The sequence below is a fragment of the Homo sapiens genome, chromosome 18 (assembly GCF_000001405.40).
Source record: "Homo sapiens chromosome 18, GRCh38.p14 Primary Assembly".
NCBI classification, from domain to species: Eukaryota; Metazoa; Chordata; class Mammalia; order Primates; family Hominidae; genus Homo; species Homo sapiens.
In genome coordinates this window covers 67,451,584-68,028,299 of record NC_000018.10, presented here as the reverse complement: position 1 = coordinate 68,028,299, position 576,716 = coordinate 67,451,584, and the positions used below count along the sequence as shown (strand labels likewise).

General features: G+C 35.2%; 1 protein-coding gene, 5 long non-coding RNA genes and 3 pseudogenes across 7 annotated transcripts, besides 3 other annotated features; 7 read left to right on the top strand and 2 right to left on the bottom strand.

Annotated features, from left to right (window-relative positions):
* Nucleotides 1-128,680: 128,680 nt before the first annotated feature.
* Nucleotides 128,681-511,754, bottom strand: DSEL-AS1 (DSEL antisense RNA 1). The gene is made up of 5 exons (NR_033921.1): nucleotides 511,551-511,754; nucleotides 193,810-193,881; nucleotides 192,042-192,146; nucleotides 154,044-154,213; nucleotides 128,681-131,120 (listed from the first exon to the last, which is right to left on the bottom strand). It is a non-coding gene; the product is annotated as a DSEL antisense RNA 1 (long non-coding RNA).
* LOC100131011 (myotubularin related protein 14 pseudogene) lies at nucleotides 196,357-197,802 on the top strand (annotated as a pseudogene).
* LINC01903 (long intergenic non-protein coding RNA 1903) lies at nucleotides 213,478-219,793 on the top strand. The gene is made up of 2 exons (NR_146471.1): nucleotides 213,478-214,554; nucleotides 218,724-219,793. It is a non-coding gene; the product is annotated as a long intergenic non-protein coding RNA 1903 (long non-coding RNA).
* LOC100129135 (selenocysteine insertion sequence-binding protein 2-like) lies at nucleotides 237,267-240,028 on the top strand (annotated as a pseudogene).
* Nucleotides 245,883-261,117, bottom strand: LOC105372172 (uncharacterized). Of its 2 annotated transcripts, XR_007066404.1 has the most exons (4): nucleotides 261,083-261,117; nucleotides 249,978-250,140; nucleotides 247,955-248,136; nucleotides 245,883-246,218 (listed from the first exon to the last, which is right to left on the bottom strand). It is a non-coding gene; the product is annotated as an uncharacterized LOC105372172 (long non-coding RNA). The 2 variants fall into 2 exon arrangements; XR_001753486.1 differs by lacking the exon at nucleotides 261,083-261,117 and having other exon boundaries at nucleotides 249,978-250,437.
* LOC105372173 (uncharacterized) lies at nucleotides 261,249-356,076 on the top strand. The gene is made up of 4 exons (NR_188049.1): nucleotides 261,249-261,292; nucleotides 352,998-353,245; nucleotides 355,688-355,774; nucleotides 355,936-356,076. It is a non-coding gene; the product is annotated as an uncharacterized LOC105372173 (long non-coding RNA).
* On the top strand, nucleotides 319,978-321,495 carry FAM32DP (family with sequence similarity 32 member D, pseudogene; annotated as a pseudogene).
* Nucleotides 391,281-391,980: an enhancer, noted in NCBI's record as "H3K4me1 hESC enhancer chr18:65303557-65304256 (GRCh37/hg19 assembly coordinates)". NCBI's record gives its function as "activates a minimal SCP1, AML or CMV promoter by ChIP-STARR-seq in naive H9 embryonic stem cells {active_cell/tissue: H9 hESC(naive)}" and the evidence as "EXISTENCE:reporter gene assay evidence [ECO:0000049][PMID:30033119]".
* LOC105372174 (uncharacterized) lies at nucleotides 404,408-441,054 on the top strand. The gene is made up of 3 exons (XR_935590.3): nucleotides 404,408-404,512; nucleotides 434,260-434,341; nucleotides 440,916-441,054. It is a non-coding gene; the product is annotated as an uncharacterized LOC105372174 (long non-coding RNA).
* Nucleotides 445,309-445,870: an enhancer, noted in NCBI's record as "NANOG hESC enhancer chr18:65249667-65250228 (GRCh37/hg19 assembly coordinates)". NCBI's record gives its function as "activates a minimal SCP1, AML or CMV promoter by ChIP-STARR-seq in primed H9 embryonic stem cells {active_cell/tissue: H9 hESC(primed)}" and the evidence as "EXISTENCE:reporter gene assay evidence [ECO:0000049][PMID:30033119]".
* Nucleotides 511,580-521,713, top strand: DSEL (dermatan sulfate epimerase like). Its single transcript, NM_032160.3, has 2 exons — nucleotides 511,580-511,939; nucleotides 512,808-521,713. The coding sequence occupies exon 2, from the start codon at nucleotides 513,692-513,694 to the stop codon at nucleotides 517,328-517,330; it is 3,639 nt and encodes a 1,212-aa protein (NP_115536.2). The 5' UTR covers nucleotides 511,580-511,939; nucleotides 512,808-513,691; the 3' UTR covers nucleotides 517,331-521,713.
* Nucleotides 576,511-576,716: part of an enhancer, noted in NCBI's record as "H3K27ac-H3K4me1 hESC enhancer chr18:65118468-65119026 (GRCh37/hg19 assembly coordinates)", that runs on past the window's edge. NCBI's record gives its function as "activates a minimal SCP1, AML or CMV promoter by ChIP-STARR-seq in naive H9 embryonic stem cells {active_cell/tissue: H9 hESC(naive)}" and the evidence as "EXISTENCE:reporter gene assay evidence [ECO:0000049][PMID:30033119]".

Here is a 576,716-nt window from a genome sequence, read left to right as displayed (position 1 = left end):
GACATTTATATTCATTTATATCTTCTTGTTCCCCTAGTCCCGCTAAAATTGCTATATTTATTAAAATGTGCTCATCAACAGGGACAGACAAAAAAAAAAAAAAGAGGAGTCATCAATGTATTGTGTTGCAAAGGTACAAGTTGAGAAGCGTTACGTGATACCAGTGTGTGGTAGCAGAGCCACAAGGAGGACCTTAAAGGCAGAGCTAGTCACAAGACGGAGATCAGTCTTCAAACAGAATCAATCCATAAAGACTCAGTATTTGGAATACACAGTGCTGGCGAAGACACACATGAGGGGCAGAGCTGAGAATATGGGGACTGGGGGTAGGTTTAAATCAAGAGCAATTGGCCAGTTAGGTACTCCTGTGGTCTGAATGGTTGCCTTCCCAAATTCGTATATTGAAAGGTAATCCCAAGAAGTGGGGCCTTAATAGGTGATCAGATCATGGGGACAGATCCCTCATGAATGGAATTATTGCCCTTGTCAAAAAGGCCCCAGAGAGGTCCCTTGCCCTTTCCACCATGTGAGGACACAGGGACAAAGTACTTTTCTTTGAACCAAGAATTGGCCTTCGCCAAATAAGGAAACTTCCAGTTTCTTGACTGTGAGCTTAGACATGCTGATCCCACAGACAATAATATGGATTAAATTGTGGAGAAATTATGTAGAGAAAATACTTCAGTTGAAAAAGAGAAAAAAAATTATAGAGAAAATACTTGAATATAAAATAAAATAACTATTGTGTTATGAGATAAAGAAATACTGGTTCAATGTCTTCTCATTATTTATTAAATACAATTAGTAGACAAGGCCCCAAAGTCCAATATCTCAGGGCTAAATGTTAAATTTTACTTGGAAATCTACAAATCACAAGTTATGGAAGAAAAGCCTTGAATATAAGACAAGGCAAAAATAAAAGGCCCTCACAAATAAAGAAATCTTTAGAAAATGGAGACTATGCATCAGGCAGAAGAAAACCTTCCAAGAAAATGTTATTTAGAGAAGTAAAAGAAAACATTGAATACATGAAATCAAAGCAAGATGCCACAAAACAAACATATGAGCAAATAAGTTCTTTTAAATGAAAAAAAAATACAATTTCAATTAAGGATCTTACCTTGGCTTTCTGTTAGGATAGAATAAAAGATTTGGAATTATTTTCATTTAAAAAAATTTTTAAAACCTGACAAAATATATAAAGCAATTTTTTTTGGGGGGAGATCAGACATCAGACATTGTAGGACAGATATTTATAGAGAAGAAACAGACAAAGTGAGTCCTCCAACTGCCCCAACAGGAGTACCTGGAAAGAGTTTCAAAAACAACATTCAGTGAGGGAATCCAAGCATTACGTGTGTTCCCTTTGAATGAAGTACACAGAGTTAGCATCTGAAGTCAAGGCAGCTAGATAGTGGAGGACAGAGTACTAGGGAGGAGAGGGGTGCAGAGAGAGCAGGCACTCCCTAAATCTGCAGAGTCTTCCTTGGGTCTTTATCTGAGTATTGATCAGAACATGGATATAAGGAAAATAACTGAGGCTGGTGGAAGATCCACCCTAGAGGGGCAGAGAAGAAAACTGCTGGAGATCATGCTACCAGCCAAAGTAGAAAACCTTACAAATCAAGGGCTTAAGGTACAGTTTTAAAAAGGGTATTTCCTCAAAAGTGAGGCAAAACTGTTTCTAGAATATGGGCTGCACTGGTTAAACTTATTTTCACATACAAAAAAAAAGCCTCAATATGTATGATAAGCCTCAATATATAATATAAACATTTAAATCCTCAATAAGAAAATACAGTTTTGCATTAGGCCAAGATTTCTCAGATATTACAAAAAGCATAATCCTTAAAAGAACAAATCAATACATTTAAAACTTCTGCTCTTCAAAAGAAACTAAGAATGAAAATACCAGCCACATACTGGAAAAATATTTGTGAATTCTATATCTAATAAAGAACTTGGATCTAAAATATACACAAAATTCTCAAAATTTAAAAATAAGAAAATAGCTAAACAGTTAAAAATGAGCATAATATTTGAGCAGAAACACCCCCCCAAAAGATATGTAGGTAGCAAATAAGAACATAGAAATACATCCACATCAATACTTATTAAAGATATGCAAATTAAAATTACAATATCACTACACACCTACTAGATAGGCTGAAAGTATAAAGCTTATTGAACCATGCCAAGTGATACAAGAGATATGGAAAAACTGAAAGTTTTCTACATAGAGGACAAAAAGGTCAATTGGTATACCAGTTTGGAAAGCATTTTCCAGTTTCTTAAAAAGGAAGGATCATCTGGCCTGTGATTCATAAATTATTCCCATTGATATGCACCCAAGAAAATGAACGCATGTCCATACAAAGACAGGTCAAGGAATGTTTTTGGTACCTTTATTTGTCATAGTACAAGGATGAAATCAGCCTGAAATTCCATCAACCAATGACTGAATAAAAAAATGTGGCATATTTATACAATATTGTCCTATGTTCAGATTTTGAAAACATGTATGATTCATGATTATTTCATTCCATATACAGATAACATCCTGAATAATTTCCCATTAATAAAGAATAAGTATGCTTTGTGAAAAAAAGACAAAATGAATGACTGATACAAGCAACAATATGGATAAACCTCAAAGTAATTTTGCTCGGTGAAAGAAGACAAGCAAAAAGCTTGTAGTCTCTGATTCCATATATGTAAAATTCTACAAAATATAAACCAATGTATAGCTACAGAAAGTGTATCACTGGTTCCTTATGGGCAGGTTCCAGGTATCAGGGAGTGATTGCAAAGAGGCATTAGGAAACTTTTGGCATTGATGAAAAAGTTTATGATCTAGATTGTGCTGATGGTTTCTTGGGTATATACACATGTAAAAATTACAAAGTTGTACACTTTAAAGATATATGTTTTATTATGTATCGATTATTCATCAGTAAAATGGGTTAAAATGAAAATGAAGGAATCAGATAATAAATGATTGCCAAATTATTAAAATAAAGCTTTATAAGTTTTCTAATAAATGGCAGCAGGAATGACAGTGTGATCTGACATAATTTGGTTAACTATTTTTTATACAAATTTCACTGTACCCTTTAGTGCATTTGGAGCACTCCATTTAGATACGGATTTGCTTTTCCTAAAGTAGGAGGGAAGGGACTTTCTAGTTCTAGCTTGTACATATTGTATAACAGATTTTTGTGTTCCAATGCAGATATTTTCCTGTTATGAAGGATGGTTTCTTTTCTTCTCTCTTCTAATTCTGTTTCCCTGTTCTGGGCAAAACCATAACTCCCAGGCAAAAGTAAAGGAGAAGGAAGAACAATTTAAGCAGCAAGCCAACAGAATTGCTCAATCACCAAGGAGAGTCACAAGGGGACAAGAAACATAGACATCCACAGTAGCCCGTTCCCAGTTTTCATCTTGCACAGAAATGACTAAGAATATGAGAGAAAATAAATGAATAGTCACAGAATTTATTACTTTCATTGAAATCAACAAACATCTTCGGGAAAAATAACAGGGCTCACGTAAGCCCCGTGTCATTTAAAAACCCTCTGGAGCATGCAATTTTTGGTTCATTCTTTCTTTATACTTGTCAGTTTACCCTACTGATTGGAACTTTCTGGGGACTATTACCTCATTTTCTTCGATAATCTTACCTAATTTTGACCCACTTAAACCATGAATAGCTCTGGGTTTAATTAACTGGATATTTTCAGATTACAGTGTGACCCCTTGCCCAAAATATCAGGAGGATTTCATGTATAATTTCAGCTTTCTTTAAAGTCATAAAATCTTCTTGGTTAAGAAACTACTGTATTTTAACTTGCTTCATTTTTTCATAACACAAAATCCAATATTATTCAATTTCTCCTATTTTAGACAGACTAGAAAAAAGTGAAAGTAAATGAATACATTGGTTCATTTCTGCCCTTCATTTTACAATTATATTTCCTGTTATAGTTGAAGAAAGTCACAATGAATATGCTTGAAAAGCCTTCTGTTGTTAAATCTAACAACACCACCAATGCTGCTTCCCTGGTAAAAGGCAGTTAGAGAGATTTTATGTAAAAGACTTTTTGGCAAAAACAAGAGGAACAATACTTTCTAAGTCTGTACTCTCATGTAGAGGCCTATGTCATCCGCATTTTAGGGCCTTCCATTACAGGATTATTAGTTCTGACAGGGTTTTTCCTTCTATCTCATTAGAGACAATAAAAAGCCTGCTGAGGGGCACACACACACACACACACACACACGCTATACATATATATATACACACACACACACACATATATATACACACACATACATATATATACACACACACATATCCACAGATATAGATAGATATTCATGGAAAAGAAAAAAAATTTTTATTCAAAATAAACTGAAATTCAGTTTTATGAACCCCAAATCCTATTGTTAATAAATATTACAAGCAGGAAAGCGCCATGATATATTTACCTTCCTTTAAATGAAAGTCATCTGGCTAGGTACAGATCTCAGTGGGTAATTACTATAGATATTGGAGAAATGTAGGCAACACTCGAGATAGTGGATCTTAATGGAATATCATTTGGACAAATAAACCTATGTGCAAATCTCTGTCCTGCTGTCGACTACCTGTGTGACCTTGGGTCAATTACCTGAGTTAGCTGAGCTTCTTTCTGTTTACTTGTTAAGATTTGTTGTCATACGTGTACTCACATATAGAGTGGCTGAGTGGGTTAAATGAAATATACAATGGTGATAAGCTACTTCAAAGTTATTCAGTAGATACCACTTATTTCACCAAACACTATTACTTCTAACCTAGGAAATTGTGATAATCTATTTTTCCCTGCTTCAAACCTTGACTGGTTATAAGATTCATTTTATGTATGTAGTGATTAGAAATCTCTAAGTCCTTTTTATATTATTGAAGAAAAAGTCCAAGTGCAACACGTTGGTCTACAAGCCTTGAATGAGAGGCTCCTTCTCCACTGCCTTGCCGATCATATATTTCATCAAGCTCTTGTCATGCTGACCCTGCTACTGTTCCTCAAAACCACCAAAAGGGTTTTGTCTTGGCCTTTTTGTGACAAAAATGCCCCCTCCAGGTATCTACGCAGCTGACTCTTTCATGGCCTTCTTCAAATATCACCTCAACAGAAATGCCCATTCCAGATAAAGTCTATTTTTCAAAATCATATCTCCTCTGCCTTTTGTCTGCTACATTTCTCTTTCTGTTACTATGGCCATCTGAAATATATTTCATTTATTTATTTTTCTGCACCCCACTCCATTAGAATGGAATGCAATTTACATAAGGGCAGAGATTTTGCTCATTTCTATTCAAAGCTATATGCCCAAACCCTAGAATAGGGCCTGGCACACAGCATGTGCTAACCATATATTTTGATTGAGTAAATTAGTACGTAAAACAAATGTAAACTGAAATCCATTTGAATTTTTGAGTAAAGAAAGTTTTACAAGACTGAAAAATATTCTTTCTGTACTTTCATTTGAAATAACAAATGGTATCAAAATTAGATAACAGCAACAAACATTCCCAAGCAACTGATAACAAAACAAAAAAATCACAAGATGGAAAAAATGAATGTTTCCAAAATGTGGCGTTTTTTAAAGTAGCTTTCATTACTTACTCTTCAAAACATAAATATTTTATTTTGTTAAAGTTCTGTCATTAACAGTCTAACCTGGTGGAATTTCAAGTATAGTTTTTCATTTATGAAGGCTGCATTTTAAATAGTGATTTATAAGAATACAATATTAAAGTGTACATATTTGAACTTCACATTCTTGAAATTAGTCATGGAAAAGTTTTACTCAGAAGCAGTTATGGTAAATTGTCTTTCATCTTTTGGATCATTATTATTACCCATATATAGCATTGCTCTAACACAATATATAACTTGTAATTATATAAAACCTGTAGCTAACATTATTGTGAACCACTCAATAATCTAATGGGTGAGCAGAAATTGTTTGTTTGTTTGTTTGTTTGTTTTGAGATGGAGTTTCACTCTTGTCACCAAGGCTGGAGTGCAGTGGCGTGATCTCAGCTCATTGCAACCTCCGCCTCCGGGTTGAAGTGATTCTCCTGCCTCAGCTTTCCTAGTAGCTGGGATTACAGGCATCTGCCACTAAACCCAGCTAATTTTTGTATTTTTAGTAGAGAGAGGGTTTCACGATGTTGGTCAGGCTGGTCTCGAACTCCTGACCTCAAGTGATCCGCCCACCTTGGCCTCCCAAAGTTCTGGGATTACAGGCTTGAGCCACAGCGCCTAACCCAGAAATGTTTCCTTAACAGCCTATGCCTAAAATTCACAATTTGTGGCATAAAATCTACTGAGAAGTATAAAATCAAAATTATGTAATATATGAAAATACCTTGATTTATTAATTATAAAAAACATAGAAATTAGAAGACTCCATTTTCCTCCTCAGTTAAAAACACGTGTACATATTTAAAAATGGAACAATAAATATTATAAATTTGATAAGAATTAACATTAACAATTTTTGAGGTAATGACATTATTAGATTTTACTTTTCTTACATATGATTTGATTTGTGGCTTTTTCATGAAGTTTTTTCCATATGCTTATAGAATATTTTTACTGAAGTATTGTACACATCCAAATATATGACTCAATCTTAAGTATAAAGCTTAATGGAACATACCCATATTATCAGCATTCATATCAAGAAAGAGATCATTACCAGCATGTGAAAAAGCTTTCTGATGCCATTTTTCATCACTGATTTCCATGAAGGGCACACAACATCCTAACCTCTAACACTGTAGATCACATTATTGCCTTCTGAATTTTGTTTAGATAGAAGCATAGTGAATAAAAAAATTATGCATTAAATCATCTATATTGTTACATGTAGTTGTATGCAGTCGATTAATTCTCATTACGCATATGCTAAATTGTATTTTAAATGGATCTATACATTGTAAATGGATCGATAGCAAACTATTTATTTATGCATCCGACTGTTTTTTGCACTTTCTTGATTGAACCACCTTACACAAAATAAATTTAATTTTAGACATCTTTTGACAGTAAGCTTAAATAATAGATTACTGCGTAGGTAAATATGGTTTCAGGAAAATGATATGGATCTCACTCTTAACATGTATTTGGGTAATTTCTAGTTTTGACTCATTTAAATATTGCTGCTATGAAAATTCTTATGCATGTATTTGATGGCCATGCATTGCCTATTCCAAGTACATAATATCTATAATTCCTCCCAAAATTGTATTACATTTTATTTATAATTGTTTATTGTATATAGTGTGAGGTAAAATCATGATACCTCCTTTTCCATATGGATATTAAATTAATCTATACCCAGTCAGCTGCTGTCACAATAATACTGTATTTAAAAAACACCCAAAATTCAGTGGTATGCAACCACAACCATGTATTACTTGGTCTCAACTGTGGTCAGCTGATCAGCTCTTCTTCAGACTCCAGATATCCTGGTAAGCTGCCATAGCTTGGCTCCTTACACTCCTTAATATTCTGGTACCATTGGGATAATTGGGACACATTCTTCTCATAGCGACAACTGAAGCACACGAAAGTGCTTTTACTTATTACCTATCAGAGACCTAAGCTAGTAAGTGGTATCTGTCGTTGTATTCACCTGACATTAGTCAACAGAGTCATATGGCCAAGCCCAGGATTAACGTGAAGAGGAAATACACTCTGGCTCCTCAAGATTTTATGTTGCAAATATAATGGAGGACTGCAAATTCTAAGAGAAAAAAATATTTAATCTGGGATGAAAAAAAAATTGGGAAAAACAATGCGATCTACCAAATTCTGCCCCTTCAGTCAGAATTCTTCAAGTGTTACACAAATTAAAAGTGCACTTACCACCCACCAAGACTGCCCCGAATCATCATTCCATCAAATCATCAAACTCAAACTCCAGGATCTCATAAATTCAGTCAGGTCTAAATATAGCTCCTTCTAATCCAGAAACCTACTAACTAAAACAACACATTATCTGCCCACCTCATCCAACTTCAAGCAGCTGATTAATATTATAGATGGGGTAATTATGTACATTTTACAAATATATGAGAGCATACAGCTTATTTGCTTTTGCTTATTTTTCACTGGAAAACCTAAAGTTTTCCTACCAGGCTCCTACTAATTTCAAAATCAGACTAGAAAATTAAAACTAAAAAGTAAATTGCAAGCATCCCATGTTAAAACTAGTCAAATAGCAAAATAATCATGCATGCAAACACACACACACACACACACACACACACATTCATGCACACGCAAACCTGGAAGTGCATAAAACTGAAATATAAAATGGTGAAGTATAAATCACTTTTACCTGTTTTTCCGTTGTGAAAAAAATCAGAAACAATAAGGAAAACTGGAAAGTATAACATCCACCATCCTTGACAATATTAGAAAACCGATATAACTGTAAAAATCATGCCATACCTATTTTTTTTAAATGATGGAAGTTTTTGAGGTAGAACACAAGAACATGCCTGCTTATTCTGCACGTGGACAGAACCAGCAGAGCAGAGATTTCTCTAAGATTGTGGAAAAAAAAAAACTAATAACTTTGTTTAGAGCTATAACATTAGGTGCAAAAGTAATGCATGGGCCTTGTGAAAGCCCTCTGACATTGAAGAATAACGAGAAAGGTAGGCTAAACGGGGAAGTGGGTGAAGAAATTTCAGGCATACCACCTTTGGAACCATGTGCCGGGTGGGAAGCTTTTGAGTGAATAAGAAGCACTGCAGAGGTCAGTATTTCCTATTCATTGAAAATAAAACGAAACAAGGAAAACCTCCAAACAAATTACAACTGTGATGCACCTTATGAGTTACACTGTGCATTAGGGGTCTTCCTGACAATCTGCAGCATTGCTTTGGATAATTTCCCTTACCGTGTTCATCAAAACAGAGCCCAGGAGGAAATCATCTCATTCCAAAGTAAATATTAAGGAAATAATTCTGCCTAAAAAGAGCATGACCCACCAATCTACTGACAATGAGTATATGACATTTTGGAAAAAAATAATCAAAATTGGTTGATACATATTAAAGAAAAACGCTATTGTAAAGGAAGAAGACAAATCTACAAAGTTCAAATAAGAAAAAAACCAATTTGACACAGTGAAGAACCAATATATAATATATTTGAAGCAGCAAATGGGATAAAAATTCTTTGAGATTACAGTTGTGGGCATGGTCCATGGAAACTGCTATGAATAAAATCCAAACTGAAATGGAAATAAACTGAGAATTGTAAAAAGCAAAACCGCTTTCTTTTTCTAATGATGGTTACATTTTTCTTATTTGATTCTTTAGACTAATTGTCTATCATTTCCTACCCTGTTTTTCCCCAAGCCTTAATGTCTGATTTCCATGTGGATTCACCAAATGGGAGGAGGTGAAGGAAGTGGAGGAGGAAAAGGAGGAGGAGTGGGAGGAAGAGATGGAGGAGGAAGATGTTGGGAGGCTGTGATACCTATTTTACTCAGTCTCTGCTTCAGTAATGTTTCTTATAAAGAAATATGGAGAATCACTTTAATAAAATATTTAAAACATTGATAAGAAAAATTAGATATTTGTTATTCAATAGTAAGTGCCAGTATTATAACAATAATGTCGAAATGTATCAAAATTATAAAAATGTCAAATATCCATTTATTAATTTATTATGGCTCCTATAAAATAAAAATCTGATTTTCCTTTGAAATGCTACATGCTCTCTTAAGGCTCGGATAAAAATACAAAAAAATTAATAATATCAGAAGATTTTTGGAAAACCTATGTAATACATATCAGTATGCTTTATCTGTGATGTCTAATATACTATAAAACTATAGTAATTCAAATGATAATGATACATGTGTACATAGAAATTTCAGTGGAAGCAGAGAGAAAGCCAAGAAATAAATATATATACAGCATTTCAAATTATTAAAGGAAATATGGATTATAAAAAACGTGTACTAGGTACAATCGAGAATACTATATAGCCACATGGGGAAAAATGGATTTATGTCCGTACCTGGTTCTAAAAATAAAAATAAATGGCCAAACAAGATAGATCTGTCTAATGAAGGTAAATTTAAAAGATTACTTCAGTAAGAAAATATTTATAAGCATAACACAATAAGCAGGATAAATCAATAAATTATAACTGATTATGGGAAAAAATTTAAACGTCATGATAAAAAATATATGTATGAGAAGCAATTTCAAAGAGCAAAAAGAAAACTAGAAAAATTTTAAACAAAATATATGACATACAATAGCTTATTTTTGTGAAAAATATTTAAGGAAGTTATCAAATACAAGAGAATAACCAGCACCCTAACAGAGAAAGGAGGTAAAAATATGAACATTCAGGCTATAGGGAAATAAATGCATATTTTAAAACACATTTAGAATCGCTGATAATATGAAAGACACAAATTAAAATTGTGTAAGATTACATTTTTTACCCACTGAATTGGCACACATTTGATGAAAGAATATGGTAGTCAGACTTTATATTGGTGTCTACCACATGACAATTACAGTATCCTTTGTTTGTTTTGTTTTGAGACAGAGTCTTGGTCTGTCGCCCAGGCTAGAGTACAGTGGCGTGAACACAGCTCAATGTCGCCTCCATCTACTGAACTCAGGCTGCCTTCCTGCCTTCGGGTGCGATGACTCACGTCTGTAATCCCAGCATTTTAGGAGGCCAAGGAGGGTGGATCACGAGATCAAGAGATCGAGACCATCCTGGCCAACATGATAAAACCCTGTCTCTATTAAAAATAGAAAAAAATTAGCCAGGCATGGTGGCAGGCTCCTGTAGACTCAGCTACTTGGGAGGCTGAGGCAAGAGAATCTCTTAAATCCGGGAGGCGGAGGTTGTGGTGAGCCGAGATTGCGCCACCGCACTCCAGTCTGGTGACAGAGGGAGACTCCATCTCAAAAAAAAAAAAAAAAACGCTGGGTTTACAGGCGTGAGCCACCTTGCCCAGCTTGATTATATCTTAAATATGAAAATTAAAATAATAGAAAAAACTTTTTTGATGGTACCTATAGAGATATTATTAATCTTTTCATAGGTTTAATTAATCAGAGCTGCCTATTTTTCAACAGTGCTTTCAGCAACCATTTTAAAGCATCAGGTGACAAAATATGTTGAATGGGTCATGATCCTTACTGTAATGTAAATTTACGTGAATTTCCACCTCAGAAGATGATGTGCCATATTTTGCATAAGATGTTTTGATATAGGGGAGACTTAACATTTCATTGTCAGAAACCAAAAAAATTTTAGAGGCTTTCTAAAATAGGGAAATATTTTACAGAACACACAAGACTCATGGACTAAAACGGAATTAGGTATTAATTCTCTATTTAACATAAAGTCTCCCCAGTCCATTTACAATTACAATTTTAGCACTTATTTTTTCAGGCAGGAAGGGTTTCCCCCCATAAGGTAATAGAGAGTATTCTTTGTTCTTGAAAACTTTATAATATCTATTATTTTTACATGATTCATTAGCATTTCAGATGATCATTTATGTAATTCTTTTGCAAACAATGCAAAGAACATTTTTGTTTCCTGTTTCAGACAGAACCAACTTTCTATTGTTTATGAGTAACGAACAGTTTTAAATATTTTATCAAAACCTGCATTCAGACTGAGAATAGTGATCTATTGTAGTATATAAGAAGATGGAAGTTTAAAATATCTTACTTTGTAAATAATATCTTACTTTGTAAAATATCTTTGTAAATAATAAATAAATATTTACTTTGTAAATAATAAAAATGATCCCATTATTAAAGTTATAATAAAGTCAAATTGGAAAAGAAATTCTTCATGGCCCAGAAATTATATGAATTTATAGTGGCAAGACAGATGAGCTGGGATTTATGTGCAAGCAATAAATACTTCCAGAAGATGGTGATGCCTTTATAGTATAGTTTAGTAAGTTTAGTATGTTTAGTATATTATAGGGTAGTATATTATGCTGTACCCTTGCATAGTATAGCATCAATTCATAGAGATTTGTTTGCAAATATACCAATTTAAGGGAGAGGTTTTGTTGCCTAGCATTATCTTAAGAGAAAAGCAAGATTTCATTTATAAAACAATCAGAGTCTAGGCAAAGATTTATTCTAGTACCTCGTGACTTTTCAAGGACATTTGAAAAGTTCTGTTCATATTGAAGAATCTAGATGCTGGTTGAAGATACGTTTAGTGGGCGACAAAGCAAATTTACTGTGCCACCTGGAGATTAGCCAAAAGTTTCCTATGTTTCCCAACATTTAGTGAGAGTTTGGTCCTAAGTCCAGCTGTGCTTCATCTATTTAGCCAGAATTACAAGCAGAATTATATATTGTCCTTGTTTAAATCCCTCCTCACTACAGTATTTGGTGAATTATGTCCAAGACTTAAAACTTTGCTTCCAAAGTCTAATGGATTCTTAATGCTTTACTGTAAATTGTTTCAAATTAAATGTTATCACTTAGAAAATCTCTGATCTCAGATGCATTCCTAATGCTTTATATTTAAATGACTTGAATTTTAAATAGAGGAAGGGCCAGTGTTTTCTCTTCATACTCTTTAGCATGAAAATTTGACCCTAAGAGATTCCCTAAACTCCTTCTTTTGGATGCGGTATGATTTCTTTGCCAATCAGCAGGAAATAAGAAGTAGAGTATGCATTTTATGAAGTACTTGGTAATCCTGGCATGACACTTTAGGAAGAATTATAAATATCATTAACACTACTAAAATAGATGCTTCAGTTTACCGTTGTAGTTAATTACTTTACATATTGACAAAATTATCACAGCTGGGTATTTCCAACATCACCCTTGATGCACAGTACGTATAATTTTATGTAGCATATTGGCTTTTCAAAAAGAGTTTTATGTGTTTTCCTTCATTAACATTACTAATACTAGTCACAAATTCTGGCCAGTATTTGTTTGTTTTACTCTTATATAATTCTACTGTGAAGCAACTCGGTTGCAATATTTAGGGAGAGTCCAGTAAACTTTGGTTCAAGTTGCTTTGGCTGCTGAAATTCCAACAGAGAGGAGCTGTACTGTAAAGTACAAGGAGCTAAGGTACAAAATTCCACATGTGAGGCCAAAGGTTGGATTTCTTTTGAAACTCTTTCACTTGAAATTATGTCTATTGTTCCAAATTTTACCTGTTTCTTAGATCACGACATCAGTTCATGAAAGGAGATGAGTTACAGTTGACAAAACCCCTTGCGTGATTTGAAATTCTGACTAACAGCTGCGCTACGTTTTAATGCATGGACAAGTTGTTAGTCCACTTCTCTTGAACTTTACTGAAATCTCCATGACACATTATCAGGGCCTTTTATTTCAAATTTATTTTTAACTGTCTCAATCATTTTCAAAGCAATTATTCTGTATTTGCCATCATTTAATTATATCAAATCACCCAGAATTAATTATATTTAATTAATTAATTTCACTAAGATTTATTGACTACTAATTATGTGTAAAATATTCTAGGCATCAAAGACTATAAATCAATGAAACAGATACAGGTGGCTCATAAACCCAGTGCCTACTTTTCAACTGTTTATTATTCAAGGAGGAAATTTGGAAACATTCACATTTAAATTTTCTAACAACAGAGTTACTGAATTCTAGTAGAAAATTTAAATGTTGTTAATAAAGACAGCAGGACTATAACTGTAAGTTCTGTAACTATAATTATATATAGCTCTATATAGTTCTGTAGTTCTAATTTGTCTGGTTTATTTTAGTTGATACTGTAGAAACATTGGTGGGCTATAGCTGTCTGACATTTGTTTTGGAAGTGGAAGTTCTCTCTTTATTTCATTCCAATAATATTTGAAAATTAAAAAAAGAGAAGAGTTGCTCTTCTGTATACTCCCAAAGACTTCATAGGGAACTTGAATCCTTTCCTATAGTAAAACTGAAAGTTCCAGTCAAAAAATAAACATGAGAACACTTAATGGCCCCAGCATTGCACTTGCCTTAGAAAGACTGCATATTGAAACCAAAGGAAAGAGTTGACTGTGTTTGTCAAAAACTAGTAAATACACAAGAATGGTCTGTGGATTGTTCTGGAATCACCTGTGTGAATATCGTTATTTCACTGTGAATATGAAAATATTTTTTGTAAATGAAGAATTGATATTCAACTTTACATAGACCATCTAAATAGTAAGCATAATAACTTAAAACTAATTATGAAATGAGAGGAATCTAAAGAAAAACTTTTTCATGATTTAACCAATGTCATGAAAATGTCTTTAATTCACATGAAAATATCTAACAACTGCAAGGGAGTAGCCTTAATTTTCCTACGTGGACACATACATAGGAATTGCCAGATAGCACTGTTAAAAACAAAACCCTAATGCTTCCTCTATGGGACAATAGGTATTTTCACTTTGGTTAAATAACCAGACTTTTTTTTTTTGGTAGATTTGAAAATGTTTTTATTTATTTATTTATTTATTTATTTATTATACTTTAGGGTACATGTGCACAACGTGCAGGTTTGTTACATATGTATACATGTGCCATGCTGGTGTGCTGCACCCATTAACTCGTCATTTAACATTAGGTATATCTCCTAATGCTATCCCTCCCCTCTCCCCCCGCCCCGCAACAGGCCCTGGTGTGTGATGTTCCCCTTCCCGTGTCCACATGTTCTCATTGTTCAGTTCCCACCTAGTTTACTGAAATAGAGATGGAAGACAAAACCATGAATGCAAGTGTCTAGAAAAAAAATTGTTATTCAGAAGATACATCTAAAAAGCAGTTACACTGAAAGTGTTGTCTATCATTTTAAGAAGAGTAATAGTTTTGGATAATGTAAATGAGTTTCTTTAAATTACATGTTGTCACAATGAAGTTTCAAATATCAAATGTTTACTAAAATAGAATATATGGAAAATTTTCTAAGATTATTTCTAATCACTTATAAAAATGGGTCAAAAGTAAATTATAATATGATGAATTAAAAACTATTGGGGAAACATTCTATCCCTCATCTTCAACTAAATATTTAACAAAGTGCAAAGACCAAGGGCAATCATTTTTGATGACTAAATGGATATTTAGGAGCTGTGTGATAACAACATTTTTTAAGACTGAAACTATCTTCTAAAAAACACTGTAGTTTTAATTACTTTATGTGCAGGTGCAAGGAAAGCCCTTTATTTTATTTGTCAGTTTAACATAGAATTCTCTTTTTTGAAGTTCTATAGTTCTAATGAATTGGAGGAACATTGTACATAATAATTATTCTAAAGGCTGGGTGGGATTTTGTTTAAGCATTTGAAAAAATCTCTAGCAAATTCAAATATATATATATATTTCATTCTGATCTTGCTTAAATTTTTATGCAATGCAAACAAAATGTTACAATAATTGAAACAACAGTTTTATATATTTTTTATATACAAGAAAGCTATTTGTGGCCAGGCATGGTGGCTCATGGCTGTAATCCCAGCACTTTGGGAGCCTGAAGCAGATGAATTACTTGAGGCCAGGACTTTGAAACCAGCCTGGCCAACATGGTGAAACCCCATATCAAGTAAAAATACAAAAATTAGCTGGGCATGGTGACACGCACCTGTAGCGCACCTGTAGTCCCAGCTACTCGGAAAGGCAGAGGCAGGAGAATCTCTTGAACCTGGGAGGCAGAGGTTGCAGTGAGCCAAAATTGCGCCACTGCACTTCAGCCTGGGCGGCAGAGTGAGTGAGATACTCCCCCTACCAAAAAAAAAAAAAGCTCTAACCTGTTTGTAAAGTACAGAAAATTTTGAGAAATTTTATTTTTCTAATGGCCTCAATCGAAGCAGTTCAGAATCTGGAAAAAATGTTGATTTATAAGATAGAAAAGGTGTCTAACAAAGTACATACTATACAGCCTCCTTAGATGTACAAATAGCTTGCTCCAAATAACCACAGTTGACTGTGTAATTTCTGAAATTCTCACCAGAAAAATCACTATTTTGTCTCAGTTAAATTATTTGCTAAGTAAAGGTCTTTAGCAAAAAGGAATATGAATGTTGCCTGAGAGAATTAACACAATTATTTAATGGAATGCAAATTCAAAGTAAATTTCACAGCTATTTATTCCTCTATCAAATACATTTCATTTATTATGTATATGGCATTGAACTAGATGCTGCAGTGACAAAGAATAAAACTCAGTTCCTGACTGAATTAGCATCCAATCAGAATGAATGAGAATTTGACAAACAATTATGCAAATTTTTTTATTTAAAATTGTATCTTGCCCTTCCACTTTTCAAGTAAAAGACATAAAAATAGAGAAAAGATGAAAATTAATAAAGACTTTCCAAATGAATAGCTAAAGTTTTGCCAGAGTCTAAGAGAAGTTTTAACTCAACATAATACCAGCAACTTGGATGGAAAAAGTATGATTTGGGACAAATACTACTCCAACTGTAAACATAGTGATCTTACGCATGTAAATGAAGGCAAGAAAAATCTCTGCTCTGCCTTAATTGACTGCTTTCTGCCTCAGAATTGCAATATTTCAAAAAAAAAAAAGTAGGACATTAAATCTATCTGTGTTTATGCATCGTGTCTAACTTTGAAAACAGGGTGTTGTCATCAAAGGGAACTACTTGTGGATTAGAGAATGTCACCAGATACTCACCAATTTTAATTATCATGGAAAGAACAACTTTATTTTATATAGTGAATAATTTTAGTCAAAATGTAAATGCGAAATGAAAAAAAATAGTGTATAGCCAGATTGTTGACAAAGTTCAAAAATCGTAATAGTAAAGCTGGTCAATGGCTTCTTGGAGTTTGCAATGGCTGGCTTGGCTGTATTTAGACATGAATAAGAGATAGACTGATGTATAATTTGAAGAAGAATCTGAAAAACAGAAGAAGAAATACTCAAAAGATTTTAGGAAGAATAATGAAATAAAAATGTACACAAACTATAGAGCAATGCAAAAGGGATACATTGAAATGTTAATGTGGCCATAACCGGAATGGCAATCCCACAGTGGGAGCCAGACGAGAATAAGGCTGGTGAACCTGGGGGAAGGTTGGAGGGTTTACTTTCAAACAAAAAAAAAACACTGACTTTTTTTTGTTGAGAATATCTGTGAATTACTGAGTAGAAACATCTAATACACTGTCAAAGATAATTTAACCAGAACTCAGAGGAGGTACGAGGGCCAAACACATATGGAGGAGAGCTGACCTTGGCAAAATGGATCCGTTTCAAGGAATAAAATGAAAGAGGAAAACAGCACCACCAAAGGAATTGGCCTTTTGGAATGTCCACTGTTGAATGATAGAAGGAATATGCCAAGGAGATTGAGAGAAAATACGAGCAACTGAGCTAGAAATATAACAAGAAGAGTGGATCAAATATGGTGAGGCATTCAGATATAAAGCATTGAGTCAACTTTGCTGATCACAATATTTTCATTAAGAATTCTTTAAAAACCACTATTTGAGGTCTTGGTATTTCTTTACCTTCAGCGTTGGTTAGAATAGACCTCGTCTGATGGCAAGGTAAAGGATTTGGGCTGCTTTGGAAATAATGATATACGGAAATATTCACCTTTAATCATAGGTTGAGAGAGATGCTCACACTGTGACAAACACAAAGGAACTGAAGGGGCAGAACATACACATCTCCTCTGCTACTAATGTTGAATGCTGCCAAGTCCAAAAAAAAAAAAAGATAATGGTTGTTTGTCAGTGGTTCGGGAAGGGAGACGGCGAAATTATTCTGTATGATAGTGCAAATGAAAGATAGATAACACACTGCATTTGTCAAACACTTTCAACTTTATGGCACAGAGTGTGCCTTAATGTATGCAAATTTTTAAAAATTCATTCATAAGTTTTCAAGGTCCGCAAATTGAATGCAAAATGTGAGAAAAGAGTCTTTTTTTTTGTTTTTGCTTTTGTTTTTGTTTTGTTTTGTTTTGTTTTGTTTGAGATGGAGTTTTGCTCTTGTTGCCCAGGCTGGAGTGCAATGATACAATCTTGGCTCACCACAACCTCTGCCTCCTGGGTTCAAGCGATTCTCCTGCCTCAGCCTCCTGAGTAGCTGGGATTAGAGGCATGTGCCACCATACCTGGCTAATTTTGTATTTTTAGTAGAGACGAGGTTTCTCCATGTTGGCCAGGGTGGTCTCGAACTCTCAACCTCAGGTGATCCACCTGCCTCGGCCTCCCAAAGCTCTGGGATTACAGGCCTGAGCCACTGCACCCAGCCAAGTCTAACTTATTATAAATGAATGAACCAAGCTGAATGGAGCAGGCAGGAAGAACAGTAAGAATGTAAATAATTTACCATGAGTAGAGCCTGTAAAACTGAGGCAAAATGAGCTATACATAAGCACTGTGCTCTAGTTGATCAAGTTGCTTTCTACAAAAGTATGGGCTCACAGTTCCGAATTTCCTATATGTGTGTAACGTAATTGAATAAAGTAAATGAAAGTGGTTTGTGGGAATCAGGATTTTCACCATTGCAGTGGGAGGTTATAGATAAGCAATGGCTAGAACGATCCATGTGTTATTGGAGACATCAGTATGAACTCATGTTTAGTTTAATAAAAGTACAGATGATTTCATTAAAATGTCTAGACATATATTTAGACAGTCATTAATATGTGCATATATTTCCTTGTTCTGTCAGCTGAGATCCTAGAAGCAATAATAACCCAGTGGCAACCAGCACCTTGATTTCTAATAATGTTCTCCAATAAGAGGATCCAGAGCTCTTTGCAGAAAAAAGTTAATGCTAGGACTGGGACAGAAAATATATGATATGCCTGGGGTATTTTGCAGTGCCAGAAAGTAAGCAAGTGTTTAAAAACTAACATACTTTAATTAATTAATTAATGGGGGACAAATCGAAGAATCACCCCCATAGAAAGCTTAGCTAATATCAATGTGTTGTGTAAATATAATTATGCAATGAATTATTTTTAAATGTATTGAAGTCAATGAACCTATGAAATTTGGATTTTATTTCACATGTAACTAATTGGATGTTGATCAATAAACACTCCCAAATCACACCTAACATTTACAACTCTTGTTCAAACATTTCTAGCTTCATTAATCAAGGTTCTTGGTTGCATGTAAAAGAAATCCAATTCCATATGGCTTAATACAGCCCAAGGTAGATAGATAGACTTCAGCCATTGCAAACAGAGATGCTGTCATGATATTGGGAGTCAATATTTTTGCCTTCTATCTCTTCTTTCCTCCATGTTAGTTCTGTTATCATGAATGTTTTATCTGGTAGAAAAAAATGCCAGGAGAATTTGTTTTTTTCTTTCTAATGGCCTAGCAAAGCAGTCTGTACTAGTTACCCTAGGCCTACCATAATCAATTGCCACAAACTCAGAGGCTTAAATCAATAGAAATTTATTCTCTCACAGTGTGTAGGACAGAGGTCCAAAATCAAGGTGTAGCAGATTATTTATTTATTTATTTATTTATTTATTTATTTATTTATTTATTGCAGGCTTTGAGGGAGAATCTGTCCCAGACTTTTCTCTTTGCTTGGATGTCCGAGGTTTGTAGATGCGTTACCTCAATATCTTCCTCAGCCTCAACAGCCTTCTCTTCTGTATCTTTGGCTAGAACTCTTCTTTCTAAGGATATCAATTATTGGATTCAGTGTCTACCCTAAATGCAGAATGGTTTCCTTTCCAGATTCTTAGCTTAATTACATCTACAAAGACTCTATTTCCAAATAAGAGTATATTCACAGGCACCAGAGGTTAGGACTTTTAGCCTATCTCCACCATGAGATAGGGCATCAGTTTATTCCATCTGTTCCAAAAATATATGAGGGTTGAATACCATTTGCTCTCTAACCCATTTGAACATAATGACCACTCAGGAATCAATTATAGTTGCCAGAGAAAAAAGTACATTTATCAGCCAGGTAGGGGGCTCTTCCCAATCCAGAGTATAGGATTTGCTTCTTTTGTCCAATGTCAACTGAGCACAGAGGGGTCATTCATCAGAGGAGAACTGGATGTTGCTACCGCAATAAAGAATGTTTAACAACTAACTTACAGATAAGCATTATCATATCTGTATCTTTGGATGATCATTGTTTACTGGGTAAGTGAATTGTTGCAAGTTATAATAACATCAGGAAAATGTAATTTTGTAGTTTTGTTTTAGAACAAGTTAAACACAACAATAAAGAGATAATTTTATTTGCTCTCACATTTGCAATGATGTGTGCTTATGCCCTGGTGCTTCAAAGATGACTTAATTGCTTTCTAAAATATCTTAGTAAAACAATAATATTGTATCATATTTCTGTAAGAATATAATATGAACATGCTAATAATGAAAACCTTCAAGTAGCTATAAAATAATTGGAATAAAACTATAATTCACATATTTATAGCTGGCATGATTACATTTTAAAATGTATTTTGAAAGCAATGTGTCATATTTACTTTCTGAAAACACAGCTGAGAATTCATCATTAGATACTCAAAAAATTGATTGTGCTGAAAAACACTCAAATATTTATTTCATTAGTTGTAAATTTTCAAAGGATGAACTATTAAATAATAATAATAATAATAAAAAACCCAGAAGACCATGGACTTACACTTGAATGGTTTATACCTGGTTTACATGCTGCTTAGCAACATACAGGAGTTTGTCATTTCTAAGTCAATCAGTAAATAAAATTACACTATATGTTACCCATATCCAACGCATGTTATATAACCTTTCAGGAAGCATTTTTTGGACTCTGTTTTCTTAACCCTTTCTTTTTTTTTGTTTGAGACAGAGTCTCACTCTGTCACCAGGCTGGAGTGCAGTGTCACGATCTCAGCTCACTGCAACCTCCGTCTCCCAGGTTCAGGTGATTCTCCTGCCTCAGCCTCCCGAGTAGCTGGAATTTCAAGCGTGTGCCACCACGCCCGGCTCATTTTTGTATTTTTAGTAGAGATGGGGGTTTCACCATGTTGGCCAGGCTGGTCTTGAACTCCTGACCTCAGGTGATCCACCCAATATGGCCTCTCAAAGTGCTGGGATTACAGGAGTGAGCCACTGCACCCAGCCAACCCTTTCTAATACTAGTGTTATTCTTAATAATATAGAGCAGATAAAAGTTATTAGTGATATGGTTTGGCTCTGTGTCCCACCCAAACTCATCTCCAGTTGTAATCTGACTCGTAATCCCCACTTGTCAAGGAAGGAACATGGTAGGAGGTGACTGGATCACGGGGCAGGTTTCCCCCATGCTGTTCTTGTAATAGTGAGTGAGTTCCCAGGATATCTGGGTGTTTGCTGAGTGTCTGGCGCTTCCTACTTTCTTTCATTCTCTCTCTCTCTCTTGCTGCCGTGTAAGACATGCCTTGCTTCCCCTTGGTCTTCCACCATGATTGTAAGTTTCCTGAGGTCTCTCCAGCCATGCGGAACTGTGAGTCAATTAAACCTTTTCTTTATAAATTACCCTGTCTAGGGTATTTCTTTATAGCAGTAAGAAAACAGACTAATACAATTAGCAGTATAGTCAAATCTCCACTAGGAATATTTAATTGCTTGCATGCAAGGTTGATCCAATGACTGTTATAATTCCTGAAGATGGTAATAGTCAGAATTCTAAGATGTCCTGAAAGACCCCCATCCCTAGGTATACACATCCTACATAACCCCTCCCCTTGACGAGGGTAGGATCTATGACTATGCTGGACTTCCACTCCTGTGATTATGTTACCTTATATGGTAAAGCTGAAGCAATTTATCAGGTTTGTAATGAAGGTCCAAAGCCTGTTGATTTGACTTAAACCAAAGGGAGATTATCCTGGGTGGGCTTGACTTAATCAGATGAAAATATAAATGAGATAGAGCCCCTTCTTAAAGAGTTCAGAATTGAAAGCCGTACAGGCTTTCTGACACTGGTCTTGGAAAAACAAGCTGAGGTACATGCTATAGTCACAAGAAAACGATTCCTGCCAACAGTCAGGTAAACAGGTAAACTTGGAAGCAGAGCCTTCTCCAGACAAACTTCTATATGGCAAAGCCCAACCAACACCTTGATTTTAGCCTTGAGAGACAGCAAGCAGAAGAGCTAGCTTAGCTGTATCCATGCTTCTGCCGCATTCAAACTGTGAAATAATAAATGTGTGTTGCTTTTAGCTGTTAAATTTGTGGTAAGTTGTTATGCAGCAATAGAAATTTAATTAAAAAAGAAGATAATAGGACTTACAAATAGCATGTTCTCTTTGTTACATTTTCTAGACTACTATCTACAGAGGATATGTATTTGTGCATTGATGTCAGAGGAAAATGTTTTGATAATAAATAGCATTCTAATAGAGTAAAAGCTATCCTTAGAAGGAGGGAAGCTTAGAGCCATCTTAGCTATTGTGACGTGAGAAAAAATGGGGGTGAGGTTTGGATGGTTATAAACTAAAGATCTATTAGTGAGGATCTTAGAGGCAGCCATCTATTATTATACAAAGGGGGTGAAGGGGTTTATCTGGACAGTTTTGTTTTGTTTTGTTTTTTTACCATCCTGACCAACATAGTGAAACCCTGTCTCTATTAAAAATAAAAAAAATTAGCAGGTCGTGGTGGTGTACACCTTGTAGTCCCAGCTACCCAGCTATGTGGGAGGCTGAGGCACGAAAATTGCTTGGAACTGGGAAGCAGAAATTGCAGCGAGCAGAGATGATGCCACTGCACTTGGCCTCATTGACACACTGAGACTCTGTCTCAAAAAGAAAACAAAGAATACAGTTTTTACCTAGCTGTTATATCCTGTTGGATTTACTCAAGGACTGTTGATATAAAAAAGTGTAGGGGAAGGAACTAAGGTGATCCCTGCCACACATCAGATTTGCTATATTATATTACCTTGGTCTGGATTTTTAATCAAGTTTTCTCATGTGAACTAGTGGCTATTTTGCTGTTGATATAAGGAAGTTCAATCTTACAGAAATATTGATGTATTTAATTTGTAGAACAATTGAAGGCTGTTCCTCTTGGAGCAAGAGAACAGTTAGCATCAAACAAGTCTCAAAAGAACAAGAGTGACTGGGTAGGGAGGTAGAGTGTATTATAGAAATAAAAGGAAATTGGCTGGGCATGGTGGCTCACGCCTGTAATCCCAGCATTTTGGGAGGCAGAAGCGGGCAGATCATGAGGTCAGGAGATCAAGACCATTCTGGCTAACATGGTGAAACCCTGTCTCTACTAAAAATACAAAAAAAAAAAAAAAAAAATTAGCAGGGCGTGGTGGCGGGCGCCTGTAGTCCCAGCGGCTCCGGAGGCTGAGGCAGGAGAATGGCATGAACCCGGGAGGTGGAGCTTGCAGTGAGCCAAGATTGTGCCACTGCACTCCAGCCTGGGTGACAGAGGGAGACTCCACCTCCAAAAAAAAAAAAAAGAGAAAAGAAAAGAAAATTGGGATGAGATACTACTTAGTAGGATTCTCAGGAATATTTTTCTTAAACAGCATGATTTTTGTAATCCAATTATGATTTTGCTTTAGGATTATAATTTGGGGACTAAAATGCATAAGATGTTGCCATAGCCAGAATCATAGAGAAGCCGGTGGGCTCTGTGAGTTATCAAAACTAGAATCCAAGCACTCAGGAAAATTACACGAGTATGAATAGAAATAGAGATAGCAATAGAAATATATACATGCATAGATATGTATATCAACATAGAGACAGATGTATACATTCATGTGTGTAGTGCTTACCCTGTTTTCTTTAATAAAATTATGATGTTATAGTTTTATAATGTAAAGATTCTTGTTTCTGAAGAATTTCTTTGGGATATAGTAAAATTATGCAATCTGGACAGATATGACAAAGTTCAGGCAGATAGGCAAATTATTTTATACAATCTTAATTGTCTTCATGGCTAATCCATAATTACAAGCTCAAAAAATAAAATCTACATATGAGAAGGTCCTCAAATTCAGCCACCACACTTAAACACATTCTTCAATTAATTTTATGATTTCTTTCCTGTTACAAAGGAGCTGAATCTCTCCTCTGTGGGATCCTAAACCTTCACATGATTCTGGTTTCCATCCTTTTTACCTTTTAGATACCCAGGCACCATACATTATGCTTCTTTTTTTTTCTTGGATTTGGTGTTTTTCTTTTTGTTCCAAACATTTCTCACTAGAAATTTAATTTACTCATATTTCTGTCATATGGCTTCCGTCACAGTGTTCACTTGCATGGATGCTACCCATAGCTACTACTTTCTCTTTCCATAGACAAAACACTCCTGAGTTTACTGTATGGATGGTTTCCTACCTTTTCCTACACTATGCATTCCTCAGGGCAAGATAAGAGTTCTGTCTCCTCTCACTCCACTGAAACTCTTATTCAAAGGTACCAATGACTCAGACTTGTAATCCCAGCATTATGGAAAACTGAGGCAGGAGGGTTACTTGAGCCCAGCAGTTTGAGACCAGCCTGGGCAACACAGTAAAACTCTATCTCTAATGGAAAAAAAAGAAGATACCAACAAAATATATTACCACTACCTCCTATTTGGATTCTGACATCCACTCATCTAGTATTTATCCTATCCACCATTTTCTGTTGACTCTTCCTCCTATTTCCATTCATTTAATATCTGTGTGACTTGGAGTTCTGTTAGGGCCTAGGCAATTCTCTTTTCTGTCTTTATCAGGAAGAAAGATGAGCCAAGCAGAGTAACACCATGACCCCATTCAAAGCCCGCTCCCAGCAGGAATGATTCCCTTCCTATTTGGCCCTTTTACTTTTATTTATTTTATTTTTGTTTGTTTATTTTTTAAGACAAGGTGTTGCTCTGCAGCCAAGGCTGGAGTGCAAAGGCACAGTCAGAGCTTACTGCAGCCTTGATCAATCTCCTGGGCTCAGGTGATCCTCCCGCCTTGGCCTCCCAAAGTGCTGGGATTATAGGTGTGAGCTGTTTCTTCTGGCTCTACCTGGCTCTTGAATGACCTCTGGCTAATAAAAACACAGGCAGTATTACATAATTATTAATAAGTACTCCATGACAATATTGCCATTAGAATACTCAAAGATATCTTACTCACTACCAAATTCCTAGCTAATTTTTGTTTGCCTTATGAGAAAAAAAATTAAATTTTTATTCTTTACAAATATTATGTTTAAAAAGAGCTTTTTCTTTTACCTAAAATAAGCAACCACTAGTTGTATAGTTTATAGCATTCAATTATTTTTACCTCTCATTTATAAAAGTGTCTCAATTTTCAGAAAATATAGTGTATATACTCAGACAAACATTCTGAGTTAGACTTCCAGAGCCTTTTGTATTTATTCCCTGGGTAAGCAAATTTATAAAGAAGGAACAATTGATCTTTAAACTCTTCTTATTTTCATTCTCTCAGGACCATTATCTTCTCCAGTTCATGATCTATTGCCACTTTGCTCCTTTTAATGACTCCAAACACACTTTTCTCCTACTACTAAACAACGTACCTTTTCAGATTTTCCCCTCATGGCCTAGAAGGTAATTGCTTTCTTAATCTCTGTCAAGCTCATGAAGATAAAATGTTACTGCTTGAATAATTCATCTACTTAAGATTATTTACAATTTTAAAAAGTATTGCATAAAATATCTTTTTACCCAAAGGAAAGAATCCCTCACATTAAAAATTGTAGTGCCTACACTGACAGCTTGGTTTTCAAGTTTGCAAAACAGGCACTTCAAACCTTATCTTCAGGTCTAGTTCATAAAATAGTAGCCCTTCATATATCTATCAGAAATTTTCTTTTTCATGTTTTGAAATGTTCCTTCTTCTACTTTTTATTGTTAAATTCCATCCTATTTCCTTGGGATTCCTCTACTGCATTTTTATTCTATTTGAAAAGTATGAATCCGTTTGTTTATTCTCTAGGCTGAAAATCTCATTCTCTTACCTTCACTACATTTGTTATATTTCCAATCCAATATTTACTTTTAATGCTTATTTTCAATACTTATTACCTATATTGGGATGCTATTTATTATCAAAACATGTTCCTCTGACTTCAGTGCACAAATTCACACCCTAAAATGTATTCAAATTGCACATTTTTATTGTAATGAATCATAATCATAGGCTTGGATATGCACTTTAGTAATAAAAAGATGATATTGCATATAAGGAATTTAGCATGTTAAATTGCTGTTTACGTATTGACTACTAATAAATGCATATCTCCAGTGCAGACCTCTTGCCTCAACTCAATATCCGTATATCCACCTGCCTATTAATTATCTCTTTAGATATTTAATTGGCACCTCAAACTTACCCTGTCCAAAGCAGTCTTTTCTCACATACTCTTTCTTGCTTCACACACATGGAATCCTCTGCCCACGGATTTCCCCATCAGTAAACGAAAATTCCATTCTTACCGTAGTTCAGGCCCAAAACATGCCCATCTCATCTAGCTCCTTACTTTTCTAGTTCTCTGACATCTCACAATGTGCCAAAATATCATGTCATTTTTATCTTCAAAATATAGCAACATTCTATTTCTTACTACACCTTTTCCTATTGCTCCATGCAAATCAATGCCATCTCTTATCCAGATTATTTCATGGTTTCCTAATCTTGTATCTACTCTTACTAAATTTCCATCTCCTGTCAGACAGCAGTCTTTCCACAACACGCCTCTACTCCAAACTTGCCAATGACTTCTCTTAAAAATAGCTGACTTGAACAGGCACAGTGGCTCACGCCTGTAATCCCAGCACTTTGGGAGGCCAAGGCGGGTGGATCACGAGGTCAGGAGATCGAGACCATCCTGGTTAACACGGTGAAACCCCATCTCTACTAAAAATACAAAAAATTACCTGGGCGTGGTGGCGGGCGCCTGTAGTCCCAGCTACTCGGGAGGCTGAGGCAGGAGAATGGCGTGAACCCGGGAGGCGGAGGTTGCAGTGAGCTGAGAATCGTGCCACTGCACTCCAGCCTGGGCAACAGAGCGAGACTCCATCTCAAAAAAAAAAAAAAAAGAAAAAAAAAAAAACAGCTGACTTAATGTCCTTGCCCATTAATTCTATAATCAGTGTCATTCTTTGGGAGTCTGTTATCTATTAATTGATTTGTCTCCTTATATGTGGCATTTTCCTACGTTTTTTAATCCTTGATGATTTTTAAAAACATTGACTTTTACTTTGTTGGGTGTTAGATTTTTTTTTTTCTTTTTCAATTCCTCTGGTTAGTTGGGGCTTTGTTCTAGGATATGATTGATTACCTGAAAATAGTTTGATCATTTTGAGATGTGTTTTAGGCTTTGTTAAGTGGATTCAGGACAAGATTTCATACAGGGATAATTTTCCCAAAGGATTTCTCTTTTTCTCCTTGAAATACTTAGTTCCTTATGTTTGGGGCCTTTTTGCTCTGGTTTTATGTACACGAAATAGTCTCAGCACCTTGTAAGCTTTTGAAGCTGTTCCTCCTGCCTTTTCCCAGTGGTTCTTTTCCTGGCCTTGGTCATTCCTGGCTCACATGCTTAAATACTCAGCCACAGACTCTGCAGGTGCCCTGGGCTCCTGTTACTTGAAGCTCTCAACTTTAGAGTTTTCTATACAGTGAGTTCTAGACTCTGGTCTCCCCGAACTGTGCTCTGTATCAACTTAGAAAGGTTCTGAGCTGGGTTTGTATAAGTTACCCCATCTCCATGTCTTGAAAACTCTTTCTGGAAAGTACGGAGAGACAACTGGGGACTCACTTCATTTCGTGACTTTCTCCAAGAAATCGCTGAGCTGTGCTGCTTGTTGTCTAATCTCTAAATTGTTGGTACTTTTTTTTTCCAGTTTCTAAAAATTGTTTAAGGCAGAGAGTAAGTCGGTTTCTTGTTAATTTATTTAGTTTCAAAGTGAAAGCCTAGAGATGCTTCTTGTGGAGCAAATGCTTTGCAAATTTTTTGTTTGTTTTTTTTCCTGATAGATTTTATGTCCATAAATTCAGTGTATAAACAAGGTGTTCTGAAATTTACCTTGCTGCCCAAAATCAATAATATTGTATAATTTTAGAACACTTTAGCATAACAAACTTTAGCAAACTTTAGCTTTATTTTGCTTATTTCTATAAGGTCATATTTATATACACATACATGTATCAAAATGCATATTATATCATGTACATATAAAGTACATATACTTTTATATTTTAATATATAGATGTTTAATGAATATATGTTTCTTTTCTGTATTAATATTTTATTTGCTAATTTATAATTTTTTTATATATAGAATTTTTCTTCTGTCCTTGTGGTTGCCTTTAGAGAAACAGCCTAAACCGAATGGATTTGCGCTGTGACTCTTTGACTAGATATTGCACTGTCTACTCCTGCCATTCACTTTAATCTTTCACAGATGTTGCCGCTTCCTTGGTTCAAGCCAGATTTTATTGGGTCACATAGTTTAATTATGTGAAAAATATATTTAATGCCCACCACAAACTAATCACTGCAGAACATAACAACAGCAACACACACACAGGCATGCACACACAGAAAACTACAAAATCTGAAAGGGAACTGATTACCTCTTGTCCTGAGACATTCTGGCAGTGGCCTAGTCAGGCTTGTTCTCTAAGGAAACATGGTTTAATATAATCTTCAAAATATAACATATGGCTTCAGCACTTTAGATTTTGCAGTTCCTTCTCATTTAATGGTAGGAGAGAAATAGCAAAAGAAATTTAACCTAATTTTTTTTTCTGCTCTTCTGTGAAAGATATAATTGCCTTTTAGTTGTTCATGTGGTGGAGGGATGAAGCGAAAATAGACTGAAACTCTTGCTATGTCAGTATTGAGGGCAAGAAAGGAATGATGTATTTTCCCCCTTTCTTTCATGATAGAGATCTTTTATGTTTGTTTGTTTGCTTGTTTTATTATCCAAAGATAAAATGAATTGTTTAATCTGGGAGACAAATTCTATTTCATGTCTTTCACTTTTGGGGAGTCCTGTTTTCCTCATATTGTCTGTTAATTAAAAAAAACTTTATTTCTGCCTTTGTTTTATATAAACAAATGTTTTAGTTTCATTGTTATTATTTAAGAAAATATGTTAGGTTATCAAAATTATGTACTACATTCAACACAATTTTACTTCTGAAAGTTTTTCATTTATCATTTGCTTTATCTATACATTTTCTTCTTTTACTTGTTTCTTTGTTTGCGCCTTTTGTTGTTCTTTGTTTTTCAATAATCACCTATAATTGAATGGGATGAATTATTTCTAAAATAGATATTTGCCAGTGATTCACTTGGGAAAGACCAAAACTCCCAAGCACGAGGGATTTCTTGTAACACATGGTTGTGTTTTGAGTTTCTTTAGCAGTCTCCATCAAGCCAGCTGAGATTGGCACTGTAGAGCTGGACTGGAGGTGGTGTCATGCCTTCCAGTTCGAAGTGGCGATCTTTGTCATTCCTCATGCAGCCCAACTTATTTTGTTTTTCCTTGAAACCAATAGGGGCACAGGTTTGCTCCAGCTGGATACCTCAACACTCTCTTGGCTTTGTGGCAAACAAAACACTAGCATTTTCCACCATAAAACATTCCCTTACTAGAAATGAGTGTGCATTCTGTCCTTTGAGCTCTGCAGCCATAAATGTTACTTCCTTACATCCTCCCGTACAATTATTTTATCTTAGTTGTTTTTTGGTGGCTTCCTATTTTTTTTTATTCCATGTTTCTAGTAGCTATTTATTAGATTTTAAATGTGGTTAGAATGTGCACATTTTTTTCTATTAAAACTTTGCAGAGATTTAACAAAAAAAAGTAACCAATTTATTCATCTACGATTCTTCCTCACTATTTAAAAAAATAAAAACAAGTATTTTTCCTTTGTTTCATGTCCTGCTAACCATAAGGCTGCTCTCATTGGCCTTCCATAGTGGAGACATTGCTCCTTTCCCTCCAACCTGCAGAGTCAGGCACCAAAGGGATCTTCTGGCAATTCCTGCTCTCTTCAGAAGTCATAAAACCATATTTTCAAGGGTTAATTAATACCCATGTCATTCTTCATTGTCACTTCTCGTGACCTCTACAGGTTTCCAAACAGCCTTTCTCAAACTCTCAAGTAAAGAGCTCTGTTTAGTTCTTCTTCTCTTCTACAATATTGCACTGGAAACTAGAGAACTCAAAATAGACTTACTTATTGTCATCCATGGTCCTTCTTCATAGTATTTCATTGTCTGTCTTTCCTTTAAGCTTCATTAATTTAGAAGCACTTTTAGCCCCATTTGTAAATGAAATATGTATATGTTTTGCCTTTGCACACTTTGGATTTTAACAACTCCCTATCTCTTATCTGGAAGTGCAACACAATCACCCCAAAACCAGCGACTTAAAACAAAACCAATTTTTGTTGTCTTTAGGTGAGGAGATGGTTCTGCTGCCCAAAATCAGCTAAGCCTGGGCCAGGCTTTTATCAAACTGGCTGATATCAATCAGCTGATATCAAACTGGCTTTTCAAGCACCCACAGTCACGCTGACTGGCTGAGCCATCCAGGATGATCTCATTGGGAAGGCTCATCTCTGTTGCACAGCATCTCCTCTCCTCCAAAGGCTGGCTTGTGTTTATTCACGTAGCTCTTGGACAGGTTTCCAAGAGCAGGAGTGCGAGCATGTAGGGCCTCTTTAGTCTTGGACTTGGAACTAGCACAAAGCCGCTTTGCTTTCTTATGTTGCTCAAAGCAAGCTTAAGGCCATTCTAGATGAATAGATAGAAGAAATAGATTCTACCTCTTGACTGAGGGACATGCAAGGCAACAGTTGGAAAATACCAGGAAGAAAGAAAAATTATTATTTTATGATCTACTCAAAATTACTAATATTGAAGAATAAAATGGACTTTTCCCAGCAACAGTTCTTTAAGTATTAAGCTTAATACATCTGAAATGGACAGCAAAATGTAATATTTATTATTTACAAAATACATAAATTAGTTCACTCTACACCAAGTGTTTTATTGAGTCTCTTATTATTATCTATTTTTTTCAATAAAACCCTAGATGGTAAATGTTGCCACCCCTACTTCATAATGCAAGAAACTAAAGCTTAGAGAACATAAATATTTTGTCCAAGTTCTCATAGCCACTAAATGGGAGAAGGCAGATTTAAATCTAGAGCTCTGTAGTGTTATACATGACATTTTGAATCTCTATACTGAATTGGCTCTTAAAGAAATCCTGACTTATCTATTTATAAGTTAAATGTGAATTTGAAGTTCTTGTATTAAATTTAAATTCTGTCACCATCTTTGAAAGTAGCATACTTCAATGAATACCCACAAGACAATTTTGTTGAAAGTATTAGACATAAAAGTACTCAACCACAGAGACACTTTTACTTTGAGATAGTTGACAACATTTGGTAGCACTTAGAATGTATTAAAAAGGAAAAAAATAATGATATAGTCTGTTTCAATAGGTCCTGATTCAGTGGATTTATTTTAGTTTACTAATGCAGCTCTTTCTCTAATAAATTCAGACACTTTTAGAGACAAGATGCAAAAAATGGTGATCAGCACTATGGTAGTTGGTTTAATGTGACAGGTTGCCTAGGCTATGGTGCCCAGTTGTTGGTGGAGCACCAGTATAGATGTTGCTGTGAAGCTGCTTCTGAGGAGTGTTTAATATTTAAATCAGCAGACTTTGATTGAGCTAAGCAGATTATCCTCCGTAATTTGGATGGGCCTTATCCATACAGCTGAAAGCCTTAACCCAGCAAAGACTGAGATTTCCTGAACAGAAGGAATTCTCAGGACTGAATCATAGAAACCCTGCTTGAAGTGCCAGCTTGCAACCCAAGATTGCATCTTAAACTCTTACCTGAGTTTCCTGCCTACCAGCCTGTCCTACAGTGTTCAGACCTGCCAGCACCTACACTAGCATGAGCTTAAGTAGATTTAAAAAAAAAAAATCTTTCTCTCTTTCTATCTCTCCACTTATGCATGCATAATGACGTTTCAGTCAATGAGGAACTGTGTGTATTATAATACTGTATTTTTACTGTATCTTTTCTACATTAAGATATGTTTAGATACATGAATACTTTAATACTCACCACTATATTTTCAGTGCTTACAGTATTCAGTGCAGTAACATGCTGTACAGCTTTGTAAGCTAGGAGCAGTAGGTGAGACTACGTAGCAGAAGTGTGTAGTAGGATGTACTATCTAGTTTTGTGTACATACACTCTACGATTTTGGGACAACCACAAAATCACCTAATGATTCATTTCTCAGAAAGAGTTCCTGCTGTTAAGTGGCACATGACTGCGGATACATATGCACATAATTGTTTCTGTAGAGAAACATGACTAACACAGTAATACAATTTCATAAAGACACAGTGCAAAGTTTTGGATTAATAATTCTAATATATTAAAATATTTTCAAAATCAAAATGTCTCTGGCCATAATATTAGTTGTTTAAATGTTTGCATTGTTTTCTTTTTCTTCCAGCTCTCCATCCCTTTATAGCTTGTTTGTCCTTTTCACTTTATTTGTATCTTAGCTTCCTTGCTTATCGGTACCTCCACCGGAAGTGAACAGAATGTGCGACAGGAGTGGACAAATCCGTGTTCTTTAGGTTGTTACTAATAACACCTATTTTATGTGTAGAAATCCAGGATTCAAATTGAAAGACTGGTGAACTTAGAATTATTTCTGGTTCCCCTGTTTCCCCTCATTATTTCTGTACTTTTTCCTGTCTACATGAGGTAAGGAGCTTCTTGCAGTTTAAAAATGACTTCTTATTTTCCTATCCTGGCTGTAGATCTATAATTAATCATAATATTTCATGAGTTTTTGAAGACTTGGGAGAACTAGGAAGTTTGAATGGAGAAGGTACATATTCAATTACGAGGTGAAAAGCTAGCTTTTGGTCTTTATTTTTGTCCAAGCAGAAATAAACTGGTTAATCAAAGACTTCTGGCGTTCGTCTTCTAAAATGCCGTTCTTTGGGGGCAGAAATACGTATGTTATTGTTTAAAACACTTAGAGGAATAACAGACTTATGATAACTAATTTAAGGGCTGAAGATTTAAGGCACCATTTCAGTAGGGGTTTGTCAGATCTGTCACCAAGACTTTACTTTTTCTTTCTCTTCCCTTTTAATAGAGCTAGTAAATCGAAACCTTTTGTAGGTCCATACCTTTTGCCATGTCTCCGATATTTCTTTTTTATATTGAACATGAAAGTAATGAATACAAAATTCTCTGTCCTTGAGGTTATTTAGAGTTGAACTTTTGACTTTTTCCCATCATGAATCTCTGAATCTTTTTAGACCAAAAAAGGCTTCAGCCCTTGAAGCAATGAAGCCTCAGAAGTGAACCCCCCTCAGAAAATGGTGGCCCCTCAGCCCTCGGCTGCTGTGAGCTTCTTCAAGATCCCATATAATTATTCAGGGCCATTGACTCACCTTCTCCAAGTGCTGATGCTGCCTCTTCTCTCATATTTCTGATATGATATTTCTGATGAAGCCGCAAAGCTGAATGAGAGTTCACAGAATGTGGACACCTATCAGAGAGTTCTTTAGGAATCCATCTTCCCTAATTATGTCAGCTCACTATAACTTACAGAGTACATTGCAATAAGGGGATATAGAATTGATATGTATTTCATATTTCTTCACATTGCTGGCTGAAACCAGCCATAAATGTCACATTATTTTTTAGGTGGCACTGCAATAAAATAAAAAATAATGATAAAACTTCTCACATATGCCATTTTATCTTTGTTGCTAATACATTTTCTACTTAGTCATCATATGTCACCATCAATTACAAAATTACTGTTTAATGAATACAAGGACAGTTATGGCACACACTACTTATATATAAGCACTATTTGACCAGAAAAACCATTTTATTGCTGGATATGCCAGTTGCTTATCAATCCTCAATGTCACTGAATATCAGTGTGTTTTTATGCTTATATCCTGTGTGTATATATATATGATATAAACATAAAAATATATATTTATAAATTTAATTATATATAATTTATATTATATAATTATATATAATATATATGAATATTTATATATTATATGATAATACTTAATTTATATAGTTATGTACTATATAATAATATATATGATATAATATTACCTGCCAGTAAATTCCTAAAAATTGCTCACAGATCTCTCAAGACTAATATGCTCTAAATGCAACTAATAATATCTAATGATATTTTCCCCAATCTCTTCATTTTTCTCGTTTTTCTTTTGTTTTTTCAAATAATGATACTCTGTCCTACTTATTAATCAAGACACTAACAGAAGAGTCAACATCAATTCCTCCATCTCCCTAAGTCCTTCTCCCTATTCAATATCTAATGATCATTTTATTGCATTGTTTAAATATTTGCACAATGTTTCCTTTTCTCCTTGTCTCCATCCATATGTAGCTTGTTTTTCTTTTTCACTTTATTTCTATCTTACCTTCCTTACTCACCAGTACTTCCATTGGAAGTGAACTGAATGTTTGATGAAACTGGACAAATCTATGTTCTTAAGATTGTTACTGATAACATATATGTGTGTATGTGTGTGTGTGTCTCCATATATATACCTATAAATGTGTATATATACAGATAAATGGTAATTGCAATAAAAATTTTATAAATACATATATTTAAGTATATCTTGTTGAATATTTTATATATATAAAATAAGTTATATATAATAAATATATGTATATAATATATAATATAAATACATACATATATAATATTCTACAAGATATACCTAAATCTGGAATATATCTCTCACATAATAAAGAATTATAAAGGTAGGAAGTTCATCGCTGGTGTGTAAGTGCCACAAAGTTGATAGGGACCCCATTTCTAATGCTTCCACTGAGCCCAACACTTTGATTCTTCTGGTCTAAGATGGTTGCTTAAACTCTTTGCACAGTTATTCCATCTAGCAAACATAATATGGTTTGGCTGTGTCTCACCCAAATCTCATCTTGAATTCCCACGTGTTGTGGGAGGGACCCAGTGGGAGGTAATTGAATCATGGGGCCAGATCTTTCCCGTGCTGTTCTGGTGATAGTAAGTCTCACAAGATCTGACTGTTGTCATAAGAGGGAGTTTTTCCTGCCCAAGCTCTCTTTTTGCTTGCTGCCATCCATGTAAGACATATCTCACTCCTCCTTGCCTTCTACCATGATTGTGAGACTTCCCCAGCCACGTGGAACTGTAAGTCCAGTTAAACTTCTTTCGTTTGTAAATTGCCCAGTTTGGGGTATGTCTTTATCAGCAGTTTGGAAACAAACTTACACATAACATTAAGGTATTTGGGTCAAAGAAGAAACTTTCTCTACCTTAAAAGAGATTGAAATACTTGCAAATATATTCACAAAAATATTACAATTCACTGTCAGGAACTTAATCATGTAGATTGTATTAGTCTGTTCTCACACTGCTAATAAAGACATACCTGAGAATGAGTAACTTATAAAGAAAAGAGGTTTGATTGACTCACAGTTCTGCATGGCTTGGGAGGCCTCAGGAAAATTAAAATCAAGGTGGAAGAAGATGCAAGCATGTCCTTCTTCACATAGTGGCAGGTAGGAGAAATGCAGAACAAAAGGAGAAAAGTCCCTTATAAAACCATCAGATCTTGTTAGAACTCACTCACTATCACGAGAACAACATGGAGGTAGCTGCCCCCGTGATTCAATTATTTCCTACCAAGTCCCTCCCATGACACTTGGGGATTATGGGAACTACAATTCAAGATAAGATTTGGGTGCAGACATAGCCAAACCTCATCAGGATAAACCTAGTGCCACGGCATAATATCATCTCTTTCAGCTAGCTAGCAATTAGTTCAGTGTTAACGCTATCTTTTTAATAAAAGAAAAAAAAAAGCAACAAATCTTCTCCACTAATCTTTTCAATGTTTTACCTTACTTTTTTTAAAAATAAATGAAACTAGCTTTCATAGCTTAAAAATATTTCCAAGATAAGGACTTTGTCTATCTTTCCAATATCATTTTTTTTGCCATGCATCTCTCTCTTTTTGTGACAGATATGGAGATCTTTGCAGATACTTTTCCCAATGCCAAAAATTATTCCACCCCCAACTTTTCTTTCAACAGAACATGCCCGAGTTTAAATCTATTTAAATGTAGAAATACAGATAAATGATAATTGCAATAAAAATTCATTTAAGTTGGCAGACGGAGGAAGGCAGGAAGGGTAGCTTAGCAAGAGTGATATTTAACATGTTTAACACTAACGGCAAAAGTGCCAGTCTTTGGGAGAGGAAGCACCAGTCAACCTCAACAGATACTGCCTGAAACAACCAGAATGTCATTTTATCGCTGTGTGTACCAGGTGTTTATCAATCCTGAATATCAGTGTATGTTTATGTATACATCCTATCACGAAGTCAAAGGCGTTCCCTAAAATCCAAAAAGGAATTTTGTTCTGTTTGTTTTTAAAGTATTATTTCATATGCTAAGTAATTATTTAGGGCAAATGATAAGAAAACTGAGGAATTAGTGTTTTGCATATTTAAAAAAAAGACTGAAACCCTGAAGGTGAAGTCTCAGTCTATTAGTAATATCAAATGTAAGTTTGTGTTAACCAGAGCTTCATGTTCTTTTAAGAGAAACAGAAACCAGCATATTTAAGTGAAATTTTCTGGTTTTTAAAACAATCATTTTACAACAAAGAAAACAAGTGTGTGGGCTGCTAGATTGCAAGCTAATTTGAGGAACCTTTTAAGAACTTTTTTAAAAAAAGAATATTTATCAAAAACTATGTAATTATAATCATTCTTGGCTTTATTTCTGTTTTTAATATTATCTTGCATATCTTTAAAATTAAAATAGTATTGCAATTATATTTGACATTATTCAAATCCTGTACAGCTATCTATGTATCTGTGGATCAATCTGCATATCTTTCCATTTATTGTTATATCTTCTATCTGTATATTTTAGTTGATAAATGTCTGGTGTAATGTTCATCAAATGTGCATTTTGTGTCTGGTTAGAGGAATGCTGAGTGACCTTTTAAAAACGTCTTCTGTTTGCTCTTTTATCTAGGGTACATAGTATTTTAAAATAAACATGGATCACATTAACTTAAACACCAATATCATTATTTGTTTGTAAAAAGTCAAATAAGAGTATGCTTTCCTTGAGAATTAGAATTGGTAATACATTTGCTCATGATGCCACATTTTACAAATCAGTTAGCTAGTTAAATCAGCAGACTCAAAAATGGTAATTAAAATTATTATAATAAATTAGTTAAATTTAGTAAGTTTTTTTTTTCAATAACATATTTTGGAACTGAATTTATTCCGTTCTACTTTAGGAATGGTTATATTTGAGAGCTAGTAAATATGCTTTTGTTTCTAAAAACATGGATAAGCTGATGTGAATTATGGTTAGTTATGAAAGCAAAACAATGGCTACAAACAACACAAACTATAACAGTGAAATTTATAAAATAAAAATGCTGGTAAAAAATAGCATACATAATTTTGTGCAGCATGGAACTGACTCAGTAACAATGCTATGTTTGGAACTGACAAAAATCACTCAAAAAAATTACTGTTCCCAATATTCATTTACTTAGTTTCAAAATAGAGAAAGCACAGAACACAATATACAACTAAGAGCAGTTACGGCATAAGGTTTTGTGACCTCTCAGGCAAAGCTTCACCCCACTTCAGGAGACCAGGTTGAGATGGGCATGTAACAATTAAATGTAGAAAAGCTGCTACCTCCATTCCTCACCACATTTAGTACAGCACACAGGCCAAGTGCATCCCCTAGGTGCAGCTACAACTCATCTGGATGGATTTCACCATAAACACTCTGGATTACCAGAAATAATCTGCTCGGAACAGCAAAGCATTCAATTAATATTTCACATTTATTGAAATCATTGTATTTCAGGGGGAAAAAGTGCTGCAAGACATAAAGCAGGGTTATATACCAAAGTTTCCCTGGCTTTGGGTTAAGAGACCATATATATTACAATTATTTGATAGCTAATCTTTTAGAAAAGACACATCCCTAGGAGACTGAAATGAAGAGCAGTAATTCCAGTAAGTAGTAACTGGCTCAGGAGGATAGTGAGGCAGATATTCACCATGGTAGATGAAAACAGAATTCTTTTAGCAGTACAAGAGCAGGGGAGGTGGTCTCAGCCAGTAAGAAAAGGGAAACGTGAACTGAAATCCTAGCCTAAACTATGGCACTAGTTGTACTATTCTCCAATGAAGAGCCTTAAAACCTTCATGCCCAGGTCCAGAGAAGCAAACCCTGTCTCCACACCAGGTTCTGGAGGCAAAGCACATAGTATTAGAGTGATTGTGATTTGAATTATCGCTGCCGCTATTTGTCAGCTGTGGGATCTTGTGAAAATTTAATAAATTGTGTAAATCTAAATATCTGCAAAGGTAAAATGAGGATTCTGACTCCTTTCCAATAAGCTCCTGTGATTATTAAATGAGATATGTTTCATTCTTATCAAGAATTGATGTAGGGGTTACATATTATTTTAAGGAAAATACTGTAATGCCACATCAATACAACATTGTGAATTTTGTATATATATAGATATATAAAATATATATATAACAAAATTATCATTAATTGAACTGTCAATGCTCCATATATAAAAAGTAATTTTATTTTGTTGTGAAATAAATTAAATGGTGAGAAAATTACCAAAGCAATGGGTGATCATATGGTATTTTTAAAGTAATTTAATTTAACTCATGTTTCTTCTCTTTGCCTGACTCTTAACAAATTTAAGCTGGAAATATGGTTCCTATATATCTTAAAAATAAAATTATTTTTCAAATGGCATAGTAATTTCATCTGCTGTTATTTGTATATGTGCATTTCTATTACAGTTTATCTCAAGGGCACTTTGGAATGACATATTAGATTGTAATAGTGTATGTCAGTTTGTTTTATTTTATTTTATCTTGCTTTTAAAAAGCTTTTAACAACATAAGGTTGCTTCATGAAAAGTAAAGAGAAATGTTAATTTAAATCTAGTGGGTCTTTACAGGATATTAAGAAAGAAGAGTGTTTGGGGGCTTTTAAATTTGTATTTATTTATTTGTTGCTGTCATTATGATTGCATACAGAGAGATAGACTCTCTGCAGACACTTACTTCAATGTGAGAGGATGCTGAAACCCCTTGAATTAACACAATAATCATAATATGTCATACACTGGGCCTTTTCCATATTGACTATGATACATAGGCTTACAAATTCAGTCTTTTCTTTTAGCCGAAATAGCGATTTTAAAACAAAATACCAGAAAGAGAATATTTAGAAATTCCATACTAATTTTTATATTAAAAAATTACTTTGATTTATGTTAGTATCTTAATCTAAGATGGAAACACACAGCTGTTCACTGATTCTATTTCCAGTTCATAAATGCATATTAATTGCCTGCCATATATCAGGCACTGTGCTAAATTCCTATAGATATTGGAGATTGCTGCGTAAATTCACTGTGAAATGTTATAAACCAGGTTTTTTTACGGACTTTTCCACGGGGCATGTAGAACATGGGTGAATTTATTATTTATTTAGTGTGGCCTAGCTTCCTAGTACACCACTGAATGAACTGAAGGTTTAAGTTCCCTTCCAGCAAAATCTGAATTTCTCATTGGTTATTGATTTACATCTTTCAGACACAAGTGGGTAGTCCAGTCTTTTTGGTCTGTTAAACTACCTTCTAAATTCCTAACTGTGCAGTCACGCTCTTTTATTTGCATAAACAATCTGTTTCCCTCACTTCTTTCTCTCTTTTGTCTATACAGTCATTGTTAATTATTTCTCATTATCACCAGAATGTATGCATTTAATTACCTTGATCAAGAACCATCACTTTGTGTATTTCTGGCCACGCACTGCACCTTCACCTTATACACAAGCATGGGAGACAGATAGCTCTTCATTTTCTAAGGACTGTCTTGGCGAGGGGCTAAAACACACACACACACACACACACACACACACACACACACAAAGGGCAGATTGAACAAACAGAACAACACACATTATGTAACCAACTGTTATCCGAGTATGAAATAAAACAGTATATAGTCATCCCTTTGTATCTGAGGGGGATTATTGTGTTACTTCAAGGGGTTTCAGCATCCTCTCACATTGAAGTAAGTGTCTGCAGAGAGTCCATTTCACTGTATGCAATAACCCCAAGAACCCCACAGATACTGATCCGCAGGTGCTCAAGTCCCTTATATAAAATGTGGTAATATTTATGTATAACTAACACACATCTCATATACTTTAAATCATCTATATAGTTCTTATAATACAAAATACAATCTAAATGCCATGTAAATAGTTGTTACACTCTAGTTTTTATTCATAAAATTTGTATTGTCGTATTGTTATTTCTTTTTCTTTTCTGAATATTTTCAATACATGGCTGGTTGAATTTGTGAGTGTAGGTGGTTAATAGAGGACTAAGATTTTCCTAGGAAATAATGAAAACTCCTACAAAGTTATTTAGAAGAAGGATATTTTCTCATGTCTTGAACAAGTTCGATGAATCCTTAATTGAGAGATAACCAAGAAGATCTCTTAAGTACGCCCTTGAGAATTATGATTTCGTAAACTGGTGCCCAGTTATATATGATAAATAATAGTATGTCACAATATTAATTATAATCTTGATATTTCCCAAATCTTTCCCTTAATCTTGTTAGAAAATGTATATTTATTTTATAAGTTTCTTCAGGAGTATCTTTTCAAACTGTTACATACTTTAATAAAAAATATTTAGCATTTAAACTTCTTCTCTCTGTATTAAATGATAAGTTTTCCAAAGGAATTAAGAGACTTTTAAAGAAGGACTTTATTTACATTGTAATATGTAATCATGTCACTTGAGTTACTGGGGAGAATATTCAATAAATAAATGAAATGGCGCAAATAATACCAACCTTTTCAAGAGCTATCTACATACATAAAAGTTCAAAAATTGCTAACTAGGCCAATTGTTCGTTTTTTTTTAAAATATAAGAACTATAGTGTTTCAAATCCTTATGAAGAGATAACAATTTTAGAAGCTTTGGCTTACACACAGGTATTAATATTTTTTCTTAGAACTTGAATATCAAAAATATCATGATTATTATATAAAACAACCCCCAAAAGTAAAAGCCTTCATAAAGTAGCACAACACAATGTTTCAGATATTTTAGTTAAAAAATCTGTTTCTAAAATATTTTAATGTTCAAGTGAATACAATTGCTTATAAGTGATATTAAAATAGGTTGAGAATTTACAACAAATGCATTTTCACTGTGTCAGACACTTTGCATCATAGATTTGTATTAATATATCCATTCTTTTATTAGAACTTGACAAATATGAGATGAGTTTCATATTTTAAGGTTGAGAATTTATGTGCTTTTTATAATTATGTCAGCACAATAGCAATTTTATTCCTAATGGATTGTTCAGTCCTTTCACTGACCTGGTAGCTTTATGATTAAAATATTTTACAAAAGGTCTTGTTAATAACTTCCATATTTTTATTGTTTTTTTACTTATTTTTAGCTATGCAAGCCAGTATTTGGACTGTTCTAATTTAAAGATTAACTCAAAGGCTTTGCTATCTGCCACTTACCATACAAGCCTATGGCTTTTGGTCAGACAGTTTTCTCTGTTTATAAGTTCCCACCATGTGGTAGACAGACATTTAAATGTCTGTAGATTTTATAATAGTTGGAACAGAGACTCATCCTAGCTGTGAATGGAGCCTGTGCACTTTCACTGGATTGGTGTATACAGAAATTACCAAGTGAGTCAATCTGATTCCTTACCTCCAAGTAATAGCTTAGCCTTATCACAGGTTTTCTACCTGAAAATGTGATTTAAAACTTAAAAATATATATTTATTACCTCACTGACAAGATTATAAATGGAAAATGTGCTGGTTTTGCGATGGTTTTTGCAGTCTCCATATCCAAGGAGATTTAACAGTTCCCGTTATTGACATATTAACATCTAATTACTTCCTAAAATTAAAATATAAAACAAATACATAATATTTTGACATTATGTATATATAAATGCCTAATTAAAAATGTGAACAATTTAATTTTATTTAAAATATTGTCAGATTTGAGTAAGATACATGAAAGTTATGTAGTATATACTATACCATTATTGAAGTTTATATTACTTGTGAAAAATACAAAAACTTGGGTATTGTAAATTGTTTAGTTAGCTAGCTGTGTGTCTGTATTCACAGGTATACAAGAAATACTCAATGGGCCTGAAGAGTCTAGTTTTTACTCAACTATAAATGGATCTACTTTGATATTTGTATACTATTGTGATAGGGTTAAAACTAAAAGGTATTGAAATGTTTTTGGAAGCTTTACCTTTCATTCAGCATAATGTAATTGGGAAAGGGTGTTTGGTAATATGTTTTCAATGTAACAAAATAAAGCTGAATGCTGACATCCATGTTGACTGCATTCATGGCTTATGGTGAAGAAGTTTGTTAGGTTGTTTATACCTATAGTCTAAAATATAAAATATTTAATATTGGGGGCCAGGGTAGGAGGTGAGGAATTGTATCAATTATCTTCCATTGACCTTGGAAACTTCCAACCATACCCCTCTCTTTACTCTAAAGACAAAAATATCATTCGACCCAGCAGTTCCATTACTGGGTATGTACCCAAAGGAATATAAATCATTCTATTATAAAGACACATGCAAGCATATGTTCATTGCAGCCCTATTCACAATAGCAAAGACATGGAATCCACCTAAATGCCTATCAATGGTAGACTGGATAAAGAAAATGTGGTGCCTATACACCATGGAATATCATGCAGGCATAAAAAAGCACAGGATCTTGTCTTTTGCAGGGACATGGATGGAGCTGGAGGCCATTATTCCTAGACAACTAACACAGGAACAGAAAACCAAATTCAGCATGTTTTCGCTTATAAGTGGGAGCTAAATCATGAGAACACATGGACACATAGAGGGGAACAACACACTTGGTCCTTTTGGAGGGTGGAGGGTGGGACGATGGAGAAGTTAAGGAAGAGTAACTAATGGGTAGTAGGCTTAATACCAGGGTAATGAAATAATCTGTACAACAAACCTCCATGACACCAGTTTACCTATATAGCAAACCTGCACTTGTACCTCTGAACTAAAAATAAAAGAAAAGAATTCCTTGTATTCCAATTGCTCAGAACATAAGTTCTGGAGTAGAAGCTCTCAAAATTGAGCATGTGTTAGAATCACCTGGAAGGTTTCTTTTTCTTTGCCTCCCCCACTTAAATAAACGACTCTCCTGAGTTTTAATTAATAAGCTCCATTGACATTTTATTGCACATTCAATTATAAAGTACTATGAACGTATTAGAAACATTTTCTTTATTTGGTTTGTTGATGAAATAGTCTGTAATATTCTTATATATCTTTGATAAAAGTGGTCCTTGAACTAGATTTAGAATTGGTACCAGAAATAAGTCCTTTTCAAATTTATTTAACCCATTTTTCCCTTTTGCTTTTGTTGCCAGAATGTTCTGTGATAAATTGAAATACATTTAATAAATTTAAATTTATTGCCAATATTTATATTTATATAAATTTATAACAGTATTTATGTTAGCTTGATTCATTAAATTATTTCTTCTCTCTCGCTCTCTCAAATTTATTAATGTGCCCAATCATAGCATTACTATAGTTTCCTGAAGACAATTCGATCCCTACCAAATATATAAACTCTTCCCAAAAGCTTGTGTCATAAGCCCATATCCAAAATACGTATTTTCTAACACACTTTTACTGAGATGCTTTTTGTGTTGTGTGGTTCCCTTGATGCAAAGGGGTATTGACAGAAGTGCACTTTCCGCAGAGATGAGACCTCCAGTCCCAGACTGGGATCCTTTATTCCACACTGGCGGTGGATACCTGAGATGCCATTTGTCTCTGTCATTTCGGTGTGCCACCCTGGCTGGCATTGCTGGTAATTTCTTGCTGAATTGAGTTTGGTCTCTTCATTTTTTGGCTTATTTTATTTTGTGGGATTTTCCAGGAATAAAGTCCCTTGAATTTTGGTTGTTGCTATTATTACCTGAACATATTTGTATTATTCCTTATTGAAACTTTTTTCCAGCATTCTGATACTTGCTGTTATGGTCTCCTTGCATGTAATGTCTTGAGTGTTGATTTTGTATAGGATTATATGTCTATAACAAGAATATGGGCATAGACCCTGTAAGTCTTTACAAAGCACTGATTCAGGGGCTGAGTTGTCCCAAAGGTTTCCTTCCATACACATCTTGGACAAACATTGCCTTAGTTACAATTTTTAAAGCTGCATAAGGTCATTTGTTAATAAAAACATATATCATCTTGATACATTTCAAGCTAAAGGGATAGTAGTTATGTTTAAGGAAAAAGACTGGATACACCTGTGCAAATCTATTGATTTGTAAATATTTCTATGATTCTAGATTTCCAAAACCTGGGGACTGGCCCTAGTGGTATTATATCAATTGCACAGGTTTTTTCAGAGGGTTTTTGATTATTTCATTATGCACAGTAGCCAAACATTTCTATATTGTCTAAGATATAGGACAGTGATACAAAAAAGTGAAAGCTTCAGTTAATTGAGTTCTGTGGTATTCTCTAAACTTAATGATTCCTCCATGTTGTACAGACTTTTCTAGTGACAACCAACATTGCTCAGCTCATTGCTTTATCTTCTCTGAGATATTGTTGCTTTCCTTTCATGAATCGCCATCTATTACTTCAATACTATAAGTGCACACCCTAATTCCTTCCTCTGAAGAACCCCATGACTGCTTACCTGTGATAAGAACTTTTCCACCTCCTATACTCTTAGATAATTGTCTTCAGATGTTCAGCTGGGTAGGCATTAAGTAAATATGCAAATATTTAGACTTAACCAGTGTCAGGACATAGCTCAACATGTACATTGTGGAGGAGGTGGGAAAACAGAGATAAGGGCATTGGCTAGTGAGTGACTTTCATGGTGCAGCATGAAATATAAGGCAGAGAGTGAAGAAAGTGAGTATATGAATGGAGTGATGGTTAGAGAAACCAAGTTCGAGTCAATGGACTGGGAGCCTTGACATTGAATAATTACTGGTATAGATAGACATAGTAAATATGCTAGTAGGACAGCAGGTTTGAAAAAATAGTTTCTAGAAATGACAAGCCCATGCATAAACTTTTGGGAAAATGCGGGTAAAGTGTGGTAAAAGAAACAAATCTGGGTCATGAGGAGTCGGACGATAAAGAGGGCTAGATTCATCTTCCACAATGATGTGGAGACTGGAAGCTCTAAGAGAGGCAGTGTCTTCATATTAGAGCAAGAAAATGAGCTTACGAGGTTGAGAACATAGCACAATTTCTCAGTGGCTGGCAAAAAGCAAAAGGCATGAGCTTGGAAATGAATGAAAAGGAGAGAGATTGGGAAAGTTAAGGGAAGAGAATATAGGCAATAAAGATTCTGGTGGCAATGGATACGCAGATGATAATCCATAATCTGAGGAAATGACCTGGTAGTGTTTGAAATGAAAGGGATAATGCAATTTGTACTGTACTTCCTCAAAGAGGCTTTTACGTAATCAACATGAAACATAGTGCACAGTATTTAATTAGAATTATGTGTCCACCGGCTGACTGCAGCTTCTTTGGAGAGGCCAGTTTCACTGGAACTTGAAGCCATGAAGCCTGTGAGGAATCATCTGGCCTCTCCAATATACTTACAAGTTTCTGGAGAGCCATCATCTTAATCCTTGGGACCCATCACTTCTCAAGAAATAGCATAGTACTTACCTAATGGATTTGACTTCTCTCTGGACGAACAGTAATTGTGCATCCTTAGATTAATTCCTTAACTTTTCTGGACCTCCAATACTTGTCTACATAATTATACCATGATATACAACGAGGGTGATTATATATTCTCAATTCTTCAGAACGTAGACAAGAAAGAAGAAATGTTTTAAAAGTTACATGTGAAGAGACAAAATAGATGACATAACTTTATTTCATGTAATGTTCCTTATACACTCCGATCCTGGTTAAAAGCCTATTTAAATACCTTACATGTGAATCCACTGAGCCTAGTATGTTGCTTTCTACTTGATGATAAAGTAGAAGCAGCACATTTTAAGAGGGGCTCCTGGAGAGAGGAATGCTAAGAGCTGCACAAACTGACACTGACTAGCTGACAAGGAAGGGCAAGCCTGTCACATTGATTATTACATGCTAAGGTACATTCAGAAGAAACCTGTAACTAGAGTCTTGTGAGTCCTTTTAGTGTAAGGCCAACATTTTCCACATGAAGTCCCTACCACAGTGCTACAACAAACAACGAATGGCTCAAATGCTAAGTTAAGTTGATTTTTTTTTTTTTTTTTTTTTTTTTTTTGACAGAGACTCACTCTATTGTCCAGGCTGGAGTGCAGTGCCACAATCTCAGATCACTGAAACATCTGCCTCCCAGGTTCAAGGGATTTTCCTGCCTTAGCCTCCCAAGTAGCTGGGATTTACAGGCACCTGCCACTACGCCTGGCTAATTTTCATATTTTTAGTGGAGATGGGGTTTCACCATGTTGGCCAGGCTGGTCTTGAATGCCTGAGCTCAAGTGATCCGCCTGCCTGGGCCTCCCAAAGCGCTGGGATTACAGGTGTGAGCCACTGCACCCGTCCTAAGTTGATTTTTTAAATATAGTTTTATATCAAAATTATTTACTTGTAGAGATTTTAGAAAAGCTTCTGTTAAAATAATAATTTTAAATCCTATTTTAAAAATATTATTTGTATTTCAGAAATAACACTTTAGAAATAGTTGGTATTTAGAAAATCAGCTTCCATAGAAAAGAATAGCTCCTCTGAACCTGACAAAGTAATTTACTGTGATGTCTTGGATACTGAAATATATGGCCTGCTTATACAGTCTGTGTTATGATGTATTATGAAAATATTAATCAAGTTGAGGGAAATATGCATTAATTGAGAAAGATCTACTTGCTACTTAACTATATGCAGATTTCTAAATCATTTTCTCTCTGACTAGTGCAGGTCATTTTCAGTTTCTAGAATCAAGTATATAAAATATTACTTAGCATAATCCTAGGCTTTTATTTCTTATTTTAAAAAATAAAAATAATAATATAAAGAGATGGATACGAGGAGTAAATGAGATGATTTATGTACATCACTTAATATGTACTTTGTACATGCTTATTATCAAAATTGTGATATATATATATTGACTATTATTACAAATCATCAGACAGAAAAGAGATTAACTTAATAGCTAGGAAAAGTGAGGATTTATGAGACTGACACTTGGAGTTAAGCCCTGAAGCAGCATAGAGAAATTCTGGAATCTGTTTAAACTTTCAAGATCCAAAAAAAAATTTAATTGACTACAACTTGAAATTTCAATGTTAATGTACATGAGATTGATAATAGAGCCGCTTTCCAAATTTCTTATAATAAAATTCTTATGGTTCCTGGAAAAAGAAAAAAGAAAAGTAGAGAGTAACCTGGCTCTCAAATAAATTGAAACAAGTTCTTAAGGGTCTGGGGGAAAATATTAAAATGTCCTCCTTTAACTCATTTCCATCACTTCTGATTTGCAGAGAGAGGTGTGTAACTAATTGAGATGGCATAGACTTCTATTTTAGATTGTTCTCATTTCCGGTTTCACTCAGTTGTGAAACTGGACAATTCTTTCTAACATCCGGGTCATCCTTTGTAAAATTAAGACAATAATACTGCCTCCCAGCCCTAGTGTACAGATTAAACAAGGAATCTAGAAAAAATCTGGTGCCACATGGGTGTTTCACACATATGTGCTGTCTCTCTCCAGGAAGCCCTAACTGTGATTTTATTTTATCAAATATGCTCTAGAGACTATGTATTTTTTTAAAAAAAATTCATATTGTTAAGTTCTAAAATGTGGAAATGAACTCAGGTATGTAATGATTGCCATTTTTAGTGTCTCTTTTAAGTGGCAAAAACACATTGTTTAAGTACAGATGTTTATGCCAATGTCATCCCATCACTATTTAGTTGGCACAAATTATTCAATGTACGGGTGCACAGCTCCACATTGCCTTAGTTTCTTCAGAATTTGTTGTATCAGTGTTATGGAATCCGGATGTTTTTAATCATGTCATGCTGTTTTATTCCCAGTTTGCAAAACAGTATCAGATCTCTTCATTATGAGGAAAACATAACCTTGTAATCCTGTTTCATTTTTCTATGTAAATAATTCAACATCCTTTAAATAGCACACGTTTCGTTTATCCGTAAGTTCAAAAATATTTGAAAATATTTTAAATAAAATCGAAACATTAACTTGTACAATTTACATTAAAAACCAGAAATGTAGAAAAATATTTCTCCAAACATTGAAATTTTATTATGAATGTTGAGAATTGCCTAGTTAAATTGTAAGTAGAGAAAATTTCTGTAGCAAATTCAAATTCTGCTCTACAATTAGGGCCGACTATAAGTAAGATTCTTTCCATATAAAAGTAAATGTACTTGGTTACAGTAGGTTCCATTCCTCTATTAGCCTAAATCTTTGTCTAAAACTCATTCATTTCTTTTTGAATTACTTAAAATAATAACGTTTGGCAGTAAATGCAATGGCTTGCTTGACTGAATTTTGTGTCTGGCAGTAGATGTGTGAGTAGTCAATACATAGAGAAAGACTGAATGCACTTCTACTGTAAGAATTAAACACAGAAATCACTTAATCAACCTTCCAAACTGATTTACTATAGATGATGCAAATCAATCAGTACACCCTGACATGGACCGTAAACATTTTATGTTAATGGCCACATTCTGGATTATTTTTATTGATTTGGGGACAGATAGGTTGACTGAAAGTCATAAACTTTCACCAAATAAGCTTATAACTTAATAATGCATAGAACAGACTATTGCAAAACCATGCTCCTTAATACCATTTCTTCTGCTTTCTATTTCTATGGGACCACATATAAAAGGCAACAACCTCTATAAGTATTTGACAGATATAAACAAACAAATAAATAGTGTGGAAGTCAGCACATATTTACTCTCCTTTAGTATACTTTATATTTTTAAACTCTAATTTTTCTAAAGTTTATACCGCTGGAATTAACTTTCTCCAGCTTTAAGTTGTATTCCCTTCAGATTCAATATTCTGTTCACTCTTTAAGTTTTGACTTTCATCTCCCTCATCCTGCATAATGAGTCCTAAATCCTTGAGTTGCTAACTCTATTGGACATTCTCAGCCCTTGAATTGCAGTACCACTCCTGGGTCAGAGCCCCTGTTAAAAAGAGCCCCATGTATCATAACTAAATACACATAAAATGCATGTTTTGAAGAACATAAAAATGCCTTTATCATTCAAAACCATCAAACTGAAAGAGAAAAAAATATAACCCTAAATAACTAGTCTCTTTACTAATATCTATTAGCCCTGTCTTCACTAAACAAAATACAACTGCATCAGAATGCAGCAAAGGTTTATGTTTTATATTGTTGCCAACATCATAGACAGTCTGTACTATGTTTTGCAAAGGATTAGAGCAGTAGTAACATTTAGATGAGAAAGATTACAAATTATTTGACTTGCCAAATCCTTTCTGCATGAACCTCAAAATTTATTCCATATAAATTACTGTGTCTTCTGTTGCAGAGAAACTTTTATTTTTTCCTCATTTTCCAATTCATGGGTCTAGAGGTTCCCAAAATTTGATTTATATATAAATATATATACATATTCTATATATAAAATTTACAAGTATTAGTTTAGAAATATTTTGTATGTTAATTCATATTGGTCTGTTTATCTATAAACATATATAATTAAATTGATATAGGTATTTAGATATTGCTTTTAGAGATAGCAAAAATCAAATTTTATATAATGGACTTGCAAGATGCCATGAAATAATTTGGTAATAGTTTCTTAATAACAAAAGTGTTTTTTTATATACCGTGCAATAAAATATTTGAATACAATATTTATGATTCATTTGTACATAAACGTATTTTCTTAAGAATTTAAGGGGTTCAGAGCCAAGATGGCAAACTGGACCCCTCCAGGAAGAGCTTTTCCCACTGAGGGAGATCAGACCATCAAGTGGACCAGCCCACTTTAAACAGATCTTAGGAAAGAAGTCACTGGAAATGGACAGAGGGAGGAAACAGACCCTATGATGGATGGGGAGGAAGCTGGAATCCCTGCAAAGGGTTGCTAAGCACCAGGATTTTTTCCTGGCCCTAAACAGCTCCTAGGAAAAGGGTGAGTGAAATAGGCATGGAGTGGCCAACTCTCACCACGGACCTCCAGTATCCTAGCTTCTGGAGACCCAGTGACCTCCACAGATATCTGAGCTGGCAGGGAAAACTGCCTGGAGTGTTGGCAGAGACAGAACTCCAGCCTGCATGGACCCCGGAGTGTTTGGCATGGGAACAGCCGGAGAATGGCATGGGCACTCATCCCCAGGGTTTGCCACATTCCTCTAGGGAGCTCTAGCCATTTTGGGTTGCCAGACATGGACAGAACAGGGCAGTCTTGCCAGTGAGATGGGTCCAATCTGATTTGAGCAGCTCAAATCAGGATCCATTTGATTTTTACTCTCTCAAATTTGTCTGCTGGCCTCTCCCAGGGTCCCTGCCTGGCCACACTCACTTGCAACACAGCCTCAGCTTGCCAGCAGCCAGTGCCATAGCTCCTCCACCAGTAGACAGTGCCGAACCATTGGAGCACATTTGCAGATGAGCTGTCACCAGGTGCACTTGCCACAGTCTTACCAGCTGGTGCACTCCACCACCAGCACACACCCACCCACAGCCTCCCCTCACTAGCCCACTGGGGTGCTCAGGCATGCCGACTGCCTGACCTCCTACTCCCAACCTCCCAGCCCCCCGCTTCCCTCCAGTGCGTGTGCACATGCAGACTTGAATGCACCCATGCATGCGTGGGATCACAACCAACCTGCCAAGGTGCTTTTGCCAGCAGCCCGTTGGAGTGTTATTGCCAGTAGACTGCAAAAACCTTAGCCCCTCTAGCGCAGCAGGTGTTTAATCTCAAGAGGCCAGAGAACAAAGCTGTGGGCCTTCTCCAAGGCCCTCAGAGTTTGCGCACACAGCCCAGGAGTGCTGAGCTGAGATTTGGCCCCCTGAAAGCTTGCAGAAATGAAGCCACCGGACTAAGCTCAACTTGTACTACAGTCAAACCCTCAAAGGCATTAAAGAATATAAAAGTAAAAGTAAAATTAATTGATTTCTGGAAACATAGAATGTCCTAAAAATAAACCGGGAATTTGTTGAAATTAAGAACAGATCAAAAATTAATTCTGAAATTTAATCAGTAATTAATTAATTTGAAGTATAAAACTTCAAAGACTAAAGGAATATCACCCCACACAGATGACAATGAACCAGCACAATAAATCTGGCAACTCTGAAAGCCAGAATGTTTTACCTCCAAATGACCATACTAGATGCCTAGCAATGGTTCTTAACCAGACTGAAATGACTAAAATGACAGACATTGAATTCAGAATCAGGATGGCAAGGAAGTTTATCAACATATAGAAGGTTGAAACCCAAACCAAAGAATACAATAAAACAGTCCAAGAACTGATGGTCAATGTAGCCATTTTAAGAGAATCAAACTGAACTTTTGAAAATAAAAAATTCACTACAAAAATTTCATCATGCATTTGGAAGCATTAATGATAGAGTAGATCAAGCAGAAGAAGGAATCTCAGAATTTGATGACTGCTCCTTCGAATCAACAAAGGCAGGAAAAAATAAAGAATAAATAAATAAACCAGAATTTCAAAAAATGAGCAAAACCTCTGAGAAACAAGGAATTGTGTAGAGACCAAATCTATGATGGAGAAGGAACAAGTAACATAGAAAACCTACTTGAGGATAAGGGCCTTGAAAATGTTCCCAATCTGACCAGAGAGATTGACATGCAAATTCAGGATATTCAGAGAACCCCTGAGATACTATATAAGACAGCCATTCCCGAGACACATAGTCATCAAATTATTCAAAGACAATGTGAAAGAAAATGTCTAAAAGTTGGCTAGGAGGAAGAGAACATCATGTATAAAGCAAACACCATCAGTCTAATAGCAGACCATTCAGCAGGAATGTTACAAGTCAGAAGAGATTAGGGGCCTATATTCAGCATTCTTAAAGAAAATAAATTCCAACCAAGAAATGCATATCTTGTCAAACTAAGTTTCATAAGCAAATAAGAAATAAAATTCTTTTCCGACAATCAAATACTAAGGTAATCTGTTACCACCAGACTTGCCTTACAAGAGATCCTTAAAGTGGTGCTAAACTAGAAATGAAAGATTGTTACTGGCCACCAGACAAACACACTTTAGTACGTAGCCCACCGACAGTATAAATCAACTATACAATCAAGTCTACATAACTACCAACTAACAACATGATGACAGGATCGTATAGTCACATATCAATGTTAACCCTAACTTAAATGGACCAAATACCACACTTATAAGACAGAGTGGCAAGTTGGATAAAGAAGCAATACCCAACTGTATACTGGCTTCAAGAGACCCGTCTCACAATAAAGGCCATCCATAGACTTAAAGTAAAGGGGTGTAGAAAGACCTATCAGCAAACAGAAAACAAAATACAGAAGGGTTTGCTCTTCTTATTTCAGAAAAAAATATATACTTTAAAACAACAATGATCAAATATGACAAAGAAGGACATTACATGATAATAAAGGGTTCAATTCAACGAGAAGACTTAACTATGCTAAATATATATGCACCCAACACTGGAGCACTCAGATTCATAAAGCAAGTTCTTAGGGACCTAAAAAGAGACTTGGATAAGCACACAGTAATAGTGGTAGACATTAACACCCCACTGACAGTTTTAGACAGATTGTTGAGGCAGAAAACTAACAAAGACATACAGGACCTAAACTTGACACTTGATCAAATGGACCTAACAGACATCTACCCCACCCAAAACAACACAATATGCATTCTTCTCATCTGCTCATAACATATAATATATACTCTAAGACTGACCACACACTCAGCCATAAAGCAATTCTCAACCAATTCAAAAAAAAAAAAACAAACAAACAAAAAAAAAAACACCAACCACACTCTCAGGCCTTGGTTCAATAAAAACAGAAATCAACACCAAGAAGATCTTGTAAATCCATACAATTTCATGGAAATTAAACAACCTGCTCCTGAATGATTTTTGGTTGAAGAATGAAATTAAAGCCGAAATCAAGAAATTCTTTGAAATGAATGAAAACAAACATACAACATACGAGACTCTCTGGGATATAGCTAAAGCAGTGTTAAGAGGAAAGTTTATAGTGCTAAATGCCTACATGAAAAAGCTAGAAAGATCTCAAGTTAATAATCTAACATCAGACCTAGAGGGACTAGAAAAACAAGAGCAAGCCAATCCCAAATGTAGCCAGAGAAAATAAATAACCAAACAGAGCTGAACTGAAAGATTTGAGACAGGAAAACCCATACAAAAGATCATCAAAACCAAAATTTGTCTATTTTTTCAAAGAATAAATAAGATTGACAGACCATTAGCTAGATTAATAAAGATAGAAAGAGAGAAGATCCAAATAAACACTATCAGAAATGACAAAGGGGACATTACCACTGATCCCAAAGAAATACAAAACAACCCTCAGAGACAATTAGGAACACCTCTGCATACAAACTATAAGTCCTAGAAAAAATTGATAAATTTCTGGAAACATACAACATCCTAAGAATAAACCAGGAAGATGTTGAAATCAAGAACAGATAAACAATTATTTCCAAAATTTAATCAGTAATTGAAATCCCACTAACCAGAAAAACCCCTGGGCCAGAAAAGTTCACAGCCTAATTCTACCAGACATACAAATAACAGCTGGTACCAATTATTCCATAAAGTTGAGAAGGAGGGACTCTTTTCTAACTCATTCTATGCAGGCAGCATCATTCTGATATGAGAACCTGGCAGACACAAGGAAAAAGAAAATTTCTAGTCAATATCCCTAATGAATATAGACACAAAAATCCTCAAAAAAAATGCCAGCAAAATAAATCCAGGAGCACATCAAAAGGCAAATCCACCACTATGAAGTAGGATTTATTCTTGGGATGCAACGCTGGTTCAACATATACAAATCAAAAAATGTGATTCATTATATAAACAGAACTAAAAACAAAAACCACATGATCATCTGAATTGATGGGGAAAAGTTTTCAATAAAATTAAACATCCTTTTTGGTTACAAATCTTCAACTAGGCATCAGAAGAATATTCCTCAAAATAATAAGACACACATTTGACAAACCCACAGCAAACATCATACTGAATGGGCAAAAGCTGGAAGCATTTCTCTTGTGAGACCCAGAATAAAACAATGATGCCCATTCTTACCCTTCCTATTAACATATTACTGGAATCCCTAGCCTGAGCGATCAGGCAAGAGAAAGAAATAAAAGGCATCCAAGTAGGAAGAGAGAAAGTCAAACTATGTCTCATCAGATATGATATGGTTCTATAGCTGGAAAACCTCATTATCTCCGCCGAAAGTCATGCAGAAGTGATAACTTCAGTAAAGTTTCAAGATACAAAATAAATAAATTCAGTAGTGTTTTTAGACACCAATAATATCCAAGCTGAGACCCAAATCGAAAATTCAATTCCATTCACAATAGCAACAAAAAAGAAAAAGATAATACCTAGGAACACAGCAAAGTAGAGAGGTGAAAGTTCTCTACAATGGGAATTACACAACAATGTTCAAATAAACCAGAGATGATAAAAATAAATGGAAAAAATTTCAATGTTCATGGATAGAAAGAATCAATATTGTTAAAATGTTAATACGACCCAAAGCAATTTACAAATTCAATGCTATTCCTATCAAACTACCAACATCATTTTCACAGAATTAGAAATAAATATTCTAAGATTTATATGAAACCAAAAAAGGGTCTGAATACCCAAAGCAATCATAAACAAAAAGCACAAAGCCAGAGGCATCACACTATAAAACTTCAAACCATACAAGGCTACAGTAACCAAAATAGCATGATACTGGTATAAAACAGACACAAAGACCAGAGGAACGGAACAGAGAATTCAGAAATAAAGCCACACACCTACAATCATCTGATCTTTTACAAAGTTGACAATAACAAGCAAGTGGAAACGGATTCTCTATTCAATAAATGGTGCTGGGATAACTGACTAGCCGTATAGTGAAAATTGAAACTAGACTCCTTCCTTTCACCATACACAGAAATCAAATCAAGATAGAATAAAGGCGTAAATCTAAGACCTAAAACTATAAAATCTCTACAAGAAAGCCTAGTACATATTATTGTGGACATAGGCCTTGGCAAAGATTTTATGATAAAGACTCCCAAAGCAACTGCGACAAAACCAAAAATAGACAAGTGGGACCTAATTAAACTAAAGAACTTCTGCACAGCTAGAGGAACTATCAACAGAGTAAACAGAAGACATGTAGAATGGGAGTAAAATTTGCAAACTTTGCATCCAACTAAGTTCTAATATGCAGAATTTATAAGGGGCTTAAACAAATCAACAAGCAAATTAAATAAATAAATAAAACAACCCCATTCAAAAAATGGGCAAAGACATGAAGAGATACTTTTCAAAAGAAGACATACATGTGGTCATTAAACATATGAAAAAATGATCAACACCACTAATCATTGGATAAATGCAAATCAAAACCACAATAAGATACCATCCCACACCAGTCAGAATGTCTATTTTTAAAACGTCAGAAAATATCAGATGTCGGTGAGGTTGTGGAAAAAAGGGAATGCTTGTACATGGCTGGTGAGAATGGAAATTAGTTCAGCCACTGTGGAAAGCAGTTTGGAGATTTCTCAAAGAACTTAGAATTACCAGTTTATCTAGCAATCCAATTACTGGGCATATACCAAAAAGAATAGAAATCATTTTACCAAAGAGACACAGGCACTTGCATGTTCATTGCTCTGTTATTCACAATAGCAAAGACATGGAATCAACCTAGATGCCATTCATTGGAGGAATGGATAAAGAAAATACGGTACATATACATACGCCATGGAATACTACACAATTATGAAGAAGAATGACATCCTATCCTTTGAAGCAACATGGATGAAGCTGGAGACTACTATCCTAAGTGAATTAATGCAGGAACAGAAAACCAAATACCGCGTATACTCACTCAGATGTGGGAGCTACACGTTGAGTATACATGGACACAAAGAGGAGAATAGACACTAGGGCCCACTTAAGGGCTGAGGTGAGGTTTGAAATACTACCTATTGGATACTGTGTCCACTGCCTAGATGACATAATAATTTTCACACCAAACCCCAGTGATATGTAATTTACCCATGTAACAAATCTGCACATATATCCCCAAACCTAAATTAAAGATTGAAAGAAAAAAGAAAAAAAAAATTCATAGATAATCCTTTAGTGTTTAATAAATGTTTCTCCAAAATTGAAATTACCTGCAAAACTGATACTGTTCATCACTCAAGAAACATTATTTCTTGATGTCTAATATATCTAATTCAATATCTAATACGGCATCACTCTCAACAGATTATGAACTATGTGAAAACCTTTATGACAACACTCATTGATTTTGTTAAAATTAAAGCAAGAAAATATTTTTTCATAGACACAGAATTCATGTACAATATATGACTAATTTTTACTTATGTAAGCCAGCACATGAACAGAATTTTCAACATGTTCAATCATTATTAATTTCAGTCATTTTTGATCTTTTGCCAACTTCCAGTCATATCAAATGCATGCTTTTAGAGGTAATTGTGATTTTCTTCATTTCAAAAGTGTATTTGTCAGGTTATAAAGATAGCACATATTTTGGGTAATAGTTCACTAGCTTGCTTTATAATTCTTAATGCTCATACATATTGCCTGTGGCCTCTGCTTGTATTCGAGGCCTTTCACATATCAAGATTGTGTCTGTCATTTTGCTTGTCTTTATATTAGCATTCAACAATATTGGCCATCTGTTTTTTAAATATTCTTTTTTGACCCTTGTTTAAACGACCCTCTCTGTGTTTCTGCCCCTTTATTTATCCGTCTTCTACATAAAACACATAATTTTCGTAATAGTGGTGGCAATAATAACTATTATTATGGCTAAATTAAATATACTTTCATGCTCATTCAACTCTTTTGTTTTTCTTCTTTTTGCAAGTTTACCTCATCTTTTTCCATGCAGTCATTAAATATTGGAGTTTCTCATGACCTGGTCTTAAATGTATGTCCTTATTTCCCCTAAACAATATACTCATATCCACAGCCTTAGTTACTATGTATGTATGTCAATGAATTCCAAATTTATATCTTCAGCATCAACCTTGTCACTGAACCCCAACCTTACATATCAGAATATCAAATTAACACATCCAATTACATACTTTAAATGCATCTCCAAGCCTACACATACGTGAAATATTAGACTCATGATGTTTCTACATAATTATTCTTTATCCATTGTTCCACAGTTCTGAATGTAATCAGAATTGGTGTATGAAAGCCATACATTTAGCACTTATTCTTTATGTACCTTCTTATTCCTTCCAATATCAAATGCATCTTCAGCAAATTGATTTTCCTCCTCAGTATCTCTGGAGAATTTCATCTTTCATTTCACTTAATTTCATTTTTTCTTTCACCCCAAAGTCAAGTGAACTGTATCTTCTTTACTATTTTTTTTTTTTACATTTTTTTAAATCTCTTTTTTCATGCAATAGCCAGAATGGAGCCTTCTGGGTACAAGTATCATAATGTCATTCTCTTTCTTTAAATTGTTCAATGGCTTTCCTCTACTCAGGGCAAAAATAAAAACTCACACAAAGCCTCCAAGAATCTGTAGCTGTTCTCCCTCTTTGCATAGAAAACATCTATTCTTCTTTAGATATCAAATATAACTTCCACAAGGCAGCGTCCTTCTACTTGTAAACCAGTTGTATTCCTCTGTTTTGTCCCGACTAGCACTCCACAGCTTTTGCTCATATCAACTATCACAGTTTTATTCACATATACATTTATATGTTTTCATATTTTATACATATAGCTATACAGAACAGTTTTTTTACATAGTTTGCTATCTAAGATATTATGAGATTAATAACTAACTAACTTGTACACTAGCCATTTTCTTCTGTGAGTACCCAGGTATGAGGCAAAATAATTCAAAGAGATTTCCAATTAACTCAGTTATATTTAGTCATCTAGAAACCAAGATTCAAACATTCTTTTTACTCTAGAATTCATTGTTTTGAAAAGCCAGTTTTATCAACGCACTGCTTTCCTGTGATTTTATAAGTAGGTTTTTCAGGTAAGCTTGCTGTTGACAGCCCTCATTACATGCTGTGACATTGATTGAAGGAGGCACTTCAATGAGGATGTTGTGTCTAAAAATTAGACACTTCTCAGATCATATTCTCAGAGCACAGTTAGCATAGTACTGTCCAGTTGATGTACTTATCAACATCCTTGGTCTTTATCTTTTTGTTCATCTCCTTGAAAGCACAGCAGAAGATGCATAAAATATGAGTAAATACATTCTTAGAGAAGTCAATGTTCACTTGTTTCCCATTATTTATTTCCTGTCCTCCGGGCTGTAAGCTCTATTGATCCATACTCGTAGCCAGCATCTTATCTCATAACCTTTAAGGCAGCAAAAGTGGAGACACTCAAAATCCATATTGAATTTCAGTTCTTTCCAAAAGCTTTCCTAGAGAGAACAAAATAAAATAGTATGTCTGTCTCCAGGACTGATAATTTATTTCTAGCTTCAGTTCCTAGCTACTTTGTATTCTTAAGTCATTCAACAATTCTGTCCCCTAATTTATTTATGCCCAAAATATGAAACTAATATAAGTGATTTTTTTGGTATCTTTCATCTAAAGATATATTTTTAAAAATTTTTATTATTTTTGTTATTTTTAGTGTAGAAATGAATTTTCACCATGTTGTCCAGGCTAGTCTCAATTTCCTGGGCTCAAGTGATCTGCTCACCTCGGCCTCCCAAAATACTGGCAAAACAGGTGTGAGCCACTGTGCCTGGCCAGGTATATTTCATCGTTAAAATGTATAATTAGATACATGGTAAAAATCATTAGATTGATATTTTATTGTATACTCCAACAATACCATAAAATTCTTTAAAATTTCAATCTTAAATTATAATTTAAAATTTTAGTATAGATATTTATATGTATACATGTATGTATATATGTATATACTTGTATAAATATATTTATATATGAATACTTTCATGCAATCATAATACATGATTGCATCATATATGCATATATATAAATATACTAAAATTTTAAATTAAATATGTTAAACTTCATTATTCCTATATTCCTCAAGTGTTAAAAGAAGAGATAATTGGATATTTTGGATAATTTCATCTGTAAATAATACTAATGACAAAAATCATGCCTAATTTGTCATTTGTTTGAAATATTTAACTGTGACATAATTTATTACTTGGAATTAAACTTTACAAAATTATATTTTCTTAGCATAATTTAAAAATTAATTTAACTCATAATTAGATTTATATAATAAACTATGTGTTTGATTTTCCAGACAAAGCCAAGTTTTCAGTATCCAGCTAGTAAAATACATTCAATAAAAACAACAAACAAACAAAAATCCCTACACACACATAGCAGTCAGTTATCCTGCTTGGTTTATAGCTTCAGGACAATGTTCTCTACTGCTGTGGTCCATATTGCATATTTTTAATAAACTCAGAAATTAGAGTTAGTTCTCCCTTTCCTTAAAATAATCTGAAATTTTTCCCCAAGGAGAGACTACAGACACTACAGTGTAGGCAAAGCTGACTATATAATTTGTTCAGCCCAGTGCAAAATTAAAACATGGGGACCTGGGCTCAAAAAGCAATGAAAAAGGGTCCTTAAAGATTCTAAAAGGTATTTTTTGCTCCGTTTTCTAGAAATTTTGTATTTATCATGGCATTTAAATAACATATGTGGTACTTAATGCCATTCACAGTAAAGAAAAAAAGTTAAATTTCAAATAATTAATATGAATTTACCATTCATCTTTATAATGAACAACAGTTTCAATTGCAAATGCAGCCTCATCAACACTGTACATTTTGTACTTGTAGATTTTACTTGCATATGTATTTTTGTTTTTGCCAAATAGTAAAAATAGTGCACAAAACTAACGTAAGTAATTTGATTTGACTTAGTGTTTTTGATATATGCACATTCTATGCACACTCTCTACTTTTGGCTTACTGATGAGTAAGGTGGAACTTAGAGGAAATGAATCTACGGATTTCTCTTCTTTCTTTTTCATCTATCTCATACTTTTCATTGTAAGTGGTTGGCTAATACAGGAAGAAGGTAACCCAAGTAGAAAAGATACAGTAGGCCTCATTGGTCATTCCTGTATTTTAGAATGGCATGGCCTTTTTTGTTGCATTTGGAGCTAGTTTTACTTAGGAGAGGAAGTGTAACCACACACACACACACACACACACACACACACACACAGAGTTGTAGAGAACACGGCAGCAAGGAATGGCAGACACACAAACTGCTTGTATCTCTTCTGCTCATTCACATGTACCACTGCCCCATCAGGCTTCAGAGATACAATCATTGAGAATTTTAAAGTGGCAACAGCAGAGCATGGCACGCTGCTCAGGCTTATTCTGAGAGGGCATACGCTGTGCAACTGACCAGGTGGTCCGATCATGAAGTTTGCCCTGAATCTCAGAAAGCTAAATATTATTTTATAATTTTGCCTGTAAGGCCTAAGAAAAACAAGCCCTTACACTAAATACGAACAATAAATTATTTGCATGCAATTTGCCATTATTGGCTTTAATTTATTTATCCTTTAGCTCATTTATTCTCTTTTGCTCTTGAAATGTTCTTGATTATCTCTTCTGTAGATTTTGTGTTATCTGACATTTATCAAATTGTTAGCATTAAAGCTACAATAATAGGAAGTAAGCTGTGACTGTCACTTATTTACTAATAGAACAAATGTCAGGTTTTTTTTCTACAATAGAAGGCGCCAACAACAAACCCTGTAATCAATTATGTGGGTATAAAGTGTATGTAGCCCTACTAAAATTCACATTTTGATCATATCCAGGGGGCATATCATACAATATGAAAGTATATTTCTGCATTACTAATTGTAGTAATAACTTTTCTTTTTAAAATAAAAAATATTAAAATAAAATTATGTAGGCAATCATAGTTTTAGATTGATATTTTATCTTTTTGATCAGACAGGCATATTTAAAAATAATTGGTAAATATTGTTTAGTGTTGAAATGCTCAGAGTCACATTCTACTATGCTCCAAAGAGTCTTTGATGTCAGATTAGGTAGTGTGGAATACTACATTACTTATTGCTATGCTGAATTCCTCCCCACCCCCAAACAAATTTATGTGTCGAAGACCTAACCCCCAATGTTATATAGTATTTGGAATTGAGGCTTTCAGGAGATAATTAGGTTTAGATGAGATCATGAAGGTGGGAGTCCCCATGATGAAATCAGTTTCCTTATATGAAGATACATCAAGAGAGCTTGATCTCTTTCTCTGTCATTTGAGGACATATACAAGGCAGAAGTAGTGCTGTCACCAGGAAACCACCTTTCTAGCAGCTGATATTGGACTTCCAGGCTTCAAAATGATGAGAAATATGGGTCTGTTGTTTAAGCCACCCAGTCTATGGTATTGAGTTGAAGCAGCCTGAGAAGAATAAGACACTTAAGCCAACACTCAGTCCATTCTTTTAGAACAGAGCCACTTCAGCACACTAAATAAATTCCTGACCACTTAAGTGCATTAATGTGTTCTTCCACTTGAATATCTGTAATTAAGTAGCAATAGACTTAGAAAAATGTGGTTTAAATTTACAATAAACTTTCACTTCAGTAGGATTCAGAAGAAAGTATCCGACTGCAGTATTCGCATGATGAAACTCACCATTGATCTTTTATAAGTGTATAAGGAAGACATGTTTATTAAAATGATAAAACAGAAATCATATTTAAAATGCAATGGTTCTCTGTCATATTCATGACTTTGTTTTAGTAATATGAATATAAAAATGACTCTCAATGAATAAAGTACTTTGAAAAACACTTTGAAACATAAGTAAAGAAAGTTCTTTCCTGTGATTCTTGTTTTTAAATGGCTTTTTCTGATAACAATAGGAATTTAACTTAGTAGACCAATGGCTAATATTGAACCAGAATAAATAAATCCCATAAAAACTTGAATTAGGTGTCTTCAAATGTAATTTAAGGCACTAGAAGAAAAGAAAAGAGAAATTTTGAGTTTATAAATTTTATTCTAAACCTAATAAAAATAGCCAGAAGATTTTAATATTTTAATAAAATGGCTAGACCACACTACATTTGGGTATATGTGGCAAAAAAACAATGTGATGAACTAAAAAGAAAGAATATGGGAAATATTACAATGAGAACCTAAATTCAACACACTATATAAATGGAAAATAATGTAAGATCACATCAGATCTGTAAGGCTTTTATCATCAACTACAATATTAAAAGTATATATTCTATAACTAAATTATATAATTGATAGCCCAAACTCTCCATTAGCATGTACATTTAAAATAAAGTTGTGTTAACTCACAAAGCTTGGGGTTTATAAGAGGGCCTGGTTCACAGCTGGCACTTAAGTATTTAGTGAATGAATATAAAAACAGAAATTTATAAATAAAAATTGAGAAATCTGCTCTTATCATAAACCTTCTTTAATATACTTTCTCAGAAATTAATAGATCAAAAATATAATTACCTCTAATATTGAACATATAAATCATAACATTATCAGCATTATCTGAGTTTTAAAAATGAATACTATAGCTAAGCACATAATAAACATGAAAAATAATGAAGTAGTCAATTATCATTGAGGAAGTCTAAACAATTACCTATTAATCTTATTAAGTAAATTATTATCATCAACTTTGCAAAAATCAGAAATGAATACACTTAAAATTGCTCTCTTCCTTTAAACTAAGAATGTTAATAAATCACCTTGGAATTCTAGACACTTATCCAAACAGCAAACAAGGTGATATTTAATAAATAATGACTTATACAGTTCCATGACTACACAGTACTTAGACATTGCGAAAATTTAAGTTCTAAATAAATAACTCTTTAAGGTCATAAAAATTCCTGCAATTATCTCTTCGATTTTTATTAATTATGTGAGAAATACACTATCTGCTTGCTTTAAGATATTTTATTGGGTATGCAGTCATTTATCATGTGACAAGTGTTAGTCACCTTATGAGCCCACGAGGGGGTCATATAAGGTCAACATTTGACCTTTTATTATAATTTTGATCTTGATTCCAGTGTATTACACAACCCTAGTGAAGACATTTTATTGTTTTTTTCAATGCTTTTCGAGATGCATTGTGTAATGGTTAATTTTCTGCGTCAACTTGACTGGCCCATAAGATGCCTAGATATTTGGTTAAACATTATTTCTAGATAGGTCTGGGAGGGGGTTTCTGGGTGAGACTAACATTTAAATTGGTAGACAGAGGAAAGCAAATTGCCCTCCCTGTGTGGGTGGGCCTCATCTAATTCCTTGAAGGCCTGACTGGAATAAAAGGCTAATTAGAGAATTGTTTTCTCTTTGCCTGATGATCTCTGAGCTAGAACATTGGTCTTCTTCTGTCTTCAGACTCAGACTCAGACTGGAGCCCAACCCATTGACTTTCCTGGGCCCCAGGCCTTCAGACACAAACTTGAACTCTACCCTTTGTTCTCATGCCGCCTGCTTGTTGACTACAGATCTTGGGCTTCTCAACATTTATAATTACATGAGCCAATTTCTTATATTAAATCTGTTTATTTATATATGTATAAAGTAAGAGAGATACATATGGGTATTGATATAGTATACATGAATATATGTTTAATATATATTTTATACCAATATGCTTGTGTATATATTTTGTGGTTATTGTTTTGTGACTATTTATTTCGGATGATGAATATATGGATGCACACATTTTTTTCCTGCATAATTTTAGGTATACTTAATTATTTAGTAGTTATTTCAAATAAGCAAATAATGAGGATTTGGTAGACAGCAGTTGAGTCTATGCTCTAAGGAAGCTTATTTGAAGGGAAAAGAGAAAGACTGTTGGAGGAATAGAAAACTATGCCATCGTTTTTAGTAATCATTATTTATATGTGTATTTATTTTTGTGACAGAAGAAAATAGAACCATAAGCCAATGATGGAGCCAGGACATACTGAGCCCTGTGGAAACCATGTGGTTCCGGAGCGCTCACAGGTCCAGTGTGCAAGAGATGGTGGGAAGGGAGAAGGCTGAGTGGTTGCAGCCTGTGTGTCCATGTGAGCTTAGCATTTACACCACTGGTGAGGCTGTCACTGAAAGGTTGTTTCCATTTGTTTTGTTTTTAAAGAGGAAAGTAGGATAGGCTACATTAAATTTGAGATAAAAGAGTATGTCAGGTACGTGAAGGGCCAATTTAAAAAGAGCAAAACAAACCAGTTAGGAGGGAGGTCAAGGTGAAAAAGAATGGAATTAGTTGAAACAAAGTGGCAAAGACGGATTTGTGACACACTTTGGTAGTTGAAATTCTAAGGCTTAGTGCCCGAGTAGTGGTGAAGAGTGACAGATGTGTAGGACCAGCAATGCCATCCACATTTCTGACTGGGAAATCAGGTTGAAGGCAAGATTCTGTCTCCTTGGTTTACTTATCTTTTAAGTCACTTGAAATTAATCTTTATTTCATATGTATGTGTGTGTTTGTGGGTGTGTATACACACACACACATTTCACACACACATATATATAAAATAAAGATATATTTGTTATATTAAGAATGAATTATTTATCATGAAACTTTTCCCTAGGACATTATACATCAAGCATATGATCATTCATTCTCTGGAAATATTCATTATATACAAAAACATGCTTTTGTAATCACAGTCTGTCTTTAATGTATGCATTCACCACGGTAAAGGTAGATAAGCTGGCCAGAGTGGAATAACCACCATATCCACATTTGCCCTAGTCATTTGGTCTTTATGTCTAAAACATAATTATCAAACATTTTGTATGTCTCAATGTTTCTTGTTTTTCTAAGAATTTTATTAGCTTAGGCACTATTACATATTTATCTCCTAGAAAAGTCCCAAACAGACAATGGAATAACAATGTTCCTGGACTTATTTTATTCTTCTTCACAGGGTGCATGTGTGTATGTGTGTGTGTGTGTGTGTGTGTGTGTGTTGTGTGGGCATGCGGGTGTGGTTGTGTATGTTTGGGAGGTCTCAGAGAAATCTTAAAAAGAATTCCCTTCATTCTTTTATTATTGATGCTTTTTCTTTAATGTAATAATACAATTAATTTGTATTAATTGACAATCATATATCTTATATTGGAGTAGATGGCAGTGATACAATTGTGAAAAAGTTTGGTCTGGATTCTGGTCTCATATAACATACAAAATTATTGATGTTGCCAAAGAAATGTATGTACGAGAAATTTCTAGCACCAGCTTTAGGAACAGTTATTTTGTTAGGTATCACTAAAAAAGTATCACCTTGCTGGTTTAACAGCCAACAATTTATAAATATTTACCGAGTGTTCCTCTATCTCGTATATGATCTAACAAAGAAGTCTAAAAAAGTTTAGGTAAACTAAACTAATCATAAACAGATAATGTTTTTCATTTTAGGTGTCAGCGATCATGCATTCTTGAATCTTACGCAATTTTATAAAACAGTCTTACTGAGTCTTAGAATGCAGCTGCTCTTGCAGATTAGCGGCTTCTGTGAAGTTAAACAGATTCTTGTACTTGCTACATTATGTGGGATCGGTAGGAGAATTAAAGGAAATAACAAGAATTCTAAAATGTCCTTTGTTACTAATCGTGAATGTGAAGTCCATTATTAAATTAATGGTACATATCTGTTGAGTGTTTCCCATGTCTTGATGATTGAAAGACTCAGGACACAATTAGTTTTGAATCCACTACTAGGATAATGCAGGCTTATTTTCTGTCTTCAGGAAACTGACAGTGTCTAAGCCTCCTGAGAAAGAACAAGGGAAGATTCCTAATTAGCAGGTGGCTACTTAAACAGGCATCCTTAAAGTGGGAAGGGCCAACAAGACAGTCAGGAAAGGCAGAAGGCTGAGCAGAATTTGCTTAGTAGCTTTGCAAGGAGAATCAAGAATGAATTTTAAAAATTCTTCAGATTTATAAGGAAATATATTGTTTCTTATTTATTCATAAAGCTTAAAAATATAAACAATCGGATAAATTGAATTCTGATTTTTTTTTCTTTTTTTTAAATAGAGTATCACTCTGTCAACCCAGGCTAGAGTGCGATGGCACGATCTCGGATCACTGCAACCTCCATCTCCTGGGTTCAAGTGATTCTCCTGCCTCAGCCTCCCAAGTAACTGGTATTACAGGCACACACCACCACACTCGGCTATTTTTTTTTTTTTGTATTTTTAGTAGAAACGGGGTTTCACCATGTTGGCCAGGCTGGTCTCGAACTCCTGACCTCAAGTAATCCACCTGCCTTGGCCTCCCTAATTGCTGGGATTACAGGCAAGAACCACCGCGCCTGGCCTGAAAATAGTAATTGAATAAAATTTAAGTCATGTCGGGATAACAGCTGCAGGAATTATTCACATATAAAATTTGAAGGGTTTAGTGGAAAACATGGCTATGTGGTATAAGGAAATATTATAAAAACACATACATAGTGATATAAAAACAAACACTATGAACTGTAAGAAAACATCTCTTTCTCTTTCTCCCCTTTCTTCCTCTCTGAATAAATTACTAAAGCCTGTTCCAAATTCACCGAGAACTATATGGAGACATTTATGTGCCTTTTTTTTTTTTTTTTTTTTTTTTTTGGAGAATAAGCCATGTGCTTTCACCGAGTCTCTAGATAACAAACCATCCCTTTCGCTGCAGGGGACAATGAATGAGGACCAAGTCTTCAAGATGATTTGTCAAACCTGCAACACATACTACCTCAATTTGTAGAACTAAATCTTTTGCTAGCAGAAAAGCAGTAGAGGGAGCCAAGCAGGCCAGATTGAAGGAGTCCATGGAATTGAACTGCAGAGTTTTGTAGTTTCTAAATGTCACCCGGCACTTTTTAGTACCTAGTGTTTCAGAAGGGAAATTGAATTAAATAGTAGCATGCTGGAGGCCTCTGATCTGCTCACCATAAGCTGTGGTCCTTGAACTACTTTAATCAAAGCCTTTGGAAATATGTGAGGTGAGGTTAAATGCTCAAGACCCTTAGGGACACTGAAAATTTAACTTCTGTCATTTCGGAAGTTCTGCTAAGTTATTCTAATTTTATTCCAAGGTAGATCTGAAGGCAATGATATGAGGTCTCACGGGTGCTGGCTTTCTTTCTTGTGAGACTCAGATTCTGTTTCTTAAATATAAACTAATTTCTTTCTACTTAAAAAAATAGGAACAAAGTCCGTTTAGATGATACAAATCTGGGGTTCAGCATTGGTTTCAAAAAGAGCTAGATGTTTAACTTTGCAATCTTAGTTAATTGGCAGAAATGAAATTTAGTTTCCACAACTTTTATTCGATATTAAAACACCACCACCATCAGCAGCAGCAGCAGCAGCAGCAGCATCGCTGTTACTCCATATCATAGTTCAGAGCATTTAAAGAGGTCAAAATATACAACTAGCCTGACACCAGAATAAGTTTTAATTTTAAACCTGAGTTCTACCATCTAAGGAGGTTTTTTTTTTCTTGCCTAGTCTTCTTTTCCTTTTGCTTTTGTAAAATATCAAGCAATTATTAGTATTATTATTGTTATTTTTTTTTATTATTATTTATTTTTTTTTTTTTTGAGACGGAGTCTCCCTCTATTGCCCAGGCTGGAGTGCAGTAGCGGGATCTCGGCTCACTGCAAGCTCCGCCTCCCGGGTTCACACCATTCTCCTGCCTCAGCCTCCGGAGTAGCTGGCGCCCGCCACCACGCCCAGCTAATTTTTTGTATTTTTAGTAGAGACGGGGTTTCACCGTGTTAGCCAGGATGGTCTCGATCTCCCGACCTCATGATCTGCCCGCCTTGGCCTCCCAAAGTGCTGGGATTACAGGCGTGAAAGCAATTATTCTGATTAGTGTTTGTATGATATAATTTCATCCTTTTCCTTTTTTTTTGAGACAGAGTCTCGCTCTGTCACCCAGGCTGGGTGGCAGTGGTGTAATCTTGGCCCTGTGCAAGCTCCTCCTCCCGGGCTCAAGCGATTCTCCTTCCTCAGCCTCCCCAGTAGCTGGGATTACAGGTGCATGCCACCATATCCCTGCTGATTTTTGTATTTTTAGTAGAGACAGGGTTTCACCATGTCGGCCAAGCTGGTCTTGAACTCCTGACCTCAGGTGATCCACCCGCCTTGGCCTCCCAAAGTTCAGGGATTACAGGCGTGAACCACAATGCCCAGCCTGTCCTTTTACTTTTAATACATCGGTGTTTTTATTTAATACATTTTTGATTAGACAGCATGTATTTGAGTATTGTTTTCTATACAACTCAACGGCCTTTCTTTTAATTGGGGTGCTTAGAACATTGACATGTTGGATAATTGATTTCATTTTTATTCTAGATTATCAAGAAATATGTATGTGTATACAGCCTACTTACCTTCATGTTTACCATTCCAATTATCCTTATTTCTTCTATAGATTCAAATTTTCATCTGGCAGCACCTTACTTCTTCTAAAGATATTTCTCTAACATTTTATTTGGTGCTTAGTGCAGGTCTTATGGCAATGTCTTTTCTCAACACTTATTTGCTTAAAAAGTCTTATTTTACTTTAATTTTTTAAAGATATTTTCACTAGGTCTAGAAATCTGAGTTAACATTATTTGCTATTCTTTAGTATTTTGACGATCTTGCTCTATTAATTGGGTTTGCAATGATCTTGCTCTATTAATTGGGTAAGAAGCTACCTGTAAGTCTTATTTTGTTTCTCTGTGTATCACATATTTTTCTTTTCCTGACTGGCCTCTCCACATTCTCCTTGTCATTTACAACAATTTTCCTATGATGTTTCTAGGTTTTTCCTTTTCCTTTTGCATTCATTTTGAAGAATCCTCAGTCATTGTTGTTTGTTCAAATATACTTCCTCCCTGTTGCTTCTTTCTCCTCTTTTGGAGGAGACTCAAATGATATTTATACTTCTTTTGAAAGTCCTTATTTATTATGCACTGGATAATTTAAGATATTAATGGTTTTATTTTAAAGTTTCTGTTTGATAAAATAGGAAGAGGTGAGTGAGGCAAAATTGAAGGGGGCAATAGAAAATCAGTAACGAAGAAAAGTGATATTTTAAGGCAATAGAAAAAAATCACAATTAATTCAAAAATCCATAATGAACAAAATATTGACATTTTGTATAATGACAGTATGTGTCATGATTCTAATACCTGAATCATCTTTGAGTCTTATTTTGTTGAGTAATTTATCTTTTAGCAATGGGTTGTCCATTTTTCCATTATTCTTTAGAATTAAAATGAGACGATGTTGGGAAAAATAGTATAGACTGAGATAAATACTACCAATGCCAAAGAATAGCTACCCCTATTCTGTCAGGACAACAGTGTGATGTATTGATTGAGTCAATCAATCAATGTTTGAGCTTGGATTTGCCTGTATTACTGTTATCTTTACCCTTGGTGTCCACAGGTTTCAAGCTTCTCTGGCAACAGGCAGGCATTACCTTGTATTTACTGCGGGGCCTGCCTTGCTGGAGGCTTTTCCAGGGTTCTTACTCTCTCTTGACCTTTTAGATCCTGCATGACTGTCCATAGAGGAGCCCGCTCTCTATACTCTTGCCTCCTCCCCAAACAATAGACTGCTACTGCTGGATATTTAGTGTTAGTCTTGTGATGTGAATGTCTGGGTGTTGTTTTGTTTTGTTTTGTTTTGTTTTGTTTTGTTTTTCTCAGTTATCCTGGACCAGTCTTAATCTTGGGCAGGACCTGTGGACTTAGGTCTCTATGTCAGGAGCTTCTTAGTCCTCCTGTCACACACACTAAGACCCCACCCTTGGCCATAGCTCTGCCTTGTATGTGTGGCAGGTCCTAGTTAAGACAGTTCCCTACCTCTTCCGGTGACATTCACCTCTGCTTTTTATTGTGGTATACTATGACCAAAATGGGCTTTTGTTTTGTTTTGTTTTTTCCCACGCCCAAGGGAAAAAAAGGTTTGCTTCTACTGTGCCCTACTGTATCTTTGTTTGGCATGATATTGCCTGGGAATGTGATATCTTGCTTTTGTTTTTAATGAGGAAAGATCCTTAAGCATTTTCCTTTCTGTTGTAAAACCAAAGAAAATGACTAAGGTGAGTCTCCATCAATTTCGAGCTTTATTTTGCCAAGGCTGAGGACGTGCCTGAGTAAAAGGAACACAGAATCACAGAACCATCTGTGATCTATGCTTTTGACAGAGTTTAGGGATCTCAATATTTAAAGAGGAAAGAGCAGACAGCAGGGGAGAGGAAAGAAAAAAAGGGGAGGGTAGATAAAAGACGCAGGTGGGTGCATTGTTTTGAGGCTTTAATCATTGTTCACTGAATTCACATTTTACGTGTGAAAAGAGCATGTAGAGGGACAGTCAGCCATGCATTCCCTTCATGCTCAGTAAGTCTGCATCTTTACATAATATAAGATAAACACAGAGGAAAGGAAGCAGTCAAATATGCATTGGTCTCAGGTGAGTGGAGAGACGATTTCTTGCTTGTCTTGTCCTGTACTTGTGAAGATAATCAACGTTTGATTGATGTCAGGGTGAAACTCAACAAAACTCTGTTTTAGGGTAAAGATCTTGGAGCCCACAAGGAATTTTCCTGTGAGCAAATGATAAAGGAGGCCCCCTGAAGAGGTATGTGGGCTGCTATATTTGCAGCTACCTATTTAGGAACAAAATGGGAGGCAGTGTTGCATGATCCAGTTCCCAAGCTTAACTTTTCCCTTTGGCACAGTGAGTTTGAGGTCCCGAGATGCTATTTTCCTTTTACACTGTTCATTTTTGCTTTCCACGGAGTTGTCTGATGCTTCTCCCTGTCCCCCAGTAGCAATTAATTATCTCTGCACACCTGTACACCTAGTCGTCAACCCTGGTCTTTTTTCTGCCCTAATATTTCCCTTGAGCACCTAGTGGAGGCCAGTGGAAAAGAGCTTGCACTTCTGCCTAGGGCTCCCAGATATTTTAAACTGATACATTAGCCCATTTTGGACCATGAGAATTTAATAAAATTTTAGCTGATTTCTTCTTACCTGCCTCTGTGGTGACCAGATCCTCCTGTATTCTGCCAAAGACAAGGTGGTTCATGCACCCTTCACCTCAGAGAGGTTCATCACAGCTCAGATGCAGACTCTGTGGTTGCCTCACAAGCTCAGTTATCTCCTGGGTTCAAGAGCCATTGTGATTTTCTACATTATCCAGCCAAATTCTAAATTTTAGGATGAGAGAGACATTTTCTTGCAACTTTGAACGTTCTGAGCAGAATTAGAAGTCTTCAGTCAGATCGGATTTGAGTGAAAAGGTTTCACTTGGCTTGTCTACTTTTAATATAGGGTTTGCACCGTTAGGAGCAGGGGAATTCTTGCCCCACCTCACCAAACTGAGGAGTCCCCTGTGGCATTGTTTCCTTGTATTTCTCATGTCTGGGTACACATCCAACTTCCCTGTGTTGCATGTGGATGTGCCACTGACGTCCAACCAAAAGACCCTCTGTAAAGTTTGCATTCCTCACTCAAATATTTTTTCAGAATTTTTCACCTTCTTTTCCTATTTCCAAGAAGAATTGGAAAAGTAAATAGGGACAAGTAAAATTCAGAAGCCATACAATGTTAGCTGCCTGCATCCCTACCATCTCCACTCCCCTGATTATTCCCTGATTTACATTCTTATGTGTCATGACAGAAATACTCTTTTATCAAGAAAATTTGTATTTATGTAATTATTATTTCCATGTAGAAATTAAGTTTACCATTATTAATATAGCTCCCTTCTCCCAAAAGTCTCCTCCCTCAGATTTATCTATTGTCCAACAGGGAAACAAAGGGAGCAATCCTATTGCTTTTTCCCAAGATATTGATCATGTCTGCTAACAAGATTCTTACTCAACGCTGCATTGCCTCATGCTTCTCTCCATTTTTTTTCTAATAGCTTCTCTCCATTTTTCTCACTGTATATTTTATCTTCCACTTCTTTACTTCTGCAAAACCAGATTGTCACTTCTACCTCCTCTTCTTCTTCCTCCTATTCCTTGTTCTTCTTTTCCTTTCTCTTCTCCTCCCTCCTGCTCCTTCTCCCCCTCCCCCTTTTCCTCCCTCTCTTGCTCCTTCTCCTCCCTTTTCGTCTTCCTTCTCTTGCTCCTCCTCCCTCTCTTCCTCCTCTTTTTCCTCCTCCCCCTTTCTCTCTCTCTCTCTGAGAATCTTAGTAATCTTTTCTTTTTAAATGTTGTACTAGAAGCCACACTTTCATGGACTTACTTCTTTTAATTTCAGATTGAAGGAAGAAATTGAAGAGATTGAATTAAAGGAATCTCAAATTGAAGGAAGTAAGTCTATGTATATATTCACATGTATGTGTATTTCTTTCTAACATAATATGAATTTGGTGCAAGCAGTCAATAAAAAACTGAGTTTTACGATCTTTATCAACAAGTATATATCCTTCCAAATGTATCCTACAATTTATTTTCTGATTGAGTGTGTAAAGATAAAAGAAACAAATAATTATTTTGCTTTCAGATGGCTCTACTCGTTTTCTCTTTTATTGCATCCACTTCTTATGTTTCCCTAGATAGGTCCTTTCTCAGAGCACTGGTTCTTCCCAACAATGCCAAGGATTCTGGATTTAGCAGTGATATCCCCGCATATGTAGAGATCATTAAGTTAGCCTTGGCTTAAACGGAGCAATATTGGGTTTAATTTTACCAGGAGAGTAAGTAAATCCTCAATTTCTGGTTCCCTTCAGACTTTCCTGACCCTCACAGTCAATAACCCCATTGTTACTGACTCTTACAAACTGAAAAGGGAAACATCTCTGGGCAATTAGCCTATGATGCATTGCATCTGTTATTTCTCAGCTTTGAATTTGCCCTTTAAAGCCATCCTCACAATTACTTTTCCCAGATACTCTGCCAGCCAGCCTCCTGCTGTATTCTGCAAATGCAAAGTGTAAGTAGGAGGTTGGGAGGGGGAATGAGATGAGATATTTTTTCTCTGCTTTTGCTGGCATGCCTGGTAATGGCTAGCAGTGGGTGTGGCAAAAGCAGCCAGCGTGGGCCACCTCTGGGACGCTGCTCCACAGTTGGGTCCCCACCTCAGGGGGACTAAGTGGCACGATGATGGGAAGCTCTGAGTAACAGCAGATTTCCTCTTGCTCATTCGGTCCTAGGGTGACAGTGGCTTTCTGCAGTTGCTCAACTTTGTTTAACCTTCCTGTCCATCCCCTTTTGTCTTCTCCAAACCTCATATCGATTTTTAACTACCTGTCAGAGTACTTTCCATTTTCCTGATTAGCTGCTGACTGACCTGCTCTTTCAGCCTCACACAACATGGTCTTGGCTCTTATTTGGGGAGGGCAGTCCTGTCAGGAGAACTCACTGAGCCTTAGAGGGTAAACAGCATATGTGCTGACCATCAGCACATATTCCAAGCCCTTATAAGTGTCCAGGGTTAGAATCTCAATATGTCCACCTCAAATATTTTTTGTCAGTATACACCTATGTCGTTTGAAACTGTTTTCAGAATACACCTGCCACACAGGTTGCTGAATTACAGTGTGAAATGTCACATTCTATTTAGATCCAAGTTTCCCACCTAGTAGAAAATTAATCTCCACTGCGACCATAGGTCTTTCTTAGAGAGATTCTTAATGAAGAGGACAAGATGTGCGTAATCTTCCTCCTCAAGGCCCTGATTGTGGGGAATTCAGCCTAAGGGGCTCCAAATCTGAGCTAGACTTCCGGCCCAACATCTGCACTTCTATTTCATGAGGGCAGCCTGTTTCACTTGTTTTCATTATTTTGCAAAATTATTTTGATAATAGAGGAATTTTCAGAGCCCCTGGAGTTTCTCTGGAATATAGAGGTTTCCTATTGAATTCCCTCATAAATTGCCCTATTCAGAGCCATGTGCCCATTTTTGTTGAATTTTATAAACTGCATCCAATATCCATTTCATTGCCTCTCTAATGTTCACAAATACGCATATATGTTTCCTTCTTGTTTTTAGTACACGATTAGAAGTGTGACCATTATGGAGGGATAATGTTCCACGTGATGGAAATACTCCTCTAATTGTTAGGCAGAGATACCAAGGAATAGACAAATGTAAGATAATTTGTAGCTCTGAATTGCAAAACTTTTCCTGTATATTTCCTTTCAGTCTCCTTAGCTATTGCACTCGCAGTATCCATAATCCTATTTCGCTACTGTGCTTTAACTAGAATTTAAAATCCCAAAGAAATCCAATTTTACTGAAGAGAAAACTAAGGCATGAATAGCCTACAGAGTTTGCTCAAGCTCAGTCATCTGGCACATTTTGACATTACAAATGGAACTGATGCCATGTTGTCTGACTCTAGAAATTACATACAGACAAGTTCAGTACACATGAGTGCACATTCTCCCCAAATGCCCCACTTTGAAAGCACCCATGACTCAATCCCTGCCACTAGAGAAAACTTTCAGCCTCCACCGTGTATCTTGAGTTCCAAACACGTGTATTCCATCCTGATGTCACTAGAAGTTACACTGGCTTGGCCTGTTTGGTTTGGTGGCTGGAAAGATATTTGGTCCCACAGCTATACTGTCCTGTACGTTCTGAATGTTCAGTCTTGTGTACAGCCCAGACCACTGAGACCCAGCTGCAGGGAGGAACCCAGGTTTCTTTGCCTTGGAGGAAGAATGTGCACACAAAGCTGCTACTGTGACATCCATGCTGATTACCTACTGCGCAAAGTTGTCTAACACTAGGTGCTATGATGAATGTAAATAGTGACTTTCAATAAAAACACCATTTTTCTGGCTCATCCCTGATATTTCTAAGCATGTGACATTGGCCCCATTTTTTTTTTTTTCTTTAAGCTCTGCATTGTCCTCCATAGCATAGGCGAACCTTCTGGTGTCCAGGGCCAAAGAGGCCACAAGACCCCGCCTAGTGTCCATAAACTTCCAGGTCTAGCCTCACCACTGACAATACCACTTTGAGCAAGCCCAAGTGGGCTCATCTTTCGGCACTTTTTCATTTGACTCATGCTACATTTATTTCAATTTGGCCTACCAATCATGTGCCTGATTCAGTTTCTTTTTATTCACGCCACTTGTCTTACTGGTCAGCTCCGAGTGTTTTATAATAAACATTTTAAGCTCTTACATTCATATGCTCTTCTAAAATCTACAGAAAGCCTCTGAAGTGGACACTGTATTTCTCATGTTAAATATGTGGTATCTGAAGATCAGACAGCACTTGTAATTTTTCTGTCTTGAGCTGTTGCATCAAAGCATTTGCATTTCTGAGGATATATATGATGCTTGAATGGTAGAAGGATCCCATTTTATTTTAAAATTTCAAATGTTTAATGAAACAATGTTAAATATGAAGAAACACTTCTCACATAAAAACAAAACACAGGGAAATAGCTATTTTAGAAATCATAACCAGAAGTATAATTTTAATTTTGAAAAATTAATACAGTTAATACTATATAGATGTATGCATATATGTATCTATATGCATGTATTTTTATATAAAGGGAAAGAAAAAATTTTTATTATTTTAAAATTGTACCTATTTTTAATTGATGATTGTAGTTTCTATCTAAATATCTTTATTTCATTTGTAATTTAAGATCTGAAATCTCTTCAAGTCCTTCTAAGCCAATTAATTTCCTCATCTATAAAATAACACAAAGGAAAGTATCTTTAGTTTCTGCTCTCTATCCACTATTATTACCCTCTCGAGGCCACCATCATTTTCACCTGAAAACTGCAGCCTCTTGCCACTTCTCCCTTCTTTTGCTCTTGCTACTCTCCAGATTACATTCTCAGGGATTTTTCTAAAACAAATATCATTCCATGGCTCAAAACCTTTCATTACCTATTTATTGCCTTTATAGAAAAGGCCAAACTCCTTTAGATGCCTGTCTGAGAAGGTGTGCTGTGACCTCACCCTTGGTGTCTCCAGCCTTACTGCTCTCTACTCGTCCTGCCCATTCTGAAGTTGTTTAATTCCCTGGAAACTTCCTAGTACTTCCCAACTGGGAGTTGTCAATCAATACATGCTACCTGGATGATGCATGAAAAATATTTTATTTGCCTCTACTCCTTAATTCTTTTACCCTTTCCCCTCACCATTTTTCCTCACAAAACTCACTCGTTTGATATTAGTTTCACATTTATTTACACCGAGGGGATTCTAATCTTATCCCCCCTAGTTTATCATTGTTTCTCGGTTATGTTCCTGCATCACATTCTGCACTGCTTAATCATATTTAACTCAGTTTTACAAAATGATGTATCATTTTCTTTCACAATAAACAACCCGGGGGCAGTCATCATTTCGACCTGCACTCCGGCTCTATTTATAGCATCTTACATGAATGATTACCATATATCACACAATAACCTAGTCAGTTAAACTATTGAGTGATTAATAGTGCATGAGTTTAGTAGATCGTGTACTGGAAGTGAAAAGCAGAGTATCTGGAACAGTGTAGATTACCCGGGAAATGGTTGCTATAATCATAACTATAATTATAGCTTAAATTTTATTTGATATATTTAATGCAGTTAAAAGCTTCATCCTTGAAATCTTAATACTCTTTATAATTTAGTCTTGCATTCAATAATATACCTGCAAATTCAGTTGTTTCATGTTCTTTCCCCCCTCAGGAGACATATATATCCTAAATTACTATTCTTGTTAAATTAAATATCACTGAATTAGAAGGTCTGTTTCTATTTTACAGCACCCCAGCTTGGCCACCCTTTTAGAAATGTAGCAATGACAGACCTGTCAGAGCAAATCACAGCACTAGTCCTTATATTAGCAGCACGAAGCTTCCATCACGTGCTCCCTGGCTGCAGGGTACTCACCGCTATGGGATGATACTGAGTGTGGCTGGGCCAGAGCGTGTTGTACGTTCTATTTGCGAAAGACAGAGGCAAACCATTTTCTTCATAATAACGACTGCTAACAATGTGCTGCAATGCATTCATTATTTTTTCAGCATGCATTTGTTGTTGCTGTTGTTGTTAAGATGAAAGATAAACTCCAATCAGAACAATTCAGTAATTTTTCTAACATGGCAATGTACATGAACACATGTGTATGTAAACATGCAGGCACAATAGAAAAGATAGTCAAAATTATGTGCCTCAACACCAATGCAAAAAGTAAAAGAGAGAAATTAATCTTCATGTGTTAATTTAGAAAATTAGAAGTAATGTAAAATTTCACTGAGATTTATGAAAGATGAATTTGCCTACTTTGGATTTTTAGATTGACTGCAGTAGAAAGAAAGTTTCACTCCATCTAGCTAGCTAAGCTTACCAATAACCAGAGAAAATATAAGAATCAGTAATAATGCAACACAAAGATTTACTAAGAATGTTGTATTTACAGTAATTATAATGTTCATATGGTATGATTCTGATATAAACCTCCAGTATTTCTTCACTAACAAACTGATGCATCTCTTAGGAAAACCTAAGTAAACTGTATCTGCCAGATTTCATGTAGATTCTTCCTTCTGTCTTGCTAATTCTTCATCTGCCATAGTTTCTTTGACAATTATGTTTATGATACCCAATTTATTATGTAGAGATAATATAGCTTGCTAGTGTAAGATACAAGGTATATAGTTTGTATAGAAATAGTATAACAAGTTAATGATCTCTGATGCTGAAGGCCCAATTCAAATCACAGCAACATCAGTACTTTCTGCTGATATTAAGAAATGATCTTGCCATGAAATGATATTTAATCTAATAGGATGATTGATGTGGCCTGGCTCTGTGTTCCCACCCAAATCTCATCTCAAATTGTAATCCTCGTAATCCCTGAGTGTTGGGCGAGGGACCTGGTGAGAGGTGGTTGGATCATGGAGGTGGTTTTCCCCATGCTGTTCTTGTGATAGTGAGCGAGTTCTCACAAGATCTCACGGTTCTATAAGAGTTTGACAGTTCCTCCTTCACAGGCTCTCTCTCCTGCCAGCTTGTGAAGAGGTGCCTACTTCCCCTTCCATTACGATTGTAAGTTACCTGAGGCTTCCTCAGTCATGCGGAGCTGTAAGTCAGTTAAACCTCTTTTCTTTATAAATTACCCAGTTACAGGTAGTAGCTTTATAGCAGTGTGAAAACAGACTAATACAATGATTATTTAGGGTATATTTTCTTTGGATGAAAACTAATTTCAGGCAAATTGCTTAAAGTTTCTGGGACTTAGTTTTTTTCCTCTCTAGAACAGGATGGAATACATCAATATCTCATATGGTTGTTGTAAAGATTAAATAAGTGAATACATATAAAATATTTATAATAGTTCTCAGCACATTATAAATATTCATTAAAAGTTAGCACTTTTTAACATTTATTTCATTTTTACCTACTCCAAAATCTCTTGAGGTGTATTATTATTCCTGTCAGGTAGGTTCTGATATCTCTATTTTATGAATGAAAAACGAAACTAAGACTAAGACAGGTTAGTATGATACCTTCATTTAGTGAAAAAAAAAGGAACAAAATAGAAATTATGCAGTGCAGCTCCAAGACTTTAACCCTAGGAATCATGTTTAATCTGTAACATCTCTTTTTTTCCTTTTATGTGATTGTTCTGTGGTTCATATGATTGAGAGCTCTTCCTCTCGTCTTTTCATGTTCAAGTAAGAAAAATTACATTTTTTTGAAAATTTGAAAATGAACATAAGAAGTAGCCTACTTTAGCCAACTTTGCTTTCTGTCTAACAGAAAGAGGTATCCTCTTTTTCACTAGAACAGTGACATAAAGGAGATCAAATAAAATACAATTTAGGTCCCGGGGGAAAATGGCATGGAGAGAGAAAGATGCTTAAGTGAAGTATTTGTACAGTCATTCAGAGACAAGAGGTTAATACATTAAAAAGTGGTAATGTAAAATGTGCAGGAGCAGGGAAAATTTCTACAATGTGCTCTGTGAATCATTTATTATATGCTAGACTATGTGTTTTTATGTAGAAAATTTAAAAATATTTATGAATCCCTAATGTATACCAGTTATTGCTCCTGACGTTGAGAAGAGAGGGGTGGACAAAATAAAAGAGGTCTATGTTGTTATCCAGTAGGTTAAATAAATAGATATATAAAGTGATTTCAGGCATGGAAATGTACTGTGAATACAACACAAGGTGGCAAACTGAGATTTGATGAATGAGAAATAATATGCTTGAAAATCTTAGGAAGATCATTACAGGCAGAGGAAAGAAAAAAGAAGTGATTGAGGGAGAAATAATTACAGTATGGCTGGGAATCAAGAAATAAGCAGAGAGATATACAAAGTAAGTGTCACAAGTGGTACAATATGAAATTAGAATTTTAGATAGGGACCAACTTACGTATGGTCTTATAGATCAAATTAGAATGGGATTTTGTGGGCCAAAATAATTCTTAATTCAATAGATCTGTACAAAGGGCAAAGTACTCTGTGAAATTCTGAAGATACATGAATGAACAAAACACATGAATCTTATTTTCTTGGGTGGGTTGCAGATAGATAAAGTGTTTGACAACTACATAAAAGAAAAATCCTTGAAAGCTGTCAAATAAAGAAGCAGATAATTCAATAATTCACTCAAGATCCTAGGAGAGAGTCTCACTTATTAAACAGTTATTTTGATTTTCATCAATTCTTTAGTTAAAACAACAGTTGCCAAACTTACATTGTATGCCATGTACAAAAGCTTAATCATTTATGGAACTATGCAGATAAAATCAATAATAAATAATTTTCTAAGCAAAGTACTAAATAATATGGATACTAAGAAAATGACTCACTATACTCAAGTTGCTTAGAAACTACATTAGGTTGCAAATAACTTAGGTGATCTTGTTATATATGAGGAGAAAACAGAGCATTAAAATAATGTGTATAAAATATTAAAGTAAAGTTTATTGCATGCCAAAATATAAAGCAAAATTTAATGCAGTATAAATGACCCATAAAGATTCATGCCTACATTAGGAAAATATAGGTGATTTCAAAGCCTAAAATCCTTGTCAGCCAATTTAAACTGAATTGACTTGAGATATTGCCACTGAGAGCACCTGGGGACCTGAGGTCATTAAAAGAGAGAGAGAGAGAGAGAGAGAGAGATTGAGATTGCTGTAGCTTAAATAGAGCAATTGCATAATATATCAGACCAATTTTATTTAAATTAATTTTTGCTAGATTTATATATTCATTTACATTTATAAAATAATGAAAATAGAATTGAATTTTTTTCTCGTTTCATGGGGACAGTGATTCGTTATCTTCTCTTTTCTGTTTAAACAGATTTATTGAACATAAACGTTATATGATGGCTTTGTGGAATTAGATATTATATGAGGATTTTTCCTGAGATATACATTAAGTTGACTGATTACCTCTGTCAGGAAAGAAAAAAATTCTAATGGCCATCACTGCCAACCAAAGACTCTAAAAATCTTTCTTTTTTGAGATCTATAATAAATATTTTGTGTCAATCAATCGTGTAGGAAACCCAGCTTTATTTCAGTGTGCCATATTAGGCATATATGTGGATTGGAGAAAAAGAATTATCTTTATTTTAAAATATAAGCATACTTCATCAGATATATTGGCTTTCTTTATATTTACACGAAATTGTATCACAATGACACCTTATCAAAACATGCCTCATGTTGATGGATTCAGAAAAGAAACATCATAGACTACATTAAGTTCTCTGAAACATAGCCATTAATGTATTAAAATTATTTGTTTGTTTTGAGTGGAATCTGACGGGGCTGATGCTGTGAAATCCAGTATGCAATCTGTGAACATGGGAGACCAGAGGGAGAAATGTCTCTGAAAATATAAATTCCCAAAAATCTGCAGAAATAATACGTGCTTTGGACATGTACAATGCATTGAATGGGAATTTGAGTCAAATGTGTTAAATTTCCAAATTAACTCTTGCTGGCACCTGAATCAAATATATATGGAATACATACACAATCTTTTTAAAATTGAAAGTCCAATTAAAATACAAACTCCTTTGGCATGCTTTTCTTAGCCATCTGCAGAATTTTTGCTTCCTCAACTCTCCTATATAGCACTTAATATTTATTTCTACAGCAAATGTATATATTCTACTATATTATAATTGTTAATGTGTATTTTGTCTCTTTTATGTACTCTGAAGATGGCATCTAAACCAGACCTTCTTTCCATACGATAGGGACTGAATGTATTCATCTTTGTATTCCCAGATGCTAACATAACATAATATATGGTATTGATATGATATATTATAACCTGCTAACAGTATTTGTTTACCATATCATAGATAATTGATAAAAGATGGATTGAATAACTAAATGGAACAGTGGTTGGATGAACGGATGGATACTATATTTTTTACTACTGTAGCTTTGATGCTTAAATTCTTATAATTGGAGTGAGAATGCCCACACTCACTGAAATAAGTTGAAAGGTAACTCCAAGAAAATAAAAACAGATTCATTTATCAAATAGCTCATTTCATTTATTTATTTGGCACAAAGACCATTGCAAAATGCAAGAAGGAGTATCAGTTACAGTGTAATTCTCAAAGTTAAAAAGAGTGTTTGCTCAGGAATTTAAAAAAGTGTCTCATATAAAATATTGCTAGATGTTTAATTATTAATTATATGAGCATTATCATATCATTATATGATTACCTTCTAAATTAGCTAAATTGAAAACCTCTGGAAAGTATTCGCCATTCTAGATACCATCAGGAACATTCATGATTTAATGGAGAAGGTCAAAATATCAACATTAACAGGAGTTTGGAAGAAGTGGGTGTGGTTTTCAGAGTACACAAAAAAGAAAGAAGAACATACCTATTAAGGATTATGATATAGTAGGGTTCCGACCCTCATGGATGACTTTGAGAAGTTCCCAAGTTTACTGGTGGAAGTAATCGAAGATGTGGAAATAGCAGGAGAACTAGAATTAAAAATCGTGCCTGAAAATATGACTGAATTGCTGAGATCTTACGATAAAACGGGAGCAGATGACTATTTGCTTTTATGGATGCACAAAGAAAGTGGTTTCATGAGATGGAATCTGCTTCTGGTGAAGGTGCTGTAAACACTGTTGAAATGATAACAGAGGATTTAGAATATTACAAAGCTTTGTTGATAAAGCAGTGACAGGGTTTGAGAGGATTAACTCCAATTTTGAAGGAAGTTCAGTTTTGAAGGAAGTTTTGAAGGAAGTTCTGTGGGTAAAATAACAGCATTGCATGCTGCAGAGAAATCCTCCATGAAAGGAAGAGACAACCAATGTAGCAAATTTCTCTGCTGTCTTATTTTAAGAAATTGCCAGAGTTACCCCAGACTTCAGCAACCACCATCCTGATCTGTCAGCAGCCATCAATCTTGAGGCAAGACGCTCCACCAGCCAGAAGATTACAACTTGCTGAGGCTATGATGATCGCAGGAATATTTAACAATACAATATTTTAAAATTAAGGTATGTGCATTGTTTCAAGACATACTGTTATTGCACACTTAATAGACTAAAGTACAATGAAACATAGCTCATACAGTCACTGGGAAACCAAAAGTTAAAACAAAAAACAAAAAACAAAAAAACCTCGTGTGATCTCTTCATCACAATATTTGCTATTGCGGTCTGAAACTGAACCTGCGATATCTCCAAGGTGTACCTTAATGTCAGTATATTATACATAAATTGCATTTTTCTACGTTTCGCTAGAGAATAGTAATTCTAGCTCTAGTATTTAGTTAACAAGTGCTTTGCCCTGTTCAGGGTGATTTAAATGTTTTATTTAAATAACATATCAAATCCATTTGATAAGTAGTAATATTACTACTGTCATAGTTTGATATTTTCAAGAAAATTAAATCAATTTCTCAAGGTTTATAAACTGGTAAACTACAGAGCAACAATTTGATTCTAGGTCTGATGTTCATTCAGCCAGGAAGCAGTTAAAATTTACCTGTTGCCAACAGAAAAACACAGCTAAGCAAAAGTTAGTGGTGGAGGCTTATTTGTTAAGAGTTGTTGGATTAAGTAAAACCCATCATCTGCTTTAGTCATTGCATTGGACATGCTCTTGAAATGTATTGTGAATAAATTTTATCTTACAGATTTTGGAAAATAGCATATATGTATATGTATGAATATTAAAAATTATTACATTTGCTAGAAAAAAAGTCTGGAAAACTTTGAAATGGTCAAATATTGACTAAGTGTACTATCAGTGGAATATTGGGCATTGTCTAGCAGACATCTGGCACAGTTATCTGATTCTATAAGAATCTTTTATGGGCAGTTTTGCAAATCTACAGATAAAAGATCATTATTGAAAGACTGATGGTGATGTCAATTATTCCTTTACTTAGAAATGCAACTTGATATTGTGTGATAGCAATAAAATTAATTTCTGTTTTGTATAAAATATGATTCCAAACACTATGATTGGTTTGTGTCTGGAATTATGTCAAATTCAGCACTCCTGTTTATTTGGGTGTTTAAAGGTTCTGTTTTAGATCAGTAAAAAAAATTGTGCTTGCTCTTGCACTATTAATAAACAAAATGCAAATTTTCACATGATGTGTTCATTTTGTATTCATTTTAAAGTCATGACTTGGGCTCAAGTGATCCTCCTGCCTCAGCTTCCTGTGTAGCTGGGACCACAGACACATGCCACCACACCAGGCTATTTATTTATTTATTTATTTATTTATTATTGTTATTTTGTAGAGACAGGGTCTCACTTTGTCACCTAGGCTGGTCTCAAACCCCTAGGTCCAAGTGATCTTCTCGTCTGGGCCTTCCAAGGTGATGGGATTACAGGCATGAGCCCAAAGTATTTTTTAAATAGAGTATACACTGTTACATTCTCTTCACAACTTTTTACAAGATGTTGCTATAGTTTGCTATGTGTGTGAAAATGCTCACATATTCAAATCGTGTATATGAACTAAATATAATCAATGCTCCACATCAGTTCTTGAGTCTGATATTTAAATGTCTGATCAGAGACCCTCCAAATAACGATGACCCGAGATTGCATCATTGCACTGCAAACTAGGCGACAGTATGAGACCCTCTCTCAAAAAATAAATAAAATGGACTTTGACTATTCAAAATAGCCATTTTCTTTTTTTTTTCTGACTTCATATACACCATGGAATACTCTGCAGCCATAAAAAAGGATGAATTCATGTCCTTTGCAGGGACATGGATGAAGCTGGAAACCATCATTCTCAGCAAACTATCGCAAGGATGAAAAATAGCCATTTCCACTCTTTTTGTATAAAATCTCTTCAGGGAATATTGAAATGTTATTTTTGTCAGGTACAAATAATCCAAGGCTTGAGCACTGCTGGAGAATATGTTATCCATTCAAAACTTAGCAGAACATGCATGCATCACATGCACTGTCATCAGTATTTGAGATCTGGACTAGTGGTTTTTAACGGATGCTGTAACAGAAGATCTGTGAAGGAGATGGTGGTTTCCACCTGTGCCTGAAGTCAAAAACTGGCAAAGGCTGTAGGTATTTAAACTCTCCCAATCATTTTGCATAAACATATTAATATTTTTGAGTAATAATTATAAGCTGCAGGAAGGTATCATGGTATACTGTGATATGTAGAGAATACTAATCTTAAACCACTCTTTACCTTAAATTATTTTGGTTTTAGAATAATGTGAATATTTCCCTCCAAGTATTTTGTGTATTTTGACATTTATTAAAGGATAATATAAAATTATAAATTATGGTCTAAACTGAGAAAAATGGAAAGTTGTTTCATTCTGCCTTGGAGGAGTTTCGGTTCATCCTCTTCTTAAGAAACTATGTGTTGCTGTTACTAAATAAACACTCCATTCAAAAATGTTGTTTATTTCCTCAAAAAAGAAAATAAAGTCACGACTTCACCCTCTCAAAAAAAAATTCCCCTTTAACATGACTGATTTTTCTAATAATAGCCAGAGAGGTACTGTTTGGATTATCTTTTTTATGGAGATGCTGCCATGGCCATCCCCTACCTCATCAGGACCAAAAACAACTAGACGCTCTTGAACTTAAAAAAATACTTTCTTGATCTTCCCACATCCAAGAGAGGTTTAGTTAGTTGTTCCACCTTGTTATCTTATACTTTTTCCTAGTATCTATCAATATCTATTATCACAGAGATTTCTCTGTTACTTTTTTCAGTCTTCTGTGAGATTGCCGGGATTATGCATCCATCATTACCATTGAACCTCCAGCATATAGCACGTATTCTAACACCAATCAATTAATAAGTGTTTACTAAACGGACAAAGAAGATGCCACACAGATTATACCTATGTTAAAAGGGTACCAGCTGCTAATTCATGAATGGAAGAGTTGAAATAGTCTCAGGTAATTGTAAACGTGGCACTTAAAGATCCATAGCAGAACGTAGCAATGTGATTTAGGAGATCTATGGAATTTTTTTTATTATATAAGTATTAGGCTATAATCACATAAATATGATCTATGCAGCAGGATATCTTTGCTAAAACAACTGTAAGGATAAAAATCAACGTAATCTTTAGCAAACTTGTTTGTGGTTTCTGGATTTTTATTGCCGTTGTCCCCTTATACCAATATAGCTGACTTATGTTTGGTGGCATTCTTTCATTTGAAGAAATAGTATTATAGAAATATTTAGAATATGACTATAACCTGTAAAATTTAATCTGTATACATATGTGAATGCATTTTCACATCTATGTCACTTATGACATTGTTCAAACTAATCTGTTTGTGTCCATTTTTTTCCATATGTAAGATACAGATTATCATAATTTTTTAAAAAGGCTCTTGGAGGATTAGTTAATTAAATAATTTAAAATTTGTAGAAGGTGATTGATACATGGCAAACCTTCAATAAATGTTAAACACTATGATTATTCATATAAAGGAAATCTGTCATTGTAGATTATTTATGAGAAGGCTTAATCAAACAGACCATATTGGGATATAAAACTGTGGAAGTGGAAGGCTTGACTTTTAATTTGTCTTTAATTTTTTAAAATACAAAAATATCATGTGGTTGATTGACTTTCATTATGTACAATTAGTTAAGTAATATAAATATCTAGATTTGTTATAGAAATGTTTCCTAAGGCTCATTCCTCAATTACAGTCTGGCATGTATTTTAATACTGAATTAATCCTGAAAAATAAATACACATTTGAAATGATAGTTTTTGAATTCAAATTTTTGTATCAAAAATAAAGCATCCACTTGTGCATACTCTAAGAATTCTTGCCAGCAGGCATGTACAGATTCTTAGACACTTAATATGCAAAACTCATTCAGATCTGACAGATAAATGTTGAATCGAAAATTAAAGATTCTGTTCTCTCTCTTTAGCAAACCATGGAGACATGGGGAAATTCATCATCGTCACAATCATTGAATATTTTTATATCTCAAACTGCAGTAATAATATATTCCCCAAATTCATGTAATATTTTATGGCAATAATATTGCAATAAAAGTTTCCTGTTGCTATTTTCTACTCCCAGAATACTGGAAGTGTAATATGTTTGTCTGTAAGATTGCTGAAGTAATGAACACATGTACTAAAACACACAAGGAAGATGTCACTAAATGCTACTTTTTGAAAAGTTTACTCTTCCATGAGACACTTGTTCTATTAAAAGAGTTCACTCAAGATAAGATAGCAGTTATTAAAAAGTGTTATACTCACCAAGGACACTTTTCCTCACCGACTCTACTTTCCTTTTTCTGGTAATTAAACACTGTCTTGCAAACACTACATTCTCCATCGCCTTTAAGCATGTAGGAGTAAATTTCATTTTCAAAACATTCTTGCCCCATCCATCTTCTTTTCTAAATGCCGATTTGTCACTCTGATCTCCGTCATATTGAAAGCCTGGAAAGGCATCGTTTGCTCTAATGAAATCACTTGTGTGTTTTTCTACACCCGTGCAATACCTGCTAACCAATAATAAATAAATGGCCTGAAGGTTAAAACACAGTACCCTTATTTTTCTTGGTCATCTATTCATATGATTTCAAATATCTAAGGTACCAGGATGATTTTGATTTATATTTCTGGACTTGACCCTTTTGCCTCTCTATCCTCATGTGTTACACAGCTTTCTATACATACCTGAGTAGAAATAAGACCAAAAGCTTTCCTTCCATTCCCATATATTTCTTTATTCTAATAAATTTTTCAAAGAATTTTAATAACTTCCCAATCTCAGAGTCTATGAATCATCTATCATTCTTCCCAGTCTTATGTTCACTATATAAAACCAAGTACTAAAATGTATTGTATTCTATCTCTAAACTCAATTGTTCTCCCTTTTTACCGCCCAACCCTTTATCTAAACACATAGAGTCATATAAACTGCCTTAAAATATGGCAATAATGTCTTTGTTTGGAAATATTAATCATAGCTATTTTTGTTTTACTCAGAAAATATTATATTCCTTCCTCAAATTACTCCACTGGCTCCTTTGTGCCTCCTTAAATAAAACTCGCTTAGGAGATTCAGGAACAAGTGGCTTCAATTTGTGTTATATGCTGATTACCTATTGAATCATTTTATTCTATTCAGACTTGAGTATCTCATTCTTTTTTTTCCTCTCTCATGTTCCTCTTTTTTTTTAACTAAAGATACTGTTTTTAGGGTCTGCTATCTTCCAGGCACTGAGCTAAGAAGTAGGAATTAGAAATAAACAAGCTATGGCTACCACTCTTATGAAATTTTATTTTCCTGGAAGGGATACAAATACAAGAACAATTAAGGTCTGTCCAATGTGACAAGTGCACCAATAAAGATTTGTTCATAGTAGCACACTAAAGGCATGGGTAACTTCGTTGCAATGAAGGAAAGGTCATTGGAATAAAGATTCACTGCAGGAAAATCAGGCAAGGGCTCTCCTGGTATAAAAAGAACAATACGAAAAGAGAAGCAGAAAATAGACAAAGATATTTTAAGAACAATGATTATTTCAATAATGCCCAAATCATATATCTAGGAAGAAAGATATATGAAACAAACTTTTAGAACAATGTTGCAAATGTCTATGAAATGAGTCAATATAGTGCAAACATAATGATGATTTTCTCCAATATGTGTATAGGCTATCAGTTTTTAATACATATTATAAGCTTATTCAGTATTAAGCTTATCTTTATATAAGCCAGCATTTACCTGTAGGTTTTTGTGTCCTCTTTGTGATTGAAATGTTTTAAGTGTCAAATTTTTTATTTGTCTTGGATAAAGGGTCCAACAGTAGCTAAATTGGCTGCCTGGATTCCTAGGGGTTGGTCATAAAGGTTAGACATTTTATTGCTTAAAAAAAAAGAGTCAAAGGCAAGGTAACTTCCTGTGTTTGTGTAGGTCCCTCCATGTAGCAGAGCATTCTATTATTCTTTCTTTTGACCAAGCTCACTAGTTCTTTCCTTTAAGTCTCAGATCATTGGTCATCTGAACATATTTATGAGGTTGTCTGAAATGCCAAGTATTCTTTCTCTGTGGCCTATTATGAAACTTTATATTATTGTATCACAGTTTTAACACAATAATATTAAAGCAACCTTTTAAAAATTTGTCTTCCTATTATTTTATAACATTATTAGGGCATCATCTTATAAATAGTTTTTAGTGTCAGAGTTAAGTACAGGGTCTGGTTTACAAATGAGTCACTCTACTTGTAAACTTGTGCATTCCTCATATGCGATGTTTCTGTAGTCATGTATTGCATAAATAATGATAAACATCTGTAAAATATAGAAATGAAAATAAACAGTGTAAACAGCTACTAGAGACTTAAAAGGAGACAGACAGAGAGAGACAGAGAGAGAGAGAGAGATGTTATTTGGGCTATTGCGATAGGCTGAGCACCCAGATATGCAGATTAGAGTGTCTCAGCAGGGTTTTTGTGCCTCACGTGTTTATAAGATGTAGTAAACATGCTACAGATGGGTTGATTGAACAGCTGGATTGCTTTGCAAGCAGGGAGAGACTCAGTCAATTATCTGAACAGAAAATGTTTTTCTCCACGCTTCACCAGCTTCAGGGGAATAAGCAGCTCTAATCTCAGTTAATCACTCATGAGACAAAGAATAGAGAGTTGTGGAGTCTGTATCTGGCCTTGTCGCAGGTTCAGGCAAAAGGGGAAATGTATGAGGACTTGTCCTCAGTAAACAAGCGAGACCACAGCAAGACTTATGGGAGGCATGAAGAAGAGTGGACAAGGAGCCTTTTCTAAGCCATATGGGGAAGAGCTGTAGTTTACAATGAGCCATTTCCCAGCACAAAAGTGTGGGAAGATTTTGGGAAAAATAGATTGGTGGGTTTTATAACTTTTATTGTTCTCTGAAAGAACAGAACTCAAGTAAACTTCAGCATTGTCACAGCTTATAAATATTTGCAGTGAGATAGTTTCTGAGAGTTGTACATAATGTTGTTAATTATTTATTACTCTATCTTATTTTATTTTTTACAAAATTAATGAATTATTTAAATATATTAGCAATTTTTTTCCAAAACATTTTTTCATAGAAATTCCTTCTTTGGTCCTAATCTGTTGGGTTCCTTTGATTTCTTGCCTCAGCATGCTTTTAAATTATAGTAATATATCATTACTCCCAACAGATGTGAGCTCATTTTTAGGGTTAGAAATGTGACTTCAAAATGTGCTAATATCATGAAAAATAGACTTGATGCTTTTGTTTAATTTCATTAGTAAGCAAGATTCTTTTCCTTATTATACATCGAAATGAGGTTAACTGATCAGTTTAAAATGTCTTATAAAATAAATGACCATAAGTCTGATTTATAGAAGCAACACAGAAGCCATGTACTTTTAAACTGAAGGAAATGAATGGACTTGAATTTTGTGCTAGAATCTATGCTTCGTGTAATTTTTTAGATATGATTAAAATTAATGAAATATTTTATTGATATTTTCCCATCAGAATTTATAAGTATGCTGTAATTTTACATAGTTTACTGTTCTTGAATCTATATTAAAATAAGAAAGATTCAGTGCTGTGATGCACGGTGCTATAATATTGATTGTTTATAGGCTTTTTTAACATTATATAACCCCAGGGATACCTGCTTCATTGGAATGTATTAATTTTCCCAACTGGGCCACAGGAATTAATATAAAACAATAGCAAATTTCTGCTAGAGATCCCTGTTCAACAAAGTATAACATTTTAAAATTAGGTTCAATTGTTCCATAGAAGAAACTGTCATCTTTTTCTTTATAAAAAATTTGCAGAAACAAAATACATTGCAATCAATGCAGGATATTTTGATTTATTTGAGATACACACCTATTAAGGAAGAATGAACAAATGTTTATCTAAAATGTTGACATTTTGTGGATAAAGCGCTGTTCTCATTTAGATATCTTTTCAGCATTATTATAAACCAGCCATAGCACAGACTGATCTGTGCTAAAAAATCAATCAAAATTTTCTTCTCGCTGTAGAAATACAGTTAGGAAGTATGGCAAACAAAGCAAAAGATACGTTTTAGGCATTTTAGCCCATCTAATTCAAAAACAGTCCAGTGAAGAAGTAATAATTCTCATTTCTGTGATTGATGACAGGTTTTTAAAATTCACTGCACAGAATAAGCAGTCAATAAACACAGCTTTTGAAAGTATAACCAGCTTTCTTCTCTTCCATAGTGCAGAGTCTAAAGATTATTCACTAAAGTGTAGTTTGTAGATCTCCAAGAGAAATTTCAGAAAGATTACACTTCTATTACTATTTCCTGTATCGTGGTCTTTGTGAAACTCTTTTGTAAAATGATGAGTGATATTAATAATGGTGTAATTGTTTAACACTACATGCCTCCTGGCATGAGGATGAGGCAAGTAACTCTTTTGAAACACACCATGAGCACTCTCTATAATAGACACCCATTTTCCAGGAGAAAGACTATACTGCAGTCTTATCCCACTTCCAGGGTATGGCATTTACCCAGTTTCACTCCCTCTAGGCTTTCTGTCTCACCTGAGATGGGAAGAACTTGTACTATGAAACACTTGTAAAAGTCAGCCCAAGTGCACAAACCCACTAAACACTGAGTTTTACTCATAAGGTTATAGAATGCTTTCTCTTCTTCATGCATTACCACTACATTAGCAGGGATCTGTGGCCATAAATTACAAGTGAAAGAGATGCAAAACTCAGATTCTAATTAGGAAGGAGTTCTTAGGGAAGCTCAGAAACAATTAGGGAGATAAAAACAGTAGAGGAATTTGAAGCCTGTGGCACCTCAGCTATAGCAAATAGTAAATACAGCTCAGCTCCTAGACAGATGATCATAAAACCCCAAAGAAGGGGATTTTACTTCTGAGTTACCAGATATGTTTTATCTAGATTTCAACAAAACATTACAAGACATGTTAAAAAGTTAGGAAAAACACTGTGAAGACACAAAGCAAACATCATAACCAGACTCAGGTATGACACAGATTTTGGAATGATTAAACAGGTAATTTAAAACTAAATAAAATAAAACAAAACAAAAAATTAAATAACAAAATAAGTGATGAATAAAATAAAATGATCAGTATGTTAAGGTCTTTGATAGAAAAAAATATACAACATTTAAAAACAGATGGGTATGGTCAGTAGAGATATGCAAAATCTAAGAATGAATCAAAATAAAATACTAGAAATAAAACCCATTGTAATAGAAATGAAGAATATCTTTGATAAGCTCACTGCCAGACTTGACACAGTGTAGAAAAGCATCAGTAAGCTTGCGTGGCAATGATGTCAGCACCTTTAATCACGAAAACCAAAGGTGCTTTCTATTTTATTCTGAGTTTCAAGTTTACTCTTATGCTTTCAATGTTACTAAAAGAGAGGATGGAGTTACCCTGTTGAAGCATAGCCTGTGATGCATCCATCTAAGCATGAATCTAGGCTCAACCCTGTACCGAACCCTAAGAGAATGGGACCTCATATCCCAGATGACATACAGACTTTTGATATTACAGCCTAATAATATGTACCTGAATCTCTTTGTGAAAAAATCCTCAAAGGTAACATTCAGAAAATTATAAAAGTTGTAACCATCTAAAGCATAAAATTAAAATTTAAATCAATGCTTATAAAGCAATATATGATAATGGGAAATGTGTTTCTGGACAATTTGGGTATAATTTCAGATTTCAAAAAAGCATAAAACTGGAGGTGAAAAATTACACTGAATTTCTTCTATTAATATTAAGAATTGTATCATAGGAATGCTAGGCATTTATTATTATTTCTACATCTTAAACTTTGTTTTATCATTTTATTTTTTCTGAATTGCAAGTTTATAGCCTCTAGACAATAGAAATCATGTGCTTTAAAAAAAAACTATTAATTTTCTCAAATGATAATCTCTCTCAGCCTTTATCCTACATATGTTAGCTCAACATAACTTTCAATAAAAGACAAAAAAGCATCTAAATGCATAAAACAACTTCAGCCGTGCACCTCAAAATGTAAAAAATAAGTTTGGAAAGCTTAAGATAATCAAGAGATGGCATGACTTTGATATGAATAGAGACTAAGAAGACTGGAATACATGTTGAAAGCATAGAGAGGGGATGTGATCAAAGTCTTCATCAAAGTCTTTTTAAACTTGGCAGGGTATGAATTGCCTGAGTATTAATCAAACACTGTACAAAGCTGTAGTCTGGAACAAATGACAGATTCAGATTAAATGTCTGCAAAAATAATAACTTGGATCAGGGTCTTTATATCTCAGAGAGGCAATTTTTATCTAGCTAAAAATTAAATGCATTCTAACAAGTGTTTCTGAAGTAATAGGATGTGCAGCTTTTGAAAAGTGATCGATTGATGGAAATATTCAGAGTCTAGAGAATTGCAGATCTTAATATGAGCAGATTCTACCTATGTTTTGGCTTAAGAATATATCTGTATTCTATGGGAATTTAAATAAATTATCTTTAAAGAGAATTTTAGTAATAGAAACAAAAGAGTGTTTTCCAAAAAACAAACAGTAAAGGTGCTTCTCAAAATCAAACATTTTCTGCCTTCGTTATTATTTACAACACTGCTAATAAAACTTCTGGAGAATTAACCTGGAAGCAACATTAAATACAATTAGTACTTTTGCAAATTCAGATAACTGCAAATGTGTATATTATAAGACCTGTTGAAAGCTTATTCACTGCACCTTCAAGGGTAGCTCAGCCCTCACAGATAAAGGACGAAAGGCATGGGGGGTTCAGCATATTGCCCTGCTATTTGGCTACTCTTAGTATAATTGTCTCAATCAAATAATTTTCATCCTTTCCTGTTTTCCTTCCTCTCTCAGTTCCAATGGACAATTGGAACTAGCCACCTGTGGTCAGGCTTTTGTGATACTATTCTGATATTAGACCCAATGCTAAACCATATTAGTCCTTTTTTACATTGCTATAAAGACAGTCCCAAACTGGGTAATTTATAAGGGAAAGAGATTGAATCAACTCACAGTTTCGCATGGCTGGGCACCTTCTTCACAAGGTGGCAAGAGAGAGGAGAGAGCAGAAGGAAGAAGTGCCAGACATTTACAAAACCCTCAGATCTCATGAGAACTCACTTGCTATCGTAAGAACAGCATGGGGGAAACCACCCCCATGATCGAATCACATCCCACCTGGTACCTCCCTCAATACTTGGGTATTGCAATTGGAGAGCAGATTTGGGTGGGGACGCAAAGCTAAACCATGTTACATACCATAGCTTAAACTTAGTAATCTGACATATTGGAATGGGATCTTATTATCAGCCATTGCATAATGCTGACACTTTGCAAGCACATATATTTCACAATAAAGGCAGAAGTAATGTTGTTCAGAAGCTTGGAAACTGTTCATAGGAGACTGAAATAGTCCTATCACATTTTTAGGGAAAATCACATCTGCTGTTATAAATAAATCAGGTGTAACTTGCTATTGGGAATGTACTGCTCACCCCCTCATATGTTTCACTTCTTCATTTTCCATTTCATTATACCCTAACTAGGCCTTTCTTCAGATGCCATACACCCCTAGCCCTATTGTCTTCCCAACATATCATGGATAGTAGTATGGGGAAAATAAAGCAAACAAAACAACAGAAAACTCTTCTCTGACTACTGGACCTGTGTTCTTTATGACAGTTATGTGACGAATTGTGAATATGCCCAGAGGAACCAGAAGGAAGCTCTGTCCTCCCTAGTTATTTGCACATTCTTTCCATATTAAGGCTGGTCATTTTGTTGGAGCTTTATGTAAATTTTTTTGTAGTTGCTCCAGATCTCAAATGATTGCCTAGTTTGTTTCTCAGTTTCTCTTTCTAAAGCTACAGTCCAACATTACAGCTGCTGGGTAATTTTCTAAGTCTTTTTCACACAAACATAAATTTTCTTTTACAAAAATGAAGAAACTTTTTTTAATTGGTTTGATTTGTGACATGTATATTTGTATACACGTGTGTGTGTATATATATGTGTATATACGTGTGTGTATATATATATACACACATGCGTATATATGTATTTATACACACACAGCTTTTTCAGTGTGTTTTTACTTTTCAGAATTCCAAAGCAATCATCATATATGTATGTGTTTCCAAAGCACACTTATCACCATGTATTACCATGAAAACGTCTTGTCTGATCACTGTCTGATCAGATTAATTTGTACAGCTCTTGTACAAGACTACTAACAAAAGAAATTTGACATTTTGTCTTTGTCTGTACATACTGCTCCCCTATCACATTCATTCCCTGTTAACCTACTTAGGATCATGGATATACCAGATTTAATAGTAGGAAAGATAAAATGGATAACACAGAATTGTCCAAGAAACTGAAATTTTTCACCTACAGATCACTTTCAGAATCATTTCCTTTTAAACAAACCATAACCCATTTAAGTTTCCACATGCAGTCTTAAAAACATTTTAAAAATTTCAAAATCTTATTTATCTTATATTTCCTAAGATGATTTTATTATTCCTACGTTGATTATGACACAAGAGGAAACAAAAAAGATCTCGATTCAACTTCTATGTTGTCAAAGTCCCTTTTGTCTCTATGAGCCACATATAACAAATATCACACAACTTGTTCCCCACCTCTGTGCCAAAAACACAGGATAGGTTCTGTCATTGTTTTCTTCTCAAAAGTTTGGCAGCTTTGCTCTTTTTCTCCAGCCCCATCTGTCTGTTTGCAGCTGCTCAGTTACTGTTGATTTACAGTTTTAGCTTTCAAAATCAATCATTAAAAGGTTTTTGTGGTTGCTAAATGAAAATTCCTGAAACCCCAAACTCTAATGCCCCATCTCTTTCCATCTACCCCAACCTCAGATGTTCACTCTCAGAATAATTTCAGATCAATATAACAGTGATCATTTTTAATATCAGAATTTTTAAAGTTCACTTATATATTAATCCATTTTTACAATATAAAAGTAAAATTATTTTGCCTGTATAGAAAATAAGAGTATATGTACACATTTAAATTTCTTTTAAGAGTACTATGTCTTATAAATAGAAGGATGCAGATATTATTCATGAACTTAATTATGTGTCAGGTTATAAAGATGTTGTGACATATTAAGTCCATTGATTTCTAAATCATCCCAATCTCAAAACTTTATGGGCATATATATATATATATATATATATATATATATATATATATACAATTTTTAAATTTATTATTCATGAGAAAACAGTTCCACTTGAAGTGGAAGTGAAGAAAACAATTTTAACTTAAAGTGATAAATAACCCAATGTCCCACTATTATAAATATTTGAAAAGAGAGGTTTAGAGAAAGAAACATAAATGTATATGCATATTACTGAATGTAATTACCTCTTAAATTCCAAATTCTCTTTGGCACCCAGGTATATATGAAAAAAGGTGGGGAACTTGTGAATTTAAATCCTAATTCACAATGAAAAGTGAGAGGCAACACACTACTCTGTATCCCTTAAAATGCATCTGGATAAAAATAATGATTGGAAGTGGCCGGGGGCGGTGGCTCACACCTGTAATCCCAGCACTTTGGGAGGCTGAGGCGGGCGGTTCACGAGGTCAGGAGATGGAGACCATTCTGGCTAACACGGTGAAACCCCGTCTCTACTAAAAATACAAAAATTAGCCGGGCATGGTTGCGGGCGCCTGTAGTCCCAGCTACTCGGGAGGCTGAGGCAGGAGAATGGCGTGAAACCTGGGAGGCGGAGCTTGCAGTGAGCCGAGATCGCGCCACTGCACTCCAGCCTGGGCGACAGAGTGAGACTCTGTCTCAAAAAAAATAAAATAAAATAATGATTGGAAGCTTATGAATACATATATGAGCAATGAATAGATCACTGCTTTGGAATTTTAAGTGGTTTATTTTTCGGTTGCTATTTTAACTGCAAATTCCAAATGGCTTGACATATAACACCAGAGGGAATCTGTTACATTAAGTGATTTAAGAACTCTACATTGAGGGAGTAGCTGTAATCGAAAGCAAAGGAAGAAATTAGCTCAAAGGAAAAATGTAACCAAAAAGCCAATAAGAATTATGACTATATGGGTCTACCAGAAACTCAGAGTAAGGAATCATTCTATGTCACCTGCCCACCGCACCTCCACAGGCTTCCATAGGTGCATTTCCTATGCCACTAACTCACACAATTGCTGTGAATTCCCAATTCTTGTGAAGACCTAATGTAGCTAAGGTGACTCAGGAAGACTCATGGCCACAGGATCCACTGGCATTAAAAGGCCTCCCTCAAAATCCACAAAGTTAGAAGCAACTGAAGTTGCACGCAGATAGACTCCCCAAATGCAGTTCCTTTTATATATCAGCATACAGCAAGATGGATTTAGCAAGTTTTTGAGATTGGGATGATTTAGAAATCAATTGAATTAATATGTCAGGACAGAGGACAAGGACAGAGGATTCCTTGTAATCAAATGTATCTATAGTTAAACAATTTCCAAGATTTTCAGAATTAGTTGAACTGCTGAACTTGTTCATATTTATGAAATTTAGAATGATTGTTGTGAAATGGTTTTTTCATCTAATTACAAGTGCTCTTGAAAATTAAAATCAGTTTTTATGAGTTCTGCAATACACTAGAATTATTAAGCTTTATTTCATTGCCAGTATGGTAAGGTAATTTTGATGCTACTCAGTAAAAATTCCACTCTATTATGCATTAAATTTGTAAAACTGGCTCAGTAAAAATTAAAATACAAAGTTTTTTTCAGTGTAAACATATCCATACATACACATGTAAATCTGAGTTCATCCAAGGATAACAGCATTTCAAACATTATTTTGTTGATGGCATTGAATATACTCAAGAACAGTGGGCCAATTTTTGTTATTTGTATTATGACATCTCAGGAGAGTTGCAACCAAGAACGTTGCTTTAATAGATATTTATATTAATATACAGCCAGTAGCCTTCTGCCAACTACATTTTGTCATTAGTTTTCTAATTACTTCATTTTTAAAAATTTTTGTTTTCTCAGCCATTCTAAAATGCTAATCCTTCCTAAAGCTGCCAAATGTTGAAGGACTTTTGTGTATTTCACAAACAAATCAGATTTAATATAATCAGTAAGCTAATGCAGGCAATGTCATCCCGGAAGACATAGTCAGTGATATTTTCAAGGTGGCAATAAAAGATTTTTTTAATTTAGGAATTTAGGGTTCTTAATATTTTATTTGGAAAGAACAACTTGCTAAAAGTATGTTTAAAAGTAGAAAAAAAAAGAAGAAATCATTACAATTCAGTCTCAGAATGCATGCTCACAATAACGCTCATAGGTATTTGAGGCTTTTCTGGATACCAAGGCTGTAAACTGTTCTTTTAAGGCTCATGGTTACAAATAAGCAGTGACCATTCTTTTACATGTCAAAATGAATAGAGTGACAGTCCCACATCTGAGGCTTGTTACTTGTCTGGTAAACATTTTTTCAGCATGCAGGACCAAAGCCAGTTGTACTGGGCCAGCCCAGAGGGGTCACTGGTGCTAGGTTAGATGCACAGGCCAGCTTGCCACTCAATTCCCATTCCAGCTGCAGAGGTCACTTTGCCAGAAGTCCTGCAACTCAGGCTGTCAGAAGGTGTTAAAGCAAATGTGTTTTCAACAATAAACATGGCATAAAATAAGACCCTGGAACAAAAGTTGAGAAAAGGAAAAAAAATTAATGTTGTTATCTGAAAACCTAATGATTTTACGGATAATAAAAATGGCAAAAATAACACATTTTTATCTCTAAGTGCTTGAGCAATACGTTAAGTATCCCAAAGTATTTTAGGATAGACATTTGACTAAGTACTTGCCTGTTATCTTTCAGAAAAAATTAAATATGATTTTATTTGTTTCCCTAATTATACTGTTACAGTTTTTTTTTTAAACTGTTTTTAGTTTCTTAACTGTTAGTTTTTTTCCCAAAACTAACTTTACTGTTTTTTGGAGCCATCTATTTAATGGAAAATGCAAACCTATTAATGTAATCCAATGGAATAAGACAGATTACATGCCAGGAAATGGAAAGAATCATATTGTCTAGAAAGCGATTACTCCTGAAAGTTTTTCACTTTTTGTTGGAAGATGGAAGAGTACTAGTCATTTGAAAGCAACTGATTTCTTTCCTGAATTCCAGTCTTGAAATATGCATTCATCAATAATCAAATAAATATTCATGATCCGTATTGGTGACTCATTTGATATTTTCAGTGGTTTGTTGTTTGCTTAAATATACAAATGTTGTATTGATTTTGATGTATCCTCAAAATATAAATGAGAAAAAAATTTGTATGTCAAAAGGATTTGAGTTTTATAACAAATTTACTCAAAAGATTAATATTAGTGCAACTTCCTGTTCAAGGTTTAGAACTAAGAAGTGATTTTTTTTAATTACTAAATTCAGTCATGGTGGCTTACAAAGAAAATTAATTAGTCTGTACATTTTATTAAGTGGGAGTGGCTTGAATTAGATGGTGATATCTGGATAAAGAAACTAAAATTCTTAAGCATCCTGATTTCAAATAAAAGTACAGATAAGATCATCTTTTAGAGATATGTTGTCAAATTGAACTAACATAATGAATAACAAATTGTAAGAAAGACAATATGAGCAATAATTACACGCAGAATTTTTCCCAGTGTGGGAGTTAAATATGATTTTTTTTCTAGAAAATGAAAGCTATTATCTAAGCAGTTTTAAAATGTGGTTGATAAAAAGACATGGAATGTTAATTTTGATGGTAAATATTTGAGGCATACAAGACATTTTGAAAGATCTTCAAAATTTTTAGATAAATCATGCAACAATTTAGTGAAGCAGTAAAGACAAGATCAAGAAATGCTCAGAAAAATACACTTTTTTAAAACTGTAAAATAACATTTAAAATATAGATGCATTATAAGTTACATAGGTATGTGAGCATAAAGAGATATAACATTCAATATTTGAGTATATTCCATGTAAATAATTTGTACAATTATTCATCTCCATTTTGATAAAGATAGATTTCCAAATTATCATATTTTGCTCTATAATAGCATATTTTAAAAATAATTCATCATATGTAAATTTGATCAAAGGACACACTTGCAAATATTCTTATACAATGACCCTTGAACAACATGTGTTTGAACTGTGAGTGTTATAAAAGTCCCCTTTTTGGCCTGGCATTTTGGCTCTAATCCCAGCAACTGGGGAGGCTGAAGACGGTGTATCACCTGAGGTCAAGAGTTCGAGACGAGCCTGGCCGAGAGGGTGAAACCCCATCTCTACTAAAAATACAAACAAATTAGCTGGATGTGATGGCGGGCGCCTGTAATCCCAGCTACTCAGGATGCTGAGGCAGGAGAATCCCTTGAACCCAGGAGGTGGAGGTTGCCGTGAGCCAAGATCACGCCACTGCACTCCAGACTGGGTGACAAGAGGAAAACTACATCTGCAAAAAAAAAGTCCCCTTTCCTCCACAACCTTAGCAGCAGCATCTGTTATGTTTTGCATAACAGCCATTCTGACTGGCATGAGATTGTATCTCATTGTGGTTTTGATTTGCATTCCTCTAATAATTAATGATATGCATACAGAATGATGTAAAAATAAATGTTAGGAATTAGTAATAAATAAAGATCCTATTGAGAAAATTATAATTTTCTTCCTTATTTATTAGATTTATTTAATGGAGAATTAATCATTAATTTTATTATTAATAATAAATAAATATAAATTAATTATTTTTAAATTTGTTTATTTATTTAATGGATTATTGGGATTAGAAATAAATAAAGAAGAAAATTAAAATTTTCTCAGTAGGATCCTATTTATTACTAATCCCAATAATCTATTTTCTACCTCATTCTGTAAGCATAAAAACACATGGGTATATGCAGTCACTATACAAAAGGCAGCTAATGAACATTCATCTCTTGCATGTGGTTGGCAAGTTTTTAAATTCCTTAGTTGGTAGAAAAATGTTAAAGAGCATGTATCCTTGAAAGAGGTAATGCTATGGTAACATTATGCTGGCACAGATTTAACCCAGTTTAAAACATCCTTACTGTGAGTCACCAATAATTGCTTGATATATAGCTGATGTCAGATTTTGAGGAATTAACTAAAGTAGAACATTTAAATACAAAGTATTAAACATAAATTAGTATGGATATTACTTATTTAGTCATTAATTCAACCAAGATTTATATAGGCTTCACTATGTGCCACACAGTGATGCAGGTGCGGGTGATACCACTGTGGAAAACAATAATAGTCTAGATTTTCCCTTAAGGATTTTATTCCATTGGAGGAAGACAAAGAATATCTATAAAGTTATGTAAAAGAAATAAATATCTCCATAAACTACTTGATGCATTAAATAACACTTTACAGGCTTAACTATTTAAATATACATATATTTCACTTTATATATAATATATACATATATAGATACACACAGAGACACACACACACACACACACACACAGAGAAATGACTCTAGATTCAAAAGTGCCCAATAGTAGTGAAAGCGGAAGAATTTGGAATCTAGGGGAAGTATAACTCAAGCAGAATCCCCCTGAGTGATAGACTTGCTTTGCGGAGGGAGAACCCATGAAGTCCCAGCACGATATGAAGATGCTCAGATCAACAGAGAAGCTACCTGCAGTGTGCAGCTAGAAAGGGGCATACATGCAACCATTTTTTTTTTCAGAGGCATGTTTTCAAAGCTTCGAGGCTGCATTGTGTTTTGTTGACTTTTATATGCACATGTCATGCAGAAAATCATCAGAGACTTATTTTACCTCACTTAGCGAAAGCATTTCTGATTATATTCAAGGCATATGTTTAGAAACTGTTTATGAGTTCAAATCCAATCTTTAGTCTTGTATTCCTATCTATAATTCAATAGTGAAGAAAATATTAGTATGAAAGCCACAGCCTTTGAAATAATTGTTGTGTTTTTGATGACATCAATTATATCAATACTGTGAGGACATGGCCAGAGGAGAGATTTTTATTTGGTTTCCTATATAGATAGTGTACTATAGAATTTACTAAGACTTCAAACATAGCTAGGCACTATGTTTCTCTGTTTCTCTGAAGAAGGTAAAATAAACAATGGTAACAACAAATAACAGCCAAGAAACAAACAAACAAACAAAAAAAGCTGTCCATATTTTATTAGATGTTCATAAGACTAATTGCTAAGCTAACCTCCTCTGTAAGTAAGCTGAGTTCTACTTACACCAAGAACACAGTGAGATTCAGATATGACACTGATCTATTTCCTTTTTTAAAATAGTATTGTTTAAAAAGTCCAAAGTATTCATAAGGAATCAGGAATTCACTAAAAGTGAATGGGATATGCTAGGTCAACAGGTGCCATTTATCATGCCTCCTTGGCCTATTGACTCTGTCTCCAATTGCTTTACTCCTACATCAGTTTCATGTAAAGCAATTTTTTATACTCTGAGAAAAGGCTTTTTCCCCTAACTATTGTCATCCGTCATAGATGAAAACAGCGCATGGTATGTAGTAAATGCTGTTTAATACTGGAGCATAAGATGCTTTAAAAATATGTTTGAATGTAGTGATCATAACAATGATGGACTGTGTGAACTGAGCCAAATAAATGGCACGTCTCCATACACTGCTTGGCCAAGATGCATCATCTGTACTCTTCCTATTTATCCTTCAGCTCTGGAGTTTTTCAACACAACCGAATCCAACTACCCAGTGTTAACTAGCAATGGGATTTTTGTGAAATGCCTGCAAACTGAGTTATAGTAACTCTGACATATTACCCAACCATTAAAGGGCATTAGTAATTGTTGCTGAAAGACTAATGTCTCCTTAGGTTGTTGGAAGAAACAAACAAACAAAGAAAGTAAATATCTTGTATTCTACTTCTGAAATTTGTATTTGTTCTCAATTGAGTAAATAGGTTTAAAATGCAAATAACAATAAAAGTTCACCCTCTGATAGAGGTTATATTTTCCAAAATATCTTACATTGATTTTTCATTTTATAATTTTAGTGTTTGTTGCGGTAACTTTTTTTGAAAACTAGTACTCTAAGAATGTTTCAAACAGTTCAACTTATAATGAAAAATATTCTTTTTGATCAATTCCAAACTGTATTTTATTCTTAGAGAGCCAAACTTCTTATTGCTATTTAATATTGAGGACTCTTACTGTTTAATATCACTACTCATAATTGTCACAATAAAAATGCACATATACAATTATTGTTTTTGTAGTGAAGCTAGCTGAGGTTCAGGAAGTATGGATGACTTATCTAACATAACCAGACAAGTTGGGACAAGAAAAGTCTGTGTCATATTTTTTATACATACTAACCAACCGAATAGAGTATCTAAAAAATGTTTTCATGAAATCCAAATTAGCTATTTTGTTAACTTCATGAAAAGTGATGTGGGTATTGTCAGTCATGATATTCACTAAAATTTTGTTATCATTTGGTTGGTTCAAAATTGCAGTTTTGCCATTGCTTTTAATGGCAAAAATACTTTTGTACCAACCTAATACAAAGAAATACTGGTGTCTAAATGGAAAGAATTATGTAGAGAGTGTTGTTGTAATAGACTAGGGAAGTAATTATTTCCCAATTAATAAAGAAAATTGTTATCAACACTTTGTAGGGAATGCCCTTTATTATCCTAGTGCATTTTACAGAAAAGGTCATATGTTTTCATTTTATAACATGACAGCTGCACATTTATCATCTGATTTCTTTTTGAAGTTTTCGCAAAATAAACTGGATAAGCAATCTTAACAACATGTAAAAGGCAATGCCATTACATGATGCTAGACTAGCTTTCATTTGGTATTTAATTAACAAAGGAAAAGGCATGAATGAAAAATAAAACTGCTTCCATTAGCATAAATTAGATGATTATGATATATTTTAGTAGTTGGATATCCATTTCTGACAGAATCGAAAATTTCCAGGGTCAACCTATCAACCTGCATTAATGGGAAAGAATTTTAAAGGTGATCACAGCTCTTTTGGAAGAATACTCAATATGTTTGGAAGTAAAAGTTATGCTACATAAATCTGAATAGGTGATACAGAGAAAAAGAGAAGGAGTAAGAAAGAGATAGATTTATGTTAAGGAATGACTCACATGGAGGCTGGCTAGGGAAAAATCTGTAGAGAAGGTCACAGGCTGGAGACTCACGGGAGAGTTGATGTTGCAGTCTTGCGTCCAAATTCCACAGCCCATGAGACTGAAAACTTAGAAGTTTTATGCTACCTTCTGGACAATTTCTTCTTCTCTGGGGGTCCTCAGTATGTTTCCTCCGTAATTGATTGGATGAAGCCAGTCTATAGCATGGAAGGCAATCTTTACTCAAAGTCTACTCATACTATTGTTAATCACATCTTAAAAATATCTCCACAGCAAGATCTATACTGGGCCCCACAGACAGTGCATATGTAAAATTGCCCATAAGCTAGGAGGTAGAAGGTTCTGGCATTTCAGGAAAGGAGAACTAGCACGGCTCCCATGCAGCCCTGGCACATGGCTGGTTGTCATTTGTCAAGGATTCCATTTTTGAGAGCAACACCATGCCCTATGCAAACCCCGCAAACCTAATCAGCTTCCCCTTTGTAAAAATATTAAAAATAATTCTCTAGCTTGTGTGGTGGTGGACATGGAGTGGAACAGAAAATGTAGGTTGCTCCCTAGTTGTCTCCAGAGTTTATTTACCCTCTCAGAGAGAATTCCAACCTCAGAAACATGTAAGGATGACATCGATTAAAAAAAAAAAAAAAAAAAAAAAAGACACACACCTCCCCCCTTGTCATTAGAAGAAAGGCTAATATTTGTGTAAAAATATTGCTTGCATCTTCAGTCCAAAATCATTTTTTCTTAAAATCAGTCTTTCTTAGCATTTGTAAACTCATTCAAGGACAGATTCAAAGCTGTTTTTGCTTTCAACTAAGTCATCATAAGAAGCTGGGTATATAATTGTTTAGAAAAAAATAGTTTTATGAAAATATTACGATTGCATTGAGAGATTGAAAGATCAAACTAAAATATATGAGAAGATTCTAGGGTATCATTTTTAAAAGAGCCATTGTACAACATGGTGACTTTGGTATTCTTAATGTATTCAGATCAGTAGATTCAGGAGAATAGTTTGTAGAGATAGTACATACTACTAGTGAGCTATCAGCATTATTTTAACAACTTAAAGGCTAGAGAAAATAAACATATCCTGAAATCTAGTATATAGTGTGTATTAACTAAAAGATTAGTAGGAAGTGATTGTTAGATGATGATATTGCTGCTGGTAATAATGAAAACATTCATAGATCAGTGATTTTACAAAACACTTTCACATAAAGCATGTTAACCTCACTAAAATTGAACTCAACTGTTGTGATAAAATATTTGTCTTTTTACTCATTAAATAGACAAAATGCCATAATTAACCTATTTATCTTCTTATACACTTTTGGAAAATTAAATGCATGGTTTTAGCCAACACTTGTGGTCAATTTTAACTAATTTCTGATAGAATTTATAGACAATAACAGGATAGCAGTAGAATATATTGAGTCAGAAAACCAAACATTTGTCCCCAAATTTTAAAAATCAAGTAGAAAAAATGTTTTAACTTTCTCCATATACAAATAGCACGTGAATGTTGTTGAGAGAAATACCTAACATTGGTATTTTTTACAGCCTACTGCATATTAGATAGAGAATGCACAGCATTAATGCCACAGACAAGAAAATTCAGTCAAAATGTTTTAGAACAAATTATTGAATATATGTGGCTATCTTTTTTTGCACCTTGAGGAACCCAACTTAGAAATCATCAAGAAATGGTTGTTTATGCCAATGGAAGTAGAGTATAAATCTTCTCTTCACTGCAGAATGACTAAGATCTTGGGTTATTTAAAAATATTTCAGAACTCACCATTAAAAGAGAATAGCCAAGTGATCATACTCTCTCTTTAATGGAAAAAAAATATAGTGAAGATATCTACGTTTTTAGATAATTAGCATAGCAGGGATCTAACATTTAACAAAGTAAGCAAACTTATATAAAAAATAAATTGATAAATACAAGATATTTAAATGAATGTTAATTAAATACATTAGAAGACACTGACCATAATCTGCAAACTGGGAATGAGAAATAAAAAAATGGCCAGAGCAACTTAAAGGGTTAGCAGGATGTACAGGAAGAAGAAGGTAGACTAGTTCAGAAGAACGACATTCTCTTGTCTGTAGTGGCAGTGTTTTGTATGAGTATTGAATGATTTGAGAAGAATTGAAAGTTTGAAATAAGACTAAACCTGCCTATTCTTTCAGGGAAAATGTATAATTGATCTTAAATTTATGTGAAGTAAAAGGTGTTTGCCATAGTATGAGTTCAACCATACAGCTGATACTGCAATGTTATATACATATACACACACATATATATACACATATATACATATATACATATATACACATATATACATATATACATATATACACATATATACATATATACACATATATACATATATACACATATATACATATATATAACATTGATATTAATATAATTTTCTTTTTGTATTGTTGACAGATCATACTTAAGTATAATATTTTTCCTTATGAATACAGCTAACCAGGGAGGCAAAATATCTCTGCAATGAGAATTACAAATCACTACTCAAAGAAATCAGAGAAGACTCAAACAAATGGATAAACATCCCATACTCATGGATAGGAAGACTAAATATCATTAAAATGGCTATACTGTCCAAAGAAATTTAAAGATTCAATGCTATTTCTATCAAATTACTGATGACATTCTTAACAGAACTAGGAAAAAGACCTATTTCACAATTCATATGAAACCAAAAAAAGAACCCAAATAGCCAAGGCAACCATAAAAAGTAAAAAGTAAAAAGCCAGAGGCATAATGTTACCCAACTTCAAACTATACTACAGGGCTACAGTAACCAAAATAGCATAGTACTGGTACAAAAGCAGACACATAGAGCAATGGAACAGAATAGAAAGCCCAGAAATAAGGTGACACAACTGTGACCATTTCTGATCTCCCATAAAGAGATAAAAACAAAACAAAACAATGGAGAAAAGACTCCCTATTCAATAAATGATGTTGGGATAACTGGCTAGCCATATGCAGAAGATTGAAGCTGGACCCTTTCCTTACACCATATACAAAAATCAACTCAAGATAGATTAAAGACTTACATGTAAAACCCAAAACCATAAAAATCCGGAAAGACAACTTAGGTAATACCATCCTGGACATAGAAATGGACAAAGATTTCAGGACAGAGACACCAACAGCAATCACAACAAAAGCAAAAATTGACAAGTGGGATCTACTTACACTTATGAGCTTCTTCAGAGTAAAATAAAATATCGTCAGAGCTAACAGACAATCTATAGATTGGGAGAAAATATTTGCAAACTATGGATATGACAAAGGTCCAATATCCAGTATCTATAAGGAACTTAAACAAATTTATCAGAGAAAAACATACAACCCCATTAAAAAGTGGGCAAAGGACATGAACAGATACTTTTTAAAGGAAGACATACATGTGATCAACAGGCATATGAAAAGAAGCTCAATATCACTGATCATTAAAGAAGTGCAAATCAAAATCACAATGAGATATCATCTCACATATAAAAAAGTCAAAAAATAACAGATGCTGGCAAAGTTGCAGAGAAAACGAAACGTTTATACCACTGTTGGAGGGAGTATAAATTAGTTAAACCATTTTGGAAGGCAGTGTGGCAATTCCTCAAAGAGCTAAGAGCAAAACTACCATTAGACCAAGTGATCTCATTAGTGGGTATATACCCAGAGGAATATAAATCATTCTATCATAAAGACACATGCATGAGTCTTTATGTCACTATTCACATGTCACTATTCACAATAGCAAAGACATGAAATCAATCTAAACACTGATCAATGACAGATTGGATAAAGAAAATGTGGTAACTATACACCATGGAACACTATGCAGCCATTAAAAAGAACAAGATCGTACATTCTGTAGGAACATGGATGGAGCTGAAGGCTATTATTCTTAGCAAAATAATGTAGGAATAGAAAACCAAATACCACATGTTCTCATTTACAAGTGAGAGCTAAATGATGAGAACTTATGAACACACAAAAGAAAACTACAGACACTGGGGACTACTTGAGAGTGAAGGGTGAGAGGAGGGAGAGGACCAGAAAAGATTATTGGGTACTGGGCTTAATAGCTGGGTGATGAAATAATGCGTAAAACAAACCCCTGTGACATAAGTTTACCTATGTAACAAAACTGCACTTGTACACCCAAACCTAAAATAAAAGTTTTTTAAAAATTAATAAATAAATAAAATTTACCAAAAAAGTAAAAATAAAAATAAAATATAATATTTTTACTATCTAGTCCTTATCCTTTTGGCAAGATACTTGAGTAAGACACCATAAAAGAATGCAGTTGGTAATATGATCTTGTAATCTCAGCTTTTTCTTTTTTTTTCTGTTAATATTTCAACGCTTGAGGGAATAATGCTCCTGAATTTTCTGGAAAGCAAATTTCCCATACATATTCAAACTTAAACCACTACCACTGTCCTGCAGCCAATGATAGCCATGAGTCAACATGCAGTCAAACACATTTGAGTTTATTGACTTGTAGCAATGGAGCAATGTACTTCATGAGGAAATTTGGGATGTTTCAGTCAGAGCTTGTTGGAAAAAAAATCACACTGTAGGATTTGGTTCTGTCATAGGTGATCCTTGGGAAAATTCCAGGAGGAATTCTGAGCTGTCAGGAATTGAGGTTAATATTATGATTATTTTAAATTTTTTATCTCAATGGTGGGAGGATGAAAAGGTGGTTAAAGCTGTGATTTTTGAAAAAAAAACAACTTTTGCTTATATTAGCAAAGCAATTAGCAAGGTTAGCCATTTTTGTCATTTAGAAGAATTGTTATTGTCTGTACCCAAACATGGCTCTGGAGTTCATGTTGTTTTGGTCCATTGCAGTAGCCTTGTCTGATGCTGGTATTCTGTGCAATTGTGGATGTTCAACAGGCTAACACCAAGGGCTAGTGCTAAGTGCCAGCCTGGCTCCTTGGCTGAACAATCCTCTTGGCATATTCTCTGTTATGTTTTCGGCCATGAGCAGACAAAATTAGGCTGGAGAGCATGGTTTCATGATAAAAGTTTAAAGATTTTGCTGATTAGAAGATGGTTCAGGGAATGCTGCTTAAAAGTGGTTCCTTCAACCTCTCTACCTTTACACAAAAGCAAGTCCTTCCTTTTTTTTTTCTTTGCCAAATGAGCTATTGAATAATCTGATCTGATGATGTTTGTCTAAGACCATTTAAGGTTTGAATAAATCACTAAATTCTAACATAGTGCTTACCAGAAATAAAATGGTTAAATGATGAAATAGATTCCAAAGTCAAGAGCTTAGATTATCGAGTTCATGCAATGAAAATATCCCAGATTCCAGCTTGGTCATTTTGAGAGCCAGCATTTATTTTTTTGTTACTTCATTTGTTTGTGTTTTGTTCTTTAGCCTAATTAAGGGTTGTTCTACTTGACTTACAGAATTTATATACTTAAAGCTAGAAGTATTGTTATAGCTCAAATTCCCCTTTGGCTAACTAAGAGGAAACCAAAGCTCTTGTGACTGTTTAATATAACTCATCTGTTGGGCTTTGGGATAAGTTGTATTTACTTAATAAAGTAGTAACACAAAGGGGTACAGAATCTATTGAAAATGGAAGCATAACTTAGCTGAACAAGAATAAGTCTTGTAACATGAGAAAAATGAAGGGAGGTAAATAGTTGCTGCAAAGCAAGCTGGAGTGTCAATAGAGCAAACTGTTTATGGTAGCAAGGATAGCCTTAATACAGCTCTGAATTTTGATGGGCTAAATTTCCGTGGCTGTGTTTTAGTGACATCTGTCATTATTTTCCAGATTAATTTCTAGATTTGAGAAATTCCTGAGACTCATCAACTTGAATTTTTTTTTTGATTGAATGGATGCCCCGTAATAAGAATAAAGTCATCTATTTATTTTTGCTTGGGATATGTAAATTTTGGTATCAACTTCTTGAAATTTTACTGTACCTAGTAAGGCCCTTTTCAACGATGTTCATTGAAATAGAGTTTCTCTCTAATATTATTTCCAGAAGTTCAATACCACAGGATCAATCTATATAGATATTTAAGAAAGGCAACTTGAACCTGTTAGTGATACTGCAGTATTTATCTCTTGAAGTATTTAGTCACACTAGTCCAAGTAACATAGAACTTAGGATTCAGGGAGTAAAATTTCCAAATTCATGGGGTATCTTCTTATCAACTTATAAGAAGATAATGGGTGAACCCCAAGTGGGATAGACCTTGATATTATCGAATGTGATAGTGCTTAGGCCAGGTAATTTAAGGTTGTCTGAAAGTTTTACTAAAGTTAGTTTTACTAACTTTATTAACTTTAATTTTGTACTGTTTGCAGATGATAAGGTTTGGAGATGTTCCAACTATAGAATAATACTTGAGAGAGTTCTTGAAAAGTGAATCATAAACTCACTGTTTAAATTTTGATCTCCTGACCTCGTGATCCGCCCGCCTCAGCCTCCCAAAGTGCTGGGATTACAGGCATGAGCCACCACACCCGGCCAACCTAAAATTAATTATTACTTTTTACTTTAAGTGAAAAACACATGGCCTTTTACTTAGACAGCAATGTCCTATCTTTCAAAGTGGACTGGATGCTGTAGAGAATAAAGAAGCTTCAAAGCCAGAACATGACTAAAACACTGATGCTCATAATCACAGGGGACTTCACCGTTTGGGTACTAAAAACAAGATAGCTTTCTGCTGAAGCGAGTAAATCAGCAAAGTTTTATTTATCCTACTACAAACATGAAGAATACTCCAATTAGATTCAGTGATTGTTATAGGCTGAATTGTGTCATCTCTCCCAAATTCATTGGCTGAAATCCTAACCTCCAATGTGAGTGTATTTGGAAATAGGGCCTTGAAAGAGGTAATTAAGGTTAAACCAGGTCCTAACTGCAATCTGACTGGTGTTCTCATAAGAAGAGGAAGTGACACAAGGGATGTGTGAGCACAGAGGGAAGGCCATGAATGACACAGTGAGGAGGTGGCCGTCTGCAAGCAGAAGAGAGAGGCCTCAGGTAAAACCAAACCTGCTGACACCTTTATCTTGAATTTACAGTCTCCAGAACTGTGAGAAAAAAAAAAAAAAACAAAATAAAACAAAAAAAAGCTGTGTTTTTCATGTGACCCAGTCTATAGTATCTTTTTATGGCAGCCCCAGAAAAATAATACAGTAATTTATATGTTTAATCCATAGAAGCCATCTGTCTGCATTCTTTGTAATGGATTACTGTTGATTTCTTTTCAATTATCAGTTTTTTTTTAATAATAGTAATGTTGTCATTTGTCCTTAAGGTCATGAAGTTTAACATTTTATAATATGCACATTACTAGACTGCTACAATATAAATAAGTAGGTATCACACCCTGACACTAGCACAAGAAATACTTGTGTTAAAATATTGACTTCCTGGATTATCTACCTATTAGACACCTTTTTGAAGTGGAGAAAATATTGAATGCTAAATGTGTATAATCACCCAGAGAAATGATTAAAGATACATTGTATTTTTGCTTTTGCTCCCCAAGAAGTACCTTAAAAATTGTTGAACAAATCAATAGCCTGCAGCCTTCCCATAAATACAATAGCGACGTCGCGTAATGACTCAGCATTTACTCTGGGCCAACTTTCCCAGACAGATCCTCAGGAAATTTAATAAGCATGCAGTTTAGCAGAGTAAGTACAATGAGAGTGCTTAGGAGAGGTTCAATTCACTGGAGGTGCGTGATTATCATACAATATATGTGCAGTCTGTGCACAACAAAGAAGAGGCTCTGGGCACAGTTCGCACTTTGCTCGATGTTCTGTAGCTGTTATAGTAGCAGGATATGTGCTCAAGTGAGAAAAGCATGGCAACTGTATTTGTCACATACACAGGCTTGAATCCAAAATAGTTGAAGATAGGTTTACAGCACATTTTCCAATTTTCTTAATAACTTTTTTCCTTCAAATTTTTTTAAATTGTTTTTTTATTTTATTTTATTATTATACTTTAAGTTTTAGGGTACATGTGCACAATGTGCAGGTTAGTTACATATGTATACATGTGCCATGCTGGTGTGCTGCACCCATTAACTCATCATTTAGCATTAGGTATATCTCCTAATGCTATCCCTCCCCCCTCCCCCCACCCCACAACAGTCCCCAGAGTGTGATGTTCCCCTTCCTGTGTCCATGTGTTCTCATTGCTCAATTCCCACCTATGAGTGAGAACATGTGGTGTTTGGTTTTTTGTCCTTGCGATAGTTTACTGAGAATGATGATTTCCAATTTCATCCATGTCCCTACAAAGGACATGAACTCATCATTTCTTATGGCTGCATAGTATTCCATGGTGTATATGTGCCACATTTTCTTAATCCAGTCTATCATTGTTGGACATTTGGGTTGGTTCCAAGTCTTTGCTATTGTGAATAGTGCCACAATAAACATACGTGTGCATGTGTCTTTATAGCAGCATGATTTATAGTCCTTTGGGTATATACCCAGTAATGGGATGGCTGGGTCAAATGGTATTTCTAGTTCTAGATCCCTGAGGAGTCGCCACACTGTCTTCCACAATGGTTGAACTAGTTTACAGTCCCACCAACAGTGTAAAAGTGTTCCTATTTCTCCACATCCTCTCCAGCACCTGTTGTTTTCTGACTTTTTAATGATTGCCATTCTAACTTGTGTGAGATGGTATCTCATTGTGGTTTTGATTTGCATTTCTCTGTTGGCCAGTGATGGTGAGCATTTTTTCATGTGTTTTTTGGCTACATAAATGTCTTCTTTTGAGAAGCATCTGTTCATGTCCTTCGCCCACTTTTTGATGGGGTTGTTTGTTTTTTTCTTGTAAATTTGTTTGAGTTCTTTGTAGATTCTGGATATTAGCCCTTTGTCAGATGAGTAGGTTGCAAAAATTTTCTCCCATGTTGTAGGTTGCCTGTTCACTTTGATGGTACTTTCTTTTGCTGTGCAGAAGCTCTTTAGTTTAATTACATCCCATTTGTCAATTTTGGCTTTTGTTGCCATTGCTTTTGGTGTTTTAGACATGAAGTCCTTGCCCATGCCTATGTCCTGAATGGTAATGCCTAGGTTTTCTTCTAGGGTTTTTATGGTTGTAGGTCTAGCGTTTAAGTCTTTAATCCATCTTGAATTAATTTTTGTATAAGGTGTAAGGAAGGGATCCAGTTTCAGCTTTCTACATATGGCTAGCCAGTTTTCCCAGCACCATTTATTAAATAGGGAATGCTTTCCCCATTGCTTGTTTTTCTCAGGTTTGTCAAAGATCAGATAGTTGTAGATATGCAGCATTATTTCTGAGGGCTCTGTTCTATTCCATTGATCTATATCTCTGTTTTGGTACCAGTACCATGCTGTTTTGGTTACTGTAGCCTTGTAGTATAGTTTGAAGTCAGGTAGTGTGATGCCTCCAGCTTTGTTCTTTTGGCTTAGGATTGACTTGGTGATGCGGGCTCTTTTTTGGTTCCATGTGAACTGTAAAGTAGTTTTTTCCAATTCTGTGAAGAAAGTCATTGGTAGCTTGATGGGGATGGCATTGAATCTATAAATTACCTTGGGCAGTACGGCCATTTTCACGATATTGATTCTTCCTACCCATGAGCATGGAATGTTCTTCCATTTGTTTGTATCCTCTTTTATTTCCTTGAGCAGTGGTGTGTAGTTCTCCTTGAAGAGGTCCTTCATGTCCCTTGTAAGTTGGATTCCTAGGTATTTTATTCTCTTTAAAGCAGTTGTGAATGGGAGTTCACTCATGATTTGGCTCTCTGTTTGTCTGTTATTGGTGTATAAGAATGCTTGTGATTTTTGTACATTGATTTTGTATCCTGAGACTTTGCTGAAGTTGCTTATCAGCTTAAGGAGATTTGGGGCTGAGACAATGGGGTTTTATAGATATACAATCATATCATCTGCAAACAAGGACAATTTGACTTCCTCTTTTCCTAATTGAATACCCTTTATTTCCTTCTCCTGCCTAATTGCCCTGGCCAGAACTTTCAACACTATGTTGGATAGGAGTGGTGAGAGAGGGCATCCCTGTCTTGTGCCAGTTTTCAAAGGGAATGCTTCCATTAAAATAGTGTGTAGAGGGAAATTTATAGCACTAAATGCCCACAAGAGAAAGCAGGAAAGATCCAAAATTGACACCCTAACATCACAATTAAAAGAACTAGAAAAGCAAAAGCAAACACATTCAAAAGCTAGCAGAAGGCAAGAAATAACTAAAATCAGAGCAGAACTGAAGGAAACAGAGACACAAAAAACTCTTTTCCTTCAAATTCTAATTATGTCATAAAAACAAAATGGTAAGAGCTCAGCACTCTGCACCAATATAACACACAAACACATGCACAAAAACACACATCTATCTCTGTGTGGGTATTGTTATCTGCGAAAAGCATTCCCAGAAATTAAAGATATTTTCACCTTTAAAGAGACTGTGATTAGAAATATAAATTATATAGAAATAGTTTCAATTCACTGTAAAGGAAAACAATGAGAATGAAGAATGCCATACATGAATATAAACACACACAATCATGTTGTATATAGCAAGCTGTTTTCCCATTTTTGCTATAAAAAGGAGCTGCTCAAGTACTGAGGTGCGAGGAGGATAATAGCATTCATTTCTATGGATTTTATACATAAAATATGGGAAATATAAGTACATAAGTTATGCATATTTGGGCAAAGCTGGGTAACCTAAGGGCAAAATGAGATGTCAGGAAGAACAGGGTGTAAAAAATGAATAGATTATTGCTTTCTAGAAATAATGATGCAATATGTAAAACCACTTCAGGAGAAAGCATTCATTTCACAAATGTAACATTGATATAAATAGTGGGCACTTTAATTTTTAGACTTCAAAGGAATAAGATATCTTTAAATGAAGATCTGATTTACAAACTGTGAGAGGAACTACTGAAGAATTTTAAACATTATCATCATCTTCTAGTGCCTGAGAGAAAACAAGCAAGTGAAAAAAAGAGATGGCCTATAACAAGGCACTAAAAGTCTCTAATGTGATTAAATTTAGTTACTCTTGCTTCTTGGAAAAAAGAAGTGTTTCTTTGTATTTATCTTAATCAACAAAAAAAGAGCATCTGATGGCATATTTTTAATATTCTGCACTGAAAACAGATCCAAACCATTGCTTTACACATTTACATTAACCAGCCTTGCCAGCCTTTGAATTATACTGGTTCAACTTTACCATTGCATGCTTGGGTATGATATGTTGAATCACAGAAGCACGTTCTCTTTTTCTCAATACAGTGTTTTAGTTCTTAGTAATTAACTGTCTGAATCCGGCAGAACTAATAGACCAAGTTATTGTTCATTGTCTTCTGCAGACTTATTAATCTCTGCTCCTCAAATGTAACTCCAGTGCAGCTCTCTGGTTTGTTAGCCTTGATGATCTCGTTCCTGTGAAGGACAGTCCAAGTTAAATGTTCTCCAGGTTGGGAGGAAAAACAAACCTCTTGGCTTTCAAGAACCTTGCCTATGCCAAATATAGGAGGCTAATGCCATGGCCCTAAGATGTCAGCAGGGTGGCAAAGAACAGCTTCACAAAAATAGGATATTTTGCTGTGAAAATGTAGCTTAAGTATTCCTGTGGTAAATAACCACATGTTCTTCCCATGTTCCTGGCATATCACAGTAATATATGATTAGTTTGCATAAACAAAAGCTATGTAAGATTCACTGACGTTTTCACCGCAGAGAAAGATTCTTCTTTCTGACCATACACTGTGGCATTTACCGTTTTCTGCTCCTTGACTTGGATAGATATAAAGTGCTCAGTCATTTATTAAAAAAAAATTCTTGAAATTATCTCTGTCAGGTGGGTAACACCCTGGTGAAAAATAGAACCATCTACATAAATATTTATTATCAAACTGATAAAGGTTATATAATAGAAAATATTAGGAGCGAATGTAGACACCAAGACAGGTGCAGAAAGCTCTTAAGTCCTCTTTGTGTGTCAGACTCTTCTGAGGTCATTGATTACAAGTAATACACTGTATAGGGAGGTCATGTTCTAGAAGCAGTCAGGGATAAGGAGAAGTGCATGCAGAGAATTGCATGCAGCTCTGCCTAGCCTTGTAGACTAAAAACTACAGAATCGGATAATACAATGCAGTAGTTCAAAAATATTTAATATAGCATTGGTGTCTTAATCTATAATATTGCTATAAAGGAATACATAAGGCTGGGTATTTATAAGAAAAGAGGCTTATTTGGCTCACAGTTCTGCAGGACATACAACAAGCGTGGCACTAACATCTCCATCTGGTAAGGGCCTCAGGATTCTTCCACTCACCGTGGAAGGCAAAGAGTAGCCAGTATGTGCAGAAATTACATGGTGAGAGAGGAAGCAAGAGAGGGCAGGGGTAGGGGCAAGGAGTGCCAGGCTCTTTTTAACAACTAACTGTGGCAGGAAACAATAGAGTGAAAACTCACTCACCATCCCTGTCCAAGGAAGCTGTTCATGACAGATCCATTCCCATTACCCAAATACCTCCATTAGGCCCCACCTCAAACATTGGCGATTAAATTAAAGATAGGATGGGGACAGACTGGGCACGGTTGCGCACACCTGTAATCCCAGCACTTTGGGAGGCCGAGGTGGGCGAATCACATGAGGTCAGGAGTTCAAGACCAGCCCGGCCAACATGGTGAAACCCCCTCTACTGAAAATACAAAAACTTAGCCTGGCATGGTGGCTTGCACATGCCTGTAGTTCCAACTACTTGGTTGGCTGAAGCAGGAGAATCGCTGGAACCCAGGAGGTGAAGGTTGCAGTCAGCTGAGATCACGCCACTGCACTCCAGCTTGGGAAACAGAGCGAAACTCCATCACAGAAACAAACAAACAAAACAAAACAAAAAGAAAGGATGGGGATAAATCAACCAACCATATCCAAACTATAGCAATTTATACTACGCTAGACTCCGCCATTTTTCAATGTGGTATATCCTCTGAATTAGAAAAGGAGAAACTTTTGAGGCTTTTGTATTTATTACTTGCAGAGGGCAATGACAGCTCCTAGTTCATTGTTTCATTGCTAAATCTCTTTTTAAAGACTTTAATTTTGTTTAACAACTTATACTCCACCTTTGAGTCACACTCAGGATCTTGTTTTGTAGTCTCTTTATAAACACATCCTACCTTCTTCTCATGCCTGGATGCTACTTTCCTGAAAAACATAATATGGTAGAGTTCTTACAAAGAGTCTTGAAGATAATCTGGCTCATTCCCTTCATTTTCTAGGTGAATTATTTTATTCAATTTTTTTAATACACACTGAAATGAGATTTGAGAATACTCAGCAGACTTTCCTAATGAAGTATCTAAGTAAAATTGAATTAGAAAGTAACCACTTATATTTGACAAAGCATATTTACTTGAGTGGTAAACTTCATTGAAATTGAAAGAACTCTAATGCCATTTTAATTAAAATCATAAGCAAAATAAGGACACCAGTGATTACAAATAGAAACACATTTAATGATTAGAACTATTTAGAACGAAAACAAAATTATTTTGAGAAGAGTAGACAAATTTATTTTGCTGGTGTAGTGTTTATATGCAGAGAGTAATTGAGAACACAACTTTTTAAAAAAAGAAAACAATATTGATAAAATAACTCAGTGAGGCAAATAAATACAGAATAAATATGAAACCAATCAATTTTGTGAATAATGATGACAATGATAATTAGTATTCAATTCACAATAGAAAATACAATTTTACTTCAGACTGCAAGCTTGTTCAACTCACGGTCTGCAGGCCACATGTGGCCCAAGCTGGCTTTGAATGCAGCCCAACACAAATAGGTAAACTTTCTTGAGTGAGGTTTTTTTTTTATTATTATTATTTTTTTTAAGCTCATCAGCTATCCTTAGTGTTAGTGTATTTTATATGTGGCCCAAGATAATTATTCTTTCAATGTGGCTCAGGGAAGCCAAAACATTGGACACCCATGCTTTGTAGGAAAACTTGGATTCTTATCTCATACCACATGTAATTTACATTCCAGTGTATTAAAAATGTAATACAATTCTGTACCATAAAATGACCAAATCTTAAGTGTAAATTTAAGAAACTGAAACTAAGAAGTTGGTAAGACAACCTTAATAAGTTACATTCACTTGTTTCATATTACAAAAGTGACTATGAAAATATAAAACAAAACAAAGCCCAGCTGACTTTGGAGAAATTCTATGATGGTTAATATATTTAATAAAGAAGTCTAGAAAACATAAAAAAATGTGAATAATAATTATAGAAATTTTCAAACTAACAGCCAAATTACAATTAAACATGTTGAAAGTGATCTGTATTCACTGAATGCAAATAAAATGACCATAACTACCATTACTTTTTAGTCATCAGATTGACAAAAATAAGTGCAATTAAACCTGGCAGTGTTTTAGGAAAATTTTGATCATTCATTACTGGTGAAAAAGTGAAATGTTAGTTTTTATGGAGAACAATCTATAAGTTATATTTATATTAAATATATGCATACCAGTTGATTTCATAATTTCACTTTTCACTATAAAATAAAAATGTCAGTATATGAAAATATATAAAAATTAATGTTTGCTAATTTTTTTGGCTGGAGCAAAATTGGAAATAAATTTAACTTCTATCAACTTAAGAGGGGGTAAGTAAATTATTATGTACTTATATTAAGCCACTTAAAAGTAATTTCATCACCAAAGTTGTCTATAAAATGATTACTAGTAGGATCATATAGGCTGAGATCTTTATGAAAGAAGAAAGGGAGGAAAAAAGAAAAACGGAAATGATCATAATTAGAGAAGATGCCTTCTTTCCTTCTTACTGTCTTGATGTGTAATGCTACAGCAACAAACTTGGAAAATGTGGAAATGTCAAGAGAATGGGAAATATACCACACCACCTTGATATCACATCTCATACTTCAACACAACATGCTCCTATTTGGTTATTTCTAGCTAATATATTCCCTAAGACTAATTACTAGATTAGACTTTTTTTTTTCATTTATATTCCTATTTGTGTTTCAGGTTGCCAATATATTTTCCCATATTTCCCTCCAGTAATTTTGCAATAGCATTAAATTTTACATGATTTGTAAGTGAATTGAGATTTCTGCACTTCTATTGAAAAACGAATTTTCTTGAATCTTTTGTCATGTATAGAAATGAATCCGAAATTTCACTTTTTAGAAATTTCAATATTCATTAGCTAACGTAGGTGAAAAAAGTTTGAAGTTTTTTATTAACATTATTAAGTATAGTTTTATTTTTCCTGTTATACATTACCTTATTGTTGGGGCAGATTGTTCATAATTTTCAGGTTATTTTTAAGAACTTAGTAATAGAGGCTGGGCGTGGTAGCTCACACCTATAATCCCAGCACTTTTGGAGGCCGAGGCGGTCGGATTACCTGAGGTCGGGAGTTCAAGACCAGCCTGACCAACATGAAGAAACCCTGTCTCCAGTAAAAATACAAAATTAGTTGGGCGTGGTGGCACATGCCTGTAGTCCCAGCTACTCGGGATGCTGAGGCAGGAGAATTGCTTGAACTCGAGAGGCAGAGGTTGCAGTGAGCTAAGATCTCGCCATTGCACTCCAGGCAGGGCAACAATAGCAAAACTCCATCTCAAAAAAAATAAAAAATAAAAAACAAAAAACACCTCAGTAATAGAAAGTGAAACTTTCAGTGTTAAATATGCTGCAGATATTAGTTTGGGGCAAAAGTAATTGCTGTTTTTCCAATAAAAGTAATGGCTAATATTTCTTCCAACAAAAATCTTTTGCTATTTAATTTAACTTATGAGTTTGGGGACATAATCTTTCAATTTATTACAGTGAAATTTCTAACCAGATGTTCGAAAGGAAAGAGGTAACACCTTACCTACATTTTCTGTAATTTAATTTTTGAATTATTTTTGTAAATTAACATTTTAAATTCTTTAACTTTTTGGAAAATATCAGTTTATTTTATAATCCTTTGGTGAAAATTATATTTCCCAAAGATTCAGGGTATATAATTCCCGCACCTATCCTACCTCTTTCCTCCTTTTCATGGCTGACTCTGTTTCTTTATGTGTTTTCTAACTGTACACAATGAGCTTCGAGTTTTCTGTAGTAGATATAGTTATTTCATTCAGTATATTTTGATAATGAAATCTCTGAAAGAGAAATATATTCACTTCTGCCAGAAATACAGATAAAATATTTATGTTAATTTCAGTTTATGCTCATTGGATTTAATGTCTTAAAAATAAAATAAAATAAAACTTTGCTTGAGCCAATTTCCCCATATTTACAGTGAACAAAAAAGCAGGATTTGTCCTAAGTAGAGTTTCCCATATTCACACATATCCATATATGTGTGAGTCTTTTTCTGAGCTCTATGCCAAAATACTGACCTATTTGTCTTTCCTTTCTTTGATATCACACTGTTGAAATTATTGCTGCTTTGCAATTAGTCTTGATGGAATAATTTTCTTATCTAACATCATTTTCGATACCTTGCTTGTTTTTTACCCTATAAACTTTTAGATGCTCATTTTAAAGTCACCCTGGCAATTTCCAGAAAACAAAACAAAGTAAAACGAAAAACCTGCTCCAATGTCGGCTGTATTAGACTGACTCCTCTTAGTCAGTGTGGGCTGCTTTAACAAATTACCACACCCTGGCAGGCTTAAACAACAGAAATTTAATATTTCTCAAGGTTCTGGAGCTTACAAGTCCAAGTAAGGACTTTCGTCTGAATTACAGATCCTGCCTTGTAGTGGGATCTTTACATGGCGTCAAGAGGGCAAGAGAGGTCTCTGGATTGTCTTTTATAAGAGTAATAATCCCATTTGTGAGAGCCCTACCATGCTGGCTAAATAAATTCACAAGGTCCCCATCTTCTAGTTCCTAAAACTGAGGGTTAGGTTTTTTGTTTGTTTGTTTTGTTGTTGTTGTTTGTTTTGTTTTGTTTTGTTTTTTGAGACGGAGTCTCACTCTATCCCCAGGCTGGAGTGCTGTTAGCGATCTCGGCTCACTGCAAGCTCCGCCTCCCGGGTTCACGCCATTCTCCTGCCTCGGCCTCCCGAGTAGCTGGGACTGCAGGCGCCCACCACCACGCATGGCTAATTTTTTGTATTTTTGGTAGAGATGGGGTTTCACCGCGTTAGCCAGGATGGTCTCGATCTCCTGACCTCGTGATCCGCCCGCCTCGGCCTCCCAAAGTGCTGAGATTACAGGCGTGAGCCACCGCGCCCGGCCCAGGGTTAGGATTTTAACATATGCATTCTGGGGAGACACAACATTTAGTCTATAACAACTCTCTAGAACAATTCAGGGAATTGTACATCTATAATACTGAGTCCTTCATGACATGGGCACGGTATAGCTCATTTAAGTCTTTGTTTTTCACATTAACTACATGGTTTTTATAGTGAATATCACACATATTTTACTAACTTTAGTGTGTTGGTTAGATACTATTGCAAACATGATTTTTAAATTTTATTTTTATATTTTTGTGACTATAATAAAATACAGGTTTTATACCAGTTTGCATTCAGTAAAATTTCTTTATTCATTTTATTATGGTTGTTAGATTCACCTGAAGTTTCCAGGTCTAAAATTAAGCCGTCTGGGAATAAATATAGACTTATGACTTCCTTTCCAATTTATCTTTTTCTATGTTGTAATTTCCGGGAGATATATAGTCGAAAAATAAATATAAAGTTATAAATAGATGAAATAGAAAACAGATATAATAGAGTAAATAATACCACATTTGGCTCACTAAAAAATAAAATTAGAATTATTAAGGTTCTAGCAAGGCTGTCAAAAACAAAAGTGGTACAAATTATGACTATCGAAGATGAAAGTCTGGACATTAATACATACCCAACAGATATTCGAAAGACAATAAAAGGATAACATGTCAACTTTGGAATATAGGTATAATAATAAAGTTTATTCAAAGACACATATATGAAAAAGGAGGAATAGTAAACCTAAACACCTGATATCTATTAAATTATATAAATTAATAATCAATAACTTTCCTACAAAGCAACTCCCAGGACCGTAAGAAAAGTTTCCTATAAAACATTTAAGAAAAATGTGAAAAGAATCTTAGTTTCTTTAAGATCATGAAAAATGGTTTTCCTACTTTTGAACTTTTCTACATTTTAAAATAAAATCTTATATCCAATTTATTAAAACATGCACAAGTAATACATACAATTTTGTCTATTAAAAATTAAAAACATATACAAGAATTATTCTTTAAAAAATAGACTAAACATTTAGATCACTGATTTTTTCCTTGTTTTTTAATATACATAAAAGAATTCCAAATTTATCTCGTGCATAGCCTTAGCTGCATCAAATAAGTTTTGATTATAACATCAACATCATCAATTTGTATAAAATATTTTCTAATTTCCACTTTGACTAAATTTTTGATCCATGCATATTTTAGAAGAGTATACGCATCTTCTAAATTGATGTACAGCAATTTTTTTCGTTATCTTTTAAAAATTATTTTAAAATAATTTTAAAATTATTCTAATGCTTAAACTGTAATTTGAGAATGAAATGAAAATTATCACAATATTTGAAATGTGGGAAGATTTTATTTATGAAGTAGAATATGGTCAATTCTGATAAATATTCCAGATTCAATTATAAATATGTACTCTAATGGATTCAGTTTTCCATACAGAGATAGATAGATAGAGTGAGGGTGAGAATGAGAAAGAGAGAGAGAACACACATGAGGATATGGATGCAGATGTGGTTTTAGAGGTAGATGTAAACACTCTTGTAAAGAAACTACCAAATTGTTTTCCAAAGTGGAAGCATGATTTTATATCACCACTAAAAATCTAATTAGAAATCTAATTTTGACACTTGCTTACTGGCTATTAGTTTTTAGCTCTTTTAAATTTAAGTTATTCTAATGAATATATAATGAACCCTCATTTTAGACTTAATATGCATTTCCCTAATAATGTTGAACTTTAAAAAATTGTCCTTTTAAAATATGTTCTCTTGTGGAGTGTCTGTTCAAATCTCTTGGCATATTTTTAGCTTTATCATCTTAAGTTTTAGTTTTGAGGGTTCTTCTACATCATAATTGTAAGCTCTTTATCAAGCAAACACAATTTGAATATTTTCTGCCAATATGTGTTAAATTTTATTTTATAAATGGTGTCATCCAGGCTCAGCAGCTCATACCTATAATCCAAACACTTTGAGAGGCCAAAGTGGAAAGGTCATTTAAGCCCAGGAGTTTGAGACCAGCCTGGGCAACACAGGAAGACCCTGTCTCTACGAAAGAAAAAACAAAAAACAAAAACAAAAACAAAAACAAAAAAAAAGAAAAGAGAAAGCTGGGCCTAGTGGTACACACCTGTGGTCCCAGCTACCGGGGAAGCTGAGGCAAGGGGATCACTCCATCCCCATAGGTTGAGGGTACAGTGGGCTGTGATCACACCACTGCACTGCAGCCTGGGCAACAGAGTAAGACTCTGTCTCAAAAAAATATAGATGGTGTGTTATAAGAGAAGAACATTTAAATATCGATCAAGTCTAATTTATCACTTCTTCTTGTTTTCATTAGTGTATATATTTTGAAACGAAGAAATATTAGTTTAAATATTGATCAAGTCTAATTTATCAGATTTTTTCTTGTTTTCATTAGTGTAAATGTTTTGAAAGTAAGAAATATTAGTTACAAACAAATGGTGAGAATTTGTCTTTTCTTTTTTTCTCAAGGCTTTAGAGTTTTAGATTATATGTTTAGGTTTCTGATCCTTGTATAATGTTGTAATGTGTGTGTATGGGAAGTATTTATGGCTAATGTTCAAATTACTTTTTTTATTCAGATAAATAGTTGGTTCCCAGAATTTATTTGACTAATTTCTGTAGTTCTGAAAAACAGCTGATTCTGACAAATCTTCCAATGATCTCCTTGCTTTTATGGTGGAGAGAATTGTAGAAAATCATTATGCCACCATTTTTGCTGACATCACCCCTCTTTTTGAGATTTTAAGTCTATCCTATTGTACTTTGGCTTTCATTCTTTCTTTTGGGAATTCAATTACTATTCTCATTTTTAAACAAGTAATGTGTGTCTATCAGTTCATCTAACATTTTATTTGGTTTTGCTTTTCAGCTGTTTTACAGTGTTATATATGATATGGTTGATTACAAAAATGGCCATAAATTCCTCCCATTCCTGTACACATACCACTTCTGAAGGCAATTTTATTTTCCTCCCCTTAAGAGGTGGAGTCTCTTCTCCACTCCTTATAACTGGGATATAATTTGTTTTGATCAACAGGACATTCACAAATATTACATAAGCAGAATCTTTCAAACTCTTCCAATCTGTAGCTTAGTTGTTTGATTCTGAAGGCAATTTTATTTTCTCCTTCTCAAGAGGTGGAGTCTCTTCTCTACGCTTTAAGACTGGGCTTGACAGTATAACTTGTTTTGCGTTGTTTTGAGTGTTTTGAGGACATTTACAAACATGATGTTAGCAGAATTATTCAAACGATTGCAATTTGGAGCTTAATTGTTTGATTCTCTTGGGAACCCTGTCATCATCTTCATGTTAAGATTGGCTTATTTGCTGGATGACGAGAGACACATGGCCAAGCAAATCCATTGTCCTATTTAGAAACCGCTAACTGTCAGATATGGTATTGAGGCCAACACAGATCTTACAGTACCAGCTCAGCTTGCCCAAAATAGCACCCAGTTGTCTCGTTGAATTATGAAAAATGGTAAATGCCTTTTTTATGCTGCTAAGTTTTGGGCTGGATTGATATGCAGCTAAAATTAGAAGATCTATGTGGTTTTCCTCTTATTCATATTAACTGGAGTATCCTTAAATTGTGGATTGGTGTGTGGATTCATGAAATTTTGAAAATTTGGGGCCGTTATCTTTTTAAAATTGCTTTTGCTGTCTTCTCTCTTCATGTTCTTTATTGTATCCCAGTTAAAAGTATATCATAACTATTAAGACTGTCACACATATCTTGTATGTTCTTATATATTCTACTTTTTTTGGTGTGTGTTTGCTGTCTATGCTAAAATTTGGGCATTTGTTATACATATGTCATCCTGCTTTATTAAGTCTGCGTTCTGTTATGCCCAGTATGGTATTACAAACACACACATTTTAAGCTTTTAATTCTTGATATTTTATTTGTCTATCAGAGGATGTCTATATCATTCTTCTGTATCAATGGCATTTCTGTGGTAAATTTATTATCTTTATATTTTTGGCTGTATTTTACCCATTTCCTTTAACACATTAATTAGACTTATTTTAAAGCCATTTTCTACTAAATCTATTAGCTGGGCCATCCGTTCATTTGTTTTTCTATATACTCTTTCCTCTCATTATTAACAAAATGTAATTCTTACATGACTAATAATATTTTGTTGTTTTCTGTGTGTTGGAGGCTAAGGAACACAAGATAAGATTATGTTTTCTCCAGAGTGAGCTGCTTCTTCAGCTGGAAGGTTGATAAGAAGCTGAATAACTCAATCATATCAAAGAAATAACTTAGTAAGGCCTGAGTTTGAGTTTTTGGAAGACCTTCTCTGTCTGGTTTGTTCTCAATCACAGGGTGTATCTTTCAAGGACTTTCCTTGGTAAGCATGGAGGGCATTTGTCTCTTTCGTCTTCAAGGATGGGGCAGATTCCCTTCATGCCTTCTGGAGTTTCAGTTCATTAGCATCCCGCCACATGAAGAGTCAAAGTAGACCAAGTATCTTGAAGGAAACATTGGTCATGTGTTTGAGAACATCCAAGTCTTCAATATTGTCACAGCAACCCTATTTGAACACCAAAATCGTTGCTGGCTTCTCTTATCTCTCAAAAGAAATCTGTGAATAATCAAGCTCAGATTCCCAACTTCTAGTAGCCCCCATAACAAATATATTTCCCCAAAGGAAAAATCAAGTTATGTTCTTTGTCAGTACACGCTATTTTTCTTGCATATCTTGCATATTCTCTTTTCAGAATCCATTCCATCAGTTGTGACTTTATATTTAGTACTGAAATACTTCATGATATTTCACTCTATTTTTCAAATGCGTTTGTCTTTGCGCTGCACTCTTCTGCATAATGTTAGCATTCAGAAAAGAACCTGTCAGGGAAACCATCCATGTCTTTGAGGCCCTTCAAGTTTCCCATATGTTACTGCAGCCCTCTGAACCTTCTAAAAGCTGTTTCTCCAAAGAGAAACACAGCATCACTCCGCTACGATGTCCAAGCATCCAGGGTTAGAAAATAAAAACAATTCTGGTGGTAGTTGTCTCACTCACTTCTAAATCATTGCTCTCACTCTGAAATTTCATCTTTTTCTAGTCTTAATGAGGAATAATTGACAGATAAAAATTGTATATGTTTAAGTTATACAACATGATAATTTTGACATATGTTTACATTTTGAAATGATTACCACAATCAAGCTAATTCATATAACTATTACCTCACATAGTTAACAATATTTTGTGGTGAGAACACTTTGGATCTACTCTCTTAGCAAATTTCAAATCTATAATATGACTTTATTAACCATAGTTACTATGCCATACATGAGATTCCCCCATCTGATAATTGAAAGTTTATACCCTTTGATTGACATCTGGACATCTCCCTCACCCTCCAGCCCCTGGCAGCCATCATTCTACTCTCTGCTTCTGCGATTTCAACATTTTTAGATTCCAAATGTAAGTAAAATCATACAGTATTTGTCTTTTTGTGTCTGGCTTATTTCACTTAGCATAATGTCCTCCAGGTTCATCCAAGTTGTCGCAGATGGCAAGATTTTCTTTTCTTTATAGATGAATAATATTCTATTATACACGCCCATATTTTCTTTACCCATTCACGTGTAAATGGTAACTTAGGTTGTTTTATATCTTTACTATTGTGAATAATGCTGCAATAAACATGAGTGTGCAGATACATCTTTGAGATACTGACATTAATTTTTTTTTTTAGATGTATACCCAGATGTGGGATTGCTGGATCATATGGTAGTTTTAAGCTTTCGGAAACCTCCATACTGTTTTCCATAATGGTTATTCCTATTTACATTGCCACCAACAGTGCAAAAGGGTTCCCTCTTCTCCATACCCTCCCCAACACGTGTTATCTCCTGCTTTTTAATACTAAAGATCCTAACAGGTTCAACGTGCTTTCTCATTGTGGTTTTAATTTTCATTTCCCTGATGCATAGTGATGTGGAGCATCTTTTCACGTAACTGTTGACCGTTGGTACATCACCTTTGGAAAAATGTCCATTCAGATTTTTTGCTCATTTTTAAATCATGTTTTTTGTTTTGGTTTGGTTTATGCTACTGAATTGTATGAGTTCCTTATTTTGAATATTAATCCCTTATCAGATATATGGTTTGCAACATATTTTTAAAATTGTATCAGTTGTCATTTTGTTTTGCTGATTTATGTTTGTTTTCTGACCAGAAACATTGTGCTTTGATATGGTCCCACTTGTTTATTTTTGCTTTTGTTTCACGTGCTATCGGTGTCATATCCAAATTGCCAAGATCAATGTCAAGGAGCTTTTCACCTATTTTCTCCTAGGAGTTTTACGGATTCAAGTCCTAGGTTTAAGTCTTTAATCCGTATCGAGTTAATTTTTGTTTATGGTATAAGGAAAAGGTCCAATTTTATTCTCCTTCATATGGATAGACAGTTTTCCCAACAACATTTATTAAATGGACTATACTTTTCTTATTGTGTATTCATGGCATCCCTATCTAAAAATGCTTGACCATATACCGATTAGTTTATTTCTGGGCTCTCTATCCTGTTCCATTGGACTATGAGTCTGTTCTTATTTGTGTACTATACTGTTTTGATTAGTATATGTTTGTAATGTAGTTTGAAGTCATGAAGTGTTATGTCCCCAGCTTTGTTCTTTCTCAAGATTGCTTTGGTTATTCAGGGTCTTTTACAGTTTCATATGAAATTTTAAGATTTTTTTTCTATTTCTGTGAAAAATGCCATTGGAATTTTGAAAGATATTTCATTAATTCGGTTCTCACTCTGAAATTTTATTTCATGTGGGTCTTGTTGCTTCTACAAATTTGTATTTTAAATACCAGGCTTTTGTACTTTACCTTTTTTCTATTTATTGTTAGTGAAACATTGTTCTATTTCAACTTACTGTATTGTCCTGAGACCATAATTTCATGAAGATTGTATTAGAAAATTTACTCTGAACACAACATAGAAAATAAAAGGATGGGAAAAAGAAGGTAGGGAGTCAGTCTGTAAAAACGTTTTTAATAACACGCAATTCAATTCACGTAATTCAATTCACCTTTTCAGAACCTAAAGAGTGGCAATGATAATGGAGTGAATTGGTGGTATCCCATGAGGTCAAACAACCCTTACAGAAATGAGTCCCTATTATGTACCAAACACAGATCTACACATATGAGATACAACAATGAATAAAACAAGCATAAGTCACATCCACAGGGAACTTAGGGAAAAACAGATAATAAATTATATATACAATAAATAAATAAATAATGTATTTAGTTACAAAGAGAGGTGTGCTATGAAAATAAAAATAGAATAAAGTCAGAAGGTTAAAATTGCTAGACATGGATTGGTGGCTTGCAATGTCAAATAGAGTGGCAAAGTTAATACTTGACGTCATAAGGTAATACAGGATTTGATATAAGTGGAATTTATAATATTCTGTAATTGAATTGTTGAGTGTGGGAAATTCTAAGGTTGTTGTAAAGATATACTCACTTGTTATATATGGTTCTTTTATTTCATAAGGCAGCAAGTCATTAATTCTAATTTATCTGTAGATGATTCTGAATTTTGAACTTATACAATTATACATTCTGGAAAAATGATATTTTAATTACTTACTTTCTGGATCTTACATTATTTTCCTTATTTAACTAGCTAACACCTTTAAATTTTAACAGAAAGCAATGTTTTCTTATTCTTAATTTCTTAGGGGGAAAGTTTCATGAATGAACATGAGGTTTGTCTGCAGCTATTTTTTTTTACTACAGGCATTATCTGATGATGTAAGTTCCTGTCATTCATAGTTTGTTAAACATTTTTTGAATGCTTATATACTTGGACTTTATCAAATGCCATGGTAAAGCAATTGAAAGGATCATGTGGCTTTCTTTCAGTCTGACAGAATAATGAATAACTCTAATTTTCACAAGCTGACTTATATTACTGAAACAAGTTTGGTAGTGTTTTTTTCATGACTTTTGAATATATATTTATAGTAAATATTACCTTTCAATTTAACTTTTGAGTCATGTCTTTATATGTTTTGTTGTAAATGTTATTCTGGTCTCATAAAATAGTTGGACATTGTTTCTTCTTTTTTAAAAATATCTCAAAGAATTTTTAAGTTACATATTTTTTCTTTCAGCGTTTGGAAAATTCATTTGTGAATTTTTTGAGTTTGAATTTTCACTGTAGGAAGATGATCACATTAGGATAAAATTTATTTAAGAGATATCATAATTTTTGTCTTCTTGAGTCAAACTAGGGATTGTATTTTTCAAGGAATTTTTCAACTTAATCAAATATTCCAAGTTATTAGTATCAACTTGTCTGATCATCTTATTTTAATCTTTATACTATCTCTAGAACTACTACTAATGGCCATTTTTTCATCCTTGATGCTTATAATTTCTACCTTCTCTCCATGTACTTCTCAGTTTTATTATAGTTTTATTAGGTTTATTAATCTTGTGAAAGTACTACAATTTGGCTTTATTGATTCTCTATTGAATACTTCTTTCTATTTCAATAATGTATGCATTGGATGAAACCAGGCTTTTTTTGCTCTCTTCTCAAGATGTTGTTTTGTTCATTTATTTCTAGTCTTTCTTCCCATCTGCCTTATGTATTTGAGTGTATTTCCTTCTTACCATGACTAAAACAGCATCCACACATTTTAATATGTTAGCAGGTACCACAACATGTGTACATTTGATTCGCTGACATTTATGGAGAATAACTTCATGCTCCTACGTCTGATTAAGTTTGGTGACTATTCTAACACATCTGAAAGACCTTCTATTCTGTATTCACTGCAACTAGCATTCAATATATGTCAATTTGGTCAATTTTTTGAATCATATTGTTTACATTTCCAGTCCCCATAATGATATTTTTGGCTGCTTCTATTAACGCATGAGATACATGTGTGAAATGTTTCAATAGCTATTAGGGTTTTCAGAATATCTCTTTTGTATTCTGTCAAATTTCACTTTAATATATTTAATTTTGTTCCACACATAAAATATACTTTTATTCTGGGCTGAATTCTTTGTGGGAGCTGTTCTATTTTTTGATTTACACATACTGCTAATGTGCAGTCCTTCAAGAATCCTAACTTTAATTCTGGCATATTTCACAGGTTTCTTCTTTAATGGGCTCTGAATTTCATCTTTTGTCATCACAGACCCAGGAGATTAGCAAGCACTCTACTCAGCCTTTCTAGTCTTCCTTGCACGGCTTTTGGGTAAACAAAATCCTTCCTTGGGAAAAGCAGCTTTTGAGTTTGCAGGCATATCTCTGCTCCTTCCTTCGTCTCTGGGTCATGACCTCTCATATCATCACCGCTTGCCTGGTTCAGTGTCGGTTCAAAATATTTTCTTATAATATTTGTTCAGCTTGCTCATTTTTTGTTTCTTTTCCAGCAGGAGAGTTAGTCTGAAATGACAATGTTATATTCTCATAAGTCTAGTTCTGTCAGATTCTGATTTTAACATTGCTTCACAGATTGCAATGAGAAGTTATCTTTTCTGAGGTCTGTTAAATTAATTTCATGTTTTAAAAAACCCTATTTTTAAAAGTCCAGATTTTTCTCTGTATTATTTTAAGGTAATACTGGCATTTGCAATGTAAGAGTTTCTTCTAGGCATATTTTATTAAAATATTTAAACAGGGAAAAGTAAAAATTTATTACATTGCAACAGTCTGTTTTAAATTTTTCTTTATCGTAAAGTCTAAGGGTTTCTGGAATCATTTCATAGCGTCTGTGTAATAAAGACTCATTTTCTAGAGGCATTTAATCAACAAGAGTTGAGATCACTTTTTAAATGAGCTCTTCTCATCCTGACACATAGATTCGAAATACCTTATCTGAACATGATTTTCCAAGTTTATGCTTTTGATTACACCTGGGTAGAAACTGTGTTTCCTCCCTCTAATCTGTTGCCTCATATTCTTTTCAGCAAATGAAACAGCATATGTTAAGGCAATAAGGCATGGCCACCCTCTGGGCTTTCATATGCCAGAATAAAGAAAATGAATGTTAATGCCAAAAATAAAGAAGCATATTAAAATGAAGATGTTTTGGAATAGTATTTCCCTCTAACTTATGGTTTAAAGTTACCATTTTATGTGATTCAGAAAACTCAGACTGGAATAATGAATGTTATTTTCCGTGGATTTTTGCAAAAAAGAAAACATGACTGACTTCGTTAGAAGAATTTGCTTTGTTAAATGTATACATTCACTTACTCTACACATAATTTGAGTGCCAGCATGTGTTAGCATATCAGTGCTAGATATAGAAACAATTCAATATTTGGTTAATAATACTAGTGCACTTATTAAAATTTTAAATAATTTAACACTTTACCTATAATTACTTTTTAAAGTGCGTTAGTTGTTATTTGCATTACTAACCAAATATGGCTTGTCACATAAACATATGTTTTTAAGTTAAATGATTATTAGAATGCAGATTTCTAGAGGCAAACGTTTTGGAACAAATGTAATATAAGTAGGTACATAAATTAAAGGTGCTATGTGGTGCAGATTTCTAGAAGATGGATAATTTCTGTAGAGATTATACAATGATATAAATGAAGTATCCACAAAAGTAATTACTGAAGCTATAATTCATATGTTAGCCATAAAGGAATTGACACTTTTATTTGTCCCAGCTAGAAAAAAAATCACAAATATAAGTTAATTCACATTCATTGATTTGAGATGTAGAAAAAACAAGGAAAGCACAACAATTCTCAAAGAAAAATTTTGAGTATATGTTAGAAACTTTTTAGAAACTTTGCTTGAAATAGTAATCAGCTTTGAAAAATGGCTATCAATTTTTAACTTATAAAATCATATCATCTATACTCTTCCAGGAAAATTCCTGAAATTCCCTAGGCCTATGAAACAATCATCTATTTTCAATTAAGTACATCAGAATAATGTGAGAATTTGAATGATACGTATGGACATTAGCCATATGGAGATGTAAAGACAGGATTTTTTTAATCCAATAAAATCCAAATATTGTATTTATTTGCATTGAGAAAGAGATAGGATAGAGACTATTATCCAGAAATGAAATGAATATATATAGGAGGTATATTTTCAAGCAGTGATCAAATACCAGGTTCCTAAGTTTCAGAAGCTTATTTAAAAATCTCTGCAGTTACTGTTTCAGAAATTGCTCTCAATGGACATATGCATTTGGATGTTAATTTTTAATGATGTTCATTCACCTTTCTATCTTTTTTTTTTTTTTTTTTGAGACAGGGTCTTACTCTTTCACCGAGTTACCAAGGATGGTCTTGATCTCCTGACCTCGTGATCTGCCCGCCTCAGCCTCCCAAAGTCACCTTGCTCTTTTTATATACATTTTCTTCTTTGGTTTTAGTCTCCTTATATAAATATTCACATATGAAATGTTTTATTATTCATAAAATAATTCATTCACAGTATATAAAACCACATATTTAAATACTATAATTCAAATAAAATAACAATATGACTTTTTGTTACACAAATTACATGGAAGTAATTGACTTTTTTTTTACAAGCCTCATAAATAGGTTGATTTATTTAAATGTGAAGTTTGCTTTATTGAAATTTTATTTGCAACATATCTTAATATAGTTAAAGTGAATGTATGCATATCATTCTATACATTAAAATGTTTATGGATTTTTCTACTTATAATTGAGTTTAGCATACATGAAACTGTGTTAATTCTTTTTTTAAGGGCCTGAGCAGTAGTAAGTATGTATTTTCTTTGCTTTTGATTTTGAAATAATTTATTGTTGCCAACTGAAAATAACATGGACCCATTTTCTTATGATAAATAAAATCTGTGTTACCAAAGCTTAGTGTTTCATGGTGAATTTTCCGATTTTCCTTATCCACTTAAAGCATCATTAGCACGTTTAATATGATTGCATTCTATCTGCTTAGATAATTCATAAATCTGGCAGCAACTTGCAATTAATGCCTTTGTAATATACTTATAATAATTGACGTCAACTGTGGGTCATTAGTATGATTATTGTGCCACCAATGAATTGCACAGTTTATTTGGGTGACTAATTTGTGTTTAAGCTTAATAATAAATGTCAGTTTCAATTGCTGTTGTCCTTCCGTTTTTCTTCCCATGTAAGATTTCTTAAGAAAAAAAGACCATATAAAACAATGTTAGTCCAACCACTGAAACCAATTCTAAAGGTATAAATTACTTTGCTGAATTTTAATTGTACAGCTTGTCATGATTTGGAGATTAAATAGGAAATTAATATATTGTTAGGTACTTTTATGTATAGAAATTATTTTCCCAATGTCTGTTATTGAGATTCTTTATATTATTAACTTTTATTAAAATTAACCATTATTTTAAAAGTTTGTATTCATCTCATATTTACACCCTAAAGGCCGAAGGGCTTCTATGGCTTCACAATCTGACACATCCGAGCTTTTCAGCCTCATCACACATACTTTCCTTCACACATGGTTTGCTCTGGGCATTCCAAGCCACTTTCAATTCTTTAAGCTTGCTCTGACTTTCATAATGCTGTCTTTGCTCGTGCTCAAATTTCCTTCCCAAATAGCTGAGAATCTCCCTTACCATCCATAAATTACCTTTTAAAGCTTACTTTTTCTTTGATCTCTTCCAGATCAAAAACAAGCCTTCCCCATCAATCTCCAGGGAAAATCATTGAAATTCCATTGTTCATAAATGTTTTGCAACCATACAGATAATATAACATATATTGCATTGCATTATATTCTTTTATTTTTGTTTTTCTAATCAGCACAAAGTCCCCGAAAAGAAGACAACATGCTATATGTAATAACATAATAAAAGTATAAAATGTATAACAAAGATAGAGAAAACATCTTAGCAATGTGTATGTTCACATCCACGTATATTAAGTATATTCCAGAGCCTATCAACATAGTACTTTCTCCATAATACTAAATTAAACATTCTCGGGAAGCCAGCAAAAGAATATTATTTCATTACAATATTATCTGTGGTAATACAGAGTCTTTATGTTCTGGACATTTGAAGTTGAGGACTGTTAATTTCCTCTATAAGTGATGGCAGGTTATGGCAGGGCGCGGTGGCTCAAGCCTGTAATCCAAGCACTTTGGGAGGCCGAGGCAGGTGGATCACGAGGTCAGGAGATCGAGACCTTCCTGGCGAGCATGGTGAAACCTCATCTCTACTAAAAATACAAAAAAAAAATTAGCCAGGCGTGGTGGCCGGCACCTGTAGTCCCAGCTACATGGGAGGCTGAGGCAGGAGAATTGCTTGAACCTGGGAGGCGGAGGTTGCAATGAGTCGAGATTGTGCCACTGCACTCCAGCCTGGGTGACAGAGCGAGACTCCGTCTCAAGAAAAAAAAAAAAAAAAAAAAAAAGATGGCAGGTTATTTTCACTTCCAGAAGTGTGGAAGAGAGCAATGAACATAGAGAAGAGTCTTGCTATTCATCATAGTGACTTGGTTGTACAGCAGAATAGATCTCTTAAACTTTATTCCTCCCATCTACCTGAAGTTTGTATTATTGAAAATGACTGACAGTAGATTTTAAGTGTTCCCAACACAATAAGATGATAAATATATGAGGTAATTCATGTGTTAATTAGTTCAATTTATGCATTTTACAATGTATAAGCATTTCAAGATATCATATCCTATACAATAAAGGTATATGATTTTTGTCAATTAAAAATATTCGCTTTTAGATATTTTCCTGTGTATTTCTAAATAAACTATTTTCCTTATGCTTTATTTGGGGAATACATAACAACTGCCCATTGAAATGAGGAGTAATGGAAACATTTTGCTCCATCTTAATTATATTTTTTATTTAGTCAAATATGTGTTTTTAATTTCACAGTAATGATTCTAATGGTTTCTTCTGGGAATGTTTAAAAACCTGTCTCTAATTCTTCTTACATGTAAAAGTCTTGCAAATATTTTTAGATAACTATTCATGATCTCTAGTGTCTTTTTTCTCCAACCGAAATAGCCTCAGATTCTTCTATTTTTTTTCTTTTAATGCAAGCGTTTTTCATCATTCCAAATCATGATCGTTGTACTCTGTACATGGTCTTGTGTCTCTAAGTACCCCTTAAAATGCACTTCTCTGAACAAACAAAAACAATACTTAAGCTGTAGTCTGAAGTGGAGTAGAACAAATTCTCTCCATTGACTACAACCTATCTGTCCTCTACCCTCTGCTACTCCACTGAAATTTTTCCTGTTAACATCATTAATGCCCTCATCTAATACAAAATCCAATGAATTCTCCATTGAAACAATAGTTATGCTCCCTCACTTTTCCTGTGCCATTGATAGTTACTCACTCATAAATTTTCTCTTCCTCATTTTTCATTTTCTGACACTCTCTTGATCTTCCTAGACCTGTAATTTCTTTGTGTTTTTCTTCATGAGATTCTGTTCCTTTTCTTGCTTTCTACATAATAATGTCCTTCAAAGTTAGAACCTACAGCCTTTTTGGTTATTTATCTACACACTCCCCTACATTATTTCACAAAGGAAATTTAACCCTGTCAATTCTAATTTATGATCCCAAATATATTTCTAGTCTAGTCTGGCTCTTTGAATCCGTATTTTTAACCATTTATCAACTATCTCCTACTGATACTCATTCTTCAAACAACATAAAATAATGTATAATTTTCTCACTGAAGGATTGTCATTTATTCCAAAACAGAAAATGTGTGCAGGCTTGGAACAGGAAGAAGGAGTTTATGCTCTTTGAAGTCAGAATTGTAAAAGCAAAGAGAAGGAAGATTTTGGTTTTTCCACATACAACAGGTGAACAAATGTGAATCATTTTACACATAACCTGGCATAATAAATCAAGATTAGCTATGTGGTCTAGGAAATCTGAAACACTCAAGAAAGGGAAGATCTGTCAATGTCAGAGTCTCAGCCAATGGTGGGTGCATCGCCTCATCATATGAAGAAGGAGACACTGTCAACAATTTACCGGATACCTTCCTGTCCTGGATAGTTCTGCTTTGGGCATTTTACTTATAAAGTTTTCACTTGAATATTCTTTTTCGTGTGATTTCATTTTTTAACATTTAAATTGCTAAAACATCTTGAAGTCATATTGGTTCCTAATGTATTTCCAAATTGTGGGTTAGTTGTAATATCATTTTTCAAAAATTTTGTCTTGAACCAATCATTAATGCCACCTTTATCTTGTATATATGTATGTGTTACCTACAGATATTTATTGTGTATATATGTATATATATTATGTATGTGTTACAAAGAAAGTGTTCTCACATGCATATTGTTTAATTGCTCAAATTTCCATGTGATTAAGATTTACCATGGACCGGGCTCAGAGGCTCATGCCTGTAATCCCAGCACTTTGGGAGGCTGAGGAAGGAAGATTGCTTGAGCCCAGGAGTTTGAGACTAGCGTGAGCAACATAGAGAGATCATATCTCTACAAGAAAATAAAAAATTAGCTGGGCACAGTGGCACGTGCCTGTCATCCTAGATACTTGGGAGGCTGAGGTGGGAGGATAGCTTAAGCCAGGAAGGTTGAGGCTGGTGTGAGTCAATAGCACCCTGTGCCTGCCTCAAAATATATATATATATTATTTACATAACTATCACCTTTTACCTAATAAAATGAGAGTTTTATTTAGTATGGATAAAGTGATTATGCTTTGCAATTTTAGAAGGCATTAGTACCTAGAAATCTGATCTGTATACCACAATGCTACAATTTTGACCTGCCCTTGCTTCTTCTACCCACAACTGTTGTTCTTGATAATCTATCTTCCTCTAGAAGAAAGAGTAATGGTTAAAACATGGGTTCCCAAAGTTATATTTCTCTTTAAAAAAAATTGGATTTCCAGCACCTATAGCCTAATTTCAATCATCTCCCCTTATTTTTCTGTAGCAAACATCAGCGAAATAGGGCATACAATTCACAGTATCAGGGTGAGAGGAAACATTAAAATTTGGATGCAAACTAAACTAGAATTATTGATCAAATAAAAGGAAGTATTCATAAAACATTCTTATAATAGGAATAAGTTAGTATTTCATTTTTAAACTCTTGTGGAAGTCTAGCTAGTAATCCAGGACTATAAAAGCAGTCTTAGATTCAGGGCTATGTCCCACATCCTGCTCACATCAGTACACTTGGAGGAGAATAGAGTACAGATATTAAGATTAATACATAGAGCACATGGTTAATAATAGAAGTAACAGTTTTTATTATGAATAGAAGATAGAATAAAACTAATTAGAAATACAAAATTCTGATACAAGATCAATTGAATATTTGGATTTGTTTGCTTCCCCAAAGAATCCATTGAAATTAAAATAAAGTGATAAAAATTTTAAAGAATATATAAAGTCAAATCGGATGAGCTCCATATTTGTACCCGGTGCAAGTCCAAAAATCAATTTAGAGACTCAGGTGTGACATGTGTTCATCAAACCTTTTCTTTCCTTGTTTTTCATTCAAAAGTTTGCAACAACAACAAAAATGTGTGAGGTTTGTTTATTTAGTCACTTTTAATTCATGTCGTTGTGCACATGACCATATATACTGTCAAGGGAAGGTCATTTTTTTAATCTTTCCTGCTAGTTGTGATTCAGTTAACAGTCCCACAGGATCGGAAGCTACTCTTGCAGAAAGCAGGGGCATTTGCACGTTGCGACTAAGGACAGGACGTTAATCACAATTCAACGTTGCATTTCAATGTACTTTTAAAATTTTCTCCCTCAAGGCTATACATCTATGAGATTAAGAGAATAATGAATAGCTCATTCTTTTTTCAACAGAAATATTAAATATCATTTTTACTGAAAATAAAATCTAGTAGACCCTGGTAATACATTTCATATCCTTCATTCTGTTTTCTAGTTTCAAAAGTAAAAGTATATCCTTGAGTATTTAAAGCCACAGTTGTGCTTGATATTAATGTATTATGGCCATTGTACTTTTATTTCCTCTTTGTATTATATTTTAAATAGTGAATTATTTTTATAAGTTATAAAGTACTTGATAAGTATAATTACATACTAAACTTTACTGTTTTTATGTATTGTCCTAACAGAATTATGTAGTATCTGGTCATATAACTTGTAATATTTTAGCATTAATATATTGTTTATTTTGTCTCAGGTTATAGTTTATTAATAATTACTTTGATATTGGAAATTCATATATTTTTGTTACATGTTTCATTTAATATTTTTACTCAAGTTCAAGATAGACATGCAAATGTGGAATAAAAAGAAATTAAAGAAGATCAAATAATCAAGTTGCTGTAATCTGGAGAAAAATCTATGAATTTGAATTCACTCTTTAATTATTTTTTCTACTTACTGAGTGAGCCACTTCTGAAAAGCAAATTCATCCCTCTCATATAGAAATTCATAAGAAAGTTTATGTTTATTTCATAGGCAAGCACACTTTAACAGAGAACAAATAAGAAAATTATCTAATAAGATAGTAAGAATATTTTTGAATTGGAGATAGTCAATAATTGTATTTTTCTGCCAAGACTATTTATCGATATAGTTATAAAATTATTTTCAGTATTTGAGAATGTAATTTTCAACTTTAGTTAAAAATGTTCTGCTCATCTGAAAAATTAGGTTCTATGAAAATAACCCTTTTCAATAGTATCATTTTATCATCATTTGGAGGAACATAATCCAGTGTTACACGTGTTTTTCTCTGATCTATCTTTTCAGATCTTGAAGATGTTAGAATATATATATTCTGTCTAAGCATTTCGTGGCCAGTAATTAGACATTGACAGGTTCCATACTAGTAATGTAGGGAATAGGGCTGCTGCTTTTTGGGTTTCCTTGAGTATACTTTGTGCTGCATAAATATGGCAATGGATAGTAAATAATTTGTATGCAGACCTTTAGTGTCGATTAACCTGTGAATAAGGGAACAACAATCAAGGACAAAAATCAAAAGACTAATTCTCTATACATTTTGAGCTTTTGTAAAAAAGTAAGATTAGCTGAATATATCTGAAAAATTTCTAATCTCCTTTACAATTTTTTAAATTGTTTATCAAGCCTGTCTAGTAAAAATAATTCAGTTTCGGAATGTGGACATACTCAAGATACCAAGATAAATACTTCCCAGGCATTCGTAAAAAAAAAAAAAAAATCTTGTCACTTCGGGGGTACATGTGCAGGTTTGTTACACACGTATGTGCTTGTGTCGTGGAGTTTTGTTGTACAAATTATTTTTTCACCCAGGTGTTAATCCTAATACTAATTAGTTATTTTTTTCCTGATCCTCTCCCTTTTACCTCCACCCTCTGATAGGCTTCAGTGTGTGTTGCTCCCCTCTACATGTTCATGTGTTATCATTTAGCTCTCACTTATAAGTGAGAACATGTAGTATTTGTTTTTCTTTTTCTGCACCACTTTGCTAGGGATACTGGCCACTGGCTCCATCCAAGTTCCTGCAAAGGACATGATTTGCTCTTTTTTTATGGCTGCATAGTGTTCCATAGTGTATAAGTACAACATTTTCTTTACCCTATCTATCACTGATGGGCGTTTAAGTTAATTCTATGTCTTTGCTATTGTGAATAGTGCTGCAATAAACAGACACCTGTATATGTCTTTATTATAGAACAATGTATTCCTTTGGTTACATACCCAGTAATGGGATTGCTGGGTCAAATGGTATTTCTGTTTCTAGGTCTTTGAGGAATCGCCACATTCTCTTCCACAATGGTTCAACTAATTTACATTCCCACCAAAGATGTATAAGCATTTATTTTTCTCTGCAGCCTTACCAGTATCTGTTATTTCCTGACTTTTGAATAGTAGTGATTCTGAGTGGTGTGTGATGGTATCTCACTGTGGTTTTGAGTTACATTTCTTTAATAATCCGAAGATGTTGAGCTGTTTTTCATGAGTGTTGGCCGCATCTATGTCTTCTTTTGCAAATTGTCTGTTCATGTCCTTTGCCCAATTTTAATGTGTTTATTTTTTTCTTGTAAATTTCTTTAAGTGCCTTGTAGGTGCTGGATATTAGACCTTTGTAGGAGGCATAGTTTGCAAAAAATTTTCTTCCATTCTGTGGGTTGTCTGTTCACTGTGTTGATAGTTTCTTTTTCTCTGCAGAAGCTCTTTAGTTTAATTAGATTCCATATGTCAATTTTGGCTTTTGTTGCAATTGCTCTTGGTGTATTAGTCATGAAATCCTTGCCCATTCCTATGTCTTAAATGTTATTGCCCATTCTTTTTATTGGCCTTACTAACAAAAATATTAATTGGGATATTTTTATTCTCATTTTACAATAAAGAATATTTTAAATAAGAGAAGTGAAGTAACTTGCAAATTGTGACACAGGATTTTGTCAGTCAATCTGGTGCCATTTCTTTCTACTATGCTCTTGTATTGCTTCCCAAAGTAACCAGGTTCTCCTATTAAGAAACACTCAAACACAGGTACTCACACCAAGATGCACACTCACACAAATCTATTCTTATACAGTATAATCCCAGTTCCTGTTCTTCTACACATTGTTAGATTTCTTCCCTGCTGTATAAACTTCTAATTTTATTTTATTTTATTTTTTATTTTATTATTGTTATACTTTAAGTTTTAGGGTACATGTGCACAACGTGCAGGTTTGTTACATATGTATACATGTGCCATGTTGGTGCGCTGCACCCATTAACTCGTCATTTAGCATTAGGTCACTGGCCATCAGAGAAATGCAAATCAAAACCACAATGGGATACCATCTCACACCAGTTAGAATGGCGATCATTAAAAAGTCAGGAAACAACAGGTGCTGGAGAGGATATGGAGAAATAGGAACACTTTTACACTGTTGGTGGGACTGTAAACTAGTTCAACCATTGTGGAAGTCAGTGTGGTGATTCCTCAGGGATCTAGAACTAGAAATACCATTTGGCCCAGCCATCCCATTACTGGGTATATACCCAAAGGATTATAAATCATGCTGCTATAAAGACACATGCACACATATGTTTATTGTGGCACTATTCACAATAGCAAAGACTTGGAACCAAGCCAAATGTCCAACAATGATAGACTAGATTAAGAAAATGTGGCACATATACCATGGAATACTATGAAGCCATAAAAAATGATGAGTTCATGTCCTTTGTAGGGACACACATGAAGCTGGAAATCATCATTCTCAGCAAACTATCGCAAGGACAAAAAACCAAACACCGCATGTTCTCACTCATAGGTGGGAATTGAACAATGAGAACACATGGACACAGGAAGGGGAACATCACACACCGGGGACTGTTGTGGGGTGGGGGGAGGGGGCAGGGATAGCATTAGGAGATAAACTTCTAATTTTAGACATCACAGAGACGGATTTGAGACTGATTTCCTGTCTCCTCAGGTGTAGCACATGATTGAAGCCTTCTTCCTTGGCAATAATCATTGTCTCAACAATTGGCTTTCTGTTTGGCAAGCAGCAGGACCTAGACTGATCCTCTGGTGTTTCAGTAACATATTCTGTTTCACTGGTCTGTAAGTCTGTTTTTGTACCAGGACCATGCTATTGTGGGTACTGTAGCCTTATGGTATAGTTTGAAATCTGGTAATGTGATGCCCCTGGCTATGTTTTTTGCTTAGGATTGCTTTGGCTATTCAGGCTCCTCTTTGGTTCCATATAAAGTTTAGAATTTTTTTTCTAAATCCATGAAAAATGCTGTTGATAGTTTGATAAGACTAGTGTTGAATCTGCTACCTTTTACCATGTACAAAAATTAACTCAATATGAATTAAATATTTAAATGTAAGATCTCAAGCTATAAAAATCATTGAAGAAAACAGACAGAGTACCATTCTGGACATGAACTTTTGCAAAGGATTCAAGACTAAACCCTCAAAAGAAATTGCATCAAAACCAAAAATTGATAAGTGGGACCTAATTAAACTAAAGAGCTTCTGCACGGCAAAAGAAGCAATCAACAGAGTAATCAGACAACCTACAGAATGGGAGAAATTATTCACAAACTATACATCTAACAAAGGTCTAATTATCCAAAATCTCCAAGGAACTTAAACAGCTCAACAAGTAAAATAAATAGTATATTAAAAAGTGGACAAAGGACATGAACAGTTACTCCTCAAAAGAAGCTATATAAGTGGTTAATAAACATATGAAAATGCTCAACGTAACACAATCATCAGAGAAATGCAAATCAAAATTACAGTGAGATATTATCTCACACGAATCAGAATGGCTTCACATCAAAGTCAAAAATAACAAGTGCTGACAAGGCGGTGGATAAGAAGGAGTGTTTACATAATGTTGGTGGAAATGTAAATTAGTTCAGCCACTGTGAAAAGCATTTAGAAAATTTCTCAAAGAACCAAAATAGAGCTAACGTTTTACTCAGTGATCCCAATACTGGATATATACACAAAGGAAAATAAATTGTTCTACCAAAAAGACACATACATGTATTACGTATGTTCACTGCAGCACTACTCACAATAATAAAGAAATGAAATTAACCTTAGTGCCCATCAGTAGTAGATTGACTAAAAAAGAAATGAAATTAACCTTAGTGCCCATCAGTAGTAGATTGACTAAAGAAAATGTGGTGCATATTCACTATGGAATACAAGACAGTCATAAATATATATATTTAACATATATATATTCTATACATATATTCCATATATATATATATAATATATATATATATATATATTCTTTGGAGAAACATGGCTACAGCTGGAAGCCATCATCCCAAGCAAAGTAACAGAAAACCAAATACTGCATGTTCTCACTTATAACTGAGGGCTAAACACTGGGCACATGTGAATAAAAAGATGGAAACAGTAGACGCTGGTTACTACTAGAGGAGAGCAAGTGCTGATAAACTACCTACTGGGTACTATGCTCACTACCTGGATGATGGGTTAATTTGTACTCCAAACCTCAGCATCACGTGATATAAAAACTGTGCACACATACGCCCTGAATCTAAATAAAATTTGAATTTTTTAAAATGAGCCATGGTTGGTAATGATTGAATTGTAGTAAAAGCCACGAATCTTGGTTCCATCCACAGTTGAATTAAAGGCAGTTCTACTGTCTCTAGGAACCAATTATATATAGTAGGACTAGGTGCTAATACAAGTTGCATATTCTCTGAGTGCTGTTTCCTGCACCTCATATTCATTGCCTGAAAAGTAAGATGCTGAACATTAAGATTTCTACATGCCTTTATACTCTAAAACATCTGATTTCCTTCTGATATCTTAATTTGAAAGAAAAAATTGTCATATATTTTTCATTTATTCCACTCACATTTACATTTCTGAATAAAGTTCTCATATAAATGTATAATAAAAAATAGTCATATTGGAAAACAAATCTTTGAAAAAATTTAAATTTCCAAGCAAAGATCAAAACTTGTTTAAATTCCTGTGGTGTCGCCCTTCATATCCCTTAAAAATATACTTTAATAATCAAGAAAAATGTATGCAAGACTGAAATACACAGTACAATGTATACTTAATTAAATGAGAACAAAACTCTCTAAAAATAGCAAAATGTGGAGTATTCGTATTCAGGGCACAGAGAAGGTGCAACTCAATCCTGCAGCACTGGCTCCCCCACAGCATCTAAGAGGGTCCAGCTCACTAAGACTTTTCAGAGCTTCGAGATATGCTCATTGTAATTGAGATGCACTAGAAAACATTTTGTGTTATCCTTTAGGCCTAAAATATATCTGCCTCAGTATAGTATATCTATAATAGATGCTTTATGGTTCATTGTATATTTATTCACTCTACCTCACTAACCTTACAGCTATCCATACCTGGCATGCTGACAAGTATTTAATGTCTTGGTTAGAGTTCTGTTCAAACTAATGTCTACATTGAATTTATATAAGCAAAATATTCTAAATATATGCTGCTTACATAACAGAAAAAAACTATACAAGCTAACATTGCAAAGGTATTCAAAATAGTGCGTATATATACATATATATGACATAGATACGTATATGTGTGTTTATTTATAAATACACATTTAAAGCCTTGAGAGTTCCTTAATAATAAGGGTATATATATTCATGTTTAAAACCCTGAAAATTCTTTAATAATAAGGGTAGCCCGAAAGCTAGGAAGTTAAATTTAGCTCAGATTTATCATCTTGAATGATAATGGCATACTTATCTGAAGCTTTACTAAGCCTCCTGGATATTTAAGATGTGCTAGAGAATCTCTCAACAGTAGACCTTAATTCTCTCCCCCTGACTCTCCTACACAAAAACTGTTCTGAAGGAAGAATGTTGTTTTATTTTCTATTGCCAGCAGTGCTTACAGATACGAGAAGAGAAACCTCTCATCAAACTGCAACTGCGAGAGGAATTATTTTTCCAGGAGAGCATTTTCTGTTGTCCAACCATCCATTTTGCCCTTTACAACAATCGTTTAAAAACTTTGTACAGCCTTAGGAGTCTTTGGTCCTGGATAGGAAAGATATATTTATTAACACATAGATGTGCGCTAGATGAAAGCTTGACGTCTTTAGCCTGAGTGCCTAAAAGAATTATGATACGTCATTGATTTCCATATACATAACTAATTTTCAAAAACCCTTAGACATTTTTAAACTTGCACTGCAAAACATTAACTATAGTGTCATATTACGGTTTTTCTTTAAGTACTATTTACAGGATAGCATCTTGGCAATTTAAGAGCCTTTTCTTACTATCGCTATTCAATAGCAATCCTCTTTAGTCTCATTTTGACACGAGACTACTATTCATGGCCCTAGCTGTTTTCCTCCTCACTCCCATATTCTTACCTCCTCTATGTTTTTACAATGGGAAACTATGCCATTATTACTATAAAACAAACAAAAAATGTTTGGAGATGTATGCTGCTATGAGACATCAATACAAAAACTCAAGTGAGCAGATAAACATAATACAAGTTTGATAGAGTATTAATTTTACATGTAATTTCAGCCATGTAACCCTCAACTATACAGCACGTTACTATCAATGCAAGAGATTCATTTTTATTCTCTCCTAGTTAACCCCTTCCTTGAAATTCAAATACTATTTTGGTGTCTGCTATTATGGAGTAGAATTGCTTGCTCCTGAACATAATATTAACAAAATAATAATGTATATTCTCATTTTTCCTGGCTTCTCTTGCTCAGTATTATCAGTGAGATTTATTCATGTTAATGCTATATCAGTAGTTCAGTGCTTTTTTTTTAATTTTAGTGTAATATTCAATTGTATCAGTAGGCCACAAAGTGTATCATTTTTTTTCTTGACTTTTTGTTTTGGCTATGACCTGCAATACTGTGCCAAGTGGACATGATGATTGCAATTATCATAGACTTCCTGAACAAAGAAAACCACTCAGTATTTTAGCACTGATTATAATCTTACCTATATTTTAGACACTGTATTTCAGTTTAATGAAGTTCTCTTTTATTCCGTGTCAGTTGAAAAATTTTAGAATAAAAACATTTTGAAATCATTAATTTCTTATTCTGCTTTTACTAAGATGATCTTTTTTTTTCTATATCCTGTTCATTGCAAATTATCCTGATTGTCTCTGTTAAAAACATTACATGCTTAAAACAAATCTTACTGACCATGATACAACATCCATTTTGTATACACTGTATGTGATTATTTTCCTTAGAATTTTTGGTTTGGAATTTATAGCAATATAGACTTATGAGCATGTAGTTTTCGTTAATGTAATTTCCTTGGCAGGTTTTGTTATAAATATTATAATACCTCCCTTCTAAAATATGTGGGAACATCTGTCATTATCTATTTTTTGGGAACTTTTAAGTTTGGAATTTTTTTTTCTTTAAAGGTATTAATATAAATGTAAAGGAATAATTTATCAGTGTTGATCTCATCTTGACACACAGCTCTTTAAAGAGAAGGAAAAAATACTGTTAAATTTTTATTATATTTATGCTATTCATAATGAATATATTTTTATTTTCATTAGGTTTAGGTCTTCTCTATTCAATTTATTTTCTGTTTGTTCCACTTATTCTTTTTTCTTTTATTTCTCATTCAAAATGTTTTATTAAGATTAACCACATTTTAATTGTTTTCTATTTCTGTGAAGATTGTCTTTGCTATTTTTATTGGAACTGCATTGAATCTGTAGATTGCTTTGGGTAGTAGGAGCATTTTAACAATACTAATCATCCCAATCCAGGAGACTAAACTGGGAGGATTGCTTGAGTCAGGGTGGTAGAGGCTGCGGTGAGCCAAGATTGAGCCACTGCACTCCACCCTGGGCATCAGAGTGAGACCCTCTTGCAAACAAAAAAATAGCGTTAAACAGGAAAAATTTTCTTTTAGACAGATTGTAGAGCGCAGTGTCTATAATTACTAATAGTATACTGGAAATTTCTAACTTTCTAACACATTAATTTCAAATGTCCTGTCCACCAAAAAAAAAGTATATGAGGTAATAGATAACTTGATTAATGTGATTTAATTATTCAACTTTGTATACATATATCATAACATCTACTTTTAACATACAAATATGTATAATTATAGCTTACAAGTTATAATAAAATTAATATATATTTTGGATATTAACTTCTTGTCAGATATATAATTTGGCATTTTTTTCTTATTTCATAAGTTCTGCCTTCACCCCGGTAATTATTTTCTTTGCTGTGTAAATGCTTTTCAGTTTGATGTAATTTCATTTGTCTATTTTTGCTTCCATTGGGAAATTTTTGGGGTCAAATCCAAAATATTAGTCTCCAGGCCAATGTCATACAGTTTTTCTCCTATATATTCTTCTAGTACTTTTATAGTTTCAGATCTTTAATCCATGTTGACATGATTTTTGTATATATTGTGAGATAGAGCCCATTTTTCTTCTTCCACATGTGTATAAAAACCAATGGGTCAAAGAAAAGATCAAGATGAAAATCAAAAACTATCTTTGAAAAAACAACATGAAAACATAACATGCCAAATTTTGGATGCAGGAAAAGCAGTTCTAAGAGGAAAATTTACAAAAAAAAAAAAAGTCTAAGTAAAGAAAGAAAAGTTTTAAATAAACAAGCTAATGTTAGCCCTCAAGGAACTAATACAAAGTGCAATTAGCAGGGAGAAGGAAATAATAACGTTCAGAAAAGGAAAGAATGATATAGATACTAGAAAATCAGTAAATCAATGAAACTAGGAGTTATCTTTGTGAAAAACAAACAAAATTGATAAACCTTTAGCTAGACTAACAAGACAAAAAAAGAGAAGAGATAAATACAATCAGAAATGAAAAGAAGATATTTCAGCTGAAACCACAGAGCTACAAAGGATCATAAGAGATTGCAATGGACAATTATACACTAACAAATTAGATTACCTAAAATAAATGGATAAATTCCTAGACATACACAACCTAACAAGATTGAATCATGAAGAAGTAAAAAATTGAATAAACCTATAACTAGCAAATAGATTGAATTGGTAATTTAAGATATTTCAAGAGATAAAAGCCCAGAACCAGATGACTTCACTGGTGAATACTTCCAAAAATTTTTAAAAGAATTAACGCCAATCCTTCCCAAACCCTTTCAAAAAATTGAAGAGGAGGGAATATTTCTAAGCTCATTATACAAGTATAGCATTATCCAGATACTATAACCAGACAAGGCACTACAACCTTAACAAACACAGATGCAAAAATCCTCAACAGAAGGTCACTCACTATGACCAAGTGTGATTTATTCCTGGGATCCAAGGATAGTTCAAGATATGCAAATCAATAGCTGTGATGTAGCACATTAACACCATGTAGGGTAAAAATCATTTAATCATCTCAACAGAAGCAGAAAATAATATTTGACAAAATTCAGCATTTTTATGATAAAAACTTTCAAAAATTAGGCATAGAAAGAATGTATCTCAATATAATAAAAGCCACATATGACAAATCCACAGTTAATGGTGAAAAATTGAAAGCTGTTCCTCTGATATCAAGAACAAGAAAAGAAGGCCCATTCTTACCTCTTTTGTGCCACGTAGTACTAGATACCATTGCCCGAACAATTAGGCAGGAGAAAGATATAAACGGCATTCAAATAGAAAAGGAAGTAGTGAAACTGTCATTTACTGACAAGGCAATATATATGGAATGCCATTAAAATGCCACCAATAAAACTGTTAGATCTAATAAACAAATGGTAAATTTGCAGGATACAAAATCTGCACACAAAAATCAGTAGCATTTGTATACACTAACAATGAACTGTCCAAAAATTAGTGAAAAAAATTTCATTAAAAATGGCTACAAAGATACTTAGAAATAAGTAATATTACAAAGACCATAATAAAGACCTTAATTATATATATGGTGTTTTAATTTAATTAATCATTATAATTCAGATCTTTAATCCATTTTGACATGATTTTTGTATATATTGTGAGATAGAATCCATTGTTCTTCTTCCACATGTGTATAAAAACCAATGAGTCAAAGAAAAAATCAGGATGAAAATCAAAAACTATCTTTAAAAGAACCAAAATGAAAACATAACAAGCCAAATTTTGGACGCAGCAAAAGCAGTTCTGAGAAGGAAATTTACAACAAAAAAGTCTATGTAAATATATTAAATAAATATATTAAATATATAATCTATTATAGTCTAATATATAGTCTATTAAATATATAATCTTAAAAATTTAGTAGAAACATAGAATAAAATATTTGTTGTATAGTAAGTCTTGTATTACCATTATAATATCTCGACTTAAGTCTTAGGTAGAATGTTTGCATACATTTCACAGGTGACATTAAAACATATCAACTGTGACTGTAAAATTTGTTTTAAAACCAATCTTAAAAATATTTTTTCCATTTTAATCACCCCATGTCAAAATGTTTTTTATTTTACATTTCCTAATTTTCCCTTGTTCTAATGTTCTAAACTCCCATCCTTTGATTTTTAATTTTTTAACCTAAATTAGAATAATGTAATTTGTCTTTAGCAAAACATCTATGCAAGATAATAGTAATAAATACTAATAAATTCCTTCGACATCTTGCTAAGATCTCCTGCACATAAATGGAGTGTCCTAAGCAGTTAACTGTAAGCAAGATTAATTTATACAAGAAACACATATAAAATATTATCTAGAAGTTAACTAATCTACAATGTCAAATTTGCTATGCATGGTAATTAGCGCTATGAGAGAAATTCACATGCAGACGAACAAAGACTTATCAGGAGGATTAGTAGCTACTCTATAAATGTGTAATTGTGTCCTTTAACATATCTTTTAAATTATTATACAATTACTTTAACTTTAAAATGTGATTCAGAAGTCTGAATTTTTTTAATATTACAGTTATGTACTCAAATCGAAACAAAATTCAGTTACTTTATTGAAAGTTAATAGACAATGATGAACTAAACACTTGCATTTTATGATCGCTGTGGTGTAAATGAAGCTTTACAAATATTTATCAGGCTTTGAGTTTAACAAGTAAAAATGTTTAAATTATTAAAAGAATAGTTGAAGGCTGTGGCACAGTCTTGAATCTTAAATTCTTTAAATATAGCGTTACCATGACTAAAGATCTTCATAATTAATGAGACAAAAAAGAGACACTTTTATTTAACTAGAATTATCACTATTCATATCATTTTGAAATTATGTTATTTTATTATTAATTTACCGGAGCTCATTTTATACTATGGCTGATATATCCCTAAACACTTCAGCACACAAGCACATATTTTATTGCGTGGTTAGAGATGATAGATCTGATAGATGTAACCAATCAAATTATTGGAATGTTTTAGATTAAACCTTAAATGAATGATTCTGCGATTATACAAGTCTAGACATTTAGTAAGAAATTCTATACCATTATTTTCGGCATTATAAATAGTATTACTTAAAGGTGGGAAACTGGTTATTGTTAAAAATTTTAGACTCAGCGAATAAACTTATTAATCATTGTTGATTGAACAGAATAGATCTATTGATCATTGTAGAGTACAATTATAGACATTTTAAAAAGGTAAAAGTGGTTTTGATCTTCTTAATATGGCAAAATGCTGTAAAATTTATGCAACATGATACAATTATGAAACAACGGTAAAGATGGATTAAATATTTCTGAAATAATATTTGAGATACGTACCACAAGTTTTAGGAAGATTCAGTAAAAAATGAATTGCAAAATACACTATACAGCCAGACGTTTATTTGGAAGTAAATAAACTGAGAAATAGTAACTAACTTATTCTTACTATCAACATAGGTTAAATATACAAAAAAGAAAACTTTAAAATATGACAATGAATGTGAAATAAAGAGTACTGCAAGGGAGCATCTAATATTATGTAGAAAGATTCATATTATTCATGATTCTACTGAGTCCTTTTGAAGGACAGACTCAGTATGAAAGATTCTCTTCCTAAGAAAGAAGTAAATAGAAAACTCTCCACAGTCCTGCAGTGCAAACAGAATGCAGAGACAGCTGGGCGTCGTACAAAAAGAGTGCTTAGAGTCAGAAAGTGGCAGGATGCAGAAAACTAAAGAGAAGGAATTTCCTGATTTTCAGTGATAGGCAGCAAGCATTCATTTTAGAACGCTGGAAGAATAATTGCTCTATTAAAAAGAAGTAAGAATATCCTGGGATGATGGCTAATTCAGCCTATTAGAAATAAAACAAGGTGGTAAAGCCTCCTCAAAATTTCACAAAGTATGGATAATAAGAGGGAAAAATAGATCCAGAATTAGGCAGACCAATGGTAAAATTCTTAATCGCAACTAACCAGAGCTTTTTTTCTTATTTATTTCTATAAAATAAGAATTGGGAATTATTGAAACACCATAGATTGCCAATAATGAAAAGTCACATATAAAATGATCTATTAATTGTATATTTTTTCATTTCATTTAATTTTATTTCAGGATAATATGATATATAAAATTATTTAAATGTGTGATCTTTGTTTAAATGTTGTATCAATTTACTTATAAAATATGACTTTTCCTGAAATATAATGTATATATAATTAAAAATCTATTTTAAGTGTGCAATTTATTAAGTTTTGGCAAATATATGTGTGAGTCCATATATATATATATATATATATATATATATATAGATGTATATATAGAGAGAGAGACAACACATCAAAATATAACAGGACATTCTCATCACTTTGAAAAGTTTCGTATGCCTATCTTTAGTTTTGTACTTCATCTCCTTCCCCATCCACAGCTGTGGGTAACTACTGATCTCATTTCTATCCCTCTAGCATTGGCTTTTCCAGAACTACATATAAGCAGTTCAAATAGTATGTCCTCTTTTGTGCCTGGCTTGTTTATTTAGCATAATGTTTTTGCAATTCATCCATGTTGTCGCATATATCAGTGACTCACTCAGTTTCACTGCTGGGAAATATTCTATCCTATGGAGATGCCATAGTTTGTTTATCCACAGATATAATAGACATCTGGACTCTTTCCAGTTTTAAGGAATGATGAATACAGATACTGTGAACATTTGCATATAAGTTTTGTGGGGACATATGCTGTCATTTCTCTTGGGTAAATACCTAGGGATACAATTACTGTGGTGTATGGCAAGTGAATTTTAAATTTGTAAAAACTGCAAAATATATTCCAACATAGCTGTACTACTTTGCATTCCCATAAGTAATCTATGTGCTATTCATTTGCTTCACATTCTTGTCCACACTTGGTATTGTCAGGCTTTTTTAATTTTGGCCATTCTGATGGGTATAGAGAGGTGTGGATTTTTCTTCCCTCTTCATAGTGACTCCTTGTTGTTCATCATTTCATGTGTTTATTTGCAACTTGTATATGTTCTCTGGAGAAGAATCTGTACAAATCAATTCAACTATTTCATTCATTTGTTTTCTTATTTTTAGGAATTATTTGTATTTCAAATACAAGCCTTTCATCACATTTTTTTTGCAAATATTTTCTGTCAGGCTGTGGTTTGCATTTACATTTTCTGAACAATGTCTCAGAGAGATTTTTCTTTACGTTTTTAATTTTGATAGAGTTTAATTTATTTAATTTGTAATTTTATAACTTTACTTTTTCTAATTTAAAAATATCTGTCACAGTCAAGTCACAAATATTTGTGATCATATTTTGTTCTATAAGTTTTAAAATTTTAACTTTATGATGAAATAATATGCAAAGGTAAATGTAGTGAATAGAGCACAAGCTCCAGGTCAGGTCTTCTGCAATAAATTCCATTCTTGTGACACACACTGCCCTGCATTGTGGGACTAATTGCTGTGCTTTTCAAGCCTCAGTGGTCTCATTTATAAATTAGGGTTCATACTACCTAGAATTTAAAACATCGAATTACAGTCATGTTTATATAAGGTACAATAATGCTTTAGCATGATGACTGAGTCATACCTTAGTACATTTTAAATAATGCCACCTGTTATTATTTTTTCATTATCAGTGATGTCCTTAATACTAAAAATGTATTTAAAAAAAACTTTTTCCTTGACATGAAGGAAGAAAGTAAGACTTCATTCACCAAATATTTATAGTGTGTCCATCAACGCTATCACACCTACATATTTTTAAATTTTTTTAAATTTTTAAAAATATTTTTAAGAATAATACAGCTTGTTTTACAATAATTGAGATAGAAAAATATTTTTCAAAAAGCTATATATAGTATGAATCACTTTTGAATATCTGATGTACTCAACTGATAGATCTATATGGCTATTCACGTGTAAGAAACACAGATGTTGAAGTCATGCATGTTTGTGTAAACCAAAAGTTAAAAACTTTAAGTATATAACACTAAAGAACACTTAATAGATATTAGGCACTTTTCTAAACACCTTGCAGGCCTATCTATTTAATCCTCACCACAGTCTTTTGAGGGAGGTAGAAACTATTATTATTCACAGTTTGTTAAAGAGGCAATTAGTTCAAAAAGAGATTGTCTTAGGTGACCTAGGACCCAACTGGTTAGTGCAAAGCTAGTATGTGAACCCAAGGAGTGTAGCCTCAGAGCCCATGTAGATACCAGCTACATCATAACAACTCAACACACATGCCATGAAGGGGCACGGGCCCTGAACGTATGCCCCCAAACCTGTTGAAATCGCTTTCTGGAAACTGGGACAAGAAGAGAGGCTGATTAAACACTTTCGAGGATCAGATAATCAGTGTTTTAAAAGGCAGATTTGGATTTCCTTTTGTGAGTCGAATACATAAATACTCCAGTGGGATATGGTGCTATATGTGTCTATAATATAGTATATATTGTTTACCAATAAGTGCTGCATTTCCAAGACATGAGGGTCCCACTTTTCCGTTCCACTGACGTCAGGCATAGTGATGGATGCCACCTCTGAGCAGAAGTTTTCAAGATGGGTGGATGCTTTGCCATGTTTATTTTTATCCTTCCATCTAGTTACAGTTTGCTGTTTCAGGGTGGATTCTGGAGTAAATAAAACATGGGAGAATCACTGCAGCTAAGGTATGAAAAAAGACATGGTATATATAAGCTAGAAATTGAGCTCTGGTTTTCTAAGCCAGAGGTAATTTCTCATTTTTTTTACCACAACATAACCTAGCTATCCCTATTGATATACAGTGCCCACTTTAACATTGTTAGGTCAAACTAGAATTTAATTAATTAAATATGTACTTATTAATATATCTGAATTATTTCCTCTAAGGTAGCCCCAGGAGTGATGTGTGACTGTAGACTAAAATTGCATAGTTAGTATGGGACTTGGGGATTCTACAACTGTAGAAGATAAGGAGTTTTGGATATTCTCAGATTTCCCTGGATTTTGAGCTAAGTTTTCACAATCAGCTCAATTTATCATTGACCAAGAACTAGGCTATTACCACAGACTAGAAATACTTCAAGGAACACCTCTGATTTTAATTATTTTTCCCAAATTAGAATTACGTATGTTTGAAAGCTTCAATATTAACAGTCATTTGGTCTCAAAAACTATATAGATTTATAGATATACACATATGGACAAGATATTTATGAATTCTTGTTAATGTTGTTATGAGGAAGAGGCTTTATATTTATTATATTTCCTTGCTTTTTAACACATCAATAGAAATTTGGATACTTATGACAAAATATGCAAAGAGCTCTATTAATGTATTTTTCTCAATTAGGATAATAAAATCCATGAAAATCAGAAATAAAACTAATAATCCTGTAAATATTTCCATCTGAGTTCTAACTCAGTAAACAGGTAAAGTGACATTAAACCCTGTGAAGATGCTAATGCAAAGTCAGGGTCAATATGTGAAAACAAGTAGAATTTGTGGCTATCATTACAAAGTTAAGGGTATTCTGAGTCATCTAATCTATACACATATCTCATCAGTGAGATTTAATAGGAAAAAAAATGAGGCCTCTTATTGTGTTCATAATCAAATGACTTCACAAATCAAAATTTTTGAAAAGTATAAGCTAGAAGGTTTCTCCTTGAGAATTGATATGTGTAATTTTTACTGTTTTTGTGATGCTGATTTGCAGAGAAAAAAAAGTAGTAGAAGGCCCATCTAGGAATATGCCAATCTACAGTGGTGTAAAACTAGCTACATGCAGCATAACCAGAGGGAGCATGTTCTCACTTTCTCTTGGCTAACTTTCCAAAGATAATTATCCAAGAAAGTGTAAGGAAAGGAGCTGGGGCACAAGCACTCTGACAAGTGCAGGTGACAGTAAACTATAAGGCACAGTGTTAAAAAGAATTAGTGCAGTAGAGGAACTGGTTGACACTCATGAATATTTCCTTACCTATGATCCCAGACTTTAAAATAAATCATGCAAACCCTAAGAAATGTCAGTATACTGTCCCAATAAACATCAGATGGAGACATAATTGCCATTCAAAAATACTAGACACACATACATCACAACTGTAAAATGATATCAAGACTTTTGTCTTCAATATATTTGGATAGTATTTAAATATCTAAATCGTATACCTAAGGGTTCTACATCAGTAACAGTGACTTTGAAAGCTTTCATAAGAGGGAAATCATAAAGTAGTCAAATTTTGGAATGATGTAACATTTTTTAAAAGTCCTCACTTACAATTGGATTTTAAAATCATTTCATCTTAGTAACACAGACTTTATTGCACTGAGAACGTCACTTATTTCAACCTCTGGTCTTCTCTGCTTTCTGTTTGTTTGTTTGTTTTGTTGTGGTTGTTGTTTTGTATGTCACTCTGTGCTGGTGCTGTCTCATTGTGGCCCATGCTGTCTGTGGGTCACCCCTTTCTGAACCAATCACCCCATCCCAACACCTGGCCAAGGCTTTAAGGGTAGGTCTTTGAATTAACATTAATGGTCTCGCCTTCCCCTACTTTTTTCCTCTCATCAAGATGCATTGACTTACGTCCCCTTCCCTGATATCTCATTAGAAATTAATTCAGCAAACCAATCCTAGCTAAGATATTTGTGACCAAATATGTTAAAACATACTTATTCTCTCAAAGTTTTAACAGAAGGGCTTAGTGCATGAGACAAATGATTTGAATAATACACAACACTTAGAATTAAGGAATTTCTCAAATAACATAATATTGTTTTACTTCACTATGTTTGCAACAGGCTTGAGCTGTCTTGGGTGTTGCAATGTGGTTAGTACTACATCTGCAAGACCCCCAGCTGTAGTAACAACGAAGTCTCAGCTGAATTTAGGTAAGGAGCAGACAGGAAATAAAGCTGGTATAGAGTAGAATGAACCAAGGGAGAGGTAGGATCTTACTGGAATCCTGAAAAGGTGCTTGATTTAAACTGAATCTTTAAGAAGTATACCAATAGGGCAAGTTACTGACAGATATTCTAAAGTGAACTATACTGAAAGCCCTCATAATTCCAAGAGATCTCGATAACAAGCAATTTATAGATACAGAGATGTTTTCTTTGCTTAAGAGGTAAAATAGGACCTTATAAACAAGGTGGGAGAAAAGAAACATATTTTCGCCAGGTCACTAGGCCAAAAGTACAGATTATCTTGGTTTATCTCTAGTGGCTAGTTAGCTACGCAGTTCCTTATTGTGCTAATGATTACTAAAAATTCAATAACTTATATGCTATCATTTCAAATAGAGACTCTTTTTGACTTTTTTCTTAAAGAAGCTAAAGAATGAAGGCTAAAATGCTTTGAATGATCTTTTGATAAGAATGGGAAATACATTATATTGCAATTTCAGATGCTTAAAAGCAATAATATTGATGTAAGAACAACTCGACCTTGTTAAAATCTGTTACATTTTGAAGGACTCATATAACTATTTATTTGTTATATTTAATTATAAAATGCAATTCTATTTGTTATATTATAGTTTGCAAGATGCATGTGTGTATATATAAGAATGTGTATATATATATGTTAAATATGCTTATAAGTATGAAAGTTAAGCAGAATGAATATTATCTCCAATAGTAATAACTGTTAACATGGATGAATTAATATTTATAACAAAAATGGAAAATAGAAAAAGACTACAAATTTATTTTACTTCATTATCTCCCTCAGCTAAAAGAGTATGTCTACATTAGCAAATTCTATCAACTCCCAAAACCTATCCTTAGCCTGCTTACGCCCTAATTGTACCATGACCACCTTAGTCCAAGCCCTAATTTTCTTCAGATGAACTAGAACAATAGCCTCCCAATATTCTACCTGCTTTACTTTTGCTTTTAAAATTCTATTGAGGTATATTTATGTTCAATACAAATGTATACATTTAATATAATAAAATATATTCTAAAGTGCAAAATTTTAATGTATATAATTCAATGAGTTTTTGCAAATGTGTACCTCTATTATTTTATAATGTAATTCAAGGCCTAGGCCCTTTCCATTCTTCTTGAAATTTCCTCATGTCCTTTTGTGTAATGCCTACATTATTTTGCACAGCATATTTGTAAAATTCATCTATGTTATTTATTAATAAGTAAATTATTTTTATTCTTCAGTAATGTTTCATTACAGAAATATATGAAAATCTGTTAGTGTACTCTCGATGGTCATTTATGTAGTTTGTATGAACTGGCTTTGTGAGTGAAGGTGTTCTAATATTACTTTTTGTTTTAATTTTTAATTATTATGGGTACATAATAGTTCACATCAGGTTAATAAGGTATCCATCACTTTAAGTAGTTATCATTTCTTTGTGTTAAGAACATTCCATTTCCAATCTTTTAGCTATTTAAAAATATACAATAAATTGTTGTTAGCTATTGTTACCCTACTGTGCTATCAAATACTAAATCTTCTTCCTTCTCTCTAACTGTAATTTTGTACCCATTTACCGTCTCTTCTTTATCCACACCCCAATGCAGGCTGCTCTTCTTTTGAACCCCTGGTAACTGTCGTTCTACTCTCTATCTCAGAGTTCTTACATTTTTAGCTCCTGCCTATGTGTAATAATATGCAATATTTGTTTTCCCGTTCCTGGCTTATTTCATGTAACATAATATCCTCCAGTTCCATGTTGTTGCAAATGACAGGATTTCAATTTTTATGGCTGAATAATATTCCGTGATGTATATGTAACACATTTTGTTTATCCACTCATCCACTGATGGACACCTAGATTGATTCCATATTACTGTGAATAGTGCTGTTCTGATTGGGCACTAAGCTCTTTAGGGCTGGTTTCTTCAGAGATATAACTTTTGGAATGAGAAGGACACATAGCAAATAACTGGGGTTTTTAATTTCAAAAACCTTAGTGGAAGGAATTTTATTTCATGACTCTAAATTGTGTTTTCTAACTGTAACAGAAATCCCAACTTTAATATACAAAAACCTGTTAATTTTATTTTCAACTGATAAGGACAAAGTCTACATCTATTCATTGCATATTCAAAGCTTATGAACTGCATTTTTGTTTCAAGATACACACACTCGCCTTTTGTAAGTCTGATACTAATAATCTTAATGTAAGGAAGTAGATATAAGAAAGTGTGTGTTCATTTTAGTTTAAATTAATGTATAGTTTGTTTACTGTTTTCCAATTCCTTTTTATCTACCTATATAGATTGCAGTACCAGTACATGAATTGTAAAAATCATTTTACTTTATTTTTATACTACAAACTTTTCATTTGAAATGTATTGCCCTGATGAATTTAATAGTTACATGCCAGCCGGTACTGTGTTTGTTTGAAAATGATTTCCAGTTTCTAAATCTCTGCTCAGCCAGGAGAAGCATCTAAAATGATGTTCTAAGCCTAAGTAGAAAGAACACTAGGTTTCCTTTTATGACTCATTCGAAAAAATGTCCCTAGCACTCTCCATTTACACTAAAAATGTTTTCCACCTGGAGTTTTCAAGGAGACTCAGGTGGGTACTTCTCACCTGGCCTCCTCTAATTGGCATGTGGGGGCTGTGATTGATAGCTTAGAAACAGGGTGCACAAAAACGGCTTGGCTAAAGCTAATGCTTTTTCCTGTCTATGATATACAGTGAGGCCATTTTTGAAGTATGTTTTGGTATTCATTTATTAGTCTATTAGATTTCTTCCCTTTTTCCCCTTATTTATCACCCAAAAACCTTCTAAATCATATTCTACTTTTGTATTGATTTTGCAAGTTAGAAACTGCAAAAATTCTCACTTCATGAATGCATCACAAAAATGGCTTATTCTCCATATGTCATTAAATCTCATTTAACAAGGTTTCCTGTAAAAGGTCAAGAATTAGCCTGGAATAATTAATTGTTAATCTTCATCACATAGTATGGCTCAGTCTTTACAGATTATTTTGATCAGAATGTCACACAATGTCTTATGGTTCTAGGGAAGCATGCTTGTAAGGGTACCAGTGACAAAATTAATCTCTCAGGCTACACACTCTGCTTTAAGAAAACTCTGTGTTCTTTCAAAAGGTAGGGGAGTATTAGATTTCCATTTAAATCTAATGCGAGAACCAATTTTGAGAGTCCACAGCTCAATTTGAATCCCTTCCTAATTTCAGAATTATGTTGTAATTCACAGAGGAACTTATTGGGGGTCATTCCAAAATTTAGGATGGTAGTAGACTTAATTTATATTAAATGTGTTTCTGAAAACTGTGTAATGCATATTAAAGTTTGATCAAAGGATAGATACATAGATAATAGAGACAGATTATAGAAAGACAGGCAACTATAAGTATAGAGATAATATAGCTGTATTCCATTTTCTATATTATCATATTTACAAGAAAACCTTCTATGTCTCCTGAGCAGTCAATGTTTTAGCAATATTTAACCTTATCAATACTGAATTAGTAGTTTTCTTATTCTTAGAATAAATGGTGACATATTTATTGTTGTGCATAAATTAAGCTTATTATAGCAAACACCTATTCACATTTTTACTTAATTAATTTATAAAATATACATCCAAAGAAAAGAGCTATTTTTAAAAGACATGAGGACATTAACTGTCTGCTCATATATTGTTTTCATTGAGAGAAATACAGAATCTAATATCATTATGTTTAAAATACCAATGTCTAAACTTGAATTTTATTTCCACCCATTCTGAAATGAGTATACATATTCTTTCATTTATAAACATTAACATTTTGAAAATAGTAATACCTTTGCACACATGAAGAAAAATATAAATACATACTATAAATCAGTAATTTCTATAAAAATATAGAAAGTATGTGGGTAACTTGCTCTGGTATCCAAATCTAGCAAATACAGAACCAAACATTTTAATTTACAATTTTTCGCTCATTCCTAAAGACCAGCACAAATTTTAGCATGGTTAACTGAAGATGTAACATTCATTACATTCTTAATTATAAGAATCATGTTTTTTAAAATGAACTAGGATATATGCAAATTAGGATTTAACATAGTAATATCTTGCATTAACACTACCAAAAAACAAAAAAAAAGAGTTATCAATGACTGTTATGTAACGCAGATTCTTTGAAAAGTAAAGTATATCTTAATACCTGTAGTTCAACTATGTCGTTACAGGTGATAGCAAAGCTACATGAAGAATGGAAATTATTCCTTTTCATATGCAATCCAGTGATCTCTTATTTTTAGTAGACTAGCATAACTGCAATTAATTTTCTCTACTAATAGTTCAATTTAAGATAAACTGAAAATTTAAATCTATAGATCAAAGAAAGAGCCTAACTCAGTCATACCTAACTCATAAAGTAGACTATGCCAATGACTTTAATTTTAAAGACATCAGCGGTTTTGCTCTGAAACATGACATACAGTGTTATCAGTTGTAATCATTGATTCAAAGTGAGCTAGACTTGCAGGTAAGCTATTTTGTACTCATAAGGGACAATATGATTTAAATTCCATGCAAAGGGAAAGATAAATCTAAAACATTACTCCATAGCAAAATTAATTATTATTCCTTTGGGTGCTTACAATGCCAATATTTCCACATTATATTAATTTAGCTACCAATATAAATATTTCTAGCTGCTGAAAATTAGAATTAAAATGATGGAATATCTTAAGGCCAAACCATAAACCAAGAAAACAAATAAGGTAGATAAATATGAGTCCTCTGAGTTTCTGCATACCGTCTGCCTCTCACTGCACACCTCCTCTGCTTCTGCCTCTCTCACCCTGCTCTTCCTCTCCTGCCTCATCTGCCCAAGCAAATAGAATGGAACATTCTACAGTCACATGATCCTTTGGATTGTCAGTGCAAAACACAAGAGGTAGGCATATTTATTTGGCTAGCTTTATGTATTTATTTTTAATCTACAGACTAATTTTTTTAAAAGCCATAATAAACACTTGGATTCCAAATATAGTATTTTGTTGAATACTGCTCCAGATACATACTATACAAAGTAAAAATTTGAAAATATCTCCGAACCATAACAATAAACATAATAAAGTAATGATATAATATCTTAGAAGGTGTTAAGAACAAAGGAAGGAAACAAGACAATGTAAAGGCAATGGGAACCATGGGTGATTGTTGTTAATATTTTTAAAAGGAGCAATCAGTGTTGGCCTCAATAGGTGGGTTGTGATTGAACAAGGACTGGGGTCAGGTGAGTGAACAAACTATTTGTAAGTGTGGGGACAGATTTCTTCAGGCAGAAGGCTATCATGTCCATGGCTGTGAGGAAACAGCATGCCTGTTGCAGGCCAGGCAGAGGAGACTGGAATGGAGTAATCGGAGAGGAAATATTTGGAAAGTTCATTTAGCTTTTAGTATAGAAACAGAAAACCATCGAAGGGTTTGAGAAAAGTGCCATTAGCATCTGTCTTTCATTTTAATAAGATCATATTGGCTGCTGGTTTAAGAAGACACTGTGAGCGACAAAAGGGGGAGCAGTGAAATCATTTGTAGGGGACATTTGCAACAGTCCATAGAAAGTATCTTCTAAGCTTGGATCTAATTATCCAGGGTTTCCAAAGTGATGAGATTCTAAATATTTTGAAAGTTGAGTCAACAGGATTTATGGATCAGATAGATTTGGATGTGAAAGAAAAAAGCTAAGAATGACGCTATTGTGTGTTCATTATGAGGAAAATGAAGTATAAAACTCTATCAGGTCACATTGAGGAAACCAGATATTTAGCCTTGGGTATGTTAAGATCAGCATGTTCAAAAGAGGAACTGTTGCAGATTTCACATAAGCAGCAGAATACAGACTCGAGTTAACAGGACTGGTCCATGCTGACATACCAACTTGAGATATATTTGAAGATATTTCTAGAGAAGATCAAGGGAATAAATGTGGATATAAAATGGGAAGAATTCAAAGACTAAGCCCTGGGAATCACCACAGTCAATTAAGAGAAAGTAAGGGAAGCACCAAAGGAAAAATGGGAAGGGTAGTGGCGAAATAGGAGGAAAGCCATGAAAGCATGGTCTAGGAACAGTATTGTAAGGAAAAGGAAATAATCGGCACTGTTAAATAAGGCTGAGAAGTTATGGAAAGGTTACGCAAGAGGGATACTGAGAATTTACTCTACATTCAGTCGTTGTCAGTTATTAGGGGCTTTTTACAAGAACAGTTTTAATACAGAGATAGCAGGGAAAGACTGGAAAATCAAGAAAAAAAGATGGATCTGGTGTTAATGGGGAGGTCCAAGAAGTAACTTTTTATATGAGAGCAATATTCAAATGCAGATGAGGGTAATCCTGAGGATACCAGGGACAGAGGAAAATAGTTGTCCTAATGCCCTGAAGAGGTCAAGATGGGACAAAGCCATGCACAAGTGACTCACAGGTTTCTTAAAGAGGAAGGTTCTGAAAAGATAAATGTGCTGAAAAGAACTGCTTAGCTGTTCAGGAAAACCAAGCCATGTGGACTTGGTAACACTTGTTTTTGTTTCTGCAGTATCTAAATTCTTTTACATGCAATAATACTGATAATTTGTTGTGTGTCATACTTTTATATGACTTTTCCCCATCTCAGGAATGTGCTGTCTCATAAAAAAAAACAAGAGGGAAGATGTACTATATGGCACTAATGCCAGTAAGTGAGAAGTTGTGAGTTGGGGAGGTTTTGAAATTTATTTTGTGAGAACTGGAATTTTCTTACTGAATTAAGAAGCAACGTCAGCCCCTGTATGTAAGAGTGGTGAAGAGATGTGAGAAAACTGAGGAAAAAGGAGAATGACTAATATAGCCATTAAAAAATATAGAAAAGCAAACTCAACAGTAACATCAATGACAGTTCAACAGGTGGCACCAACTTGCAATTTATGTTTCTCAATTTCATTTTTCTCTAGCCAAGTAAAGGTACAGGTGCAAAATAGGAACAGATTTGGGACATAACGAGGGTCTATTTCTTTTTCCCCCAAGAGAGTAGCCTCCCAACAATAATATCAATCTCAAATATATCATGATAGGATCCAGCTGTATTTTCTTTTTTTTTTTTTGTTTTTTTTTTTTTGTTTTTTTTTTTTTTTTGAGACAGAGTCTCGCTCTTTCGCCCAGGCTCGAGTGCAGTGGTGCAATCTCAGCTCACTGCAAGCTCCGCCTCCTGGGTTCACGCCATTCTCCTGCCTCGGACTCCCCAGTAGCTGGGACTACTGGCGCCCGCCACCACGCCCGGCTAATTTTTTTGTATTTTTAGTAGAGACAGGGTTTCACCGCGTTAGCCAGGATGGTCTCGATATCCTGACCTTGTGATCCGCCAGCCTCAGCCTCCCAAAGTGCTGGGATTACAGGCGTGAGCCACCGCGCCCGGCCTCCAGTTGTATTTTCTTGCACATATTAACTGATTACATACTTATATACACACACACACGCACACACACACACACACATTGTGTACACACTATTGATTCAAACATCTTTTTCGACTTTTATTTTAGATTCAGGGGTACATGTGTAGGTTCGTTACATGAATATATGGTGTGATGCTGATGTTTGAAGTATGATTGATCCCATCACCCAGGTAGTGAGCATAGTACCCAATGGAGATTTTTAAAAATCTTGACCCCTCCCTCTTCCCGATAGTTTCCGGTGTGTATTGTTGTCATCTTTATGTCCACGAGTACTCAAAGTTCATCTCCCACTTATAAGATATAACATGTGGCATTTAGTTTTCCATTCCTTTATTAACTTGCTAAGGATTATGGCTCCATCTGCATCCATGTTGCTGCAAAGGATATGATTTCACTCTTTTTTATGACTGCATAGTATTCCATGATGTATATATAGCAGATTTTCTTTATCCAATCCACAGCTGATGGGCACCTAGGTTAACTCCATGACTTTTTTACTGTGAATAGCACAGTGATGAACACACAAGTACATGTGTCTTTTTGGTAGAACAATGTGTTTTCTTTTGGGTATATACCCAGTAATGGGACTGCTGGGTGGAATGGTAGTTCTGTTTTAAGTTCTTTGAGAAATCTCCAAACTGCTTTCCACAGTGACTAAACTAGTTTACATTTCCACCAACCGTGTATAAGCATTTGCTTTTTGCCACAGCCTTGCCAGATTCTGTTGTTTTTATACTTTTTAATAAAAGTCATTCTGACTGGTATGAGATGATATTTCTTTGTGGTTTTGGTTTACATTTATCCAATGAGTAGTGATGTGATTTAACTTGTAGAGGATCAAATATAGTGTGTGTGTTTGTGTATTTTTAAGTACTACTATTATGCTATGGGCTTTATTCTCAAGTTGTTTATTTGGTCGTTTATTTTTCTACCCAAGTTATAGAAGGATGAGCTAGTTGACTATTATTATGCAAATTAGCAAATGTCAGAGTTCATGATTCAAAACAAAAGAGTTCTTTCATTTTGAAAGTGTGTTTCTTATTTGTGGGCCCAATTTTAAAATAATATTAGCTACAGGTCTATCTGAAAACATTTTACTTTTATAATGCTTCACATAACATGGTAGAGGGAATTTTCTGAAATATATACATAAAATTTTAAAATAATGTGTTATTTAGGAAAAATATGTGGCCTTAATAAAGCTGGTGTTTTACTTTAACCAGGATGAGGTTATTTACATTGAATCATCAATATTTTGACAGTTTGTTATTTCCTACATGCAGATGCTAGTTTACCCAATATGGTGGTTTCCTTTAAAAAAAAAATTCTCAGCTGTAGAAAAAATACAATTTAAATAAGAGTATATCACTCCCTTATAATTATGCCAACATTACATGAAGCAGAATAAATGGAACATAATAAATTATTTCACATAGAAGGAGTATTCCTGGATGAAAATTCTGATAGAGATATTTGAATTTAAAATCTAAGAGTATTTACTAAAAAACTAAGGTTTTAGATATATTACTAAGTAACATTACTAAGGTTTTAGTAAGATTACTAAGAAAGGAAGGTGATCGGGTCAAGGGAATGATAGCTATATCCATTTCTTAGAACTTTTTTATTAGGTTGGTGCAAAAGTAATTGCTGTTTGGCCATTACAATGGTTTGGCCATTACGTTTAATGGCCAAAACTGCAATTATGTTTGCAACAACCTATATAGTAAACTCAATCGAGTTTACTAAAATCAAATTTATTGGATTTGAATTGCAAAATGATAACAGTCTACATTCCAGTAGTATTAAAATTTACCTTGCATCATTCTTTACCATTCCTGTTTTTCTTTTGTATTTCTTTCAAATCTACCAGCTCACACAATTCCAATATCTTCTGGCATACAAAATCATATATTGATACAAAAATAAAAGGATTTGCATATTTTCTTTATTGCCCTGCATTCATTCCATTTGTAGCAAGTATGGAATTTGAAGTTACTTTGCAAATAGTTCTGTAGTGAGCCTGATGTCTAACATTCCTTGAATTTTTTTAAAGTGTTATTTTTGGTATTACCATAGAACAGAAGACTGAAATATGTTAAACAGAAGTTTTTAAGACCAAAATAAAGTGCCTCTGTCTACCACATTTCCATTATAAATATCCTAGTTCAGACTTATATCTTAGATAATGTTGATAATAATTAATGTTCGGCTATTACTTCAGGAAAAATTAACATATCAAGTTTCAGTAAAAGTTACCATAAGAAAACCTTTAGGAGAAAAATTTGTACTTACTATTAGTGAACCAGTGTCATAATGTTCCCACCTAATCATCAAATGGTGCTACTCAACATATCTCAACAGTAAAATCAATCTCAAATATATAATGATGGAATCAATTCACATTTATTTCCTTACACATATTTTACTGGTATATACATTGTGCACACACTTCTAATTCAAATGTGTTTCTTATTTCACTTACTTTTTATTTATATGGAGGACCAAAATAGTGTGTGTGTATGTGCGTGTGTGTGTGTATGTGTGTGTATTTTTCAGTGCCACAGCTGTGCTACGGGACTTTATTCTTAAATTTTTGTTTGGTTCTTTATTTTGTTCTTGTAAAGCATGTAAATATTAATCAATAACAGTATATGTAAACTGTGCAGTTTAAACTTATCTTCATATTTCATAAACTTGGCACATTTTTATTACTCATTATTTTGTTTCGGTTTTCAAGTTAATGTACGTCCATTTTAAAGTGTAAAACTAATGTTTTTGTTCACAAAAAATTAAATCACTTTTAATACTAATAGGTACAAATGTCCTTATTTTTCTTAAATTGAAATCTCTTACACACTTCCATCATAAAATTATTTTTGTGTCTCATATACCAGCATTCATTTGACAATTTGCAAATGAAATCAATATAAGGCAAATATTCTCTGTTTTGCCCATTTTTAAGACATTCTGGTTTGATATGCCATATTGATCAGTGAAAACAAGCTGAATGAAGATATGCTTTTCTTACAGAAATAGACACATTGACTATTACTGTTGTGGAGATGTTTTAACATGAACTCTTTCAGAAGTTGCCAAATTGATTGCAAGGTGTAAGAAAATATTTTACAAGCATAGTGAAGTATGAGGTAAAGTGTATTATTTAATTGTCCCATATACTTCATGATTTAATAACTAATTATCAAAGTTCATATAAGCCATAGGCTAATTTCACCAGCAAAATGCAAAATCACTAATTGCAAAGTCAAATGTTCTTCCCTTTACCTCAGTAAAATATGTATAGGATGTGCTAGTTTTAAAAGTGAAGTTTTCATTAAAAATACTGACAGTCTCTTTGGATTTGCTTGTCAGATCTCATTTAAAATGGAAATATATTATTTAATATTATCTACTAAGAATCTTTAGTAACCCTCATCTAACACCACTGTAAAACTATTGTTTCTATGCTGTATATTTTAAAAAGTACACTTCAGAATATTTTGTTAATATAATTTAGAAGTCTTAATGCTGCAATAGCAAAGCTCTGAAATGTTAATACATATAGTTTCAATTAAATATCAATAGTAAAAACAAAATGTGTCATAGTCAGATATTAACAAGACTTTATATGTAAATATTGTATACATTACATAATAAAATACTGCATGAATATGCTCTTGTCTGTTCATATTATTTGAAGAACAAAACCAACTTTATAACTTTTCAAAACTGTTTGTGACAATTTATGCCTACTTTTCTCATATAGATTGGTGAGTTCTTTTTCTTCACAGATACTGAACTTTTTTATAACCTCTTAGAGCTGTAGAAGCGAAGCCCAGGTAATTGCTATCAGACAAGAGGAGAACCTCTTGAAATTGTACAGCTCATGAATTTCTTCGAGTTGTCATCAACATAGGTAGAAGAGGTTATTAAACTTAGCACTGGCTGCTGGCCCCTGATTGATACCATGTGTCAGATTTTAAATTCTTTCCTATCCAGGCTTGTAATGTATGCATTTTCCAGTCACTGGCTTGTGGGGCTTTAGGTGAGTTATATTTCTCTAGCTTAATTTTATCATCTCTCAAAGGCTTTTTTCGCTGTTCTTTTAAAAATCTCACAAGTCCAACTAAGCTTTTCTGCTTATTTTGAAATATTAATCACTATTGTTTCCAATAAAATCTTTACTAACAGTAATTTTCCAGCAAATTCATTTGAAAATATGTTAAGTAGTTCTAGATTTTGAAGCTGTTATATTTATTTTCCTTATAGAAATTAGCCTTATTATTTTCTCAAAAAAAGTCCTATTGATTTTTATAGGCATCAGAAAGACACACATTTTCAAGGTAGCCTCTAATATCAGAGCTATTTTGGTACATGTGTACCTATTCGAATATATATATATATATATATATATATATATATACACACACACACACACACACACATATATGGCATATATATATATACACACACATATATGGCATATATATATATATACACACGCACACACACACACACACACATATGGCATATATATATATATATATATATATATATATATATGCCATTGCCCAAACCCTGTGGTGACACCTTTGTGGATGCCAAGGCACACAGGGATACACACACACATACACACACACATATACACAATTTACATCCCACATTGTAGAAAAAATACATCACACAGTTTAGAAGAAATGAACAGGGGAATTTTGCAGAACATAGTCCAGAGAGATTTATTCTCAGTATTTTCACTCTTAAATGGGTTGGAATGTGTAGGGTGAATTCTACAGGAACATGTTCTAATTCAAAAAGCAAGTGCTTTCAAAATGGTAACAAAATTAAGTAAGTGTTAGGTGTTGCCTCCCTTATTCTCTATTCTCCCTCATATTAACATATGTAAATTACCTCCAGACCTGGGTTTCCCATCCTCCCACATATACCTGAGAAAGAGATATGATTACATGCCCAGAAGCTTTGTAGGGAGCCAATGTTATGATTTTAGAAACATTTTGTAAGGTGTAATTCACGGCTCACAATTCCACACTGTTATACCAAAGCAGTTTTCCTCATTTTCAAACATAACAACAGTTTTAGTTTGAATGCTTTTGATAGAACACATCAGGTAAGAAACAAGCCATAAAAGACCACAGATTACAGGGAATTTAAAAAAGAGGGTAAAACTTTCTAGAAAAGTTTTCAAAGTATCTTAACGCTTTGGAAATAACAGGAGTCATTTTGCAACTATGTCTATATATATATACTATGTGCAGAATATATTAGATATCTGTTTCAGAGTTCAATTCTTCTACATTACTCCTTCAGAAGGGTTTAAATTCCCCTTTCCCTCTTTTCTTTGCTAGGAGCCCTCTGTGCCATTAGCTATGTTTACTCTGCTCATTTCTTTCTGTTCTTTGTTACCTCTTCCTGTAACTAGGAATTCAGGCCACAAAGGACACACCGTGATTTCACAGGTCTAAGTCAAGTTAACCAAATTATTTAAAATACTGCAAATTTAATTCAAGAAGAGCTTCTTTTTAAAAGTTGAATATGCATTTATCGACTCTCTCTCTCCCTGAATGCATTTATACGAAAATATGTGAATGTATTTATACAAAAATATGTGGATTTCAAACAGTTTACAATAGACATCATGGACATTCTAATTGATATATTAGCTTCCTAGGCCTACCATGACATAAATCAATAACTGAATAGCTTCAAACAACAGACATGTATTGTTTCATAGTACTGGGGGCACCCCAGATGTTAAAAATCAAAATGTTAGTAGGGCACTTCCCCTGAGGCTCTAGGAAAGAATCTTGTATTGCCCCTTGCAGTTCGTGGTGGTACCTGGCATACCTTGGCTTGTGGTAGCATCACTCCAATCTCTGTCTCTGTCTTCATATGAATTTCTCTCTGCATCTTTGTGTCCTCTCCTTTTCTAAGGTCACAAGGCATGAGATTTAGGACATACTTTATCCAGGATGACTTTTATCTAGAGACTTTTATCCACATTATATCAGCCCTGACCCTATTTCCTAATAATGTCTCATTCTGAATGTCCTGTGGATGTGACTATGGGAGGAACAAAGGGACAATTTTCAATTCACTACAGATGGATTACCGCTGACTTTTATTTCCTTCTCTATGCAATAGGGTGTTTCTTCTATGTCTGTATGTTGTTTTTATAGTCAGAAATTGTAACACTTATAATTTGAAAAAATACCTAATCAGACATGGGTATTAGAGGGTATTAAATTCAAAGGTATTGAATACATGGATAATAAATACAAATATTCAGATGGACATTAAACTGGAAAGTCCTGTTATGATTGGATGACACACAGGATGTTTAAGCCATCCTCTCAGTTTTCCTTTTCCAGGGCACTGCTTCTTGGGACACTGAGTCCAGCTTATTATTGATCATGAAGAGTTTCAATTTTTTCAACTGAATTGCTTCTAGAAATTTCCTAGATGGTAAAGCCTCTGAAGTGAGAGATATTTGACTTGTTCACTACTCTATTTGTACTAACAAAGACAATATCTAGTAGGTTCGCTTAATGAATATTTATTGAAGAGTTCAATGAATAAGTGCTTTTAAAAGGTCATGCTGCCTTAACTCCTCTAAAATTTTCTAATTCATTTTTGACAACTGCAAATGTTTATTCTTTGTGCAACTTTTAACTTCAGCTACTGCAGTTGCTAACCTGATTTCTGTTTGTCCTCTGTCATTTAGTATTTCTGATTTTTCCACTCAATTGAACACACCCTTTTTGAGAGTAACAGCATAGAATGGGTTTACCAGCCTGGTCGTTCAACATATGTGCCTCCATTTAAATACTCTCCTTCCTTTTATTTTTAATTTCACCATTTGATCATTTAGACTTTTTTGAAGTTTTATAATATTAATTTCAGATATTGTTATTACTTTGTAATCTTTATTTAGAAATATTTTACATGGTATTGTCAGTACTGTTTCTTGTATTCTAGCTCTATTAAGTTTCATTTCTGTTTTTTAAATAATATCTTGCCTTCTGTAGCTTATCACCAAATATATATTGATCTTTATAGCTCTATAAGATGGAAGGATCTCATTAAGAAGCCATCTCTGCAAATGTTTCTGTTGTCATAGATCTTCAAAGTGTAGATATTCTTAAGTTTTAACCATTGTATGTTAAAATATAAGTATTCATCTAAAAATCAACTATAATACATGCGAGTTAGAGACATTATAACATCTCTCAATGTCAAAGAGATTAAAAAGCAGAAGGAAAATGCTAATTAGGAAAAGGCAGTGATACAAAAACATTTTACATGAAGGCAGGTTTCAGTGATGGAGAATTTAAAATTTCAGATTCTGAAAACAGTTTAATTAGTATTTCATTGAGATAAATATTATCAGTAAAGAGCATTTACTCACTTAACTTTTTTGTCACATAAATGTGAAAGCTAACTAGGAATTCAGACCACATAATAATTGCTCATACTTTTTTCAAATAGAAAATTTTAAATATTTTTCCCTCAAAACATTAACCAAGCAATCGTCATATAATTTATTATGTTTATTTGGATCTTTAACTTTCTACATGCCTCTTGGTTTTCACAGATTGAAAGTTGTTGAAGCTCTTGAAAGTTAAATGTGAAAATTAACTGCTAGAATCATTTACTTGCAATAAGAAATAGAAATGGAATTGAACTCAAATGAAATGTCAATTAAATATGCACATAATACAACAGTAAATTTAAAAACCTGCCATAACTTTGTCAACATTATTAAAAATTCAGTTTTTCATGTCTTAAACTTGATGTCAAAAAAAAGTAAGTGGTAAAAACAAAATCGCCTAATGTATACAGGATGTACAACTTTTTTTTATTATTATACTTTAAGTTCTGGGATACATGTGCAGAACGTGCAGGTTTGTTACATAGGTATACACGTGCTATGGTGGTTTGTTGCACACATCAACCCACCATCTAATTTGGTATTTGTCCTAATGCTGTCCCTCCCCTAGTCCCCTACCCCTGACAGGCCCCAGTGTGTGACATTCCCTTCCCTGTGTCCATGTGTTCTTATTGTTCAACTCACATTTATGAGTGAGAACATGAGGTGTTTAGTTTTCTGTTCTTGCATTAGTTTGCTGAGAATGATGGTTTCCAGCTTCATCCATGTCCTTGCAAGGGACATGAACTCATCCGTTTTTATGGATGCATAATATTCCATGGTTGTGTATGTGCCATATTTTCTTTATCCAGTCTATCATTGATGGGCATTTGGGTTGGTTTCAAGCCTTCCCTATTGTGAATAGTGCTGCAATAAACATACCTGTGCATGTGTCTTTATAGTAGAATGATTTATAATCCTTTGGATATATACCCAGGAATGGATTGCTGGGTCAAAAGGTATTTCTGGTTCTAGATCCTTGAGGAATTGCCACACTGTGTTCCACAATGGTTGAACCAATTTATACTCCCACCAACAGTGAAAAAGCATTTCTGTTTCTCCACATCCTCTCCAGCATCTTTTGTTTCCAGATTTACAACATTGTTTACCTACATTATCTCCAAAATGTCATTCAACTTCTGTCTTTATGCCTTCTGTCTTCTTTATTGTTTCCCAACCCAATAAAGCCCCTAATGTATGTGCATGTGTGTGTGTGTTCAAATACACAACAACTGATCCCAGAAATTATATATATATATATATATATATATATATATATATATATATATATATATATATATGTTTATTTATTTATTTATTTTTTTACTTTGAAAATTTTCTCAGCTGGGCATGGTGCCTCATGCCTGTAATCCCAGCACTTTGGGAGGCCAAGGCAGGTGGATTGCCTGAGCTCAGGAGTTCGCAACCAGCCTGGGCACCACGGTGAAATCCCGTCTCTACTAAAATATAAAAAATTAGCCGGGCATGGCAGCGTGCACCTGGAGTCCCAGCTATTCAGGAGGCTAAGACAGGAGAATTGCTTGAACCCAGAAGGCAGAGTTGCAGTGAGCCGAGATTGCGCCGCTGTACTCCAGCCTAGGCAACAGAGCGAGACTCCGTCTCAAAAAAAAAAAAAAATTGCCATTATGACCATGAAACTCAAAATTATTTAAAACAATCATGGAAATGCTGTGTTAACCCACATTTTATCTATAAATTATCTAAAAACCCTTTCATAATAAAAACAATCGGGCTGAGCGCAGTGGCTCATGCCTGTAATCCCAGCACTTTGGGAGGCCAAGGCGGGCAGATCACTTGAGGTCAGGAGTTGGAGACCAGTCTGGCCAACATGGTGAGACCCTGTCTCTACTAAAAATACAAAACATTAGTGGGGTGTGGTGGCACGTGTCTGTAATCCCAGCTATTCGGGAAGCTGAAGTGGGATAAATGCTTGAACCCAGGAGGCGGAGGTTCCAGTGAGCCAAGATAGCGCCATTGCACTCCAGTCTGGGTGATAGAGTGAGACTCTATCTAAAACAAACAAACAAAAAACAATCAACAAACTAAGAATGCAGTAGAACCTTCCAACATAATGAACAGCACTTAATAGCATATGTTATGGTGAAAGATTAAAACCTTCCCTCTAAGATCAAAAACAAGGGAAGTATGCTTCCATTCTTCACTTTTGCTCAACATTATAATAGAATTTCTAGCCAGAGTAGGCAAGAAAAACAAATAAATGGCTTCTAAACTCCTAAAGAATAAATGAAACTATTTCTCTTCACAGAGGAAATGATTTCATATACTAAAATATCTAAAAAGTCTGCCAAAAATCTTAAGACATGATAAACAAATTCAGAAATGTTGCAGGTTGCACAATGTACACACATATAAACACAGAAGATGAATGGTATTTATATAAGCCATCAATGAACTATCTCAAAAAGAAATTAATTTACAAAGTATTGTTTAAAATTGCACCAACTGTAAAAAGATACTTAGAAGTTAATGTAACAAAGCAGCAGTGAGACTTCTACATTGAGAACTATGAAAACATTGCTGAAAACGATAAATGACATAAAAGGAAAGTTATCCTGTGATGATGAATTGGAAGACTCAAATTGTTAAAATATCAATAGTATCTAAAGCAATATCCAGATTCAGTGTAATGTCTCTTTAAATCCCAAGAGTTTTTTTTTTTCTTTCTTTTTGCAGAAATGAAAAGGCTGGGCCTATGTTTTCTAGGAAATTACCAATGAACACGAATCGCAAAAATGACATTGTAAAGTAAGACCATAGCTACAGCATAAACAGGTGAAACAGGGAAAAATAATTAAGAGTGATATGTTTCGGCTGTGTCCTCACACAAACTCTCATCTTGAATTGTAATCCCCATGTGCAAGGGTAGGACCAGGTGGAGGTAATCAGATCATGGGATCAATTTCCCTCATGCTGTTCTTGTGATAGTGAGTGAGTCTCAAGAGCTCTGATGGTTTGACAAGTATCAGGCAATTTGCCTGCTTGCACTAACTCCATCCTGCAACCCTGCAAAGAAGGTGCATGCTTCTCCTTTGCCTTCTGCCATGATTGTAAGTTTCCTGAGGCCTCCCCAGCAATGTAGAACTGTAATTCAATTAGACCTCTTTCCTTTATAAATTACCCAGTATCTGGTATTTCTTAAGAGCAGTGTGAGAATGGACTAATACAGTAAATTGGTACTGAGGTAGTGGGGCACTGCTATAAGGTTACCAGCAAATGTGGAAGCGACCTTGAAACTGCATAACGTGCAGAGGTTGAGACAGTTTGGAGGGCTCAGAAGAAGACAGGAAAATGTGGGAAAGTGTGGAACTTCCTAGAGATTTGGAGGGCTCAGAAGGCAGGAAGATGTAGGAAAGTTTGGAACTTCCTAGAGACTTACTGAATGGCTTTGACCAAAATGCTCATAGTGATATGGACAATAAAGTCCAGGTTGAAGTGGTCTCAGATGGAAATGAGGAATATATTGAGAACTGGAGCAAAGGTCACTTTTGCTATCCTTTAGCAAAGAGACTGTCAGCATTTTACCCTTGCCCTCGAGATCTGTGGAACTTTGTACCTGAGAGAGATCATCTGAAATTGGAACTTATGTTTAAAAGGGAAGCAGGGCATAAAAAGCTTGGAAAATTTGCAGACTGACAATGCAAAAGAAAAGAAAAACCCATTTTCTGAGGAGAAACTCAATTCTGCAGAAATTTGCATAAGAACAAGGAGCCAACATGAATGGAGCTGGAGGCCAGTATCCTAAGTGAACTAATGCAGAAATGGAAAACCAAATATGACATATTCTCACTTCTAAGTGGGAACTAAACATTGAGTAAATTTGTTCATAAAGTAGGGAAAAATAGACACAGGGGCCTATTTGAAGGTAGAGGGTAGAAGGAGAATAAGGATTGAAAAACTACCTATGGGGTATTATGCTTATTATGTGGGTGACAGAATAATCTGTAAACCAAACCCCCATGACACACAATTTATCTATATAACAAACATGCCCATATACCCCTGCATCTAAAATAAAAGTTAAAAAAGGGAATTGTCAGCAATAAAGAGGGACATTTCATATTGATAAAAGTTACAATATCCTAAGATGTAACAATCATATGTGTGTTTATACCTAAAAGCAGAGCTTCAAAAGACATGAAATAAATGGTGACACAACTTAAAGGAGATATAGATGAAAAGTAGAATTATCAATCTTAAACAGTCAGTAATTGATAGTACCAAGGTGTAGACAATTAGAAAAAAAATAGAATATTTGTGCAACCCATCAAACATTAACCTTAGATTTATATAACAATACTCTGAAATATGCAGAATATATATTATTTTAAGGGTACATGGTATACTCTGCAGGATATACTATAAACAGAGGTAGAAAACAAATATCAATATATGTGAAAATATTGAAATTATACAGAGTATGTTTGTAGTTTTCAGGAACTTAAAAATAATTATCAAAAATGTTTTTTAAAAAGATCTTGTGTCAACAAGCACATGAAAGGATGCTTAATGTCATTACTCATTAGAGACATGAAATCAAATCCACTACATATCTACCAAGATATGTATAATTTCTTTAAAAAATTGAATATAACAAATGTTGGTGATGAAGTGGGGAAATTGCAACCCTTACATATTGGTGGGAATCCAAAAATGGTACTGTCTGAATGGAAAGCAGTTTAGCAGTACCTCAATAAATTAAATAAAAAATTATCACACAACCCAGTTATTCTACCAAAAGAATAGAACTCAGATGTTAAAATAAAGTTATACATGGTTGATCATAAAAGTATTGTTAAAAATTGCCAAAATGTAGAAATAGCTTAAATGTTCATCAACTGTAAACAGAAAATCAAAATTAGGTATATTTACATAACAAAATATGATTTAGATATAAAAGGATAAAATACTGATTATGCTAAAGTATGGATGAACCTTGAAAATTATTATACTAAGTGAAAAAACAGACAAAAGTTCACATATTGTGAATCTATTTGTATGAAATGTCCAGAATAGGTAAATTCATAAAAACAGAAAGCAGATTAGTGTTTGCCAGGGGTGGGGGAAGGAGCAAATAGGGAGCGACTGCTTAATGGTTATGGGATTGCCTGTTTACTCTGTTGATAGTTTATATTACTGTGCAGAATCACTTTAGTTTAACGAGATCTCATTTGTCTATTTATGTTTTGGTTTGCAATTGCTTAGAGTCTTTAACAGAAAATGTTTGCCTGGTCCTATGTGCAGAATGGTGTTTCCTAGGTTATCTTTCAGGGTTTTTATAATGTTAGGCTTTACATTTAAGTCTTGAATCTATCTCGAGTTTATTTTTTTATATGGCATAAGGAAAGAGGTCCAATTTCAATCTATGTCTATGACCAGCCAGTTATCCTAGCACTTTTTATGACTGGAGAGTCCTCTTTCTATTGCTTGTTTTTGCAAACTTTGTCAAAGATCAGATGGTCGTAGGCATGTGGCCTTATTTCTGGGATCTCTTTTCTGTTCCATTGGTCTATGAGTTTGTTTTTGTATCAGTTCCATGATGTTTTGGTTACTATCGGCTTCTAGTAAAATTTGAAGGCAGGTAAAGTGATGCCTTAAGTTTTATTCTTTTTGCTTAGGATTGCCTTGGCTATTCACACTCTTGTTTAGTTTCATTTACATTGTAAGACAGTTTTATTCTCATTCTGTGAAGAATTAATTGATAGTTTGATAGCAATAACAATGCATCTATAAATTGCTTCAGGCAGTATGACCATTTTAACAACACTGAGTCTTCCTATCCGTGAGCATAGAATGGTTTTCTGTTCGTTTGTGTCACCTCTGATTTCTTTGAGCAGTGTTTTGTAATTCTTGTTGTAGAGATATTTTACCTCTCTGGTTAGATGCATTCCTAGGTATATATTTTCTTCTTTTTGTTGCTATTGTGAATGGGATTGAATTCTTGATTTCTCAGTTTGGGTGTTGTTGGTATATAGAAATGCTACTAATTTTTGTACATTGATTTTGTATCCTGAAACTTTCCTGAAGCTGCTTATCATATCAAGGAGCTTTTGGGCAGAGACTATGGGTTTTTCTAGGTATGGAGTCACATTGTCTGCAAGGAGAGATACTTTGACATCTTCACTTCCTACTTGATTCCTGTTATTTCTATATCTTGCCTGATTGCTGTGGCCAGAACTTCTAGTACCCTGTAGAATAGAAGTGGTGATAGCAGGTACATTTGCCCTATTTTGGTTTTCAAGGGGTATGTGTCTAGCTTTTGCCCATTCAGTATAATGTTGGCTGTGATTTTGTCATAGATGGCCCTTATTATTTTGAAGTATGTACCTTCAATGCTTTGTTGAGGGATTTTAACATGAAAAGATTTTGAATTTTATCAAAAGCCTTTTCTACATCTATTAACTTGATCATATGAATTTTGTTTTTTGTTCTTTTTATGTGATGAATCACATTTGTTGATTTCCATATGTTAAACTAACTTGCATGCCCAGGGATAAGATCTACTTGATCATGGTGGATTAGCTTTTTGCTGGGATGCTGAATTTGATTTCTTGGCATTTTGTTGGGGACTTTCGCACCTATGTTCATCAAGGTTATTGACCTGAAGACTTCCTTTTTTATTGTTGTATCTTTGCCAATTTTTTGTGTCAGGATGATGCTGGACTCCGAAGGAGTTAAGGAAGAGTCCCCTCTTCTCGATTTTTTGGAATAGCTTCATAAGGAATGGTACCAGCTCTTCTTTTACATCTGACAGAATTTGACGTGAACCCCTCTGGTCCTGAAATTGTTTGGTTGGCAGGCTTTTTATTACTGATTCAATTTCAGAACTCATTATTGGTCTGTTCAGGAATTCAATTTCTTTCTGGTTCAATCCCGAAAGGTTGTATGTGTCTAGGAATTTATCTATTTCCTCCAGATTTTCTAGCTTGTGTAAATAGAGGTATTCATACTAATCTCTGCAAAAACTGCATAGTAGATTTGCATTTCTATGGAGTCATGGTCTTGTACTCTGCCATTTCTGATTGTATTTATTTGGATCTTCTCTTTTTGTCTAGCTAGGAGTCTATCTTATTAATTTGTTCACAAAAGCAACTCCTGGATTCACTGATTTTTTTGTATGATTTTTTTCACTTCTCAATTTCGTTTAGTTCAGGTTCAATTTTGGTCATTTCTTGTCCTTCACTAGCTTTCAGGTTGGATTGCTCTTGTATCTCTAGTACTTCTAGTTGTGAAATTTGGTTGTTAATTTGAGATCTCTCTGACTTTTTGACATGAGCATGAAATTCCCTCTTAATATAGCCTTAAGTGTGTCTTAGATATTCTGGTATGTTGTATCTTTGTTCTCGTTAGTTTGAAAAAATGTCTTGATTTCCAACTTATTCTCATTATTTTCCCAAAAGTCATTCAGAAACAGGTTGTTTAATTTCCATGTAATTATATGGCATTGGACAATTCTCTTTGCATTGGTTTTTATTTTTTTATTGCACTGTGGTCTGAGAGTGTGGTTGGTATGAATTTCCCTTTTTTGAACATGATGAGAATTGTTTTATGTCCAATTATGTGGTCTATTTTAGAATATGTGCCATGTGCAGATGAGAAAAATCTATATTCTGTTGTTCTTTGGTGGAGTTTTCTGTAGATAACTATTTGATCCATTTGATCAAGTGTCAAATTCAGGTCCTGAATATCACTGTTAGCTTTCTGCCTCGATGATCTGTCTAATATCGTCAATGTGGTGTTGAAATCTTCCACTATTATTGTGTGGTTTACTTAGTCTTTTACTATGTCTCCAAAAACTTGATTTATCAATCTGGATGCTCCTTTGTTGGATGCATGTATGTTTAGAACAGTTAGGTCTTCTTATTGAATCGAGCCTTTATTGTTATGTAATGTCTTTCTTTGTATTTTTTAATCTTTGAGGGTTTACCGTCTATTTTGTCTGAAATTAGATTAGCAGTCCTTGCTTTTTTCTGTTTTCTGTTTGCTTGGTAAATTTTCCTCCACCTCTTTATTTTGAGCCTCTATGTGTCATTGTGTGTGAGATGTGTCTCCTGAAGATCACATACCATTGGGTCATTCGTCTTCATCCAACTTGCCACTCTGTCATTTTCTTGGGGCATTTAGCCTATTTACATTCAAGGTTAGTATTGATATGTTTGAATTTTATCTGTCTTCATGTTGCTAGCTGGTTATTTGGCAGACTTCTTTGTGTATCTGCTTTGTAGCCTCACTGGTCTATGTACTTAAGTGTGTGTTTGTATCGGTTGGTAACAGCCTTTCCTTTCTGTTTATTTAGCACTCCCTTCAAGACCTCTTATAAGGGAGGTCTGGTCGTAACAAAATGCCTTAGCATTTGCTTGTCTGGAAAGGATCTTATTTCCCCTTCTCTTATGAAGCTTAGTTTGACTGGAGATGAAATTCTTGGTTGGAAATTATTTTCTTTAATAATGCTGAATATAGCACCCTATTCTCTTCTGGCTTGTAAAGTTTCTACTGAAAGGTCCACTGTTAGCCTGATGCGTTTCTCTTTGTAGGTAACCTGCTCCTTCTCTCTAGCTGCCTTTAATATTTTTTCTTTCATTGTGACCTTGGAGGGTCTGATTATTACGTGTCTAGGGATGGTCTTCCTGTGGTCTAGGTTCTCGGCCTTTCCTGAATTTGAATGTTGGCCTCCCTAGCGAGGTTGAGGAAATTTTCATGGACAATATCCTGAAATATGCTTTCCAAGTTGCTTGCTTTCTCTCAGGGATGCCAATGAGTTACATATAGGTCTCTTTATGTAATCCTATATTTCTCTGAGGTTTGGTTCATTCTTCTTTATTTTTTTATCTATCTATTTAGTTATTTATTTTGTCTGACTGTGTTATTTTGAAGAGCAGGTCTTCGAGTTCTGAGATTCTTTCTGCCACTTGGTCAATTGTGCTATCAATGCTTGTTATTCTGACATTTTTGTTTGTATTCTGACATTTTTGAAGTGAACTTTTCATCTCTATGAGCTCAGTTTGGTTCTTTCTTAAAATGAAAATGTCATCTTTCATCTCCTGTATTGTTTTCTTGTATTCCTCAGATTCCCTGGATTGCATTTCAACTTTCTCCTGAAGGTCAATTTTCTTTGTTCTTATCCATATTCAAATTATATTCATTTCACTTCAGCCATTTCAGCTTAGTTAAGAACTATTTAGGGGAACTAGTGAGATCGTCTGGCGATAAGAAGACACTCTGGCTTTTTGAGTTGCCAGAGTTCTTCAGCTGGTTCTTTCTCAGCTTTCCGGCTGATGTCTCTTTAGTCTTTGAAGTTGCTATCCTTTAGATGAATTTTCATGTTGTTGTTGTTTTTTTTCTTTTATCTTCTTTTATGTCCTTGGGTGTTTGATTGTGGTATAAGGTGGGTTTAGTTGACTGGCTTTGTTTTTGGTAGATTTTTGAGGCGGGCCAAGGCTCAGCTCAGCCGTTCTGGGATGTGTGCTCAAACTCGGGGAAGGTGGTATTGAGCCCTCGGCTTTGTTCTCTGGCTTCTCAAAGTTTGAAACCTGCCAACTGAAGGAGCCCAGGTATTCTCAGACCCTAGCCATAACACTACAAAGGGTAGTGCCAGCCAAAGCGCTTCACCAAGCAGTGGTAGCAGAATCTGTGCGCATTCCCACACGCCAGCAGAAGTGGGGATGTGAGAATTGGCAGTACAAGGAGGTGCATGATTGTCAGCTGGGGAGGGGAGCTAGCTGGCTTAAGGCTGCCAGCCTCCATAGGGCCATTGGCAGCTGTGGTGATGGTGGCACAGGGAGTGGAAAAGGAGGAGTGGGGATGAAGGTTGGGGCCACTAGCATCCCTGTGTGCCTTGGCATCCACAAAGGAGTCACCACAGGGGTGGGGCCCTGGCAGACACAGATCTGTCAATCCCCCTGCAAGTGATCACACCTGCAGCAGTGGCAGTGCATGGGGCAGGGTCACTGGTGTCTGTGCTCCTGTTCAGGCAGGCAACAGCAGCACAGAGGAGCGGCATCATGGGGATGGTCACTGTGCTCATGCTGGCAGCAATGACACGGTGGGCTGCATGTGCACCCACCTGCCAGTGGGGAAGGGGAAGGGGGGTTCACTTGTGCATACACGTACTAGCAAAATAATGGGATGGGGTGGCCATGGGTTAATGGATGCTTGCAAAGTGGCATGGGGGAGGCTGCAGTGGGAAGAGGGCACGTATGGACTGGTATGTGGCAGAGGGGGCCTCTCTGCTGGGGCTTGCCTTTGGTCAGGTGTGGTCTGCCAGCACAGGGGCCATGATGTGGGCCCTGGGAGGCACAACAGTTGGGCTACTGAGGCTGCATTACAAGCAGTCATGGCCAGGCTGGAGTCCCTGGAGAGGCCACCAGACAGAAGGGTTCTCAGGTTGAACTGGCCCCATCTAACAAGCAACATCACCTTGCTCTGTTCAAGTCTGACAGTTCCCCTAGGGTGTCCCTGGCCATGCTCCACTGCAGAGGTTGCTGGACCAAAACCTCCGGGCTCCACACAGGCTGGAGTCCTGCCTCCTCCACCTCTCTAAGCAGCTCTTCTGTCCCAGCGCGAGTGTCCATGGGGGGTGTTGTGTCTACTGCTGCCAGGATTCCAGAGGCCCATGGACAGAGCAGGTTGCTACCTGTTCAACTCACAAGAGTCTTTGGTGGCCAGGAACAAGTCCTCGTGTGCTGTAATCCCATGCATGGTTCTCAACTTTCTCTCTGCTCAGCCCAGCATTTGTGCTTTCCCTCCATTTGCTCTAAATGCTCTCCTTCCAAGGATCTCTGCAGAATGCATTAGTCTTCTTGGTCTCCCAGTCCCTCGGTGGCAGATGTTCCTCCTAGCTGGTCTAGTCGGCCATCTTGCCTCCATCTCTCCAGTTCCCTTTTTGGAAGTCAAATTTATTTGGTATAATATAGTCATTCCAGTCTTCCAGTACTTACTTTGCACAGTTTAATTTTCAATCATATGTACTTTTTTATTGCGTTGTTTTGGTTAAAGCATGTCTCTTGCAAACAGCATATAGTTGATATTGCTTTTTCATTCATTATGAAAATATTTTAATTAGAGTGTTTAATTTGATAAAATTTAAAGTAGCTAACAATGCAGTTAATTTAGTTCCACCATTTTATAATTGATTTCCTTTAGGCTTCTTGTTTTCTGTTTCTCCTTCTGTGTTTTCTTTGAGAGTAACTGAATATTTAAAATTCTATTTAATTTATCTTTGGAATGTTTAGCTCTGTATCTTTGTATTATATCATGATGGTTACTCTACAGGTTAACATATATATCCATAAGTTTGTATAATCTACTTATAATTAATGTTGTGGTCCTTAATGGGAAATATCAAAATCTTTTAATCATATAGAGTTATCTACCTGGTCTTGTGTGTGTGTGTGTGTGTGTGTTTGTATGTATAATTCTACATACTTACCATATTCACTACAACTTGTTGCTTTAAACAATTTTTAAAAACCTTGAATTTTATAAAATCTGGTAAAACCAAAAGGTCTCCTTGGTAGCACCAGACAACCTTAAGTGGGTGATTGACAAAATCCTTTATGGCATAACACATTCCACTAAGGACCAGTTGGTTGCACTATTGAGCAAAAATTGTGGAGAGACTTTTTTGAGACAGCAGTGGATATTACTGTCACATGCCTTCCTTTTAAGCACTGTATTTCTGGAAAGCATATAAAAGTAAGATACAGAGAACCTATAAACACCTCTAAATGGATTTTTAGTAATTGCTCCCCATATGGATTTTGATTATATCCTAGAAATAGTATGTATGTTTTTGCATGATTTGAAACATTCAGCAATCAGAATGCTACGAAAGTCAGAGAGTCTGAAAGCTATTGTTTTCATTTTCTCTACCTGGGGGATTCCAAATATCTATCTGGTGATTTTTAAAGGGCAATTTATAATTGTTTAATAAAATATGCATGCACGAAGTTTTACTCTTTGCTCAAAAATTTTATTGTCCTTATTAACCTCTACAAAACTCTGATGTCAGCACGGTTGTATGTCTTTGTTGGCTGTTGTCAGCCATATTTAGCTATACAAGTATGGATGTAATGCAAAACAGGCAAAGAGTTGGCTTTTTAATTACAGGATTTTTTATGACAAATATTACAATGGAAAAAAGTGGAACAGAATAATTGAACTTTTATCATTAAAATGGCTTTAATGACAGGCCATAAAAATAAGCTGCATCATGAAGAATGAGTACATAAAAATATTTATATTGAATGGCTTATTACTATAATTGTAAGAAAAAAGGAAGTGAATCAGAAACAAAAGAGGTGATGATCAAAGAATGAGGAGAGGGAATTAGAATTAGAGCTTATGAAGTAATTCAGTTATTGATAATGACAAACCAGGTGTGACCAGGAAAATGAATAGATAGGCTGGTGGAAATGAAAATTGAAGGAGAGACTCAAGTAACTAAAGAACCACAGAATTGGAATGATTATCTCTGTTGATAGGGAAATCACCAAAAAATATAACAGGAATAAAATATTTCAGCAAGAAAGTAATATTCAGAGACAACTGCAGAAATAGCATATTTTGCTGTTAAATGGAAATTGTAGAGGCCACAGTGAATTTAAGGATTGGGAAGGAATGAGAAATTGGAACTAAATTGGTGGTGCAGTGCTGATGTGGACAGAGTGTGGTAGAAACAATTATAAACAATAGTAGAAAGTATAGAGTACTTTTGTTACCAACACAGGTGCTTGTGAAGCCTCCCTGAGTGCTGGGGGAAGAGGAATGGTAGGGGTCAGCTGACGGAGGTAAGTGGGGTGCATGGAAGTTTTTCTTATCTAGGTTCTTAGAGCTCTCGCTATTGGATGATACTCCTGCCCACTCAGTTATCATGAGTCATTAATCTGGCTATCATTTCCTTCTATTAACCTCTTCATTACATCCCCCCTTCTACCATATTTATTTATGCTCCTCAAAACAGAGAAACAATATTTTCGTTTGGTTTTTATTTAGTCTCTATACTATCACAGTATTTATCAACAAATTTCACACATCTGGTGACAAACAAATGCTGAATTAAATGTGTGATTTCTGGAATGGATTAACAACTTAATAAGTGAGAGAAGATGAATGAGACACTTTGTTTTAGTAAAGCAGCTATCAATAAAGGGGGGATCTACACAGGTTGGTAACCATTTGACTTTAAACCTCTATTATTAATTGCATTTTAATCACTTTCCATGAGTGATTATCTAAGGTGAAATCCATAATAACCTAAAAGTTTCACCATGACAATAATTATGACCAACATTTACATACAGTTTTTCATTCCATCACGTTTGTCACTTATGTTGGCAAATGTCCTTTTCATTTGATCTTTGTTTTACATATGTATGTGTATGTATGTGTGCCTATGTGCATGTATATATGTATGTATGTGTATGTATATATTCTATCCTGAATGCAATGGGGATGCTTCTAGATGTTTAAACAGGTTATCAGTTTTATCTTATCTGTGTTTTAGAAAGTTAATTTGGTAGCAGCGTAGCAAATTAATTGTTGGCCTGAGTTAGTGAGATGTGAGCATTTGTGATTGGTTTTTATTTAAATAGCAAAATTCTGTTTTGCGCTGCATAATGAAGTTTCAGTCAACTACAAAGCACATATACAAAGACAATCCTGTGAGATTATAATGTGATGAAAAATTCCTATCACCTAATGAATTTTGGCTATCATATAATGCTGTGGCACAATGCATGACTCGTGTGTTTGCTGCGGTGCTGGTGTAAAGGAACCTACTGAGCCATCATTTGTATAAAAGTGTAGCACATACAATCACGGACCATACATAATAATTGAAAATGATAATATACCACCATGTTACTTGTTTATGAATTTACTATACTATACTATTTGTCATTGTCTTAGAATATATTCCTTCTACTTATGTAATCTTCTACTTATATTAAAATAGTAAACTATAAAACAGCTTCAGGCAAGTTTTTCAGGAAGTATTCCAGAAGGCACAAGATGACAGCTTCATGTGTGTCATTACCCCTGAAGAACCTGCAGTGAGACAAGGTGTGAAAGTGGAAGACAGTGATATTGATGACCTTGACCCTGTGTGTAGGCCTACATTTATGTGTGTGCCTATGTCTTAGTATTTAACAAAAACTTTAAGAAATACATAACTTAAAAAATCAAAATGCTTACAGAATAAGGACTCAAGGATAGAAAATATTTTTGTACAGCTGCAAAATGTGTTTGTGTTTAAGCTAAGAGTTATTACAAAAAAGTCTAAAAGCTACATAATTAAAATGTATATAAAGTAAGAAAGTCACAATAAATTAAGGTTGATTTATTATCGAAGAAATACATTTTAATAATAAATTTAGTGTACTCTAAGTGTTAAATGTTTACAAAGTGATGTCCTAGGCCTTCACATTCACTCACCACTTACCCTCTCACTCACCCAGAGCAACTTCCAGTCCTGCAAGCTTCATTTGTGTTGTGTCCTATATTCCATTTTTTATCTTTTACACCATATTTTTACTGTAATTTTGCTGCAATTACCTACAGCATTCAGTAAAGTAACATGCTGTACAGTGTTGTAGCCTAGGAGTAATAGGCAACACCACATGGCCCAGGTACAGTAAGCTGCATCATCTAGGTTTGGGTAAGTACACTCTATGAGGCTCACACAACAAAATCTCCTAACAACCCATCTCTCAGAACATATCTTCCTTATTAAGCAATGCATGGTGGAAGATTGATTTGTAAAACTCTTCCCAACCACTGGTTTTAGAGGAACAAAAATATGTATTTTTAAGAAAATATCCAAGCTATTCCTGCCAAAAGTTACTTAATTGATCGAGGAAAAGGATATACAAATCACCCGCCTTCCCATCTGCTGATAAATAGTGGTGAAAACCAATGTTGCTCTTCCATCTGCCCAGTGACATTTCTGCACACCTGTCACACGAAAAAAATCTCAAGTCACTTAGCTCAGACTCAGGAAGTTAGCAGTGGTGTGAGTCCAAAGATAGTATCCATTCCCAATAACACCAGGAAAATTATGTTATTTAAGAGGTAACATGTAAGTCAAGAATGTATCTTATAAGGAAAGAAATGCTAAATTACTTACAAAAGTTTTTTAAAATAGTAAATAACTAGGCTCAATAAAAGTACCAAGTATAGCCGCTTACCCTAAAGAACATTTAATAAAATAGGAAAGAAAAACATGTACAAATGGCCAAATAACAATAGTTCAGAGATATAGTTCAACCTTGGGTGCTGTTTTGCATGCATAGGCCTGTTGTGATAAGGTGAAATTGGAAGCTGGAAGGCTGTATGGCAGAATATGTTTTCTGAAATACTTTTTTTCTTACTCTGACAGATGTTTCATATTTTAAGAATATGATTATTTTGTCATATTCTCTCCAATATAAGAAATAGATGTCTAGAGTAACATAGTTAAAATATGTAATGCTTGAGTCTAACACTATTTCTCTATGGCTTGGCAGTACAATCTTATATCCATGAAAGGAAATAGACTCTTCCTAATTCTACAGGATATTAAATGCATTAATCTGAACAATACAAATTGCATTACAGTTTATATCCTCACAAGAGACATTCTAACATATTTCCTAAAATTTTTATATTTATCATGCTTATTTTTTGTTTTCCTCTTCTTGCTCAGAGCAAGAAGAAAAATGAAAGGCTATTTTAATATCTAATTTTTAGAATGTATCTACCATGCAGTTTTTTAATTTTTGCTATTATTATCCCTAGACATGGGCAAGTGAAATTAGGCTATTTTAAACTGCATACATTGAGGAAGACGAAGGAATCATTCCAAAAATTAAAAAAAAATAAAAATTGTTACTAGAATAAGAGTTCCACGAAGGCAAAGCAACAGATGTATACTAAACATATAACTTCAATCTTATGCAGATACAGCTTTCAAATATTACATAAAATGTCGCTCAAAAACAATTATGTGTGTCTACACATATTTGAAAGCAGGAAACAAATATGTTTACAACATACATTACTTTTGTTTTTTAGGCAAGATAAGATATTCTACCTTCAAAACCACCAGCACTGTTCGCAATAACTATACATACGAGGAATTCTGCAACAGTTGTTGAATGCAGTAGCAATTTTAACAACAGTGTTCCCTTTGGCATATTATAATGCATATTAGCTGCCATCTGTGCTTGATGAGACAGCTTGACCAGTGGTCACAGGCTGATCCCTGACCTCTGTCAGCAATTGTCTATGCATGGCTGCCTCTACATCAAAGGTCATGAGCAAAAGCCTTGGTGAACGGTCCACAGCCGTTATAGACAGATATAGATGACTACCAAAGTTAAATCAATATGACCTTTTAATATCATTCTCAAAAATCGTGTAGTAGAAAGGCATGGGTGTCAAATATATTAGAAATTCAAAGCCAGATTACAAAACTTACATGTATTGATAATAAGCTGTGTGCTAAAAACGTTACATGTAATTCTGTATTGCCTTAGTCATTTTCACAAGAATATAGGCTTCTGTTTTGATAAGAAATACTAAGGAAGTTGAATTAAGGTTTATAATAAACACATATCTTTAAAATGCCTTTACTTGGGCACCTAATGCTTTATAATTATTTATTGTCAAACATAAAGAACATACAATGGAAGTTATTAATTGAAGTGGGGTCAATGTAATTTGTTTTTTGTGAAACTTAAATAATATTAAATCAGTGATAAACTAAAGGTATAAATAATCATTTTGTTGTATTGTCAATAGTACAGTAAAGTTTTGAATAAAGTAGACTTAGGCTGTGAAAATTTATCAAGATTATTTCCTTCATGAAAGTAAGTTTTATATGTATTAACATAGCAACTATGGAATACAAACAAAACAGAAAACTCTGCAATAAAATAAAACTTAAAAATACCTAGGAGGAGAGGTGGAGCAAGATGACAGATTAGAAGACTCTATGAATTGTTCCTCCTGCAAGGACACCAATTTAACCACTATCTACACACACATAAAAAAAAGCACCTTCATGAAAATAAAAAATCAGATGAGCACTCAGAGTATCTGGTTTTACCTTCATGTTGCTGAAAGAGGCACTGAAGAGATAGGGAAAACAGTCCTGAATCGCCAACACCATCCCTCTCCTATCCCCTGGCAGTGGCAGCATGGGACAGAGATCACTTCTATGCACCAGGGAGAGGGAGAGTGCAGCAATTATGAGTCGTTGAACTCAATGCTACGTTATTATAGCAGAAAGTAAAACAAAACCAAACTCAACTGATACAGAGGGAGCATTTAAACCAGCTGGGGTGGAGTTATGAATCCCAGCAGTTGGAACTTCAGTTCCTACAAGCTTCACCACTGTGAGATAAAATTCTCTGGGGCCCTAAATAAACTTGGAAGGTAGTCTAGACCACAAAGATTGCAACTCCTAGGTGAGTCCTAGTGCTGAACTAAGCCCAGAGACAACGCACTGGAATGACAGGTGACCTACTGAGACACCAGTCTGAAAAGCTAAAAAGGAGTGCTGGCATCAACTCTTCCCTAACTCTGGGCTGCACAGCCCATGGCTCCGAAAGAGACCCGTTCCTTCTGCTTAAGGAGGAAAAAGAGAATAGTGGGGAGGACTTTGTCTTGTTTCTTGGATATTAGCCCAGCTACAGCAACCCAGGGTAACTGTCAGAGTCATGAGGTCCCTTTTCCAAGCCCAGCTCCTAGACAACATGTCTAGACACACCCTGGATCAGAAGGGAAGCTGCTGCCTTGAAGTAAAGGACTCAGTCCTCACAGGATTCTCACCTGCTAACTAAAGAGCTCTAGGGCCCTGAATAACCAGCAGTGACAACCAGGCACTACGTTGAGGGCGTTTGGCGAAACTCTGAAACTTGCTGGATTCAGGTCAGACTCAGCACATTCCCAGTTGTTTCGACTGCAAGGTGAGATTCCTTCTACTTGAGAAAAGTGGAGACCAGAATAAAGGGGGCTTTGTCTTGCACCTTAGGTACCAGCTCAACCACAGAGGGTTAAAGCAGTAAGCAGGCTCTGGAGGTTCCTGATTCCAGAATGTGGCTCTTGGACAGCATTTCTGGACCTGCCCTAGGGGAGCCCACTATCCTGATGGCTGAGTCCCAGGCCAGGTAGCATTCACCACAAGTTGACTGAAGAATCCCTGAGCCATAAGGTAGCATTGGTGGTAGTCTGGCAGTACTCGCTGTGGGCCTGTGATGACAGTGACCATGAGACGAGGGTCACCTGCCATTCAAAAGGGAAGAAAAGGATAGAAAGGACTATGTATTGTGATTTTAGTGTCAGTTCAGCTGCAATAAAATACAATACCAGGTAGAATTCTAAGGTTTTTGACTGTGGATCCTGGATCCTAGACAGCACCTCTGGACCCACTTGTGGCCTGGGGAGCTTGATTCTCTGAAGGAAAGGACACAGGCCTGGCTGGATTTGCCACCTGCTGTTTGGACCCAGGGCCTTCAGCAAACATAAGCAGTAGCCAGAGCGTAGTTACAGCAGGCCTTGAGCAAGACCCAGTGCTGCTCTGATTCTGAAGTCAGTCTGGGTCTGACCCAGTGAAGTCCTAGTGGTGGTGGCCACTGGGGTGGTGGTGGCTGGCTTTAGAGAGAGAGAAAGGAGAGAGAAGAAAAGAAGGAAAGAAAGAAGGAAGGGAGAAAAGAAGGAAGAAAGGAAGGAAGGAAGGAAAGAAGGAAGGAAGGAAGGAAAGAAGGAAGGAAGGAAGGAAAGGGAGGGAAGGAAAGGAGATGCGATACATTATATCAACAGAATGGAGGACAGAAACCATATCATTTCAATTGATGCTATTAATAAAATTCAACATCTCTTCATAATAAAATCTCTCAAGAAACTGGGCATAGAAGGAACATACCTTAACATAAGAAAAGTCACACATGACAAACCAACAGTTAATATTATATTAAAAGGGGGAAAACTGAAAGGCTTTTTTCTAAGATCCAGAACACAAATGACTAAGATGCCTACTTTCACCACTGTTATTCAAAATAATACTGGAAGTCCTAGTTAGAGTAATCAGAAAAGAGAAAGGAATAAAATGCAGGCATATTGGAAAGGAAGAAGTGAAATTGTCCTCCTTAGCAGATTATATGATTTTATGTTTGGAAAAACCTTAAGACTCCACTAAAAAAACTAGTAGAACTGAAAAAAATCAGTTAAGTATCAATATACAGAAATCAACCTACAAAAATCAGTAGAACTTCTATATCCAACAGTGAACAATCTGAAAAAGAAATCAAAAAAGTAAACTCATTTACAATAACCACAAATAAAATTAAATACCTAGGAATTAACCAAAGAAGTGACACATCTCTATAAAGCAAACTATTTTTACAACACTGACAGAAGAAATTGAAGAGGACCCCAAAACTTGGAAAATATTTTATGTTTATGAATTGGAAGAATCATTATTGTTAAAATATCCATACTACCCAAAGCAATCTATAGGTTTAGTGCATTCCCTTTCAAAATACCAATGACATTTTTCACAGAAATAGACAAACAATCCTAACATTTATATGGAACCACAAAAAAACTCAGAATAGCCAAAATTATTCTAAGTAAAAGAAATAAAACTTTCAGAATCACATTATCTGACTTCAAATTATACTGCAGAGTTATAGTAGACAAAATAGCATGGTACTGGCATGAAAACAGACGCATAGACTAATGGAACACAATAGAAATCCCAGAAACCAATCTACACATCTACAGTGAACTCATTTTTGACAAAGGTGCCAAGAACATACATTGAGGAGAAGACAGTGTCTTCCATAAATGGTGCTGGAAAAACTGGACATCCATATTCATAAGAATAAAACTGGACCCCTATATCTCACTATAAGTAAAAATAAAATAAAAATGCAGTCAAGACTTAAATCTAAGCCCTCAATCTATGAAACTACAAGTAAACCATCATGAAAATATCCAGGACGTTGGTCTGGGCAAAAATGTCTTGAGCGTTACCTCACCAGTACAGGCAACCAAAGCAAAAATGAATAAATGGGATCACATCAAGTTAAAAAGCTTACAGACAGTGAAGGAAGCAATAACCAAAGTGAAAAGACAACCCACACAATGGGAGAAAATTTTTAAACTACCCATCTAACAAGGGATTCATAACCAGAATATATAAGGAGCTCGAACAACTCTTTAGGACTAAAACTAATAATCTGATTTTTTAAATAGGCAAAATATATGAGTAGACATTTCTCAAAAGAAGACATATCAATGGCAAACAGGCATATGAAAATGTGTTCAACATCATTGATCAGAGAAGTGAAAATCAAAACTAAAATGAAATATCATCTCACTCCAGATAAAATAGTGTCTATCCTAAATACAGGCAATGACAAATGCTGGCAAGGATGTGGAGAAAAGGGAATCCTTGTACACTGTTGATGGGGATTTAAACGGGTACAACCACTTTGGTGAACAGTTTGGAGTTTCCTCAAAAAGACTAAATTAAAAAAAATTACCATATGATCCAGCAATCCCACTGCTGGGTACATACCCAAAATAAAGGAAATCAATACGTTGAAGGCTTAGCTGCACTCCTATGTTCATTGCAGCACTGTTCACAATAACCAATTTGGAATCAACCTGTGTCTATCAGCAGCTGAAAGAATAAAAACAATTTGGTACATACACACAATGAAATACTATTTAGCCATTAAAAAGAATGAGATCCAGTCATTTGCAACAACATGAATATAACTGGGGGTCATTACATTAAGTGAAATATACCAGGCATAGAAAGAGAAACATTACATGTTCTCACTTATTTGTGGGATCTAAAAATCTAAACGATTAAACTAACAGAGATAGAGAGTAGAAGGATGGTTACCAGAGGCTGGGAAGGGTCTTGGGGGTGGAAGAGAAGGCTGGGATAGTTAATGGGTACAAAGAAAATGAAAGAATGAATAAAATCTAGTATCTGATAGCACAATGGGGGGACTGTAGCCAATAATAATTTAACTGTGTATTTGAAACTAACGAATAGATTATAATTTTACTGTTTGCAACAAAAAGGGTAAATGTTTGAGGGGATAGATACCCCATTTTTCATTATGTGATTATTATGCGTTGCATGCCTGTACCAAAACGTGTCATGTATCCCAGAAATGTGGAATACTATTCAGCCATAGAAGTATAAAATCCTGCCATATGTGGCAACATGAATGAACTGAGAGGACTTTATGTTAATGAAATAAGCCAAGCATAGAAAGACAAACAACACAGGATCTCACTCGTATGTGGAATCTAAAAAGAGTTTATCTCATAGAGGTATAAATTAGAATAACAATTTCCAGAGGTTTGGGGGAGGTATGGGGAGGAGAATATGGGGTGATATTGGTCAACTGGTACCAAATATCAACTGGTACAGACTGATAGGAAGAAGAAGTTCTGGTGTTCTATTGCAGAGTAGGGTGCTGATAGTTAAATATATTGTACTGTATATTTCAAAATAAGTGTAAGTAATAATTTTCAATACTCTCACCACAGAAAAATGTTTGAGGTGATAAATAAGCTAACTACTGTGATTTGTTCATTACACAAGACATAATTGTATCAAAACATAAGGCTATATTCCATAAATAAGCACAATGATTATGTGTCAATTAAAAACAAAACAAACTTTTTAAAAAGTGAATAAGGAGTTAAACTTTCCCACCTATATGAAGAAGGTACTTGAAAGTTGAGAGATAAATTGTATAATATTGTAACGGTTGTATAGTTTAATGATATAATATTAAAAATTACTACTTTAATTAATCAATTAATCAATTACTTTGTAAGGAGGAAGGAAAGTAATCTGAAAGTGGCAATGAAGACAAGAGAGGTATGTACCATACCCTCAGTCAAAGAGGATGAAGTTTTTGGTAGATACTCAACACTCAACACCCAACAACACCTTGAATGATATAGGTTAAGTCTATCATCATTAAAGAGCCAAGCTTCACTTGGATCAGAAAGCAGAAGAGAACATCAGAGATAACTTTTAAAATACAGAGGATTTCTGAATTTCAAAGGATATAGAGAAAGGATTTCAGAATTTGGAGACTGGTCAAAAAGATGTACAAAACCTTATGTGATTGGAGATTGAGACATGAAAACTGACCTTGGAAACAGAGCTCAGAGACCTTGTCTGATTTGTCCTGCTTGTCTCCAGGCAAAAGCAGCTGAGGAGATGGCTGAACATATTGGCTGAACATTGGCGGAGAGGAGTGGCCAAGTTGGGACATCCCCAGGAGCATGCAGAAGAATGTGAGCAATCTTACCTGGAGCACCTGGTTCCCTGAGGTTGCTCCCAATTCTCAGAGCTCAAGGAGTTCCAAGGATTTCTCTTTGCACTGCAATTAGGGAATGGAGGATATAGTTGGCATGACATTTTTGTCATCAACATAAGGAAATACATGACTCTCTCTTTCCTCCTGCCAAATATCAGTGGTCTTATTTGGAGCCTGCAGAGCCTCCTGCTCCCTCTGGAATTCCAAAGCACTTGATTTCTGATTTCTTCCTTATATTTGGGGCACAAGAGCTGGGGACACCTTTTAGTGAATGCCAGTGAAGACTCAAAATATCTATTTAATTTGGCAGCATCCGGATTTTTTGCTTATAATTATAATATTTTTATGGTGCCTGTTTGTGTGTCCAGTGTGGTCCCTTTATATCCACTTGATCTGAAACATGATGAGCTCTTAGAATCTGCTAGATGTAGATACTGAATGTTCACTTTTATATATTTTATAAACTTTAAATATTTTTAAACTTAAAAATGATTTATTTTTCACTTTTCCCTTCCAAAACATATTTGTTTCTTTGGGAACATAATGAATTTTCCTATTTCAGATGTATATTGTCTTCTCCATCTCCTCTCTGTGTACTGCTCTTTTCCTTGTACATAACCAGAGAGAGCTTTCCAAGTGTGTCCTCTGCTCCACTGATTCTGTAATATTGATTCAGCATTCACTATTTCCAATACATATTTGATTTCATGAATGATTTTTTTGTTTATTCGAAACCATTTAAATCATTCCTCAACTTAGAGCTCACTTTGCTATCTTTTCAGTTTACACTGTGTCCTTTTAACCCAAATTATTTGTTCCTCTGTGTTTCAGAGAAGCATATAGCATTTTATAGAAGCTTCCAAATGATTCACTGAATTTATGTGTGGATCCTGCCTTGGATAATTTTCAGAAAATGTGCTGCCTTTGGATGTCATTCTCTTTGTCTTTACACAATGCTTTTTCCTTAAAGCCTATTATTTTCTCTAATGAAACATCATCTATACAAAATTGTTATTTATATTTTCTGTGTACCTCATTTTCATCTCGTTGTAGGTGCCCCTACTAAGATATGTCCGGAGCAGATCGGTATACAGCTCCCACTTCCAATGGCTTCACTCATAGGAGGACTTCTCTCTGCACTGGTAGAATTGCTGTCTTTGAATTGATTTAACAAATTAATTACATAGTTGAACAGTTGAACATGTTGGAAGGATAAATGTGTAATAATTTCACTGTCATTGTAAATAACATCTGCTCATTTAGGGAACTGAGAAGAAAAAAATGCCTTCTCCTATTTCTCCTCCACCTTCAGAACCTCCTTCCTCTTTTTTCTAAAGCTCTGCTTCAAAAGAGATGTGATATCTAGAAAGACTACAAGTCAGGTGGAGTGTTTTCTTTTTCCATTTATCTGTCCTATTGTTGGGGAATGTGCTATAACGTATTGGTTAATAACATATGCTTTGGACTTCTATCACAGTTTTGGGTTTTTTCCCAGGTTTCACTGACTAGCTATAGACATTGATTATATAACCCAGTCTATCTAAGCCTCAGATTTTAAATCTATAACACTAGAGGGTTTTTTTCATCATATAGGTATATGAAAATAAAATGAGATAAATTATGAAAATTATTCAGCCAAGAGCCTGGATTACAGTAAGTTCTTCATAATTTTTTAACATAATTAAATTACATAATAATTATTTTATTGCTTTGAAAATCCTGGACTTGAATTTTGTCTCTCTCCTTTTTAAATCTTCTTATATTTTAATTTGTTATTACAGGTATTTGGCAGAAATAAACCAATGCATAAATAATACTTTTTTAATTCAAATTATCACAAAGCCACAAAATGCTAAAATAAATTTTTGCAGAAATATGTGACATGGAAAAATTTTTCACTGTATATTTTGCCTTCAAAGAATTAATATATCAAAATATACACTGCATAAAAAGGACTAGAAGTCAGTGCAATGTCTAAATATCTATTATGCTATTTCTATTCATATTAGTGAAATTATATGTAGTATATAAATTAAAATTACATGCCAATAGAAAGTACTCATTTACATATACAAATTTGTAGCATTTCTGTGACCAGATGAACAGAATATTTTATAAATATCTCTTTTTCTCTTCATGTTCCAAGACTTATGACTAATCACTTTTACTCAAGTCAATGACCACCATCAGTCACCTGGTTTCTTCCTATGTCTCTGATTACTTCCTTTATCTCTTTTCAAGATTCCCATTCTCAGCATGCCAAATAAATGCGAACATTTACAAAGTTTGGCTTTGGTTCTCATTCTATGTCTCTCCTGGGGCTACCATTTCATCCCATAGTTTAAATAACTATCTGCATGCTGAAGACTACTTAATTCCTAGCCAATGGCAATATTGCTCTGCTAAGTGTCAAATTTTCCCACCAATAACCCAAATGGAATAATGATAATAATCTCATAATTGACAAGTCCTACTTTGAATTCTTCATCTCATCACTATGGAACTGAAGGTCTTGGATACATACCAAGAGATCAAATGGACACTTTGAGAACACTGTGCAAATGAGCAAGTTGCAAAACCTCATCAAGTACAGCAAGATGGTCAGGTGTAGAGAACAGTTTGTCTGCCCAGTAATACTATTCAAGGGCCAGAAAATTTGGCAAGTCAGCCTCTGGCTGAATGGAGGCAGCTGCATGAATCCACTGGCTACAGCTGTATTTTTCAGAGGGTGCCTGTGCTGCCTGGACAGATGCAGGGGACTTCACAGAAGAGGAATATGCTCTCTGAAGTGTCCATACACAACTATTTCAGGAAGTTAGAGGCTGTGACATCAAGCTGCTTCAATACCTATCAGTCAAATACATCTCTGACCTGATGGTAGAGAATAAGAAAGTAAAGCTTGGCTTGAATGTGACCTCCTCTGAGAAGGTGGACAAAGCCCAGTGCTGTGCCACCTTCACTCTGCTCTGCATCCTGTGTTTGGGCGGTGAATTTTGCAAGGAATATAAGGATTGAATTACATGGCTGAAAGGCAAATTTTTAACTGGAAGCAGGATTATGTCAAGGTCCCATTGAGCACACCTGACTCATAGACTCACTCTCTGAACATTAACTGGAGCCAGTATCAGTGGTGGGACCTGCTGCATCAAACACAAAACTACCCCAAACTGCTGATTTCCGTAGTTAACAGCAACTATGAGAGCAAACTGCTGGTATATCAGTCTGGGATCACATCCCTCTTTTCTACACCTTTCTTTGTGGGCTGATGGGCTCATCCACACATCCCTAAAGCCTGCTGAGATCCTTCACCTACCCACAGCCTGTTCCTAGTTCCTCTTTGGGCACTTGATGGTAGATTGGGTAAGCAAAGGATGGGAGATTTTTTCCGCTTGAGTTTTTGAAGCATATCATTTCCTAGGAGTTCTCTGCCCTGAAGACACACAGGTGAGAGTTTGTCAGGCTGGGATGCAGGCTTCACCGTGGAGGATATCTGTATGCTGAGATGAAGGGATCCCAGCCTTGGCAGGGACTTTTCTCCCTGGTCATGGAGAGCCCTCAGTCGTCATTGAGAGCTTCACCTATGAGGTTGTGGAGCTATTCCTAGAAGGATCACAGACTCAGGCAGCTTGGAGAAGAGTCACTTGTCCTCTCCACAAAGTATACTCTGGAATTGACTGCAGCCCTCGGAGCATGACCTGCCTTCTCAACAGATGCTGGAAAAAGCCAGAGTCTTCAAGCTCCTCATTTTCAGCCATTGCAACAACTTTTTCAGAATGGGTAGTGGCCCCCTGGAAGTCTCCAAACCCAGACTTGCAGCCCTGAATTATGGGGCGGCTCAGCTGCAAGAGTGCACTGAGCTTTATTGGCCACATACAGCAGCACAGCTCCCTGTCCCTCTGATGCCATTGGGACCTGCTGGAGCAGTTTTCCTGCGGTGTTGACTTCAGGGCACCACCAGCAGCACCTGGTGAAGCAGCTAGTCCAAGATAGTTTTCTGCTCCTTGCTCAAATAAGCCCTGAACTGACTGAAAGCCATGCCTAGCCAAGGGTTATTTCAAGGTCAGGAGAAATCGCTTCAATCCTCCTTCTCCATCATATATCTGGCAGCCCCCAAACTGATCAGGACCAAGGACAGGATGGCCCAACCCACAGCCTCCTGCTGGTAATGGCAGTCCCCTTTGGTCACTGCCTCCCACCCACCCCAATCTTTGCCAGGATTCCCCAACTCTCCAAATTGTGTGAGGTTTCCCGTGGCCCGGTGGAGGGCATGACTTCACGAAAGATACTTTTCAGCACTAAGTGAAACAACCTATCAACCCAGGAAAAGACATGGCAGAATTTTGAGTGCATATTGCTAACTGAAGTAAGCCTATATGAAAAGGCTATAGACTGTACGATTCCAACTACGTGAGATTCTGAAAAGGGTAAAATTATTGAGACAGTAAAAAGATCAGTGGTTGCCAGAAGCTGAAGGGGGAAAGGCAAAGGGAGAATGAACAGGCCCAGCACAGAGGATTTTTAAGGCAGTGAAACTATTCAGTATGACACTATAATAGTGGCTATCATTATACATTTGTCTAACGCCATGGCATTATAACACCCTAAGGTGACCTATGAACTTTGAGTCCTTTTGATGTGAACTGATGAACCCTAAGGTAAACTATGAACTTTGGGTCCTTTTTATGTGCTAATGTAGGTTCATCAATTATAACAAATGAATCATTCTAGTGAGAAGATGTTGATACTAGGAAAGGCTGATACTGTATATGGGGCAAGGAGTACATGGGAGATCTCTATAACCATTACCTCAATTTTTGGTGAACCTAAAATTACTTTAAAAGGAAAAGTCTATAAAAAATGCAATATATTTCCATCAATATGGAAAAGAAATGGACAATGTGTAACAAAAATGACAGAAGTATTTAGCATCCTTCCCAGGAATATCACCTCTCAGAATCGAAGAGATACTTCATCATCAAATGTATGAAGTAGATATGCATGATTTTATTTCTAATGTGATATTAATTTCAATAGGAAAAAATATGGAAACAAGCTGAGTGCCTTATTATAGAGGACTGGCTGTATAAACTAGGGTACTTACACAGTTGAAGTATTATGGAGACGTTAAAAAGAAATGAATGATGATCTCTATATATCAGTATCTAGAGATCTTCAGGATAAATTGCTAATGAGAAAAACAAGGTGCTGGATAGTGGACCTTGTTTGCTTTTTGTGTAAAAATGTGTGGAGAAAGTAAGCGTCTCTTTGTACATCTGTATTTGCAGAAGTAAGCGAAGAATTAATAAAGATAATACCTATATGGTGTTGGGGAAAATGGAGTGAGGAAGGAGAAGACTTAAGAGGATACACCATGGCCAAAGTTTTTATAAAGACTGAAGTATATTTCTAAAACACTGATTTAAAGAAATAAAATATAAAAGATATAGGTATAGTCTTATGAGTTTACTTGACTGAAGACAGAAGCTTGTTTTGTTCATTAACATAAAGCCTATAAGTTTATACTGAGGTCGAAAAAGAGACTCTTAGAAGAGGCTTTGTCGCCATTTGAGGTGGCCATTAAAAAACTTCTAAATTGAGAATTAAAAGGAAAATTAAAGCTTTTACCTTGTCTTTTCAGAGAACTACATTTCAATATAACCAAATAGCTCTAGATGATGAGGAAAAGTTTTGTTTTGTAGAAGATGGCTAGTTAGTGAGTATTGAAAGAATGACAGAATTAGAGTGTAATCATTTCACAAATGCTACACTAAAGAATTTATTTCCAACTAGTGTCAAAATAATTATGTGAATGATTGATGGAGGAATGGACATTATTGTGTGAAAGCCATGACTGTCAAATGGAGGACTCAGAATGTCATAATCTTGATTAAATGATCAACCTGAGCATTTTAGCTGGTGGGCCTATGATAATATGCATTTTCTATTGGTTTTATAAAATATTATCATCAGTCAAATCCAGATTCAGGTAGAATGCTTCAAGGAAATAGGAAATTATCTCTCCAATTTTCACTTCATCTAATTAAAGTGATAATTGGCTAAGTGGATTGTCATTATTAAGATGATACTTAATAGCACCACTCTCCCCAACAATTACCTTTTATTTTACTAATATCACATATAATTATTATTATTCTACAGCTTGTTTCATATAATTTGTGTAAATCAAATTAAACACAGGTTATGGGGTGGTTGTGATCTCATTGAAACAAATATATTGACTCACTATAAAAGAAACCGCACATTCAATGACAAAAATTCATGAGAAGAAAGATCATAAAAAGTCAATGTAGAAGGGTAGTTTGTCTTCTTTTATGATTCACTGAAAAGATGAAGTGCAAAATGTAGTCTCTAAAGTTTATGTCATTACTTCTCTTTATCTACTCTCCTTTCTTTTGAAAGTCGACATGACATGTTCATATTTAGAAATCATCAACTTTGTGTTGGTAGAGTTCTCGCAAGGTGTAAAAAACTAAAAGTGCTCTCTGTAATAGCAATGAGATGGAAAATCTGCTTAAATCAAGCCATTCTTACTATTTTTTCTAAATTGACATATTAGTGACTTACTGTAACCCATCCTTGACTCTACACCAAAATACTTTTTACCTTTAAAGAGAGAAACTTGTTATATAAACACATTGCTAATAATTCAAAAAGACAAATACAGGATAAACTTTTTTTTTCTTTTTTCTTTTTTTGAGAGGGAGTCTCACTCTGTCGCCCAGGCTGGAGTGCAGTGGCGTGATCTCGACTCACTGCAAGCTCCGCCTCCCAGGTTCACGCCATTCTCCTGCCTCAGCCTCTCGAGTAGCTGGGACTACAGGCACCTGCCACCACGCCCGGCTAATTTTTTGTATTTTTAGTAGAGACAGGGTTTCACTGTGTTAGCCAGGATGGTCTCGATCTCCTAACCTCGTGATCCGCCCGCCTTCGCCTCCCAAAGTGCTGGGATTACAGGCGTGAGCCACCGCGCCCAGCCCAGAATAAACTTTTAATAACATCATCAATTGTGTGTATTTGAGTTATTTTTAGTAAAATACAATGTGAGACATAGTATTTGTTCAAACCTAACTGCATAAAATATGTAAGTATAGTCTTTTGGGATTGTGCAACTCATATGATGGGCTTGTCTTATTCACATACATGAAACCTGTAAGGTACAGAATTAATCCCTAAGGCATGTTAATGTGCTTCTTTGACAATTCTTATTAACTATTACAAGATATTTAAATTGCAGATACCCTGCTGAGTGAATATTCAAAATGCACTTGACAGCCCTGCACCAGAATACCAGATGCTCCTTAATAGAACATTACTATGTTTTATTTCATGATTTATAAAAGGTTGGTTTTATTCCATAGTGCCCTGGCTTCAGAGAGAGAAAGGAGAGAGAAGAAAAGAAGGAAAGAAGGAAGGAAAGGAGAAAAAAGGAGGGAAGGAAGGAAAGAAGGAAGGAAGGAAGAGAAGAAGTTAGTTCTTACATTTCAAGGGCTAATCATATGTCAGACATATTTGCATTCTTCTTCTCACTAACTGTTATTTGAACAAAAATCATGATTTTTTATCTCATCTTTTCTCCTAGCCACGGCCTTAACATATCTATTCCTGTGGTCCACTCTGCTCTTCAATGTGGAAAGTTCTGGTTTTTCAGAATTTGCATTACACCATTAAAATTATTTTAAGTTGCTAGAAATTATTTTTGTTTTTATTTTAATTAGTTTTAATATTAATTCATGAGGGTCTTTGCCTTCTGTATTAGTCCATTGAAGAAATGCCTGAGACTGGTAATTTATATGCTGCTATGCAGAAATACCCAAGACTGGTAATTTATAAAAGAAAGAGGTTGAATTGACTCACAGCTCTGCAAGGCTGAGGAAGTCTCAGGAAACTTACAATCATGGCAGAAGGGGAAGCAAATAGAACCTTCTTCATATGGCAGCAGCAAGGAGAAGCATCAGAGCAGAGTGAAGGCGGAAGCCCTTTCTAAAATCTTCAGATCTCATGAGAACTTACTCACTATCAGGAGAATAGCATGGGGGAAACTGCCCCCATGATTCAGTTGCCTCCCACGGGGTCCCTCCCACCACATGTGGGGATTATGGGAACTACAATTCAAGATGAGATTTGGGTGGGGACACAGCCAAATCATATCACCTTCAGTCTTTCAAAATAACTGGTACTTCTTTTTGTTTGGCCAAGATTGTTGAATCCTTCTTCATTTGGAATGGGGACTCTACAGCTTTTCAACACAATGTACCTCTTTTGCTAATAACTAAATTTTGTGTTAAAATCTATACAATGTAAAATATTCCTCTGAACCATTATAAAATATATAATTCAGTGGCATTGGCCACACTCACAACGTTTATCCATTCATCTGTTGATGGACACTTGGGTTGTGTCCACCGATTGCCTGTTGTGAATAATGCGGCCGTAAATTTTGGCATAAAAGTATCCAGTTTCTGTTTTCAATTATATAGGATACGTACCTAGGCATCGACTTTGCTGGATCACAGGATAATTCTATGTTTAGCTTTTTGAGGAATTATCAAACTGTTTGCACGATGGGTGCATCATGTCACATTTTCACTAGCAGTGTATGAAGGTACCAGTTTCTCCATGTCATCACTGTTTGCTATTTTCTGCCGTTTTTATTATAGCCATCCTAGTAGATGTGAAGTTGTATTGCACTGTGGTTATGATTCGCATTATCCTAATGTCGAGTATCTTTTCACGTGCTTCTTGGCCATTTGTATATCTTCTTTGATAAATGTCAATTCAAATCTTTGTCTATTTTCATTTTTTGTCTGTTTTTGAATTTTAGCAATTATTATTATACTCTGGATATTAAACCACTATCAGATATATAATTTGCAAATATTTTCTCCTATTCCATAAGTTGTGGTTTTACATTCTTGATAATGTCCTTTTATATATAAATGTTTTAAATATTGGCTATTTATTTCTTTTTCTGTTTCTTATACTTTTGGTGTCAGTTTTAAGAATCCATTACAAAATCCAGTTTCGTGAAGATATAAGTCTACGTTATTTTCTGAGAGTTATAAGGATTTAGCACTTATATTTAGTATTGATCCATTTTGTGTTAATTTTTGTATATGATGTGTAACAGGGTTCCAACTTCATACTTTTATGAAAATCCAGTTGCCCCAGCACCATTTATTGAAGACATGTTTGCTTTCCTCATCGGAAGGACTTGTCACCCTTATCAAAAGTCAATTGGCCATTAACATACACGTTTGCTTCTTGACTTTCAATTCTATTCATTGGTTTATCTGTCTATCTTTATGCCAGTTCCACATTGTTTTAATTATTGTTACTTGGTAGTAAGTTTTGAAATTGGGAAGAATGAGTCATCTAAATCTGTTCATTTTCATAATCGTTTTGATGATTGAGGCACCTTAAAAAGTCCATGCGAATGTGAACTCAATTTTTTCCAGTCCTACACAAAATAAAAATTATTGGAATTTTGGTAGAGATGGCATTGAACGTGCAAATCACTTCACTTTAGGTAGTATTGATATCTTAACAATGTTGTCTTCCTAAACATAAACTCAAGATGTCTTCTTTTTCAAGTCTTTTAAAAATTATTCTCAGCAATGTTTTGTAGTGTTTACCATGCAAGTCTTCTATCTCCCTGGTTAAATGTATATATTGACATTTAATTCTTTAAGATGCTACTGTAAATGAAATTGCTTTCATTTCTTGTTTTGATTATTTATTGCAAATGTATATAAATAAAACTGTTTTTCGCATGCTGCTCTTACACCCTGAAATTTTGCTTAAATCATTTATTATGACTAGTAACTACTTATAGAATCTTTAGGGTTCTATGTATAGAATCATGTCATCAATTAATACAATTTCACTTCTTCATTTTAAATTCAGATGCCTTTTCTTTTTCTTGTCTAAATACTGACTAGAAATTGCGGTTCAATGTTGAATAGCAATAGTAAAAGTAGACAACCTTCTGTGTTTTATCTTGAAAGAAAGCTTTCAGTCTTTCACCATTCAATGTATAATGTTAGCTATTTTTATAGACGTTTTTTATTATGCTGATTAATCTCCCTTATGTTCTTAGTTTTCTGAGTGCTTTTACCATGAAATGACATTGGATTTTGTCAAATGACTTGTATGTGTCAATTCATATAAACATTTGGGTTTTTCAATTTGCTTTATTAATGTGGTACTAATTGATTTATTTTTATGTTTAACTACCCCTACATTTCTGAGATAAATCCCACTTATTATGGTCAATAATTCTACTATTATACTGTAGGATTCAGGCTAGTAGTATTTTTTTAAGGATTTTCACATCTATATTTATGAGAGATGTTGGTCTGTAATTGTGTGTGTGTGTGTGTGTGTGTGTGTGTGTGTGTGTGTGTCTGTGTGATGTCTTCATCTGGTTTTAGTATCAAGACAATTTTGGCCTGATAGAATCAGTTTATAAGTGTTCCCTTCTCTTGTACTTTTTGGAAGAGCTTGAAAAGGATTTGTGTATATTTTTCTTCAAATATTTAAATATTCTTTAAATATATGTGTTAAGTATTACTTACATATCAAATATTAGCATTCACCAGTGTTTCTATCTGGTCCTGAACTTTTTTGTCGTTGGGAGGTTTTAGATTACTGATTTAATCTATTTACTTTGTTATAACTCTATTTAAACTTTCTATAGTTTCTTGTGTAAGTTGAGGACATTTTTGTGATTGGGAAATCTATCCATATCATGTAGGTTATATAATTTCTTAGAACAAAATCCCTTATAGTATGCTGTTATAATCATCTTTATTTTTGTCAGGTCAGTGGTAATGTCATAATGTCTCCACTTTTATTTGTGGTTTTAGCTATTTGTATATTCTTTCTCTGCGAGTTTAGCTAACAGTTTGTCAAACTAGTTTTTCTCAAGAAATGGTCTTTGCAAATGAGTTATGAAACAAATAAAAGAATTGGGGGAACTTTAAATGCATATTGTTAATGAAAGAAGCCAATGTTAAAAGGGTACACACTGTAGGATTCCAACTGTATAACATTCTGCAAGAAATAAAACTGTAGAGGCAACAAAAAGATCAGTGGCTAAAAAGTATTTGGTTGGGGGAGAGATGAATAAGCGCAGCACAGGATATTTGCAAGGCGTGAATTTGTTCCGTATAACACTGTAATGGTGGATACATGTCATACATCAGAACTCATAGAATAAATACAAGGGGTGAGCCCTAATTGAAACTGTGGACTTTGCTTAATAACAATTTATCAGTATTGGCTCACCAATCCTAACATTTTTGACATACTAATGCAATACATTAATAATATGAGAAATTTGCCTGAGGAAAGGGTATATTTGGGAACACTCTGTATTTCATGCTCAATTTTTCTGTAAATCTAAGACTGCTCTAAGAAATAGTCTATCTATTAAAATAAAAAGGCACCATTTACTTTTAATCTCAAAATTAAAAAAAAGAAATAAGGCAGTTTAAGGACCTAAGAAAAATATTTATTAAATGCTTAATAAGTGGTATATGATTAAAACTTTTGGCCTGGCTGCAAACAGACCAACTTTCCAATGAGCTTTAGAACATAAGGTTTCCTCTTTTATAAGCATATCATTTTGGTAGTTAGTATTTCATCTGTGGTTTGACCAAGGGAATAATTTAAGTTTAGAGGATTAGCCACCCTTAATATTGCAATTGCTACCCCCACAGTAATCTCAGATACAAATAAAAATGACATTAAAAAAAGTTTAGGTATGTGTACTATTGACATTTTTGTCAATCCTTTGTATTTTGTGAATAATAATATAATAAAATCTTTAGATTTCACTTATTTATTTAATTTATTCATAACACACAATCTAAGTAAACAACAACAACAAAAATCTGAATGTGTAGACCCTGCATCCATTTCTTCAGGCTCACACCTGAAGGGATCACATGTACTGAGCACAGTGGAGGGTGCTGGGTCCGGCTATGCTGGCGGGACACTGGGGACCCTGTTTCAGCACAACGGTAAACTCATGGTGACTCTCTAATGTTGGAATTAGACTTGCTGGATGTTCTGCCCTAGCCATATCTTTCCCACCACATTGGCATCCACCCACAATCAGTCCAACCTAGGTGGTTCTGGAATTAATTCAGGAGCCTCTTTCAAGAAAACAAACAAACAAACAAACAAACAAAAAACTGTACTTGTGGTCACTTTTACATGCCAATTCTTGTATAACTTATAGTTTTCTTCAACAACACTGATGCTAATGACAAAGAAGCTAGGATTTGTGAGGGCTTATGAAGAGACAATCATTATGTTAAACATTTTGCAGATGTCACCATCTTTATCTTTACACTTTTACATGAAAAAGACACTATAGAATCAAGGTTTATTTTACCTATTTGGGGGTAGGAGAGTGGGGCAGACTCTACAGAGAGACTGAATAACCAGGCTAAGGGAAAATAGTAGGAAGATAATTTGAAACAAGATCTGTCTCACTTTAAAATGTGAACTCTATTTCATGCCATCCTAAGAAAAACAATCACTGCCTATAAAGAAGGTCTAACAGACTGACCTGAGAATAGTGATACTGGCTGCTCTGGGAATTTTCATTATTTCCTTATATGATACTAGCAATTGTGTAGAAAGCTGGAAAAGAATAGTAGCACTAATTGAAGCCAAATTGAGCTGCAGACCTACGGATCAATACACAGTTTAAGTATTTAAAGGCAATTACTTAGAATAATGAATCTTCTTTAAAAATCGATTGAAAGCAGTTACACACTCACACATATTTACACAATTGATTACCAGCAAATGCCATCCAAAAATTATTGAAGAGATTAAAGAGAAGTCAAAGTTTCTATTTATGACAATTACAAATTTTATTACTCCCAAATAGAGAGTAAAAACCTGCAAAGAAAATACACTGGATTATGAAACTCAGTTCCTGACAGATAGAATGATGGATTCCTGAGGTTAGGCTTCCACAGGCTGAAATGAATGTGAAGACCTGCATGGTACTAATACCGTGCTTCCTGACTAGAAATGAGAGAAAGGTCGTTCTATATTTGACCTTCCTGTTTACAGAAAATTAGAGTCACAATGAATTAAACATTAGACTGTTTTGCATTTTTATCTCATGTTTATCTCATGTTTATAGCTACAGCATTCTCAATGTCAAATTATTTTGGTAGCTGCATTCGGTGTAGATTTTGTCTTTTGTTTATTCATTTCTAAATAGAGTGTATCACAGATATACACCCAAATTCCAATAGTCCAGTTGTTTACAAATGTATTAAAAATAGCTCACTCTAGAATTATATACTATAATCCAGATAAGCCTCACAAGCATTATCCTCAATGAATGGACTCGTAAGACTGTGAAACATAGATGTTGTTTTGAAAATGCATGGATTGAAAAAATTAATAAAATAGAGAAATTCCATCAAGGAAAAGCTTTGCAGTCACTGTGTGCAGTAAATAGGAATATAAAGAAAACATCTCTAGTTTATCCATCAAAGTATCCCTCTTAAGCAAGTTTTAAACTGAATCGATCATGAACCAATAAATGACAATAATTATTTCCACTCCCATTCTTATGCCATGGTTGAAATGAGACACATTCCCTACCACTCAAAGTATCTTCTCTTTCCATATTTATTTAAAGACCACATATATTAATTAGAAATATAAATACGGGGTTAGAGGACTGTGTACAATCTCAATGAAACCTGAGATTTGTAGATGCTTCAAAAAATAACATTAGAAGTTGGTTAGATTGAGGAAAAGACCAAATGCATTCCTGCTGGGTGCATGGTTCTTATGTTGCCAAAGGGCAGTTAGTGGCCCTGATAGCACTGATGTTGTATCAAGGAATATAGTGTGTGGATGTGAAACCTTGCAGTTTATCCTAGTATTTTCAGAGACTCAAGACGTCAGGAAAGGCAGAATTCCAGAAGAGCAACCCGAAGGAGCAGCAACTGGGTCTTAGAATTTGAATGGAGATTGTACTTATTCCCCCACTAGCTGATTTGAAAGGAAGGATATTCCAGCTCTCTTAAATGAGGCAACAATATGCCTCATTCCATGTGTTTTCTAAAGTTTTGATCTCAATAGTTTTGTCATGTTGAAATAATTATTAAACAGAACTGATGTTTTGGAAGAAACTGTCAAAATAGAGACTAATGTATGAAGAGACAAAATTTATGAGAAAAAGTGTAATGGAAATGAAGAACGAGGGGAAGAGGTCAACTCTTTCAGTATTATGTAAGCCTTCAAAGTGAATACAGCAAAAAATAAATAAATAAAAGCATATAAGACTAACTACCTGGCCATAAAGTAACTGTGATCTACAGATCAAGCAACCTCGCCCAAGTTTTGAAAAATTAATTTAAAATTAAATTTGAAAATAGTTACATACACAGATGAAAGCCCTGATAACATATGACATATTTGTAATTCCAAGAAATCCATACAACATTTAAGTATGAATTCAGATTGCTTTTAAAAAGTAGTAAAATTAGACGTGTCTGTGATTTTTTCCTTTGTAATTCTGAACAGAGAGATAAGGGAACGACGTCCTCCGATCCTTAGGAAGGTAGGCTGAGACCCAAGAATTCTACATCCAGCCAATTTGCTGTTTTTATGTAAATGTTACTGAACTGTATTCCATGTATGCATATACTCAGAAATTGTGCAATAATGGCTCATAAAATATTGGATATGCGCTCAGTTCAGAGAAGGATAGAAGTATTTTAGATCAGAATCTTAACATTTCTGTGGTTTCCTTCCAGATATTTTTTGTTCTTTCATTTAAAAAATATTAAATAATGCCCATAGTTCATTCACATTTTCTTCATTTTTACCTAATGGTTTTGTTTTTGCTTTTTGTTTTCTGATCCAGGATCCCATCCATGATATTGCATTACATTTAGTCATTTTTGTCTTCCTAGGTGCATGTCGACCATGATCTTTTCTAAGACTTTCCTTGTTTTTAATAATCTTGACAATTTTGAGCCAGTATATTGTAGGATGTGTCTGTATTGAAATTTGCCTGATGTTTTTCTCCTGATTAGACTGGGTGATAGATTTGGGGTTCCATGAGTTTTGAAATGCAATACTCCTATGTTTATTGATGTATTTCTTGAATAATATAATTTTGTTTCCCTTTAGCCCAATTATGATGAAAGAGACTGTTCAGTCAGGATACACTAGTAACAATGCCAAATTGTAATATGCTAAGACAACAACTATTCATTTTTAAACACATTATTTGTGTCTCACTGGTTGACTGGGGATTTTCCCCCACATAATATTTTGGGGACTAATCTATTCTGTTATCAGGCTAATGCAAGCATATTTCTGGCATACAACACAAAGAAAAGAGAGGGCAGGGGAAATCATACCCCTTAAATCCCAGAGCCTAGTCTTACTGTAAGGGGTAGAATAGTATAATCATCACCAAGAAAGAAAAATGGGTATTGCTAAACAGTAATAAAATCTACCACATGGATGTTTTAATTATTTTCATCATTCATGTGTAAGAAAGATATGTAATGCCATAATAAAAGCAAATTAATGGAAAATTAGAAGAAAACAATTACCATAAAATCAGAATACTTTTCGAAACAGAAAAAATATAAATTAGAATACATCAAAGAGTTAGATTAAAAGAAAAATACTCAACAGATCTACAACAGATATATTTAAGCAAGAAAAAAATGCCAATATCTAAAAGAAGGAAGAAGAAAGCAGATGTATCAACAAACATGGAGAATGAAAGAGACAATGGCTTAAATTTTTCTAAAGAAGTAAATTAGAAAACCTCAGCAAAATTGCAAAGCAAGATTGACAAATTTGTGGTTGAAGAATTTAAAATGTGAAGAATTTAAAGTGTGAATTCAAAAACCATCGAAGAAATTGAAAAAAGTATCAAAGAATAATTACATTCTCTCTTTTAAATTTCTTGCATAGATTGAGGCGAAAAACTTTCCAGAATAAAACAAATTTAACTTTCAATGATTTTTTTTTTGCATAGAAAAATAAAGTTAACAAAACTCAGCTATAAAGAAGCTATTGTGTTCTTTATAATGAAATATTAATAGAAAACTACACATGACCTCAAACAATGTTTATTACATAGCTGTATGCTAAGTAGGTACTTTTTCAAAGCAATCAACTAGCATAACCAATTTGTGCTGATATATCTTGATAAGCAAAGCGATTCAGTGTTCTTAAAATAAAATATGTCATACTTATTTAATGAAATCCACATAGTGGAGGGCACAAACAGAGATTATACTCCAGCCGGCTTGTTATCTGCCATTTTTCAAAGCATTTTTTAAACCTGCTCTAATAAAAATGTGTACTACAAAGAACAAAGGAGGGAAATGTAAATTTCGTACGAGGTTACGATATATATTAAATAATAGCAAATGCAAGTCAATTCCAAGTGTATTTCCCTGTGTCTCTAACTTGAAACAAGGCTGACTGCTTTGTAGGAATGAATATAAAATGGATTTTTTTTCTTTTTCTCAATCTTACCCTCCTAAAAAAGTAATTTTGTGAATTAGTTAGTCATTGCAGGTTTTATACCACCCTTTCACCAGCATTACTTTGAATAATAAAGCAGATTTGGGGCAAACCTCTTCTGCATGAAGTCGTTAGTCCTCAATCCAAAACGGTTTGAAATGGCATGCAATTACTCAAAATATTAAACTTAGAATTTCTACATGATCCTCAGTAATTTCACTCAGGGGTATAACCCAAAAGAATTGAAAGTAGGGACTTAAACAGAAAATTGTATACCCATATTTATAGCAGTATTATTCACTATAGCCAAAAGGTGGAAGCAGCACCATTATCTATCAATAAATTAATGTATAAACAAAATGTAGTATATATATACATAAAATGGAACATTATTTAGCCTTAAAAAATTGTCAATTTTTTGTCAAAAAACCTGTCATAAGGTAAGCAGTGAAATAAGCCAGGCCTCTCCCCAACACACATAAAAATGTATAATTCCTTTTTTAAGAGATTCCCAAAGTAGTCAAACTAGTAGAGACAGAAAGTAGAATTGTTGTTGCCAGGGACTGCATGGAGAGGAGAATGGGAATGATTGTTTAATGAGTACAGAGATTCAGTTAGGGAAGATGAAAAAATTTTGGAGATGGATGATGGTGATGATTTCACATCAGTATGAACGTACTTAATGCCACAGAAGTGTACACTTAAAAATGGATAAAATGGTACATTTTAAACTTAAACATACATGTCTATATATCTATATAGATAAATAAAGATACCAACAGATATATATAGTGCCAAATGGCCATCACATATGGGTAAATGCTCATTAATAATCATTAGAGAAATGCAATTTCAAACCACAGTGAGATACCATCTCTCACCTGTCAGAATGTCTTCTAAAATGTTTACTATTATATTTTTATCTCATACTTCATTTCAAAAAGGAACGTTTTATATCAAAAAAAGACAAGTGTTGGCAAGGATATAGAGAAAAGGGAACACTTGTATACTATTGGTGGAAATAGTATACAAATGTGCACAAACAAATAAGTTTGTGCAGTCATTATGGAAAACAGTATAGAGATTTCCCAACAAACTAAAAATAGAATTATCATATAATCCAGAAATTCCACTAATGAGTATTAATGCAAAAGACTTGAAGTGAGTTTGCTGAAGGGATAGCTGCAATCCTATGTTTATTGCAGCACTATTTACAATAGCCTCAACCTCAGTTGAATAGAACTATTTACAATATTTAATTTTTAATATTTACCCTATTTATAATAGTATCAATCTCAGTGCCCATTAACAGATGAATGGATAAAAAAATGTAGTGCATATACACAATGGAGTACTCTGCAGCCTTTAAAAAGAAGGAAATTTTGACATTTGTGACAACATAGATGGAATTGGAGACATTACGCTGGGACATAAGTCAGGCTCAGAAAGACAAAATACCGCATGTTCTCACTTATGTATGGAACATGAAACAATAACTTATACAAGCAGAGAGTAGAATGTTGGTGACAGAAGCTGGGGGATGGGAGAAATGGGGATGTGATGGTCAAAGGGTATAACATTTCAAACAGGAAGAATATGTTTTTTCTTTTTATGAGTTCTATAGCACAGCATGGTGAATAGAGTTAATAGAGTATTGCACATTTCAAAATTGCTAAGTACATTTCAGATGTTCTCACCACAAAAAATGTTAAGTATTTCAGGTGATGGCTATGGTTAACTAGCTTGATTTAATTATTTCACATTGCATTCATAGATTATAATATCATTTTTTAATCCATAATTTTTTTTAGCCAGAGTACTCCTTCTTCACAGAACCCATAAATCTATACAATTACAAATTGTCCATTTACAATAAAAAACACAGACGACAAAAGAATAAAACAATGTTTGGTGTACTTATAGAAGCTACCTGGTAGAAAAGATAAACAAAGAGGAAAATATATTAAAGTTATTAAACAGATTTGGATTTCAAATTATCCCCAGGTAATTGTTTCCCATTTGGCAAGTGTTACAGATCATTACATCAGTTTTTCTAGTTCATACCTGCACACACACAACAGTGCAGTAAATATCCCTGTTAAATATATTCTAAATATATTCCACAAGTTAAATTTAAATATAAATTGCCCTGGTATCTTACGATTGAGTGCTGGAAGGTTGACAAAGTGTTTGGTGGCATATCATATACAGCTCTAAAAGTTCCAACATTTAAACAAGTTAGACAGAAGGGATGTTATTGAGCTCTGATAAACTAAGTTCGATGACATAAAAGGTGCCTCTGGCATTGACTGCTAGGTTGATTTTGAAGATACATGTGAAGGGCTTAAATACATATTTATAAAAATACAAGAGAAGAAAGAAGTCATGTTTCTATATATATGCTATTTTAAAATGATATTATATTTAATTTAAATATTCAAATATTTTAAATAATTATATATGCTATTTAAAAATGTGTACATGAAGTAATTAAGCTGATATTTAATTTCAATATTTAAATACATTAAAATAATTTATATATGCTATTTTTAAAATATGTGCATGAAGTAATATAAGTAGATATTTGATGAGTCATGTACATATCTCAAATTTATTATAATATAGGATGCTGAATGGCTTGTAAATCTCAAAGAAAAATGGGATATTGCATTTAATTTGGGGTTTGCCTTATATTAGAGCAAATACACATATATGTTTGTGTAGTAGGTTCATCATTATGCATATTGTCAAACATCTATATTTTCTATATCTACATATTTGACAAGGCCTACGTTACATAATACCATTTTTATTTACTTACATTCTCCATGCTTCTGTTTCCTCATGTGGAAAAATTGAAGTAATAAGCATAAAAATATGAAGATTAGAGTGGTGGTTTCTCGCTCCTGGTAAATGCATTATGCAAATGTTTGTTGCATTTTGTATTTTCCATTCTAAACTATCTCTGAAAAAAGCCTCAATTTGGGGACTTAATATTCTAACTTCAATTACTCTTTTTTTTTTCTGAGACGGAGTCTCGCTCTGTCGCCCAGGCTGGAGTGCAGTGGCGCCATCTCGGCTCACTGCAGGCTCCGCCTCCCGGGTTCACGCTCCTGCCTCAGCCTCCCGAGTAGCTGGAACTACAGGCGCCCGCCACCACGCCCAGCTAATTTTTGTATTTTCAGTAGAGACAGGATTTCATTGTGTTAGCCGGGATGGTCTCGATCTCCTGACCTCGTGATCCACCCGCCTCGGCCTCCCAAAGTGCTGGGATTACAGGCGTGAGCCACCACACCCCGCCACTTCAAATACTCTTTAACTTTACACTTAAGCAAAGAAATATTACATATTTCAGTCCTGAAAATATTATGATAAATCAAATAGACCCTATGACATAGGATATATTAAATATTTAAGTTTTGGAAATGTCCTTTATATACAAAATATTTCCATTGTTAACAAGTGCTTTTCAAAAAATATTTTTATTATACCTTAGAAAGAGCCAATTTAGGGTCTACACTATCTTTGTTCATCTCGTTTTCTTTTTTGCACATATTCCTTTACTAATGTAGATTAGCACTACAAGATAAAAAGTATCCAGCATCATAACATTGTAATTAATTCCCCCATATCAAATTATATGAAAAATCCCACCTCAGACACTCTGCCAAAGGGTATGGAACATTTAATCAAGATGAAGTGCTTCAATTGAAGCAGTATATGCTCACCTCTATCAGTAATTTTGTCTCACTTTATTTCAAAGTATTATTATTTTTCGTCCCAAGATTTTAGTAACACGTTGTGTTAAATTCTTGTCATATTTAAAATTAAACCCTCTTATTCGTATTATATTTAAAAGCAAATTTTCATTGTTTCAATGAAATCGTTCAGTATACTCGGCAAAGTTTATAGTAAAGTTCTGAACAATAAATACATTCTGAAATGTCCTGTGCTTTCAAAAGTACATATTAGAGCTGATGGCTTAAGCACCATTATTTAGTGGCATTTCTAATTATTACTTTCCTTTATGTGGTTTTTTTTAAGAGGCACCAAAGTTCCTTTTGTCACATGGCTCGTGTTGCCTTCAGTAACAGCCACTTGAATTTGCCCTTAGTTGCAAACTCAGATCATGACACAAAATATACTCATAAAAGAACTTTATTCTGGACATTCTTCCAGGTGGGAAAACTTTCTTGTTACAGGAATTACACATTTCCTTGGAATTATGACATGCTGCATATAACAAGAAAAGAAAAAAGATATACACTGTCTTAAACAGAATAGAAATTTGTTTTTCTCTCACAGGCTGGGTATTATGAAATAGAGGCTTTCACAATGCTTTCAATCTCAAGGTTATCTCATGTTCCAAACAGTTGCTGACACTCCAGATTGTAACTGTTTTGCAGGTAAGGTAAAAAAAAAAAAGTAAAGGGAAAGCAGCAAAATACATCAAACTGCAGAGTTATCCTCTTTTAAATGTTTTCTTTGAAATCCCGCATAACATTTCCACTGACATTTTAATATCGACAGCTTAATCAGGTAGTCACATATAGTTGCAGAAAACTGGAATTATGGTGTTTTAGTTGGGATATTTTTTCCCCTGACCCTTGAGATAAACTTCATTTTCCAGAATGCTTTCTTTTTGACTTAAGGTAAAGTTCATAAAGAATAAAATTAAACTTTTAATAGTGTACAATTCAGTGGCATTTAGCACGTTCATAATGTTATACAATGCTTACTTCTATGTAATTCTAGAATATTTTCATCATCATACCTATTAAGAAGTTTCCTTCTATTCCTCCCTGTCCCCAGTCCCCGTAAACCCCTAATCTGCTTTGTGTCTCCATAGATTTACCTATCCTAAATATTTCATATAAATGGAATCATACAATGCATCATCTATTATTTATGTTATTTCTTTCACTTAGCATAATACTTCAGAGGTTTTTCCATGTATCAGTAGTTCACTCCTGTTTCATGGGTGAATAATATTACATTGTATGGATACACAATATTTTGCTTATCCATTCATTTCTTGACAAATATTTGAGTTGCTTTCCTTTTTTGGCTACTGTGAATATATTGCTGCTATTAGCATTTATGTACAAGGACTTGTTTGAACATACACTTTCAATTCTTTGAGGTATATGCCCAGGAATGGAATCGCTAGATGATATTGTAATTCCATGTTGTGCTGGTTTATTTTTCTCTGATAAAATTGAACTCCTATTATTATAAACGAAGAAAATAGCTGATATTGTGTGATCACCAGCAGTGTCGGCCACAGGAGATGGGCCCATTTTGTTCCTATAGGGGCACTTGCTGTGTGTCCTTATTTAATCTCCCTGTACAGATGGACGAAATCATATCCTTACATCCCTTACTTTTGCACTCAGAACTCTGCTGCATTTTGCCTTCTGGCCTAGTTATATATAACACACTAGTTTGGACCCCAGACAACCACAGTGTTCCACAAAACTGCTGAAGCATGAGCCACCACATGGCTGTAACTGTTTAGCCACAAAAAACGTGGCAATGGCCGGACACAATCAGCCTAGGCTAAATGTTGAACTTCGGTTGATTCGTAAGCTAAATAGGTGACCTTTTGATGTAAGAGAAAAATCTTTAAAACTAGATGGGCGATTAATTTTTTAAAGATTTAGTTCTCAAAAGTACAGTCTTGTTTATAGAGTTGTCTTAAGCTATTATACTTACATTCACGTATAAGAACAGGTCACATTATTGCTAATGGTTACAAGTATATACAAATAGGCAAGTATTTTTCTTATTTTCAAGATGGCCAGTGAGCAAATTCGTTTTAATTAATTTAAAATGTGGTATCAAAAAATAGCAATTACACATTATCAGAGAAAGCTACTTCTCACCTCTCTGTCGTACGTTTTAAAAGTTTGCGCTTTGGAGTCAGCCTCCTTTGGACTCAATATTGGTTCTTCTGCATAAAATTTAAATTCCTCCTTATATTTTATAATTCCTTAATATTAATTTTTAAATAGTTTCTGAATCCTCTGAAACCATAGGCAAAGTATGTGTTTATGAACATACGCATTTTTTCCACTGAGAAGATGAAAGAAGTGGTTATACACACCCTCCCTGCAAACCCTGTTCAACCACTGGTTTGCAAATTGTGAGATATTACATAGTTTTTTTGCCTTTTTCAATTCTTGGAAATGGTGGTAAAATAAGAAAATCCCCAAGGTTCAGAAAAAAAAGAAAAAATAGACTGGGCTGTTCTGAAACAACAGAACAGTATTATTGGCTAAAGATATAAGATAAATATTAGTCTTTTTTCCTTCCTTTTTCTCTTTAAATTTAGTTAATAATCTGCTGCAAAGTTTAAGATCAAGATAATTTCTCTTCAACTTGAAAGCTTTAACTATCATTCCAGTTACCACAGAGTATATTTCTATCGCTCCAGAAAACAGAGGAACTTCTGAAGGACTAAAGTATGGCCAATGGGGAAGAAGACAATAAGAAAATCAATCTTAGTGCTTAATTTAATGTGTTGCTTTAAGGGAGCATTTCAGCATTCCCCGTGTTCAAGAAGCTATATATTCATTCTGACAAAAAAAAGTTTTTAAAAAGATGAAACTGATAAACCAAGAAAAACATAATTCTTTGTTCCGGGACTACTTTACCTATTTAAGAAGTTGAGTGAGGTAGAGTCTTCTCTCTCACACACACTTCATTGAAATAAAATCAGGTTTTAAGTACGTTTCCTTTATTCGTTAGCTATTTGATCTTTGACAAGCTATTGTATCTAGCAGCATGTCTATTATCTCTCACCCAACCTGGAATTAAATTATCTCACTTTTATGATTGTTAGGAGGATGAGATATAGTATATTTGAGTAGTTTTACTATTCAGCTATTAAGCTTTTTCAAGGCAAACTGTTTCAAACTGGTTCTTTGTTATTATTTGTTGTATATTCTCAATTAGTTACTGATTACTCTTAATACGAGTTACAATTTAAAGTATAAAATACAGATATATAGTGCATTTTTTAACTTAAAAAGAGGTAATAAAACTGACTCTCAGCTCATGTCTTTCTGTGTCCAAAAAGACAAGGTGAAAAAAGTGCCCATTATCATCATCTAGATGCTTGCCTCCATATTTTTTATACACTCACCAAAGGTTGAGCATGACTTAAAATGGTCCAAAAGATAAATCATAAAAGCCAATATTGTGCTTTTTAAAGTAACAAGTATATAGAAAAAAAATAGATGACCTTTCATATGAGACTTTATTTTGGCATAGGACATTAACAAACTTGGCCATGAACTTTTTAGCGGTCAGTCGGTAAAAGAAAAATTAACAATATTTGTTCACAGTGCCCATTAAAATAAATCTACAAAAGAAAATCACCTGGACAAATTCTTCAGTTCTCAGTCGTTTCTTATGTACACTCTCTTTTCTAGCTTAACCCACCGGTCATAGTAGAGGGGAGGATTATGTGGAATGGCTCCACATACAACAGTCCCAGATTAGAAGGTTATGGTCCACAGTTGAGAAAATGAAAAATAAGGAAGGATTAGGAGACAGGCTGGGAAGTTTGATGGAACAGAATAAGTGAGTCATTTTTGACCAGGACCAACATCTAGCATTTATCTGAAGGCTGAGTTTTGTTTTATTGCTTTAAATAAGAAAATTATTTTCCCTGATGTGGAGCATGAAAATTGAAAATGCTGTATTGGCGGTAAAGGAAGCAACATGAGTGATCTTAGCCAATTTGATGAATACCACTGTTTCAATTAAGGTTGAAATAAAGGTGATTATGTTTCTGAGTGTGTGAATGTTGAGTGCTTAAATTTAGTGTGGTCCTATGCTAGCTAGTGTGTTGAATGCAGTAATGAACAAAAAATAGAAAAAAAAATAAGAAAACAAATATGTTTATTTCTATATATATGAAAAAAAGGGAAGAAAATTTTGAGCAATTTCAGTAATTGGATCAGAAAAAATAAATACTGTCACTTAGCAGGCAAACATTAAGCAAAGACATGGAAGAAATGAGGGACATGATACACATTGGGATAAGATACCCCTGCTTACCCTGTGGATGGAGGAGTATAGGGGAAATGCAAAGAGCAAGGATAATTTTACAGAGGCTATCACAGTAATCCTGATTGGAGAGGATGTAGATTTAACTCAAGTAGTATTAGGTTGGCACAAATGTAATTGTGATTTTTGTGTTGTTGGCATTTGCTGTTTGATATTGGAATATATTCTTAAAGAAATGTGATTATGTTATACATCATTTTAATGGGCATTTCTCACTTTATGTTCATTTGGTAATGACTTATTACTTGCTGTTTATTTTATGTTTATTTTAGACTATGGAAATGATGTTAGACAAAAAGCAAACTTGAGCGATTTTCTCATTCGAGTTCAAAATGGGTCATAAAGCAGTGGAGACAATTCGCAATATGAACAACACATTTGGCCCAGGGACTGTTAATGAAGGTACAGTGCGGGGGCGGTTCGAGAAGTTTTGCAAAAGAGATGAGACCCTTGAAGACGAGGAGCATAATGGTTGGTCACAGGAAGTTGACAACAACCGAGAGCAATCATTGAAGCTGATCCTCTCACAACACCACAAGAAGTTGCAGAACTCATTGTTGACCATTCCACAGTCATTCGGCCTTTGAAGCAAATTGGGAAGGTGAGAACTCTAGATAAGTGGGATGCCCCATGAGCTGAGCCAAAATAAAATAAAAAAGTCATTTTGAAGTGTCATCTTCTCTTATTCTATGCAACAACAATGAAACACTTTTCTATTGGATTGTGATGTGCGACGAAATGTAGATTTTATAGGACAACCAGTGATGACCAGCTGAATAACTGGATCCAGAAGAAGCTCCAAAGCACTTCCCAAAGCCAAACTTGCACCAAATAAAAGGTCATCGTCATTGTTGGGTGCTCTGCTGCCAGCCTAATTTACTACAGCTTTCTGAATCCTAATGAAACTATTACATCTGAGACGTATGCTCAGCAAATCGATGAGATGTCCTGAAAACTGCAATGCCTGCAGCCGACACTGGTCCACAGAAAAAGCCCAATTATTCCCCACAACTACACGTGACCGCATGTAGCACAACCAATGCATCAAAAGTCGAACAAATTGGGCTACAAATTTTTGCCTCGTCCACTTTATTCACCTGACCTCTCACCAACTGACCTCCCAACTCTCTGCCACTTCTTCAAGCATCTCGCCAACTTTTTGCAAGGAAAAAGCTTCCACAACTAGTAGGAGGCAGAAAATGCTTTCCAAGAGTTCATCGAATCCTGAAGCACGTATTTTTTTTTTTATGCCATGGAAATAAACAAACTTATTTTCTTTCTTTGGCAAAAATGTGTTGATTGTAATGGTTCCTATTTTGATTAATAAAGATGTATTTGTGCCTAGTTATAATGATTTAAAATTCACAGTTCAAAACTGCAATTATGTTTGCACCAACCAAATAAGGAGATTATGAGATGCTAACAAGTTACAAATATCTTTGTGAAAGTAGACCTTAAAGTGTTGATGGAAAGTTTGATTTAGGTGTAAAAAAAAAAAAAAAGGCATAAAGAATGACTTCAAGGTTTTGCTATGAGAAAAATGGGAGAATAGATTTTTATTTTTTTTTCTGTCTTTTTTTTTTTTGAGATGGAGTCTCACTCTGTCACCAAGGCTGAAGTGCAGTGGTCAGTGGTGTGATCTTGGCTCACTGCAACCTCCGCCTCCCCAATTCAAGAGATTCTCCTCCCTCAGCCTCCTAAGTAGCTGGGCTTAAAGGTGCGCACCACCACACCTGGCTAATTTTTCTGTATTTTTAGTAGAGATGGGATTTTGCCATGTCGACCAGGCTGGTCTGGAACTCCTGACTTCAGGTGATCTGTCCACCTCAGCCTCCCAAAGTGCTGGGATTACAGGCATGAGACATGGAGCCTGGCCTACATTTTTCAATTACTGGAATGGAAACCTCTGGGGAGTTACATGTTTAGAGGAGAACATCAGGAACTCATTTTAGAATATTTAGTTTGACATGACAGTTATCTATCTCATTAGAAAAGTTGAACAGATAGGTAATACAAGAGATTAGAATCAGAGGAGAAGTCCTGGTTTAATATTTAGGTAGGGTACCATTGGAATAAAACAAGGATTTTAAGCTGGGAGGATAGATTAGAATAACAACGGAGTAAGTCTGGGTAACACAGAGAAGAGGCCCAAGGAAGGAGTCCTGGGGTATCCCCATGCTTAGAGGTAAATAATATAAAGATTTTATAGCAAAAGAGCCTGAAGAAGAGCATCCCCTGGAGAAACAGCAGATGAGTGTGGTGTCCTGGAAACCAAGTGAAGGCAGCACTACTATTAAGGAAGTAACCGCCACTGGATTTATCAGCATGTTCTTGATAAGGACAGTTTCAGTGGAGTGGTTTGGGAAAGCATGTCCATTGGTACAACCACTTTCAAGAAGCATGTGGCACTGTCTACTCATACTAAACAAATGCAACACTTATGTCCAAGCAGTGCACTCCCATGTCAATACCTGGTCCAATTAGCTTGTTTAAATTATTACAAAGCCTCTCAAAATCTACACATTTGGTTATACATTGCTGTTTTTTGTTGTTGTTGTTATTTTGTTTGTTTTTGAGATGGAGTGTCACTCTGTCACCCAGGCCGGAGTGCAGTGGCAAGATCTCAGCTCACTGTAACCTCTGCCTCCCGGGTTCAAGTGATTCTTGTGCTTCAGCCTCCCGAGTAGCTGGGACTACAGGGATGCACCACCACACCTGGCTAATTTTTTGTATTTTTAGTAAAGACGGGGTTTCACTGTGTTAGCTAGTATGATCTTGATCTCCTGACCTTGTGATCCGCCAGCCTCGGCCTCCCAAAGTGCTGGGATTACAGGCGTGAGCCACTGCGCCAGGCCACATTGCTGTTTTTAATAAAGACAGAGGATACAATACAATAGGATTTAGAAAACACACGCAAACATTAAAGAGATCCACAAAATCTAAGCAAAATCCTCTCATGTGTGATGGATTTCATCTTTTAAGTGTAAACCACTAAGATATGTGCAAAATGTGTCTATGTCTGTAAAGGCCCATGTCCTAGTCCATTATGTGCTGCTATAGTAAAATATTTGAGACTGGGTAATTTTAAAAGCACAGAAATTTATTTTCTCACAGTTATGGAGACTTGGAAGTCCAAGATCAAGGCACCAGCATTTGTTCTTGCGAGGGCCTTCTTGCTGTGTCCACACATAGGAGAAAATGGAAAGGCAAGTGAGAAAATGCTGGATGAAGCTTCTTTGTTTTATTTTTTTATTTTACTTTAAGTTCTGGGATACCTATGGAGAACATGCAGGTTGGTTACATAGGTATATGTGTGCCGTGGTGGTTTGCTGCAGCTATTGACCCCTCTCTAAGTTCCCTCCCCTACCCCCCACCCCCTAACAGGCCCTGGTGTGTGTTGTTCCCCTCCAAGTGTCCATGTGTTCTCATTGTTCAGCCCCCACTTATCAGTGAGAACATGTGGTGTTTGGTTTTCTGTTCCTTTGATAGTTTGCTGAGACTTTAATCCCATTCAGAAGGGAGAATTCTTCACAGCCTAATCACCTCTTAAAGGACCCACCTCTAACATTATCACATTGAGAACACCTGAATTTCTGAGGGAACACATTCAAACCACAGCAACCCCATCTGGTCATGTAGCTAAAACCAGGCTATATGACCAGATTCAAAACCCAAGCCACAGCACTACAACAGAAGCCACCGTTTCTCATTTTCTTGATATAGCATTCCTCCTAGGTTACAAATATGTGCCAACATATCTTTTTCCACAGTATTTCTCTCCTCATTTTAGGAATATTTCACATGCCCAAGGACTTCTACACTTGTGCCAATTTCACCCAGAGTGCTTTTAAATCATTTGGTCCAGAGATGAGTTGTTAATTAAACATGTTGTGGCCATTGAGTATTTATTGCTTAGTTACAATTTAGATAGATATTTTGACCCAAAAATGTTAAGGACTCTGTCTCATTTCACTGTTTTAGGGGGTTTACTACAAACGTACTCAGCGTATATTATGTTTTTAACATTTTATTTGCCAGATTTTCTTTATCATTATTATAGGTTTCCATCCACAAAAAAAAAGGTCTATAAGCATTAGAATATATGTTCTTAAAACAAATCAGGCAAACAGAAGAAATTTTATATACATTTCTCAAGTTCTAACTGAGGTCCGAGGGGAGTCAGTGGGCAAGTGGCAGATAGCTGGAAAAACACTCGAGTAAACGTAGACAGTTTCAGCATGGCTTTACTCTCTCTCTAGGCACGAGCAAGCCATATGTACAGCGTTATCAGGGTAATTATTACCTTTTGCAGGAAATAGTGGCTCTGAGTCAAGCATGAGCTCACAAGGGTGATCACCTAATGCACCTCACGTTGCACAGTCACAGAATGTGTAGGGTTGTACACCTGCACTCCAAACCTGCCGAGTCATGCTGCACCAGAATGCTGCCTGGGCTGACTCCTGACTAAAGCACAGCCATTTGCCTTACATCTTTGTACCTGGCACATCCCTCATCAAGCATCAAATTAATAGTTACACATTTGGTAGTGTTTGTGTAGTTGAATAAAGTGTTTTCTATTCATTCTAAAGGCAACACTTCTGCGAAATGTTTCTCTGTGATAAATGTAACCTCTAACAAGAGAACCAATTGTGAAAGTGTATTCTAATTATTACTAGTTTCATCTACAGGGTATCATTAGCATCAACAAAGTGCATGCCATAGTTAAACTCATACTGAACATGTCTTCACTTCGCTGGAAGCTGCCCTGAGCCTTCTGTTTCTGATTCAAAAACTAGGAGATTTTCATAGGTAAACAGTTTCACCCTCTAGACATATGTGGTTATATCTCTTGACTTTTCAGAAGATACCAAAGTAATTTTTGTTTTTCCTTTTTGCATCAACTCTTTCTTGCCTCACCCCTTCCTTTCCACAAGTGCTTGTCATTTATTCCATTTATCACTGCATTTTACCCAAAGCCTGTAGTTCAGTCAAGGGGCCTAATTCATACAGCTGCTGTCAATGTGATTCTTTCCAATGCTTTACTCTTTCTCCCTTCCCAGTCATATGAAATAAATTTAGATCATCATAAGCTCATAGCATGAACTCCTCCACTGGGTGAGAAAAAAGCTGTGACTGTTTCTTCAACTTAGAGTTGAGAAGTAAAAACAACCACTCCAAAATTCTATTATAAATTTAGTCAGTTAGTTGTAAAGGTATTGCCATTGTGACATAGTGTAAAGTCAACGCTTTTTTGAAACTTGTAAATGCAGCCAGGTCCCAGGACTACTATGGGATCAGTCAGAGAAAACAAAATATTTACAGAAGTAGAGAAGAGGACTATGTAAGTTCTATCATAATCTCTATGCTCTCTTCCCTATGTTTCCCATGATATTGCAACAGTAGATACACAATGATACCCCTCTATTTCTATGCATATTAAGTTTCAACACACATTCATATAGTCATAGGTTATCCCCTTAGGCACCTATTATTTCTGAGTTGTTTAAGGAGGTGCCTTAGATACTCTTTCCAGTGTTGACACAATTCACAAGTTTGTGTATGGTAAGGTTCAATGATAAATCCATCATACGTGATGCCTTTCAGCCCATTGTTTCCCTGCATCTCCAGTGAAAAGGGGTCCTTTTTCTTATATTACTTGAGCGAGGATTCCAAATTAAAATAACATTTTCTGTTTTAATCCTGTAGTTATTTAGAGACATTTGCTTTTGTTGCTGGGCATGCAAATCTAAACATAGAATGAATCTATATTCCAGTTAAGATCCATAGGTATCCACAGAGATCTGTGAATAACAGAAGCAATGCAGTCCATTTGCCCACTATGGACTGGTCCACATCTGCATATTATGGCTTATTATACCTTAGTTGCTGATGTATCTGTTGAGAAGGATGACAATTGTTAATCAATTTTCTTGCTTTTGAGAGACATAGTAGAAAATGACCTTTTTCTGTCCATGTACATTGCTTGAATATCATGAATGGTCATTTCGGGTACCCAGAATGCTAATATCAAAGGGCAGATGAGAACATTATTTGTTTCTGCTATACCCTTTCGCATTCAGAAGGAGAGATTTTTGATGGGTATTAATATGGCTTCACTTAATTCTATCTCTTTCCATGTATATAACAGTTTGCATTCAATAGCATCCTCCATAAAAGTGCACTTTATTATTTAATCATTCAAGACCTATTTTCTAGACTATATTTTCAGTCCAATAGCTACTACCTAATAATTGGTATAATTCAATACTATAGAAATGTTGCTATGACTACCAATTTTATTATTATTTTCTACTGATATTCCAAATAATATCACTATTAATTCTGATCATTGAGGATATATATATATAAAAAATATGTGTGTCTGTATATAATATATATGTATATATCATTTTTCAGAATGTGACCATCATCTTGACATAATGCAACATCCTTCTAGATCAAATATTTCCCAGCAACCTGAAAACCACCACAAGTAAACTCTAACGCCTTTTATGCATCACCTAACAATTTACCAAAAGACAGTGCTCATTTAGCTGTGGGATTAGGTAGCTTCTCAGGAGCTTCTAAAGTATTGCCCAGAAGACTGACTACCACCTGCTCATTTATGTGCTGGCTATCTATTATGGTTCCCCATCTAAATATACCACCTACATTTCATGAGGAAGCTTCTTTGTATATTTTCCTCCCTGTTAGAATGTTGCTTAGATATGTTACTTGTGTCACCATGAGCATTTTAAGAATCAAAATAGGATTATGCCTTTCAGTATTAAAGATAGTTTGAATGAGTTCCCAATCATAGGACAATTATTATTTCCAAAGTGTGTATATTTGTTAACAATTCCAGGTAACTTCCTAGTCCAAAATCTCGTAGCTATGGCAATGTAGTAGAAAGGACTTTTGCTACACATGTTGATTAACTCAGTGGGGGTCGCTAACATTTCTAATAATACTGTCTGCACAATCTAACAGTGAAGACCCAGAGAGGTCAACTGAGCAATCGAATTGCAATATAATGTGTTGTTTAGAACCTCAATTAGTTTCCTAGGTGTGTGAAAGCAAAATTGCACAAACTGGATGGCTTAAAACCACATAAATTATTGTCTCAGTGATGGAGGATAGAGGCCTGAGGCAAAGGCTTCCACAGGGCCATGCTCCCTCTGCAACCTCCTTTCATCCACCTAGAGTCCAATGGCTTGCTGGCAGTCACTGGTGTTCCCAACTTGCAGTTTCCTAACTCCAGTCTCCACCCTTATTGGCACATGGTGTTCTCCCTCTGTCTCTTTCTGCACATGGCTATCTTCTTATAAGGACACTTGTCCTATTGGATTAGGGGCCCAGAATACCTCCATAAGACCTCATGTTAACTAATGGCATTTACAATGACTCTTTTTCCAAATCAAGTCACATTCAGAGGTATTGGTGATTAGTATATCAATACATTTTTTTAGGGGGAAACACAATTCACCCCACAACAGAGACCTTTTCAAGTTCAACTTTCTTTCATGTAACTTTGTGAATGAGGGTAGTAAAAACTCTAGTTCAGTTATCATTCTTCAAAAATAAAAGAACCAATTTAGTGTCTGTGCCTCTTTTACATACTTTGGTGCTAGAATAAATAATTTATTTTTGATTGTTTGAGAAATGGTTGGTAATGAGCTCATGTCCAAGCTATTCTTAAGACTTTTTCCATCTGTGTCACACCTTGTATTGTACTATTGTTGAGCAGCCATCCCCAGAGGGTCATATGATTAATTCTCAGTTGAAATTAATTCTTAGCTTGACCTTCACATATGGATATCAACATTATATCATGGAAATTATCCTAATGCTTTTATTTAACCAATTTATAAGTATCTTTGTGGCAGCAGAGTAAAAATGTATTGTAGGCGACCACATGAATACAAATTTACTTTGACTTTCTTATGAAGTAGGAATCAAAAGACAGAATTAGCCAAATTGATCTCAACAGAATACTAATACACTTCAACTTGTGGCATAGCTTGACTTGTTAGCTCTACTTCTAGTAAAGCTGACACCTTTGGAGACATCACTTTGTTTACTCATCCAGTCTATAGTTAACCTCCAAGATCTGACAGCTTTTCTTGCAGGTTATACTGGACTGACAAGTAATCTACCACATCTTGAGTAAGAGCAGAAAACCTTTGATACCTCTATCCACCTCAGCTAACTTACATTGTTTTCAATTATCTAATTGAGTGGACATAGGTAATTCTAAAGGTTCCCTTCAAAAGTGTCCAATTAAAAGCACACAAAGAGCAGACATGCAAGATGATTTTCCCAGAGCCTTGTGTAAAGGAAGAGGCTCCCAATTCTATATCATGTATGCTTTCTATTGAAGAATTCAGGGAGAGGTATCACCACATCATCATCCTCAAAAATCATCACATTGCCATTTAAATTTCTATCATGAGTTTAGGGTCTGTACACCGTGCTCTGGTTTTCGGTGATGCCAATAAGGGTTCCTTACACAGGCATGCCATTTTTCCACATCCATGTTGATGGCTGTATGTTCACACCTAGGGGCTTTACCAGGAGACTTTGACCTCCTTTGCATTCAGAATTGTAGCCTTCTTTCACCCTGTACCAATTTCACTGGTTTTACCTGTGACAATCCACATATTCAGTTTTCTTTTTCCTAGATTTGTTAAATTCATCAAGGTTGTGTTTATATGACAGACCAACTGAGGGTCTTGTAATGTCCAAGGAGTTGATAGAGGAGATTTACTTTGGAGGCACCTATTTTCTGATGGTGACTATCAACACCTCAGCAGCCACATCATTCATGTTCTCCTATTACATTCCATTTTTAGCAACCTTCTAACAATTACCACTGGGTTTAATCTTGTTGATAGGTTTCCTAATTTTTAATTTGAAAGGTTTTTGTAACAACTTAGAAAGTGTTTAAATCACTTTTCAGACATTGCTGTTTATCCTTTGAGGAGCAAAGTCAGCCCCAGTTGAGAATCCCTGACATAACCAATCCAAAGTAGGCTATACTTGTGTTATCAGAATATTTACAGCCTCAGTGGGGCTACTACAATTTCTATTCAGCAAGACCAAAGCAGTTGTCCTTCTCCCAATATTTTGATCTAACTCCTCCTTTAATATAGATTAGTAAATTAGTGATAGGATAAAGCGTGTCATCTCTCACACACACAGTGGTGAATGTAGTTGCCTACCGAGAATCTTGTGTTAACTTAAACACCTCTCTTCTTTCAGTCATGAGCAGAGCCAGTGAAATTTACCCTTGTTAATAAAATGTAAAATTATTTGCAATAAAAGTACTCTGGGAACTGTGTGTATCTGTCCACAATACGAGTCAATTCCTTGACAAAATAACCTGTAATCTCAAGAGTTACCTGTTCAGAATCCATATCTTTAGAATGCTTTGAGTAATGAGAAGTGGAATCAGTTGTGATACTTTTACAATATTTCATCAGGACAACATTTTAATTCCTAACTTGTTTCATAATTAACTTCAAGTAGACAGATTCTAGAGTTTTGAATATGTTTGGTTATATTTTGACTTTCAGTAATACAGTTTTTTTCTTCTTTACTTTTTTTTTTTCAGCCAAGGAACCAAATTGTTTGTGATTTTCCCTTCACTTGGATTTGTTCTTTCCAATTTTGCTATCTCCCCTGCTACTGGATTTATTATATCTACATCCAATTTTCCTTAATTGATCATAGTGTTTGGGCAACCTCAAATCAGGGCGGCTCAAGAGGCAACCTGGCATTAGAGAGAATTCATTCTCCCTGTTCTTCTCTTTACTTCTGCCAAACAAAGGATTAGTCATATTCAAATTAAATCTGGAGTTGTTGCAAAAGTTCTACCACTTTCACTGCAACAATTATTTCTGTATATTCACATACACTCTAATGAAAGCGAAAGATACAAATATAACAGAAAAAAAGAAAGCACAGAGCAGTTGGAGAAATCCAAACAAAGTTCCCAGTAATCTGTCTTACTTACAAAGAATGGGCTTCATCTTTGTTTGTGAGCCGCCAATATGTGCATGAAATATATCAGTCCTAGAGAAACTGCCCTCTTATCAGAGAAATGGTCTTTTATACCCCTATGAGATCAAATATTTACATTTGAGGTTACTATGTTTTATAATTTACCACTTATGACCATATGTTTTTTAAATTGTAGTTCCTGAAAGACTAGATAGTGTCTATGAAAACACACAGAAATACTAGTGACACATGCATCTAAGCGTGAGATATAAGACAAATTCTCCTAACAACTAACAATGAAATTGCAATGAGCTTAATTCTGTTGCTTGTATTCTGGAAGCATGGAACTTAATGGGCATAGTCTGTCAACTAAATTTTCCTAAGTAACTATTATGGCCTGGATATTGTGCTGGACACCATACTGTCTCTCGTCCAGCAATACAATATATTCTTTCTCTCTAGATATGTGTGTAGATTAATAAACAAATTGTATGAAATATGCTAAAAAGTAGTATAGAAACACCAAGAAGGCAATATTGACTTCTATCAGGAAAAAGGAGAAAAGGCTGCTTAAAGATGAGAACCTCAAACACTAACTATGAAAAGTTACTCTATCTATCATATTACAAATCACTGCATTGCAAGTGTCATTTTTCCATTTGCATTCATAGGATATACTAGCATAAATTTAACTTCTGTGGGACTTAAGAAATCTGATTATCTTAACATAATTAGAAGATTAGTCAGTTTCAGCAAGTTTCAAGTTTTAGTGAAGTTTGGGAAAGTTTAGTACCAAATTTTGAAATTTGTTTTTATTTTTCAAAATATTTTTTAAATTTCATGGTACATATATTCTTCAAATGCTGAGTACAGTTTATTTCCAATTAACTAAATATGTGTATACTACCTGTTGAAGTGTTAAAGTCATAAGGAACTTTTGTCCTAGAAGTTGCATATTAAATATTGAATATTGGGAATATATTTGATATAGATACATAGTTTTCAGTCAATATGTTACACAATAATATTTTCTTCAAAATTGAGACACATAATTGAGACTCCCAAGAGACTTCCACCATGCTTAATCAACTTACATTTTTTGCACAACTTAAATACTTATAATACGTATAAATTATTTAGGTCTTTTAGTTTTCATAATTATGCATTCATTTAAGTACAGCAAATAAAACATCTTTACATATGTTTTGGAAGCCAAGAGGCAGTTGGACACAAAGACATTTTATCTTTAGCACTTTAAAGTATCCAGCTAATTTATCAAATGAAGTATATTTTCGTGTGTTGGAGGCAGGGTAGACTAAAGCCAGCTTTAAATGTAAAGTCAAAAATAATTTATTCTCATGTGGCTTTTTCATCCTGATATAAGAGAATGTTCTTATTAAAATGATTGTTATCTAATAAAAATAAATACTTAGGACTCAGGACTAGGACTCAGCACAGAACCTATACCACCTGTGATGAGTATCCCTAGGTTTATAGCAAAAGGAATTTCTAGGAAGACAATGGTGCAAAAAGCACTTTGTGAAACATGAGGAAAAAGTGATTATTTTTAACAGAAGGTGATTTGTTCAAACATATTAAATAGATTCCTATAACTTTGTTAGATGTTTTGGAGGTTGTAATATTGAAAGGAACACAGGAAATAAAAAGAAAGATGATACAATCATTAACTCTGGAAAACACAAAATTATTCCAAGATGGTAGATGCAAACACAGGATGGTAGATGCAAAAGCTACATAGCTCAGTGTCATCCATATGTACCTAATATACTCATATAAACACTAAAATAGAGTGACAAGTTATGATTACCTAGGAAACTGAAATATAGCAATTGTAGTCATGAGGTAATTATATGGCTACATACAAGGGATATGCGGTAAAGAATGTAAATGCACAATGCCTGCCACTTATTGCTTGCTGGTGAAATCACCTTGGTATGATGCAATCCAAATTTTAAAGATTATTTTGTACTCATAAAGAATATTTGATGTCCAGCATTTAAAATTCTATGTGGCCAAGAAATATAAAACAATAAAAAAAGATTATTTTATACACAAGTAGGCATCCATGTCCATATCAGGACAAATGGCAACAGTTTAAAATTAATTATAAAATATGAGATGTTTTAATTTAAGTGTCTTCTTGTTCCTTTTACTCCCCCACTGCAAAAAAAAAAAAAAAAAAAACTCTCACCCTCCAATCTTCAGTGATTGTTTCCTAATGCCCTCCTCTTTCAAAAAGGTTTCAGATTTTGTGAATTACATGGTACATTTCCCTTCTATTTCAACATTTATTAATTTTTATAAAAATTGCATATTATAAATTTTATATCTGAGTAGGGAATTACTTGGTCTATCATTTGACATATAATACCCAGCACAATTAGTGCAGATAGATTTGAAAAAAATATTCTGTATTTATTATGTTCCTTAGGATAGGCCTGAGAACGATAACTGAATTTGAACTGTTAGAACTTAGAGTCAAAGGAGGGGTGAAATGTAAAAGCAGGAAGTGAGAACTGACCTCCTCACAATGTATTGCCTCTTTCTAAATGTGCATCGTTGCTTTACCATAACTTCACTCTTGGCCCTTATAAAAGGGCAGGGCAATGTCATAATAACTTAGAGATATGATATGTAGAGGAGACAGTCACTAATAGAAAATGAACATAGAGAATCTCAGAGTAAAGTGTTAAATCCAACTGCCCCAGAAGATGGTAACGTCAGGTAATGGTGTTTGTTCACTTTGCCTCACAAGGATGCACAGGAGAATTAAACACTCCTAGTGAAAACATCTATTAGAAACCTCAGAGAATTAAATACATGATTTGGTGTTCCACTTAAGTGACTATAGTTAGTATTATTTGGAAATGGCATTTCATTTATATCTACATAATTAGCATGTAGCAAAAAGACAATTATGCATGTCATTAGAAATATATCCTACTAAATTTGCCATGAGTTTTATTTTATTGCAGCAATAAACTCAATCTGTATGTTTAGCATACACATTTTATTGGCCCATGTAGCAAGTTGACTGTCCAAGACAAGGCACTTTAAGAGAAATATTGTGCACAATATATGGCATAATGTGTAAACTTCAGGAAAAGTTTATATGTGTGCATATTTACAAATGCTGGTAATCATCATTCTCTTCAGGCATAAATGTTTCCAAGCAAGCTTCTTTACGTCTTAGTGCTTTCATGCATGCTCTTTCTTCTCCCTGGAGCACTTTTGATGGTTTCACATCAGCATCAGTTCTCTCTGCTTTCATGATGAAAATCACCAAGCCTTAGCTGGGCCCTTTGTGCAATGGATGACCTTTTTTGGGACAGCGGCATGTGAGAAGTGACAGGTGCCCCTTTCACAACAAGCTCTTCAAAGCAGGGTGCGGGTTTTTCTCATTTCTTTTGCCTAGGTTAAAGACTGTTGGCAGGATCTCTGGATGCAGAGGAGGAGATTTATGTTTAGAGGAACAGAGGAAACTTACCCCTGCTGGACTATCCACCTTTGGAGACTTACACAGGAGAGAAACATTTCTGTCTTGCTATTGCCAATGTATATTCAGGCATCTGTGTTATGGCAGAAAGACTGGAAACACAAAAAATGTCATGGTCCTGGAAATTCTCCTTGTCCCTTCATCTCACCTGTCTTCGCTTTGCTTCATCTCCTGGGCTGCTGGCTATTATGAAAACAAAAGGATGTTTGCCCCGTCTTTAGTTTGGGTTCAACCAATGAGCAAAACAAGCTGGAGGTTGTGGGGGAAAGGAGAATGAGAATGAGAATGGTGTCTTTGTTCCATTGACCTCTTGCTTCCTGGACTCAGGGATGTCAGTGGTTCCACTTCTTTCTTGAGGATGAAAGTTCCTATCAGGTGGCTCTCCCATTGCTGGAGCCATAGCTCTCCCTTGCAATAGTGGTAAAGGTAACTCTTCCCTCTTCTTGCTTCTAGGCTGGTTGTGGGGTGTTTCTCCTCTCCTTGTTGATTTCATTTGTAATTCATCCTTTTACTTTTCTCATTACTCTGTTGGGTATTTAATTACTTTTCTTGTAGACACCTGAATCGATACAACCATTGGACAGGCTAATTGTGACTTTGTATTCAAATCTTAAATTACATGTTAGGTTAAGTCAAATTTTAAAACTTGAGAAGGACAAAGAGATAAATGCCTAATTGTGGGATTTGAGATTTAATGAGATTAGACAGGTGACGTGAAACAGTATTTCAGTTCCTAGAGTTTAGATTTGGAATTTAGTTTGAGTTTGCACTGCACTAATTGACAGCTGTGTACCTTGATACATGTTACAATAGTCTAATCAATTTTTAAGTGGTGGGCAAAAATGTCTACCTAATGTGTTGAACTGTGGACTAAATGTTAGTACATAATTAGCACTTTAATGTCCACCATTATTATTAGATGATGGGAGACTTCGACACTGCAAAGTCAACAACAAAAACAAAAACTAACCCTTTTCTCTCACTAAAAAAATTGTCCTTAATACTTGCTCTAAAATAAGTGGTGGGTTATAGATCACAAGATTATATTACCAAAATAACTCACATGGAAAAGTACACAAAGATTGTAAAATAAAATTGGCTGAACATTAGACTTTATTTTGGAATTAGATTTTATTTTGCCCTGCCTTCTCTAGGTCATGTTCTATTTTTCTCTAGGTCTAAAGAACTAGTTAGCATGAACTCAGTTAAAATTCTTAGCACATGGCACCTCTCACCATTATCCTATTACCTTTACAAAAAGACCCTGTGGCGGACTCAATATTGATCCAAAGGACCCTTCTAGAGGAAGTCATTTATATTTATACATTTGAGAACAAATCAGTATTCAGTTAGGATAACATTTTAGCTCTTAAGTTAATAAAGTGACCCTATTAAAAATGATCAGCTTTTTCCATGCATATTGATTTCAGAGACTAATGCAAGGAAGACATAGCAAAGTAGCACCATTTCACACAGCAGAAAAATGGGAAATTGCTTGCTACTCTTTTATGATTCCAAGATCCATTTAAGTCTTACTGTTTTCAGTTACACAGATGTCATTAATGCACATGGAGCATTATCAGTGCCTTCCAGACACAACGAGTCTAGTCGCTGTCATTAGTCTGGCTCTCTTCTGATTTTGGCAGTCTTACAGATTGGAAGGAAGAAATGTTTTCACACACAAGGAGGCATGACTGTTTAGGTTGGAATGATAAATGCAGAAAAATAATATTGTTGTACTTGCAGTTATTTAGGTACAAATGATCTGTAAAGATATGTACAATATTTAATTAAATTGAAATGTAATGCCATTTATTTTGATTAAATTGTTGATATCATATTTCTAATATGTGGAAATGATTAAAATAAAAGAAAATGTACAGTATATTTAAAAGCAGACAAAATTAAAATAAGATATATTTAAAATTAACCTTGTATTTTAAAAGTGAAGTTATACATGTTAAAGAATATTTTATTATACACATCTATAACTATTATGAATATTCTATATCATATTGAGAATTTTTGAAACTACATAAAAGCAGATAAACTAAAATTATATCCTCATAACCCAGAATGTATAAAGGTTGACATTTTGTCATATTTACTTTGCCTACTTTTTAAATAAAAGCAATATGCATTAAGATGAGATTGAATAACATTTTGTCCCTGTCTGTTCTGATCCCAAAACTCCTCTGAAAGCAATCATGTATCCAAATTAAACATAAATCATCTTTGTCTTTGCAATATTTATAAGTCATTACTTTATAGTAAAACTAATTATCTGTATTATGTTGGCTGTTATATTTATTTACCTATCTGTGTTGTTACAATTTTGCAAAGGGATAGAAATATATGATAGTAGCCCAAGCCACCAACCATGTTGGTGGGAAAATCACAGCCATGTTAAAAGTGAACTAATTATGGTAGCAGTCAACATATACACCAAAGCAGAATATCAATGTTCTCCAGGCCTACCAAGGTACAGATACAATTTTAAAGAAAAACCACTTATTAGTATTTTTCTCTCAATTAAAAAAAAAGCTGGTAATGGGTTTAATCATCATAATACTATTAAAATATACCAATAGAACTTAATATGGCAGACCATTCTTCCAAAGATATTTGGAAGAAATGTCTTGAAGACTATTGAAGAATAGGGTCTATGTTTTCTCTTCTTGAATGTTGATGTACTTTTTCCACCAATGAAGTAAGAAAGAAATAATCCTATATGACGTCTGAGGCTAGGTCAACTATGTCCAGACAGCTTCTGTCTGGATTATACATTTGCTCAGGTCAAAGCAGCCAACATGAAAGCAATTTGACTACCCTCAAACTGCCATGTTGGAAAGCGGAGGTGATCTGGTCAGCAACACCATGGCTCTTACTGCAGCCAGCCAGCCTCAAATGCCAGGATTGAATGGGCGATCTTGAACATTCAGCCAAGTTGAAACTTCAGTGAACTGCTGCCCAAGGCAACAACTGATTACAGCTATATGAGATATTCTTTCTAAGCAGAACTCCCCTGCCAAGCACATTTCAAATTCCTGGAACACAACACCATGAGGAAAATAAAATGGTTGTTTTAAGGTGCTAATCTGGGGGGAAATTTGACATTTTGTAATTTGTAGCAAATACATTGTATATATTTTATTAATGCATTGCAATAAATTATATACTTTTATTTTAAAACAAATAATTTAAAATATAATTTTAATTAATATTAATGAGCGATAAAGTTATCCATTACTATCTGAATTTTCATGAACTTAATATTTCTTATTATGACAATTCCAGTTTTACTTAAAATTCACCATCAAAATAGAAAACCTGCTGTCATGTATTTTCATCTCTGTGCCAACACGCATGTTTTAATGTGTGATTTCAAGCGAGAAAATGTGGAGTCTGCTTCAGTCACAATTTAAACTCTGAACTGCATTACATCGATTAAAAATGCTATGTATTATCATCATTGTTTTCTCTTATATTGCAATGACAGTATCATCTTTGAACAAGATAAACCTTGTTAAGAAAATAAATGAACCTTACAGTCCTATGAAAGTGTTTATATTCAAAACATTTGGAACAAACAGTAGTCAATTGAAATACATAAAGGCGTAACTGAATTAAGCATACAAAACGTTATTAATTTTTTATGCATGAGAAAGTTTAGAAGATAAAACAATAAGTTACTATTCCTCAGACATTCAAAGATTAGCTAGCAATGCTTTCTGATGGAAATTGTGAAGTTGGGATTGTACTAAAACTTGTGTGTGTGTGTGTGTGTGTGTGTGTGTGAATCACTCTGAAAATAAAATATATACATATATATATATATATAAGGAAATATTAAGCGTGCCTGTAATACGGCTTTCAAATCATAAAGCCCCTGTAAGGAAAAAGTCGTTACAGGAAAATTTAAAGGTCTATCTAGCATCAACGATTAAGAGAGAATAAAACACACATCTCTTTTGATATCAGATGTTGTACTGGATGGTATTCTAGTGTCGGTCTGTTATGGAGGTAATTATGAGTAGTAATTTCCCCTCCCAATACCCTATTATTATTACTATTTTGGGCCAAGAACTTGACCCAACTTTTAGGGAATGTAGTGGGGTGTTTATGCAGATGGCATTATTGTGATGAATGTTTAATGGAAAATTTTGGTTCACTAATTGATTGATAAAGCTTAAAAATGCTGCAGTAAACAATAAAAGGCTTAGAAAAGAAAAGGATTCCTAAAATGTTTGCTGATTTCCCAGGTTTAAAGGCAATAGTTGTACAATAAAAAATATCCTAAAGTGAAAAAGATGATAAATACATTAAGTAATACTCAGCGTCACTTAATAAAAAAATTTACCCCCTAACTTTCCATTCAGTTCAATGTTTATCATTTAGAAAAATGAAGACTAGGAACCATAAGTACACTAAACCAAATATTTTAAAGAATCTTCAAATCATACCAAAAAAGTTATCGTAATTGAACATAAACAATATGAGCAGAAGTGTCACATTCAATCAGTTACTTGGAAAAATCAGTCTGGTAAACAAGGAAGATCTTCATCCTGGATTCAAACAGACCTGATTTCAATAATTGGCTCTGCTCTGTGTTGTTGATAGAGAACAATTAAATCAACCATAATCTCTACCTACAGTGTAACAGTAAAAATTATGAACTCCAAGTGATCTGCAGGTAAAAACATTTGTCCCCCAGTCACATAGGTGCTATATCCCGTGCCAGTGTAGAGAAACTGGCAGGATTTTGCAAAAGCAAAGGCACGTGAAAGGGCACAGGCAGTGTTAGAGCCCAGACGATGTTAACAAGAGTATCACCTGGGAAGAGAAGAGCTTACCCTGAGTGTAAACTGACATAGTACATCTGACACATGACAGAGCGCAACACTGGCCACAGGGAGTCAGAGGGAAGGAACTTGGGAAGTTCATGAGGTCAATGGTTGCGATCTTGGAAAGATGTTGCTTTTGGAGGAGAGAGAACAAAGTAGGTGGTGAAGGTAACTATTGACCTTGAAGGTGGCAGTGGGTAGAGAAAAGAAGAGAGGGTGATGATAAGAAGCTTGCGCAGTGGCTCACGCCTGTAATCCCAGCACTTTGGGAGGCCAAGGCAGGTGAATCTCGAGGTCAAGAGATCGAGACCATCCTGGCCAATATGGTGAAACTAAAAATACAACTAGAGTGAGACTCTGTCTTAAAAAAAAAAAAAAAAAATCAGGTATCAAGAAAGAATCAGGACCAGCCTACAGGTTGGCTGCTGGCCACCCCCACACAGCCTACACAGTGCTCCTTGGAGGGACCATGTGAGCTGGAAGATAAGGCCATAAGTTGTCAGTAGATGTCAAACCCTTCGTTCCCAGATTAGCTGGGCCCAAGGTGGCATGGTCACAGTCCTCAGAAGCATATGCTTTCCTTAGCTGTGCAGCCACACACTGTCTATTTGTTCCAGAGCCAGGAGTGACAGAGCAGAAAATATATTCTGAAGATATAGCCTCAGGAGCTTCAACTTTCCCACCTCAGAATTTACCTTCTGAGATAACTCTTCATCCATACGCCTATTCTCCTTTTACCCTCGACTCTACACAAAATGCTTGCTCAGCACCTGATCCCAGTATGATTATAACCAACTCAGTTGTTACCAAGGTTTTCAAACTGTGAGGCTCCAAAAGGATTCCATGTGCCATTTTCCACAAGAAACAAAACTCTGTTTAAGAACCAAACGATGATGAGGAAAAAAATAATGTGTAATGAGCAAAAGTTTGACAGTAAAAGGGCTGATGGAACCATATCATCTGAGACAAGATCAGCTAAACATTCACATCATTAGTCCATTCATGCTGAGGACAGTTTGAAATCAAATGGTTAATATTATAAACAAATAGACAGGAGTCAGGTGTGGTGGCTCATACCTATAATAGCAGCATTTTGAGAGGCTGAGGCGGTAAGATCATCTCAGTCCAGGAGTTAGAGACCACCTGGGCCATATAGTGAGACTCCATCTCTACAAAAAATGAAAATATTAGCTGGGCGTGGTGGTGCAGGCCTGTAGTCTTAGCTACTCAGGAGGCTGAGGTGGCAGGATCCCTCGAGCCTGGGAAGTTGAGGCTGCAGTGAGATATGATCCAACCACTGCCCTACAGCCTAGGCAACAAAAAACAAACAGGAAACACAGAACCACTGCAAAAAGTAGGTCTTCCACCAAACCTGAATTTGAATTTATCAGGTTGGATTTTCCTCAACTACAAGGTCCAGAGAACAAAAGCAACAACGATACAAAAGCAACCCAAGTGGGGATCGGGCTACTCCACGTGGACCAACGTTTGTCTTCTAAGAGAAGTGGTGAATTCAGCTGACATGTTCTCAGAGGGTGAAAGAGTGGTGAAAAACAATTATCCAAGTGAATCTGTAACTTCTGATGCTGCTACCAACTCCCCTTCCTGTACAAGAGTTATCCTGGACACCAGTGGTGATGCTGTTTGGCAGACATTACGTATAGCACTGTCCCCAATCCCTAAAAACGGTGCTTCCATGCTAAACCTGGGTACCTATGAAGACAAGTGCTTCATCAGCAGATCCTAAAGTTGTTAGTGTATAATTTTTTGAAGTTTTATCTTCAGATCCTTCCCATAACAAAGGAAAACACGTTATTCATCATGTGAAAATGTCTGAAGCATCACATGCTGGCAACCTTGAACAAAATGAAGCCTCAGGGAAAAAAAAAAAAAAAGAAAGAAAAGAAAGGCAAGTTTAAATCGAAATACGAAAATCTAAATCGCATTACGAATCCTGATAGCTCAAGAGCCACCAATAATTGAAGATGTCAAGGAGTTTCCCAACCTGACTGCTGCATCTGAAAGAAGAGAGAGTCGAGTCACCAAATTGCAATCTAAACAGCAGCCATGGAATAATTTTTTAAATGGTTTAAAGAAGAGCCAGATTCCAGTACGGCTGGGTTTGGGGAAAATGCTGACAGCACTGAAAAAGCAGCAGCACTCGCAGTGTGCAGACCAGTGGTGTTCTCAGCCGGAGCCCTATGAGCCCTTTCCAGAGAAGCCGCGTGGGTCAGGTGAGGAGGCTCCCCGCACAAGCCCTTCCACTGCAGCATCCCCTTGAAGAAGAAGGGGAAAAAGAGAGAGGTTCCCAAGGCCATGAAGTCAACCTCACTGAAGATTATGTGGCAAGAATGGCGAGAGAAAGCAGCAGCATCTCCAAGAAAATGCCAGGAGCCCAGCTTTTGCCAGTGATAATGCACAAACCCAGGAGGTGGACCCCTCAGATCCAGGGGGATGGACTTCCCTGTCCCCTGCATTCCTGTGGCCCAGGGCAGGACAGAAGAGCCGCGGGACACAGGACTCCAGAGGGACGCTGCAGCTTCCTTGCTCCCAACCACTCTGCCTTTGCTAAGATTCACAGCCGCAGGTGCGGGATCCCTGCAGCCAGAGGTTCAGTAAGGAAATGGAAGCCTGTGTAACTGCGCCTGCTTCAATAACTGGTCCCTTTCCAAGACCGTATGTGCCAGAAAGATCCAGCCAAAACCAAGACCAAAGGCTGACTTGTGTAAGGACTGAGTGACGTTTTCAAACATCTGGAGCTGAAAAAGTTGAAATACATCGTTTATCCCAGTTGTGAGAAGGTGCACAGGAAAGGTGGGTTAGGGGACAGTGTGCACAACACCATTGATGAGACCTATGAGCAGAGCACTATTTTTTTATTTGCTCTCAACCACAGAGCTCTGCGAGGAGTTTCAACAAAGCAGATCCTCTCAGTGTGGTGGAGAAACTTCAGCTAACAAGGGGCCCTGGACTAGTTTCACAAGAGCTGAGGATGGATCCTGGCAGGTGTGGAAGGCCAGGCTGGAGAATGTGCAAGGGGACCTCAACCTCTCCAGCCCATTGCACAGGGCTCCAGCTGCTCTGCAGAAGACAGAAAAAACAACCACACTGCGTGGAAATCTGGAAAAATCATCTGGAAGTCAGCAACCAATCTGTCCTAAAGCTACAAGAATCATTGAAGGCTTCAACCTCCCAGATGATGAACTTGAATTTTTAAAAAGAGAGTTATGTGTCTGCGTATTTGGCGTAAAGATAAGAAGGTTTGAAACAGTTTTGGCGCTTTTTCTTCTTTTCGGTTCTTCATCGGCCTGATGTATTTGGTATGACTGTTGAATTTGGAAATTAACTAGCCTAAAAGGGCAAGTGAAGCAGCATCTGTAGTCCTTTCATGCTGCGAGCCCATCCAATGGGCACTCAGATACTTTGGGGGAAATCTCTAAAGGCCTGGTGATGCAGCTTTGGCTTTATGACCACACTGTGGACCTTCAAAACCCTGGAAAATATGGTAGTTAGAATACCCTGGCTGCTAAGGAAACTTACACTCCGAAGCGGAATAGCTGAACCAAGTGAGTGAGTTTTCAGAAATCAGGTGCTGAGCTCCTGCCTGCCAGGGTGGTCATGGGAATGCCCTCCCCTCCCAGATAAGAGCATAGTCCTGCAGGGAGCCACACAGCAGAGGCTGCAGGGATGCCGATGACAGAGCAAAAGGGCTTTGGGGAAAGGCCTTTCTCAGGGGACACAGCTTTTCAAAGTAAAGATGTGGGGATAGTTGGAGGATTTTTTGTTGTTGTTGTTAATTATACTTTAAGTTCCGGGATACATGTGCAGAGCACACAGGTTTGTTACATAGGTATACACGTGCCATGGTGGTTTGCTGCACCCATCAACCCATCATCTACATTAGGTATTTCTCCTTATGCTATCCCTCCCCTAGCCCCACACCCCCTGACAGGCCCCCGTGTGTGATGTTCCCCTCCTTGTGTCCATGTGTTCTCATTGTTCAACTCTCACTTATGAGTGAGAACATGCACTGCTTGGTTTTCTGTTCCTGTGTTAGTTTGCAGAGAATGATCGTTTCCAACTTCATCCATGTCCCTGAAAAGAACATGAACGCATCCTTTTTTATGGCTACATAGTATTCCACGGTGCCACATTTTCTTAATCCAGTCTATCATTGATGGGCATTTGGGTTGGTTCCAAGTCTTTACTATTGTGAACAGTGCTGCAGTAAACATACGTGTGCATATGTCTTTATAGTAGCATGATTTATAAAACTCTGGGCATATACCCAGTAATGGGATTCCTGGATCAAATGGTATTTCTAGTTCTAGATCCTTGAGGAATCACCACACTGTCTTCCACAATGGTTGAACTAATTTACACTCCCACCAACTGTGTAAAACCATTCATATTTCTCCACATCCTCTCCAGCATCTGTGGTTTCCTGACTTTTCAATGATCGTCATTCTAATTGGTATGAGATGCTATCTCATTAAGACCTACACCCATAAAAACTCTAGAAGAAAACCTAGGCAACACCATTCAGGACATAGGCATGGGCAAAGACTTCATGACTAAAACACCAAAAGCAATGGCAACAAAAGCCACAATTGATAAATGGGATCTAATTAAACTAAAGAGCTTCTGCACAGCAAAAGAAACTATCATCAGAGTGAAGAGGCACCCGACAGAATTTTGCCTGTTTCTTTTCATTATGTATTCATGTTGTATGCATAGATATTTTTTCTGAAAGGACATGTAAAAACAGAAGAATAGCAATGAATAGTGTGTCCATTTTATGACATCCTATGATTTGCCAAAGCAGCAGTTGTTTATTCTCTGTGCAAGTACAGACAATACACTAAATAATTAACGGAAAACATTTTTATTTTGCCTAATTCACATTTTTATCTAGAAAATACAAATTAAGATGGAAATGTTTTTAAAGTCTAACATATCAAAATTAAACCACATCATGTGACTCTAACTCCTGTTTATCACTAAAAACATAAAAAACCTTCATGCCAAAATTTAGTGACAAGTGAAATAAAAGAAAAACACATTTTATGTGTACCTATTAAAAACAATATGCACTAATAAAATCTTAGATTAGAATAAAATAGGTATAAGAGGCCAGGCATGGTGGTGCATGCCAGTAATCCCAGCGCTTCGGGAAGTTGAGGTTGGAGGAATTCTTGTGCGCAGGAATTCAAGACCAGCCTGGACAATATAGCAAGACTCAGTTTCTACAAAAATATGATAATAATAATAATAATAGCTGGATGTTCTGGTGCATGCCTGTAGTCTCAGCTACTTGGGAGTCTGGGGTGGGAGGACCGCTTGAGCCCAGGAGGATGAGGCTGCAGTGAGTGATGGTCACAGCATAAATAGAGCAAAGGCAAAGCAAAAAAAAGCAGGGGTTCCAGTCCTGGTCTCTGATAAAGCAGACTTTAAACCTCCAAAGATCAAAAAAGACAAAGAAGGGCATTACATAAGGGTAAAGGGATCAATGCAACAAGAAGAGCTAACTATCCTCAATATATATAAGCACCCAATACAGGAGCACCCAGATTAATAAAGCAAGTTTTAGAGACCTACAGAGAGACTTAGGCACCCACATAATAATAGTAGGAGACTTTAACACCCCACTGTCAATATTAGACAGATCAGTCAGAAAATTAATATAATCAGAGAAGAAGTCACAATATTGTCTTAGAGAAAAAGAAAGATGTTACCCTTATGTATTTATTTATATTTTTCATCCAGAGAAGTAAGTTTAACACAAATCTAAGTTGAGATTTTACTTTTTTTTCTAATTTAATTTTATTAAATATATTTATTTAAGAGGAGAAAGAAACCACTAAGCTGAAATTAACTGATTTTCCCATCCTGGTATGAAGTCAGACACAAACTCTTCACTAAGTGTTATGAAGGCAAAATAGTTCCAATAATATCATCATTTTAATTGTGCAACATCAAACATTGATTTGAGATTGCAGTTGATTTTCCTTCTTCCAAAAATGTTCAACTATCATCATCAAATGTTACAGTATAGTTGATTTTCAATATGATGAATAATATATAACATTCCTGAGAGTGCACTATGTATGAGATTATATTCTAAGCACCTTTTATATATTAATGTAATATGCACAATGATCTATGAGGAAAATAATATTAAAATCCATATTTTATAGATTTAAAAGCAATGTCTAAAAGTTATAAATGGTAAGGGAGCTGAGATTTAAACTTTATCAGATGTTTCAGTTCTTCTTTATGTGTTTTACCATTAACCATATGGATTCTCTATTACGATTATTGTTATTTTTGGCCAAAAGCAAAATAAATAAATGCGCCTTTTTTTAAAGTTCCAATTCTCCTTAAGGTCTAGATAGTAAATTTTTTTTCCACTTGACTTTTAGAAACAGCTTATTATTAGTCATTTTATCTTAACGAAATTTTATTCAGATTGTTCTCATTTTCTGTGAAAGAATAGAAAGCAAGATAAAAAGTGGTTCAGATATTAATTGCACACTTAAAAATTACCAAACTGCAGATGTAGAGGAAAGAATTGTCAAAAACAGATGGCAGGATAAATTGAGCCCACAGGCTCGGTTTGCCAATCTCTGAGTTAAACTAATGAATCATGGGCGGGTGATAAATGCAGGTAATTTATTTCCGTATTCGTTAATAACGTGTTTACACAAAGTTAAAGAAAAGTATGAAGAGTTAATCTGAAGAATCTTACTATGAATTTTGCTCTGTCTACTGATTGTCATGTAGATGTGCTTTATTTATTCATTAAGTCACCCACCTGGGCATTTATTGTTGTGCCTACTGAGTTTCATACATGTTTTTACTTTGGTATACTGTAAAATCAGCCACCATCATATGTGTTTTAAATTTGCACTTAGATTACTGAAATAACTGAACAGCATTTGGTTATAAACATAATACCTTTATATCCTTGAATGTTCATTGGAGGAAGAGGTGGGGAGAGGTATAACATCATTGTAATTAGAATTACTAGATGCCTAGATTAAAAATTGACAAGACAAAATAAATAATAAATTGACCCTGTAGGAGAATTCATTTCATAGTCAAGGGAAATACATTTAATAATAGATCCTTATGAATAGCTTATAGCCCACAGATGATTTACTTTGCTTTTAGCCATTTTTGTAATTTACCAGGATTTCCTACTTTATGCCCTCCATCTTGTGTGTTTTTTTCTCCTTCCCATTTCTTTGCTCTCTCACAACATCCAACCATCATTTTTTTCTCTCATCCCTGCTGTTAACTAAGTTTCTATCCTCCACTCCTTCATGCAAGTAAAATCCTCTTGCATCTTCTCTCTCCTTTTAACTTTAAAACGTAGACATTGTAATACTTACAGGTAGAGCTTGGTCTTTTGTAGAATGCAAACTGGAAATTACAAAAATATTGTTCAGTTCAATTGCTAACCTATATCAATAATTACATAAAGGGTTCATCTTGGATTCAGAAATTTATTATAAAATGGCATAATTTCTTTTCCTGAGACCTAAATCCTTTTTATGTCTTTCAACAATTAATCACATTAAATTTATGAAGTAAATATAATATGCCATGTATATATACATTTATCAGTGCTTAGTGTGGTTACATTTTCTAACATCCTTTGAATGTCTCACTGTGACTAATTCTTACATCAGAATCTAATATGGGCAGTGACTCATGGAGACAATAGGAGAGGAGTCAAGGGACTGATTTTGATCAGTTGGTGGTTTAAAGCCCTAAGATGGTATTTGTATATTTCATCACTGCCACCTACCAACACCAAGGGAAAGGGGATTGCCATTATAACCCTCTTTGACATAAAATTTTCATGGATCTCTTTATCCTATTCAATTAAACAGTCTGTTGATAATAAGATAAGGTTTGGAAGAGATGGAAAAAGAAGCTTCTCATGTTCAAATATTTCCAGCTAAAAGTCTCAAAATGTTGTAAGACTGGAAGTGACCTTAGCGACATCATCCTTTCTGCTTCTTTTGCCAATGAGAAACTAAAATATGCAGGCTAACTCTTTTGTTCACAGCCATACTGTTCTTTGATGAGAGAACTGAGTCTTGGACCTAGTCTTCCAAATTCTTATACAAAATAGAGCAGGGAGGAGCTCTGAAAGTGCTTTGTATATATTGGGGCAGTCTATTTTCTGCAGTAAACATACTAAAGGAAGGCATTCTTTGGATAGTGTTAAAAATACCAGTCCCACTCTTTAAGAGATTATTGTGGAAACATAAGGAAGGACTGCCCACACATGGTAAATCAGTCTCCTTTCTGAATACTAACACAAGTGATCTGAAAACAGTGTGGATGTCACTCTTGGTATTCAGCCTCCTTTAGAAAATGTAAACCTTGAAAGAGCAAGGAAAGGCATTGCCATAGCAATTTTAAGATTTTACCTGCTGGTTTCCTGCCATATTCTTTGAAAAATGAGCTCAGAGCTAATCAGAGTAGTCCTCAGGGGCATGTAGGAATAAAATCTGTGCCTAAATGAAAATCTAGGAATAAATAATGAAGAATTATATTCCCAAGATACTCCCATTGTAGAAAACTGCTGTGGAAACCTAGCTATATAATACTGGAAAACAAAAATGTAATGAATTTTGTGTAGATCAGAAAGTAACAAAACGTGAACACAAACATCTTGTAGATTTCTTGTTTGAAATAAAATTTCCATTCATTTCTTACCAAGCATTACTACTTCAGTTTCAATATTCTTGCTTCTCCCTTTGTAAATTATATTTAAATCAGTGAAATTAATTTAAATACACAACAGCTTCTTTGTAAACAGCTAAGTTGAATTATTTTTTCAGTAAAAAAAAAGAAGTAACTAATTTTAATTATTAAATAGTTGTGTTAGGAGTAAAAAGGCTTATTGGAATAAAGAAAAATAAAATAAAGTGAAATGATTGTGTTGTTTTTAAGAGTTTATTTTGCAGCAGTTGCTTACATCAAAGTATTTTAAAAATAAAAAAAATCATTAAAATAAAAACTGGCCCATTCATATGGAGAGGAAATTTTCCAAGCAGTATTAATTCTATAGCCCAAATTCACAAAATATTCTCCATCTTTTCCCTAAAAATGGTATTAAAATGCTTTCTACATTTAACAGTGTTTGTTAACATGCTTGTTTTATTTCAGAATGGTATATGAATGGTTCATTTATTTATATTTTTATAAACTCAGAGAGACATTTTGGTGTGAAAGGTAGATCCTAGAGAAGTAAAAATGTCTAATTCTCTTATTACCCACCATGATCCTGGAGCTAGAAGAGTGTAATTTTATTCTTCCCTTCAATTACTTCTCACACTTGCTTGTTAATGGCTTCCAGGCTCTGCCAGCACACTTGGAATTACTGACTATAACAAAGATGATAGTCATATTTGTTGGGTAAACAATAAACAAACAAACAAACAAACAAACAATAATACCAGTTGAAGAAGGGGACATATTTGAAAATACCTTAAGTGACAATTAAAATTAACTATAATCAATTTTGCATGAAACCTTTGTGACTCCAAAGACTGTCTTGTTTTGTTTTGTTTTCTTATCTCATGTGGATTTAGAAAGAGAAAATAAGCAAACCTATTACTCTCAGAGGGTACAGTGAGTTGTAATAGGGAGCAGGTGACAGTTCTGATTAGGCTGGCAAACATTTCCTGACCTGAGCAGGTCTTTAACCTTTCTGCTTCTTTAGGACAATAGGTGAAATGGATCAGAAAGTAAAATGTTTACTTAAATATCTATAATGTATTCAAATTTTTAGGCAGAGTCTCCACAGATATGCATATATAGTCAGTAACTCCTATCTGAATATTATGATTATATCCAAGTAATAATCTTCATAAGATATCTAGAATGTTTCCTTTCTTTCATATTTTAAGAACCCTTGTGGCTTTTCCTTTTTAACACTTAAAAGATTTTTTACCATGTAACAGTTCATCACTAAATTTCATGAAACCAAACTTCTTAATAGATACATTGAGGGAGAAAGTCTTTATTTCTCCACTAAGGTCAATAGATTTTCTACTACAATATAAAAAGTTGCTAATATATTTATGCACTTAAGATATTTTGTGTTTAAAGTTAATGTTAGAAGTTGACTTCAACTTGTCATTGTCTTAGCATATGTGAAGCAGAATTGGGAACAGGGAAAATTCCATTATAAAAAAAGCTCTTGATTAATACACATAAAGTCATAAAAATGCATCATGATTCTTATTATCCATGGAAAGTATGCTTTCTGGGAAACAAATTAGTTCGTAATATCTTTCAAAAATTATGAAGTGTGCTCAGAGACATATTAAAAAATCTGACAGTAAAATGAAATATATTTAATGAAGCATATCATGGATGTTAAACTGAAAGCCATACCAGCTTCATTGTTGTTGGAGGCAATAGCTGCCTGATGTTTGGATATTAATTCCCAGTAAAGCTGGCATTCTGAAGTAAAGAAGAATGTTAAAGAATCTTAGATGCATCTCTGATGATATGCTTATTAGTCCACTTACTCTATTTGAGATAGATTGATTATACTTTCCGTTTGGAATCTATTTAGTTTATGTATTTGATTGCTAGAAGTTGATTTTTGCATACCTGCCACACAAATTCTTAGATAGGCTGGTGGAAAAAAATCATCAGAAATGTTGCATCAGATTAATTTCCTCCTTCTTACTGTATAGGCTATATAGTCAGTCTAGTGACAATTGTTTGGTCTGCAAACACAGACATTTAACAGCTGTTCAGTGTAAGAAAATGTTCAAGCTTAAACTTGATCATGAAAACAAAGAAACGTAAATTTGAAAAAAAAAAAGGAAAGGGGTCATTGTGAAATTAAAACACAAGTGAAGACTGGATGCATTCAGTGATAGCCATTTATTTTAGTGGAAATATTTATTTTAATGTACAGTTTTTGATTATCATTTTTTCCTAAAAGGAATTTGATTTTTACTTTACATAGAAGAAAAAAAAATTAGAGGATGAGTTAAAATGTCAGTTGTATATTCTGAATGCAGTTAGTTTACAGTTAAAGAAGGAAGGAGGGAGAAAAGGAAGGAAAGAGACATCTGGAATTCAAGTTTTTGCAAACCATCACCTTGCAGTCCTCTGTCTCAATCTTTTGGTTACGGGTTATTGTGTTTGTGATGATCATGTGGAGAGATGGGGTGGGCTCAACATCAGTTCCATCTTTTACTACTTCGTGATCTTTTCAGGTTGACTCATCTTTCTCTGTCTCATTTACCAGCAATCCAAAGTGAGACAATAATAGTACATGTCCTATGTGGATGATGTGAAAATTAAATGAAAAAATACAAGTGAAATGATCACCATAGAGCTTTGCATCTATTGTTAAATGCTCATGAGCTTTTGTAGTGGGAAATAGGCAATTAATTAAGAAAGTGATATAAAATAGTAATATTAAATGAGTCATATATGTTAGAAGCATTTTGAAAAGAGAATATTAATAAAAGTTCACATTTTTTCCATTGACAAAAATAAGTTGTTACAGTTTTTTAAAACAACCATTTAACTTTAAGAAACTATACTTGATTCCTTTTCCTTTGTTTTTCTTTTTTTCTTTATTTGTTTATCCCTCTGAGTATTTGATGAGCTGTATAAATATAGATGATTTCAATAGAAAACTACAGGTTTGTACTTTATGGATCAAAAGAGGATATGCCGGTATCATGTTCAACACTGATTTAACCTGATCTAATAAAGAATTTTAAAAAGAATTAAATTTGAATATATAAGTAAAATTTTGCATTTGGACCTCTTGCCTTATTCATACACACTAAATCTTTGTAATTGAAGATCTTACTTTAATTCTTTGTAGCTCACTGAAAAAAGAGGTTAACATAATCTACAGAAGGTCAGGGAATCAAAAGAAAACTGACAATTTAGTGAGCTCCAGCCTAAGTAAAAACAAACAGAATCCAAAGGCTTTCAATAACATACACCAGTGTGTAGAAGTTCATCAATTTGGGCTTTGTAATTTCATGCTTTTAGTCATGTTCATATCCTGCTTCTTCAATTATTTTTATTAATTACATCAAAATAAACAAACAAATAAGATCTACGAAATTGAAAGAGAGGGGGAACATGGAGGAATTCTTTCTTGTTGCATTTTCAGTTGTGACATTCTGGAGAAGAAGAATACTCTGTGTTAGAATGCAACGTAGTGATATTAAAAAAGAGAAAAAAATGAAGCACTTATGGCCTCCTGGGCATATTCTTAAAAGACAAAGTAGAACAACAGGAGCCAGGACATTTTGGTCTGAGAAACTGCCTTGAAAATTAATGTTAAAAAGGCATATGCAGATTCCAGACATCAGCCACCAGTGATTTTCGTCACTTCTAGACAGTTAACACAGAGGACAGGTCTTCGCCCTGAGAGCTGGGGCTACAGGTGAACTACAAAGATTAGAATGGCTTGAAATTCAATTCAAAATCTGTGCACATAAATTCATATGTGCATTATCCTGGAGACAAGCTCACAGCTTAGAATAGAAACTCAAATGGAATTAAAACGTACACATGCACGCGCACACACACACACACACACAAACACACACAAACACACACACACACACACACACACAGCCATCTAAAGTCTTTAATGCCTATAAGCTTTTGTTTACAAGTAATGGAATATGCATGAAATCGTTGACTATCACAACTAGGTAGAATATTAAAGGTCAACTAATTATTCCCCTTTCTGACTTTAGAGGGAGGAATATTGGAAATCTAAGATGCTAAATGACTCGCCCATGACAACAATAAGCAAACCTTTAAATGGCAGGTTCAAATATAGGAGCCGTGTTTCTCTCTCAGCATTTGGTGATATTTACAATATATAGTTACATCAGTTAATCAAAGTAATTACTATCACCTTACCATTAAGCATGCACCTAAAATATATCAGGCACCAATCTACATAATTAAATGCATTACATTGTTTAATTCTCCAGTGCCAATTGGCAAGTCTGACTTTATTAATTGGAGAGTTTGGGTAACCAGTGTGTTAGAGGCAGATCAAAAATTCTAAAATTCTCTGACTGTAAAACGCCAATCACATTATACTCTATTAATCTTTGCTATGTTGATAACTCTCCTACCAATAATATAAAACCATTTTGTATTCTCTTTTGTGCCTTCGTTTTTCAATGCAAGTTTCACAGTGCTGAGCATGAAGCAGGCTCTCAGGAGATTCCTGTTGGTTGAGTGATGATGGAGATTGTGGTTTTGGTGATATTCGTGATTTGGTAGCTACCCAGACTCCTAAGTGAAGGAAGTAAAAGAAAATGTACTTTGGAAGTATTGATCTCTCATTAAATATTGAATCTGTGCAAAGACAGCCAACAAGATGCTGAAAAAGTACATGGAATACCCATCAATTTATCACCCAGAAAATTAGATTTAGAAAAGAAACTCATTGACTTCTGAAAGCAATAAACCTTGGAAAAGTCACATTGACCCTCAGTCTTATTAACACTTTGAAATACACAGACAAACTCAAACTGCGAAGAGACTATTTTCTGAATTATTTTTGCTATTAGTCTCACTATTTTACAGGCTCATTCATTGATTTTTTTTCAAAAATCATAGATGTTTACTTTCATATATGATGAAACATATATATCATGTATGTTTACAAACATATATGTTTACTTTCTTAATTACATGTAAAGAAATAATTTAAAATAAAATGTAACCGTAGAAGTTGAGCAAACAGCCGTATTAATAAACACAGGATACGATTATGAATTGACAAAATGGAAACAATTTGCACACTGGTAGGTAGGCAAATCTTCCTCAGTTATCATCACCACTACTGAAATAAAAGGTATTCTTTGACTTAAAACATTTTAATTTTCAAGAAATATTTAACTTTTTTAGCTGAAGCCTTTATAAAATATTCTTTAACATCAAGTGGCTTGAAGAAAAGGACAGAATAATCACATGGGCAAAGAATAGTAGGTAAAAGAAACAACAGATGAAAAAGAGGTATATTGAAAAGGAGACTTGCAGACTAATGTTTGAGTAGACTAACACAAGGAATAAAGCCAAAATATTTCATGGGGCTAAACAATCATGAAAGACCCTATTTCAATAAAGTGCTTCTACTTAACTGCCTCTGACAGAGACTTTAATTGTAATATTTAGATTTAGTCCTTTACCTTTGCAATCCACTTCATATTAGGCCAAACACTTGAACTCAAACAAGGCATTAATTGTTAAAATATCTTATTTCATACGCTCCTGGTTTAGAGCTTCCTTGTCTATATGTGTCTCCTCGAATCAACTTGGCTGGCTGCCAATTTCATTTTGAGAAATATTTTTGACTTTAACTCATGCAAGAAATTGTATCCAACTTTGCTCTTAAGTCATAATTATACCAGCATTTCATTTTATGACCTCAAAAAAGTATAATAATTGATAAAATCAGTCAGGATACTTAAGGAGCTATCCTTCAATTTTCAATATATTACAGACCCTTCATTACGATGAATATCTAGGATCTTCAGGCATGAAGCATGCAACTGGAGATGTTTCGGAGATTGGGTTAGGATTCTCAGATTCCTCTGGAACGCTTGCTGCTCTATACTTTAATACCTAATATGCAGAATACTACATTTTGCTAATCAGCACACTGCATTTAAGATGCAATTTAGCTTCTGTAATTGAGCAGGATACATAATTATCTTATCCAACACTTTTTCCAGTCATCTGAAGACAGAAAGAATGGGCTTCCTCTAGCAAAGTTATCTACTTACTGTGTGTTTCCTACACATGTTCAAGTGCACTAACTGGGACTAGAACTCTGCTCCCTCATAGTACCAGTTGAAGGCAATGCGAAATGGCTAACCCATTTCACACTCCTCCAACTTGTTCTTAGATCTCCAAGGAACCAAAGTAGTAAGCATATAGTATGAATGCTTGGAGACAGGGAGCAAAAATTTCATCCTTTGTTCACATGTATATTGAGGTCAGGAAATCCTTACTCTGTGCACCTCACCTTACTCACCTTACAGAGTGTCATGGTAAATGTTTAGCAAGTGGTCTTTAAGATATAGATATAGATATAGATATAGATATAGATATAGATATAGATAGATGTGTGTGTGTGTGTGTGTGTGTGTGTGTGTGTGTGTGTGTGTGTGTGTACTATTTTATAGCATGGTCCATTTCCATGGTATGAATACATACACAGGGCTCATTTCAAAATATTGACATGAAGGAGATTTGGAAAAGGCTGTGCATAATCAGTGGCATACCACTTCCCTTAAACCATTACTAGGTATAAATATGATGCTGTTTGAGAATAGCGACATTACCACTCAAAGGCCTACTTATATTCCTATAAGAAATTGTTTGGCTAATGTTACCATATCCTTATTCTATATTTTACTGTATCTTTGGGCCATGGAGTTAAAGGTATCATATTCCCACAAGAGTTCTCTTTACTTGTTCAATTTCTATCAGCTTTATAACACAACATAGAACCATAATAGAAAATATATTTTATAAAAATTCTTAGATGATTAGTGTTTTCCATGACAGTATCAAAGGCTCAGATCCATGCAATCAATTATCTTTATGCTATTAGTCACGTCCTTCTCCTTTGAAATGATTGCCTGCCACCTGTTATTTCATTAAGTATTAAATCTTTGTTGCTGAGTAGCAAGCCAATTTGCTTTAGTGACTTTACCAAAAAAGCATTTTAAATGTCTTTATGAGAGCTGTAATTGCTTAAATTCCATGTTCTTTTACATTCCAGATAAAAAGTGAATATATGCATGAGAAATACATGGCAATAAAGATAATGAAGTCATTGGTTGTGCAGTCATACAACGCCTTAAAAGTTTATTCACAGCCTCAACCCTACATTATCACAGTGAGCATCTGTTGCAAACTTAACCCATTAAAACTGAGGATGTGTATATGGTAACCAAGCAAGAGCAGTTGTATTAATAATTTCATGAGGGAATAAGTTGTTGACATTTACACCTGTTACTAAACTGCCTTGAATTATATTTTTCTGTCTTTATATGTGAGATTGGTTTATAGCTGATCCCTCTATATTGCCATTAATCTGATCACTCAATTTGCATTCCCTAAGGGATCTCATAATCTAGATTAAGAACTACTTAATTTAGAGCTCTTAGAAACATGTTCTTCATAAGGCTATGCAATGTGCAAGACAAGTAATATATATTGCATTCAAGTTTTCTTAATATATTCACAGTTGTCAATAAAAACCATCATAGTTGTTGTTGTTGTTGTTGTGTGTGTGTATGTGTGTTTTGAGATGGATTTTTGCTCTTGTTGCCCAGGTTGGAATGCAATGGCATGATCTCAGCTCACTGCTACCTCCATCTTCTAGGTTCAAGCAATTCTCCTGCCTCAGCCTCCCCAGTAGTTGGGATTACAGGCATGCACCACCACGCCTGGCTAATTAGCATCAGAGTTTACCTCCAGAAAAAGATAGTAAATATCACTAACATCATCTTCTGGTCAAAGACAGTATTTGCTGGCCAGAGCAGACTCACAGCAGAGGTTATTTTAAGTAGGCAAGGTAGAATGCCACAGAGTTTACCTAAACTAATGGCAGTTTAGACAGTGTTTATTGTGAAGGTCCAATACAAGACGTTTGTTTCAAAACACTTTCTAAGCCCAGGCAGACAGAACATTTATAGACAAACAAACACACAACAACTGGTTGCAGAGGCAGGTTATTATTAGAAATAAAGATTGAGGATGGAAATTGCACAAGGAACTAAAAGTTTCAAACTTTGAAGTAGTATTAAAGACTTATGTATATATTAGACTAGAAACAGATTGTGGATCAAAGTTGAAACAGAAATTCTCCACCTGGAACACATGCTTTTTAAATAAGGCTGCAACTAAAAGTGAGGCCACCATTACTAGAGTGTAGGTTTTTAGGAGAATGAACTAAATTTGTGAAACCAACACAAAATCTCAATGTCAGCACTAGAATACTGAATCTAGCAGCAATTCAACAGAGAGGATGACTCGGTGTCTGAGGAGCCCTACAAGTGAAGGGCAAGAGTTAGCTGCAGAAATTCCCAGAGATATTTAGATATTGCTTGTGTCAAACCTAGATAGATCTCACTTAGGGAGAGAGCTGAATGTGGAGGGATGTCAATTTTGTGTGTAGCAGTAGTTGCAAAATCCAAGGCTAGGGAAATGAGAAAAGGCATTGTTGTAAATATAATAGTTTTTGCTTGTATTTATTGTCAAATTTTGTATCTTGTATACTATTTGTCTGTTTCAACACTTCAAATTGATAATGTATAGGAAACCAACTATCTTCTCTAGCTTTAATTTATAGATCCAAGCTCCTAGGACTGTGACAGATTCTCATTTGATGTCACTGGCCAAGGTTTCTAAAGATACAGATTGCTTGGTCTCAATACAATCCTAAAGTATTGTCCAGGAATCAAGCTATCTATCTATCTATCTATCTATCTATCTATCTATCTATCTATCTATCATCTATCTATCCATCTATCAGTTTATCTCCAGGAATCTATCTATCTATCATCTATCTATCTATCTATCTATCTATCTATCTATCTATCTCCAGGAATCTATCTGTCTATCTATCTATCTATCTATCCATCCATCTATCACTTTATCTCCAGGAATCTATCTATCTATCTATCTATCTATCTATCTATCTATTATCTATCTATCTATCTATCTATCTATCTATCTATCTATCTATCAGTTTATCTCCAGGAATCTATCTATCTATCTATCTATCTATCTATCTATCTATCTATCATCTATCTATCCATCTATCAGTTTATCTCCAGGAATCTATCTATCTATCATCTATCTATCTATCTATCTATCTATCTATCTATCTATCTCCAGGAATCTATCTGTCTATCTATCTATCTATCTATCCATCCATCTATCACTTTATCTCCAGGAATCTATCTATCTATCTATCTATCTATCTATCTATTATCTATCTATCTATCTATCTATCTATCTATCTATCAGTTTATCTCCAGGAATCTATCTATCTATCTATCTATCTATCTATCTATCTATCTATCCATCTATCAGTTTATCTCCAGGAATCTATCTATCTATCTATCTATCTATCTATCTATCTATCTATCTATTTATCTATATCTTAAAGATTTCTGGGTGATTGTGGTATATATTCAGGTATGAAAGCTACTGTAAAAAATGACAATGTTATTTAGAAAAATACTTGATATTAAAGAATTTAGACTTAAAGGCTAACAAGGTGAAAGTGAGTCAGTATTTGAGTAATAGGGAACATATTTCTGGAAAATGAAACATCTGATTGCAGAAGGTGACCTGTAACAAGAGAGAGACAAGGCAAGCAGTTTAAAAGGGAGAGAGAGAAAAAAAAAGCCAAGAGAGCTTTAAAACCAGAGCATCATTTGATTTGTATTCACCCAAGGAGACGGAAAATGATTTCACTTTCTCAAGTAAGAGTAATCAGCTTTCTGGAACCCTGGTGCTGGGGGATTTTAAGCCATGTAATTACAAAACCAAGAATGAGAAATCACTGCAACATAAAAAAAGGTAAAAGTGACAGCTATTACCTGGGTATATGCTACAAGATATCTAATTGTAATCAGACTTAAAAGCAAAATTTAAAAACAAAAGCCAAAAAAAAAGAACTATTTTACGTGTAGGCATCATTCCATAGGTTCCGATATGTGAGGAAAAATTCTTTAATGATAGTGAAGTCAAATGCCTGTTGTAATGGAAAGTCTTCATTCAGTAACATAAATGGTTAGGTAACAACAGGAGATATTCATGGAAACGTGTGAATGATTTAGAAGGGTTATACTATTAGAAACACGGATCATATTCTGAAGGTATACAGAAAACTTATATTTTTAGAGAAAAAGAGAAAGTATGATGGAATAGTCTCATGTTTAATACTGTTCACAATAGAGAAATAGAACTTTTAGCAAGTGGTGTTTAAATGCAGCTAATGGAAGTCACTACAGGAACCCTTAAATCCTTTCTGTTCTTCTAATAAAGCCGTTTGTACTTCTTTTAAGTATTTGAGAAAACCTGAGGTGAGAAGTTCATGATGAATCTCAAAAAAGTGCCTACAACTCAGTTTTCTAGATTTCAAATTTGATTTGAAAAGTTCCACAGGTGAGTGTAACATCTTTTTTCTACCACATTTCCTCCCTAAGTCACTAACAAAGTCAAAAAAACAAACAAACAAACAAAAAATAAATAAATAAAGACACTTCTGAGACACAGCTAAAAATCATAACAGAAGTAAGCATTAGAGAAGCATTTTGGATATTCATTCAAAAGGAACTGAAAAAATTGAAATCATAGTTTGTATATTCTTTGGGAGAGTGAATAATGAATTGAGAAATATACATATATAGCTAAGTACCAATCTTTAAAGTAGTTTTATTATTAGGAATTGGCAAGAGGAAATTAACCCAACGAAAGAATCTTGGAAGGGGTCTGTTAGGAAGGAATCTCAACTAGAGCATTGTGGAAGAGACCAGCAGGAGAAAGCCAGAGTTTCAAGCAAGTGTGGGTACATTGTTGTCAATTGCTCCTGCAACAAGAAAACAAACAAACAAACAAAACCAGACAATTCAGGAAAAACCTTTAGTGTCTTGATAATCAGAAGTGTCCACAGGGTGAGAGAGATGAGTGAAACAGAATTAGGGGATGAGTGGAGAAGGAAGTCAATGATTAAAGAATGTATTGATAGTTAATATAACAGAAGTTGAGGAATGAAAGAAAGGGTAAGGATATGAAGAAATGTTACGGTTGTGTAACGTGGAGAAAACACTTTTTTCAAATCATTACCTATGCCTGTTTTTCAGATGCCATTCAATGACCATGATAAATGTATTTCTAGCCCTTATAAGAGAGTGCTGAGTCATCATTAGCTGTAGACTGAATTTATATTCATTTCTTTCATCTCTTAGTATATAGTCATACCATGCATAGTAATATCTCCCTGCCTGCTTCCTGTAGAGTTTGTTGTTAAGGATAAAGGAATGTTGTAAGCTATTTTACAAAGAGCCCATTATGATTAATATTTGCAGAGAAGTTCTGTAGGGCCTTTGGGCAAGGTGATGGGCACCTAGGACCATGAGGGCATTGGGGAGCTCACGACTGAGCTAGCCAGTTTTGTGTGGGGACGTATCCAGTCGCTCTGTTGCCCAGGCTGGATTGCAGTGGTGTGATCTCAGCTCCCTGCAACCTCCACCTCCCGGGTTCAAGCAATTCTCCTTCCTCAGCCTTCCGAGTAGCTGAGACTACAGGCACATGCCCCAACATCCAGCTAATTTTGTGTGTGTGTGTATTTCAGTAAGGATGGGGTTTCACCATGTTGGCCAGGCTGGTCTTGAACTCCTGAGCTCAGGCAATCTGCTTGCCCCAGCCTCCCAAAGTGCTCGGATTACAGGTATAAGCCACGGTGCCAGGCCAGTTTTTTTGTTTGTTTGTTTGTTTGTTTTTAACATTCCTTGCAGTACTTCAAAGTGTATCTTCCTGAAGGACAAAAGAACATCTTTTTTTTGTTTGTTTTAATAAGTTGCTCCTTTGCCACAAATGCTGTCCCTGTGTCCCCAAGGTTCAGCCCACAGTTTCCGCAGCTCTGATTTCAAGGGGAAGCAAAGACGATATGACAGGAAATAAACCACACTTAAGTAATATAATAACGAGACTCTTGCTCTAAGCCACAAAATTGGGGCAAATGACCTGCTTAAAAGGGAGATTGTTGTCATGCAGTACTCAGCACAAAGGACAAAGCTGCTCATGAAGAGGATACAGAAATATGCAGACATCTTTTTCATCGTTTTCAAGAAAGTGACATAACTTCCAATGTGAAAACAGTTATATAAATCCAAATGTGACGTTAATGAAAAGTTATATTTTGGCATTTTCTGAGGGCATATGATCTGAATCCACAGCTATCATAATTTCTAAACACTTTTTGGTTTAATTAATTATGTTACTTTATGTAAGTAATATAAATGTATAATATGATCATTACACTTAAAATTTTGCTTTGTCTATTACTAATATTTTCACTGGAAATAAATACATAATTTCTTCAACTTCAAAAGAATTGGGGATAAATGATAGTGACACTTTTATTTGATGAAATGCCTGTTCTAAGTAAACAGAGAGTACTGAGCTATTCTTTTCCTTTAGAGATATGACATTACAGTTTTTAAGAAAACTAAATAATTGCAGACCTTATAACCTTCCAAGATCTCTATCTTCTATCTCTGTATCTACTATCTCCTTTCATTAAATAAACTATCTCCTTTGGTGCATTAAAAATGTTAACAAATTAAAATTGTACTTAAAATTAGTGATAAAATGACTATTTTTTTGTGTTTTAGTTATATTAAAATAATTTGAACCTTATTTTAAAGGTCAACTTTAGATTTGTATCTTTTTTCAGCTCAAATGTGGTGTTTATATTTCAGCCACGGCTTATAATTATTTTTCTGGAAGCAATGTTTATTTCCATTACTTCTGTAGAGTGGATTTTTCTGTTAGGCAGAGAGATGTCAAAATAAGAGAAAAGTACTTGCAATAAATAACTTCATTCAGAGACAAAATACCTTAGGTCAATTTAGATTTTATACAGCCATGCTCAGTAAGAAAAAAAAAATACTATCAAATCTGAAACACCAAATTCCATGAAATTTTATGGGTACTCTGATAAATTGACCTTTTAAAACATTAAAAAATAGCCTGGAGAAAATAACAGATATTATTAACAACTATATTTTTAAGAAAGCTTACTGTACTGTGTTTTCTTCAAGGTTACTTTTTTAAATATTCTTAAATGTGTTTAGAATGTTCATAATTTGACTGTGTTATGAAGCATGCACTTTGCATAATACATTTACAACACTATATTCTCTAATAATAATAATATACATTATTTTATTTAGATTGATACATATTTATACTTTGTAAAATCATTTTTTGTCTTATCTAAATGTTAATGTGATTTTATTTATTAAAGTTATAATCTCCTGCTAATTACACTTAAGAGGTTTAAATACAATTAGTATTAAAAGAAGATTGAACTAGATTATGTATACTCTTTTGTTTGTTTTTTTGTTTGTTTGTTTGTTTTTTTGAGACTGAGTCTTGCTCTATCGCCCAGGCTGGAGTGCAGTGGCGCTATCTCGGCTCACTGCAAGCTCCGCCTCCTGGGTTCATGCCATTCTCCTGCCTCAGCCTCCCGAGCAGCTGGGACTACAGGTGCCCACCACCACGCCGGTTAATTTCTTTTTGTATTTTTAGTAGAGACGGGGTTTCACTGTGTTAGCCAGGAAGGTCTCAATCTCCTGACCTCGTGATCCGCCCGCCTCGGCCTCCCAGTGTAGATGATGTATACTCTTTAAAAATAAAATAGAAAATATATTTTTAAATTCAGAATGTTTAACAAGAATTTATTTGGAAGGTAAAATGAATCAACATTTTACATGATAAACAAAATCTACATATAGATAATTTTCTATATTTTGTGAACCATTGATATTGGCCATGCATTTCTTACACATAGTTATTAGAATAAATTGTTATTGGTACCCAAAGTTGCATAAATTGGTGGTGGTCTCTCCTTTCTCATTAAAGAAACATTATATGGATAGTCCTATCAACTGTATTAATAATCAGCAAATGTAATCAATCTCAATTTCTATTTCCCAATCCCATGACATTTCACTGTCATTTTCTGCTCTTAGATAGGCAATAAATACAAAAATACCACAAACACATACACATGCTCTAAATTCATCTGCAGTTTTAAATGTGTGTGTATGGACATATATAAATAAAATTACACTTGACTCTTAAAGTTGAGAGAAAACTAGTTTAGTTATTCTCAATAAATCTTTTTAAAAAGTCAGTAAAAAGCATTTGTTAAATGTATTATTCAAGATAAATATAAAAAAAAATCACAATTCCCCAAAAATTGAAAAAATACAAAAATTTTAAAAAGCATACTACTAAAAACTTTTATAAAATGATAATATGTACAACAAATGTGGATGAAGACTATTTCCTTATTAAAAATAAATAGTATAAAATTTAGATTAAATAACAATAACACAGAAGCAGTTATAAGCTAAAACTGGGAGGCCAACACGAACTATAACTAGACATAAAGATGAAAAATAAGCAGGGGACAAAGAGGTACTAAACAACTTCTGTGATAGGTTAAGTTGGCCTGAAAATATTCATCCAGAATTTAATCCAAAATGTTAAACATATAAAAGAGGAATTTTGTGGAAAACGGTGGTTTCCAAGAATATATAAGGCCATCATCTTATATGTACTTAAAACCAGGATCAAAATATATACACCAAAAAACATTAGATATACAGGCAAAGGTAATGAGCTACAATAACATTTGAAAACTTCTATATAACTTTCAAATACCAACCGATTAAGTAGACAAATAGACAATTGAAGAAATACATTATTTTAAGAACATAGTTAATAGGTTACTATATTTGTATATTATTCATATTATTTGTATCTTATAAATATAAGAAAGAACATGTAATAGGTTTGTTTATTTGTTTGTTTGTTTTTTGAGAGGCTGGAATGCAATGACCCTGTACATAGCTCACTGCCACCTTGAACTCCTGCATACAAGCAATGCTCTTGTCTTGGACTCACAAAGTGCTGAGATTAGAACATGGAGTTTTGTGGTTTTTTAAAAAACTTTTAAGTTCAAGGGTACAAGTTTATTACATAGGTATATTGTGTCTTGGGAGTTTGTTGTACAGATTATGTTGTCACTCAGGTATTAAGCCTAGTACTCATTAGTTATTTTTCGTGATCCTGTCCCTCCTCTCATCCCCTACCCTCCAAAAGGCCCCGGTGTGTGTTGTTCCCCTCTATGTTCAAGAACATGGAGTTTTTAAGAGTTCATTTATTAATTGAGCATTTATTTGTCATCAACTAAAATTTCAATAAATTCCAAATAGAAGAAAACATATAGTTGACATTGTACTTTTTACCAACTAATAATACTGCAAATAGTAAAAATGTTTACCACTTCCCCACTAAAAGAAAGAATTTCTTCACTCTGTTATTTTCACTTGGACCACAGAGGACTAAGAACAGAAATTAGAAGCTGAATGAAAAAGAATACCAGTGAGAATAAGATACAGTCATTCAATACCTCAGAAGGACATGTTGGTCAACAGCAGACTGCCTAGTTGACAGTGGTCTCATGGGATTATAACAAAGTTGGAAATTCCCATAGCTGAGTGACCTCATAGCCATTGTGACATTGTAGTGCAGTGCATTACTCATGTGTTTGTAGTGATGCTGATGTAAAGAAACCTGAGCTGCCTGTTGTATAAGAGGATAGCACACACCATTATGAACAGTGAGTAATACTTGACAATAATAAGTAACTCTTACTGGTTTATGTATTTATTGTACTATGCTTTTATTATTATATTAGCATATACTTCAAATATGCTAATATAATAATATGAAGTATATGCTAAAAATGATCTAAATGCTAATATATATTTCCTTTTACATCCAGATAACTACAAACACATAAGTAATGCATTGCAATACAATGTTACAATGGCTATGAGTTCACAGTTACAGGAATTCTTCAACTCCATTATAATCTCATGGGACCACTGCCATATAGATAAAATAAATTATATACACATATAAGTATACATATATGTATAAAGTTAACTGTAAATCAGTCTCAGGCAGGTCCTTCAGAAGGTATTTCAGAAGGCATTGTTAGCATAGGAGACAATGAATGTTATTGTCCCTGAAGACCTTCCACTGGGACAAGATGTGGAGGAGGAAGGCAGAGAAATTGATGATTCTGATACTGTGTAGGTCTAGGAAAATGTATGTGTTTGTTTTTAACAAAAAACGTTTAAAAGGAAAAAAATTAATAGAAAAAATCTTATATAATAAAAATGTAAATAAAATATTTTTTCACAACTAAATAATATGCTTGTGTTTTAAGCTAAGCATTATTAAAAAAAAAAGAGTCAGAAAGTTAAAAATTAAAAGTTGGCCAGGAGCGGTGGCTCACGCCTGTAATCCCAGCACTTTGGGAGGCCGAGGCAGGCAGATAACGAGGTCAGGAGATCGAGACCATCCTGGCTAACACGGTGAAACCCCGTCTCTACTAAAACAATACAAAAAATTAGCCAGGCGTGGTGGCGGGCGCCTGTAGTCCCAGCTACTCGGGAGGCTGAGGCAGGAGAATGGCATGAACCCTGGAGGCGGAGCTTGCAGTGAGCTGAGATCAAGCCACTGCACTCCAGCTTGGGCGACAGAGTGAGACTCCATCGCAAAAAAAAAAAAAAAAAAAATTATAAGGTAAAAACACTACAGTAAACTAAGGTTAATTTATAATTGAAGAAAGATAAATATGTTTTTTTAATTGAGTGTAGCCTAAATATAGACTAGTCATTATAAATTCTATGGTAGTGCAAGCTAGCACCTAGGCCTTCACATGCACTCACTACCCACTCCCTGACTCACCTAGAACAACTTCCAGTCCGGGAAAACCTATTCAAGGTAAATGCCCTACACATATGTGCCATTTTTTATCTTTTATACCCTGTTTTTACTGTACCTTTTCTAGGTTTAGACATGTTTAGATTCACAAATACTATTATTTGCAATTGCCTGCAGTATTCAGTACAGTCATATGCTGTATACCTGCTTTGTAGCCAAGGAGCAATAAACTAAACCCTATAGTCAGGTGTGTATTAGGCTATGCCATCAAGGTTTGTGTAAGTACACTCAATGATGTTCATGAAAGGGCAAAATTGCCAAACGACACATTTCTCAGGACTGACCCCCATCACCAAGTGATGCATGACTGTATATATTGTTCAAGTGAATGAAATATGGCCTGAGAAGGACTCTGTACTTCCATATTTGAGTCCTTGTGGATGAACTGCAACCTAACCTAATAGGTAGACAAGACTGAAAACCTAACTTAGGAGCATGTGCCTGTAACAATAGATGAGTCTTGGCCAATCTCAGCAGCCGTACTTCAACCACTCATACACTGCTGACTGTTCAAACTGTGTTCAAGTAAGGCAAACGCCGAGCTATACCCAATACAGTTGTTTCTGTACCTCACTTTCCATTTCTGTACATCACTTCCCTTTCCTTTGTCTATAAATCTTCTTCCACCACGTGACTGTGGTGGAGTGTCTGAATCTTCTGTGATTCTGGGGGCTGCCCTATTTGTAAATCTTTCATTGTTCAATTAAAATCCTTTAAATTTAATTCAGATGAAGTTTTTCTTTTAACTATATATTTATATATTAAATATAGGATGCAAGTAAAACTGCCTTACAAGAAAGTGCATAGACCTGAAATCGTTACAAATCAAGCAATATTAATAATCACTTTTTTAAAAATACAAAACTTTTTGTACAATTTTTTCCGACAAGACTATTGGAATGACTTTCATCAAATGCTTCACTACTGCAAATGTATTTTACCATATTTCCAGCTTCCATGGTGCTGGACAGCCAGCCATGAAGTCAAGGACCTACATTTTTGTCTCAACAGTACCACACCTACAGACCCCAAATTAAATATTAGGAATATTAGGCAGTCTTTACTAAGGCATTCCGCTTAACAACCTAAAGTCTTTAATGGATCTGATGGTCAATTTTATATGTCAGCTTGGCTGGGACCCACATTAAACATTAAACATGGGTGACTACACACTATTTCTGGGTGTGTCTGTGAGGGTATTTGCTGATGAGATTACCATTTGAATCTATGGAATTCACAAAATAGATTGTCCTCCCCAATCTGAGTGGGCATCCTTCAATCCACTGCAAGCCTAAATAGAACAAAAGAGCAAAAGATGAAAGAATTTGCTCTCCCTACTTGGCTGCTTAAACCAGAATATCAGTCTTCCCTGTCCTTGACTGTGACTTGCATTATATGCCCTTCACTTATTAGAACTAAACCATCAGCATTCCTTGGTCTCCAGCTTTCAGGTAGCTGATTGTGAGACTTCTCAGTTTCCCTGACTACAAGATGCGTGAGCTAATTCCTTACAATAAATAACATACACACACACACACACACAATTGGTTTTGTTTCTCTGGAGAACCCTAATACAATGGCTTTTATACCATGTTATTTGTGGCTGTAACATGTTGACAACTGTGAGTTGGCCGCTGTCAATTGTTTTAAATCGTCCTTAGGACAGAACTGTGGAGCTTTTGGGCTATGCTGAAAAGCAGCTCCTATCTGAGATGCTCCCTCACAGCAGAAGGCAGAGGAGCAAAGCGTTTTATTCAGACTTAGTTCTGTAAGAAAGGGGAAGTGATGGTCAAGTTACACTTCCAAATGGAAAATTTTAAAAAATGTATCCCTATTTTAAGACATGCATAAACATCAATTATAGGTGCATTTTAAGATGATTTAAGAGTGTAAGGTATCATTATAAAACTGAAAGGTAAAATAGTACAATATCTTCATGAACCTAGAGCACAGAAATAATTCAAAAATAGGGCCTGAAATAGTTCAGCAATAATAAAAAGAATAATAAATTGGACTATTTTGATATTAATAACATTCATTCATCAAAAAAGTGATATTAACAAATGAAAAAAGAAAATTATATACCTGATACTGGGCTTATATCCATAAAATATGAAGAACTTCTATAAATCAGTTACAAATGGTATAATTTACTTTAAAAATTATCGAGGAAATATAGCACTTCAAACTAGAACAAAATCAGAAAAATATATGAATGTATGCTCAACTTTGTATGTCTTCAACGAAGTGCAAATTCAACCACAAGGAAATATTACTACAGGCATACCTTGGAGATATTGAGGGTTCAGTTCAAGACCACCACAATAAAGAAAATATCACAATAAAGCGGGTCACACAACTTTTTGATTTCCCAGTACATATAAAATTATGTTTACACTGTACTCTAGAGTCTATTAAGTATGCCATAGCATTATGTCTAAAAAAAGTGCATGCCTTAACTTAAAAATAATTTATTGCTAATAAGTGCTAATGATCATCTGAACCTCCATCAAGTATTAATATAGTTTGCTACTGGAAGGTCTTTCCTGGATGCTGATGGCTGCTGATTTTTCAGGGTGATATTTGCTATAGGTTGAGGTTGCTGTGGCAATTTATTAGAATTAACAATAATTTTATAAAATTGACAACAATGAATTTTGCTACATCAATTCACTCTTCCTTTCATAAATGATTTCTTGGTAGCATATGGTATTGTTGGAGAGCATTTTACCCATAGTAGAATTTCATTCAAAATTTGGGTCAATCTTTTCAAACTCTGACACTGTTTTATCAACTAAGTTTATGTGACATTCTAAATCTTTTGTTGTCATCTCAACAATGTTCACAGCATCTTCACCAAGAGTAGGTTTCATCTCAAAGAAGCATTTTATTTGCTTATCCATAAAAGCAACTCCTCATCTGTTAAAATTTTATAGTGAAGTTGCAGCAATTCAGTCATATCTTCAGGTTTGACTTCTAATACTAATTCTCTTGCTATTTCTACCACATCTGCAGCTACTTTCTCCACTGAAGTCTTGAAGAAACTCAAACTCAACTGTAGGGGTTGGAATCAACTTTTTCGAAACTCCTGTTAATGTCAATATTCTGACATCCTCCCATGAATCACAAATCTTCCTAATGGCATGTAGAATGGTGAATTTCTTCCAGAAGGGCTTCAAGTTACTTTGGCCAGATCCACCAAACTAATCACTACCTATTGTGTTATCACCTTACAAAATGTATTTCTTAAAATATTAAGACTTGAGAGTCGAAATGACTCCTTGATCCACAGTCTGCAGAATTCATGTTGTGTTAGCAGGGATGAAAACAGCATTAATCTCCTTACACATCTCTATCAGAGCTCTTGGGTGGCCAGATGCATTGTCAATAAGCAGTAATATTTTGAGAGGAATCTTTTTTTTTTTTTTTCTGGGCAGTAGAGCTCATCAGTGGTCTTAAAATATTCAGTAAATCATTTCATAATCAGATGTGCTTTCATCAAGGCTCTGTTATTCCATTTATAGGATATAGGCAGAGTAGATTTGACATAATTCTTAAAGATCCTAGGATTTTATCCATGGCAAATGAGCATTGGCTTCAAGTAAAAGTCACCAGCTGCTTCAATCCCTAACAAGTCAGTAGGCCTGTCTTCGAAGCTTTGAAGACAAGAATTGACTTTTTCCCTCAGCTATGAAAGTCCTAGACAGCAGCTTTTTCAAATATAAGGCTGTTTCTTCTACATTGAAAATCTGTTGTTTAGTGCAGCCACCTTCAACATTGATCTTAGCTTGATCTTCTGGATGACTTGCTGCAGTTTCTCCATCAGCACTTGCTGCTTTACCTTGAACCTTTATGTTATAGAGATGGCTTCTGTATTTAAACCTCATTAACCAACCTGCAATTGCTTCAAACTTTTCTTCTGCAGTCTTCTCACCTCTCTTACCCTTGATAGAATTGAAGAGAGCTAGGGCCTTGCACTGAATTAGACTTTGGTTTAAGGGAATGCTGTTGCTGGTTTCATCTGTTATCCAGACTGCTCAAACTTGCTCCATATCAGCAATAAGGCTCTTTCACTTTCTTTTCATTCATGCTTTCACTGGAGTAGCATTTTAATTTCCTTCAATAACTTTACTTTTGCATTCACATCTTAGCTAACTGTTTGGCACAAGAGGCCCAGCTTTCAGCCTACCGTGGCTTTTGACCTGCCTTCCTCACTAAGCTTCATCATTTCTAAATTTGATTTAAAGTGAGAGACATGATTCTCCTTTTCACTCGAATACTTGGTGGTCACAGTGTGGTTATGAATGGGCCTAATTGCAATATTGTTGTGTCTGAGGGGAAAGAGAGGTTTTAGGAAAGGAAGAGAGATGGGAGGAATGACCGATGAATGAAGCAGTCGGAACACACACATTTGTCAATTAAGTGTGCCATCTTATTTGGAAGTGGTTCATAGTGCCCCCAAACAGTTAACAATAGTAACATCAAAGATCACTGATTACAGATCACCAGAACAGATATACTAATAATTTAAAGATTTGAAATATTGAGAACATTAGCAAAATGGGACGTACAGGAACAGAGGGAGCACATGTTTTTGGGAAAATGGTGCTGATAGACTTGCTCAATGCAGCGTTGCCACAAACCTCCAATCTGTAAAATGTGCTGTATCTGGGAGGCACAATCATGTGAAGAACAATAAAGCAAGGGATGCCTATACACACCACAGTGAATCGCTAAATTTAAAGACTAACAAGAGCAAACATATCTCATCATTTGGCCCTGCAAAGACACTGCTCTTGCATATGGTAATTGGCACAAATAGTTTGAAAAATTTTTACCAGTGTCTATCAAAGTTGAATATAAACACAATTTAAGACCAAGAGATTCCTTTTCTTGTTATGTGCCCCAAAATGTATGCACTCTAAAATATTTAATTTCATGTTATGATGGGAACATTACCCTTAATTGATAAAAATTGGTATCCATAAAATTTCCATCAACAATTAAAGAAAAAAATGAATTTGTGATATAGAATAAAATAATATTCAGCATTATAAATTATGAACTACTGCCCGGTTCTATAACACTGATCTCACAAATATTTCTTTTGATTTACATACACACACACACATACATATAAATTTTAAATATATTTAGAGACAAAGTCTTGCTCTATTGCCCAGGCTGGAGGGCAGTGGCGTGATCTCTTCTCACTGCAACCTCCACCTCCTGGGTTCAAGTGATTCTCCCGCCTCAGCCTCCCAAGTAGCTGAGATTACAAGCATGTGCTTCCACGCCCGGTTAATTTTTGTATTTTATTTTAGTAGAGACCGGGTTTTCCCATGTTTGCCAGGCTGGTCTCAAACTCCTGATCTCAGGTAATCCGCCGGTCTCGGCCTCCCAAAGTGCTCTGATTACAGGTGTGAGCCACCGCGCCCAGCCAGATTTTGTTTATATTAAAAGAATAATGCTTTACCTCTCAATATGTCTATTTGGAAAGCATACAAATTTAATGAATTTTGAGACAAGTCAGAATATTGGTTATTTGGGGGGTGGAGAGAAGTGATCATGCTTAGGGTCTGGTAATGTTGAATTTCAATACTTGTTTGGTTGTTTACATAGATATGTTCCTTTTGTTATATTTTATCAAACTACAAGATTTAGGTGTTTTTCCTACCAATGTTACTCTTCACTAGAAGTTTATGTTTTAAAATATATATTTTTAAACTCCCAATTAAAATACAAAAATATATTAAGTACAGTGAAGGAGAGGAATTAATCTGACAGATTAGAAAGAGTGGAGGAGAGAATGAGTGTTGGGTATTGACTCTGATGAACTTGATGGTAACTTGAGAAACCCTAACTGAGAGAGAAGCCTCTGTTTAGGTTTTATTTTGTACAATATTTTTACTTGGTTATTCTTTATGTCCCTTCTATTTCTTTGTTGAGCTTTGGTATTTTTTAACTGGCTTCAAGGTTTTTTTTTAATTACTCATTGAAAGATTTTCATGACAGCTGCTTTGAAATCTTCCAGATAATCCTAACATCTCTGTTCCCTCCGAGTTGGTTTGCAACAGTTGTCCATTTTCATTTAAATTGTGGTTTTCTGGTTTCTGCTGTGATAAGTGATTTGAGATTGAAATCTGAACATTTTGAGATGGGTTTGGTGGGCTGCCACTTTGCTCCTGCCAAGTAAAGGGAGAAGCCCAGGTTCCCCACTTTGCCTCTTTGACACTTAGGGAAAGGAATACTTGTCACTGCTGGGTTGGAGCAGGGAAGGGGGTTATAGCTTCCTTCTAGATCTTCACACATACCTGAGCGGCAGGAGGAGGCATGTCTACCTACTCCTCCTGATGTGGCCTCTTCTGACACCACAGTGGGGATGTCTTGCTGCTGGGGTTGGTGAAAGTTTCAAACATCCATTCTGCCTCCTCTGACACCACCCAGGCAGGATGGGTAAGGGAAGCCTCGTTACTCTCAGTACTGCCTGATGGAGGTGAAAGTCCTGGATCCTCACACGCTCTGTGACACTGCAGGGAATGGGGAGGATGACGGTGAATGTCTGGGCTCCCTATTTGGCCTTTTCTGAAGACCACCCAGGCATGGGTTTTTCTTGCAACTTGTTATAGTCTGGCAAGAGGTAAAATCATGGGCCTCTTGGCCCTTGCTTAAGCGAGGAGGAATGGGGCCACAATTTTGTCTTTGGAGGATTGATTAACCATGGTGGTTTATTTTCTAGAAGTGTGCTGTCTTGCTAAGTCACCTCTAATCACATTTCAATTGTGATTTTCTGGTTTCTGTTGTGATAAGTGATTTGAGATTGAAATCTGAACATTTTGAGATGGGTTTGGTGGGCTGCCACCTTGCTCCTGCCAAGTAAAGGGAAAAGCCCAGGTTCCCCACTTTGCCTCTTTGATGCTGAGGGGAAGGAATACTTGTTACTGCTATGTTGGAGCAGAGAAGGGGTTATTTGGCTACAAGGAGTAGGCCTTTGGGGACTTTTTGAGTCTGAACCTTCTGATATTTCAAAGTTACCAAGTTCTTCAGCTTCAAATTCAGAATATATGAAATTAAAAGAAAATTTGGGAACTCATCTCACTGTCATTCCTGGAGTCCCAAGGTCTCTACCCAGGTAGCCTTCTCTCTACCCATCAGAATTCTATGTTTGTTTTCTACATAATGTCTAGGAACTTTCATTGTACTTAGTTGGAGAAAAAGGGGAAAATATATCTGTTCCATCTTTTCAAAACCAGAAGTTCTGATATACACATATACTTGTGAACCAAAAGGGCCACCAACATGGAACAAAAGGGAGCAAGATACATGAAATCTCAAAGAGGCCTTTATACCCCCTCATTTGTAGAGACCTAAAGCAAGCTAAAAAAGCCACTCAACTCCAAATAAACGTCTGCATATTTTCTCTATTGAAATTCTTCTGTATTTAACTGACTTTTGTTCTTATCTTCACTCTTATATTGGGTTTCTACTTCCAAACTCAGTAGCAGGAAATAATCAAGGAAAATTTTTCTCCTCAGAAGTAGGGGACTAGTCATTTTTTAACACATGGAATTTCAGCACTCCTTTGGAACTAGTGATGGCCACCTGCTTTCTATTCTTCCCATTTTTGAATAAAAATCTATTGAAGGCATCTTTATGCTTCTTTGCACTGCCAGTTGAGTATGACTGGAGAAAACAACTTATTGTATAGTTCAGATTTTTTTTAAAGAAATAGATGTCATATCTGGGAATCCATTAGTCAAACCTAAGACAGATTGTAAAGGTAAGTTTATTCTTCATTATTCAAATATATGTAACATGAAGTTTAACAAAATTTAATCTGTTCCTCGTTTTCTTATTGATAGAAAGTTTGTTTTATTCTCAAAAATGACTTCTGATATCATGTATATTTGTTACGTTTTAACTCTGTTTATTCATTGAATCACTTTAAACTTATTTTTATATCGATGCATTAATTCCTTGGGAATTTAATTTTTCTGCTTGTGGTTTCTTTCTGTTTTTTTGAGATGGAGTCTTGCTCTGTCTGTCACCCAGGCTGGAGTGCAGTGGCACGATCTTGCCTCACTGCAACCTCCGCCTCCCAGCTTCACGCCATTCTCCTGCCTCAGCCTCCTGAGTAGCTGGGACTACAGGTGCCTGCCACCACGCCCAGCTAATTTTTTGTATTTTTAGTAGAGACAGGGTTTCAACATGTTAGCCAGAATGGTCTCGATCTCCTGACCTCGTGATCTGCATGCCTTGGCCTCCCAAAGTGCTGGGATTACAGGTGTGAGCCACCGCGCCTGGCCCTGCTTGTGGTTTCTTTTGCTCATGTCTTTTGCTCATGAAGGATTGTTCCTACTAGGGTTTGGGTTTTTCGATTGTGAGTTCATAGCTGTTAGGACTTCATCTGTGGAATGCTATAAACTACGGTGAGACTGTTGTAAGATCCTATCTCATTCAAGAAGCATCAAAATACTGTATTCGTATCTTATTCTAATATTTTACATAATAGATTTCAAGATCACAAGGGCAGTGTACACTTAAATGTCAAATTTGCACATGGTGCAGGCCCATGATTAAAAATCCTCAAAGGATGAGTGTTTTCCTCTTGGAGGGTGTATAATTTTGTTAGGATTACCATAACAAAGTACCACAAGCTGAGTGGTTTAAATGAGAAAAAAGTATTTTCTCACAAGCCTAAGGGCTAAAAGTTGAAATCAAGGTATTGGTAGGATTGGTTTCTTTTAAGAGTTTAAGGGGAAGATTTATTCCAGGTCTCTCTCTTGGCTTATAAATGGCTGTCTTCATGTTCCCATAGCATTTTCCCCATATATACAAGTGTCCAAATGTTACAGGAAAAGGGTCCTGATCCAGACCCCAAGAAAGAGTTCTTGGATTTTGCACAGGAAATAATTCAGGGCGAGTCTACAATGCAAACCAAAAGCAGGTTTATTAAGAAAGTAATGTGGTGAAAGTATAGCTACTTCAGAGACAGAGTAGGGCGTTCCCGAAAGTAAGAGGAGGAACGCGTCCACCCTAGGTACAAAACTTGCTTATATATAGGATAAAAAAAAGATCATAGGGAAATGTGTTCTGCTGCAGTGGTTTGTAATAAAGGATTAATTTTCTTAATTACTATATTTTGCAAGAATCAATATTATTCTCTTTAAAACAAAATTAGGAATGCTTCTGTTCTCAAGATATCAGGATACCTGGACACTCCCAAGTCTGGGTCTATTGAGAAAACATTATCAATCTGTTCCCTTAACTGTAAATATGCAAAAGCAAGGAATAACCTAGCTTTCTGGGAATGCAGCTCAGCAAGACCCAGCATCATTTTCCTAGCCCTCACTCAAGATGGAGTCTCTCTGGTTCTAATGCCTCTGACACAAATTTCTTCTTCTTAGAAGACACTAGTCATATTAGATTGGGATCCACACTATCAATCTAATTTTAACTTTATTAACTGTAAAAATCTTGTCTTTAATTAAGGTTACTTTCTGAGATACTATCTATTAGGGCTTCAACATACGAGATTTTGGGGGCACAATTTAACTCATAACAGAGAACAAGACAAAATAGTAAGTCTTCTTTGCTTTCCCCTTTTGACAGTCGGAAATTTTTATTTCACTTTTTTTAGTTTGCCATTTTACTAATGATAGAGCTTTTCGAGTGTCTGACTTTTGTGCATGGGTCTCTCCTCCAAAACAGCCCTGCGCTGCCCTGAACCCTCATATTCTGTCTCTATATGTGCATTAAACTCACAGCTTCTGCATAACCAACGTTATAAATCACATCCATCCATGACAGAACTTAATGCCTTAGGTTTAGTGTTCCCTTTATTTTTGGCTCAGTGGAATTTCCCTTATTTATATGAGCTCACTCATGAGTACATTTGTTATATTGAAACTTGCTTTTTTTTCCGATTGTAGTTTTTTTAATTTTTATTTTTATTTTTTGTTACATAGTAGATGTATATGTTTATGGGGTACATGAGATGTTTTGATACAGATATGTAATGTGAAATAAGCACAACATGAAGAATGGGGTATCCACCCCCCCCAAGCATTTATTCATTGAATTGCAAACAATCCAATTACACTCTTCAAGTTATGTGAAAATGTAGAGTTATTATTGACTATAGTCACCCTGTTTTGCTGTGATGTAGTAGGTATTTTTCCATTCTTCTATTTTCTTACATTTTAATAAATGGGGAGGGGGGAGAGAGTTCCAGTAAAGTTTTTAAGTGTCTTATCTGTTATATTCTCACAACCAAAACATTCAGAGATTTGAGTCACCATTTACCACATATAAAGAAAGGACCACGTTTTTAGAGGATAAAATTAACAGTCTTTCAAGGAGTTTTGATTATTTTTATGCCCAATAAAAATTAAATGGAAAAAAATGATTGAAATTCTTTCTCCATCCTAAGTTTTGGTAAGCTGGGTAACTCTGACTGAGCTAATAAATGTTGCCCTTTTCTGTTTGAAGATTATGCTAGCTATAAATCTAATATGGAGAATATATTATAATTATTTAATAAAATATACAGTAAATCGACCAGACATCAATGCAGCATTTTAAAAGTCTGAGCAAATAAAATTGTATGTTGTGTTTTTTAAAAATTTCCTATAACTCTTGTTTTCTTTATTTTTTCATGGAATGCATTGCTAGCTAAAAATATGCATCTGGGAAGGGTAGCAGGGAGGTGGAGATAAAAAGAGATTGGTGGATGAGTACCAAAATACAGTTAGATCAATGGATTAATATCCAGTAGTCAGTAGCATGATAGGGCAGCTACAGTTAATAATTTATTGTACGTCTTAAAATAACTAGAAGAGTAGAGTTGGAGTGTTCCCAACACAAACAATGAATGTTTGAGGTGATGGACATCCCATTTACTCAGATTTGATCATTACACATTGTAAGCCTACATCAAAATATCACATGTACTCCATAAATATGTACAACTATTACATATGCATAACAAATTAACAATGTAAAAATTTAAAAAATATTTGTAAACCAAACAAAAAATATGCAACCACCACTCATATCCTCATGGAACACAGTATGTCCTGCCAAGTGCTTCTTTTGATATTTACCAAGCCACTCAGCTTTCCCAGGGGGTCTTCTCACATTTTCCCTGTTTAGAGGAGCTGTGTTCATTCACCCTAACATTATTCTCCCTGCTCTGAACCCAGGAATCTCTTCTTACTCTAAATTCTTAGCTTTTAATTACATTTTCCAGTTGTTTCTCTGTATTATCTCCAGAATTAGATCATAATGCATATGAATTATGACCTATTTATTTACTCGGGACATATATTTCTTGTTAGGTATCAGATAATCAGTGTTTTCCATTGAATTGGATTATCTGGAATTCTGCATGTGCTTCGGAACTAACAGTACCACTATATAGCTTGATTACATTCTAGGCAAAGACGATGTTTGGAGATTAAGCCTGAAATATCTGAAATATCATTTTAAACATTTACCTGGAATATTGTATTCACTGAGTCATACTGTTTTAATATACACAATATTTTTAATCTCCACAACTGAAATCAAAGGTTCCCTAGAGAGTTTATTTTGTATAGAGTTACATGTGCAATTTTTTGCACATAATTGATGCTTAATAATGCTATCGAATTTATGGATATAAACAGTTCTTATATTTATACATAAGTAAACAACCCCTTATTATGGGGTATTACATGGGTTACCATACCCTTTTTTGTATCAAAGCGTTTCGAGTAACAATTTGTATTATGTGTTAATATGGGTAGACTCCTAAAAGAGTGCCTGTTTTATAGTGTATGTTCTGTAACTGTTTGCTATTATCGTTTACATCCTATTTTTGAAAAACCCATCTATATCTATCCCAATGTCTCATGTTATTTAGATTAAGGATACATACAGTCAGCTTACTATTTGAAAATTCACTGGACCCACAACTAAATTCTGGATAAATTACACATTGGATCAAAGCTGCCATGTAAATCATTTTATTTTATTTTATTATTTTATTTTTATTTATTTATTTTTTTGGAGACAGTCTCACTCTATTGCCCAGGCTGGAGTGCAGTGGTGCCTTCTTGTCTCACTGCAACCTTTGTCTCCCGGGTTCAAACGATTCTTTTGCCTCAGCCTGCCAAGTAGCTGGGATTACAGGCACATGCCACCACGCCCTGCTGATTTTTCTATTTTTAGTAGAGATGGGTTTTGCCATGTTGGCTAGGCTGGTCTCAAACTCCTGACCTCAGGTGATCCACCCATCTCGGCCTCCCAAAGTGCTAGGATTACAGGCGTGAGCCACCATGCCCAGCCGCCATGTAAATTTTTGAGTCAAATCTTTGATTGAGGCCTAAGACCAGAGGAAAGAAAAATAACAGAAGTTATTTGTTATTGGATGTATCTGTTGGCATCGGTGTCTTTCCAACTTGCTGCTTTTCTGAAGCAAAATGATCAGTAATATGCCAACTATTTTCCCATACTCCCAAATAATATTGATGTGCAATGTTTCTGGACATTCATTATAAGCTTCACCGAAGACATAGATAATGAATAAGGTGATTAGCACTGTTAATTGTGTAATTTATACAATTACGATTATTGAGAACAAATTATTTTTCATATGCAACTTTTCTGATTCTATGATTTCTAGAACTTTGAATATATTATTGTACCCTTATATTTACAAGGCACAAGGTATCACTAGATTCCTAAATAAAATTTCTAGTTTTAAAATACATACAGTTAATATTAAACTATGAATTATTTTTTAAACTTACAAAACTGAATCTATTTAAGTGTATCTGAAGTGCACGTGTTCTAATCTTCTTGTTTGAACAAATTTCCATTTGCTAACAAATAATTTAGATAATGTATTTAGAATTTATAAGGTTAATGACGTTGACCTGTCTAGATTTCAAATGTCTACAAGAAGGGTCGTGAAAATATTATCTTATATTTGCTGTGGTTAGGTTAATTCCTTCTCAGCAGTTTCCCAAATTATCATTAACTTCTTTCATTTTCTTTCACAAATTGCAGATTGTGATGCAATTATCTTTAAATTTGAGATTGCATATTAATTTGGCATATAAATTCTATTTAAAATGGCTCAAATAGTCCGGGCACGGTAGCTCACGCCTGTAATCCCAGCACTTTGGGAGGCAGATCACCTGATATCAGGAGATCGAGACCAGCCTGGCCAACATGGTGAAACCCTGTCTCTACTAAAAATAGAAAAACTAGCCAGGCATAGCACCAGGCACCTGTAATCCCAGCTACTCAGGAGGCTGAGGCAGGAGAATTCATTGAACTGGGGAGGCGGAGGTTGCAGTGAGCTGAGATTGTGCTACTGCACTCCAGCCTGGGTGACAAGAGCAAAACTCTGTCTCAAAAATAAATAAATAAATAAGTAAATAAATAAATAAATAAAATGGCTCAAATAAAGAAGATAAAATTTTTGTGATTGTCTTTTAATCTACTATCATTTCAATAATAACTGGAAAAATCTATTCCAAGTGGCACAATTAGAATTAAAGCCACTTACTATGACTTACAAGCAGTTGTATCTTAAGAAATTAATAAAACTCATTGAATTGAATAATGAATTCAAATTTAAGATATGGAAATGTTTTAATATTCACTTTTTAAATATAGGTTTCATCCTACATAACTTCTCTTACTATATTCAGTTGTATCAACTAATATTAAGAAATGCAAAGCAAATGAGACTCAAGTATGTTATATTCTTATTAGGTCGTTTAATTTAATAATCTTGGCAACATTGAAATTAATTTGGTCCTGTTGATATCTAAATATTTAATGGACATATTTCCAAAAAACTGATGTTCTAATACACGTTATGACATTACTTTTGCTTCTGAATAAATTCTGAATTAAATATTATTATAGTCACCCTAAAATTTAATATTTTAGATACATTCAAATATATATTTTTGTAGATCCTTTTGGCTTTATAGATATAATCCACAAAATCCCAGGGCCTTTCTATCGTTCAAGGAAAGAGAAGTGGGTGATAAGATACAGTTCGGACGGGCATGTGGGAATGAAGAATAGAGCAGAGGATGTTTCAAGTCCCTATAAGGCTGGATAGTGAAAGAATCCCTTTCTAAGAATAGGTGAAAGAGACAGGTGTCCAAACTAATGTTTTCACACACACCCACACCCCCGCCACACACACACACTGATATTCAACTATATAACATAAATATATTATAGTTTCAGAAATACAGTCATGAAAGTTAGTTGAAAGCAGATATAAAAAGAAAAACTGCTTTATCCACCTTTTTTTCTCTTAATTTTTTATACACTTGTTGCACTATCAGAGCCTCCTCACTCAAATAGTCCCATAGTGATAGAAGTATACTTACAATCATAATATCTATCTTTATACATGACAACAAAATAATGAGAAATATAAATAGTAACATAGTCCATATTTACATGCCTTAAATGTTGAATAATTAAACTCACATGTTTGTTTGCATACATAATTTGAATATATAAAACATGGCTCTAGATTTTTTTGGGAATTGAGACTTACAAAATTTTGAGAATTCTCTTTGAGAAAAAAATATACAAATTTTATGAAGGTCCTCAACAGCAGCTTGGACAACTGAAGGACCCTGAATAATAAGTTAATGACAATTAAAGCAACTCTATGTTCTACCTATATCTAACAGTCTAATCTACGTTATGCCTAAATACTACATTGTATGAAAAACAAAAAAGCCCCACAGGCAATGTTAAGTTAGATAATCCATCTTGTAGTGCTAATTAGATATTTCTATAATATAAAAATATTTATGTTTATATTGACAATCATTAATATTTTAACATATTTTAATATAATTAATATCTTTTTGACTGTTGTATTTTTAATATATGTTTTATAGTTGGATCTTATAATTGTGATCAAAATACCAATGTCTCGGGATTCAGATTTCAAAATTAATCTACTGGGATTGCTTCTAGAAATATAGCCTAAAAATAGAGTTAGAAAAAAAGCATATAAAGTAAGAAAACATTTCACTTTTAGTAATCATGGTCTCTCAAACAATCTTACTACTGAATAAAATAAAAATGTCTTTTAGAACTAACAAGAAGGTGAGACAACAATTACCACAGCAAAATCTGAGAGAAGGCAAGAATTCAAAACTGTAAACACAGAACTCAAGAACACTTTTGCCCAGAGCAAATTTACTGATTAGAAAAACAACTGTGAACCCTGCTAAGGTTTAGGCAGCTTCCGGGGGAAAAAGGAATGAAAATGCTTATCAAGGTCCACACACAATTTAAGTTGCCATTATAATTATCCCATATCTACTGCAATCAACCAAATTTCAGCACAGAAATGAAGTTTAAAATTTTGGTTGGAAGATATAGAAGTTGGCATCAGTAGATTTGGGAAAAAAATCGAAATTTTCTAACAACAATAAATAAAATAACTAAAATTAAGAATTCAATTAATAGCTTTACAGTAACTAACACAGATAAAGAGTGAATTAGTTAATTGGAAAATAAGTGGAAGAAATTTTCTGGAATATCTAAGAGACAGCCTAAAAAATAGAAAACATCAAAATGAGTGTAAGACCCAAAAGTGATTCAGTAAATATCTAATCAGTACTATGGAACAAGTGAAGGGACAGAGGGAATATTTGAGGTGATAATGGCTGAAAATTTGCCAGTAATAATTAAAGTTATGGATCCATAGATTCAAAAGTACCAGTGAATCCCAAAGAAGATAAATACAAAGAAATCTAACCTGCAGAGTCAAACTGTGAAATTAAGGAATATTTGCAAATTTTTTTAAAAAAGCAAAAATTAAAAATGAAAAAGAATGATTGAATCTATGTCAGTATAGTAATTGTAGTTGAAAATATATCTTGGGGTTTTCTGTAGTGTTGAGTATGTATTATTTCTTGATTTGAGTAATTACGCTATGAATGTTTTCATCATCATAATTAACTACTATGTAAATGTATCTTATATCTAATTATATGCATGAGTTATATTATACAGTCACACTACCTGACTTTGCTGTTTTGTTCTTTTGCTTCTTAAACTAAAATGGCAGATTCAGAAAACATGGCAGTATGGTAGAGTTTTGTTCTCAATTTTCACTTCTGATGTGCATGTTTCTCTTGCTTTTATCTCAGACAAATATCAGCTGGAATATTTGGGGTAGTTCAGTGAAAATTTGGATTGAGGATCTCTTGAGATTCTCTGCAGAAAGCCAGAATGTATCTCATTCCCCCAAATTCCATAAGAGGAAAACTAACCTTGAAGTCCTTTTCATAAAGACTTAAAAAAAAATAAAGTGATATGTCTTGGAAATGATGTAACCCAAAGAGATCTTTGGAGTCCTCCGAAGTAGATCATGCTTGTGCGTGTGTATACACACTTCCAATATAGACCTGTGCTCCAATAAAAGATAGGAAATGAAATACATTTAAAGGGGTCAGCATTCAGATAAATAGTTGATTATTTAAAATAAAGAAACACAAAGGAAACCTATGGGTAAACATTTAATAAGACCAATTAAGGAGATTCAAGAGCAGCACAAAATTATTTTCTGAACCTACTTGAAACATGATCACTAAAATAAATAATTTAGTAAATAAATGAAGCATTAAGTCCAATGAAAAGAAGTGAATCAGTGTCTTGGAAGAAAACACAGAAGAAATATGTCAGAAGAATGTCATCAGGGAAAAGATAAGAGATTCAAAAGACATATGCAGAAGGCTTAACATTCAAATAGCAGAAATTCCCGCAAAAGAGAATAGATGGATGACAGCAAATAATTAATCATAGAACACTATTTCCTTTAGCTGAAGAAATATCTGAGTCTACAGATTTGTATTCAGAGAAAGATTAATGATAAATTTTATACTCCTAGGTGTATTTTTTTAATTTCTGATATCTAAAAACAAATAGGAAATATATAAAATACAAAATTTTAAAAATTTTAAAAAGGAAAATATTCTCTCTAGTGTTGTGTACAGCCTTTGGATATCAAAAACAGATCATTAACTTCAGTTGTTGTCCACTAGGAGTAAAGAACTAAAATCACAGGACACTACATACAGACGAAGTATCATGCTTTTGTCAAGGAGAAGGAAAATGCAGTCCTGGTAAAAATGTATCTTGTTTATTAGATTGAAGGAATATAAGTAGATTATCTTGAAATGAATAATAAAGTACAAATTATAGATTCTTAAAGCCAAAAGGCTATATGTTGCTTGTATTGGGATACTAATTCATTTGAACTAAATTACCTACTGAAAACAACTCTTTATTATTATTATTATTTTACTTTTTTAAGTTCCAGGGTCCCTGTGCAGGTTTGTTACACAGGTAAAGGTATGCCACTGTGGTTTGCTGCACCTATCAATCCAACACCTAGATATTAAGCCTGGCATGCATTCATTCTTTTTTCTAATGGTCTTCCCTGATAGGACCCAGTCTGTGATGTTCCCCTCCCTGGGTCCATGTGTTCTCATCATTCAGCTCCCAAATATAAATGAGAAAATGCAGTGTTTGGTTTTCTGTTCTTGTGTCAGTTGGCTGAGGAGGATAATGGCTTCCAGCTCCATCCACATCTCTGAAGAGGACGTGATCATCTTCCTTTTTTATGGCTGCATATTATTCCATGGTGTATATGTACCATATTTTCTTTATCCAGTCTATCATTGATGGGCATCTGTTTTGATTCCACGTCTTTGCTATTGTAAGTAGTGCTGCAATGAACATACACATGCATGTATCTTTATAATAGAATGATTTATATTCTTTTGGGTATATACCCAGTAATGGAATTCCTGGGTCAAATGGTATTTCCAGTCCTAAATCTTTGAGATATTGCCACGCTGTCTTCCACAATGGTTGAACTAATTCACATTCCCACCAACAGTGTAAAAGCGTTCCTATTCCTCCACAACCTCATCAGCAGCTATTGTTTCTTGACTTTTTAATAATCACCATTTTGAATGGTGTGAGATGGCATCTCATTGTGGCTTTGATTTCGATTTCTATAATAATCAGTGATGTTGAGCTTTTTTTCATATGTTAGTTGGTCTCATGTATGTCTTCTTTTGAAAATTGTCTGTTTATATCATTTGCTTACTTTTTAATGGGCTTGTTTTTGTTTTGTTTTTGTAAATTTGCTTAAGCTCTTTTAGATTTTAGATATTTGACCTTTGTCAGATGGATAGATTGCAAAAACTTTCTCCCATTCTGTAGGTTGTCTGTTCTCTCTGATGATAGTTTATTTTGCTGTGCACAAGATGTTTAGTTTAGTTAGATCCCATTTGTCAATTTTTGCTTTTATTGCAATTGCTTTTGGCAGTTTCTTCATAAACTCTTTGCCCATGCCTATGTCCTGAATGATATTGCCTAGATTTTCTTCTAGCGTTTTTATAGTTTTGAGTTTTACACTAAAGTCTTTAATCCATCTTGAGCTAATTTTTGTATAATGTGTAAGAAAGTGGTCCAGTTTAAATCTTCTGCATATGGCTAGCCAGTTGTCCCAACATCATTTGTTAAATAGGGAATCATTTCCCAATTGCTTGTTTTTGTCAGGCTTTCAAAGATCAGATGCTTGTAGATGTGTGGTTTTATTTCTGAGTTCTCTATTCTGTTACAATGGTCTATGCGCTCGTTTTTGTATCAGTACCATGCTGTTTTGGTTACCGTAACCTTATATTGTAATTTGAAGTTGGGTACTGAGATGCCTCTAGCTTTGTTCTTTTTGCATAGGATTGTCTTGGCTGTGTGAACTCTTTCTTGGTTCCATATAAATTATAAAATAGTTTTTTTTTCTAATTCTGTGAAGAATGTCAATGGTAGTTTAATGGGAATAGCATTGAATCTATTAATTGCTCTATTTTTTTTTGCAGTATGGCCATTTTTACGACATTGATTCTTCCTATACATGATGATGGAATGTTTTTCCATCTGGTGGTGTCCTTTCTGATTTCCTTGAGCAGTGGTTTGTAGTTCTCCTTGAAGAGGTCCTTTACCTCCCTTATTAACTGTATTCCTAGGTATTTTATTCTCTTTGTGGCATTTGTGAATAGGAGTTCATTCATAATTTGGCTCTCTGCTTGTCTGTCGTTGGCGTATAGGAAAGCATGTAATTTCTGCACATTGATTTTGTATCCTGAGATTTTGCTAAAGTTGCTTATCAGCTTAAGAAGCTTTTGGGCTGGGTTTTTGGAGTTTTCCAGATATAGGATCATGTCATCTGCAAACAAAAATAATTTGACTTCCTCTCTTCCTATTTGAATACCCTTTATTCCTTTCTGTTGCCTGATTGCCCTGGCCAGAACTTCCAATACTATGTTGAATAAGAGTGGTGAGAGAAGGCATCCTTGTCTTGTGCCAGTTTTCGAGGGGAATGCTTCCAGGTTTTGCCCATTCAGTATGATATCGGTTGTGGGTTTGTCATAAATGGCTCTTATTATTTTGATGTATGTTCCTTCAAAACCTAGTTTATTGAGAGTTTTTTTTTATACTTGAAGTTCTAGGGTACATGAGCACAACGTGCATGTTTGTTACATATGTATACATGTGCCATGTTGGTGTGCTGCACCCATTAATTCGTCATTTACATTAGGTATATCTCCTAATGCTATCCCTCCCCGCTCCCCCCACTCCACAACAGGCCCCGGTGTGTGATGTTCCCCTTCTTGGGTCCAAGTGTTCTCATTGTTCAATTCCCACCTATGAGTGAGAACACGTGGTGTTTGGTTTTTTGTCCTTGTGATAGTTTGCTGAGAATGATGGTTTCCAGCTTCATCCATGTCCCTACAAAGGACATGAACTCATCTTTTTTTATGGCTGCATAGTGAGAGCTTTTAACTTGAAAAGATGTTGGTCTTTTCTGCGTCTATTGGGATAATCATGTGGTTTGGGTCTTTAGTTATGTTTATGTGATGAATTATGTCTATTGATTTGCATATGTTGAACCAGCCTTGAATCCTGAGATAAAGTTGACTTGATCATGGTGGATGAGCTTTTTGACGTGTTGCTTGATTCAGTGTGCCAGTATTTTATTGGGGATTTTTGCATTGATGTTGATCAAGGATATTGGCCTGAAGTTTACTTTTTTTGTTGTATCTCTGCCAAGTTTTGGTATCAGAATGATGCTGGCCTCATAAAATGAGTTAGGGAAGAGTCCCTCTTTTTCAATTGTTTAGAATAATTTCAGAAGAAATGGTACCAGCTCCTCTTTGTACTTCTGGTAGAATTCAGCTATAAATCCATCTGGTCCTGGAATTTTTTTGGTTGGTATGCTATTTATTACTGCCTTAATTTCAGAACTTGTTATTGGTCTATTCGGGTTTACAACTTCTTCCTGTTTCATTCTTGGAAGGAGGTATGTGTCCAGGAATTTATCCATTTCTTATAGGTTTTTCAGTTTATTTGCATAGAGGTGTTTATAGTATTCTCTGATAGTTGTTTGTATTTCTGTGGGGTCAGTGGTGGTATCCTCTTATCATTTCTGATTGTGTTTATTTGAATCTTCTCTCTTTTCTTCCTTATTAGTCTAGCTAGCATTCTGTCTATTTTATTGATTTTTTTTAAACCTGCTCCTGGATTCACTGATTTTTTTTGAAGGGTTGTTTTGTGTGTGTCTCTCTCTATCTCTTTCAGTTCTGCTCTAGGCTTGGTTATTTCTTGTCTTCTGCCAGCTCTTGGATTTATTTGCTCTTGGTTCTCTAGTTCTTTCAGTTGTGATGTAAGGGTGTGCACATTTGAGATCTTTCTAGATTTTTGATGTGAGCATTTAATGCTATAAATTTCCCTCTTAACACTGCTTTAGCTGCATCCCAGAGATTCTGGTACATTGTCTCTTTATTCTCATTAGTTTCAAAGAACTTCTTGATTTCTGCCTTAATTTTATTATTTACCCCAAAGTCATTCAGGAGCAAGTTGTTAAATTTCCATGTTATTTCATGGTTTTGAGTGGGTTTCTAAATCTTGAGTTCTAATTTGATTGCACTGTGGCCTGAGAGACTGTTATGATTTCAGTTTTTTGCATTTGCTGAGGAGTGTACTTTCAATGATGTGGTCAATTTCAGAGTAAGTGCCATGTAGCACTGAGAATAATGTATATTCTGTTGTTTCAGGGTGGAGAGTTCTGTAGATATCTATCAGGTCCACTTGGTCCAGAGCTGAGTTCAAGTCTTGAATAGCTTTGTTAATTTTCTGTCTTGATGATCTGTCTAATACTGACAGCAGGTATTAAAATCTCCCACTATTATTTTTGAAGGGTCTAAGTCTCTTCATAGGTCTCTAAGAACTTCTTTTATGAATCTGGGTGCTCCTGCATTGGGTGCATATGTATTTAAGACAGTTCGCTCTTCTTGTTGAATCGAAACCTTTACCATTATATAAACCCTTCTTTATCGTTTTTGACCTTTGTTTGTTTAAAGTCTATTTTGTCAGAAACTAGGATTGCAACTCCTGCTTTTTTCTGCTTTCCATTTGCTTGGTAATTTTCCTCCATTCCTTTACTTTGAGCCTGTGGGTGTCTTCGCCCGTGAGATGTATATTTTGAATACAGCACACTGATGGGTCTTGCATTTTTATCTAGTTTGCCATTCTGTGTCTTTTAATTGGGGCATTTAGCCCATTTACATTTAAGGTTCATATTGTTATGTGTGAATTTGATACTCTCATCATGATGCCGATTGGTAAATTTTGCAGACTTGTTAATATAGGTGTTACACAGTGTCATTGGTCTGTGTACTTATTTTTGTACTGGCTGATAATGGTTTTTCCTTTCCATGTTTAGTGCTTCTTTCAGGAGCTCTTGAAAGGTAGGCATGATGGTAATAAAATACCTCATCATTTGCTTTTCTGAAAAGGATTTTCTGTCTCCTTTGCTTATGAAGCTTAGTTTGGCTGGATATAAAATTCTGGTTTGAAAATTATTTTCTTTAAATGTTTAATACTAGCCCCAATCTCTTCTGGCTTGTAGGGTTTCTGGTGAGACGTCTGCTGTTAGTCTGATGGGCTTCCCTTTGTAGGTGACCTGGCCTTTCTCTCTGGCTGCCCTTAACATTTTTTCCTTCATTTTGACCTTGGAGAAGCTGATGATTATGTGTCTTAGGGTTGATCTTCTCGTGGAGTATCTTATTGGGATTCTCTGGATTTCCTGAATTTGAATGTTGGCTTGTCCTGTTAGGTTGGAGAAGTTCTCCTGGATGATATCCTGAAGTGTGTTTTCCAACTTGGTTCCCTTCTCCACGTCTCTTTCAGGTACTCCAATCAGTCATATGTTCGGCCTTTTTATATAGTCCCATAGTTTTCTGAGGTTTTGTTCATTTTTTTCATTCTTCTTTCTCTAATCTTGTCTGCCTGCCTTATTTCAGCAAGATAGTCTTCAAGCTCTGATATTCTTCCACTTGATTGATTCAGCTATTGATGTTTGTGTTTCCGTCATGAAGATCTTGTGCTGTGTTTTTCAGCTCCATCAGGTCATTTCATTTTTCTAGTTAACAGCTCCTGTAACCTTTTAGCATGGTTCCTAGCTTCTTTGCATTGGGTTAGGACATAATACTTTAGCTCAGTGAACTTTGTGGTTATCCACTTTCTGAAGCTTACTTCTGTTAGTTCATCCATCTCAGCTTTCAGCCTGTTTCTGTGCCCTTGCTGGGAAGGTGTTGCAATCATTTGGAGGAGAATAGGCATTCTGGCTTTTGGAATTTTCAGCATGTTTGCACTGGTTTTTCCTCATCTTCAGGGATTTATCTACCTTTCCTCTTGAAGGCTGCTGACCTTTGGACGGGGTTTTTGTGGGACCTTTTTTGTTGATATTGTTGCTTTCTGTTTTTTTTCTTTTTCTTTTTCTTTTTTTTTCAGGCTCCTCTTCTGCATGTCTGCTACAGTTTGCTGGGGGTCCACTCCAGACCCCGTTTGCCTGGGTATCATCAGTGGAGGCTGGCAAGCAGTAAAGGTTGCTGCCTGCTACTTCCTCTTGAAGCTTCCTCCCAGAGGGGCAACCACCTGATGCCAGCTGGAGCTGTCCTGTGTGAGGTGTCTGCTGACCCCTGTTGGGAGGTCTCATTTAGATAGAAGTCATGGTGTTAGGGGGAAGCAGTCTGGCTGCCCCTTAGTGGAGCTGATGCGCCGTGCTGGGGGAATCCCGGTCGTCCAGCTCAGCTGGACTCTTCAGAGCCAACAGGTAGAAAATATTAAGTCCACTGAACCTGAGACAGCGGCCGCCCATCCCCACAGGTGCTCTGTCCCAGGGAGATGAGAATTATGTCTGTAAACCCCCGGCTAGAGTTGCTGGAATTCCTTCAGGGAGGCTGTGCCCATTGAGGAGGGATGGAACCAGGTCCCACATAAAGAAGCAGTCTGGCCATGATCTGCCACAGCTACTGTGTTGTGCTGTGGGTAACACCACCCAGTCTAAACTGCTCAGCCTCCCTAGCACTGGCTGGGGAACACTGCTGAAGACAGCCGCAGTAATAGCAGTCACCTCTCCCACCGGGAAATCAGTTGTCTTAGGCAGACTCCAGGCTATTGTGCCAGCTTGCAGGGATTCCAAGCCAGTGAGTCTTAACTTGCAGAGTTCCATGGGAGTGGGACCTGCTGAGTGAGGTTGCTTGGGTCCCTAGCTTCAGCCCCCTTTCCACAGGAGTGGACGGCTTTCCTGACACTCTGGAGTTCCGTGAGCCGCAGGAGTATGTTAAAACTCCAGCAGCTCAGTGCCTGCCCTAGCAGCTGCCAACCTGTGCAGCTGCCGTGAGTCTGTCCAGTTTTGTGCTTGGGACCCAAGTCTCTGGTGGTGTAAGCACACAAGGGAATCTTCTGATCCGCAGATTGCAAAAAAAAACCATGGGAAAAGTGTAGAACCCCAGGTGGATAGCACAGTCCCTCACTGCCTGTCTTGGCTGGGGGAGGGAGGCCCCTTTGCCCTGTGTAGCTCCCAGGTGAAGCATCACCTCACCCTGCTTTTTCTTGCACTTCATGGTTCGTGCCAACCGCTTAGTTAGTTCCCAATTAGAAAATCTGGGTATCTCAGTTGGCAACGCAGAAATCACTTGCCTTTTGCGTTCATCTCGTTGGGAGCTGCAGACCAGAGCTGTTTCTACTCAGCCATCTTGGCCCTTCCCCCAGAGAACAAGTCTTAATAAAATATTTTAAAAATTAGTATGGTAATATTAAAAGGATAAGTGATCCGACAAAGAAGCAAACTGAGGAAGAACTCAGCTTTTGAATCAACTTTTCAAATAAAGGAATATAAAGCAGAGAATGTAAGAAATTATGAAGCCATTTTATGCCCCAGGGTTATGAGGAAGAAAACTGGATATCAGGGACCAAGAAGGCCACAATAAATTCTCTCCAACAACCCAGTGGTTAAGCCCTAGAGTTAAGAGATTACTTTAAATAGATCAGCAAGGATGGAAGCAAGTCAGTGTAACATCTGAAGAACAAATGGTTGATAATTTTCCAAGAGTGATGAAAAATATTAAGGCAGAGATTTAAAGCAAAATCTACAAAGAGGAAGACAAATTCAAAGAAAACCTCAATTGGGCATATCTCAGTCAAACTGCAAAAAAAAAAAAAAAAAGCAAAAAGTAACAAAAAGAAAATCATAAGTGCAGACAGAGGATAGAGATTAACTTTAGCAGAACAACAATATCTTTGAGCACGTATCTCAAGAGAAACAGTGGGTATCAAGAAATAATGGAATGATATCTTTAAAGTAGAACAGAAAATGACTGCTAGCTCAGAATTCTATAACTAGGAAAATCTTCTTTAACAATGAAAGTGAATATCATGAAGATAAGGGCAGCTACCTAAGTAGCATATCACTACATGCATAAAAGCAGCTAGAGATGCTTATCAGAAAATACTGCAGAGAAGGAATCAATGGCATGGTCATGGTCCTCATTTTCCTAGCACACTGAGAGGGAATATGCAGCATCTAATGGAGCAGATGTAAGAGTCTAGGAGTATTGTCCCAATTTGGGATTGGGGGCTTTGCATTGCATGATTAGGAAAGTATTGATCCTTCCTGTCCAGGGTTCAACAAGAACATGATAGGACAGAACTTACAATAGTGGCTCTATTGTCATAGCTCAATTTTCACATGTCAGGCTAAACACAGTCCCTGCCTGCCTATCCACAGAGGCTTGGATGTTTAAGTCATGTGGTTGCAACTCTGTTACATAAAATCATCGACATTCATGGTTCATAATGCACCCTGGTTAGATAGAGAGGTTTGAGTCTAAGCCTGAGTTTGACCCAAATTGGTGCCTTCACACTGGACCTTTAAGAGTTTCTATGCAGGCCGGGCGCGGTGGCTCACGCCTGTAATCCCAGCACTTTGGGAGGCCGAGGCGGGCGGATCACGAGGTCAGGAGATCGAGACCATCCCGGCTAAAACGGTGAAACCCCGTCTCTACTAAAAATACAAAAAATTAGCCGGGCGTAGTGGCGGGCGCCTGTAGTCCCAGCTACTTGGGAGGCTGAGGCAGGAGAATGGCGTGAACCCGGGAGGCAGAGCTTGCAGTGAGCCGAGATCCCGCCACTGCACTCCAGCCTGGGCGACAGAGCGAGACTCCGTCTCAAAAAAAAAAAAAAAAAAGAGTGTCTATGCAGCTTTACAGACATTAACACCTTTGCTGGTAGCCCATTCTACATAGTGTCAGAATTGGACAAATCAACACTTACCTCTCAGTGAAATGAATATATTTGTAGACAGAAATTACTTGTGAGAATAAGCCAGCAAAACTGCAATAAAGGTGAGAATACATAGAGGGGAACAACACACGTCAGGGCCTATTGGAGGGTGGAAGGTGGGAGGAGGGATAGGATCAAGAAAAATAACTAATGGATACTAGGCTTAATACCTGAGTGATGAAATAATCTGTATAACAAACCCCCATGACACATATTCACCTATGTTACAAAGATGCACATCCTGCACATGTACCCCTGAATTTAAAATAAAAATTTTAAACACTTCAATAGAGGAAAAATGAAAGGGTATTATCAGAAAATAAGGGAAATTTTTCTAGATAGAAGTGGAGAGATACAGAAAGAAATAAACAAAAATTTTCACAGTAAAAACTTGTGTTACTACAATTAATACTAAAGTACAAAAAAAATCTTGTGGTGTTATAAATAAACATAAAATTAAAATATTCAAACACAATTTCAAGTAAATCAGAGGTGGGATGCATTTGTAATAAAAAGTTTCCTTAGAAGCATAGATCTATAAATTAACCAGGAAGTCATAAATATCATAATTTAAAGAGTTTGTAATTAATCATTGACGCATGTTGTAATCTATAGCTTTATGACCAAAGGAAATAATGAGATATGACTAGCAAAGAATTAGATGTATATAATAGATAAATAAAATAATTGATGCAAAAGATGACATGAAAGTTGAGAAAAGAAATATTAAAAAGTGAGGATAAATAGACAATAGACAATGAGCAAATAAGCATTCACCTTATTGTTTCTAAAATACGAAATTTACCAGACTATCTCAATAAATAAAACTCAGCTGTATACTTATTATAAAAGAGTCATATAAAAAAGTGGGTGAGGAAGATTAAAAATATTGAAAGTAAAATGATAGAAAACATTCATAAAAAGAAAACTGACATACCTTTATAAATATCAACAACATTAGATTATAAGGTAAAAGGCATTATAAGAGATAAAGAGAAATATTTTAATGACAACACGTTCAATGTGCCAGGAGGAAATAGCAACTTTTAATGTGTCTATACATAATGATATGACCCAAAATGTTATAAAGTAAGAATAAGAGACCTAAAAATACAAATAGAATACTCTCAATTATAATGGAAGATTTTTGACATCTCTCTCTCTCATTGATGGATAAAAGAAAAACAATCATAAGCAGTAAATTTGTAAAAAATTTGTAAAACATAATTAACAATATGAGTGGATGGGTCTTTGGAGCATTGAACCCAACAACTGAAGAACACACAGTTTTCTTTTCCAAGTTCAGATGGAATGTTTATAAAAATTGATCCTATGTTAGACCCTAAAGGAAGTCAATGCATTTCCCAGTACTGCAATTATACACAGTAATATATCTTCCTGACTTGAAATTAAGCCAGAAATCAATTTAAAACAAAACAAAAGATTAAAATATATCTTTGGAAATTAAGCAACCCATGCAGGAAGAAGAAAATGCATTGGAAATGAGAAAGTACATTGAAATCAATTTACAATGAAAATACAGTATGCGAAAATGTGTGAGAAGCAGCTATATCTGTGCTTAGAGGAATACACACACACACACACACACACACACACAATTAAAAAGGATAGTCTGAAAATCAGTGACCTAAAATTCTCTTTCTAGAGACTAGATATAGAATGGCAAAATTAGTAGAGATAATGGAAGAATGAAATAACAGTAGAAATTATTCGTATAAAACATACAGTGAAGAGAATCAATGAAACCTAAATTTATTACTTTAAATAGACCAATATAACTGATAAAACCATGGGAACATTATTTGAGAAGAATAGTAAAAAGGAAAAGAGGGAGGAGAGCAAACATCAGGAAAAAAAATTAGAATAACAACATACAGTCTACAAATACAGATAGCTTGAAAAGTAAATTTTAAAAAATAATTTATGGAATAAATGAATTAAATCTTCCATATAAAACAATGAAAAGAGACATTTTGCAGATTGTTACATGATGCCAGCATAAATCTAACACCAAAATTTGACATGATTGTCAGTAGAATGAAAATTCCCAGATCAATGTCATCATGAACATAGATAAGATCTTCATGAAATATTAGCAATCGGAGCTTTCTGTGACTTTACATAACCACAAAGGTGAGTATATTACAGAAATGCATGGTTGTTCAATATTTAGGAAGCATTTAATGCATATCATTATATCAACAAAATAAATCAAAGTCTAATGATATTTTCAGGTGAAAATTAATAAAATTGAAGTCTTTTTATAATAATAAAAAAACTATCAGCAGAGTGGGACTAGAAAAAAGTCTTAATCTACTAAATGATATCCACAGAAAACCTAGAGAAATATCTTAATTGACCACAAAATATTGAAAGGACAAGGATATGATATTGTTACATCTGGATGGCAATGTGCTGGTGGCCCAAGAAGTTTCGCTGAGTGAGAAAAAAGTTTTAAGGATTGGAGATAAAAAAGCAAATTTCTCATTGAAAGAAAACATGATAGTACATTTAAAATATCCAGCAAACTCTATATGAACTATTCAAATTACCACAGAGAAATTGATTGTATTACTATACACTAACCAGAAGGTGTTAGAAAATAGAATCTTCAAAAATTCAAAATTTACAAGAACATCAAAACAGGCAGACCAATATTTGGGAATAATTTTATTAAAAGATCCACAAGAATTCTGCACAGAAAAATATAAACTATTAAAATAATTTAGGAGATAAATGTATGTATGGAATATTCAATATTATGAAAAGTATATTTTTATAAATAAATCTATAGATTCAACATAATCAATTAAGATCCCAGAATTTTCTGCCATAATTTTGAACTAAGTTTGCCTTACTCTTTTCAACAAGTGTTCAGTGGAATTTTTCTTTTACAAAGTTCAAATGCAGAGAAGTGAAGATTTGGTGAAAATGAAATCTAGCTATATGTTATTTGAAAAATCATAAATGAATGGAAAATACTTTAAGAAAAAGAAAGTGAAAAAATTCCATATGCTATTTAAAGGAAGCACAAAGCAATGTAATAAAGTGTTTTGTTTTAAGTCAGCCATGGACACAGCATACAACTGCAAACAGAGAGAGTAAAAGAGGGTGGGGTGAGGGTCATTGAGAGAGAGACAGAAAGAGAGAAATATAATTAGAATATGTAGGGTTATAATTAAAATATATATTTAATAATAAAACCTTACCTGGAAAATTATAAAACACTATCGAAGGCGATGAAACAAGATCTGAACTAAAGGACGTGTACGCCATGTTCTAAGATGAGCTGAATTGATATAACAAAATTCCAGCTTCCTAAAATCAATATATGCAAGAGCATATTAAGATGTGATCTTACCTGAGTTATTTTGACTCAGGTACCAGTATGAAACATAGCAGATAAACGCCGGAGTACGAAACAAAACTATTATACCCATAATACCCATAATATACAGATTTTACAAAAGGAAAGGAAAACTACTCGTATGTGATTACTGAAACCCTCAAATAGATAAAAATGGCAAAAATGGTCAGGTCTTGGAGTTTGGTAAGGAGATTTCTTTGGGGAGAGCTGAGGCAGTGGCCTATGGGGTCCCCTCTTATCCTCCCTATTGAAAAGACCTATACCAATATTCTAAAACTTGGAAAGTTTTGACACACTCTTCCTGCAGATGAGAGGTACAGATCATTAAAACACCTAAGAAAGAATCAAGAAGTGTTGTTCCAAGCAAAGGGGTTGTGTGAAAGCACCAAGCAAAGAAAGAGAATGGAGAGATCAGCGGCTGCAAGAATTTGGATAGTTTGAGGCACAGAGGGCAAGGCAAGAGTGAGGAGAACGGATATTAGAAAGAGATTCTGGACTTGGATCAAAAATCCAGGAGAATCACAGAACATGTGTGAGTGTCCTCTGAATCTTCCAAGTTTTATTTTTATATGGTATATAACTGCATACATATTTTATGATCTGAATGACTTTTAAAATTATTTTAGTACAAAGGTAATTAGCACTTTTTCAGAGCAAGGTACTTCACTCTGTATGATATATCATAACCCTTTGCAGACGACAGATTGAAAAAATGGGTCTATGTGTTTTTTGTTTTGTTTTGTTTTTCCTTTTGTTTTTTGTTTTGTTTTGTTTTGTTTGTGTTTTTCCCAGCAAAATGTTTCAAAACAATTCACCAACAGGTTGTCTACTTGAAAGAGAAGTGTGCTAAGTAAGTATGATTTTAGGTGTTTGCCAAAAGAGAGGGACAGGAGAGATGCGATAGAAGAAAGAGACAAGTAAGAGTTAATACCTGCAGGACTTCCTCCCAGCAGCTGTTGGGGAGGGCTAGTGATGTACAGCAGCAAAGCAGCTGTTACAAGGAGAGACAGGAAATACAGCAGGGACGATCCTCTCCCCCAGGGCAAACCTCTGCAATGATAGGGTTTCCTCTGAGAAGAGAAATATCCCCTTTCATACTGGAGAGTTAATCAATGAGTTAGAAATGGCCGGCCGGGAGCGGTGGCTCACACCTGTAATCCCAGGACTTTGGGAGGCCAAGGCGGGGGGATTGCTTTAGGTCAGGAGGTGGAGACCAGCCTGGCCAATATGGTGAAACCCCATCTCTACAAAAAATACAAAAAAAGAAAAAAAAAAATTAGCCAGGTATGGTGGCGTATGCCTTAGTCCCAGCTACTTGGGAGGCTGAAGCAGGAGAATCACTGGAACCCGGGAATCAGAGGTTGCAGTGAGGCGAGATCACTCCATTGCACTCCAGCCTGGGGGACAGCACAAGACTGCGTCTCAAAAAATAAATTAAAAAAAACAAAAAACAAAAAAACAAAAAAACAAAACAAAACAAAAAAACAGCTATAGTACATTTGAATTACAGACAGCACCTAACTTTTACTGCAAATGACAGCAGCACAAGGCAGTGAACTAAGAGCTAAAGAATATGTATATAATGGGGATGGGAAAAGGTCACAGAGAAAGAGAGAGAGAGAGACAGAGACAGTAAGGGAGAGAGGGAGAGGGAAAAGAGAGAGGAAATAAAGAGAAAGATCAAGACTTTTTTTTGCTGCATTAAAAGTGTAGAAAACAGCAAATGAGAGGACAACTCACTTTTACATAGTGTAATTAAACTGTAATGAAAATAACATTAATATCCAAGAAAATAATGTGTTTGAGAATGTAAAGGTATCAAAGGGTGTATTTGATTCAAAGAGTATGTATAAAAGGAAACATAGCTAAAAGCTAATTTTGAATGTCTATAGATTTGGGGATAATAAAAATCTAAAAATCAATATAAACTTTAAGAAACTTATACAAGAATGTTCACGGCTTCATTATTTGAAATAGCCAAAAAGTGGGAAAAACTTATGACTGGATTAAAAACAGGATAAACCCATACAATGGACTATTACTTAGCAATAATACATAATGAAGTATTAACACATACTACAACATGGATGAACCTTGAAATCATTTTGCTACATTAAAAAAACAGATTAAAAGACCACATTTTTTACAACTCTGTTTATGTAAAATTTCCAGAATAGGCAAATCTGTAGAGACAGCAAGTAAATTAGTAGTTGCCAGGGTTTAGGGCCAGAGGGAAATGAGGAGTGACTATGAATGGGCACAGGGTATTTGGAAGGAGGTGATGAAAATATTCTTGAGTAAATAATGGTGATGATCGCACAATACTATGAATACGCCTAAAACCATTGAATTATACACTTTAAATGGGTGAATTTTATGATGTTTGAATTAATCCCAATTAAGGTGCTATAAAAAGTAATGTAAGAAGAATTTAAAAGACACTTGCTATACATGCTAAATAGAAGATTCAAGAAAAATGCACAAGCTACATGACTTGACAGTCATACCACTTCCAATAATGAGAAAACACTGGCCATGAAAACTGAAGGCCTACACTTCTATTTCTAGCAATGGCAGTGGGGGTATTTTGGATGAACCCGTAAATAAGAAAAATGTTTTGAATTGATAGGGATGTTTTGAAAAATCAAGTTCTTAATGTCATTAAAGAATTGACAAAATACTAAGAACTATTAAGCTAAGGAAGAAAACAAAAATATAATAGAGAATTAGAGTCAAGATTTTGATGTGAGGCACTAGGATGCTGAAACTACTTTTCCTCTAGAGGAACAGCAGATCCCAACAAACTTGGGTTTAGTATTTAGTTTTTCTATAGAAAGAATGGTAAATAGGATAAAAGGAAAAAGTCTGATAATGTGAAGTGTTAGGAGATAGAGCAACAAGAACATGTCTGGTGAAAGTGAAAATCAGTAAAGTCATTTTGCAAAACAATTGTTGAGTAAGTAAAGACTTACAGCTATACATAACAACACAGATGAATCACTAGTGCAATTTTGGGAAAAAGAAACAAACACAGAGAAATGGGTACATCTATAGTTTAAATTTTCAAAAGACTACAATATTATTTAGTGTTATATACATATTTGTGAAACAATTTTAAAAAGAGCAATCAAGCAAAAAATGCATTTAAACAATTTAGGATAGGGTTACATCTGTAATAGAAGAATTTAGCCACATTCAAATTGATTTACATGGCGAATCATTGATACTTGCTATTTAATAATTAGCAATATATATAACCTAAGGCACACATTACTTGTATTAATGCATGTCTAGCTACATATAGTAATTTACATTATAAATGAATAAATAAACAAGTAAAATGATGACACTGACTGTCTGAAGTACCTGCCAAGTTTCTTGAGTCTTGCAACAACTTTGCCTCCACCCTGCATGTGCACTAGAACAGTTGACTCAGCTCTGGGTTTTTGTCTCATGCTGAGCCACATGAGGCTGGGAGTTAGGAGTCATGTTAACACCAGATACCCATCGAATAGGGAAGTTTATTAACTCTGATCAATAAAATGAGAAGTATCACCTTGTAGTACACCTTTGCATTTTTCTGGTGTTTTAAGCTCTTACTTGGGTTCTGTAAACTGTCTTAGCACCCCCATATTTATTTTTCAAAACATTTATTTTTCAAAATATGAAAAATAAATATCATATATGTGTATACACAAAAAACAAAGATGTAAAAGCAATTCATATATTTGTATACACAAAAAAAGTAAAAGCAATTTGTATACACAAGAGACAAAAATGTAAAAGCAAATGTAAAATAATTGCTTTTACATTTTTGTCTCTTGTGTATACAAATTTATAAAATTTCAGCCCCCTAAAAATCCTAAAGAATCTGTATGCAGTTGATTGTTTAGATTTAGATAAATTCCCTTACTGATTTACATGTCCAACTATAGCATATGATTGTATTACCTTAACTATTTCTCCTTTAGTATAACACCCACTTAAACAATGCCAATTGTTTATTGACATGAAAAATATCCAAATATAATTTAGGCACTATTTACCACCTAAACCTTCTTTGGTCAAGAAAGGGTGGGCTATTTGTTTTGGCAAAATTACCCTAAATGTCAATAAAATTTTGATAGTAAAACCTAACAGGTACATATGTGTTAAACCCAAATGTACTAGGTTTCTGACTTTTATGTGCGTGACACCCATCTTATAGGGACATTTAACATGTTGATTATATCACTCTAGAATATTTGGATTTGATATTCATGTTTAAATAAATCATCAGTAAATTTACCTAGCATGATTTGAGAACGTGTTCAAATCAAACTTTATTAACTATCTTTATTCCAAATATCAATGATTGAATTGATAACATAGAAGTCATTGTGAGAACATGCTCAGTTGTACAGAAATAGAGCCTCATGGTCACTAACCTGAACAAAAACTTTCAAAGGTAAATAAAATGTTGAAATGCAGTATTTAGTTGAATTATAAAGTTTAGCTTTCAAAGCATTGCATTATTCAAGAAGAGAATAGATTATGTTACAGAAAATTGTAGGTGACATTTTAGATTAAGTTGTAATTACATAAATATTCCATCATGGTCAATAAAAGGTAATGTTCAATGCTCATCAGCAAAATATTTTTTACAAAAACAATCTGATTAGTCAGAACTGATGACCTAATGAGTTGGAGCTCTGAGCAATTATCGTCCTGTTGTTGATGGATGTCCTAATGATCCAAGGTTATGCTAAAATTACATTGTAAGAAAACACAATGGGAAATTCCACTGTGCTTTCAGTATATTAAAATGACAGGCAAAATTGCTTTATTTGTAGATATTTGCCTTGTAATATAAGGCTCTATCCTTAATGTATTTGTACAATATAATAATGTATATAAAATGTAAGGCTACTTACTAGAATTAGAGACAAATAGACTACTAATTGGTAATATGGTCATAAATAATACTTTGTTATTTTATCTGAAAATTTAGTTACCAAATTCAAATCTTGCCTCTCTTCCCACAAGTTAACAGTTAACAAGTGCTTGCCCAAAATGTATTAATACACAGCAAGGAAATTTTAAGGTATTTATTTTAATTGTTAGACAATTCACCCTTAGATTATTCTTTATGTTTAGTTAAAACATACTCACAATTTTAAATTTATAGATTTTGTTCTATTCTATTTGACAACATGAGCATAACCTATTTTTCATGCACATGAGTTCCCTGTTGCCTTTTGAAATTATTTTCTCACATATGGTACAACTCCAATTAATTTGTTAGTTATTTTGTCTTACCTTTAAATTATTTTTATCCCCATTATTAATCATCGAATGAACTTCAATTTACTAATATTGAGTTTAATATTTTTGTTATTCCTACATTTATTTTTTTCCCATCTTTCTGTGTTATAAGAAAATGCAGAGACCTTGACGCTTCATGTAACCTATCCGGAGGGAAAGTTCGCTTTTGATTCCAAAGTTGAAGAAATCCTATCAAAACTTAATTCCTCCCTTGAAATTTCACTTCTCTCAAACCCTCTTGACAGAATTACTCATTATTTCAAGCATGACACTCATAAAAGACAGGAGATGAATAACATTCTGTTGATTCAGAACTCCCGATTCCACAGCACCCTCCTGATCTTATGACTCAAGTCAGCAAACTAAATCACTTCATTCCTTGTATTGTTAATATCACACTCACTCCAAAATTGTTTGCTCACAATTTTAATGCCTGGCTTTCAACAGTCATTCTCTATCCTAGGTTTGTTGATGTTTAGAAGGTACAATTGTCTAGGCACACCATTCATTCTCTACTTAACTCTACAAATACCTGGAACTTCCTTTTTTTTTTTTTTTTTTTTTTAGATGGAGTCTCGCTCTTGTCGCCCAGGCTGGAGTGCAGTGGCACCATCTCGGCTCACTGCAACCTCCGCTTCCCGGGTTCAAGCTATTCTCCTGCTTCAACCTCCCGAGTAGCTGAGATTACAGGCGCCCACCACTACGTTGGCTAATTTTTTGTATTTTCAGTAGAGATGGAGTTTTACCGGGTTAGCCACAATGGTTTCGATCTCCTGACCTCGTAATCCGCCTGCCTCAGCCTCCCAAAGTGCTGGGATTACAGGCGTGAGCCACCGCGCCCGGCCAAATACCTAGAACTTCTTAATCCCAAAGATGTTACCCTGTACTCAACTTTAGCTAACCATCATTTATACCCAAAACAGTACTCAAGATCATAAAAATCAAACACATCTGTGAGTAAGATCCTCAACTTACACGCCTTTTACCCATCCCAACAATTTCTGTCCATTGGGTTTTCTTACATTGTGTTTTCTCCATATATACATCTGCCTTTTAACCTTGACTTTGGCCTAATCTTTTGATATTTCTGTTTATTTTGTAATCTCTAGGCAACCTCTTTCTTCTTTTACTTGTTTTTCTAGACTACCATTAGTCAAACATAATTTTCTCCCACCACAATTTTCTTCTCTTTTGTACTATTATTTCAAAATATCAACCAAGCAAAACAATAGCTTTGATTACAACACTAAGGAGTGCTATCATATAATATTTTTATACTATAAAAAGTATGTATGGTATAGTTTTTCATATAAAGTGTTATATATAAGGTTTATATATGGTATATAAAGTTTCATATATAGTTTTAACTATATATAGTATAGATTTTATACTCAAAAAACTAAAAAATGCTACAGAATAGTATACATCATGTCTAGTAATGGCAAAACAGTTTCAAGGACTTCATATTCAGCTAGATAATCTACACTGCTGAACATCCTTTAATTTTTATTTTGTCCATGTACCCAGAGAGCTGAGATATCAGGGCAGCCACCCACCCTGATATTAAAGATATGTACCTCTAGGGAGAGATGGGGACATCAATACTGATTCACATGGGGACAAACATGAGAGGAAGAGAGGCTGTCATGTGAGCAACTAGAAATAATTCAGTAAATTTGTATTTACTTATTTATTTTTACCAAATTACCAGAAGCTAAATATAAGCAACAATGAGATCACAGAACCCCAGGGAGTTGCAGGCAAAAGTGAAGTTGGCATCCAGTCATGTACTCTTCTCTATGGATCGTCACATGGTAGAGTCAGCCCTCTGTACTTGCCAATGCAGAACCTGTGGATACAGATGGCCAACTTTTCAATCATGGTTGAATCTGCAGATGCAGGAACCTGCTGATACTGAGGGCTTACTAGGAGACTTGGACATCCATAGATTTTGTCATCTGTGGGGGTCCTGGAGCCAACTTTCCCTGGCTGAGAATCCAAGAGATGACTGTACTTACAGCAAAAGATTAGAGAAAGCTACTCTCTATAATAAAAGTTTGAAGGAAAGAGTGGATACCATAATGAGAAAAATAAGATATCTTACATATATTCTTCTACTAGTAGAATACAGATCAAAAATTTTAGTTTTGATGGGGAAGGAAAGAAAACTTTACCACCTCCAGGAACGAAAAAGAGAACAGGGAAGAAAAATATCTACCCCTGGGTAAGAAAAAGTATATCATATTGAGTAGATACCATTAGAGATACCCTGCCACTGGGCGCAGCTCAAGATTACTGAAAAAGTACCTCCTCCAAGATTTAGGACCTTCCTAAACCTGAGGCTGAACTATGACAACAGATAGTTTTGTCTTACCCTACCATACTAGCAAGCACTGAGAAACAAGCAAAACAGTTTACCGCTAAAAAGGGGACAAGAGCATAAAGAAAGACCCTCTCTTAGCTATAGGTTTAAAGGGATAGCTACAAGCTGAAGGTGAAGGTGACAATAAGAAAAATTATATGATAAACAGATACCACTCTAGGAACAATATAATGCTAGAATAATTTGAAGATACTAGTTTATTGGAGGAAACCATCATAATAACATAACTAACTCATAGCTCAACTCATGATTGAACTCAAATATGTACCCCACACCTTTTAAAGACATAGCAGAAAAAAAGACATGTCCATTTTCAAGCACAAATACACACGATATCTAACCATCAACAAAAATTTTCAGAGAGATACAAAATTAAGGAGGAAAATAGACAGGAAAATCTACTATCGATAGACAAAACAATCAATAGGACCTGACTCAGACATGACTCAGATGCTGGAACTATCAGCCAGGAAATTTAAAATAATGATGATTAATATGTTAAAGGTAGTAGTAGAAAATGTGGAAAATGTGTATAACATGTGAGGAATTTCACCAGAGGTGAAAATAAGTAAATGGAAATACTTGATTAAAAAAATATAAATAAAATTAGGGAATATTTTTGACAGGCTCATCAGTAATCTTCTATTGTACTGAAAACTTTTAAGTTAATAACCACTTTTATACTTACGTAAGACTAAAACTATTAGCACAGGGTTTGGCATGAACTATGCACTCAATAAATGCCTTTAATGAATAGATTTATTATTTTTTAAATATTAATTGCAAGGTTTCAAATAATCTTTTAAAAACAGATGTATTGAGGAATAATTTGCATGCCATAAAAGTTAGCCATTTTAAGTATAAACATTAATTATTTTTAGTAAATTTACAGTGATGTGCAAATATGGCTTCAATTTTGGAATATTTCAGTCATTCCACAAAGATTTTTCTAATCCATTTGCATTCATCCCCTGTCATCTGTGTATCTATCCATCCATCTATCTATCTCTGCTTTTACAAAGCATTTCTGTATTCATTTTTCTTTATTTTTTGTGCACATGTGATATAAAACGTATTCATTATCTCACTTTTGACTTATTGCCCTTTAATATTAAACAATTTCCTTGTTGCTGTCTGTGTTTGTGTCTGTGTGTACTTTCTTTTCTTTTCTTTTCTTTTTTTTTTTTTTTTTTTTTTTTTTTGAGACAGAGTCTCGCTCTGTCGCCCAGGCTGGAGTGCAGTGGTGTGATCTCGGCTCACTGCAAGCTCCGCCTCCCGGGTTCACGCCATTCTCCTGCCTCAGCCTCCCAAGTAGCTGGAACCACAGAAGCCCGCCACCACGCCCGGCTAATTTTTTGTATTTTTAGTAGAGACAGTGTTTCACCGTGTTAGCCAGGATGGTCTCGAACTCCTGACCTCGTTATCCGCCTGCCTCGGCCTCCCAAAGTGCTGGGATTACAGGCATGAGCCACCGCGCCCGGCTGTGTGTGTGTATTTTCTGAATGCATTATAGATGGCATAGGATTGAAAGCGTTAAGTCAAGAAACAAAGTGTGTATACCTAAGTGTGCTGTGGAAGAAAATAAAGAGATTCATGCAGAATAACTCTAAGGACTGCTATTTGAGAAACAAGAGGTAGAGGAAAAGGTGAATCAAGGAAATAAAAGCTGAATCTATGTTTAGACTGTTATATTTAGATCAGAAACTTTCACAGTACACCGTGTCAAGTATGACAAACTAAGCATAAGCATAACAAGTATTAAACCAATGAAGAGTAGAGCTCAGCACCTAACTAATGTAGTCATGTAACTTGGATTATTCCAGTCAAGGACACCACTTTCCTGAAAAGATGGGCACCTTCACTTATTTTTAGGTGTGACAGATGGAGACAAGGGAAGGATAAACAAAGCACATTTGTGGTCATGTTGACTCTGTAAACCAGTGACAGACGTGCTCTGCTGGGGTGTGCAGCTCCACCAAAAGAAAACTTGTAGGCAGGGAAACTCTCATCTATAGTTTCTGATTGCTGTCACGCATTTATCCTAGTATACAAGTGCTTTGGTTTCCAGAGGATAAAATATCAATACATCTACTAATTTTCCTGAGTACACAATTTTAAAAAGCCAAAATTGGATTACATCTCAGCCTATACCTTGAATAGAGAGAAAAAAAGAAAGAAAGAAAGAATATATGCAAAATTTGCCTCTGCTACAGCAATTTCACTGTATAGTAAATGACTTTCTCAGAATACCCCATAAACCCAGGTTAGTTCTCTTCTCACTACTAATTGCCTAAATTGGCAATAAAAATCCACATAATGCAGTCTTCAAATCTCATCTCTGAGAAATAAGGTCCTTATATCATCTGATAAATAGTGAACGGTTGTTAGAGCTGTAATGATGAAGGGTAAAATAAAATGGAATCTAAATAAAAGCCATCCAAAATACGCATTAAAAACTACAGGCCAAAATGTACTTACAGCAGTACAAAATAAACCAAAGAAAACATGAAGTCTTAAAACTTTCGCAAAACACGGTGGCTGGCAAGATGACCGAATGGGAATAGCTCTGGTCTGCAGCTCCCAGCGAGATCAATGCAGAAGGCAGGTGATTTCTGCATTTCCAACTGAGGTACCTAGTTCATCTCCGTGGGATTGGTTAGACAGTGGGTACAGCCCACGGAGAGCAAATAGAAGCAGGGTGGGGTATCGCCTCACGCGGGAAGTACAAGGGGTCGGGGAACTCCTTCCCCTAGCCAAGGGAAGCCATGAGGGATTGCCATGAAGAACAGTGCACTCCAGCCCAGATACTACGCTTCTCCCACGGTCTTCACAACTCGCAGACCAGGAGATTCCCTAAGGTGCCTATGCCACCGGGGCCCTGGGTGTCAAGCACAAAACAGGGCACCCATTTGGGTAGACTCCGAACTAGCTGTAGGAGCTTTTTTTCATACTCCAGTGGTGCCTGCAGCAAGACAGAACCATTCACTCCCCTGGAAAGGGGGCTGAAGCTAAGGAGCCAAGTGGTCCAGCTCAGCAGATCCCACCCCCATGGAGCCCAGCAAGCTAAGATCCACTGGCTTGAAATTCTCACTGCCATCACAGCAGTCTGAAGTCGACCTGGGATGCTGGAGCTTGGTGAGGGGAGGGGCGTCTGCCATTACTGAATATTGAGTAGGTGGTTTTCCCCTCACAGTGTAAACAAAGACACAGAGAAGTTCGAACTGGGGGGAGCACACAGCAGCTACACAAAGCCACTGTAGCCAGACTGCCTCTCTAGATACCTCCTCTCTGGGCAGGGCGTCCCTGAAAGAAAGGCAGCATTCCCAGTCAGGGGGCTTATAGATAAAACTCCCATCTCCCTGGGACAGAACACCTGGGGAAAGGGGCCGCTGTGGGCACAGCTTCAGCAGACTTAAACGTTCCTGCCTGCTGGTTCTGAAGACAGCAGCAGATCTCCCAGCACAGCACTTGAGCTCTGCTAAGGGACAGACTGCCTCCTCAAGTGGGTCCCAGACACCTGTGCCTCCTGACTGGTAGACACCTCCCAGTAGGGCTGTATTTGATTCTTCTCTCTTTTCTTCTTTATTAGTCTAGCTAGTGGTCTATCTATTTTGTTGATCCTTTCAAAAAACCAGCTCCTGGATTCATGGATTTTATGAAGGGTTTTTTGTGTCTCTATCTCCTTCAGTTCTGCTCTGCTCTTAGTTATTTCTTATCTTCTGCTAGCTTTTGAATGTGTTTGCTCTTGTTTCTCTAGTTCTTTTAATTGTGATGTTAGGGTGTTGAGTTTAGATTTTTCCTGCTTTCTCTTGTGGGCATTTAGTGCTATAAATTTCCCTGGCATCTGGCAGGTGCCCCTCTGGGACAAGGGATGTGAAAGGTCTCTTCAAGAAGAACTACAAACCATTGTTCAAGGAAATAAAAGAGGACACAAAAAAATGGAAGAACATCCCATGCTCATGGATAGGAAGAATCAATATCGTGAAAACAGCCATACTGCCCAAAGTAATTTATAGATTCAATGCTATCCCCATCAAGCTACCATTGACTTTCTTCACAGATTTAGAAAAAACGACTTTAAATTTCATATGGAACCAAAATACAGCCCGTATTAGTCAAGACAATCCTAGCAAAAAGAACAAAGATGGAGGCATCATGCTACCTGACTTCAAACTATACTAAAGTATAATTTGAATTTCATCTCTGAGTTGAGAAAAGGAATGGATCAAACTATACCACAGTAACCAAAACAGCACGATACTGGTACCAAAACAGATATATCGACCAATGGAACATAACAGAGGCCTCAGAAATAATGCCACAAATATACAACCATCTGATTTTTGACAAACCTTACAAAAACAAGCAATGGGGAAAGGATTCCCTGTTTAATAAATGGTGTTGGGAAAACTGGCTAGCCATATGCAGAAAATTGAAACTGGACCCTTTCCTTACAACTTATACAAAAGTTAATTCAAGATGGATTAAAGACTTAAATGTAAGACCTAAAACCATAAAAACCCTAGAAGAAAACCTAGGCAATACCATTCAGGACATAGGCATCAGCAAAGACTTCATGACTAAAACACCAAAAGCAATGGCAAAAAAGCCAAAATTGACAAATGGGATCTAATTAAACTAAAGAGCTCTGCACAGCAAAATAAACTATCATCAGAGTGAACAGGCAACCTACACAATGGGAGAAAATGTTTGCAGTCGATCCATCTGACAAAGGGCTAACAAGGAACTTAAACAAATTTACAAGAAAAAAACAAACAACCCCATCAGAAAGTGAATGAAGGATATGAACAGATATTCTCAAAATAAGACATTTATCTGGCCAACAAACATTATTTAAAAAGCTCATCATCACTGTTCTTTAGAGAAATGCAAATCAAAACCACCATGAGATACCATCTCATGACAGTTAGAATAGTGATCATCAAAAAGTCAGGAAACAACAGATGCTGGAGAGGATGTGGAGAAATAGGAACACTTTTACGCTGTTGGTGGGAGTTTAAACTAGTTCAACCATTGTAGAAGACAGTGTGACGATTCCTCAAGGATCTAGAACCAGAAATAACATTTGACCCAGCAATCACATTACTGGGTATATATCCAAAGGATTATAAGACATTCTACAATAAAGACATGCACACGTATGTTTATTGCAGCACTGTTCACAATAGCAAAGGCTTGGAACCAACCCAAATGCCCATCAATGATAGACTGGATAAAGAAAATGTGACACATATATACCATGGAATACTATGCAGCCATAAAAAAGGATGAATCCATGTCCTTTGCAGGTACATGGATGAAGCTGGAAACCATCATTCTCAGCAAACTGACATAGGAACAAAAAACCAAACACTGCATGTTCTCACTCATAAGTGGGAACTGAACAATGAGAACACACGAATACAGGAAGGGGAACGTCACACATTGGGGCCTGTCAGGGACTGGGGGGCTAGGGGAGAGATAGCATTTGGGGAAATACCTGATGTAGATGACGGGTTGATGGGTATAGCAAACCACCATAGCACGTGTATACCTGTGTAACAAACATGCACGTTCTGCACATGTATCCCAGAACTTAAAGTAAAAATTTTTTTAAAATGTTTTTTTTTTTTTTGCCAAACATAGAAGGGATTAAAAGTAGCATTAAAGATAAAGAAGTACATCTTCTTTAAAAAAGTGAATAAATTGTGTACAGTACTTATAAGAGCATTAAAGAAAATGAAAAGTAATTTTTATATTATATTTGCTTCAATATTGAGAATAAAAGAAAACATTTGAAAGTAAAATAAAGCTAACTATTAAGAAATAATGTAGAAAAAATTTAAATGTATGTCCAAATAAACACTTTTAGTAGTAGAACAGATGTCTAATATGAAATAATCCAATTATCTCACCTAGTAGAATATCACTTCTCTCCCCTACAATCACCACGGCAAGTATAAAACAAATAGAAGCAATATTCACACAGAGATAAATGAAAAGATGAGCAAACAATCAAAATCCATCTAATAGTTGGGAGGAAACACACGCCATAAAATGAGGTGCAAATATCAACAAATGAGAAAACCAGCATCTAAGGAGAAAGAGACACTGTAGCACACAGATCATTCTTTAGTACTTTGCAACATGCCTCACGAGAACTGTGAAATACTCATAGAAATTAAATATAAAATGTCATTGAAAAGCATGAGATGTACATTGGGGAAGGGCAGTTTCTTCAATAAATGCTAATTGGAATATTGGATATTCATATGCAGAAGAATGAAACTAGGACCTATATCTCACCATACACAAAAATCAAATCAAAATGAATTAGAGGCTTAAATGTTAAGACCTGAAACTGTGAAATTACTAGAAGAAAACATTGGAAAAATCCTTCAGATAATTGGTCCGGGCAAAGATTTTTTTCAGTGAGACTTTAAAAGCACAGGCAACAACAGCAAAAATTGACAAATGGGATAATATTAAGCTAAAAAGCTGTGCTGCAAAGGAAACTATCAAGAAAGTGAAGAAAATATTTGCAAACCACCTTACAAGAGATTAATAACCAGCATATAGAAGGAACTTGAACAACTCAATAGCAAAACAAATCCCACCAATAATCCAATTTAAAAATGACCTAACTAGATATTTCTCAAAAGAATACATACAAATAGACAATAGATACATGAAAAAATGTTCAACATCACTAATAATCAGGGAAATGCAAATCAAAACCACAATGAGATATTATGTTCTACTGGTAAAAATGGCTACTACCTAAAAGTAAAACGATAAATGTTTGCAAAGACATGGGGAAAAAGGAACCCATATACACTGTTAATGGGAATGTAAATTAGCACACCCATTATAGAAAAGAAAATGGAGGTTCCTCAATAAACTAAAAATAAAACTACCATATGATCCAGCAATCCCACTACTGGGTATACATATTAAAAAGAAGGGAAATCGGAATATTGAAGAGATATCTGCACTTCCATGTTTATTGCAGCACTATGCACAATAGCCAAGATTTGAAATCAGCCTAAATGTCCATCAATAAATGAATGGATAAAGTAAACATGAATATGAAGAAACACACAATGGAATATTATTCAGCCATAAATAAAGAATGAAATTCTGTCATTTGTGATAACATGGATGAGCCTGGAGGATGTTATGTGAAGTGAAATAAGCCAAGCACAGAAAGACAAATGTATATTCACACTTATAAATGGGAGTTTGGAAAAAAGATCTCATAGAGGTAGTGAGTAGAAAGGTGGGTACCAGAGGTTGGGAAGGGTAGTGGGGAGAAAAAGAAAAAGAGAGGTGAAATAATGGGTAGAAAAATACAGTTAGATAAGAGGAATAAGGTCGAGTGTTGGGTAACACAGTTGGGTGACTAGAGTTAATAATTTATATGTTTCAAAATATTGGGTTGCTGCAAAAGTAATTGTGGGTTTTGCTTACTTTCTTATATATATATATATATATATTTTTTTATTATACTTTAAGTTCTAGGGTACATGTGCACAACGTGCAGTTTTGTTACATATGTATACATGTGCCAAGTTGGTGTGCTGCACCCATTAACTGGTCATTTACATTAGGTATATCTCCTAATGCCATCCCTCCCCGCTGCCCCTACCCCACAACAGGCCCCAGTGTGTGATGTTCCCCTTCCTTCGTCCAAGTGTTCTCATTGTTCAATTCCCACCTATGAGTGAGAACATGCGGTGTTTGGTTTTTTGTCCTTGCAATAGTTTGCTGAAAATGATGGTTTCCAGCTTCATCCATGTCCCTACAAACGACATGAACTCATCACTTTTTATGGCTGCATAGTATTCCATGGTGTATATGTGCCACATTTTCTTAATCCAGTCCATCATTGTTGGACATTTGGGTTGGTTCCAAGTCTTTGCTACTGTGAGTAGTGATTTTGCTATTACTTTCAATGGCAAAACCTGCAAATACTTTTGCACACCTAACTGCAAGAGAGAATTCCAAATCTTTTGAACACACACAAAAAATGATGAGGTCAATTCTTTCCAAACAAATTAAATAAATCAAAAATAATTTACCACTAATTCAGTAAGTTTATACTAAAATTCACTAGGAATATATAATGAGCACTAACAACTATGAAAACTTGGAAAGCAGAAATTAACTAGAGTAGTTACCTATGAAATAACCACAAATCTATATGAATTAAGACTTTTTTATTCATAAATGCCTAAAGAGATGTAGCACAATGTATAATCCATGGGAATTAGTATGTGATAAAAGTGTCCTTTATTTTATTGGTGAAAGATGAACTATTTGATCATCAAATCTGGCACAGTTGACTAATTATATGCTATCTTCGGCAACCAGAAGTATAATTTTAGATGAATTTAATTAAACATCTAAACATAAAAGCTTTAAATGGATGAAAATAAAAATCACAAAATAATTGTTGACTTGCAAAGAAAAATATTTTCCTAATATATGTAACTACATAGAAAGGTATTAAATATCAAGAAAAGAACAAAAAAGGAAAATAAAATATAGGATAGGATTGTAACAGTATTTATGAAAGATTAAATAAAATAATCAACAAGTATGAACAAAAGCTTAACACCACTGATAATTACAAAAGCACAAATTAAGCATCTATTAAAATCATTTTCTGTTTATTGGATTGCAATTATTAAAGTAATATTTTTGTTAGTGAAATGAGCACTGATATGCTTTCGTGGGACTGTGAACTGCTAATAACTCTTGAACGGAATATGGTTGTATCTGTCAAAATTAAAATATAATTACCTTTGAAATCAGCATTTCTGCTTCTGAAAGTCTATCCTACAGAAATGTTTGCATGTGAATTCAGAGATCTATTTTGAAAGATAATAATTGGTAGCAACCAAAAAAGTGGGAGCAGACTTAGTGTCCTTCTCTATGGGAGTGCTTTAAAAAACTATGTTACACAATATTGTACATAAATATGCAGAGATACAACATATTAAAAACAAATGTTGTGTTGACATGAATGCTTCCCAAAACATATGTTTAAGAGTAAAAAGTCATACATATGCAGACAGCATCAGAGATGGAAAGAATCTCCTAAATGACTGAGATGGAAAGTCCATTGTTGAACAAACCCTCAACATTTGCTACTGGCCATAGGAGATGGAGCTAGGATACAGATGTATCTCTGTGAAGAGGCATACTTTGCATAATTTAATTTTGTAAATTAAATTAAAAGTGACATATTAAGTACAGACTTCTAAGAAAGTCTTTTTTTCTAGATTATGGAGAGTTCAGCAAGGTACTTAAGAAACATAATCCCAAATCATAACTAACCTGCACATTGTGCACATGTACCCTAAAACTTAAAGTGTAATAATAATAAAATAAACAATAAATAAATAAAAAAAGAAACATAATCCCAAATCTTAGTCTAAGTATTTATCTGTTTTACCTTTCTTCCCCAAGAAAATGTATGTTTCCCTTATTAATAAGGTCAGTTGAGTTTTTGTGTTCCACGAAGAAGGTAGAGGACATTGCTAAATAATGAATGAATGGATGAATGAATATCTTTAACTTGCAGTATTTACCTTCTTTTCAGACATTTTTGTCTCACTTACAGCCATTCCTTACACTTTTGCTGCTTATAAACTTCACTTTCTACCCAGTTAACCAGGAGCAATTTTGCAATGCTGTACATAGACAAACCTAACATTTCACACTCTAACAATAAAAATATTTAGATTCACAATTTATCTCTCAATCCTGCTTGGTCATCAGCTACCTAACATAAATCCTTACCCGGTTAATTAACTAGTTCCTTACCAATCATTCTGAAAATGCATACTCCAATTTAATAAATATTAATGATTCAATGAGTTTAATAGATACCATAAAAATTAAGAAAATAAACAATTAACATAGATCACCTGCCTACTATCTGCTTTAATTCTCACAACAACATAATAAATAGCCTCTGTTGTTTTATTGACAAGGAAACTGAAGTCCACATATGTTAATAAATGTGAAAGTGGTGTGTGGTAAAACATATGCAATACATTATCCAATGATTTGGATGTAATTTGTTAGCATAAAAATTCAGGTGTGGTGACCAGGGAATAATATGTTTTAGGTTAAGCAAAATTTACACTTGTCCTATATTTTATATCTCACAGGAAGCAAAGAGATTCAGGGAGGAAGGAAAAAAAGTGTTAAAGAATCCAAGAAAAGTAAAATCATTACTACTTCCATAATCTAAAGAATAATGCTATGCTTAATTTTCACTTGCCTCTTGCTTCTTCATGTGAACTTACCCCCTCGAACAGTTATGTGTTAATTATAAAATTTAAAACTTTCGGGCAATATATTCTACAAATGCTTGACAACAATTAAAGTTTTATTGCATCGAGTTCATTAAGCAAATCCTATCAGACTGTGGGTTTATTGTCAATTTTAACTTGTTCAAGTGTTTCAATTACAATTCCATTTTGAACTGTAATAAGGTGGCTAATAAATGACAATGGTTAACAACTGCTATTAAAACTACCCAGGGCAGAACTCCGTAAATGTAGAACAATTAGAGTAATAAATGATAGTAGCAATATGCTATTATCTTTACATTATTCAATTGACTTAGTACAGCATTTTAATAGTTCTACCAAAAAAAAATGCTCCCCTTGTTTTCACTGGTTTTGGCCACTTTTTTGAACCAAGTTTTCTTCTTTTTTGATTCAGTGGGTACATGGGCAGCGTTGTTACATTTATTCCTTTTTTTGTTTGTTTTTTGTTTTTGGTTTTTTTTGGAGACAGAGTCTCACTCTGTTGCCCAGGATGGAGTGCAGTGGTACAATCTCCACTCACAGCAACCTCTGCCTCCCAGTTTCAAGCGATCCTCTTGCTTTAGCCTCACGAGTACTCGTGATTACAGGTGCACACAACCACGCTCAGCTATTTTTTTTACTTTTTGTTGAGATGGGGTTTCACCATATTGGCCAGGCTGGTCTCGAATACCTGACCTCAAATGATCCGCCCACCTCGGCCTCCCAAAGTGCTGGGATTACAGGCATAAGTCACCGCACCCAGCAATTACATTTATTTCCAAAGAAGAATATTCAGAGTTAAGATTTTGAGGAGTGAATATCAAATAATATGAAGTGTTCATGAGTTATTGACTTTGCTAAGTGTACCAGGAAATGGAGGTTAAGACTCAAGGTAAACAATTTTGTTTAGGTAATTTTTAAACACCACAACGAACAATGATTTTGATTTTTTTCTTCCAACTTCCAAACCTGTGAATTAGAAAAAAACAAAATCATTTAAGTGCTTAATTACTTTTTTCTCTTTCTTGAAAAATTATTTTAATACGCCCTTCACACTTAGTGGAAAATACAGATATCACAGAGGAGACTCTGTCTCCAAAAAATAAATAAATAAAATAAAATAAAATAAGGAATAAATGTAACAACGCTAGCCATGTACCCACTGAATCAAAAAACAAGAAAAATTGGTTCACAGAAGTGGCCTAAGCCAGTGAAAACAGTGTTTTCAAAATCTCAAACTGCAATTTGTCATATTTCCTTAGCCATGGAACTAGGCTAAACATTAAGGAAACTATAGTACCCTGAATATTTATATTATACTTAATAAAGAACATTGCACTTAGCCAATAGCAATGCATTCATTTTTTTCATAAAGCTCTCATCAATGATTTACTTAGAAATATGTATAATAGGTTTAAAAACAATTTGATCTCCTCCATCCAGCTGTAGTCTCTAAGCATCAATCCAGATGGATCAATGAAATGGTTTCATTGAGTCCAGGGCTTTCTTCAGAGAAACTGCCCACACTTTAATAAAGGTCTGCTCTGCTGAAGTATGACTTAAAATGTAGCCACCTTTAGAGAGTCTCATTTTTGAAAAAGTAATAAAAATTTGAGATAGGGGTTTCAAGAAAGCATTCTTGAAACAAGACAGAACACTGGGTATTAATAAAAACTATTTAACGGAGAAAAGCACCTACCTCTCTTCTGCTGAGACAATTCTTCCGTGGTCCTTCAATTTTAAGTTAAAAGTTTTAAAGTTCTTAAAAACATATTGGGTTTGTAATTAGTTTCCTTTAAAAAGTGCATATATATTGAAGTATATTTTGTCACAAAAAGTAAGACAGTAATATTCAATTATTTTATACAAAAATATCTTCTCAGAATAACGGAAGCAAATCTAAAATAAATTTTAAAAACCTTAGCAAAATTCTCCAATACCTTTTAATAGCATGGAGAATCTTCTGCTGGTTGCTGAAGGTTGAATAATGCTTAAAATTACTCAAAACCTAATAGTTATTTTGTGGGATGAGGTTATAAGCCTTTATTTACTTTAAATCATATTGTGGCTTTTAATGTTTTAAATAACTCCCAAGCTCAGTGATTTTGTACCTCAACACAAAAACCGTCTGAGAAGACCAAAAGCTTTATCGACTTAGATTGTTCAGAGATTTATCATCATGAGTTAAAATCCAAATAGGTTTGGCTTAAGTTGTATACAAATTTTTTCTCATATGTGTATTTTCTTTGGTTAGTTTTCTGTACATGCACATCCATGTAATTTCTAAACTTTCCATGTAACTACATTATCTGTTTATATGAATATTAAAGTAACATTTATGTCACAATATACAAAAAAACAAGTTAATTAAAAATGGATAGCATCAGAATATAGAAAAAATAATGGAAACTTATGAAGACTATTGGTCAAAATTTTCAAAAGTCAGCATACTAAATGATAACTTGTCAGTTATATTTTCATTAAAGTCAGAAATAAAACTATCAGTAGACATTTTCAGTATGGTCTTGGAGAGGTCTAACACAATAAATTTAAAAAACTAAATGTTCAGCAAAATAAGTTTAGCTTCATTTTATGTTTACATATTTTGAAAAGATTTTGCTATAAACATGTTATGATGAACTCCATATTTTTAATATGGCTGAATACTACATGCATATATATAAATCAATATTTTTGATAAATTAGAACAAATTTAAATTTCAAATAAAAATGCATTCTAATGAAAATGGAAAAATACATGTGAAATAGCATTAAATAAATTAAATAGAACAAATACAGGACCTATATGTAGACAAAGATAGCTATCAACCCTTATGCAATGAGTATAGAACAAAAGAAGTTCTGAATAGAAAAGTCATGATTTTAATTATTTCAATGTGCTTATAAATTTGTTAAAATTCTAGTCAGAATCCGCTGACACATCAATTTTTTAAAATGGGATATGTGTATTTTTTAAAGATATCAAAATATATTATAAGTGCCTTATTTAAATCAGATGGTATTTTTAATAATAATGCATGGATTATTTGAAAAGGACAGAAAGTCTGGAAAATGATCCAAATATAATATGGAGATATTATGTAGGATAAGTTGCATTTCACTTCAGTGACGAAAAAAGTTATTAAATAAAAGATGTGGTTAAAAGTAGCTGCTAAAAAATAAGCAAGAGAAACAATAGCCCTGAACAGTAAATAATATTTTTTAAAAAATAAGTTTTCTGTGGATTATTAAGTATAAAAACTATAACAAAAATCAAAAATTGTTTAAGAGAACATTTGTATAACACTGTGGGACTGGGGATCCCAAACAAGTGAGAGAATAATCATAGGGAGGAAAAATCCCAAAATTATGATAAACACAAATTATACTATAATATATTTGCATAAAAATATATCATAAACAATGTAAGAGGGAAAAAATGCATTAAACTAGCAAATCTTATACTTTCCTCTTTACAGAAAGTTTGTATAAATGTTACCAAAAAAAGCATAATATTTTTTAAAATAAGCTGTTGACTATGTAAATCTCCTAAGAGTTGATCAAAATAAATAATACATACACAAAATGTTCCTAGCTTCCTTACATAAAATGGATACTTCAAAATAAAATAAAAATGAGATTATGTTTTTATCGACCAGCTTGCCATAATTTTTCAAAGGCTGATAACTATACTTGATTAGAATCTGGAGCAGTAAATTCTATTTGGAGAAGCTTACGGAAAGAAAGAAAAGTGCTAGAATATAAAAATACAAAAAAAAAGTAAAATATTTTTCAATAAAGGAATGGACTGAATGCAATCTATACAATGACATGTCATGCCGTGCTTCCAAAAGTTAATGACATCTGTACTTTTTAACTCAGGGGAACAGGCAGGCTGTATTTTCATGTACAAAATATGTAAATAGAATAATCTTATTTAATTTATACAAGTTTATTTACAGGGATGATATTTATCCTTTCAAATCTCTATCCCTTTATGCCTGGTATAATCAAATAAAGACATATATAAATATGTTCCTTTTTATTCTCAATATGAACTAAAATATATGTTACCAAATCGCTTCCCAAATGTTAGGCATACATTTTTGTGCAAATAAGTCATAATCCATTCTAATATTTTTGTATAATTTACCTAACTGGAAGAATTACTGATACGCTTTTCCTTTGATGTGACTGCCAGTAACTTAATGACACCTCTTCCTGAGCTTTGATTTGCCATAGAGATCTGCACCAAGTCTTTCAATAGCTTCCTCCTTGTTGACCAACATAAGGTTCAAGGCAGGAGAAGAACTGGGACTGGTGTCCATCCGTCTCACCAACAGACCACTGCATATACCGAAAATCTACTGCTTTCACATGTTCAGGTCCTGGAGAGCCTGAGCTGGAGCCCCCAGGGGCTCATGCATCTAATCTGGTGTCAGTGCCAGCCCGTAACCTGCCTTTAGGTCAACAGCATGACACCATTAGCTAAAGTGACTTATATTTTCAGTAAGGAGATTTGTTTTATCATCAACAGTACTGTTTATTATCTGAACTTATCTCTTCATTTCTAAGACAACAATTACATTTTTAAAAATCTTCATAAACTTGATCATTATGCCTGCAACCTTTTTTTAGAAAAGTAGGCTTTATTTTTCACAGCAGTGTTAGGTTCACAGCAAAATTGAGCTGAAGATACAAAGATTTTCAAAATACTCCCTGCCCTCACACATGCATAACCTCCCCAACTATCAATATTCTCTACTAGAGCTGTACATTTGTTACAGTCAATGAACTACATTGACACATCATCATCACTCAAAGTCCACAGTTTACATTAGAGTTCATTTTTGGTTTTGTACATTCTAGAATCTGGACAAATGTACAATGATATGTATCCACCACTACAGTATCATACAGAGTAGAGGATTTTTAGGATGGTGAAACTATGCCTGGGACTTTTTATCAAATAATTCATGCAAAAGCATAACCATAATTTATTAACAGTTATCAAATTATCCTATGACAACTCACTTAAAATAAGTTTAGGTTTTATTTTATTCTATTATTAAATTTTATGGCTAACTATATAAAAATAGAGTTGAATTTGTTTCTCCATTATTATCTCTCACTCAGCAAGCCAAGACAATATATGTCAGTGTATGTTTTCCTTTTTTTAAATTATGAAATAGCATCCAAGCATCTTTGTGGTGATATCTATACAGCATCACAATAGAAAGCAATTTGGAACTCTTCTCTAGACCACAGGTTTCCATCTACATTACTAAAGTGTTGACTACGCAAACCTCAGGGCACCTTGGCAAGACTTGGGATGGACATAAAGAGCTTTACCATTTACACCAGAATCCCATGAAAATATTATCATCTCTGTGTGCCAAGATGAGACATGTCCAAGTATCTCTGCCCTGAACTTCACAGGATCCATTATAAAGCTTCAAAATAAATTGTTCAGCTTAACAGCATAGTCAACTTTTAATGATGCAGTTATTTGATTCTTTTAATGACTGAATTGGTTCTGCTGCATTGTGATTTATTCCTTCAGTAGCAATATTTCCATTAAAGGTAATGTTTTAATGACTCAAACTGTTCTGTGATAATCATTGAGTTAACTTCTAATTTCACTAGAAGCATCTTAAGTTCATAACCATATCAAGGGATTATAAATAGTCTCAAATCACTAATATCATCTTGTTTTCAAAAGCCACTTAATTATATTAAGAAGAAAAGACATATGCTAAAGAAACATCATTACAGTTCTTTCCTCTGAATAACATAAACAAAAAATGTAGATGTTAGAAATGAAATCTACATTTATTCAGTAAATTTCTAAAGAGATTCATGTCAAAAGAATATAGTGAAGATGAAATGTATTAATTGTAGATTTGCATTTTTTATATTCTTTAAACAGGTTTATTATTTCAGTTAGGTAAGAAAATGATTAAACAGGCTAACAAGAACTTCTCAGAAATATCTTTGGAGATTGCTCTCCACCAAAGAAATTTCTCTTTCTTCTTGAATGCTTTCTCCTTCAGCTAGACTACATTATTCAGATTTCCCTACAATTAGACACCCATATGGCTATATATTCCGTGATAGAAATATTGCTGTTTCTAGACATGCTTGTAGAGTTTTTCCAGCATCCTCTACCCGGCACTTTTCCTGCTTAGTGCAGGATGGAAATGTAATGACTCTAGAAAATTTAGAAATGAGCTTTTTTTTTGTTTCATAATTATTTTAAAAATTATTTTATTGTTTAATTTTTTTTAAGTTCTGGGGTACATGTGCAGGATGTGCGGGTCTGTTACATAAGTAAATGTTTGCCATGGTGGTTTGCTGCACTGAACAACTCATCATCTACGTATTAAGCCCAGCATGCATGAGCTCTTTTCCTTAATGCTGGTGTCCATGTGTTCTCATTGTCCAGCTCCCACTTGTAAGAGAGAACACGCGGTGTTTGGTTTTCTATTTCTGCGTTAGTTTGCTGAGGATAATGGCTTCCAGCTTCATCTATGTCCCTGCAAAGGACATGATCTCATTCCTTTTTATGGCTGCATAGTATTTGATGGTGTATATGTGCCACATTTTCTTTATTCAGTCTATCATTGATGGGCATTTGGGTTGGTTCCATGTCTTTACTATTGTGAACAGTGCTGCAATGAATATATACGTCATGTATATTTATAATAGAATGATTTATATTCCTTTGGGTGTATACCCAGTTATCATATTGCTGGATCAAATGGCATTTCTGGTTCTAAATCTTTGAGGAATTGCCACACTGTCTTCCACAATGGTTGAACTAATTTACATTCCCACCAACAGTGCAAAAGCACTTGTATTTCTCCTCAACCTCACCAGCATCTGTTGCTTCTTGACTTTTTAATTAATAATTGCCATTCTGACTGGTGAGATGGTATCTCATTGTGGTTTTGATTTGCGTTTCTCTAATGATCAGTGATGTTGAGCCTTTTCTTATATGTTTGTTGGCCATATGTATGTCTTTTTTTGAGAAGTGTCTGTTCATATCTTTTGCCCACTTTTTAATGGGTTTTTTTTCTTGCAAATTTGCTTAAGTTCCTTGTAGATTCTGGATATTAGACCTTTGTCAGATGGATAGATTGCAAGAAATTTCTCCCATTCTGTAGGTTGTCTGTTCGCTCTGACAGTAGTTTCTTTTGCTGAGCAGAAGCTCTTTAGTTTAATTAGATACCATTTTCCCGATTTTGCTTTTGTTGCAATTGCTTTTGGCGATTTCATAGTAAAATCTTTGCCCATGCCTATGTCCTAAATGGTATTGCCTGGATTTTCTTCTAGGGTTTTTACAGTTTTGGGTTTCACATTTAAGTCTTTAATCCATCTTGAGTTAATTTTTGTATAAGGTGTAAGAAAGGGATCCAATTTCAATTTTCTGCATATTGCTAGCCAGTTCTCTCAGCACCGTTTATTAAATAGGGAGTCCTTTCCCCATTGCTTGTTTTTGTCAGGTTTGTCAATGATCACATGATTGTAGATGTGTGGTTTTAAGAAATAACCTCTTAAAGATGGCAGGAAACACCATGGACCTGGGTACCTGAAACCAGTGGTGGAAACAGCCTCCTTCAACCAGCAATCCTGGTATATGAGCGAGGAATAGCTTTCTATTTTTTGTGAACTTTCTGATTTTGAGGTCTATTTATTATAGCTGTTTAGATGACCCTAAATAATATAGACATGTTTACAAACACCAGATAATTTAATTCAACTTAATTAAATTATTAAAGTCAGTTAAATGAGTGCTAGGCTGTGCAGAGAAAACAAGCTGCCATGCAGTTCATCACCAGAAAGGGCAGTGTTGAGCTTGGAATAGAAGACGGAAGGAGTCACAGTAGGACACCACGCAGCAGGGATCAATAAGGCACTTGGAGTAATGCTGCCCTTCTGCAAGACTCTATCAGCAGGAGTCCAGGGGGACCCCCAAGATATCTACTTCTGGCAGTCCTTTCTCTTCTACATAATCATAGCCTCTCCAGTTCTGTCTTCTTTAAGGATATCAGGATATATTTAATTATGCTCCTTTGTCCATGCTCCTTTCAAGCACCAGAGAAAGCTTTGGCATTCCAATCTCCCTGGGACTCTGTACATCACTTTTTCTCCAGAAACCATTAGCATCATGTCCATCCTGACCACCTTTTCCTGTGTCCTCTAATGTAGTAGATGCTCCTGCTGGCCCTGCCAAGACCCTTTCTGTGATATTCCTGTGGCCTCCAGGGTGTGGGTATCGGCGACGTGAAGGGAAAGATGAGGCACTGTGGTAGTTAGTGAGGTGGAGAGGCTGGAGGGTGGACTTCAGTGCCATCAGCTGGCAACTTCAATAAGAATATTCAAAAGGGTCATTGATACGCATGGTATTTGCCTTGAAACAAAAAGCATTTAAGACCTGTAAAGGAATTACTTACATGTATCCAGGGAAATCAAATATTAAAGATCCAGAAGGTTGTCAAAAGGCTTGTTCAGGGGATTTAAAACATAAGGGAACTTTTTGTGAGTGGAGATTTTTAGCTTTCAGACTTAATGACATAAAATAGGAATAATTAAAGAAGGGCTGGTTTCCTCAGCAACCCTCATTGTCTCTCTTTGATGCAGTGGACTGTCACATTCCCAGGAGGCTTCTCATCTGTCTTTGATGATTTTAGCTCTGATTCTTTGTGATTCTCTTCAATATGACCCTTTTCATAATTTTTTGTGATTTTAATATCCATGTTGAGGATCTCCTAGTATCCTGCACTATGAATTATTCAACTCCTTCTTCTCCAATAACGGGGTCTCCCAATATACAGCGGCCCTTCCCTGCCAGGGCCATTCTCATGGATTTTACGGCCAAGGTAACCTGCCATGATCCCAGCACTCCCAATTTTCTCTTCTGTTTCTAATAGCTCAGGCACTCTGGTTCTCCGGCTGCAACAATCTTTCAGTGCCAACAGGATGTAAATCTTTTTATCCTACGTAATTCTTACAATCTCTCATCTCCCCACCCTCACCTGCATATACTCTTAACATCTTAAATTTTTACAATCATTCTTACTACTCCCCTGCATAAATTCTCAAATTTTTGCCCTCTTTTTTCTTGTTACCCTTATTTTGTTCTAATGAAACCTTTATTAACTTGAAATTTCCACTTGTTCTATATCTGCATCACGAAACTGAATCTGGCTAGAGAAACAAAATAATACAAAACCAAAATTAACCGCATAAAAATGTTCTGACTGCAAAGGGTCCCTAATACTGCTTGGGAAGAATAGTACATGTAACCAGTCTATTATTTCTCCTCTCTCCCAGATGATTATATTTGTTTTCTTGCTTCTTCTCAAATTATCTATACTCCACTCCTCACCCCTTTATCACTGCCTTCTGGTAAACTTGATTTCTACTTCACTGAGGAAAGCAAAGCAATTGTTATAATTTCATGCTATGTGTGGTATCATAAGTGTTCCATTATAGTATTACTTATTTATATACCATTAATTAATATTTAAATGTATGACCTTTTCCACAGTTTCAATCTTTTAAAATAATGTGGATTTAGATGTTTATCAAAAAGCTCAAGAATCAACAAAATGTTGCATCTGGTTTTTATTAAAGTTAACCTATTTCTTGTAAGTAAACCAGTTAAAATACAGTTCACCAAATTTCCTCTCAAATAAATGATGATTCAAATGCTAGGTATAAAATAGATTCTCAGTAAATATTAAAGAAAATTAGGTGTTTTTCAAAATGTATCAGTACAATATTCTAGGACTTCGTGTAATTATGTGGACTTACACGTAAAATTACATTTCATGCAAAATGTTTATGTGTCTTATTGTGTGCTTTGTAATATTTTAAATAGCTGCTATTATGAAAGTCATTTCAAAAATTAAGGAATCATTTTTAACTATTAATGTTCAAACTAAATAAAGCTTTGAAAAATATAACTGCTTTTTAGTATCATTTATTTTTTCAAGATCACATTCTCATTTGTTTACAGAATACTGATTTTTTTTTCCATGCAGTTTGAAACTCTCTCATTTTACTGGATTCTATTATTGGTTCTAAGAACAATTTTCAGTTGATTTCCTTGAGTTTTTCAGTTAGACCATCACATATTTGCACACAGTTTATCTTTTCTTCCAATAATTGTTACTTTTCCCCTTGCTTCCTTACTGTGAATAGAACTTCTCGTGCTAACAAGCATATATTCTTGCTTTGATACAATTTTTCTGAAAATGCTGTAATAACTTCAGTGTAATTCTTTGCTTCCTGTTCACATAAAGGGAACTGCTTTATGCATTTGGCCATATTATTATATTTGTATTTGCACAGATTAATGAATAAATCCTGAATTTCATCAAATCCATTTCCAATGTTGACACTTATTTGCAATCTACATGCCGAACTGCAGGAAGTTCCAGGGTAGCCCACAAGCAGATCCAAAGGTATCCCTGAAACTGAAAGACGTTGCAGAGCTCACTGTGACCAAACAGAAGAGAAAAGAAGGACAAAGACGTGGTAAAACTATCTGAGATGGTGAGAATGAGCAAAAACAACAGGGAGGAGAAGCGGCGCAGCCTAGACAAGTGGACCCTGACCCAGGAGGCCTAGGAGAAAATGCAGGAGAAGCAGCAAATGGAAAGGTTCCAGGAGGAAGCATCCACCATGCACCAGCAGAGTGTGGAGGACTTCAACACACAGCTGGATACACTCAGGGAGCGTATCCAAGTCATTTGAACCAAGTCCCTCCTCACCCTGGGTGTGGAGAGCCATTTACCTACCAGGAGCAGAAGGCCATATCCAGGTTATGCTTCCTCCCTTCTTATTTTCTGCAAACATTGTTTTTTTACAGGCCTTTATATCTTCTGCTGCAACAGTGTTTTTTGAAGCTGTGTCCCATCATTCCAGAGCTTGATTAAATTAAGACTCTCCTTTTGCTCAGTTTAGAGTTCTTGGTAACTCATAGAAAATACACCATTTAGTTTAGATGAAAAGCTTTCAAAGTTTATATAGAGGTAAAGGCCGTTGTCATGTAAAAATGTCTAACTCCATTCCTATCTAACCGTCTGAGGCCAGCCAGCTATCTTTGCCTGAATGAGAGGGGCTCCTGAGAATAAGGAGCTAATGCCATCCTGGCCTATAATGTGCAGACCCCGTTGGAACCCCATGTGAGTACCCTTCCACTCTCCCTCCAGCTTGGGGTTTATGCTGTTTCTTGCAGGTCCTGGGAAGCCACCTGCGGCTCTGTGGCTCTCAGACTACCTCCTCAGCCACCTGGCCAGTGGACAACTCAGCCTGGGTGGCAAAACAATCACTAAAAGTGAGGATGGAACATTCACCTTACTCCTTTCTGAGTCTGTTACATGGAAATCCTCCTTCCAGACATTTCTAATGGGTATTGCCATGAAAGACAGAGCTAATTGGTCACACCTTTCTTTCTAATGGAGCCCAGACACAGCTTGTCTCAACCCTCAGTTTGGGGCTCCAAGCAGCCTTTCATGTTTACACTGAGTTGCCACATCACATGGGACCTGTCTGGCAATCCTGCCCTAAGGACACCTGAGGGGTGACAGGACCAGACCTCAGCCTCAGCACTAACAGACCTGGTTGCAGTCAAATGGGAGTGCCCAAGTGTTCGGGGGCCTGAATCTCTAAGGGCTCACAAATTCCCCCCAGTGAGGATCAAACTATATATGCTATTGGGAGAAATTTGCTCTGTTGATGAATATTTAAAGAATAACAAGGTCAGAAGAGAAAAAGCAAGTGTTGAGTGTGGGGCTATTTTATTTAAACTACAGAATAAAGACCAGTTATTATATTTTATTTTTTTAAAAAAGTAAAAAAAAAAAAAAAACCTTTTGATAATGTAAGAGGAAGAATTTCAGTCATTCATTTTCTAATATTTTACCAAATTCTTCATTCTGAAATAAAAACTACTTAGCTAAGATGCAAGATTATACCTCCAGGGTAAATTTGCTAACACTTCATTACATTGTTTTAATCTGCATCCAGTTAGTTGGTTATTTTCTAAAACTACTCTATCATCTTCACATTTATTTTCAAGGTTATACTCTTCATAAAATGAACTGTGAAGTATCACTTTCTCCGCACCTTCAAATAGGATGTGTTGCATGGAGGTCATTAATTTCTTGAAAATTGGAGATACATATATATATATATATATATATATATATATATAAACTTTAAAATCTGACAAAGTGACTTTCAGAGATTAAAAAAAAGTAATAATGATCTGCCTATTCTCCCCCCAACATTTCATGTGTAAGAAACCCTACAGGCCTTACAGGATGTATTAATCCAGCAGGCGCCACTGCTCACCACTTCCCTGGTCTGACCACCATCCTCTTGCTTGCTTTCCTGTAGCAGGCTTTTGAGTAAGTCTCCCTGTTTCCATTCTTGCTTCTCTCATTTCATTTGATTTTTCCCGGAATAGAACGATCTGTCCTCTTAAACCAGCCAGATCATGTCACTCCCCTGCTCAAATCTGCAAAGTTTACGCATTTCACTGAAAGTAATGCAAAGCCCTTTCCACGGCTGAGCAGACCTTACATGGTCTGGCTTTCTGTTACCTCTACACCCCATGTCCTCCTTCTTACTAACTCTGCTTCTACCATACTGGCCTCCTTGGTCTACCTGGAACATGTCGGGCAAGCTCCCAAGGCAGCCTCTTCACTGTAGCTGCTCTTCCTACATAGAATGTTATCCCTCATCTGACCCCTAGCTAATTCTTCCACTTACTACAAGTGTGTGCACAAATCTCATCTCCTCTGTAAGTCCTAATTTGACTACACTTAATACTGAAAACTCATGCCCATTTCTTCTCATTGTACCCTCTAAGACTTTTTTACATTTTGTTTTTAAAATCTACATCACTTAAAACCCTCTGCTATTATAAAGTCTGTTAGGATGTCTATTCACTCTTGTGAATAGACATTCACAAGACATTGATTTCCTGTCAATGAGATGTAAGATCCATGGCATACTCTTTGTTTATTTAATGATGCATCCTGTGCACGTGGAAGCATGACAAAGACATAATAGGTACCTGATAAATAATTATTAAATAAATGAAAAGTCCTTGGTCCCCCTTTTGTGCTTAAGATCATTATAATAGTTAATCTAGAAAATCAATTAATAATCCTTCAGATTTTCAAATTTATTAGCAAAATGCTTATTATATTTAATGATTTAATTGTATAAATGATGTAAATGAGATATATAGCATGTGATATATTATGCAATATGACATATGAGTATATGATTAATTAATCAAAATAATTAAATTATTTTACTTTATCTTTAATTTCACCTGCCATATGTATAAAAACAAAGAGAGACTGAGATGAAAACTTTTGACATGATGACATGATTGCTTCTTTCTTCATTCCGCTATGTATTTCTAACAATGGTTTCTCTAAATTTTCAGGTTATTTTACTCTCTAGAAGAAATTTCAGGCAGATTGTATGTAATGCATAATTACTAAACACTTGCATATTTGAAAATACATTTGCTACCTGCACACATAAATAAAAATGTGAATAACTATAAAATTCAGGAATCACAAGCTATTATTTTTCTCAATATTTTGTAGAAATCAACTCATTGCTTTCGATATGGTGAAGTGTGGTACCATCCAGCCACTTCTTCCTTTACAGTTCAACCAATTTGTTCCAGACGGTGGTGGTGGCATCTATGACATTCAATAATTTTATGAATTATGAAGATACATTAGAATTACTCAGAACAGTGAAGATTTGCAAACATTTTTCTTCTCTGAATATACAATTGTATACCCATAACCTATGTATATTTAAGTAGATAACCTTTTATAATTTGGACACCATTTTCAGATTTTTAAGATCTGGTCAAGGAGTTGATCATTTACAAAAATAATAATAATTTGCTTTGCTATATGTTAAGTCTTTAGATCTGCTGTTAAAGGTTCTTTTTTCAGACTAACATGGTTTTTATCAGTTACATCTCTTATTATAATTCCGGTCTTCCATTCAGGAGCATTAGTCAATCTACAATCTGCAATGTCTCTGTTCATATTTAACTTACATTTCCTTTTTCATTGCTTTTCTAGTTGTGCTGTTTCATTCTTTGATTTTGCGTACTGCGAGAGAATCTGAACTTTGGTGTCACAGCTGTGCTGGAGGGGTTATTCTTCACATTGCATTCTTACTTACATGGTCTCCATGCTACATATAGATTGCTGAAGTGCCCAGCCTTCCTCCTCTGCAAATCATAGTGTTGGGGTGATTGTTTCATAAGTCTAGGATTTCTCAGAGCATCTTCTAGAACATATACAGTGTGTAATACAGTTCCAATATGAAATCATTTGCTTATTTTCTACAATTTTACACTGTTTTCTCTTAGATACTTAGTAGACTCTGGATCAGTTCCTTCAACCCTCTTACATCTGCACACTAGCATATATTTCTTAAGGTTTTGGTGGGCCAACCATCCTTCCAAGATTTGCAGAACTTTTGCTATTTTTAAATCTTTTGGATTAAACCAACAGGGCTCAGGAAGACTAGCATTAGTTTTACTTGCCACATAATTGTGAGGCACGTTGCCAAAATACTATGGATGTAATTCATTCTGTCAAATGCATATTTTTCCAAGGGTTGATATATAAGGTGCTTGATTTGGTGCCATGTAAACCCTAAATGGTTTTTATTTTTATTTTTATTTTTTTTAAGGAATTCGTCATCCTAAGCAAATTACTGTGGGAACAGAAAACCAAATACTGCATATTCTCACTTACAAGTGGGTGCTTAATGATGAGTACATGCAGACACAAAGATGGGAACAATAGACACCGGGGACTACAAGGGTGGTGACAGAGGGAGTGGGGCAAGGGCTGAATAACTACTTATTGAGTACTATGCTCACTAGCTGGGTGACTGGATCATTTGTGCACCAAACTTCAGTGACACACACTTTCCTCATGTAACGCACCTGCATATCTTCCCCCTGAAACTACAATAGAAGTTGAAAAAAGAAAATAAAATTTGAAAAAATAACAAACCAGGATGTTCTTATTTCTTGGTGGATGAATATGAGGTTGGGGTAATTTTAAAACAATTCAGTACATTTTCAGAACTTGATTTGTCATTTTATTTAGATCTAGACCTTAAAGTTAGCTGGAAGCCACTATATATGGTTGACTGAGTACATTCATAGAACAGAAATAGTCTATGAAACTCTACTCTAGAAGTCTTAATAGATATATGGAATAGAATATATTCTATTATACCAGCACTGTTCCACTGTCCAGCAAAACTTTTGTTTTAAAATGTTTTCTAGGCAGTTCCACCTGGAAGGCAGTGTAGTTTGCAATACTTCTGTTGCCTTCACCACTATCTTACACTTCTCTCTCTACATAGTAACTTCTTGTCATTAATCAGTCACTTCAAATGTGGAGTCTCATGATAAATATGTCTAACAATAACGGTGAATCTTGGCATTTGTTATATTTCTCTTGTTTCAAAAATTCTATTTGTATGTTTCCCTCTGTGAACTAATAGAAAGAAGTAAAATATTCCTAGATAATTTAATAAGAAATGCACACAAATGGAAATATAAAATTATCTACTGCAAAAATTTTCTATACTAATAATTTTATTCATATTATTACTTATTACTGACTTTTAGAACTGAGATTATATAAAAGAATAATTATTTTATTCACTGCGTTTTGTCTTGATGACTCTATGGACCAGATTTTTAAGAATCTGAAAATGGTGTCCAAATTAAGAAAGGATATCTACTTAGATACAGATAGGCTATGGGTATAAAATTATATATTCAGAGAAGAAAAATATCTGCAAATATCACTCTTCTGAGCAATTCTAATCTACCTTAATTTCAACCAGAATCATAAAAATATGCAATCACTGAGAAAGTCCGGAATGAATCCAAGTACACTTACATTTTACTGAAGAAAAATTAGTACAGTAAAATGCTATGCCTAGCCAAAAACAAATGTGTAGTCCATTCATGTAAACTTGATTTTATATATATTATAGTTCAAATAGCTGCACATAAAAACATGACATAAATTTGGAACATCATCCTCAAAGCTTACTGAGAAAAGTTTAGTAAGTCTGTTTGGAAAGATGAATAATAATAAATATAAAACACCATCTTACCTAAATCTGCACTGGCATTACAGCTCTCAATCAAATACATATTATGAGTTACAGTTTTCCAGCTTTCAAGCAGTAGAAGATGAAAACAAAAGTTATGTTCTGTGCCACAGAAAACAATGGAACATATGTGGCATATCTACAACAATACATTATAAATAAATATATCAGTTTTTATAAAAATGCATTGCCAATAACAACCCTACCCTCTACAAGAAGACAAGATACAAACTCATGACAAAGTGTCTAAGATTAATTTGTTTATACCAAGTCACTTATATGGCAAGAGAGCACTCAACATGCAAGCATCTTCAAATCTTTCATTGGTTTTATTAATCACGGTAACAGATGAAGAAAACACACTCACACCTGGTAAGAATCCTCTGTCAATGTCAAATGTTTCTGATTTGGTAGACTGATGCAAATAATTAAAATGTGCATATCAACATTGACTTAGATAGCTATCTTCTCAATAAACAAAGAACATGTGAGTTTATAAATAGTTCAACGTCAATCACTATCATCTACTTAATTAAAGTATGACTTTCAAAGGAAAAAAATATGAGTCAAATATTCCTCAACTTCTATATTAGGACACACAGTGTAATTGGCTAGCATCATATGCTGCTTAGGTCTCTTAAAGTTGACTCTACTCATTGGATGCTGAAAATAATTTGATTCTCCTCTTTTGCCTTACCAGTATTTTGTTTACTCATCAATGACATTTAAAGTTAATAAGATATGAAATATGACTAGAGGTATACAAATTTTCCTTTAAAATGTAAGAAACCAATACTGAATATATAGATTGGTCCTTGAAAAAATTGGAAACTCCAAACAATTATGGTAATTCAACAAATTTTTTTAGTCATGTATTATATACCAACTCTCTTAAATGTTCTCGGGATGCAAAATACACAATAACTTTTACTCCTGTGAAGCTTATATTAGAGTTGGTGAGGTTACGCTGGAAAATAACAGTAAACTTATAATAAATATTATAATAAATTACAATATGTAAGTAAATATGTTATATTTGAAGTAATTAATTCTATGGAAGATTGAGTAGAATAAGGGTGATTGGGTGTGTGCCATGTTAAAGTGGAATGAAATCTTGATATTAAATATGATGTTGAGGGTAGGACTCATTGAGGTGACATTTGAGAATATACTTTAAATAATTGAGGCAGTTAGGCAATGGAGAGTTCCAGGAGCTAACCACTGGGAAAAAAATGCTCTGTGTTTCCAACCTGGAATACATCAGGAACTCCAAGTTGACCAGAGTAGCTGAGACAGTGGGAGAAAAGAGATAACAATAGGATATAAGGATAAAAGTTAAAGGTGTGGGGTTCCACATTAGGCTTTCAAGGACGATGCAAGAAATTTGCTTTTTAATCTGAGTTAAAGTAGAAGCTGTACAGATTGGACAAAAGGAGTGGCTTGGTCTGACTTATGTTTCTAAAGGACCCCTTCCTTTGTGGGGGGTATAGACTGTGGGGTGAAATTTTAAAACTCAAAAACCATTTTTAGGAGAAGATTGCAATAATTCATTTAACAGATGATGGTGAGTCAAACAAGAGAGTTAAGAATTTGTATGGGGCAAGTGTCTACATTCTGAATGTCTTTTAAATGTAGACTCAACAGGATATCTTGATGTTGTATAACATGAGAAAGATCGGAAGATGTGTTAGTCCATTTTGCATGGCTTTACAGGAATACCTGAGGCTGGGTAATTTTTAAGTAAAAGAGGTTTATTTGGCTCACAGTTCTTCAGGCTGACCTGCATAGCATCAGCATCTGCTCACATTCTGATGAGGCTTCAGGAAGCTTTTAGTCATGATGGAAGAGTAGAGGTGCCAGCGTGTCACATGGCAAGAGAGGGAGCAAGAGAGAGATACCAGGCTCTTTTAAACAATCAGCTGTCAGGTGAACTCAGAGACCAAGAACTCATTCATCACGATAGGGAGGGCACAAAGCCATTCATGATGGATCCCCTTGACCCAAACATTTCCCACCAGACCCCACCTCCATCATTAGGGATCACATTTCAATATAAGCTTTGGAGATGATAAACATCAAAACCATATCAGAAGGTATGTTTAAGAAACCGAAATGATGGAAATCCATTCAAATAAGATGACAACGGCAGTGAAGAGAATAAGATTGTGAAAGAAAGATTAAAAATCCAATTTTGTTCTTTTGAGTGTAATATGTCTCCTGGAAATCCAAATGGAAATGTGTAGCAGGTAACTGCACATTAATATTATTAAAAGCTAGGATGTTATTACATGCAATCACCAAAAGTTAAGGAAGCTGAGATATGGAGCTCTCTAAAATTAAGAACGTGGGAATAAAAGAAGGAAAGAAAGTAAAGCGTGATGCAGGAGGGGAGACAACACCATGTAATGTCCAGGACAAGAAGTGAATCAAAAACAGAGAAAGAGAAAATCTGTCAAATATTGTTGATAGGTCATGTAAGATGAGAACTGAACATTGCCATTAGATTTAATGGCATGTAGGTGATAGGTGACATTTATGAGAGTAGCTTCTATGGAATTGTGGAGACAAAAAAAGTGATAGAAATGGGATTGAGATAATGGGAAGAAAGCAATTGGAGACATTGTTGACATATTTATAAGAAGTTTTGTAGCAAAGAAATAGGCATTACCTGGCCAAAAAAAAAAAAAAAAAAAAGGTAGGGGGGAAGCAGACAGTCAATAATGGGTGATATTATGCAGGAAGAAATGACAATTAATAGGAATGTTGCATTACAGAGCAAAACATACACACATACACACACACAGTTGTACGAGGAAAGAAAAGCATTTGGAGCAATGTCATTGATTTGGTGAAAAACATGGCTGTGTACTACACAATTAGGGCCATGTAGATTACACAAGAACATAAACGTTCATCACCAAAGTCATAGGAAGGGAGGCAGGTATGTAGGCATAAATGTTATTAGGTGGGTGGATAAGGCTGTGAGAATTTGGGAATCATTTCTACCAATAACTTCAGTTTTCTTCAATATAGAAAATAAAGGCATCCACTGATACTGAAGAGCTGGGTTTCGAGGAGAAAGAAGTTGGAAAATGGCTATCGATTACACAGAGTAAAAGCCTAGGGAATTAGGGTGTAATTGCCTGGCATCATACTGGAAATCCTGGCATTCCAGGTCAGAATTGAAAGAAAGATGAATGACGCTGATTTTCTGTTTTCTAGTCAAGTTCAGCTAAATGGGTAGATGAGGAAATAGCAGAGTTCTGATGTAACTTAGGAAACATTTTTCTGTTGAATATAGCAAAGCAAGGAATGAGCAAATGAGTCAAGGACATACGAAAAATGATAATTTAAAAGATTTACTATGGCATTTAAGCTGGTTAAAGATGAATAAAGAAATGAAACAGGTAAAGGAAAGTGAAAAGGTGGTAATTTGTTAAAGAAATGAGTGATGCCAAAAGATTGTTATTCAGAATAATCAAGAAACTCAAGAGATAGTGGATGAATGTGTGATGCATTAAATTAGAATTTTGGAGAGGTGACCTCACGGTGCACCTGAATCAGAAGTAGGTGGAGAATATATGAGAAATAATGTTTGAAATGTTAACTATTTTGTAGAATATTCTGCCATTCAACAGACATGTAAAATGTTATGTAGAGTATTTGGTCCTCATAGACACCTAGGCAAAACAGAAATCCTCTCCTGTTAGGAATGTACACAGTAATACAGCATCTCTGTTTAAAAACACACTATGCATTTGTTTCATTTTTTAGTGGAACCAAACAAAATAGAACTTATCAGAGTTCTCACATTTCCAGGAAACAAACATTTAGTATTCCTACAAACACCAAGTACTTTTGGGTTTACAGTTTCATGTTTTAAGAATTTCAGTTAACAATAATAAATAGCACACTCAATTTATAATGCCTAAAGTAATGGATTTTTAAAACTTTCTTTACAATAAATTGTATTTTACTTATTTATTTTTTTCTTTATTTTTCTTGAGACAGGGTGTCACTTTGTCACCCAGCCTGGAGTGCAGTGGCGAGATCATAGCTTACTATAACCTCAACATCCTGGGCTCAAAAGATCCTCCTCTCTCAGCCTCTCAAGTAGCTGGGACTTCAGGCTCATGCCACCTTGCCAAGCTATTTTATTTTATTGTATTTTTTGTAATGACAGGGTCTTGAACTCTTGGCCTCAAGGAATCTTCCTGCCTTAGCCCCCCAAAGTGCTGAGATTACAGGTATGAGCCACCATTCCTGGCCTTTTATTAAAAAAAAAAAAAAATTTATAAAATGAGATAATCAAAGTATATGTAGTAAAAGATAAAAGAAAAAATGTTTTATAGAGCTATATGTAATTATATACATGTACATTCTAATTTTCTAATGTTTGTGTTGTCATTTTACTATTTAATTTCTTTCTTTTAAACATATATTCCCTTTTGAATATAATTTTATCTCCATATGTTATTTTGTTTTTCTTAAAGAGAGCCTCTGATATGTATGAGCTCCAAGTTCCATGAAAGTTGGATCGGCCTCTGGATATATACATTTGTTTAGTGCTGTTAAAATTCAAATATATTAACGTTTTGGCTCTTTTTTCTCATATCCAAATATAAATATTACTTTACATCCATGTTAAAGGAGATGGAAAACCCTAGGGAAAGACAAATAACTTGAAATTGCCATTTGAAACATAAATCTTTTTAGTTTTCATTTCTTGAGTTTCGAAAGTGATAAGAGAAATGTCTGCATTCAACAATTGGCTAAATTGAGGTACACAGATATTTTTAGGTAAAGGGCATTTTGCTTCTCTTTAGGTAAAAGAACGTAGCCCCACATAAATTGTGTTTTCTTCATATTACATGCAATATTTTATGGACCCTGAAATAATTTCCATAATAAGCAAGTCATGATATTTTTACATCTTTTTTCCTCTTATTCCTTTATTTGCAAGATCTTGCGAATTCACCTTGCACATTCGCTCTCAGTATATGGGCCTGTAAATATAAAGTCGTGTAGTTATAAAGTCGTGTAATCTGGATGGTGTTTTACTCTTCTCTGAAGAAAAAAAAGCTCCTTTTGCAGGGTCTTCAAATCACCGTGCCTATTGTTTTTAAAAAACAGATAGTGTTAATTAATCAATATTTAGAACATAGAATGAGATCATGTGAAACGAATGAATGTGGAAAAAAATAAAATGCTCAATGATCTGTATGAAACAGCATGGAGCTGTGATGCTACACTAAAGTGCAAGAGAGATCAGGACAATGTCACCTGCGGCAATCAAGTTTTAAGATAAAAGAGAAAAATAGCTGTTTGTCTCATTAACACTTTGTTCTTCACAAAAAATAGAATATGATAAGATTTTCTTTGCACTTATTTTTCCTAAAATATTATATTTGTATGATTTTTTTTTTAAAAAGAGCACAAGAAAAAGAAGAAAAGAAACGCAGAGCAAGAAGTGAATGAAAGTATGCCTTCCACTGCTACTTGGGTTTTATAATCTTAATAAGTATACTTCCATTGAATTACAGAGAAGAAAATGTTAATAGCAGAGTAAGAACACATCTACCACAAGTTAAATTCTTTCCATCAGTCATAGAAGTCATCAGGTCTTTCAGGCTGGGTGCGGTGGCTCATGCCTGTAATCCCAGCACTTTGGGAGGCCAAGGCAGGCGGATCACAAGGTCAGGAGGTTGAGACCATCCTGGCTAACACGGTGAAACCCCGTCTCTACTAAAAATACAAAAAATTAGCTGGGCATGGTGGCAGGCGCCTGAAGTCCCAGCTACTCGGGAGGCTGAGGCCAGAGAATCGCTTGAACCTGGGAGGTGGAGCTTGTAGTGAGCCGAGATCACGCCACTGCATTCTAGCCTGGGCGACAGAGCGAGACTCCGTCTCAAAAAAAAAAAAAAAAAAAAAAAAAAAGTCATCAGGTCTTTCTACAACACCACACATGCAAACTACTTAAAGAAACAGTAAGTTATGGGCCTGGCACGGTGGCTCACACCTGTAATCTCAGCACTTTGGGAGGCCGAGGCAGGCAGATCACCTGAGGTCAGGAGTTCAAGACCAGCCTGACCAACATGGAGAAACCCTGTCTCTACTAAAAATACAAAAATTAGCTGGGCACAGTGGCGCATGCCTGTAATCCCAGCTACTCGGGAGGCTGAGGCAGGAGAATCGCTTGAACCCGGGAGATGGAGGCTGTGGTGAGCAGAGATCATGCCATTGTTGCACTTCAGCCTGGGCAACAAGAGCGAAACTCCGTCCAAAAAAAGAAAAACAGAAAAGAGTACAAAACAGTAAGTTATAAAACATAGTATAATACATTCAATTTTAAAACCATTTTTAAAAGGTTCAACATTTGTTTCTATAGATTAAGAAATAAGGTCCTGGATACTTCATAAAGTTGTTAAAAATATTATCAAATACTAGTGATAATGAGTAGGAAGCTGGCAAAAGAAACAGCACAGGCATATTTCTACCTGATGGAGAGACCACAGATTGTGCTGAAAAGCAGGAGAGCAGTCAGTATCTTTCATTTATGGAGTCTGTCCTACTCCTGGCTTCTCTGTGCTCCCCCGCCAAGACAGTACTGGCATAACTGTTTGGATACTACAGCAGAAGCCAGAAGATGTGTCTAAGTTGTGATAATGGTGATGGTATTTTTAGACTTGAAATGGGTTGACATTTCACTTAGTATGCTAATAATCAAACAGCAGTGCATCTTCATAAGCCTAAAAAAACTGTCCTTTTTGTTTTTATTTAATATTTTGCAACCATGAACTTGTCTTCCTCTATGACCTCAGTACATATTGGTGGGTTGTAAGATGTGTATAATTCCTGATAGCTCTAAAAACCCTAAGACTTACATGCATTTGCAAAGAGTATATTTATTCAGTCCCCAATTATCTGTACAAATGCCATTAAAATACGGAATTGATGAAATCCACAGAGAAACCATCAAACTTTATTTTAGCCATTAGTTTCAACCACCTCCTATACCTCACTTCATAAGAAACCATAAAAAATATTTAATAATATTATTGAGCAGTAAAGAGTCCCACTTCCCTTCCCAACCTATTAATAAACAATATCAGGAACCAAAGGTGAACGACAAAGATAAACCAAAAACAAACAAATGACTGTTGATGAACCATGCAGAAAATAAACTTTGAGTGATATATGTATATTATATATATGTGTATATATATATATATTTCTACAGATAATGCTGAATATAGTGAGTATTTAAACTGTAATTAGGGAAGATCTTGATCTTTCAAGAAAGACAAGATAAATTATCAATTTATTTTTAAAAAGGCCTCCAGGTACCACTCATTTATTTCAAGGGTCTTTAATGAGAAGCAGTGTGTCTGCTGATATACTATGCAAAAATCTATGGTGCTGTAACATAGCTACACCACTTCTTAATGTAAGTGTGTGACTCAAAAATAGTTCTGAATCATTTCTATATACTAATCATGGTGCTGTTCAAAATGCTTGAAATGTTGTTGACTTTGGACTTTGTTCCACAGCTAATTTAAGAACCGTGAAACAAGGTATTGCATTGTATCATATTCAAACATTGTCATTGACACGAAGGAAATTTTCAGTTGTCTGACTTCAGATTATTTTTTCTGAAACCTTATGAATGAAATGAAATACTGTGGCAGAACAGAAAAAGCATGACCTTTAGGGATAGCCTTCTGAATTCTTGTTCTGCTTGATGAATTAGATTATGCTGTTTAAAATCATTGGGCGTTGGTTTCATCATCTGAGAAAAGTAGATAATATTTACATTGAAGTTTTGTCCGGAGAGATTTGTTAGACAGTATTGTAACAGGAATGTATTTGACACATAATAAGCACTTCATAAAAATTAATTTTCCTTATTCCCTTCCAATAATAAAATCCACATTTAAATAGAAAAGCACTCCATCAATAGTGCATTAACATAAGGAGAAAATTTTAAAAATATATTTAGTAAAATATCCTGAGGAATGGAAATGATTCTGAAATTAATTTAAATAGCAACACTCTTAACCCTGGTAAATTACCAAGTTTAAAGAGGAACAGTTATTTTCTTGTATTTATTTAATGATTTTACATATTGTCTGGTTTCAGGAGACATTATGCTAAAACTACTGCAGGTAATCTTACAGGCATCTGTACCTTGGCACAAAAGGATAAAAATAAAGAATTCTAGTTTTTTTCTCTGTGTCATAGAAGGATACATATATCCACTTAAACTTTTCTCCACTTAACTTATATTTTAAGGCCTTATAAAAACAGAATTGCTTGAGCTACCAATATGTTAGAATGTCAGTTGATATATATTCACTGAAAGGCATCATAATATCTTATCTTACTTACAACCTTATTTATAGAACATAATTATTCACTCATAAGTACATGTACCTCATAGTAAGCTATGGTACATTATACTGTCACAGTGTAGAAAAAAATGAGGCAGACTTACCAAACTTTTAGAAAGTTTCAGAATTTAAACTTGACAATAGTATTTTGTTGAATTTGGAAGGTAGAAGAAAACAAAGTTTACAGTTAAGCAGAACTGTTTCAGATATAGTTCAGTGGTATTGGGGAATTTGAGTCTGAAACAGGCAGAAAGGAAAGAAAAATTTATAAGGTAGCAGACAAAATATAATGAGAACCAGCTTGGAAAATATTTTCTGTTCAAATATTCCACTGTTCTTGATGTCTACATTTTTAGTTGTAATATTTAACATTTTATTTGAGGGATTTTTTTTTCCAAAATTATTTTACTTTGGTTAAAAATAATGTGGAAGGGAGAGCAAGTGAAATGAAAAGTGAGAAACATCCCACCATGCACTCTACCATAATTTGTTCTGGGATTTTACTTTTCTGGGACATATCCCTTTTGTCAAGGGTTCATTTCTTCTTCTTGGCTAGCTTTAATTGATTTTCTGCATTTCATGAAGTCAAATCTGAAAATGTCACAATTTCTTCACATTGACTGCAACATATGCCTGTTGACTCAGATTCCCTGTTCACTATTTAAATCTCCTAATCGGTGTAAGAGAATCAAGGTAATAGATTAGCATGTTTGAAACACAGCTTTATTCTATAGGACTTAATATTATCAAACAATTAAATTAGAGGGTGATTGAAAATATGTTATTTTCAGAAAATAGTATTTGGTAACAAACTCCAAAGCCATTTTCCCCATAATATGGATCAGGATTTTCAAATGTTTTAGATAGTTTAGAGCTAAAAGTGTATATAAATCAGGAATAGAATATTTTCATGGTGTAGGGCTCTCTGTATATTCTTTTTCTAATAGGTGGTCTCATAATATGTCAGATTCAGCTTTATCTTAAAATTGAACTCAGTGTTGAAAGCAGCTGAAAATTATACTTGATCTCACTTTTGGTCATACAGGATTTTAACAAAGCAAAAGAGAATGCAAGCACCATAGAAAAATGCCACAAACTATAAATAGACACGACGGCAGTTGTAGCAGTAGTATCATTTTGAATCTTTCCGAACAGTTTTTCCTCAAATGTAGATGGAGCCATGAGGACGAAACAATTCAGTACCTAACCCAAAGCCAATCTGCACCCCAAAATGACATTACCAGATATCCACACAAACTCCAACTGTGAGGCACATGTGTTTGGAGGAGAGGAGTGGGTAGTGTTAAACAACTAGCAATAGCAAAACCACATAATTTTGGCAACTATATTACAGTAAGTAGAGAGCAGACAAGTGAATTGAAGACCTGGAGAACTAAGAAAACAAATATTCAAAGCAAGTACCCCAAATGGAAGAGATTTTAACTCAGCCTGAAAGTAAAGCTGGCTATTCTAGCAATAGCAGGTAAAAGGGGGAGAGAATTTCACTATGCAATTTGCTGGGAGAATAAAGAAAGTCTTTGAAGGTTTGAAAGATATGGATGCAATCTGAGCCCTATGAATTTTGCGTACTCTGAAATCAAACCCTCTTCTAAGGCAAAACCTGAAATGAAAAAACAAAGAAAGAAAACAAAATAATATATACAAAGAGTAGAAACTAAATTGAAAAAGACAGAAGCATTAGGGGCAAAGAGAAGTGAATGCCCATATAAAAGGTAAAGAAGAAACATGGGAGGCAAACCTCAGAAAGTACAAGTTCATTTTAGCACTTGATTCCTTTTGTTTAGTTCCACATTTCAGCATAGCATTCTAGTGTGTTTAAGTTAACAAGATGGGGGACTCTTTTCTTCTTGAGCAAGTTTTGCCTGGATATCCTGCAATGAAAAAAGGTTGATAGCCTTGATTTTTATAATTAAGCTTTATACGTTGAGAACATTATAAGTTCACATGCAATTGTAAGAAAGAATACAGAGAGAGCCCTTGAAGACTTTTCAGTTTTTCCCAATGTGACATCAGACAAAACTATAGTAAAATATTACAACTGGGGGGCCGGGCACTGTGGCTCATGCCTGTATTCCCAGCAAAGTGGGAGGCCAAGGTAAAAGAAACATTCAAGGCCAAGAGTTTGAAACAAGGGCAACATAGCCGAGACCCCATCTATACAAAGTAATTTTTAAAAAATAAATTGGCTAGGCATGGTGGCGAATGCCTATAGTCCCAACTCCTCAGGAGATGGAGGTGGGAGGATTGCTTGATCCCACCAGTTCAAGATTACAGGCCCGGTGCAGTGGCTCACACCTGTAATCCCAGCACTTTGGGAAGCTGAGACGGGGGGATTGCTTGTGGTCACGAGTTCGAGACCGGCCTTCCCTACAATGTGAAAGTCCATCTCTACTAAAATACAAAATTTAGCCAGGCATGGTGGCGGGTGCCTGTAATCCCAGCTACTTGGGAGACTAAGGCAGAAGAATTGTTTGAACCCAGGAGGCGGAGGTTGCAGTGAGCCGGGATCATACCACTACACTCCAGCCTGGGCAAGAGAGCAAGACTCCATATCAAGAAAAAAAAAAAAGATTACAGCGAACTGTTATTGTGCCAATGCACTCCAGCCTGGACATCAGACTGAGACACTGTCTCAAAAAAGAAAAAGGAGTAAAATACACATTATAATCAGGATATAGACAACAGTTCCATCACTGTATGAGTCTGTTCTTATGCTACTAATAAAGACATAACCAAGACTGAGTAATTTATAAAGGAAAGAGGTTTAATGGACTCAAGAGGACCCACAGACGCTCAGACTGTTCCTACAGGACCGGGGAGACACCCAGAATACTGTGAGTGCCCCAACTGCAGAAGTGGGAAAGGGAGATCCTCCTCTCCTGAACACACACCCCCACTGGAGAAACTGAAGGTCTATTTGTGGAAAAAGTTTCCAGCCTGACCTGGAACTGAGTCAATTTAGAGGGTCAAGTGGAATACAGGGGCAGAGGAAGCAGCAGAAAGGCCCTGGGAGCTAGCTGAGTTCCCAAGAGGCCATTTCTCCCTGGCACAACAGGGATCCATCGGGAGGGTAGCCAGAGGAATTGGGGGAAAAGACGACAGACAGAAGGAAATCTCCAGCTGAACTTGGTAACAATTTCAACAGGGTGAGAAGCCTCCTGGCCAGAACTCGGGGGAGGGCATCAATCCAGTGTGCATACTCCAGGCAGGGGAAGAACCAAGCCCTTTTCTTTCACAGCTGGGATGCAGGTAGTGTGGAGCAAGTTCTCAAGCTCCAGCTCACACACCACCTGGAAACAGACTTAGAGTTGTTGGGGGTGGGGGGGCACGGTGGGAGTAAGACTGGCCCTTCGGTTTGCGTGGGAGCTGGGTGAGGCCTGTGACTGCCGGCTTTCCCTGACTTCCCTGACAACCTGCATACAAAAAAGATAGCCAGAATCTACAAGGAATTCAAAGGAATCAGCAAGACAAAAGCAAATAATCCCATCAAAAAGTGGGCTTGTATTCATGAAAGATATCGGCCTTTTGTATTATTTTTTGTACTGTCTTTGTCTGGTTTTTAATGTAAGGTAATACCAACTTCATAAAGGAAACTGGGAAAGATCTTTTCCTTTTCTTTTTCTGGAATAGAATGTGTAAGATTGGTGTTCAATCAATTTAGTAAACAATCAAAAAAAGGACACCAAATTACTGTAGCTAGAGAATATTTTCTGGCCCACTCTCCTCTCCTTATAATACAGAAAACTTAACTAATTTAAATTAGAACAAGAGAAAAAAGACTGTAGTTAAATCTTATACAAAATTTTATATTAAAAATAAACAGATTAATGTTTCTACTAGAATGACATGCCAAAAAACAGACAAAATTTTTACATTAATATCTAAAATTAAGTAAAAAATGAAGAAAATGAAAGAAAAAGCATAGAATGGAAGTAGAACAATTCATAAGATGTTTACATTAAAATATTTGAATAGAAAACGGAAAATATGTAGACAGAATTTTAGACAACATGCTTATTTCAAAAATAAAAATAAGTGAATGTAACTCATTAAAAACATTTTTGTTTATAGAAAACTTTCTCAAGTTGAGAGAGTTCCTTTCTATTCCTATGTTTCCTGAGCATTTTTTAAAATTATAAATAGTGGTTAAACTTTGCCAAATCATTTTTATGTATCAATTATAATGTAAATAAAATTGGAAAGAAAATTGGTCAAAAAAGCAAAGCTTATCCACCATGATAAAGTGGGCTTCATCCCTGGAATGCAAGGCTGGTTCAACATATGCAAATCAATAAATGTAATCCAGCATATAAACAGAACCAACGACAAAAACCACATGATTATCTCAATAGATGCAGAAAAGGCCTTTGACAATATTCAACAACCCTTCATGCTAAAAACGCTCAATAAATATTGATGGGATGTATCTCAAAATAATAAGAGCTATCTATGACAAACCCACAGCCAATATCATACTGAATGGGCAAAAACTGGAAGCATTCCCTTTGAAAACTGGCACAAGACAGGGATGCCCTCTCTCACCACTCCTATTCAACATAGTGTTGGAAGCTCTGGCCAGGGCAGTCAGGAGAAGGAAATAAAGGGTATTCAATTAGGAAAAGAGGAAGTCAAATTGACCCTGTTTGCAGATGACATGATTGTTTATCTAGAAAACCCCATCATTTCTGCCCAAAATCTCCTTAAGCTGATAGGTAACTTCAGCAAAGTCTCAGGATACAAAATCAATGTGCAAAAATCACAAGCATTCTTATACACCAATAACAGACAAACAGAGAGCCAAATCATGAGTGAACTCCCATTCACAATTGCTTCAAAGAGAATAAAATACATAGGAATCCAACTTAAAGGGATGTGAAGGACCTCTTCAAGGAGAACTACAAACCACTGCTCAAGGAAATAAAAGAGGATACAGACAAATGGAAGAACATTCCATACGCATGAGTAGGAAGAATCAATATTGTGAAAATGGCCATACTGCCCAAGGTAATTTATAGATTCAATGCCATCCCCATCAAGCTACCAATGACTTTCTTCACAGAATTGGAAAAAACTACTTTAAAGTTCATATGGAACCAAAAAAGAGCCTGCATTGCCAAGTCAATCCTAAGCCAAAAGAACAAAGCTGGAGCATCACACTACCTGACTTCAAACTATACTACAAGTCTACAAAAACCAAAACAGCATGGTACTGGTACCAATACAGAGATATAGACCAATGGAACAGAACAGAGCCCTCAGAAATAATGCCGCATATCTACAACTATCTGATCTTTGACAAACCTGACAAAAACAAGAAATGGGGAAAGGATTCCCTGTTTAATAAATGGTGCTGGGAAAACTGGCTAGCCATATGTAGAAAGCTGAAACTGGATCCCTTCCTTATACCTTATACAAATATTAATTCAAGATGGATTAAAGACTTAAATGTTAGACCTAGAATCATAAAAACCCTAGAAGAAAACCTAGGCATTACCATTCAGGACATAGGCATGGGCAAGGACTTCATGTCTAAAACACCAAAAGCAATGGCAACAAAAGCCAAAATTGGCAAATGAGATCTAATTAAACTAAAGAGCTTCTGCACAGCAAAAGAAACTACCATCAGGGTGAACAGGCAACCTACAGAATGGGAGAAAAATTTTGCAATCTACTCATCTGACAAAGTGCTAATATCCAGAATCTACAATGAACTCAAACAAATTTACAAGAAAAAAACAAACAATCCCATCCAAAAGTGGTCGAAGGATATGAACAGACACTTCTCAAAAGAAGACATTTATGCAGCCAAAAGACACATGAAAAAATGCTCATCATCACTGGCCATCAGAGAAATACAAATCAAAACCACAGTGAGATACCATCTTACACCAGTTAGAATAGTGATCATTAAAAAGTCAGGAAACAACAGGTACTGGAGAGGATGTGGAGAAATAGGAACACTTTTACACTGTTGGTGGGACTGTAAACTAGTTCAACCATTGTGGAAGTCAGTGTGGCAATTCCTCAGGGATCTAGAACTAGAAATACCATTTGACCCAGCCACCCCATTACTGGGTATATACCCAAAGGATTATAAATCATGCTGCTATAAAGACATATGCACACGTATGTTTATTGCGGCACTATTCACAATAGCAAAGACTTGGAACCAACCCAAATGTCCACCAATGATAGACTGGATTAAGAAAATGTAGCACATATACACCATGTAATACTATGCAGCCCTAAAAAAGGATGAGTTCGTGTCCTTTGTAGGGACATGGATGAAGCTGGAAACCATCTTTCTCAGCAAACTATCGCAAGGACAAAAAACCAAACACCGCACGTTCTCACTCATAGGTGGGAATTGAACAACGAGAACACATGGACACAGGATGGGGAACATCACACACAGGGGCCTGTTGTGGGGTGGGGGAAGGGGGGAGGGATAGCATTAGGAGATACACCTAATGTTAAATGACGAGTTAATGGGTGCAGCACACCAATATGGCACATGTATACATATGTAGCAAACCTGCACGTTGTGCACATGTACCCTAAAACTTAAAGTATAATTTTTAAAAAAGCAAAGAAAAAAATATATGAACTCTGATATATTTATAGGTATAAAATATAGGAAATAGATCTCCCTGGAAAGATGGTGCACAGCAACATTTACAAATAATTATTCAAAAAATATTTGGAATCAATGAAGACTCGTACCTAGGGATTGAAAGGCCATACCACATCACTGAAAATTTAGTCAAATATAGCCAACACTATGACATAGTCAAGTGAAACCATTTAATGTTAAAGGGGCTTGGGAAATCTTTAAACATCAAAGCAAAATGTACAATTCACTCATGAAGGGAAGAAAATCATATTGTCATTAATGTTCAACAGCAATTATTTACACCAGAAAATAGCAAAGACACATATTTAACACATTTAAGGAAAAAAGAGTAAGCCAACGATTACATATCCTGACAAACTTACTTTTAATTGTAAAGGCTAGACAACAAATATTATAAATATTCAAGAGCATGGAAAATAAGATTCTTCTCAGTTTCTTCGGTATTATAGCCGAAAGTGAGTTCCAGACATTCAAAATAGCTAGAGAGACCTATAATGGATATGATGATCGCTGAATATATATTTACCTGTAAAATTAAGGGACAATTACATCTATGAAAAAGAGTAGAGTGTGTAAAAGTCATGTTTTGATATTGTAGATGCAGTAGAACTATCAAAATAATGGAAAGAGATGAAGTAGAATATGTAAAATTAAATAGTGCTTAATGATATAAGTGGCATTAGCTAGGGAAAAGAGGCAATTACTTTAAATTAGAATCTGGGTAATGGAAAGGGGAATGTATGCAAAATTTATTATTAGATAAGTTCAATGTTGTTTGTAGAAGGTAGAACTGATAGATTACCTGCCCACCACCCCAAATAAAATAGGATAAAGGAAAATATGTAATGGTATATTGACCTTAAGTAAAAAAATAGTAATTTTTTTAAAAACAGAAAAGGAAAATATAGACATGGGAAACCGTTACACAATTGAAAATTCATGTAACTGGAGCCTCACAAGGGAAGGAAAGAGAGAATGAGACACAGTCAATATTTGACCTGACAATAGCTGAGATTCTTCCAAAATTTATGGGGTGCTAGAAACTATCTTTATATTGCTGTAAATTGGTATAACGTGTGAAAGTATGCCTAAGGTCAGCGATCCTTTAGAATTTTTACTACACAGATTTTATTCCCTGATTGAAAAATACAAATTTACAAATATACATAAAAAGAGCTCTGAAAATCAACTGTCTTAGTTGGATTTCCCCAAAAGCACATTCTGATATTAGGATTCTAGTGCAGGTGGTTTATTTGGGAGGTAAAGCTAGAAAAACTTAGAGGGGAGATAAAAAGGAGAGAAAGTTAATAATGTGGTTTTAAAACTCTTTGTTACGTTGTAAGAATGGAGATAAATTTCACTGGGAAACTCTTAAGAGTCAGATAAAAAAGTGTCTCAGAGATAATCTACTAAATTTCCAAACAATTCTTGGAAGGGCTCTAATTTCCTGGAATATTGGTCTGGCCAAATGGGCAGCGTAAAGGACCACAGTGACAAGAGAAAGTCCCCTAAGACTAAGGGGAAGGGATTTAGATATTTTGGGTACCCTCTGAAGAAGTTGTGGGTGATCTGGCGGGGTCAATAGCAATTTGATAAATCAACCAATTGGAATGTCTAATTTACATCCTAATTCAATCAAAGAAATTTCAGCATTTACTGGATGTTGTCATTAAGGAATTAATGTTAGTTTTATGTGATATATATGGTTAGGTAATATAAAAACAAGTTTATTTATTTATTGAAAGAGGGTCTCACTCTGTTGCCCAGGCTAGAGTGCAGTGGCCTGATCATTGCTCACTGCAGCCTCAAGCTTCTAGACTCAAGCAATCCTCCTGCCTCAGCCTCCCAAGTAGTTGGGACTACAGGTGCAAGGTCTCACTATGCTTCCCAGGCTGGTCTCACACTCCTGGACTCAAGAGATGCTCCTGCCCTATCCTCCCAAAACCCTAGAATTACAGGTGTGAGCCACTCTGCCTGACAAAATAAGTATATTTTAAAATATACATAGTGAATTACTTGAGAATAAAATATTACATGTGTGGTCTTACCTCAAAATATATCAAAAAGATGGGAGAAGCTTTTGGCAGAAGAATTGATTAAATTGTCAAGAGTTGATAATTACTTAAGATGGTTTTGGGTACATAAGGTTTTATGATAAAATTAGCTTTAATTTTGCATACATTTGAAATTTTCCATAATAAAATTTATTATTTTTAATAAGAAAAAAGTAAAGAGGTATACGTGGCTCACACAAACCCAATAATTTAGGGCAGTAAAGTATATCTAGTTAGAATTTTGAAAACTCCATAGCCCCTTAACTGTTAGTGTCTAAATTTAATTAATTCCCATATAAAAATCACTTAAACTAGGGCAGTAACTTTGAAGAAAATTAAGTTTTGAATATGAATATTAATCAATACTAATTGAAATTACAGTGGAAGTTAGTCACTTCACAGTGTTTTTACTTTGAAGTTATGTGAGATAATATTCATCATGATGCAAATAAATCATATGCAGGAATTATACAAATTTCTACAGACATGAATGTCTCCTCAAAACTCTGATATTTACTAGACAAACTGCAATTGAGCAGTTGTCTTCTTAGAGATTCTTTTTTCTAAGAAGATTGCTCGTAAGTTGTTTATCTATGAGCCATGCAATGTTACAAAAAACTAGATCCTAACATAGAATAGAGTAATATAGTAATTTAACTGTGAAACAGTGAGAAAATTTCAGTTCTCAATTGTCTAATAATTTCACAGAGTACAATTTAGTCATTTAGAAAATTTCCCAAAGTATTTTTTATATTTTTTTTCCAAAAAAAAGTGCAGTTAGACTGAATTGTCTATTAGTTCTAGCTAATTTATAAAGGAAAATGGAGACCTCTGGCTTGAGAATGATTCTAAAATCAGTGTGCAAATCAAAACCAATATAAGATTAAATAAGAATTATCTGTGAAACTCTATTAAATCCCAATATCTTAAAAATCATCTCTGTCTTATATTCAGGATTTTTGCTAAATGAGTAGATTATGGCTGATCTTGACAATGGTTTGGGAAAATGGTTAACTATGTGGGATCATGGACATGTTAACTTGTTTCACTACAGTAACCATTTTACTATTTTTATGAATCTTATAAATAATGCTTTATGCCTTAACTGTATACAATAAAGTTCATTTTTTAAAATGGAATATCCTGGTCGGGTGCGGTGGCTTAAGCCTGTAATCCTAGCACTTTGGGAGGCCCAGGTGGGTGGATCACCTGACGTTGGGAGTTCGAGACCAGCCTGACCAACATGGAGAAACCCCATCTCTACTAAAAATACAAAAAAATTAGCCGGGCGTGGTGGCATGTGCCTGTAGTCCCAGCTACTCGGGAGGGTGAGGTAGGAGAATCGCTTGAACCCAGGAGGCGGAGGTTGCCGTGAGCCGAGATGGCGCCACTGCACTCCAGCTTGGGCAACAAGAATGAAACTCCGTCTCAAAAAAAAAAAAAAATATCCCTTAGTACTCTCAGTAAAATCAAATTTTCTTTTATCAATTTATACATGTTTACATTTCTTCAATCTTCATAGCTTATAAATTTTTCAAAATTACAATTTGGAGCAAAGGGTTGTTGGAGACAATGAATACAGACCAACTTTCTATTTTTATTGCTGTATTTTCTGATAAAACATGCAGACTTCATAACATTAGTACTTTTAAAAAAAATTTTTACAAATTGAAGGAGATACAAGTACAGGTTTCTAACATGAATATACTGTGTAGTGCTGAAGTCTGAGCTTTTAGTAGAACCATCACCCGAATAGTATACATCATATTCATTGGGTAATTTCTCATCCCTCACCCTCCTTCCCCCCACTCACCTTTCTGAGATTCCAGTGTCTATTATTTCACTGTCTATGTCCATATATACAAATTAATTAACTCCCACTTATAAGTGAGACTATGTGGTATATGACATTCTGTTTGTGAGTTAATTTACTGAATATAATGTCCTCCACTTCTACCCATATTGCTGCAAAATACATGATTTCATTCTTTTCTAATGGCTAAGAAGTGTGTGTATATATATATAATATACACATATATGTATATATGTGTATATATGTATATATATGTGTGTGTATATATATGTGTGTGTATATATATGTATATACACACATATGGACACACACACACACACAGACACACACCCCACATTTTCTTTATTCAGTCATGATGAACACTTGAGTTGATTCCATATCTCTGCTATTGCAAACAATGCTGCAATAAACATATGAGTGCACTATATATATATAAAATACATATAATATATATAAAATATATATAATATACAATAATATATATTTATATATAAAATAGATATAGATATAGATATAGATAATGCTTTCTTTTCCTTTGGATGGATACCCACTAGTGGAATTACTGGTTTGAATGGTAGTTCTATTCTCAATTATTTGAGAAATCTCCATACTGCTTTCCATAGAGATTGTAGTAATGTACATTTCCACCAACAGTATAAGCATTCTTTTTTTGTCTTTTTGTATTCTCAACATGTGTTGTTTTTGACTTTTCCATTCTGAGTGTTGTAAGACTGTATCTCATTGTGGTTTTAATTTGCATTTCTCTATGATTAGTGATGTTTAGCAATTTTTTTATGTTTGTTGGCTGCTTGTATGTCTCCTTTTGAAAAGCGTTCATGTCCTTTGCCCACTTTTTAATAGGGTTATTTTTTTCTCTCATTGAGTTAAGTTCCTTGAAGATTCTATTAGTCCTTTGCCAAATGCATAGTTTGCAATGTTGATTGTCTGTTTACTCTGTTGGTTATTTCTTTTGCTGTGCAGAAGTTTCTAATTTAACAAAGTCTGATTTGCCTATTTTTTTTTATTGCTGTTGCATTTGCTTTTGTATTCTTAATCATAAATTCTTTACTAAGGCCAATGTACAGAAGAGTTTTTCTTAGTTTTTTTTTTTTCTATGAGTTTTTATAGTTTTAGGACTTACATTTAAGACTTTAATCTATCTTGCGTAAATTTTGGTATATGGTGAGAGATATGGGTCCAATTTTATTCTTCTGAATAGAGCCATCCAATTTTCCCAGCACTATTTATTCAATAGAGTGCCCTTTCCTTGTGACTTTATTTCTGGATTATCTGTTGATATCCATTTATATATATGTCTATTTTTATACCATTACCATGCAGTTTTGGTTACTATCACCTTGTAGCATAATTTGAAGTTCGGTAATGTGATGTCTCCAGCTTTGTTCTCTTTGCTTAGAATTGCTTTGGCTATTTGTGCTTTTTCTGTTTTTGTTCCATGTGTATTTTAGGATTGTTTTTCTAGTTATGTAAAAAAATATGACATTTGTATTTTCACAGAAACTGAATTGAATCTTTACATTGCTTTGGGCAGTATGGTATTGTAATGATGCTAATTCTTCCAATCTATGAGTATGGGGGTTATAGCATTCCTTGCAGAGATCTCTCAACTCCTTGGTTAAATGTGTTCCTAGGGTTTTGTATTGTTTTGTTTTGGTAGCTATTGTAAATGGGATTCAGTTCTTGATCTGATTCTCATCTTGATCATTATTGATCAAATGCTACTGATTTTTGTACATTGATTTTTGTATGCCAAAATTTTACTAAATTCACTTATCAAATATAGGAGACTTCTGAGGAATCTTTAGGGTTTTCTAGGTATAAGAGCATATAAGGAAACAACAATAATTTGACTTCCTCTCTCCCAATTTGGATGGCTTTTATTTCTTTCTCTTGCTAGATTGTTCTGGAGAGGACTTCCAGTACTACATTGAATAGGAGTGTTGAAAGTGGGAATCATTGTCTTGTTCCAGTTCTCAGGGGTAATACTTTCAACTATTCCCCATTCAGTGTGATGTTGGCTGTGAGTTTGTCAGATACAACTTTTACGACCTTAGGATATGTTTCTTCTCCTATGTCTAATTTGTTGAGAATTTTTATCATAAAGAGTTGTTAAATTTTGTCAAATGCTTTTTCTGCATCTATTGAGAGGATCATAACGTTTTCGTTTTTAATTGTGTTTATGTGGTAAATCACATTTATTGATTTGTGTATGTTAAGCAATCCTTGAATCCCTGAAATAAAACCTGCTTAATCATGGCATATTATCTTTTGATGTGCTGTTATTGGGTTTGGTTTGTTAGTATTTTGTTGAGAATATTTGTTTCCTTTTTTTGTTATGTCTTTGCCTGGCTTTGGTATGAGATTGATGCTGACTTCATAGGATGAGTTAGGAAGATTTATTTCTCCTCAACTTTTTGGATTAGTTTCAGTAGCATTGGTACCAGTTTGTCTTTATACAGCTGGTAGAATTTGACTCTGAATCCTGCATGTTCTGGGTTGCTTTTTGGAGGGATTTTTTTTTTTTCATTATTATTACTGATTAAATCTGACTACTTGTTATTAGTCTGTTAAGAATTTCTATTTCCTCCTGATTAAATCTTGGGAGGTTGTATGGCTCCAGAAATTTATACACTTCCTCTAGGTTTTCTAGTTTGTGAGTATAGAGATTCATAGAAGTCTCTGCTAATCTTTCGTATTTCTGTCGTGTCAATTGTAATGTTTGCTTTTAATTTCTGGGCTTATTTGAATCTTTTCTTGGTTAATCTAGCTAGTGGTCTATCAATTTTGTTGATCTTTTCAAATGACCAACTTTTCATTTCATTTGTTCTTTGTATCATTTTCTTAGTCACAAATGTATTTAGTTTTGCTCTGATCTTTGTTATTTCTTTTCTTCTGCTAGCTTTGTGTTTGGTTTGTTCTTATTTTTCAAGTTCCTTGGGATGCGACATTAGGTTGTCAATTTTACATCTATCTTTTTGACATAGGCATTTAATGCTATTAACTTCCCTCTCAGCACTGCTTTTACTATATCTCAGAGGACTGGTGCTGTGTCTCTATTTTTATTCATTTCAAAAATGAACAAAATTATAAAAAAACATAAAATTACATTAAAATATAAAATTATAAAATATAATTTTTTTAGTTTCCATTTTAATTTTGCCATTAACCCAAGGATCATTCAGGAGTAGATTATATCATTTCCGTAAATTTTTATAGTTTCTTACTTCATCTTGGAATTTATTTTTATTTTTATCCTACTGTGGTCCTAGAAGATACTTTACATGATTTGATTTTTTTTTTTAATTTATTGAGACTTGGCCAGGCGCGGTGGCTCTCGCCTGTAATCCCAACACTTTGGGAGGCAGAGGCGGGTGCAACATGACGTCAGGAGTCCAAGACCATCCTGGCAAACATGGTGAAATCCCATCTCTACTAAAAATACAGAAATTAGCTGGGCATGGTGGTGGGCACCTATAACCCCAGCTACTCGGGAGGCTGAGGCAGGAGAATCGCTTGAACCCAGGAAGTGGAGGTTGCAGTGAGTGGAGACTGAGCCACTGCAGCCACTGCACTCCAGCCTGGCAACAGAGTGAGACTCCATCAAAAAAAAAAAAATTATTGAGACTTATTTTGTGGCCTAAAATATTGTCTATCTTAGAAAATGCTTCATTCACTGATGAGACAAATGCATATTCTGTGGTAGTTGGGTAGAATGTTCTGTCAATGTCTGTTAAGTCCATTTGCTCTAGAGTTCAACTTAAGTATAGTGTTTCTACGTTCACTTTCTGTCTCAATGATCTGTCTAGTGCTGGGAGTGGGATGTTGAAGTCCCCTACTATTATTGTTTTGCTGTTTATCTCTTTATCTTAATTCTAGCAGTATTTGTTTTATGAATCTAGGTGCTTTCGTGTTGAGTGAACATATATTGAGGGCTGTTATATTTTCTTTTTGAATTTATCTGTTTATCATTATATAATGAACTTCTTTATCTTTTTTTTACTATCATTATTTCAAAGCCGTTTTTTTTTTCTGATAGAAGTATAGCTACTCCTGTTCACTGTTTCTGTTTAAGTGGAATATCTTTTACACCATTTAGCCTTTAGTCTATAAGTGTCTGACCAGTTAGATAAATTTTTAAAAAATGAACAAAGCCTTTGAGGATTATGGGAATATTTAAAACATACAAACCTGCAAGTTGTATGTATTCCTAAGGGAGAAAAATGAGTAAAAAGTTAGAAAAAATCTATTTGAGAAGATAGTTGAGGAACACTTTCCTAGGCTTTCTAGAGATTTAGACTTAAAGAAACAAGAGGGTCAGAGAACTCAAGGAAGATACCTTGCAAGAAGAATCGTCACTAAGATTCTTGTCATTAGACTAATTAAGTCACCCTCAAGGAAAAAATTCCAAAATCAGCCAAAATGTCTAATCATCTATAAAGAAAATCACATTAAACTAACAGAGGACTACTAAGCAGTATCCTTACCAGCCAGAAGTGATGGTGGTCCTATTTTCAGAATCTTAAAGAAAAACTCTCAATGCAGAATTTTGTATACAGTTTAACTAAGCATCATAAATGAAGGAGAAATAAAGTATTTTCTAGATAAGCAAACACTAAAGGAATTCATCATCATGAGACCTGAACTAGTAGAAATGCTCAAGGGAACTCTAAATATGAAAATAAAAGGTCAGTACTAATCATCATATAAACACAAAAAAGTATGAAATTCACAGGACTCATTAAACAATTACACAATTGAAACTACAAAGCAACTAGGTAACAACATTATGACAAGAAAAGAACCTCACAAATCAATATTAACTTTGAATGTAAATGGATTAAATGCTCTGGTTAAAGAGGTAGATTGGTGGAATGGATAACAATCAGGATCTAAACATATGCTGTTTTCAAGAAACACTGGCAACTTACAAAAGTAAAAAAAAAAAAATTCTGTACAGGAATAAAATAAATTTAAGAAAGAAAAATATTTTATCTAAGTATACACACACACACACACATATATATGTATATGTATGTATGTATTGTTTTCTTCTTCCAGAACAGTTCGCTGCCTGACAATAGTTTAGTGGGTGGCATTTTATAAAAGTAAGTAAGGCTTATTTAAATGTGTTGAAATGAAATCAATACTCCTTGTTTCTAATTTCACAATAGTAAAATCAGATGTCTTGGGATTTTTATACCACTAACTAAACAGCAAGTACATTTTCAATCAAGGCTTACTCTAATGACATTAGCATATGCATACATACTCTGAATAACAAACATAAAAGATTTTGTTAAAATATATTGAATCTGTAAAGATATTTTAAATATTTTGTGGGCCAGTCTATATGATTCTTAGAATTAATATGCAAAAGCTGGACAATGTATGTATAAGTTACATATGTACAAGATAATGTATGTATTTAAAAAAAACCCAAACTGTATGCATAAACTATTAATGAAAATATTGAAAGAATTTTGAGGTAAAACACATAGAGAAGAAGATTAATTAAGTTTTCAAAATGGTAAAATGTATTTAAAGAAGAAACCTTTAATAATTTCTTTGTTTTCAGTATGATGCAGAAGATATTTGACTGCCTTTTTTCTGATATGATTAAAATAAATACATGTTTCCATTTCCAGAATCACCTAGATATTGTCAAAATACTGAATGCTTCAAAATAATATAAATTTTATGCCACTATTAAAATGCTGATTTACGTATCAGCATAAAACACAAAACAGTTATCTGGAGTTGTGACTATCAACTGCCACTGAGAAAATATTCTACACCGATGAGAAATTCTAAATAGGGCACATGTTGACTCCCTTGACATCTTACTGTATGATTTAGATCAGCAGCAATCAGGGAAAGATGTATGGGATGGCAGGTGATTTGTAGGATCTGAAGTAATTTGGACAGTTCTTGAGTCAGCAAGCAGTAACCATCAATACAACTAATCAAATAATGTAGTATTTTTGTAGTAGCGGTATTATATGTCATATGTGGTAGTATTGTATCACAATAAAAGTAGTTCTTGTACAAGTTAGTGACTTTAAGTCCTAGAGTTGAGGTCATGGACTCACATTACATGTTGTTTATATTCAAATAATTCTGCGTGATTGATCATGCTTTTATTTATGTTCAGAATAAAACACTTACAGGAGATTTAGTTGAAGACTACAGAAGAGGTGGTCCTAAGTTAGTGGTTTCCAAAACTGACTATCCAACTTTGAGTCTTCTCAGCAGTTTTTATAGATATTTATTTCCCAGCTCCTTCTTAAGCTCACTGACTCAAAATATCTGAAAGAGGGCTCTGGAGCCAATATTAAAATATGTAACAAAGAAAACTTCCCTACAAGATTTGCACTCATAGCCAAATTTTAGAAACATTAAGCTAGAATGGACTTCCTTGCACAGTATGTGTTTTCTATCTTCATTGCATGCAGGCTTCTGTGTATGATGCATACAAACATGAGGGAGGGGACATATTAGATTTAAAATTATTTCAAATGCTTACTGGGAAATAATGATGATGATTAACATTGTTATCATCACCATCTTTATTTCATATTTTTATTTTGTTCCTTTTAGCTTAAACATCTGATTTGTGGAAATATCCTAAAGTATTTCCCAGCAGCATTGCCCAGCTAAAATGGAATTGTGTATAACTGTCAAATGGGCTACAAAAACTATTCTTTGATGTTTCATGTTTTATTCATTATTTTACCATAGCACTGTATTTATAATCCCATTCATAGTGCTAAACTGAAGAAAGAAAGTAATAGCTGGAAAATCATTATTTTTGAAAAAAATAGTGAAAGGGTTAGGGAAGGGTCAAAATCATTTAAGATTTTAGATATTAAAAACAATTACTCCTATATGAAAAAGTATGGATATTGTTGTAGATTTGCTTCTGCCATTCTAAGTTTATAATTCATTCATTTTGTTCTGATTATAATATTGATTAAAGTTATTTAATTATTAATAGTTACTTTTGTACTTAAAACGTTACACAGTTAAATGGTAAAATTTGCCTTTTTAAGACAAGTATGTTAAATTATCTGACCAAAAAAAATCCTGTATTATTAAAAATGAGGCTAATACCAGAATTCTAACTATAACAGAAAATGCTCATAAATGAGCATGGGTAAGTGCTCTGAATTGTATGTTAAGTTTGTACCCACACTCTTGCCCTTGAACCAGTTTGTAATTAATCACATTCATCTGGCATGAATTCACAAGCTGCTCACCTCTTCAGAAGGTGGTACGTTAGCTTGTACAATCGGGCCAAATCAAAAGTGATACAAGAATCATCCAAATTCTGATATTTCAGAGGAGATACTAGGAATCATGTATCTATATTCAAAGTTCTATATTCAAAGTTGATGCTGCCAGAAAATCTACTGAGTCCTCCTCTCCACATTTTTTTAGACTTAATCTGGTTCATACATCTCCTCACTCTGCAGTCAGATTGCCCTCTCACCCTCAGCAGGACCCCACATCCCACATTACTGGCAAAGTGAAGAGGATTCAAGGTACTTTCTTCCCACTGAATAAGTGGTTCTCTCCTCTTAGTTTTTTAGGAGTGTGCTTATGTGCCTCTTATTCATTCAATAGCCTATGGTAGAAGTTGTGTTATCTTCAAGTTTGTAACCACGCATTTTTTTACTTTATTAAATTTCAAATGTTTGAAACTCTAGCATAATTCCATTAAGATAAGTATGATCTGGTATTAATAGAAAACAGTGTAAAATTTTTGGCTACTGAACTTTTTTTGAGGTAATACTTTGATTTTTTTTCTAATTTATTGAAAAATTATTTGTCTACTCTGATCACCTATTTGCATTCATTTTGGACACATAGGAGATTCTGCAATCACAAAATCACTGCCTTCACATAGCTTATATTCTTGTGGGAGTAAGCAGACAATGACAAACAAATTGGAAGAGTAAGGGAAAAGTGTTAATTTTAAATAGGATCGTCAAAGAAAGCCTCACCCCAAAGGTACCATTTAAATGAAGATCCTGTGGCAGGCAGCTCCTTGGTTACCTGCTCTCTGTACTCATTTTCCCCTCATTTCTGCACACATGGTTGTCCAAATATAGGCTACCTTTTCTAACTACCCTGGTAACACTATGCAACTGTTTGCAATGAAATATACGTAGAAGCAATCTGTGAAAATTTAACTCTAATTTATTTAAAAGGAAATACCTTTGACCTAGACTTTTCTTTTTATTCATATCCATTCATGCAGATGGCAACAGTGCTCAAAGGGAAGGAAGATAATTAAAATGGAAGACAGAGCCATCAAAAACCATGTGGAGGAAAGTCACTACATGAGCCTAGACTGAAAGAATGTACACAGGCAGATATAAATGCCTATTTCATTTAACGTATTTTGCTTAGGATCTCCTTGTTATAAAACCTTGGCTTTTGGTCAAATAACACAGACCAGTAAGAAATGAGGTTGGAAGATGGGAATATTTAGGAGCAGTAGGAATGGTAAGTTCATATTCCCTGAGGGAGCAACATTCCTGACACAACTGAGGAATAACAAAGAAGAATCACAAGAGAGAATAAGAGTGAGAGTTGCAGGAGATGCGGTCAGAAAAGAAACAGGGTCCAGTTCATTTTTCTTTCTTTTGAGACAGAGTTTCGCTTTTGTTGCCCAGGCTGGGGTGCAAAGGTACAGTCTCTGCTCACTGCAACTTCTGCCTCTTGGGTTCAAGTGATTCTCCTGCCTCAGCCTCCTGAGTAGCTGGGATTACAGGCGCTGGCCACCACACCAGGCTAATTTTTGTATTTTTAGTAGAGACGGGGTTTCGCCATGTTGGCCAGGCTGGTCTCGAACTCCCAACCTCAGATGATCTGCCAGCCTCGGCCTCCCAAAGTGCTGGGGTTACAGGCATGAGCCACCGTGCCCAGCCCAGTTCATTTTTCTAATTTTAATATTACTCTATATTAGATTTTAGAATATCTGCAATATTTGTTGGTTACCTTAAGGGATTTCACTTCAAATATTTGGAGATATCATTAAAAGGACTAGAACAGAGGAACATAAGTCAACTTATATTGTAAAAGGGTTGCTTTGGCCACTCTGCTGAAACTAGACTATAGGAAGGTAAGGAAGATGCAAGGAGGTCAATCAGGACAAATTACAATATAGTAAAATTGTGTGTTACTTGAATCGGGGTGCTAGCTACGACTATGGTCATAGTGGAAAAGTTGTTGGAAAGGTTTGAAATTTAAATATATTTCAAAGCAGAGTCAATAAGGCATTCTAATAGTTTGGATTTAGACTGTGACAAAAAGAAATAACTCAAAGATTACCCCAAGTATTTTGGCTTGAGTTCCTGGAAGAATTAAGTTCATATTATGGGCAAAATGGGGGAAAATCTGGGGCAGGATAAGATGTTTAGTATACCCAGTTTGGGACATGTTAAGTTTTATGTGTTAAACTTCCAAGTTACTGGGATGCCTGTTGCATAGCAAGTTGTGTAAATAAATGTGGAGTACAGAGGAGGTTCAGGCTGCAGACATAAGTTCACATGTTTATGTTTTATGGTATTTTTAACATTTATACTAGATGAGGCCACAATGAATTTGTGAAGACTGCAGAGTGAAGCAATCTAGGGGTTAAATGTTTGATACACCACTATTTAGATATTGAGAGATTAGAAGGTACTAGAAGAAAAGACTAAGACAACAGATATTTTAAAAATATGTGAACAGTCATTTTTAATAGTTAAAAAGTAACATTTTTCTTTTTATACCTTGAACTTGTATTTTCTTTCTATGTTTGCTACTGCATCATATCTCTCTATAAAAATAAAACATATTACTTGAATTGCATTTTATTTATCTCCTGTGACCATAAAGTTCTAACTTTCTAATCTTCTAATAAGAAGGGAAATATTTTTCTAGTCTTTTCTGGACTTACTATTATTATTATAGAATTGAAAAAGTAAACACAAAAGTATTTTATACTTAAAAAATAATCATTAAGCAAAAGAAAATTTTTACTGAAACTGCATCCCAATTAGATGTTTATTCTTTTCAATTAGTTCATTTACATTGTGAATAAAGATTGCTTACTGCTAGAATTAGAAAGACTTCATTGAAAATTAAAAGCGTGAGGAAAAAAATATGTTGAGCATCTAATAAATGAAGCTTACAAAAGATAAACATACAAATGCTTTATTTAGAATGCAGGCCACAATGTTGCACTTATTATGGTAATTAAATAACCAGGAGAGAAGTAACTAATGAGAGAGAGTGAGCAGAAGGCTTAGATCCAACTAAATCAATGGGTAAGATTTTCCACTATACAATATATTTTTTGTAAATGTTAATGGGAATTTTCCTTCTAACATTTGAATAACTGTTCTAGAAACTATGAAATAATTACTTACAACTGGCTCATATACCTTATTTTTCAAAATTGCCACATTAACTTATTGGAAGTTTCACCTCCTTTTAAATCATGAAAAATACGCAGTTGCAACACAGACTTAATCATGGGTTGAACGAATATATTCTCCTAGCTTTTTCTCATTACTGAGCTGCAGAGAGGAAAACTTCTTGGCAGACTGATACTTCTCAACATAGTTTTTACAATTCCTGAATGCCCTAATTCTGAGGTAGAACGTGAATTGGATGCCTGGCTGTGAGTTTATATGAACGCCAGCACGGCTGACTGCAGGGTTTCTCTGCATGTCTCCTTTGCTTGTTCTCTCAGGACTTGTCTTCCAGTAACTATGTGAATAGAAGAGGCAATTTCACTAAATAAAATATTATCACTCATTTCACCCAGTTCTAGAATCAGAGTAAACTTGGAACATTATTTAAATGGACTAAAATGTTCATTGTCTGATGCTGTGAGTTGCTTTTAACAGGAATGTTTATAAGACAGTTTTTATTAATGCCATTTCTTTATTCAATAAGGCTCTCCTGACACCAGTTCTTGAACTATAAATGTGTTTGGATTCCCAGAGGTTTTTACACTCTACTAACATTTATGATTTGTGAGAGGTAAGCCTTTCTTTTGTAAGTTGGAAAAAAAGACTGTTTGTGAAGGGGAGAGGAGAATGGCCATAACTGCAATCATCTCTCTAGCAGATTAGTTTCAGGAACTAGTACATGTTGAAGTAGAGGATTTAAAGACTATCCATGATTAAATGTCTCTTTGCAAGATACCCGTTCCCTGAGGGGCATGCATCATGCACAGGAAAACCACAGGATCTGCGAAATGCAAGATGACCCAACTTCCAACAGTGTTAATCAATGGAGTAGTCATGAATTACTATGTACTCAATTAAACTTTGTTGCAAAAATCATGATCTTTAAAGCCTTTTTCCATTCTGTCTGTATATTCTGTCTTTTAATGTAACACTTTATGTTTTATCCATATAATTTTCCCTTCATCAGAGATATACTTCCCTTGCTATCTTGACTTGAATGCTCATTTCATTCATTGCCAGTTTCAATGGCATGGGAAAATGCTAAATGTAAGTATTATTGGATATACACAAACACACACACACACACACACACACACACACACTTTGATCATTGGTATGTTTTGGCTTGCTTTATTTCTTGCTGTGTTCTGGATAATCCAAGGGATCCTCTTTTAGGTAGCCTAGCAACAATCTGACTTAGCAGAAAGGGATGCAAAGTCTTTGATGTGATAACTACCTCGGAAAGTGGTGATCAACAACAGGATAAATGTGTCCAGGCACACAAGAATCTAGAGCACGGTCCCCAACGCCTGGGCCACAGACCAGTAATGATCCATGATCTGTTAGAAACCTGGCCACACAACAAGACGTTAGCAGCAGGCAAGCAAGCAAAGCTTTATCGGTATTTACAGCCACTCTGCATCGCCTGCATTACCACCTGAGCTCTGCCTCCTGTCAGATCAGTGGTGGCATTAGATTCTCTCAGGAGCACGAACCCTATAGTGAACTGCACATGCAAGGGATCTCAGTGGCACACTCCCTATGACAGTCTAATGCCTGATGATCTGTCACTGTCTCCCATCACTCCCAGATGGGACCACCTAGTTGCAGAAAAACAAGCTCATGGCTCCCACTGATACTACATTATGGGGAGTTATGTAATTATTTTATTATATATTGCAATGTAATAATAATAGAAATAAAGTGCACAATAAATGGAATGCTCTCGAGTCATTCCGAAACCATCTCTGCTCCTATTGGCGGAAATACTGTCTTCCACGAAACCGGTTCCTGGTGCCAAAAAGGTTGGGGATTGCTGATCTAGAAGATGGCTATGATAATGAAGGCGACTGGTTTTTTCAACTTTCTTTCTGAGAAGAGGCACCCAACCAGCCACAAGGATTGTTAAGAACAAGAAATAAAGACATTATACTTTGGGTGGATTTGCTACCATCACTTTTCTTATCATAAGCAAAACAAGAAATATTCCTTTGCTTCTGCATCTGCATCAATATTCTTCTGTTTTGTGTGTAAGCACAATTAAAAGCAGTATGCACTCTCTATATAAAATATTCTCATAATATTTTACAGTATTTTTTTTATTATGATCCTTCTCATACCAATAAAACTGGAAAATAATGGAGTAAACATTCAGTTCAACCTTTAAGGGGTGGTGAAGGAGAAAACTGTGCTACAGAATATTGGATGTTAACAATATAGAAGAATAGGAGATTGATGAAATAAATTAGAATATAAAGGTAGAATTGATCAATAAATTTTAGATTATTATCTTTGAAAAGAAAATTGAACACACTCAAACTCATAGCCCCTTACCTCAGTTTCATCCCTAAGGCTGCCCAATTCAATCCTGTGGTTTGAGATGCAGCAGGCATACCTGCTAGGGTGAAGAATTCTTTCCAACTAGTATCTGAGCGCAAGTAGTCTTAAGATCTCGTATTTCTATACATGACACTATTTCCCAAAATTATCCTCCAAAGTACAGTCTTGCCATAGGAAAGCCTGAAATAATGGTTTGCATCAGAAGAAATCTCCAGGAAGCCTGAAATAATGGTTTTCATCAGAAGAAATCTCCAGAGACCTCTCCATACAGTGCCCACAGAAGAGGAGATAGCTGTTTCCAGTTTGGGGTTATTATAAATAAAGCTGCTATGAATATTTATGTTAAATTTTGTGGGAACATGTGGTTTCACTTTTCAGGGATAGATGTCATAAGAGTGCAATTGTTGCATTGCATGAAAAGCACTTGTTTGTTTGGATTTTTTAAGAAAAATCATATGATTTTCCAGAGTGGCTGAATTGTTTTTCATCCCTACCACCAATGTATGCGCAATCCAGTTGCTCTGCGTCATTACCAATATTTGGTTTTATCACTAGTTCTTATGTAACCATTCTGATAGGTATGTTGTTTTAGAGAAGAAATCATCACTTAAGAATGATTTTGTGAAAGAAGGATCTGAATCATGTAAGCTTCAGAGATCTGTGTATTAACTACAGCTGGGCTTGGTATGCTGTATCAGCTTGCTTCCTTTATCAAGCCTTATGATGCTATTTAATTTCCAAAGTTCCTTTTGAGCAGGCTTGTCTATGTCTTTTCCTTGTTATCCTGAGATTCCAGGGAGGACTGTGTGTGTGTGTGTGTGTGTGTACACATGCATATGTGCACATGCACACACATACATGTGTGCACTTGTGTGGGCCATAGATTATGCACTCCTGATAGTACAAGAATGGTGATGTTATGGATACATTCTGGCTTAAAGTACAAAATCACCTTTACTTATTTTTCTCACTTTTTAAAAATTTTTTGCCAAGTCTTATGTATCTAATTTTCTTGATGTCTATTAACATGTTTCTTCCCTTGCGTCTTCAGTCACTGACATAAGTTAGATTCTTATTTTTCTTACTGCACTATTGCTTCTTATTCTTCCTGTTTTATTCAATGTTTTGATCAATTCATGAATGCCTACTGTACCTTGAATCATATCACACACATATCTATAAGCTTCCAATAATATTTGTTTTCTGCATAGTTAAGTAAAAGTAATTTCCCTTTGGAATATTCTTTAATGTCACTATTTTGTCTTAAAATCCTCATACTGACTTTTCTCTCCACATTGTGCTCTCAGCTTGGATTACTTACTTCTACGGAAGCACTCCACTGCTTTCCTATCTGAACGCTTTCACTTACCTGTTCCTTTCTGAACGATTTTACTCTATATCTTCCTATGAAATCCTGCCAGTTCTCAAAGTCCTTTGCTAATGCCAATTTTATTTCTAAATTCCAGTAACATCTTATCTATATATTTTTAAACCCTATACTATTATGTTTTTCACTTATCTTACAGCTCCAATGAGCTCCTTGAGAACAGAGGTAGATTACACCCCATGTTGTGTCCCACCTGTATTATTCTGCTCAGGCTGCCACAACAAAAACCACAGACTTGGGGCCTTACACAACAGAAATTTGTTTCTCACAGTTCTGGGATCTGGGAAGTCCGAGACCAAGGTGCTGGCCAATTAGGTACCTTGTACAGCCTCTTTTCCTGGCCTGTGGACAGCAGCCTTCTTGCTGTGTCCTCATACGGTGGGGACAGAGCAAACAACCTTCCTGCTGTGTCTTCTTGTAAGGGCACTACAGTCCCATCATGATGGGCCCATCCATCCTCATGACCTAATCTAAACCTAATTACCTCCCAAAGGCCTGAACCCCAGTTATTATCACACTGAGGATTAGGCTTCCACATATGAATTCAGGATTGGGGAGCACAATTCAGTTCATACCACAATGTGTTATTGAACACAGTGCTTTGAACTGTGCTTTGAACACAGAAACTACATAATAATTTCTCAATAAATACTTGTCAAACTGACTTGTAATAGAAACCCTTTCAAAAGACAAATGAGAGAAATGGTGGTAATAAAAATTATCTTGATTTCCAGTTCCCTTCTATAGCAGCTACACACACACACAGAGAGAGAGAGAGAGAGAGAGAGAGAGCGCAAGAGAGCTAAAGATATAAAAGAAACTGAGCAAACAATTCTCACATCAAGGATTCTCGAGTAGAAATCAGCCCAGCATTAAACTAAACAGGTAAAGAGAGGATACTGACATAACAATTTTTTTAAATCACATTTGAATTCACAATATTGTGTGGATTCACTTAATGATTTCTTTAGAAAGATTAACTACTTGGAAAGATTACTATAATAAAAATATGCTTATAAGTGAAAAGCAGGAGAAGTTAACTATTTTGCAAAACAATTGTTATTGAATCTATGTAGATAAGCTCAACTTTATCTGCTCTGGCAAAATGCAGTGCTGACTTAAGTAACTGTAAGTATACCAATGTTTAGACTATTTAGTATCCAAAAGCTTTTTCCTGAATTTTATAGACTATTATTCTGCCTTTATCATAGTCACAGATCTATACAATAAAAGAACTAATAATTTTGTAGTAAAATTTTGAATGTATAAAATTATAGTATTGTATGATAGTCTTTACAGAGGGAAAGAAAAACATGACTCTCCCAGGGGAAGCAAGAGAGGTTATTATATACATTGTCCTTATGACAGCCAGAGAGCTATCAGCTTTCCTTAAAACACAGGGATAAAGTTTAATAGTGAAACACTGAGAAACTTCAATAGCTTGAACACCTTACTCATCACTTTGCAAAGGATCCTGTGCTTTTTACGATTATAGGCAGGAAAAGCTACCTAGTCCCAACTATATTGAAATGGTGCGGCCAGGAGAAACGAGGGCATAGACACAGATTAAATGAGATTGCATAAGTATGAATTGTACTGTGTTTAAACTGCAAGCTATATTGAAATGATGTTCAGTGTCTGCTCTGCCCAAAAGATAAAACAAAGTAATGATTGCTGCATCTGTGGCAAGATGTAGCTGAAGAAAATGATTACAGTTAAGAAGGTAGGACTATTTGAATGAAAAACTTCTTATTGGGTTTATTCAGTCCTGGCCCCAAGGGATGGCTCCTGCTGTCAAATCAGAGTTGAATTGCTGGATGCTAATAGCCGTAATCTAGGATTCTGAAATTATTCTACAAATTTAGCTTTGGTTTCTGCCTTTCAGTGAAGTCTCTTGATTCCCAGAAGAGGGTAAATTAGTATATCTCAGAAACTTAATGGTTATTCCATATTGATATGCTCTGACTTAAAGATGGTTCACATTCCAGAATTATGAAGCACCAATATATAAACCGGCATGGCAACTCATTCATGACCTTGTAGCATAAATTCGGCAGTGTGGTATGACAGTTAAAAACATGTACTCTAGGCCGGGCGCGGTGGCTCACGCTTGTAATCCCAGCACTTTGGGAGACCGAGGCGGGCGGATCACGAGGTCAGGAGATCGAGACCACGGTGAAACCCCGTCTCTACTAAAAATACAAAAATTTAGCCGGGAGTGGTTGTGGGCGCCTGTAGTCCCAGCTACTCGGAGAGGCTGAGGCAGGAGAATGGCGTGAACCCGGGAGGCGGAGCTTGCAGTGAGCCAAGATCGCGCCACTGCACTCCAGCCTGGACGACAGAGACTCTGTCTCAAAAAAAAAAAAAAAAAAAAAAAAAAAAAAAAAAAAAAACATGTACTCTAGAGCCAGACTGCCTGGGTTCAAACTTTAGCTCAACAACTTACTAGCAGGTTACTTAAGGACTCTCTGTCTAAATTTGCAAGTTTGTAAACAGTGCAAATAATAGCACCTACCTCATGCATTGTGTTAGGGAGCCAACATTTATTGTCTATATTTTTCAAACTCCCTGTTGATTTTAATGTTTCAAACCAGCTCCTTTTTGAGACAGAGCTTCAGATTACCAGGAGATATGGCCTTTCATACTTACAGCCTGCTGATTAGAGAAAAGACTTTCTTCCTGATCCTCTATTAGGTAAAGTAATAGAGGAGAAGGCACTGTGAAATGAAAAACAGAAAAGATGAATTTGGATCGCTAAGTTTGGAGGTTGGGATTTTACAAAACTGAGTGTTTTCACTTTTAATGACTGTTTTCTTTTTGAAGTTAAATCCCAATCACCTACTGAGAGTGAGGTGATTTAGGAGACATGAGTGAATAGTACTAGCATAAATTAAGAATAGCTGTTCTGGGGAAAGAATAGAGATGTGACTAAGGTCATAGAACACATTTTCAATTCCACTGAGCACTGAGCTAGATCAGAGGCAGTTACTTATAGCCAGACCCATTTTTACTGTAATGTGAATATTTGCCAGTATGTTCACAAATTGTTCAACAAAATAATAATTTCTAAAGTGAGATTTGCTTTATTTCCTCCATTCCAAAGTGCTCTCCACTATGAAAGCCACCATCATTTTAACAACTGCTTTTCATTCATTCATCCAATACATGTTTACTAAGTGCTGTACATATAGCAGAGAACAAAACAGAAATCTCTGACCTCATGGAGCTTATACTCTGTTGAAGTCAGCAGGTTGCCAATGAAGTAAATAAGTGATTATGATATATTTCAGGTGATGATAATTTCAGTTGACAACTATAAAGCAGGAAGAACTATAGAAAGTGTAGATGTTTTGTTTTTCCATTGTAAAGTGGTGGGTAAATGAAGTTTTATTGAAATGGTAACTTGAGCGGAAAGACCTGAAGAAAATGAGGGAGCAGATGGCATGCAATTTATCTGGGAAAAAAAAAATCTATGCATTGGAGAGAAAAAAAGTGTGTGAGGATGGTGGCTCACGCCTGTAATCCCAGCACTTTGGGAGGCCGAAGCGGGTGGATCACAAGGCCAGGAGTTCAAGACCAGCCTGGCCGAGATGGTGAAACCCTGTCTCTAGTAAAAATACAAAAATTAGACAGATGTAGTGGTGTACACCTGTAATCCCAGCTACTCAGGAGGCTGAGGTAGGAGAATTGCTTGAACCCAGGAGAAAGAGGTTGCAGTGAGCCAAGATCCCACCACTGTACTCCAGCCTGAGTGACAGAGCAAGACTCCATCTCAAAAAACAACAACAACAACGAAAAAAAAAGAGAGAGAGAGAGAGGAACGTCTCATGTAGCTCGAATGCAGTGAGCAAGGGGATGAATAGTAGCAAATGACTCAGGAATTTATGAAGGTTCAGGAATGCTGGGCTTTATGAGCCATCCCAGAGAGTTCACTTTTACTTTTAATGAGATGAACAACCGTGGGGGGGTTGTGAGCAGAGGAGTGACAGGGTCTGGTATGTTTTAAAAAAGACCACTCTAGCTTAAGTATTGAGAATGGACAATAGGAAAGTAAAAAGGAGACAGGGATAGTAGCTATTAAAATAAACAAGAAGTCATTCTAGCTTAGCACAGAATGGTGGCAGTGGAGGAAGAGAAAAGTTGCAAGATTGTTCTTTTGATAATAAAGACAAGAGAATGAAAATACCTTTGGCTTTAGACTAAGCATCTGGTCTTAAAGAGGAGACAGAGGATTGGGAGATTAATTCAATTAAAAACAAATTGGCATGCCACTTATAACATCCAAGTAGGGATGTTAAGAATATTTGAGCTTGGAGTTCAAGAGAGAGGGCTCAGCCACGAAAAATTTAGCAGTCGTTGGCATATACATTAAAGCCATGAGATTGGATGAAATAATATACAGAGAAAGTGTATATGGGAAATAAGGTACGCTTGGGAAATTCCGATGTTTAGTGAACATAGCTAAGGGAGGAAAAAGCAAAGAAGACTCAGATAAATGTATATATAGGAAAAAAAACAACTAAACTATGGTATTTGAAAATGCAGATTAAGAAATAATTTCTTAGAGGAGAGAGTTTCATGGTTTTAAATGCTACTTACAAGTCAAATAAGATAAGGACTGGGAACAAATCATTTGACTTAGCAAGGGGGAAGTCATTGTGGGTCTTGTCAAGATGAGTTTTAATGAAATGGTAGGGGCAAAAACTTATTAAAGCGATCATTTTCTCTTTAGTGATCTAATAATCTAAAGAGAAAGTGATAGAGAAATTGGAAACAGTGAGTCTAATCCACTTTTATTTTTTTTCTAATTGACAGGTAAAATCGTACCTATTTATCTTGTACAAAGTAATGTTTTCAAGTAAATATATCTTATGGAAAGATTAAGTCCAGCTAATAAACAAATGCATTACCTCACAGAGTTATGAGTTTTCAGACTCCATCTCTCACTGTATACAAAAATCAATTCAAAATGAATTTAAAACTTCAATTTACATCTCACAACCATGAAACTACTAGATTTTTCAAAAAGGGAAAAGCTTCATGACATTGGTCTGTGCAATAATTTTTTTATATGACCTCAAAAGCACTGGCAACAAAAGCAAAAATAGACAAACGGGATTAAATCAAACTAAAAAGCTTCTGCACATCAAAGGAAGCAATAAACAAAGTGAAGAGAGAGCATACAGAAAGGGAGGAAATATTTTAAAACTACAACCCAAGGAAGTTCTGCAATGAATGGTAGCGGAGAAGCAAAGGAGTTTCTGAAAGGAGATGAGGGACCAAGAGAGTTATTATTATTATTTTTTTGAGACAGAGTCTTGTGCTGTTGCCCAGGCTGGAGTGCACTGGGCATGTTCATAGTTCACTGCAACAGTTAACAGTGGCAACTTTGCAGAACATACACATCACCTATAACAAGAATTGCCTGTACATATAAACATACACACATACATTGAATAAATAATCTGTGCTTCTATTTTTTTATAAAACTAAATAATGATTGTCATTTCTAGACTATTAGCATACTGATGCGCATGCATTTGCATGCCCCAAATGTCTTTTTTCTTTTCTTTTTATACCTACCTTTGAGCTAAATGAGTGTTTTAGATATATTATCTTTAAAAACAAAGCAGTTGATTTGAATTGGATGATGGGTTAAGAGGTACAAAATACATAATTCCAATCATAGTTCATGGTTTCAAAAGCAAATGTAATTAGTGGAATTAATTTTGGGTTCTAATCATTATGCAAGTGGCCCACATGCAGATTTTTTAGAATGTTGTAAAACACAGGCCAGGCACAGTGGCTCACACCTGTCATCCCAGCAGTTTGAGAGGCCAAGGTGAGAGGAGTGCTTGAGGTCAGGAGTTCAAGACCAGCCTGGGTAACATGGCAAGACCCTGTTTCTACCAAAAATTAAACAATTAGCCAGGCATAGTGGCATGCACCTGTGGTCCCAGCTACTTGGGAGACTGAGGTGGGAGGATGGCTTGAGCCCAGGATGTTGAGGGTTCAGTGAGCTGTGATTGTACCACTGACCTCCAGATAAAAGAAAGGGAAAGAGAGGGGAGGGGAGGAAAAAGGAGGGAAGGGAAGGGGGAGGAGAAAGAAAGAGGAAGGAAGGAAGGAAGGAAGGAAGGAAGGAAGGAAGGAAGGAAGGAAGGAAGGAAGGAAGGAAAGAAGGAAGGAAGGAGGAAAGAAAAGAAAGACAACACTATGTGTGTCACTTATATTGGCAATGATATCTGGTTGACAATATATAGAAAACATCTGTGTATCACAAAATTTTTCCTCTGAAATAGATTCTGTTAATTGAAAATAGATGCTATTCCTATGAAACATAATTAGTAACAGGAATTAATACATTTTGTAAAAGCTTATATGCAATGTAATGTCCACCAACTAAATTATAATGTTCCCTTTTTATGTTCGTGTTTTTTTAATAAAACAAGATAAATATTGAATAGTTTGTCAATTGTAAATGCCTTCAATTAAATTAGTAAACACTATCATACAACTTATCCAAAAAAATTAGAAGACTCATTCGCTCCATCATCTTTCTAACACATTTTCCATGGAAACAATATTCATCAGCATTTGATACTGTATGTTTACATTTTAATTATCATTTAGCTAAAGACTTTGAAATTACTTCTTTTATATTTTTAGAGAGTTTGCAATATAATTTTCCTTTGGGAGATCAGACTCATGCTGATATTGGAGTAAAGGTTCTGGCTTTCTGTTTAGTGGACTGTTACCTTTCTCTCAACTTCAGCTATTTGCTGCTTTCTCACTAGAGCAGTTTTTTCCCTCTTCAGAGGGACTCTGTCTGTCAAATCTAACCTTTTTAAAAAGTTCACAAATTGATATAGTCCAGAGAAGTAACACTTCTTTTCTCAGCAAGGGAATTTTCTAGGTAACTCAAAGGTGTCCATTTGGTGTCCACTTTACGAATTTTTTTCACAGTAAATAAGCATTAGTGAAGTTAATACTTTTAAATGGCACCATGGATTAATATATAATAAACCTCCAAAACCATGGTATACTTCTAATAAGATTTCTTATCTGTTTGTGTGGATACTTGGCAGCACAAAATGAAAAAAAACAAAAGAAATTACTGAGGATAAATTTTGCTAACTATTAGCGTATTCTGGAAGATATAGTTTTTAATGCTTTTAAGTTGATACATCCATTGATATAGCCTAAAATATACAGCCGTGTTTAGATAATATGATCAAGTATATAGAACAGTGCGTGCTTTTGATCCAGGAAGAATTTGTAACTAGCTTCCAATATGATTTTTAAAAATTATCCTCAGCTTCTTGGTGGTTTTCTATTAACTACAGACAAGTCTAAATTCCTTAGCATGACCTACAAGGTTCTTCCTGATAGTGACTCCAATATGCCTTAGCCTTCCTTCCAGGAATCCTTCATAAACCAGCCACACACTCACACTAATTACCGGGATGGTCAAGTGATTTACACCAAAGCAGGAACACTTTTGAAAGCAAGGCAAATACAAACAAAGTTGAAATAACAGGCATGGATTTGAACTGTCTGAGAAAACTGTGACATTTGCTCACCTTAATCATATATGACTAGTCTGCTTTTCTGTGGCCGTAGGCACACTTCTTGGTGCTAGCATACATGAACAGACATGCAGAGTCAGTACCCTTAATAAAGAGACTGACATGTCAATCAACATTTAGAAACTAGATTAAAAAGTGCTAGAATTTGCAAAATCTAGAAGGTAGAGAAGAACACTAGTATGTCCAACTGGGTAATAAACAACATAAAGCCCTCAGTACAGGACCTGACTCATATGAAATATCCTATAGGTATTGAAATTTATTGGTAACAGGACTTGTGTCTTCTAGTCCTGACTCTGCCTCATATTAGCTGGATGACCTTCACTAAGTCATTAAAACGTTTTAAAGATACAAGTAACTTGATTGTTAAAAGTATGGATAATATAAAGTGGTCTTCCTATGTTGATGCAAAAGAAAGCAGGAGCTTACTTATACAAGAACATTGTATATTTTACATGTTAGTTATAAAATTCCATGTGTATATCCATAGCTATCTATCTATAGCTACATAACATTTCCAGGTATTTTAATTATTGATAAAAATTGTATATTTCTGAGGATAGTAAATGCAAAGCCTGTTTTTTTTTTCTAGAGTATTTTTGGTTCATTTAAAATAAATGTCAGATGAACTTAGAATGCCAAGTGTAATTATGGGTCAATATTTCATTTCTTTGACTTAGTTTTCCTCTAGCTTTTCTATTTGTTTTATCCATGCTATGGATATGTTACCGCATTAAAGATGAGATATTTATAGTAAGGAATGTTTCCCTTCCTCTCTTGATATTTCTTCCTCTAGGAGAGTTGTTTACTAAGCCTGTCTAAACTCAGCCTGTATCGTGTCTCAGCCTTTATTCCTCCCATTGATGTGACATTTGTTACCTGGTTAGTTAATCAAAGTCCTCCTTCGTGAGTGGGTGGAGTTAATTTCTCTATAGTATTGAACATCCCAGGAGGAGTAATTTGTTTTTTTCAGCTAGTTTTACAAAGATCAAGACATAATTCGGTGAGACATAACTGCTTTGTAACCTTTTCTTTAAGTGGTTTGTCTTAACGTGACTTATTTTGTGGATAAGAGAGACCAAGGTCATTCTGTCCAACCCACTCAGGGCTGATATTATGCTCATATGGCCTTACAATTGTTATGCTTGGATGCTACCATTTTGAATGCTCTAAGACTTTGCCACAGGATTGTTAAATATTTTGAATATCTACTCTGCCTCAAGTCACATTTTCTATCTTAGTCTTTACAAGTTATGAGTTATAATTTTCATTTTCTATCTTTTGACGATTTTTGTTATTATTGTTGTTGTCATTCCTTATTTAATAATGAGTTCATTACTCAGGCAGGGAAATGAAGAACTCTTTATTGACTCCATTGAAAACCCCAGGGCTGTCATGTCACACTAATCCAGAGATTACCACTATACCATCTTTTATGATAAATGTACTCCCTGGAGCACAAGTATGCAAAATCCCAACAAATATGTCAAATGAAAAATTATCTGTCTTTTAGTACAAATGAGCATATTGAATTGCTCTTTAGAGATTTAAAAATGATTTTATAAATCCATAATTAATTCTGAACATTTATGTCAATTCCTTTTGTCCATGTTTTTATCTTCGGAGAAATTAAGTTAAACAGAAATAACCAACTGGAATTGCTAAAGCATGCACACACATTATCTCTTCAAACTACAATTATTCACTTCAAGGCAGCAGGTATTAAAGACGCTGAAATATGATAAATCAGTCCTATTGTTCTACTCCCTGAGTATTGCAGGATCTTGAGTTGCTGGCATTTATGAAATGAAAGGGAAGAGTTGTATCTGAATCTTAGCTTGAATTTGCTCTATACCGCAAACACCATCCTCCCTGACAAAAAGCAAGTGAACTTCACGAATGGCCTTGTCTTAATCCCCCTCCTCCTAGTTGTTTTTAACTGGCTTTATTTGTCTTCAAACCTGTCTTTGACACCTGTTTTAGTTCAGCATAATCTTTCCAAAAGTATCAGGAATAGTGAAGACAAGAAAGCATACAGTCTGAATTTTTCCCAGGTTCTACACACTACAGAGAATACTCTTAATATAGAGAGTATGCACGCATACACACATACACACACACACACACACACAAAAGGACAGTGAACATAGTCTCTATCCTCAAGAAATCCATTGTCTACTTGTGTATTAGTCCATTTTCACACTGCTGATAAAGACATACATGAGACTGGATAATTTATCAAGAAAAAGAGGTTTAACAGAACACAGTTCCATGTGGCTGGAGAAGTCTCACAATCATGATGGAAGGCAAAAGTCATGTCTTACATGGCAGCAGGCAAGAGAGAATGAGAGCCAAGTGAAAGGGTAAACCCTATATAAAACCATCACACCTCATGAGACTTATCCACCACCAAGAGAACTGTATGGGGGAAACGTCCTCCATGATTCAATTATCTTCCACCGGGTCCCTCCCACAACACATGGGAATTTTGGGAGCTACAATTCAAGATAAGATTTGGGTGGGGACACAGCCAAACCATGTCAACTTGAATGCCTGACAAGCACATCAAAGTTGGCAAAGAAAGAATTGAGAATCAGCTCACTCTAAGGGAATATCATCTACTTCTGCTTTGCTAATTGTGTATGTCAACTTTCTAGACCCATATGACCAGAGTAAGATAGCAGGTCTGTACACCTAAATGAAGGTTTAAAAAGTAATTGATAAATAAAATGATTTAATTACCTTTGTGTGAAATTTAGGAATACATCTATGTACATGTTCATTTGAGTATGCATTCATTTCTCTGTGCCCAATCAGCCAAGTTATTCTTACCAGACTATTTCTCACATTCCTATTTCATTGATACCAATTAATTAATTAATTTCAAAAGGAAAATAAAACAAAATCAACAAATAAGAAGCCTCAAAGATTCCATACAGAAAACATAGGGCAACCTCCATAATCCCTTTCGTTCATTATAGAAAGGGTTACAGTTATACTCCAGCAAAGAGGCTATAAAACAATACTGATCACTACCTTGCATTATGAGGTAAATAATAACTGTTCTTATGTTTAGTGAAACCCCTCATCTTTCTGTGGTTCATGGTACAGGGTTTCACACTGAGGACCTGGGCATGAAATTACTGTCAGGACTCAAACTTTGGTACACCCTCCCATTCTGAACCTAAAAGAACCTGAGGAATAAGGAGATACCTTCCATGCTCCAGGGTTGAACAAGGATTTTTCCCCGGGTACTGCCTGGTCTTCTCTGAGCATTACTTCTCCAACTTAAATAAGAATCAACTGAGGACCTCTTTAGAATGCAAATTATAATACACCTTTGTCTGAGGAAAGGACTGAGATAACTTCATTCCAGAAAACTCCCAGGCAATACCAGTATATTAAATTGCTCCTTAAGGATTTAGGAATAATTTTATAAATCCATAATTAATTCCTAACATTTATGTTAACTCTTTTGTCCATGTTTTTATCTTAAGAGAAATTAATTTAAATGGAAATGAGCAACTGAAAGTGCTAAAACACAAACCCACGTAGCCAATGTCAGCTGTATATAGGAAAGCTGGAGCAGTAAGTCTTGGTAGGAGGGGCGGGTTTGTTATAAACAAACTGGCTCAATGTTTCTACAGCCAGAGCCTTTGCAGGAGGACCATTGACAGGTTTACTATCTCTATGAGTGTGTCTAAGTCAAGATAAAAATCTTTACTGAAGTGGCAACCAAGGCCCAAAAGTGAAGTATAGTTTAAAAGAAAAAGAGTTAATTTTGTTTTTTAGTTTTCCAGTTTGAGGCAAAAGATGAATTTCACACTTCTAGATATGTCTCTCATGAATGATCTTTCTTTCGATTCTTTCTCCCCCGACCCCACTTCTTTCTTTTCCTACATTTTCTTACTATAGGCCACCTAGTTTGTCTACTTTTCTTCTTATTTTTTTTCTTGGTTTACTTACTCTGGGCCATAAAAATTACAAGTTCTTAGACTATTCCTATTTTTGCAAATTTTCTATAACTTTGAAATTATTTCCAGACAAAAAGTTTAAAAAAATTCATGCAAAAAGATCTAAAACAACAAATTTATATAAATCACATACAGCCATGTTTGGTGCCTCAAATTATTCATCACCCTGATTTGCATTTCTTTTACATATAAATGCATCTATGAATATATATATATATTCATTTTATGTGTGTGTATGTGCATGTATATATATTCTGTTTATATTTATTTTTTGGGAGTTAAAACAATTTTATATATCAAACTGATTGTTCTTTTTACTCGGCAATATTTCTTGCAGAGGTCAATTGCTTCAGTTAAGATTTTAATCAGTACTGCTCTCATAGAAATATTTTTGCTCTAAATTTCCTTCTTGCCTGGAAGATGACAGCTTTCAATGCTGATGTTTTTGGAAGTAGGTTAATTTCTGAAAGATCTGCTTTACTCATGTTTACAGAATACAGTTTTTATAAAATAGTATTATTTTGTATATCTTTGGTCTCTCTCAGGCTTAGTACTTTAATAATTTATGCTGTCAATAATATATTTTTTATTTTATTATTTATTTCACTTTCAATGTAAAGTTAAGCCAACTAAACTTTTTGAGATGTAAAATCAGCCATTCATAGTAATTTCAACTTAAATGCCTTCTTAAATTCAATCATATACTTTTTGGTTTACAACTAGAAATAGATTCTGGTCTAATAATCCATTTTCTTTCTGAAATTCTTTATTTTAAGAACATGTAATCTCAGTTGTAACTATTATAAAAGCCTAAGCTAGTATCGATGCTTTGTTGGCAATAACATTAATTGTAAAAATGTCTTTTTTTGCAAGGATGTATAAAAGTGAACCACTTTATGGGGAGAAATTTTAAAAGATTAATAGCTTTATAAATACCTCCAACATGTTAGAACTACTGTGAGGAGTATTTTGTTTTGTTTTTAACAGTTTTGTTGGCAAATTAAAAAACAGAAGGGATGTTACAATGCAAAAGGGAATTGTCAAATATGTTTCCACTGAGAGTCAATAAAAGTACTTCTTAAAAATAAGCAAATTAATCCATATCTATGAGCCCTGGGCTGTGCTACAAAAATGAACATAGATTAGAAAGTACAATCAGTTGTATAGGAAAGAAGCTCACAATTTTATTCATTTATATTGGATTTTTTAAAAATAAGCACTTAAAAATTTCAGATTGGCTGTATTTCATTTAGTTCCAGTAGCAATTGCATATTTGTGTGTTTGCTTAAATGGAATTAATTGGTGCTTCAATCATCCTTTTTTATATAAATGAAAATTATAATGCCATTTGTTCTAAGAAGTTCATAAAAACTATTTATTTTATTCACATATTAGTAAAATGAGTGATTAGAATTCCTCAGTTTTATATTCATTCATCCTTTTTAGTTTGTAGGAAGCTGATTCCAAGTGGGAAATGAGTTTAAATGGTTATTTTAGTTAATTATAGATGAAGAATATTAAGCAAATTTATGTTGGTTTGTAGTCACAAGACCAAATTAAAGTGAGTTTAAGTGCTCATTATTTATATAGATTTTCTAAAATTATATAAGAAATTCTAGCTTAAACTCTGATTTTGTGGCAATAGATTATATAATGACTATATTAATTATATATCAGTTCTTATTATATGGTTAATATTTTTATATATTATATCCAATCCTGCCAAGAACTATAAAAGGAAGCCATGTTTTTCATCCCATATGTTCCCATCATTCTCTGAATTCTATGCACCAACTAACGTAAAGATGTTTATTCCTTCTCAAACCTCTAAACCCTTGCACTTGTATTCCTTCAGAGTCTCAAACTCCCACTCCTGATTATCTTTATTCATGCTTTGAAGTCTCAGCCTTAATATATTTGTGGGGATAGAAACACTCCTTTTTCTCAATAAACTAAATCATTTTCCCATTTATTATTTGATTCTTCTTTTAATGCTAATTCTATGTACATAGAGGCTTTAACTAATGAACCTCAGAGTTTAGTATGGTGTCTGATATATAATCATGGGTTAATAAGAATTTTTTGTGTTAATGATGGAATTACAATTTACACTGGAAAAAAAAACTAGATTTCAGGGAAAAACAAACAAACAAACAAAAACTAGGCATGAGAAGTCCTACAGCCAGTAAGCATCAGAACTAGAATTCTAAGCAAGGTTGCTTTCACTCTGAGGTCCTTGTTACCTTCAACAACACTGGACCCCTTGACATGGGTGTATGATTAGTTTATGAGCATAGAGGCATTCCCTGGTCTAATTTCTCAAAATAGGTAATTCAAAAGAATTGGATGCATCCAAATTCTAATATCCAGGGCTAGAAATATGTTGTTTATTGGTAATAATGGAAAAGACTATAGGTTACATGAGTTAATTTGATACTGGAATAGATCCAAACCACTTAACAGACATTTGGAATTTTTGAAATACATATTATGGTTTTCATCTAACTAAATTTCAATAATAATCAATATGGAATAAAGAATAAATTATATAAAAAGTGTTAAACATATTAAAATACTCTTGCTTATATTAAAAATATGCTACTGGCCTTATACCTTCTAAGTACTATGCTAACTAGATTATTGAGATTCCAAAGTGATTTCTACATTTTACATCTAGAAAAAGATACCAGGAAAATCTCAGATTCTTACATTATGCAATGGTAATTTCCTGACCAGATCACAGTAATAAAATATACATGAAAATATTTTTAAGTCTTATGTAACTTCTCTGTTTTCCTCTTTTTTTTTTTTTAGCAGATTTCAACCAATTACAATATAAAGTCTGCATTTACAGTCTTAAAATGGGCAGAAAAGTGTTGGTTGAAAGAAAACTTCATAATCTTCCTCCATATATTAATAGATTTTAACAGATTGATGGCATTTTTGACTGATAAACTGTTTTTTCACATGAAAATATAATACAGTAATAAAATCAAACGGTTTTTGAGCGTTTTGGACTCTCTTTTCTTGGAAACTAGTAGACACCAGACTTTCAAGTGTTCTGTGCTTTGTTGTATATTAAAGCTCCAAATCTCAATGCCTATGAGTTCTGCAGCCTCCAGGAGCTTGTTTTCAATTACCATTTTATATTATTCTTATTATGTTCAAGGTGAATTAAGCAAATGCATCCACAAGTGACTGCATAAAAATCATAAATATTGCAAACTGCTTTGACTCTTTGGCTCTGCAGGTATCTCGTTAAATTTAGAGTGGAAGGAATCTTGATGTTATATCATTGAAACAGGGTGCACTTGCCCAGGGCTGCCTTGTTTTATTGGGCTGTTCCATACAATCTCTTCTTATAGGGACACGAAAGAAACTTCTTTGTCACTTGTCACTTGACAGTTCACCAGAAATGCACTATTCAAAAACTTATTGCCAAAGTAGAATTTAACATTACTCTCAAATCCCAGAACCCTGAGGAAGACTCTCGCAGAAATTGTCATACTCAGCATTTTCTGCCCTATCTATTCACGTGTATACACCTACCATCCAAAGCATCTCTCATAATACGATGACTTTTAAGAGAATAGAAAGAGCAAAAGAATGCAGATATTTGAAGTAAGAAGGGCAATAGTCTGGAAAATCTTTCCAAAGTTAACTTCTAATTCATTTGGGGGTGGCATGGTGGGGGATGAGGTAGAATTGGCTAGCCTTAGCCAATCATCTAATAAGAATCTTCAATATTTGTGTTAATACGATAGTCTAATAATGGCTGGACTATGCCTACAATCTCAATAGCTTCCAGTTTTTCTTGTCTCCAGGAAATTTTACAGATTTTGTAATGATTAGCTATTCTTGAGCGAAAAAAAAAATTGATAAACTATTTTTGAAAGAAAATAGCAAAATATTGAAATCTTATTTATCTCTTTTTTGTACCTGAGTTCAAATTATAAAGTATAGTGGGTCAAAAGTGAAAAAAAGAGTTCTCAACTCATTAGAGGTTTATACCATTTACTGCTTCCGGGAAAAAATTTAGGACAGGGTATACTATAAGGTCTATATTCTTATAGCCTGGAAGCACTGTGTCTATTTTTTTCCCTTTAGAACATATCTAGTAGTAGTGGAACTGAATTCCCAGGAAAAAATACCTTTATTTTCTAGATGGCAGTCTTTTAGGCATTTAAGATGCTTAATTGAGAGTTTTTTTAATGTTTCTGTTCTTTAGTTTTCTCAATAATTCAATTTTGTAACAGTAATATAGATATTTTTGGTTTGCCATCTTCTTTCTTCTGCCTCTTGGTATAGGCATATGTATACACACACACATACACACATATAGGTATATACAAAGACACACTTTTTCTATATGTATACATACACATATATACATATATACACATACACAAAGATATACATATTTTTCTAAATATCACTAATTTATTTTTATTTTATAAATTGAGTCTTCAAGTCACACACTTATTCATATACTGTTATGTTTCAGAAATTCAATTACAAAGGTATAAATATCCTGCTCTATAATATTTAAGATTTTTCTAGATAAACTAAATGGTACATATCACAATTAATGTAAAAGATGAGTCAGTCACTAATAAAAAATACTATTTTGAGGTAGAAATAATTATACAGTCAAAATCACAATCTCTTTGTGAGAAATTGTTGTCAAACAGAAAAGGTTACTGTGTTTGTCCTTTGTAGACCTGGAGCTATAGTCCAGTCTGCTTGTCTCCAAATACAATCTCTCCAGCATTAATTTAGACAAAACAATTAATTAAACTTTTGCTGAAATCATTTTTCCTTCTCACCAGTTAGATAATTATGGGTTTGTTTATCTTTCCGTATAAAAATGGTGTGATGGAAGGTTGATTATTAATAGTTTGATGTAATTATTTCACAATGTATACACATATCCAAACATTACATTATCTACTGTAATTAAATATAATCTTATTAGTCAATTATGTCTTAATAAAGCTGAGGAAAACTATGTTCTTCCTGTTATTTATGAGAACAATCTAATCCGAGCCACTCTGCTGCATCCTGAAAAATGTTCTAATATATTATCACTCATCCAGCAGATGATACTGAGTAAAATAACATATAAAATTCTCTAGTCTTTCCCACAAAAACACTTCAAACAGCAATTACTTCTGATCTTAAATATTCTGATCTTTGTTCATTTACCAGTGTCTGTCTCCTAAGCATCTTGGTTTGTGAGATGAATGCAAATTGCAGTAGGGCTCACAATCACTCTCTATTCTCCTTTGCAGTCTGGAGATGATCTGATATACACTGCTATTAGGCTATCTCTTGAACAGCAGGTCTGAATGATGTGAGCTGTCAATCTTTCCAGCAAAGCTGGCTGGAGGGTATGACGTGCTGATCTCAAAGGAGCAAAAGACTTTGTTTTGATCACTGAAAGGAGGAGATCTGCAACTACCTTTATTTTAATCTTACCCCTGCACCTGCCAAATCCTGATATTAAAGAGAATTATTGTTCAGCACAACAGAGTAAGAAAACGTGATTTTGTCTCTTCATATGTCTCCTCAGAGACCCGGTAAAGTTGAAGGCTGTGATTCAGAAGAATTTGTTAACTTGCCAAATGTAATTCTAAAGCAATACTATTTTATTTCAGCACTTTAAAGTTTGTTGAATATCGAGGACCCCCTTTATTTTCAACAATTGTGCTTCTTGATGGCACCATATTAGTGAAATCAGGAGTTGGTTTCACAGCTCTTATTATTTTACCACATGGCAGTAAAAGCTGTGTCTTGGCAATAGCACTAGAATGAGCATCTGGAGAATTGGATTTCTGTAGTGACCCTGTCATTACAGAGTTAACTGCTAAGTGACCTTGCTCAAGTCATTTCTCCTCTCTAGGCCTCCCTTTTCTCATTTATGAATGTTAATGGACAGGGAAACCAGTTTTGCATAAGTGGTTTTTAACTATAGCTGAGTAGAATTACTCAAGGATCTTGTTAACTGTACAGGTTCCAAAGCAAACCCATGGGGACGCTGATTCAGTAACTCTGAAGTGAGGTAAGAAAATGAATGTTCTGAATGTGCTTCCAAAGTGATTCTGACACAGTGAGACTAAAGACAGGCATTTCAGAAACACTAAGGCGATAGTCCTTGTGATCCCTTTAAGTTCTAACATGAAATGCTTTCCTAAGATAGCTCTTGGCTGGACATTATCCTAGCATGCTTTTGAATGGTTGCTGTTGTTCGGGAACCATTCCTAGCCAGGATGTTGTAACAGAGGGGGAGCCTGAGCAGTGGTGCACGAGCACACCCCCACAGGTCACTCTCACACAGGCAAAGACAGAGCCCACTGCTTCAATAGGCTTTCTTGGATTTAGCTCCAATCTCCTGAAAACCTATGACACTCCCTGAGTCTGCCACACATTGGACACACTTTGTAGCCAAGTGGCATGACCTTCAGTTCACACAGAGGAAATTCAGATTTACGAAGTTCAAATAACTGGCCAAAGATTAAACAGTTAATGTGAGGAAGGAGATTTGTAGCTCTCCGACTCTTCTGTGACACAACTTTTCACTGATTTATTGGATGGCTATAATGCACTGACATCAGAATTGGGCAAACTGATCAAATGCGGCTAGATTCCCAGTTTCACTAATTCCTAGAATGATCAAAAGAGTTGCCTTATGAGAACTAAATCTATGATACTCCATCAGGGGATTCAATATCATAAACTGTTTTGGGTCAAATCCAACCGATGTAATTATGGAAATAAATCTTAGCACATTAATTTAGAGTTCCCTTCCCATCACCGGTAGTAAAATTTAGTACTAGTAAAACATCATCAGGTTGGAATCAATTTTTTTAGTCCCAAAGCAATTAAGAAATTGCCAGAATTTTTTGGAATAAATCATGCTGATTCTGTTTTAGGAAACACCCTAGTCAGACATTTTAATTAACTCCAACTGTAGGTCAATAAGGCACTTGTAGGAAAGCCAACAATTAGGTTCTGAAAAACGCTGATTTTCTTTTTCTGGGATAAACATTTCAAGTCCAAAGAGTTAAAATATGACTATGTGGAAGGGTTATGATGCCTCTGAACTATTTCTTTGGTTTGTTCAATTTTCTGATCAGTGTTACATACTAGGTTTTGAACATTGTTCCTCTAAAATACAGAGGAGAAACGTTACTGATGATGGCGTTATAGGTCCCCAATGAAGTGTACATGTCACGAAGATATTATTCATAAATTTTTGACTGAATTTAAGGATACGCTTGTTACTGTAGGGTGTGTGTGTGTGTGTGTGTGTGTGTGTTTTACTTGTTAGAATTTGTAAATATTTGCTTCAATCTTTATTTCCTGGCTCCCTACTCACATTTGGTTTGTTACAGTTTCCTAAATCCCTAATCTCAAACTATTATTGGATCTTCCTCCACCCAGGCTCTGTTAACACAAGAGTTTTTCAGTTTCTGATCTCAGCCTGCTTTCAGATATTCTAATTCTATATAGGTGCTAAAAGAACTAACAAACTCTCTATTCAACAATATTTATAAGAACTATGAAGATGGCATATGTCTGAGCGACCCAGAGCAGATGGATTCTAACTTTAATGAACTATCTCCCACCAATGATTCTCACAAAAGGTAGCCCCACCCCGACCCTCACCCAAGCCATCATCAGAGAAGCTTGCACAAGCCTTGGCAGTCATAAATTGTCTATGTCCATATTGATTCTACTTATGATATTCTGTTTATATTTTACCAAAATTTGTATCCTTATTTGAGTGTGTTTTCATCAGCCATAGCCCCACTTTCTCTATTGAGTTCTGACTGACTGCCCCATTGCTTCATAGATGTAATTTGCTGAGAAAATTAATGCATATTGCTGTCACCCCAGTGTGCATCTTAAATGGTACTCAAGGAATTTGAGTTTTATTTGCAGCAACAGTTCTGCAAAATGATCTTGCTTATTGACTGGACAGAGTATAAGTAGAGTAAAATAAACTTAGGGTTATTACTATTTTCATCTGTCAAAGTGCATTATCCTTTAAAACACAGATAATGTTGTTTATCAGTGTCTTTAAGGCTAATTAACATTTTTTATTTGTTTTGCTAACCAAATGGGACATAGAAAAGAAAAAGTTCTATTAAGAATGCATTTTTGTTCAGAGTAGCTGCATCCTACAGATAAGTGTTTTTAAATGTTTATTCTGAATCTTAAAGAAAAAACAAAAGTGATTAATAGGGTATTTTGCTTGATTATAAGTAACCTACACATTATACTATATAGACTATTAAAGGCCCAGTAAGACCTAGCTCTAGTTAATTAGTTTTGGGAATATATGATTTAGCCATGAAAACTACGTCATCAGCAGAATGACACTCATTCTGAATGAAAAACAAAACACATAATTGGTTTCACTTTTGTGAATGTGATTAGAGGCCCATTGATCTAGTTGATACTTTTCATTCAACATTTCAATGTATTAAAACAGTCATTCTTTGGGCTCCTATAACAATACAGCAAACCTAGTAAATTATAAAATTAAGCAAAAAAAAAAGTGATGTTTAGTGATCTTCCTACTCTAGTAATGAAAATCTTAGCAATCATTTTCAGTTGGTACTCACTCTGTTCACTTTAGCATATCTGAAAGAGTCTCTAACTTGGGAATTTAAAAAATACAAAGAATAATTGAAAATATTTGGAATCACACTGTGCATTAATAAATATAACTTTATATAAACTATATATTTTATCAGTCAATTTTGCTTATAAAATTATATATTAGGTAAAAAATGGGGAAGTGTTTCTAATATAGTCCAGATATAAAACCATAGCATAGAACATTTTATTTTCTAAATATGTTGTAAGGAAGTGTTGCATTCCTAGAAGAGAGGAGCTGAGAAACTTGCTGGTCTTTAAAGGTGCAGTCTGGACTCACTTCCACTTTGCTCATGTATGCTGGTGAATTTTGTGAGTCAAGGTGATCAATGACATTTAGAAGAATCTGATTCTTTACAAATACTCAAAGTTTATTCTTTTAAGAAAGTATGTATCAGGTATTATTAAATTCTAATATCCCTAGTTTTCATTAATAGTGAAGTAGTAGTTATATACAGGTATAGTGACCCTTATTTGAAATGCTTGAAACTAGAAGCATTTTGGATTTTGGATTTTTGTGTGTGCATATTTTGAATATTTGCATATACATAATGAGATATCTTGAGGACAGAACCAACATCTAAACACTAAGATTAGTATGTTTCTTATGCTGCTTATACATACATTGCCCGAGAGTAATTTTATACAATATTTTAAATAATTTTTTGTGTGATACAAAGTTTTGACTGCCCTTTGGCTGACACCCATCACATGAAGCCAGGTGTTGAATTTTGCATCTGTGGCATCATCTAAGGGCTCAAAAAGTTTCAGATTTTGGAGCATTCCAGATTTTGGATTTTCAGATTAGGGATGCTCAATGTGTATCATATTTACCCCTTATGATCTCTGCTTTATCATGTTGAGTTCCTCTAACTTCACAACAGGAAGAAATAATGCATTTTTTTCATTTGTAAACAGGAAGACCAGACAGTTTATGCAAGAATATGGCAATTAAAATAATTGTCAGTATTAATGTAAAATATTATAATGTAGTAAATGGTACAATTACATGTTTTGTAATGCAAATGGCATATGGAAAAATATCTATTGAGACATACACTTAGATTTTCATTCCAAATATGCTATATTTGACAATATATAGTAAATTTACACTTTATATTATTCTGAATCATGATAGATAAATCCATAAATATTAATTAAAATTAATTTTTGTAGAACTAAGATTAATTTTATGCTTGGTTTTTAATAGCATTTCCTAATATGTACTGTATAATGTAGATTTATGTATCTTTAGTCTTTTTAAAATAACATTGTGGAGGGGGGAGGGATACATTAGGAGATACACCTAATGTAAATGACGAGTTAATGGGTGCAGCACACCAACATGGCACATGTATACATATGTAACAAACCTGCACGTTGTGTACATGTACCCTAGAATTTAAAGTATAATAAAAATATATATTTAAAAAATAAAATAAAATAACATTGTGGTAGGTAGAGAAAAACACTGTTCTATGTGATATGTGTTGTTAATGTGATTTATTTCAGCTTTAGAAAATAAGTGTGTGTGTGTGTGTGTGTGTGTGTGTGTGTGTGTGTGTGTGTGTCATGAAGCAGCATAGCCTATTGAGAGAGAATCCTAAACTGAAAGTCAGTAGCCTTGGTTTATTATCCCAGCTCTGCCCCTAACTGGCTGCTTTATCTTGGCCAGACCAATCACATTTGAACATTTTGGGGTTTTTTTGTCAATTAAACCATCTCTAATATTATAGTTGCCTGTGGAGTCACTGTATTGTCTAAATGAATCTGTAGTATCTAAGGTCAAGAGTATTACTGGGAATGTTTAAACATTTGCTTTTCAAGGCATAAATGTGTTGCAATTTTTTCTATAAAATAAACTCTATCTGAAATAATATAAAGGTTGTTTTATTGTTCTCTTTATTCTTCTTTCAATGTCTGTCCACAAGAGCAGTTGGAGTACATTTCAAATTTGATCAATTCAGTCCAGTGGTTTCAAGGTTCACCAAAATATTGACTCAAACAAAACATCTGCAAAGGTGTAGGGTTGAGCAATGAATCTAAGAATGGAACTTTGGAATATCAAAAAAAAAAATTCACCCATTAAAAACACAGCGACAGCAGCACCTCACCACGCAATCAGCAAACACTGAGGTAGGGCAGGGAATGAAAAGTCTAAGACATCTGTGTGCAGGACATCAGAAACCAAAATGGAGAGGGTGTTTTGGATTCAAGAAGGCTGAGAATGAGTACAAATGTGTTCTCAACTTATGAACAATTAGGCAAAAGCAAAATGCAGAGAAACTATAGACATTATCCAGGAGCAAAGAGCTGGGTACTGGTTTAGATCCGAGAGAAGATTCTGTCTTACATCAGGCCACTTATAATCCAAGCCTGGCTTCAGTAAAATGCTTTTTGCTTCCATTGTTACAGAAGTTTGTCTGACACAATGTTTCCATTTTCAAATTTCAAGGACCATCAATCACAATTGTTGTTTTTAAAAAATAATTTCTACTTTTATTTTAGATTCAGGCAGCACATTTATAGATTTGTTATGTGGGTTTATTTAATGACACTGAGGTTCGGAGTATGAATGATCCTGTCACCCAGGTACTGAGCACAGTATCCAGTAGGTAATTTTTCAATCCTTTCCCCTCCCTCTCTCTCACACCTAGTAGTGCCCAGTGGCTCTTATTTTCATCTTTATGACCATGTGTACCCAATATTTAACTCACACAAGTGAAAACGTGGTATTTGGATCCCTGTTTCTGCATTAATTTGATAAGAATAACAGTCTCCAGTTGTATCCATGTTGCTGCAAATAACATGATTTCGTTGTTTTGATGGCTGCGTAGTATTTCAAGGTGTATGTGCACTACATTTTCTTTATCCAATACACTGTTGATGAGAACCAAGCTAGGTTGATTTCATGTCTTTGCCATTATGAATAATGCTACAATGAACATACAAGTGCATGTGTCTTTACTGCAGAACAATTTATTTTCCTTTGGGTATAAACTCAGTCATGGGATTGCTGAGTCAAATGGTAGTTCTCTTTAAAGTTCTTTGAGAAATCTTCAACTGCTTTCCACAGGGGCTGAATTAGTTTACATTCCCACAAACAGTGGATGAGTATTCTTTTTGCTTCACGTCCTTGCAGCATCTGTTATTTTTTTACTTTTTAATAATGGCCATTCTGACTGATGCGAGATGGTATCTCATTGTGGTTTCGTTTTGCATTTCTCTGATGATTAGTGATGATGAGCATTTTTGCATATGTTTGTTGGACACTTGTACGTCTTCTTTTGAGAAGTGTCTGTTCATGTATTTTGCCCACTTTTTAATGGGGTCATTTTTTTTGCTTGTTGAGTTGCTTAAGTTTCTCATAGATTCTGGATATTAGACCCTTGTCAGTTTCATAATTTGCAAATATCTTCTCCCATTCTATAGGTTGTCTCTTTACTCTGTTGAATTCTTTTTGCTCTGCAGAACCTCTTTAGTTTAATTAGGTCCCACTTGTTAATTTTATTTGTTTTTGTTGCAATTCCTTTTTTTTTTTTTTTTTTTTTTTCTGAGACAGAGTCTTGCTCTGTTGCCCAGCCCAGGCTGGAGTGCAATGGCATGATCTCAGCTCACCACAACCTCCACCTCCTGGGTTCAAACAATTCTTGTGCCTCAGACTCCCAAGTAGCTGGGAGTACAGGCCCATGTGCCACCAAGCCTGGCTAATTTTTTTGTATTTTTAGTAGAGATGGGGTTTTGCCATGTTGGTCAGGCTGGTCTCAAACTCCTGGCCTCAAGTGATCTGCCCACCTCAAACTCCCAAAGTGCTGGGATTACAGGTGTGAGCCACCGTACACCAACTGCAATTGCTTTTGAGAACTTAGCCCTAAATTCTTTGCCAAGACCAATGTCGAGAAGGGTATTTCCTGGGTTTTCATTATCCTTGTATTAAATGAACAGTGTCACAAGGTTTAAATAACCTAAAGTCAACAGAAGTGTAATGATATTACTTCTATCTTTCTCAACAATAAAATAAGATCTCATAGGTTTTTGGAAACTGTGACTTTAAGCAAAATGATGTATAATGAAACCAATTTTACCATAGGCTAATTGATATAAACAAGAGCTAAGTCCCTATGGCATATTTCTGGTCACAAAAAAATCACCAAACTTCTAAACAAAGACGCAAACACTTTTAATATTAAATATTGGCGTTGAAATAAATGTGAGCTATATATACATTTAAGAAACACTCATAAAAACAAATAAGATAACTATTTGCCCAATTTTTGGTGAATCAGTGAGTGAAGCCAGTCATAATGGTGGTGGGTTAAATCGAGGAATTAACATGTACAATGCAAGGATTGTCAGGAACACCTCAGGCCACCACACAGTTCAAACACAAACAGAACAAATAGGGTAGATTCACTGAGAATTTTCCCTAATGCATGGTTTATTGTCATGTGTATGTACAATGACTGTATGTTAACAGTTCTTTTTTTAATTTTACGTAATTTGTATTCTTTTTTTCTTTTTTTTTTTTTTTAGACAGGGTCTTGCTCTGTCACTCAAGCTGGAGTGCAACGGCACAATCTTAGCTCACTGCAGCCTCAACCGCAGAGCTCAAGTACTCCTCCCACTTCAGCCTCCTGAGCAGCTTGGACTACAGGCATGCACCACCACACCTGGCTAATTTTTTTTTGAGATAGGGTCTTGCTATGTTGCCCAGTTTGGTCTTGAATTCCTGGCCTCAAGTGATCCTCCTGTCTCAGCCTCTCAAACTGCTGGGATTACAGGCCCACACTGCCACACACAGCCCATTAATCTATTTCCTAACCTTCTTATTCCAGTTCAGGTTCACAGGTATGGGAGTCTCTCCCAGCAGCTCAGGGTGACAGGCAGGAACCTGCCCTGGACAGATTGCAATTGCTTGCAGGGCCGCCCCACAAACACCCCCATGGCTCACTCAGACTGGGACCATGCAAATACACTAAAGACCCTAACGGCATGTCTTTGGGATATGGGAAGAAGCAGAGTATCTGGAGAAAACCCAGGCTGACCTGGAGAGAACATGCGAACTCCACACAGACTGTGACCCCCAGACAAGAGTCAATTTTTTTTCATCAAAAAGATATTGAATAATAATAATTTTAAAATGTTATTTGAGGACCTGCTGTACAGGCATGACAAAAAAAAAACCAAAGTACAAAATATAATAACCATAGTAACATAAATTGAGTGCTTATACAATAAAATGCCAAAAGTAACAATAGCAATAATAGTGATGAACCTCTATTGAGTGCTTTACCCATTATCAGGCAATGCATTAAGAGCTGGCTATGCAAACAACACACCTGCCATATTATCTGAACATATGTTCGTCTCCAGAAAATCATGGAGCCCAGACCAGGCACGAAGGCTCACACCTGTAAACCCAGCACTTTGGGAGGCCGAGGGGACCTAGACTCCCTTGAGATCTGGAGTTCGAGACCAGCCTGGCCAACACGGTGAAACCCCATCTCTACTAAAAATACAAAAATTAGCCAGGCACGGTGGTGGGTGCCTGTAATCCTAGATACTCAGGAGGCTGAGGCAGGAGAATGGCTTGAACCCAGGAGGTGGAGGCTGCAGTGAGCCGAGATCATGTACTCCAGCCTGGACAACAGAGGGAGACTGGGAAGGAAGGAGGGAAGGAAAGGAGGGAGAGAGAGAGAGAGAGAGAAAGGAGAGGAGAGGAGAGGGGAGGGGAGAAGAGGGAAAAGGAGGGGAGGGGAGGGGAGGGGATGAAAAATTATGGAGCCCAAATCATGCAGTAGAGACTAGGATGCCTGAAGCACTGGATGTGAGCTGCTTTCTGGAGATATATATGCAGGAGGTCAGCTTGTGTTCTGAGCAGCCAAGCTGCAGGGGTTCAACCTCAATCAAGCTCACCCTTACCTTTCAGTGTTTAAAATGCAGTTTATCATTAAATCTCAAAATCCTAATGAGATAGGTGCTATTATCAGACTTAATTTCATATATGCAGAAGCAGATGCTTACAGCATTGAAATACCTTTGTAATGTATTACAGACGCTCAAATACAAATTTGAATCTGGAACCCAGTTGTCTTACACCATAGTTTATGTTTTCATCTTCTTAGATTAATCGCAATTTTGTTAGAGACTATATTTCTCTCTTGACAAATACTCAGGAAACAAAAAAGTATGAAACATTTATAGTTGGTTTCATTTGCTAGAGATTTTGTTTTCATAAATTTCACCCAACTTTATTCTCTCCTACCCTTTCCATTATAATATAGCTAGATAATATTAGTTACAACTACAAATATACAAATATGTAGATACAGCTTCTATATACCTACAGCATATAAAATACGTTTGTCTCTGGAAGAAATGCATAAACATTAATTTAGTGATTATTATTCTATCTTTTCTTACTCTAGAAAATAATCTTTTCTAGAGTAAGAAGAGTTCCAGCATAAGAGATTACAAAAGGATTTTCTGCTAGTTTTTTGTTTATATTTTTTAGCTACATAGTAGTATAATACATATATTTATGAAGTACATAAGATATTTGGATACAGGCATACAATGTGTAAAAATCCTGTCAGGGTAAATGGGGTATCCATAACCTAAAGCATTTATCCTTTCATTGTATTACACACAATCAGATTATGCTGTTTTATTATTTTAAAATGTACAATAAATTATAGTTGACTATAGTCATCTATTGAGCTATCAAATATTAGATCTTATTTACTCTTTCTAACAATATTTTCATACCCATTAACCATCCTCACTCCTCTTAGCTCTCCACTATACTTCCCAGCCTCTGATAACCATCATTGTACTCTCCATCTCCATGAGTTTTCATTTCAATTGTTTTCATTTTTTTGGCTCTCAGAAATAAGTGTTCTTACTACCTCTATTGGCTTGGCATTCTCTGAGATTTTTAATATTACTCTTGAGACATTTCTTCTCAATGCATACTAACCATGCCATTGTTTGTAAGACAAACATTTTCTCTCAGGTGAGTTTCTCATCACAGATTCATTCTCTCTCTCTCTCTCTGTCTCTCTCTCTGTCTCTCTCTCTCTCTCTCTCTCTCTCTCTCTCTCTCATATCCTTTGATAAAATTTTGAAGGATGTTAATGGTAGTATGAGAAGGGTCAAAATGTATTAGAAAGAAACACCTACTTTCTACCTAAAAAGTCTTCAGGAAGAAAACCTCTCCTGGCTGAGACCTAAAGATTGTTCCATATGAAAAATTCCTTCTGTTGATTAACTCACCATTTTTGCTGCCTTCTTATTGCTGCATGCACCGATTGCTGGAGCCGTGGTTATTAAATACCCAGAGTAAATATTTTAATCTTATTCAGTTAGGTTTGCATTGTTTTGTCATGGTTTCAGAAAGGGATTTTTTCACCAACTCCAGGCTGTAGTTTCCATAAATGTCATCTTAATTGACATCGAAAGAAAATTGACAGGTTGATGGGTGCAGCAAACCACAATGGCACGTGTATACCTATGTAACAAAATTGCACTTTGTGCACATATACCCCAGAACTTAAAGTATAATTAAAAAAAAGAAAAAAAGTCCCAGTATTTTACTTTTTTTTTGAAAAAAAAAGATGGTACTGTTAAATCAAAAGGCCATGCCAGGTCTGCTGCCATGACAAGAATAGGCAGAGAGTGTCTTAAGGATTTTCTTTCTGCCTTTTTGGATTTTACTGACACTCTTTTTCAGCAACACAGTTAGCAAAGATTATTTTAACCATCCAAGGAAAAATAGTAGATAGTTCTAGTTCTTCCGATTCCTCAGCTTGTGAGATAGAGAAACACAACTGGCTACCTCTACCCATTTATATTATGTTTCTGATACGAGGGCACTTACACAGGCTATCCCCATCACCCAGCCTCTCCTGAGAGAAAACAGCTACTTCCCATGTTCTTTTCTCACACTGTCTTAAGTTTCTAGGACTGTTGACAAATCACTGTGAGCTCATTTTGTCACAAACACCCTACCTTTCCTCAATGTAACCATTCCAGAGCACACCCATCTCCTAGTCTGAGAACACGTCTGCTCCACTAGCCTAGCTCACTTATCCCATAGTCATAGAGCATACATGTCATCAGAGTCAGAAGTTCTTCCACTTTTGAGGTGGAAAAACTGCATGAGCGTTACCCAGAGAAATCTGAGCCAGGTGACCTACCAAATGATAGTACTATAGGACCAGAACTGAGTTTCTTTGCACATTTGATACACCACAATAAATCTTAACCTATTTCCTTGGAGTTGATTTCTTGGGAACGTGTATTTTAAACTTAAAAGTATTCACTGTCACTAGGAGATAGTCAATTATACAGACATATTTTGTTCCATGTGTTTAGATTTATTTTAAATGACTTGCATTCTCTTTTCACAGAGACACCATTCCCTTATAAAGTGACTCCAAATGTTGTATTTGTTCCTATTAATGCTAAATCTCTGGAAAATACATCATCATTCTGCTGAAATCAGATTTCTGACAAAGTCTTTCCCATTTTGCCTGTCACTATGAGTTAGCTGGGTAATTCCAAATTATTCCCTATCTATTGGTTCAGATTTTCCTTTCTTCTTATCAGTCTTGTCAGAGGAACAAGATTCTTTTGCATACATTTATTTTCTGTTTTACCTGATTGCAACTTATACTCCATCTCTGAATCCTGTCGGTTTTCAATGTGTCATTTTCTGTCAACAGTGGGCTTATATATCACCCAGAACAATAATTTTACATTTCTTCAAGTTTTTCTATTTTGTTCAATAAGATTACCCAATGTTTCCCACTGAAAAGACACTTTACAGGCATAGCACCATTTATCATGTAAAATGTTTGATAGTACAATGCTGTTGATGTTTTCAATTGTTGTAGCTTGTGATTATACAATCTACATTTCACTACTTCAGTATTTCAAATTTACAGACTTCTTTCCTAAATATTTTATGTTTATATACTGGTTGCATTTCTCAGAAAACATTCACATGCATTATTTTATTTGTTCATCACAATACCCAGTGAGTTAGGCAGACAGAGCAGATGGTGTGGGAATCACTCTTTATAGATGTGGAAGCTCTGACTCATGGAGGTTATGAGTGACAAAGTCACTCGGTTAGCAAACAAAAACACAAAAGTAAATTATATTATTTTTTAATATAGTAGTAAAATGATTTTGTTAATTATCATGCTCCCTACATATCAGGTCTACTGACGGCAAAAGAATGTGTCTTTAGAGTTATGAGGAAGGGACGTATTACTGATGGATGAGGGTTTTGGAAATAAAATAGAATTACTAGCTATAAGTAAACATGAAAGAAGATTTACAATTTCGATAGTAAATAAACAATAGCACGCCTTGAATTTCATTTTTTAGAATCAACTATTATCTTTCTATCTATATTCGTGCATTTTTCAACGAACAGTTTTTCATCGCCTACCATTTGCCCAGATTCTGATGATATACGGGTGAGCAACACCAAGACTGAAGACGCAAGACCTTATGTTCTAGAAGACAGATCACAAAAATAAAGTATACAATATTTTAGCAAATGCAAAGTGAAAAAAGAGGAGAAAAAAAGCAGAGGAAAAAAAATGAAGACAGAGGTGGTGCTTAGGAAGATAAGGCAAGGTCCTTCTGAAAGGTGGTATGGGAAATAATTTAAACAAGGAAAAAGCAAGCCATATGATAGTCTGAGGAATAAGCTTTCAAGGCACACTTCTTTAACTTGAATACATCCTACCTGCTTGGAACACTGCCATAGTGTTATCCTTTCCTAAATCTGTCAAAATAGCATAAGAAGAGGCAGAGATTACATTTTTGGGAAAAGATGATCAGAGCTGGAGTTTGTTAACTAAATGTGTATTCTTTTGCGTTGTCCCATTTACATTAAGTGAGCATTTTGTTTATAAAAATTGAGTAATATTACCACTGTTAATTCCTTGATTTGCGCTAGGTGGAAGACACGTGCTCCCCTTAATCCTCAGCAACCCACTTGAAGGTATCACTTTATAGATGATATAAATGTGGCTCAGAGAAGTTAGGTGACTTGCTCTTGATAACTCACTGGGATGCCAGACTTCCATGATTATTGGACAGTTGTCTGGAGTTTTAAATGCTGATACTTGCACTTAGTTCAAAAACTCTTTGTTACGGGGTAGATTCGGAAACTAAGCACTTCTAGTGTAGAGGTAGTCACCACGTCTAAAGATATGGTTTTATTGGAGAGTGACTTACGCATTTGTAAATATCCATAATGCATGTGATAATTGTATTTTTTACAGTAATAATTCATGACCTTTGGAAAAATGCTAACAGGTAAGAAAGAAATTTATAATTACTAAAAATTATGTTATCAGCTAAAAATAACTTTTATAAGAAACTAATGAAGTAACCTATATTTCCTCCAAGGCTTTTTTGTACAAATATATACATATAAAGTAAATACATTTTTATAAAAATGAGTTCTTTTATATACTCCATATTACTTTTATTGAGGCTGTGTCTTTAATAGAGCTTTTATTTTTATGTTTATTATACTGTATTAATCTTGTAGTATTTAAATAACCAATTTCCTATTTCTAGACATCTAAGTTGTCTCCAACTTTTGTTTTATAATGAATATTGCTGTCTATTTCCATATACAATATTCTTCACTTATCAAATTATTTACTTCTATTATATTTTTCCTGCTATTTCATTGTGATCCATTCTTTTCTTCTGGCTGTTTTCAATAACATAAGAAACTTCCTCCCATCCCAATCATAGCAATGCTGAAAAGTTACATACTTTACTTAGGTGATGGACACATGTTTTATTATGAATTATTATTATTGGTAGTAGTAGTAGTAGTAGTAGTAGTAGTAGTAGTAGTAGTAGTGGTCGTCATTGTCTTTCCTCTGTAAAGATACATTGGTTTGGTTGGGCGCAGTGGTTCACATCTACAGTCCCAGCACTTTGGGAAGCCGAGGCGGGCAGATCATGAGGTCAGGAGTTCGAGACCATCCTAGCTAACCAGGTGAAACCCCATCTCTACTAAAAATACAAAAAATTAGCCGGGCGTGGTGGCACGTGCCTGTAGTCCCAGCTACTCAGAGGCTGAGGCAGAAGAATCGCTTGAACCCGGGAGGTGGAGGTTGCAACGAGCCTAGATCGCACCACTGCGCTCCAGCCTGGGCGACAGAGCCAGACTCCATCTCAAAAAAATAAAAAAAGATACATTGACTTGTATGACATATTTCTGAATAATTTTTAAACTCAAACTAACTTCAAATTTCTAGCAAATATAATTGGCAGGTAAATGGGGATTATGTTCTTAAAACACAGCAAATATGCAGTTCTATTTCTTTCATCTCTCTCTTTTTCTATAGTGCCTTTCTTCATTTACTCTAAATTTTCTCCCAAATCCTACTTGCATTGATATTGACTTTACTTCCACATCACCTTCCACATCTATTCATTCATCACCTCAGTAGGTCTCTGTCTCTTCAAAAGTGATTCAATCCAAAGTTCCCGGATATGTCTCATTTCTCTCCATATACAGCCAAGCCCCAGGTAATGAGATGACAAAGACAAGATTCCTCTCAATGGCTAAGGAGTTAAAATGGCTAAGAAATTCATATGTTAAGATGTTTAATTCTCTTCCAAATAACATCTAAAATATCTTCATAATGATAGCACACCATAGAATCGATACGGGAGAGGGGCAGGGAAGAGCTGGGTAGAGAACTGCAGAGTCCCTGGTGAGGGCTCCACCCTCGAGCCTGTGCCCACGGACCTAAGTGAGGACAGGCACTTCTATTTTCACGGCCACATGTTGCATTTTCCAAGACCACTCTCGCTCGCCACGCCCCCCATCTTGTGCCCATATAAACCCGAGAGACGCTAGCGGGCACAGACACACAAGCGGCTGGACGTCGACGGGGGCAGAGGAGGAGAAGAGCACCCCGACAGAGGCTGGCTGACCATCGACAGCAGGATGATATAGATGACGTGGAATTTCGCAGGGACGGTCAGAGGACAGGCCTGCAGCTGGGGGGCCCAACTCCAGAGGAAGATCACCTTCCCACTCCATTCCTCTTTGGGCTCCCCAACCACCTGGCTGAGAGCAACTTCTATCACTCAATCAAACCTTGCACCCGTCCTCCAAGCCCACGTGTGCAATCCGATGTTTCCGGTACACTAGGGCAAGAACCTGGGATACAGAAAGCCCACTGTCCTTGCAACAGGGCAGAGGGTCTAATTGAGCTGATTAACACAAGACGACTGCGGATGGCCAAGCTGAAAGAGTACACTGTAATACACGCCCACCAGGGCTTCAGGAGCTGTAAACACTCAACCCTCGACGCTCCATGGCGTAGGAGCCCACGCTTTCCACCACCTGCCCATCTGCCAGCTCCCTCTAAATGTTTGAGCAGTGTGGCTCAGAAGAAGGGAGCCACACGCCCGTTGCACGACCTGTAAGGAGAATAAGGGAAATCCTCCCATTTCAGAGATGAAAAATGTGAGAGGATTTCTGGAAACAGGAATCTGATATAGAGGTTTGAGGTGAATAGCTAGTGGTTGTGAAATTGTATACAAATCATAGCCCGATTTGACTGCACTGAAGTCAAACCTGACAACTAACTAGGGTAAATTTGTAGTTGGAGAAATACCTCTCTTAAATACAGAATTGGAAAGTATTGGAGATCTGAAAGCATGTGCTTTGTAAACATTTTTACTCCAAAAAAAAAAAAGCCGGAAAGCAATACAAAAGTAAACACGAAGAACAGCACTAAAAACTGTTCATACTTCCACTATATTTCTTTCTCCCTTTAAATGAATCTAAGAAATATTTTTCACATGCAATCTATTTGAAAAAATCAATGATTAAGCAGGTAAGGATCTTCATGCAAGTGATAGGATTCTTGAATTAAAGACCTATTTGAGTTTCTCTTAAAAGTATAACACATTGTACTAATTTTTTCAGAGTTAAAAACTATAGGAATGTACACTTATGATAAAGTCAGAAAGGTAAAACGTAAGTGAAAACAGGGTACAAATATTAATACAAACCTATTTGAAATTTGGCTGTAAGTATCTATAGAAATCTTTCAAGGGAGGCAAGTCATATGCCCCAAATGTGAAGATCTAAATCTGAAGAACTTTGTACCTCATTTGTAATTCTGAACTTACTTACACATATGTTACGCACATATGTGTAAGTATGTATAATAACTATGGTTATCTGATTATCATAGAAAACTACTGGTAGTAAGAGAGATTGCTATACAAAAGCTAACTACAAATAAATATCTATAATGGAAGCAACATATAAAATTACAAATCAGACAAATATTTTTCAGTGAGCACTGTAGTTTTAGGTAACCTATCAACAAAAATCTAACACTATTAGAGCCACCCTGTAATTTAACAGTAGAAAAACTTTTATCAGTAGTGATTATACTAAGCAACCAAGAGAACTATTAAGTTATCATTTGTTTATTTCAAAAGTAGCAGAAATATACTATCTATTTTGGTAATATATCTGTTTGCAATGGATAAAATAAGAAAAAGTTTAATACTAAAAAAAAGTAAATCTTCAGTTAGCTAGAAAGCTTAGCTTACAGAATTATTTCCTAAAGGTTTTGAGAAGCAAAGATTTCATTTAATGGAAAATAATTTGAATAACAATAAAATAATAATATGCCACAAGGAAAAACATGATTAAGCCCTTGAATGAAATATATGGCAATTACTCTAGGTGCTCAGAAAAACATCAGTGTGATGAGAGGTTGACACTTATGATAGTTTTCAACTAGGTATTGAAGGATAGAGAAGATTTGGATAGGCAAATAAAAAAAAGAAAATTTGATGGGAGGTTGGAATTGCAGATGCCTTATGCAGAATTTTAATAACTGCATTGCATATTTGAGAGGCAGAGAATAAAAAGCAATAGCTGACACTTAAGAGTGTTCATATGTAGGAATGGTGAAATGTACGAACAGGTGGGAAGAGTCTTTGAAATGCAAGGTTGATGTCCTTTGCATTTCAACACTCAGGAAATAAGTTATTAAATGCTTTTCTTTATAGAGAAATGATGCAATAAAAACAGTACTAGAAGAATTGAAGGTGGCACTATTTAAGATGGGGAGAAATTCAATTGGTATAAAATGTACAGGGAAAATAATTTTGCAAGGAACAAGACTATCAAGAAAGATATTAATAGTAAGCTAGCATGAAATTGACAGTTTCCATGGGAATAGAAGGCAGGGAACACTTCTCAACCCCTGGAGTGTTCAGACGTGGCCCCACTTGTTTTGCAAATTAGGAATCTCAGAGAGAAGAGGCCAGTAACTTGCCCAAGGTCGCATCCCTAATCAATGCTGAGACCAGAGTAGCGTCCCAGTTCTCAGCCCAAAGATATTTTCTGTTTTGATACCTTTTCAAATTAGATTTAATTTTTTTCTAGAAAGCATTACCCTTGAGAAACCTGGCCAGAAGCCAAGAAATTGAGATTTCATTTCCTGAAATACCCAGAATTGTTTTCTTATTGCCACTTAACCTGACTGTGCCTTTTCCTACACCTCTTAAAGTACTAAGAACGTTTCTGCTAGATAATGTTTGTTGAGGAGAAATGCCATTTTTCTAAGAATGAGGCAGTATAAATATGACTTGCAAATGTAGCCTGTTGTGAAATACACAGAAATTGGACAATTTTCTTCATGTTGTCATGGATTTTTTCATGATTATAAAAGGAGATGTACATTATTCACAAAAATATGTTTTTCATAGTATATCAATTTAATCTCTAAGGAAACTTAGGTTTCCACTAAGCCAGCAATAAATTTGTACTAACAAAATTAGAAGATGAATGCATATAATTAAAAAGAACAAAAGGGATGTTATACAGACCATTTCCAACCTTTTATTGTCCAGTAACACGTACCTTCCCTTTTCTTCTTTTGCTGTGCTCCTCCATTCATTTACTTTAGTGCTGCGTCAGCAAAGGTCTTTTCATGAAAGCTGAACTAAGTCTGTTTTCTTCCCTGAGTTAAGATGTCTTTAACCTGCTTTTTGCCAACACCAACACATTTTACCCTTTTTAGCGATTTGTTCTGTTTTCTATTTTGATCAGATTTTATTTGTGACAACGTAACCCGTTCTTCTGTAGGCATTATGTTTTGTTTCCCTCGGGCTTAGCTTCAATTATTTCTAAGATTCTTTCTTGGGGTTCCCTGTTGGATTATATCTCATTTTATGTTTATGCTTTCATTTGGTAATACCGTTTGGTTTTATGATTGATTTTGCACCCCTAAATTCCCAGAGTCCCTCATGCAAAGTGAATGTTTCCTTCGTATCCTCAAGACAGTCCTCAAATAAAGTGCAACACTGATAATCTAAAAGGGGTCAGCAAGACGGACTTCAATGGCCTTTTCTCTGTTCTTTTAAAGCCATGTTTTTCCCCCAGGTGCTGTGTTTCTCTAATAGAGTTTTCAATTTACTTTATGCTGTTGTCTTTTTGTGATCTAGAAAGAGGGAGTATGAAATAAACCAAAACAGAGATTCCTATTAGAGCAGTACTTCGAGACACTGTTGTTATTATTGAACCCTGCTACGCTTTTATATTCTAACCTTTATTATTGCAGGCACATTTGTGGTTTGGTGCTTAATTATCTTGAAGAGTTCAATACAAGGAAAGGATCAACTTGACAGGTAGACAGGTCAAAGCAATGGAGAACCTCAGAGAAAGTAGAATTAGAGAGACAAGCTAGCTAGCTAATGCCTGTGACTAGGTAGTCTGTCAGCAGATAAGAGGGCCCTGGGCACCCATCTAATAGACTGAAGATAGAAAGAAAGACAAGATCCACATTATCACAGAATAGGCTACTAATACACATATGTAGGGACGTAGACACAATAATTAACCGAAGACAAAAACAAAACTAGGCAATAGCCCAGTTATTAAAACTAGAATATACATTAGAATGGGTCTTGAGAATATGAGAGTCTCCCAGGTGTGGAATTTGGGTCACAATAATTTGAATGGTTATTAGTCATGGAAACCTGACCATGATGTCCCCGTAATAAGCTGTTCATTATTTCCTATTTTTCTAAGGTCAGGATTGGCCTAGAGTCTCGTGTGAGTCTAAATCTTCAGATGTGTTGAAATGTCCTAAATGCAGTCAGAAAAGGATGGAGAACTGACTACCTGGACATATCATGAGAAAGCATTCAATTTAAATACAAAGTTCAAGACAAAATGCAGAGGGAAAAACTACAAAACTAACTTGAAGAATAAATAAGTACTGGCAATCAAATTAAAACATGGAAAACATTAAATATGAGAGAATTATTCTAGAGTTCCCCTGATGAAAAATCACAACCATTTTCAATTAGTCTCTATACCACGAAAGACTACCGTTTGTTGGGTATAATATATTATTCCTGGCAATCTGACAGTACTTCATGTATAGAGTAGTATGTCGGGGTAAGCAAATGCAGCCATCTGTGCATGAGTCTCTTCCCACTATTTCAAACAAACAGAACTGGAACAAGCTTCGCACAAGTAGGCCTTTTGGTTGTCCTGAGTCCATGTCCAATGTGTATGGCCCTCTGGCCTTAACAGATTACCTCACGAGAGCTGTGAGGATGCCGGTAAACTGTTTGAGGATGTGGGTATTAAATTCCACAGTGTGGGTTTCACATCAAGATACTCCTCTTACTAGCCACATGACCTTAACTTGGAGCCTCAAATTCCTAATCAATAAACTGAAAAGTACATAATCTGCCTTATGAGGATTATAAAAGAGGACATAAGAAAAGTGCTTGGGGCATATTAGTTGCAAAATAAAGTGTAGTTTTTCTTACCTTATGTAAGTATGAAATATATTGAAGGATTAAATATCTGTTCCTCCCTCTAAATGACAAAGGTGACTGCTTATGAAATAGTAGAACTCGCCAAAAAAATCCCAGACAAAAATACTATCCAGCTTAACACTAAAAGATCCTCCCACTAAAAATCAACAGCCCCGTTTTTTGCTACCTCTTACTGCTAACAGGCCTTCCCTATTGTTCTCTCAATACCCATGGCTCCCAATGGTAACCACAGCTGACCTTGGCAATGGATCCAGTGATTTGCAGAACTGTGCCCCTTCTCTGTCAGTGGTTGTTTTTAGTGACCACAATAGTGGTGGAACTGGGTTCTTTTCGTGACAATGTCTATTCAAACTCATTTATGCATTGAAATGCTCAAAATATTTTTGAGCAATTACTATCGTTCTGGTAGAGTTTTAGATTCGTAAGCTGCAACAGTAATAAAAGCAAGCAGAGTTCTAACTCTCCACAGTCAGATGAGGGACCCAACATTATCTGCCTATAAAGTAATAACTAAATTGGAAGTTACTTAATTTTTACATAACAGGTAGTCAAAAACAAAAGCAGCAGAGGCCTTTATAACACCTCTATCCTATCATTAATCTCCCAGGTCACCCTGTTCTCCATCGATGTCATTGTTATGGTATGGTTTTTATCCTCATTTTCTTTATTTTTATTTTTAATTATAAATTGACAAATTATAGTTGTATATATTTATGGGGTACAAAGTGATGTTATAGTTTATAACACAATGTGCAATAATTAAGTAAAGCTAATTATCATACTCATTACTTCAAATAGTTATTGTCAGGCCTCTGAGCCCAAGCTAAGCCATCATATCCGCTGTGACCTGCATGTATACGTCCAGATGGCCTGAAGTAACTGAAGAATCGCAAAAGAAGTGAAATTTAAATGGCCTGTTCCTGCCTTAACTGATGACATTCTACCACAAAAGAAGTGAAAATGGCCGGTCCTTGCCTTAACTGATGACATTACCTTGTGAAATTCCTTTTCCTGGCTCATGCTGGCTCAAAAAGCTCCCCCACTGAGCACCTTGTGACCCCCACTCCTGCCCACCAGAGAACAACCCCCCTTTGACTGTAATTTTCCTTCACCTACCCAAATCTTATAAAACGGCCCCACCCCTATCTCCCTTCACTGACTCTCTTTTCAGACCCAGCCCACCTGCACCCAGGTGAAATAAATAGCCTCGTTGCTCACACAAAGCCTGTTTGGTGTTCTCTTCACATGGATGCAAGTGAAAGTTATCATTTCCGTGGGGAGAACATTTGAAACTTAGTGATTTAGAAATGTACAATTCATTATTATTTACTATATTCGTCATGCTGTGCAATGCATCTCAAATAAAAAATACCTTAGTCCTTCTGTCTAACTGAGGCTTTGTACCTTTTGACAATCATCTCCCCAATTTCCCTACTCACTCAGACTCTGATAACCATCATTCTGCTTCTTTGAGTTTGATTGTTTTAGATTCCATATATATAAGTGAAAACATGCAGTATTTGCCTGGCTTATTTCATTTAGAATAATGTTCTCCAATACCAAACATGTTGCAATTTATACATTTTTTCTTTAAGTCTGACTACTATTTCATTGTGTGTATATATACCACATTTTCTCCATTCATCTGTTCTCAAACAACCCGCTAAAAAGAAAATAAATAATTTGACTAAAAAATGAGCAAGAAACCTGAATAGACATTTCCCCAAAGAAGACATACAAATTACCAACAGATACATGAAAACACTGTTCAACATCCCTAGTCAGTAGGAAAATGCAAATTAAAAGCACAATGAAATACCACCTCACACCTATGAGTGGCTATTATCAAAAAGAAAAAAAGATAATAGTTAGTGAAAATATGGAGCGAAGGGGGCCCTTGTATTGAATGTAAATCAGTACAGCCATTATGGAAAACTGTGAAGGTTTCTCAAAAACTAAAAATAGAACTACCATATGATCCAGCAATCCCGTTTCTGGCTATTTACCCAAAGACTTGAAGTCTGTGTCCAGGAGATGTCTGCCCTCCTATCTTCATTGTAGTGCTATTCAAGACAGCCAAGTTGAAGTATTCTCATTTTCTTAAAATAGCTTTTCCAACTACCATTTTACTTCTCTATTTCAGGTAGGAGAAAAAGAATAACAAGAAAAGGAAGCTACGTGAGGAAAGCAAAACTTTCTGAAAAAGGCCCAGCATATAGATTTAATTCTCATTGGTCAAAGTGTGTTGCCAGGCTACTGTTCTGCAAAGGATGCTGGGAATGCAGTGTTTCAGATGAGTACAGTGCTATTCCAAAGAAAACTAGATTTATTTTAATAAGACAGAGAGAGTTGGTAGTGAGTAGACAACCAGCGGTTTCTGTCACATCACGCATCACCACTGTGGAGATAAGAACCTAGTAAAAACAAAGTAGTTCCACGAGCTGGTCTAACCTAATTAAATAATTCTCCATATCAACTAAGTCTTATTCAAGAATAGTTAGAAGTGCAGATTCAGGAATCTGACTTACGAGTTACCCTAGCTTTGCCATTTCTTAGCACTGTGATTTTGGACAAGGTATTTAACCTGACTTTCTCATTTTTAAAAATAATAATAGACCCTGGCTCATGGTGTTGTTATGAGGATTGATTAGATGTATACAAGTTGGGCATTAAAACACTGACTGGAACTAACAAGCATTTACAGTATTCACTGTATTTCATATTAATCAAGTAACCTATATTTGTATTACTCTGGTTTCCCACATATATTTCTCTACTGGACAAAAAAATGCATGGACCATTGATGGGATTAATTCGTTTTGACCTTGTTATGTCTTCATTGTACTTTAATCCATTTACTTCTCTAGCGTTTCTGTTTTCTGTGAATTTAATAACAGTGCATTTGAGGAAACCAAATCAATCTGTCCAACATAAAATTTCTGAACCTGTAGAGCTGAGAAACGAGGTTCTCAGTGGAGTAAAAGCAATCTGCAAGGCTTGGACCCTTAAATTGTAGTAATAATAACCAGCATATTGCTTGTCTCTTTTTCAACTATGGGAAACTTATATTCCTTTTATTATCTTCTTCTTATAAATACTTATGAGGTCTTAATTAACTCTCTCTTTAAAAGGCTTTAAAATATTCAGCCCAAAGACCCACAATAAGCCAGAGGGTGATGGGAGGGGTGTTGTCAGTTCTGCAATTCTGAATCTGGTTCTGCCACTGAAGCTCTGGTGGGAAATCTACAATCTACTCTCAGTCGTTACGTTTCCGGACAGCTGCAGAATACCCAATATGAGCCCTTAGCTACCAGACACTTTGCCCTTTTCAAGCCCATGGCTATCTCTTTATTGCATTACAGTTGCACAACTCTAAACCAATGAGTTTTCTTGAGCTTGAATTACTACTAGCTAGTGACGTAAAAACTGGGGAGAACAGAGAAGCATGTTTATTTTTTTTTTCCTCTTTAGAGATTGGCCTGACAGGCCGAGTGCAGTGTCTCACGTCTGTAATCCCAACACTTTGGGAGTTGAGGCGGGTGGATCACTTGAGGTCAGGGCCTCAAGACAAGCCTGGCCACCATGGTGAAACCCCATCTCTACTAAAAATACAAAAATTAGGCCGGGCGCGGTGGCGCACGTCTGTAATCTCAGCGCTTTGGGAGGCCGAGGCGGGCGGATCACGAGGTCAGGAGATCGAGACCATCCTGGTTAACACGGTGAAACCCGTCTCTACTAAAAAATATACAAAAAAATTAGCCGGGCGTGGTGGCGGGCGCCTGTAGTCCCAGCTGCTCCTGAGGCTGAAGCAGGAGAATGGCATGAACCCGGGAGGCGAAGCTTGTAGTGAGCCGAGATTGCGTCACTGCATTCCAGCCTGGGTGACAGAGAGAGACTCCACCTCCAAAAAAAAAAAAAAAAAACGAAAAAAACAAAAAAAATTAGCTGGGTGTGGTGGCACATGCCTGTAATCCCAGCTACTTAGGAGGCTGAGGCAGGAGAATTACTTGAACTCTGGCATTGAAAGTTGCAGTGAGCCAAGATCGCATCACTGCACTATAGCCTGGGTGACAGAGCAAGACTCCATTTCAAAAAAAAAAAAAAGAGAGAGAGAGAGAAAGATTGGCCTGAGCTTTGGAATAAGAGTTACTTAATTGCCCTTTGGTTTGAAAAATCTCAGTTGCCAATTCCTAAGTAAAGATCACCATGTGCTAACTGAAAATTACGTATCTTGAATTCTAGAATTCAAGTGTGAACAATTAGCCATCGGGGACACTTTCTTTCTTACCACTTCGTCATAGGTAGGAGTCATTCAGTATTTTTCAATAAATATTATAGGCACATGGATGGGACAATTCTCCATTGTTTAGAATTCCTGGCCTCCAATCACTAAGTGCAAATGTTCTGTATCAGGTAGCTATTGCTGCATAATTAACCACTACCAAATACAGTGGGGTAAAATAATAAATATTTCTCAGGCTTTGAAGGTTATTTCTGCTAACTCTGCTGATCCCAGATGGGCTTGCTCATGTTAATTAGTTGTCTCTGCAAACAGGAAAGACCATGAGATACACATATACATACACATACATATGTACATATATAAATATACGTATGCTTTATATACTTCTATGTATTTAACAAAACAGCATAACTGTATGTGTTTTTCCACAACTTGTGATTTTTACTTGGTATTTTAAAAAAAAATTTTAATTTATAACTTTCTGTGGTTAACTATCTGGGTTCAACCGAGTTTTCTCATCTAGTTTTGTGATTTGGCCTAATTATTTAATTTTTATAAGCTTCAATATTCCCATTAATGAAAGAGTACAATAGCTACTACCACAGGATAAAATAAAATCCTCTATATGAACCCTGCATACAGTCTGACACATAATAAAGTTTGTTTTGTTTTGTTTTTTGAGACTGAGTCTCAGTATTTTCTCTCAGGCTGGAGTGCAGTGACGCAATCTCAGCTCACTGCAACCTCCACCTCCCAGTTCAAGTGATTCTTCTGCCTCAGCCTCCCAAGTAGCTGGGATTACAGGTACCCACCACCATGCCCAGCTAATTTTTGTATTTTTAGTAGAGATGGGTTTCACCATGTTGGCCAGGCTTGTCTTGAACTCCTGACCTCAGGTGATCCACAAGCCTCGGCCTCCCAAAATGTTGGGATTACAGGCGTGAGCCACTGCGCCGGGCCATAAAGTTTTAATAAGTGTTATTAATAACCACTGAGGCTGATAGGCTTGTCTAGGATATTCAGCAATAAAAGAAATGCAACCATTTTCAACATTTGGCACATAATGAAGTTTCAAAAGTGTTATTGATAACCACGGAGACTGATGGACTTGTCTAAGATATTCATCATTAAAAGAATTGCAACTATCTTCAATATTTCAATAGTAGGCTAGTTTCTGCTTAGTTCTCTTTAAAAAACATTATTAAGTTTATAACTTCACACTTACAGAGAAGTTGCTAGCGTGTTTAGGTTTCTTTTAGATTTCTTTTATCACTGATTTTATCAAATCAGGGACTTCCTCCCCTAGATTAATAATAGCTGTGGCCTATTTCTTAAAGTCTGTAAAAGGTTCAGTATTTAGGAAGCTTTTGTTTCTTGGCATTTTTTTCTTTCTTAAAATAACTCTTCTTTGTCAATAATACCATTTTTACAATGAAAGATTTGATGTTTTTATTATTTGGAGGAGTTACATTGGAATTAGTAACTAAAGTTTTTGTCACTTTTCCTCTCAATCGAAAACTCTCATTTAAACAGTTTTCCTTTTGTGTTCATCACACTTTCTTTTACCACATAGTTTTCTGTATTTTTAAACATTATTGTTGACCCAAGGCAAGAAAAATATAAAAAATACTTTTTAGAAAATAAATATTATACATTTGGGGGTTAACCTTTCTACTTTGTCAATAATTCATTAATGGTCAATGTTTAAGCAACAAAAAAACCTTTCACTTCATTTTAATAATATTCAGCTTTTGATTTGAAATAACTCTATCTTAAATTTTTTATTATTTTATTTTGTTCTAGAAAATGATGTTGCATTTTAAAAGTCTGATCCCAGTCTAATTTGCTTCCCTTAGCTAATCATTTTTGTTTGCCTTTATTTTTACTTTTATGCTTTCAGAAAAAAATGAGAACTTTTTTTTATTTTCTTGATTTTTGTCCAAAATGTGCTTTGTTTGTTTTGTTTTGATCCTTCTCTTATCCATGTTTAGCATTCTGTTAATATTTTCAACCTGAAAACTTTTTTTCAGCTTAGCAATTTCTTCTTTAAATATTTGATCATAAACTATTAGTAATTATGGAACTACTAACTTTAAACTTCTTGACTCTTAATTTTATATACATACACTTTTTCTTATTTATTTATTTGTCTTATATCTTTCCTGAAATCATCCTTCTGTGCTATCTTCAGAATCTCTGATTGCCTTGAATTTTCAACTATTATTCAGCCCAGATATATTTTACATATTTGAATGCTATATTCTGATTTGCAAAAAAATCCACTTGTTTCTCTTTTATAATAATTTTATGCTTGAGATTTATGCTCTTTTATAATAATTTTCCATATTCTCTATATGATCTCTGAGGTTAGCTGTTGTTACTTATTTTGTTTTGTCATTATTGTTGAATTTAGAGCATTGTTGGATTTCTAAAAGGCCGGGCTTTCTGTTTACATTTATGATTGGGCATCCCAATTGATCAACTATCAATATGATCAGTATTGATAGACAGACTCTCCTGCCTTAGTAAAGGTAAAAATCTCTTTATCCTGGCAGTGAATTGATATTTTTCCAGGAAAGGGAGAGTGAAACAAGGGATTGGAAACATTAGGCTCAGTAGGATTTTCTTTAGGATATGCAGATAACTTGTCTTCCAGCTGCCAGTATCATGGCCCATGGCAAGAGTGAGGATAGGAGGAAACTGCTTCAAGGACTCACCTGGGAATTTCCTGGGAATAAACTCTACTTTAGATAGTTGTACTTATAGTGCTTTAACCTAGAATTAAAAATGCAGTGTCATTTTTTTCTGCAAAGAGGTATACAGAGATTCTCATAGCCCTTTAATGGTGTAGCTAAGCACCTGACTCCATTCATGGGATGAGTCCCAAGATTTTCTAGGAAAACTTCCTGTTTTCAAAATTTCTCTCTTATACTCAGTGAGTATCAGAAAATCCATAGTTCTTAGAGTTTTGCCAGCAGTCTGATCCCACTAGATATATATTTTACAGGGCACCTTACTCTTCCTTTTTAATTAATAGCACAATTCCCAGATTTCCAGTGTTGTGATGGATTTATTTTATTTCATTTCAATGGCAAATGGTAAATACATTTCCACAAATGTGTTTATACTTATTCATTAAGGTTATTTTATATTATTTGAACATGTATAGTTTATTAAAAGTCAAAAAACATGACAACTATAAATATCCTTTTATCAGAGTTTTAATCTAATACTACCAGATACTCAGAAATTTAAACTTCGAATCTATGTCCTTTTCATTTGAAATTGGTTAGTTCAAACAAGATGGCTTAGTCTGAAATGAGCTTTTTTTCCAAAAGTTGACATAAGTAGAACCTCTGAAATTTATGTTTCCTATGTACATGTGTGTTAGCGAGTTACAAAGGAATTCCCTATGACCTCATAATAAAATTATTTAAATCTGTTACTTAAAAATGTATTTTATTGTGACATTGAGTTTTAGGTAAAGTCGTTTTTAAATAATCACAGTGCAATAATAACAAAGTGGTTATTAGAGATCTTCATATTAATTCTCCTGATTTGCAGATGAAGAAACTCAAAACCCTCAAGGTTGAAGAAATGATGTTAGTCACTGGTAGAGTACCTGTATTAAGCTAAGCTACTACTCTATAAATTCTACCCAAAAATAAAATTTCTGGGGCAACTTAGGGGATTAATACAAGGTCTACTTTTTCTTAATCCAATCCAACGTAAACTTAAAATCAAGTTAATCTAGTTACAATTATATTTTCAAAAGTGTGATTATATTTATATATTTATTTGTTCATTTATTTATTTTTGTGTATAGAGACTACTATTCTCTAAAGTTTTATTCTGGGAAGATTGAGTTCAAGAAATTTGAGTACTAAAGCCTTTCGGTTTATTTAGCTCATGCTATGGATTGAATTGTGCCTCCCCCCCAAATTCATATGTTGAAACACTAAAACCCACTACCTCAGAATGTCACTGTATTTGGAGATAGGGCTTTTACAGAGGTAAATAACTTAAAATGAGGCTGTAAGGATATACTCTCATCCAATCAGATTGCCATCCTTATAAGAAGAAGATTCTAGAACACATTGAGAGATAGCGGGTGTGAACATGTCTTGGTGTCTTGTGAGGACACCAAGAGGGCAGCGTCTTCAGGCTAAGCAGAGGCGTCCAAGGAAACCAGCCCAGCCGGTGCCTTTATCTCCAACTGCCAGCCTCCAGAATGGTGAGAAAATAAATTTCTGTTGTTTAGAACACTGCACCCAGTCAGGCTAACAAACTAATACACCAGGGGACATCAACTGATATAATTATAAAAAGAACCTATTAAATTTTAATTTGGCAAAGATTGTATATAGAATATTTAAAAATTAATTAATTAAAGTTTCTCAGTGAAGCAACAGGTGAATAGGTTCTGTAGAATTGTGGTTAGCTTAAAATTTAACATTTTTTCTTGCTGATTCTTTAAAGATACTGCAATCTCACTTCACCTATTTAAAAATAAACTATACAGCAACTCACCCTACTGCATCACTCTCATTAAACAGAACATTTAAGAAAAAAAAAGTAGAGCAAGATACCTCTCAGCACTCACACTATATGTCACAAAATATGTACACAGTTTAAATATTCTACCCATGAAGAGTCTCACAGAGACACTATTATTGACTCCTACATTAAACACAATCTAGACATGGTTAAATGGTTTTTGAATTGACAGCACTGTGTAACATCAAATTAAAAGTAGGGAGCTGGACAAATACAGAATGGCATGCTAATGGTTATCCAGTGCAATTTGCATCATTACATTAATTTTAAAAAGCAGAAATTGTAAAAATCAGGCTCCATTTTTATCAGCCACTATATTTAAAATTTTACGCATTAGTACCCTTAAAACTTGGTGCATGATTTTATTTTAGTGGAAACTTATGATTTATAATATTGTATATATACTGTTTTTATTTTTTTAAATATATGTTGAATTACATATAAGATATAACCTTCAGTAAACAATAAATTTTCAAATATTAATCATTCTGAAGAGCCAAAGGTGTATTTCTACATGGTTAAGAGTTTAAGAAAAAATTACCTATGCTAATTTTGAAAGACTTTATTCAAAAATCTATTACTTTTTTGGTATCATAAACAGTGTACAAAATATAATTATATGTCTTCTTATCGATCTCAGATTATCATCATGGACATCAATTATTAAACCATATATGCAATGATTTATTATAGAGCTATCATAATGTGCACCTCCATATTACTCCTCTCCCCCTTCCTCTTTTCTCTATATCATCTATCTCACAGAACTCATTTAATATATTTAGATTCAGTCACACACACGCACTCATGCACACACACATATATACCTGCTTTCTCATTCACCCACATTTCATTTCTGATTTCAGATTCTGGGGTTCTCATAGATAGAATAAGGACAGCCAACATCCATAACCCTAAAATGTTTAATAATAAATCGGAAAGACAAAACAATAAATGTGGCAGAAGGTTTTCATTAGCTTTGATAAAAACATGGATAACTATTTAGTTCTAAACTGAGTTGCTCTGAACTCTTTAAATGACAAAAGTAGAGGAAATTGAAAAACCTTGAGCATCAATTTAGGCTCACAAATACATTGCAGCACTATATATAAATACTAAATATACTGTTTATGCTCACAGATTCATTGCAACACTAAACAGACTTATAAAATAATTTTTCAGCACAGAAAAATAAGTAGTTATGGAAATAATGTGGAAATCTTCACAAGGAGTCTAAGCCTGCTTAGATAATGGACGCACTCCAGCCCATCCACCAGACTGAAGGCTTTCTTTTGCCATCCAACAGTTTAGGGATTTTTTTATATACATAACAAAAAGATAGAACTGCAAATGACCAAGGAAAGCTTTAAGTAAATGTTTTAATGCAATTTTGGCAAAGCATGCCTACAAGGGGGGAAATGCAGCTGGATATTTTTCTTTCATCTTTAATTTTAGGCCAGTTTTATTAGAGAAAAGAAAGTTTTTGGCAAGCCTGGAAGTCTTTTCTTAACCCTATTCTGTTAAACACTTTTCATGTTGACTTAAAGCTGGTAAAATTTTGATAGAACAGACGTGGGGGAGAAAGATAAAGAAAGATCTATTTTCAATGAAGGATCTGCAAACTGTACCAATGAAGAGATTTTTTAAACAAGGGAGGTGGTGTCTGTAGTCTGTGTGCATGTGCAACATACAAATCTAATCTTTTCCCTCCCGTGCTACAATTCATTTACTGGCTTCCACAGTTCTTACAATTGCTTTTTCTTTGCCCCCTTAACTATGGCCACAAAGCTCAACATGACGTGACACATGACATTTTCATCAGCTTTCTGAGCACAAGTCACAATAGATTTTTTTTTTTTTTTGATTACTCAAAATCACTCTGCACCTAATGGCCTTAGGGCCACTGCCTGGAATTTATTTTGCTGGAATCCTTTTTCTCCCACCCACACCTAGGTAATGTGTAACCATCCTTCATGACATATTCAAGCATCACTTCTGAAACTTTAAGAACTTCCTGAACTTCCCCTATCAGAGGTCCTCACAACCATTCTGCGTTCCTTTATGTCAGTAGAATTTGAATTAACTTTGGATTTAATAAGGCACTATGTTAAATGATACCACTGTTAAATTCCATACTCACCCTACACAGGAATGTATTGCTACAAGAGCAAGAACTGTGTTTTTCTTGCTCACCACTGTGGTGCTGGCTTATATTTTACTGATTCAGTGAGGACAATCAATAAATGCATGTTAATGAATAAGAGAATGGTACAAAGGGCAGAAAGCAATAAAATTATAGGTGAGAAGAGTACATGCAATGGAAAAATCAACTGTCCTAACACAAGATAGGAAAAGTTATTTTCATAGTAATAATCCTTAAACTTACCTAGGGTTTAAGAAAACTAGAATTCATTGTATGTCCAGAGAAGTGCTGTATTAGTCAGGGATCTCTAGAGGGACAAAACTAATAGGATAGATGTATGTATCAAGTGGAGTTTCTTAAGGAGTATTGAGTCACAAGATGAGGTCCCACAACAGGCCGACTACAAGCTGAGGAGCAAGGAAGCCAGTCTGAGTTCCAAAACCTCAAAAGTAGGGAAGCTGACCCTGCAGCGTTCAGTCTGTGGTTGAAGGTCCCAAAGCTGAAGAACTTGGAATCCGATGTTTGAGGGCAGGAAGCTTTCAGAACAGGAGAAAGGTGGAGGCCAGAAGACTAAGCCAGTCTAGTCTTTCCACGTTATTCTGCGTTCTTCTATTCTGGCCACACTGGCAGCTGATTAGATGGTGCCCACCCAGATTGGGAGTGGGTCTGCCTTTCCCAGTCCACTGACTCAAATGATAATCTCCTTTGGCAACACCCTTACAGACACACCCAGAGACAATAATTTGCATCCTTCAATCCAATCAAGTTGACACTCAATGTTAACCATCACAAGTACCAAAAACAATCTTATTTGAACTATATTATGAATAGATTTTACCATACCTGCAACAGCATGAATCTTTAATTCTATATCCCAGAATTAAAGAAAACATTAAAATACTAAAGAAAGGCAGAGGGTGATGCTATATGTCATAGAGTAATAGCAAGAGAATTTGGTAGATACAAAAGCATTTCCAAATATCTGAAGAGCTACTATGAGAAAGGGGTTTAGACTTATTCTTTATAGCTACAAAAAACAAATGGAATAAAAGTGTGGTTCAAAAAAAGAAAAAATATTAAAAATGTAAAACCAGTCAAAATTAGCTAGTACCTTCTGGGATATTGAGCTCCTCTCACATAAATCCCTGCAGCACTGGTTACATGACCAAGCATGCATCTAGGATCTAGGCTAGGAGGATCCGGGAGGAGATAAGTTCTGAAGTTGTTATTTTGACAGTCACATTTGACATGAAAAAATGTTGGTAATTCTTACAATTTCAAAGATTCTCATAAAAAACTTAACAGCATGCTATAAATCTTTGCCCATGTAAATTATATATACAAACCTCCACCCCTGTCTCACCATGAGCTATTAGGAAGAAAGCAAATTTATGTTTTAAATGAACATCAGTATTAAAATTAGGTTACAGAGATAAGGTATTTGAGTAACAACCCACGGTTTGTACTATATTTGAATTAATGTCATTTGAAAGTTGTCATTTAAAAAATAAAAAAGATGTCTGTACCAGTTCTTCTGGAAATTTTACTATTGTAGGAACACGATTATGAACTGAGCCAACTGATTCCATATGCTCCTGGAGAACCGCCCATTAGCATATGTCAATGTCTAGAAATTTTTGTTGGGGTATCTACATTTCTTGAAAAGATTTTCAAGGCCAGGTGCAGTCGCTCATGCCTGTAAGTCTAGCACTTTGGGAGGTAGAAACAGGAGGATTGCTTGAGCACAGAAGTTCACGACCAGCCTGGCAACATAATGAAACCCCATCCATATGAAAAATAATACTGATACAAAGAAAGAAAATATTTCCAACATGTTTCTAGAATGACCTCAAATTTATTCTGATTGGCTGATTTATTAACCTCTCAATTAAATATTCATAGAGATATCAGTGAAATTTAACTTCTGTCAAGTCAAATTAATTTATAAGTGTGCACGTTTCTGTAAATGTTTGCATGTATATAATTTAACATATCAAGGTGTAGGATGGAAAGAATTATTCAATTTTAAAGGAACACTGATCATAGCATGTCATCTTTATTCTCCCATATATACAACTCCCCTGAGATGTCTGTTTGTAATTATCAAAAAAGTGGGCTGTTCTGACTGAAAGGACCATGAGCAAGATTTCTTGTTGTAGTTTATTATGAATGCAATTTCCATCGGTTTTTTGGTTTTGTTTTCTGAATGCTATGAGGCTTGTAAAGAACTTCCCAGTGTGAGACATCACATATTAATTGACGGACCCATTATCAAATCTAGTTGGTGTGTTTTGAATATAAGGTTGTAAATTATGGTCTCTTTGTCCTCAAGAGTCTGTATCAACCATTTATAATTAAATCTATGTGCCAAATTATTCTCTCCAAAACTAAGTATGGCTCAATTAAAAATTCATATGGATTATTTTCATATGTTGCAATAATTGTTTCTCATGTTGACATTTTTTAAGAATCTCCTCCTATACATTTATTTGTCAGCATACTGTTATGAGGGAAATTAAAATTATCATTAGCCACAGACTACTATCATCATTTTCTAATTATCTCACATTTTCATTTGGAAGGTTTATGATTGTGTGTATGACTTTCCACATCCTTTTTATTTTCTCAGTCCTATGCCAAGGTCTAGGAATGGTTTGATCAAGACAAAGCCCTATGGGTCTTTTTCTAGGAAATTTGACAGCTGTATACTTTCTCCCAGGGGATGTTTCACCCATATGCTATTTTCTGCCCATGGTAATAGAGTTAGCTTGTTGGAGTGCCTGGTTTTTCCTGGCATATCTAGCTTCAGGTCACTGATAAACATTTTGACTTAAAATGCCTGAATTTTAAGGGAACAGAAGCATGGGGGGAAAAAAAGGGAAAAAAGACCAAAAATAAGAACAAAGTTCAAAAGTACAATTTACAAAATGTATGCAAAAGGATCAGGCATGCATCAGATTAGTTACTTTGGAATTCGTGCAAAAAACTGATCCCTCTTAGTTGATACCTGACATCTGAGAAGGCCTGCTGGTAGCAGGTATATGACTCACCATACTCAAAGCTAAGACCAAAACGCTATAGACTTTGTACAACTCCCTGCCCACATATTCCTAAAGACCATTTTACATTCTTTCAGTCTGATGGTTACTTTAAGAGAAAATTGTTTCTTTTATCAAGTAAGAAAGAAAGAATGAATGACGTTAAACCACTGGCTTTCAAACGTTGTTCTATCAAGCCATAGAATTTCAGGTTTTCATATCAATGTTTCAGATGAGTATGTGTTTACTGGAAGAAACACTTGTCTTAGAAGAGTCCTGCCTTCGTATTATTCTTTATACTAGTACTTAATATAGGATTTAATTAGAGGAGGCATCTAGCTTTTACACAATTGAAGACTACTGCTTTAGAATCAACTATTCTAAAGATTTCTTAAAAATTTGATCTGGCTTTGATCTAACATTTTGATGCCCTTAAGTGGAGGAATTTTTTTTTCATTTTATTTCACTCTTGTGCAAATGTTTTATTTAGTTCACATTGTTGTAAAACTAAATTAATTGAGCTGTAACTTCACAGTAAAATTCACTCATAATACTTGAAAACTATTTTTGTTAGAGTCATGTAGAATCTTATACTTTTGAAATTAAAAATTCCAAGAGGCTGCATTAATTTTGTTTGCCTTGGTTATAAGGAGGCAGTTGGTCATTCCTGATTTCAAAGTTTTCTATATTAATATTGTTAAGAAGAAGAAAGTTAAGAATTTGAGTTTTCTTTTTTCATATGTTTTTTCAGTTTATTTTTATATGAGTATATCAACTTCCCCTTCTATTGACCTCCTTTATCTTGCCTTGATCAACAACTTAGCATTCCTATACCTGTCTCATGATAGACAATTAAATCTCCACTTCTACTATGCATCTTTTATAAAAATACTGGTTTACATGAAAAAAATTAAATAGGAGCAGTGCTGGCGAAAAACGAGTTTCTATCCTGGGTCAGACTGTGCAAATGTGATCAGAAAAAGGGATACGGGAGAAAAGTAGACAAGAGTTGAAATATAGTAAATGAGTAGAGAATTATTACTCCACTATCTGTACTACTGTCCACACTAGAATAATTCAAAAATGGAGCAGAGTTGAAGACAGCAGGAGAAGCCATCAGAGGATGAAGGCCTGAATGTACCATGGGACAAGAAAAAGGGATGTCTCTTGAGCAATTGAAACCTGCTTCTGCAATACTGGCTTTAGTTAGCTTGAATAGGTGTTATATCTACTGGTTTCCTGCTGGTAAGGATGTCTAACAATGGTGGACATATTCACCTAACTACACTAAGTATTGTATTATGCATATTAAATATTTCATTTTGCTGTGTTCCTCTTGCTTCAAGTCATCACTGTACTCCAAAGCTCCATTATCTATGAGTATGTTGATGAATTTGCCATCACTTTGATATAGAAGGATTTGGGGAAATTTAATAAGACATGGAGATAGATAGGCTCCAGTGTCTGACATTAACAGTCTCTTAGTGAAAGACAATTAGAGCAGTATGAGAAGTGTCAGGCAATGGGCATAACAATGTTAGTGAAAGGTTAGTCAAGTTGGTAAGGCATGTTTCTCAAGACATTCAATGATTTTATGTTAGTATCCAGATTAATCACCTTTCAAGTTAAACTAGTAAGTTATCCCAACTGATGTTGTAGCAAAAAAAAATAAAACATCCACATTGGGCAAAGTTCACAAGCCCTGAATGTTTGGTTTTTGAGAGAGTCATTCATAAGCATAGCCTCAAGTCCTTGAAGGATGCATTCCTTTATCAAATATTTCATGAAAACCTATAATTATAAGGCATTGTTTCAAATGTCATGAATACCAGAGAACAAAATTGATAAAAAATTATTTCAATTGGGAATTTAATTCAAGTGGGAAGAACCAGACAAATTAACAAAATGAATACATAAAATATATTGTATGTTAGGCGGTGATTATGTGATAGAAAAATAAAGTCAGCAAAAGGGGACAGAAAGTTTAGGAGTATGTTATACATTTTATACAAAGGGGTCCAAAAAGTTATTTCTAATAAGCAACCTCTTATTCGGGACATTCATGAACGATGGAAGTGAGCACATGGGTATCTGGGTAAAATCATGCCAGTCTGGGAATAACAAATGCAGACATACTGAGGTGAAAGCAAATCAGAATTATTTGTATTGAAGCAAGTTCACTGGAGTAGAACACAGTGAGTAAGGAACAGATGGGAAGCAAGGATGCCAGAGAAAGGAAAGGATGCACGAAAGGTGGGACCTTGCAGATGATTGTAATCACTTTGGCTTTTCTCTGTACAAGATGAGAAATGTAGAAATTATGAAGCAAAGAAATAACAGCTTTACTCTTTTCTAAGCAGATTATGTAGATTATTTATTAAGACTGGAGTAAAGGGACAGGGAAAAAGGCTTAAGTGATACTCCTACATCAGCCTCCCAAAGTGCTGGGATTATAGGCATGAGCCATTGCACCTGGCCAATAGACAGAATAATAGAAGAAAAGGTATACAAATTTATTCACATGCATATGAACACAGGAATCTTGAAAATATGAGACTTAAAGAAGGGCGAGATGGTTGAACTTTAAATATTTACACTTTTTTCACAGGGTGGGAGGTAAATAAGGGGAAGTAGGTAATTTTAGGAGTCACAAATGATTTTCAGGGGACATGAATGAGACCAAAGAACAATGGCCTGCATAATCCTAAGTGAACTAATGAAGGAACAGAAAATCAAATACCACATGTTATCACTTACAAGTGGGAGCTAGACATTAAGCACCCATGGACATAAACATGGGAATAAAAGATACTGCAGACTACTGGAGGGATGAGGGATGTGGACATGGGTTAAAAAACTACCTATATTTTGGGTACTATGCTCACTACCTGTGTACAATATACCTATGTAACAAACCGGCACATGTACCTCCTGTATATAAAATTTATATAAAAATTGAAATTTAAAAAAAAGGAATAGTGGCCTGGGACAGAGTTGCTCTGATCTCTAGGGGAGGTGGCAGCAAAGTGAGAGGCAGAACTTCACCACGAACAAAGGTCGTCTTACTATGCAGATAGTCTCCCAGGTAATCTCTCAGACCTGCCCTCAGAAGAACAAGTGAAATATCTTTCTGGTTCTTTAGTTTCTTCTTTTTTCTAGTGGTTAATCTTTATTTTTCAAGACTCCTAGCAAGACTTTTAAGATAACTGCATTTCTTTTGGAAAGATTTTTTAGCAGATAAGGAGATTGCAGATACAGTCCCTCCCTTCTGCTGGGGGAAGGGAGAGAAGCAAAAGATGGGTAGAATGTTTTTGGTTCTGAAGCAGCTTCTATGACATTCTGATTTCTTTTAATTCAAAGTACTCTGCATGCTAAAGCACCACATTTTGGGGTAGGACACCCTGCACCCTGACAGTGGTCATAAATCAGTGAGTACCATGTGAACTACATCTGATGCATAGAATTTGGAAAATCTACTGACAACTGACCAAGCCAGCATTAATATTTTCTTCAGCTTGACTGAATTTTAGGTAGGTTTCTTCCTGACTCTAGGACCTGACCCCTCTTTTCTTACAGCATTTACTGTACAAAGATTATAAATTATTTCTCTGTTGTTTTGAAATACAAATCTTTTCAAAAGCCTCTTGCTAGTTTTACAGTGTAGAAGTGTCTTCCTCAAAGACCTGGGAATTATCTCTTTGAAATGTAAACAATAAGAAAAATAGCACTCATATCTCCCAGTCTCTGTGAGAAAGTAGGAGCCTGACTTCAGTAAGCACCAATTAGCAAAAACAGGTGGCCTAATCACAGAGAAAAACATTTGCAAACTCAAAAATAATCAATGCGCTTGACATACTCATTGATCAACCTCTCTTCTTCTTATACTGCAGTCTCTCTGATCTACATTTTTGCCCCTTCTTTCACTTTAAGGACTCCTGATTAGATTAGGCCTTTCCTAATAATCCAGGAAAATTTTCACATGCCAATTAGCAAACTTAATTCCACCTACAACCTTAATTCACCTTTGCCATGTAACATTATATATTCATAAATTATGGGAATTGGAATGTTGATGACAAAAGAAAAAGATCAAGCTTTTAAAGAATTAAAGTTAGTTTTATCCAGAAGTCTTACTGAGGACTATAGACTGAGGCCTGTGCCCCTGGAGCAGCCCCCGAAAGAGGTTCTAGCAGACTGCTGCAGCACGGTCTTTCAGCCCACGGCTTACATACAGGAGGTGGATGTTTAGTGTTGGCAAAATTACATCAAAGTTTGGGTGCGAGAGTACATCTGATTATACATTACAGAAGCATAATTGCTAAGTCTGTTAGACTTTAACTTATGCGTAGGAAAAGAAAGAAAAGTACTAGGGTCATTTATCCTTTAGGTGTGGAGTGACTCACTGTCACAAAAACAGCATGGGGAAAACTGCCTCCCTAATCCAATCACCTCCCACCAGGCCCCTCCCCTGACACATGGGGATTATAATTCAAGATGAGATTTGGGTGAGGACATACACCCAAACCATATCACATGGCTTTTTATATTGGTTACTTTGGCTCACAATGTGAACATCATGAAGGCACCATTCTTCTGCCTACCACACACATCATATGGAGGTTTTGCTTTTGTTGTTGTTTTCCTGCACTTTGAATAATTCTAGATCACTAAGAAATCAAAGTTCACTGGCATACATTTTCTTAGAAGTTTAACAATTCTCTTAGTGACTTTTGGGCTACAAAGAGAAAATGCATTGTCCCAGAGTGTGGAAATTTATAAATTTGTGAGTGTTTAGAATTCTATGTATGTACTATACAGTTCAATAAATCCATTGGTCACATAGTATGTGCAAATCACAGTACTTGTGTCTGTAAATAAAGCAAAGTCTGCTCATGAAAATTATAATCCAGTGAAAATTATCCAAAATGAAAAAGGATATTAAAAATGTACACAAATACATTAAAATATCTGAAATGTTTGAATATATTAAAAGAAAATGTATTCGAAATCTATAATGAATGTTTTACTTTACACTGGAGCAAAATATGATATTTAACTTTTCTATCTTTTCTCTTTTTACTACAAGGCCATGCTGAATATGAGTTTTATTCAGCATACTAAAGGAAAATAATATTAAGAGACTTAGATTGAAAACCAATTTGGACAATATATATATTTTATATTCAGGGAGTACACTTATAGATTTATTAATGTGATGCTGTGGTTTGGGCTTCTACTGAATCAGTCATCCAAATGGTGAACATAGTACCCAATAGATAATTTTTCAACTCTTCCTCCTCTATCTCTCCCTTTTTAGATTCTCCAGTGTGTATTGTTTCCATCTTTATATCTGAGTGTAGACAATGTTTAGCTTCCACTTGAAAGTTAGAAATAGAAAGCATTTGATTTTCTGTTTCTATCCTAAGTGAATAGGCCATTCACTTAGGAAAATCGCCTCCGGCTGCATCCAAGTTATTTCAAAGAACTCGATTTTGTTTATTATTATGGCTGCATAGTATTCCATGGAGTATACATGCCACATTTCTTTAATGCAATCCATTGTTGATAGACACCTAGGTTGATTCCATGTCTTTGCTATTGTGAACAGTGCTGCATAAAATTTCCTCTGGGTATATGCCCAGTAATGGGATTGCTGGGTCAAATGGTAGTTCTATTTTTAGTTCTTTGAGAAATTTGCAAACTACTTTCCATAGTGGCTAAACTAATTTACATTCCCACTAACAGTGTATAGTCACTCACTCCCTTTGCTCCTCGGCCTCACCAGCATCTTCTGGTTTTTTTATTTTTGTGTAATAGCCATTCTGCCATGTGAGATGGTATCACATTCTGGTTTTGTTCTGCATTTTTCTGATGATTAGCAATGTTGGGCATTTTTTTGTATATTTGTTGGCTGCTCATATGTCTTTTCTTGAGAAGTGTCTGTTCAGGTCCTTTGCCCATTTTTTAACAGGGTTATTTGTTTTTTAAGTTCCTGATAATTCTGGATATTAGTTCTTTGTTGGATGCATAGCTTGCAAAGATTTTCTCCCTTCTGTATCTTGTTGTTTACCCTGTTGACAGTTTCTTTTGCTGTGTGGAAGCTCTTTGATTAAGTCTCAATTGTCCATTTTTGTTTTTGTTGCATTTGCTTTTGAATTCTTAGTCATAAATTACTTGCCTAGGCCAATGTCCAGAAGAGTATTTCCTAAGGTTTTTTTCTAAGATTTTTTTATAGTTTGAAGTTTTTTATTTAAGATTTTAATCCATCTTGAGTTAATTTTTTTATATGTGAGAGGTAAAGTCCAGTTTCATTATACTGCATATGGTAATTCAATTGTCCCAGCACCATTTATTGAATAGGGTATAAGATATGGGGTTTTAACATTGTTTGTTATATTTAATGAAATACAAGAAATGGATGTGAGTATATGAAATTTAAATATTTTTGTATTATATATACCATAATAAATATATATAACATATGACACACTGAATATAAATGTCTCTATATAACATAAAGACATATATATTCATAAATATATACACATATATATAAACCCAAAGAAGTATTTGAGTTGGACAGACTTTCTAAGACTAGAAAATGCTGATAATTCTTGCTTAGAAATTTTATAATTATTCTAGAACGAGTAAAGGCAGAACTATGCAACACCTCATATGACAAAATAGAAAAGGCCTCTTTGCCTCATTGTAGTTTCATCGTCACATAGTCTTGACCATGTGCCATCTGGGCTTCTTTTGTCCTAGATATTTCTAATGTTTTCTATACATTAGAGTCACATAATTTTACAGCAACAGAAGATTCTTAGAATTACACAATAACTTCGCTTCTATTTCTTTTTTCAAATGAAGAGAGTTTTTAAGACTTATGGGGTCAAGTACATCTCCAGGCAGAGAAAATGATCTGCCTTTCAGTAAGTCAACAGTGGACATTGTTTTCTCGTCAGCGTTCATGAACACTGCTCTAAACACCAATAATAATATGTTGACTGTTACTTACTTTATATAACGTTCCCAATTTCACTTAGCTCTTACCAATTAAGAATTTTAAAAAATATAATAAGCAGCTATTGATATATAATATTTTTCTTAAGATTATGTGGATTTGCATGTTAAAATTTATTAATAACTATTATAATTTTTCCATAATTGGGGTACCTATTGTTCAAAGTTTGATGCATAGTCTTCGAGAGTTTTTTTTGCAGATACTAAAAAGGAAAAGTATATAAAATAATATTTGAACACATAACTCTCTGAATTTGTGTGAGTTTTCTTCTGGCCTACCAAGTCTTCCTTTCCAGCACTTCATTCTAAAAATGAGTTCCAGTATTCATCCTTCATTAATACCCACTTGTCACGAGCTTCCTTACATTTCTATGTGTTATTGAAGACTCTTTCTCAGGAATATATTTTACCTTAGAATTTCTACATAATGCTTATTTCAATAGTGAAGCTCTATTTATTGGCATTTCTGAATCTATCTGAGGTCAATGGGGGAAATATTTAATAACGCATAAAGCTGTTGATCCCTTCAGTTTCCCAATACCAAAACAACAAGCTTAGTAAGGCAGAGCCTAGATGAGACCTCTAATTCTATAATGTTCAGAGGTATTCAAGCCCTGCTTCACTCTACTTTTGGCACAAGTGGGCAAGTATACTCTAACCTACTATAAGAAAAATGAAATCCAAAACAAACAATAGAATGAAAAGTTTCTAGAAAAATTTAGTTCCATTCTCCAGAAAGATGGCATTCCCAATTTAGTTTAGTCTGTGTCACTCATGTTCATTAAGTTAAATTTAATTGACTTTAATTGACCTGAGTACCCATAATTCTGGGAGGAAGACTGGGTGACCTACAATTCAGAGGACTATCTGTGCTTTTTTGAGCTGTTTGTTATTAGTGAGAACCTGGAAGGGAAGCATCCTCAGGGTGTGATTATCTGTGTGTTTTCTTGCCTCATTTCTCCCCTAGGTGTGTAAGCTTGTGGAAGGTAGGAATTGTATGGTTTTCATCTTTAAGTTTCCTTGCGTTTAGCAAAGACTCTGGTACATAGAAGCTCAATAAATTGTTGAATTAAATTTAATGGGAAGCAAAACCACAACGTGTTTTGATTGGGTCCCAGATCAAATAAATCTAAGTCTAGAATTGCTGCTATTGGGAAGGTTGAGAAATTTCTTATTTAATCCAATTTCTAAACATCATTCTGAAACATTTAATGCTCTTTAACTTGCCCCTAACCTAGAAAAAGTCAACCAATAATACAAATTTAAATACAAAAGCTTGGAATTTTTGTTTAAAACTGCTTGGCTCTAGCACATCACCACAACAATGGGAGAATAAAGAAATGAATACTCAATTGATATCCCTGGAATTCTTGAGACTCCAAAGTAAATTTCACCAGAAATAGAATGGTCTGTGAATGAAGATATTTTGTAACCACAGTTCTAACTGGCATTTTGTTACTGTTATGAGAAACAAGTCTTGGATTTTATGTAGTGTTGTTTTTTGTTTTGTTTTGTTTTGTTTTGTTTTTAACAAAGATTTGCTGTAGCTGAATTCAGTATATTCAGTTTGGCAGCTGGTAAATCTAGGCCTGTAGTGGTCATAATAAGTGATATGATGGCAATGAAATGTAATGGAAACAGCAGATCAATTAAAGAAAGAGCTGGGTTGTCTGGAAACAACGAATAAAAATTTAAATAAAAGTAATATTGTATCAAAACTCATTTGAGTTTTAACAGCTGTTTTAAGCATTACGCAAAAATATTCTAGTAAGCCTATATATACATGATTGAAGGATTATTTCCAAAAGTGACAGAAACCCAGTAAGAAATTTAACTCTTCATTTAAACTATCTGACAAAAAGGCTTAAAGGATAAAAATAATAATCTTGGCAGTATAACTCTTCCTTGTTGATTATCCTCTCATATTGATGCCTTCAAATTCTTGTCTCATGCCTCTTTGATCTGCACATTTATTCAGACATCGTGAGGTATTTTGGGTATATATAAATTATGAGTATGGAAAAAACAGGAAAGAAGAAGCAGAAAAAGAAAGATGGAGAGATAATAATAGAATGAGAGGAATAAAGACAAGGAGAGAGAGAAATATTTTGTGTTTTAGCAGTCCACATATGAGTCATCTGGATTGCGTGCAATTGGCTACATCCAACAAAAGCAAAGATTGTGTAGCTTGGAGATATTTTCCAATCTTCTTTTTGTCTGGAATTCTTAAAAAGCAAGGTTATGCATCTATCCAAAATATTTGCATTGGGATATAAATATATTAAAGTGAAGACAAGGTAAGATAATATGATTAAAAGCTAAAAATAAAATTATATGTGAAATTCTTGGTGCCACCACATTTTGAGCTCTGCAGTGATTTTCCAAGAAGTGAGGAAAAAATAACAAAATTATCTCATTTTGCATTTCTTTTAAATTTGCTGCCAAAGTCTATGAAATATTCATTTCTGACTTTTACTTACTACTCTTCCAAGTTTCTAGTGATAGTTAACAGCTAGACATGTAGACTCTCTGTTTTTTACTAGAAAGATAAAAAGTAAGGCATTCAAAGGTTGTAGACAGTTTTCAAAGATTCCAGGTAGAGTTTTCTTTTCAATAAATCAATAGGACATGTGCCCCCTCAAGTAAAGACAAACATTGCTTCAGAATGGCATACAATAATAATGAAAGAGAATCTATATTTTGATCCTTATATTAAGTAATTAGAATGGGTGGTAAAATATAATAATGGTATAAATTATAGATCTTTTTCTTTGTTTATTTTATAAAAGACTTATCACAGTAAGGTAAAAAACATTCTATTTCAACTTCTCCTGGGGATTCAAACACTGACACAGAGAAAGGGCAGCTGTCCCAAGCACTAAATGAATGATGCAGTTAGCTACAAGTCAATGCATCATAATGTCCCTATGGAGAAAAAGATTTCTGTGAATGATCTCTGAGTAAGAAACTGTACAGTGCATCAATATGTATTTTTCATTCATCATATCTCTGAGTGTCTCTTCTGGGGTTGCTCCTTCAGCAGTGTATTATTATATTCCACCTAGACCCCAGCCACTGATTTATCTATATGTCTTTTTACTGTCAGCTCTAAACATTGTACAGATACACACATATACATGCACACAAAGTAGTGAAGATACATACCCACACCCAAATTTTACTGGTTAATACAATAAGTAGGAATGACCAAAGACACTGGGCAAAGTGAGCCGCCAAATTAATAGACATTCAGGCCACTCTTTTTGTGATGTGTCCTCTGTCTTCCTACCTAGTCTCTCTAGTTCTGGTAAATGTCTCTCTCACAAATATAAACACAAAAATATATGTTTGTCATAGTTGTAATATGTTGTAAATATTTATAATTTTATGAGATTATATCTGCCTCTTTAGTCGAACATGTTATGTATTATTTTGCTGTTAATTTATTTGAACAGCTACCACAATGATGCTAATCTGTAGCAGAATTTTAATTAATGTTATTTAGCTGAATGGTTTTGAATACAAAAGGATGTTGCAGTCCAGTGCAATGTGAAATGCAGGACAGAAGAAGAGTATTATTACTTTTTGAATATCAACTATATTCTAGATACTGTATTAGTGATTACACATCTTTCCTTTGACCCTCAACATAATATTGCAGGGTTTGTATTTATGTTACCATTTGACAGGTAAAGACATGGGCTCAAAATGAAATATTAAACAACTCAATCAAGGTCAACTTTAATGCTAATTGGTTGAGTCAGAATTTTAATTCACAATACTTTGACACAAAAACTGTTTTACATCTATTAATTGGAGGATAAGAATCACCAATATTCCATTTTTACAGAATAGCTTTATTCAATCTGAAGAGTAACATACATTGTGAGATCATGCTTTGAAAACAATTTTTATAGATTTTTTTCCAGATAATGAATTTCAGGGTAAATGGGTGGAACTTACATATTTACTTCTACCACTTAGGTAAAATTCTCCCTCTCTTCCCCTCTCTCCACTCCCAGTCTATTATTTACCTACTTCTGTTGTATTCATATCTATAGTTTGTCCTTTAACTAATGGCAATGTGCATAGATAAGCTACTAAAAGTCAGGAGCAACATCAGGTAAGTTGTCAGAATATTAGAATATGTATGTTGATATTGTTTGGCTCTGTGTCCCGACCCAAATCTCATCTCAAATTGTAATCCCCATGTGTTGAGGGAGGGAGGTGAGTGGATCCTGGGGGCAGTTCTCCCATGCTGTTCTCATGATGCTGAGTGGGTTCTCATGAGAACTGATGGTTTTATGTTTGACAGTTCTTCCTTCGCATGCTTTCTCTAGCCTGCCACCGTGTAAGATGTGCCTGCTTCCCCTTCTGCCATGATTGTAAGTTTCCTGAGGCCTCCCCAGTAATGCAGAACTGTGAGTCAATTGAGCCTCTTTTCTTTATAAATTACTCAGTCTCAGGCAGTTCTTACAGCAGTGTGAGAATGGACTCATACATATGTATATATCTGGCATTTAGTCTCTTGCATGAATGACATCAATAGTAGGACCTACAACATGGTTCTGTGAACTTGTAAGAGGCAAGGTAAGATTTGGCCATGTGACATAGAATACAAAGGTCCTCTTGGTAAAAACTTTGAATCATCGACTACTTAGAACATTGAGGTTAAATCAGATGCACATTGAAGGCTCTAAGAACAGGACCGCTGAAAAATTTTAAAACATAAGTCCATTCTAGATGCTTCAATCCCTTCTTCTTGGCCTTTTTGCATGAGATGGTAGGCCATTGATAGTGCTCTGAATGCAGGCTACTGGGAGAGGAATTGTTTGTTTTGTTTTGATTCATTGTGCGTTCATTCTATGATCTGTCAGGGCTTTCAAGATCACTACTGATGTATCTGCGTGTAGATATGTATTAGAGTTCTCTTAGAAGGACAGAACTAATAGGATATATATATATATATATATATATATGATGTCATAGATATATATCTATAACTGACATTTACTCTCTTGTATGAATGACATCAATGATAGGACCTACAACATGGTTCTGTGAATGGTTAGAGACAAGGTGAGATTTGAACATGTGACATAAAATACAAAGGTTAAATTGTGTGTGTGTGTGTGTGTGTGTATACATATATATATAGAGAGAGAGAGAGAGAGGAGTTTATTAAGTATTAGCTTACATGATCACAAGGTCCCACAATAGGCTGTCTGTAAGCTGAGGACCAAGGAGATCCAGGCTGAGTACAAAACTGAAAAACTTGGAGTCCAATGTTCAAGGGCAGGAAGCATCCAACACAGGAGAAAGCTGTAGCCTGGGATGCTAGGCCTGTCTCTCCTTTTCACGTTTTTCTGCCTGCTTTATATTCACTGGAAGCTGATTAGATTGTGCCTACCAGATTAAGGGTGAATCTGCCTTCCCCAGCCCACTGACTCAAATGTTAACCTCTTTTGGCAACACCCACACAGATACATCCAGGATTAATACTATGCATCCCTCAATCCAATCAAGTTGACACTTAGTATTTTTTTATTTTTATTATAAGTTTTAGGGTACATGTGCACAATGTGCAGGTTAGTTACATATGTATACATGTGCCATGTTGGTGTGCTGCACCCATTAACTCGTCATTATGATATTAGCTAGTTATTTTGCTCATTAGTTGATGCAGTTTCTTCCTAGCCTCGATGGTCTTTACAATTTGGCATGTTTTTGCAGTAGCTGGTACTGCTTGTTCCTTTCCATGTTTAGTGCTTCCTTCAGGAGCTCTTTTAGGGCAGGCCTGGTGGTGACAAAATCTCTCAGCATTTGCTTGTCTGTAAAGGATTTTATTTCTCCTTCACTTATGAAGCTTAGTTTGGCTGGGTATGAAATTCTGGGTTGAAAATTCTTTTCTTTAAGAATGTTGAATATTGGCCCCCACTCTCTTCTGGCTTGTAGAGTTTCTGCCGAGAGATCTGCTGTTAGTCTGATGGGCTTTCCTTTGAGGGTAACCCGACCTTTCTCTCTGGCTGCCCTTAACATTTTTTCCTTCATTTCAACTTTGGTGAATCTGACAATTATGTGTCTTGGTGTTGCTCTTCTCGAGGAGTATCTTTGTGGCGTTCTCTGTATTTCCTGAATCTGAATTGTTGGCCTGCCTTGCTAGATTGGGGAAGTTCTCCTGTATGATATCCAGCAGAGTGTTTTCCAACTTGGTTCCATTCTCCCCGTCACTTTCAGGTACACCAATCAGACGTAGATTTGGTCTTTTCACATAGTCCCATATTTCTTGGAGGCTTTGCTCGTTTCTTTTTATTCTTTTTTCTCTAAACTCCCCTTCTCACTTCATTTCATTCATTTCATCTTCCATCGCTGATACCCTTTCTTCCAGTTGATCGCATCGGCTCCTGAGGCTTCTGCATTCTTCACATAGTTCTCGAGCCTTGGTTTTCAGCTCCATCAGCTCCTTTAAGCACTTCTCTGTATTGGTTATTCTAGTTATACATTCTTCTAAATTTTTTTCGAAGTTTTCAACTTCTTTGCCTTTGGTTTGAATGTCCTCCCGTAGCTCGGAGTGATTTGATCGTCTGAAGCCTTCTTCTCTCAGCTGGTCAAAGTCATTCTCCGTCCAGCTTTGTTCCATTGCTGGTGAGGAACTGCGCTCCTTTGGAGGAGGAGAAGCACTCTGCTTTTTAGAGTCTCCAGTTTTTCTGCTGTTTTTTCCCCATCTTTGTGGTTTATCTACTTTTGGTCTTTGATGATGGTGATGTACAGATGGGTTTTTGGTGTGGATGTCCTTTCTGTTTGTTAGTTTTCCTTCTAACAGACAGGACCCTCAGCTGCAGGTCTGTTGGAGTACCCGGCCCTGTGAGGTGTCAGTCTGCCCCTGCTGGGGGGTGCCTCCCAGTTAGGCTGCTCGGGGGTCAGGGGTCAGGGACCCACTTGAGGAGGCAGTCTGCCCGTTCTCAGATTTCCAGCTGCGTGCTGGGAGAACCACTGCTCTCTTCAAAGCTGTCAGACAGGGACATTTAAGTCTGCAGAGATTACTGCTGTCTTTTTGTTTGCCTGTGCCCTGCCCCAGAGGTGGAGCGTACAGAGGCAGGCAGGCCTCCTTGAGCTGTGGTGGGCTCCACCCAGTTTGAGCTTCCCGGCTGCTTTGTTTACCTAAGCAAGCCTGGGCAATGGCAGGCGCCCCTCCCCCAGCCTCGCTGCCACCTTGCAGTTTGATCTCAGACTGCTGTGCTAGCAATCAGCGAGACTCCGTGGGCGTAGGACCCTCTGAGCCAGGTGCGGGATATAATCTCCTGGTGCACCGTTTTTTAAGCCCATCGGAAAAGCACAGTATTCGGGTGGGAGTGACCTGATTTTCCAGGTGCATCCGTCACCCCTTTCTTTGACTCGGAAAGGGAACTCCCTGACCCCTTGCGCTTCCCAGGTGAGGCAATGCCTTGCCCTTCTTTGGCTGGAGCACGGTGCACGCACCCACTGACCTGCGCCCACTGTCTGGCACTCCCTAGTGAGGTGAACCCGGTACCTCAGATGGAAATGCAGAAATCACCCGCTTCTGCATCGCTCACGCTGGGAGCTGTAGACCGGAGCTGTTCCTATTCGGCCATCTTGGCTCCTCCCCGCCGACACTTAGTATTAACCATCACAAGATAATATTTCATTTGCTATTGATATCACTTAGACCATTACACCTTGGATGATGAGGAGGCTATATAAGTCTTAGAAATTAATGAGATAAAGGTCACATCTAACCATCCAGAACTCTGCAACAGTATGTTACAACCCAGGTAAGTACCAGGAATGCTTTTTTTTTCTTTTTTTTTTTTTGTTTGTTTGTTTTTCTGAGTTACAATAACAGAAATGTATTCCCTCAAAGTTCTGGAGGCTAGAAATCCCAAATCACGGTCGGGGTAGGGCCAGCTTCCACTGAAGCTCTAGTAGCCCCAGACATTCCTTACTATGTGGCAGCATAACTCTAATCTCTCAATCTTCACATGCCCATCCTTCTTTTGTGTCTGTCTCCTCTTGTTTTTCTTCTTATAAGGTCACCATCTTAATCTGATTACATCTACAAAGGCCCTATTTCCAAAGAAACTCATATTCACAGGTACTGGCGGCTGGGACTTCAACATACCTTTTGGGGAAACACAATTCAATCCATAACAGATGTCAATCAAGTGAGGGAGAGAGAGCTGAATCATCTGAGATTTCCAGAAAGAAAGATAAGATGCCAAGTCCTATTGTAGCAGAAGGTTCTGCTATTAAAAAAAATAAAAATAAAAATAAAAAATAAAAATAAAAAACCTGGCTTCTGCTGAAATAGAGCCTCCACCAATAGAAAAAACTCCCAGCTGAAATACATGCTCCATTAGCCGAAGAGGCTACTGATTAAGCAGAGCTCAAACCTGCTGGGGAGACCCATGCCGAAGTTCAGGCACCAACTGAACAGACTCCTGCTGCTGAGGCAGCCACTACAATTGCAGAGGCCTCTGTTAAAGTTCAGCCTCCACCAGCTGAAGAGGCTTCATTAGCAAAGTTTCCTGCTGAAATTCAGCCTCCAGCTGACCAGGAGAGAGGCAGTGAAGACATATGACGGTACAAATCCTCTCAGGCTGAGTCCTGAAACGTCTCACCAAGAGACCAGAAGTATCCAATCTCATTATATCAAATGTTGGGGTACACTTGCTGTGAAACTTACAGCTCTTGCTGGAATAAATGAAGAATCCATTTCTTATACCACACATAAAAGAGAGGTCAGTTTCCCTTTGCTTCACACACAAACACACACACACAAACACAATCTCTCTTCCACACTTCACCTACCTCCAAAGCACTAAAAGCACTTCCAAAATGAATGATAGGGCATACCCATCGCAATAAAGTAAATATTGCAATAAGGTAAGCCAGACAACTTTTTTTGGTTTTCCAGCACTTATACAAGTTATCTTTACACTATTCAGTGGTATATTAAGTGTGCAATAGCATTATATATAAAAATACAAACCCCTTAATTTAAAAATATTTTATTGCCAAAAAATGCTAGTAATCATCTGAGTCTTCAGATGTAGATTTAGCATCATTCTTAAGGGCCCTAGGGTCTCCAGAGTAGTCAATGAGATGAGCATTGGCTTTAACTTAAAAATCACCAACTGCATTATCTCCTGACAAAAGAGTCATCCTGTCCATTGAAACTGTCAAGTCAAGCTTTGACTTCTCCTCTCTAGCTATGAAAGTCCTAAATGGCATCATTTTCCAATAAAAAGCTGATTTGTCTATATTGCAAGTCTGTTGTCCAGTGTAGCTACTTTCATCACTATCTTAGCTAGATGTTCTGGAAAACTTGCTGCAGCTTCTACATCATCACTTGCTGCTTCACTTTGTACTTTTATGTTATAGAGAAAACTTCTTCCCTAAAATCTCATGAACCAACCTCTTCTGGGTTCCAACTTTTCTTCTGCAGCTTCCTCACCTTTTTCAGCCTTCATAAAATTGAAGAGAGTTAGGGTTATTCTCTTGATTAGTATTTGACTTAAGAGAATTTTTTGGCTCAATGGATCTTCAAACCAGACGACTAAAATTTTCTCCATCAGCAATAAGCCTGTTTTGCTTTCTTATCATTTGTGTGATCACTGGAGTAGCACTTTTAATTTCCTTTAAGAACGTCTCCTTCACATTTTCAACTTGCCTACCTGTTTCATACAAGAGGCCCACCTCTTGGCCTATCTCCACTTTTGACATGACTTTTGCAGTAAGTTTCATCATTTCTAGTTTTAAAGTCAAAGACATGTAACTCCTCCTGTCACTTGAATACCTACAGGCTATTGTAGGGTTATTAGTCTGCCTAATTTTGATATTGCTGTACCTTAGGCAACAGGGAGGCCTGAGGAGAGGAAGATGAGGAAACAGCTGGTTGATGAAGCAATCAGAACACACACACATTTATCAAGTTCCCTGTCTTATATAGGTAGAGTTCATGATGCTCTCAAAACAATTGCAATAGTAACATCAAAGATCACTATTCACAGATCACCATAACAGATACAGTATTAATGAAACAGTTTGGAATATCATACAAATTAGTAAAATGTGACACAGAGACACCAAGCGAGCACATGCTGCTGAAAAAAATGGCACCAATATACTTGCTCAAAGCAGGGTTGCCACAGACCTTCAATTTGTAAAGAATACAATATCTGAGAAGCACAGTAAAATGAGGTATGCCTGTATTTAGGGTAAGAAATTACTGAAAAAAAAAAGGGCTCATTTTTCTTGGAAATTATTACTCATCAAAAATTGCTTGGAGGAGAACATTAAAGGTTATGTGAGCACTGGATTTCTTTTAAACCTCAGAGATACATGGCTTAGCTACTGTTATAAAAACATTTAGGGAAGTAAAAGGATAATTTTCCAATTCATCAAGAATAAAAAGGCTTTTTGTCACTGACTACTTTTGAAAATTTTGGCTACCCTTCTTTTTTTTACTGGAGGAATAAAAACAAGGAAAAATGATGTTTATGGCTTTTCCAGAATTTTAGAGTAGTTTCTTCCATAGCTGAGATCATTCTCTAATGGTATTTCCATTCAGAAAAACCCACAAACATTTTGTCTGTCTCTTTCTCCCTATGAATTTTAATGGAAAACAGTGTCAAAATAAAAAGAAGCTCATACGTAAGCTGTTTTGAGATTGCCATGAGTTAAATTTCATGGTGTTTTCAGTAAGCCTTCGCAACTGCTCTTTGAATTTGCCCTAAAGGACACTAAAGTTTCATTAATTATTAATGACTTTTAGGGAGGGGAGTGTAAAAATAAATCTCTTTTCCACTAAGTACATTACAACTGACATACCGCACACAGCCACACATGCCTGACTAATACCCACATCTGGCTTCTGAATCAAGAGATAGGACTCTGTGTGGAATGCTGCAGGGCGAGTGAAAGGGTCGTCTGTGCTCCTGTCACACTATACGTCCTCCTCTTTCAAGGGTTTCTATTACACCCTAATGCTGTCATTGAAATAAAAATAACTTCAATACTTGTTTATGTCACAACTGCACTACTCAGTTCTAAGGCTTTTCAGATCCCAAACTACTGCAATCAACTTTCCCATATTTATCACCATAGACCTGGTTGATTTAGTGGCAAAGACATCAATATTTTTACCCTAATTGTGTGAAATCCCGTAATCAAAACTATTTACATATGATATGCTTACTATTGATTTGTACACATTTTTATGCCTTATACTAAACAACGTAATTCATTTGGAAATGAAAAATAAAACATGTTGTGCCCATACTCAGCAAGTATACCCAAAGCACAGCAGTTAATACTATGGTCAGATAGAATCAAGACTGGCATGGGAGCTGGTTAACACACTTCCCACAGATTGTTGCAATGAAAACGAGGATCCCAAATCATATTCATTTTCCTGAAAATTTGTGGTTCTAATGGTGCCATGTAATTCTAAATATTACTTCATCACATTATTTACTTTCTATTATAAATACGAAATTAAATTTATTATCCTTTATAAATGCTACACATTCTGGCACATTTTAGAATTCAAGGATTTCTTTCATTTCAAGGTATTCAGAAAGTGACACCCACTCACGTCATACCAAAATGTAATGGGGACAGTTCCAGGTGCCAAGCCAGACAGCTGAGAACATTTGCACTGTGCTTCCAGCTGAAGGTGTTTAAGTGAAGCTCCTTATCAGTTGGAAAAGATTTGTGCCAGTGGTTAGATCTGGGAGCTCTGGAGACCAGATGTGGTTTTGTAGTCCACATTGAACTTGAGCTAAATATAGGCGATAAATATAAGTCAAGTACAGATTCCAATACAGATTTACAAATTAGAAGCCATGAGGGAACCAACAGCTACTGAAGATGACTCATCTGTTGGAATTTAACTTTCACTAAATACTCAGAATAAAATGAGGTGATATTCAGGAAGGAAATCTATGAGGCAAATAGATGAAGAATTTGCTTATTGCTAAATTTGTACTATAGGGGAAGTGAAAATGTGTTTTACAGATTTTTTCATGCAAAGATTTTCAATAGCAAAGCAATGTATTATAAGATAGTCTAGTTTCTAATTATTAAATATTAAGGTGTTTCTTTCAATAAAAGAAAGAAGCTTGTTTTTGTCAGAACATTTTGGTGTTTTAGAGCTAGAAGGAAGTCATAAGCTCCTGTGACCCAGCTCCATTATTCTACCTATTAAAAAGCTGGGGGTGGCCGGGCGCGGTGGCTCACGCCTGTAATCCCAGCACTTTGGGAGGCCGAGGCAGGTGGATCATGAGGTCAGGAGATCGAGACCATCCTGGCTAACACGGTGAAACTCCATCTCTACTAAAAATACAAAAAAATTAGCTGGGCGCGGTGGCAGGCACCTGTAGTCCCAGCTACTAGGGAGGCTGAGGCAGGAGAATGGCGTGAACCCGGGAGGCGGAGCTTGCAGTGAACCGAGATCGTGCCACTGCAGTCTGGCCTGGGCGAAAGAGCGAGACTCCATCTCAAAAAATAAAATAAAATAAAATAAAAATTAAAAAATAAAAAAAATTAAAAGCTGGGGGCAAGAAGTTAAGAGACTTGCTTATACAGCAGAGAGCAAGTGCTAGAACCGAAATTAGATATTTAATTTTATGCTGATTCAATCTATCTCTGTGGTCACTGGTAGCCCTAATCTACTACATAAACCTTTCACTCAATGTATTATGGATTCTGGAGTAAGTTTGCCTTAAAGAAGCAATAACAATTATAGACTGGAAGTATATAAGTCCCAAAATGTAACTTAATGCCCTAACTCTTAGTGTGATAGTACTGGGAGATGGGGCCTTTGGGAGGTAATTGGGTTTAGATGAGGTCATTGGGTAGAGCTCACATGATGGGATTAGTGGCCTTATAAGAAGAGGAAGAGATGCCAGACCTTCCTCTCTCCACCATGTGAGAATACAGTGGGAAGACGGCCTTCTGAAAGCCAGAAAAGGAGCCCTCACTGAGAACCCAACAATGCTGTCAAGCAGATCATGGGCTTCTAGTCTCCAGAACTGTGAGAAATAAATGTCTGTTTAAAGACACTTACTATATGGTATTTTGTTACAACTGCTCAAGAAGACTAAAACAGGCAGTATTGCCAGAAAAGCAATACTGTGGTTGCCTAAAAGCAGCATGAGGAAGTCTCCTGCAAGTATCTACTAAGGAGCACTCGCTTGCCTCCTTTCCTTCATCTCCCAGGAGTCACAAATTTGATTGGCACTGTCACTCTGGGGCTGTGCACTGTATCTGCTGACACTGACTGATTGCATGCCCTAAAGCATTTGTTCCTGGCATAACCCAGTTCTCTGACAAATATTGCACAATTGTTGAACACCAATAAAATTCTGTCATGAGAGGTAAATTAAATCTCATCTATTTTGAGCTACATTCAACAAGAAAAATATCTTCAAAAGAATTCTCTTGACTCGAGTACCTAAATATTTTTTTAAACAAGTCAAGGTCTTTTTTATGTCACTTGAATTTGAAAATACAGTACTTTTAGATTGTTTATGGGAAATAACTTTTCCTGACATATAAAGGTAAGACTATTCTAGTTTATGTACTATAATCTACAGTTAAGTGCCTTAGGGATTTGAAAAAAAAGTTTTGAATATATATTTTCAAAATCTTAGTGATAGCATAGAGATAAGTCATTTTATAGAAAAAAACTTACCAGCGGAGTGAATGTAAATAGAAATGAGAAATATTTCAAGAACTGAGCCCTGGTATATTCCAAGGCTAAGGTGGTCGGAGAGAAGAAGAGACCAGCAAGTGAGATTGAGAAATAATGACTAATGAATGAAGAGGAAAACCATGTCCATGTGATGTCCTGAAAGCTAAGTAAGCAAAGGAAAAAAAGAGTTTCTAGGAGGAATGAGTGATACAATGGACAAATGGTGCTGATAGGTCAAGTAGGATGGGGCCCAAGAATTAATCATCATATTTAGCACTGCAGAGGTTTATATTTAATTATAAAAGGGCAGTTTGGGGGAGTAATAGGGATATGGGGATAAGGCCTCACTGAATTGGGTTAATAAGATTCAGTAGTACTGGGAGTCCTAGTGAAACCACTTTTCCAAAAATTATGACAGTGAAAGAGATCTGACCTAACAAATCCTCATCTTGCCTTTAACCTCCAAGCTGCCCTTAGTCATTCCTGGGCTTGGGCCAAGAAAACTTTGGGAGAAATTTAGTTTATAGTTTAAATGATAATAGCCCTTTCCCAAAACTAAATCGCCTTTGTAAAACTAATGAAAGAGACCACCAGATTAGGAGAATGAGAGGAGCTATTCTGCTAAGAGGTAGTCATAAGTGATTACCAGCTATTATTCCAGATGTCACAAGATTTGCAACTTCCCCAATTACTCCTGTAGATATCACTACTGTAGAACCTAAGATTGGCCTTTTGAGATGTCTTTTCAGGCTTTTGCATTTCTGACAACCGGATTACCCACCAACTGGTCCTGTGGCCCCCCACTCAGAAGTGGACTCAGCGCACAAGGACCATTTTCCACACCCCTATGTTTACATTGCATTCCTGGGCAACCCCTGGCCACTGCCAAACTATCTTTGAAAAACCCTCCACATTGTGGGGGAGCCTGCTTTGAATAATAATAAAACCCCAGTCTCCCTTTTAACCAGCTCTACATGTGTAAAGCTCTTTTTCTATTGCAAGCCCCCATTTTGATAAATCGGCTCTATGTCAGCAACAGACAAGATGAACCCATTGGGTGGTTATACTAGTTAGAGCAAGTAGACAAGAGAAAGAAATAAAAGACTTCCTAACTGAAAAAAAAGTCCAGTTGTAATTGTTTGCATACCAGATGATCTTATATTTAGAAAAATCTAAAGACGCCACCAAAAACAAATAGAACTCAAACAAATTCAATAAAGTTTCAGGATACAATATCAGGATACAAAAATTAGCAGCATTTCTATATGCCAACAGTGAACAATTGGAAAAAGAAACCAAGAAAGTAATTCCATTTACAGTAGCTACAAATAAAATAAAATGACTCAGCATAAACTTAACCAAAGAAATGAAAGATCTCTGCAATTAAAAACTAAAAAATACTGATGAAAGAAATTAAAGAGGACACAAAGAACTTGAAAGATATCCCATGATCATGGATTATAAGAATCAATATGGCTAAAATATCCATACTATCCAAAGCAATTTACAGATTCAATTCAATTAATATCAAAATACCAATATTCTTCACACAAATAAAAAATAATAATTCTAAAACGTATATGAAACCACCAAAGACTCAAAATAGCCAAAGTAATCCTGAGCAAAAAGAACAAAGCTGGAGGCATCACATTACCTGACTTCAAATTATACTACAAAGCTATAGTAACCTAAACAGCATGGTACTGGCATAAAAACAGACATATAGACCAAGGGAGCAAAATAGAGAACCCAGAAATGAATCCACCCATTAACAGTCTATACATTTTTTGCAAGGCTACAGGAGCATGAAATGGGGAAAGGACAGTCTCTCCATTAAATTGTGCTGGGAAAACTGGATCTCTGTAAGCAGAAAAATAAAACTAGACCTCATCTCTCGCCAAACAAAAATCGAATCAAAATGGATTAAATACTTATATCTAAGACCTGAAACTATGACACTACTAGAAAAAAAAACATTCGGGAAACTCTTCAGGACATTAGTCCAGGCAAAGATTTCTTTAGTAATTCCCTACAAGCACAGGTAACCAAAGCAAAATTGCACAAATGGGATCACAACTAGCTAAAAACCTTCTGCACAGCAAAAGAAATAGTCAAGAAAGGGAAGAGACAACCTGCAGAATGGGAGAAAGTATTTGCAAACTACTCATCTGACAAAGGATTAATCACAAAAATTTACAAATAGCTCAAACAACTCAATAAAAAAAGACAAATAATCTGACTTAAAAAATGGACAAAAGTCTGAACAGACATTTCTCAAAAGAACATGTACAAATGGCCAGCAGGTGTATGAAAAAAATGTGCATCAGACAAATGTGAATTAAAACTACAATGAGGTATCATCTCACCCCAATTAAAATGTATTTTATCAAAAAGACAGGCAATAACAAATGTTGTGAGGAAGTAGAGAAAGAGGAATCCTCCTACACTGTTGGTGGGGATGTAAATTAGTACAGCTAGTATGGAGAATAATATGAAGGGTCCTCAAAATACTACAAATAGAACTATCATTTGATCTAGCAATTCCACTGCTGGGGATATATCTCCAAAGGAAATCAGTATATTGGACACATATTTGCACTTCTATTTTCAATGCAGCAGTGTTCACAATGGCCAAAATATGGAATCAACCTAAGTGTCAATCAGCGGATGAATTGGTAAAGAAAATGTATATAGACACAATGGAATACTACTCAGCCATAAAAAAAGAATGAAATCCTGTCATTTGCAATAACATGGATGGAACTGAAGGACATTATGTTACGTGAAATAAGTCAGGTACAGAAAGACAAATATCACATGTTCTCACTCATATGTGGTAGCTATAAACAAAATCAGTCATTGAAATAGTAGAATGATGGTTACTAGAGTCTGGGACTGGAAGTAGAGAGAGGGGATAGAGATGTGATGGTAAAGGTATAAAAGTACAGTTAGATATAAAGAATAAGATCTAGTTTTCAGTAGCATAATAGGGCAACTATAGTTAATAATTTAATTTATTGTATATTTCAAAATAAATAGAAGGGTGGAATTGGAATGTTCCTAATACAAAGAAATGATAAGTACTTGAAGTGCTGGATATCCCAATTGCCCTGATTTAATCATTACACATTGTATGCTTCTATCAAAATATCACCTGTACCCCATAAATATTTACAACTAATATCCACCCATAATATTTATTTTTTTCTAGCAAAGTAAAATGAAATGATGTTAAAAGAGTATGTAGTGTATCTGGTTTCCATAAGACAGTCTAGATTTGCACTTAACTTCAATCATTATCAATAGCATTTCCTTTTATTCTCAATAATATCCTGATTACCCAATGAGTTAAGTCAGCACTTAGTTATCAAATAAAGACCAGGAGAAAATAAATTGGAGATAGCAAATACAGAAGACTTTCTGAAGAAGCTTTATTGAAAAACAGAGTAGGAAAATAGCTAGAGATGACTTGGATCAAGAGAATCTTTTTGTTTATCTTTTAGGGATGAAAAATTTACTGAAGTATTTTATGTTGATGGATGTGTTCACGGAGAGAAGGAAAATTTGATACAGCAGCACAGATAAGTAAGTTTCTGAAGCACCGTATTTTGGTAGAGAGGAAAAGATCTGATGCTCAAATGGAGGAAGGGGCTCATAGAGGAGCGCTATTGATTTAAGCAAGTGTGTAGAGGGCAGAGCACATTTATTAGCTGAAACAAGAAATGCACTGTAGAGCTAAATATGAGAGGTAAATATTCTGTAGATAGAAGACAGGAAAAGGAGATGTCCAGGAGCTGGTAAAAATGAATGAGATGGGGGAAATAAAGGAGCATTGCTGGGTAGCACTATAGGCCACTTTGGTCCAGATCATATATTACTTGAAGGATTAACCAAGCCTCTCAGGTAAAACAACAAAGAATGGAACAAAAGAGGTAAAGAGGTGGAAATGAATTTAAGTGCCCTTACAAAGAAAATTTTGAGGGCAATGAAGGAGAAAAATCAAAGATCCCTCCAAGTTTCTTTGTGTTATGAGAACAGTAGACCCTGTATCTTAAATTTATGAAAGAGAGATCTTATATTAGGTAATAAATTTGGTTTAAAAAACATTTACTTTGCACTACCCTTCATACTTGTAGAAAGTTGTGTTAATAGTTGCAAATGTAAATATAAAAATTTGGTAGAGATTAAGATAAAGAACATAGGCTTGACTGGCTCATAAAAATGATTTCTGAAAGCTCAAAAGTAAATATTATTTGAAAAGGAAGAAGTTACACATCAGTTATAGAATAGAATGCTGAAGAATTTGTATAATTTAGTTGTATCCAACATGTAGCATAAACTCTGGCAAACAATAGACATCCAATAAATGTTGACTGAATAAAAAAATGGATATATCCAACTGTACAGATAATAAGAACATAGCAGGAGAAAGTGGGTTGTAAAGCCTTGCCTTTCAAGAGGATTTATGGCCAAATGACATAAAGGAAAAAGGAAATATTGTAAGTATAATAGAATAAAAATGTTTTTTTTAGTGCGTTTTTAGAAAAAAAGTAGTAGTATTTTAATATGGCTGACCGTTCTTGATTTCCTTCACTCTTGTCTCTTCAGAGACTTTTAGTAGATACATTATAAGCACAGATTTATGAATAAAATTAAATATCTGATATGCAGAAGAAGAATATAGAAGGTTACTTTAAACAAATGTACCACTGAATGTGATCTTAAAATACTTCCTGCAGAAGGGGAACATCACACACAGGGGCATGTTGTGGGGTGGGGGGAGGGGGGAGGGATAGTATTAGGAGATATACCTAATGTAAATGAGGAGTTAATGGGTGCAGCACACCAACATGGCACATGTATACATATGTAACAAACCTGCACGTTGTGCACATGTACCCTAGAACTTACAGTATAATAAAAATATAAATAAATAAATAAATAAATAAAACTCTTAAATGTTAAAAAAAAAATACTTCCTGCAATACAGAGATCATGCTATCAACCTTGTAAATTGAATACTAAACATTGTTATAATTAAACTTATACATGCATCCACAAAAAAACTAAAGTTGCAAAGGGATATTATAACATCAGTAATATTAAATAATGAATTGACATAATTTATAATTATATTCAAAATATATGTGTCTGCTTTCTAAAAAACCTAAGCTGATGGTTATATCAGCAGAGACCAACTATGATTTCTCATTTGGGTAACTTCTAACAACTGTTTAAAATAGGTTTAACACTTCACAATTTTAGCCAGTTATTATTCTCTCTCCATACAGAATTCATTTTCACGTTCCACAAGGAGCCTGGCTCTGACTGGCACAAATGATTGAATAAGCTTTAATTATACCCCTCTAAGCCTGAGTGGTTCTATAACTACAACTTAACAAGAGTATATTCTTTCATCCCACAAAGACTTGCTTAAGACTTCACAGAGGCCAATGAGGCTTTTGTGTAAGGACTTGCAACAGGCAAATTTTATTTTATTTTTAAGCAAAATATTCCTTGGTTCACTACATCTCGCTTTTCCCCACTGTGTTATTCTCTTGTTAATAAACAACTAAAATTTCATCACCGCAACTTTTTCCTTAAACTACATAAGAACATTAAGGTTCTCCAGAGAAAGACATGGCCTCAAAACCTTCATAAAGTCATTTTTGGCTCTGGGGGATGAGCATTAAGAATTCCCAGGAGAAATGGGAAGACAATGTCACTCTCCTCTCCCAGCTCCCTTGAGAATCTAAACCTCATCACTGAAATCGCTTGAGGACCTATCTGGCCGACTGAAGTATCCGTTACTTCTTTTGAACTGTGTTCAATATGTTGAGAAGTGTATTTGTTTTCAACACTGTTTTTTTTTTTTCACTTTTCCTGTATATTATGTGATTATTTTTTATCTTACTAGTACAACCAAGTGAAATGCACTTTAATATTAGTCTTTGACTAGGAAGGATCAAAAGGCAAAACAGTGACAAAAAAATCCTTCTTTGATGTATTATTTATGTTTCTGAAGGGAAAAACAAATAGTGAGCCTGAAATAGATTACTTAGTCTCCAGTCCTAATCTCTGACAGGCTGCCTTTTTCAATAAAACTCAAATATGGAGTTAGAACAAAGATGGCGTACAGAAGACACTGAAATGGTTTTCAGGATCTCAATCTTCCCAGCGGATGTCCACACACCTTACTCCTATCAGGTTCTGGTTAGCAGTGCTTGTTAACAGGCTTTAAAACAATAATTTTAAAAAAATTTGCAATGTAAATTGATTTTTAAGCAAATATTTTTCGTTAATTTCAGCAATTGCAAAATCTTATAGTTAAAATACAGATTGAATCCAGCCTGATAAAGTCGATCTATGCATTCCTATGGCTTCTCAACCAGGAAGCAGAACTGTGACATAGTTGAAAAACAGCTCTTTATTTGTTCCATTGGGCCCATTTTTAAAAATCCTCATCAAATAAGCATATTTATTCAAACTTTGGTGCCTGGTCCACTTTAGAGACAATCTATGCAATTCTTAAAGCACGTGGTTTCAGAAATAAACTGCATTTCAACTGATCTTGACTCTAAAGAAATAGCTCCCTCTATGCCCCAAAATTTACTTATCTGTGAGTCAGAGCTACTAGACTAGTCAGGAGCTATCAGGGCAGAAAGTCAGACAACGTATCAAGAGACAAAAGACTCAACCATCCCCCTTCCTAAGCATCTCTTCATTTCAGTGCTTTGAAAGTAATTCTGGCAACCCGGAGTTTTAGATTTTATCTCTTTCCCTTTCCTCAATCTCCTTTGGAGAGGTGTTGGCAAGCTAGCAATGGTAGTCTAAACAGAAGAAGTGCTAATTGTCAGTGAAGGAGCTTTGTGTGGGCAAAGTCTAACATACAAGGTGAAAAGATTAATTCACAGGATAGTTAAATGTCTCTAAATAGGAATTTTCTTAATTGCATAATGAATCTCAGATGTTTGCATTACAATGAAAGGAGAGAAATTTGTAATGATAGCATCATTACAGTAGAACATAGGGCCATTTCAAGATAGAGAAAAAAATGTTCATTTATTGTCTTCTCTTATAATTATATTGCAACAATAATAGTAATTATTAGTAATAATAGGGCTTAATTATAATTATACTCACTTTATTATTCAGTACTATTACTATTATTGCTAGTACTTACTCTGAGCCATGCTAAAGTCATTTTATGTATTATCCCACTTTATTGTCGGAATAATTCTGAAATTAGGTACTATTATAGTCATTCAATTTATAGACCTAATTTTATAGAGCTATAAGAATTTCAAGTTAAGTAGCAGAATCAAGCTTGAAATTTGCACTAGACAAAGTTAAAGAGGTAAGGAAGACTTTATTTAAGGCTCTTGCAGTAGGGGAGGCCAAAACTAAGTCAAACTGAATTCCTCTAAAACAAAGGGCAGGAGAGTTTTTAAGAATTGGGGTGAGAAAGGTATCTTAGGCCACTGTGCTTTCTAATTGGTTCTACTCAAAGGAAAAGTAAATTTTCTCATAACTTCATGACAATAGGTAGTTTTACAACTTAGAGCAAGGAGACCTCTGAAGTTAGGCTTCTACCTTGTCACAAATACTGGGAGATAGGGGCTCTATCTTCTTGGATAATTATCCAATAATTATTATAATTATAATTATAATTATAGTCATGCCTCACTTAATGATGGGGATACATTCTGAGAAGTGCATTATTAGGTGATTTTGTCTCTGTGCAAACATCATAGAGTGTACTCACACAAACACTGATGGTATAGCCTACTACACACCTAAGCTATATGGTGTAGCCTATTGCTCCCGTGCTGCAAACATATACACCATGTTACTGCAGTGAATACTGCAGGCAATTATAACACAATGGCAAGTATTTGTATATTTGAATATGTCTAAACATAGAAAATGTACAGTAAAAATATGGTATAAAGGATAAAAAATGGTACACAGGTATTGGATACTTCTTATGAACGGAGCTTGCAGGACCGGAAGTTGCTCAGGGTGAGTCAGTGAGTGAGTGGTGAGTGAATGTGAAGGCCCAGGACATTATACTATTGTAGACTTTTATAAACACTATACACTTAGGCTATACTAAATTTATAAAGAAATAAATTGTGCTATGACATGATGACAAGTACAATGTCACCAGGTGATAGAAATTTTTCATGTCCCTTAGAATCTTAGAGGACCACTGTCATAAATGTGATCTGTCATTAACCAAAGTGGCATTATGTGGTACATGACTTTATTTCAAAAGGATGACCCCCAGGTTCTTGACCAGTCCTGGATTGCAAAACTGGCAAGAAGCTTTTAAAAAACAGGAAGAGAAAGGATTTACAATTACATGTTTTCTAAAGTAAATTATCAGTCAAGAAGAAGGCTGTCTCAAGTTTAGTCTAGGTGAGAGGATAAGGCCTTCTTGGTCATTAACAGAGTCAGAGCTCATCTTTACCCCCATGTATGAGAATCCATAGCAATGGAAAAAGAAACTAGCAATGAAAAAATATTTTTAAACTTTCTATTCATTTCTTTGCTTCATTGAGTTTCCCTTCTCCCATTCTTAAAATGAGATTTCTCTAGATCTGTAGATTACAAATCACACCTCTGAAGCCCCAGGTATTTAAGGAGCTAGGAGATGCCAAAGATTGGTGGGAAAGTTTGACGATGGGTAAGAAATTCTATGGACTATCATTTTGCTTTAAGGAGGACAAATTTATAATGTTTTCAAAATGGACTTCTGCTTAAAGCTTTGTTAGAAAAATAAAAACACAGAGGGGAGTTTTCTTGGCAAGACCAAGTGTGATAAGCACTAGTAATTTCTTTAGAGGAGCTGCCATGTATGGCTGCATGGCTACTGTTATCACAAACAGCTCATGAAGACATGATCCACTTCCAATCATATATGTAACATGAAGGCACGAACGTCATACACCTATCCTATGCCCCAGCCCTGCACACATACATGCACATGCTCTTTTACACCAGGGCGTACCAACCATTAATCTAAGAATAAGGCACAGATCCATAGACAATCCCATCTGCCTACATGGTATTTAAAATGTATTTTTTCAATAAATTCAATGCATCATAATATTCTGCAGCACAGAAGAAGACCATAAGGGACACAGAAACATTTTTGCCAGATTGTGGTAGGATAAAATTCTAATTTATACAATATAAAAAAGGGTGGTGAAATTCATAAAGTCTTCAAATTACAATCACTTATATTCCGAAGTTACATACATTGTGGCTTCTTTGCAATATAAAATACTCTTTATAATAATTAATTTAACTCAGTATCTCCACTTCCTTTTAATATTTCTCAAAATTAATATTCTGTGGAATATATACTATCATCATTGCACTAGATATTTTTCGTAGGATGCTGGAAATTCTTAATCATTTAATTTTTTAATTGTCATATTGTATTAGTAGAGAAAGTAAGGTTTAGCTGGTTAGTGCTCTGTAAAGACAACAATGTTCACGTTTGAGCTTGTTGTGTTCAGAAAACATCTCATAAAGCAGCAAAAATAAAAAAATAAAGTCATAATTATTGACTCTCATGATTTCAAGAAAGCATGTCGGCATGTGGGAAATGAGAAAGATTAAGTTATAAAAGAAAAGACCAATTTAAGGTGAGGAGACAGTTGAATGCCAGGAGTTTGCAAAAATGGAGTTTTCTTGGAATGAGATCTTAGCCTTGGCCACATTCATGCTCACTGTCTTCACTCTCCATCACTGCCTGTGGAAATGCTTGCAGGCTGTACTTTTTCTGGCTACAGCTATTGCTTTTAAACATATATTTTCTCCCCACTACCCTATCGTGGAAGAGAACAATTGCATGTCATTTACCTTACTTGTGGCTAGTAGCAACGAGAAATATCTGTAAAAAGGAATATTTTTAAAAACAGGCTATGTTTATAGTACTCTGCAATGCATAGACTATTTTTACGCGGCCAATTCTCTCCCCACAAAAAGGGAGTACTTTTCAGCAAAGGAAATTTTATACGTAGAGTTTTATAAATTAATTGTGTGCTGTTAATCTCACTTTCAAGAATAAAAAATAAAACAACTCCAATTTATAGCATTTGACAATTTCCATCCCGTAAATAGTCTCATTTTTGATGATTTTATCAAGGTAATGTCACTGGAGACAGAATTGGAAAGGAACATACTGCATCCTGCAGTGGCACACCACCAGAATTATTGGCATGTACAAGATGGAAGGCTCAATATATTCATCCTTCACTGAACGATTCAGCACCATGTTGCTTTAAGCAAAAGAAGTTAGTACATAGAAATTTAGTCTTTGGACTTAATCACTCCCTTAGAATTTGATAACAGAGGGCATTATGTTTAAATATGGGATATGAGGCATTTTAATGTTGTTGTTGTTTTGAGATGGGTCTTGCTCTTTTGCCCAGGGTGAAGTGCAGTGATAATCATGCCTCACTGCAGCCTCAATTCTCAGGCCCAAGGAATCCTCCTGCCTCAGTCTCCCAAGTAATTGGGACTACAAGCATGTGACACCACAATGAGCTATTTTTAAATCTTTATTTTTGTAGAGACAGAGTCCCACTAGGTTGCTTAGGCTGGTCTGCAACTCCTGGACTCAAGTGATCCTCCACCTTGACCTCCCGAAGTACTGGGATTACAGGCACTAGCCACTGCACTTGGCCCAATGTTGTTGGCTTTTTATTAAAGGAATGCCTTTGATGCTTTGATGATATTAGCATTATGGCTAAACATAACTTGGAAATAGAACAGTGAGTAAAATTTCAGGCTCATAATAGAGTAGCCTAGGAGTTTATGTGCATTGTATGCACTCAAACTACTCTCCTGACCCATTTCAGAGCCTTCTCTGAGCAAAATCTAATTATCCACCCATTATCTGAGAAAGATTGCTTGTGATGGATCTAACCAATGAAAGATAAAAGCAAGACTATTTTGACCCAGAACCAATTTTCTCCCATGAGGAACAAAGTCATCTTCTGAATGATTTTCATTTAGATCAATAGCCAAATCCATTGGTTAAAGGCTGAAACATTTTGCTGTGGAATGTGTTTTTTCAGCAGACCGCTTACCCCTGGTTTTAGGTCTTCAGGTTGGCTTATTGCCATTAGGGTATTAACACTCTTCATTCAAGTTACAACAGCCTTCTTAGAGATAACCTCACACCTCAACTCAAATAGGATGTGACTTATCTGGTGAGAATGGCTGGCTCAGCCTTCACTCCCTGACTACAGAGATGTTGAACTCTTGTCTGCTCCCTTGGTGACTTGTTAAATGTAGTGGAGCTAGGTCTGCCCTGCACCCTGGAAGGCATCAATCTGGGTGCTAAGCACAACGCAAAGCAAAGTTAGCAAGCTCATGTATTTGCACTACCAAAACCTCTCCTCCAATGTGTCTTTTCCTGTTAGGAACCTAATCCCTATCCTGCCACTCTCCCTCAATGGTTCTAAGCTCCAGTTAGGAAGAGATATAATTGATATTTCAAAACTCAGTCACCTTTTTTCATTTTCCTTCTCTGAAGTATTTTTATAACACCAATTCTGGCGCCAAGAGTATGGAGTTTTTTTCTTCACACCAATCAATTCTCTGACACCAACTGGGTGTCCTACAATTTAATTAAATTCTGACTAACTACCCAGAGTGAGCACTGGGCTCCACATGATTAAAATCTCAGACCACAGACTTCCCTGACTTCAGAGGCCAGTTGCAAGTGGTGGATGCCCAGGTTACCCACATTTCTGCCCCACTTGGCTACAAGGTCAGAGGTTCCCATGACTTCTTGCTCGGTTTTGATAATTTGCTAGAATGGCTCAAGAACTCAAGAAAACACTATTTACTGTCACAGATTTATTATAAAGAATACAAATGAACAGCCAGACGAAGAGGTAAATACGGTGAGGTCCAGAAGGGTCCCAAGTATAGGAGCACCTGCTCTGTCCCCATGAATTGCAGTGCACCACCAGAGTCTGAGTATATGAATGTGTTCACCGACCTTGAGTCTTTCCGAACCCCATTGTTTAGGGGTTTTTAATGGAGGCTTCATTAAGTAGGCACGATTGATTAAATCATTGGTCATTTGTGATTAACTCAATCACCAGCCCCTCTGCACCCATAGAGGTTAGGAGAGGGGAAAGAGGGAAATAGGGCTGAAAATTCCAAACCTCTTATCTCATAATTTGTTCCTCTGTCAACCAGCCTGTATCTTGAAGCTGTCTAAAGGGCCCACCAAGAGTCACCTCATTAGCATAAATAGGGATGAAAAAATGTGGCTTATTAGGAATACTAAAATACCTTCCTCACACCCCTATCAGTCAGAAAACTTCAAGGATGTTAGGAGCTCTGTGCTAGGAACCAGGATGAAGACCAAATATATATTGCCGATTATGTCACAAAATCACACTTTGTTTTATGGAAGTACATCTCTGTTATCCACTTATTCTCATGTAAGTGAAGTTTTACAAGGAAGCAAAGATAGTAGCTTATGTTCAATCTTCAGTTTAACCTGTCAATTTTGTTCCTGAGAATTGAAATACTTATGGAGCAAGCACATTAAGAAAAACTAGAGTTTGATTAAGCATTGATGAATTACAGCTACTTAAGTTTTACCTGTATCTATACTTTTTGAAACATTACCCTAATAGCTGCATGTATGAGTCCTTTCTTCTACTGCTATGAAGAAATACCTGAGACTGGGTAATTTATAAAGAAAAGAGGTTTAATTGACTCACAGTTCCACATGGCTGGAGAGGCCTCAGGAAACTTACAATCATGGCAGAAGGCAGCTCTTCACAAGGCAGCAGGAGAGAGAATGAGTGCCATCAAGGGAAATGCCAGATGCTTATAGAACCATCAGATCTCATGAGAACTCACTCACTATCAGGAGAAGAGCATGGTGGAAACCACGCCCATGATTCAATTACTTCCCACTAGGTCCCTCTCACTACACGTGGGGATTATGGGATTACAATTCAAGATGAGATTTGGGTGGGAACACAAAGCCAAACCATATCACTGCACAACTCAAATTGTGGTCTAGAAACGGCTTCATTGTCATTTGTTTGGGTGTTTCTGTTAAAGATTCCACACCAATTAATAATCCCAGGCAGGAGCTGGTAATAATGATTTTCACTCAAGCACTCCAGGTGTTTCTTATGTAACACCTATTTCTATACGGGGGCGGGGGGAAGAGAGAGAGAAAGATCATTAAATTACACGGTAAGTAAAAAACATAGAAGAAAAAAGATGTGGCCTAGAAATTAATGATAAAATGGTAAAGGCAAAAGGTGATTTTATGAGAATTCTACCAACAAAATAAAAGTTCTGGTTCTGGAGAAATCGCTTGGCAGACTGATCTTCCGCTCTTCCGTTCCTTTCATTTGATCTAGTGGCTCTCAACACTAGCGGGCTTCCAAGTCACCTGGAGGGCTTGTTAAAATGCACATTTGTTGGCCCAAGCCCCAGAGTTTATTGGATGTTGTCTGAAAATTTGCATTTCTAACAAGATCCAGGTGATACTTATGTGCTGGTTAGGGAATCTCACTTGAAAATCACTGCTCTGGTACTGCCACCCAAACACTAGCTTTCAATGGTACAAAGACATTAGGAGAATTGGGAATACATGGATTTGGAGGGGGGAGTAATAATTGAGATGAGGAGAAAAATGTTTTCATTAGCAACAACTGGGTCATCTAACTGGAATGCATTTCTTCCACTCATATACTCATCAAAAACATTCCAAAGATTATGCTATAAAAATAGCAACAAACACGGTTTCAATGTCATTTTTTATATGCATTAAATATGATTCTACTTTTTCAGAGTGTTTTCACAGGCATTAACTCATTGTATTCTCACAAGGATACTTTGAGGCTAACAAACATGTTACATTGTATTTATTTCCATTTTCCAAATAAAAGCTAAAGATAAATGAGTCTGGTTTTCCAAGTTCACATCACTAAGAAGCTCCAGAGATGGAACTATTACCCAAGTTTTGTCACTTCTAATTAAATGTTCTTTCTACTGCCTCACTCTGGCTTTTAAATAAGACGAACATCAGAAATCTGCAGCTACTCATAGGTATAATTGAGTGCCCATATGTAAAAGCAATGATCCCTCATGGCAGGGCTAAGATTCAAGTAAGGCAAGTGAGGTACTCACCTTGGGCACAAAATTTCAGGGGGTGACAGAAACAGAATCATCAAGAAAGCAATAATTAAATGCAATAGTTTAGAAAGTTAAAATTAATGTAAAAATCAATGATGAATAAAATAGAAGCAATTTTGAGTAAGTACAGGTTATTGGTTTTACAGTAGTCATTACGGTGCAGTGCAGTCTTTTGACCTTGTTTAATGCAGTAGGACCATTTTTAATCAGCCCTTGGTTCCTGGACCCACATGACTGTGGTGTTCCCAGCTGGGCAGGGTTATGAGTGTTCACAATGGTGTGTGAACAGATTGAGCGACACGGGGCTTTATACATAGTCATGTCTTTTGATCATAGAGCTTACGTTATCATTTCTACTGGGTTTAAAATATTTTAGGATATTCTGGTAAATGTATATTGGGCGCACATTTTCCCTTTTGCTTCCTGCAAGGCAGTGTCTCATGGCTCAATTCTTGATAGGTTGAGGACTTCTGGAGTTTCTACCAAGATCGGAACAAGGAGAAGGGAAAAAGTAATTTACCTCTAATGTGAAAGGAAGACTTCAGTTACATATCCACTTCAATAGTATCAGTCTCAAAGTGGCCTAATAGCTTTGAAGCCTCATTTGCCTTCTCAGCAATGGCAATTGGCAATTCAGGTTTACAATTCCAGAAGCTCAAAGAAAAGGAGTGGCTAAGGTAGGAAGTTTTAGGCGGCAGGGATCTGAGACATCAAAAATATGTTAAATATGTTAATTTGGCTTCTGTAATTGACAACAGACATGGCATGGTCTGTTGACTCAAATCTTTGTTGCTGTCAGTGGCTTCTTTGACTATCCCTTACGAAGTTCATTTGTAAACATGTTTCTATGTTAGCATAAATGATTTTGACACAAAAGCCTGCATAAGGTTTTTTAATTCTCTGAACATCTTCCCCCACTACTTCAACTATTCAATTTTGTGAATAATCACGGTAATTACTACTGTCATTGTTAGTGTCACTTTAATGAGAAAAATAATTTTCTGGGGTGCTTTTTAATAATGCAGATTTCCAACCTCCATTTCTAGATATTCTAAATCAATAGTCCTGGAATAAAGACAAGTCATTTGCATTTTTAACAAGCAATCCAGTGATTTTGATATAGGTGGTGGCCCACAGGTCAAGATCTCTGGGAACCAGACTCTAGATTAAAGATTTGCTTATAAAGAATTTATTGGGAAATGCAGTCCAGATCAATTCCTGTGGCGAAGTGGTGAGTGAGCAGAGAGAGAGGATACATAACAGCCTCTGCCATCCTGTGAAGAGCTCTGGAGCTATAAGGGCTCTTCAGAAATGTTGACATTAAATTAAGAGGCTGGAATCTTTTACCCTCCCTCCCATCAAGCTGTCCCAAGTCATTGTCTACAGGCTGCCCAGGGATGGAGGTTTGTCCTTGGGAAAAGTGGCTCTTTTCCTGAGAAGGGAAAAAGAGACTTCCACATCTAGTCTGCGGGATTACATCTCCCAGGCAAGATTCAGCTGAGGCCGTGTGATGAGCGCTGGCCAAAGAACTGCAGTTAGAAGGGATGCCTTCACTTCACTTCTAAGCTAGATAGTATAAGAAAAAGCTTATCTCTTCTGATCCACAAACAAAAGAGGTCACATATTCCAGATAGTACAGCTACAATATTGTGGAAGTCTCCATGATCCTGAGTTCCCGAGTGCTAGTGCAGAATGAGGCCCTTAAGCCAATGTCAATGAAAAATGAAGCATGAACTAGAAAAACAAATAAACAAACAAACAAATTGTTTTTAATCTACTAGAACTCTAGCATTAATTTTATAATGCAGCGTTATCTCAACCATCCTTACTAAAATAATGGCCACATTTCTGTTATAAACTGCATAGGACCAGTCTTGTCTAGCGATATCTATGATTAGACTGAATTACATCTTAAGAATTTTACCAAGCTTGGCATTGGTAAAAATAGTATCTTTGAAAAGCAGATAACAATCTCCAGATGGCAAAGGAGAGGTGATCTCTGACTGGCTACCACTTTGGTATGTGCCTTCCCTTGCCATCTGCTATAAAAAAAAAGATGAAGCATTCCCCTATATATATTTAAGATGATAAAAGGAAACCATATCATTGTGTTCCCTTGAATAAGGATAACTACATATATATATAATCATTTATATATAATTTATATATATTATTTATATATACATTATTTGTATATCAAAAAATATATAAATATATAATTTATATATATATATATTTTTAAATGCATTTTCCCTGGTGTCAAATGAGGAGACTCACCATCTTTCTCTTTACTTAATTTCCTTTTGAAAATTAGTAATTGTAAATTCTTTCTCTCTCCTGTAGAGATGTGTATAAACATTTTAAAAAAGCAAAATAAGCCTCTGGCAGTCTTATAACCCAGTAATACTTTTTCTTGAAGACCTTGGAGCCATCTCTTTGAAATGGAAACATCAAGGAAAACAGCATCCCAATCTGTCTGTCTCTGAGGGAGTTTAACCTAGGCACCTGGCTCCACATTGTAACAACCTGCTTTCTAGAGAGATGTGAGAAATTTTGTTTCTCCTTCAGATAAACGCAATTAACTCACACAGGTGGCCATTCCGATTACTACCTGAATTTGGAATAAATTACCTATATCAATAGTGCTGCCAATTCCTCCTACTTGATACTGTATTTTACCTTGAGAACCTGTATGAAATGAATTGTATCAGCCTGGCTATTTAAAAATTGCAATTTATTTCTGTCTTCCTAACCTCTGAGTGGATTTCCTGTTATGTACATCACAGTCTGGTTAATGGTAACTTGATTTTTTAAAAACCCTGTTTGATTCTTTTATTCATTTGTTTACAAGATTCACTGGCTTAACAGTAGATTCTACATGTATTTATTTGTTTTCCCCAATACCTGCAATATAAGAAGAAAAATGGCTCCCGATCAATTATTTTAAAATAAATTTATCACTGTTTTTTACATCATCCAAAATTTAACTGACATCGTGTCTTAGTCCATTTTCTGTTGCTTATAACAGAATACTTAAAACTGGATAATTTGTAAAGAAAACAAATTTATTTTTTACAATTAGGGAGGCTGAAAAACCCAAGATTCAGGGCCTGCATCAGGTAAGAACCTTCCTGCTGGCGGGGATTCTGCAAAGGCCCAAGGGCAGCACAGGTCATTACACAGTGAGGGGGCTGAGCTTGCCAGCTCCGGCCTCTCTTACTTTTCTTATAAAGACACCAGTCCTACTCCCATGATAATCCATTAATCCATTAACCCATTAGTCTGTTAATCCATGAATGGATTAGTCCATTCATGAGGGCAGAGTCCTCATGACCCAATCACCTCTTACGGGCCCCACCTCTCAATACTGCCATACTGGAGATTAAGGTTTAACTTGAGTTTCAGATAGGACAAACATTCAAACCACAGCAGCGAGCAACCCCGTAAATCAAGTGATCACATACAATCATACGGGACTTAATGGTTCACCCAAATTGCCTCATAGAATTCCTCATTATGTTTGTTGGGCTAAAATTTAAATTTAAAATAGTAAATGAGTACTTCAATGAGATGATTTTTATGGTTGTGATAGATAATTAGTATCAACCTATGTTAAATTTTTCCAGATTAAAAAACAATCATTTTCATTTGGTCATGTTTTAGAGTATAGCAATTTAGAACTTTGACCACCAATTTCACATGTCACTCCCATAATAGAAACAGAAGGGAAAACAAAAATTAGAATTACCTGTAAACATTTGCTTTGCTGACTTCCTTGCGAAGATAAAGTGGCCTTCTATTCAGGCCTACATTTTCAAAAATATCTAGGGACCCAACTATCAGCCTGTTCTGATCACCTTCTATTCACCCTACTGGTGAAGGAGGAATCCCACATTGGTAAATATCATAAGATGACAAAACAGGACACCAACAGTGGTCAGAGGGCACTGGTGATGTCTTATTAATGACATATACTAACAGGCTATGGGAGACGGATGCTATATACCGTGCAGAGCCACGAAGTTCATTCAGATGCAGAATGAATCATCAGGGCTATGGGAGGCAGGCTTTGTAGTAACAAGAGGGTGAAATGACCCTTGATTCTCTTAGAAGAATGAAATTTGTTTATTTAAATAATTTTATATGGTGGCAAGGAAGTGAAACCCATTTTGTTGAGGACCAGGTGAGATACAGTTGATTGAGCTGGGTAGAGAGTCTGTCTTGTTGTGTAAGGACATGTCTCACGAGAGCAGGAAAACTCATGGCAAGGCCTCTGGGGCCTAGTGGGGCTTAAAGATGTCAAAGAAGCACTTAAAATTTACTTCTTACAATACAAAGTTCTAAATTAATACAAATTGTGCTGTTTGAACATCTGGTATATCACAAAAAATGTAATTAAAATCATGGTTACTGATGTATGTAAAATTACGGTTACAAATATTGTTAATGAGGATATTTTTAAAATTCTTCTTGCTCATTTTATCTTGTAATTAGTTAAGATAGTAAAATAAGTAGATGCACATACTTACACGTAAATGTGTACATATATACTTGTAAATATTAATACATTTTTTAACACTCCATAAAGGAGAGTAATCTGCCTTTGGTGCCATTTAATTCCATTTAGGGATCAAAACAAATTGTATAGTACCTGATTATTGGTCAAAGGCTTTTGAAAAGTTAGCGGGGTCAATCAAATTTTAACTGTTTCTGAGTATTTTCAAAATGTCAGTACTGTTGCAACATGACCAAAGTGAAAGTATATTGAAGGAGCTAATCTGCATAAGTGAAGCATGTTTCAAATTTAACTGGCTTTAAAGCCACCTCCATATTCATTATTATATATAAAAAGCAGATTATGTTTCAAGAATCACTGTTTCTGTTTCCATGGCATTTTTAAAGGTAATAATTACTAAAAAATAATTATAAGACCAAGAAAAACTTTTTTCAATATAAAATTTATTGTAAAATGTATACAATTTTTTAAAATGTACTGTAGTAATTCAACTTTTATGGGTAATTTAGGCTTCATACAAATATGATTAGTTTTTTGCATTCAAAATTTTTAGGAACTATTTAAAGTGATGAGTGAGTAAATATATTGGGTTTCATGAAACAAAATTTTATTAGATCTATTTTTGTTCTCCAATAATCTTTTTTCAGTATATAAAATTACTGTGGTTTGTGATTTGCGCAGCCTGATAAACACTTATTATCCAACAACCACTGTGTTGTGAGAACTTTGTAAGACTAGATCTATGAGATCTCACTGAAAAGTATATAAAAAAAATTTTACCTTCTCAATTTTGTTTTCTTTTTAGATACAGGGTCTCCCTGTGTGGCCAAGGGTGGTCTTGAACTCCTGGGTTCAGGGGATCCTCCCACCTTAGCCTCCTGAGCAGGTGGGACTACAGAAGAGGTTCATGGGACTGTACCATCTTAGTAATTTACTTTTTTGAAGGTGATAATCTTCTTTGTACCAGTAATCACAAGAACACCTGTCCTATAATACACAGACTATAATTGAGTTAACCAAGCAAACTCCTACTTAGAAAGTAATATGTCAAATTTATAGCACAATCTTAAGCTTGATGAAATGAAGAATTATATCACTTTTTCTTAACAATTAAAAAAAGACTGCTTGGATGATTTAAGAAAAAAAGAGTGAATATAAAACCATAAAAGGAAATTATGTTATAAAAAGGGAGTACAAATCTTGGACATAGCAGCTAAATTCCAGCAAGATGATGTATTCCTTTTGGCAAATCATAGCATGATTTGGTTACATATGTTAGGTTTGGGGTCCCTTATGTTTTCAAGAACTAGAAAAGGATTTGGAATTGAAACACATTTAATTGGAAAATCCAGGGTAACTGGTACTTTAAAAGAGTAACAAAAAAGCCCAAAAAATAAAAAAAAAAAAAAGACAGGAATATAAATAACATGATAAAATCTTAGCCCATTGTAGAAGACCATCAATTTATGAATTAAATACAAATGAGAATAAAGTGAAACAAAATCAAATTCAAGATGGATCATGCAGTGAGATAGGGTTGCTCAAATAATAGACCTCCTATAATTGAGAAAGCTATTTTAATTCACAGATATTTCAACTTGTGAGGGAGGCTGGGGATAATGAAGGAAGAAAGATCAACTGAAGTGGTCGCAACAAAGCTAATAACCAGTGGGCAACAAACGGTCCCACATCCCTCTGATGTTACATGTGGATTCTGGGAGAATTTCGCAGTAAGAACCAAAAAGACAAAACTTTTGAATTATAATAGGAAGAGGAAAATGTGTTTAATTTTGAACAGAAAAGCCAGCTTCACAGTTATCACATATGTAATCAATCTTCTTTAAAAAATTCATTGAAACTAGCAAAGAAGCAGAAACTGTTCAGAAGTCTTAATCATTATAGCACAAAATTTCCTCTAATTCAATACCAATGTCAGCACCTCATCATTTTTGAAAACTGAAATACAGTATTTTAACATGCCTTTTTTTTTTTTTTTTTTTTTTTTTTTTAGACAGAGTCTCACTGTGTCACACAGGCTGGAGTGCAATGGTGCAATCATAGCTCACTGCAGCCTCAAACCCTTGGGCTCAAGTGTACTTCTTGCCTCAGTCTCTCAATAGCTGGTACTATGCCTTGTCCTTCCTTCCTTCCTTCCTTCCTTCCTTGCTTCCTTCCTTCCTTCCTTCCTTCCTTCCTTCTCTCTCTCTTTCTTTCTCTCTCTCTCTTTCTCTTTCTCTCTCTCTCTTTCTTTCTTTCTTGACCAGTTAACATTGTAAATGTGTAATATAAACTTCTTTCTCTTCCTTCCTTCCTTCCTTCCTTCCTTCCTTCTTTCTTTCATCTCACTACGTTGCCCAGGCTGGTTTGCCTGGTCTTGAACTCCTGGCCTCAAGCAATCCTCCTACCTTGGCCTCCCAAAGTGTTCAGATTACAGGCATGAGCTACCAAGTCTGGCCTCTAACATTCATATTAATATCACAATTCCACAGAGGTCCTCTGTGTTATTGAAAGAGAGTAAAGAAATTACTACTATCAACGACAACTCACCTGTTTCAACGAGAAAACACTTATCACCACAGCTGACTTTTCATAGTAATATGCTGTGCAAAAGCATGACATTTGAAAATACAGTTGATCAGGAAAGTATCAACTGCAAATCTAGCTCTTCTTTGATGGTATGCTTCAGCCAGATCTACTTAGTTTGTGTATATAGTGTGCATATAGCTTGTACACACACAAACAAACATATACATAATTAAAACGACATGTACATATAGAATTATGTGACTTCATATATATATATACACACACATACATTACATGCATATATATGCTGAATATATAACTATATATCCATATCTATATCCCAAATGATCTTAATGTAACCTCAGCTGGAAATAAATTGTGGGCTCTTACCTTTTCCCATTGTTCACATTCGGTAAATAAGTTCAAGCCCCTAGGGAATGTTTCTTAGACAACGCCTTCACTTGGGAAGTCAACAACTTAACTATAACTTATTTTTACCAAGTAATTGCCTGGTAACATTTTTTCCTTCCAGGCTGTTCTTTTTTAAGATCAAAGACAGTCTCTTTCATTTTATAATATGTTCCACATGAATAGCAAAGGACTAAGTATGTATGATGGAAACACACATTTTAATTGAGAGAAAGAAGGAAATGAGAGAGGCAGAAAACAAGAAATGGAAGCAGGTTACAGAGCTTCAGGTCATCTGTCTCTAGTCAAGGCCCATCAGACATAAATCCCTACTAGGCCCTAGACTAGGATAAACCTAAACCTTGAGGAAAAGCAATCAAACAATGCCATATTACGTCCCCAGTAATCCCAGACTTTTGTTCAGACTTTTGTCCCAGACTCTTGTGACACAGTTGAGGAGCGAGAAAATATAATATCGGGATCAATAATTTTCCACATTGATTATAAAAAAGAAATTATTTAAGGGGAAAAAGAATGTCTTCTCTGTAAGAATACGTTCCTAACCCTATAGTCAACATCTTCCACTTCCACACACCATACTTCCAAATCCCCATTTGTCTTTATTTATATTTCTCTCCTCACTGTGACTTGAGATTTGACCAATTAACATTGTAAATGTGTAATATAAACTCCAAAACAGCCTTACCAAGTTTTCTATTAAAACCACAATTACTTTTGCACCAACCTAATAGTTCCATAAAAGGTACAGTGTCCTCTATGAGTGTCTCACGAATAATCATTGCCTTCCTATTAAAAACAAGAACTAGAAAATAGATCTGCAAGTACCAAACCTAGGCAGCACTGTGAGTCAGAGCATGCACGTAAGAGGCAAATTTGATGAAGCGGGAGTGAAACAGTGATCAGAATCAGGAGCATCAGACTTCACAACATCAGAGTCATGGCCTGGGCTGCAGCTCTCTTGGGAGGGATTTCAGTCAACCTGGGAATGTGGTCTTGCACTTCATGCAAGCAGCCACACTAGGAAAGGACTGAGGTAAAAAACTCATAGGTTCTTGTTTGATGTGATTACTCTTCCAGGGCTGATGAATAAGGGTTGAAAGCCTAATAGAGAACAGAACAGTGAACTTTTGTTTCTTGCCTATTATATATAGGCTGATGCAAATTGGTCTTCTTTGCGTTTAATTAAACTATTTGATCTATAGCAACCAGTGTCGTTATGAGGAAGTGTGTTCACCTGCTTGATTCATTCAATTACTCAGCAAATATTTACTGATTATATGTGCAAGAAATTTTGCTGCTGATTCTAAGGGATACGTAAATAAAGCAGATATATAAATTGTTTTGTATTCAAACTCTCAGAAGGTAATATATAAACATAAAAATTATACTGTATTTTTTAATAATACATGCAGGAATATATACTAATTATAATACTAACTAGATCTATGTAATATAATGAGTACAGATTAAAACACACAGGAATTTAAAAGAGGATTCTATAGTTTTCAGTTTAGAAATATAAATTCGGATTTATGTTTCACGTGGAATTTGAGTTAAGGAGAAGTGTTTGCGTAACAGTTTTGTTTTTTAAAAAGATATTTCAGACATAGAGAACATTGGATCAAAACTCACACAGAAAAATTTCACCTTTGAGCTGCAATAATTTACAGTTGAGTATGACCAGTGTCTGTTCCATATAATAGCAAATAATGAGAAAAAAATTAAATAGGTTGTTGATTCCAGAGCATGGAAGTATGACTGACATATTTGAGCATCATTCTATGGCCAATGGGTAGTCATTAAATATTTTTGGCTCTTCTCAAATAGAGAAGTGATATAATAAGTACTGGTCTTCAGGAAATTGATCTGGCAGTCAATTGATCTGGTAGCTCCAGAAGTACACTCAGAGTGTACTCAAGGCACGGAAAGATGAGAGCTAAGGAAAATTATGGGGAGACTACTGTAGCTTCCCAGAGTTCTTGACAGTTGAATTAGGATAGTGGCAGAAGGGAGGATGAGTAGTTAGTAGATGAGTAACAGACACTGTGAATGTAGAACAAATAATATCTCACCAGTGAACAGAGATGGGACTAAAATAAAATTTTGAAAGATGATAACTAACAGATGACAAACCTGCACTCCAAGAGGCATTTGTAGAAGCAACAGATTCAGTCAAAAGAAGTGTAATATTCCTGGAAGATAAATGAGATCCATTATGTCACTGAGAAACTTGATATATAGGATTATACTACATTTTGCAAAAATGTATTGTTGCTTTTAAACAAGGAAATAAGATCCCTATTTGAAATGTTTCTGAACTTTGGTTTTCTGATATTAGAAAATAGACATAATTGTGCATACATTTTTTAATATGAGATGGAGTGGATATGGAAAAGGGAAGTTTGATTTCCCTTCTACATAGAAATTTGAATCCTCAAAATATTATCAAAATGACTCTTGGACAAAGATACTATCCAGTTTTGTTGTTTCATTGGTTTTCATGTTTGAGTCTGTTAATTCAGTGGCTTAATAGTAGGTTAAACTTCAGTCTGTGTGAAAGTGAGGGTTACTTTTGGGAAGCATCCAGAATTACCATGCTCTTTTTTCTGCAATTTCTCTACTTCCAGATATTGATGTCCAACTGCCAACCAACACTGTGGGCTCTCATGCTGTCCTTTGGTGACTCAGCCCTCTTCTCTCCGGGGTTCTTTTTGTCCTGTATTCCCCTTAAAGACTTAATGGTCTGGACTTTTACTAAGTACAGGTCTCCATCAACATGTGTCTAGTGCTCTTCCAGACTTCCAGGGCCTGGCTTCCTGTACAATGACAGCTAATTACAAGGAAAGCCCATCAAGTTTAACCACTCATTGACTGTTTAAAAAAAGACTAAAAGAATATATCTCAAAATGTTAAGACTGGTTATTGCTGGGGTAGTGAGGAATAGAACCTATGTGTGTGTGTGTTTGTGCATGCCTGTGCATACACACAAGTGTATGCCATGGGAGCTATGGGGAAATTCAAAAGCACAAACTTAAAAATCAAGTAAGTTAGTTTAAGAAAATACTAGCGCAGCTTTGAAAACATACGAAGGGAATGCAGGCAGTATCGCTGTGTCATGGCTATGGCATAGGGACTAAATTCACCAGCTTTAGAGTCAACAGCCTGGGAATCCTGTTCTACCCTTTATTGACTGTAATGTAAGGCAAATTGCTTATATTGAATATTTATAATATAGGTAACAGTATCAATTCAAACTTTTCTTTGGGAAAAGTATCAAGTAATAGATATTTCGCTCTTAAAGACACTTGCTATCATACCAAGAACTCATTGATCATTGCCTCTTACTGTTATCACAGTGGACTGCTTTTATTTTATTTTCCTTCCTCTCTTCCCTCCTTGTCTTTCTTGCCTTCTTCATCTTGTAGTAAAGGATTGGTTTTGTATCTTATGCCCTCATGAATTCTCCTTCATGCCTAGATCATATGGTTGTGAATTCTTACAGATACTATTCATATATCCTGAATTTCTATTTCTATGAGAAGCATTAGTCTGACAAGGAATCTGGATAAAATGATATGTTTTATGTAAATACATATTTCTGGCTTGCTTCCCTCCCCTCCAAAACAAGTTAAAATAATTCACATTTCTACCTTATATCAATGCCATGCACCCCAAATTTGAAAGAGCAAGGAATATTACTCTATTTGATCTTGTCCATCTAACTATGGAGAAATTGCGTTTTATTCTTACTTGCATTTGCCTTTCACAAGGTACATGGAAGGTTGAGCATAATTTTCTTTTTTTAATTTCCTCTTTGGACTTGCATGTGTGAAAGTTAAGTAAGCATATCTTTTACTCACTTTGCTATTTGATAAATGTTCTTTTATGTGATAATAGTCCTCTGTATTTTAATGACATTAATACTTTATCTTAAATTGATTTACAAATATTCCAATCTTCCATTTGTTTTTTGAGTTTGTGTTATATTTTTACGTTCATTGATTTATTCATGTATTTATTCCTTTATTCAATCATTTTGAGCAGTCAAAGGTATCTACAGATTCCTTTATAGCTTGAGTCTTACTGACTTACTTAAAAGGGCCTTGACACCTAACAAGAATGTTCTAACAGTGAAGGGGAGGCCAGAGCTCCTGGGAAGGAACTGACCAAGGGCAGATTAGCAGATGAGAGTATTTCCACAATTACTAATTTTTGCATTTCTCATCTGTAAATTACCTCATGAATTTAGGACATATTTCAGTAGAAAGTGTGTCTCTATCTTCTTGATTTCTTCTTGATTTGTATTAAGTTTGCCTCCTTCCTTCCTTCCTCCCTCCCTCCTTTCTTCTTTTTTTCTTTCATCTTTCACTCTTCAGTGCATTTTGATGAATAGAAGTTCTTAAATGCAATCAAATTTGACTACGTTTCTTACAACCTGGCTTTTAATACTTTCATTCCATGTGATCCTAAAATTTTCTATATCTTAACCCAAAGTTTTTATAGTTTTTCCTTTCCTGTGTAAATCTGAAATCTACTTGAAATACAGATTTGAGCATAATATATAAGGCACAGGAACATGTTCATGATTTTTCTTCTTTGTGGATAAATAATTGTCAGCTGTCACTGAAAAATATTTAATTTCATCTAACTTATTGTTTTCACATAGGTATGTTTCTTGGCTTTCTGTAATCTAAATTGGCTCTGGCCTTGTCTTCTCGCCACTGAAATTTACAAAGCCATAAAAGTTCAAGTTCATGTTTTTTAGTTCAGCAAATGTCTTCAATGCAAAACCAGCTTTGATGTCTGGGGTTTCAGCTTTTATTTTATTTTTAGCTGCTTATTTTTCATATTTTTAAAATAATGTTTAATTTTATTTATTTTTTTAATTGACAGATGAAATTGTATATATTTATCGGGTACAACAGGATTTTTTGAAGTGTGGAATAGTTAAATCTATGTAATTACTTCACATAGTTATCATTTTGTGGAAAGAACATTTAACATCCACTCTCAGCAGTTTTCAATTCTTATTCCACTTCTTCTAATGCACTTACGAAGACATTTTATATATTTTCATATATTTTATCCAGCACTATTGTCCATAGCGAGGCCAATGCTGATACCTGGTACTTGCACCCATGGAAACAAATGCTATTTTATTTCACATGTATAAAGAATTAATGAGAATAGAATTTACTCTTCTGGAAGAAGACAAATAGAAATTCATATTTATTTTCTTTAAGATGGCTTTGCAGTTTCATAAAATAAAATATTGTGTTAGATATATAATGAAATGCCTCCCCTCTCTCTCTCCTACACACTACGCACACACACAAACACGCAAACACCCACCTAAACATATGGCATCTATTTCTTCTCTTACTAGCTAATTCATTGTCTGTTCTTGGTATGTTAGACCATATTGTTTATTTTTTAATGTCAAGTAAGACAAATCCAACCTCATTAATCTTCTTCATAATTTTCTGAGTATTTTTGGATGTATCTTCTTTCATATTCACTGTAAACTAATGTCCAATTGACAAAACAACAAAAATAAGAACAAATGCAATGAGAACAAAACCTTTAGGATACTTCTTCTAAGTGTACTAAATTAATACATTCATTTTGTAACAGTTGACATTTTTATATTATGACATCACAATCAATAATGTAATATTTCTGAAGATCATATTTTATATGCTCCAATGAGATACTATAATATTATTCAATTAGACTTTATTTACTTTTATGTTAAATCTATTCTTAAATATTTTATTGTCTTTCTTTTGTTTTGAACTAGCTATTTCCATCTAGCTAACACTAGTACAACTCTTTAATACCACTACAGCTAATGAATTTGGGGATATTATGCCCTGTCACTTTATCACAATTACTTATTAATTCTGTTAATCTTTGCTAGAGTCTTCTGGCTTTTCTAGGTACTCATTAATACAATTTATCCTTAGAGTATTTGTCTTTTTTTAATATTTACTGAAACCATCATTTTTGATCTCAATTTATTTTGCATACCTCATACAACAATGGTGTATGAAATTACTTTGAAAATGGTGATGGTGTTACTTTCTTAATTATCATTTCCCAGTTTTGAAAGATGCTTGCCATTGTTTTTTGTTAAATGATTTTCACCATACTCAGAAAGTATCTTTATATTTACAGCACACTTGAGATTTAGTAAATAATTACCGGCATACATTGTTATAAATATGTGGTTTATATATTTTAATTTATTTGATACAGTTAAATATGTAATATATTTTATGATATCGAAGCACACTAATCAACCAAAATTACAATATTGTATTCTGTTATTTTCCTGCTTGAACTGAGTTTTCTTATATTTGATTTGGACTTTGAGATATACATACTTCCTTAAGTGGAAGATTGGACTATATCTTTCCTTTTTTTTTTTTTTTTTATTCTTTACAGGCTTTCCTATCAAAACTATACTTCTAAAAATAAATTAGGGAGCTTTTTGTCTTTTCCCAGTATCTAGAATTTTTAAATTATCATTTAGTTCTCGTTAAGGGTAGATATAGCTCTACAATAAACTCGTGTTAAATGCTAGGCCTTTAATCAATTTTTCAATTATTTCTATAATTTTCTATTCAATACTTCTTCATGGATTCCTTATAATAATTTATAGCCTTCCAGTTAACAGTTTTCTAATTAATTTTCCTTGAGTAATATCTAACATTTTTGTATTATTCTATATATTCTGTATCTACGGTTTTGCTTCGTTTTTCATTTCAAATGTTGCATATACTTTTCTATATATGTATACATATTGTTATTAGTAATCTACTATATTTAAATATTTTCATTTCATTTTTTTCTTTCCTAGACTGTTTAATGTTACCAGACATTCTAGTAAATTTTGGCTCAATTTCTTATGAAAATTCAAACTGATAATTCTGGAAGTTTAGCACATATAAACAAATACTGAGTTTGATGTTTTTAAAAATGCATTTATTTTATTTGCTTTTACAACCATTTTAACTGCTTATATTGAGAAAAAATAAAGAAATATTGGTATTTCTTCTTACAAATGGATGATGTAGAAATAGTTAAAATAGGGACTTACAAAACTGAGGTCCACATGATCTACTCAGTTAGAAAGCAAAAACAAATGTCTATTTATTACATAGGAAAACAAACTACTAAGATTGTTCAATCAAATAGCAGGTGAAAATCTGTAGTTTTGGCCTCAATATTTGCATTTCTGCTTTGGCTAAATGGTTGCTTCTATAATTTCTGGCAATATATTCTTTCTCATAGACTTTTGTGCTTGGAAATTGAGCAAACATTGACATATCTTATTTACCAGAGATTATAAACATATGTTGTGGGTTGAATTGTGTCCCTTCAAAAGATATGCTCAAGTCCTAAACCCCAGGATCTGTGAACCTTATTTAGAAATAAGGTCTTTGCAGATGGAATCAAGTTAAGATGAGGTCATGCTGAGTTAGGATGAAGTCATGCTGAGTTAGGATGAGCCCTAACCAGTTTGATTGGTGTCCTTATAAGAAGAGTAAAGCACTACCTGAATACAGAGACACACAGGAAGAGTCAGTGAGATGACAGAGGCAGAGACTGAAGTGGTACAGGTGTAAGCCAAGAACCACCAAGTGTTGCCAGCAGCCACAGAAGCCAGGAGAACGGCAGGGAAGAGACACTCCCTTAGAGCTCTCCGAAGAAACCGAGATCACTGATGCCTGTATTTTGATCCTCTAGCATCCTGAGCTGTGAAGAGAATAAATTTCTGTTGTTTTAAGCCATCTAGTTTGTGGTAATTTATGAAGGCAGTCCTGGGAAGCAAATTTACCACTATATAAATTCTAAAGTTATAGAACCAAAGAAAAGCACATACTTCAAATTTCATGAGGAGGATAATGGTATCTTTCTTGTTTATTGCACATTGTTAGCACTTTTCACACAATATGTGATTAATAAATATATTTAGGAAAGTGAATATGAATGTAGAGTGTTGCTGCATGCTACTTTTATGGAAAAACAGCTGAGTTGTAGAGAAAAGAAAAACTTCAAACAGTTGAATATAGATAAATAAAGATTAAATAATAAAATATAAACAATAATGTTAATAATGATTTTATAAAATAATATATTGGGTCAGAGGAAACATCTTGGAAGAAATTAATCTTGAACTTTTATTAAAAACATTTCATTTACTTATTTTTTAACAAATTATTTATTATTTGTCCCCTGAATGTAATATAATGATGAATATGGCTAAAGAGGAGATACAGTGAAGTCAGCAGGGAGCAAACAATAAAAGGGAAACAAATAGCGCAGATAATGGGAGCAATACAAAGCCCATCACGGCTACAACAGAAGGACTCAGAAGGAAATCTTTGTGAAACAAGTTAATATTGGCCTTGAATACCATATAAGAATAAAAAGACAGTCATTTGTGTTCTCACTTCTCATATTTTAGAGTAGAGAATATGAAGTGAACAATATTTTTTTTTTTAAAAAGGAAGGGTCTCAAGACTTTTTGCTGGAAATATAAATGAAACAGAAAGCATAAACACAACTGAGAGAGTTAGTGTCATTGATGATACCAAGGATATTGAGAAGATTAGCAATTTGCAGTGGTGATGGATAGGAAGAGGTGGGTGCTAAATTTAGTGTTACATGTCCATATGCAAGTACTAACAAGTTAGAAATCTGGTAGAACCTACACTGATTTTTTTATTGTTGCTGCAAATACTCATTGCAAACTTAGAAGCTTAAAATAACAAAAATGCGGCCGGGTGCGGTGGCTCACGCCTGTAATCCCAGCACTTTGGGAGGCCGAGGCGGGCGGAACACGAGGTCAGGAGATCAAGACCGTTCTGGCTAACACAGTGAAACTCCCGTCTCTACTAAAAATACAAACAATTAGCCGGGCGTGGTGGCGGGCGCCTGTAGTCCCAGCTACTCTGGAGGCTGAGGCAGGAGAATGGCGTGAACCCGGGAGGTGGAGCTTGCAGTGAGCCGAGATTGCGCCACTGCACTCCAGCCTGGGCTGCAGAGCAAGACTCCATCTCTAAATAAATAAATAACAAAAATGTCTTAGCCTATAGGTCTGGAGATCAGAAAGCTTAAATGAGTCTTACAGGACTAAAATCAAGAAAACAGCATGGCTGGTTCCTTCTGGAGGCTCTAGGGAAGGAATCTGTTCCAAGTCTCTTACAGCCTCTAGAGGCTGCCTGCCTGCCTTGGTTCATATCCCCTTCCTTGTCTCACTTCAAACTTCTGCTTCTTTTTTATGTCACATCACCTACTATTGACTTTGCTACTGTCTTATAAGAAAAATTGTAATTACATCAGACAAATCTGATGAGCTGGGTTGATCTCATGACTGCATGATTCCCAGCTTAATCACATTTCTAAAGTCCTTTTGACAGTGTATGGTATCATTCATGAGTCCTGGACATATTTGTTGGTCCCTTATTCAGCACACCAGTGAGCCCAACAGACAGTTTCCTAACTAAAGCTATTTGTTGGTACAGATTTCTAAGAAGCATGTAGCTCCACAAAGAGCTACAAAATGTTTCCAGCCTATAGAAGAAAATACAGAAAATGGCTACATCCTGTCTGCCAATAAGAGTAAATATATATTATATTTAAATCCTACTTAGAGTTCTTACTAGTTGTGTTACTTTTAGAAAGTCACTAATATACATAGATTCCAAGGCCAAAATTGTTAACTCTTACTTCCAACAGCCTCTCTGATTTTATAGGTAAGTATTTCTTGAGCTGACAAACTGTAAGATAATCGTGCAGCACATGGCTATATGGCTCTAATCTGAATATACACAGTGGTACAAGCTTAAGAAAATTAGGTGGAAATAAACATAAAAAGGATGCAGACTCATTTTCTGAAGCAGCACAAAGGGAGAACTGCTGTCATGCTACTCTGGCCCTCTTCCTTGCCATGCCCTATTATATTGAATGACATTCATCAAGCTGGGACCTGGCGGGCACTGTTTGACAGCTCCATCTTAGTGTCCTCTGATATCTACTCAAAAACCTAGTCCTGTAAAATGCACTTCCGGATTATTCTTAGACTTCATCTGCATGCATCCATGTAAACTGCCACTATTCTGGTTTTAAAGGCCATTATTTCCTACCTAGGCTATGGGAAGCACTCTCACATCAATTCTGGCTTAGGCAGGCTGAACTTTTGAAAATTTTGAATGTCTTCAAAGTTTCAAAAGTCTTACCAAATGCCTGCCTCCATAGCCACTTGCATTACTCTTTAGTGTAAAAGCCAAAATATTGGATATCTCCTAAAGGATCTGATTCCAGATTGTATTATGGGCATCATCATATACAACATTGCCTTCATTCCCCCTGCTCCAAAACACAGGACATTTCAGGTCCTTGGCCTTCTGGATTCCACGTTCTCTTCCTGGATTGACCTTCCTCTTTCTCTGGTTAATTCCTCTTCTTTCCTTATAACTTAACTCAATGATTACTCCTCGGGAATCTGGTCCTTGACCTTCCCAAAGTAGGCGATATATCCTCAAAGTTTCATGAATGTCTCACTTGTAGCATTACTGATGGTTCAATAATCTATTGTGTAATTAATGGTTTCATGAATTACACAAATATTAGGCTGAAACTTCCCTGACTGTAGAAACTATCAATATTTTATCTCAGAATTTTGTTTCCAGTGTCTTAGACATATTCAAGAAGTGAAATTTTTTGAAAGACTAAATAGCTCAAATAATAAGTAAAACACTTCTAAGTGGAGTGAGATAAGTAAGACATTTCTAGCCAGATTAAGAACTGTCATTTCAAGCTAGTGCAAGGGTCAAACAAATCTAATTAAAATAATGAAAGGAGAAATCTTGTTCATAGACACATACCACAGAATGGGGAAGTGAATCTGAAGCATATGGCAGAGGAATAAAGGTCAGCGAGTATAGATTTTATCCATGTTTGTCAGTGTATGAATTTCAGCATCCCAGCTTGGAAAATCACCTCAACAGTTTCTGTTCTGGAGATTTATCTATTTAGCTAATAATTTTTTTTTTTTTTTTTTTTTTTTTTTTTTTGAGATGGAATCTCGCTCGTCGCCCAGGCTGGAGTGCAGTGGCGCAATCTCGGCTCACTGCAAGCTCCGCCTCCCAGGTTCACGCCATTCTCCTGCCTCAGCCTCCCGAGTAGCTGGGACTACAGGCACCCATCACCACGCCCGGCTAATTTTTTGTATTTTTAGTAGAGACAGGCTTTCACCATGTTAGCCAGGATGGTCTCGATCTCCTGACCTTGTGTTCTGCCCGCCTCGGCCTCCCAAAGTGCTGGGATTACAGGTGTGAGCCACCGCGCCTGGCGTAGCTAATAATTTTTTTCACAGTATCCTGGAATCCTAAGAGCTCAAACTGGAAAAAAATATGAAAGTCTTCGCACAATCTTTCATTTAAGATAAGGGAATTGAGAACCAAAACATGACATATTTGATGAAGGAAAGTGGCCACATAGTGACAAGGGGAGATATACCTTAAACGCAATGTTAACACCTCTTTAAAGTCTTTGAGCATCTTTAAGACTCGTTTGAATTACAAAATTAATGGTTTCTAACCTATTATTCAGATAAATGAAGTGTCTACTAGCACATTTAAAGCAGTTATTACCTGATATCTGCTGAGCTTATTCACCAAAGGAACAGTTGAATGCATTTCTAATCAACTAAAAATTCAAATGCTAAATGATCATTTGGTCCATTAAAAAAAAAGTAGCAGGCTTTCCAAATGTACCAATATTGGTAAACTTAGAATCCAGCCAGGAAAATACTAGGAAGACTTGCTGCTAAGTTTCCTTTGCTTAAATTTTTAATAGTTATATTTAAATGTATAAAATCAAATATATTTAAATGTTTTAAAGAGTTCTTTTTAAAAATAGTTTATCTAAATCTTAGCAGCGTGGATTGATGAAAAACTTAGAGACATACTATTTTTATTATCATTTTTTGATAAATATATTTTCAGAGGCATAATTTGGAGGTAGTATTAATTAGTAAATCAACTGTCAATGTCAAAGAAATAAATACAGAAAGAGAGAGAGAGAGAGAGAAATCTACCAATATTTTAAGTTTTAATTGGCAAAAATTGTGAAGTATTAAAAGTATCAAAAGGTAAAATAAAACATAACGATGCTTCCTGTATTAAAATATATAGCCCTAGGACAAAATTTTAATTTTACAATTTGAACTTTAATCCCAATTGTAGTCTGTGATTTATGATAATAATTATAACAATCATTATCCCCTTTAAAATTATTTATTCAAAAAGCCTAGTGTTATAGTGAACAAATTATAATATTTTTACTTTTATTCTTCTAAGATAATGAAGGTAGAAATGAAGTGTAAAAAAACTGAAATAATTTACAAAGGGCATAAATATGTTAAATTAGTAAAAGTGAAGAAAATCATTTTATATACTTTATATTTATAATAAAGAATCAAAGGTTAGTTAGCTAGCTTTCAAAGTTTGTATTTTTTATAAACTTAAATATATAATTCATATTATAAATAAAATATACAAAGATAGTTGCAACATGTTTTAAAGCCAGTATATTTTGACATGAAAAATGTATATATCAAAGTTAATAACATGTACTCCTTATCAAGTCAAAAAAATTTCTGTTAAACTGAAAAGTTTCATTCCTAGATAAAGAAGCTGCAATTCAATAGTGATTAAAAAGAATAAATTATTTCCATGATAGATGGGAATTGAACAATGAGAACACATGGACACAGGAAGGGGAACATCACACACCAGGACCTGTTGTGGGGCGGGGGGAGGGGGGAGGGATAGCGTTAGGAGATATACCTTATGTAAATGATGAGTTAATGGGTGCAGCACACCAACGTGGCACATGTATACACATGTAACAAACCTGCACGTTGTGCACATGTACCCTAAAACTTAAAGTATAATTTAAAAAAAATATTTCCATGATATATTCATTCAAGATAATGTTCACTTTCAAAAAACATGGATACTCTAGTAAAACTGTCAAAAGAAGCAGGCCTGGGAAGGTTGAGGTCTTCAGCTGTATAAGTTTTATGTGATCATAATTACTTAATAGATTGATGTGGGATATAATGAATGTAGGTGCTAAACATGGCCATGCTTTTAGGATTTTAGAATCATAAACTTGGTTTCTTTATCTGGCAGGTATTTTTCCCTGGTTTTCATGTCTTTATTGAAATAATTTAGGACAAAAACAGAAATCTTGCTCAACCAGATTTTTTTCTTCTTAACTACACAGGAAACATTAGTTGGATTTTTAAAAAACAAAATAATAAATTTTTCTGAGCAAATTGTTGCAGAGGAAAGCCTTATTACTCTGCATCTCTCTGCTTATGACTTCAAATACCAGGCGTGTAATAAACTTGAAGGTCAGTTCCGAAAAAATATTTGCAAATATGGTTTAGATGTTACTTTTCCTACTTCATGTTTGCATAATAAAAAAGAGTTTTGAAGATTGAAAAGCTTTTTATTCATTCACCACATTAAATCTCCATTGCCTGATAACTTTTTTATAAAATACAATTCTGATTTCTCCCTCATTCGAAGGGTTGCCTTTTCAAAAGGGTGAATGGCAAGCTCCTTATGGTTACATGCAAGAGCTTTCACTGTTTGTTCCCATCCACATGATCTGCCTGTAGCCTCTTGCTGACATTTGCTCATGATAATCTTTCAGTTCCCTAAATTGCTATTCTTGGATTCAACTCTTAGTTGAATCTGTACCCTCTGCTAGAAGTTTTTTGACTCTCAATTTTGATTTTCATGTGCCAAGTTAATTTAAACTGTAAAATATAACTCAAATTTCTAGAAAGCCTTCCCTGAATCATTGCCCCATCAATGCTCCAGTCTGGCTTCTGTGTCCCTGATCAGTGTTCCCATCATATTCTGGGGGTGTCTCCTACAGTTAGATACAGTTTCATGGTCACCCCAGTGCCTAGTACAATTTCAAAAACATTATGTTCTCAATAAACCTTTGAAATAAAGTAAGTAAATAGGTAATGCATACTACTTTATGCAAACCATACCAGTAGCTATAAAACTATAAGTCAAATAATTTCACATAGAAAAATAATTTCACATATGTATATGTATGTGTCTAGATATATGTATGTGATATTTCAATCAAGTGCTTATTAAATAACTGAAAGAAATGTTACTAACAATTAACACAGAGTAGACAATCATAGATAGCATAAGAAACTAAAATGGAATGAGTATTCCCAGATTCACTCAATACACACAAAAATGAATCTTTAGTAAAGAGATTTAGACATCCTCACAAACTAGTGGAGGAAACAGTTATTATGGTTGGGACCTTAACATACTGCCTCAGTGCACTGAATTCATTTTCAATTAAATGTGGGTGCCCTTGGCCTCTCTCCATAGATAGACAAGCACATTCTGAGGTTTAATTGCATATACATGTACAATATATATATGCAATTGCATATACATGTGTGTGTGTATAGGCTTGAAACACATTAGATATCAATTTTCAACCTAACTGTAAAATCCTTGAAGACCAATGTGTACAAGTGTTGTGGGGTTTGAAATGTCACCCAACTCTAGACTGGAAGATAAAAATCCATATTGGTCATGACTGTTAAGAGATAAGTAGCTATGTCAGCAAGTCCTATAGTGTAAGATCATGTATTTATGGCTGCCATAGTATTTATTTATGATATTTTTGTAAGTTTTGCTTCGTTTACCTCCTCCATTACTTTGCTGCCCATTATGAGCAGTAATTGTCCACCTCCCCAAGCTAAGCAGAAAGTTTGGCGTATATTAAATGCTTTAAAATGTGTATTAAGTTAAACTAAATTAAATTAATTTGAATTGAATTAGAAGTACTGGCAACTTCAAGGTGCTGCCCTAACAGGCAAACTTCATGAAACTCCAGGTCTAGAGCAGACATGAATTTAAAGAGTAGCTGGTCATCAGAACTGGCATACAGGATAGAATAGTATGGGGGAGATGTTCTTTTAGTTGGGGGAAGACACATATCAGAAACACGAAAGAAAGAACATGAAGTTGAAATTAAACTAGGACTTGACAAGAGATGAGTTTTCTTTATCTTAAAGTAGAGTTCATTGAGTCCCTAAACCATGGATGGAATTTACACCAGATTCTGAAGGTTTGATTGAGACTGAGATAAAATTTGTATGGCCCCATCCTGAGAAAGAGATACGAAGTAGGATAAGAAATCAGAGAAGACATATGAGGAAACTTGTCTTTCTAGCTTTATCCCCTAGTTTTACTACTGGTAGATGGCAGCATAATTAGGATATAAACAAGAAAAGATAACTACTCTACATTTTCAAGAAGTGTTTCAATACAAGAGATTAATTATATAGGTGATTAAAAAGTTAAAAATGCCAACTGGGACAAGGAGATGACCTGGAAATTAACAAAGAAGCTGCTGCCATTCCAGGACTAAAAAGCAAAGGTATTACTGGAATTTAGAGAGTGTTGTCCAATGTCACAAGAACCAAGCAGAAGTTGACATGAAGGCACCTCTGTCCATCAAGGCCTAGAACAGCAAGAAGATAGAACTGCTTCCGGAGATGCTGCCCACGACAGAGAGGAGCTAGTTCCTTTCTCCCATTTTAGGCTTTTCTGTTGTTGCCTTTTACCATATTTAGCAATGGGAGTCTGGGAAACACACATGTTAAGATTTAGCACTGCTACCATACAGGAGAAAAGACTAGATCTGAGAACAAAAAAGCCAAGATTGAAGACAGTCCAACATACTTTTAATGGCAAAAACCGCAATTACATTAGCACCAACCTAATATTTGCTACTTAGATTCCATATTCTTTATCTTATAAACTCTTATATAAAAGCCTTATGCATCTGTCTATCATGAGACAATTGTCAATTCAATAATCATCTCTTAACAGTGGTGCTGAGGCAACTGGATATTCACATGCAAAAAAATAAAGTTGGATCCATATGTTACACTACACATAAAAAAACTAATTTAAAATGATTATTAACCTGAAATTATACAATTTGTAGAAGAAAATAGAGGAGTAAGTCTTTGTGCCCTTGGGTTAGGTCATTTATTTTAGATATAACACTGAAGGACACAAGCAACAAAAGAAAATAAGTAGATACTTTGCTTCTATTAAGATGAAAAACTGCTTGCTGCAAAGAATATCATCAAGAAAGTGAAAAGAAAACACCCAGAATAAAAGAAAATACTTGTAATCATAAGGGGAATTATATCCAGAATATAGAAAGACCTCTTAAAACCTAGCAATGGAAAGACAAATAACCCAATTAAAAAATGGGTAGACCTTGGGTTTCCAGTCCAGCACATAAGGAGCTTAGAAGTCACCACTGCATTCCAACAATTAAAGAAGTGGAACAAACTGAAAAATTAACAACTCTTCTTAGGTAGGGCAGGAAAGCGAGGTCACAGTGCAAAACCACTGCTATAAAATTTGGAGACACAGGCAGGTGAAAACAAAGAATCACAACTTTACAGAGCAGAAATGTAAGAGTAGCAACCTCCTTGGGAACTGGTGCTGGGGTAGGTGAACCTCAATTTTAATTGATGATTTGCTGGAGGCTTAGTGTGAACAAGTTTCAGAATTTAAAACTCTTGTGGGAAGTCTACACTTTTATGAGTTTTACTTCCCGGAACATGACCTGGTTTTTGTAGTGAATATTGGAGAAAAATCCTCTCATGCTTCTGGCAGGAGTAAGAAAAAAGAAACCGTTTTTGAAATTTGCCAAAACACTGTTCTTCTTAATAATGCCTGCCCTCAGGAGAAAGTATTTCAAAAGAACCTAATTTGCTGGGGTTTTTATTAAAGCCTAACTGGCCTGGGGGAAGGAATATACCCAAATCCAGCCCTCTCTAGCCTTTATGTGGGAGAAGGGAAATAAAACACTTCTGCCCCCTCTAGCCATCCTATCTCTCCAAAAGGGGAAAAAAATGAGAGGCATTGGTGAAGGTCTCAGTCCAAGAGCACAAGCTCACCAAAAGACTAGATCCTAACATAAGACTACAGAATACTTCCCCTTCCCCCACATATTGCTACTGCATTATAAAGGTCTATTTGCAACAATTCCTTTTACATTATGTCTGCCTTTCAACAAAAATTAAAAGGCATACTAAAATGAAAAAAGAAAGTTTTTTGAAAAAACTGAACAAGCATCAGAATCAGAATTAGGTATGGCAGAAATGTTTGAATTATTAGACCAGTATTTTTTTAAAAAAGAATTATGACTACTGTGCTAAGGACTTTAATGAAAAAAGTAGACAACTTGCAAGTACGTAAATAATGTAAGAAGAGATATGAAAATTCACAGTACTAGAGATCAGAGACACTGTTACAGAAATAAAGAATGCTTTAATGGGCTTATTGGTAGACTGGATATGGCTGAGGAAAGAATCTCTGGGCTTGAGGATATGGCAAAAACTTTCAAAACTGAAAAGCAAAGAGAAAAATAAATTAAAAATCCAAAAACAGAATATCCAAGAATGGAACAACAACAGAATATATAATGTATGCATAATGAGAATACCTAAAGGAGAAGAAAAAAAGAAAGAAGCAATATTTGAAGCAATAATGACTCAGATTTTCCCAAAATTAATATCAGGCACCAAACCACAGATCCAGAAAACTCACAGAAGACTAACAAAAATACATGCCAAAAAACTATACTTTGGCATATTACATTCAAGTTTCAGAAAATCAAAGATGAAATTAAAAATCTTAAAAAGAAGTGAGAAGTTACCTATAGAAACAAAGAATTATATCTGACTTCTCAGAAAACATGTAAGCAAGAAGAGAGTAAAATATTTAAAGTGTTGAGAGAAAACCCACCAACCTAGAATTTTGTACCCTGTGGCATAATCCTTCAAAATTGAAGGAGAAATAAGGACTTCCTCAAACAAACAAGCAAACAAAAAATCAGCTTATTACCAGTAGAACTGCCTTGCAAGAAATGTGAACAGAAATTCTTTAGAGAGAAGAAAAATGATACAGGTCAGAAAGTGAGAGCTACATAAAGAAAGAAAGAATATCATAGAATGAATAAGTAAAGAAGAGAGAATCAAAGGGAATACTTCCTAACTCAACCTATGAGGTCAGCATTACTTTACTGTCAAAAACAGACAAAGACATTAAAAGAAATATTCTCTCATAAACATGGATGCAAAAATTTTCAGTGAAATATCAGCAAATTATATCTAACAATGTATAAAAAGAATTATACATCACAACCAAGTACAATTAACTAATGCAACCTATCACATCAACAGGTTAAAGGTAATAAATCACATGATCGTATCAATAGATGCAGAAAAAACATTTCATAAAATTCAACACCTATTCATGATAAAACTCTCAGCACACTAGAAACAGATAAAACTTTTCCATTCTGACATAAAACAATTATAAAATACCTGCAAATAACAACATACCTAATGACAAAAAACTAGAGACTTTCCAGCTAACATAAAGAATAAGGCAAGAATATCCTTTTACCATACTTTCAGGCATTCTAGAAGTCCTCGTTAATGCAATAAGACATGAAAAAGAATTTAAAATTATACAAATAAGGAAGAAAGAAATAAAATCATTTTTGCTCACAAATGACATAATCATCTATGTGGAAAATCTGAAAGAGTGAACAAAAAAACTTCCAGGAGCTAATAGGTGATTAAAATAAGGTTACAAGATATGTGGTTAATATACAAAAGTCAATCGTTTTTGTATATACCAGGGATGAACAAGTGTAATTTGAAGCTAAGAACACTTTACCATTTCCAATAGCACCTGGAAAATAAAATATTTAGATATTAAGCTAATAAAATAAAGACCATCTGAGGAGAACTACAAAACTCTGATGAAAATATTTTTTAAAAAACTAATAGAGACATAGTCTGTATTGATGGGTAAGAAGATCTAATGCTGTCAAAATGTCAGTTCTTCTCATCTTGTATAGATTTGATGCCATCCTAATTAAAATTCCAGCAAGTTATTTTTGTGAATATCAGTAAACTGATTCTAATATTTATATGAAGGAGCAAAAGACCCAGAAAAACCAATTGAAGAAGAACAAAGTTGGAAGATTGATGCTACTTCACTTTAGGACTTACTGTAATTCTACAGTAAACAAGACAATGTGACATTGGCAAAAAAAAATAGACAAACAGATCAATAGAACAAAATAGAGAGCCCACAAATAGATCCACATAAATGTGGCCAACTGATATTTGACAAAGGAGCAAAGGTAACACAACTGAACAAAAATATTCTTTTCAACAAATGGTGCTGAAACACCTAGATGTGCTACGCACATGAATAAAGAAGTGAATCTATACGCAGACATTCAACCCTTCATCAAAATTAATTCAAAACTGTGTTAAATGCAAAACTATACAACTTCTAAAAGATTACATAGAAGAAAACCTAGAAGATCTTTTCTATGGGGATGACTTCTTAGAGCGACAAGGGCAGATCAACAAAAGAAATAATTGATAAGCTGGACTTCATTAAAATTAAAATCTTCTTGTCTGCAAAAGATAATGTCAAGACAATGAGAAGACAAGCCACAGACTGGGAGAAAGTATGTGCAAAAGATAAATTTGATAAAGGACCATTATCCAAAATATACAAAGATATTTTGTATCTAAGTGGATACAACAATGAGAACTCAACAATGAGAAAATGAACAAGCACATTTTAAAATGGGCAAAACACCTGAAGAGACACCTCACCAAAGATATACAGATGGCAAGTAAGCATATGAACAGATGTTCAATATCATATGTCATTAGGGAATTGCAAATTGAAATCACAAGGAGATACCTCTGCACATCTATTAGAATGACCAAAATTCAAAACACTGACAACACCAAATGCTATTGAGGATGTAGAGAAACAAGAATTCTCAGTCATCGCTGGTGGGAATGAAAAGTGTATAAAACTGTGAAAGACAGTTTGGCAATTTCTTACAAAACTAAACATACTTTTACCCTAAGATGCAGCAATTGTGCTCTTTGGTACTTCCCTAAATGAAGCAAAAACCTACTTCCACACAAAAATCTGCACCTGGATGTTTATAACAGCTACATTTATAATTGCCAAAACTTGGAAGCAACCAAGATGCCCTACAGTTGGTGAGTGGATAAACTATGGTACATACAAACAACAGAATACTATTCAGTGCTGAGAATAATTGAGCTATCAAGCTATGAAAAGACATGGATGAAATGTAAATGCATAACACTAAAAGAAAGAAGCAGTGGCCAGGTGCGGTGGCTCACACCTGTAATCCCAGCACTTTGGGAGGCCTAGGCAGATGGATCACTTGATCCAGGAATTTGAGACCAGCCTGGCCAATGTGGTGAAACTTTGTCTCTACTAAATATACAAAAATTAGCTGGGCATGGTGGTACACAACTGTAATCCCAGCTACTCAGGAGGCTGAGGCAGGAGAATTGCTAGAACCTGGGAGACGAAGGTTGCAGCCAGCCGAGATCACACCATTGCACTCCAGCCTGGGGACAGAGTGAGACTCCATCTCAAAAAAATAAAAGAAAGAAACAAATCTGAAAAGTTTACATACTGAATGATCCCAACTATATGACATTCTGGAAATTGCAAACTGTGTAGACATTATAAATATAAGTGGCTGCAAGTGACTGGGGTGAGGGAGGAATGAATAACTAGAACAGAGAGGATTTTCTGGCCAGTTAAACTATCATGTAGTTAGTATACACTGCTATGGTGAACACATGTCATTATACATGTGTCAATAATTATAGGATGTGAAACACCAAGCATGAACTCTAAAGTAACCTATGGATTTAGATGATGATGTGTCAATATAGGTTCATTGATTGTGAAAAATGTCACAAATATACCACTCTGATGTGGGATGTTGGGGAGATTATGGTAAGTATGGGAACTCTCTGTACTTACAGTACAATTTTGCTATAAATCTGAAACTGCTCTAAAAAATAAAGTTTATTGATTTTTTTAAAATGGGAAAATTATTTGAAGGCTGTTGTCCAAGTTATACACATAAGCACAATATACTATAAAGAATGTATAGCATGATATACAATAAGCATATAGACACATGCTCAATATCATTAGTCATTAGGGAAATGAAAATTAGAACCACAATGAAGTATCACCTCACGTGCACTCAGATGGATAAAATCAAAAAGTTGTCAATAACAAGGACATGAAGAACTTAGAACCCTCGTACCTTGTTGGGAGAATATAAAATGATGTCATGACTTTGGAAAAAAAATTCAGCGTTTCCTCAAATTTTAAACATAGTGTTACCATGTGACCGAGAAATTCTATTCATTGCTATGTACACAAGAGAATTGAAAACGAAGTCCACATTTATAAAGATGTGTACACTAATGTTTACAGCAGTGCTATTTATAATACCAAAAAGTTCTTTTAACTGAGGAACAGGTAACCGAAATTTTGTATATTCATATAATGGAGTAGTATTTGGCCATAAAAATAAATGAAGCATTGATACATGCTAGAGCATGAATAAACCTTGAAAATATTATGCTAAGTGAAAGAAACTAGGCAAAAATGAGCATATATTGTAGGATTCTATTTATATGTAGTGTCAAGAAAAGGCAAATCTACAAAGATTGAAAGAATATGATTGTTGAAAACTGAAGGGAGGAATTAAATTGGAGTGGGGTCATGAGAAGTAACTAAAAATGGGCATAGTGTTTCTTTTTGGGAAGTTGCAAATGAGAGTAAGGATGATTGTACAACACTGTGAATATAAAACCACTTGGTATGAAACCACTAAGAGCACTGAATTATATACTATAAATGTTGACTTTTATAATGTATGCATTATATTTCAATAAAGCTACTTAAAAAGAGGGCGTTTGGTTTTTCCAGATGAACAAAAGAAAGCTCTTTTGAATCCCCTCCATCAATAAGTTAGTGTTCATGCTTCAGTAACCTAAAAGAGATAAGATCGTATTTTGAAAACCATGGCAAAAGCAGATTAAAACAAAATATTTCATTTTCACAAGTACACATAGCCTGTGAGGATGGACACAGTCAGGAAAGGATTGTTTACATCCTCACCTATGAGATTTCCATGAAAATCAGCCAAATTAATGATGGGAAAATGAATGTTTGTGTCTGACTCAACATATTGCTGTGTATTAAGTCACTTATCAGGTGTCTATCTCTATTTATTTTTATAAGCCCTCTCCATTTCCTTCATGGTTAAATTGCATGATATGTGTCGTTCTGCTTCAGGAAAACCATCTGTTGTGTAATTATCACCAGGGACTAACCATTATCTGAAGGTGCAGAAATTCAGCATTATCAGTAATATGAATGCATAATTTATCATGCTTATGTACCAAATTGAAAATCCAAATATATCCACCAAGAATGCTGTATTTTAAGAAATGGCATTTTTCTTCAACTTGTGAACAAAATAACTTTAAACCTCAAAATGTACTGAGAAAAAAAAATTTTAATGGAAAATGTCTTTTCTTTAAAAGAACTGCATTTGACTCAAGAAAAATTAAAGGCATAAAATTAAATTTTATGAAAAAACTAAATATTGTTCTAATTGGCATATGGTCATGTGTGACTTTGAAGCTTTATTACTATTTGGGAACATAGAAAGGGCAATTTTAGCAATATGCGACAATGTTAATCAGAATATAGGGCAGTGAGCCTCACCATAATGTTGTTTTTTTCTGACCAATTGCACAAACTAGAGAGAAGAATACGAATCAAAAAATAAAAATGATAACAACGACTGAGGATAGCTTAGGTTATATCATAGCCTCATTTTAATCCCTAGACACAGGTTTCTGTATCTACTAGGTAAATTGTGTGTCAATAGAAATGTTTCATTTTCATTAGGGAATCTCACCTAGATATATGAAATATTATTTACAAAAAATAAAAATAGGGTATATTCATCTTTATCTATACAGTGTCTTTTTAAATATTATTCCTGTCACCATAAATTAGTTTCCAAAAATTATAAAATTTGTAAAATTAATACTTGTATGCAGGCTCCAATTTCGTCTCTTAGGAATTACTGAAGCCTGCACTAAATAATAAAATCATCTTAAAGTTTTAGTTACTGTGACATGTAATACACCCAATAGGAACATTCCTGGTCTGTTCTTGCTCTGTTTCTGAATTCTGAGAGTGACTGTGAGATTGGACATATCTGGTTCGTATACATAACTTTAGAATTCCTTGAAGGAATTCTGTAACCCAAGAATTCATATAAATAATAAAATGTTTAATTGAAAAGTAATACACAGGTATATTTATTAAAAAAAATACAGAATTACTTATCCTGTACTTTTTCAACTGACTTTTAATCCAACATCAAGACTGAATTTGTGAGAACTTTAACCAGCAGTTACTCAAGGAAATGCTTATCGTGTAGTAGTCCAGGGGTTCTCGGGGTGTGGTCCTGGAACTATCATTATCAAGGTTACCTGAGACTTTGTTAGAACTGTGGAATCTCCTGCCCGACCCCAGGCCTTCTGAATGGAAACTTACGGGCCTGTGCCAAGCAATCTGTGCTTTAACAAGCCTTCCAAATGAGTTCATCATGCAATCCAGTTTGAAGACCACTAGTCTAGTTTATGATGACTACGCTGATCTTTCAATTCTAGGTTGTCTTCTGGTCCACTTTTTCGTGTCTCTTTATGGATAAACTTTCCAGGAATGGTCATTTTCTTATGTCAGGAATTAGGTGACCTTCTGTTATTCCTACTGGCTGGCATCTTTTGCACATCTCCTAAATATTTTGATATGCACATCCCATCCTTCTGAAATAGATTTCCAAATACTAAATTTCTCCCACTTCCTAGTTGCTGGTAAGTGGGTGCTTGGCCTAGGTTATACCAATTAGATGCACTCAAATGAAAACTAGATGTGGAAGGGGCAGCATAAAATCATAGCCACCAACATGTGGACTGATCTTTGGATGAGCACAGTGGTGGGGCTGTCTAGTTCTTTGGGACTGTGGCAGAACTTCCAATGTTCAATCAATATCCTTGTCAACGTCCAGCGGTGAGCTATGGCAGTTGTGGTGTTTTTAGCAGAACATCCTCCCTATGTGTTTGGGTGCAGCTCCTGGCTCCATTGTTTCCAATTGAATAGCACCAAGCCTGGTTCTTTGTCCCTCCTGAAAATTCTGTGAACTCCCTCATTTCCTTTAATAAAAACTTGCATTTCAATCTTGCTAAAGTAGATTTTGTTGTTTCCAACTGAGAATGCTGAATGAACAGATTATTTGGAAAAGAATATTTATGATTAATTATTGGAAATTCTCCATGTCTTCAGCTGTATCGGGCAAATGGGTTTTTTAGTTGGCATCAGCTGCACTTTTAAGCTCTAAGTGCTTCCCTCCTTAAAAACACAATACAAGCGGAATGCCCACACTTCAGTGACCACTGACAGTTACTCATTACCAAGGAAGAGCTTCTTTGTGCTTGCAGTATGGCTCACATTTCTGCTCTGCATCTTCTTCAGCAGTCTGTCATCTTCCTAAATACCTCTCTGTTTTGTTGCATTGTTTACTGTCTTTGGTTCGGTTCCTTCAGTATTGTCCTTGAGTGGTACTTTGTTGGTGGGCTGATTTTATGGTTCTTGGCTTTTGGTCAGGCACAGTTTCCAAAATGAGCCTGACCTTGATACTGCACTGAGCAGAAATCCATGTACTCTTGATTACTTCCTGCATATACAAATTGCTCATTGCCCCTCCACCCTTGCCTGCAGCTACTAGGATTTCATAATTTAATCATCTTATATCTACTTTGTTGTAGTGTGCAATTCCAGGATTGAAATGTTTTTATTGAAAAATTGGAATGAAATGGCATTTAGTATGATGTATTATGAAATGAATTTTTAAAATGTTAATTTTCATGTTAGAAAACAATTGGTGAGTTGCCTCTCATTTTGAGAACATGAGAAGAAAATAAACCAGTATCAACAAATCAAAAAGTAATAAGAGGATAAATAGAATAAAATCAGGGAGAGTTAGCCTCATAACTTACCCAAAAAACACAATAATTTAAATGGCTGACTTTAACAAACAGAGCTATTTTACTAAAGTGTTGGAAGATAAATCTATATTTCAAAGTGTTAATGCATGCATGGGAAAAACAGAGGCAGGGGATATAGAACACTAATTTGATAAACTTTTTCATGAACCAATAAATAGAAATATAATGTGAGTCTAAAAAATAATTTAAGATGACCTGCAAATCCAAATATACATCTGATATTGAAACAGCCATTAATTTTATACAAGATGTAGAGATGTCTCTTCAAAATAAATTAAAATTATTCTTTATAACAACTATTAATAATATCAGAATTTATCTATTCGTAAATCCTTCTCTGGTTAATGCTATTTTTTTCAGCACTTTTACGCTGTGGCTGAAGAGTCACAAAATATGTTCAGAGGGTTCTATTGTATAGATTATTTTGTTTCCAAACCCATGGTCTGTTTATTAAATAAATAAACATCACAGGATGCGGGAACATCAAAATAAAATAAGCTTTCCTGTAGTTCCAAGGGCAAATTGCATTAAAAGTTTGGAAAGGCTGTGTCCTTCTAGTAAGCAGCTCTATCAGACCATCCAGGCTTGCCTTCTGGCTCAATAAATAAACAATTAACATGGAATGCTTCCCAGTATTTGAATTTGTCATCACGTTTCTTCTTTTAAAATTTCCTAGTCAAAGAACGTAATTAAACCTTGTAATTTATTTTAAAATATTGACATAGCAAGTGTGTATTGCCATATCTTCGTTTTGTTAAGGCTTTTCTTTTTTACTAAATTATATATTTATTTAGAATAAAGTCATTCTTCTGTTTCAAAGCAGGCATAAGGCTTTTGGCACAGAACAGGTGAGAGATAATAAAAGTATGAGTTAGGGCAGTGACCTAGAGAGGAGAGGATTTGTTTTAGAAATAGGTGGCAAAATTAGTAGAATTTTGTGATAGATAGGGTGAAACTAATGCAGGTAAACTATTAATACACTCAGATGAGAGTAAAAGAAAAAAATAAGGTAGTAGTTGAATAAAAAAGAGCAAAAGAGAGAATTTTTACAGAGGGAGAGGCTCTATATTTACATGTTCAGGATAAGTAGCTGGTAGAGAGAGAGGTCAAAGATAAAATAAGAGCCAATATTTATTAAGGTCTTCTTCTAAATACTTTATAAGTATTTCATTTAATGCTCATCAAATGCCTTACCAGGGAGGTTATATTATTATCCTGTTTTACAGCTGAGGAAACACAGACACAGCTTTTTTTTTTTTTTTTTTTTTTTTTTTTTGAGATGGAATTTTGCTCTTGTTGCCCAGGCTGTAGTGCAATGGCACAATCTCGGCTCACCGCAACCTCTGCCTCCCGGGACAGACACAGACTTCTAAATAATATGCCCAAGTGCACATAGCTAGCAGTGGCAGAGGTAGACTGAATTCAGGTTCTTAACAAACTCACTGGAATTTCTTACTAGAGAGAGAGGAGGAAATTGATGAAGTCCCAGAGGAAATGTGATTGAGCAAGATTGTAGATAAAGGTGTATACTAAAGGGAAGATTCTCTGGGACAATAAGAGATGGCATAAAGATAGGGACAGATGCAGATCATGTTTTAAAAGAAGTTAGACAGGAAGTTAAAATACTTTGTGTCTGCCAGCTGCAATTTACCTGAAGAAAGTAAGGCTGTCCCCCAACTCTAAAGCAGACTGTCAGTGGTTTACACTGATAATACTTGCAGAAGGAATAGCTACTTGAATGTGTGAGCAATGACCAGCCAATTTCATTCTATTTCTAATTATTTCACCGCACTAGAAAACTGAAAAGATCATTACAAAATGACCCTATGATGATATTGCTGTATATAAAAAGTAAGAAAAATGAAGATGCTTTTACTTGAAATTCAGGCTAACTCACAGTAATACAGAATAGATAGTTACCTACTTCTCAGCTACATAATGTAAACTTAATTTTTACAATCTCAAATAACAAAAATTAGGTTTTAAAGATTATAAAACAAATATAAGAATTAAATTACACCTTTGTATGTTGAAAAGTAAATCCAAATAACTATGGATAAATATATATATAATTAATTAATATAATTCCATAAATCAGAAAGGGATTTTGAGATCATACGGCCGAAATGCTTCACTTCTCAGAAGGGGAAGCCAATCAAGGGCATGTGTAGCACATGACTTGGCAAAAATGATGCAGTTCTTTGATAGGAAAGCCAGGACTTATTGTACTGTAGTCTTTTTTGTCTTTCATTTGGTCAGAAGAAATGTCATATCTCATGTTCTTTCATATCTCATGTTAATCTCATGATTATCATGTAAGACACTGTACATATTTAATGTCTGCAACTTGACAAGTTAGGGGATAAGCACATATACACATCCATGAAAGTATTGCTACCATGAAATTCACAGACAGTTCCGTCACCTCCAAAAATTTCCTCCCATCCTTATTATTATTAGTTTGTGATAAGAATATTTAACATAAAATCTACCATCTTAAAAGTAATTGAGGTTTTTGATATTACTTTCAATGGTAAAATCACAATTACTTTTGCACCAACCTAATAGTATTATTAGCTATAAGTACTATGCTATTAATATATACTGTATATGTATATTAATATATACCCAAACTTCATTTTCCTGCATAACTGAAACTTTGTACCCTTTGACCATCATTTCTTCATTCTTGCCCCCATGCCCATATATCCTGGTAACCACCATTGTACTCTCTGCTTCTACGAGTTTGACTATTTTAGATTTTACATGTAAGCAAGATGATCTGCTATTTGATTTTCTGTGTCTGACTTATTTCACCTAGCATAATGTCCTCCCTGCCCATCTGTGTTGTCTCAAATGAGAGGATTGCCATTTTTATTGTGGAATAATATTCCATTTTATATTTACATGAATACACACACATATTTTCTTTGCCCATTCATTTACTGATGGATATTTAGGTTGTTTCTAGATCTTAGCTATTGCAGATAATGCCACAAAGAACATGGGAGGGCCGGTATCTTTTCAAGATTCTGATATCAATTTCTTCCTTTTGTTGTGTTATTATTTATGTACATTGACATCTTCCATAATTGATATATAAACTATTAATTGATTCTGAGGGGTTAGATAAGGGAACTAACATTTGGAGAATGCTCACTCATTGCCAAGAATATTGCTGAGCACCTCTCTTATACTTTACCATATGTAATTACCCTACGTATTAATTGATGACTCCCTCTATTTTCACAGGAGAGAAAATTGTGTCTGAGGGAGGTTAAACATCTCACAGGAGGTCATTTATAATCATTTGCTTCCACTGCAATGTGATATAGCATGATGCCTGCACCTTTTAAATATCTGTTTTATTTTTTCCCTGTGCAATTCTTGAAATTTTATACTTTTAAATAATATCAGCATGGTCCTGGAAAGCTCAATCTTTTATTTAGATAGTATAGATTATACAGAGTAGTTACAAGTTAACTGATAATATGAAATAAAGTTTAGCAGCTGTCACCCTTAAGCACATCCAAGGGAAGGGACAGTAACAGCAGAATCTGGGAGTGAAGTACATGATGGAACATAATTGTTCATTTGACCTTATGTAAGAAAAAAATAATAAAACTTCCAGAAATGTATGTGTCTATGCTTAGCTTGGCACTAACTACCCCAATAGCTTTTAGGCCCTTATCTACAAATGTACGTAAAGCAGAAAACTGCTTTAGCCATCTATCTTCCTAAATTAATTTTCCTCTAATTCTGTCCAAGTTTTTAACTTTTATGTTCTATATCTGTACATGTTTTAACATAATTTGGATGTGAAAGATGAAAATGCATCATTAAGTTTGGTCTTAGGTAAGTAATGATAACCAAGTAATGGAGACTTTGAGGGACGATGGTGAGCCATGTGAATTCTGAATCATACAACATCACCAATGTACAGAAGTACATCGAGAGAATTCCACACACATCTGCTGAAAACACAAGATTCCAATCAATGTATCATCTTATCTGATGATGGAACTGGAATTCAGAGACACCAAAAATATTGCCTCCAAGTTCAGTAACTAATAAGAACTATTGAGGGTGCATCCTTGTAGACTAAGCTAGTGTACGCAAGAAGGAATCTATAAACAGATTTCAGAAAGTTCACTGGATTAAGCCAGGCGCAGTGGCTCACCCCTGTAATCCCAGCACTTTTGGAGGCCGAGGCGGGCGGATCACCTGAGGTCAGGAGTTCGAGACCAACCTGACCAACATGGAGAAACCCTGTCTCTACTAAAAATACAAAATAAGCCGGGTGTGGTGGCACATGCCTGTAATTCCAGCTACTCGGGAGGCTGAAACAGGAGAATCGCTTGAACCTGGGAGGTGGAGGTTGCAGTGAACTGAGATCGGGCCATTGCACTCCAGCCTAGGTAACAACAGTGAAACTCCGTCTCAAAAAAAAAGAAGAAAAAGGAAAGAAAGGAAGGAAGAAAGGAAGGAAGGAAGGAAGGAAGGAGGGAAGGGAAAGTTAGTTTACTGGATTGTTAAAGGACTGAAGGAATAGATTTTCACCTGAAGTTTTAAGAGACAAAAAAAAAAACAAAAACAACAACAACAAAAAAACGACAACAACAAAAAAAAAAACACACTCTACATAACCCTCCGGGGAAAAGACTGTGGCTGTCACTCACCTTGGAACTCTGCTGCCTCTGCCTCTCTGGAGGATCTGTGGCTACCATCATCACCTCAGGAGCTTGCTACCTTTGATAACCTTCTTCATACCAGAAGAAGGATGCCTCATGTCCTATTTCCTCATAAACTTGCTAGCAAATCTGAGTTTTTTAAGGGAACATTGGTTTAGCATAATCAAAGTCACATGTGTAAATTCTAGTGACAAAGCAAACTGAGAAATGCAGTTTATTAGATTCTCTGCAGGATATATATGGAAATTTCTCAATACAAAAAAGGATTGGAACATATTTTAAGCATTCCAGCCTTTATAATCCAGTCATAAATTTCTCAATATGAACAAGCAGCCTTTTTCCATACTTGAACTTTCTAACAATGAAAATAATAGGCTCCACCCTCCCATCTCAGGAAAATACAATTTTACCTATAAATGTGAAAACAAGTTCACATTCTTGCCAAAACAAAATGTCCTCAAAATCATCAGCTTCTATCTCTAATGATATTTCTTCCTCATCTAGTTCAGTTATATAAGCATTTTGATATTCTGTAACATGAATGTAATTTGAAATTTTATTTTACCTGCCAGAGTCCCCATATTTTATACTTTTAAATAATAATGGCATGGTTGATATTATTTGAAAGTACAAAATATTCCAGTCTCAGGCAAAATAAACTTCACAAATACCATATATAAAATAATTCGGGTAAGAAAGTGAGGTGGATGTTTATTAATGTACATAGGTAGATACATGATATGGCAAAGCAATTAGAAGATATAAATAGTAACCACCATTCTGATTTCTCCAATGGCTCAGGAAATCACACTTGTGATTTGTAATTTAACTCTTCCACCAATCATTCCATATTTCCACTTTCTGGATTCATTACCCCTAATATATTTTAGTGCATGATTGTCCAGCCTTTATAAGGTTATTGTAGTTTTACATTAACTGTTAGCATTGAACATGGCAAAACTGAGAAGCACCCTTAAAATTCCCTGATTTGATGGCATACTCTTTCCTATCCCAACTGCATAGCAGCGACCCTATTGCTTTGCTTCAGGTTCCATACAGCATTTCTGAGCAACTACAGATACACCAAGCAACACTGGGGCCACCAGTGTAAGTGGCCCAAGTGTCTATGCTACTTACATTGCAGCTTGGACCAGCTGAGGAGCCTTCTCTTTCTCTCAGCCTTTCTGATAGATAGGCTTACTAATTTGGCAACAAATGGGTTGGAGTAGTACAATCAAATGCTGATACAATGTTTCTCCAAGATTTAGTGTGATATAATTTGGATGCTTGTCCCCTCCAAATTTCTTGTTGAAATGTGATTCCCCAGTTTCAGAGGTGGGGTCAGGTGTTTGTGTCATGGGGGTAGATCCCTCCTGAATAGGTTTGTGCCCTCCCCATCCATGGTAATGAGTGAGTTCTCACTCTGTTAGTTCATTCAAGATCTGGTTGATGAAAGAGTATGGGACCTCCCCCGTTTCCCTCTCTTTCTCCCTCTCTCATATGCTGGTTCCCCTTGGGCTTCTGCCATGATTGCAATCTTTCTGAGGCCCTCACCAGAAGCAGATGCTGTTAGTATGGTTCATGTACAGCCTGCAGAACTGTAAACCAAATATATTTCTTTATACGTTACTCAGTCTCAGGTGTTCCTTTATAGTAACTCAAATGGACAAACACAGTGTGACCTGCCAGTCTTCATGCATCATTATAAGTGGTGAGAATCATAAGGACTTGCACTTTGTCATTAACTTTGGAGGGCAGATCCTGAATAGGTTCCTGAAATTTCATGTTTCATGCACTCTAGATCAAGATGATATAGTGTAGTGGGTACATATAAGATTCTGTAGGATGCTGAGAAAACCAAGTCCCTGCATACTCAATAATGGCATGACCAGTGAGTCACAGCCATTTTCTACAGGAGTAAAATTGCTACCAAATTGACATAAGAAACATTTTATCTTTTTAGTCAAGATGTCAGTGTTATCAACAAGCAAGTTGATTGTAATAATGTTTTACCTATATGGTTTTTGCATTTCAAAACTGATTTTTTTTTCTAAATAAGTACAGGGCAAGTCAAAAGAGTTACAATACTTTTTTTTTTATCAGATCACTGCTTTGATCTTAGTGGGATATGTAAGATTAATATATTGCAATCTCTATCTTCTATTCAAATTCTATCAAGAATGTATCTTGTTTAAGTAGTACATTAATTTTAAAATTAATATTTATAATCATGGTTGTAAAATAAATGTCCTGTCACAGTGAATTGAATAATTTCTGTATACATTATGAATATGTATTTTAAATACAAAACTGACTATTCTGATTTTCAAAGATAGTTTTCAAATTAAATTTGTCTTGTAACTCAAAATTGGCCTATATATTTTTATTCAATTCATTTAAATCTTATTTTAAAAAGTGTTAAACAAATATAAAAGTTAGTCATTGGACATAACTTGTCTCTGGTGTTTCTGAAACATCAGAAAACAATCAATAATGCAGTAGTCAGATTGAGTAGTAGTTATAATTGAAAATTTAATAAGATATGCTATATATATAAAATCTAATTTATGTCACTTGTCATGCATGATTGAATGGTTAGAATTACTTAATCAAAAATCTTTTCCATTCAACAATGAAAACAATTCAGACAGATTAGTAGTTTAAATTAATGAATCAATTTAATCAAAGTAAGTGAAGCCCATCTAGAATAAAGTTGGAGTATCCAGCTTCCATGAAACTTTCTGGATGTTTTTATCAAGTGATTTAACACTTGTTCAGTATCTTCTAACATGGGTAATTTTATACATCAACCCAACACTAAAAACACCCAGTAGATGCTTAATAGATATTGATGGAAATGAAGACTAATACATGTACCTCTTACCTTTGGCATCCTAAATAGAAAAAAAAATTCACAGAGCATCTACAGCTTTTGTCTGTATCTTATGGGCATACAAATAAATGTTTTACAAACTGTTATAAAATTTTTTAAAGCTATAAAATGATTCTGTAGGAATGTATGAAGTGAAGATATGTCTAATCTTCTAATCAAAGTCCTGTATATTTCTACAACATAACTATTCTTTTTTGGAGATTGGGTTTTATTTTTATTATTCGCAGTTAATTACTCCCTATCAAATGCAATCTTGTTTTTTTTTTTTTTTTTTTTTTTTTTTTTTTTTTTTTTTGAGACGGAGTCTCGCTCTGTCGCCCAGGCTGGAGTGCAGTGGCGGGATCTCGGCTCACTGCAAGCTCCGCCTCCCGGGTTCACGCCATTCTCCTGCCTCAGCCTCCCAAGTAGCTGGGACCACAGGCGCCCGCCACTACGCCCGGCTAATTTTTTGTACTTTTAGTAGAGACGGGGTTTCACCGTTTTAGCCGGGATGGTCTCGATCTCCTGACCTCGTGATCCGCCCGCCTCGGCCTCCCAAAGTGCTGGGATTACAGGCGTGAGCCACCGCGCCCGGCCATGCAATCTTGTTTTTAAAAAATACTAGTGTTTAGATCAGCAGATATTAAATTTTTAGCACCCGAATCACTTCACATACATGATTATCCAACCATGGATAAATTCCAGTTTTGACATTGCTAGTGGTGTACTTCAGGTCCTTGCCAACTTCCATAGCTGCAATATTATCTCTTTCTCACAATTACTGCTTGGTCAAAAACCACTCAACCTAGATATCTACAAATACTGAATAAGAGATAGTATTCTTTGGGAAAAAATAAAAATAATAATTAGGATAAAATCAATAATTCTAATTAAATAGCAATTCTCTCTCACTCCGTCTTTGTCTATCAAGAGAAAGCTACTATTTCTCTGTAACTTTCAAGATACACGAATGGCCAAGAAACCTATGAAAAAATGTTCAACATCACTAATTACCAGGGAAGTGCAAATCAAAACCACAATGTGATACCACTTTACTCATGAAAGAATGGCCATAATCAAAAAATTAAAAAATAATAGATGTTGGCGAGGATGCAGTGAAAAGGGAACACTTTCACACTGCGAGTAGGAATGTAAACTAGTACAACCCCTATGGAAAACAGTGTGGAGATTCCTTAAATAACTAAAAGTAGAACTGTCATTTGATCCAGCAATCCCACTACTGGGTGTCTACCCAGAGGAAAAGAAATCATTATACAAAAGAAATACTTGCACACACATGTTTATAGCAGCACAATTTGCAATTGCAAAAAAAATAAGGAGCCAGCTCAAATGTCCATCAATCAGTGAGTGGATGAAGAAATTATGATGTGTGTGTGTGTGTATATATATATATACTATTCAGCCATAAAAAGGAACAAAATAACTGCATCTGCAGCAACCTGGATGGAATTGTAAACCATTATTCTAAGTGAAGCAACACAAGAATGGAAAACCAAATATTGTATCTTCCCACTGACAAATGGGAGCTCAGTTGTGAGGACACAAAGGCATAAGAATAATACGACGGACTTTGGGGACTTGGGGAAAAGGGTGGGACGGGGATGAGAGATAAGACTACAAATTGGGTATGGTGTACACTGCTCGGGTGATGGGTGCACCAAAATCTCACAAATCACCACTAAAGAACTTATTCATGTAACCAAACACGACCTGTTTCCCAAAAACCTATGGAAATTTTAAAAAATTTCAAAAAAGATGCTAAGCTGCTCTTAGATCCTGCTCTCTCTGCGTATCTCTATTGTGGAGCATCGCTGCTTTGGTATCACCTCTTTTTTCCTGTTTCCTCCCTTGGCGACTTCCTCTCTCTCTCATCTGATAATTCAAACTGATTCGTTTCCTGTTCTTAATTTTTTGATATCTAGGTTTGTTACCTCCTTAATCCCTAGTGTCTCTCAGAGTCAGCTCTGAGAGATTCAAAAAAACAAGCTTCTTTTATATAAGCATTGTAATTTACTCTTAGACCTCAATAATTCAATGAACCTCAAAGATCTAGGTGTAAACAAAAACAATTATGACTCATTTTGAAGATAAAATTTAAGAATAAACATTAAACATTTTTATTTCTATTCTGCTTTAACATTCTGTGGAAATCACATCAAGAAAAAATACTCTGCTAGAAAAATTAAATTATGTAAACTGTGTTAGAGACAAGATAGAAATTTTATCTAAGGAGAGCAGCTGGCTTCACCATGGTCCCGAGTCTTATTCTCAGTTTTGCGGATCCAGCGAACGAATGTACCAGAAGACAGAATTCAGGAAAACTGAATCACACTCTTTCAGGAATCCTTTTGGTCACACACACACACACACACACACACAGGCACATGATGTTTGGAGTTACTCCACCCTAGCAATCTACTCAGCACTGATATGCATATTAAATTTGTTAAAGACTACATGTTTAAGGACTGATTTATTCGCATTTTGATAAACAATGACAGTAAGTATATATTTTTAAATCTTTCAGAATCTATGATCTCATATTTCTTTATCACAATATAGGCAGAGAGGAAAGAGAGAGAGAGAGAGATTACTGTTCATTTCTTTCTGACAATGTCCACAGGGGACTGATACCCTTAATGTTTCCACAGCCTTGATACATTTTGTACGAAACAGGTAAAATAGGAGTGGTCCAATAACAGAGTAAACCAAAGGACCAAAGTAGCTTTCAGCAATATCTACCCCCCCGCTTTATCACACCCATTAGACCTACATTTGAGGAATTGTCGGGAAGTTATCATTTATGTACATAAAAACACACACCAATAGTATTAAATCTGCCTCTTAACCTATGCTTTTTTTCTCCCAGACTTCTACATCAGAGTTTAACAAGGTTATTGGGCTCAATGATGTGCTATTTTTCCTCAATAATATATTTTACCTGATTTAATTATCTGATACACACAAACACACCCAAAATGCTCACTGATTTTTTTCCAAAATAAATAAATAAATAGGCAGTATATATTATTCCTTTCCCCTAAATATAAGCACCCAATCTAGATAATTTATACACTTTTTGAAATTGAAAAAGTATATTAATTTACATGTTTTCATCTATATAATCAACCTTTTCATATACTATCACCAAATTAAATTTTTATTTTTCCTCAGAAATCAGCTCTTCCTCTAAAATTACTTTCTTCACCGAATATTCATGACCTGTTGCTTTGTTATCTTTGTCAGAATTCTAGAATTTTGACTTGCACCATTTTTCTCCCTGGGAAGAAATCACCTTTCTTAAATTTTTCTTGAATATATGCCCTCACTGTACTACGGATGGCTCTTTACCACACAAATGACCTTACCACTAAGGACTCTAGAATTCTAGGACTCCATAAGTGTCTTGGGCCTCTTAAAAGTCTCTATCCAGGAAAATCTTTTTCTCTTCAACATTAATCTCCATCTTAAAGGCAGAAAAAGAATTTCTAGAACACTGATAGTGAAAACAATTTAACTTATGCAAAATACCATACCTTTGTTTCACTACAGGTCTGTTTCTGGGTTGATTTGTTTTATTTTTTCAACACATATTCAATCTGAGTCTTAAGCCTAAGTCTTCATAACATCATCCTATAAAGAGGCAAGTGAAAGGCTCAGTCCAAACATAGGAACAGGATGAGCAAAGGTAAGCTCTCAGGTAAATCACCGGTATAGTTCGAAGCCTGGTGCCTGTGGGTAGATGTGGATAGAGACTGGAGGGCATTGGTAATCCACTCTCGTAAATTCCTTCCCGTGAAGAAACAATTATCCTTCCTCAGTGTTCCTGAAGTATGTGTGCACATCCAAAATAGATGTTTCCCCCACATATTGTATTAGTTATTGTTAGCATCTGACTTCCTAGTTAGGCTAAGAGCAATTTGAAAAGCTGGCCCACATTTACATAGTTCATTATCTCCCCAAATCACCCAATCCCTAGTATATTTACAGTAAATATTTATTGAATGGATGTGTGAAGAAATGTGCTTTCAAATTTCCATAAACAAAAAAATCATTATTATGTATTTCTACCATTGTGAATACCTGCAAAATAATTTCATCCATAATCCAATTATTAATATATGTGAAATCATTGCCACCATACCAAATTTTAACATAAATGATAGAAACTTACAATACTTTTAGAAAGCTGGTTGACAGGGACATATTAATTGTTTTGTGTTCAATGAAGCCAAGAAGCATTTGACTCACTGCAGAAGTGAATTAAACTGGGTGGGTATTTGTCGTTGTTCTATTCCATAGATGTCTTTTTTCAAAACGCCATTTCCCATTTGCTAAGGCAATTTGCCGAACACAAGGTTTCAACTAACCTTTCTTAAACACCTAATCAACAACCTAAATAATTCATCCTCCTCATGTTGAAACCTTCATTTCCATTCCCTCATGAATCTGGTGGCTCAAATTCCTTGGTATTTTCAGGACACTGCACTGTAATCCTATGTTTTCAGTTTTTCCAGTGACAAATACTTGACAGCTTTCTCAGGTATGGTAAGTCACCTATTTTCTATATTTCAAATTTTTTTTTTTTTTTTCTTATATTTTCTTTAGTTCTTCTGCTGTTGTGGTTTTAAAAATCCCATTTCTAAACTCCAGTAAAATATCAGGTGGGAGCAAATAAGACATTTGTATTTAATCTGATACTTTACTTGGTATTCCCTGTGATAGTCTTTCAACACACAATCTAACATTATTATAAACATTCCTATGGAAACTAGACTTCAACTTTTCCTAAAACACATTGAACTAGTCAGTACCACTGTCTCCTCTTTCTTTATTGCCATTGATAAAGCTAAGTGGAATCTTTGCATATGGTGGTGTGTCAGAGTTTATTTTAAAACATTTATAATATTCTCTTGGCACTTAGAACATTTACTTATCTGGCCCCTGGAAGTGAAGTCTCTAAAGAGGTTTATCAAGAATGAAAAAATGAATTAGTGAATAAATCATGCTTAGTCAACTGCTTTCTGTCCCAAAATAATAATTTTTGATCATTTTCTTCCTTTTATCGATACATTACTTTAGCTAACTCACATTCTGTCCTTAAGAATGTGTTACTTAAATTTCTCTAGCAGAAATTATAGATGTTATCTGTTCGTATCTTGTAAATGAAGAAAAGTGACTACTAATTTCAGTGTTTGCATTTACTATCTTTGTATCCTTACTCATGCACAATAATACCTATATTCAGTCCCTAAACACAATGATTAACTCAACACTTCAAGTCCTAGCTTTCTAACATAACACCATTGCCACATATTGTAATTATTTCTCTTTCCTCAATAGATTGTGACTTTTTCAAGGACAGTAACCTTTCAAGGACTTACTCATTTTGCAAATCTTGCCTCTAAATCTATTAATAACAAATTTACAATGCTGTTTAGAGCATCTTAGGCCTGTAATAAGTATTCGTTAAATCAACTCAGTCAACTGCCCTTGTGCCACCCTAACAGACATTTGCAGACCGTAGTTTTGTTTTAACTGATCTGACTAGAATACACAGTTATATAGATAGTTTCTCGAGAATACAAAAACATTTGGTCAATATGGTGAGAAAAAACAAAGTTGCCATTGTGGATGCAAAATTGCCAGTGTCTCTTCCTTTTTGTCTCTTTTCAAAATGTAGTTCTGGTATTATAAAAATAAAAATAAACACTGCTGTGTCAATCAGATGACAATTTCTTCTTTAACTCACACAGCAAATTGATTTGCCTTGTTCAGAATTGGATCTGCTATGAAAAAAAATCAACAGCTTCACAATGATTCTGGAATTTCGTATATAGTAATAATTAGCATAACCTCACTTTATAATTCAATTCGCTATAAAGGAACAATTTTCCATAATAGATTTGCCTTTATTTTCCCTAATAACATTAACGATGAAAGATGTCATGATAAGTGAGTTCATGGCTTTTTCCAACAGCATGCTTGCTTTGACTTAAGGAGAGATGAGATATGAGAGGGTCTGGTATAAGATTCCTTCCACGAGTCCTTTTCTCCTTTTCTGCTCCTCTCACCCCAGTGATCACCCCAGTGATGTGCTATTTACATGACATATGTATTGATTCTCCCTAATCCCTAATAGTTGCTTAGCTAAAAGTTTACTGTTGCTATTATTCCTCAAGTTTTCTATTTTTCACAGTGTTTTTTATCCTTTATATTTTAAGGGCAGCCCTCAGAATAATATAGTTTAGAATTTTTGAATTCGATGAAAAGATTAAAATCAGTAAGTGAAACAATGATCTTTTCTCCAGGACAAAATGAGGAGTTAGCTTACATTACCCACTAAGGTCCTTTCCTCTTCTAAATTTGAGGATCAAGAATCAGCAAGAGTGCTAGGGCTTCTACATAACCCAAGTCCTGCAAGGGACGCACACATACAGGCCTGTCTTAAGAGGGGTCTTCAAACAAATTATAGCGCTTTGACCAATTAGAACCTTGCCCAGTTGGCTACAGCTGACTGGCCAGCAGAATTAAAGTAAGACTTTCATTAGAGCGGTGGCTATAAGACCTCCCATACAGAATGATTCAATTAAATCCGGTGCCTGGGGGGTTTCCTATGAGCCATTACAGAAGGACTAAGTGAGTTGCTAACATTTAGAGTAACCAGTAAGTGGAGGTGAGAATTGTCCAAATATCTAATATCTAAGTACCAGATCTTCAGAGTATCTTGAACATAATTTCAGTTTTCTATGGAACTGATAAAATACTTTCTGAACTTCTGGATTTTTATATATATACTATAACTAAGGTCATAGCAATTGAGGTAATTTGAATATGTCATTTTTTTAATGAAGTAAAGATTCAAATAGATATATATAAAACTTGATTTTTAAAATATGCTTATATTATGTAAATTACATAACAATATATAGAATATAAAATATTTATGGATGTTTAATTTTTATTTTTGATTAGGTAAAACATAACATTTGGATGACTCATATTTACTAAATTTAACTTTAGATGGCTTTCCTTTTGATTTCATTACCTGTACCCTTTTGAAAGAAATAGGGATAGAATCCCAACCAAATAGCAGAATTACACAAAAGCACTTTTAAAAAATCAAATCTATAAATACAAAGAATCTATATAGTTGCAGAATACACAGATATCTTAGAAATAATGAGTTTTGCTTAATTTTTTTAAAAAAATATGTATGGGTATAATTTTCTTCAAGGGTTTCTGAATATTTTTTTAAATTTGTTTTAAACTCACCTAACTTTCAAATCTATTTTAATCCCACTGAAATCCAAAACTCCCAATCTCACAAGAGCAAGTGATATAATTAAATCAACAATATAACCATATCAAGGTTATTTAAGTCAGTTACATTACAGATTAGCAAGCCTTTTATATAGGAAAAAAAAGACAATATGTATCGAAAATGGGCAAATTATTTTCCCCCTTTGCTGCTGTCTTGGTAATTTTATCATACTAAATGTTTTAAATTTTAAATAGCAATTAAATAAGCCAGAATAAAATATTTGAAGCTATGAACTATACTGAGTTTGATGCTTTAAAAATAATATGTCCTTAGGAAGGAAAACCGAGTCCAAATTAAAAGCACATTGAATAATACTATTCATAGCAGTATGAAATGCAAAGATAAAGGTATCTGGAGTGAATAATGGAAATTAAGTTCATTAGATGAATGTAAAAGAAATGATTATTTGGATCTGTTTTTAAATTCCCCTAAGCATTTTTAAGTTATATATTTGAGACATTTTTAATTCACAATTTTAAATTACTTTCTAACACAGAAAGGACAGTTTAAAGGAAGAAGGATAAGAATAACAAATTTTACCTTCATTTTAAGAAGTGCTTTTTTTTTTTTTTTGGTCATGAGGCACAGGAAGTCTGTAATTAATAGCATAATTCACAAGAAATGGTCCCCTGCTACTATAAAGTTCTTGCCATGGTAAATGTTCTTTACTTTTCCACAAAAAATAAGAGAGGTTTTGCAAGTTGCCAAAAAGAGAACTATAAAAAGAGATACACAAAAAATAATTTCAAAATGTAGAATTCACATGCAACCTTTTGTTTCCTCTTGTGGACCTCACGATCCAGAGGCTCTCACCAGCAAACACTGGAAGCTACCATCAGCATTGCCCAGGCATAATGTGAAACCTTAAGTTCTGGCAATGGCGTTAATGATAATTCACTGTAGGGAAAGGCGACTTCCTTTTCACAAGTAAACTTTGGTGGTCTTTGTATCTTTTTGGTTAAAACTGATATTTCTACCCCTTTTGATGGTAGATACAAAATCTTTAAATGACATTAAGAATAGTATTAAAAATTGATTTTAAGGGAACAATAAAAGCTAATTTACATGAGGTTGAGATCCATTTTTTAAAAGTAACTTTTTTTACTAAAGAAAAGCAGTTATTAAACCGATGTATCTTTTTTATAAAAAACAGAGTTGAATTAAATTTTTGATGTTTCAAGTCTAATGTTTAATATGTGCCACACTTATTATCAAAGATTCCTTTTAAAATTAATACATAATATTTTATACATTTATGTGGTACATGTATTTATTACATGTATAAAATATTTAATGATTAAATCAGGGTATTTGGAGTATCCATCACCTGGAGTACATATCACTTCTGTGGAATGAGAACATTTCAAGTCCACTCTTCCAGTCACTTTGAAATATATAATACATCATTGCTAACTATAGTCACTGTACTCTGCTATGAACATTGGAACTTATATCTTCTATCTAATACATTTTTGTACGAATTAACCAACCTTTCTTCATGCCCGCTTCCCAACCACACACCCTCTGGTATCTATCATTCTATACCACACCACTATGAGATCAACTTTTTTAGCTCCCACGTGAATGAGAACATGTGATATTTGTCTTTCTGTGCCTGGCTCATTTCAGCTAACTCAATGACTTCCAATTCCATCTGCACTGCTGCAGATGACAGGATTTCATTCTTTTTTACGGCTGAATACTATTCCATTGTGTATGTACATGTTTTCTTTATTCATTTGTCCAATGATAGACACTTAGCTTGATTGTGAATCGTGCTTCAATAAACATGTCGATGAAGGTATGCCTTTGATATACTAATTTCTTTTATTTTGTATAAATAGTAGAGGGATTGCTAAATCATGTGGCAGTTCTATTTTAAGTTTTTTGAGAAGTCTCCGTATTGTTTTCCATAGTGGTTGTACTAATTTACATCCACACCAATAGTGTATAAGAGTTTTCTTTACACCCTCACTAACATCTCTTATTTGTTGTCTTATTGATAATAGTCATTCTAACTAGGGTAAGATAATATCTCATTGTCATTTGGTTTTCATTTCCTTGATGATTAGCAATGTGGAGCATTTTTCATATACCTGCTGTACATTTTTATGTCTTTTTAAGTACACGTCTTTCCATGTCCTTTTTAATGGAGTAATTTGATTTTTTACTGTTGAGTTGTTTGAGTTTCTTGTACATTCTAGATATTAGTCCCTTGTCAGATGAATAATTGGCAAATATTTTCTCTCATTCAACAGGTTGTTTTCTCATTCTGTTGCTTGTTTCCTTTGCTGTGCAGAAGCTTCTTAGTTTAATATAGTCCCATTTGTCTATTTTTGTTTTTGAGCTCTTGGGGTATTACCTATTCAATTCATTCTGTCCCTCATGGTTTTCATTAGGGACCTCACCATGATTCCTCCTCACAGGTGAAATACTCCCATCCAATTCCTGCACACTTCTGTGTGGGTGAAACTTTCACAGCCTCTAAGCTCCTTGAACACCACATTCCAATGAATTTATCCTCTACTCCATCTCTGGTCATGCTCTGGACCTTTACGTCATGCAAAATTACTAATTTCTACATCCTGCTTGGGTTTTCCTGATGCTGCTCTTTTCATAGCTTATTCTTCACACAGTTGTCAGAGAAATTTTTTTGAAATAGTTCATATCTTACTGATCCCCTGCTCAAAGCACTCTAGTAACTTCCTAACACACCGAGGACACAATTTAGTATCCTTACCAAGGGACGCAGGCCATGCATTATCTGCTCCTTAGTTACTTCTCCAAATCCTCAACCCCACATCCTCCAAATGCTTTCCAGGTGCACTGGCTTCCTTGCTTTTCCTCAGTCTCACTAGGCACTTCTGTCTCCAGGCCTGTGTCTCAGCTGATGTATCGACTGAAATTCTCTTGCCTTATTCTGTCACTTCTTTTGGTCCCGGCTCAAATATCACCCAGAAGAAGGATCTCTAAATTAGCATTTCAGTGTTTCTTTTGCTTCTTAATCTGCTTTATTACCTTCCTGTTATTTGTTGCTATAAAACCTTATATTTTTGTATATGTAGGTATTGTATGTTAGCTTTGCATGAAGGTAAGCCTCCCAGGCATCAAGGGATTTAGTTCTCTGGTTCACTGGCCTATTTTTAGCACTGAGTCTGACTAGAAATTTAAAAATGTGAATGCAAGAAAAATAAGAAACAGAAAGAATCGTGATGTGATTAGGCTTTGAGTCTCCACTCAAATCTCATATTGAATTTAACCCCCATAATCTCCTCTCCATGTGTCAAGGGAGAGACCAGGTGGAGGTATATGAATCATGGTGTGGTTTCTCCCATGCTGTTCTCCTGATAGGTGAGTTCTTATCAGATCTGAAGAAGGTGCCTTGTTTCCTCTCTGCCTTCTGCCATGATTGTAAGTTTCCTGAGGCCTCCCCAGCCACGCCGAACTGTGTGAGGCAATTATCCAGTCTCGGGCAGTTCTTTATAGCAGTATAAAAATGGACTGATACACTTGTTTTCTCAAAACACCTCCTCTTTCTGCAGCTTACTTGTACAGCTCTTTCTCTAGGATCATTTGTCAGCCGCATCAGAAATTCATTACAGAAGCTTGCCATATTCATAGTTCCTTCTGTATACAGATAGATTCATGGAACATCATTTCAGTAGCACTGCTGCAAATACCACAGTCTCCTTGTACTGTGTCCAAGGTGAAACCTAATCTTGGATTGACTTTATAATCTGCTTTCTCCATGACTGTACCCACACAATTCATTGCTACTGCAGAAAATCAGAGAGTACAGCAAATACCACTCTTTTAAATATTTAGAGAATAGAGCTAGCCGAACATTTTGAAAGATAAGCTATGAGATAATGGAAGCATAAAAGATTCTGGCATTCTGGCTTATGTGACTGGATGTATGTGACACTTCCCAAAATACAAGGGAATGGAAATGGATCAGGTTTAGAGTAAGAGGAATTTGCAAATTTGAGTTTGGCCATTTGAGTTTTTGGGTTGATTTTTGAGACATTCCATTGGTACTACTAAAAAGGCAGTTGATTACCCAGATTTCGACATATAAAAGTAGAAAATTAATCTATGGATGGCTGTTAAAGACGTGGTCATATATAAGATTGTATAGTGAGAGGACAGAGTGAGAAGGGGAGACAGTCCAGGAGCCTTAAGGCTCTTTGAGGGTCCAATAGGTAAGGACTGCAAAGGAGGTAGAGGTGAAAATTAGGAAAGTTACTGTTCACAGGCCAGTGTAAATGACAGTTTCAAAGACGTACAATGAACAACAATATCATATGCTGATGAGAGGTCAAGTAAGATGAGAATTGGAATAGTCCTATTGAATTCAATGACATAGATGTCATTGATGTCCTCAGAAGAAGCCCTTTCAGGAAACGGTGAGGGGAGACACCAGAATGCTTTGGGTTAAAAAGATAGTGAGAAGGGATAAAATCTGGAGATTGAGTGCGGTGCAGAGATGAGAAGATAATTTCTAGGATCCAAATCAGAGGTGGATTTATTATTGACTTTAGGTAAAAAGAGAGATACCTCCCATATTGTAATCCGAGAAGGAAAGAAGCTTTGTGCAGATGTAGGTAGACTTGCAGGTTTGATAGCTGGACAATGAGGGAATTCCTGTCTATTGATTTTAGTTTTCAAGGAAAAAGAACAATTTATCCTCTAGAGATTAAGTAGAAACATGTCTGATTGTGCTAGTGGGGTCCTGGTTTTTAAGAGAATGTAAAGGGCATTTACTAGTCATGGGGAGTGTAACATCAGTTTAGGAGAGGTTCATGGAAGGACTACAGTGCAGAGTTGACAGCCCATTTCTCCAACTAGGTCCCATCCATCCATCTTCACTGCCATCAATCTGATTCAAGCACCGTATCTTGCCAGAACTACAGCAATAGACTAGTCTCTTTGGAAGTGCCTTGGTAATTTATTCTACATAGTATAGACAGGGAGATATGTGCAAAACACAAATCTGATATTCATGTTAATTTATATTTAAAATCCTTAACAGCTTCTTACTGTTAAGACAAAGACCAAAATCTTTAACATATATAACATGATTATAAAATGTATCATCCAAACCAAGAGACGTTTGAGATTGGCAGGAAGCACTACCAATACTTAAGATGGGAAAGCTATTGTAACCCCATACTACCCTGGGCAAAATGAGATTGATTATAAACCTATGTATTAGATCTTACTCGGTTAAATATCTTAAGTCTTCCATCATGTCACATTATCCTAAGCTGCTTCCATCCAGATACAATGGGAAAGCTAATACAACCCCATACTATATAAACCTATGTATTAACTCTTACATGGTTGAACATCTTTAGTCTTCCATCACATCACATTATCCTAACCTTCCTTCTATCTAGATAACCAATTATTTTTGTTTTTCTTCTGAGCCTGCCTCCCTCCCACTACAGGCATTTGCCCTTCCTATTCCATCCACATGAACTTATACTTCTCCCCACCCCTTGCTGGGAAAACACACCATGGGTTTGATTTTTAAAAACCAAAAGTGTCTCCAGTATAATAGTTGCACTGTAGGAACCATTGGTGGTCAAGGCCTGGACCACCACACTAGGTATCCCAACCCATAGAAAGAGAAATTTCCATCAACATGTAAGTATAACCAAGGCTCTCTCCCATATTTTCCTTGTGTCCACTAGGGAAGATGGCACCCCATGACTCTCAGGAAGCAATAGTGTCTTTCCACAAACTCACTGACGGTGGGAGAAATGGACCTTGTGATTATAAGCTAGTAAATGTCAAAATAATTATTTTATAGAATTTCTGATAACATATATTGAAAGAGGCCACGATATTTGTCCAGCAAAATATTCACATTTATAAAAAAGGCTATTAATGAGACAGGGGATTAAAATATTAAAGATGTTTAAAAGGATAACATTATTTGCCTGAGGTAGCAAAACATTGAGAATCTCTTTGTAAGTTGAAATTGCTTAACTTTTAGAAAATATGATATAAAGTTCAATGGATTATGGAAGGTCTGAGTTTTTTCAACCCCTTCCCACAGTTTAGCTCAAGGACAAATTGCCACTTTCTCCAACAAGCCTTCTCTAACTATTCCTCCACGTTTCCTGTCTACCATAAAGTAGCATAATTTTTTTTCACTTTAACACAGCTTTTATTTATATATATATATTAGTGTCAATATGTCAATGGAACTTTTTCCTGCACTACACCATAAACTCAATGAGAGCTGCAACCCTGTTCTTCTTTTTACTATTGTATACCCATTGCTAACCACTGAGATTGGCACATACTAGGAACTGTAATAAAATCTGCTGAATAAATGAATGAATAAACATAAAAATATGTTTAACTACATATTTTTCCATAATGTTTTATTACATGGATGATTATTTAATTTATTTATTTTCAGACAGAATCTCCCTCCGTCGCCCAGGCTGGAGTGCAGTGGCATGATCTCAGCTCACTGCAACCTTCACTTCCCAGGTTCAAGTGATTCTCCTTCCTCAACCTCCCAAGTAGCTGGGATTACAGGCACATGCCACCACACCCAGATAGTTTTTGTATTTTTAATAGAGACAACGTTTCACCACATTGCTCAGGTGGGCCTCAAATGCCTTACCTCGTATGATCTGCCCTCCTTGGCCTCCTAAAATGTGATTACAGGTGTGAGCCACTACACCCAGCCTGGTTTTATAAAGTGATAATCGATTATGTTATTCTAGAATTTACCTAATGATCACATAGGAAATTAATGAAAAGAAATGACCTTTGTTTTCTTCAACCATGACTTTTTAATATCAAAAAATAATGAAACCGTAACGACCAAAATAAATAAAAAATAAACTGAACATTTTTTCTTCTCTCCAATCAGCACTACCTGAACCCTAATCTGGAAGAAAATATCCTTGCCAATTCTTTTTTGAGAGAATAGTGACCATCATGCTGGGGTGGCTTAACATATGTGTGCTGGACTGAATGTCTTGCTTCTGAGGAACAGAGTAATGTGGAAGTAAAAGGTTGTGACTTCTGAGACAAGGCCAGCGAAGGAATGTAGCTTCCTCCTCGCTCTCTCTCACGAAAGGCTAATTCTGGAGAACTTCAGGGGTCATACCGTGAGGACAGTCAAGCCGCCTTAGGGAGTGGTCCATGTGAAGAAGAACAGAGGCTTCATGCCAGCAGCCACTGGTTGAACCCTATAGAAAGCAGTTGCTTCAACCCCACTCAAGACCTAAGAAAACTGTAGGCCTGGCAAGCTGTGATATAGTTTTTAAAATGCTATCTGAACCATTTTGAGACCCTAGCTAGTGTCCAGTCAGTTGTTCTTGAGAGAGTAAGTCCAAATCCCAAACAACTCCCTTCTTGGGCTCTCACAATCTGTGCCACTATACCTCAACCCTAATCACTCAGGGCCAAGTACCAGGAAATCAGGAACAGTCCCTCTGACCAGAGCCCATTGAACATACTCAAGCCGCCTGATCACAAGCCTGCTTACCCTGCCTGGCCTGCTCCTTCCTCCAGAAAGAACAATAAGGACTTTTGCCCACCAATCCCCTTTCTCCCTCTGCCTCATGACCAATGCCCAGTGCTTTCTGTGAACAGCACTGCATGGCCTGCTATTTCTCCCCAGTGAGCTGTGAGTATAGCAGAACTGTAGGACTCCCTCCAGTTTCTCCCTCTGTCTTTCTAAATTATTACTATTATTTAGAGATTGTCTCACTCTGTTGCCCAGGCTGGAGTGCAGTGGCCTGATCATAGCTAACTGTAGCCTCTAACTTTTGGGCTCAAGGGATCTCCCCACCTCAGCTTCCTCAGCAGCTGGGGCTACAGGTGCACACTACCATGACCAGATAATTTTTTAAAAATATTTCTTATGGATGAGGTTTCACTATGTTGCACAGGCTGGTCTTGAACTCCTGGGCTCATGCAATCCTCCCACCTCAGCCTCCCAAAGTGTTCACACCTTATCCATCATGCTCAGCTGTTTCTCTTTTTCGATCTACATCTGGCCTCATCATATCCCACACAAGGTAATATGGTTAAAATACAGACATCTTGGCTATAACCCTCTGAGCGACCCAGACCAGAACCATTCAGTTAATTAAGCTGCTTTGATTGATAATGATTAGAAATTGTGTGAAAAAATAAACTTCTGTTTCTTTTCAGCTAGCAAGTTTGGTGACAATTTGTTATGCAGCAATAGATGACTAATATCCAAAATAACATTCTTCAAAATTGGCCTGAAAGCTAATTTTCTCCTCTCTCTATCCCTCTTTGTCTCTTATATATAATACATATGCGAAGTATGTATCAAATTTCACAAGTATCATATATACATATATTTGCTAGGCAGACAAGTATATCTGGCAGGATAATTATGCCTGTAATTCACAGTAAATTGTAAAAATTATATCTTTGAAAATGATTCCTCTATACATGTGCTTCATAGATTTTTATATAATTAAAACATTTGACCTTAATTTGATTCCACCACTATTCAATTCAGTGAGTTAACTGAGTGGAAAGTATGTGCCTAAAATTCTGGCTGGAACTGATGGGAAGACAAAAGAAGGACAGTGCCCAATTTCTGTCTCCAAGGACAGAATGGTTTAATTAGCTCATTCTTAATATTGTATTGGTAAACCTGATAAAAATGCAAATTTTTATGCCCCGATCAAAACTCTATTTCAGAAAGGATCTGTAATGGATATATAGATATTCGGCTTTTAAAAATGCTCCCAGAAAAATTTTGGGTCCTAGAAAGTTCTTTGAAAAACTGCTCTAATATAAGCTGCATATAGAATTGTTACTTTATGAGGTTTTTTTTTTTTTTTTTTGGAGACAGAGTCTTGCTTAGTCGCCCAGGCTGGAGTGCAGAGGTGCGATCTCGGCTCACTGCAACCTCTGCCTCCCAGGTTCACGCAATTCTCCTGCCTCAGCCTCCTGAGTAGCTGGGACTACAGGCGCCCGCCACTACGCCCGGCTAATTTTTTTGTATTTTTAGTAGAGACGGGGTTTCACTGTGTTAGCCAGAATGGTCTCAATCTCCTGACCTCGTGATCCACCCATCTCGGCCTCCCAAAGTGCTGGGATTACAGGTGTGAGCCACCGTGCCCGGCACTTTATGAGTTGTTTTTTTTTTTTTTAAGATCTAAAGAAGCAACTTAATATATCACTGAATATGCTTAAAAACAAATAGCATCATCTACAATGTAGCGGCACAGCTGCAGATAGGTAGTAAAGAAACCTGTGTTCTGGTCCAGCAGGCCTTCTTTCTCTCTCACACATCGAGCTCAGATTCTTCACCAGTACAATGAAGGAACTGCGCTGCATGTTTCCTTCAAATATTCTCGGTCTTTAAAATTAGACAAGTTCAGAAAGCAAGTTGGTAGACACTGGAATACTATTTTTGTCACACTATCTTAAGTTATGATATTTTCGATTCCAAATTCCTCTTTCTCAGTTCTATGGTACACAAAATTGAGTTAATCACGTATCATTCACATGATTGTTAAAAAGGCTAAATGAAATAAAGTATGTAAAATTGCTTTTAAAGTGCAACAACCCTTAAAGCTCTGTAATGAGAAACGTACCTGCCTCTTCTCATTTAAGCTTCTCAACTACTCTATACAGTTAGTAATATTGTAAATCCATTTTACAGAGGAGGACACCTATATTCAGAAAAGGTAAGTAACTGGCCCAATACCTCCCAGAAACTTACAATATAATCTCAAAGCTTGGATTCAAACTCAGGATCATCTCATCCCAAAATCCAGCATGTAACCATAAACCTATGAGAATTGCCTGGAAGTAAGCCCAGGACAACACACAGTAGGTAACTCAGAGTAAAGCCATTACAGGGAGGGAATCATCCTTTATCCTTCGACTTCAGTATTTCCTTAGCTTCTCTGCTGATACTAACCACTTGATGTACCTGCCAAGAACATCAAATTCTAGACTTGATCCCAGGCCAAGCAGTCCACATTTCCAGCTCAGGAACTATTAAGATTTTGTGATTTTTAGCATCAGGACTTTGGAAAACATGGTTCTGTTCACTTCTTTTCTATGTATTATTTTTAAAACGGTTACCAAAGAGGATGACTTTCATCTTGCATTTTGAGTTTGACTGAATCCTATGACAAAAAGCTCTGGCCCACAGTGACGCATATACCAACAGTATGCCTTGTTCTTTCATACTGATCTTTTTCAGTGGCCTGCTTTGCAGCCAGCTGCAGGAAAATGGCTCAGTCTCATCCCCAAGGGCTCCTAGAGAAATAGCCAAACTACTACATTCTTTGTTTTTGAATTTCCTCATTGTCTATAGGAAGTCTCTGGCTAGCTGTGCTGGAAACTCTGGAAGCAGGTCAGCAAGAGAGGTTCCAGCATTCCTTTCTGCAGTAGTCAGCCAGCTTGCTTTGTGCCTGGCTGGACTCCAGGTATTAGAACAGAAGGAGTGAACCTCTGAAAAAATGCAAACATTCTAGTGATTTCTTACAACATTTGAGTTTCTACCTATTTTCCCAGCTTCTGAGTCATTAACAATCTTCCATCCTCATCAAATTAGATGTGCTCTTGAAAATACTGGAATCAGTATATAGATGAACCTTCAAAGCCATTTAAATATGATGAAGTAATGATTAAAATACAGAAAAAATGAAGTAATAATTCATGCCTTTTGTGCCTTTTCTATCCACAGATTATAAGCTCCATTTGGCGAAGAATATTTTTTCCCCTTGGGGTTTTTCAGCGTCTTCCACAGTGCGTTATTGAGCACTCAGTGAATATTTATTGAATTAAGGAAATAAAACTTAATACATAACTGCAGGAATAAATAAGATTGCTTGAATACATGACCAGTCCTTGACCGTTCCAGACTGAGAGGAGTTATAGTAGTAGATAACTTAAAAGAAAAGATAGTATTTTTTTTCCCAGCATTAAAATGGAAAGTTGAATTCCTGGGGTGCTGAACTAGCATATGCAAAATCAGGAAATTTATTTTCATGCAGCCAGCTCACAATCAGAAGTCAAAACCTTGCCGTTTATGATTTGAATCCATTTTATTTGGCATTCACAGAGTTTTCAAAACAAGTTAAGCCATTAGAAAAATCAGATAATTTCCCATACAAGTTCAGATTTCTGGCTTTCTTTGCAAAATCAGATTATCTCGTGACATGGGTCCTTACGTTCCACATGACAACAAGCACCTGGCTGGCTTCACCCACATAAATTACCTACCTCCCATCTCTATCAAACTTTACGTCTTTGAATCTGAAACAAAATTATGTTCTATTTTAAGTAGCTAGCCAATTATTATTATTATTATTTTCATTATTATTATTATTATTTTAATTGACAGGTAAGGCCAGGCACAGTGGTTCACGCCTGTAATCTCAGAACTTTGGGAGGCTGAGGCAGGCAGATTACCTGAGATCGGGAGTTTGATACCAGCCTGGCCAACATGGCAAAACCCTGTCTCTATTAAAAATACAAAAATTAGCCAAGTGTGGTGGCCACTGGGGAGGCTGAGGCAGAGAATCACTTGAACCTGGGAGGCAGAGGTTGCAGTGAGCTGAGATCGTGCCATTGCTCTCCAGCCTGGGCAACAGTGTGAGACTTTGTCTCAAAAAAAAAAAAATTAGAAAAATAAAATAAAATAAATTGACAGGTAAAATTGTAAGTATCATGTAAAATATCATGTTTTGAAGTATATGTAGATTACAGTTTGACTAAATCTAATTAACCTATGCATCACTTATAGTTATTATTTTTGTGATGATATCAGTATGTCAAAGAGACACTGATATATATCTCTGCACTGCTATGTTAATTACAGCTCTATTCATAATAGCCAAGCTATGGAATCAACCTAAGTGTCCATCAATAGATGAGTGGATAAAGAAAATGTGGTACATATACACAGTGGAATATTATTTAGCCATTTGCAACAATATCTATGAACTTGGAGGACATTATGTTAAGTGAAATAAGCCAGGCACAGAAAGACAACTACTGCATGAACTCACTCACATGTGGATTTTTTACAAATTGATCTCATAAAACTAGACTGTGGTGGTTATCAGGGGCTCAGTTATTGGTGGGGGCAGCAGGTTTAGGGCGATGTTGGTAGCTGGCAGTATTTTAAAAGGTTATCTAATGGTGATTTGTTAATTTTGCAGGATCATAATGGAATTTAAAAATACAGGCTTCTTATATTTCCTTCCTCACTCTACCTTCAAGTAGGGTTTTGGATCTCATATCTCGTACTTTTAACAAGTAATTCTAGGTGATTCTTCTAATTAGGTAAATTTAATACATTCTACAAAAGGAATAATTTTCAGGGGATAAGAAAGAGGAGTCAGCCTGTTCACATAAAGCGTGGGCATTTTTGAACCTTTCCTCCCCCCCAACCTTTCACTATCCCACCATACCTCAACCTCCCACACCTCAACTACTCACCACCAAATACACTGCTTTTATGTGCTTCCCTGGGGGTGCATGGCTCTCTGGTTTGTGTCATTTTATAATAGATACTTTTAAGGTATAAGCCAGCTCTCTCTTCCTAAGATGATTGATATCTCGAACCCACGAATGTCAGCCCCTGTAGCAGTATTTGAACTATATGACCCTGAACTGCTTTCCATTGCTGCTGGAGTCATGATGAAACGCTGACTCTGCTAGGAAATCATCTTTTCCGAGAATTTGGATTTGAGGTTCAAAAAAGACAATTGATTTCTGCCCGATGGTGGAGTCAAAGTGATATAAACTTGTGCTGAAGGATAGCCATGTTGAGTTGTATCACCATGAAGGAGAAGGTGAAATTGATTCTCAGAAAAAGAGAAGGAAGTAAATGCTCAGGAGCAGAGGGAGAAGTCTCCCTGCCTCACATGGATGGAAAAAGGAAACTTTTAGTGGCTTTCCAGCAAGGAAGCCTACTGAGGAAATATGATACTGGCTAGATCTGAGTAAGATACAGGTGCTGATGGCGGGTTAGTGGCCAACACTCTACAGAGGAACCTGTCACTTCTGCTCTACAGCTAAACTCTCACTTCTGGGCAACAAACTCCTCTGCTAACTGCCATTTAATCAACTTGCCCCCCAAAATACAACTTTCATTGTTTCTAGGTTGTATTCATTTTTTTCTCTTTTCTGTTTTATAAATCTTATTTGCCTTTATTGCTTGACTCTAATATCTCACTTCCTCACATGTGAATAAATAATTTAAAGGCAAGACTATTAAACGTTCTGCAAAATAGCTACATACATGTTTCTGAGTTATTCTGCAACACCAGTTCCTAATCCTAATCAGTCCTTATGCTTCTGCCAGCCTGAGAATGTTTCTGTTATGTAGCCAAACAAACCCTCAGGCACAGGTGTGTGTGGCAAGGAGAAAAGAATGAGAATTATGTTCGAACAGTGACTCTCAAAATTTGTTAGGCACTTGAACATTTTAAGGTACAGAATACCAGGTTACACACTGAGATTCTTAATCCATAAGGCTGAGACAGATTTGATAATTGACATTTTTAATAGCACCATGAACTTTCTGATACTGGTAGTCTAAGAACTGTAATTTGAAAAACACTGTTCCAGTGGAAATAAATCTGATAGTAAAGGTAATTGGGGTGCATGATATGTACAGGGGTTGTGGGTAAAATGACATTCTCTTATTAACATCAGAAGGGCATTTCTGATAACCCAAAAAGACACATCATTCCAAATATTATTTGGTAGTAATTAGTTTACTGCCAATTATGCCTGTAGGCATAGCTCAAGTTTTTATAAGAGCTGAGACAGCTAGGTTTAGAAGTATTTTAGGTCAAATGAAGAAAAATGGAGCCAGTAGCTGGTAAACAACAAAAAGTCATCTGTGAATAAATTAGAGAAAGCTAGTGTCTTAGTCTGTCCTTGCTGCTATAATGAAATACCACAGATAAAGTAATTTATACATAGCAGAAATTTATTTCTCAGAGTTCTCAAGGCAGGAAATTCCAGGATCAAGGTGCCAGAAGATTCTGTGTCTGGGGAGGGCTTACTCTCTGCTTCCAAGATGATATCTCTTGCTGAATCCTCACATAATGGAAGAGGCAATAAAGAAATGAACACTGTGTCCTCATGTGGAGGAAGAGATGGAAGGTGCTATGGTCTCAACGTGTTCCCCCAAATCCAAGTGTTGGAAACGTATTCCCCAATGCAACAGTGTTAGGAGGTGTGGCCAAATGAGAAACCTGTTTAGTTCATGAAGAATGGATTAATGCTCTATAAAAAGGGCTGGTGGGAGTGGATTCTCTCTTTCTCCTCCTTTTCTGCCATGTGAAGATATAATGTCCTTCATCTCTGGAGGCTGCAGCTTTCAGGTGCCATCTTTGCAGTAGAGAAACTGGGCCCTAATCTGCCAGCACCTTGACCTTGGACTTCCTAGCCTCCAAAACTGTGAGGAAATAAATTTCCATTCATTATAAATTACCCAGGGTCAGGTATTCTGTTATATAAGCACAACATAGACTGAGACCAAAAGGCCAAAAGGAAACTAGGGCACCTTTTTTTTAAGGCACCTCTTTTATACGGCACTAATGTCATTCATGAGAAGAGGACTTCCCAAACGGCTCCACCTCTTAATACTACCAATTTGGTTCCAACATGTAAATTTTGGAGGGACACATACATTTTAGCCATAACGGCTGGCTCTAGAACAAACTGCAAATAGGTAATTGGCAAGTCAGGGGGACAATTTAGGAATTGATTTGAACTACCAACAATTAGCACATAATCAATTTTTAGAGTCAGTGGGATGGGTCAGAGTTTCTCATTCTCAGCAGTACTGACTTTCTAGTCTGCATAATTCTTTGACTTGTGAGGCAGGAGGAGAGGAGAAGTTGTCCTGTTCATTGCAGGCTATTTAGTAGCATCCTGACCTCTATTCACTAGATTCCAGCAGTCCCTCCCACTAACCGAGACCAACATTGAAATTTCTCCAGACATTGCCAAATGTCCTGTTGAGAAACACTGGTGTAAGGATACCAGGCCAGGGGAAAGGGAGGGTGGAAGAGCCCTGGAGAAAACATCTTATGATCCCTTTGCAAGTTTTACTTTGTTTAAATTTTTCTTTCATATCAAAAGCTAAACTGTATGTAAGCAAATATGGTAGCAATAAAGCTTCTCATTTATGAATTCAAGGCTTTAGTAGACTTATGGGGAAACTTTTTCCCCCAGAATTTGGCTTTGGTATTTTTAAGTTTTAATAAATCTACTTACTGTCATACTGACTCTTGTGCAGCTGGATAAACAAACTCAAGAAACACTCTTAGCCACATCTTCATTAGCAACTCTGCAGGCAAAATCCCTGTCATTTTGAGATGTTTTGTATTCAAAGCAATTGCGGAAAAAAAAAAAGTATTTCCAGACTCTACTGCCTGCTTTAAACTTGTGGTTTTGTCTTTATTATTGGTGTGGCCTATTACTGCTGGCCAACTGGGCAATAAAATTTGCAGCTTAAGTTTGGTGTCTGTTTCTAAACAGTTACAGATGCTATATCCCTAACCTCTGGGGCAGACACTAGTTCTAATACTGCTAGTGGATCAATATAATATACATCTGGCCCTGGTAAGTGGTTCGAGAAATCTGCATCTGAGCTTTCACGGCCAAAGCTGTAGCAAAGGTGGATTATGCTATGAGAAGAATAACAAAGCCGTCTCCATATTCAAATGGCTATGCTGCTTGAAAGCCCAGGTATTGGAGACCTGTGCATAGGAGTTGCTGAATGCACAGCAACTAGTTCTTGAATGTCTTGGCCCCATTTATTTAAAAACCACCAGAATAACAGATCATGGACAAATGTGATTTTAGATCAGGGACTTTATGTAGTGTCTAGGCTTGTTTTATGGCTTGTACTTTATCGTTCTCAGGCTCAGAGCTTGAATTTGCCTATCTTAACATATACAATTAATGCAGAAATCCTCTTGAAAATGTTGTATGACTTTCCAGTCTCATGTTTCACTTGAATTAAGTCACCTCAAGGCATAGCTCCAATTATGGGTTGTGTGGTAAGAGGCTTCTCAGCACAGTCAGGAGAAAGAGTGTGTGACTCTGCTTAGAATGTAGTAACCCACTTTAGACCTTTATGACTTTTTCTCTTCTGTCATAAAATGGGGGCGATAATTCATGTTAAACATTCACCAAACATTTTTCAAAAAGTGCCAGGCTCTGGGATAGATGTTGAGAAATAAAATTTTAAAAGAAAAATAAAAGAGAGAGAGAGGAAGGAAGAAAGGAAGGAAAGGAGCGCGAGAAAGGCTTCTGTTCTGGAGAATCTACTCTAGAAAGCATTGTTTCTGTTGTAAGATAGGTGGTTGTGGGTAGGTTGAAAGATAGGCAAATAAAGAAAACAGATTTTCATAAGTACTTTGAAATCACGGAGTAAAATCTCATGTAGATTTAAGATCCTTTTATATAGAGAGAAATCCCCAGAGCAATAGACTGCACTGTTCTTCACTTACATTAAAATAAGATACTGCTCCAGGATTCTGAATTTAGCAGCTGTTGGTACATGTGTCTCTTGCCACACTCATAAAGGTTTTTAATGTACAATAACATAGCATATAGCTCATCCCTTCTATGGTCGGATGCATTATTTATAATTAACTAACTTTGTACCATCTTCATGTGTGGAAGGAGCAATAATTGGAGCTATCCATTTTTAGTTCACAGAAAACAAGACTCTCTTCATTTTTGACAGTGCCATTTACCTACCACCCTTTCTGCCAATGATTTGAATTGTTCAGTTGTGGCTCTTGTTTTATTTTAATGCATTCACATTTTACCACTATGCAAAGATGTCTGTTCAAAATGAATTAGTCTGAAAGCCCATCTGAGAATGCTGGGAGGCTAGCTGCATCCCCACTGCTTCAGCACAGATGCATGGGGCAGAGCTGAAAGGCCACAATGTCGGTACCTGAATTCATTCTTCTCTAAAGTGAAAATGATCATACTGATATTTCAAAATCTGAAAACAACATTGGAAGAATATTTGCCTGGCAGATGTTCGCGCATTAATTCTCTCTGACTCACCTTGCCCTCGCATCATGAGACACTTTGAATCCATAGAAATAACCCTGCCCCACACTTTGTTCTGAGAAATGTTCTGTACATCTAGTAGCTGTGTTTACTAACCCTAAATTCTAGGCTCCCCTCTGCAAACAGATAGGAATCTCTGGAGTCAGCTCCCCGTTTCCCCCAACTCTACTCTCTCATAAATGTGGTTGGAGGCCATGGGTCCTCTTCCTCTATCAGGGGCCATGTAGAGGCACAATCCAGATTTTACAGGAAGTTGTGTCAGAAGAGGATCCTTGTTTGGGAATAAACCTCAGTGGAGGAGACGAGGCTCTGTATCAGCCCAATTGTTCGAGGTTCAACTCATTTCAAAAGCAGATATAGTACTTACAAAGGGGACTTGAGTGCTACTCATGACTTGAAGGAGTTTTGAATAGGGTACAGGAGTCAACCAGTTGAAATAGAAAGCAGAAAATAAACAACCTAAACGGCCGAATATAGGTACAAATGATATAGTTCTGGAGTAATACATTCTGGCTAGGGAAACTTAGGAGTTATTTACAGAAGAATGTAAGCATCTGAGTTGAGACCTGGATGATCAGATAATTTCAACAGTCAGAAGAATTTTAACTAGTAAGTGGGGTGGTTGGGTAAAGGACACTGTGAGGGAAAGAATGGAATAAGCATAGTTACTGAAGCACCCAAGCAAAAGCAAGTGTGGCTATTTGGACTGGGCTAGGGGTTACTACGGGGCCAAAACAGAAGAGTGATGAGGAGTTAGAGGCCACATTTCACCTCAAAGTTAAATGATTTGAAATTTATTCTGCTAGCAGTCGTCTACTGTTTGATTTTCAGCAGCAAATGATCTAAGCAAGACATTTATTTTTAAAATGTTAAAATATATCTTATTAAATATTACCAAAATAGTATGGGAAATGAAGAGACTGAATGTGTTACTAATCCCCAACTGAGAATGGAATTGTTCATTTGTGAAGCTTGATATTTCCCTGTATTTTTATTACTACTAAGCTATTATTTTTTACATTTGAGGTCAGAGCTTGGGTTGGTTTATGCCAAAGTGTCATCTCAGCTATCTGTGAGAAGCTCCATGTGTGGAGTGCAACAGGAGTCCCAGCCTGCTCTAGGATTTCCACGACCTGGCACTGCACTCACATGTCGTAGTAGCCGGGGCACACTGCCTTCTCCTGTCTGCATGTAGGTCTTTACCGAATACCAGGTCCCATTTTTAAATAAGAGGCTCCTTCTACTTGTTTGTCCCATGCTTCCCCTATTTATACTGCCTGAGAAATTGTTTTCCATCAGTAAAGCTGATTAGTCTTTTCTGTTTTCCCTTGATCTTTGTTAGCATCTGGGCTACAGAAGTTGTCCTCCTATATTAATCTGGGTATTTCGGTTTTGCTTTTCCAAAGGACAGCAAGCTCAGCCAGGCTGCCTCTCAGTTCCAAGGGAGTGCTCATTCCCTCCTTCCCCAGCCCTTGCTCTTTCCAAAAGGATGATTTCTGTCGTCCCAGGGCTTATCCCCTCCCACTCCAGCTCCTCCCATCATTTGAGTCAATCCCACAGCCCCCACTATGGCTCTATTATATAGTTGTCGTCTTCCCATAACCAAAAGGTTTTAACGCCAGCCTGGCAGCGTCTTTAGACTCTCGCACTCCCAAACTGTCCCCTCCTCCAGCTCGACTCCTCCGGGAGCGCGCGGCCACCGCTGCAAGCCCAGAACACAAACGCCTAGAGCTTCCTCCGCTTAGAAACCCGGGGCGCTTGGCCCCGCCTCACCTGCTTTCGGCCCCGCCCCGCCCGCCGCCGGCCTGCTCACGGCTCCTCCCGTCCTCCCCGAAGCCCCGCCTCTGACCCCGCCCTGTCCTGTCTCCGTCCCGCCCCACGCCCGCCAGCCAGCGTCGCTGTCTCTCGCCTTCCCTGAGGCCCCGCCTTCAGCCCCGCCTTCAACCCCGCCCCGTCCTGCCTCCGCCCCGCCCCCGCTTGCCGGCCCGCGTCGCCGTCTCACCCTCCCCGGGCTGCGCGGCCGGAGCTGGCACAGAGGATCCTCGGCCGCGGCGACATCACCGCCTGGGCACGCGGGCGCTGCTCTGGATACGGCGCCACCGAGAGAACCCGCCGCCCGCGGGTCTCTGTCCTGCGGTCCGTGGTTGCCCCCACAAGCGTCCGGCGTTTCCTGAGGGCGGGCGTGTCCGGGCCGTGCGGGTCGCGGGGACCGAGCGCGGCTGAGGAGACCGAGCTGGGGCAGCGCCTGCCGTAGCGCGGGAGACGACGCGGGGGTCTTGCGGAGCCCCGCGGGAGCCTGGCCCGCCGTGCAGAGCAGTTTTCTGGAACTCTCCACCTCCGTCTCCCTTGGGGCCCAGTGCGGCGCCGAGCCCCCGTCGGGATCTGCCTGAGGTAAGCGGACTTGGTGGCTCAGGGGTCTCTCGCCATCCTGCCTCACTCAGCCCCAGAGCGGGGAGCGGAGAATGGGGGCGGCAGGGTCGGAGGACGCCAGTGAAAAAATGCAACAGGCGGGGCGGATCAGGAAACTCCTAGCCTGAATGTTTCCTACAGAGGGGAGACTTGTCCAAGACTGAAACTTGCTTAGGTTCTTCCAGCCGCGGACGGGCACGGAGAGGCGTCTTTCGACACCGGGGTCCGAGCTCCCTCTGGCGGCTCCACCTGAGGACAGGGACTCGGCCACAGGTGAGCGCCGAGCGCGGAGCTCCCGCCCCTCGGCTTGGCGCCTGGTCACGATTCGCGGTTACCCCGCCGAGAAAAGTGACTGGTCCGAGTAGTTCTCATTAGGAAGATACCTTCTGATCCCATGAACTCTAAACCTTCCCCCGGAATTAAAAAAAAAAAAAAAAAAAAAGATCTTTTCAACTTTCAGTTTTTTGTCCCTCGGTCCTTGGGAACAAGAAATAACAAGGATAGCAGGACTCATCTTTGTGTAAACTGCATTTGAATACAAACATTTTTTAAGTGACTGAAGCCACGTTAGTGGCGTTAAACTATAGATATTGTCGGGAGAGTTCTATCTTGTATATTTTGTATTGTTAGTTGCTTGTCTTCTGCTGACGGTCACTGGTTTCCAAATAAGTGCGTGTAAATGGATAAGAAAAAAATCACTTGCCCTAGCTTAGGTTGCAGATAATATGAGATTTTACTGTGATTCTAAAATTTCTATTAAGTGATTGCAGAATGTTTAAGTCATCAGTTTATATTCATTCTCAGCATACCTGAAGCCTCAGAGAATTTTTATTTTGTCCCCCATCCCCAGAAAAGTGTCATGAAAAAAGAGCAGAAGAGAGACCTCACTGTTGCTGAAAGGGGAATTTTCTTTCCCCGTTGGCGGTTACTTCATGATCGGACGAGAAGTATCTAGGTGACTGAAGATATTCCATTTTTATGTTTGTACACATGAAGCTGATAAAAGAAGATGTGAACATGATTTCTCTTTGTCATAATAGGCTGATGAGTAAGTAAGCCTGAAAAATATTTGAAATGAAGGCAAGAATTTTGAATTTTTAAAAACCAACTAAGACTTTGATCACTTGTTGAGGATGTTTCTCTCTCATAAATGAAAGAAAAACGTATTCACAAGACAAGAAGTATAAAAAGTTGAGAGGAATGACAACTGAGTCCACTCACTCGAAGAATGTCAGTACTTCATCATCTTCTTTGGGCAAACATACACAAATGCATCATACATGTGTGGTGAGCTTATCACCAGTGATGGTTTTCTGTGCTAGAAATGACTCTTAATTTGAATTTTGGAGTGCTTTTTCTCTTTTTTTACAATGTGTGTTCCAACTCTTTGTGTTAAATAGATTTAAGTAAAGGAGGTAAATGCTAAATTCATAGTGTTTTTTACCTGTATCACTTCCCTGTGTATTATGGAAAAATTAGAGATTTTAACGTTATTCAAAGTTTTACTGGAAGCAAAACTGTGCCAGGGACAGAGATATACAATTTAAGTTTTCTCTTTTTGGCAACTGCACTTGCTTAAAATGTACTGAATGTCAGCTGGATTTCACAGCATATCAGATTTACAGTCTTTGTCTTATCAAGGCCTTTACTGTATGTTTTATACTAACCAGATGGGAAACACATTGAGCATCATATCTGACATGTATGCCTAAGGGAGGAGCTCCCCCATGGATCATGGCGTTAATGTTTACAGGACATTTACTATTCTTAGCATTATTGATGTTTGCTTTCTCTACTTTTGAGGAATCTGTGAGCAATTATTCCGAATGGGCAGTTTTCACAGATGATATAGATCAGTTTAAAACACAGAAAGTGCAAGATTTCAGACCCAACCAAAAGCTGAAGAAAAGTATGCTTCATCCAAGTTTATATTTTGATGCTGGAGAAATCCAAGCAATGAGACAAAAGTCTCGTGCAAGCCATTTGCATCTTTTTAGAGCTATCAGAAGTGCAGTGACAGTTATGCTGTCCAACCCAACATACTACCTACCTCCACCAAAGCATGCTGATTTTGCTGCCAAGTGGAATGAAATTTATGGTAACAATCTGCCTCCTTTAGCATTGTACTGTTTGTTATGCCCAGAAGACAAAGTTGCCTTTGAATTTGTCTTGGAATATATGGACAGGATGGTTGGCTACAAAGACTGGCTAGTAGAGAATGCACCAGGAGATGAGGTTCCAATTGGCCATTCCTTAACAGGTTTTGCCACTGCCTTTGACTTTTTATATAACTTATTAGATAATCATCGAAGACAAAAATACCTGGAAAAAATATGGGTTATTACTGAGGAAATGTACGAGTATTCCAAGGTCCGCTCATGGGGCAAACAGCTTCTCCATAACCACCAAGCCACTAATATGATAGCATTACTCACAGGGGCCTTGGTGACTGGAGTAGATAAAGGATCTAAAGCAAATATATGGAAACAGGCTGTAGTGGATGTCATGGAAAAGACAATGTTTCTATTGAATCATATTGTTGATGGTTCTTTGGATGAAGGTGTGGCCTATGGAAGCTACACAGCTAAATCCGTCACACAGTATGTTTTTCTGGCCCAGCGCCATTTTAATATCAACAACTTGGATAATAACTGGTTAAAGATGCACTTTTGGTTCTATTATGCCACCCTTTTACCTGGCTTCCAAAGAACTGTGGGTATAGCAGATTCCAATTATAATTGGTTTTATGGTCCAGAAAGCCAGCTAGTTTTCTTGGATAAGTTCATCTTAAAGAATGGAGCTGGAAATTGGTTAGCTCAGCAAATTAGAAAGCACCGACCTAAAGATGGACCGATGGTTCCTTCAACTGCCCAAAGGTGGAGTACTCTTCACACTGAATACATCTGGTATGATCCCCAGCTCACACCACAGCCACCTGCTGATTATGGTACTGCAAAAATACACACATTCCCTAACTGGGGTGTGGTTACTTATGGGGCTGGGTTGCCAAACACACAGACCAACACCTTTGTGTCTTTTAAATCTGGGAAGCTGGGGGGACGAGCTGTGTATGACATAGTTCATTTTCAGCCATATTCCTGGATTGATGGGTGGAGAAGTTTTAACCCAGGACATGAGCATCCAGATCAGAACTCATTTACTTTTGCCCCCAATGGACAAGTATTTGTTTCTGAAGCTCTCTATGGACCCAAGTTGAGCCACCTTAACAATGTATTGGTGTTTGCTCCATCACCCTCAAGCCAGTGTAATAAGCCCTGGGAAGGTCAACTGGGAGAATGTGCGCAGTGGCTTAAGTGGACTGGCGAGGAGGTTGGTGATGCAGCTGGGGAAATAATCACTGCCTCTCAACATGGGGAAATGGTATTTGTGAGTGGGGAAGCCGTGTCTGCTTATTCTTCAGCAATGAGACTGAAAAGTGTATATCGTGCTTTGCTTCTCTTAAATTCCCAAACTCTGCTAGTTGTTGATCATATTGAGAGGCAAGAAGATTCCCCAATAAATTCTGTCAGTGCCTTCTTTCATAATTTGGATATTGATTTTAAATATATCCCATATAAGTTTATGAATAGGTATAATGGTGCCATGATGGATGTGTGGGATGCACATTACAAAATGTTTTGGTTTGATCATCATGGCAATAGTCCCATGGCCAGTATACAGGAAGCAGAGCAAGCTGCTGAATTTAAAAAACGATGGACTCAATTTGTTAATGTTACTTTTCAGATGGAACCCACAATCACAAGAATTGCATATGTCTTTTATGGGCCATATATCAATGTCTCCAGCTGCAGATTTATTGATAGTTCCAATCCTGGACTTCAGATTTCTCTCAATGTCAATAATACTGAACATGTTGTTTCTATTGTAACTGATTACCATAACCTGAAGACAAGATTCAATTATCTGGGATTCGGTGGCTTTGCCAGTGTGGCTGATCAAGGCCAAATAACCCGATTTGGTTTGGGCACTCAAGCAATAGTAAAGCCTGTAAGACATGATAGGATTATTTTCCCCTTTGGATTTAAATTTAATATAGCAGTTGGATTAATTTTGTGCATTAGCTTGGTGATTTTAACTTTCCAATGGCGTTTTTACCTTTCTTTTAGAAAACTAATGCGATGGATATTAATACTTGTTATTGCCTTGTGGTTTATTGAGCTTTTGGATGTGTGGAGCACTTGTAGTCAGCCCATTTGTGCAAAATGGACAAGGACAGAGGCTGAGGGAAGCAAGAAGTCTTTGTCTTCTGAAGGGCACCACATGGATCTTCCTGATGTTGTCATTACCTCACTTCCTGGTTCAGGAGCTGAAATTCTCAAACAACTTTTTTTCAACAGTAGTGATTTTCTCTACATCAGGGTTCCTACAGCCTACATTGATATTCCTGAAACTGAGTTGGAAATCGACTCATTTGTAGATGCTTGTGAATGGAAGGTGTCAGATATCCGCAGTGGGCATTTTCGTTTACTCCGAGGCTGGTTGCAGTCTTTAGTCCAGGACACAAAATTACATTTGCAAAACATCCATCTGCATGAACCCAATAGGGGTAAACTGGCCCAATATTTTGCAATGAATAAGGACAAAAAAAGAAAATTTAAAAGGAGAGAGTCTTTGCCAGAACAAAGAAGTCAAATGAAAGGCGCCTTTGATAGAGATGCTGAATATATTAGGGCTTTGAGGAGACACCTGGTTTACTATCCAAGTGCACGTCCTGTGCTCAGTTTAAGCAGTGGAAGCTGGACGTTAAAGCTTCATTTTTTTCAGGAAGTTTTAGGAGCTTCGATGAGGGCATTGTACATAGTAAGAGACCCTCGGGCATGGATTTATTCAATGTTGTACAATAGTAAACCAAGTCTTTATTCTTTGAAGAATGTACCAGAGCATTTAGCAAAATTGTTTAAAATAGAGGGAGGTAAAGGCAAATGTAACTTAAATTCGGGTTATGCTTTCGAGTATGAACCATTGAGGAAAGAATTATCAAAATCCAAATCAAATGCAGTGTCCCTCTTGTCTCACTTGTGGCTAGCAAATACAGCAGCAGCCTTGAGAATAAATACAGATTTGCTGCCTACTAGCTACCAGCTGGTCAAGTTTGAAGATATTGTGCATTTTCCTCAGAAAACTACTGAAAGGATTTTTGCCTTTCTTGGAATTCCTTTGTCTCCTGCTAGTTTAAACCAAATATTGTTTGCCACCTCTACAAACCTTTTTTACCTTCCCTATGAAGGGGAAATATCACCAACTAATACTAATGTTTGGAAACAGAACTTGCCTAGAGATGAAATTAAACTAATTGAAAACATCTGCTGGACTCTGATGGATCGCCTAGGATATCCAAAGTTTATGGACTAAATGCTGCAGGTCAGCAGAAATTTGCACTAATAATACTTACCAACCCACTTTGTGGATATGAATCAGAAGAGTTTGTTTATTCTTTAGTGTGTGTGTGTGTGTGCACGCGTGTATGTGTTCAGTGTTGTTTGCACAGAGAGATTGTTTTAAAAAATGGCACCATATTTGGCCTAGCAGGATTTATTTTTATGTCATCACCTCCCTTGCCTTTGTTTCTGAAAATTTTGTCTGCTAAAAAGTTTCTGCTACAGAGTGGTAGATGAAGTTATATCATGGGGTCAGGGGAGATGGGAAAATTTTAAGTTTTTGTCTAACTCCCCTTCATCTGTAACTGTGCTAATCTATCTAGAGACCTCAAACACTGCTAAAGGCCTTGCAATTGCTGCTTTACCCACGCATCTCTTGCTTTCAAGATGGACTACAAAAGTTCCTTATCCTTTTGAAAAGGTCTTCTGACACACTTATCTTGCACAAAGAAAAAGAAAATTTCTTTTACTGTGTTTAATGTTCAGTGATATCACTGAGGAAATGGTGAAAGCTCCTATCAGAACTATAGGATTTCTTCTGGGAAATACAGATGGAAATACAGAATGAATATGTTTTTTTGAGGTCGGAAACTGACTTTAAAAGCCTCCTTGAAGTTTTTTACTTAGAAATATAAGGAATAAGTCTTTGAACAATCTGGGTGGCAAGGGCTGGTAGATTATTTTAGACATGATTGTCTGTTTAAAACTCTCCTTTCACTTTTTATCCTCCCTGGAGCTACAGCTGTTCGCCATCACATCACTCCCATCCTATCCTTTCTGTCACTGTCAAGCAAAACAATCAGTAGTTACTAATCGCTGAACTCTCAATATTGTGGGGCATTTTCCCCCCAGTTGATTAATTTTGCGTTAAAGACTGACACAGACTTAGAATCAAATTTATTTTTCTGGAATTAACACTCTGTGACTCAAAGTAGTGCCACTGCAGTGTCTTTTTAAACTGGAAACAGAATTGGAAAACTGCCTGACTTATCTTGCATCCCTTTGAATGAGTTTACAGACTGCCAGTGTCTGCAAAAGTTGAAAGCAAATGGGAGATGATGTCAGAGGCATCTGTTTCCTTTACCATCTGCATCTTATTATAAATGTAGTCGTCATAAAGTGTGGTTTATTTTATTTTGGTAGGCTCTGAAATCAAAATGCTACGCCATTATAAGCCAGTGGAGTAATTACAATGTATTGGATGAAAACATAAGGCAGTGTGGAGACTTGATGAAAATCTCTGTACAGATTGCAGTCTTCTTCCTGATGTTTCAAACTGTGGTTCCCCCAAGCTCTCTAACACTTGGAAGTCTGTCATTCTGACCTAGATAAAAGTGGTTCTTTCTCAGTAGTTATTATTATGTCAAAATGTGCCTCCAGAGTGATAAAGCTCTGTATATGTTAGATTCCAGCTAAACCTAACTTGGCTGTCATTTTTCTTCCATTATAGTGTGAGTGGAGACTGCCCCCCCTCCCCAACATATTCCTTCCCATATCTCTCATGATTGTCCCTCTGTAATTTCAAAATGAATGAAATTCATGTGAATGTAGGTTGAGAGGGCACTGAAGACCTGAATCTACACTAGTAATCTCAAGAAAGATTATTCATTCTATCTCAGAGTTACCGGCAAGCATATAAAATGCTACTTGGATAATATCTACATGAATATTGCATGCTACATGGTTGATAACACTATTTCCATTATTGGGCAGAATCTCAGTGTTTACTTTCAATTCCTAGGATATGTGATCGTGAATCAGATCACATATAAAAAGTCTGGATTGTCAGTAGTATTAGATCTGATCAAGGTAGGAATTACAATTGCATGCAGGTAGCAAGCAAGAAAGCAGAAACTACTGTTCCCTTTATTTTAACATTGTACAGACAATACAGAAATGTACCTGTTGGCGGCCGGGTGCAGTGGCTCACGCCTGTAATCCCAGCACTTCGGGAGGCCGAGGCGGGTGGATCACGAGGTCAGGAGATCAAGACCATCCTGGCTAACACGGTGAAACCCCGTCTCTACTAAAAAAAAAAGTACAAAAAATTAGCCGGGCGTGGTGGCGGGCACCTGTAGTCCCAGCTACACGGGAGGCTGAGGCAGGAGAATGGCATGAACCTGGGAGGCAGAGCTTGCAGTGAGTGGAGATGCGCCACTGCACTCCAGCCTGGGCGACAGAGCGAGACTCCGCCTCAAAAAAAAAAAAAAAAGAAAAAAAGAAATGTACCTGTTGGCAGGAGAAGGCCAGATGGAGTATGTGGAGTAATAGGGAAAGAAGAGTTACAGAAAATGAAAAAGAAAATGAGTTACACTGAGAATGAATATGGGAACACGTCATTGATAGCAAAAGAAAGGTACAGGCTTACGAAAATGATCTTTACAATGTATCCCAGCTTTCACCCCCACATGGCAATGCAGAGTTGTATTTACTTGTTTCTGTACTCACCTACTCCCACCCCAAGGGAAAATTTTAGACATGAACCCTACTATTTAGTTATTCTAAAATAGAAAGTTTGCTGGAGAAAGCGTCCACTCACAGATTGTTCTGTAAGGAATGTTATGTATGGGTGAGCGGGTGACACATCCATTGGGTATGTATGCATGTGATGGTGCCTGAGACCCCTGCCTTAGAAACAGAATTCCTAAGGGGATTGACTCTCCCAGCATGTTCCCAGGTCCTGCACCCTTAGGGTGATCTAGGAAAATTTTAAATAGCTTCTACTCTTATTTTTGTTCTTTGAAATAATTAAAAGAGGGATTATCACTATCTGATACTTCTGAAAGAAACACTTACAAAATTTCTTATCTGTAAAATCCGTCTTTTTCTACATTAACTTCCCCAAACATAGGCCTAATTGAGATAATTGCTTTTATTATAATAATAGGATTGAAATTTTAAAATTTTGAAAGGACTTATTAATTTTGCTGACAAAAGTGAAGTAACAAATATAATGATAATTGGCTTTTTAAATTTTCAAACAACATAGATTTACTCAAGATGAAATAAAAAGGCCATATTCAGAGTTGAATTTAATGAAAACTCAGAGGAAATAGGAAAATCTGCTCAGGAGAAAGAAGCTAAATCTGCATAGATTTAGTTTGTAGAATTTAATTTAAAATTTAAATTTTAACAAAGTGATGACACAACAATATGTACGTTTAGGTGTGGACACCAAAATATTAGACATTTGATTGTCCTTTTACATAGAGAATAACTAATAAATGCCTGACAAGAATGGGACAATCCTTCCTTGTATCAAAATTCCCAGGTCTTGCTACATTGCCCTCTGCAAATGTATTCAAAGAAGAACCTCCTCCACCACTTACTTTTGGTTGGCATAATTGTTCAGCAACGATTTCTGTACATCACCAAGTATCTTTGGCATTCTTGGTATACAAAGTATATCACAATTTTAAGTGAGTAAATATTAATGATAATTTTTGAATTGCTTTGTTTGGCTTGATTAACTTTGATCAGAAATAGAAACGTTTTCATTTGTTGATTTAGGAAAAAGCATAAATAGAATGCAGTATAACACCACTTCCAAAGGTAAGGATACCTAACATTCTTTTTTTTTTTTTTTTTTTTTTTTTTGGGATGGAGTCTCACTTTGTTGCCCAGGCTGGAGTGCAGTGGTCTGATCTCGGCTCACTGCAACCTCCGCCTACCGGGTTCAAGTGATTCTCCTACGTCAGCCTCCTGAATAGCTGGGATTACAGGTGCACGCCACCATGCTTGGCTCATTTTTGTATTTTTAGTAGTGACAGCGTTTCACCACATTGGTCAGGCTGGTCTCAATCTCTTGACCTGGTGATCTGCCCACCTGGGCCTCCCAAAATGCTGGGATTACAGGCATGAGCCACCACACCTGGCAAGGGTACCTGACATTCTAAGATATCAAGACACTTAATATGTGGGCTATTAGCTGCTTATTTAAATGTTGACCAAATTGTCTGATATATCTGATTAATCATGATTTCACTTCATTTCGGAAGAAAAATTATCCATATCATTTTTAAAGACGCAAATGACTTTGGATTTTTGCATAGAGTACAATAGACACTTCAAACAATAGATTCTAACATTCTCTGAAACACTTGAGATGTTTGAGCTACCATTTATATGGGTTATTTATATTTAGTCTAAGTAACACATACATGTTTAATTGATTCTGTTTTCATGGATAGATTCAACTAAGTCTTCCAAGCAATTAATTTTTTGTTCGTCGTCGTTTTTCCTTCATACGTTATCTAGTTATGCAGCACTGGAAACAGACTGAAGATCATAAACCAGTTTTATCAGACCTATGTGTAATAAGACTCCTGTTAATACAAAAATAAAAAGCTAAAAGCAACTTGTCTATGATTGGGATAATTTTATCTTACCCCTTTTCCCTAGGTCTTTGAGTAATGCTATTAAGATTTTGTATGGAGCTGAGGAACCAGCAGTTGGAAAATGCAGGACAAGTTGAATACCGATCCCCAAACCCAGAATTTTAGCAACTGAACTTGGTCCTTCTCCACCTCCCCCAACCCCTGACTCTCGAGTCTCTGTTCCCCTAACTTAATTCCAGGTCCTGACTGCAACTTTCTAAATGGCAAGGATGTACCTGTATTAAGAATCTGTATTCTACATCTGCCCTTCCTGCTGCTAGTAAGATCTTCATTCAGGCATGATATCACTAAAAGAAGAAACTTCTTGCAAGTTACTTGAGGTATACATCACTAAAGTGATGTACAAGGTTAGCACATTGAAGATGCTTTTTTTTTTTTTTTTTTTTTTTTTTTTTTTTGAAACGGAGTCTCGCTCTGTCGCCCAGGCTGGAGTGCAGTGGCGGGATCTCGGCTCACTGCAAGCTCCGCCTCCCGGGTTCACGCCGCTTTTTTTTTTTTTAATAGAAGGGATTTAACACTACTTCCAGAGGTAAGGTTCCCTAACATTCTAAGATATCAAGACAATTAATATGTGGGCTGTTTACTGCCTGTTTAAATGTTGACTGAATTGTCAATAATTGGTTTACTTTGGATAAGGATCTGTCATGAATTAATCACTTAATATGTGCTGCACATTGAATCATAAGGTTTTTGTGTATCATTACAATCCTCACAACAACTCTATCAAGTAGTTATTTTACATATATGTTTGAAACTCATGTCAAGTGATTTGTCCAAAGCAAATCAGCTGATAAGTGGTTTGACCAAGATTTAGGCACATGTTTTTTCAGTTCTAAAGTTTTTTGAAGGAATTTTGAATGGATTTATAATTCATTATTTATTTGCCTATTCACCACACTTTTGTTACTTTTGAATCAACGGGTACTTTTGAATAAAAGGAACAATCAATGTATCTACTGTCAAGGTACTGATTAGCATAAAGGAAGAACATAAAAATCAATTGACTATGAATATCCTCAGTGAGGAATTGGCAATCTCTCTAGAGACTTTGAAACTCTTAGGAATTCATCAGGAAGAGAAAGAGTGAGAGGAGGGGCATGCAAGGTAGTGATTACCACCCAAGGAAAAGCCCCAAGAAGTGGTAGCTGTTCTATAGTAGACATGGCTTATTTATTTCTGAAACAGCACGGTTATGAGGAAAAAGAAGAAACTTCTTGCAAGTTACTTGAGGTATACATCACTAAAGTGATGCACAAGGTTAGCACATTGAAGATGCTTTTTTTTTCTTTTTCTTTTTTTCTTTTAATAGAAGGGAGTATAACGCTACTTCCAGAGGTAAGTTTCCCTAACATTCTAACATATCAATTAACTAGGGGGAATTATGATAGGTAAATTTGAGTAGCGATCACCACTAGGTTTTGACTATATACTTCTCACAGCACATCCCATCAATCTTCTAAGAGAGATTCTGGGTTATCCATAAGTGCAAATAGAATAAAACCACTGGAACTCACTCTTGCCATTCCCATTCACTCAACTACCCCAAGTTTGCTCTGTATTTGAATATCAAGGAATGCCCTGGAGAGAGAGAGAAAAAAAAAAGGCCTGAGTGTGGTCTGACTGGCCTGTGTGTAGACCATTGCTAGTAATGGCAGTAAGATGGACAACTCAGTGTATTTGATTCAGGCTCCGTCAGGCTTTTCTTTTCCTTCTCTCCCCCTCCCTGAGACCTCCAGATCCAAAGTGCCAGGCACAGCTCTCAATCCTGGGAATGCAATGGTGAACAAAGTATACATGGGCTCTACCTCCATGAAGCTGACAGCTTAGAGGGAACTAAAAAGAAACATTCTTTTTCCACTTTTCACAAATTTCCCAGCATAAAGGAGGCTATACCAAGTAGAAGCGAATGCTGTGAATTCTGTGACTAACAGTTGATCAAATACATTCAAATAGAGTTTGTTTTAGGGGAAAAACAACACTCTGTTGTTCTTTTCCCTGTCTTCTAAATAATGACAGAAGAAAGGAAACAAAGGAGGGAGGAAAGGAGTGAAATGGGAAGAAAGGAGAAACCCTAAATCTGAACACAGCAAATAAAGTACTCAAGGAGAATCATTCCAATAACAATGGTGTGTTAATTATTGTATCAACTATTTAAAAGACTGAAATATTAGGGAAGATGATACTTGGTAGGACAGAAAGATAAATTATAATCTAAGCCGATACTGTTTCACAGTACATGGCAATTGTTCTTCCTATTTTATACTATTTCTTTAAACGATTTCTGTATTGCTGACTCTTGAATGTAATTTTTCTTTCAACTGTATTAACACTGATGTTGAATTTCACCTAATGTCTCAGGTTTTCAACTGTCCTAGATAAGCCAGTGTCCTCTCATATATTGTGTTTTGCTCTGTTTCTGACCTCGGGATACATACATTATTCTTTATGGTTTAAAGAGGGAAATATTCATGGTCATGCAACATCTTTAATGCTCCTTGTTTCTCTTTTTGGAAGTCAATTTGGCTCCTATTACTGGCACTTCTCTCATTTGCTAAATGAGAAACATAAACTTTTCAATCCTTGCATTAAAATCTGACACCCCTTGATGAACAATAAGTTTATTTTTACCTTGTTCATTGCACTATGCAAATAATGCTCCAAACCCTTGTACTATACTGAAAAATTAATGCCAAGTTTTATTGATTTTTTTTTGTTTTAATATGTTCATTCCTTCACTCTGTTCCAAAAGATTACTTTTTCTCTAGATTTGTTTACATTGCTTGCAACTTTAAAATATGGTTAGTTTAACTTTATGGACCATTTTAATTTGATGCTTTAATGCAATATTTCACTTAACATTGAAGGGAGATTTATATGTATAAAAACAATACAACCAAGAAATGATGAAATTGCTTTGAGGGGATACACATTAAAATATAAGTTCATACAAAGGATATAGCTACTATAAGTTAACCCCACATAAACAAAACAGAAGGTTTTTACTGTTATTTTTAAACATTAATCTGGGCACCCTGGCTAGTTCAGTGCTAACTGGAGCACAACATGCTTACAGTTGGCTTATGTACACCAACTAACTTCTGATTATCTCTCTAGATTTACTGAAGTAAACTGAAATGTACACATATCCAGTTGTTACTTTGACTGTTTCCTAACGGTAATTATAAAACTATCTAAAATATCCTATTGTTGAACACATGAATAAAAAGATGCGTGCTTGTATACACATACACAAACTTAAAATTTCATTACCTTAAGAGGCATAAGGTTTTCTCTGTGCAAGCAGCAGGTTGTACTGGTGGGTTTTTCACAAGCTTTGTTTTTACCTTTCCCCCATTTTCATCCTTAATTTGAAGGGGGACATTGCCGTTGAAAATGTAATAGACACAACAAGTTTATATTTAATAATGATCTTTGGAATTAGAAATAAGTACAAATCCCCTAGTCGGTATCTACTAGTTCTGAGGTCTTATGCAAGTTTCTTAATTTTAAATCTTCATTTTTCTATCAGTAAACTCCCTCAGAGTTGGCGCAAGGATTTTCAAAAAGTATGTAAATTAATTATAGTAATTATTTCCTCTTTGTGACCATCTCCAATATTCTTGTCTTAATTATGAGAGAGAGAGAGAGGCAGCAGAGGTATATTTACTTTTATTCTCTTACAGTATATGCCCAAAGAGAAAAACCAATATAAAATATGATGCATCTGTTTTTAAGTGAGAAAATATTAAAAATATTTTCAAATAATTTTGACATATATAGTTAAGATATGTAGATATCTATACTAATCAGCCACCTATTTTAGTACTTACTGTATTAATTGAGTTGCACAAACTTGTAAAATAAAAATTACACAATATTATTTAGAAATGATTAATATGATTTAGAAATACTGCTTTTTTAAGCTTCATATTTCAGTAAACAAATTTGATTCAGCCTTTCACTTCACCTTCAATATCTTCATTTCCAGAGCCATATTTTGTCTTTTTCCAAAGTATACTTATTTCTGAGATTTATTGAGATACAAACATTTCTGAATTCAAGTTTGATGTTGTCATTCAGTTTTATTCCATGTCACAAGAGCTTTTTTTTTTTTTCTTTTCTTCTTGGAGACAGAGTCCTGTCACCCAGGCTGGAGTGCCGTGGCACAATATTGGCTCACTGCAACCTCCGCCTCCCGGGTTCAAGCGATTCTTGTGCCTCAGCCTCTGGAGTAGCTGAGATTATAGGCACCCACCACCACATCAAGCTGATTTTTTTGTATTTTTAGTAGAGACAGGGTTTTGCCATATTGGCCAGACTGGTCTCAAACTCCTGACCTCAGGTAATCTGCCCCGTCATCCTCCTAAAGTGCTAGGATTATAGGCACGAGCCACCCTGCCCGGCCACAGGTGCCATTTGCATAACATTAAGCATAACTGCATTCGTACCTTCATTTGATAGGCATATATTTGTGATTGTCTACATTATTGTATTTTTTCCATTTCAATTTTTTCCAGTTAAGTATACATAAACTCAGCTTGTTTTAGAAATTACATTTACTCCACTGACTATGATAGAATAAATGGAAACCAGTTGGAGGAAGTGTATTCAAATTACATATAAATGTATATGTATATATTACCTTAACACCATACATAACAGAGGATTATATCAATATAAAACTATTAAGTACCTAGAATGAACTTTTCTGTTAATTCACAGGCTATTCACACATATTTTTTGGGTAGCAATAAAATTCTACAGTATCTCATCTTTTGGTTGGTGCTTTGTAGGTTTGGATGCTTTCTTTTTCATGGCTTGTATGTTGGGACCAAGGAGCAAATTCCAGAGGCTCCAGTCAGAAACTCCACCTTTCAGTGAGGAGAGTAGGAGAGTGTGCACCTCTGAAGTAGGACTGAGTGTCATAGTACTATGCTAGTGGGGCACATACCCTCAATAGCGAGTCAGCCCTTGTGTGTGATTGTTTATTATTGGATATTGTTCCCACATCCTTGCATTAGTTGTCTCTAGGCAGTTATATACCACTATTGTGTTGATTCTTTTATATACGAGCTTTATTGCCCCTCTCTGTTGAACTGTAGGTATTTGGATATGCAAAATAGATTGCACTAATATGTTGACAATGAAAAAAATGCATTGACCCTAGCTGGGAATTTGGAAGCCCTCCCCTATGGTATTGATACGTTGTTGTGGCCACAACTGGGATTTAGATTTAGAATTCATATACTCACACATTCTACAAAATGTTATGAAACATATGTAATATGAAAGATAGTAATAAAATGGACATGAGTGTACACACCAACCACTGTAAGAAATATGCAGTTAATATTAGTAGTTAAGCCCTCCATCTGACCTTCCATTTTCACATTGTCTGCTCCCACCAACCATCCCAGAGGTAACTTCTGTCCTGGATTTTGTGTTTATCATTTCCTTGTTCTTCTTTATAGCTCCACTATATATAGCTCTATCTTCATCAACATACTGTATGATTTTGCATGTTTGTAAATTTTATTTTAATACTAACTGTATTAGTCAGGGTTCTCCAAAGGGACAAAACCAATAAGATAAGGTTGTTAGGGAGAATTGGTTTATAGGATTACAAGGGGAAGTTCCAGAGTAGGTCATCTGCCAGCTGGGGAAAGAGAAGCTGGTAGCACTGCTCAGTCCAATTCCAAAAGCCTCGAAACCAGGGAAGCCAACAGTGCAGCATTCAGTCTGAGACTGAAGGCCCGAGAACCCCTGACATGCTGCTGGTTCAAGTCCAAATGCTAAAGAACCTGGAGTCTGATGTCCGAGGTCAGGAGGAGAGGAAGCCAAGTATGTGGCACAGCAGGAAAAGAAAGAGAGCAAGCCAACTCAGCAAGCAACCTGTCTATCCCAGTTCTGCTGCCTGCTTTCTTCTAGCCTTGCTGGCAGCCTATTAGATGGTGTCCACCCCCACATTGAAGGTGGGTTTTCCTCTCCCAGTCCACTGCCTCAAATGCCAGTCTCCTCTGCCAACACCCTCACAGACACACCCAGGAACAACGCTTCATCAGCCATCTAGGAATCCCTCAGTCTAGTCAGGTTGACACCTAATACTAACTGTCACAGTAACACATTGTACCATTAGTATCCAACTTGCTTTTATTTTTTGCTCAAAATTTTGTCTAATGTGATGTTTGTAGGTGGAGATCACATATTTTCACCATGGTAGTGATTCATTATATGAATATGCCGTTGTAGGAACATGCCATACCTTATCTTTTAGCTGCTTGATAGATTTTAGGGATATTTCTAGTTTTTGCAAATTCAAGTAATTTTTTATTAAAATTCTTAAGTATGTTCCATAAAATACATGTGCAGGAATTTAGTTTTTTTGTTGGTTTGTTTGTACTAAGAACCTTCACTCCCACACCCACTTAATCTTCCTTTTTAGCATATATATCTAGAGCTGAAAGGTTCTGGATTAATATGATCTGTACATCCTCAACTATTATAGACAATGCCAAATTATTTTTCAGATTGTCTGTATAAATTAACACCAATATAGAAGAGTTTCTGTGCTAGATTTTCTTCTGCACTTGACATTTACAGAATTTTTAATATTTCCGTGTCTGGTGGGATAAAAGAATGTCACCTTATGGTTTTCATTTACATTTCTCTGACTAATAATGACTTAGAACTTATAAACACAAGTGTGTGTGCACCTGTACACTTATACCCACCCACCCATCCAAACCCACACACCCACCCAAACTCACATATATAGCCTTTATTTTTGCCATGTGTGTTTCTTTTCTGGAATGAAATTGGGGTCATTTCTTTTACCCCTTTTTCTATTCAGTTATTTTTTATTGACTCACTAAAGTTTACTATATATTATGAATACTAATCCTATTTTGTTTATATGTATTTTGAATAACTTTTTGGCTTATGTTCTTGATTTTTGTATAATGACCCTTGTGATAGCTTTAGATATACAGGTGTTCTTAATTTGAAAGTAATCACACATGTCAGTGTTTTCTTTTATTATGTGTACTGTTTTTGCATCTTACTAAAATTTTTTCCCCAAGATGTTGGCCCTAAAAATGTTCTCCTATATTTTCTCCTAAGCATTTTTTAAAATTATTTATTGCTGCCTAACAATATTACCAGAAACCTAGTGGCTTGAAACAACATGCATTGATTATCCCACAGTTTCTGTAGATCAGGAGTCAACCATGACTTAGTTGGGTACTCTGCTTTAGGGTGTTTCACAAAGCTGCAATTAAGTTGCTGGCTAGGGCTGCAATCTCATCTGAGACTCAACTGGGGAAGCATGTGCTTCCAAGCTCACATGATTGTTGGCAGGATTCAGTACCTTATAGATTGTTTGACCTAAAGCTTCAGTACTTTTCTGGTTGTTGCCTGGGGTCCACCTTTAGTAGCTTCCATGTGGACCTCTCCGTATAGCAGCTTGCTTCATTAAAGCCAGGAAGACAGTCAATAGAGAAACTCTGCCAACAATGTAGCATAAATTATGAAAGTGACACCCATCATAGTTGCTGCATTCTAATGGTTGAAAGCACGTCAGAGGTCCCATCCATACTCAGAAGGAAGGGGCTACACAAAGGCATAAGTACCAGGAGATGGGGATAATTTGGGGGTCATATTGTAGTCCATCTGCCACAGATTTTGTCTTTCATATATAAGTATTTAATCTACTTTATATTAATTGTTGTCTCTATTCTGACTTTTATTTTGTATGAATAACCTATTGTCCTAAAGAGATTGAATAATCATGTTTTTTTTGTTTGTTTTTTTTCCCCACTAACCTTCAATGCCATCTCTACCAAATATCAAGTCTCCGTATTTTGTAGGAGGCTACTTTGGGCTTTCTCTTCTATTCCACTGGCAAATTTGATTACATCAATGGCAATACCACACTGTCTTTATTACTACAGTCTTATTGTTAGCCTTGAAATCTGGCAAGATGAGTCTTTATTTTCTTTCTCATTGTTGTCTTGGATTTTCTTAAGCCTTTGTTCTTACATATGCATTTTAGAATTAGTTTGCACGTTTACTCAAAACAAACAAAGAACAATGCATTTTAATTTTAAATGCATTGTATCAGTTTTGGGAGAGTTGACATCTTTACATTAATTAGTCCCTATTCATGGGCATGGTATGCATCTCCTTTTATTTAATACTTGGTAGTCCTTTGGTAGATTTAAGTCAGAGCACTTTATATATTGTTATTACCTTGGATTATATTTATTGTTAATTATATGTTCTAACTCTTCCTAGTATACAGAAAATACAGTTTATTTTTGTGTATTTATATTGTATCAGGGACCTTATTAAATCTTCTTACTAATTCAACAATTTGCCTGTAAACTCTTTGGAGATATTTATGTATATGGTTTGGTAACATGTAATTACTAAGAATTATATTTTCTTTCTAATTGTATAACTTTTTAATATTCTTACTGCATTTGTTAGGACCCTCTGTGAAATACTGAATAGATATGGTAATACCTGTAATGGGTATTGTGCTATTTATAATGTTAATGGAGTGCTTCTAACATTTCACTACTTTCCAAAACGGACATTATATGTATTTCATAGGTTCACCTTATCAGGACGTGATATTCCCTTCTATTCTTAGTTCGATAAGTGACATCTTATCATAAATCCATGATGAAATTTATTGAATGTTTTTCCTCCATCTTATGAATATTCTCCTGTGTTTCTTGCCTTTATCTGTTAATGTAATGCATTTTGTGAAAGTCTTTTCTTATTTGAGATTAAATTCAACTTGGTTTGCTATGATAAAGTGAGCCTGGGAATGATTCATTATATTTGTATAGTTTGCTGAATTTTCTTTGTTAATAATTAGTTTAAGATGTTTACATCAACAATCGTAATTGTGATTTGCCTGTAATCATCTTTTCTCATATTGTACTTGCCTAATCTTGAAGTCAACATTATACTTGTCACATAAAATAAGTTGGAAATCTTTCAGTTTTATGTTCTTTAGAAGAGTTTGCATAAGATCGAAATGATTTAATGCTAGAATGTTCCTTAGAACCTATCTGTAAAGCTGTCTGACCATTGTATTTTCTTTGTGGGAAGCTTTTTAACAATGCGTAAAATTGTATTTTGTGCTTATAGACTTATTCTATTTAGCTCATATAGTTATTTTGTAAGTCTGTTTTGGCAAGTTGTGGTTTTAAGAATTTGTCTTTTTGGTCTCATTCTGTTACATAGGCTGCATTGCATGGCGTGACCTTGACCGCCTGGGCACAAGCAATCTCCCACCTCACCCTCCCAAATAACTGGAACTACTGCTGCACACCACCGCACCTGGCTAGTTTTTTTTTTTTTTTTTTTTAATTATTTTTGTAGAGATGGAGTCTTACTCTATTGCCCAGTCTGTGTCCTTTTCTTTTTCACATTTATTGACCCAAGTTTACTCAAAATGCAGATTCTGTTGCCTCTCTATTCATCCCCTACATATTTTTTCTATCCTTAATATTGAGCATGTGTGCTTTATTTCCTTTTATTACTTAATTGGAGTTTCCCTTTTATAATGTGTCTTTTTGAAGATTAATTTTTAGTTTTACTTTGTTTCTAACTTCTATTTTATGTACATTTGCTGTTGCATTAACTTTGGCTTCTGATTTTACCTATTTCCTTCATTCTATTTTATTTTTTTCTAATTTGCTTTCGATGGTGTGTTTTGTATCTTCTTTAATGAGATATATGATCCATTTTTTTTTGCCGGACTCCTGCCAAAACCCACCAGGAGTAAGCTGGATTTATTGCTTCTTTTAGTGAGAGAGATTTAAGAAGTGTGGCTTTTCTCTGGATTAGCTGCTCTTAGGAAGTGGGAGTAGTTCTATGATTGGGTATCTGAATAAATCTTATCTAGAAGGAGACATGAATGCAGAGAGGCTAAAGCTGTAATTGATGAAAAAGTAGCCATTGCTTATATTAACCGGGAGACATGAATGTGCACTATTTTGTGGTTTAGAAAATGTTTATACTTTTTCTGTATTCAAACATGATTATGGAGTAGTGTCGTTTTTGTCTTGATCACTGAGGTGACAGAGTGGCTTTGTTCTGTGAAATGTTCATGTTCAACAAGAGGATATTGGGCCTGGCTGATGGTGACAGGCCAGCTCCTCAATGTCAGGAGGTAATTTTTTTTTCATTCCCATTTTTAAATTATTATTATTTTTTACTATACTAATTTAAGGCTATTAATTTATTTTTTAAACCCTATTGCTTATATTCCACACATTTTGATATGTAGTTTATTCATTAACCCTTCTAAATGTTTTCTGACTTCCAGTGAAACTCATGGTTGAGTTATTCTTAAATTTATACAGCACTATTTATCTCTTGTTATTACTTTTTATCTTCAGTATGTTGGAACTTTGTTTAGTATTAGTTTGAGATGTAATTTTTCATTTTGATATTACCAAACATTTTGTGGCCTGATGTTTTTAATATACATACTGTAAATAGAAGATAGCTGGATTTTACTGATATTCTAAGAATCATTGTCTTTTATCTGGAGTGTTTATATCCATGTGATTATTGATATTCATGGATTTATTTATAATTAGCATGTACTTTCTGTCTATACCTCTTTTAACTATTAATATATTCCTTTTCAACTTCTGTTTTGAATTATTTTGAGATGATTAATGCCTCCCTTCCTTTTACTAGAAGCAATGCATCCTATTTCTATTATTTCAGGGCTTATTAGAGAAAAATGAAAAGTGATTATTACTCTTTTATACAACCACTATTTGTATATTTATTCATATGTTTATGTTTTTCTTTCTGTACCATCAAACTGCTCAAGCCTTTATTCTGTGCTCATTTTTTTCTGCCTTAAGTGCATCTTTAATATTTTCTCAATTTTTGTTTGCCTAAAATGTCTTTTTATGACATTCATTCTTGCAACGTAAGTTGGCTGTACATACAGTCCTAGGTTTACAGCATTTTGAATATATTATTCTACTTAACTCTTTTTACTACTTCTGTTTTCTCAATGAAATAGAAAGCAGAATCAATAGATGAGAAAAAAGATGGGGAAAGAAGTCTTGGAGGCTGGATAAGAGAAAAGGAGGTATAAAAATAGTCATCTAGAAGAGTGAAAGAGTAAAGGGTATGGAGAGGGGAAATTTTGTACCATTGCTAGACAGCTCTAATGGCCTTCTTGAAAGTAATGGCTGTTCACGTTCTGTAAGAAACCTGCTTTACCCCAGCTCTGTTCAGCTGCACACATGCAAGTGTAGAAAAAAATGGAAAGCTAGATTAGCCAGATTGTGTTTTCCCCAGGAGTGAGTGAGATGACAGAAGAAAAAAAAAATAAGAGATAAGGTTGCATGCAAGGGACTGATTATAGAGGGTAAAGTGGCTATGAGAATATGAGGCTTAGGAAACACTGTAAAAGGGATTTTAAATCGTGGCATCCAAGATTGTTGGAATTGAGGTACTAGCTGGTAAGATAAACTAAATAAACTAGTTTTTGTCATTTTCAAAATTGCCTCATGAGCAAAGAAGGCTAGTAGAGCTGAAATCATCATTGCTGCATTCCAGGAAGCTGGAAGGAAGGAGAGAAGAGCAACATCCCAGATGATGTTCTCTTCTGAAAAGAGCCTGTTAATCAACAACTTCCACTTTCTTGAGGTATAATTTGTAGAAAAGAAGAATTTCTGGAATTACTTGAGATTTTAAAAACATCAAAGCAGAGACCTCCACAGATTCAGATTTCCGTGGCCTGGGGGGAGGGTAAAATGGGTAACCAGCATCTGCATTTTTAAAATGCTCACCCTCCAGGGGATTCCACTATGTAGTGGAGGGAAATCCACTGCATTAGGCATATAATAGTACAATCAGTTACAGTTGTTTCTTGTTTTCTGCAGTAATTATGTCATATAACATTGTTGCAAACACTGAATTAGTGAACAATACCCTATTGCTCCTGGGGAAATAAAGGGTTAGGGTGGTGGAAGCCTTTGGTCACTAAATTTTTATCAGTCAATAACCTTGGTTCATGAGTGTTTCTGTTTAAGGACACCTTATATAATAAATATTGTTGATTGGTTTTTGACATTGAACTCACAGCCAACAGCACTGTAACTCATACCTGAATGAAGCTTATCTAACACTTGTATTTTCTTTGTAAGGCATATCATAGCCTTCTTTAGTCTAGGAACACTATTAGCCCTGCAACACTACACTTTGGGGCCAATTTAAACAGCAAACTCACCAACAAAAATCACACAAAAAAGTGTGAAAAACGTGGCATTAAATAAGCCCTTAAGAATGCACTTGTTTATAGCATGAAAGTGGAAACAAACAGGCAAAGCACTACCTTGTTCAACCTCAGTTGGGAATGTGCTCTCTCTCCAGGTAACTTAAATTTTTTGCCACTCTGCATATATCTGCAAATGACCATTGACAGTGATTATTGATTTTTGAGGGAACATACCTTTTAGCAAGAAGTCAAACTTACAAATGCAAATCTGCACATAATGAGGATCAACTGTTTGTGAAGTTCTTTCCTTTCCATATGTAGCTCTGGTTTTTTCAGAGATCTCTGCTTGAACAACAGCTCCTGCAACAGCTCCCACAGGTCTGTTTCTGTGCACTTGTGCTCTCTCTGTCCCACTTTAACAAGAATTGTTCTTTTTCAACCATTTGCAAAAAGTTTTGTTTTAATCTTACCCTTTCGCTCATTTTCAGCACTTTTTAAAGTGATATTCTTTGCTCTCATTATAGTACAGTATTGTGGAAGGAGAAAAATTAGAAAAGTCCTTTTTTTGTATTAAAAAATAGGTATGTTTTGAAGAATGTCTTTAAAAATACAGAGAAATATGAGGGGCACCACAAAAGCCCTCTCTGAGAAATATCTACTAGCATTTTTCTTAATGTTCTTTCACTTTTAGGTTTAGAAAGTTACATTAATAGATAAAGTGATCTGAATTGAGATTAAAAGTATAATTTACTTTTCAATAATAAGGTAAATGTAGATCCAATAATATTCTCACACAACTGTTGACCTAATTGCTAATTTATTTGGATATATTTCAAGTTTATTCTTAACAATAGCTTTCTAAAGTACCTTATAGTATCTCCAATTCAATAATTAATGGGTGAAACATACACATTAAGAGCTAATCTTATTTTTCTCACATACCCTAAAATATATTTCAGTGGATTTATGCCATAAATGTAATCACAGACATTTCAGATTACTATGAGGAAATAATTGCTTGAATAATATTGAGGGTAAAAGAGGTAGGACTAACTAATCATTAGACCAAAGCCAGGAACCGCATAAGAAAATATTGAAATGTTAACATACATATTTTTATATCTTCTCTGTATCCAAAAAACAAAAACAATAATAGTAACGGCATTAAAAAAGAGCACCAAATTAGAAAACACAATTGTACTATAAACTGGTGAAGATTTAATATTTTTAATATAGAAAAGGGTTTATAAGGCCAGGCACGGTGGCCCATGCCTGTAATCCCAGCACTTTGGGAGGCCAGGCGGGCGGATCACCTGAGGTCAGGAGTTCGAGACCAGCCTGGCCAACATGGTGAAACCGTCTCTACTAAAAATATAAAAAATTATCTGGGCGTGGTGGCGGACGCCTGTAATGCCAGCTACTCGGGAGGCTGAGGCAAGAGAATCACTTGAACCCGGGAGGTGGAGGTTGCTGTGAGCCGAGATTGTGCAACTGCACTCCAGCCTCTGCAACAAGAGTGAAACTCCATCTCAAACAAACAAACAAAAAGAAAAGGGTTTATAAATCTTTAAGTAAAAAAAATTTTCAACCTAAAAAGAGAGAAATCAAAGTGATAAAATATGTTTAAAACAATCTGTTTTACCAGTTCAGGTATGCGTGCTGTTACTTATCTTCCATTTTATAATTATTTCTACTTAAGGTCTTCCTCATGCTACTAAATAAATGGGGGAGAAAGACATACAGGAAAAAAAAAAGTCTAAAATTTCTTGGAATTTAATCAAAAGTTTTCAGGACTAATTCCAAACACACAATGAAAAACAACCTAAAATCCCATGTGGCCAAAACTTTCACTGCTTCTCACTGGTATAAAGTATCACTATAGAGGACTGGTTCTGCTTACCTAAACAAATGACAATTGTGTGTGAGGGCCAAAATTGCACGCTTATACCATTTTGTGCAGTTGACATTGGTGGCTCATGCCAAAAGGCCAGTTCATTTTAGTTCATCTTTTTGCTTAGTTTGTTGTTTTTTTAAAAGGACAACCTAGTGGATCACTGTTACTAGATCTAGAAGAGCTGCCTACATTAGGTATATATTACACGGAAATCAGCCATCATCCCATACCCCTAACCCCTTAAAAACCATTAGGAACTTCTATTGAACTTAAATTACCAGCCTAAAATTTCCTTTAAAGATAATTTTATTTCGGTGTTTTCTTGTTCTTTCCTACACACTGAAATTGCTTTGGCATCATGCTTTCCAACTTTCAAGGCCTCTCTACATTCAACTTTCGAAAAAAAAGGTGGGGGGGATTGGTTAAAAGTCACTTCAGTTTCAAAAATGTCCTGGTCTCCTTCAGTGATCAGTGGTCATCACAGTGACCAGCTTGGCATCTCAAGCCATAGGTGAAGGATTCATTTTTCTCAACCCTCAAAACATTTCTTGTCTCAAACCAAGAGGCACCAACTTATGTTAAAACTAAGGTTACAGTAAAGCTGTGTTTCTTTTGTTTGTTTATTGCTTTAGACAGTAGGGGAGAAGTGACATGGCCAGAGAATAGCTAGACCTAGCCCCTGGCCAAACTAAAAGTCAAAAATAAGCACTTAACACCATACTTAGAAAAAGCACTGTCATTTGTTTCTGTTTGTTTTTAAGGTTTTATGAATGAAAAAGTGTAGTATATCAAAATGTAGGTTATCAGCTATTGTCATTCTTGATTTCATATTCTATGTTTTGGATAGAATTATTCTACTATCCTAGCTTTCCATTTAGGATGATGGCAATGACCATGAAAATGATGGGAGTGAATACTCTTCAAGTACATCCTGTTTACTTCTGAGTGTTCTGTTTCAGATGCTTTTAAGAAGGGCACACTGTGACAGACCTACACATGGCTAGCGCTGACCACTCTCAGCCTCTTACATTCTCTGTTTTCTTCAGGAGCTAAAGCAGGCCCACATGTCTAGTTCCTTGAATAGTTCACCAGAAGAGGGACATTCTTTCTCATTGTGATATTTACTTTAAATCTGGCTCAGTAGAAGTGATGATGTTTAGGATTTGGATTTCAAAACCCAAGAAAGTTTCCTTAACTTTCCAATAGATTTGCCTGAGGTCTTATAGTGAGGAACCAAGAAAAACTCCAAAGGTACTTATTTCACAAGGCACTCATTGTTTTCTTCATTTTACACTTCCATTTACCTCTAAATTAAAGAAAGGTAAAAGAGAGGAAGAATAAAATGGGTGCATTCTCAGTCAGCTTCTGGGTTGTTAGTAAATCGGCCTCATTAGAAAATCCAAGCGCTTTACAGCCAGAAATAGAAATAGAATTAGGAAATCATTGGTATGTAGTTGATGGGTTAAACCAGTACTGGAATGCTATCACTCAATTATAGATAGCATGGAACAAATTATAAATAAGGTATAAATTCTGGGAATGCTAATATTTAAGGGGAAGTCAGAATTTTAAAAAGGTGACTGAGGAGAAGCAATGCTTTAACTGCATCCTGTAAGTTTTGATGTATGATATTTTCACTGTTCAGATTATTTTCTCTTTTATTATTATTTTTATGCATGCTTTAAATTTATCACTCTTAATTTCCAAATACATAGGGATTAGTAGTTATGTTTATTTGCTAGCACTGTTATAAAATATTGTGTGTTATTTTAATACTTGGAGATTTTTTGAAACTCACTTTATGGTTCTGCATATGGTCAATAATTGGAAATGATTTATGTGTCCTTGAAAACAAAGCGCGTTCTGAAATGTTTGGGCATAGTGTTTTCTATATGTCCATTAATAAGTCACATTGTTTAAATTGTGTAAGTCATCAACAACACATGTGTGGGTGTACACACACAACGCTTTAACTCTGAGAGATGCTTTAAAATCTACTAAGATGGCTTTGTTTCTTAGTTTTATCAATTTTTGTTCTATGTATATTTCTGCTATTAAATTTACTTCTCTCATTCATATAGGCTAAATACCTATGAGTAGAATGTCAGGGTTGTGTGTTATGTGTGTGTTGGATTTTTAACATTCATTTTTATTAATTTTAACCTAAAAGCGCACATGACGGTGTTGTTAATTCGAGGTAGATCATATCGTATATGTCACTGTAAGTAATAAGTGTGCTCCTCCCTTTGCCTTTGTCCTTACCCTTCGAACAGTGTAAAAAGAAGTAGGCCAGTTGTCCTATACAAGTAGCTGGACAGCTCCATAGCTAGGAATAAAGAAAAATAATAATTTTTCTCTACTTATAAAGGGGGAGGAGGCAGCTGTATCCCACCCCTCCTGAAAGGGACTCCTTACTCCAGCCTTTCAGTATGAATGTATATGAAATCTGTCTCACAGCCAGCTAGCCACTTGTGACCCAGTTTTTATGGAGATGTGTCCAAGTTCCTGGAGCTGATTCGCCTTTGATATGTAAATACCTAGGAAAGTAGCTGCTATTATATTTTGTTGTATCTTGGAGTCTTAACCCGGAACCTAATACAACTGTAACCATTTTACCTAGAAGTTTGAATATCTCATTGGTCAGATTGGTCAGAACAATTAAGAAGACAAATGGCTACAGATCTAATTGAGATCTCTAATGGTTTGTGAAAATATTTCTAGGAGGCAAGGGCTTTTCACAGAAACAGTGAAAAATCTAGGCAAGTTTTATTTCCATCTATGTATGTTTAACTTCTTAAGAAACTGAAAAGCAGTTTTCAAAAGTTTTTATACCATTTTACATTTCAACCAGCAGAGTATGAGAGTTCTAATTTCTCCAAATCCTTCCTGGTAATTGATGGCAATCATACTTTGCGAATACAGGAATTTTCACATTAAATTTTTTTTTAAGTACTGACTTGGCTTTACCTCACAAATTTTTATATATCTCATTTTTATTTCATTCAATTGAATATATATTTGTATCTACCTTATGATATATTATTCAACTATAGGATATGTACAACTGCATGTTGTTTTAAAACATTTAAGAGTTTTCTCTTCTATCCTTTTATTAATTTTTTAGTTTATCGTGGTTAAGAAGATGCTTTCTGTGATTTCAATTACTGAGCATTCTTTGATGCCCAGAATATGGTCTATAAATGTACCATACCATGATAAATGTACACAAGCACTTAGAAAGAATGAATATACTGATATTTTTATGTGTAGCACTTTATAATTTTCATTTAGGCCAAGCCAGGTGACAATGTGTATATCATTTTTAATTTTCCTTCAACTGGGAGATTTTCTTTAAAATTTCTGTAGTACAGGTCTGCTGACAAAACATTTTTTCCCTCTCACACAAATAGATGCACTCTCTAGGAAGCATTTAGAATGCATATACTGATATTTTTATGTGTCGCACTTTATAATTTTCGATTAGGTCAAGCTAGCTGACAATGTGTGTATCATTATTAATTTTCCTTCAACTAGAGGATTTCCTTTAAAATTTCTGTAGTACAGATCTCCTGACAAGACATTATTTCCCTCTCACACTAATAGACACACTCTCTCATTGGAAAATATTTTCATTTTGCTTTAAATTTCTGAAAGATATTTTCACTGGCAATGGAAATCTTAGGTTGAAAATATTCTAAACTTTTGAAATATTACACGGTCTTCTGGTTTTTATTGTTTTTGATGAAAGTCAGCAGACATTAATATTATTGCTCCCATGTACGTAAAGTGTTCTTTTTCTATTTCTACTTTGAAGACTTTCTCTTAAGGTTTGAATCAATGGTTTGATTATGATGTGTCTAGGTGTGATTTTCTTTGTATTTATTCTGCTGTTGTTAGAACCCCCAAATTTGGGTTTGAATATCCAGTGTGGAGTAAGCCAAACAATAATACATCAGTGGATAGGAGAAGAGGAAGGTTTATTTGATTTGGCCGAAGTGTGAAAGTGGGAGAGGCAAACTCTGAAGTCCGACCTGCTTTTGAACATAACTGGGTGATTTCATGAATAAGGAAGGTGTGTGTGAGGTGAGAACCTTCCGTGATCAAAGCTGTTTGCCTCCCTCCTCAGATAGAACTTCTAGATGCCATTAAAGAGCTCTGTATGACCTAAGGATTATTGTTCTTTAAAAGAAAAACAAGTTTATTAACCTTTCAGGCAACCCCAGGTGGTTAGAATATGAAGTTAATCAATTATTAGTGACTACTGTCTACTGAAATAACTACAGGCAAGCAATCATGCATGGAGGAAGAAAAGGACAAAGAGAAGTTAACCACCTTATGATTTTTATAATATAGGATCAGTTACACTAAGATTGATGATCTTCTTAAATTTGTAAACTTTATGCCCTTCATCAACTTGGGAAAATTTTTGTCCATTAATTCTTCAAATATATTTCTGCTCCATATTTTCCCTCCCTTTCTTCTAGAATGGTATTTATATGATGTTTAACCTTTTGTTTTAGAAGGTTAACATGGCTAAACACAAACTGCAAACTGAGTCCCCTACTGTTGACAGCAATTGAGATATGTTTTCAGATCTTTTAGCTTTATAAGTAGTGCTTGGAATCTGTTGCATGCACATGTAATTCTTGGATGTGCCAGAGATTGACTTAGAGTTTATGTGCAGAATTTGGTTTTCTTTTTTCTATGCTTTCCCCCCTTTTTAAATTTTGTAACTTCAGTGGTAGTCCTGACATCTGTCTTCTCATTCTTTAAAAGAGTAAGATTCCAGGTTTCTAACTATTTTAGCTGCTCCATGTTAAGCCAACTTGCTGAGAAGCCCACAAAAGTTTTCAAAGATAAAATATTTCTTAAGTCGGATGATGAGGAAACACTCTCTGTGTGTTGATTTTCCATTTTTTTGTGTGTATGTATTTATTAATGTGTATATCTTTATACAAAGGAATTTTCAATTTATTAGACAATAGTAGATAACAGACAATCTACAAGAAGAAAGAACTTTTGTCATCAACTAGTCTGGGTATGCAGAAAATTATACCTAGATAACATAAGTGACCTTTCTTACTGGCACATTGTTAATGACAAAATTAGTATGGGAAAACCTCCTGAAAGTTACTCCAAAGCCCACTATTGAACAAAAAGACATGAATATCTTAAATGATCTTGGATTTATTTTATATTACATTATTTTATTTTAGACAATAATTTTGTGTTTAAAGTTTAGATATTTCTTGAACATAAGAGCTTAGTACTACAAAATGATAGGCATTCATTATGAATTGGAATATTGGAAATCTACAATTTATAGTCAGACGTAGAAAAACAAGTTGTCTATTCTGTCAAAATTTATTCTCACTAGTAACAAACTCAAAAAAATGTTTCTTTATCATTATTTCTCAAGTTTCTTGAAACGACAGGGTTGTCTTACTAGCAGTGCCCCCTGGATATTATTCATCAGTTTTTTATTTGACTGCACTCCTGTGATACTTCAATAACCTTGAAATAAAACTCAGATCCCAAGATACACTTCTTACCAACCTCTTCCAAACAGAGAAAACCTGCAGATAAAAGAAAATAAAAACTCCCAAAGACACTTTGGAAGGTTTTTGATATGCTAATGTACCTATTCACAGCTTTTAGAGACCATTCAGCATAGAGACTCATACCCATTCAAACAGACTCCAGTTAAACAAGCATCCTTGAAATTACTGTCACTATCAGTAAAGAACTGGGACACTTAATGTAAAAGAGGAGGATGGATCCCAGTTCTCATCATTAGTTTTGCCCTTGTTTTCTAGTTATTTTTTATCTTTCATAGAAATATAAAAGTAATCCTCAAACTGAATAACAGGGGCTTCATGATGTGTGCATTTGTTCCTCAGCACAGGTCATTATTGATCAAATTATATTTTGTTTGAATTGTCCATATAGATAAAGCTTGGTTACTTGATGTTGGTGATTTTGATATCCCTTATGGTCATTGAAACAATCACTTTTATAAGGCATGGTAGTTATGCAGTTTACTTTTCAGATAGCGATACAAGAGACTATTAAAACCAGATTGACCTTTTGCAACAAGTGGCAAAAATATTCGTTTTTTCTCAATGAAATAAATTGATTTTATACTAAAAGTTAAGAATTTTTGGAAAAATGAATATTTGAGAAAGCATTAGGGTAAACCTTTTCTAGTTAGAATTGTCTAATTACTTTGGAAACTTGTCCTTGACATGAGTATAGGATAAGGCTTTCTAATTTTGACAAAATTTACATGCTTGGGTTTCACTCCTGGTAAGGGACAAGTTAGCTTCCATTAGATCAACTTCCCACAGATAGTAGCTATAAACTCTAGAGAAAATACAAAAATGAACAACTACCGGAAGTCACTGGGGAATGATCAAAAGTTAGCAGAAACTGGCAAGTAAACCACCAGTGGTAAAAGGGAATGGCGGGAGTGATTTTCTCATTTTCATCGCTTCTAGCCTGAGGCCAGCCCTTGTCTGCACCACACATGGAAGCAAAAAGAATACATAAAAATTAAAAAAAAATAAATCTTCACTGGGAAGTGAAAGAGGAAACAGGAAAAGGAGAGTACCAGGGATTAGAGGCACAAATTATCTGCATTTACTCTGCCTGTCAGGCTGACCACAAATGCTGAAGACACAGTCTTAGTAGGCAACATAAGAATAGAATAACTGAACTAAGATTTGGCCTGCTACTTAAGACCATAATTGCAATTTGAGAAAAACCCAATAAAAGAAAATCTGGACACATTTGACTGCATAAAACTTTAAGAAGAGAGTAATTGAATAGGGAAAAACACCAAAACAAAGTCAAGAGACAAATGGAAAATAGAAGAATATATACCACTGTATAACTGATAAAGGACTGATACCTTAATAATAGGAAACTCATGAGAGGAAAAGTCACATAAGGCTCATGACAATGATTAAAAAAACAAAGACAATCTACCAAAAACATATGTAAAACCTCTTTGAGCATATGGAAAGATGTTTAGCCTCTCTGATAATCAAAAGATGCACATAAAAACCATCATATTATCAGAATAGCAAAAATTAAGATGCATAATAATACACTCTGCTAACAAGAGTATTAATATACTTTGCTTGTAAGAGTATGTCGAAACAATAACTTTCTTACATATTTAGTAGGAATGCAAACTGGTAAAATCCTTAATGAGGGAATCTGGAAATATCTCAAAAACAAACAAACAAAAAATCACACAAAAAAACTAGATATATGTTAACCTTTTCATCTACAGTCCAAATTCTAGGAATTTACTCTGAAGATCCAACTCATTCAGTACAACAGTATATATATATTTTATAAGTATTTCATACATTGATGTTTTATTTAATATCAGATATTTCATAAATATTTCATTTTCTATATTATTTAAAAATAAAATCGAACAAATACCTATGCATACATTTGAGGACAGACTTAAGTGAAGGACAATAGCCCTCAAAAATAAGCTTCTAGTTGTGATTCTGTCTTCTCTTTATAACATGACTAGCATTTATTTTTTTCAGCAGAATAATCACACTATGAATTATTTCCTATTGAAAAATCTCCTTTTCCTAAAACTTCATTTGAACACCATTGTTTCTACATACTTCTCTTTGTTTTCATGCAACTCTTCTTTAGAGGCAATGTGGACTTTAGATCTCTGGGAAAGGGCATACCGGAGGATTTTACTGGCCTTTGTGACAGATAAGTGTTGTCAGAATATTTGGTGGCTGTGTGTCAGGGGCTTGGGCCTCTCTGTTATGCAATTGTGTCACTCTGAGGCTCTCTACTTGAGGGAATGTTTGTTTCCATTTTTAATCAACCTGGGACAAGGCGAATCCTGCCTCTCAAAGGGTTGTAGAAAATACTTCCTTGGTCTGTTGGGCCATGGAGTACCTCTGAAGATGTCTGCACATTCCTTAAGCAGCTGGCTCTGAGGAAGGTCTCAGCTTTAAGACACTGAGGCTGGTTTCCTTTTCTTTTCCCACAAACCTTCAGTATAATCTTGTTAAAGTTCTGTCCAGGGTACCGTTGTGCTTTGAGGAACGAAGGGGGACCTGCCTGTGTTCCAAAGGTGGAGTAGTCGTGTGCTCTGCCTGAAGATGAAGCAGGGGTGTCTCAGTGGTCAGCATGCGACAGACAGTGTCCCTAGCACAGCGGCAATCCCTAAAGTGGTCAGCAGCGGATGCAGCACTGAGGCAGTCAGGTGAAGATGCAGGCTAGGAAGGGGGTGAGGGATGAGTAAGGAGAACACATGAAACCACTGTCAGGAATTTGAGGAATTTACTGGGAGTAATTTAGGGCACTTTTGCCACCATATCCAAATACAGCCAATAATATGGATATTAAAATGGAGTGCAATATTACTGTCATTTTCATTTTAGAAATGTGGAAATGGAGGCATCAGGCACATTACTTGGAGTTGCCTACTACATACTCCAAATTTCTTTAAAACCTCATTGTAAGATGAAGTAAATGTCATACACTATTCCATAATATAGACAGCTGCATTTTAATAGTAAGCTATTATGATTAATATCAACATGGTCATGAAACAATTTCTCCTCAAACATTTTTAGTTAAACTTGAGAAGCTGAAAAAGGAAGGCTGCTTCTTGTGTGGCTTTCTATGCTGCCTGCTTCCCTTTCAAACATAGATTCAAACTGCTGCCTACCTACTTGGAAAGTGTTTAGTGTAGTTTTTTTTGTTTCTTCAAAGAAAAGGGAAGGCAAAAGGAAAAGAGAAAAGGGAAAGAAATCCAGAGAAAAGAATGGGGGGAACTTAGCTTCTCAGGGGTAAAGACAGACAGACTTCAATCCCAACATCAGGGAGAGTAGGGGAAACCAACTTGGCCCAGAGCTGTCACTCTCGCTCTCCTCTTGCTTGAACAGCTGCCAATACCCAGAGTCAGCCTGTCCTGTTGCCCACTGAGCTTCAGGCTTGCAGAGAAATACTCACATCTGTGCCAAAAACCTTTTGCCCAGCTCTGACACTTCCGCTTTGAATCCCATGGCTCTTCTTGATTGTACCACTGAAGGTCCAGGACACAAAAAGCCCTCAGGTCATTTGATTTAGGATTTGAACAATGGAGAGATGATCATGATCAGAAGAAAAATTCTTTATACTTCACAAAGGCAGAAATAAAAATCCAGTTTGAAATTGACTTTTGAGCCTGGAGAATAATGGGAAACTTCACCCATGTTAACTTGTCTTTTGCAAACAAAGTGTCTTTCTGTGTTAGAATTTTCAAGAGCCTAATTCTGCTAATCATAATGTATTTGCACATGCAATTAAAATTTCCAAATTTTTCTTTTTTAAGGAACTACTCCAAAAAGCTTTCCTTTTCTTTGAGAGTACACCACTGAGTTTTGTAAAGTACCAGACTTTTGCTTGAGTTCCATAAAATGTTGTCTGAGCTTCTACACAGCATGACAGATGATCAAAACCACTTTTTCCCTGGATTTTGTGTCTGTTCAGTTAGTTATCACTCCTAGCTTACTGCCGTCTACAAATCTTAAAAACATGCCCTTTATCTCTCTTCCTCCTGGTTATTAATTAAAATTTTAACAAGACAGGGCTAAGAGCCAACCCACTATAGGGCTTTATTAAAGACTACTGTACTTTGCAGTTTGATGTTTATTAACATTCTTTGGGCACCTAGCTACAATATAACTCAATTTTCTGTGAAAAACTATTAATCATCCTATTTTTTCCTTGTCTTTAATATGAGATAAATTTTATACCACTGTTTCTCAAACCATCTGTTGTGAGGGACAGTTTTGCTTTTTAATTTCCAATTGTCAGAGACCAATACTTTTGTAAAATATAATTAAAAACAAACATAAAAATAAACTTATTAGAAAAATGAAATAAAAGAGAAATGAAATAAGAATAATTTTATTATTAGATTTAACAGATCAAATATTATTTCAATACTCAGATCAAATGTGCAATAAGACAGGGTTGCAAAAAATGCACACTTTTTTTATTAAAATCATTTATATAAGTAATTTATATAAAAATAATATTACAGTTGCAACTTTCTGTTGTTTCTCAACTATGACCAAACAGAGGTTACAAGTAAAGTAGCAATCCCAATACTAAACTGCTATATGTGCATTTTGAATCAATCATGTGTATGTCAATGAAGTTTTTAATGTGACAGATTTGCATTTTGGTTGTTAATTTATATAATCTAGGTTGGATAAATGACAATGCCAATCATAGGGGATAATGTTGATCCTAAATGTTAGTGTGTTGATTTCATAACACTCAATGGAGAAGCCAGTCTCAGAGAGGCATGGTGCTAGACTGGAAGACAAGAATTTGAAATAATTACAGTAAGCTGATGGAATTCACTTTTATCTATTTTTATAAAGCAAGTGATTTTGTATTTTTAAAATTTATCTTCAATTCTTCATCAATAGCTACTTTTAATCATTAACCTTATAAATTTAATTCTATTTCAATTATATTTTAATAGAAAGAATGGATTTCATGTTTTTTCTGGTGTGGATCTTTGATAAGAAAATAAAATTCAAAATATTCTGTTAAATTTGGAGGTGTCTGGTGATAATTTTTCACAGATGTATAATATCAAGATCCCATTGAAGTGTGTGTGTGTGTGTGTGTGTGTGTGTCTGTGTGTCTGTCTTCCAGGCATGAAAGTATTAAAATAATTTACTAAAGACATTAGACTTGCTGTTTATTTTATGTATTTTTAAGTTAGGATCAAATCAGTTTCTTATATTACAGAAATTTCTTGCAGAATGGTGCATTCAGTAATTCAAACATTGTCAATAAATCTTATTTTAAAACTAGAATATATACTGCATTTCAGCATGCCATAAGAGTTGTTTATGATGAACTTGCATATTAAAACATAATGAGAATAATATAGGAAGAATAGTACATATTAGTTTTTATGTAGTATCAAAGTTTTACAATGTCACCAAATAAACTGTTTAGTTCAACTGATTTTATTTTTTCATTCATAGTAAGTGTTTCTGATGAGTGAAGCAGTCTGGTGATTAACAATCTGATATGATACAAACTTCTTTATCTGTGTAACATTTCCAGAATGTTTTCTTTCATTAAAATCATGCCATCAGAACACAGTCCTAAAAAATTGAAAATTCAAAACACAAATACAGACTTCGTGATGAAAACACAAGCTTTCATAGTTTTATACAATTTAGAGCTAGTTGAGTTTTTGACAATAACGAAGCTGTAGACACAAATTATTTCTTTATAACACCATCATTTTCATATAACAACATATAAGCAAATACTGGCATTATTAGCAATAACTAATAACTAATACCTAAGACAAAAACTATGCATTTGTGAAGTTCCAAGAAAAAATACTTAGCTAAATTTATGTGTTCTATGAGCTGGTCTTTAGTATTATCTTCATTTCCTGAGTAGAGTGAGCTCTGATGTCTTTTACAGCTCACTAATATTCCATGGTATGGAAGAACCACATTTTACTGGTTGTAGGACATTTGAGTTGTTTTTGGGTTTAGTGATTGTGAATAGAAAAGCTATCAACCTTCATCCACAAAACTTTCTGTGAATAAGAAAGTTCATTTTTCTTGTATAAATACCTGGGACTGAGACTTCTTGATCAGTTGATAAATATATGTTTAATAATTGTGAAAATATTTTTCAAAGGAAATGTACAGTTTTGTTTTCTCGCTACCAATGTATGAGCATCTCAGTTGCTCTGTATCCTGTCAACACTTAGTATTGCCAGTTTTATTTTTAATTTTAGTATTGCCATTCTAATACCTGTATAATGGAATCTTATTGAGGATTGTATTTACATTTCTCTAATAACTAATGATCGAGCATAGATTCATGTGTGATTTGCTGTTTATGTATCTTCTTTGGCAGATGTTTGAAATATTTTGCTGTTGTTTATTTAGTTGATTTCTTACAGTTTTGATAGTTCTTTAAGTATTATGGTTATAATTCTGTGTTCAAATGTGTGTTTTGAAAATACTGTGTTCCAAGCTATGGCTTTACTTTCTATTCTCTTATGTCTTTAAAAGAGTAGAGGTTCTTAGTTTAGATAATATATAATTTTTCTATTTTTTTTTTCTTTTTAAGGTTTTACTTTTAGGTGTATGTTCTATTTTGTGTTAAGTTTTGTACAGGATATGAGGTTTGGATTGAGGTACATGTGTATATGTATATATATGTTATGTATATGTGTATATGTATATATATGTTATATGTGTGTGTGTGTGTGTGTGTGTGTGTGTGTGTGTGTATGTGTGTGTGTGAGTGTCTCATATTCCAATACTGTGTGTTAGGGATTATTTTTTCTCCATTGAATTAACTTTGCACTTTGTCAAAAATGATTCACCATAAGCATATGGGCTTATTTCTGCACTCTGTATTCTGTTATATTGATTTATATTTCTGCTTTCATTGATGCAACACTGTCTTGATTATTGTAGCTTTAGAGTTAGTATTAAAATTATATCATTTTAATCCTTCAAATTTTTACTTTTTCAAAATTTTTTTAGTTTCTTTGCCTTTCCAAATGAATTTTAAATTTCATGTGAATTTCTCCAAAAAATTCCTGTTGTGATTTAGTTAAAATTGCATCATATTTTCAGATCAATTTAGGGAGAAATGACATAATAACATTCCATTATAAATGGAAATAACTCCATTTACTTAGGTGTTCTCTGATCTCTTTCATCAGTGTTTTATAATTTTTAGCATTCTGACCCTGTACATATTTTTAGATTTATACTTAATAACTTAATGAGTTTTGATATTGTAAATGGTACTTTTAATACAAATTTTTAATCGGCTTTGCTGTTATGTAAAAATGGAGTTGAATATTTGTAGTAGCTTTGTATCATGTGATTTTGCTATACTCAATTATTAGTTATAACACCTTTTTGTGGATTTTGTGGAAATTTCTACATAACTAATTATATCATCTGTGAATAGTGAAATGTGCTTCTTTCCTTCCAAACATTATAAATTTTATTTCCTCCATTATCATGTCCATACTGTAGATAGGTTTGAAATGAGTTTTCTTAAGGTGTATTTTTCTCATAAAGTCTTTATTTCTCCTTTGTTCTTGAGATTTTTTCTGGGCATACTATTTTCAAGACACGATGAGATGCATTGAATAAAGAAAGGTGAATGTTCTATGGTTCTCGTTGAAATATTTCAATGAGGATAATTCAAGAAATGAAATTATATGCTTGATAATACAGTATAACATAATATAGTATCTTATAAAGGCAATGTGAACAAAAGCTATGGGACCACAATGGAGAGATGGATTTAAGTGGATAATCTGAGATTTCTTAAAAGAAAAATCATTTATTTGGAACTAGATCAAAAAAATGAATAAGTTATTTTCTAGTAGAAAAAGTGAGGAATAGCCTTTAGTACTCAGAAAGCTATGTTACAGAAAAAAAGACAAAGGAAAAAATCTTATTCTTTTGAGGAAAAGCACTGAGCAATATAGCTTGAGTGTAGGGTACATGTGTGGGGTGATGGGAGATTAGGACCAAATTGCTGTACTTCTGCCAAATTGTGGAGTTTGGTTTTTAGTCTACATAAAAGGCAAATGATTTAAGGTTTCTAATAAGGGAAAAGACATAGTCAAATATGAACCAAATGAATAAGTACAGCAGCAGCATGTATAAAAACAAGGCATGTGCAATGATTAATTTTATGTATCTACTTGACTGGGTGCCCAGATATTTGGTCAAACATTATTACAGATTTGTCTGTGAAGTGTTTTGGGGTAAGATTAATATTTGAATTGGTAGATGGAATAACACAGATTGTCCTCCATAATATGAATGGCCCTCATCCAATCAGTTGAAGGCCTGAATAGAACAAAAAATCTGAGTAAGCTGGAACTGCCCCTGCCTGACTGCTTTGAGCTGGGACTTTGATCTTTTCCTGCTTTGGGACATGAACTAAAACATCGGCTCTTGGGTTTTTACCCTGCCAGCTTTCGGACTCGAATGTTCACCATTGACTTCCCTGGTTCTCAGGACTTTGGACTTAGGCTGGAACTGCATCATCATCAGCTCTGATGGGTCTCCAGCATGCTGAATGCAGATATTGGGACTTCGCAGCCTCCATAATCATGTGAGCAAATTTCGTATACACACATACTGTTGATTCTGTTTCTCTGAAAATTCCTGACTAGTACAGAGATTTTGGATTAATAGATCACTTAGGTATCCACTGAAATATTACTAGCGGGAAATAGTGCTGATCTGAATGAGAGTGATAGCATATACATATGTCATTTTCTTGTTTGCTCCTCTTCCCTAGTAGCAAAAACTACCCTAAGGAAAGAAGGTTTTTTTTTGACAATTAAAAAAATAAACTTTAGCATCATTGAAACATTAGAAAATATGTCTGCACAAATGAATAACTTAAAAATATATTATTACTGAAATGGAGATAAACATTGTAACATCTTGGCCTGTGTACTTCTAGAATTTTATCTGTGAGTAATTACCCATACCTCCCCACAAAAGACTATGCATTAGGTCATATAAAATATTTTTGGTAATCTATTTATTTCATATAACAATGTATAATGAACATCTTCTTCTGACACTAAAATATCTATGTCAGCACTTAAATATGCAGAAGTATTTTTTATTCTTCAAGTCCTTGGTACTAAATAACTACTACTCACTCAGTTTCCCCTTCATAGCTTACCGAGAAAGGATCGTAGCAAATCATAGCTTTCAGTAGGTACAGAACATAGAGAAACATTTTTTAATTGCATAATTATACTAAGATAGAAGTTACAAATCTTGGACATTGATAGACATTTACTCATATTAACTTGGCCTGTGTACTTATATAAGCAAAACAAGATAATACCTATCAACACATTTCAGGCAAATTTCTACTTTATCGATAAATCCAAAATGTGATCACCATTAGTACCACCACTTCAAACCATGTAAAGGGATGATTGCAAACTTATGATATTTAGATACTACTTTAGCCAAAGATATTATATTTGGTTTTATATTTTGAATAGTGGTCTGTTGTATCACATGCTGATCTGTCACCAGTCCATAGAAAACCTTTGTGAAATCTAGGAAAAGATGTCCTTTCTGGATGGATAAAGTCCTGCAAAGTGCCTGACTTGACAAGGTGACACTCCTTCCTCCATATGGGGCAGGTATATCCCCATGCCAGCCCCAGTTTAGTAAGTGGACCTCAGGCTGAATTTCTGCTCCTATTCTCCTGTCAAAACTGTATGTGGTGCCCTGAAAGTTGGAAATACTAATGAAAGATTCAAAATAAAATTAGTATTCCCTACTATATTGTCTTAACAAATTAAAAAATATGACTCTGCTAAGAAACATTATTTCAGTATTTCATATGCAGACATTTAAGTTGATTCTCAAACAAACATATCATTAATTTTTTTCAGTCTGTCTCTGCACTTTGAAGAGATAATCTCCAGGGTACAAGCTGTCACAGGGCTGAGTCACTAATGTATTTTGACTTTACGCTAGGAGAAATCACTTCACATCTGGTATTAAAGAGTGTTCGTTTCTTGCTTCTTGTGACAGTTCTTGGCAAAGTTTGTTAAACCATAATGTTTATTTAAACATGTTTTAAAAGATGTGCCCAAATTGCTTTTATGTCCTTGTAGTTTAATCATAACATTATGTGCCACTGAAGACCAGAAGATACATGATTTACACAAATTATCCAATATAAATGGTTGGATGCGATGGCTCACACCTGTAATCCCAGCACTTTGTGGGGCCAAGACAGGAGGATTAATTGAGGCCAGGAGTTTGAGACCAGCTTGGGCAAGATAGCAAGACCCTATCTCTACAAAAAAAAAAAAAAAAAAAGAAGAAAGAAAGAAACTGAGCCAAATGCGGTGGTGCATGCCTGTGGTCTCAAATACTCAGGAGGTTGAGATGGGAAGATTGTTTGATCCCAGGAGGTCAAGGCTGCAGTGAGCTGTGATCCTGTCACTGCATTCCAACCTGGGTAACATAGTGAGACACTGTTTCAAAAATACATAAATATATACAGACATTATTGCCACTTGAATCTAAATCCTTCAATATATGATGTACAATGAGGCTTATATTTGTAGAACTCTCAATAAAATCATACCTAAAAATGATAGGAAGTTTCTACTCATGAATAACTTAAATTCAGGCCAATGTTCACCTGCATGAAAGCAGAGCTCTCCCTTCTATGCTTTTGTAAAAATTGTGATCATCCATGTATGTATAAGGTTATCAAGTTACCATAAACTTAGTAGCTTATAACAACAGAAATTTATTATTTTACATTTATGGAAATCAAAAGTCTGAATGGGTATCATTAGGCTAAAATAAAGGTGTTGTTAGGTCTGTGTTTCTTTCTGCATTCTTTTGCTAAGTCCTCACATTGATTGCCCCATCTCTGTGGGAGAGTTTAGATTGTGTCACAGTTTTGAGGAGGGCAGGATTGCACTTCTCCTTCCCTGCTTACATTATGATCCTGTCGAGGGAACAAAGGATCAGAGATTGAAATGTAAGCTCTATTAGTGAGAAAGCCCAGTTTGGAAGAATGTGACAAAGATGAACTCCCTAATACTTAAGAGTAGATTTTGGCAAAGTTTCCCACCCAGCCCCAAGTGGTGCTGGAAACCGCACATGGAAATCTGTCCTTACAGTACTCTTAACCTGGAGGCATGGATTAGAACACTTAATCTTACTCTCAGGTAAGGCTGATTCCCAAGAAACATCAGGACTGGAGTCTAGACTATTTGGCAGTTCCCCTCTATATTTATCAGCAGGTAACTTTGCCCCCGTGGAAAGAGGTAAGAGGAGAGCAAGTAAAAACCCCTCCTCATGGAAACCACAGCAGTGAGTTAGAAACATTCCTCTCTCTGCTGTCCAACAGACTAGTCATTTTAATAAACATCTAAGAAATTTATTAAAGTCACTTATAAGACCTGGTAATATTATATAGTAGTTTAGCTGTCTCAAAATAAAAATCCCTCCTCATGGAAACCATAGCATTGAGTTGGAAACATTTCTAAATATGTTAGGAAATAGATGGAGCATATGCCATTAAATTGAATTGTAGGAACTAATTATCCAAATAATCTGACCCACCATTTCTCCAAATTTAAATTTCAAACTATTTATTTTGATACAAGCTGCCTTACATATTTTGGAATAAATAAAATCTTGTTTTAAATTATGCAAAATGCTTAAGGGAAGAGTAAAAATAATTATCTGAATATTTATAAATGTGTTAATAACATCATTTTTCTTTATACTAAGATCTATAAATTGCTAAGTATGTTTCCAAAGAAACATGTTATCTATGTTTAAGGTGAGTTTAGAAAGCCTTTTTACTTTAGAATTTACTTTAGAATTATGTGCTCTTCGAGATCAGGGATGGAACTGGGCTAACCATTGTAAAATATATCACCATGCATTCCTTGGGAGCTCTGCAAAAGTTTGCTGAGGTAAAGAAAGACAAGCAGGAAATTATTTCCAGTTGGTTGGAGCCAAACTTCCTAAGTTCAAATCCTGCCACTACAATGTACTAACATTGCATGACTTCTGGCCAGTTACTTAATATTTCTGTGCCTCATTCCCTTCAAGATGTAAAAGGATTATAATAACAGAACCTTCCATAGGGTTGTTGTAAAAGTTAAGTTTAATATGTAAAGCCCATAGAATAGCAGCTGGCAGATTGTAAGCTAGTATAGTAAGTATTCATAATAAAACAAATGGAGACCCAGAGACTTGTCCCATGTCACAGGTTTAGAAAAATCCAGGGCTTCAGCCCAGTATTCTGATTAATTCTGGCTCTGTATTTAATATGCTAAAATTATCTTCACAATATATATTCATGGGATTTAAACATTCCAACTTTAGAGCTAGATGTTCGGGCATGCATGAAGATGTTCCTGTATTGAAATTCTTATGATATCCAGCATTTTGGGGTTATTCATTTTTAAAATACAAACACATAATTTGACTTCTGACACCCTATAACACCTGAGATCTCAGAATTTCTTTTGATTTTCTAGGATTCTCACAGGATTCCACTGGGATTCTTATCTGTTTTTCAGGTTGCAATGTGGCCTCTCTCCTGCCTTCACTTTATCGCTATTGCTAATTTTTCTTGTACACTGCATCCTGATATTTTCCCTCTGCATGATTTGTTTCAAACTTGGACAAAATCTTCTCTCAATTCTCCAATGAACCATTAATAAAAGATCGTGATGGGATATAATCTTTTCCTAAGTCTCTGAGTGTACTTCGGGAGAATTTTAGAATGGTACAGGTAATAATTTAAAATGAAATATAGGACTCTTTCGTTGGCCCCAGCCTGCTGTCTTTCTCTCCCTAATGTGCCAGGAAGCTCAACATTCTGGTTTCTTTTGCTTGCCAAACAGGGAGCAAAATTAGGTAACCTCAGAACTACCACTTTTCACCATATATCAGTAAAGAAGATAATTATTAATGTCATAAATTCAATTTGCTATTGAAACCATAAGCATAATCATGATAGACAGACTCTTCCCTCTCGAAAATTAATTTTAAAATTTATATTTTTATTGTATATGGATTTTTGTTGTTATTGACCATTTATCTATATAGTTACAGAATAATATGAAGCAATTTTAATATGAGCTAGCCAAACTGTGATAGTGTAGTATGACAAATAGCTTGAAGAAAACTAAGATTTATCAAATGGTGTTTTACAAGGGTGAATTTTTTTTTAATCTGAAAGAAATGTTTATGTACAGCAAAGACTATGTAGAGATGAGAGTTAAACTACCATTGTTTTTTGACACATCATAAAAATGCCTCAATTTGTGTTTAAATTCAACTAAAAAATATCATTAGTCTATTTATTTTACTTTTAACTTAGTAATTATATCCCTTCATACGTTTTAAATTGTACTTTCAAATATAATCAATTTTATTTTTAAATAGTTTAAATTAAAAAAAATTAAGTATAGTAAGTCTTATTAGTTCATTTAAACATTCCAACAATCATTAAAACATTGTCAAGTTGCTGTGATGCCACATTGCTGCCACAACTTAAGGTCATTTACTTAATTAGACATTTTAAAATTGAAATCTTAAGTCCAGTCTTTCAAAATCTCTATAATGATAACGTTTATTAAGCATTGTTGGCCTTTCAATGCCAAATAGATGCAGATTGTTCTAGTGATTAAAACCATATCCCTTACTTTATCATCAAATAATTAAATCAGTGAGTTTATTTGCTTTTATTATCTTTTTACTTAATTACAAATCTTTCCAGGGTTGAAAGACAAATTCAGGAAATAATTTTTGTAATCTCTAGCAAGTTGAAGACGGTTATATGTCTTCTCACAGAAAACTTATTCCCATCTTTTCTCTCCCTGATGTGCCAGGAAGCTCAACCTGAGAACAGTTTATATTCAGGGTGATTTGACTTGCATTATAGATAAACTGTGCTACCTAATAAGTCAGTGTGAATATGAAACTGTAAGTTAAAACTATACTTACAAAATATATAAAGTACACTATGGTGTACATATGTATTATCTACCATAAACTTACAGGTTCAAGTTGTACTTTTATTCAATTATTTTCTCTCCATGGGTTGGAGAATTTCCACACCTTTCCTGTCCCCAGCGTGTGCACACACACACACATGCACACACACCACAAACATACACACTGCGGCTAACCTGCTTCTATAATCTCCTTATTATAATTGAATTGTATATTAATAGAATATTATTTGGATCTAGCCAGACAAAAATTCACGTAGACATTTTTATGCAATCTGAATGGTTCTGCCTATTTCAGGTCTTTTGCTGGCTGTGCAGGTCTCATGGCACTAAAGTCATGTTCATGGAACATTTATGTGCATAACGTCTTGCTTACATTAAATGATTTAAACTTCCTAAATTCAGCAAGGCATTCTGTTTTCAAAAAGTAGGAGAGTGCCTCAAAAATCTAAATAACTTATACTAAGTCATAAAGCTGGTGAGTGGCAGGCTCAATCAAGCTGATCTCATACCACAGTCAAGTTTCCATTCACTACAATATGGGGCTTTATTTTTTTAAATAACCATCATTACAATATTTATTGAAACTCTGTATACCAGGAATAGATTTCAGGGAAGACTTAAGGGATTCATAGTCTGGTGGGAAGTCTTGTGGGTAAACTGGGAGTTATTATACTACAGTATCTATGAGAGCAGAAAGACCGTGGTTAACATGGAAGAGCTGTGCATTTCATGTTACTGTAGGTAATTTTAGAGAACCGTGTAGAGGAAATACACGGTATTAAAATTTAGGAATGTCTGACTCCTAAGGCCCACAGTTGGGCCTATTTGTAGTGTGACTTGGGACAAGTCACTTAACCATTCTGAGCCATAGTTTCCTCATCTGTAAAATGGCAATACTAATATCTACCTTGCATTTTTATTCTAAATATGGCTGATACAAAGAACACATTAAATAGTGCTTTTCCATGTGTTGGAAAAATTATTTACAATTTATTTCAATGAAGTTCACTAATAAATTATTTCTTTTTCAATATATATATTCACTTTTATATATAGTTTAATAAGGCAATAGCTATTAATATACACATTGAAATAATTTCACCAATACTAGTTTTTTTACAATGACAGGTTTTCTTACAATGACAGATTTTCTTAAAATGACAGGATTCCTATACATATATTTGGAGAAATTATTGAGCAAGGCCAATCTAAATTACTTAGAAAGTTAAAAAATAAAATATGTAAATTAAGCTTAATAATATTACTCTGAAATACAGAATACTTAAAACTTTGAAAAATTTAGTGTTTATTCTATGACCAAGTCACTTTCTCACATCCAATGAACCTATTCTCTCTCTCTCTTCCATAAAAATTTCTCTGGTACTTTCATTAGTCCTTTTCGGAACTTTTAAAAATTTAGTGTAGCTAGTATTCTAGTTCTCAATCAAATGCATGTTACACATCAAGCTACCATAATGTACTGGTTTTTTTTTTTTTATTGTGTTTTGTTTGTCTAAGGCAGGTCTTCAAAAGCATGATAATTTTCATCAAGGATAATTATGATCCTAAATGAAAACCTCGTGGTTTTCTTGGGTCCTTTATCAATAGCAGGGCGGTTTTGACGGAAACACAGAAAATAGCTTCTCTCAGGCCAATTGTCTTTATGCAAATGTGCTTTAGAGGAATCTACAGTTCAATTTTTCCAGCTTAATCTACTCAGTAGTTGTGCATGTCCTCCAAAAGTTTCTTTTATCAATAGAGCAGCACCATGAGGTACCACACAACAGTGAAATCGAAGTACATAGAGCACATGCAAGGATGCACGCCCCTCATCCCCACATATTCACACCCGCTTTCCTCTGATGTCTGAAGTAATATTGTAAAGGGAAAAGTGATAATCATAGCAGTAATTTGAACTAGGTTAAGCAATTTTGATGTTTGATGAAGAAATCTGTAATGAGGATTTTACATCACCAGTATAATCAGTGTTTGCTTATGTTAAAATTGTATGTCCTAAATGTTAAATTTATATAGTTCTTAAAAATTCTTAACTTAGTATGTTTTATTAGCTCAGTAAGTACCTCTCATTTATTGGTGGCAGTAAGTTAAATTTTGGCTCATTAGGGATTGTATTGTATCACATTCTGAAGAAGCTAAGTCTCAGCTAATGGAATTTTTTAGTATAATTAAAATGCTGTTTGGCACAGTCACATACATAATTATCCAGTATGTAACTATATTTTAGTGTGATAGTCTTTGTAACAATGAAATAAATATATTTCAATTCTCTTTATTTAACTTATATCAAGTAACCCCCAAAATGGTTATATTTCTCTTGAACTTTTAACTATCATTTGTCCAGGTTAATTCTTAATTTTTGCACATTTTTGGTTGAGCAACTGAGATAAAATCAAATGTATTAGTAACTATTCATTAATTTTAATTTTTTTTTTCTTTGATACGGAGTCCCACTCTGTCTCCCAGGCTGGAGTGCAATGGTGCGATCTCGGCTCACTGCAACTTCCGCCTCCCAGGTTCAAGCGATTCTCCTGCCTCAGCCTCTTGAGTAGCTGGGATTACAGGTGCGTGCCACCACGCCCAGCTAATTTTTGTATTTTTAGTGGAGATGGGGTTTCACCTTGTTGGTCAGGCTGGTCTCGAATTCCTGACCTCGTGATCCGCCCGCCTCAGCCTCCTAAAGTGCTGGGATTGCAGGTGTGAGCCACTATGCCTGGCCATAACAATTTATTATGAATGAAAGATTAGACTTTAGTTAAGGTATATTCTTGAGACTCTAAAGCAATGGAATTCCTCAAGTTGAAGAGATGCATATCTGTGCATCTGCATATGTTCTAGAGATGTTGAGTTCTTATTGGTAATAGCTTAGTGCCAGTTTATTTATATGGAGAGGGAACCATAGAAAGAGAGAGAATAAGACCATGAAGCAAGGATTCTAGCCAGAAGGCTAGGCATGGCACTTGCTATTAGTTTAGTTATGTGATATTGGTCTAGCCACCTAACTTTCATGAATCTCATTTCATTATCCTAAAATGGAAATAACAATTATATTTACCTTTGAAATTATAAAAAGATAAATATGTAAAATGGCTCTAAATACTGGGTCAGATCTAACAACTGGATATACTTGTAGGCAGAGGTTAGTGATATTTCTCTAATATTTAACCAAAATGAGGAAGGGACTCCCAGTAGGTCATGAAATACAGGTTTAACACTCTTCACAACTAGGACAGCAACATGCCAGGCATGTTTGAACACCTGAGCATGGGGTGGGGTTAGTGGAGAGACAAAGTTGCTGATGAAAGCTACATTGCAAGAAGACAATGGGACCCCAGAAGAAGAATCATCATGGTTATCATGTGTCTGATACAGCAAGAAGGAAGAAACCGTGGTTATGAGAATAATTTAGCCTATAATAAAACTTACTTTTTCCAAGTTGTCTGTGGTTACCTTCCCAGTTTTGAGATTAAAAAGGGTTATTAACAACTATTAACAACTGCATCTTTAAGGCCCAACATTCCTAGTCTGGGTTTTTCTCCATAGAATAGTTGAGTATGAGAAAGGAAAAATGTTTCCTATTAACTTGAAAAGGAATTAAATACCTGAAATATGCAGGCTGGGAGGTTTGAGCAAAACATCAATGACAATTAGAGACAATAGTGGTAAAACAAGCACATTCACCAATGGGCTTTATAAATTAAAGATGGACAAAATAACAGCATGTTGGACCTCAGCAGAGGGTTTTTGGCCTATGGGGTCTATGGAGTAATAAACCGATGAGGAGAATGGCAATGGAGAATTGCCAAGGGAAACAAGGAGAGCAGCTCTTGAGTTCAGAAAACGGTGGAGGTTTAGGATGCATTGGAAAGCATCTCTCTGTAAATCCCCCGTTTGGGACTCCCAGTGACACCTCAGAATGGAACAATAGCAGAGGCCCTCACAGTTGTTTTAGGCAATCATCAATAAAAACAAATTTAAGGTAAACTCTCAATTAGTTTGCTTAGGATCGAAGCTGATGGGCACTTAGGAGTTTCTGTTTTCATGTTTCTAACATTTTAAGGTTTCAGCATTAAATAGAACTTGCAAAATATTTGCTATGTTTTAGAAATATCTTCATCATGAATGAATTAAATTTTAATAATTTCACTTATTGTGACCTAAATGTTCAATGCTCCAGAATTTAGATGATTCTGATATTTAAAATCACCATTGTTATGCGCATGCATAGGCAAATCAAAAGGACATTTCTCTTCATTTTATGTAAAATGTTTCTTCTAACTTCATACCAATTCTTTCATAAATTTCCTTAGCCCATGCCAATTCTTCTTCCCATAACCAATGGCAGAACCAAAGGAATAACTTGGAATGTTTCAGCTTTGCTTTCTCAGTGAGGAATAAACTTTCTAGCAGCCAGAAATACTTCTAGCCTCAGGTGATAGAAATCTCAAGCAATGGCTTTAACAAATATGACTTTTTTTTCCCCCTGAGACCATAAAAAGCCTTGAGGAAGGAAGTTGCTAGTATTGGTTCAGTGGTTTGGTGATGTCAGAGGTGGATGCTCTGACATTCTCATGCTAACAAAATAACTGCCAGTATTAACACATTACATCCTCAGTCAAGATTGAAGGAAGAGGTGATGGCAACAGATGCTTAAATCTCTTTACCAGGAAAAGAGAATCTTCCCCAGATAATTCTAGTAGAGCAATCATTATGTATGTATCATTAGGTGAAACTGTAATACGTGACCACCTTTAGCTTTGAGAGTGTACATAAATATGCAAATTTAACATTTCTATTTCTTCAGAAGGTAGGCAAGGGGAAAAGGATTAGGAAAAGATATTTGATTAGCAAGCCAAAGATGTTTGCCCTAGTACCCACCCCTTCTTCAAGACACACTAAAATTGTTTTAAAAGTATGTTTGTTGAATAAACACAGTGTGAACGTGAAACTTTTGGCATCTCTTTTGATTCATCTTGCATATTTTAAGCCCTTCCATATGAATTATTGAACCATAAATGTTCCTATTCCATTTCCTTCGCTGTCAAAATCACTCTATTGCTGTGTGTGAGAGGGAGAGAGATAGAAATAGGGAGACAGAGAGAGACAGAAAGAGAGAGAAGGTGATTGACTTTAGACTGTAGCCAAAGTTAAAAATGTAGTCATATTTCTAATGTCCTAATTTACTTCAATTTATCCCATTCTACCTTTAAGTTGTACCAGGTATTTCCAGGTTGCTTGCTTGCTTGTTCTTCTTGATTGTTTTTTTTTTTTTAAGGATGCCTGAGTGCTCTTTCTCCTCTTTTACCACCTGGAGATTTCCTAATTATCCCCAGAGTCACAGAGTAACTGCAGTCTTCTACATGAAGCATTTCTGATTCCTGATTTTCTGTTGGCAGTGCTGTCTGCCCTCTCCATTGTGCTGTGAAAACAAATTGCACATGCCTTCTCAGCATGTGATAATTACTTAGGTAACTTATGCCTGCCTTTCAGCCGAAGGTGTCTCTGTGTGTCCCTGAGAATATGGAAAGAAGTGAATTTATTGGTTGAACATGTATAAAATGAATATAATACACAGTTTTAAATGTGAAATAGTGAATACAAGTATTTGCTGCCCAGAATAAGGAATAGAATGGAGCAATGCAGCATGTTAGAAGCCCCATTACACCACTACTCCTCTGCACTCTCATACCAGCCATGAAGATGGAACCCTTATCTTGACTTGTGTTAAACTTTCCTTCTATTTTTTATTTTTATTTTTATTTTTTTGAGACAGGGTCTCTCTCTGTCACCCAGACTTGAGTGCAGTGGTGTGATCATGGCTCACTGCAGCCTTAACCTTCCAGGCTCAAGCGATCCTCCCACCTCAGCCCCCTGAGTAGCTGTGGCTACAGGTATGAGCCACCATGGCCGGATAATTTTTTTTAATTTATCTCCCTAAGGGACCCAGGCTGATCTCAAACTCCTAGCCTCAAGCTATCCTCCTGCCTTAGTCCCCCAAAATGTTGGGATTTCAGGCGTGAGCCACTGTGCCCAGCCCAAATTTTACTTTATTTTATTTTTGCATTTTTTCAGCTATGCATGTGTGCTTATTAATAATGGTACATATATCATTTCCTATTTCATAAGATTATTTTGAAGACTAATTGAATTTTATGATACACTTAAAATTAACTTCTACATGGAGAAGCACAAGTGTTATTTATGGTTTTGTTGGTATTGATGCTTTATTACTGTTATTTAACATGTTTCCCAGTATACTTGATAAGAGTTTCTCTAGGACATATACATAGGTGTGTAATAGGTTGGACTTTAGAATATGCAAACATATTCAACTGTGCCAACTAATACCAAACTGTTTTCCCAAATTGCATGCTGCAATTTATAGTCTCACAAGGAATACATGAGAAAATGCCATGTTCCATTTCTTTATAGTGTTTGCTATTATCAGATATTTTATTAGACTGGTATTAGAAAGGGTTTAAAAGGCATTTCATTGTGTATTTAATTTCGTTTCTCTAGATGGTGATGTTTAAGTGTCTTTTCACATATTTAGGTTGTTTGGGTTTACAATTTTGTCAAAACCTCCTTTTAAGACTTTGGCCAATTCTTACATTCCCTTGTTTGTCTGATTATTATTGATGTATGAATGTTCTTCATATATTTTATATATGAATCTTTTGTCAGTTTAAGGATTGAAAATAACAGTAGTTAGTCTTTTCATACTTTTTATGCTAACATTTCGTAAATATTAAATTCTTAATTTCAGTTCAGCAGAATTTCTCATTCTTTGTTGTACCTTTTGGGTTTTGTGTAAAAAGTTGTTCAGTAAACTATTCTCCTGTATAGTTTTTCAAAAGTTTTCGAGTTTTGCCTTTAGATGTAGGCCTTTACAACTGATTGACTTTTGTGTGTGGCATAAGATGAGAATTCAGTTTCATACTCCCCACTTCACGGGATAGTTCTCAGGATTAAACAAGTTAATATATCAGTATTCTTAGAGGAATTCTTAGCTTAATGTAAGTACTCAATATTTGTTAACTCTTATTATTATTTATTTCTATCTTGCTTTTCTGGGCCTTTCTGTTTTCCAAATTGGTAGAATATTAGACTTTTACCTCCTTTTCCACTTCATCCTCTTTTATACCAGCTTTTTAAGGCTGTCTACCATATTCATGTAACTTGTAGCAGACAAAGTCTATTCTGCACTTGGATCCATGAAACACAACATAAAATTTAAATTAGAGGGTTTTTGTTTGGTTGTTTTTGTTGTTGTTTCTTTCCCCCTGCCACCAAAGATGGTGGTTTAGAGGCTTTCAGTGTACCTCAGCCACTTGGAAATAGCAAGGTAGTACATAAAGATTAACTCTGTGAGCTTTAATTCCAGAAGGAAAACAAGAACCCACCTAAATTATGAAGGACACCCCAGATCCCCAAGAGGAGATTGCAGGCAAACAGCCCTTGTGATGGTATTTGGCTGACAAAAGTGAGTGAAGCCCCAGCGTGGGAGAGACACACAGCCTCCCTCTGTGACTCACTTTTTCACTGGGGATCTGAGCAGCCTAGGCCAGGAAAGAACCCTTTTGTTTCTCCCAAACTCTGGAGCTAATTTGGGGAGAGGATTGGAGGCACCCAGAAGGAAAGACATCAGGAAAAGCTGCAGGCATTTTCCCAGACCCATGAGCAAGTAGGATGCTATTTTTGATAAGCGTGCATACAAAGTCATTCTTTGGTGATCTTGCAGCATGATTCCTCAGACATTTAGTCTCAGGTTGAAGATTGGAATGCCTTCTCTGAAGCAGGATAGAGGCTTCCACAGCAAAAATTATGGACAATGCCCCAGCAGAATTGTGCTCTCCCCATCACAAGCCTGGAGTGGGAGGGGAGCTGCAACAGCTGTGGTTTCTCCTGGTTGAAGAGACTTGCAGCCAGGGCCAATGTGGCTATGTGGAACCAGCATGTATATGTCCTTGCTGGGTGGTCCAGACTGCTCCCCTGAGATTGTGGTGCAGTGGAGTCCTCTCTGCTGAGTCTCCAGTCAGAACTCTAGACATTCAGAGTGCCTGCTTGCCTGGCCCAGCAGCCCGAGCTCTCTCACCCTTCCTATGCAGAAACTGTGGTGCAGGAGGCCCTCTCCACTTCCCACCTAAGCAGGTCTTCAGCCATGTGGAGCACCCACTTGCCTGGATGAGCAGCCTGAGCTGCTCTACCATTCTTGTGGAGAGATCTGGGTTCAGGGGGCCCTCTTTGCTTCACATCCAGGCAGATTTTCAGGCACCTGGAGCACCTGCTTGCCTGGTTCAGTAGCCTCAGTTACCCAGCCTTCCTGTGCAGGAGGCTCTATCTGCTTCATGCCCAGGCAGATCTTCAGGCATCTGGAACTCCCACTCTCCTGGATGTGGAGTTTAGGCTGCGTCCCCCTCCCCATGCAGAGAACTTGGCGCCAAGGAGGTTTCTAACTCCAGAACTATGTACACCTCTGGGCACTTGGTGGCTTCCCACTGGATTCTCCCTTGGCAGTAGTGTTTGTGCCTGCCATCACAGGACCTGTAGGTAGGCCTACCCAGTCCAGCCCTGTCCATCTTTCCACCACACCCCCAGGACTGAGCAGGGAGCTCAGACCACTGTGCACCTCAAAGATAAGTCCATTGCATGAGGCAACAGAGAACTCTCTCCAGTAAGCAAGGATAAAGCATATATCCGCTCACATTGGCTACAACCACCTTTTACTCATAAGCACCATCTACTGGCTTGTAGGTCAAACCGCACAGCCTAATAAAAACTCACCAAAAGAAGTGCATAGGACTACAGAGAAGCAAAGCCAAAAGACCCTACCCAATATTCTCTTCAGTCACACCCCCTAAGAAAGGAAAAAAAATGCAAAAGAAAAGAAAAAATATACATAATATTACATGGGAAGAAAGAAAAACAAAAGTTCTACCTACAAAAAAATAATTACAAAAATTAGAAGTTCCAGTGTCTCCAGATGAGAAGGAACCAGTGCATGAAATCTGGCACCATAAAAAATCTGAATGTAGTGACACCACCAAAAGATTGCACTAGCTCTCCAACAAAGGTCCTTAGCCAAATGGAAACTCAAAAATGACAGATAAAGAATTCAAAGAATAGATAGCCAGGAAGTTCACTGAAAGCCAAGACAAGGTTGAAAATCATTACATAGAAATTTCTTAATCAGTCCAGGAAATGAAGGAAAATATAAACATGTTAAAAAGAAATCAATCAGAGCTTCTGAAGTTGAAAAACTCAAAGATTTTCAAAATACAAGTGAAACCTTTATCAACGGACTTCACTAAGCAGAAGAAAGAAATTTAGAGGCCAGTCATGGTGACTCCTGCCTGTAATTCCAGCACTTTCAGAGGCCGAGGTGAGCGGATCACTTGAGTTGAGGAGTTCAAGACCAGCCTGATCAACATGGTGAAACCTTATCTCTACTAAAAATATAAAAATTAGCTGGGCATGGTGGTAGGCACCTGTAGCCCCAGCTACTCAGGAGGCTGAGGCAGGAGAATCACTTGGGCCTGGGAGGCAGAGGTTGCAGTGAGCTGACATCATGCCACTGTACTTTAGCCTTGGTGACAGAGTGAGACCCTGTCAAAAAAAAAAAAAAAAAGAAGAAGAAGAAAAAGAAATTTAGAGTTTGAATACTGATTTTTTTTTTTTTTTGAGACGGAGTCTCGCTCTGTTGCCCAGGCTGGAGTGCAGTGGCATGATCTCGGCTCACTGCAAGCTCTGCCTCCTGGGTTCACGCCGTTCTCCTGCCTCGGCCTCCCAAGTAGCTGGGACTACAGGTGCCCACCACGACACCTGGCTAATTTTTTGTATTTTCAGTAGAGACAGGGTTTCACTGTGTTAGCCAGGATGGTCTCGATCTCCTGACCTCATGATCCGCCTGCCCCGGCCTCCCAAAGTGCTGGGATTACAGGCATGAGCCACTGCACCTGGCCTGAAGACTGATTTTTCAAACTAACTTGGACAAAAATAATTTTAAAAGGGATTTTAAAAAATGAACAGTCTTCAAGAAATATGAGACTATGTAAAGCAACCAAGGTGATAAATTATTGGCATTCCTGAGAGAAAAGGAGAAAAGGTAAACAACCTGGAAAACATATTTGATGGAATAATTCAAGAAAGTTTTTCTAATCTTGCTAGAGAGGTAGACATCCAGATACAAGAAAACCAGAGAACACCTGCAACATAATATACAAAATGAATATCCCCAAGGCATATAGTCACCAGACTGCCCAAAGTCAATGCTAAAGAAAAAATCTTAAAGTCACCTAGAGAAAAATGTCAAATCATGTACAAAAGGAACCCCGTCAGGCTAACGGCAGATTTCTCAGCAGAAACCTTACCAGCCAGGGAAGATTGGGGACATACTTCCAGCATTCTCAAAGACAAGAAATTCCAACCAACCAAGAATTTCATGTCCCACCAAATTAAGCTTCATAAAAGGAAAAATAAAGTATTTTTCAGACAAGCAACTGCTAAGGGAACTTGTTACCACTAGATTAGTATTACAAGAGATTGTTAAGGGAATTCTAAATATGTAAACAAAAGAACAATACCAGCTACCACAAAAACACATTTAAGTACAGAACCCACAGATCCTATAAAGCAACAATAACATAGAAACTTCAAAGCAACCATTAACAGCTCCAAGATTGGATCAAAACCTCACATATCAATATTAACTTTGCATGTAAACAGTCTAAACATCCAATTTAAAGGGCACAAAGATGCAAGCTGGATTAAAAAAGAAAAAGATTCATCCATCTGCTGTCTTCAAGAGACCCATCTCACATGTAATGATACCCATAGGTTCAAAGCATAGGGTTGGAGAAAGATCCATCATGTAAATAGAAAACAAAAAAAGAGCAGGGGTCACTATTCTTGCAACAGATAAAATAGACTTTAAACCAATAACAGTAAAAAAGGTAGAAGAAAGGCATTACAGAATGATAAAGGGTTCTATTCAACAAGAAGACTTAACTATCCTAAATATATATACACCCAACATTGGAGCACTCAACCTTATAAAACAACTGCTTCTAGACCTAGGAGAAGACTTAAAGAGCCACATACTAATAGTGGGGTCTTCAACAGCTCACTGACAGCATTAGACAGATTATTGAGACAGAAAACTAACAAAGAAATTCTGGACTTAAATTCAATGCTTGACTAAGTAGACCTACTGGACATCTACAGAACACTCCACCCATCAACCACAAAATATACATTATTTTCATCTGCACACAGAACATACTTCAAGATCAGTCACATGCTTGAACATAAAGTCACATGCTCAGCCATTCATAATGTTGAATAATCAAATAAATCAAAATCTTACCAACCATACTCAGACCATAGTGGAACAAAAATAGAAGTCAATACTAAGAAGATCTCCCAAAACCACACAATACATAGAAATGAAACAACTTGTTCCTGAATGACTTTTGTTTAAAAAATGAAATTGATAAAGAAAACAAAAAATAAATTCTTGGAAATAAATGAAAATAGAGACACAACATACCAAAATCTCTGGGATGCAGAAAAAAGCAGTGTTAAGAGGAAAATTTATAGTGCTAAATGCCCACCTCAAAAATTAGAAAGATCGCAGATTAACAATGTAACATCACAGCTAGAGGAACTAGAAAAATCAAAATATACCAGCCCCAAAGTTAGCAGAAGAAAATAAATTACTAAAATCCGAGCAGAACTGAACAAAATTGAGACTCAAAAATTTACACAAAGAATTGATAAAACCAAAAGTTGGTTATTTGAAAGGATAAAGAAGATTGATAGACCACTAGCTAGATTAACAAAGAAAAAATGAGAACATCCTTTTAACCATAATCAGAAACAAAGGTGACATTACAATTGATCTAACAGAAATACAAAAAATCTTGAGACTATTATGAACACCTCTATGCACACAAACTAGAAAGTCTAGAGGAAATGGATAAATTCCTGGAGACACACAACCTCCCAAGATTGAATCAGGAACAAATTTAAAATGTGACCAGGCCAATATTGAGTTCTGCAATTGAATCAGCAATTTTAAAAAACCCTACCAACCAAAAAAAAAAAAAAAAAAAAAAAAGCCCTGGACCAGATGGAGTCATAGCTGACTTCTACCAGATGTACAAAGAAAACTTCATACCAGTTCAACTATTACAAAAAATCAAGGAAGAGGATCTTCTCCCTAACTCATTCTATGAAGCCTGCATCACCCTGATATCAAAACCTGGCAAAGACACAAAGAAGCAAAACAAAAACAAAAGCAAAAACAAAAATAGGTCAGTATCCCTGATGAACATAAACACAAATATCCTTAACAAGATACTACCAAGCTGATTTTAGCAGCACATCAAAATGAATTCATTATGATCTAGTAGGCTTCATTCCTGGCATGCAAGTTAGATTCAACATATGCAAATTAATGTATATGATTCACCACATAAACAGAATTAAAAACCAAAACCATATGATCATCTCAATAGACATGGAAGAAGCGTGCAATATAATCTAACAACCCTTCATAATGATAACCCTAAAAAAATTAGACATAAAAGGAACATACCTCAATAAGCGCAATCTATGATAATCCTACAGCCAACATCATATTGAAGAGGCAAAAAATGGAAGCATTCCCCTTAAGAACTGGAACAAGACAAGGATGCCCACTCTCACTACTACTGTTCAATGTAGTACTAGAAGTCCTAGCCAGAGGAGTCAGGCAGGAGAAACAAAGAAAAGGGATCCACATAGAAAAAAAAAAAAAAAAAGAGTCAAACTATCTCTTTTTTTTTGCTGATTCTACACCTAGAAAACCCTAAAGACTCCACCAAAAGGCTACTGGTACTGATAAATGTCTTCAGTAATTTTTCAGGATACAAAAATATTGTACACAAATCAACAGCATTTATATACAACAATAACATTCAAGCTGAGAGCCAAATCAAAAATGTAATCCCACATAAAAATAAAATACCTAGAACTACATCAAGCAAGGAGATGAAAGACTTCTGTGAGGAGAACTACAAAACACTGATGAAAGAAATTGTAGATGACATGAACAAATGAAAAAAAATTCCACGCTCATGTATTGGAAGAATCAGTGTCATTCAAATGACCATACTTCCCAAGGCTATCTACAGTTTCAAAGTATTTCTATCAAACTACCAACTTTATTTTTCACAGAATTAGGAAAAGCAATTCTGAAACTAGTATGGAATCAAAAAAGAGTCCGAACAGCAAAAGCAATCTGAAGCAAGAAGAACAAAGTCAGAGAAATTACATTACTGACTTCCAACTGTACTATAAACAAACCACAGTATAACCAAAACAGCATTGTACTGGCATAAAAACAGACACATATACCAATGGAACAGGACAGAGAATAGAGAACCCAGAAATATAGCTTCACACCCACAGCCATCTGACCTTCACAAAGTTGACAACAATAAGCAATTGGGAAATGACTCACTATTCAATAAATGGTGCTGGTACAGCTGGCTAGCCATATGCAGGACCCTTACCTTTCACCACATACAAAAATTAACTCAAGATGGATTAAAGATTTAAATGTTGGTCTTCAAATTATAAGAATCCTAAAAGATAATCTAGGAAACACCGTTCTAGACTCAGCCTTGGTAAAGAATTTATGATTAAGTCCTCAAAAACAATTGCAACATAAACAAAAATTGACAAGTGAGACCTAATTAAGCTAAAGAGCTTCTGCACAGCTAAAAAAGCTAACGACAGAGTAAATAGACAACTTACAGAATAGGAGAAAATATTTGCAAACTATGAACTGACAAAGGTCCATTATCCATACTCTATAAAGAATTTAAACAATTCAACAAGCAAAAACAATCTCATTCAAAGTGAGCAAAAGATATGAACAGATACTTCTCAAAAGAAGTCCTACTCATAGCCAACAAACATGAAAAAATGCTCATCATTGGTAACCATCAGAGAAATGCAAATCTAAACCAAATGAGATACCATCTCACACCAGTCAGAACGGCTACAATTAAAAAGTCAAAAAATAACAGATGCTGGCAAGGCTCTGTTATAAAAGGGGAATGCTTATTTACTGTTAGTGGAAATGTAAATCAATTCAGCCACTGTGAAAAGCAGTTTGGATACTTCTCAAAGAACTTAGAGCTACCATTCGACCCAGCAATCTCAATCTCAATATTGTTTGTGTGTGTTTGTATGTACATATATATAGAGAGAGAGAGAGGAGAGAGAGAGAGAGAGAGAGAGAGAGAGATGCATTTGTATGTTCATTGCAGCACTATTCACAATAGAAAAGACATGGAGTGTCCATCAACTTGTGCCCATCAACAGAAGATTGGATAGAGAAATGTGATACATATACACCATGAAATACTATGAAGCCATAGTAAAGAATGAAATCATGTCCTTTGCAGCAACATGGATGCAGCTGGAGGCCATTATCCTAAGCAAATTAATGCAGGAACAGACAACCAAATGCTACATGTTCTCACTTATAAGCAGGAGCTAAACGTTGAGCACTCATAAACATAATAGATAACTGCAGACTACTAGAGAGGGGAGAGAGGTAATGGGGCATGGATTGAAATGCTAGCTATTAGCTATTGAGTACTATACTCACTGCTTGGGGGATGCGGTCATTTGTATCCCAAACTTCAGCATCACACAATGTAACAAACCTGCACACATACCCCTGAATCTAAACAGGTCAAACTATTTTTTAGAAAGAAGGTAAAGCAAACTAGAGGCTTTCCTAAGGAACTGGAGAGTGAATGCACTTTAAGCCTTGACATCATGAGATGTATCAGATAACATAGTGGATCCTTAATATTTTAACTAAATTTTCTTTCTTATTCTTTACATTTGCATATTTCTGTCTAGGATAGTAAAAATTTATCCTTATAAATTACATTACATTTTTATCCCAGCCACAACCTTAAGTTTGCATTCCCATTTATGCTGATTAAAAACAAAACCAAACACTATTCAAGTTCTCATTCTGGGCAGTGGGTACTTGTATTCACTATTTTACACTTAAAAATATATTATATGTATTTATTATAAATGTTAACTATATAGAAGTTATCTTTTAGAAATAGATTCAATTTAACTCAATATGTATACATTATGATGTAATTTGGTAAACTCAAAATATATTTTTCAGTATCTTAGATGCAGAAGGTAAAATTCAGAGGAAAAGATTAATGATATGATGCAATATGTAATATATTCTAAATGGCCGTAATTACACATTATTTAACTTCTTAAATGGTTATTTTTTTTCTCATAGGAGAGTACACTATTCCAATAGATCACAGTAATCACCATTCTCAGATACATTACTCTATTATTTCCATCCTAATATGACAAAGCTAAGAAATAGGAAATTCTGCCCAGGAAATGGTTGTGAGAGGAGTGTTGCAGATAACGAAAATGTACATTTTACAAAGCAATTTTATTAAAATTTTTAATAGTTTTTCTAATGTCTCTTATTTAATGGACAGTTCAGTTTAAGAAAATGTGGTTGGTTAATTAAAAATTAAGTTCAGATATACAAACATATTTTGTCAACAACCTGTGTATAAAGACATAACAGTTGTGTCTGCTGTCAGTGAGTGCTTTAGGAATTAACTTTTACTTGGGGTTTTATAAATTCCTCAATGTTAAGAGATTTGAACTTTTTCTCATCTTCTCTTTGGGTTTTGAGCCAAAGCTGGACGCCTAAAATGACAAAATACTACAAGGAAAATGTCTTGTAATTTTCTGGCAGTTGCCCAGAATATAACATTGAAAGTAACTCTCAAAAGTGTTTTCTGTGAAGAGCCACTGAAGCGATAATTTTTTAGATGTTACCCTAGTGGCCTGAAAGACATGATGCAAGTTCAAAAAAAGGAAAGAGAAAAATACGCTTGTGCATCCAGGGAGTAACTTACTAACTGATGCATCAATTTTGAAATTCAGCAGAAAAATAAAAAAATTGATTCAATCTTTATCTCTAAGGGAACTAGAGGTCATTTAGTGTAAGTATGTCCTTTTAGTCTCATGATATAAAAGTTTGAAAATGCTTTTTATCAACACACATGTTTTCTTATATATTATGGGCATAATCCATATAATATAAAATTGATATTCAAATTTCTATGCTTTTTTACATGTTAGCATACATGAAAAATTTAGTTCCTATGACTTTAGAATTTATGTCAATATTTCCTTTTATTTTAACTGGGATTTATAATTTCTTTCAGTTTCATTTATCACAAAGAGTTTCAGAATAAATTTGATTATATTATGACATTTCTTACTGTTAGAGGCGTTTGAACCAGAGCAACTCCATTTTGAATAGGAGCTGGATAAAATGAGGCTGAAACTTACTTGGCTGTATTCCCAGAAGGTTAGGCAGTCTGTCTCAGAATGAGACAGGAGGTCAGCACAAGATACAGGTCATTAAGGCCTTGGCAATAAAACAGTTTGCTGATAAAAAAGAAGCCAGCTAAAACCCACCAATACCAAGATGGCAACGAGAGTGATCTCTCATCGTCCTCACTGCTACACTCCTACCAGGACCGTGACAGTTTACAGATGCCATGGCAATGTTAGGAAGTTACCCTGTGTGGTCTAAAAGGGGGAGGCATGAATAATCCACCCCTGTTTAGCATATCATCAAGAAATAACCATAAAAATGAGCAACCAGCAGCCCTCGGGGCTGCTTTTCCTATGGAGTAGCCATTCTTTATTTCTTTACTGTCAGGCCTCTGGGCCCAGGCTAAGCCATCATATCCCCAGTGAATTGCACGCATACATCCAGATGGCCTGAAGCAACTGAAGATCCACAAAAGAAGTGAAAATAGCCTTAACTGATGACATTCCACCATTGTGATTTGTTTCTGGCCCACCCTAACTGATCAATGTACTTTGTAATATCCCCCACACTTAAGAAGGTTCTTTATAATCTCCCCCACCCTTAAGAAGGTTCTTTGTAATTCTCCCCACCCTTGAGAATGTACTTTCTGAGATCCACCCCCTGCCCCCAAAACACTGCTCCTAACTCCACTGCCTATCGCAAAACCTGTAAGAACTAATGTTGATCCCACCACCCTTTGCTGACTCTTTTCGGACTCAGCCCGCCTGCACCCAGATGAAATAAACAGCCTTGTTGCTCACACAAAGCCTGTTTGGTGGTCTCTTCACGTGGAGACACATGAGACATTTACTTTCTCAATAAACTTGCTTTCACTTTACTCTGTGTACTTGCCTCAATTTGTTTCTTGCCCAATATCCAAGAACCCTCTTTTGGTGTCCGGATCGGAACCCCTTTCTGATTACATTACTACTTATGTAGCATGATTAATATTGTACCACTTAATGATTTTTGCCTTGAATTGTATTTACATTGCCTATAATGTTACCTATATTATTTGTAGTAAGTTTGTATAGGGCATGACTGTTAGAGGTTACATGATTGCCTGACCCCATCAGTCAAGAGTCTCTGGTTTCTTGTTTGTTGTTTGATTAGGAGTTTTAAAATTTTATTTGCAATTGTTGTTATAACCTCAACATTTGTCTCTGTTTTGTCCCCTATGATTTGTTCATGTTTCCTTTGCTTTTGTCCTTTGATGTGAATACTTTGTTTCCTGCCTCTCCCCCTCCCTGACAAAACCCCGGTAGTGTTTTGGAGAATATTTTGTTTAAATTCTGCTCATGGTTATGTTTTACTTTTTTCAGAATTATTCTTTTAAATGGTTTATTAGTGATTAGGTTCAAGAATGAAATTTTAAGTCCTTGCAATTTGGAATAAGAAGCATAGCAAATACTTCCCTTGTGAAACGTTCTTCAAAAGTGATCTTTCTCTTATTTCTCCATCTTACTATAATTTCTGATGTAAAATCCTGATTATTGTTTTGAAACATTTGAACGTTAGTATTATTTTTCAGAATACTTCTGACATTTCACTCAGTTTAGGAATTATATTTTCAAAAAGTTATTTTTAATTACATCTATTTGAACTAATTTCAAAGCAACTATACCTGAATTTGATAAGATTATGCAAAATATTTTTTAAAGGGATAAACACAATGATGATACATTTTTGTATGCCCTCTATATCTAAATCCTTAAAATCATAAGACATTTCATGCACCTTCACATAGAAACAGTTTATTGGCTCTATACAATGTTTCTTAGGTCATATTTTCATCTAAATTTGAGAATTTGTTTCATTTTTATATTACCCAAGAGGATTTTTATTTGTTAACTTCCTATACAACATCTCTTCATTTATTTTACCCCAATTTATTCAGAGGCAGTTTTATAATCAAAATTATTTAATTTTTTCACATATTCATCTAGTTTAGCAGGAAACTAGTAGCACACATAAAAGGGGTAATTGAAGAAATGAGGGACTGTTCCCAAAAGTGTGTGCTGGGTTAAGAAAACCCAAAAAGGAAAGCCAAAAGGGGCAAGAAGGGAGAATGGTTACCATTTATCCCTGTGAGAGCTGAAACTGTAGGAGAGGGTCCATCTGACAGAAATTTTCTACCTTTGCAAGCAGTTGTCACTTCCAGACTGTGGCCAAACTGGGAGAGTCAGAGAAATAATAAGCATTCTGATATCTCAGTCTCCTGATGGTACTCACTGGCCCCACCCAACAGGCCTGCCAGGAGAAGGGGGAGCATGCTGATACCTCCCACTGTGATCTGCAATCAGTGGCCCCGGGAAGTAGTTATAATGATAAGACGAAAGGGAAATTTAGATTTCTGTGCTTAACCTTTATAAGAACAGAGTTCTAGGAGGTGTTCAGAGTTGAGGGTAAATTTTAGCATGCAATGTAAGCAAGCCCATTTGACTACAGCCCTAAGCCATCTCTTCCAATGTACCTTTCTTCCAGGTAAAATAGACATTTAAATCTCTATTCTCTTATGCTACCATCTGTGTGTGTCTTTCAGTTGCTTCAGAGCTTGGACAAAGAAAAGAGACTTTTTACTGACATTCATAATATCCAAGAACCTCCTTGCTGACTGTCATTATAGTATAATGGAAATCTTATGGTTCCACTGATCTAAGGCTAATACTCCACTGTGGTCAGCATGCCATCTCTACTGCCCTAAAAATTCATTCAATTGATTTATCTCAGCACATTTTTTATCAAATTCTATTTCTCCCAGACTCTTTCTATCAATATTTAAATATGACTAACCTCACTTTTTTTAAGGTTTTTAAATTTAGGTTTTCATTGACAGATAAAAATTGTATATATTTACTGTGTACAACATGTTTTTGAAATATGTATACATTGTGTAATGACTAAATTGAGCTAAATAACATATGCATTATTACCTCACATAGTTATTATTTTGATGAGAACACTTGAAATAGTATAACTACTATTTTAGCAATTTTCGAGAATACATTATTATTAACTATAGTGACCATATTGTACAATAGACCCCTTGAGCTTATTCCTCCTATCTAGCAGAAATCTTGTATCCTTTGAGGGATATCTCCTCAACTCCCCCTTCTTTCAGCCCCTAGTAGCCACTACTCTATTCTCTACTTCTGTGAGTTCAGCATTGTTAGATTCCACATCTAAGTGAGATCACACAGTATTTGTCTTTCTGTGCCTGACTTATTTCACTGAACATAATGTCCTCCCAGCTCATTCATCCATATTTTCAAAGTGGAAAATAAAACTAAGCCCATTTCTTCAACTAGTGTGTAATCTCTTCCCTATCTTCTCAAAGCCACTCTTTTGAAAAGCACTATTTATATTCATGATATCTATTTTTTCATAGTTCTTTTGACACATCACTGCACAATAATTTGAGTTGTTTCTTCATTAATTACTCCACTGAAATTGTTCTTCCTAAAATCATCAGTGTAGATATTCTGAGAACTTTACCTGTTAGGTCTGCAATACGCACCAAATGCTGAACATGCATCGACCCTTAAATGACTCTCTTCCTATGACTTTGATGACATTGTTTTCTTCTGATTTTTCAGTTACACTTCTGGGTGCTCTTCTTGAGTTATTTTTCCTTCAATGATAATAATTCCTACTCATCTTAGTTCTTCTCTCATCTTTCAGTCTCTTCTTTTTATATGATCCCCATTACTCCAGAGATTTCAGTTACTCACCATATAATTGTGATGATAAGCCATCTTACTGAAAATTTTTACTTGGCTGTTTCACAAAGACTTTCAATACAAAATGTCCAAAAAAGAATGTCATCATTTTATTATCTCTATGAATGCTACGATATTTGAATGAATGCATAACTTATTATCCATACTGTAAGACTTTTGAAGTTAATGGAGGGGTTAACTGCGTGGGATGCCCACATGTAAGTCAGGACTCTTTTAAGAAAACTGGAAAAATATGTCACACTAACTATTTGTTCATGGGCTTGCCGAAACCAGAAACCTAGAATTCATACTGGTACTAAAGGATAATAAGATCGTCACTGAATATCTGAAATGAGGAAACAGAAGGCACAATTTCTGCTTGCTCTAGAAATGAGAAACTATGCTTATCAGGCACAGTCTCTCTTAATAGAAGGGACTGATGACCTTATATGGGTTTAGAGGAAGTATGGGGGTGAAGATTGGTGTATCTTCAACTGGGTAGAAGCATTATTACTCATGTGAGACTATTTAATGTTTGATATTCTGAAATATGTTTCTTGGAGTGAATCCCTTCTTGCCTGGGTGGCTTTCAGAAGGAAAGGACTATTGCTCACTGGTTAACTTGCAATAGAGATCATGTTTATTAAGGAGAGATTTTGTTTGTTTTAGTTTGGTTTCAACTGATAGATCAGTTTAATACCAGTTCTGTTGGCTTTGGAACAATATCAGTCTTTCCTAGAATGTGTGAAATTTCAAAAACTGTTGAACTCTCCTTTCCATTCTCGCTCAGCTGATGCTACAGGAAGCCCATCAAGACTTGTTCAGATCTTCATGTTGTGATTCTTATTGAAAATGTGATTCTGTCTGCAGAAATAATTATTTTCAGCTTAAGCATTAATCAGCAGCATTTTATGCTCTTTGTTTTTTCTATTTGAAAGATTTGTTGAATCATCTTCTGGTAAAGTTTAGAGACAGGACATTTTATCTTAGGATAACAGACATTGAATAACTGTGAGACAAGTAAGT

What these genes read in the sequence shown, in the direction of transcription:
- DSEL (NM_032160.3), top strand. Translation starts at nt 513,692, where the DNA reads ATGGCGTTAATGTTTACAGGACATTTACTATTCTTAGCATTATTGATG.